General features: G+C 49.3%; 6 protein-coding genes, 4 long non-coding RNA genes and 2 pseudogenes across 14 annotated transcripts; 2 read left to right on the top strand and 10 right to left on the bottom strand.

Moving 5' to 3' along the window:
- Positions 1-47,247: 47,247 nt before the first annotated feature.
- Positions 47,248-48,539, bottom strand: LOC118501906. The gene is made up of 2 exons (XR_004904559.1): positions 47,611-48,539; positions 47,248-47,518 (listed from the first exon to the last, which is right to left on the bottom strand). It is a non-coding gene; the product is annotated as an uncharacterized LOC118501906 (long non-coding RNA).
- Positions 48,540-95,546: 47,007 nt separating this feature from the next.
- On the bottom strand, positions 95,547-138,756 carry LOC114514432 (annotated as a pseudogene).
- A 17,318-nt stretch (positions 138,757-156,074) lies between these two features.
- On the bottom strand, positions 156,075-170,744 carry LOC118501789. The gene is made up of 2 exons (XR_004904443.1): positions 168,812-170,744; positions 156,075-156,232 (listed from the first exon to the last, which is right to left on the bottom strand). It is a non-coding gene; the product is annotated as an uncharacterized LOC118501789 (long non-coding RNA).
- A 6,439-nt stretch (positions 170,745-177,183) lies between these two features.
- LOC114514431 lies at positions 177,184-178,246 on the bottom strand (annotated as a pseudogene).
- A 2,255-nt stretch (positions 178,247-180,501) lies between these two features.
- Positions 180,502-188,216, bottom strand: TRIB1 (tribbles pseudokinase 1). Its single transcript, XM_028533995.2, has 3 exons — positions 187,162-188,216; positions 184,752-185,044; positions 180,502-182,335 (listed from the first exon to the last, which is right to left on the bottom strand). The coding sequence occupies exons 1-3, from the start codon at positions 187,519-187,521 to the stop codon at positions 181,870-181,872; spliced, it is 1,119 nt and encodes a 372-aa protein (XP_028389796.1). The 5' UTR covers positions 187,522-188,216; the 3' UTR covers positions 180,502-181,869.
- A 79-nt stretch (positions 188,217-188,295) lies between these two features.
- LOC118501788 lies at positions 188,296-189,372 on the top strand. Its single transcript, XM_036031417.1, has 2 exons — positions 188,296-188,777; positions 188,921-189,372. The coding sequence occupies exons 1-2, from the start codon at positions 188,325-188,327 to the stop codon at positions 189,224-189,226; spliced, it is 759 nt and encodes a 252-aa protein (XP_035887310.1). The 5' UTR covers positions 188,296-188,324; the 3' UTR covers positions 189,227-189,372.
- A 24,359-nt stretch (positions 189,373-213,731) lies between these two features.
- Positions 213,732-216,783, bottom strand: LOC118501905. The gene is made up of 3 exons (XR_004904558.1): positions 216,605-216,783; positions 215,558-215,653; positions 213,732-214,478 (listed from the first exon to the last, which is right to left on the bottom strand). It is a non-coding gene; the product is annotated as an uncharacterized LOC118501905 (long non-coding RNA).
- An 8,854-nt stretch (positions 216,784-225,637) lies between these two features.
- NSMCE2 (NSE2 (MMS21) homolog, SMC5-SMC6 complex SUMO ligase) lies at positions 225,638-430,824 on the bottom strand. 3 transcript variants are annotated; one of them, XM_036031415.1, is made up of 8 exons: positions 430,702-430,824; positions 422,500-422,670; positions 385,096-385,202; positions 354,414-354,567; positions 322,105-322,188; positions 235,278-235,378; positions 234,768-234,874; positions 227,293-227,593 (listed from the first exon to the last, which is right to left on the bottom strand). In XM_036031415.1, the coding sequence occupies exons 2-8, from the start codon at positions 422,654-422,656 to the stop codon at positions 227,476-227,478; spliced, it is 828 nt and encodes a 275-aa protein (XP_035887308.1). In that variant the 5' UTR covers positions 422,657-422,670; positions 430,702-430,824; the 3' UTR covers positions 227,293-227,475. The 3 variants fall into 3 exon arrangements, with proteins under 3 accessions (XP_028389866.1, XP_035887308.1, XP_035887309.1); XM_028534065.2 differs by lacking the exon at positions 322,105-322,188 and having other exon boundaries at positions 225,638-227,593; XM_036031416.1 differs by lacking the exons at positions 227,293-227,593; positions 234,768-234,874; positions 235,278-235,378; positions 322,105-322,188 and adding an exon at positions 293,629-294,171.
- Positions 380,003-380,734, bottom strand: LOC118501786. Its single transcript, XR_004904442.1, has 2 exons — positions 380,627-380,734; positions 380,003-380,592 (listed from the first exon to the last, which is right to left on the bottom strand). It is a non-coding gene; the product is annotated as an uncharacterized LOC118501786 (long non-coding RNA).
- A 49-nt stretch (positions 430,825-430,873) lies between the features above and the next one.
- On the top strand, positions 430,874-484,877 carry WASHC5 (WASH complex subunit 5). Of its 2 annotated transcripts, none has more exons than XM_028533923.2 (29): positions 430,874-431,045; positions 435,366-435,686; positions 436,123-436,268; positions 436,935-437,019; positions 437,631-437,731; positions 439,762-439,954; positions 442,052-442,204; positions 444,057-444,170; positions 445,601-445,772; positions 449,460-449,587; positions 451,953-452,082; positions 454,318-454,430; positions 455,785-455,951; positions 456,028-456,103; positions 457,139-457,249; positions 458,507-458,647; positions 459,634-459,714; positions 463,406-463,507; positions 464,220-464,399; positions 465,479-465,603; positions 467,672-467,834; positions 468,231-468,333; positions 468,422-468,501; positions 471,767-471,870; positions 473,004-473,133; positions 474,436-474,532; positions 475,567-475,720; positions 478,686-478,773; positions 481,722-484,877. In XM_028533923.2, exons 2-29 carry the CDS (start codon positions 435,501-435,503, stop codon positions 481,776-481,778), a joined length of 3,480 nt encoding a protein of 1,159 aa, XP_028389724.1. In that variant the 5' UTR covers positions 430,874-431,045; positions 435,366-435,500; the 3' UTR covers positions 481,779-484,877. The 2 variants fall into 2 exon arrangements, with proteins under 2 accessions (XP_028389724.1, XP_035887306.1); XM_036031413.1 differs by having other exon boundaries at positions 430,880-431,045; positions 435,372-435,686; positions 481,722-482,120.
- On the bottom strand, positions 483,115-501,584 carry SQLE (squalene epoxidase). 2 transcript variants are annotated; one of them, XM_036031414.1, is made up of 12 exons: positions 501,339-501,584; positions 500,402-501,132; positions 497,013-497,265; positions 495,528-495,708; positions 494,176-494,272; positions 493,096-493,209; positions 492,843-493,014; positions 491,025-491,120; positions 486,912-487,054; positions 486,380-486,476; positions 484,407-484,494; positions 483,115-483,640 (listed from the first exon to the last, which is right to left on the bottom strand). In XM_036031414.1, exons 2-12 carry the CDS (start codon positions 500,693-500,695, stop codon positions 483,448-483,450), a joined length of 1,728 nt encoding a protein of 575 aa, XP_035887307.1. In that variant the 5' UTR covers positions 500,696-501,132; positions 501,339-501,584; the 3' UTR covers positions 483,115-483,447. The 2 variants fall into 2 exon arrangements, with proteins under 2 accessions (XP_035887307.1, XP_028389725.1); XM_028533924.2 differs by lacking the exon at positions 501,339-501,584 and having other exon boundaries at positions 500,402-501,134.
- A 12,149-nt stretch (positions 501,585-513,733) lies between these two features.
- ZNF572 (zinc finger protein 572) lies at positions 513,734-521,205 on the bottom strand. Its single transcript, XM_028533850.2, has 3 exons — positions 521,077-521,205; positions 516,915-517,028; positions 513,734-516,133 (listed from the first exon to the last, which is right to left on the bottom strand). Exons 2-3 carry the CDS (start codon positions 516,991-516,993, stop codon positions 515,202-515,204), a joined length of 1,011 nt encoding a protein of 336 aa, XP_028389651.1. The 5' UTR covers positions 516,994-517,028; positions 521,077-521,205; the 3' UTR covers positions 513,734-515,201.
- Between the last annotated feature and the right edge of the window lie 53,862 nt (positions 521,206-575,067).

The raw sequence follows: 575,067 nt of genomic DNA, 5'->3' as shown, positions 1-575,067 counted from the left end.
TCTGTCCTGAGCACTCCGCTCCCATCACCCCCCAGGGCTCTGCTCTGTGAAACCTGGAAGGAGCAAGCTGCTACCCTAGGCAAGCCTTCCAAATGCAAACCCCACTGGGCAGATTCTCCGATTCAAGAGGCCTGTTTGGTGCTTGTGAATGTAAATGAGGAAGAGGTAGCAACCATTATGATTGGACTCCTTTGTGAATTGTGAATGAGGAGGAAAATTCTAAAAGCTGTTATTTGACAATGGAGTCTCTTTCTGGGCTGTACCATCCAGGGTTTAAAACGAACCTCAGAATCTGTTCTTAAGGGAAACTAACTGATTTAACGATTATGCTATAAATTCAGGGAAATACCACACACACACTCATTTGCTACCCAATTAAAACATTTTGCTTTTTTATCCCCCCAGATATGACATCCATTTAGAGCCCTGTTAATTCTGTACTCTCTCTGGTTTCACACACTCTTCAAGGTTTGCAAAAGGCTCTGCTACAAGTGAAACCAACCAAATGATTCCCGATATTTGGACAAGAAAGTATTTTCACAGATATGATGAGTGATGTCATGTAAACCCTTCAGCTCCAATTGCAAACCACCTCATGCCAGCACCCCCACCCCTTTCCTGGTAGGTGTTTCTGGATCACATTTGCCTGCCTCCGACACACTATATTCTCCTATATGGAAATATGTTTATCACATCCTGGAATATGTTTATATTCTGTTTTGCCTCAGTAGAACGGAAGCTGCATGAGGGGCTGCTTTTTTCTATTTTGTTTACTGCTGTCTCCATGGAGCCCAGAACAGTCTCCATGAAGACTGGTCCCTGCTGGTCATTTGTACAAATCGGGGTCCAATGAGGAAACCACATCAGCTACTGAAACAGAGGGATTAAAATTAAAATTAGTTAATCAGACATAAAATTATTAGTTTTATGACTAAAAGAGCAAAAAGAGAATTCTAAAACAACCATCTAGGTCTAGGTTAACTGAAGGAAGAGATTGAAAGGATTCATTTTTTGATTCAAGTATAGTTGACATGCAATATTATATTAGTTTCAGGTACACAACACGGAAATTTGACGCGTGTGTACCTTATGAAGTGCTCACCATCTGTACCCTTTCCAAGTTATGATATTATGGACTGCATTCCCTAGGCCATACACTACCACCCTGTGACTTACTTATCTTATAACAGGGAGTGTACACCCCTTAATTCCCTTCACCTTTCCTGCTCATCCCCCTGATCCCCCCTCCCTCTGGCAACCATCCATTTGTTCTCTGAGTCTAAGGGTCTGTTTCTTTTTTATTTGTTGGCCCATCTGTTTAGTTTTGTAGGTTCCATGTATAAGTGAAATCATACAGTATTTGTCTTTCACTGTCTGACTTATTTTCCTCAGCATAGTACCTTCTAGGTCCATCCATGCTGTCACAAATGGTGAGATTTCATTCTTTTTTTTTAATTTATTTCTCACAGTTCTTTCTTTTTTGAAGATTTTATTTATTTTTATTTATTTTTAGAGAGGGAAGGGAGGGAAAGAGAGAGAGAGAGAGAGAGGAAGCAAAACATCAATGTGCGGTTGCTGGGGGTCATGGCCTACAACCCAGGCATGTACCCTGACTGGGAATTGAACCTATGACACTTTGGTTTTCAGCCCACACTCAATCCACTGAGCTACGCCAGCCAGGGCCTGAGATTTCATTCTTTTTGAGGCTTCTTTATCCATTCACATATCAATGGGCACTTAGAGGACTTCCATATCTTGGCGATTGTAAATAATGCTTCAATAAACATAAGGGTACACATACCTTTTTGATTCATTGTTTTTGATTTCCTCAAACAAGTGCTCAGAAGGGGGCATCCTTGTCCTGTCCCGACCTTGGAGAACAGGCTTTCAGCTGTTCCCCATTGAGTGTGACGTTCGCCGTGGGTTTGGCACATGTGGTCTCTATCACACTGAGGTACACTCCTCCGGTTCTCACCTTGTTGAGCGTTTTTACTATAAGTGGCTGTTGAATTTTGTCAGGTGTGTTTTATGCATCAATTGGGATGATCAGTTTTTTAATGTGGTGTATCACATTGATTGACGTGCAAATATGGGGTCAGCCTTGCATCCCTCAAATAGACCCTACTGATCACGGTGTATAAGCCTTCTAATTTATGGCTGAATCTGGTTTGCTAACATTTTGTTAAGAATTTTTGCATCCATTGATATGCATCAAGGATAGTGGCCTGTAAATTTTTTTTGTAGGGTCTTTGGTTTTGGTAACAGGGTAATGCTGGCCTTGTAGAATGAGTTTGAAAACATTCCTACTTTTTTGGAATAGTCTGACAAGGATAGGTATTCACTCCTTTTCAAATGTTTATGGACTTGACCTGTGAAGCCATCTGGTGCTGGACCTTTGTTTGCTGGGTGTTTTATTACTGCTTGAATTTTATTACTGATGACCAGCCTGCCCAGATTTTCTGTTCCTTTCTCATTCGGCCTGAGCGTCTTGTGTGTCTCTTGGGCTTGTCCCTTTCTTCTAGATCGTCCAATCTGTTGCTACACAATTCTTTGTATAGCATTCTCTCGTGATCCTTTGTATTCCTATGACATCAATTGTAACTTCTGTTTTATTTTTGTATTTTATTTCTTTGGGCCCTCTCATCTGGCTAAAAGCCTATCAATGAAATAAATAATTATTAAAAGTTGGAAACTTAGGAGAAGGGGCCCACGGGGCTGAAACTCAGATCTCTGAGAAGGGCACACGGCTGGTCCCTGGGGCTGGTGTCCCCGAGCTTAAGGAAGACGCCAGGGACTCAGGACTCAGTCCTGAGGAGGCATGACCCTGCCAAGGTCCTCAAGGTGGAGCAGGATGCAGCTGAAGCCGACTGCAAACTGGGCTCCGCTGCTGCTTCTCCAGCAGTGCTCTCGGGAGCCACGGGTAGATGGAAAGCTGCACGGAGCTCACAGAGAGGAGCAAGGCCCCTTTCCCCATTGTTCACTCAGCCCTAGAATCTCAAGGCCAAGTACAGAAGGAGGGTGTTTGTGCTTAGAGGTGATCACGTCATAATTTTGCTGGTAAAGGCTTCTGGAAGAAATACATGAAAGAAAATAAGAGAAGGAGAAATCAGGACAGCCGGGTATTGCTGAAGATAAATAACCCCATCCATCGTATTTCAAGTAAGGATAATACCAATACCTACCAATTATTTCCTTTTACATGGTGCTCCGTTCTTTACACATATACATTCTTGTGCTTCTGACAACTCAGTGAAACAGGATTTATTTTTCTCATTGTATAGGTGAGGAAGCTGAGAACCAGAGAGGTTTAGAAACTTGCTCAAAGTCACCGAGTGAATCAACTGTGGACTGAGGACTTGAACCCCGGTGTATTTAGTATTAAAGCCCACACTCTTCCTGCTCTCCCACCTCATGCTTATTGGCTAACGTGTATTTGAAGAGTTAGCATTTTAAAAGTGAAGGATGCTTGGAGGAAGAGGACTTGGGCTTTGCATGGGACACAAATGGGTGTGTGTGTGTGTGTGTGTGTGTGAACTCTAGTGTCAACTGTTAATGTAACCCTATTGACATCCCTGAGGTCATGAGGTCTGGGGACCCTAAGTTACTCTTATTTCCATCAAAGGCTTCAGTCAAGGAGAGAAAGAAAGAAAGAAAGAAAGAAAGAGAGAGAGAGAGAGAGAGGGACGTGCGAGCGTGAAGAGAAGAGCAGAGCGAAATCAGGAAAGAAATAAAGAAAGAAAGACAAGGAAGGACAGGAGGAAGGAAGGAATGAAGGAGGAAGGAAGCCGAAAGAACACTCAACGAAAGAAAAAGCAAGAACCAAACGACAGAAGAAATAACGTCACGAAAATACAGAGCAAAAAGCACGACAGACCAACAAGGGTGGTCGGGATCGCCCTAGCTAGTCGCGTGTTAGTCCCTCTGAGAGTGACGTTGGATGTCTTTTTTCGTTTAGTAACCATCCTGCTTGGTGGGCACGGAGCCCATTCCTGCACGAGGAATTTCCTGGGAGTTTCAACTTTTCTTGTTTTCTCTCAACCAGAGCAAAAGAAGCTGTAATGAGGTTATTTATTCCCCCCAAGAAGCACTGTGGTAATAAGTCCCTTCGCTGACTGCTCTTAGGCTAAGCTTCCTCACAAATATATGAAACGCCCAAACCCAGCAATCAGTACAGCTAATTGAAATGCCAACTGGAAGTTCACTAGATGAGAGCCGCCAGGGTCACAGTCATTACCAGCGATTAAATGTTATGCGAAAAGATCCATGAAGAGGCCCAGGTCTGGCAATATGCTTTAACCCTACACCCACTGTGGGGAAAGAAAGGGAAAGACAAACACTGGGTGAGAAAGCAGGGATAAAACCAGGACAGGCGCTGGCTTGGGGGCTTAGCCAGGGAGCACAGACACACTGCAGCAGGAAGGATTTAGGTTAGCTTCTAGGAAGCCAACAGGAAGAACATGGACGGACTCGACTTTCTTTCCTAAAGGGCCTCTTGGTTAGGATGGGATCGTCGGCCCAGGGATCAGATCCGGTGCCTGCCATAGCTTCACTTCTTTTTCTCTCGCCTGCAAAACAAAAACAATAATATCTCTATTGTGGAATTGCCGTGAGGATTAAATAAATATGTAGTTTAAACGTGGAGATGACTGCCTAGCCTACAGAAGCGATTCAATCAGGAGATATTTCTACCATGGGTCGGCGAACAGTGAATCCATACATCCTTATTGTGAGTTGATTATATCTGGGAGCTCTTAGAGGAGGCAGAGACAAATACGACCCACATTTGTTTAGCACATACCAGGTCCTCACAAAGGTCACCAGCAACTTCCCAGCTGTCCCTCCTCATGGCTTGTTTCTGTGAGGCCTCATCTCCGCCCACGTCCCCTTCCTCACCCCGCCCCAGCCAGGGCAGCCTTCTTGCCGACTTGAATGCTCACTTGCTATCTCAAGGATTTCTGTTCTTTCCCCCTCACTCACCCTGTATTAGTCAGGGTTCCTCAGAGAAACAGAACCAGGTGTGTGTGTGTGTGTGTGTGTGTGTGTGGTGTGTCCGTGTGTGTGTGCAGAGATTCCTTTTAAGGAACTGGCTCACACGATTATGGAGGCTTCCAAGTCCAGCGTCTGCAGGGCGGGATGACAGGAGAAAGAACCAGGAAGAGCTGATGCTGCAGTTCACGTCGAAAAACCTTCCTCTGAACACAGCAGTGGGCTGTCTTTTGTTCTAGCCAGGCCTTCAACTGATTGGATAAGGCCCACCCACATTAGGGAGGGCAATCTGCTTTCCTCAAAGACCACCTATTTAAATGTTCATCTCATCCAAAAACAACCTCACGGAAACATCCAGAAGAATGCTTGACCACACACCTGGGCATCGTGACCCCAGCCAAGGGGACAGATAAAATCAACCCAGACTCCATCGCTTGCATAGCTGATTCCTCAACTTTTCAGCTCTCAGGCCACCACTCAAAGCCCTTCCTCATCCTCCTATCTAAGCTGCCCTCCCATTTCATTGTCTTTGTGGCAAGTTTCACTCTCAAAGAGTAGTGTACTTACTTCTCTGTTTGCCTGTTTATCCTCTGTTCTGTCCACCAGCCCCCACCTCACCACTGGCTGCATGACTCTGGGGACGTTGTCTGGGCCGGAACTGCCCCCAGTGCATACTGGGCACTGAGTTGGTGTGTTGGTGTGGGTCCTCCAGGAAGCCCAGGCAGAAATGGAGCTAGAAGCACCGGGGTTGTAATGGTGATGCCACCTGTGAAAGATAAAGGGGATGGGGAGACTCAGGACTGTCACTGCAGCCTGACCCGTGAAAGCAGAAGTGAGGGGAAGACTGGGTAGGAAGAGGCTTAGACTGCAGTGCCAGGCAGTGGGGAGTCCAGTGGGGAGTCCCAAACCCCCCAGGAAAGACTGCCCTCTACAATCATTGGCTGGGACCAGTGGGGGAAATAAACTGAATGCCCACACAGCGGGGATCCAGAGGGGCGGAGGCTGGGCTGCTGGTCACACTCTGTTGCTAGCGATTAAATGGAGCATTTCAGGGCCACCCCAGGCCCGTAGTGGCTGATGGGTGACTGAATGGCTGGATGTCCTCAGTCCATATCCTGCTCATCTCTCCTGACACGGGGCTGCGGTCTGCACCTCCCTCCCTCCTTCGCCATCCTTGCCCTTTTCCTTGGCCCCTGCCTCGTATCCCTTTAACCCTTCCTTCACTTTTCCTCTCTGTTCCCTCTTCCTAATATCACCCCTGAAATAAAGGTGTCCCGCAAACTGCTACTCTCTTCCAGGTCCCCCTCCCCTGCCACCCTGTCCTTACATGTCTGTGCCAGGCTGGGGACGAGAGACACACGCACAGACACGGGTCTGGGTGAGTCACTAACAGCTGCAGTTCGTGGTGCGCTCTGCGTGCCAGGCGTGTCACTTCCCCTTCTGTTTGCACACTGCTGCTTATCTTTACTCTGTCCCGGATGAGGTATTAGCATCCCATTTTGCAGATGAGGAAACTGAGGCTCAGAGGGCCACATACCCCAAGGTCTCAGAGCTTATAAATCGCTAGGATTCTAACTCAGGACTCTATGACTCCAGAGCCTTTGTTCTCACTAGTCTGAGGCTCTTTGTGCTCAGAAATCACGGTTTGTAACTTTATATTCCTGTGGCATCTAGCGTAGCTGCAGTCACAGTAGGTGTTTTGCGGGACTGCCAGCGAGGAAAGGGTTAACAGCTCTGGTGGAGGGAGCCTGGCTCTGGGCAACCTGTTCTAAATAATGAGCCTCTGGTATTCCTGCTAATGACATGCTCCTCTCCCAGCTTCAGGTTTTACTCGCAGGAGTAATGAATTAATTAATTAGTGAAAGTGGGTGAGGAGCTCTTTGAAGTTGTAAAAAGCCCAGAGTGCAAATGCTAAGAAAAGGGACCAGCTAGACTAAATCAGATACCCTGAGAGGGCTGGAGAGCTGGCCCACCAACTCTCCGAGGACAAGTGCAGGCAGAACAAAGGGAAGGAAGAAGGGGCATCCAGCAATACTGTGAATCCCCCCGAACCTCCTCAGCAGCCTTGCCAGGCTCCCGTCTCCTCCTGGAGTCTGGCGGAGTTCCCCGGGGCTGCTGTTGTTCCCATGGAGTCACAGCGGCAGCCTGGACCGGCTGTAGGACAAGAATCTGAGGCCACCTAGAGGCTCAGCAGGAAATAGCACCGTGTTATCAGCGACTCGGGTGATGGATGGGTGTAACCAAGGCTACAAAATCACTATGTAACCGACTACCACAGAGCCCAGGGACTTACAACAATCATTAGTTTTATCATCTGCAGGTCATCTGAGGGTCAGCTGATTGATGGCGGGTCTGGCTGGTGCCGTTCGGCTCCGCTCCTCCCTTTCTCCGGGGACCCTTCCCCTCCCGGGAGGAGCAGCTAGCTCAAGTCTGCCTCCTCGTGGTGACGGTGAAACCCACTCACAAGCGCATCCTGAGACTCCATTTGCACTTCATCTGCCCAGACACCACTGGTCAAAACAAGTAATAAGAATACGATAAGCCCAGAGACAAGAAAGTGCGCCCAACACCTAGGGCCATTTACAGAGAGCAGCAAAGAGTCGGGGCCGTTAGTGTTGTCTGCCATGGAGACAGAGGGGTGGTTTGGTGGTGACAGCCGATTCAGGTACTTGACTGCCGTGCCCAAGGACCCAAACCCCTTACCTGCTCTTTCTGCAAGACAGCAGGCGAAGCGGAAGAGCAGCCCCGTTAGGCAGGGCATAGCTCTCTGGTTCACCGACATGTGCACCAGGCCTGCTGCCCCCACTTCTGTCAGCTGCCTGGCTCCCTCCCCAGGGCACTGGAGGTGGAAACCGCCATCATAACACACAAGGTGTGGGATGCATCCATGACGTCACCTCAACTGAGGAGTCTGCTGCCGAGAAAAAGACGTGCCCGGCTGTCCTGTGGGGCAAACAGTTCACAGTCATTGTGGCCGGTGTTGGAACAGTCTGCACCTGGTGGAGAACAACGTGAAACCTTTATTCCTGCACCCGGTGGAGAACAACATGAAACCTTTACTCACTGCCTTCCATGCTGTGCTGCACCCTCTGTCTTATCCCTTAGTGGCATCCCACAACTTTTCAGTCACTTTTAGATATTAAAAATTCGGTCCAGCCCAGTTGAACACATAGGGTCCTGCCTAATTTTGTATTCACATCCCCCCCCCCCCCCCGCCAGGTGCTCACCCTGCCTTGGCCTGGAGGACTTGGGGTGGTATGTTCAGTCCTTTCTTCCCCGACCCCATCTGTCCCCACTCCTAGTTCCTCCGGGGAGAAGCGGGAACCAAGGGGGCGAGGGGTCCTCTTCAGGTCACCTGTGCACTCTGAGTGCTTGACATCCAAGAGCTAGCGGTCTCACGGCCACATGTAGGGGACCCCGCAGGGTGTCTCCTTTGCAGTTTTGTGACCTGGGGAAGGCACCCTGGGTGGTCTCTCCCAGGGCCTCCTCTCCCACACTCAGATCTCACCCTGCGGCCACCCCACAGCCCTCTTGGGCGGGGCAACTGCAAGTCAGACACGTTCGATGCCCGTCTTCTCATCCTGTTGGCCACATTTGGTCCTGGCTGTTCTGGCTGCAACAAGCTAACGTTCCCTCTGCATTTCCACAGAGAAAAAAGGGGTGGGGGCGGGGGAGATTTGCAGAATTACCCGAGGTGCTAAGACCTGAGAATATTTTCTTGTTATTGCTTCGCCATGATCAGTAAGTAGGTTGGGACCCAAATATTCTCTTGAGTGGCTGACTTAGGTATTCCAGAATAGAAAGGAAATTACTGTCCCAAAACTGGGGAAATAAATTTTGGGTGTCTTTTAAGGAGGTGTATCAAACCAAAGCCATGGGTGCTAAACCCAAGAAAAATGTTGCCTGAACCCAGAAATTCCCTGACCACAAAAGGGGTCTTTCAAGGAAAAAGTTAATAATTATCCCATATTTCTTGAAGTATAATAAATGCACCAGTGGCAGGAATGATGTGATAATACGTTCAGCAAATCGTCATGACCTGAAGCCAAACACTCAAACTCACGTGTGTGTGTGTCTGTGTGTGTGTGTTACATCTGGTTCTGGTTAGTGACCCACAGCAAGCCCCTGAACCCCAAAAGCCCTGATTTGGGCTTGTAGGGAGCGAGGAAGCACCGATTGGTCTGATCCCAGCAAGGCTCTCGGTGGGACTGAGGGGAGACCGTTCCCACAGAGCAGGGGGTCTGGTGGCTGGGGCAGCTCCTGATGAGTCCATGGGACCCGTGCCAACAGGGCAGACCCATCCCAGGAGCTGGTCCCTGAGTGAGGAGCACGCCGTGGTGGGCACGCCGTTTGGATGCCCATGACTTTGCCAGACAGGTCCATCCTCGTCAACAGTTTGTGTCTGGGGGAAGGTGGCACTGCGGGCTGTTGATGGGTGACAAGTGGCCTACGCCATCAAGGGCCCACCGCCTATCGTTGTGACAGGGCACCTACACTGGTTCTTGGGTCTTGACCCCGGGTAGACACAGCTAAGGAGGCCGGTGGTTTCCACAGCGACACCCACCGCAGCAATCCCTCCAACATCCGGGGTGACGTGAGAACTCTTGGCCACACCCTGAAGGCTGACGCTTCCAGTCGGATCCGGAGGGCCAGACCGGAGGGTTCAGAAAAAGCGGACTAGCATCAGAAGGCAGAGAGTGATAGGGACTTGGGGACACTGGTGGGGGGCGAGGTGAGGGGTGAGGAATGGTCTTGCGAGTCCTGGTCAAGCCAAACACTGTTCCTGCCTAGGCCCTGACTGGTCCAATCTTAACTGTCACCTGCACCAGCCACAGTCTTGGGGGCCAGCTCTCAGACCACTGTCATCCCCACACCCTGGAATGGCCCAGAGACACCCCCCCTAACCTTTCTTCCGTGGCCTGAATTGAGGCCAGTGGAACTGGGACAGTACAGAACAACGCTTGAGACTTGAAACACCAAACCAGAACGCATCCTGGGTCGGCAGGACTGGGGAGGGGACAAAGGGCCTACAAAATGTCCTCAATCAACAAAAAGTGCACATTCAAAATATCGAAAAGAGGCCAACTTGAATCCCTCAACCTTGAAGCCTATGGAGAGGTTCTTGTCCTAACATTAAAGAACTCAACAGCTCCACCTTCTGGCAAAAGGGGAAAACTGTAAGCACCTGAATGAGACCAACATTGATAGAAGCAACCAAGCAGTTCAAAGCAGAGGGACCTTCAGAAGTCATATTCTAGGTCAAGTCCCCCACTTTACAAAGGGGAACACTGAGGCCCTGAGAGGAGAGGAGGCTTGCACAAGATCCAACAGATTTCTGGTGCCCGGGCTAAAGGCTGAAGGCGAGACTCCAAGTGCGTCATTGGAGGCGTTCCAGAAAAGGCTGCAGAAAGCAAACTTGTGTCTTCAGTTATAAAGACATAGGAGTCAGGACTTTATGCCCCACAACCACGGTGCCTCGTGGCGCGCCCACCTAGGTTACCGTGGTCCCCCGTTTACACGGGAGGCTCCGTTTCTGGGCTCCGGTCTCAGAACTCGTAGTCGGGGGTGTTGATGCCCCAGTTGGGATTCCAGGTGGTGGAGCGAAAACCAAAGCCTGGGAGATTTCTGTGGCAGCTGCCTCTGCTCCAGTCCTGTCTCCCGTCTGCGTGGGGAAGGGAAAGGGGTCCAGAAAGAGCGAGCGCTGGGCCAGCCTCATCTGCTCACTTACAGAGAAAACCCATGACGCTCCCAAAGGCAACACAGAACGTGTTGCTTATGTCTCGTGATTTCTCCCAAGATTTCTAAAGATCACACAGTGGGACTTCGGGCCAAGCCACGCCTGATTTTTCCAACACTGTGCCCAGTATGGGATTCCACAAGGACCCTTATTTAGAAATGGGACACGTCCTCTCTTCTACACGTGGAATGCTAGGTGGGGGTCCCCAGAAACAGGAGAACCCCATTCCCAAGATGACTGCTTTCTAAAGGTCCACCAGCCCGTGCCCTTAAGTAAGATCTGTGTCTAGCAGAGAGCTGTCGCATAGTAAACAAGTGAGTATCCTGGCTGGCGTAGCTCAGTGGATTGAGTGCGGGCTGTGAACCAGGCATCACAGGTTCAATTCCCAGTCAGGGCACATGCCTAGGTTGCAGGCCATGGCCCCCAGCAACCGCACATTGATGTTTCTCTCCCTCTCCCTCCCTCTCTCTCTCTCTCTCTCTCTCTCCGCCCTTCCTCCCTCCCTTCCCTCTCTAAAAAATAAATAAATAAAATCTTAAAAAAAAAAAAACAAGTGCGGAGTGAATAAGCGGGCTGGATGCCCAGGGCAGAGCATCGTGACATCTATTATGTTACCTGAGACAGTCAGTACACCTGGTCCTCTTGGCTTATCGGTCCCGGTCTTCTGACTCTTGAAAGGTCCACCATTCCTAGGTCCCCCTCACCTGTCCCACAGCGGTCATCTCCACCATGACGCACACTTCCACCCAAAACACCAGAGACTGCCAGCCCCCAGTCTGCAGCCCCCGGTCTGTCCCACGCGTCTCACTTCATGTTGTTTCCAGAGGGGCCTTCCTGCCTCGCCCCCTCCCCCGCCCACTCATCCTCTGCAGAGTAATCCGAGCGTTCTTCCTAAGAACCACGTCTAATCAGGGCACTTCCCTGCTCCTAGTCACCTAGAGGGGAAGGTGTCTTGCAGCTTCTCATGGCGTGCAGATCTGACCCTGTCTGGCCTGATGCACCTGACCTCCAGCCTCCAGCCAACCAGCCAACCAGCCTCACCTCCTGGGTTCCAGCCCCGCCAGGCTCCCCAGCCTTCCCTGGACAGACCTGCTCTTTCCTGCCTCTTCCTCTTTGCACCCGCTGCAAAGTTCGCGCCCAGCCTGAACTAAGCATCGCCTTGTTGCTGCTTTCCTTTGAGACCAAGCAAAGTTCCTCTCCTCTGGGAAGCCTTCTCCCTACACCTGCCCCAGGGCAGGGAACATACATTTGGATCTCCAAAACGTATCAGGAATACAACAGGTGCTCAGTAAAAGCTCTCCACATAGAGGCATTATTGAATGATTTTATTCTTCTAGATGTTTAATCTTCTAGATTTTATTCCTCTTGATTTTAAATTTCTTACAGGCAGGAGCCATGCCTTGTGCTTTTCTGTAACTTACCACAAACAAAAGTATGTTGTTGCTGATGATGATGATGGTGATAACAATGAGGTTGACAACATTCTCGGACAATGGGAGCGACCACCCCTGAGTTGGCAGGCCTCTTGCCCTCTCCGCCACCCCAGATGTACCGTACGCCCCAGAAAGCTCTTCAAGCTCACGGACCTGCTGATAGAAATAAATGAGGACATGTCAGAGAAACATTTCACTCTCATATAAAACACTCTCCAAACTGTTTCATTCCTGGGGGCGCAGGCCCAGCTTTGAATGGAGGTGGCTGTCCAACCACTTCAGCGAACACCTGTGCTCTGGACACGCCCAGGGCACTGAAAGGCCTTGTCGCCTGCGGAAGGTTTCAGGGCAAGGAAACCCTTCAGCCGGGAGAAACATGGGCAACTCTGACCTCGCTGGAGCGAAGTCTGCAGCCACTTTCACATACAAAGGCAGAGTCGGGCGGTGGGAACAGAGACTGTAGGCACTGTAGGACGTTTGTTGTCTGAGATTTGGGGAAGGCACAGCTCAGAAGCCAGCAAGGGTTAAAGGTCAAGGTGGATTAAGCTACTGCCCTACAAGTTCACTACCAGGGTCTATGAGAGCAGCCCTCAGACCAGATAGGGCTGGTGGTGGTTCACCGTGTGTGCCCAGTGGCACACGGCTGGGCCGTGGTACCCAGGTTTGACCAAACAGCAGTCTAGGGGTTGCTGTGAGGGTGTTTTGGTTGAGGTTAACATGAAGCCAGGAGACATTGAGTAAAGCCTCCCTAATGTAGGACGGTAGGGCCCTCCAGGACCGGATACCAGGTGCAGCGGGCAGGTGAGCGGACACGCCAGGCATCACAGCACGGGGGGAGGGGAGTGAGCACAGGAGCAGGCATGGAATTGAAGCAGCCCATTCAATTCTTCAAGCCTCAGTTTCCTCACCTGTAAGATGGGATGCTATTTCCGACTTTGCTGAGTTATATCGAGGACCTAAAAGATAAGGTAGACGCACATACACCACAGGGTGCCTACGGCATAATACATGCTCAACAAGTGGTATTTGACCCTGAATCCAGTTCTCAGCGTGAATATTCCAGAACATTCCAGTCAGCAACTTCTCACCTTCTGCCTCCATCACCATTCACACCTGCGCACACGCACATAAACACCAACACACACACGCTATTTATCAGGCTTCTTGGATTAAAGCTGCTGCAGAAAACATATCTTCAACTTCAAAGGTGTTCTTGCTCATTTTCTCTCATTTCTAAAGTCGCCTGGGTCCCCAAAACCACGCACCTGCCAACGCCTGAACTGGCCCGTGTCACAGGGAGCTTCTCTCTCCTCTGCTGCTCAGTGACCAGCAGCAAGCCAAAGGGCCCCCAGAAGTCCCCACTCAGGTGCAAGGCCTGTGCCCTGAGCAGCGGGCTGCAAAGTGAATGGCTCCAGACCCAAGCACTTTCTTCCTCTCCGCGGGATGCAGGCATCTCCTGAGCCGGGTGCTCTCTGTGACCTGCTCGTGTGTGCAATGAACGGGGAACACGGAAGGACGCTGCCAGGTTTGGAGGCTGTGCTCCCAGCCGGTCTCATCGGACCACAGTCCCTCGAGGTCCTGGGGCGAAAGCAGACACTCAGTCAGCAGATGGCGGCGTTGCTGCGTGATCACGAATCACGAACCTGGTCCCCAAAGCTGGGTCAGCTCAGGCACCTGCCGTTTCTCACCTCGATCAGACTCAAGGGTGAGCGGGTAGGCCACTGCTGGAGAGGAAACTCCTACGGTAGGTCAGAGACCACACAGGTGTGCAAGAAGCCAGGACGGCACCTGTGCCTTCTCCCAAATCCTTCTCAAGCCCTACCCCTCCTTCCCATCTCCTACGCCCCCATCACCTCTCAGCCATACTTCTAAAATCACCCCCTCACCCAGGTCCCTGACTCTCCTCACAGCCTGGCACCTCTACCAACTTTTCCTCATCCCCTCGAGCCCAGAGTGCTCCTTCGGAACTTGGCAGTGTGTCCTGCCTGGAACCTGCCACGTCCTCTCTTCATGTGGCCGAACCTCACCCTGCTTTGTGTCTCTGCTCCCAAGTCACCTTCCCGGAGTTCTCACAGACCCCCATCCCCGTCTGAACCAGGTCCCTCACTCACCATTGTCTCCACAAACACCCAGCCCAGTGTGCAGGTACCTACCGAATGTGGACCTGTGAGCACGTCTGTCCCCTTCATGGAGAGACCGTAGGTTCCAGGAGGTCCGAAATTACATGTCTCGTCCACCACTCTGTCCCAGGGACCTAGCACGCTCACCATCTCCAGCATGGTAGGGGCTCAACAGTGTTTGACCGATTAGATCATTGATTCTCCGGAAGGTGAGCATTGCCAAACAACCTCAAGCGGCCAGTAAGAAGGCTCTTTCCTTCGTTCATGAAAGAGGTTTGGGAAGCAAAGGAAGACATAACTAGCAGTTGTGGACCGCCGTGTGGAATGAGCACAGAACCAGACGGGCCTGTTCCTGCCACCTGCCAGCTGTGTGACCTTAGGAAAATGACTTCACCTCTCTGAGCCTCCGTTTTTTTCTAACAATGGGGGGAACAATCATTCATTGTTGAGTTATTGGTAGGATCCGAATAAGGAAAGGGAAGTACCTCGTAAGCCCTTAAGCACAGGAGAACTCACGGGCCTGAGTGAAATGAGCCCAGCGGCAGGGGAGGCAGAGGGCCATGGAAGTGTGCAAGGCCTGTTCCGGGCGCCTTTCACACTCACACACACACACAGGCACAGTGCTGTGCTGAATAGTGGTCCCCAGAAAGTCACGTCCACCCGGAACCTGGGAATGGGGTCTCATCTGGAAATAGGGTGTTTGTGGATACAATCAGGTTCAGACGAGGCCATGCCGGGCTGGAGTGAGGCCTAAATCCGATGACAGGTGGAGTTATAAACGGAGAGAAAGGCGAGCACAGAGACACGGAGGAGAAGACCATACAAAGACAGAGGGATGCACCTACAAGCCCAGGAAGGCCACCGACGGCAGGGAAACCCCCGGGAGCTGGAGGAGGCGAGGAAGGTCCCTCCTCCTGAGTCTACACAGCCAGCTCGGCCCCGCCCACACCCGCCTTCCCGGCTCCTGGCCTCTGGAACTGGGACACAGTAAACTCCTGCTGTTTGAAGCCACCCGGTTGGTGGTAGGGTGTCACGACAGCCCTCAGACACTACACACACACACACACACACACACACACACTGGCAAGTTGCCATCCTGAATACCTCTAGGTGGCATGTGCACCCCCCCCTTTGCCCTAATAAGTGAGCCTTTGTAACCAAGGAAACAGCCCCTGATGCTCAGCCTTGAAGCACTCCCAGGAAGATCTCAGAGCAAAAGATAAAGAACAAAGACGAACTGTTCCCCTTGAACTGTCTGCTCCTTGGATGAGCCCTGTCCGCCCTCTCGCCCCAGGCCCCTGCTGGCCATGGCTGTAGCGGCAGCCACAGCTGCAGCTGAACCCGTTGCTCGGCATCCACCCCCACTCTGGCTTCCCCGCCTCCTCACTGCAAACCTAACTGGGAGAACAGCTCCCTCACAGGGTCAGACGGACCAGGGGGATAAGTGTGCAGGGGGGGGATTTTTATTCACAGCCTTGGGTAAGCAGATTCCATATAAGTGACCCCTAAGGAGAAACTGGCCAGAATGTCTTGGATCAGGGTGTCCACAGGAAGTCCCCTCCCCAGCAGGACACCAGAAAGCAATGCCCCCCTCTGCTCAACGGGATGTTAGATCGGAGACTAGAAGAGCAGCCAGCACTCAGCAGTGACAGAGGGAAGTCCCCACTTATCCACTGAGCCCACAGCTCGGCCTATAGTGTCCCGTCCTTCCACCTGCCAGCCGTGAGAAACAATTAATTCTTCCCCCAAACACCCCCGGCCCCTCGCCTCTTGCTTCTGAGCACAGAGGGGAGTGAGTTTCCTGGTGCATGTACAACAGCCACTGGTCCTTATTTCTCATTGGGGAGCAGGTGACCCATCAGAGATGCTGAGTGAGGGTCACTGGTCTCAGCCTCCCTCTCCACCCAGACCGGCAGGCAGCAGCGGCCTGAAAAGGTGTGTCTGCACTGCAGATGCCAACTTCTCCTTGGCCAGACAGGATGGTGGGGAGGGAGTGAGCAAGCCCATTGGGCTGGCCTTGCAGCCTCAGCTATAAAGGTGGCAGCTTGGTCTCCATCTCTTAGTTGTATGTGTGATTCCTCAACTGGTTTAGAACATCAGTGATGAGGAGAGCTGCTGGGTAGGGACCCCCATGACGTGGAGACACGGTCAATTCTTGTCATTTCTGATAGTTACAGCCAATGAAGTTGCTGGGACAGGGAATGAGTGAGTACACTGAACCACGGCTCCTAAGGAAAATACACACACAGCTCACAGGGCCCCGAACCATAAATCCTAAAAGCAGCTCGCCCTGGTAGATCTCATTGTTCTTATTTGACAAAAGAGAAGCAGAGGCTCACAAGTGTTAAGTAACTGCCTGAGGCTACCCCACCGACAGGGACCATGGGGGGGATTCGAACCCAGTGTGCTGGCCTGTGGCAGAGCCCCTGCCCCATCCTGCCTGCTCCTTTCCATCCCCTGCTTTTCTCCGCACGAGAGCTGATGCATGGGGCCAGCAGTTGCCTTGCTCTACCTCAGCTGCGGACATACCCATGAGCCAACTCAAAGACTTGGCTGCTCTGCCCATGTCCCTAAATGGTGGCAAAGGGGCCAAGGGTCTCGACTTAGGGGTTACGAGTAAATTTGAACATGCAGATGAATTGCCAATATGAACCCTGTAAATAATGAGGATCAATTGTATATTGCAGTATTGCTCCTAATCATTCCCTGTCTGCATGGGAAGAGCTTACAGGTCTCCAGCCCTGTCATGTGACCTGCAGTGCCTCCCGAGGGGGAAGGGAAGGGTGTGCCCCTGTCCTTGTCCTCGGGCCTGGCCATGTGCCTTGCACTGGCCAGTGAAATCCAAGTGGCGGCAATATACACCAATCTCAGAGGAGCCTCTCAAAGCTCTCTCCTGGTTTCACCCATTTTCTCCCTCTTTTTCCTCTTCCCGGAGAACAACAGGTCCCCACCGAGGCTGCCCCCTCGGCCTGGGTCCCGGAAGGAGCAGGACACCTGGACCACAGCCGACGTGCACCGTGAGTGAGAGCTGCACCTGTGGGCTTGGAAGCCACTGAGGTTTTGCTGTTTGAAACTGCAGTGTAACCAGCAAAGGCTGACAAACGTAGACCCCGATGTGCTGAACAGACAGCCTTGCTCTAGCCTGCATCCTGTGGGTTAAAGGTAATAAATACGCTCTGATCTAAACAGTGGTGGGTGGGGACTTTACTTTTGGCTCCCTGCAGACCCATGGAGAGGAAAAGTCGGCCCCATGCTCTGGAGGCCAGAGAATGGCTCAGAAGCGGGGACCTGGACTTCGCCCTGTGGCAGCCCGGTCTGCCAGCTCAGGCCTTGCAGGAAGCAGGTGGCCGGCTGGGCTCAGAGGCACAAGAGAGTCATCGCCGGGGAGGGATGCAGGGGAAGGAGGGGCGGAGACGGGGAGGGATGACGTTCTCACGCCTGTGAAAGGAGAGGGCCACCTCCCACGACCTTTCTGGAAAAGCGTCAGCTAGGATGACAGTGAGTCCCAAGCCAGAGCTGCTCATCAGGGGACCCTCAGGGTGGGCAGGGGCTCAGGCGCTGCCGGGACCTGGGAGCGGCCTTCGGGAAGCATGGCCTCGGCGTTCACGGTCAAGTGCACTCCCCACGCCGCTCTCCTGACAGAGAGCTGAGCAGGGCGTCTGCACGGCCACCTCACGCAGAAAGGCCATCGGAGAAGGCCTGTGTCCTGGGGCCCCAAGGAGATATGGGACACGGGTCAGAGGAGGGATGTGCTAGATATGAAATCGGGACCCCACAGCCCTCACCCGGCCCCCTCCAACCCGTGCGATGGACTCGGCGCCCAGCACGTATCTCCATTTCTCAAAGCATGGGAGTGCTTTCCAGTGCCCGCACTCCGACACTAAGGACAGCTGCTGCTCCGTCACAGAGGAGGCACCGTGAGGCAGGGAGGCAGCAGATGCGGTGCACCCAGAGCCCTGGCAGAGCCAGAACTCAGGTGACGCGCTCCTCCTGCCTGCACAACCCCCTCTTCCTTCCCAGGAGACCCAGGCAGATCCTCCAGCCAAAACAACGTGAACGGGAAGGCTCCGCGACCACCATCCCCTCCTGACTTGGAGGGTGTGTCCACGCAGACTCTGCGTGGGGCCACAGCAGCTACTGCGCCTCCTCCTTTCACGTGGAAGGTAACCGACGCCAGGCAAGGGGGGGGGGGCCATGCCGAGGGCCACGCCGAGGGCCACACCAGCCAACGGAGACAAGAGCCCAGAATGTTCCCGTCTATCCAGGAATGCCAGGAGGAAACTGAGGCCTGGAATCCCAGGCTCCGCTTGTGCTGTGGTGTTCATGTTCGCTGAGCACCTACTATGTGTGAATCATTGCTGGAATATGGATGAAAACAGGCAGTGGGGGCCCTGCGTTCTCAGAACTTACGGCTCCGAACCCTTCCCAGGTGCGGTTCAGAAGCGCAGCCTGGGGGTGGACGTCCCGATTCCACTCCACATGCACAGGAGTGAGAGCACAGCCCTCGCCTGCTGTGTGTGAGCCCGGGACTCCGCTGCCCGAGTCAGTGAGGTCAATTACTCTCCCGCGGCTTTGCAGGAAAGCTTTTCAAGACTCTCAAGTCACTGCTCTTATTAATTACTGTATCAACTGTTTTACATACCCTAATTATCTCCCTGCGGCACTGACAATGGCCTTTGTAAAGATTTTCTTTTCTTACTCTTTCTAGTTAAAAATAGAAAATATGAATATGTATGTATTTTTAAGCTTTTTCAGAATTTAAACACGACTCGGGCGCCATCTGCTGGCTGACACAAGCTTCATACTATTTCCACTTGGAATAGTCTCCTATTGATAAAATGAATAGTAATAAACATAATGATGTATTTCAAAATCATATTTTTAAATGCCATTTAGTCACTAATGCATTCCTCTGCTAAATACACCAATCCTCATAGCATTGTTAACTATCCTAAAATACTTGTCATGAATATCAGTGCTGACACTTGGTAAGGCCCATGCGCTTAGAGGGATCCATCGCAGAAATCAACCACACTGTGAGTAATTCATCTAAAATACATATTTCCAAAGCACCTGCCATGGACCAGACGCTGGGGCTTCCAGGGAGCTAAGATGTGGCCCACCCGTGGCTCGCGGTCTGGCGGGGACAGAGGATGACGATGCCGTGAAGTCTGTGCTATCACAGAGACACAAGAGGGACCCAGGGAATATGAGACAGGAGGGACATGGGCACAGTGGTAACCAAGTGAAGGAGGTCAGGAAAAGTTTCTGGGAGGAGACATTGAGCTTGGTGTTAATGGCTATGTGGGGGTTTTCCAGAAAGAGAACGGGGGAGCTCGCACCCTGGGCAGAGGACCACGTGCAGAGGCCAGAAGATGTTGGGGAGAACCCACCACAGGGATCCAGCAGGCCCCCCCCAACCCTTGCTACAGACCACAGAGCGACACCCGGAAGGAGCCGCCACCCCAGGGGAGCCCCACCAGCCTCCGGAGCACAGCAGCACCCCTCGGGTGACTCGGAGAGGGATGAGGAATGGCTGTGGGATCCCAGTGGGTTTCCACAAGGGCAGCTGCTCCCCTGGGGTCGTGGCTGGTGAGTCACGAGACAAACGGGTGTGAGCAATGGAAAGTGAGACAACGAAGTGCTCAGAGCAGGAAGAGGGAGCTGCGGGTGAAGCGAGAGAGAAGCGAGTGTTCCTGGTTCTGTTTTTGCAGACCACACGAGTGCCAGGCCAGCGGCCTCCTTGCCTCCCTCCTCAGCGAAGGGAGCATCTCCGTCCCACAGCTCCACCAACCCTGTAGGTCGAGTGGAATGTTCGCAGAGCCTCTCCAGACATCATTGCCCTCTGTCCTACGGCAGAACAAAAGCACCCCCCTCCACAAAGAATCTGGACACAGCTTTGGGGTCTCCAGTGGCCATCCCCTGCCCTGCACCGCTGGGACGGGCCTTCCAGAAACCCAGGACCCAACAACTCCTGTCTTCTTGGACCTGCGCCCACGCTCAGCACTGGCCTCGCTGGAACTTGGCAGAGGCCCCGTGTACAAAAGCTCTAGGTAATAAGAAGAATGATGCTCAGAAGAATGAAACATCTCTGCCTTGGCCTTAACCTTGTTTGAGGATTCTCCCAGCAGCCCTTGTGGGAGGCCTGCTCAGGTGAGGAATTGAGGTCGGAATTAATTGTGCCAAGGCTCTTGCCAACTCAGGTCACTCTGGTCACCATGCCACTGCACCTCTGAGGAGGTGGTGCCTGCTCCTGACCCAGGCATCCCATTTTGGCATGGCACACGTGACTAAAGACCTTGCCAGCCTCTCGGCTGACAGCACCCTGTGCTGGGGACCGTGGAGACGCAAAGAAAATGGAGGCATTGCCCTTTCGCTCAAGGGCAAGGGCATTTAAGGGAACGTCTATACCGGGTGTGGTGCACGGTGCCGAGCGTGACTCATGTCTCTAATCCTCACAACAACTACAATGAGGTCAGGATTACCATGCCTGGTCTGCTGGCGAGGAAACGGAGACTCAGGGAAGATGCAAGTGATTCGTCAAAGATCCGAGAACCCGTAACTAGAAGATTCCGTCCCCAAACTCGTGCTACACCAGAGATCACTGCCATGAACAATGCAGATCCCTAGGCCCCACCCCAGACCAGCTGAGTCAGACTCTCTGAGGGTGGGGCCCAGAGCTGTGCTTCTAACACCACTTCTGTCCCTGTTCTTGTGGATGGTGAAATGTGGGAGCACCGTCCTCATCCACAGGCCCCACATTGTGGAGTCAAGGCCTTCGTGCCTCAAAGGTCCTGTCCGTGGGCCAGGATTTGTCACCAGAAGCACCTGTGGCATGAGAGGCGGATGGCAGAGAGGCTGGCCCCAGCATGGTCTCTGGGGCCAGATCGCTTGGGTGTGAGACCTGGTTTGGCCGAATATTAGCTGTGTCACCTGGGGCAAGTCACATTCCTCACGGTGCCTCCGTTTCCCCATCTGAAAAACTGGGGTCACAACAGTGCACACCTTTAGAGATGTTTGGGGGGGGTTGAAGAAGAGAAATCGGTGGGGAGTTTAAACCACCACCTGTCACAGAGGAAGCAGCCAAAACACCATTGCCGCTGTTACAGGACGATCGCCCCAAGTGACACAGGGAAAAGAAGAAATTTAAGAGAGACGGTCTTCAATTCCTGGAGGACTCGGGCTCTTTCCCACTGCTTCGTTTTCACTCAGCCTATTTCTCCTGCTGAGAATGCCCCCCTCCCTTCCCACCTTTAACCGCTGAACCATTTGTCACCCTCCCATTCATATTCATGTCCGTTCCATTCATTCTTCCTATTCAAACCAACCTCAGGCCAGACACTGTGCTGCGGGCCACAGGAGATACAAAGGAAGGTGAGGCCTTGCCCTTACCCTCCAGGGTAAGATGCAGGCTCCCTGCTGGACCACAGTGAGTCACTGTTCAAGGCTCAGTTCAGCAGGAAGGAGATTCGTGGCACTATTACCGAGTGCCAGGCGCTGTGCTGAGACCCTGATATGGATTAGCTTCTTTAATTTTCCGAACTTCCCAATGAGTAGCTGTAACTGTTATGCCCATTTTATGACAGAAGGGACTGAGGCTTCATGAAATTAATTAACAGCCTTGCCCAAGAATACAGAGCTAATAAGGGGGGTGGAATTCAGAAAGCAAAGCCCCCCTGGACACCGCTCTGGTCCTCCCACAAAGCCTGGACCCCTGGCCAATCTGCGCACTCTCCTTCTGGGTTATGACTGGGTTCCTAGGCAATCCCCAGACAGGGGTTTGTACTAGTTTCTTCTCTCGCACACACAGGCAAACCCCACTCTCCCTCCCAACACCACCCCACCCTTTCCAGGCAAAGAAAGTTTGTTGAAGGCAGTGACCCCTTCTCTCTGTGTACCCTGCATCCACCAGCCTCTCGCCCAACACTTAGCAGCTGATGCAGTTCTTTGACTTGAGTGTTTGCTCTTTTTACCTTAAATTCCAGCCCTAAGTGCTAGGTATGCCTGTAAGTGCAGGTGTCCAAACGCAAGCTCCGTTGCCCGATGTGGGCACCTTCCGTCTGCCCTGCGAGATGCACTGACCCTAACTCTCAGGCCCCCATGGGCTGGTACAATGGAGAGCACACAGCTGAAAAACCCACACGCCCAGGTCGGACCTCTTGGCCTCACCACTTATCACGTCACTCCGCCTCTGTGTGCATCGGTTTTCTGTAAAACGGGCCTATTCGTGTCTGTGAAACGGGTATATGCACACAGCGCAGGAAGCTGTGAGGTTTAGGTATAATCTCACACCGCTCTAACCACAGCAGGTGCTCCCTAAACAGTGGCCTCCTCCTTTCACTTAAGCATTTCCCCAGCGTGAGGCCAGAGGAGTGCCAGCCCCGTGGGACACACAGCCATCGGGTGTTGCTGTTGTTGTGGTGGTGGTGGTGGTTGTTGTTGTGTTTTCTAGACCTGGGGAGGGATGGGGGTGTGGGCGAGAGGCGTGTCACTGCTTCACGGTAATAGAATGCCCCGAGGAATTTGTTATAAATCAAGACTCTTGGGCCCCACCCACAGAGATTCTGATTCAGAGAGTCTGGAGGTGTAACCAGTTTACAGGGCAAGCTGACACAGGTGGTCCCCGGCCCACCCCCAGAGGAAACCTTGGGTCCCTTGGTTCCAACGTCACAACGGCCACCGTGTCCTCACGCCACCTCCACAGACATAACCCACTTTCTTATTCACCATTGTATTCCTATCCACACGCTTCTGTACCTTTCAATAAATCTATTTTTAAAAGCGTATTTTATCTCAGTACCTTAAATGCAAGTATATTGAAAGGAAATATGACGAGTAGTTGACAGGAGCATGGGTGCGGGAATTAAAATTGCCTGCCTGGAATCCCATCCCAGCTGGGTCAGTGTGGGGAGGCCGCATGAGGTCTGTGTCTCAACGAGCCGTGTGGCCAACGAGGGTCATATGAGTGGCTTCCTCATTGGGTTGTTGTAATGACTGAATGTCTTACTGTAGGACACTTACGACAGTGCCCAGCGTGTCGTAAGCACCCAGAAAATGGTGTTGTTTTTAATATGCTTAATTAAAAAAGGAAACAGTACCACATTCTACAAATAGGGAGCAAGCACCAAAGTCCACACATAACTGAGAAAAGTTGTTAGAAGTTCACCCGTAAGCCACCTGAAGCCAGGGGTGCATCGCAGGTAGTGTGCATGCCCAGCTCACGCAAACATTGCTCCAGAAGTGCCAGGTAACCCCATGGCACGGTGCCAGCAGTGGGCAGACAGGCCTGGGTGTTATTTTGTTGTTACTTCAGACCTCCCTTTGAGTTTCCAGTTAACCTGAGAGCTGCACGAGGCCAGGAAAACTTTCCTTTGGAATGCACTGTTTTGGCGCGGCCGGAAGCAGTCGGAAGACAGCCGTCTGTTCGGGGATTAGGAGCTGATCCCTGTTCTGTGGGAAACAAAGCAGCCTCTCAGTGGGTGTTGCTCAACCCAGGCTCATTAGCACTCTGGGCTTCTCCTCGGGCTCGTTTATCTGCAGATCTCAACGTGCCTCCAAACATTCAGGATTGCTCACGGCACCCCGTCAGCCCAGAATCGCAGTCCCCATTCTGCAGATGGGTGAACTGATAGAAAGGGCTATTAAGCGCCTGCGCTCCACAGCGCCTGCGCTCCCAGGTGCCGGTTGAGCAAGCAGGGCTGTGGCCAGAAGGAAAGTGATGACTCTGGAGATCCAGCGTCTCCCCAGGCCGGGGGTTTGCCCTGGGATGGAGACACACTTCTGGCAGGAGGTCCCATTGTTCCCTCTGCCATTCCCACGGCAGGGTGGGACAGGACAGAGTCTCTGATGAGCGTGGTAAGAGTCGGCCGTGCAGTGGGCATTTCAGAAAGCCTGATCGCATTAAAGGGGAGTGGAGGGGATCTTCCCAAAGGAGTTCGATGGCTCCTTGGCACCCAGGTTCCCGCCAGGGGAGTGCGGACCCATGCAGCGGGGTCTGGAGGCTGAGTCGACCTGGCTGTGAAGTTTATGACCCAGAACGACAAAGATGGTGACCAGAAAGGAGCCCTAGGGGAAGGCAGGTGCCATGTCCGGGGCAGTAAGATGAAAAATAAGGTAGCTCAGGACATGAAGTTCACTTACGCTGGGAAGATGTATAGAGAATCTTCAAAATGGTCATTTCAGAAATTTATCCAAAGCCAGTCATGGGACAGTTACTTAAAGATGTCTATACAGTCGTACAAAGATATGTATAAATGATATGGCTTTCAACAGGGTAATTTATATTAACAAAAATCATAAAAAATATAAATATTCAAAATTGGGAATACTTTAAAGAGGTTATGGTACACCTATCTACTACACATCCATTAATAATACATTTAAGTCTGTTTACTCATCATAAATAAATGGAACTTCAGCATACAAAACAAAAAAAGTAGAATTGAAAAGCGATCAAAGGAAACAGAACTCTGTGCTGAAGGAAAAATTAGAAGGAAATACCATGGAAGTGTGGGGATGATCTGAGTGGTGTGGAATTAAGTGTGATTTGATTTTTGTGTATATATTTTGTATTTACTAAAACTTCAACAAGATGTATGTGTCACTGTAATTTTTAAATCTTAATGTTTTTTCACTTTTCCTGTAGAGGTGTCAGGAAACACCTGCCCCACTCAGAAATATCTATGGGATTCTGACACAGACCCACAGACTTAAAAAAAAACAGGTTTTCTCTGTTGCCTGGCGCAAATGGCCAAGGTATTCCCAGCCACTGGAGTTTCTGAAAGGCATCCCGGAGTGTGAGGCTGAGCCCTGGATTAGCCGTCAGGACTTCCTGCCGGTGGCCCCACAGGAGCCACGCCCCCACTCCATGACCTTGAGCAAAGCCCTTTGCCTCCTCTTCTTCATCTAAAATAGAGATAACCGTGCATACTCCGACAGCCTCACAGTGGCATAGTTCATAAAAAAATCACACTCCAGTGGGGCTTGTCATCCCAAAGCAGATGTGATCCATAGCATCCTTGGCCTTGACCCAAAGACTGAAAAGCCCGCCCTTGGCGAGGTCTGCCCTTTGCTGTACACCTTTCCCCGCTATAGACCACCCACTGAGAACCAGTGTTCATAGCCGGGGCCTCGGAGACATGTTCACCAGCTCCCGGAGGACCTCCTGAATCACCCAGGAAAGACTAAATCAGGAGTGGAATTCTCGGAAATTTATGAGCACCCGTGTTCTTCACAGCGACTCTCGATGGGTCAGGACGTTGTGATGAGCTGAAATATCCCACCCCAGACTCAACTGCATTAACGTAGAAAGCCCTGGCAGCAGGTAGAGGAGCATATTGTTTACTTTGAAAACATTACCTGTATTCAACTTCTAGCACACAGTGGTACAGAACCCAGCACTTCGCCTTCCCGTAGACAGCCCTTCCTCCGAAGAGCGCCACCTGCGTTAGCCCTTCCCGTCTCACGGTTTCCCCCGCGGCGTGGCCGGTGCGTGTCTGACTTTGTGAAGAACATGCACCTGCACTAGTGTCGCCTGAGAGTCTGCACCCCTCGGTGTCTCTGGGTTAATAGTTCCTATAAAAAGATGCCAGCGTACGCTAGCTACAAGGTATGATGATTATGATAAATATTATCCTCAAATCACTTTGGGAACTATAACTAACAAGCAGTGGACAATTGTAAATCTCCTAGGTCACTGGGATGACGCTGTTTTCAGGGTCAATGGCACAGGACAGTGGTCCAGGGAGTACTTTTTGTCATTACCGCGTTGAGGCTCTGTGAGATCTAATGGACCCACATGCCTTTGTCATCAGAAAGCTCCTGTTTAACAACCAGCTGCCCGGTAAGAAGTCTTCGAGGAGATGTCTTCACAAAATGCTCCGCATTGCGCTTAGATGTGGTCAGGAAACCCTAAAGAATACTCAGGGTGTTTCCTGTCCACCTTTGTCCCCAGAATGCCACGTTTCTGAAGTGTCTCCAGTAACCCATGCACTGATGACCCATTGTTACCCGCATGCCAGGTGCACACTGCTATGCTTGTCCGAGGACAAGGGCTTTGGGTTGCACGATTATCTTGTTCACAAACACCTGTGCATCAGGGCTCACACAATCTCAACACAAGCATCAAACTGTGCCGTGGTGGGTCTCTGGATAAAACAGGAAGTCCTCACTGCCATGAGACTGGGAACATGGCTTCACTCCTCAGCTCCCGTGCTTGCAGAAAGAGGAGGCTGGGTTTCCTCAGCTGTCCTCAACTTCCTCCGCGCTCACACTCAGTGCGTTCTCACTGCGCAGGAGACAACAGATCCTCAGAGCAGTGAGTACAGGAACGGGGGTGTCGGCCAAGTGTCAGGGGCCATGCCGGGTGCTTCATGTACGTGACAGGTAATGTTATCAATGCCAGTGGTGCTATGATTCCCATTTTACAGGTAGAGAAACGGAGTGAAAGCAATTCTTTGTCCAACGCTACGACGCTGGGAAGTGGCGAACTGAAATACAACCGCTGGGTCTGACAGCTGCATTGCACTGACCTCACCGAAGACCCACAGTGAAGGGCTCGACCACACTCCCTCTCTCTGCCTGCGGTTCGCCATTCCTGTGGCTCTCTTTACCCACCTGTGTGCGGAGTTTTGTAAGATCACCAAACTGGGAGATGGAAATTAGGACACCAAGAGAAAGATACCAGTCACACGGGTCTGGGGCCCTTTGTCCCCTCTCAGATACAGGGCTTAACATTTCCCACACTGCTTCCAGCCCTCTCGCCTATGTACTGCAGGGGTCTTCATGCCTGGATGGGAGTCCCGGGGGTGCTATGGACCGTGGCTCACCCCCGGGGTCAGGGTGGGGGTGAGGTAGGCAGCCCACAGAGGAGGACCTGTGGGAATTACTGGGCAGACTCCAGGATTCAGAACCACTTTCCTGGAGCATGCATTGTGGGCCCATGAAAAATCCAATCACAATTTCCTTTATCTCACTTTTCCCTCCATCCACCAATGGAAACATGCGTATCCAAATGAGCAAGGAAGCGGCATTCCTCAACAGAAGGGCCTAAGCCACGGCCCCGCTCTGGTTGTGTATCCCAGCGCTGTAGCCTTGACATTCCTGGCTTAGGAGCATTGGCCGCATTGCCAAGGACCTCAGGCTCCACCTATTTGAGGATTTTCCCAAGAATCCCCACTAAAAGGGGCCATCTTTTCTCTATCCTTGTCCCTCATTTGGCCAAGAAAAGAAACCAATGCCCCCCACCCCACCAAAGGGCTGCAAACCAATGTGTTTTTTTTACTCTGAGTAAATCAGTGGTCTCAAATTCCACTGAAGAATCAGTTAAGATAATTTCCTGTCACCCTGTCTCTGACATAGAAGTTTATTTAGTGCTCATTTGTAGACTGATAAATTTTTTGGAGGGTTGTCTGGTTGTGTTAGAGTCGGTCTATGTGTGCTCTAGAATGTCTCACTCCATCTCTGAGCTCATTTTTTAACCTCATGCTTGCACATTAGTCAGTCTCTGGCTATGCTTCCAGAGCCCAGGGAGACAGGGATATGCACAAGATACAGCTAGGAGGCTATGCTTTGGCTCCTAATTCTTTGTTTTGTTATCCTCACCCGAGGACATTTTTTTCATGACTCTTAAAGAGGAATGGAGAGAGAGAGAAACATTGATGTGGGAGGAAACATCGATTAGTTGCCTCCTATACACTATAGGACTGGAGATCAAACAGGTCCAAACCAGGAATTGAACCTGCAATGTAGGTACATACCCTGACTGGGAACCGAACCCACAACCTTTGAGTTACAAGATGATGCTCCAACCAACTGAGCCACACCGGCCAGGGCTGGCACCTGGTGCTTAACTGCATTTCTAAGACCAGGTTTTCCTCTGATCAGGGCATATCCATCACCACAGCATCAAACACTGAGAGAGGGTGGAAAAGAGAAATGGGAACTTTCAAATTCTAAGGAAAAAAAAGCCCAAGTCCCTATTTTATTAGTATTATTACTATTATTGTTGTTGTTGTCTTGTGAGACAGAGATTCACAAAGTGTGTCTAAGGAAAGCCACCAAAACTTCAGGCAGTATTGGGAGCTCCAGCAAATTCGGCTCCACGACACGGTCGCAGCACCTCTGAGTTGTGTAGCTTCTGACTTCCAAGTAGCAACTTAGGACTTGCGGTCTCCAGTGACCGCACCAGTGGAAGGAGATCCCCTGCCCTCTTAATAAATCAAACTCCCTGGCTGGCGTAGCTCAGTGGGTTGAGCACGGGCTGTGAACCAAAGCATCGCAGATTCAATTCCCAACAAGCGCACATGCCTGGAGTGCAGGCCATGACCCCCAGCAACCGCACATTGATGTTTCTCTCTTTCTCTCTCTCTCCCCCTCCCTTCCCTCTCTAAAAAATAAATAAATAAAATCTTTTTATAAATAAATAAATCAAACTCGTGTGCTCCGAGGTCAGTCATGGAAGGAAGTCAGGCCCTGAGAGCTGAAGTTAGGGCTTGGAAGAGCCAGCACCTTCACCTTCACCTTTAAGAAGGTTCTGACAGATCTGGGTTCAACTTCATGAAAGGATTTGGAGACTTTTCACCTGGACCCCAGGGTATCTAGCCTTCCTTTATCTCCCCAGCCTCTTAGATGGGTCTTCAGGTGGAAGGGTTCTTGAGAAATTAAAGGTTAGATATTAGAGCCCCAGAGGACCCTTGTTCTCTGGCCCTGGTTACTGAGCTTCTTAGAGCTAGTTTCAAAATGCTCTCGCACCTCGCCCCTCCTCTCCTGCGATTCTGCCGTCCAGATCCACAATTCACACAGTCACACATGATACTTTTCTCTCATGCGGTCCCATCAGGCCCACGGCTCTGGCCTGCCAGAGCTCATTGGTGCTCTGAAGCCAGTTCGTCAAGACACTCACTGTGCCTCCCTTCTCTGCGGCACACACACTCCTAAAAAGCAGGAGACCCTACCTTCACCCAGGCCCTGGATTAAAATGTTGAACAACAGAGCCGGAACCATGCTTGTAACATCCTCTCCTAAGGCTCACGCTGATTTGCTAACAAGTGCTTTCAGGGTAAATGGTTATTCAAGTAACTTAGAATCCATGGAACTGTTTTATTTTCCAGCACCCATGATCCCAACTTTTCTGAAAAAGACCCGAACTTGTCCATAAACGACCTCGTTGAAGGTCATGCTGAAATCCAGACACTGCTCATGAGGATATCATGAGACAACTAGTCTAGTCACCATATTCAAAATGACATCCTTGGCCTTGAGTGGTTGGCATACTGGTGGTATTGGTCAGGGTGGAGCAGACTCAGCTGCAGTAACAGGTAAGTCAGGAAATCTCTGTGGCTCTTCACGATGCTGGATTCTTCATGCACATGCATTCCAATATGGGCCAGACGGGCCTTCATCTTGTTATTTTGCCATTGGGAACAGTGGCCTCTGAGGCTGCCGGGGCCATTGGAGCCACACCAGCCCTTGCTCCTGCTCACCACCCATCAGCAGGAAATAGTCATGTGGCCCCAACCAGACTCCAAGGACACCCGTGCAATGTCAGAAAGAAAACGGCCATTGGGTGACATGAACTGCGTCTGCCACGGCTGTGGGTATGTTTCTGCATGTGATCCCATGATCATGCTTCCCTCTTCCATGTTTGGAAACTTGATCATCACTTGACCGTATTTAATATTGCTAGAATATTCTACATGGATGTCTTTGGACAGACTCCATCAGCATCCACTGCTGTAGTCATAGATGTGAGTTCACTAACCTAGATGTTCCAAAATATTGCTTAAGTCCTTTTCATGCCCTTGAAAAACGTATCTAAACCTCTGGCCACTGCAGGATATGAACCCTCAGTTCTGAACAGCATGCTTGTCTGATTAATACATTTCTGAAGTTATTTTTGTTGATCCTCCCACCCTTGACGCCATCATTTGCCTGTGGCAACATGTGTATAGATTAATGAGGCTTTTAGCAGCTAGTGGAAAAGCGTTCATTAGCTTAATTATCCACACCTTCAGATGGAGGGCAACTCAGGGCTGTCAGGACGCAGCTCGGCGTCTGCGCAGGCGCAGGGCTACCCAGCCCAGATGGTCTTCACTGGAGAGGGAGTGGAGAATGGGAAGACAAAAGCAGCAACACGGAAGGTGAAGTGGCAAAACAGCAAGATGCAGTGTGATTGCCCACTTGCGTGCTGGATGTGCAGGTGTTCATTAAGCACCCAGTGTGGGTAAACCCGGGTAAGCAGACGCCACCTGTGTCTCTAGCCTGCTTGATCCTCACACACTGTTCAAGCCCCCAACTCAGGACCAGTCTCTCCTAGGTTAATGGGCATTGCATGCATGAATCCTGGCCAAGAAGATCCAAATGACACTTTACAAAGTGTTGTCCCCAATATTTCCAGTACCCACCTGGCACCATGCACAGGCACTACAACATCACGGACTACCTTCCCTACGCTGTACTTGACATCCCCGGGACTACTTTGTACCTACCACCTAATTTGTACTTCGTCATCCCTTCGCCTTCTTCACCCAGTCCCCCAGCCTTCCTCCCCTCTGACAACCATCAGTCTGTCCTCTGTGTCCATCAGCCTGTTCCAATTTTGTCTGTTTATTTTGTAAAGCATATTATCTAACCACTATGCTATACACCTGAAACCAATACAAAATAATATTGAGTGTAAAAATAAATAAAGTGGGGAAAAAGAAGATCCAATGATAAAGCACCGGGTCTCTCCCGCTCTTGGACCTGCCTGAGTTTCTGTCTCAGCTGTGGTCAGCTCCCACGGTGGACTAGGACCGAACGACACAGAGCCTGCCCAGGGTGCCCGGGCACCCTGCTTCACCTAAGACAACTCCCACTCCAGCCCTCGATGACCTAGTCTTCTTTCTGAGCCCCAGGCCCACGAGGAAGTTCCTCCAGCTTCTTCTCTCTGCCCTCTCCTGCCAAGATCTCCACCTACTGCCTTTCCCGGCGGCCCCATCGCTATGTTCTGCCCAATGGGACCTGTCTTTTCCTCCTAATCCCGGACAGGAAGCTTTCACTTTCGCCTTTACTGCCCAGTGGTTTACAGAGCTCCCCGCCTGGCCCAGGGCAGGACATAGGCAGCACTACGGGAGTCCAAGGCTCTGCGGGGATGCGACTCCTACTTGGAGAAGGGTCACTAGAGGAAAGAGCTTCAGCACCTTGTAACTCAGTCTTTCTCAGACGTGGTTGGTCGTAACAGTCGCCTCCTAAAGACAGCTCTCCAGGCCTCGCCCAGGCAGATTCTGACTCAGAAAAAGTGGTAGCAAGCACTTGGGAGATCCTTATTATGTGGCAAGTTTGGAAAACACTAGTAAACAACTATATGACAATATTTGGGACTATGATTAACCCTCCACAAGCCAGTCAAGGGACCGAGAAGTTTGTCAATATTGACTCATTCTCTCAGCAAACTTTTCCAGGCAGGTGCTAAATTCCCATTCAACTGATGAGAAAATCAAGGTCCAGGTACATCGACTAATTGCTCAAAATCATGCACTTAGTACGTGGCACAAGCAGGATTCAGAATTCTCTGACTTCTGACTCACATGCACTAAAATGACCTGTTACCTAAAGTTAAGTCCTAGTGTAGACCAGTGAGTGGTCCCTGAGCTTTCTGTCCATCTAGCAATTATGTTGATAACAAGATGTTGAGCATACACCTAAAATGTGTGTGTATGTTTCATTTATATACACAACTGTTATTCTAATCTATTATTGATATAATAAAACATACCTACAATGGCAATCAAAAAGGTTGACATTCATATGAATTAAACAATTTTTAATAATCCATATTTCATTTAGCAATACCTAACCATCATTTTTTGCTTTTCTGAAAAATGATTAAGAGTGAAGTGATTTTGAATATGCTTTGCTATTTTTTTTCAGTCTTGGTTTAATCTTTATGATGCAGTGATTGATGGTTTGGTTCTAAAGTCAGTTTGTCTTGATTCTTGTTTTTAATGGTTATCATAACTGGAAAAGACAACTCAAAAAGATATGTAAATTCAATGAAAGAAATGTAGCATTGTTGCCTTGTTCAGTCATAATACAAGCTTTCTAATTCCATCTTCCAATTATACAAAGATTGTTAGTGAAATTCAGCTAGTAAATTTCTAGCTTCCCTGATGGTAATCCATTATCCCCACAATTTACTGAATTAAGAAAACTAGTTCCACATCCAATAACATGTCATTTGGAAACTTAAAACAGGCTAGAATATTTCATTTTGATCTTTCCAGGAGGAGATGTGGGTTTTATGTATCATTTTATTTTGCTTTTACATTTTATTGCCTCTTTTCCATTTTTACATGATCTTCAAATATATCCTTTTATTTTTATTTATTTTTTATTTATAGTTAACAGATAATGTTAGTTTCAGGTGTACAACATAGTGACTAGACATATATCTTACAATGCAATATACATCATTTTTAACAATGGTAACAGTGGAAATACTTCAAATCATCAGTGCTCAAATACTGCATTCATAGGAAAAGTATCTTCTTTTTATTAAAGAATAATATGCACACAGAAAACTCCCCACACATGTACAGATGAATGTATTTTCGTAGAGTGAGCACATCCAGTTCAAGGCACAGATCAAGACATAGAATGTTATCTGCAGCCCTGCTATCAAAAATTCCTCTGGGCCTTTGCCAGTTACCCCCGCCTCACCAAGAGTAACCCCTGTTGCATCTTTCAGATTAATCTTCCCTGTTCTTTATTGTTGTTGTTGTTGTTTAACTTCATATAAGTGGAGTCACATAGGAGGTACCCTTTTGTATGCCTGGCTCCTTTGGCTCAGAATTTCATTTGTGAGATGTGTCCACATCACTGAGGTTGTCACAAATCATTCATTCTCATTGCACATTGTATTGTTTTCTGTGAATACACAGCAATAAGTTTACTGGTTTCACTTTTGGAGAGCATTTGGATAATTACTGGTGTTCACATGTTGGGAATAGTGATGCTATGTGCACTTCAGTGCCTCTCTTTTGGGGAACACATGTTTACATTTCTGTTAGTATAAACCTAGAGTTGAATTTCTGGGTCATTGGGTTTGCTTAAGTTCTGCTTTTGCAGATACTGCCAAACAGCTACCTGAAATGGTTCCACGAATTTACCCTCCCACCACTGTGAAAGGTCTGAGTGCTCCATTCTTGCCAACTCCTAGTATTATCTGTCTTTTTGTTTTAGCCACTTTGGTACAAAAATGATGGTATCTCATTGTGGATAACAAGTTTCTTTTGGAAAGCAGCTACTGTCTTATTTATCATTAAATTGTAACATTTACCCTGAAGGGACAACTTAAGTGCACGTTTGTATTCCTTCAAGTATATCTGCTACCGTTGACTCCCAGCAGTCACTTGACATTCTTTAAAAGGCCCAAATAACTTGGAACCCTTGATTTTACATTCATTTCCTATTTCAAATACTTTGCCAAAAGAGGCTCAGGGAATCTGCACTTGCACAAAATACTTTCAGGTGCATTCTCTATCTATTTGCAAAGTTTTGTAAAAAATCTGCTATACTTTACACTTCTTGCTTTGACATAATAAGCCACAGCAGGGACATCCTGTTGTGCCATGTGCTCTGGTGGCTTTGACACCTTGGTTTCATGTCTTGCAATGGAAATGCAGTGAAGAAATCTCACACGAGGTGGTAGCTTGGGAAATTTAACTTTTTAAAAAATTTCAGTCCACACAAATACCAAAAGCATTGCTTTTGTCAAGAAACTCACTTACTGTCGGGAATGTATTTTTTCTGGTAACTCTTTCCTTTAAGAGCTCACAAGAAGAAGTCCTCCAACATATTTCAGTACTGAGATGAAGAATCTGGAAATGATATAAGCTGAAATATGATGGGAACAGCTGTACTTACAAGCAACTGTGTCACAAACCTCTGACACTATTTGTCTTCATGTTCCTCCAAGTCCTCAATGACAAGTTCTGGCACCTTCCAACAATATTTGAGGGCCAAGAGTTCATTTTAGTGTGTCGCTACATAGTTTTCAAGTATTTCTTTAGACATTTTTGCCATGGCAAAAGAAACAGGTGTTTGACCAATGAGTGGGCCATGGCCTTTCACTTTCACTGTTCAGCAATAGAAATTCAAACTTATGAAACTTAATCCAGTTTTGAAAAGGCATGGATTGAGCACACCATGGTTTTAAATACAAAACAAAGTTTGTAAATGCCTTGCTAGTTGCCATGGCTTCCTTCCCACTGTCACTAGCCACTTCAAATACGATATTTACTCAAGAGGGAAGTCACCATTAATGATAGTGGGTAAAACACCATATTTCAAGTGGTCTTTTTAATAATTTTTATAAGTCCTTTGACAAATTTCACGATTGGTGTAATTAGACCGCCATTATTTTTAGCCTGTAATTAGCCGAAGAGCAGCAAACCCCAGGAGCTGCAGACGCATCCCGCCAGCCACTCTCCTGCTCTTCCCCGGGGCTCATGTCCTCACTGTCGTCTTCCACTTGCGGGTTCTTCACAGAAACCCTTTACCTCCCCTGTCCCTTTTGTGAGGATTCGTGGAACTGCATTGAGAATCCTGAGCTGTAAATCCACTTGATGAGCCACATGCACAAAGAAGCTAGATGACTATAGGAAGCACACAGATTCCCATGTCGGGAAGATTTTCCTGGGAATAAGGGGTGCTTCCCGCACTTCACCGTGGGAGTCTCAAACGTCAGTGCTCTGACAGCGTCCAGAGCGGAGCCTGTTGGCCTCCTCTTCGGACAGATGGGGCATTGGAGGCGCCCAGAGAAAGAGCGGACCCCGTGTGGACTAAAGGCTTTGTAAGCCGGCTCTGGTGAAAGAGAACACAGGTTCAAATTTGCCAGGTCCTCTGCACTTGAGCAAGTTATTTCATCTCTGTTTCCTCAGTGGTATACCTAATCAGGGTAAGTATCACTCCATGGAAATTGTATCTCCACAGATCCACCTTTAGAAGGAAGAAAGGGGGAGGGCGGTAAGGAGGACAGAAGAGAAGGAGGAAGGAAGGAGGGAAGGGAGGAAGGGAGGGAAGGAGGGAGGGAAGGAGGGAGGGAGGGAGGGAGGGAGGAAGGAAGGAAGGAAGGAAGGAAGGAAGGAAGGAAGGAAGGGCTCAATGCTGAGGCCTGAAATTACAGAGATTCTCACATGATGAACCCGGAGGCTCCTGGGGGCAGCATCTCTCTCTTGATTGTCTCTGTATCCAGGGCAGGCTTAGCACAGTGCCACACACATAGCAGATGCTTAAAAGTTATTAGTGATTGTGATGGCCACAGAAAGAGATGCCCACATCCAAATCCCTGGAGCCCATGAATATAACCCTATTTGGGAAAAGGGTTTTTACAAATGTAAGTTAAGGATCTTGAGTTGAGACCATCCTGGATTAGCCAGGTGGACCCTAAATTCAGTGACAAGTCTCCTTATAAGAGAAAAAGAGAGAGACAGAACACAGAGGGGAAGACCATGTGACAGTGGAGGCAGATATTAGAGTAATTTAGCCACAGCTAAGGAGGATCAAGGATTGCCAGAGCCACCACACGTCTAAGAAGGGGCAAGGAAAGGTTCTCCCCTGGAGTCTTTGAGCAAGTATGACTCTGCCGACACTTTGACTTTGAACTTCTGGCCTCAGGAACTATAAGAGAATACATTTCTGTTCTCTTTCAAACACCAGATGTGTGACAGTTTCTTAGGGTCGTTGCCACAGCCCTAAGAAACTAACACACTAATCCTGTTGGCTTTGACAACCAGACAAGGTTGGTCACTACCTGACTTCGTGATTTCCAGACTTAAGCTCTGCAGAGCCCTCGATGGCCCCCATGATACAATGACAAGTGTGGCACCTATTTTGCATTTGGAGGTACTTCTCGTACTTTTTTCTGTAATTAAAATATTCTGAAGCATATTTTAAAAACTAAATTAAAAAAATCTAATCAACCAACCCTAAATCGTACCCAACTCTAAATGTTAACGCCGAAGAGAAGTTACGCACCTTGTCCAAATGCTCTTGCAAGCAGGAGTCAGGGGCAGTCAGCAGCCCCATCTTCTTCTTCCCTGCACAGAGCTGTTTTCCGATGCCCTTGGGAAAGGAGGAGGGAAACATTAGCATCCACTCCGTCATAGTGAAGACTAGACAAAAGTGCCTTGATTATCAGCGCCGCCATTTAACATTCACCTTGAGCCCTGGCTGGCGTAGCTCAGTGGATTGAGCACGGGCTGCGAACCAAAGCATCGCAGGTTCGATTCCCAGCCAGGGCACATGCCTGGGTTGCAGGCCATGACCCCCAGCAACCGCACATTGATGTTTCTCCCTCTCTAAAAATAAATAAATAACTCTTTAAAAAAAGACAAAAAAAAACATTCAACTTGAGGCTCCAACACATTGATAAGAGAAGATAAAGAAAGAAAATGGGAAAAGAGGAGGAAGGAGAATTCGGTCACAGGGGACGGTCTCCTGGTCATCTGCAGGAGACTATAGGAAGGTGTCCATGGACTCGACGTCTGTAAAGGTAGGACAGTCTTCCTCCATGGACGGACCAGTTCACTCAGCCTGCTGTCACTGTGGAGTCAGGCAAAAGTGCATCCCACCTGCAGCCCTGTTGCTTATACCTGTGTGGCCTTGGGCTAACTGGACTTGTTGGAGTCTCTGTGTCCTCTGAGCAAAGGGGAACAATATTTACCTTGCAGGATGGCGGTGAGAGCTGCAATGAAGGCTGTGAGGCTTCACTGAGGTGACAAAGGGATTCTGACCCAGATTCTAGAGCTGAGCTGGTAGACCCTTCCCTCTACACTGGCTGTGGACCTTGGGCAGTTGACCTTACCTCTCTGTGCCTCGGTTTCCTTATCTATAAAATGGGATCATGCTACCTGCCTCAAAGAGCCATTGCAGAGGTTAGAAGGAGCTAATAGCTATAAAGCACTTGAATAGGGCCTGGCAAGATAGTGCTGTAAGAGACTCCTGCATGATTTAGAAAATGGTAAAAAACAAACAAACAAACAAACAAAAAACCCAGAACTGGATTGCATAAAATGCATCAGAGTCGGTGTTAGCAAGAGCAAAGCTTGTTTTCCTGACACATACTCCACTCAGAAGATTCTGAAAGCCTGAAAGTCTCCTCCCGGCTTGACTCAGTGTGCACAGTGTGAGAATTTGGTGAGAAAAGTAAAACCCCGAGAGTTTCACGATCAACTGACATTACAGCCCCTCCTTTCAGGTGATGGATGATGACCTGCCCGTCTTTGCAACATCATGGGCCTAATTGAGGGGTGTGCAGATGCCAGCCCCTGGAGCAGAACAGTGTTGAGTAACTCTCGCTCCGTTTCCAAGTGTCCCCCCCTCTGAGGTGGTGGAACCCGGCATTCCCCAAAGGTCTTGCTAATGCCTCGAATTCCCGTAACACTAGTCTTCAGGCCGGGAATGCACGTCAGCTGATCTCTGAGTTCTCTCCTCTCTTCTGACAAAAAAATGGTCATAATAAGCACCCGGTACATGTCAGGCTCCCTGCTGCTAGTCACCAGGATCACAGAGATGAGGTCATGGGAAACAAGATTGACAAATAGAACATTGCACATCCTGTGAGGTGGGAACACAAAGGAGACAAGTCAGCTAATGGGGGGGGGGGGGGGGGGCGGTGAGTATAGAACGATTACGAAGCCTTTGCTGCGTGTTCAGCGTGGCTCCGAGCACTTCCGCTGATTAACTCGTTCAACCCGCGCAATCTCTCTGTGGGACACACGGTCTGGCCTCAATTTGCAGTTAAGGAAAATGAATAACAGAGAGGTTAACCCACTTGCCTGAGGTCACACAGCCGGCAGGGGTAGAATCGCTGTGCACTCAGCCAGTGGGACTCCGGAGCCTGTGCTCTCTGCCTCACAGAAGAGGCGGGGGTGTCGCTTGCTAGTGGCTCAGAGCATTTCATCTTCGGGTCCTCGGTTGCCTCAACACTGGAAGACAGTGTGATCTAGCTGGAATGTCAACACCATGTTCCATGTTCCTATCAGGAGAGAGGCACGGATCTTACCCGCGGGGGCCCTGTTGCTCAAGGTGATTGCTCTATTTGGGTGAAATTTCAAGGAACATGTTTTCGTCATGTCCACATGACTCACATTCTAACAGGATCAGCCCATGTCTGACTCCACACCCTGCACTCACCCCGGCTCTGGAGAGGGGAGTTCAAGCCCCCATTTCACTGAGGGGAAGGCAGAGGATTAGGGAAGCCCAGCGCCCTGCTTACATCACATCAGAAAATGAATCTGAGGATGCAAAATCTCGCTGTCAGTTTGAGCGGACATTGGAAAGGGTCTTGTTGAAAAATTCATCTGCTGGTCTATGTCCTTTAGAGTTCCAGGCCTTTCCCACCCTTAAAGTTTCCCCCACCCCCTGGAACTTTGTTTATTTGTTTGTTTGTCTGTTTGTTTGGATTTTTGTTGAATTTATTGGGGCGACATTGGTTAATAAAAGTATATAGGTTTCAGGTGTACACTTCTCTAATACATCATCTGTACATTGTATTATGTGTTTACCACCCGAAGTAAAGTCTCCTTCTATTGCCGTCTGTCCCCACCTTTCCCTCTGGTAGTCACCACACTGTTGTCTGTGTCTCTGATGGCTTTTTTTTTTGTTAAAGGCTTTTTAAATCAATTAAGAGGCAGAGAGAGAGAGAGAGAGAGAGAGAGAGAGAATGGGAAGGGAGGGAGGAGGGGAGGGAGGAAATGTCTCTATTCTTTGGCCAGAAATTTTGCTGAGACCCCTGCAGGGAAAGGGAGGGAAGTTTAAGGCATGCAAAAGGAAAGTTCAAGCAATGATGTCAGAACCCAGGCAGGGACACAGGAAGGAAGAGACATGAGGGCTTGGGATATTAACCCTGCTCAGTGGACAAACGTGCCCCGATGACCACCGGCTCCCCCAGCCTCCCCAGCGCACCCACAGTCCTGCTCTCCCCGTGAGGACGCATGGGGGAAGCGGTGGTTGGAGAGGAGGTCTGACCCTAGCACCTCCACAGAGGACGAACATGTCGATGCCGTTTCACGTATCTGTGTGCCAAGGCAAAAGGCATCTGTGGGATATTCCAGGAATCACACCCGCCCCATAAGCCCAAGGGCAACCCTTTGCTTGTTATTATTCATCATGGGTTCCCTCAGTCTCCATTCATGCAACCAACATCTGCATGTCCCAGACACACAGTGGCTATTCCAAGAACTCAAAGGAGACAGAGAAAGAAATTGGTTTCCACCCATGCTTTCAACAGTTCCTCAGACATCATGGTGACAATCCGTCAGCAGGAACGGAAGCTGGCTGCCAGGAAACAAGGCTGTTCTTTCTTTCAAACAACCCTTTCCAGACTCCCAGCAACCTCAGTCTCAACCCCAGCCACCCCCCTCCCCACCACCACCTTGTACTGTGACTCGAGTGAGTCACCTGATTTCCCTGACCCAGGATTTCTTGCCAGTTAAGATGACCAGGTTGCTGTAAGAACCAAGTCTGTGTGAACTCAGTACGGAGACCCGTGGGGCTGTGCTTGCAGATGGGGCCCATACAGAATGCCCTGGGCAGGGAACATCTGCCCCGCACCCCACCCACATGGCAGCGATGAGGGAGAGGAGGAGGATGCTGCTTCCGATGGTAGTAGTGACAAGGATGACCACAGCCATGACAACGCCCCTTGGAATATCAGAGTACAGATTCTGTATGCAGGCTGAGCAGCAACCAAGTAGAAAAGGAAAAGACCCACAAGCAGGTCACTGTCTCCTCTCCCTATGGGCATAGCTTGGTTTAAGGCATAATCCTAGACCAGGGGACTCACATCATGAATTTGATTTTGCCAATCACGTTCAGCCTTCTCCCTTTGTTTACACTGAGGAGAGTGTTCCATGGAAGGTGTCCAAGTCACGGTCAGATTAGACTGGGTGGGGATGACCGCCAAACCTCCACACAGTCATGTCGACAGGCTGCCTGTCTGCCCAGGGGCTCAGCAAGCCAGCAGATGGGATCTCGTGGGTGCACTGGACCCTTCCCCTGGACCCATGGGAACAGGAGGCACTCCTCCCTCGGGGATGCTCTCCCGAGGTGTTGCTGCAACCTTTCGGAGCCACACACCAGAGTAGGGAGGAGGACAATGAATGTTTATTGAGTGTTAACTAGATACTTTACTTAATCCTCACAATTACCCCATGCCATAAAAACGATTATCCCCATTTCACAGATGAGACAACTCGAGGTCTCAGAGATAAAGTGACTTGTCCAAGATCACACTGCTAATAAGCAGTGGTACTGCAGATTCAGGGAGGGCTGGCTCAAAGCCCTGTGGGCTAGGTGTGATGGGAGAGGCAGAGGTAGGTATTCCAGGGTTGATATGCACTTGTAGGAGCTTTCAGTCTCATGAGGGAGACGAACAGACACAACTAAAACACAATACAATGTGGAACTCGATAAAGGGTAATGTACAAGTAATGGACCCTAGGGGCTGGAAGGAAGGAACAATAAATTCTGACACCAGGGTTCCAGGAAGTCTCCAAAGACAGATGACATGGGAAGGGGACCATGAAAGCTGGCTGGAACCAAAATATGGGAGTGGGAGAGGAGGGGAGAAAGGATGGGCATCCGGGAAGAAAGACAAGCCCCAATGAAGGCCTGGGGGTCTAAGAGCCCCGACAGGTTGACTGGGCGGGAGGGTGGTGACCACGTCACCCCCCTGCTTGTAGCTCCTCTTCTTCTCCCCGGGCCGGGGCCAGGCCTGTTCATAAGCCTCACCAGGACCTTCAGGACCTGGGCTCCTCGCCAAGCCAGGAAAGGCCACAGTCATGTCAGTTTCCCAAACATCGAAGTCATTCTTGCTGGGACACAAGTTCCACCCCACACCCCCGGCTCCTTGTTCAGCTCCATCCTCTGCATCCCGGAGCCTTCGTCGCCATGCCCTCACCTGGGGCAGAGTCGGGCTCCCCTCCAGCAGTCTCCTGAAGACCCTCCATGTTCCATGGTGCTTACCAGACTGTATGGCACTCACCCGTGTGTGTGTCTGTATCTCCCATGAGGCTGTGAGCTCCACAAGAGCAGGGACCTTAATTTGTTCCCCAAAATGTAACTCGGCAGCTGGTATAGAAGGTCAAATGCAGCCTGGCTGGCATAGCTCAGTGGATTGAGCGCAGACTGAGAACCAAAGTGTCACAGGTTCGATTCCCAGTCAGGGCACATGCCTAGGTTGCAGGCCACGGCCCCCAGCAACCCCACACCGATGTTTCTCTCTCTCTCTCTCTTTTTCCCTCCCTTCCCTCTCTAAAAATAAATAATAAAATCTTTTTTTAAAAAAAAAAAAGGTCACATGCAGATAAAGTAGAGTAGTTGACTAAGCAAAAGAACCAACAATAAAAAATGAGAAATGAGGGAGGAGAGGCAATTTGGGGCCAGATTCGGAGTTAGGGCCGTGGGCAGGGTTTTCAATGCCGGGTTAGTGTGTTCTGTTTTTACTGGGTGGGTGGTGGGCCAGCACTGGAGGATTTTGAGGAGGGGAGCCATACAGCCTGTGGGTCAGACTTGGATAGACAGCAGGGCTGGTCACAGGGAGAGTCTTTAGGCAGCCTTCAAGATGGTCCAGACAAGAAATGAGAGGGCAGCCGTCTTCCTCAATGGACAAGTCTGGGGAGGGGCCCTGTGCACATAGGAACGCTTAAGAAATACTACATAAATAAGTCAGAGTATTGGCAAGAGCACCCCTGGGAAACCACCCATTATATGACTAAGGCACTGAGAAATCTCTGCCGATGGCCTGGCACAACCTTGGCCAGCTGAATCTATCGTTGCAAACCTCAGAGTGCTCCTGGGAGCACGTGCGTTACGGGCTGTGGGAATCCGGGATCATCAAACGTTCGCCCAGCTGCTCCAGTGCCCGGCCGGGCAATTAAAGAGGATTCTTTCAAGAAGATCAAAAGGCTCTGGGGAGGTGATCTCAGGAAGCTTCCTGCCCTCCCTGAGAGGAAGGCAGAGTCAGGTCTCATTATCCTCATTTTACAGATGAGAAGTGTAGGCTCCCTGGTGACTAAGTCCCTTCGCCTGAAGTCAAACAGCCGACAAAGGGTGGAACCCCGAATAAGCATCTTGGTCGCCCAGCTCCCTGGACACGGTCTCTCCAGAGCCTCGCATTTCACAGAAGATGGACAGTTGCTGGGAAGTCTGGACCCACCATGGCCATGCCAGGGCACGGAGTCATTCCAACCATGCAGCACACACAGCTGCCCCCACGCACACACAGTCAGTTGGCATTGGCCCTATGCAACATCAGGTGTTTGGATAGTCTTCTCACGTCAGCGTTTTGTAGAACCCGGGACCCCGACCTAACAAGAACAGCCCAGTCACTGTCTACATGCAGACCATTTCACGGAGCACACACCACCTTAGCCGTCATCTTGTGGGGCTTCCCCCCAAGTTCCTAAAGTCTTATCTGGCTTCAAATCCCAGTTTCATCCTTGCTGTTCCCAGAACCAAGGCAAGTGGCTTAACCCTTCAAAGGCTCATTTCCTGCATCTGTGAACTGGAGACATTGAGGGTACTTCTCTGATCGGGTTGTTGTGAGGAGTCAGTGAGGGCGGGCGTGTAAAGAATACAGCAGAGAGCCCAGCATGCAGTGGTGACTCAATAAATGTCAGCAGTGATGAATAGCGCTGATTGTATGAGTGCACCGAGCTTGAAAAAATAATTCTCCATTCTTTTTTTTTAAAGATTTTTATTTATTTATTTTTAGAGAGGGAAGGGAGAGAGAAAGAGAGAGAGAGAAACATCAATGTGTGGTTGTTGGGGGCCGTGGCCTGCAACCCAGGCATGTGCCCTGACTGGGAATCAAACCTGCGATGCTTTGGTTCACAGCCCGAGCTCAATCCACTGAGCTACGCCAGCCAGGGCTAATTCTCCATTCTTTATCTGTTCATGGTCTGGCTGTTAAGGAATCAAGTCCAACTCCTAGTATTTGACTGACTCCCTCCCTTCTGAGACAAGAAAGTTCATTTCTACTCTTAGCAATCTCATCAACCTGCCTCGTACCTCCCTAGTCTTGCCATGCCACCTCGTCATCAGTGGGCCCAACAACCGGACCACAAAGGGAGGCCTCTTCTCCTGGTTTCTGGGGGTCAGGAGTTCGGGCACAGCTTGATGGGGTTCTCTGCCTAGAGGCTCACCAGGCTATAATGCAGCTGCCAGTGGGCTGCATTCTTACCTGAAAATTGCACGGGGGAAAACTGACTTCCGTGTTTATTCGGGTTATGAACACAATGTATGTTCTTGCGCCTCTGCCACTGAGGGTCCTGGCTTCTTGCTGGCTGTCAACTCGAGGCTGTGCCCCAAGCCTAGGGGCCACCCCACACAGTTCCTTGCTGGGGGGCGGTGGGGGCTTATCTAAGGAGGCTGTTACTTCATCAGCCCACAAGGAGACTCTCTGATACGACAGAGTCTTACATGACATAGCCTAGTCTCAAGAGTGACATCCCATCACCTTTACCACGTTCTCTCGGTGGGTCAGTTCTTGCTGGTGATCGTGTTTGAAAACCTCCTGTATTTCATATTTTTCTTTTAACTGACTCCCCCATTTTTTTACTTAGCCTTTTTTTCACCAGTAATATCCAGTTACTTTTCCCCTACCACATCTTAAAGTAAATGGCTAATGACTAAATGTTTTTGATCATAATTTCCTTACCATCGAAATGTATTCCACCCCAACCCTGCCACCCACGGAGGGCAGCCTCTGACAGGGTCCCCCACGATTCCCATCACCTGTTATTCAAAACTAGGGGAATCCCTTCCTCCTTTGGGGGCTGAACCTAGTTACTGCTTACTAATTAATAGAACTTGGCAAAAAGGATGTATCTCATTTGCAAGACAAAGTTACAGAAGACTTGACTTCTGTCTGGTTTGCATTCTCTGTCTCCCTCTCACCTGCCCATTGTAATGCAGCAGGGCACATCCTAGGACCGTCTGCAGCGGGGTCCACGGGGCCCACGCGGCAAGAAACCAAGAGGGCCTCCGCCAGCAGCTCCGCGGGCACAGAATCCCTCAGCACAACAGCCGGCAGGAAACCGGATCCTGCCAACAGCCACACGAGTGAATCAGACAGCAGACCCTTCCCAGTCAAGCCTCGCGATGACTTCAGCCATATGGGAGGCCCAGAGCCAAAGGACCCAGTTAAGCCAGCCTTGTGACCCAGGAAAACCACAAGATACTGAATGATGCTCTTTTAAACCATTAAGGGTGGGGGCGATTGGTTCCATGACAATAAATAACGCATACACCCCTGACCAGTGAGTGGCCTGTGCCCCACCCTTGAGGAAGTGTCATCCAAAAGGGACAATGTGAAGGCACCATTCCAATAGGGTAGGTGGGGTCCTGGTGGAAGGGAATCTTCCTGACCTTCCTCTTCACACCCGCCAGGGAGACCCCATGAGGGTAGAGGCTGAAATAGAAGCAAGCAAGCAAACAAACAAACAGAAGAACTATTCCATTGAAATTTCCATGAGCAAGGTGGCCTTGCTTGGGGCATGTGTATGCCGGCAAGGTGAAAACAGAGAGAGGCAGATTCCTTGCGTAGGTCAGCATGCGGCACAGACAGCAGCCACACCAGCTTTGGCAAGGGTCTCCGAAGCCTGGCTGTGGACATCGGAGCCCAGAAAGAGAAGCGTAAACACCACGTGGAGCCAGAGGGTCAGCGTTTACCCATCCCCACGAGCCATTCCCTGGCACTTCCAGAAATAACTGAGGTGAGATCCTTGGCAGGGAATCCCAGGCGGTAGGGTAAGAGACAGGCCCAAGGTGCGCATAAGATAACTATAAATATTTATGGACAATTGACAAAGTGGAGGGTGTGATGGGTAGGGTGACCCTGATCCTCCCCCAAAGGCTGGGGACTTTGAGGTCTTACGAATACGACATATCTTTCTTTCTAATGGTCTGGCAAGTCCCTCCAGTGCAGGGACCCACCTTGTCTTCTGGCGTGACATTAGACACCAGCAGCTCGGTGAAGAAGATGGATGGAGAGCCAGACACGGAGGTCTTTCCTACTTAGTGATTTAAATACACAGAAGTTTATGCTTCACCCCCTTGGCCCTGTCCCCGGGCCAGAGGGTGCTTTCGGCAGGTTCTGCCGAGGATGGCGCCCGCGAGCTCAGTGTTTCACAGGACAAACCTCAGCCCGCCACACCCAGAGCCCAGCTCCAACTGCTGGGAAGCACCGCCCCAGCAGAGCCCTCCCCGGCTGAACCCCCTCCTCCAGCTCCGGATGAGGAAGCCGCCCAGACAAGGGGGAGGCAGGAGAAGGCCACTTGCACCCACACCGTTTGGAACCACTTGGCGGTGGAGTGGTTGGTGGGACGCCAGTGGGTGGCTAACGTACCCTCCACTGACGGTGCGCCCCCACTGCAGAAAAGACCGTCCTGAAAGGGTCGCGTTAAGGCTCCTTTCCAGAGGGGAGAGGGAGTAGTGACGAAAAGGACGAGGGCGCCCTGGGGAGAGAAACTGGAGGAGACGTCAAAAGCCCGAGGTTCTGGTTCCAGCTCTATCGAGACCCGCCAGCTGCGCGAGCTCGGTGAAATCATTTCCTCTTCTGCGAAGTGGAATTAATGATAAATGGCATTCTTACGTCACACTGTTATTATGAGAGTCAAATTACAGAACCCGAGTGAAAGCTTTGTAGTAGGTGAGGTTATAGACCCGGTGAGGGATTATAGTCATCAGCAGTATCATCATCATCATCTTTATGGCTGGCTGTTACGAGGTAAGACCAGCAAGAGCGTGAATGTATCCGTCCAAGTCCGACCGAGGAAAGAGAAACCACTCTGAGTATTTGACATGGGTGTGGTGGGCGGGGGTTGAACATGGGGAATGGGTTACCCAGGTGATAGAAAGCCTAAAAACACAAACAGAAAACAAGAGGGCAACCCAGAGATTAATAATAGCAGGAGGCCACCGGCACCCCTTAGCTGGAGGGACAAAGGCAGGAGGCAGGACCCTAGGGACCCAAGGCCTGGCTGGGGTCACCCCACAAGAAGTGGGACCCAGAGCCAAGGAAGAACTGCGGCCTGTGCCAAACACACCTCCCAAGGCCGAGGGGAGGAGAAAGAGCGTGGTTCCTCCTTTCCCGACACCCCTCAGGAGTGGTCTCCTGCCTCCCAGGCCTGGGCCCACGCAGGAAATCAGCTGACAGGCGAGTGACAAAGGGATCCAACAAGCCCCGGGTCCCAGAAACACTCTATTTAGCAGAAATGCGGTAATATGCTAGAAACGAAAGCAGCATAACAAAGACACTCGGACTTCCAGAACAGACTCCAACAGCGCCTGGGAATCCATCTGGTCCCACCCCTGGTTCTTCCGGGGAGGAAAGCAATGTGACTTGCCCAATATCAGGCGCCAGCCAACCAGGGGCAGCGGGGAACCCAGGCGCCCGAGCCGCCAGTGCATGGCTCTTCCCAGAGCACCGGCTTCCCAGCGAACCGCAGAGGCCCCAGCCTAGCGCCTGGTGCACGGCAGACCCTCCGTGTAAACTCCTGGGGATGTAAGACACGATGAATTTGAGAAGCGAGCCAGCACTGCTCTTAGAGAGAAAATAAGCAATGACTTGAAATAGCAGTAAAATCCTAATTGCAGTGTGGATACGTCTTCAACTAACCTCAGACGCTTGAAAGAGTATACATAACATAGAGGTCAAGGTCCCTGGCTCTCCAGGTCAGAAGGATGTGGAGTTGAACTCCTGCTCCACATTCACTGAACCAGGCTGGGCTCATTCCAAAACTAAGCCTCAGTTTCCTCATCTATGAGGATCAGCTGAGGTAAGGTGGCTGGAGCATAGTGATGGTCAATACATCCTAGTTGTAATTATGAGGTAGGTTGTTATGGCAATTAAGCAATAATCCTAAAAGACATATTTTCGCTGTCAGTATTTACATGCTACAAGAAGGAATATGCCCAAGACGTATTAAGTGCTCCATTAATGTTTACTGAATGAGAGAGAGAAAGGAGTAGTGGGAGGGAGGGGGTACTGACCTGAGAGTCAGAAGAGAAACGGCTTCAAATCTGCCACCACGGACGTTGTGACTTTGAGTTAAGTTCTTTTCTCAGTCTCAGCTCGCTCCTTTTCAAGGTGAAAGGTCATGTCTCAGGTCCCTCCTTCGGGATCCATCCCCTCCAGCAGAGAGGAGCCCACCTGCTCCAGACCCATGTCCCGTCAGATCCTGCAGGTGGTGCTGCTGAGTCGAGAAGAAAACCTGTTTTTCCGCAGCCCGGCTCCCGGCTGCCAAGTCTGTAGGCACAGCAGACGGGAATTAGGGAAATCACTTACTTGTTGCTGAAAATGCCCGGGGCAGTAAACGACTCATTCCATTTCCTTTCCTGCCTGCTTGGCCTCTCCCCGAGCCCTGAAAGCGCCAAGGGTGTGGAGAGGCGGCTGGCTCTGGATTCCAAGTTCAGCTCCATCACTTCCAGCTGCGACCTTGGGCAAAGGCGTTTGCCCTCTTGGGGCCTTTTCTGTAGCCCGCAAAACGAGGGTGATAACACCGGCAGGGGAGTACGTGGACTCCGTGGAGCACTGGGAAAATTCACGAAATAACGCTCGCTGTGGACTCGCACAGAGCGTGGCATAGCAGGTGTCCAAGGAGTGCCAGCTCCTTCCCCGCCTTTCTCATCCACTGCACACCCTGCTCGTGCTTGAGAGGAAATGCAGAGGGTGGTGAGGAGGTGGGCTTTCCGAGGGGGCCCACCGACCAGAGGATGTGTCAGCTGAGGAGGAGGAGGGAAAGGAGAGGTGTGCCAGGCCAAAGGGCCAGCAAGTTCAAAGACACAACACACCTTATCCAGCCCCTCTGACCCTCAACCTTGTCCCTCACAAAGGATCCACAGTCCAGCAGCCCTGACCTCTGAGCCCCGGATCCACCTTGTCCACGCCTGTTTGACAGGTGTCATGTGCCCATGTGGTACATTACATGTACCCGGTCATGTCTCTCAGAGAACCTGGAGAGCATTTTAATCCACCTGTATCTCCCCAGAGCACGGTGGACCCATGCCTTGAGGAGTAAATGAGCCAATGACAGGGCCACATTGGTGCTCGTTCCGTCCCTATTGGCTATCTGTATATGTAGGCATCCTGACTGTTAGGAGCCACCCTCCTTGCATCTCTACACCTGGGTGCCTGGCAGGTGCTCCATGAATGCTTATTGTGTTGGAATTGAATTGCATTTTCATTGACTGAGCCCCTGCTCTGTGCCTGGCACTAGAGTGAGCCCCGGAGATGCAACGATGTGTAGGGGCCGCTCTGGCTCTGCAGGGCGCTCGCCCTGGGAGAGGGAAAGTACGGGAGCACTTCTGCAGAACTCTCTAAGTGCCTCTCTCACGGCCAAGTGCTCTGTGTACAGTCTTTGCTTAATCCTCGCAAACATCTGCCACACAGGTGATAGCACCGGGTCACTGACGGGGAAACAGAGGCTCAGGTCGGGAAACTTATAGGAGGAGGAGGCAGAGCCAGCCTGAAAGTCAGGAGCCTGGTACTAAAGCCCTGGCCACTCACCACTTTGTCACGAACACACACTTGTGCGTGTCTGTAAATGATTCCGTGTGAGCAAGCTGGGAGGGGGTGGGGACAGCTGGGAGAGATGTCCCAGAGGAGGGTCCGTGTGAACTGGGCTGTGACGGACAGGAGGAGTTTTCCTGATAGGACCGCGCTGGCAGTGGGGAAGGTGCAGGAGAGAAGGAGAAGGAACATTCTAGGCAGAGGAAAGGGAGGAGGTCCAGCAAAACCTGCAGGGACAATGGCAGTGAGGGGACAGCACAGAGCTGCCTGGGAGACGCAGCTGCTGCTCCCCACTGGAAGGTCAAGTGCAGGGTCCCGAGCAGGCCAGCTCAGGAAAAGATAAACTAACGGGGTGGGAGGCTCTACAGAACTGTTTTTAGAGATAAGTTTGACAAATAACACGGCCCAGTGCCTCTGTGATGTGTTCGCTTTTAGTCTAGACGGTCAATACACACACAGGGCCCAAACACTTACTCAGCATTCACCAAATGCCTACTGTGTGCCAGGGACTTACCCCTGGATGCGCATTCTGTGCTGCTCTTGCTCTGCTATGAGAGGCCGTGGGACAGGTCCAAACCTCCCTGGGTTTGAAATTAACTCCGGTACTCACCGGACAGGTAAGCCTCAATAAATGATTTTTCCCCTCCGTGCCTCAGTTTCCTCATCTGTTAGACAAAAACACTGACAAAATCTGTTATGTATGTCCATTGCATTAAGTGAGTTAAGCCCACAATAGGGCTTAACACAGTTTGGCTGATTGTAAACCGTCACTGAATGTCGGATACTATACACATGTGCTACTTGAGTGTATAGTCCTTATTGGCCCTACTAAGTGCAGTTAGTGGGCTAGAAGCAGAAGGTTTAGAGATGAGTAGGACCATGGCCCCTGCATTCTAGTGAGAATGGGGCTTACAAAAGAAGTGATTTCAACAGAGGGAAATAAATGTAATAATAATAATAATAATAATAAAGTAGCACCTGTGGGTGAGTCACAGATGCCAGGCACTCTCTAAGCTGGGACACACTCTGTCCGCCTCACAGAGCTTTAGGGGACACCATCCTTGTCTCTAATGCTACTTGAGAAGACACAGGCGCCCGGCCAGGGGTGCCGTTGCCGTCTGAGTTCAGTCCGGAGGACAGCTTATCAGGTAGAACGCGTAGACCTATGGGGACACCAGGAAGGAGCAAGCTCACCCCCGCAGTGGGTGAGAGGGGAGGCCCCACAGAGGAGGTGGCATTTGAGCTGTGCCTTACGGGGTGCTGAGGAAGAAGGGTCCCAGGCGGGGCACAGAGCCCATGATGCAGACATCCGGAGGGGGGACCAGTGCAAAAGCCGAGGTGCCTGAGGCCGAGAGCCAGGGCAAGAGCTGTGCGTGGAAGAGGCCTCGAGTGCCGAGTGCCGAGTGCCGAGCCGTGGAGTTTGGACCACTCCCGGAGCAGGCAGGGGTTGGCCGCAGGTCTCTCACCAGGGGGACGCTGAGCAAAAGGAAAGAGCCCCCTCCTCTCCTCCCCATTGCCCTCCCTGCCTTCGGGAATCCAGGCCAAGGCAGGATCATCAGGCTTCTAATTAATGAGCCCCGTCAGGGAGCCTGTCCAGCTTCCATATGGCGCATAAATAATTTACAGTGACGGAGCGTGTTTATGTGGGACGGTGGCCAGCCGCCCGGCTTCTCGGCCTCAGTGCTTCCTCTCGCTCGGCCGGCCAGCACGGTCCCCGAGGACCCACCGGAAGGAGTCAGAGGCCCAGGAGTACGCAGACCCCCTCCAGCACCACCGTCCCCAGGGAGGCAGCGATTTCACAGTCCAGAAGGCCGCAGGGTCCCTCCGGCCTGGTTCCCAGGGAAGTCACGTCCACTTCCAAGCCTGGGAAGGCCTGAAGGGGCCTTTCTTCTTCTCAGCACTTTTTCCAGAAGCAAGCCAGGAAGGTGCTACATGGCCTAGGGCGCCGCTGAGGGCTGGCTCCAACGTGTGGGCAGGGTGGTAGAGGCCTGGGAGGCAGCCCCTCTGCCTTGGCCTGCAAGGGCTCAGTTCAGACCTGGCTGCCTCAGTTTTCCTGCCCACAGGCCAGCGCCCCCCAAGGAAATATCCCCAGATCTGTGCGCCATCTCTCCCTCTACAGCAAAAAGTAAATCAGTCTACCAAATGCCAATATCAATTAGTACCACTGTAGTCGTGGTGTCGTGATTTACAGTAAGAAATAGGTTTCTGGTCTTCACCCCCAGTCCTGGCACAGTGCTCCTAGAACCCTTGGAATTTCCTAAATGATGAGAGCAATCGAGGTGTCTTTTGTTCTGCTAATGAGGTAACTTTTGGAAAACCCCTAAGTCCCTGGAAACAAGGGGACTGGTTGCCAGGGGAAGCAACAGTGTGACAAGCAAATACAAACTTCCAGCCCCACCCTCAGACCTCAGGGAGGGGAATGGGGCTGGAAGTTGAATCAATCACAATGGTCAACGAATTAATCAATCACATCTGTGTGGCAAAGTTTCCGTACCTTCTCCACCTGGAAAAAAAGGAATCTCAGAGAACATCTGGGTTGGTGAACCAGGCCCCAAACTCTATAGGGTCATAAGCTCCTTGGTTTAGGACCTCACCCTATGCTTTTAACAACTTGAACTTGTGATTGGCATCCAAAGTGCAGGCAGTCTTGAGGGACGGAGTCCTTAGTCTGTGGGAGCTGCTGCTATCCCCAGGTAGATAATGTCAGAATTTAGTCAAATTGTAGGACACTCAGCTGGTGTCTGGAATATGACTGCATGGTGTTGGGGAAAAAAACACACACATCAGAACTGGAGTGAAGATCCTACCGGTAACGCCAAAATAATGTCTAATTCGCAACCATCCTGTGAATCTGCATCCAGTTCTCTTGGGATGCCCAGGCCTGCTCGACGCAAATTTGCCTCCAAACCAAGTTGGTGAGATATTGTGAGTTCCAAGCAGGGAATGGAAGCTCAAGAAATGTTCAGCATGAGTAGAAAGAAGAGGTTCTTGCTCAAGTCTAGGCAGAAAACGGGGTTGCAAACGTGCTACCAGTTCGGATGAGTAAGGAAGCTTCCAAAGTTGACCTAGATGTTCGGATTCCATCAAACTCGTGCTGCAACTGTGAATTACCCTGTTCAACATACGAGCTTACAATACTGAGCAACAGAAATCCTTAGTAGTGGCTCAGCGAGAAACACACACGTGCACACACACCAGGTCTCATCACTCGTGCTAGTTGTGTTTTACACCGTTGCCACTAACGCTGGATTAGTGGGTGCGGCACCACTGCGCCTAGGGGACCTAGAAGGCTGGGTTCCTGTGAGCCTCCGGCTGCCAACCCCAAAATAAATAGGCCTCTCAAAGCGAGAGGCAAGGAGCGTTTATTTGAGTTCAATAACTATTCAAAAATCACTCATTGAGGAAGAAGCCCAAACGGTGTTCTGATGAGGAGACAAAGGCAAAGGGGAAAAGGAAGGGGAACAGTAACACCAATGGAAGGACAGCGTCTTTTTTGGTGCAGGTAACACAACATTGCGACACTGATTCTAAGGAAGGTTTTACATTTTTGTCCAGTCGTCATAACATCTGCTTTCCTGTCATCCCTGCAATCAATTCTCTGGGGCACCGTGTTGCCTTAGGCCCAGTGCAAGGGTTATTTTTCCTGGTTCTAACACTGCAAGGGTCGAAATATAAAAAGTGCAAGGTGTCTCCAGCTCCCTTTTGCAGTGGCTCCATTGATTATTTTTTTTTTACATTTTCATCAACGAATCAATACATAACCTAGTTTTATGTTTTTCTGTTTACATACACACACACACACATTTGACTGATTACCTTGAACTCACAGCAGCTAACAGCAGTGTAGCTCACGAGGCTGGGCGAACACACCTGTTTTCTCCAGAAAGGTACGTCTCTGCCTCCTGCACTTAGGAACACGGGCCGGGACCACGGCATTATGCTTGAAGGAACTTTCGAACAATAAAATCACCACCACCACCCCCCAAACACACACACAGACAGAACTGCTCAAAACGTGGCACGAATAGACCACAAGAAGAATTCTTGTTTCGAGTACAAGAGCTGAAACAAGAAGACAGGGGTCATTCGGCTGGGACCCTGAGGACTGGGGACATCAAGTGTTTCGCTGCTCTGCCCACGTCCGTGAATGGCCGTCAAGGGGCAGTGAGTATGCGTGGGGGGTTCCAAGGAGCTATTAGCAAGCAGGCAAACTCACGAACAGGGAATCCACAAATAATGAAGGTCAACTCTGGGAGGGGGGGTGCATATATACTTGACTGTGGTCCCCAGGAAAACTGGCCCATCGGGAGCTCCCCCCGTCCCCCCCACCCCGTTCCTCAGGGCCCTGCAGCGGGTGGGTACAGCTGGAGATAACTGGGCGGTGTTCATGCCACACCTGATGCAGGGAGCACATAGTAGGCTTTCTCTGTGGACCATTCAGAACAGCCTACACTGCCCTCTGCCCAGCAGTGTCCCTAGCACTCCCTCCAGTGAGCAACTAGGGAGCCCTCAGCCTCATCCAGCACCCTCCTCCTCGAAGCCCCAGCTGACTCCCGCACAGGCAGCTGACCGCCCCCAACTCAGCATGTCCCGTTTGGACTGTGTGTGCTGAAATGGAGTCCTCCTCCTGTCTGCTCCCTCACCTAGACTGCTGGGCCCAAAAGGCAGAAACCACGTCTTGTTTGCTTTTGCATTCCCAGCCCTTGGCACACCTCTCGATGACCAGGAGCCGCTGAGGCTTTGGAATCACTGAACTGCAGAAATGGCAGGGGCATTCAAGGTCACCCAGCCCCAAGATACTAAAAGCGGGGTCAGTGACCAATGGGCGGCAGCAGCCTCATCTGCGAGCTTGTTACCAAGGCCAGATCCCCGGCCCCTCCCCCGGACCTTCTGAATAAGACTCTCTGGAGTGGGGCCCAGCCATCAGTATTGTAACAGGTTTTCCAGCATATGTGTGTGCCAACTAAATTTTAGAGGCTCTGGGTCTACTGCACTCTCTTCCTCCCATGCCTGAGCAGATGGCAGGTGGAGACTAACTAGGTGAAGGGGCCCCGTCTCCCAAAAGTCACACATCCCGCTATGGGCAGAGGTAAAGCGAAAACCCGTCTCCTAACTCTTGACACTGCGCTCTCCTGAGCATCCCACAGGACAAGCTGCTCCGTGAAACCAGCAGCACTGGCCTCACTCACGGAGCTTCTCCTCTTCCCTCTTCCTTCTCCTCCCTCCTCCCTCTTCTTTTTTTCCCTCTCTCCCTCCCTCCCTACTCCCTTACTCCCTTACTCCCTAACTCCCTCCCACCCCTTCCTGGGGGATATATCTTAAGCTCTCCCATTAAGGTTATTCCTTTGCAGGGCGAATGGGAACTACCTTGCCCCGCTGGTCATCTCAGGCCAACCCAAAGCATCGGTGACCTCCAAGGCGGTACCCGAGGCACTCCCAGATCTAAATTTGACTCCTGCACTTTCTGGCCTCCAAGGGGATGTTTTTCTGACGGTTCGACCAGGAAAACTTAGGGAAAGGGACTTGGAAAATTTAAAAGAGTCCATTCAGAGTGCAGGAGTTTTCATTTCTTCTTCCATCACATTGTTCCCACCGCCAGCCCTCACTGCCCCGACCTCCCCCTCCTTCGGCTGTGACGACAGGATTGTTTTTCTCTGCATCGGGCTCGGGGTTATATCCATACAGGCAACTAGGTGAACGTTCTGTGAGGTCGTTAGGGTTTCTCAGAATGAGTCATTTCTTTCAAAAATAACAAAACCTCTCGACATCACTTGATTTCAGCATCCTCGCCAGACTCTTGAAACCTCTTTTGCAATTGCATTCCTTCTTTCTCAGGCCCGATGGCATGTCCCTCTCCCAGCAGCGCTTTGCTGAGAGACAAAGAAGCCAAGCCCAGGATCTGCAGGGCCTGGTCCAGAAAACACTGAGGTTTCAGGCGAGGGGAGGGAAACATGCAGAGGCTCTGGAGGGCAGTGGGTGAGAGGCATACAAGGTCAGAGAGGCTGCCCTGGCTGCTGGCCCGCGGCTCCTCACTGGACTTTGACAAGCTACCCTGTAGCATTGCCTTCTCTGTCTTGATGGGGACTGGCTAAGATTCCTAAGAGCAATAACTAACATTTGCTCATCACAGTTTTACAAAGCACACTCCACTTCCATCACCAAGAGCTGAGCATTCGAAGCTCCTGGAGACAGAGTGGTTGGATGCCCTGGCCAAGTTCTTAGTTGACAATAATGAGAGTCTCTGCCCATTCAGCCACTTCACTAGTGGCGCCTCTTCACCCATCGATAGCGACGGGTAGGTTATTGTTCTCCTCGTTTTCTAGAAGGAGAAACTGAGTCTCAGAGAGGTCAACTAACTTGCCCAAGGTCACACGGTGAGTGGCAGAGCTGGAAGTGATGACACCCAGGGGTGTCTTGTCCAAAGCACCACACACAAATATTTCTCTTAAAGCACTTTGCACATGACTCCACTGTGGCTTAGCATCATGAATTTTAATTGGCGTTTTACGTGTCTTTGGCCTGTGAGTGCCTTAAAACAAGGAGGGGGGTTGTCTCTGTCCCCTTAGCACACAGCTCCCCAGTTGACGCAGACCCACGAGCAGCCGCTGCTGGATGAAGTCAGTGATGAACTTGACTGCCGGCCCTCAGACCGCAGACCTGGACGCGCCCCCTCTACACACGGCCACCCCACCCTGGAGTCCTCAGAGCCTGCGGCACTGGAGGGCACTCCAGACCCAAACCTGACTCCTTTGCTTCCTGACCTCCGTGTGACAGCTCACCTCTCTGGGTTCCAGAACTTTCATCTGGGCAGACACGGAGTGGGACAGGTGACACCCACAGGACCCTCACGTACGATGGGTCTGAAAGTGTGCTGAGTTTTCTCAAGAGCCCAGGCCTAGCATATGCGTTAGTTAAATAATATTTGTCTGCCCAAAGGTTGAAGAAAAACTCATTAAAGGTTTGTAACATTGGCCCAATTGTATTCTCTGCATTTGCTTTTTAATTGTTTTTTTTTATTGAAGTATAGCTGGCATACAATGTTATATTAGCTGTATGTGTACAGCACAGTGGTTTGATGTTTACATACCACATGCTATGGTCACGCCATAAATCTAGTAATCACCTGTCACCATGCAACGTTATCACACCATTATTGACCGGGCTCCCCTTCCCCTGTTTCTCCCATCGCCCCACTGCCCCTCCTCCGGCAGCCGCCGCTTCGTTCTGTTCTTCTCTGAGTCTGGTTTGGTTTGGTTTGGTTTGCTCACTTGTTGTGAGTTTTTAAAACTCCACGTAAGTGAAAGGATTTGTCTTTTTCTGTCTGACATTTTATTTAGCACAGTACCCTCCAGGTCCATTTATATTGTCACAAACGGCAGCGTTTTATCTTTTTTACAGCTGAATAATATTCCAGGGTGTGTGTGTGTGTGTGTGTGTGTGTGTGTGTGTGTGTGTGTAGCACATCCTCTTTACTTCCTTATCCATTCATCTATCGCTAGACACCTAGGTTGTTCCTATGTCTTGGCTATTGTAAATGATGTTGCAATGAGCTTAAGGGTGCACATGTCCTTTTGAATTAGTGTTTTTGCTTTCTTTGGAGAGAGACCCAGGAGTGACATTTACTTTGCCTTTGTAAGATCCTTGCACAGAAAAGGAAGCGGAACCTCAGAAGTCTTAAGCCTATGTGACTCAAATCCTGTGTGAATGAAATACCTACAGATACACCCAGTATCACTATTATTTTTTTTGCTTCCGCTTTAAGAATCCTGCTACATGTCACTTTCCTGCCACTCCACTCCCTTCCGGCTGCCTCATCGCCAGGCTGGCTCAGGTGACCCTCAGCCGTGCTTACCTCGGGGCACACGTTGCTTTCCATTGAAACTGCCTGTTTACTTACCTACCTCCCAGGAGACTCTGCACCCAGGGTCGCTTATCTATTTCCCACTGCAGTCAGTGCCTGGTGGCCCTTTGTGTCTCCAGCACTCAGCCAGGGCACAGTCCGGAGCTACCACTCGAGAAACGTTGGACCATGGCACAGCTTCGCCAGTCCCTCACTCCTGCAGGACCCTTTGCTCTTCTGGGGCCTGTCCGTGCATCCTCCACACTGTAGACCCGAGAACTCAGTAGTCATTGTCTCCCGCCGCCCGTTTTCAAGATGCTGATGGACTCACCCAACACTGCACAGCCAAGAAGGGATGGTACCCACATTCAAATTGCAAGGTCACAGTCAAGGAGACTTGGGGGAGTCCTGAAGGACCCCTAAATCAGAGTTCCTCACACCCGTTTTTTAGTGAAGAAATCTTTGATTTCTCTCCCTTCTATCTCTAATGAGATCGCACTCAAAATCCTAATATAAAAAGGCTGGAGGAGGGCCTGCGCTTTATGAAGAAGTAGAAAAACTCAACACCCCTCAGCGGAGCCCCTGACCCTCGGCAGGAGGGAGGGGGGTACATGAACCCCGTTGCAAAACCACTGAGTTTTCCCAAATAAACATGCTAGAACTCTTATGGGTATGTTCTTTTCTTTGTGGTAACCTTTTAAACATTTATATTTAAGTATTGCTGGCATACATTATTATATTAGTTTCATACATACATGCAGCATAGAAGTTCACACTTATGCGCCTCAGAGAGTGATCACTTCAGTGAACTTAGGAGCCATCTGTCACCGTGCATCGTGACAACAGTGTCACCAACCCTGGTCCCTGTGCCATATTTTACATCCCTGCGATTTATTTCTGCATCCATGTTCTCCTTCACCTGTAGCACCCCAGTTCCCTGAGGGTGTCTTTCTCATTCTGCAGTCAGCATTGTGCTGAATTCTTCTGGGGACACCAGGTATGTTGGGCTCGGGGTCCGAGGACCCATTTGGGCCCCCAAGCCTGCCGTTTCCTGGCTGGGAAGCTCGGGAAGGTCACTTGATCGCTCCCTGAGCCTCGCCTGTTTGGTTTGCAAAACGGCCCCAAGGCTTGGATTGAATCAGAGTCGATTGCTTCACGCAGGTAAGTAAACATCCAAGTGTTGACAGCATCTGCTGTTTTATGGCTCTCCAAAATGCCACGCGGAAACCACCGGAAGGACCTGAAATCAATTCTGGATGCACACACTTTCCTGCTTTAATAATGAAGCATTTATATCCACGGTGATTTGCCTCATTAGTGAGTTGGGGTTACATTTGTGACAGTGATGTTTCTGTTAAAGATACTGATTTGAGAATGAAAAGGTGGATTGACTGCATCTCACGTACCAAGAGGTGAGTGATGTTTCAGATGGGAAGCAGGGGTGACATCAGAATGACACAGCCCCTGAGTGGCAGGGGCTTGGGAGACCCAGACACAGCCAGAGAGAGTGAAGACGGGGGAGGAACACAGGTAGGGGGAGGAACACAGGTAGAGGGAGGAACACAGGTAGGGGGAGGAAGGGGTGGAGAGCATCCCTCTGCAGGAGGATCTTGTCTCCCCACCTCCAACCTGCTGCCTCTCTGGAGGTGATGACAGGTGCCACGCAGCACAGATTATTCTAGCAGGTAGCCACGTGTAAGTCTGACTGTTCCCTACAGGCCTTGAAGGGAAGAAGGAGACAAACTGGCCACTTTTTCTCTCTGCTTCTCATATCTTCATCTCAGTCTGAAAAGTGGCAGCTTGCTGGCAGTGGCAGGGCTCTGCAGGGGACTCTGGGTGCTACCTGCAAAGCCGTCCATCATTGTTAACAATGATAATCATCCAGTGGGCTCAGTCCTTTCACAACACGGTTCCACCGCCTTTTAAATCCTGTGTATCTTGAGGAAGAGGGCTGGACAGGGCCATTGGCCCTCTATTGCAGATGAGGGAACTGAAGCTCATGACAGCAGGGGACACAGAGCACAGAGGTAGCAGCACCTGGACTGGAACCTGGAGGTTTTCACTCCCAGTCACGTCCTCCTTCTAGAACCCTTTCTCTCCAGAGACGTCCAGGAACCTGAGCCGTATAGGGGCGGTGGTGGAGAGCAGAGACACTGTGCAAACTGCCCTGGTCAGCCAAGGTCTCTGGCAGGCGTGAGACCTCATTGCATGACTGCATTGTCCAGGGCATCAGAACAGCGAGGCCTGGCCAGCGGCACCCTTGCAAATTCTTGGTCAGGCGCTCGGAGCTCTCGCCAGCACACCCAGGTCTCTGGTTTTCCTTCTGTGGTTGGGCCAGGGAAGGCAGAGTCCCCATCACCTCACCCTTTCTCACTGTCCTAGGGCCTGTAGACTGAGGTCAAGTTCAGAGGTCTTGGGCCACAATGGAAGGTACATGGCATGATGTTTTTGAAGTGGTGGGAGGCCGGGGTTTAGACAGTGTCTCTCTCTAGCTACAAACAAAAAAAAATCACATAACCATGGAAGTTCTGGAAGCCATCTTGCAACCAAAAAAAAATTAAAATGAAATTGACATCATAGAAGGCAGAGTGAAGAAGTAGAGAAAAAGCTGGTCTTCTCAGGCATCTTTGAGCTGCTGGATCAAGCATTGTCTGAAGCACACGCTCTAGATTTTTGTTTAAATAAGACAATAAATTCTCATACCTATATAGGTCAGTTTGAACTGGGTTTTGCTGCTTTCAACCAAAGGATTCCTGATGCTGACCCTTTAGCTCTGAAATATGATATAATAGCTTAGGTTTTTGTAATAAACATGGTATAATATTTTAATGGCATCATAGGCAGTGTTTCAGCTGTGGTTGACACCAGGTGAGTGTCGTCTACCTCATTAAGGTCAATGCAGAATAGAAATGAGACTTCACCTCACACCCCCACTACCACTCATCCCCACCCCTCCCTGGCCTGTTGCAACTCAACACAATTCACTACAGGAATGCATGGGTTTTAAAACACGTCCACAGATCCTTCGACCTCCTCACATTAAGAGATGGAGACTAATATTCTTCCTCGTGAACATGGTCCAGCTGTGTCTCATTAATAAAATAAAGTAGAAGTGACACTGTGTGATTTCTAGGGCTACATCATAACAAGCAATACGGTTTCCACTTAGGCTCACCCCGGATGCTCCTCCCAGGGGCCCGGCCACCATGCTGTAAGGAAGCCCAGGCCACAGGAAGAGGCCGTGAAAGGTGGTCTGCTGACAGTCCCGGCTACGGCCCCAGCCAGCAGGCAGAAGCCCCTCCAGGCCTGTGGGCACACAGCTGTAAGGAGGCTCCAGCCCCCTGCCTTGCAGCTGCCGCAGCTGAAACCAAGTGGAACTCAGATGAATGATTCCCTGCCAAATCCTTCGCAAATTGCAGACTCAGAGGCAAAATCAATGTTATTTTATGACACCAAATGTTAAGGTTGTTTTTGTGTGGCAATAGATCACTGGATCAAATAATTAGCTATCAAATCAATAGTTCCAACACATGGGTATGCTTTTTACATCATCTGTTTACTCCCTGTTACACCTGCAGCATAGTTGTTGTTGAAATCCCCATTTTATAGGTGGGAAAACTGAGGCTCAGGGAATGAGAGACGAGCCCCAGGTTCCCACAGATAGCATGTTGCAAAGCAGGAGTTCGGATCCTTCTTGGAAGACCCCCGTCCTTTTGAAAATAAGAACGTCAGCAGATATTTCCTTACCCACCTCTGGTACTTGGGGGAGAGGTGAGACCATGTGACCTGAAGGCCAGTCTGCTGGACAGAGAATAAACGTTTGTTAGACCCCCTCCCGCAGCCACCCCTGTGGTCACAGAGACTGTGCCCATTTAAGCCCCTCAAGCTAACTTGCCCACAAGCCAGCAGAGTGACCTTTCTGAAATGCAAAGGTGTCCTTCTGACACCTTCAGTGACTCTTCCCCCCAAAGTGCAAAGTGACTCCCTCGGGGTGGCACCTGCACCCTGCCTGGCCTGGCCCTGCCCACCTCTCCAGCCCCCCCCCCACCCCATCTCAGCATCCTCTCCAGTAAAGCCCCATGGCAGCCATGCCACATGGCAAACCTGCTGAACCACCAGCAGACTCCCCAGACCTGCCACACGCTCCCCCTGCCAGGGCTCCATGCCCTTCCCTCTGCCTGGTGTTACGGACTGAACGTTTGTGTCTCCATAAAATTCTTTTGCTGAAATCCGAACCCCCAGTGGAATGTGATTAGGAGACAGGGCCTCTGGGGGTGATTAAGTCATGAGGGTGGAGCCCTCGCGAATGGGATTCGTGCCCTGATGTTGTAAGAAAGACCCCAGAAAGCTCCCTTTTCCTCCCTGACATGTGAGGATGCAGTGAGAAAAGGTCGTCTATGAGCCAGAAGGCCTTTCACCCTGCCAGCACTTTGATCTTGGACTTCCCGGCCTCTAGGACTGTGAGAAATAAATTTTTGTTGGTGAAGCCACCCAGTCTATGGTATGTTTAGTATAGCACCCCAAATTAACAAAGACACCTGGAAACCCGATTTCTCGGACTCTGTTGGAAAGGAGAGTTCCTGCTTGTCTAATGCTGTGTGTGCTCCTCAGCCTCTCCTGCCTCATTCGCAGTTTGGTGGGACCTTGTAACTATTTCTGACGAGTGGATTGTGAAGACAAGACTCAAGATGGCTAAGAGCCAGGACGCTTCCTTCATCCCTCACTTCTCTGGCTGGGGGAGACCTTGGAGGCCACGTGTTCCAGATGACACTTTGTGTAACTGTGTGAAGTCACCAGAGTTTGTAACCGCGTCTACCAGTTATTGTAGCGGACCCTGTCCTGCCTTAACTAAAACACACGCAGGAATTTGAACAGAAGATACACACAGAGAATTGGACACAAAAGGGTTTCATGTTAAAGTCAAAGCTGTAGAGTAGGAACCAATGAGTTTTTGTTACTAAGCCAAAGAGGAGACAACTCAGTCATGAGAAGTGGGTTCAATCCTAAACAATTGTATGTTTCCAAAGTCCCCGACTGTCCTGAGGACCTTATCTACTCCATGGTGTTGGTTGTAGTGAATTTCTGGTTCCCCAAGAAGCTTGGCTCTCATTCTGGAAGCTCCTTTATTCCCATAGGTAACCTCATAATGACACCAGTGGTTGTAGTTACCTGAATGCCTCTGCAGCCCAAAGAGGCTGCCAACACACTGTGCCTTTCTGATCTGGCCCCTGCTGACTTTTCAAAGCCTATCTTCTTTATATGCTTCTAAAGTTCCTCAGGTCCCAGCCCCAAGCACCAGACACCTTTACCAAACTCACCCCGCCCTCCCATGCCTCTCAGATTTATAGTTCTTCAGCTAGGAATGCCCTTCCCACAGTCTCCTTCTTTTATTAAAAGTGTGTTCATCATCCAAACCCTACTGCAAAGCCATACCTTTCATGAAGCTGCCAGTTTCTCCAGCTAAAATTAACCACTTCCTTTTCTTCACTTCCATAGTGCTCAAACTCTGATATTCACTTTCGTTTCAAAGATAGGTGTGACAATGCTTACTTTAAAGGGTAACTGAGAGAGAGAGAGAGGGGAACCAATTTGTGAGAAAACTCTTTCAAAACTGTACAGACTATGTCAACATGCGTTTGTACTGTGACAGTTTTCCCCTCTAGGTGAGTATATTTCATTCTGGTTGATGTGGTTTGCTGTGTACTTTCCTCCTTGCCTTGTATCAGTCAGGGTATTTTTGGTTGCAAAAAAGAAACTCTGCCCACCCCAAGCACACTCCCTATTTTTTTTTAAAGTGCAATGAAATATACAGATTGTATATCAGTTTAGAGGTATATTTTGCTGCAAGTAACGAAATGCCTAAACACAGTGGTTTAAAAGAGTCAAAAGAGTTCTAAGTCAGAACCCCAAAGGGAAGTTGCTTCCTGATGTCACCAAGTAGGGCTGTGTAATTTTCTTAACCTTTTCCTCATGCTCAGAAGAAATCTGCCACAGCTCCAGCCATCATGTCCACACCCCAGGAGGAAGCAGGAGGAAGGGGAGAGACATCCGAGTAGCTATATGCTTGCATCTCATTGGGTCAGCCACGTGGCCATCCCTCACTGTAGGGAAGTCTGGGAAAGTGAGCGTTGAGCCTTGCACTTTCCAGAGGGGAGAAAACATAGCTTGAAGGGAGTTGGAATACATGCTGAGTGAATCAACCCACAGTGTCAGCCACAAGAAAGCTCCCAGAAAGAAGAAGAAGAAGAAGAAGAAGAGGAAGAAAAAAAAAAGCTGAGTAGCCAGATGGCAGAAAAGAATAGGCAGTTACCATCCAGGGGCTGCTGACATAACTAATCAGCTCTATCCATTCTCAGTTTGTGGGCCGTAATTTACTTTCCTGTCATTTAGTTTTCCAGGTTGGGACAAATGTCAGCCCCTTGGCCGGAAGGGTGCAGGCAGCTGGACTGGAAAGACTGCAGGGTAGCCTGCAGTGAGGGAAGGGGAGGTCCCCAAAGGAAAGTGAAGGGTATGGGCAGTTGCCAAACAAGAAAGTCCTTGCATCTCCCTTATTGGGAGGTCCCTAGAGACAGATCCCTGACTTTTTCATCAATGCATCTGGTGCCCTACCCAGCAAAATGACACACTCAACAAGTCCATTGTGACCAGAATGACTTCATTCTTCACGTTTCTCCTTTGTTTGCATTTGCGTCCATTGTAACTTTCGCCCTCATAGAGAGATCTTGGGTCTTGAAGCCAGACAGACCAAAGATGGAATTTCAGCTTCATGAGCCCTCTCTCTGAGGCTTTGGTCAAGATGCTTTACATCTCTATGCCTCCGTTTTTCTACCTGCAAAATGGGAATCATTAAACCAGTCTCATGAGGTTGCTATGGGAATTAAACAATACACTGCTTATAAAGCACTTAGTGCAATGCCTGACTCATAGTAGGCACTTCATCATCGATGGTCTATTGTTCATTTATGTGGGAATTTTAAGCAGTGAGAATGCAATGAATCCCTCCCTACATCCAGCTCTCCGGTGCTTCCAGTTTGGGTCCCTACAGATGGCCAGTTGGACACCCAAGGAGAGAACAAAGTCCTAATCTTTCTGGTTCATCCTAAAAATAGTTAGCTCTTCTCTGTACATTCTGTCCGCTCAGCAAATCCCATCTAGGGAACTGGGAGATTGTGAAAGGCGATCTTTCCAAACAGGGGTCAAATGTTCTTCTTACCCCAGAGTAACTCACAGAAGATGCGAACGAAGATAGGCGGGTGGCCCGGGAGGGAGAGCTCTCCCCACCCAGGCTGGGGGCTGGGGGGTAGCTGGTGTCTGGGGCCTCAAAGAGAAGAGGCAAATGGTGGATTCCAGGTGGGGTCTTCCTAAATCATCTAGGTAGATTCTTCCTAGGGAGAAGGGATATCTTTCTCATATTTATTAAATCAATCATTCAAGTCATCTGAAAAACAGTTACTGAAAATTACATAAATGCAAATGTAACTGTAGATCTCCTGGTCAAGCTATTAACTGAAATCTTCAAGCATTCCATTATCATCACCATCATCATCACCATCATCATCACCATGACACTGAGCACTTATTAGTTGTCACCAACGATTCCAAAGCTTCAGCTACATCATGCACTCTTAATGTTTACCATAACTTCATGAGACAATTGCCTTATCCCCATTCTACTGATGGAAACCCCAGGGTACCTAGAAGTTAAATAACTTATCTGGACTGTATAGAAACTCCCTATCTAGAAAGCTTTCCATCATTTCTTTGATGTTGGGGGCTTCTAACACAGGAAGGGTCACTGGCTGTCATAGAAACCACATAGGAGCTTAAATCTAGTGCCACTTTGCTGCTGGCAGGCTAACGACACCCTCCGGGCTTTCTCAAGACCTTTCCCTCGCTCGGGCTGTTCCCTGCACCTGAAAGATCTTTCCTACCAGCTTCTCAGAGTAGCTACACACGGCTCATCTTTCAAAGCCCAACTGCCCCTCCACCACCTAGGTGTAGCCTCTCAGACCTCTGTGTTTGTCCGTCTCTGTTGACCCTTGCATTCTGCCAAAAATTATGACCTGCTGTGCCTTTGTCTTAGCTCTCTGCTCCATGAGGAGTTCTCCTCCAAAACAGAGACGAGCTTTAGTCGACTCTCTAGCTCCAGGGCCTGGCATTTATGTGTGATTCGACGGGCACTAAACCCATAGTGCCTGGCACATAGCAAGCCCATGGCAGGCCTTGGTAACTGTGTACAGAATGGGGTTGCATGTGGAAACTGACGAGATGGGACCACACAAGGAGAAATCCCTGCATCCCAGGGTTAAAGCATCCTGCGATGTCAGCTGGTGCTGTGAGCAAGAAAAGCCTGCAGGTTAGACAACCAAGACTTTCTCAGATTTAGCGACGAGACTCCCCTCCCACTTAACCAGCTCTGTCCTCTGAAGCAAGCTGCCGGGTTCCCCCGTTACCACCCAGAGTAGATGAAAAGCAAAAGCTGCCTTATTAATTTGTGTAACTTTGGGGGAAAACCACAGCACATGCTCTTACGGCCTCCACACCCTCTTCTGCCATTCCTTCCCCATCTAGTTTTTTCCTCCCATCCACAAGAGGAAATCGAAGTGTGCCTCCCTGTAAAAGCTGAGTTCATGAAAATCCAGATTTATTAATCCAAGAAGTATAAATCAGGTAGTAGTAATGATTTTCTTTACCAGAAATCATTTACTTTAACAAAAAAAAAGCTTATTTTTTTTAAAAAAGATTTTATTTATTTATTTTTAGAGAGGGAAGGGAAGGAGAAAGAGAGAGAGAGAGAAACATCAATGTGTGGTTGCTGGGGGTCATGGCCTGCAACTCAGGCATGTACCCTGACTGGGAATTGAACCTGTGATACTTTGGTTCGTAGCCCGTGCTTAATCCACTGAGCTACGCCAGCCAGGGCGGAAAAAAAAAAAAAAAAGCTTCTTTAAATAGCAAATAACCAACCTGGTACACTGCAAGTACACTTTTTTCAGAGACTCAATACATAGGTTTGTTTCTCCCCAAATACAGGGAGTGTGGCAAGGTAAACAGAGTCAGAGGTAGAGCAATGGAGGGATATTTGGGGAGAACTATAATGGGGGGGGGGCTAGTGAGGGGCAGATTTTCCTCCTGCCCCTGAAAACCTTCTTGCCTGCACTGCCTCCAGAGTTGATTTTCACAAAGTGTGTGCCTTGAGCTGATCCATCAGAAGTAAAGAGTCCTCATGATCAAATGAGTTTAACGAGTGAGCTTGCCCTCTGTCTTCCTCTCAGAGATCTCCATCACCTTCTGGTTGTTCACAATGCTGAGAAAGCCAAAAGCAAAGCTACTTGTTTGACTTTACGTAACCCTGCGTTTAGCCGTGTAATTGGCCACAGAACCCTTTTACTATGGAATAGCCGTCGTTCCATTGGATTTCTGTCCGGAGGAGGCCGTCTTGAGGAAGACAGTCGAGTGAAGTGGGTCAGGGCCTGGTGCCTGTGGCCAGACGGCCTGGTTTGGAATCCCAGCAGCGCCGCTCACTCTCGGTGTGACACAGGCACGCCATCCTACCCGTGCCCTGTGCTTTCATTTCCCCCTCTGCAAAGTGTGGAGGGCGAGAGGACCTCCCTCGCCCAACGGGGTGGGTGCGCAAATTAAAAGTATTAACACAGGGAAAGTTCTTAGAGCGGATCTTGAACACAGCAAGTGCTCCGTAAATATCAACCTACATCTAGTTAGAAGGGAGGCCTCGCATGTCATCCAGCAACAGGGAGAGAGAAGGATTAAACTTCTCCATGTGATTGCAGCTCAACCCCAAATTTCGGGGAAACAGTGGAGTGTAATGTGACAATACTAGGAAAATAGAGTCAAATCCAAGAAACAAAGGGTAAAAGAAAGGCGTGGCCAACTCTGGGTGGTGATTCATGATGACTCCCAAACAACAGAGGAGTGATCCAAGGCTCCTGGTTACCAGCATGGTGTGTGCAGGGCAGCTGCTGTGGGTAAAGCCCAGGCACACCACACGCATGCTGTGTGATCTGAGGCAGGACACCCAACCTCCCTGTTTTTAGGAATGGGAATTGCACTGGCCTTTCAGAATTGTTGTGAGGATGAAGTGAACAATGAAATGAACAGTGTCCAGCCTCTGGCAAGTAAAGGTAGCCCTGGTGATTCGAGTCTCAAAGCAGTGATATCCATGTTTTGGCTCTTCGTTCTGCTTTGTTTTGTTCTTGGAAACACACAGACTTCGAGACTCTAGCACCTGAGAGCTCACCCAGTGCAACGTCTTTACTTTGCCGACAAGGAAACCAGGCCCAGGAAGAGAAAGCCATCCCCCCCCTCCGGTCACATGGCAAGTGAGAGGTGAAGAGACGGGACAACCTTCTTCTGGTGACACACAGAACAGGTGGGTCACCTTTTCTGGGAAGGGAGTGGGTCTTCAGAGAGACAGGAGGATGGCAGAAAGTGGGGTACGGTCCATGGGGGCAGAGGACGGCTGTCGGAAAAATGGTCCAGAATCAAATGGCACTCTCTGGGGCTGTGTCACTACAAAGTGCAGGGGTGCCTGGGCACGGGCAGCGGGAAGGGTAACTAGGATGCACTGCAGACACCTCTGTGCAGCCCTGGAAGCATGTTTGCCGTCCACGTCTCACTTACTCTTCTTCTCCTATCACACTCACGGGGTAGGCGTGTCCTCCTTATTTTCTAAGACATTCAGAGAAGTTAGTGACAAGCTGGTAAGCAGCTCAGGGAAGAATCCAAACCCCTGTCGCTGTGAGCCACACCCGACCTGGAGCCATCCACCCGATGTGGGTGGGACAGCGACTCTAACACTAGGATTTAACATCGACTTTAATTTCTTACAGTCAAAAAATAATTCTCCCATGGCAAGAGTTATCCTCCTACCTCAGTCTCCCCTTCTTGGAGGAACTTTCTCCGACCAGCCCAACCCAACAAGCCCTCCCTGCTCTTGTGAACACCTCCAGGGCCTGTTGTCAGCACCGTGATGGACACCTGCCAATCACAGCCCGGTTTCAGAAGAGAAAGGCTCCTATCTCATCATTCAAATCCAGCTGCAGCTCACAGCACCCTGCACCTACAATGTGCCAGGCTCCACGTCAGATCATTTTCGCCCCAGTTTTATTTGACTCTTACGGCCCCCAAGGATGCCTGTCTGATGATCACCGCTATACCCTCATTGCTCGGACCAGACCCGGACACAGAGTAGGTGTTCTGTGCATATCTGTTGCACAAGAGAATGAACTATTGGGTTCCTTTGGCATCCTGGGCAGAGGGAGGGAGACCGCAGAAAGCAGCGGGCTGAGTAAAGGGGGTGGGGGAGGCAGAGCCGTTCCGAAGGAGGAACTTCAGGGCTGTCGCAGCTGCCCGTGGGTGCCCCTGGCAGGGCCCAGCTGCGTGCAGATACTGATCTTCCCCCTCCTGCTCCCCAAAGTGGGGAGCGCCCTGGAACCACCCAGAGCTGAGGCCGGCCCCAGAGCAACCAGAGAACTGAAAGCCAAACCTAGAATCTTCAGAGTGTTACCTGGCCTCTCAAAAGGGTGATGGGAACCACCAGGGCGGAGAAACGCAGCTGCCATCAATGGTGCAAACCTCTCTCTGTGTCTACCCTCTGGGCTCCTGCCAGGGCCCTCCATGGCCAGACGCAAGCAGAAGACAGGTGACAGGGGAGCCGTGGTATGGACTTGGCAGTGTGAGCCTGGAGGGCACAGAAAGCGGCAGGGAAGAGATCAGGATGGACCACAGAAGAGAACTTTGGCGGAGGGGACTGGTTAATAACCACTCAGAGCTTTCCCCACTGCTTGGTGCAGGGCCCGGCACAGACTAGACCCTCGGCACACACTTGCAGAAGGACTGAGGGAACAGAAGCTTGCCTAAGCCCCCACTCCCAGGGTCCCCACAAACTGCTTTCTGCGCAGTACTCAGCATGAATTCTAAAGGTGCGTAAAAGCTCTCACACACACACTCACATGCATCCTCTCTCAAACCCACAGACACTCCTCCCGAGCTCTAGTTAGGTGCTGAGCACAGTGTGAGCTCCTGAGATTCATGGTACCATCTATTTCCTGTGAGGGGAGCTTTGGTGTCCCTATTAAGCCAGCTGTGGAAGCTGAGACTCAAAAAGATTAATAGCTTTCCCAAGGTGACTTCACTGTGAAGGGCCAAGCCAGGGCTCCATCCAGTGAGCCCAACTCAGAGGGTCGTGCCCTCAACCACCTTGTTCCCATCCCAGAACCTGGAACAGACCCAGGACCTGCCACATGATGGAAGGTTAGCAGCAAACCATGGTCTAAGGGAACTGTCCCTACAATCTCCATGTGGGTGGAAGACCATGAGCCCAGGTCTGCACCTCGGCTGCCTCTAGGTGCAAAATGGAATTGCTTTTGGCTGATCTGACCTGGTCCCCGCCAGCCTGCTAGGGGGCAGAGCAGTGGAGCGCAGGCCTTCCAGTGTCTTGGGTCACTCTGACCCGGGATAACTGGAGAAACACTTGCCTCCTTTCTCACCTCCTACAAATCAATCATGGAGAGCCCTTCGATGCCAGATGAGGGCTTACACAAGCCAATGAGCTGGAAGTTCCAGCTTCTGCGGACAGAGGGTGGGGGAGCTGGCGATGAAAGGGTGGAGGGTACAGAATGCTGCCTTTGTCGAAACCAGCCTACTGAAACCCCAGAAAAATGAACCCAGAAAAGACTGTGTCGATGGTGCAACTCTTGTTTGCCTACCATTTGACTTCTCGCAGGAAGTATTTTTAAAGGGTATTTTTCTCCCTTGCTGGGCAGTTCCTCATTGAGAAATTTTCTTTTGTGACACTTGGACATCTCAGCTCCCAAAGTGATGATGGGACTTTTTTTTTTTAAATTTCCACTTCCAGGTTTGGGTTCACTTCTTCATTCATCTGGAAGAGCAGAAAGGATTTCCAAATGCTTACCAAACATCTCCTCTGAGCACGGAAGACCGGCCTTGTCCCACACCCCGTCACCTCTCAAAACCGTGCAGCGCAAGACGGGCTGTCTCCATCCTCTCTCTCTTCCTCTCCCCATCCCCGGCTCATGCGCTCAGCACAGTTTATCAGCCCCCTCCATGTCCCACCAGACGTTATGAAGCAACATGATAAAATCCGTTAGGTTTGGTAAGCAATAGAATGTAACCTGATGGTGAAACCATCGTGGGCTCCATCGTGGGCTCCAGAGCAAATGGGCCCGTGATGATTCTGGAAATTTCCTTACTCTCTGCCCTTTCTTGGGGGTTAAGAAAACAGAAGCCATCACCTTGGCTGTGGTGGTCTGTGGACAGGGTCCCTCAGACCCCTTACCCTACATTATCACCAATCTGCCAGGCCCCTCCGTGCTCCAGTTCTTTTGATAGCTATGGTTATAAGCCCCTGCCTATTCTCCTAGCTTCACCTTATTAATTTCTTACTCCAACGCCATGCTGGCCACACCAGGCTCCTGCCATGTCTTGCACCGGCTGTGCTATTCTGTCACTCTACCTTGCTCAAGCTGTTTCTTCTGCCTGAGATGCCTTTCTTCCTCAGTCTTTCTTGGGCAAGCTCACACTTAAGCTGAAAGACTCAGCTCCGACTCACCTGAGTCCCATTTCCTGAGCCCCAAGCTACCCTGCTTCCCTCTGCCTCAGCATCCACCACCTTGTGTCGACAACACCGGCTTTCTGGTCTACCTCCAACAGCGGGCCCTGAGTTCTGGGAGGACCGTGCCTGGTTCCTCCCTGATTCCCAGGGCCCAGAGCAGGGCCTGATAGACAGTGAGTGCTTGGAGGGACACTTTCTGGAATCTAGTTCAACACCCTTCGTTTGCTCTCGTCCTCTAAATGGGCATGGGTATGGGCTCAGCCTCTGCCCAGAGAAACAGGATGTTAGAGATCAGCACAAAGTGTCCGAACCCCCTCAGCCCACAGGTTCCCCAGCCATTTGTGGTGGGTTGTGAAACAGAGAGTGGGCAGCCCAGAGTGGGGGCCCAGGGAGCTGTTGGTGAGGGGGGTCTCCGTCAGGAGATGAATCCATCAGGGGAGCAGATGGCCCCATGAGGTATAGGTCTCAGGGGTCCAAAAGCATCCATCCCACCAGACATTCCAGCAGCAGAGCAACATTTCTTTAGCTGAAACCTCTCAACCTGGCTAAAATGTGAAGTCCCCTGGCAAGGAATTTTAAGCTGTCTTTATCTCTACAGCTTTTTTTTTTATCATCATCAAGTGACATACCAGAACCTGTGCCCACCATCTTAGTTAATTTCATAACCACTCTATGATATCAGCATTATTTTCCCCATTCTACAGAGAGGAAACCAAGGGACAGAGAAATTCCGTTGCCCACGACCACACATCTCAGAAATGGCAGAGCTGGAATCCAAACTCAGCTCTTTCTGGCCCCAGGGGCTTCTTACCCAAAAGGTTAACTTGCCCACTTGAACAAGGGGAAAGTCTCTGAACAGGAACCAGGACAATTGCCATGTGACTGGCCTGGTCACAATCATTCTGACCCTTGATTTCCTCATCATTTCCCTCTAAGCCCAAAACTACACTTGGCTCAAGACACATTAAGCATCACTTCCCCTACAGATCCTCTCCCAACCAGTCCGTGTCATAGCTAGTGGAGAACTAGTCAAATCTTCCTCTGGTTCCCACCGGCCCCCTTTCCCAACACCTATGTATCGGTTAGTTCTCGCTGTGTAACAAACTTCTCCCAAATTCAATGGCTTCAAACCAGCCGTCAGAAAACATTTTCTTACAAGGCCAAATTGTGACTATTTTAAGCTTTGTACATCATACAGTCTCTGTTGCAACTGTTCACCTCTGTCTTTGTAGCTCAAAAGAAAGTATAAACAACACATAAATAAATGGGTATAACTGCATTCTAGTGAAACTTCACTTACAAAAGCAGGCAGCTTGCTGGCCCACAGGCCATAGCTTGCCAATCCCTCCTTTAAGCAGTAAGCATTTATCATTGTCCATGAGCCTATGAGTTGGCTGAACGGATCTGCTCATCTGGGCCAGGCTCTGCTGATCTTGGCTGACTTGCTCATGCATCTGTGGTCAGCTGGCCAGATGCCTGGGGGTTAGCTGGTCTAAGATGTGTGTTTGCAAACTTTGTCATTAGCCTGTGACAGAGATGACTACTGGGCCATGTGTCTCTTGTCATCAAGGAGGTCAGCCTTTGTTCTACTAGTTCGACAAGTTTCCTAGAGATGGTGGTAACACACAAGGCCCATTGAGACCTAGACTTAGAATTGGCACACCATCACTTCCATCACATCTTATTGACAAAGCACATCACAAGATGAGTGCCGATCCAAGGGGTAGGAAAACAGCCTGGTCTCTTGATAGAGGAGCTGGGAAATCATATGGAAAAGGGTGTGGATATACCACAGGCCAAAGAACTGTGGCCAGTTCCAGTCCCTCCACCATAACCAGTTGCTCTTGTTTGCACATATTTGTTAGATGCATGCCTCCCTCTTTTCAGACCGTAAGCCCCTTAAAAATGAAATTCTATGTCTTATTCATCCTGTACCTCCAGTGCCAAACAATGGCGGAACAGTCTACTTGACCTCCTAAGGGCCCTCAGTGCCTTCCATCTCCATCACTGTCACCTCCATCCTGGTCCAAGGCATTGTCAGCTCTCACCTGGGGCCCTGCCATAGCTTCCTGAGTGCCCAGGCAGGGGGTGGCATGGGGAGTAGTTAATATTGAGTAAGCATTGGAAATAAGTTCACGTCCATTAGAGCAGGAGTACAAGGCAAGCACAGAAGAACACTGCATTCCTGGGGAGGGTGGTCGGAGGCGTCTGCTCATACAGAGACTTGGGCAGAAGGGGAAGTCTGGAGACGCTGACACCCTGGTCATGATTCTGCTCTGTGTTAATCCTGCTGCAGGTCCTACCAAGGCAGCAGGGGTCAACAGGGGCAGGAAAGTGTAAGAACTGTGGCATAAGGGACCAACATGGCACACCAGGAGCAATGCAGGTTTAGCATTGAAAGCCCTGGACCAACCCCCAGGTGTATTTCTTTACAAATAACTTCACCTCTCTGTGCCCCTTTTCATCATCTGTAAAATGGGGATAAAAATAAATAACCCCCTCTCATCCTAAAATCCAGAATGAAAGAGTTTACATTAAAGGATGTAGTGATAACAGGCAACCCTTGCGGTGTGCCGAGAGTGGCAGTGTACAGTTCATATGTCAGAGCCCATATAACCCCACCGCTACCACCTAAGGCAGGTCCCCCTATTGTCTTCCTTTTACAGATGAGGAAGCAGAGGCTCAGAAATGGTTAGTGATGTGCCCAAGGTCACCCTGCTAACACGGTATGGATCTGGGATTGGAGTTCACGCTCTTCTGTTCCACTCAACGAGCTCCAGGTGACATCAGTGTCAAGGCTCTCATCTCAGCCCTCCTGAAGGTCAGGCATGACTTCCTCTTTCCTTCCTGTCTGCACTGAATTGGCTACAAAGCAAAAAGAGCTCTGTGTCCTGCACTTGCTTCTGCCAGTCCCTCATTCCCCAACCTTGAGCAAGCAAGGTCACCTTTCTGAAATCCAGTGTTGCATTTTCCATAAAATGGACCTAATCATCTGTGTCACTCTGGCACCGTCGTCATGAGGAACCATGAAGGCCGGTGTGACAGCACGTTGTATGTCCCCCAGCAATGCCCAGGCTGAAGGGCACTTCGGAACAGGGCACGTCCACATTGGAAAAATGTGGACACTGAAAGGCCCACGTCCCAACGGAGGGGCAGCTCTTACAGAGCAGGACGCCCCCACCCGGGGTCACCTTGTTTATGCAATGACCAGCTGATGCTGAAATCCAAGAGGCCGCCATCTGCCCCCAGAGCAGGCCCAGACACTGTTTTTCTGTTTGCATCATTGGCTTCAGGTTGCATTTTTTTCTTTAAAAAAAATTTGTTTTGGCAAGCGATATTGTCCTGAATTTTTCAAGTGGTTTGGTTTTCTTTCTTTTCTTGAGTCTTTTTTTTTTCTCTGATTGCATGTAGTTCAAACAATGGCGTCATTTATGGGCTCCAGGCCGACTCCTGCCACGGGTCTCACACTGAGCTCTGTTTTCTAAATCGTTGGCTGCTGTCACTCTGACCTGAAACCACAGCTCTCCTTTGAGCTCGGGTCACGTGGCATCTGAGGGCTCCAGAACCTTGGAGTTGTAGTGTGGGCTCAACGGGGTTCTGACTTTTTGTTTTTAATTTTAAACTTATCCGTTGTTATCAAATGCCCAGGGATGTTTTTCCCTCTCCTCCCAAGGGTCCCCAGGGTTCTCAATGTCAAGCTCCATGGGCCTAACGTCCCACTCTCAATCCTTTTCTCTGGAAGGCTTGATAATAAAGCTGGCCAGAGCCTGCTGCACTCAGATGTGTACCGCCTGTATAACATGGGCTTGCTGCCTTCCTGCATTCCTGGAATCAAGACACTTCATGTTAAGACAGCAATTTTGGTGAGGAGGCCCATTATATACCAATAGTCATTTACACTAGAGTATGAACTGGTCTCTTAGCAGACCTGAAAGCAGTTGCTAGTTGGAAAAGATGAGATTTCTGGGAGTTACCAAAAGAATGAGATACCATAGAGAGTGAGAAAGGGGTGGGAACAGAGGACTGTCACACGTTGAAAATGAACTTCTCCTCTGGCGTGAATTTGCCTTGTGCTGGGACCATGCCAACTCTTTCCTCCAAAAGCAGGTTCTCACCTAAGAGCCCTCCATATTGTTTATGGGGCACATCCTTTATTTACTTTAACAAATTTTATATAGCGCATCTAAGTGTTAGGGGTTGTTCCAAGCTCTTTACAAATACAAACTGATTTCATCTTCACAACAACCTTCCTAGATAAGTATTATTAGTATCTTGAGTGAGCAAAAAAAAAAAATTAAGTGATTTGCCAGATATCACAGAGCTTGTGAGCGGCAGGCTCGAATCCAAACCCAGGCAGTCTGGCTCTGAAGTCCATGCTGTCAACTTCTGTGCCGTAAAAGCGAAAGAACACAAAGCCACCGATTTTACCCTTTTTGGAAAGCAAATGAATAAACTCTCATGATGAGTAAGTCCTTTCAACCTTCAACTTCAAAGGCCTCCAGACGGTCAGAACCAGTCACTGGAGACTGACTTATGAATCTGATGATGACACTCGTCAGCTCACATTTTGACTCATTCAGCAAGCAGACGATCAATGACAAGACAGTCGCCGCTCAGACCTTTCAGACCGACAGCAGGGCCTTAGCCGGTCACTGTAATATATATGGCAGGTGGCAGGTGGCATCTGCAGGCCAGCTCACTGTGGGAGTCCCAGGATGGGGAAGGGGGCAGGTTTAGAGAAGTGACTCTCACAAAGAAGTAGAGGTCGCCCAGATGACAAGAGGGGGCACAACGAAGCAGGAAGTGGGAAGAGCACGTGCAAAGGCCCAGCGGTGGCGGAGAGCTGGGCAGCCAGGAAAACAGAAGGTTGAGGGAGGCTGGTGGGGGAGGGGTGTGAGAGGGTAAGCGTGGGAGCTGAAGGTGGACAGACACCAGGGCCACGTGGACGCTGATTCAGAGTTGGGTTTACCCTGAGGTCAAAGGGGAGAGGGACCGAGGGGGGTTTTAAGCAGGGGAGGGCCAGACAGAGATGTGAACGGAATGGATGTGGAGGCAAGGGTGGATTCTGTCGGCTGCAGGGAACAAAAGACACATCCCCCCCCCCTGCCCCACCCAGTGGGCCTCTAGACCTGTGGGTTGATTAAAGGAGACGGAGCCTGATTACCTCAAGTTAAATACAACAGTTCACCTCAGATGTCCAGGCCCACTTCTCCTGGACACAGCACAGCCTTGGCAGAGAGCGCACGGCCGTAAAAGCAAGAACCTCGAGTGACGAGAGCATCCAAGCCAAGAGAGCCTTTAAAGTGACAGACCAAAGATATCTGATGCCGGTTAAGTTTCATTTCCCCAGTGCAGGACAAAAGCGAAGACGAGCGGGACACGTAACAGAAACTACGTCAGGCCTGTGGCTTGTCCCACTCCCCCCAGGGTTATGCGGAAACCTAAGCCTCTGCTTCCAGATTCGAGGAGGCCTGGGGGCGTCGCCCATGCACACGGCAGTTCTTCCTTCAATCGGGGACATCCATGCACTTTGGCTTTGCCACTCACCTTGTGTTGCCTGTCACGTGGCACCATCATTCACGAAGGCCACCTCGTCCTGCCGCTATTTCTCGTGCTCCTGCCTCCTGACCACACCGTAAGGCGTCTGGGGACCCCTCTGATGCAGCTGCTGAGCAGAGTAAACGCACATCTTAGATCCCTGGACACCTTAGGCACAGTTCCTTCATTCCCCAACAGATTTACTTGGAGTGTTTGCCAAGTGCCGGGCACTGGGGACACAAAGATGAATAAAAGCCAGGCCTAGCCCTTGAGGAGAGACTAGCTTCGAGGAGGAGGGGAGGGCTTTTATGCGGGGCTAGCCCCTTGGAACCATCTTAAAGCCTGAGGTCTGAGCGTCAGCACCCGTGGAATGTCGGAGGTAGGGGGTGGGGGGGCAGGGAAGGCACTCCAGGACACGGATACATGCAGGGTGTGGTCTCAGCCTCACCTGCAGGAGGGCGGGTCTCCCTTTCTGATGCTGAAGAGAGCTCTGGCATCAAACTGCCCCTTGGACAGAGAGACAGCCCCAGTGATAGTAAGCATGGCAGTTAGTTACTAGGTTCTAGACCAGATCTGTCCAACAGAACCGTCTGTGAGGATGGGAGTATTCGGTGTCTGTGCTGTCCCATACAGTAGCCACCAGCCACATGGGACTACTGTGCCCTGGGAACGTGGCTAGTGCAACTGGTGAGCTGAATTTTTAATTTTAGCTCATGTGACTAGTGGACACTGTATTAGACAGCACAGTATGAGCTATTGTGCTAAGCACCTTATGGGTAATATATCTACTCTAACAATAAACAATGAGATAAGCATGATTATCATCTTCGCTCGACAGATGTAGAAACTGAGGCCCGGAGAGGTAAAATAACTTCTCCAGGGCACTCAGTGGGTAAGTGTAGAGCCAAGATTCAAATCCTGGCAGACTGCGCCCAGAGGGAAGAAATGTTTCATCCGTTCATTCATTCAGTCCGAAGACACACAGGCACCGTGCCCACCGGGAGCCAAGCAAGGGGCTGCCTCGGATGGGGCACAGACTTAGGTGGAACAGGGTCTCTGGCCTTGAGGAGCAGGCAGTTACCAGACTTCCAGCAGCAATCACTGCCTAAGGCACGTAAATGTCTAATCACTGCTGTGCCCCTGAAATTAATATACAACGTTGTGTGTCCACTATAATTTAAAAACAAATTTTAAAAGTTATTTTTTAAAAAGACGGCCCCTCTTTGCATCGCTTAATCTCCTCAAACACCGTCAAGTGCAACAGAGCAGGTCTCAGCCAAGGCTGGTCCAGCGGCTGATGATTCGGCGCCAGCGGGCCAGACAGCTGCCCGGGACCGCCCGGCCCTCGCCACCGCCACCGTCATTCTGCTCCGGGGAGCCTCCGGCACAGGGCGCCCCTCCACCCCTGCCCGCTTCTGAGAAGACGCGTCTTTCAGGTCCCCTTTTCGGTTCCTCCCCCCATGTGTGTCACAAACCTACCAGGCCTCCGAGGGCTCCCCATACAGGGCCGGGCCCCCTGGAGCCCCACAGAAACGCATCATGGCAAGTTCTCCTTGCATTTCCAGGAGGCTCCGGCCCCTCTCAGTTCCCAGTTCCACTGTGTGACGACGGATTTCCTACGCTGACCTCACACCCGCTGCGCCCAGGAGTAAAGGTTCATGAACTAATCGCTGCAGCCACGGCAGCGTGAGAAAGCAGGCGTGGGCGAGGGTACGCGGACAGCCACTGAGTAGGGAGCCTTCCGCCGACACCGTTAGAGTCACGCTGTCCGTGTTTCGTCTACTTAATTTTCGTGGCCACCCTATCAGGTAAGCACTATTATCATCGTCATTTTCCCCAGGAGAACGGCGAGCTTTTAAGAGGATGAGTAAGCTGCTCAGGGGCACCCAGAGAGTAAGGAGCACTGCTGAGACCCGGGGCGTCCAGCTTCCAAGCCCCGGGGGTCCAGCGTCCGAGCCCCACGCTTATCAGTTGTATTCCCGGTGGTGCTGAAATCCAGACTCAACCTCTGCCTAACCATCCGCAGGCTCCCCAGTCCCGTCAGGATGAAGTCCAAGCAATACAGATGGGCCTGACTGTCCCAGCCCAGCCCTGCTTTCCAGCCCCGCATCTCACTCCCCTCATGGAGCCATGTGCACCTCTGTGCCTTTGCACATGCTGATCCCTTTGCCTGAGATGCTGTTCCCTCCATTCCATGATGGATGGATATCACAGCTGACCCTTCAAGGCATCCTCTCTGTGAAGCTGTCCTGGACTTCCTGTGTTTGTGTGAGGTACATGTGTCATCACCCTAGGACACCCATTGGGTGAGCACTGCCTCACTGCGTGTTTGTCTCCTCATGAGACTAGAAGGCCTTTGGGTGCAGGGCTTTCTCCTCCAGCCCTGAACACACACCAGGCATGACGCGTGTTGTCCAAGATGATGCAGACTGACCCTGTCCTGCTTGCACTCCCTTTATGCTGAGTTGAGCCTGGCCCCTCGGGGATCAAGGTACCACAGCCGGGGACAGTGCCACTGGGTCAGTCAGAGGTGCCACCCCGTATCAGTCTGCTGGGGCCATCACAGCCCAGGGCTACCGACGGCGTGGCTCAAACAGTTCTTACAATTCTGAAGGCTGAAGGCTTCAAGTCTAAGATCAAGTTGTCAGTATATAGGTTCTTTCTGAGGCCTCTCTCCTCGGCTTACTGTGTCTTTTAGTGTCTTCCTACGGTCATCCTTCTCTGTGTATGGCTGGCTGTGTCCTAACCTCCTCTCCTCAAGAGAACACCAGGCAGATTGGAGAGTGCCTACCCCCGGGACCTCATTTAACCTTGACCACATCTTTGAAGATTCTATCTCCACATACAGCCACAAGCTGAGGTACTGAGGGTTAAGACATTGACATATGAGCTTGAGGGACACAATTCGGGCCATAACACACCCCAGCATCCCTCCTTCCGCACATAGCGAGAATGATTCAAGGTCAGGCTGGGCGTGTCCATCATGGGCATCCAGCCCAGCCTTTGCATTCCATGAGTGGGGAAACTGAGGTGCATAGGTGAGAAGTGGCTTGCCACCAAAGTCACCCAGCAAGACTAAGTCCAAATTCCTGACTGTTAGTCCAGGACTCTTCCTGTGACCCCCATATCCATCAGTAAGTGCCATCATCACTATTCTGAGTACCTATCCGCCCCCCAGAGCAGGGCAGAGGGGAGGCTGGTGGGAGCCAAGAGCAGACCTCCTGTGGGCAAGCCCGCCCCCTCTCCCTGCTCCGTGATGGCAGGACCAACCCCTGTGCCTCAGCCACAGCCCCGGCCTCCCCAGCCTCTAGAGGTGTTCCCAGCTACCTGCAGGGTCCCTGCAAGCTGCCTCGGTCACCAGGCCTCAGCCTCAGAGCTCCCAGGAGGGAAAGTTGATTGAAATACCAAGCATGTGACTGTCTTTTTTTTTTTCAGTTCAGAGCATCAGCAAAAAGAAGGACCCTGCCCCGCACCCCCTGCCACTGCTGCCACACATGCTCTGCTGTGATCAGTCAAAGGCTTCCCAGGAGCCGAGAGCCCTGGGGCCTGAGGAGCAGCCCTGCACCCCGAGTCCTATATTCCCTGATAGTCCCGTCCTCCCCAGAGCCGCTCTCCTTCCTTCCATCCACAGTGTCCGAGCTCAGAGCTCTCCTGTGGTCCCCCTGTGTGTGAAAGCAAGTTCATCCTCCTCGGCACAGCAGTCCGAGTCCCCTGCCTATGTCCCAACTAGGAGCATGGATCTAGGGAACAAATTGATTAAACTCCAATTCTTTCTCTAACACGTTCTAGTTGTGTGACTTTTCTAAAGTGCCTTCGTCGTCTAATCTATAAAATGGGTACAATAACAAAGCCTTCCTTATAGAATTGTTATGTATATTAAATTAGTTGGTTTGTGTACGGTGTGTAGAATAGTGCCTAGAATATATTAAGCCTTATGTAAATATTTGTTAAAAACATGCATACACCCTGGCTGGCGTAGCTCAGTGGATTGAGCGCGGGCTGCGAACCAAAGTGTCGCAGGCTCGATTCCCAGTAAGGGTACTTGCCTGGGTTGCAGGCCACGACCCCCAGCAACCGCACATTGATGTTTCTCTCTCCCTCTCTCTCTCTCTCTCTCTCTCTCTCTCTCTGTCTCTCTCTCTGTCTCTCTGTCTCTCTCTATCTCCCTCCCTTCCCTCTCTAAAAATAAATAAGTAAAATCTTAAAAAAAACATACATACATACCTCCCTACCCCACCCAAACACAACAAGCTTTCTTTAAAAACCCACAAGGCAGGAAAGGGCTTAGGGATGCAGGCATACTAGGAAAGGCCTTGAAGAGCAAGGGGAAATACCCCAGAGGGGCAGGACATGGGGGAGAGAGCAATTCAGGGAGAGAAGGAGCAGAGTCAGGGCAGCTCCTAAGCACAGGAATGGTAAACTAAGGGCTGGGCGTGGTTAAAGCTCTGAGTGGCAGAACAGGTGGGAGGCGGTGTGTGAGCTCCAGACGAAAGAGCAGAAGACCAAATCTTGGGGACACGAGATGCTGCAGTGAGGGGTCTCAGCGTGCAGACCACACTTACCAGTCTAAGACTGCACCATGCGCACACCCCTCTCTGTGCCTTCCACCCCGGGTCCTGCCCCCACTCACGCTGCCACTGAAAAACCTGGTGTTTCTACTATGACCCTCTCAGCAGGAGGTCCGCTATAGGGTCTCTGTTCTGGAAAGAAACATACAGTCAAGGGGAGAGAAAGACAGCTAATGAGATGGTTTGAGTTCAGTGTGAAGTAAGAATGAAACCCTGGACAAGGGGCAGCTCTGGCGAAACGTGGCTGCGGGGTGGGGCAGGGGGAGTCGGAGGGTGCTGCCCAGAAGATGGAACACGTGAGCAGAATGGTGAGATGCACCTGAGCCTTTGCTGTGGGGGGAGGTGAGGGATGTTCCAGTCAGTGAGAAGGCACCAGAGCATGAAACTGCTGACGGCGTGTCGTGGCTGGAGAGCAAAGGGCGCGCAGGGGGCCAAGAGGAGGGCGACAGAGCTGCCAGGGAGGAGGTGACCAGAGCTTGCAGGGCCCCGTGGACAAGGCCAAGAAATGATATCGCCATCCAGGAGTTAACAGGCTCTAGAGATGGGCTTTGGGGACAGGAAGGGCATAAGTAGAGCTACGTTTTAGAGAGAACCCTGTGGGTTCTCCCAGCAGCAGAGCCTGAGGCAAGAACATGGGTGGAGGTGGTCTACTTGCAAGGTGACCCCAAGACGCAGCAGGGACAGAGCAAGAAGAGCGAGTTAGGGATTGGGGGAAGAGACAACAAGAGGCATGCTTTTGAGCTTGTGGGCAGCTAGAACTCCGTCTTGCTGGGGACCCTCTGAGTCACTATTAATGAACTTCATATTGACACTACCTCTGAGTCCCCGTAGGCTGAGGGTTCCCTTCAGGAGGCATTCGCTTTCCCCTTCCCCATCGCTCCTCCAGACTGCGCCTGGGCACGGGCTGACTGGCCTGTTGTGGTTTTGAACAAGCCCTGCATGTTTCAAATAGGACACTCTGTCCTCACAGCATGTGTGGAGAGGTCCTCAAAGCTGTGCTGACATCAGGTGGTCCCAGGGAGGCGTGTGGGGCACAACAACATCTGGGACAAACTCCCCGGGGTCCAAGGAGCATTAGTGAGAATTACGTTCCTTTGCAAGTAAAAGAAAAACAAAGATAATAGTGGCTTAGTCAAGTTAGACTTATTTCACCATTGCAAGAAGTCCAGGAATATTGATTTATGGCTTCACTGAAGCCTTAAGAATGTGTCTTCGACCTGAAGAATGGTGAAGGCCATTCTTCAAGCTGGGAAAGCCATTCTTCAAGCTATGGAGGTCATCCTCTAATGGACCAAGGTGACTGTTGGAACTTCAGCCATCATATTCATGTTCCAGGTGGCAGCACAAAGCAGCATAAAGAAGAATGAGCCCTCTCCAGTTTAAGGAAACTTCCCGACACTTCCACATGACCCTTTGTCTGATATCTTCTTGTACAGAACTTAGGCACGTGATCATTAGCTGCAAGAGAGGCTGACAGGTGTTGTCACTCACATCACTGGCTATGTATCTAAAGAAAAATTGGGATTCTTTCACTAAGAAGAGAAAGAGAATAGACCTTAAGACACAGTTAGCATCTCCAGCAACAAAGATGTAAGATGAGAACAAGGAGGTTAATTGGGAAGCGCTTTCTGCCATCCAGGGAGAGATAAGAAGGCCCCAAACAGAGGGAGTGGGAGTGGGGGTGAAGAAAGGGCTGCATCTGTCGAACGTCTAGGTGTGGGTGTGGCAGGACTTGGGGAGGGATATGGAGAGGACAGGAGGGTCAGGATTCAGGGATGCCATTCGCACAGCCAGCGAACGTATAAGATCAACAGTTTTGGAGGGAAGCCATGAGTCCCACTGCGGACATGCTGCGTTTGAAAAAGACAGCCAGAGATGTCCAGTAAGTAGACAGTTGGGTGTTCAGGTGGCCAGGAGAGAAATCTTGACCCAAGATAGCAAGACATTGGGGGTGTCAGGAATCGCGGCAGCGAAGAGTCCTTGGAGCGGGGACGTAGAGGGAGGGAGCAGGGGGCTCCGAGGGTAGGGGAAAGTCAGGGACACTTATGCCTCTGGTTGACTGTATCCCTCGATTGAAGCTGTTAACAGGAAGTCCCCTTTTATGGCTATAGTCTGGGCTTCAAGAACCTTGTGGCTTTCAAGCCTGAGGCTGGTAATGCCTCCCATAGATTATTCATCTGAGAGTGATGCACTGTCTCTTGTTGGGCTCCCTTAATCCTTCCATACTTTCATACACAGTGTTTTCATGAAACTCTCCTTAATTTTAATGATAGGTAGGTAGGTAGGTAGAAAGATAGATATATAGATAGAGAGATAGATAGATAGATAGACAGACAGATGGATAGAGAGATGGAAGGATGGGTGGATGGACAGACAGATGGACAGATGGAAGATGTATAGCTAGCAGAGAGAGATGAGCTCATAGGGGAATTGAGAAGTGATAGTAGGGCACACAGGGGCAGAACCAAGAGTCAAGGGAGAAGTGAGCTCAGTGTCAAATGTGACCCCCCCATTAGTTAAAACGAAGACTGTGACTCATTTATTGGATTTGCCACAAGAAGGTCACCGATGACCTCAACGAGCACAGTTCCATGTTGCGGGAGAAGCAGATTGCAGCGGCCGGAGCTGCAGAAGTGAGTGGGAGACGAAGAAGTGGGAACAACGGCTTTCTCCCTCTTCTCCACCGAAAACGCCTGGCTCACATGTCACCTCCTCCACAAACTTTCGCTGCAGCTCTTGTCTTCCTCTCTGCTCCCCGAGCACCCCGTGAGCCACCTGCCACCAATGAACGGCTGAGCTCCCAGAGTAGGGGCCGTGACCCTGGATCTACTCCATGTTATTGAAAGAGCACTGGACTTGAAGTCTCTAACCTTGGGCTCTAACCCTAAACGTGGGCTCTAACCCTGAAAACTCATTCAGCCCACCCACCCAAGGTCCTGCAAAGGAAGTTCGTCTTCTCTGACTTGGCCAGAACAGGCCCTGGGGCGCTGCTCCCTGCCCATTGCCCCGCACCACGGAAGGGTGCCCCTCCGGCTGCGGAGCTGCGGTCCTCCTCAGTGGTCAGCATCCAGTAAAGAACCACAGCCTGCCCCGCTACTGCCCTCATCTTCTTCCCTGACCGTGAAAAGATGCAGGAGCCCCTGATGATCACGGACATCCCTCTTTCCCACCATCTCCAGGACTGGTCAAGGTCAAAGGCAATCTGTTACCTGTGGTTCCATCAGGAACAGGAGATTGATCACTTTACCCACGAGGTTTTATTGCCCTCTCGGAACTGAACTCTAGACACCAGAGAAGTCAGGGACTTTTGTACCATTTTGTATCCAATCATAGGTTTCCTAGGACCCTCCCTCAGCATTAGAAGAGCCAGGGGGCCTGGCTGGCGTAGTTCAGTGGATTGAGCGCGGGCTGCGAACCAAAGTGTCGCAGGTTCGATTCCTAGTCAGGACACATGCCAGGGTTGCAGAAGAGCCAGGGGAGCTATTTTAAAAGGTAGATGCCTTGGCCCCTCCCCGGACCCATAGGCTCAGAATTTCCCAGGGGTCTTCCAGGCAGGTCTGTTCCTCAGAAAGTGGTTCTGTTGTGGAGCCAGAGCTGGGAATCACCAAATCTAAAATTAACCACAGGAAATGAACACTGAGCTAGACCTACTAGGTGTCGAGCCGTGTCACTGTGGTTAACCTTACCGCAGCCCCAGAGTGTGGGCTTTCTCTGCTCCACCCTGTGAGGAGGAAGGAGACACTCGAAGAGGTCAAGGGGCTTCCCGAGCCGCCCAGCTGATAAGAGGCAGAACCAGGGATGGAACTGGGGTCTTTCTTATCTCAGTGCCCAGCCTCGCCCACACCCCTCCATGCGCGCCTTCTGCTTGAGAGGCCTGTGCCGACAGACCCTCAGGAAGGAGCGGACACCTGCATGAGGGTGGCTGACACAGGGACAGTTAGCTCTGATGCAAAGTTGCCTGAGAAGGATAAACAGAGGCCCCAAGGGCTTTGCGGGTCCAGCGGCAATACAGTGGGGGCACTGGGAGGAGCCAGAAAAAAGCTTCTGGGGCGAGGGAACGGTTGAGCTGGGTCTCGAATGATGCCATGGCTGTTGACGTATGTCATGCCACATGCCATGCACTGAGCTCGGTCCAGGGGATAGAAAGATAAATGAGACACAGTCCCTGCCCTCAGGGGCCTGGGAGTCCAGCCGTCAACCTTCTCTGCACCTCCCGTGTTCTCTGTTGGCCTTCTTCCTCCTCCTCCCCCTTCTTCACCTGCCCCCCTTTTTCTGGCTTCTTTGGTCCTGCAGAGCACCTCCACAGTGAGCCAGGCTTCTTAGTCACCCAGGAAATGGGGTGCTCCAGGTTCAGAGCTCAGGGAGCAGAGAAGCACAAGGGCCCCACCCAGGCCGGGGGGGTAAGGGTGGGGGACCAGGAGGCGAACGCCAGAGCTCCAGAGTGAGTCACACCACGCACACACCTGAGAAACGGGCATAATAAGACCCACTTCCCTGGGAAGTCGGGGAGAAGAGATGAGATAGGAAGAAAAAGAGCTTTGAGCTCCTCAGAAGAAAGAGACCATAAACAGAGCCAGGGTATTATTATCACGGTCATTACCTGCCTCAATTAAAGGGGCATGCATCTGACCGTGTGAGGGATCGTTAACGAGTCCTGCAACCCACACACGGTTGTATTTTTAATATAATTTCATTTTTATTATTAAAAGCTAAGCCCATGAAATACTCCTCAGGTCATTCTGATGTGTTAATACTCCCCTTCAGGCTGGGCGGGGTCTCTGCCCTCCCACGCGGCTAGGAAAGGATCCCTGCTCCATGGCAACCCAGCTCTCCAGCCCTGGGGCCTCCCGACAGGGAGCTGCCATCATCTCTTTGCTCCTGACCCCACTGTCCAGATTCCTCATCCCCTTGGCCCTCCATGCCTTTCTTCGCTTCATGTCTCTGCCTATGCCTGCCTTGTCTACCCATCAGTCAAGGGCAAGGAGAATTGAGCGAAGCCCTTCTGGGTGCCAGGCACTGGGGAAACGAAGATCAGTTAGACACTGTCTTTGCCTTCCAGCAGACAAGTGCACCACATCAAACCATTTCATTCATTCGCCCAACTCGCTCTGAGCGCCGCATGCACGGCGTCCTGGGCTCGGGGCCGAGTTGTCAGAGTGGGGAGGTGAATGACACATATCCCCACCCCCAGGAAACACCCCTGTGAGGGGAGACTGGCCACCCCCCAACACACGAGTGTGTTTTATTATCAAGAAATGCCCCCACGTGCTGGGGAGACAGGAGGAAGAACTCAGTCTGCCTTACAGTCGGGCTGGGCAGGAGCATTCTGTCTACCTCTAGGGGAGGCTCCCTTGGGAAACAAGACCTGAGCTGAGCCTCGGCGTGCTGAGGGAGGGAAGGGTGTTGCAGGCAGAGGGAACAGCATGAGCAAAGTGTTGAGGAGAAAGACACGGCTGTGCTCAGGGCACGGAGAGGGCTCCAGTGTGGCCGGGGTGCTGGCGAGTTGGAGAAGGCAGAGAAGGAGGCTGGTGAGGAGTGAGGGGTGGATGGTGAGGGGTATACGCCATGATAACAATAGCAGGCGCTGCATTTACAGACGCAGCCGTGAGCCTGGCCAGGCTGCACACACGAGCCTGCCCAGCTAATAAGAGGACAAGTAGGCTCGAAGGGCCCTGGCTTTTGAGACAAAAATAAGGGGTTTGACTGAGGACAGGAGTGGGGCATTTAGGCGGGGTCGGGGGGAGAGCCTCAGGTTCCTTGGGGTAACTCAGGGGTGGGGCGGGGTAGGACACGAGCCACTTGAAAGGGGCTATGGGAGGAAGAAGGTCCAACTGAGGCACGGAGGGCCTCAGGGAGCCAGGAGGGGTCCCGTGGAGAGCCCTGGCCTCCTCCACAAGCACAGGTTGCCAGCACAAAGGGGCAGAGCTGGAAAGAACGTTATGGATACCTCTGGTGAGCAGGACATTCTTTTCTAAATAACTCACCAAGTTGCCACGTTTTTCCCCCACACTACCCACACCTCAATTCAGGTCAATAGCATCTCTGGCTTAGACTGCTCAGGTGAAGTCCAGAATCCTTGCCATGGCCCAGAAGGTCCTGTGTGGCCTCTTCCTGGCTTCCCCCACTCACTTGTTCACTCGCCCCTCCCTCCACCCCCGTCCCCCACCCTGGACTTCCCACACTCCACCACACAGGACTTCTTCAAGTGTCCTACAACAGCCAGGCTCTTTATGTCCCCGGATCTGCATGCTTCAAACACTTCTTGTTGTTCCTCCCACCCCGCCCCACTTCCAGGCTGACCCCTTGTCCTTCAGGGTCCAGGCTCACTGACCCTCATCCTGCCCGCTGCCTGATCCACACGCCCGTGACACCCCGTTCTTTTTCTGGACAGTGCTCTTGTAATATTTGGTCATTATCTGGCTTCCGCACAACCGTATAAACCAGACTTTGTCATGGCTCTGCTCCCCAGGGCTGGGATAGTGCCTGGTGCAAAGCCGGGTGCATGAAGACTTTTTGGGGCCAATGAATGAATAAACAAGAGAAAAAACATGAACAAATGAACACATGTGCGAGCCCTGAGCTGTTCTTTAGGTTGTGCTGTTCTTTCCGTGCCAACCAGCCTCCTCTCTTCTTACTCCCAAGCTCCCCACCCCCCCCCCCATTTTCCCACTTGCCCAAGAAGTCCTCCCTGTAACAGAAGGGACAGGATCTATGGCAGAAAGGGACACTCCTTTGTATGGATGCCTCAGGCTGTCATCCGAACAGCGTGATGCTTCAGCAAACACTCTGTGGCTCATGCTGACAGCATACTCCGGCTGTGTAAATCTTGCCTCCCCTGCAAGAAGACGGCTCAGCAAGCCTGACCCTGTTAGACACAAAAATGAGCTCAGGATGAGGGAGGTGAGGGGGGTCACATGCCTGAAAGCGAGCTCAGCCCCCAGAAGGGATTGAGTCACTGTAAAGGATTTTGAACATGACCTAGCCTCACACAAATGCAGCCTGGCCTCCTTTCCTTTCCTGCATTGGTTGAACCTTCTCTACCCCTAAGGGTCTGAGTTAGGGGGTGCAAGGGAAGGAAATTGTTCTTCAGCCCTAATCCTTGTGTGCTACCAGTTTTCGGTCTGGCTACAACGGAAGACCTGATCCTAAGTAATCACCATGTACGACTATCAGCTAAATGCCCAAGAGAAGCCCACCTTCAGAATCCCATTTCTTTATCGTTGAACCATCCCAGAGTCTGGCCCCATGCCCGTGAGGCACCTGGGTGCTCAGGTCCCTTTCTCATTGGGTGGTGTTCTCTTTCATAGCACCATCCCCATTGGATCTCCTGTTTCCATCTTCCCATTTAATCTTCTCCAGTAGTGGGGGGGGGGGGGGTGCTTGTGTGTGTGTGTGTGTGTGTGTGTGTGTGTGTTACCACGAGTTTGCCCCAGAAAAAGCACATGTTACTAAACCCATCCCTGGGTTGTCTGCACAACACGCTGTCCCCCAGGAGAGCTGCGGTTGATGAGTCATTTGCGAGTGCCAGAACTCAACAGCAAGCTCACCCAACTGGGCAACATGGCCGAATGGTCACGGGAAGCATCCGTGATGCCAGAGCCCGGATTCCCAAGGTCCCAGTGGATCCCCAAGCACACTCTCCAGATCCTTCCCATGCTCAGGTGGTTTAGGTAGACATAAAGAGATCGCTGGCACCACAGGAAAATAGGTGAGTTGGGCAAGGTGACTCTCTTGGCACTTTTCAGGGATTGAGACATGAGAGTTGCCAAAGATTCTCAAATTCTGCTGCCCCACCTTGAGCCGCCCGGGTGACGAAATATTCTGAACAGTCAGAATTGCCTACACTGATGAGTTGAGCTAAAAACCCTGTACCCCAGCCTAAGGTCAAGGCAGACTTGCAAGGCCCCTACCAGCATTTCACAGTCTAGAGCGCAGCATCCCTGCTTGAATGCCGCCAGCCATCAGAAGTTACTTCACCTATTAGCTGGCAAACAGATGCCAGGTGGAAGCGAAGTGTTGAAATAAAAGTAGAGGCACCCCCACCCCAGGGCGTGATGAAACACTTGGAAGAGGCCCTCGCTGGCGCCTGGCACACGCATGAGAGAGCAGGAGAGGTTGGGAACTGAGGCCAGGGACACCCAGTTGCAAGGTCTTGACTTGAACTTGAGCTTGCCACCCCTGATGGCACAGAGGCCGAGGTTTGGGTGGGAAGGGAATTGCAGGAGATTAGTGCAGCCACACGGGAGAGAGCTCGTTTAAGGCAGGATTTGGCAAAGAGAGTCAGCCTTTGGTGCCTCAGAGAGAGTCTTTGTTTTCTGGCTGAGTCTTCCCACCTGAGCCCAGGAGTCCTAATCATTCCCTGTGACTTCACGGCTGAAAAATGCAGAAAGAGAGGTCTGGTCACAGAATGGAAACAGAGAGAAGAAAAAGGAAAGGAGAAACGAGGGGGAGAGGGAGAAAAGGAAACAAAAAGAATGAGATCTTTGAGATTGCATCTGTAATATCACTGATCTGAAACATTCAGGGGTTCTAGCAATTTGAAAGAATTCTTCCCAAGGAATGGAATGTTGTGTGCTAATGCATGTGCAAGTATGTATGTAACTGTGTTTGTGTGCTTGAAGTGTGTGTGTGTGTGTGTGTGTGTGTGAGAGAGAGAGAATGGGTGTGTTTCATGCTGGGTGAGTGTGTATGCAGATATGTGCTTGTGGCTTGTGAGTGTGGATGCACTTGTGTGTGTGTATGTGTGTACACACATCTGCCTATTTGTGTGTCTGTGTCTGTGCAGCACCCCAGAAAGAAAATAATCCTGAAACCATCCTCAGAAAAGGTGGGATCTTACCTTGACTGGCCACGTACCAGCTGTGTGGCCTTGAGCAAGTCACAGCACCACACTGGGTCTCAGTTTCCCCCGATGTTCTGGTTCCTAGAGCAGCGATTTTCAAGCAGTGTGCCACAAGAATTTTTAATGCATGCAATACCTGACAAAGAGTCAGGGACATGGACCTCTTTTCCCTTAGGTTCTCAAATTAAAAAATGGCAACAGCCAACACAACAACAGCCATCTTGTGTGAACGAATCAAAATTACACCTATTTTTTGTCAGATTGGGAAAAATATAGTTTTTGGTGTGCCACAGAAGTGTAGTCATTAGCTTATGTGTGCCACGAGATGAAAAAGATTGAGAATCACTGTCCTGCACCAATGCCTAGCATGAAATAACCACTCAATAAATATTTATGAAATGAGTGATTGTTATTTGGAGAAAACCCTACCTACTTCTTAGGTCTGGGGAGATGACAGAACGAGAAACAATATGCAAACTCTCCTAGTCTCTCGGTGATGGACACATAACAGAAGCCCGATAATTGTTAGCTCTTCCTCTTCCCAATTTCAGGATTTGTGTCTGTGGGTTTTTTCCCCTTTTGTAGAAGGAGGTCAGTGAAGGAAATGATGCCTCTTGCAGCCTCCTTCCTAGGGCTGAGTGGGTGCTATGGACCATATTCTTGAGGCCATTTCCAGGGGCTTTCGGGTTCGCATTCTGTTATTTATTAGCCAGGCCTCTTCTTCCTACTCTCAGTCAAAGATTGATAGTCATTCATTTGCAAGAATTAAATGCAAGATTGAATTTTAATGACTCAGACATTTGAGGTCAACTTTTCTTTCAGTAACCTCTGGGGCAGAAAGCCTAGTGAGTGAGCTGGTCGCCCGCCCTTCCATCCGGCAGTCTACTTGTGGCTGCAAAGTTGCAAGATGGGAATGATTACCCTCATTATACGGTTGAAGGAATGAGAGCTTGGAGAGGTCAAGCCAGTGGCCCCGGGTCACTCTACTCGCTCCAGGACACCAGAGTTGCCTCCAAGTCCAGCAAGGTGACCTTCAGGAGCGTCGGGAAGGGAAGAAGCTCCTCACTCAGGCAGATGGAGAGGAGGTCTCCTACACTCCGAATGCACAAACATCTCAGGATCTCTGGCCAGTCAGCCCGGCGGAGCACTGGCAGATGGAGCCAAGGCTGTGTGGCAATCAGAAAACGAGTCAGGTGGGACTGGAACGGTGCCTCCGAGGTATTTCACAAACACGGGGAACAAACACATTCGGTGTCGCAATCCCGGCCACTGGGAGCTGCCGCGTTGGCTGTTTTCTGAGAACGGATGGTGGGTGAGCAGTGCGAGGGCCAAGGTGGACGGCCATCTTGCAGCCCGTCCTCCCCCCAAGCCCCTCACTGCCACAGCCAGGTAGACTCGCTCCTCCAAACGTGCCAGGAGCCACTACTCCAGGGCCTTTCGCCGTCCAGGAGGAGCCTGTTTTCACATCTTCTCCCACCACTGCCTTTGACAGACACTATGGCCCAGGCTAACCTGGATCCCTAGCTTCCGCTTGGACCCCACGCGTACCTTCTTCCTCACCACCTCCACGCCCAGGAGGTGGGCTGTCCCCTGCTCTCGCAAGAACTGTTGCTCCTATAGCCCTAAAAACAAGAGTTAATTAAGACCAACACCCTCCGGGGTAATTAATACAATTGGTATGAGCTGCCCCCTCAACTCAGAGCACAGAGCTCGGAGTCGAGCTTTGGTCGCATTCCACGTATTTTTCCCAATGAATCTCTTGAGCGTGCATCTACAGGAAAAGCAGAAAGCCCAGCATCTCCCTGGAGGTTTCATTGCTTCCCGGCAAATTGTCCCAAAGCCCTGGGGACAGGCCAAGTGAAAACAACGTGAGTCCTCGGACGCCCCAGGCAAGGGGAACCGGGGTCTGCCGAGCGTGCAGCTGGCAAGGCCGCTCTCTGCAGTGATTGCTTACCATCACGGAGGGCCACTGTGCAGCCCAGGCACACAGGGAACAGACTGGCAGCTGTCGGAGGGGCGGGGCGGGGGGTGAAACGGGGAAGGGATTCAGCAAAGAAGGAAAGCCTCACCGACACAGCAGTAGGGTGGTTCCCACAGGGAAAGCGGGTGGGAGGAGGGAGAAGGGGGGAAAGGGGTGATCCAGAGTGACGAACTCAGGCTTCACTCGGGGTGCAGAACGCACAGTACCGTATAGAAGATGCGTTCTAGAGCTACAACACCTGAAACCTAGGTAAGTTTGTTGACCAGTGTCACCCCAATCAAGCCAAGAACGTTTCTTTCCACTGTGCCTATACAATTGCTTGGACACATACAAATGCCGAAGCCAAGTCCCTGACCCGCAGCCAGCCCCCACTGCAGAGTTCTTAAAGGACCATTTTCCCAATTCCCTTCCGCGTACTCAGCTGCTTCCCAGGGCGTAAGAACGCGGCAGGAACGCCACCTGAGAACTGATTCTCCCTTCCTCCCTGCCCCCTGAGCGCTGCGTGGGGCACCTCCTCTCTTTGAAGCAACCACCAAGAGTAACATTTTTATGCCCTTCTCTCAAGCATGTGAGGGCTTCTTGCTCCACACCTGCCCTCCCCAGGGGGGCTGGCCTTGGTGCCTGTCCCCTGATGTCAGCGGTGACTTGCTCGCCAACAACGGGAACGAAAGCCCAAGTTCAATTTCCTGCAGGGCACCTCCTGTTAGGATGCCTGTGGCATCTGCGGTACATTTCAGAGCCACAGAGCTGTTCCCGGGCATAGGCAGAGCACAGTAATTATATCTGGGAGGGGCCTCCCGTCTGCCGGGGACGTTGACACGTATGATCCCGTTTTGTCCCAGAGACTCTCACTGAGAGCAACGTGGCATGAGACGCCTCGAACAGAGGAGGGAAGTGCGGTCAGAGAGCGGAGGGGCCCAGGGCCGCAGGGCCCGAAGACTCTCACGGTCCTCTCCCTGCCCCAGAGAGAGGCACAGCCTGCCCCACCCCGCCCCCAAGAGTTTGCTACCCGTGAAGTCCCACTGAAAGAGGTATCAGAATCGTGAAGGGGCAGCCTAAGGGGCTGGGTGGGGCAAAGGAGGGGCTGTTACCTGGGAAGATAAGGAAGAAATGGGTTCATTGTAGCTCCTAGAATTCAGTGTAGCACATAGTACATGAGAAATATATACTATATATATATATATATATATATATATATATATATAATAGTTGCAAATGATTGTTTGGATACTTCCCCTGAACACTGCGTAAGTACCTACTCTGTGCCCAGACCGGGGCAGGCCAGCAGAGCACAAGGGCTGATTCCAGCACAAAAGCTCATTTCTGAGCTTTCCATAAAGAAGAAGACTCGTTTCTCAAGTATCCTAATTCAAGTAGGAAAAAACATGGTATCAGTAAAACTGGGGAAAGAGTGAGAAGGAAGCCCAGGGAAAGAAAGTGCTAACTTTCATCTGGAGAAGCTCAGGAAGGCTTCCTGGAGGAGGGAGCATTTTAGCTGGGCTTTGGAAGGCACATGACAATAACAACAACTATAATCCACTAACTTCTGTTGACTACTTGCTATGCATCTGGCACTATCTGACATGTATCATTTCATTTAATTCTTCCAATAAAGCTCCAGGGTAGGTGCTGTTACTCCCGGTATGCAGATGAAGACACTGAGATACAGCAATGACAGACCAGTAATGGCCAAAGGAGGGACTGAATCCCAGGTGTACCTGGAATTTATCCCCAGCGAGAGGCGAGGCTGGGACAGAGAAGGGGACAGAGGCATGCCTCCCCCCCCCCCCCCCCCCGTGGCAGGGCTGCTCTGCAGTGGACTTCCCACGCAGAGGCAGGAGCACTTGTGTGCCAGGAGAGGAGGAGGGCGGAGCCTGTTTCTGTCTGAGAGGCGCAGTCTCGCTGCCCACCAGTAACCAGCAGCACAGTGACTGGCAAGCTCTAACAAACGGGTGAGACACTCCTTGCTTGCAGAATAGTTAAAGAGAGAAATTGGGGTGGCTTGCTCCAAACTTCCCCAAGAATGAGCATGGAAAGGCAAGCAAATGAACTAAAGGGCTTACCTTCCCACTAACAATACCTTTCACTTACTAGGGGCAAGGCCTACGCTAGGCGTTTGCAAACATTATCTCATTTTCTTTTTCGAGGACTCACTGTAGTAATTATAGGTAATATCCATTGATGGTAAATCATGTCCCAGACACTGGTCTGGATGCTTCTACGTGTTTAAACTCACTGGACCCTCACACCAACTCTCAACATTAAGTACGATTATTATTATCCCCTATTTACAGAAGAGGAACCGGAGGCATAGGGCAGTTAAGTGTTTACCCCTAGGTAATAATAGGCGGTAAAAGGAAGAACCAGGATTTGAACTCAGGCAGCCTGGCTCCGGAACTCCTGCTATTCACCACTACCAGTTCTATCCTATAAGGTAGGCGTTACTAGTAGCATTAAATAGACGAAGAGGCAGAGGGCAAGCAAGATTATATGACTTATCTAGTTTTTTGGTGGCAAAACCAGCATTTGAACCCAGCAGCCACATTGCTGACCACTGGACAAAGCAGCCCTCGTCCTGACACGGACTTGCATGCCATGCTCAGGTCTCTCCTCTTTACACCTGTTTCATCACCTGGAAGAAGAGATGAGAAACCTTGGTATTTTCCAAGAGCCTGGTCATCTCAGACGTCCCAGGTCAGGGTGGAAAGTTCTCGCGTCCCAGGCTATCACCTGAGAAGGAAACTGGTTGGCTCCTTTCTGGCAGGCCAACCACAGCCTGCCCTGTATCAGCTTCTTACCTGCATGAGGATAGCTCCGAGCTCCTGCCGCCTCTCCTGGTCCACCCCTGCGGCAGAGGCTCCCACACGGCCACCCACAGTTTCTCCCCTCTCTGTGCCCGCAGCCTGCTCCTCACAGCAAGAGGCAGAGTCTATTTTCCTTCCCCTGGAATCTGGTTGGACCTTGTGACTTGCTTTGCACAACCAAATGCAATAGAAACGATGTCCTAGGACCCCTGAACCTGGCCTTAAGAGTTTGGAGAGCTCTGTCTCTTGGAAGCCAACGGCTGGGCTGTCACGATGAGCATCCCATGAATGATGACAAACCACATGAAAACAGAGGGCCCAGGGACGAGAAGCCGCCTCGGGTGGTCCAGCCCCGGCGAGGTGCCCCGTGAGTGTAGCTATGCAGCTAACCTCGGCTACACCACATGGAGCAGAAAATTGCCCACCTACTGGGAGAAATAATAATAACTCATTGTTTTAAGCCAAACACTTTGGAGTGATTTGCTACCCCGTCATTGAAACAGCCCCATCTCTCTCCCACTTTATCTTTTCTTACCACGAAAGATTACGGCATAGCTCTAAGGTGTCAATGTCCACGGGATTGTGGCATTTAGGTGTGTGCGGGCCTTCATGACTAACAGGCGACTTCCGACCTCAGGCAAAGGGCAGTAACGTGGCTCATTCATTGAGAGTGGGCGCCCGGCTGCTCCAGGAAGAGAGACCCAGAGATAAGTGAGACACTGTCTGTGCCTCCAGGAAGCCGTGTTTGGGGACAAGCCGGGTCCCTCTTGTCATAATGCAGAGTGATGAGGCGAATTCATCCATTCATTCCACCTCTCTTAAGTGCCTCCTGCCTGTCGGGAACTCAGCTGCTCCCTGGTGCTCATCATCGACCAGCAGAGAAAAGAGCCACGCCCTCATCAGCTGCATGTTGAGGGGATTTCATTCCAGTAACAGAAGAGGCACACGTGAACCTCTGGGGGACTCAGCCCTGGGGTGGGCAGGGTGACACGCTGTATTGTCATTGCACAGCCAGTGGTACTGAGATCCCGGAGAGCTCAGAGTTACTCTACCGCAAACTAGCTGAGTGACCTTGGGACGTGACCTTGGGACATGACCTAACTCTTCTGTCCTTGACTTCCCTCGTCCACAAAATGAGTTTCAGAATTATACCTACACCACAGAATATTGCAGAGGTTAAATGAATTAATATTTGTCAAGCACATAAAATAGTTCATTACATTTATTTAAATGTTAATCTTCATTTTTTTTCTATTAGGTTATGTTTATTGTTCAGTTCATTGCCAAGTGTTAGAAAAATTCACCATTACTATTCAAAAGCAGAAAGCTCGGCACCTACAATTTAGGAATTGCTGCTACTCTCGTAACTGTTTAGATTTTATTTGCAGGTTAACAGGAAGAGGAGGCTTGCACTTAAGCTAATGATTAGCATGATGCAATATTTTAAGCTAGAATATTGAAGCCCCCCCTCAAAGACATGCCTCATAAGCTAATGTTATCATTGTATCATATTACTTAGGTTCAAGTTCTTCCTTCAAAGAATCATCAGAGCAACATGCATTGAAGAGACTGTGGGGCACTTGCCATCTCTCACTGCTGAGTGCCCATCGTAATTTTTTTTGCAACATGGCCGTCTCCTTTTTTAAGGTCACTTTGAGCAGCAGTAAGCAGAGTATCCTGGTTCTTCACCAAGTCCTCTGTACTCTTCGTGAACTGCCCGTGTAACTATTTCATTGTCTGTGGTTTCTGACTCTTGAAGAGCTCTTGATTGTTGAAAAACCCTTTGTGACTGTCGAAACAAAATAGCTGGTTTTTCTTCTTGTCCCTCTGCTTTCTGCACATCTCCCTCCCACTCCTGACACAAAGTCAGAAACTGCTGAGAATGTTCCTGGTTAAGCTTCTGCCTTTGATCTTGTTGGGGTTTCCAAATAGGTTCAATGTTCTGGTTACTGGTGTTGAAAGAGGCCTTGGTGTACCTGGCTCATCTTTTCCCCTTTGCCAGAAGAGTGTTGTTAATGTCAGCTCCGAATTTTTCTAGCATATTCTGTGCTGCACTCCCCATATCTCCAGCTCTTCCTGCAGACACCCCTTCTTCCCAAGCTTATCTGTTACCTGAGTCTTTGCAGCAATATCGTCCTCCTCTGAACCACTCAGATCCTTTTTATCTTCTTTCTCAGTCACAGGCTCCTACAACCTGCCCCTCCACTGATGGCTTCCCAGAATTCCCCGTATGTTTTCTTCTGTTTAGATGTTTCTTCTGTTTAGATGGAGGTATCTGCGATGATCCTCTCAGTCTTTGTTGAATGAATTCTAAAAGAAAAAAATAGGCCCTGGTTGACAAAGCTCAGTGGATTGAGTGTGGGCTGCGAACCAAAGTGTCACAGGTTCAATTCCCAGTCAGGGTACATGCCTGGGTTGCAGGCCATGACCCCCAGCAACCGCACATTGATGTTTCTCTCTCTTTCTCTATCTCCCTCCCTTCCCTCTCTAAAAAAAATGGATAAAATCTTAAAAAAAAAAAGAAAAGAACAAAATAATAAAATGACATGATTAGCCCAAGGTCATTGAACTAGGTGGGTGTCGGAGGAACTGCCCCCCAACTCTGTGCTTGTTGCACCCCCTTCTATTCTGCTTCTCAGCTAAATGAGTGCTTCCATTTCCGGTGCGCCCTCGCTGTCGATACACACATCACAGGGAGACCCGTACGGGTCCCCGGGTCAAAGGACTGAGCAGAAAGGACTCCCGAGGTTCAAATCCCTGTGGGTCATGTGCAGGTGGGGGTGGCTGGGATGACTCAGGTCGAGACTAATTTACAAACACACTAATTTATAGAAATCTCGCTTACACCCTGGGTGTGTTGCGTAGGACTTCGAGGGTTCAAATGCACCATCCTGAAGATAGGGACTGCCTCGGACTGTGAATTCTTCATAAGCTGCCATGCCTCCTACTGCCTGGCCATCCTACAGTCTGCTTTCATGACCCTCGCCTGATGAAACTCGGCCCACCCGGGGCAGAGAGAGCCCAGGCTCTCCACAGCCGGCATCGGAAAGCGGCACCGCCTTCCGTCGGCGTGGAAAGCAAGGATGACGGGAAGCCTGTAGTCTCGTTTGCAGCCTGGCTGCCTTCCACGCAGCAGTGGTGGTGACACAACCCTCTCCTCCGACAGGCACTCTCCAATCTGCACTGGGATCTGTTGGATTCGGAGCCAGTTTCCATCCCCGCCGTGCACAGGCAGCTGTGGGTGGGGGTGTGGATGCAGCTCTCTTCCGCCCCAAGATCTGGGAAGACACGGCACATCTCCTCAGCAGCCAGCAGCCCCACTGAGCACAGTAGGGCTGCCGCTAGGGGCGTGGGGAGCCAAGGGAGAAATGGCCCAACAATGGGGATCGTGGAAAGCCACCCAGCGGTCAGAGGAGCACACTCATCTGTCCCTCGGATGGAAGTGTACCAAAAGGAAAGCTTTAACTTGTTTTAAGAACTAGTCACGGCCTGGCTTGGGCATGCTGCCCGTGTGTTACGAGAACAATCTCTGGGAAATGTGGAAGAGAGTTATTGCCAAGCAGACCGGAGCCCTGGAGCATGATCGTCAGTGGCCCCTGGTGCTGAGCCAGCCCCTAATTCCTCAGGAGGACCCTCCTGACCATGGCCAGTGCCAGACAAGCTGACTCGCAGTGCTCAGCCACTCAGTGGGTCCTGAGTCCCTGGAGTCAGGAGCTGGGGCGAGAGGTACAATGACAAGGCCTCTGCCCTCAGGGACTTCTCCATCCGGAGCCCACAAATAATTATGGCACAACGTGACAGAGGCTGCAATGTGCACCGGTTCCAGGAACCCAGGGAATGGAGTGATGCGTCCTGTCTGGGCAACCCCAGGAGGATTCGGCAGAGGTGAACTGTGTGTGAGCCAGGCTTTGCAGGTAAGCTCTGTTCAGCCAAGGCTGGGCAGGAGGAGTGAACCGGATGTAGGTGGATTCCAACAGGACTCCATTCCCACCCCCTTCCCCAAACCCCCCCCTCAACCCTGCCGCTGCCCTGTCAAATGCCAGCTCAAAGAATCATCTCCTGGTTTCAACCAACCCCTAACACAACATCTCTTCTCAACTCCTGAACCTGCAGCCTCTTCAGGAACCAACCACAGAGGCCTCCTTTACAGAGGCCCCCAGAGCAGCTTGGAGTAGCTGCGAGCCCCGAGCGACATCCCAGCCTGTGCGAGCCTCCAGGAAAAGAGCCAGCATTTCTGTCCTTAACTGGGCGCCAAACTGGAGGGTCATATTTAGAAGTTTGTGGAAAATTAGGGATAAATTAGGGACAAAGAGATCATTTATTCTCCGTGAGAATGCCAGTGGAAAATATTCTTGGACTCTTCCAAGTGTCAGCAGGTGTTTGAACCCAGGGAAGCCCTAAGCCCCTTGAGAATAGAAGTTGGTGTCAGACAGACACACTCCCACACCAGGGCTCCGTCCAGCAGATTCTTCCCCGTGAAGCCTGCGTGTCTTACGGCCTCGCTTCACTCGGACTTCTGCGTCAGCGATGTCTCCTCCAACAGGCCACCCCCGACCACCCCATCTGACATCGTCTCTCACCGCCTCCCTTGCTCCACGTCATTTGGCCTCTTGGCACGTGCAAGTATCTAACATTATGTTATTCTTTCATCTGTTTATTTTGTACGGTTTCTCTTCTCCGTGTGCAGACCTGAGTAGGGACTCAGTGAATTTTTTTTTTGAAAGAATGAATGGATGGCCCTGACTGACATGGCTCAGTGGATTGAGCGCAGGCTGCAAACCAAAGTGTCGCAGGTTCGATTCCCAGTCAGGGCACATGCCTGGGTTGCAGGCCACGGCCCCCAGCAACCGCACATTGATGTTTCTCTCTCTCTCTATCTCCCTTCCTTCCCTCTCTAAAAATAAATAAATTAATTAAATCTTTTTAAAAAAGATACAGAACATTTTAAAAAAGAATGAACGCATGAGTAAAACATACACATCCACCTCCTGTGGGATCAGTCCTTCGGGGGATAGACAGGCAGGTGAGGCAGAGACTCTGGGTTGCCTGCCGTCACCCACCCTCACCTTCTTTCTCCCTTACAACACAATTCTAGCTTTGAAGGGGGAGCAACGGGCCCAGCTGGAAGCCTCCCTTTCCCAGCAGCCTCGTAGGGAAAGGAGGCAGTGGGCTGTGTTCTGGCGGATATGGCACAGGCCTTATTTGTTGTCTGGCGCTTGCCTGAAGGCTCCTAACCGGGATGCGTAAACCCCACTGGGGGACCTTCTATTCCTTTCTCCCTCCTCTTTCTTGCTACCTGGAATGTGGACCTAAGGGCCGGGAGCCACTTCACAACCGTGAGTCAGCCCGGAGGATGGCAGCCATGGAGCCGAGGACGGTCCAAGCACACAAATCAGAGGAGCCTGGGCTGTCCGTGACGTCACAGGGCTGACCTGTCTCCTTGCCCCAGACGCCTTGCTGGAGAGAGAGACACAAACTCCTCTTTTTTCAATCACTATTGGCTGGAGCTACTTCTCAGCTGATACCCGAAGTAAGATACGGTCCCTGACTTGAGGAACTTACAACCGTGGATGGGATTCAGACAGGCTCAGTGACCCCCCGGGCAATGGGCGGGCCAGGAGCTCAGCTGAGTCAAGTGTTTGGGCCAGCGTGAGGTTTGGTGGGCAGGAGGAGAGTGCGGGTATCTCCCCAAGGAAGGATTGGGTCATCAGCCTGGCCTTTCACACTCCCAAATTGTTGGGTTAGGCAAGGACTGGCAGTGTGAGGGGTCAAACCACAGCGATTTCTGCTCCTTCTAGAGTGATGCAGTGGGGGAAATGTCACATCAGCTTCCGAAGTGTCACCGGTCAATCGGCCAGCATTGAGTCAGCACACTGTGCCTAGCATTGTGCTGGGTGCTGTGGGGAGCGGCCGAGGGAAGGAGGGTGTGGCTTCTGTCCTCAGGGATCTTACAGTCATGGCTACACATGAACACTTATGTCTGGAAAGAACCTTGGCGGGAACTTTGGTTTCCTGGCCTCACGTTTCTGTGTGGAGGGACCTTACCCAAGGTAACACTTCCTGCCTCATTTTCCCACTAGGCTCACTCATCATCAGTGGTGAAGCCGTTTGTCTGATCAATGAGTTTGAGAGAAGCAAGAGATACGCCCTTCTGGGTTCTCCCTCTTTGGGATTTTCTAGTAAGATTATGCCCACGTGCGGGGAGCCTGGCATGTTCAGTTTCCACCGACGGGTGGGCAAGTCTGTCTAACCCCAGGAGGGGGCATCATGAAGCTCATTCGATGGCACACCTGTGCCATGCCGCCTTCACCCCAACTTTATCAGTTAAGAAGTTGATGTTTTTCTCTCCATCTCTCTTTTGGTTCTCACCTCAGGAAGGAATGAGTGTTATTTTTGACCCCTCAGGATAACTAACAGCTGTTACCAAAAAAAAAAAATCTGTTACTTAATATGATGAAATCTTTATTTCTGCCATCACTGACCCTCCTTTTCAACTGGCAAGCGTGAACTCAGCACCGCCCCTGGGCTACCCTGAGGTGCATTTAGTCCCAGGAAGTCCAGGGGTGAGACCTTTCTGGCCAAGAGGCCCCACTGTGAAAGGGTGACTCCAGGACCCAGCTGGCTTTCGCACTGTGTCTCCACCACGAGGTGGCTTCCAAGTCCACCTGGAGTCATGCAGCCATGAGATTTTCCAGGGCCAAGCCTAGAAGACCCATCGGGCTGCAGGATATTTTATAGTGTAAAACAGCCAGGAAATGTCATAGATCACTTCCACCTACTCTCCACTGGGCAAAGAAAGTCACATGGCACCGCTAAGATGCAAAGGATGCTGGGAAATGTGGCTTATTCGTGTGCCCGGAGAGGAGAAAAGACTAATGGGAAACTTCAGCATTTTCTACCAAATCCCAACAAGCTCTACACTCTCTGTCATGAAATGACTATTTTGGGAACCAAAGCATGGAAATAAGTTGCCCCCATCACACAGCTATTTATCAGCAGAGTTGAGAGGGAAGGTCAAGCACCACAGACACTAAACAGTGGCGGGAGTGGGCATGGGGCGTGAAACTGAGGACCTTAAACCCAGCGGAGGAGGCACCTCTGTTGCCTCAAAGAGCAGCACGTTCCCTGTCACAGGAAGAAGGCCGGGAGGGGCTGGCCACTTGGTGGGGATATACAGAATCAAGTTTTCCACCAGACGACGAGACTACACGAGCGATTCCCACGCTTTCCATCCTCAAGGGCCCCTTTCATAATTGTTCCCTTTGGGCCTCGTGTTTTGAAAGATTTTGTCTAACAAACAAATGGCACTTATTGAGTAAGAACAAATACATTTCCTCACTCCTTCCTAATCCAGGTTGTGTGTGTGTGCATGTGTGTGTGTGTGTGTTGTTCACAACCGGGCATGTGCACTTTGGGCACCCTCCCTATCCTGGTTTGGACCTGCTAATGGCATTTCAAAAGTGCCCAGAATGTCAGCAACAGCCAATCGAAGGTTCTAGCCAGCGTTCGACTCTGAACTGATGATTCAATTCCAGCCAAAGCAAAGAAACCAAGGCTTCAGTTACCCCTATCCCGGGATAATTTAACAATTCTTAAAGAGGTTATTGAAAAGCGTTCTCAGACCCATAGTATCATTCATAACTCTAGACAGCTCGCTTGTTGCCTCGCTCCATCCCCTCCATCCTCCCCAACAGACAGAGATGGGGTGCGTTTTATTTCCCCACAGGGCAGTCATCTTCTCAAGGACAGGGACCCTGTTCCTGTAACCCCGGTGTGTATCTGGGTGCCAGGCAATTGCTCAATAGTTGTCTGTGAAAAAAATAACATGTAGGAGTAAACATGATGAACTCCATTTTTTGCTTTAGGGTAAAGCTGGCAGATCAGAAGAAAACAGGCCCCTTTGAACTTGGCATGTGCCGTCATCAGTCAGGCAATGTGAAGGGTCGAATATCGGGGTGAGGTCTTCCACCCCCGCAAGCAGAAAGTCCTGACTGTGCACACCACTAACAGGGACCGCAACTCCCCTTCACTCCTCCGTGTAGACAGAGCCTCTCCCACCGTCTGCTACACAGTAGGCCCTTGATAAGAGGGCCCTTCTGTTGGGTATCAGCTTCCTCACCACCCCCGCCTCGGTTTCTGTCCCCCTCTTCCCCTCCTGCCAGTGCTAACAGCCCCAACCCTGTGCTTATGTCCAGGTCTGGCACCAACTCTCAGAACTGCCCTGCATACGGGACAACTAATTAAGGGCATGCCTGAAGTCCTAGTCACTTCAGAGCTCATAAATTCCTAAACTGGAGCTTAAAAATAGCTTTGTGGCAACATGCCCTTGAATCAGTGTGACGGATTTATCCTGTATGTTTTTTATGCTCCGCTTCGTTCTGCCAAGACTCTGAATGGGGAATGGTGTGGGCCTCTCCCCTGCCCGTCTTCAGGCCGGATGCCCAAGCTCTTGGTAGTAGTGAGTCAGGTCCCCGGCCACAGAGCTCCGAGGGAAGGGACTGTGCGATGTGAGCGACCAGTGAAGGCACACGTGAACGACGGCGTGAACCCTGCTCAGTTCCCTGAAGGATAATGTAGACCCCTTCCCCATTTTGCTCTAGGGAAAGTCATCATGCCCCGGAGTAAATATTCCACCGGACATGAAGAGACCCAGATTTTATGATGCAGCTGGGCCTTTGTTGTGTGACTGTGGGCAGGTCACCAAACCACAACAGGCCACACAGTCCTCATGTGTACAAGTAAAGCAGTGAAGTAGATCAGCAGTTTACAAACTGTACTTCCCAGAAGTCCCAGGGTTCCACGGCGACCTCCCGAAAGCCACTGCCCAGAGAAGGGAAGGCCAAGTGGGTGGGACCCAGGCCCCCACCGTCTCTCTCTGCCCAGCAGCTCCGCTTTGCTCTGGGGCCAGTACTAACGCTGGGATATGAACCCAGGTAGTCCATCTTTGGCACCCTGGCCCTCAGTCACACAGTGCTGTGTAGCGGCATCATAATTAGCACAGGACAAAGGCAAACTTCCAAAGGCATCTCAGATAATACTGGGAATAAGGCAGCTGTTAGAACAACAAATCTGTGTGTGGAATGCATGAAACTAGGAATGAATGATTCTGGGTGGAAACACCGGAAGGCTCTATGGAGGAGGTGATATTTCAGATGAGGCAAGAAAGATGGCAGGAGCTCCCCTAGATGCAAAGGTGGGCACACCATTCCGGGCAGAGGCTGAAACAAAGGCCAGACACGGGGAGGTTCAGGGAAGTCGCAGGGGTTGTGCTTGGCTGCAGAAGAGTCTTCTCAGGGCCCCACCTCCCTGACAGTAACTTCCACTCACCCCCACGTCCTTATTCCACAGCCGTCAGATCCTGCACCCCAGTGTCTGACAGCAGCGTCGCCGAGGGGCAGGGAGGGAATCTCAGCCCGTTGATCTTTGGTAGCAGGGCCTTGCTCCCGCCAAGCACCTCACGACCTTTACCACGTGAAGTGGTTCAGACACGGGGCTGCTGAAAGGCCACAGGTCCCCTGCACAGGTGACACGGATAACTGAGGGATGGAGCTCATGGTCGGCCCTTGGTGCAGTTCCTCTCCTCTACCGCCTAGGTACGGGGTTCCTTTTAAAAATTAAAAATAAATTAAAACTTGTCTTCGCTATTTCACTGCTAGGAATTTATCCTAGATCCATGCAAAAGCAAAAATGAACATACAAGCATGTTCAGTGTATCAAATATGGTAATAGTAAAAAATCAACCAAAAAAAAGTTACAAAACAAATGAAACGCTCATTTACAAAGGTCAGCTAAACTAAATATGGTACCATTTTTCTCCAGCTGAATCCTCTGGGGCTCCGTTTAAAAAGCAGACCAGTTTTGCTGGTCTGGAAATACAGCCATGACAACAAGTTCAGGGTGAAAGTCAGGGCACCGAGCGACTGTACAGGATGCTGCCGTTTGTGGGGTTTTAAGAGACTCCACATGTATGGGTTATACACGTGGAAAGTTACAGTGATGACACATAAAAACTGCTGATGGTGACTACTTCTGGGAAGCAGACTTAGGGGTCTAAAGTGGGAAAAATTATTTTTTCCTTGGCATACCCTTCGCTTTTGAAGTTTTACTATGTTCATATGGTATGTCCATAATAAAAAAATTAATTTACAGGTCTGCTCACCTGTACATTAGCTCTATTAATTGACTTTCATAGAAAACATGCCACAGATACAAAGTTCATTTATGAGTCCATTCCATTCACATTATGTGAGAGTTCATTGTACCCCAAGCCAGCGCTGAGAGCTGGGATTGTGTACATCCACAAAAGAAAGGGAGATGGAGACCCTGGCTTCTGGTAGCTTGTCGTCAAGGGGGGGAAATCAGCCAAATAAATGTCAGGGAGAAATCAGAGTCGTGACTGAGAAAAGCCCTGAAAACTGTGGGCCCATGAAGGATGACACCTGCACAGGTGGTTGGACAAAGAAGTCCTTCCAGTTGAATAGAAGTGAACTACAGGAAGGAAGGGGAAGCACATTTCAAGCACCAAGAACAAAACACGCCCGGCCCAGGGGAGGGTATGGAGAGGCGGGTTGTTTTAGCCACAGCAGACACACACTCGGAATACCTGAGCTTTAGAAGTGCTCTCACAATGGGACACCGCACAACCGCCATAGAGGAAGAGGCCGCTCTATAGGAATCAAGGGTCATCCGGGCAAAGTGGTCAGGGGTGTGGGCTTGGGAGCTAGTTGACCTGGACCTGGGTCAGCATCTGGCTGCCCCGTTTACTAGCTACGTCCTGGTCCATAACTTCTCTCTGCCTTATGTCCTCCCCATAAAATGCAAATACTGAAAGGACATTGTTGCTAGGATACTAGTGACCATCAGAATGAAATAATGTATACTATGCTTCTATCCAAGTGTCTATCACAAAATAATCATTCAACAAATGGTATTTATACTCCCAATGGGCTGATATTTAAGAAGTATTAAGCATAGAGGCAGGGGAGCAAATTGCTTTTTATCTTTATGAGATTATCCCAGAGCAGGGACCATGCTGTTTTGTTCACCAGTATTCATCCCTCAGCACGTAGGTGGCATCCAGTAAAGAACTAATGAGTGAACTGGTTCTTATAAAAGAAAATTGTGTATGGTTTTCGCTGGTACACACATAGAAAAAGAAACCAAAATAGATGTATACTGAACTGTTAATAGGCATTGCTCCTGGAATGGCAGAATTGTGAAAGGTTCATCCTTCTTCTTTTTTTTTAAGATTTTATTTATTTATTTATTTATTTATTTATTTTTGATAATGGGGAGCGAGGGAGAGAAACATCAATGTGTGGTTGCCTCTCATGTGCCCCACACTGGGGACCTGGCCCACAACCTAGGCATGTGCTCTAGACTAGGAATCGAACCAGCAACCCTCTGGTTCACAGGCCAGAACCCAACCACTGAGCCACACCAGCCAGGGCTCATCCTTCTTAAAGCAGACTTTTCTCTAACAGAAAGTTTACAAGGAGCTCGATATCTAGGCTAAGTGAAATAAGCCAGGCGGTGAAAGACAAATACTATATAATCTCACCTATAAGTGGAACCTAATCAACAAAACAAACAAGAAAGCAAAATAGAACCAGAGACATGGAAATTAAGAACAATCTGACAGCAACCAGAGGGGAGGTGGGAGGGGATAAGGGGGTGAAGGGGGAGGGTTTTCAGGAACAAGTATAAAGGACACATGGATAAAACCAAGGGGGGTGGAATCAGGGGAGGGAGGGAGGGAGGGAGGGATGGCTCTGGGGGGGGGGGAGTGGTGTGAGGTAAATGCAGACAACTATACTTGAACAACAATAAAACAACTAAAAAAGTAATTAGGAAAAAGCAATATAGTTCAAAAGCACAACAAATTAAAAAGTAAACATTTTAACTGTTTATTGGCCCCATCAGTCAATTCAGGGATATTTTTTAGAATTTCTCTCCATTCTTCTGAGAGAGAAAATAGAGTCACTGACTATGTAAGTTGATCTTTTCTGAACTAAAAATGATGCAGTAGCTGGACCTCAGTCATTGCCCCAATTTGTTCGCCGCCCCTTGAATCTGCGCCTTTGGTGGTCCTCTCCTAACTATCTCTGGACTGGGCCCAGTGACTTGCTTTGGTCGGTGAAAAAGCAGCGAGCATGACCAAATCAAGGGTTCGGGGAGCACCTCCACACCGGAGAAGTCCAGGCCAGCCTGCTGAATGGTACAAGCCCGGCGGCCGGCTCCCACCAACGGCCAGCAGCCAGCCAGCCCCCAGACAGGTGAGCGAGGCCTCCGAGAGGAACCAGCCCAGCTGACCTGACCGCAGACCCCGGGCGCCAGCGCAGCCAAGACCAGCCAGGCGCAACCGAGACCAGAGAACCACCCGGTCGAGTCACGCGCTAAGCAGACAGCTGTTATTTCAGGCCACCATGTTTCAGGGGGGTTGGCGGTTTGTCACGCCACAGCACATAACTGACGCACATTATTTTTGTTCACATGGCTCCTAAACAAAGTGCTGGACTGTATATGATTTTTCAGAGGAAGGTTATTTCGTTTTTTGAAAAGTTAAAGATTCTGCAGCCAAGTCACCACCAACTATTTGCAAAGGACCTTTTCTTCTGATGAAAGTACATCCAGTTGAGGGTGCCCTTTTAAGAACAACAGACACTCACAAGAACATTATATTTTATATATTATGTCATATTCTATATTAATACATATTCTAGTATATTCGTATGTCATATTTTTATATAGTATGTGCTATTATAATGTGATAAGGGCTTTAGCTTTCTGGCCACAAGAGCAAGCTGCAGCTCAGCAGCCGCAGGCCCTGTCATCCTGGCAACAGCTGTGCTTGGTCCTCTACAGGCCTCACCACACACCCCAGGTGTCACAGACACAGACCCCGCCCTTTGGGACTCCTTTCCACACTTGACTGGATATTGTGTGTATTTATTCGAGTGTGGGACTGGGCTTCACAGCCTCTTCCTGATGCACCAGAGTAGTGCTCCTGCATCTTTGAATCACCTGGGGAGCTCTGAAGGTGGCCCCCCACACCCCTCGGGGCCCAGGAGAACCCAAGCCTCTGGGAGTGAGTCTCTGATGGCAGAATGTGCCAAAACTCCTCACATACCAATGCACAGCCAAGGTTGCACATTTCTCAAAACTTCAGCATGCCCATGAATCATCACTCGATCTTGTGAAAACTCGGGGTCTGATTCTGTGAGCCGGGTGGGGCCTGGGAGTCTGCGTTGCTAACAGGCTGCAAGGTGATGTCCGGGCCACATTTCTAGGGACCACCCATTGGGAGGCAAGGGGCCAAAAGACAGTGCCTCTTTAGCATGCCCTTCCCTACCGAGCTGGCCGACCTCCACAGCTCCTATCTCACGGGCGCGTCCAGCAGCGGGGGCCCAGAGAGGGGCAGTGGGCTGCCCAGAGCCACACAAGGAAGCATGAGTGCCCACATCTCGGCTGCATCCCGCCGCACAGCACCGTCCCCCACCCCCCGACAGGCGGCTTCACCCACCCGTCCAAATCACAGCACCTCCTAGCTCTCTCTGCAAGGAGAGGCTGGGGAGCGATACTTCACGGAGGAGTCAGGTCTTACAGAATCTGCTCCTGGACAGGGGTGGACGGCAGTCATCCGGGGAAGGGGCAAGCCACCGCGCATGTAGCAAAGAGAGCGGAGGCTGACGAAGGCAGGTGGGGACCCACGGAGGGATTGAGGCCAGGGGCACGGGCTGCCCCCTCCTCTGCCCCAGTGAGGACACCCCACACACTGCCTGAGTCAGAGGGCCTGTGAGCTCAGCCCCGGGCCGCGGGGCTGGGAGGGTGACTCAGAGGGTGTGTAGTGAAGCGAACCTCTCTCCCTGGCCAAATATGGGCTCGGCTCGGTCTTGCCATTCACGCTGCCAGAGCCCCAAGGCTGCGTCTGCTCCACATGTCGGTGAGGTCCCTGATGCAGAAAGGGAAACTATTCCACACTCTCCTGACCCCGGTCCGCCTCCCCGGCCGGGGGGAGGCCCTTGGCGTTGCACTCCACGAGCCACTGGTAGGCTCCCGCACCGCCCACCTGCGCTCCCCACATCACTGTGCGCGGCACAGAATGGAGAAGTGATAACATGTTCTGAAACGGTGGTTTTGTCATGACAGGGTCCTGCTCCACGGTCACATACCCGCCCACAGGACCGTGGAGAAGAGGCCACGGCCTGTATCTTCCTCACGTGCCCCCACGCCACGCACCGAGCCTGGGGCAGCGCAGGTACGATTAACTACTCATCAAGAAGATGAAGTACGGTGCACCCTGTGTGTGTGGGATTCTCTGCCGTCAGACTTTTAATTCCTGGGGGAAACAATAACTTACGTAGGTATCATGCCCGATGTGTCGGGCGCTATTCTAAAAATCCTCTCTCCTGTTAGCTTATTTAAGATGAGGATTAACTCATTTAATTCTCACAACAACTCTAGGAGGAAAGTACTGTTATTATCTTCATTTTGTAGACAGGAGCCCGAGGCCCAGAGAAGTTGAGTAACCTGCCTGATGCCATACAGCAGGTGAGGGACAGAGTCGGGATTCTAGCCCCACCACCAGCGTGGGCTCAGACCCTGTGCTGTGAAGAGTGTTTGATTCATCTCCCTGCCTCTGATTCCCCCACAGTGCCTGGCACATGGTAGGTAGTGAGAACTGCGTGTGGACTCAACAAATCGAGTAATTAATGTATTAATTATAGTGTGTGTGTGTGTGTGTGTGTGTGTGTGCTTATATGTGTGTTGCTCCAGACTTTGACTTTCTCAAGGTATTGGTCCTGCCAAGGCCTCCCAGTGCCTTAAATAAGTGGTCACAAGAGAATACGTTAGCAGTGGATGTTCCTCAGTACCCTCGTGCTGGGTGTGTGGTCCAGAGTGCCGGGGCCGCTGATTGGAGTTTTCCGAGTTTCTTCAGATGTCCAGCGTCAGGCATGGCCGAGAGTCAGGGCCAGCTTCACGGCTGTGTGGCCTGTGCAGCTACCCACGGTCCCCTGCTCAGAAAGCCACCTCCCCTGACCTCGGTTCAATGTTCTCCTGTCACCCACTACAAATTCTTGATAATTTTTAAACAGGAGGTCTTCTGTTTGTTTTCATCTTACACTGGGCCCCACAAGTGATGTAGCCCATGTCACCAAGAGCAACAAAAAGCCCATGAAGGTGCCTGCAGGAAGGAGAGGGAGGAAGAGGGAGGGACCCCAGGGGTCCTGGGTCCGTGGCCTCTAGCAGCAAAGCCTTGGTCATGGTGAACATCTGGACAGCGGGTCCCAGGCTCAGCAATTCCAGCCGAAGCGGGACTCCCGAAGGGTCATTTGGGTCTCACCACCCCTAGTCCCCTGAGACTCCCCTAGTCCCCAGACTCCAGCAGCTGCAAACGTCACCCAGGCCAGCTTCTTCAGGCTTCTCCTCTTTCAGACGCTACGGCACTGACGCCTTCCCGTGGTGGAACCTGGCCCGCAGGCTAAGCGCCAGGCTGAGCAGCTTCTCTCACTTGACACTCTCAACCAGCACTCCATGTGATGGGTTGCACCGGCCCCGCTTTAGCCATCTGAGGGAGGTTCCGAGTTGAGAAGAGTCAAATCGAGGGCAAATAAATGATCCTAAGGCAATTGTTCTTCACTAATGGCTCCCACTGCCCCCTCACTGTTTCAGGCAGGCCCTCTTTTCCTCTGCCTAAGAAAGCCCTCTCCCCTCTCCCCAAATCCTGTCTTCTTCCCTGACCTCGGCCCCAGTCAGGCAGCGGGGAGATGGTGGGAACGGAATCGGGGTTCAGCCCAAGCAGTCGGCTGCAGGTTACTGCTCCTCCCATAACCCGTTCCATTTGGTCTCCTTGCCTGGGCCTGGTTTGGGTGCCTGAACTCACAGAAGCGTGGACCTGGAAGGAGCTCCGGCCTCAGCCTCTTCATCTGCGAGGCGGGAGCAATAAACAAGCCCGCATCACAGACTTGCCTGGATTAAACGTAATGACAGATGTCAAAGTGCTTCTTTAACAATCCACAGGTCTAAGCAGTTATTTCTGTTAATTATCGGTAGTGAAACTAAGGCTTGTTAAACCCGGTGCCAATAAAACAAAGGTCATTAGCTCCCACTCCCTTCACTTCGGTCTCTAAGCCAAGGCCGGCCACACCCTGGCCAGTCACCGGTCAGTGAGGAGTTGAGCAAGACGACTCTGTGAAACCACTAGGGTTTCTCCTGCGTCGTCTTCACATCCCGATTCTGCCACTTTGTAGCTGTGCAACTTTGGGCAAATCACTGTACCTCTCTGAGTGCTGGGGCTTCTCAGCTGCAAAGTGGTGTCCACAGCTGTGATGCAGTGTGTGGTCTTAGGGTGCCTAGCACGTAGTCATCAAGTGGAGGTTGGTATCAGTCTTAGAAAAAGACTAATGGACACGCAAGAGTCCCTTGAAAGCAGCAAACCTGAGCCACATCTTGCTCTTCGGGATGGTTACCTTTATGTGTCAGCTTGCCTGGGCTAAGGGATGGCCACAGAGCTGGGGGAACATGATTCCAGGTGTGTGTGTGTCTCTCAGATTAGCATTCGGCTCTGTAGAATGAATGAAGGCCACCCTCACAAATGCAGATGAGCATCATCCAATGTGCTGAGGACCCAGATAGAACAAAAAGGTGAATTTGTTTCCTTTGCTTGAGCTGGGACATCGGTCTTCTCCTGCCCTTGGACACCCGCACTCCTGGGTCTCGAGCCTTCCAACTCAGACCGGGACGGACACCATGGCCTTCTCTGGTTCTCGGAATGTTGAGTGCAGACCAGAAGGACACCAGCTTTCCTGGGTCTCTGGCTTACACACGGGAGATCGTGGGACTCCTCAGTCTGGATTAGCACCTGAGCCAGTCCCTCACAATAAATCTCTTTTTGTGTGTCTATAGGTATTCTATCAGTTCTGTTTTTCTGGAGAATCCCAACTAATATGCTGTTCAAGCATCTTCTCTCTCAGCATTCTCTTCCCACAGAAGACATGACCACATTCCCAGAACACGGGTAGGTACTCGATCACTAAGGCCTAAATAAGCCAACTTTCTATATCCTTCAGCTTGCCCAAATCTTGATGGACCTGAAACACTCCCAACAACTCTTTCAATATCTTTCTCTTTCTTTGCCTCCCCTTCCCATCGGGCTGACCAGTCTGCCCTGGGTATGAATGATGGTCTTTTCACTCCACTCCTGCCCCCACCAATCCTTTGCCCCCACAACCATGCTGGAACTTTCTCTTCTGGGTTTTTATTCTCTACAGGAGAAGGGGCAGATTCAGAGTATAGTGGGGGTCAGAGGATGCGGAGGAGAGTCCACTAGAGTTGAAGGTTTCCTATTCTTCCTCTTCCTCTCTCCCCAACTGCATTTTTCAAAGGAAGAGAAAACTGTACCCATCAGAAACACACATCCCAGTTCCACGCATGCTAACTTGGTGTGACCCTGGACAAGGTACAACCTAACATCTCTAAGCCACAGCTCATTGGAGACAGCAAACGTGCCTACTAGTCAGTCTACCGAGGGAATTAAATGACATAACCCATACAAAGACACTGGCATAGGTACTGGCATATCGTAAGTACTCAATAAATGTAACTATGTTGGTGTCGTTGTTGTTATATGGAATTAGGTCTGAATTGTGAGATGTACGTTACATTTTCATATGATCCGTGACAGTATTAACCTAATTTTTCATCACCATAGCAAATAAAATGCAAGAGCACATTGACACAAGGCAGCTGATGATGACATGTCCGCAGGCCAGCTGCTGTCCTACCCATTGTCTTGCTCCTTCTTAATTCCTGCCAGCACTCTGCATTTCTAAGCAATTTTTTTAATTTAACGGACTTATTCTCTATAGACCACCCCCCTGATATTTTAAGTGTGATGAATCGTCGTGTGTTCCCCAGTGCCTGTAATTATCCGAAAGCCTGCGTAACCATTCTTCACAACGCTTGCCCGTCAAATGGCAGGGCAGATAATGGTCATGGTGAATGAGAGCGCATGTCATCACCAACGATGATGCATCGGGGGCATCTGGGACCAGCATGGAGGCAGGATGCAGAGCTCTCTCACGTTGAGATCGTGCTCATGCTTTAAAATGTATAACAGAAGAAGCAGCTGCACTGTATCAACCAAAATGTGCCTTCAAAGCACAGAAAGTTTGGGATGAATTACAAAGTGCAAAGATTCTGGAAAACAGTTTTTTGAAGACTGAGGTTCAATAGCATTCTGTTCCTCAGATTGATTGTGCTGCCAGGAAAATTGAGCAGTGGGAAAAGGGAGCTTTCTATTTCTATTAAGGGAAAAAAAATGAAATGCTTCAGAAAACGCAAAAGAAATAACATTGCCGCTACAGGCTTGGTATTGATTTGTGGTGAAACCATTGTGGGGGAAGTATCACTTGCTCAACCAAAATAAGTTGAAGTGAAGAGAATAGGTTTTTAAAAATTAGTTGTTGAAAACAAATCATGATCCATGGGTTAAATCTGGCCCTCCAACCTGTTTTTGTAAATAAAGTTTTATTGTCACACAACCACACTCATTCATTTCATATATTGGTCCTGGTTGCCTTTGTGCTGTAATGACAGAGGTGAGTGCTTGTGACTGAGCCTTTCTGTCCCATAAAGCCAGAAAAACTTTTTAATACATTTACTTTCTGGCACTTTACAGAAAACCTTTGCCAACTCCTGGTTTAAAATACCAATCTATGTATCTGGAAAGAAAAACTATATTTAGGAGTATGTCTGGAATCAGAGTAAACTATGAAAGAAAAGGAAAACTTCACCTGATCATTCCACAGATGTTTAGTAAGTACCTACTGTGTACTAGACATTGTCTAGCCAGAGAAAGAGGAGAAGGGGGAGAGAGAGATGGAGAGAGAGATGGAGACAGAGAGGGAGAGAGAGAGGGAGAGGGAGAGGGAGAGAAGTAGCAAAAGGAGGAGGAGGAGGAGGAGAGAAGTCCTTGCCCTTATAGAACTCACCTGGACTGGGTTTACTAGTTGATCTCTACAAAAAGTTTGCCTTTTTTTAATGAAATCCCTAAAAGAACAATGAAGAAGGAAATGTTTCAGGGCCTTCAGAATGAGATCACTGTTTCCTCAGCTTAGTCAATGATACGTGATGAACCAGCTCGCAGGGCAATGAAGGAACACTTGTCAACCGTGCAAGAGAGCTCCAAGAAGACCTCACGGCCCAGCAGGAACAAAGAGAGGCTGTTAGGGCTCATCCAGGTTGAAGGGAACACTGGAACCAATTTGCACGTGGCCGCAAGCACAGATGTGCGGCCTGCAGCTGATCCAAATAAAACTGTTGGCCGGGCCTATCATCGCGTTGCTTACAGGAGCAGAAAATTGAGCGGATTTGCGGCAACGCTGCTGAAAAGAAAGCTCAACATTTCATACACACATGGTTACCCCGAGGTCTGAGATTCAGCAGTAATAAGTTTTGATTTGTGAGCAAAGAGATGAAAGAACTCCCAAAAGCTCTCAATACTATGAATTCGTGCGTCTCAGGAAAGGCTGACGATGTTTCAAAGCACCGCTGTGCGGAGTGGAGGCGCAGCAGGCGGGACGCCGTGTTGTCCCTTGAAAATGTCTCCGGACTGCCCACTGCAGTACGCTGTGTCCATCTGGGTTTAACATCCTTCAGAGAGGTTACAAAATTTAGGAAATGGTCTAAAACAACGTTCAGGAGACCAAGTGTCTGAGGCATGGAGCCAGGTACTGAGGTGAATTCCGAACATTGAATGTTTCTTCAGTTTGAAACGGAGCACACATTGAGTGTGTCAGGAATTCTTTCAAAGCATTGCAAAATGCAATTATCTATGATCACTTCTTTCCCCCCCCCCCTTTCTTCATTATTTATCTTCTGAGTCAAGCAATAAACATTTCCAAACTGTTTAAGATGAAGGAGAGGAATCCTGCCAAAAAATAATCAGAGAAGATTTCATAGTTAATAAATCATCCTTTCAAATGCACACAGAAAAAAATCCTGGAAGAAACCAGTTTTGGGGAGTTCGGATAGGCCTCTCTGGTTTTTTTTTGGTTTTTTTTTTTCAGAAAACCTTGTGTTGTGTGTGATATTTATTATTGAGGGTGGAATTCTTAATGACTACACTTAAATCTATATTATAAGAACATGAAAAAAATTTGAGATTTTGTGTATGTATCTACATGGATATGTACATATTTATAATAAACCACTACCTGAGACAAGAGGCAAAATTTTTCAAGAACATAGATGTACCTACGCCATCCGTGTGGTCCCATAACTTCATTTTCCTAAGCATGACGCAAAGTTTAACTTCCCCTACGTCTGCTCCATAGAACCCATACAGGTCCGGCCCCCTGGTCTTCCCAGGAGGGCCTCTGAGGGCTCGAGTCATTGCATTTTGCTTCAGTTCGTGCAATTGCGCAAGCAAGCAGGAACGCTTATTCTCATCAGTGTGTGAACACGTACTATAATGTGCCCTGGCCTTTGACGGTTATTCAGAGCCACTCGGTGGTAACCCAACAGACGGACCTCAAAGGAAGGAACCCATGGTGTTTGGAGAAGCTGACCGTGCCAGATGAGAGATACGTGGTGTTTCACTGAGTCAGTCTCACCCATCGAAAACTAGAGTTTTGAACTCTGTGTTCTGAGCCACGAGACCCTGATGATAACAGCCGGGTACTGTTCCTGGGAGGAGACGGTGACTAACAGAAAATGTCAGGTTGTCTTTATTCGCATAGACGAAGGCCTTTGGAAACCTCATTTGAAAGTTGTTGCTGTAATATCCCACGCTTGTTTATGAAGGTCCCCCCATCGGGAAACCTGTGGGAAATAAGGAGTCTGGGTCCCCCCACAAACATCCTATCAGGCTCCACCTTAGCCGGGATTGTTACCAAACCCCGTTTTAGAGATGATGAAACCAAAGTTTGGAAAGGCGAAGTCACTGCGTCCCTCATTTCCCAAGTCACCCTAAAGGAATGGCCTCAGCAGGAAGCTCGGTCACTCCGTGTGCAGGATTTATGCAAGGATTTGTTTATTTACATGAAGGCAATCGGCCCTCTGAGTGGGCCCGTGTATGGCTGGTATGTGTACAGGTGCTGGAGTCGTGGGAACCCCGGGGTAAGACCAGGCCAGAGGGAGCTACTTCCAGCACATCTCACACCGTGCCCCCTGACTCTCTCCTAGTCCATCCTGGGCTCTTCCCCCACCTCCCCTCCAGCCATAATGGGTTCTTCATAGCCCTTTCAACAGTCCATGCTTCCTGTTACCAGCAACTCTTTCTGCTTCTGTCCCATCGCCTAGAACTTTCTCCCACCCTCTCCTCAGCCTGGGGCACCACCACTCCCCCGTCAGACCTCCACATGCGTTGACTCCAGGAAGTCCTCCTGACTTCCCCCACTGACTGGACTGGGGAGCCCTTCTCTGTGCTCTGGTAGCATCCCGTCTGGTCATCCTGCACATAAACAAGTGATTTCATGGCGCAAACAAGAAGTGGTATGGCATAGTGGTTAAAGGCCTGGGCTCTGGGGCCAGTTGGCCTGGGTTTAAATCTCGGCTCAGCGTCCTACTAGCTCTGTGACCTTGAGCAAGTCAATCTCTGTTTGCCCCTGCCTCTCCCTCCAGAAAATAAGAATAATAATATAACCCACCTGTTGTGAAGATTCTAAGAGGTAACACATGCAAGACAGTCAAAACAATGCCTGGCACATGGCAAGTGTTCTTTATTTATTATTATGGCCATCACCTATTTTCTGGTCCATCCCTCCACTAGACTAAGTTTTTTACTGTGGAGATGATATCCTAACTATCTCTTAGCAGAGCCTCTGGGACGTAGTGGGTACTCAGTAAATATTTGTAGAGTGAATAAATGAACAACAGAGGCCACAGCCTCTGCTAAAGCCTCTGCCTACAGTTGGCCTCCTCTAGGGTCTGCCTTGGTTTCCACAGGCTGGAGCCCATGTGACTGAGCTGATTTGCTCAAAGGAGACTTGCGCAGCTTGAGCTACCCCTCCAAACACAGCTGCTTATCCTTTTGCAGTTGAGCAACTCCCTGTGATGCAGCTTTGCCATGACTGCTCCTTATCTGCCTGGGATGTTGACCTGTTTTCATGGAACTGAACTTCCCCCATTGGAAGGTCCCAGGGGCTCAGACTTAGCCAACAGCCTCAGTGGCTGCTCTCCAAGCAGCTCAGCCTCCCCTCGCCATTGCCCTGGCTGTGCCCCAAGGCCTGGAGCTGGCTGTTCCTGCTCTCCACATGCTGTGGGCCAGCCTTGCCTCCATCCCCTCCAGAGCCTCTCCCGGCCACTCCCAAATGGAAACCATGTCTATCCCTCTGAACTCCCATAGTCCTCTATCTACGCTTGTTTCTTCACCTCTGGGAGTCTCGATGCCATTATCTGTACAACGGATAACAATACCTACTTCAAAGAAAGGCTGTAAAGACCAAGTGACTCAAGCAAGTGTTTCATTTTGTAGGAATTTGCTTATTTACTACCATGGAAGTTTCTTAAAGCCAGGGACCCTCTGTTGTGTTCCTATGTGCCCCTTAGTCTCAGCACAGCACCTGACTCACCTTAGGCAATCGTTTGCTCACAGGATCAATCAATCAAAAACCCAGTCAAGAAACACTTGAATCATAGCAATGTAGCAAGAGCCTACAGAGGTAACCCAGAAAGGAATTATTTCTACAGGATTGCCTTTCCTCTCTTTTTTCTTTCTTTCCGTCTTCCTTTTCTTTCTTTCTTTTTTAAAATTGTCTTCAAATTAGAAATGGCCAGACCAAATCAACTATTCCTTTCCTGGGAGGTGAACTCCCAGTGTGTGGTGTATTCAAACTGTCACTCATTAGCCAGGGGGCTTGGACTTGGGAGTAAAAACACAAACACATGTACTCACGCACTAGGAATGGTTTTTCAGAAAGGAGTGGGTGCTCACACTCCTCCCCCAGAGGTAACGCAGGCACTGGCTACAGTCAGCCGCCTCGTTCACCCTCTTACCCCATCCTGAGCCCTTCCCTCCCCGACGCCACATGCCACCACCTGTACCCGGTATCACCAACCTAAGTGATCATCGCCTACTCTTCTGGACAAATAAGATGTGTTCTCCCCACAGAGCCCTCTGGAAAACAAACAGGAAAGTCTAGAGAATTTCCTGTTAGGGGGTGGGAGGCAGGGGTCACCGAATGGTTTCTTGTAAGCCCTGGGCACATGGAAACAAGAAGACATGGCTATTCCTGAGACTGACTCTCTCTCTCTCTCGCTCCTCCTCTCAGAGCAGTAAAAAGAGAGAGATGAGGAGAAAATCTTCTCTCCCTCTCTCTCTATCTCTCCCTATCTCATATGCTATATTCTCTATCCTCTCTCTCTCTCTCTCTCTCTCTCTCTCTCCCTCTCCCCCTCTCTCTCTCCCTCTCCTTCTCCCTCTCCCTCTCTCTCTTTCTCTCTCTGCCATTCAGAGAGGCCTGTCACTTTCACTGGATGCAAGTCCCCACCCTTCTTTCCCTTGCGCCTGCCCTGAGCCCCGGAGGGAAAGCGCAGATTCCCTGCACGGTGAAGTAGGCCAGAAATTGCCCCATCCTCCTTATCAGACCTACTTGCCTGCCCGACCCAGGCCTGTCCCTCGTACAGTCACGAGACAGGCTCAGCCTGGGCAGTCACAACTTGCTCAGGTGAAGCGAACTGACTTGCCTGCAAGCTGACAGCAAGCCAAGCCCAGGTGACCCAAGAAAACCCAGAGCAGGTCAGTTTGGCAGCAGGATGTTCAGGGGAGAATGCGGGGGGCTGGGCAGCCCCAGCAATGCCCCGGTCCACAGGAAGGGACCTCGGTGTCTACTCTGCACCCTCCCAGCTCAGGCTCTCATCCCACAGCAGGTGCGGCAGCGGGCTGGCTGCTCAGGCCACACTGGTTGGCAGGGGCCGTAGTGCACCCACCTGAGACGCCGGTGATTGTAAAGTGCAGCACTACTTGATGTGCCCCTGAGGTCGAAAGGAATGCCGCCTGCTGAATTACAACATAATGGATCTTTATTATTTCAAATGTACGTTTTATCGTGATGAAAAGCTTTTTTAGGTTGATTTAGATGAGCTTTTACTATATAGCAATCGCACGCAGGCATGAAGAGGGAACTATCAACGAAGCAAATTGCTCAAGGTGATCCTAAAACCTGGACGTGCTCAGAATCCACGTCCTCTGACTCACTTTCCAACTCAGAGCTGTGTACAGCCACTGTTTCCCCCCACGAGGTCCCCCTCCATGCCATCTGCCGCAGAGGGATAATCACAGAGACGACCCTGCGCTCCTGCAGGGGGTGTCCCGCTATTGTCCCCTGGGAGCGATTCCAAGCTGCTGATGCCACTCAGCAAAAATTAAAGTCCGGGCAATAGAAACTACACCAGCAATGCCTCCATCGCAAAAGTGACTGACAGACGCATCCCCTTTGCAGAGACGAGAGAAAGAAAAGAGTGTGCATTTACGTTGATAAAATGGGCAGTGATAATGACCGCCAACAGGGGCTGAACAGCCAGACCACCCAAGGGACTGTGCTCAGCGGGCACTGACCTGTGTTATCTTACTCCGCCTGCTCTCCAAGGAAGGTGACAGTGTGAGCTAACCCTACACAGCGCTTACTGTGGGCCAGATGCCATTCAAGTCCCCTGAACACATCCACGGGCTTAGTCCTCCCAGCAACCCTGTGAGGTGAACGTCATCATTATCTCTGCTTTGAGGGTGAGATTGATGAGACTAAGTTACTTGTGTGAGATGGCACGGCTTATAAGTGGTAAAACTGGAATTTGAATGCCGAAACCCAGTTCTAGAGTCTACGCTTACCCACTGCACTAAATGTGGTTCCCTCACTGCGCCCGTTGTGCAGACGAGGGAACCGAGGCAGAGGAGAGAGGCGCACCTCACCCCAGGGTGCATGGGGCGAGGGCCAAGGTTGACATCCACAGCGTGAACTCTCAAGTTCATGGTGTTCATCATTTTGTGCAAGGAAGACAGAAAGGCAAAGGTCAAGCTCCCATAGTTAGCTTGCAGTGTGTAATTCAGAATTCCACGTGGCATTGCTGTGAGAAAATTAACCTTATTCTCCTTTCTCTCAAAAATGTGGGTCAAACAGTTTATTTGCAATGCTCTGAAGCAGGTTTCGCTCATCTATTGGTTTACTCACTGAAGAACTATTTTCAAACTGTCCATTATGGGCACGGCACTGAGCAGGCTCTCCAAGGAGCTGACAAGGTAGCCAGCATCATAAACTTCGTGCAAGTGATTGTAAGTGTGGCCAAGACAGAGGAAACGCTGGTGACAACTGGAACCGACTGGGAGGAACCTCGTCTGCCCCCGAAGGAACAGAAATACAGAACTCGGGGGACCGATGGCGGCCCAACCACTTGTCGGGCTAAGAATCTGAAAGACTATTTATGGCTAATTAACTGAAAATTAAATATTTGCCTTCCTCTCATTGTGTAACTCCCTCCGTCTCCCTAAATCTTCAGTCAAGTTTTCTACACGTACAGAGGCTTTGGATGATACTTTTAGTGGGAACTGGGAAAGGACGTTGCGTTCCCCATCTGTGTGAGTGTGGGAGACAGGGAAGAGCCTATAGGAGAAAAACAAAATGTAAACCGGGGGTGGGGAGGACTAGGAAACCTGCTACATCAGCACAAACACTCAAACTCTGCTGCCTGCTCTCACCCTTGCTTGCCAGAGTCCTGAGCTCCGAGAAGGCAAGACACCTTGTCTGTCCAGTTGTAAACCCAGAGCCGCGAAGAACACAGACCACATAATAGTTGCTCAGTAAATATTTTTTGGTTGCATGACAAGACAAAAGTCCTCAGCATCCCTTCCATATCTCTCCCCGACTGTTTCCCCCTACTGCACCCTCAGGGCCCGGCATACAGGAAGGGCTCGATAAAGAACTCCTGACCGACACACACCTTCCTCCATAGCTTGGTTAGTCCGTTTGCACTGCCTCCCAACCAAGTTGCTGGCTCCAAGGCAGTGGAGATGGGAAAGGCCTTGGACACACAGCACCAAACTCCTCTCCGAGACGAGTGCAGAGTTCACCCTGGTCATTCTTGTAGGAAGTGCCTGGAACAATCTCAAATGCTTTTGCCAAAACCTCCTCCACTTGCCCTTCACAAAGAGATAGACAGCGAACACTCAGCTCACCTTGAGCTCACCTATCTGTGATCACAACGCCTTGCTTTAGCCACCTCACCTGGACCTCTGCAAGAGCCTCCGAGCTGAACTCCCCGCATCCACTTCCAAGCCCCTCAAATGCATCCTCTCTTCGCAGCCAGATGCGCTTTGCAAAGAGCATAATCTGATCATATGTTCCTCCTGCTTAAAAATTTTCAATGGCTATTTTTTCCCTCCCAAACCTCCCTGTCACTGGGCCAGGAGGTGGGTTAAGTGTTCTGATTCATTCATTGACTCTTCCCATCCATTCTCCCTTCCTCCCCCTCAGTCAACAGCCCCCCCCTCCATTGTACACCTAGCTCTAAAAAATGCCAGGTCTGTCCCACTCCCCAACTTCTACCTGTTAACCAGCAAGAACAGACGATCTGTGTCCCCATAAAGTAAATCATGGGATGACTTACGGGAATCTATTTTTATTGGACTGCCACAGGGCACCGGAGTTCCAGAATTCAGATGCCACAGATATTTCTCAAGCACGTACTGTGTGCCAGGCATTGACTGGACAAGTCACTTTCACATGCTGTGGCATTCAATCCTCACCGCAACCCTGCAAGCCTGATAAAGACACAGAGGCGCAAAGGACTCGAATAGAGAGAAGAATGGACCCGATGGGAGGAATGACCTTGGCCCGAGGCTCCAGGCCCCTCCTCCTATGCATTCAGTAAGCATCCATTGGACACCTGTGCATGATATTGTACCATGGGTCCGGGATAAAAAGGCAGCCGCACTAATTCCCTTTGACCTTGTGGCATTAGTGCTGGGAAGTTCTTCCAGGTGTCCAATCCAATAAATTCCTGTTGCTGCAACTAATGCCCATTCCCACCCCCTAACTCGCCCCCATCCCCAGACAACTAGGAAAACCACAGTCACTGATGCGATCACCAAGCTTCTCCTCCTCTCCTAGCCTCCGTCTGCAGTTGCCACACAGGCCCGAGATAAGCCTCTCGGAACAGGCTTCCTATCTCACTGGGCGTCGCCTCCACAAGGCTAGTCACTCCTCGGCCTGGCCCCGAGTCAGGGACGACCCAAAGATTCGGAGGAGTCTTCTCTGGGGAGAAGGGAGGAAAGATGGAGAGCTGGAAGCTGGCAGCTTCCCTGAGCCAATCACTTCTGGAGAGGTGGCAACAGGTGGCCCTTCGTGGGAAGCGTGTTGCCTCACCTGAGAGACTCCCCAGGTTAGGAAACAAATCTGGCAGGCTGCAGGACTCGCCTGGCCCTCCGCAGCTCCGCGGGGGCTCCCGCTAGACAGAGCCCACGGGGATTCTTCTTCCCTGGCTTCTCAGAGAAGATGAGGCCAGCGACAGCCTTCCTCTGGAACTCGTAGGTAACTCTATCAGGGTCCCCCGGAACGCAGAACAGACCTAGTAACTGCATGGTGACTACGTGATTGAAAAAAAAAGAATGGCTGTGAGAGTGAATAAATAAAAGATTAGTATATCATGAAATAAATCCATGCAGGGAGTAAGGGAATAGAGGAATGAATCAGAATGAGTCAATGAATGAGGAAATAAAAGAATAAACTAGGTGACTGAACGAGAGGAGAGAGTAACAAAACAATTAAATGAGTACACGATTGAGCATGTGAAAAATGTAATGCCTAAGTGTGTGAGTCAGTTGAATGAAGATATGGACGATGGATGGATGGATGGACAGATGGACTGATGGAGGTATGGACTGATGACTCAGTGAGGAGACAAATTCACAACATCTTAGAGAAATGGTAGGAAGCTAAATTATGGAGACTATGAGGCCCATAACCAGATCTGTTTTAGTTCTTGCACTGTTCCCAACCCCTTCCACTTTCCTACACACAGTAAGAATTATAATAAATATTCACTGAATGAACAGGCAGGTGGGTAATCAGATATCCTCCAGCCTGCAACACATGGTACTAAAGTTGCATGTGCTGGAGATCTTCAAATACCAACTTCCTTTATGTGAAAAGAACTTGGATGCTTAAAGCTAGGTGGGCCTGGACTTAAATCCCAGCTCTGCCGTTTCCTGAGTCGTGTGGCTCATCAGAAGCACGTAAACTCTTGGAATTTCAGTGTCCTCTTCCATAAAGTGGAGACAACCGTACCTACTTGGTAGTGCTGTGGTAGGGACTAGAAGAGTATGTGCAGAAGCACCCATGAAAGCACTAGCACATAGAAGACACGGGATGCAAAGCTCTCTTCTTTCTCTCCCAAGTGCCCACCAGCTCCAGCGCCCTTTGAGGCTCCGCCCTCTGGGAGATCACAGTCTTTGAGGGTGTGGATACAGCGGCCAGAGCTCTGCTAGAAAGTGGAATGATGCAAGTGGAGGGTGAAATTGTAACAATTCGGCTACTTAGGACCTAAAAAGCCAGCAAGTGCATGTTTCAACTACAGAAGCTGGAACTCTGCAGGAAGAGAAGAAAGGAGCAGAGGCTTTGTCTTAGGGGAGATCGGGGAAAGTCAGAGCTGGGAGGACACTCTAAGGTGATCTGGTTCAGCTGCCTCACTTTACACATGGAGGAACTGAGTCCCGAAGAGGAGAAGCGCCCGCTTGTCAATCACAGCAGAGCCAGAGCCACGCAAGTTTCTGGTGAGCAGACAGGAGTCCCCGTCCAGAGCCACCCCTGCAGTGAGTGCTGCGTGACTGCCGAACCGGCCCCGCCTCTCCGATCGCTTGATCGGCAGCTTGCTCATCGGTGAAAGGAGAGCAAGGAGAGCGCTGTCTCACTCTCCGAGATCTTGGGGAGGATCGGCGAGGCTGGGGGTTTTAAGTGGCCCCCTGCAACCTCACCCTGCTCTCACTGCCCACAGAGTGACCCGGAGGAGGCCGGCCGGCCTGGGCATCGGCCGAGGTGGGAAGGGAGTCCCCGACTGAGCCAGCCCTTGGGAGGAAGAATGCCCATCACCTGGCAGATCCCGCCTACGGGCCCAGAGGCAGCTTCCATTCCCTTGGAGCCCATCAGAGGAAACCCCTTTTCTCCCCTGTACATGTTCTCCCCCATCCCCGTCTCCTCCCTGCATGGTGGTCCCGGCACCGGTGGGCTGGGACCACCATGCTCAGGAGAAAGGAAGCCGGGCCTGGGCACGGAGCACCAGGCTGTCCTCCCCGTGCTTCCTGAGCACTGGGCATGCACTCCCCACCCCAGCTGGATCAGTGATGTAGTGATACACCTCCGTACACCTGAGCAAACGAGAGTCTGGGAAAGCCGATGGAACTCACAGCGCCAGGAGGCAGGCGAGCCACAGTGCCCCCCCCCAAAGTCCCTAGGAAGAGGGGGATGAGACAGAACTGGCTCTGGACCCCCATTCTATACCTGGACCCAATGACCCTGGGCACGTTACTTCAACTCTGAGACTCGATCGTCACATGTGTGGAGGGGACACCAGTCTCGTGGGCCCCACCCGGCGGGTGGACGGACCCTCACGGAATCCTCCCCCGAGAGCCCCTGGCGCCCGGCAGACGTGGTCAGGAAATAGCCGTTCCTCTTCCCGTCCCTGAGGGGTCACCCCAGCACTCCCCGCCCCCCCCCTCCACTCCTGCCCACGTTTGTTGACACCGCATCCGGGCCCTTGCAGTGTTGTCACCCTGCATTACGCCACCACACCTCGCCCGTGACGTAACCCCCTCTATCTGCATCTCCATCTCCACCCACCCGGGCCGCCGTGGCCCCGGCAATGCTGACACATCCTCGGTGAAATTCGGAACCAGAGGTTGTGCGTTTGTTTGCTGGTCTATCGGAGGGCAGAGCCAAGTTCAACCCCTTTCTCTCTTTGCTCTGGCTGGCTCCTGGCCTCGAGGCCCGGAGGGGCTGCCCGGAGCCAGGAGCTCGGAGTGGGCACTCCCAGTAGCAGAGCTGGACCCAGCCCGGCCGGCACACCCCGTCGGGTCCCGAGGCTGCACGGCACGAGCCACGGGCGCAGTAGTAGCGTGGTGGCGTGAGGGAGAGGGGCCTGCCTGTTGAAACCCATGTCTCGGTGGAGAAAGCCAAAGGAGGCCGGACAAGCAGAGCGAGGGAGAGAGACAGAGCCACTCTGAGTGCTGGGGAGCACGGCTCCCCTCGCCGGCCCATCCACAGTGTGTGTTGAACATTAACCAGGGCCCCTCGCTGCAGACACCGTCAGGAGTGAGGCCAGATCAGAGGTTCCGGCCTCACAGAGCTGAACTTTCCAATGGACGGGACAGATGATGACCGAGGGCCCACGTAATGAAACAAACCAAGAGAGTTGTGAAGGAAGCAGAGGGGCTGAGGTGACAGCAGCTAAGTCAAGGCAGGGGGCACTAATTAGTGGGGTGATTAGGGAAGGCCTCTCCGAGGACATGTGCAGGAGCTGAGACTCCCAAGACGAGTTAGCCACACAAGGAGCTAGGGCAGAATGTTGCAGGGAAGGGAACTGGACGTGCCAAGGCTGCATCGGGGCGAAGACCGGCTTTCCTGAAGGCCAGGAAGGGGCGGGGTGGCTGGAGCGTGTGTTCTGCAGAGGAGGGCGAGGCCTGGGGGGTCTGTAGACACCGGGTCATAGCGACGGGCCTCCTAGGCCAGGGCAGGAGTTCAGACTGAATTTGAAGGGAGAATTGAGACACCCTGGAAGACTCTTCCCTTCCTGAGGACTTGGGTCCTGAGTGCCTGGGGGCCCCAGGTGGCCAGCATGACACCTGCTCACAGGTGCTCAGACAGTGGAGGGCAAGGAGCCTCGGATCTGTCAAGATCAATGCTTTTCCAGTGTGCAGATGTGGGGGCAGCCCCGAGATGGGGAGGGGTGTGCCCCAGAACACACCGTGTGACTGTGGAGAAGAAACTAAAACCCCGGACACCGAGGGTGAAAGCAGAGCTCGCATTTTTAGCAGTTGCTGTGTGTGATTTCCGTTTCCTCTTCGCATCAACCCATTCCTTTACAGATGAGAGAGGAAAAGCCGTCTCCCAGGGTCACGCACCCCCAGGGGTGGGGGGCCAGGCTCTGAGCCCAGGGCCTCTGAGGCCCTCGCCCATGGCCTTTTCACTGGGCTCACTGGTTTGGAAGTCATGTCAATATTTCTAGAGACCCAAGCAGCTCAGGACCCAAGTACTTCCTGAGAGCTTCCTGAGAGCTTTGGGAAACGCCTCCAGCGCCCAAGCAGGTGAAACCAATGAGCCGGTTGCCCTCACCCCCCAGTTCATTGAGGAACACCCAAACACGTTTTTTTTAAAGTAGATCAAGGAAACCATTTATAAGTAGATATCCCTGGATGCACACTTCTTTCCAATGTGCCTTTCTGAATGTACGTTGAAACTGAGCTCGGGCAGTAGGGTTTTTCTTCCTAGATGCTCTGCTAGATCTCACTGCTTCTGGGGCTGTGGAGCTCGAACTTCCTCTGCCTCAAGCTCAGGGAGAGGGTTTGCTGAAACCCAGGCTGCCGACTCTCATACCCAGAGTGTCTGAGTCAGCAGGCCTGGGGAGGGGCCTGAGACTTTGTATTTCTAACAAGGTCCCAGGTGATGCCGCTGCTGCTGGCTGGGGGTCCCACTCTGACAACCCCTGCTGTGGTCTCTGCCTACATGCTCCTTTCAGACCGAGGTCCCTATTTGCCCAGGGATTGTCCCTCCCCAGGACTTGCTCTCACCTGGAGATACCTCCCCGTCCTGTGAGCAGCCCGCTGCTGGTCAAGGCAGACATCCCAAGGCCTCAGTTCAGGCCGGGTCTGTGGGGCCAGCTCAGCTTCAGAGCTCCCCGTGGGACTGGCTGAGGCGTCCACTGTGGCCACTCGGAGTTCAGCTTCTCCCTCTGCCTGATCCTACGTTCTGTCTTCCCTTGCTGGTATTGTTTCCCAAAGTACTGCCCCTTCAACACCCTGCACCCAAATTCCTGCCCTAGCCTCTACTGCTCAGAGTGTCTGGCTTGAGAGAGGGGGTACCTGAAGAAGGGGAGCCAGAGGACACTGATTAAAATGGGGTTCGGGACTGGATCACTCGTTTGCTGGCTGGTAACAGTGAGCACCCCAGCACCCGGGAGACAGGGGGATGTGGGGTACATGGAGTACACATAGCCCCTAGGGCAATGTAGGTGCAGAACCCTAAAGCCCTCCCCTGGTGGCAAGCCCTCAGCTGGGCTAACTGTGGAAGGGAACAGAGTGGTGGGCGCACTGTCTCAGGCTACCGAGCAGTTTAGAAAAGGTGCCAATTATAATGTCACTAAAATCAGCTGGCTCTCGCTGAAAGCCATTCGTGCACCGGAGGAAAATCATGAAAATCACCAGTTTCAGGGACAGTGTCCAAGTCAGGGGTCTCTTCAGTGGCAGCTCAAGAGTGCGCATCTCCCACAGGCAGAGCACAGAGGGGCAGAGCACGAGGCCCAGGCCTTCCTCACAGGCCAACAGAGCACCAGAAAATCCTCACCCCTGGCAGTCCTGTTCTGCCAAGGTCAGAACTTTAATTAGAAAAACGGGGCCATCGGCCTTGGGACAGGGACATTCGTGGGGATGCACTCAAGAACGCCGAAGCCCCCACATCTTCCAGAACTCTCGGAGCCTACAGAAGTGGCCCAGGACTCCTGCGAAATACAAGCACTCCTGCCTAGCTTTAAAATGATGTAGAAAGTTTTCTCCCCTTCTCTGTGTTGCAAGAAAACATATGCTCCCACCCCACGCTCAGTTTAGACCCCCACCTCATCGCCTGACTGCCAGACCCATGACTAAGGCCAAGTCATGACATTTTTCAGCCGGAAAATGCTGGGCCTGCAAAGACACCCCTGATAGGAATGGGAGTGATGGGATTCCAGGTGGCACTTGAACCACCAGAAGCAAGAGGAGTGCGGACATTGTCCTGAGGCAGCTTGGGGCCTGACCCACAGGCAGCTACAGAAACGATGACTAGAACTCGACATTCCTAAAGGCGAGTTCGATGAGCAGCCAGCAAGGAAATTGCTCAATCGATGCAATCAGAATAAATCAAGGATCGGGACCGCTTGCCAAGTTTCCAGACCTGAGCCCTTTTTCAGACACAGAACCCACTGACTGAAGAAAAGACCCCCTCTCCCCCACCTCACCCGAAGAAAGACCCTGCTCCACCACATCAAAGAGACCAGAAGAGTTTTACTCAGGAAAAAAAAATACCCAGAAATATTAAGGACTGTTGGTTGGACAGGGGGGTCTGAGTTGATCCATGAGACCCCCAAAATCATCCTGTCCCCTGTTAGAATGAGGGTGTGCGGGGGCCAGGTAACACATACAGTCCCGGCTTAGGCTTCTCTCACAGCAAGTGCACGGATTCACCCCGTGGTCCTTCCCTCCGTCCCTGGATACAGAACCGGAACGGAGCTGCTTTGCTGGCAGAATTTCCATGTTGTTCGCACGGCTGGTGAGGTAAGAACAGCCGTCGCAGAGAAAGGCAAGTAGAAACTTTGCGAACTGCCTCCACCCACCCCCCACCAGCTAAGATAGTGAATCAAAATCAATATTGCATCACAGGAGACATTACTGCCACCCTGAAAGATCTAAAGGAAGGATAGAGGAATGGGAGTTCCCACCCTGTCTCCATTTAATTTGCCAGTCTGGCCACTGGGGAAAAAAAATCTGGAAGGATCTAGAAGCTGACACTGATGTCATGATGTCAACACAACCAAGTAGTGGCTCCAATTGGTTGTTTTTTTTTTTAAGATGTTATTTATGACACTTTGGTTCCCAGGCCCGGCGCTCGATCCACCGAGCCACACCAGCCAGGGCAGTAGTGACTCCCGTCGTGACTGCCGTACTGGATGTAGTTTCTCTGCTGGGCAGGTTGACACAGGCAGGGGTGGGACACAGCCGCTGAGCTGCCGAATGTGTTCCTTCACCCCTCTCTCCGGACAGAGAGCCAGAAGCCGCTCCTGTCCGTGTGGCAGGGACAACGTCATGCATTGCCAGTCTTCCCCGGGCTGCAGTGACTCTTCTGTTCCCGGTCACAGTAGAGCCTGAAGGGATGCTGGCCCATCTGGACATTCATTCCACGGAGCACCACCTTGGTCAACTCCGTCCAGGACCCCCTGTGCACTGGTCAGTGTGAGTAAGAAGTGGCAAGAGCCTTGGAAGGCTCCACAGGACACAAGTTCTGCAGAGACGGGAGGAGAACCCCACGAAGATCCAGGCCCCTGCCGCATCCATCCTAAAGGGTTCTGGGAAAGGCCGGGACATCCCGCCCAAAGTGAAGGACAAATTGTTGGGTCTTACCCTACAAAGACAGAAGCACACACCCAGAAAGACTCCTTGGGTTCTGAGTTTAGCAGGGTCTACACCTGAGAACAATGCCCCAAGCCAATTCCCAAGTGCCACAGAAGTCTGCCAGCTTTGAGTGGAGCCCATGCACAGGTGCTGGTCTTGGTACAAACAGCCCCAGCATTGGAGGCTTCAGCCCTGCAGACTCTGGGGTATTCAAGGCACGTCTGAGGGGGAAAAGATTCAGCATGGAGTTTGCGGCAAGCCTTGTAGGAGAATCACCGTGTATACATTCCTGCAGCTGATCTGTCCTGGTGTAAAGAGAATTGGGAGTGTGCTACGGTGCCAAGGAACACAGTTTGGGAACCACTGAGTAAGACGTTCTCAAAGCCACCCCCCACTCAGATGCTCCATGGATCCTTCTACTCCTGGGTTTGCTCAAGCCTAGATCTATGTGGTCCTATTTATCTGGGGGCCAGTTCTGCCTGTGACTTGTCCATGTCCCTTGCCACCAGCTGCCCAGGAAAAACTTCCTTCCTCCTGTTCTCACCCATGAAGCTCTGGCTCTGAAGGGGCCGTGTGAGAGTGCCAGCCAGGGGCATCGGAACGGGAGCTCTTTCCGGCGACTCTGCCCTGTGCTCTGGCTGCAGACACCTCCCTGGCCTTGGTCTGGGAAAGCCAGGGCTGTTTTCTTGCATGGGGATGCAGTGTGTGTGTGCAGCCCGGACTGCAGCTGAGCTGCCTGGCCCTGACCTCACCGGCCTCGGGGGGCGCAGGCCTGGGTGTGAGGCTGAGGGGGAGGTTCCGTCCGGGTCAGTCCCGGGGCTTGGAGGAAAACCCTGGGTGAAGGCACTTGTCGTTGACAACTCAACAGCCAGGGTGCCCTGTCACTTGCCAGCAGAACCCAGCTGAACAGGAATAACTCGTCTCATTCCATCATGGCTGTGTTGTCTAGGAAATCCCTTCCCCGTTCTGGGTCTCGGCCTCCTTACCCAGGAAGTCAGGGGGCTGGGTCAGGTGATCTCTCAGAAGACTCCGCCTGCCTTGATGTTCTGTGCCCCACAGTTTGAAAATACAAGGAAAGGGCTGGCCTCTCCCCCTCTCCCCTGCCCTCCCCCTTCTCCTCTCCCCCCTCGTCCCCTCTCCTCTCCACCCCCAGCATGTGTCTTCTGTTACAACCACCTGCCCTGTGTCCAATTTTGGAAACGTAGCACTGTGTTTGTACTTCAGGAATGGAAATAAAGGAACAAACACATCTTAAAATAATGGCAGGCACCTGGGCCTCCAGGATTAAGCAATCTCCCTGCTCAGCAGGTGCGGGGCAGGCGGCTCTGACCCCAAGCAGCCCGTTGACGCGTGCCCGTCCTACATCATCCTGCTGTGATGCACGGAGGGCTGTCTGGACAGGACACGATCTGCAGTCAGCACTTTGAACTCAGCCCGATACACTCCGCTGCAGCCCCGCTGGGAAGCGGAGGCAGATCCCTGCCCACAGGCTGGGTCAAGGGCAGCCGGGATGTCGACTCCCTGGGGTGGGGAGGACAGTCTGGAAGGGCTGGGGCTTGTCTGTCAAAGTGACTTAGCTTCTCTTCTGGTTGCAGTTTGCAGAGTAGTTCCAATCACAGAGTAGGTGCTCCATAAAATGAATTTTTTTTTATTAGTGTATTTGGGGCAGTACACCTAGAGCAGCAGCCCTTAAATACTTTTAATCAAGAAATGCATTTTATGTTATTACACAGAACACTGATTAGCTGGGTGTGTGTACCTGAAACAAAATTTCTAGAAGCAGATTCTTGTCTTGCTGCAAGCAATGTACTCATGTTTTCTGATTTATTCTGTCCCCTTTTACTAATACTATTCCCTGGTACCATTCCCTCTTCCCAAATACTAACCATGATCCACTACATTGATTTCATATCCTACTAATAGTGAATAATCTTCAATTTGAAAAATATGGGCAAAGACACGAACCTGTGTTTAAACTCATTCTCTGCTACTTCCACGCTGAGCGCCCCAGAGCGAAGCACTAACCCATCTCAGCTTCGGCCTCCCGGTCTGTGACCTGGAAGTTTTAACTCCACCTCCTGAAGAAGGTGGGTGTGAGGATTAACTGTGCATGTGAAGCCCAAAGCACCACATCGGGGCGCAGTAAATAGCCAGTAAATGGCAGGTGCCATTGCAACGTCACAGGAGGAACTGAGACTTTCAGCCTGAGGAATGAGGATCCCCTGCCTAATCCTCTGACACCTGAGTCCTCCCACCCCCAGTCTGACGGTGACGGGGAACTCACTACCTCACAGAGGTGGCCTGGGTCAGATGCTGGGCCACATGTTTGGAGGAGACATTCACATATCCGGGCACTAATCCTACCCTGAAGGAGTTTAGATTCCAGAGATGAGTCACGAATCCTGTTATTACACAGAGGGGTGGTGTCTCACGCAGGGCAAAGACAACAGGCCCAGAGTTCCAGGGGAGAGCTGCTTCTTCCAAACTGGGAGACAGAGTGGGGCGGCCCCCGTGGGCAGGGTCCGTGTTTCCACCCCTCACCAGGCAAGCCCCAGACCCCAGCAGAGCCCTTGGCAGGTAAGAAGTACCTTATGAATATTGAGTGCACTCATATTAAATCATTAAGTCATTGAGTGCATCCAAAAGATGGGCTGGAGAGGACCCAGACACGCAGGGGTGGCTGGGAGGAGGGGCCTGAGGGCCAAGAATGGCATGCGGTTCACTTCTGGGGGAGATCGTGTGAGACCCAGACTCGTCCCCGGGAAACTGGAGCCAAGCCTCCTGCCCCTGTCCCCACGGCCCCTGTCGGCCCCGAAAAACGGAAGCAGGAGGGCGGGAGTCGAGATTCGAGAAACGAGCTCCCACTCCAGGATGCCTCCCACCGGATCCTGGTAACCCCGGCGAGTGAGTTCCCTCCCTTCCGCCTCTCAGGTGAGGGCATCGGGCAGAATAATCTCTAAAATCACCAGCAAGTCTTGAGGCTCTTCTTTCCTCTGGGCCCCTATCTCACTCCCCTCCCCCTTCTCCCTTCCTGCTGCCCTGGACGCAGCCTGTCAAGCGCTGCTATTCGCATCTTTCCCGATGTTCGGGCCGTGGACCTGTGGCAGGTGAGGGTAGGAGAGAAGCGCACCTATTGGGAATCCTGGAGGGTTTCTGGTGCCCACTGCGGCCCCGTATTTGGATTGTACCATCAAACAAAAAGTCCATGAGAGCCAGAGGGCCACGCAAGGGGGAGCATGTCTGAGGTGGCCCCTGTCTAGTTTCTCTCTAAACCTGCACATGGTTTCGGCGCATGGTTGTCAGGCAGATCCTCTCTCCGGGTGTGAGCTGAGCCCAAGGAGACAGCGCTGTCTCCGTCGGCAAGCCTGGGAATCAGCATTTATTGTCATTGATACGTGTCATCGATCACCTGTCACCTGATGTTAGCCTACGTACCCAGCTGGTCAGGCCAAGTGGAAAGAAACTAGTTGGGAGCGAACATCGTGGAGCAGCGGAGCCTCTGAAGGGCTGGAGCGGGGTGGGGGAGGGGGCACAGTCCACAAAACGACGAGGCCGGGTGTGTGCCGTGGAACGAACTGGAGGGGCACGTGCTGGGCCCGCTCACCCTCGGGCTTTCGTACTGTCCTGCTGCTTCCTAAAACACTCTATCCCCACGTCGCCTTTCAACGGCTGCCCCACTTCATTCAGGTCTCGGCTTGTTTCACCTGCTCTGAGCACCCACCACCCCACCCCTTCCCTGACTTATCGTTCTCTCCCCATCCGAGACTCTTCTCTGTTCATCGGCCACCTGCCGTCTCCCACGTCCAACTCCACGAGAGCGGGAATTTTGTGTTCTCATGCTCCCTGTTGTCGCCCGCTTTTTTTAGACCGATATCAGGTATATCGATTGGCCCTCAATAAACACTTTTTTTTAAAGATTTTGTTCTATTTTTATTTTCAGAGAGGGAAGGGAGGGAGAAAGAGAGAGAGAGAGAGAGAGAGAGAGAGAAACATCAATCTGCAGTTGCTGAGGGTCATGGCCTGCAACCCAGGCATGTGCCCTGGCTGGGAATCGAACCTGCGATGCTTTGGTTCGCAGCCCGCACTCAATCCACTGAGCTACGCCAGCCAGGGTTCAATAAACACTTTTGAATGACTGGCTCAGCCGACCAATCGAGCTCCTCGGGACGTATCCAAGTAGAGCGGATCACACTAAAACGAAGTGGCGTAGAGTGGGAAAGGGGTCAGGGAGGGGCAGGTGGCTCAAGATGACAGGAAGCAGAAAGGAACCCACTGCAGAGCCACGGGATGGGCGGGGGCAATGGCTTTGACTCCTCCGCGCACGACAGAACCATCCGGGGCAATTTTGAACCCGACAGAGCCTGGGTCTGCCCGTACACATTCACATTCAATTACTTTGGGGTGCAGCCCAAGTGGCACTATTTTTTAAGGCTTTCCATGTGATTCAGATTTGCAGCCAGGAGTGAGAACCGCCCCATCAGGACATCTGGTTCCTGAAATTAGGTTAACCTCAAGCCCAGCTGTAAGGCTTATTATGCCCAAGAGCTACCAGCCAGAATCTCGAACACCCCTAACAGCGTATCTGCAAGGAAACCGGGTCCCCAGAACCAGCAGCCAGAGAAAATTCTCCCCCACTTTCAGCTCTTGCCCCATAGACCCCGGGGTTCCCACAGACACGAAAGGACAGCCTCACCTCAGCCTCAGCGGCCTGATTCTGCCGTGAAGCCGGGTGGTCCGCCGGGGTTTCTCCAGGGTCATCTCCGTAAGGCGTGGGTTATTGGGCAAGCCGCGGTCACCCATCTCCACAGAGAGATAAATTGGGTGGCCCTGGAACTCCAGTCCTCCCCACGGCAGACTGTCCGCCTCGTCTTCCCGCCGTCTGACTAATCGCAGTCTCTTTCTGCTCTGGACCACACAGCAGGATTATAAAAGGGGCCCAACGTCTGACTTCCACCGTCTTCCTGACGTCAGGTTTTCCGCTCTCCAGTGGCCTTTCGGGTCTCAGCTTTTATCTAAATCCAAGTAACAATAATAAAAATAACAATGGCAACCACTCTTTTTCCAGCTTTGGTTGTTAACAAGTCTGCGGTAACTTGCTATGATCCTCACTGTATATAACAACAGCTAGCACTGATGGAGAACTCACTCCATACCAGACACCCTCCTTTTAATTGGACATACATTAGCTTATTTATCAACCCCAGGAGGAAGGTGCCATTATATCATCTCCACTTAAAGATGAGGAAACCGGGACCCAGACCAGCTCAGTGGCCTGCTTGCGAACACAGAGCTAGTCAGCAGCAGAACAAGGACCTAAGCCCGTGGCTACAGAGTCTGGGCTGTCAGCATCTGTCCCTGGCTGCCTCCTGCACCCCTTGTGTGTTCTCTGTAACCACAGCCTCACCAGGCAGGCAGTACTTCCTGCCTTTACAAGTGACAGCACTGAGGGCCAGCTACGTGCAGGGACTTGCCCCAAGCCGCCATAGTGAATGTGGGTCTCAAACCCAGGATTATCTAATTCCCTAGTTGGGGGGCCCCCAGATGGCTCTTAGAGGGCATATCTCTTGAGGTTGGAAGAGCAGAAAGACTGTGGAAATCTGACTTTGGGCCTCCTTTATAATTCTGCTGTCTGATCCAAAGCACAAGGAGGCTGTGTGATTAGCAGGACAGTGGATAGTCAAGGGGGACCGTCGGCCCCGGAGAGGATTGGAGGTCCGGGGCAAGCCTGTTCATCTCAGCTTGCCTGCCTGATAATCCACACCGTACAAAGAAGACCCTGGAGGTACTCGCTAACAGAGGTGGTTTGAGCCTTCTCCTCGTGGCCAGGAATTTCTACACGTGCCACCACATCAAGGGGGAGCATCTAGGGCATCTCCATGAGAGTCTTGTGCAGCCACCAAGCAGCTCAGCTACGCTGGGCTGCACCGCCTCAGACGTCCTTCCATTCTCAAGTCCCCGGTCAGTGCAAGGGACGTGGTTCCGTGGTCCAGTGTCAAGTGTTGCCAGGTCCCAGGTGGCGGGCTCAGGTGGGTGCAGGAGGCCTTTTGAGTCACTTGAGGAAACCAGAGAGCTGGGTCCCTGCAGCCCCCGCACCCAGACCCCGGAGGCCGCACCCCGCACTTTGGAAATGTGTAATGCGCACCCTCACCCTCCTCCCACGGGCCTGGGGCTCTGCCGCTGCTGATTCATTTTGAGAAACTCCACTTTCCATGGCAGCATGAGGAAGGACAGTCCCCCCACCGGAGCCATATGTGTTTGCTATGATTCATCAGATTGTCTGCAATCGCCTCAAAAATAGCCCTTACGCAATCCAGGAGCCGCTGGGAGCCTCACGGCGCAGGGGCTTCCCCTCTTAGTCACCCGCCGGGCCTCGGTCCACGTCCACGCAGCCACGGGTACACGGAGGGACGGCCATATGCCCGAAAGAGGAACTTGAGAAATTAGCAGGGGGAGTGAAGGCCACCCCCCGCCCCATCGTTGGCAATTGCGCGATGAGGCAAGAACGCAGCTGTTCGGCCCTGCAGCCCCGAATTGTGCACGGTAAACAAAATCTCCCGGCGCCAGCGGGCCGCGGCCCTGCGCCCTCCGGTCCTGGGGCCTGTGGATAGGGAAACGGGCCTGGACAGGGCCTGCTTGTCCTGCTGCAGACTTGGGTGTTTGGTGGCGAGGCAGGCTGCTGGCCGTGGCTGAAGCTGGATGCAGCGGAGGGACGAGGCTGAGATGTTCCCATCGGAAGCTCCTCCGCTGGCCTCCTGGCCCGGCGCGGCGGGACTCCGGCAGCTCCCGGAATCACCTGGCGGGGGAGGGGCTGGTAACGAACACAGATGCTCAGGCCTAGTCTCTAGAGCATCTGATTCTCTTGTTTGCAGTGGGGCCTGGGCACTGGTGCCTTTTAAAAGCAGATGTTTTATAATGGAAAAAATAAATTTTTTAATTGAATTATATTTTAAAAAGCAGACATTTTGGAGTTGATAATCTACTTGCCTTAGTCCAACCCTTCACTTTGCATATGAGGAGACTAGACCCAGAGAGCAGAAGGGACATATTCAATGTCACACAGCAGCTAGTGGCAAAGACTAGACTTAAACTTGACCTTGTCCTACAAAGCCGTGCATGATCTGGCCTCCCCATTACCTCATTAGCTCCTGAATTCTCTGACCTCACCTTGTCTCTTTTCTTTGCTCTCCCTCTCTCCCCCTCCCTCCATCCCTTCTCTCCTCTCTCCTACCTCAGGACCTTTGCACTAATTGTTGCCTTTGCTTTTACCCCAAACCCCCACAATTCACCCTCTTGTGTCATGCTAGCCCCTGCTCTAATGTCAACTCCTCCAGCTACCTTCCTTGGCCACTTTTTTAAGGCAGAAGTGCTCTGCGACTCTCCATGTTCTCACCTGGCTTTTCTTTGTTTCACCACACATCTTGTCCTTACCTTTGTATTGCTTTTCCACCTTCCCCCCCATAGAATGTGGTCTCAGAAGGGCCCAGGCTTCCTGTTGTATTGCCAGCTCTAACACAGTGACTGGCACACAGCAGTTGCTCAACAAATATTTGTCAACTAGACAGAAGACCCCACACAGTCCTCACACTGACACCAGGCTGGTGCATCAGCTATCTACCAGGGGTCACGTGTTTCTCTTGAAGGACTTGCTCATAAATGCCCACAAAACGAATCTGGAACCCAGACCCTTTGTCTGTACAAACAGCATCTCCGGAGCACCCACAGAGGACCAAAGATGCTTCGTATCCAGCAGCCCAAGGTGACCACAGGCAGAAAAGAGGTGTCCCAGCCCAACAGCCTCTCAGTGAGGCCCTCCTAAAGACGTTCCCGTGGACCAAATGTGCTCACACTCCCATGGGGAACAGGCCTACATGATTTTCTGGCTCCCGCCTCTTCACCGGGCAGCCACCGCCTCGTTTTCAGCCAATCATACCTCGCGTCTGTGTGCATAGCTTTAAGTATAAATCACGAGCAGTTTCACAAATATGCTCCATCCTCATGGCAAACCTGGGAGCTGCATGCTACCGTCCTTCATCATGCAAACAAAGCCCCTGGGGACCAGCGAAGCCAACTCACTGGCCCAAGATCACGCAGCGAAAGGCACAACCAAGATCAGACCGAAGCTGAGTCTTGACAAAGGCCAGCCCCCACCCCAGCTGCCATTCCACACCGAGCGTGGTTTCTCACCCACCTCAGACCACGTTTTGCTTTGGATCATTGTTTGGCTGTTGCCAGAAATCTCTCTCTTCTGGAAGACAAAAGGTTTGCTCTGTTTGAAAAGATACAAAAGGTCAGGCCTCAGCTTCTGAAAGTTAGCCCAGAAAAGGCAGTGATGACACTATAAGGGACGCCACCCATTCCCGCCTGTAACCCCCAAAAGCAGAGCCCAGGACAAGGGCTGCGGTTCACCCGGTGTATTAGGAGATGACCCCAAGAAGCAGTGAGGGCAGATGGGAGGAATGAGTCACCGAAGGAGGCCAAGGCAATGTGACTCTGTATTTTTGAAGTCGCCACAGAAACTCGAGTCTTCCGGGACCTCCAACTTTGGGGCTGTCCCTGAACGAGGCTCAGTGGGCTCCCACGGCCCCGCCGGAGGCAGAAAATCAGAGTCAGGTGTCCGGTGCCCGAGTGGGAGGGAGGCTGGGTGTAGGAACCATAACTCACGAGGAACCGCCCACCCCCACAGGGGCAGCTAACACCAGAGGCTGCCCGTGGGCGTGGACTCCGGTCACCAAAGCACCTTCTGCAGCCATGTCATGGGAATGAGTTCACAGTCTCCCCCGGTAATGACTTTGAAAGTTGCTCGAGTGTCTGTTTGAAAGAAAAAGCTGGTCAGGCCTCCCATCGAGTACCAGCCAGCAAAAAGTAACGATTACATATGTCAACAATTTCTCAGCAACTTCCTAGACCAGCGATTTTCAACCAGGACGCCACAAGAATTTTTAAAGCAGGCAATGCCTGACTACTTAGACAGGGGCACTGACCTCTTTTTCCTTAGATTGCCAAAAATGACAGCAGCCAACACAACAATGGCCGTCCATCTGAATGCCCTGTCTTGAGCCTTAAATACATAGGTCATATAATAGAGTTGCATCTTATTGGTCACTTTGCATAATAAGGTTACGTCTAATTGGTTAATTCTTAGTACCAGCAATCCTTATATACAAGTATAGGCACCTGATTTTTTAAAAGGTCACTTTGGAGCAAAAAGGGTAAGTCATGACTATTATTGTTGTTGCTTAAATCAATATACCTATTTTGTTAGGTTGGCAAAAACTATGTATTTGGAGCGCTCCAGATTTTTACTAATTTGTTTATGTGTGCCCTCAGATGGCAAAGGCTGGAAATCGCTGTCCTAGACGAATGGCTAGAGGAACACCCTCCGTCCACCCACAGCAGCCCAGAAGGCTCCTGCGTCCCCTTTCTTGGGTCTCTAGCACCTGTCCGTCATTCTAACTCTCAACCAATTACCAGGTCTCCCTGGACTCAACTCCAGGTTCTGTCTCCATCCTGGTCCTTCTTCCCACAAGAGGTCCTCACCAGGCTTGTGGCCCAGGTGCCGTGAGTACGATGCCAGTGACAGCTGGCCGTTCCACCCAGGCTTGTGTGCAGACAGGGACACCGAGCAGCGGTCACTGGTCCAAGCCCCTCTGCACGTTTGAGGCCCCTGGTCCCATCCATCATCTTTGTGCACAGACCCAGGAACAGCCACGTGATTCTCGGGGCTCACTGCAAAGTGAAAGTGCAGGGCCTCCTGTTCAAAGAGTGTTCAAATTCAAAAACAGTGACCCCAGAGCCAGTTAAACCAGGGGTGGGGTCACACACCCAAGAAGCTCACCTGTGTAGATCCCACTTTTTTTTTTAATTTACTTTATTTATTTTTAGAGAGGGAAGGGAGGGAGAAAGAGAGAGAGAGAGAGAAACATCAATGTGCAGTTGCTGGGGGCCGTGGCCAGCAACCCAGGCATGTGCCCTGGCTGGGAATCGAACCTGCGACACTTTGGTTCACAGCTCTCGCTCAGTCCACTGAGCTACGCCAGCCAGAGCTCATTCCCACCTTTTTAAAAGAAATCCCGAGGAGTCAGGGCGGGAGACTTCCAAAACAACAGCTCTGTAGCCGGATGACCCTGGGCCGGCATCCCAACTGAGCGTCTCAACTGCTGTGTAACTCTGCTGCGAGTCACTTCACCCCTCTGGGCCTCGTTGGCTTCCCTCATGGAGTGAAGAGGAGATGACAGTCTGCATGGAGAGCAGGGGGCACGTGAAAGGCACTGAGCACATGTGAGCTCTTTGCCCTCCCTTCTGGCTCCCTCCTGTACGTGAGTGTCTTCTCTTTTAGGCTAGAAGAATGAGGACACGCACCACCGGCACCAACATCCCCACCAGCACCGGCACCACCAGCACCACGGCCATGGTCTTAGCCTCAAAGAAACAGCTGAAGAAAGTCGGGGGACAGTGTCTCTAAGGAAGGGGCTCTGGACTCCCCCATCCTCCTTTGACTCCACCCTCACCCTATGCCAGGTTCTGCCAGGCCAGAGCCCCCAGGGGTGCTCACCTTCCTTTTCTCGGGGGGGGAGGGGAACAGGGGGAGAGCAAGGCTGCGCTGGGCCTCCGCTGACTCATCACGGCGCCGTGGGCTGGTCACCCATGACGACCGTGGCCTCGGCTTTCCCATCTCTCAAATAGGGCTAATGATGCCTAGCCCCGGCCTCAGCGACAGGATGTTTGGAGACACCCATTACGGCTGTGTGGCTGCTGTCATTGCGTGCCAGCTAATAACACGCTGCCCCGGTGAGGCCCCAGCGGGCCCTGGGAGCTTCGGGAAAACACACTCTCCCCATCTTCAAAGCACCCCTGAGAAGTGGGTGGGAGGCGAGCCTCAGGTTACGGGGAGAGAGAAAGCTGAAGCAGTGCCAAGACCCAGGCACCTCTGTGGCGGAGAGAGGCAAGCTGGGGCCCCCGATGGGGCAGGGCAGTGAAAGATAGTCCCACATAGATGACAGACACTCCTGGGTTCCAGTCTCCCTGCTGTGTAGAATAAGTTGCACAGCCCAGGGCAAGACCACCTCGCCACACTTGATCCTGAAGAGGGACTGAAAATGCTCGCCCCTCGGAGTCAAGGCGAAGATGAAGTGATTTGTGCGTGTGCAAACGCCAGCACGTAGTAGGTGCTCAGGAAACGTGCCCCTGGATGCCCCGCTTCCTCCCTAGGGAACAGGGAGTAGGATGTAGGGCACCGGGCCGGTTTCAGGGCTGCATTTGACGCTTTCGGGGCTGGTGGTCGGCTGAACCTCTCGTCTTCGTAACATTGCATCTTACATCTCGGTCGGGCCACGCGCCACGGCTCCCTGGCCCAGATCGGGTTGCCGGTGGGTGACTGAGTGCCCACTGCCTTCCTGGGGACAGTCGAGAGGAGAATTCGAGGAGGAAGAGCCGCGTCGCTGTCACAAGCAGCGCTGTGTGAGCACCCCACGCGGCCCCTCACGGACCCCTCCCAACGGCCGCGTTAGGATTTCTCCACTGTGCACTTGAGAAAATGGTGGCCCGGAGAGGTGAAGCAACGTGCCTCAGGTTACACCATTGCTTAGAAGCAGAGCCAGAGTCCACACAAGATCTTGGTGTCCCACACGCCCAGTACAACGTGTGGCCCCTGGGGCCAGAAACCAGCTGGACTTGGCGACGTGCCCATCTTGCCCAATCTCCCCGCTTGAGGCGGAAGAGGCAGGTGCTCGGAGGAGTCAGGGAAACAGCCGGGAGCAGCAGGGATCAAGCCGAGGCCCGAGCCTGGCCCGGGTTTGGGTGGCTAGGGGAGAGCGAGGGTGGGGCCTCGGGGAGCCCCGGCCACAGGCGCACGCTGGCCCTGACTCAGGGACCTGGAATCCCGGGAGAGTGGAGCAGGGGCCAGAGCAGCTTTCCCAGCCACAACACATGCTGCTCGAGTCGGTCACCACCCAGCCAATGCACCTACTGTGTGCCAGGCCTTGGGGACGCAGACCAGGGAACACACAGCCGTGCCCTTCCGGCAGGCGGGTGACATGAGCCGCCCAGCTGGGGAAAGAGAGACGCTCAGAGAAGCAACACCTCTGAAGCCATGCTGAGCTTGGTGGCAGAGCTGGGACAAGAACCCGGGGCAAAGCCAGTGTCCTTTCCTCTACGCAGGCTGTCGCTGGCCAGGGAAAGAGAGTCCACATGTCACTGATTGTCCAACCGGGACACTTCTGAGAGTGAATGGGGTATTAATAACTGCATCTGGGACAGCAGGCTCTCCCAGGCAGAGCGGGGCATGCGGGCACATGAACCGTGAGCCACAGTGACAGCCGCTTTCCACATCACCGAGTTGTCACAGCCACACTGCAAAGTGGGTGCTAGCATCATGCCTCCATCGGACAGGTTCGGACACTGAGGCCAAGCTTCTTCACCTGGATTCAAGACCCCAGCACTAACAGACAACCACGGAAGGGGAGCCAGCGGGCAGAATCTGGGGCCGAAGCAAGCAAGAAAGAAAAGAGCAGGGTATTTTTAACTGACCCAGTCACCTTGGGGAGGGGTTGCGGCTGGTGTCTGTCCACTGTGAATGGGCTGGATCATGGCAAGCTGGCTCTTAAATGTGTTCACTCTGCCCCTCACCCCCGCCCCGGGGAAAGGAGCCGTGGGTGGCCCGGGCTGGGGGTGGGGGTGGGGCAGAGGAGGGGTGTAGCTTAACCAGGAGTGTTCCTCATTCCTGGAGTGACAGGGGACCTAGAAGGAGCCACCACATGCGGCTTGGCCTCCCTGGGCGGCGGCCTCTCTGCGAGGGAAACCCTCAGCTTCCTTCCTTTTTTTTTTTTTTTTTTCTAAAGCAGATTCAAAAGCAACCAGTCTGGGGCCTAGGGGCCAGGGAGGCATGGAGAGAATCCATGCCGTCAACCAAGGGGGATGGAGGGCAGCGCCTCAAACTGGATGGGACCAAACTGGAGGGACAGGAGAGAGGCAGGCAGGCCAGCCAGAGCCAACCCAGCTGTGGGAGGTCCTGCCGGCCCCTCTGCCTGGGAGACCGGGAGGGCTAGGCTCCCGCAGTGCCTTGGGTTCCGGGGCGCAGGGGGCACGGCTCCCCTCAGCCCCACCTGCCAGCCCTCTCTCTCTCTGCTTTCTAACAGGAAGTGCCTTCCTCTTTCTATGTTTCCCCCCTGGCCTGGACTCCGCCATCCCCAGCCCAGAGTCAGGGTGACTTTCAGGAAACCGTCGTTGTGAAAAAGGCAAACCACTCCCAACCGGCTGCCTCTCCCCACCTGGGGTGAGGTGCCTGCGGCCCAAGCAGCCGGCGCCACGCAGCCATTTGTGTGGGCCCTGACATGGGAGGAAGGAGAGCCCAGGGTGGTGGCTGCCCCATCCCCATTGCACGTGAGTGTGCGTGCACGCACACACGCACACACGACTGAGGAAGATCGGGGAGCGGAGAGAAGATCCACGCACAAGAAGGCAGCTGACTACCAATAACAGCTTCCACTTATTCACACGTGGAGACTTGAACCCAGAATTGAGAGGAACAAGGCAAAAAGGGGCTGAGGGACGGCAGAGGTCCCAACACCAGGGCCGGGGCCCAGGAGCCGCAGGAGAAGGAAGAGGAAAGACACAAGAGGCTGGAAACTCACTCGGGCCCATGACCTTCAAAACTTCTCCGCCTTCCACCCCATGGCCCCAAGGCCCTGCTTTCCAGTGTCAAACAAATAAGGCCACCCTGAGGCCTCAGCAGCTGGTGACAGGTTGTTCTGGTAGTTCTACCTTGGTGAGAGTTTTCTGGTAAACAAAGGCCCTATTCCAGAGAAGAGATCTCCTGGGGTGGGGGTTCAGTACCCGGACAGGCGGAGGAATGGGCATCCTGCCCCCAGGGGGCTCACGTGGTAGTGAGGCCCCATCTCCGCTGCCTGGGTCAGGATGCAGGCCTGGCCACCCGCTGGCAGTGAGGAGAGCCTCAGGTGGGCCTCTGGACGTCTCCAGAGCCACCCCCAGGCCTGTGCGGCCAGCAGGCACGACCTCCATCTCCCCCGAGCGACCTCAGCAAGGCACAGCTCACCTGCGCCCGGAGAAGGCCTCCTCGTCCATTAAAAAGAGAGGGAGGGAAAGTGAACAGGGTTTTACAAAACGTAAAAGGTTACCATCAAAATAGTCAAAGGCAGAACAGGTCGCCTCTGATTCCCCTTTGAAGCGATTTCACAAACTAGATTCCTTTCCTTTGACCGACTTTCCCAATGTTCACATATTTACCTTGCGGAGGAGTCTGGTGACCCCCCTTCTTTTGGCAGTGTTCCACCCAGCACCTTCCCCCCCTGCCCCGAAGGCACCCCAGCTGCCCTGCAGAGCCAGCAACACCTCCAGCAGGACCCGCGTTCCAGCGCGTGAGCTGAACTTCTCCCCGTCCCCCTCTGAAGGGGCAGTTAGATTCCCATTTCACAGACGAGAACACTGAGGCTCAGCAAAGTTAAGGAGCTCTCACCAGCAGCTACTCCATCCAGGCTAGCTGGCCCCCAGCCCAGGGCCCTGCCCACCGCGTGAGCAGTTCTCACACTTCAGCCTCAAGGGATCTTTATGCTCTTAAAAATGATCCAGGCCCCCAGTGAGCTTTCACTCTTGGGGGTTATATCTATCAACCTTCACTGTATTAAACAATAAAGATCAGAAAATTTCATCTTTATGAATGCACTTAAAGTAACCATACCAACTCATTTCTTGTCAGCATAAATAATATCTTTTCATGAAAAATGACCTTAATTTTCCAAAACGAGAAAAAATTCATGAGAAAGGAGGCATCGTCTTACACATGGCAGACCCTCCCTGATGTGGGGTGTAAGGGACGAGAGCTGGATGTCCCCATCTGCTGCTGACTCCATCATGGAGCACTGTGCTGTCAGGGTCAGAGTACAGGAAGAACATTCCAGAATCTCACAGAGCCTCTGAAAATGGTCCCGAACCAGACTTCGAGAATCTCTGCACTATGTCATCCCGCCTCATTTTTTGATGCTCCAAACCCAAGTTCTTAAAATGGAGCTTGTGCAAGGTAAATCCTTACTATGTTTGTTGAGTGAATAATAAGCGAGTCCAGAGTGAGGCTAGGTGAGGAAAAAGTCGAACTTGATGTGGGGAAAGCATGTCTAGGCTTCCCCTGTGGGCGTCCCCTACCCAGGCCCTGCCTTTCTGCGGGGCGCACGAGGAAAAGGAGGGTCGGCAGCACTCTGTGAGTCGGGGCTGCTGTGAGGGGCTGTGCAGGTCGTGGGCTCTGCAAGAGCATCAGAGCCGGTGGGTGCAGGCAGCAATCCGGGGCTCGTTCTGCCCACCAAGCCTTGTGCCCCAGAGCACGGCTGAGCAAGGGGTGCATTTTTAAACCTTGCACAATGCCACTGAGTGTACCAACATCAGCCAAGGCCACACTTCATAGGTGTGAGCCCCCCAAACACACCTGGTGGTAGTGAGGACAGGTAAGTGTGAGATTCTTGGGGAAGGTGCCGGCTACCCCTGGCCTGACCGACGCAGGCAGGACAGCAAAGACTAGACAAGAATCCTCACGTCAGCGCCTCTGCCACAGCCTGGGCTGACTCTGAACTAGCCACAAACCCACACGGCGAGGGGCCCCAGAAGGCAACCTCAAGGACTGGCACCGCCTGCCTTTGTAGCCCCGGGCACCGGAAAAGGACACCCAGGGCCGGGCAGCACGGGGTGCTCCTCTCGGTGGTGTTTTGGAATGGTTCTCCACTCAGGGCACTTACCTGCCATTGTCTGGAGACTGGCCCTGTGGTCACAGCTCGGGGGGAGGGGGTGCTGCTCCACAACCTGCAGTGCACAGCCACGCCACGCCACGCCCAGTAAATGCTACCCAGTCCGACACATGGACAGAGCTGAGGGTGAGAAGCCCTGCTGCAGTGCAAAGAACACGGGCTCCAAGCTCCGGGGCAGCAGGTTCAAATCCCAGCTCGGCCACTTTCTAGTTCTGTGACTTTGGCCGATCACTTAACCGGCTGCCCAGGGCACGGTACCTACCCTGCAAGGCTGCTGAGAGGTTGGAAGAGGGGGAGCACCCACGCTTGCCAAATGATGGCAGCGGTCCCTCCCCTCAACCGAGCTAGTGGCCATGGTGACCTTAACGATGACCCTTGTGCCCCGTGCCTGTCACTGGCTGGCATCCGTGGGCTGCTCGGTGAAGGACATTTCTGCTTCTTTTCAGGAAGCTCACAGCCCGGCAGCCAAGTAAAACTTCCACAACTGAAGCTATTTGGGTCGACACGCATGTGAACAGAGACTGGAATGTTCAAAAATAAGAGGGTTTATGGGTAGGAAGGTTTTTTTTCTCTTTTTTTTTTCCCAAAAAAGAAATCTTTAATGTTATTTTTATGTTGTTTTTCTCATCAAAAGGAGAAAGGGGAGGAGGAGAGTGAATTCAACTTGTTTAAAAAAAAAAAAAAACATGTCAGTGATTGACTGTGAACATAGGGCCCTTCGTCTTAGGTCTTAATGATGGTCTGGGCATAAACCTAATTTCCACGCGTCAAACCATTTCGTGGCTGACATTGAACAGAGGCAGATACGGGATCTTTTGTCGAGTGAAGCACAGTCCCCTTTATTCATCTGCCCCAATCACCTACACTTTCACACTGAGTAAAAATGGACCCACCTGCTTAAGCCCTGTAAGTGTTGGGTAGCAGGTGTGTGTGGTGAGTGGAGTCAATCAGGGAAGGCTGCCTGGAGGAGGCAAGGTCTGTGCTGCATTTGTGAAAGCAGGCCTCAGGGAGGAGGAGAGAAGGCCACCTAAGAGATAGAAAGACAGTGCAAAGGCTCAGGGACAACAGCCCTGAAGAGACCAGCCTTGGGGAGGCTTTGCTAAGACACTTTGAATGTGCTCCCCCGCCCCGGGGCTGCCTGAGCTTCAGGTGGAAAAGCCAGGGGGCCAGGTAGAAAAAGAAGCGAGTCAGGAAGATTTCATCACCCCAGTGCCCTTCGGGCTGTCACGGCCCCATTACTAAGAAGCTGGAGCCCTCCTCACACTCACATCTCCCAACGCTCACCCGCTGCAGGAAGGCCCCAGCGCTGGCTGGTTCTCCATCCCCAACCCCAGCCTGCCCTGGGCTCTCCTCTGCCCTCCAGGCCCCTCACACAGCCCCCCCAAACCGGGGCATCCTGGGCAACTAACTTCCTCTCTCTAAGATCCCGTTTCCTAGTGCTCAGCATAGGGCAGACGACAGTCACCTCCTAGGGCTGTTGGAAGGGACCTCGAGGAAAGTGCCAGACACCCTGTCTGCCACCCACTCCTTCTGAAGGAAGGGTGCATTCAGCTCCCCACTCCCATACCGCACCCCCAGCTGCCCCACCCATGCTCAGGTGGGCCTCTGGCTGCCCGGAAACGGGCCAGACACTCTGCCTACCCCACCATTCAGCCTGCAGGGGTCACCTCTCCCCCTCCCCTCCTCTCCCCTAGCTCCAGAGACAGCCTCCCCCACGATGCAGTGACTTCGGTGAGAAAACTGACTTCTCCCAAAGGCCAGTGAGAGCTCTCTCGCTCCGTCAGAGTGAGAACAGATTTCTCCAGCCACCTGAGATCACGCGCCCCTCCCGTGCGGCGGAGGGATCCTGATCCGTGAAAAACAAAGCAAAACAAAACCTGTTGCCTTCTGTTTACGAACTTCATTTCAAAACACTGGACCATGTTGATCTTTTGACAAACACGGTGTTGGGCAATGCCCCCAGGGGCCAAGAGAGACACCCAGGGAACGTCCCCCTGCGCGGGGGGCAGTTACCAAGGGCTTTGAAGAGGCTGAGCGGGCGCGCACACTCAGACGGGGAGCGGAGGGAGTGGATGGAGGAGGAGGAGGAGGGCCCGGCCGCTGGGACGCAGCACCCTTCTTTCGGAGGCCGCCGGCCTGCAGAGAGCAGAAGTTGCTGCCGCCCTTGGGGCGCGAGGGCAGGAGGCTGGTGCCATCCCCAGCTGACCACAGTGTGTCACCATGGAACACCCCTTCCCTTCGGGCCCAGATCCTGAACCCGCACCCAACTACGGAGCAGTTGTTACCCACCCCAGCCCACCCCCAAACCCCCAACCCCCCACACAGCTCTGCCTGCTGATGGAGAACCGGCCCTTGGGCACAGACCCAGACCAGGGCGACAGACACCCAGACAGAACCGGGACACAGTCCCAGCCCCATCACGCTCCGAGCTGCATGACCTTGAGCAGCTTACTACCCTTCCTGTGTGTGATGTCTTTTGTAAAATCCAGAGAACGACAGGGCCTACCTCGTAAGACTTCTGAAAATTCAGTGGGATTCTATAAAACACTAGGAAGACAGCTGGTGCATGCGTACGGACATATACAGGTAGGGACAGGGGACAGGCGTTCAGCAGCAGAAGGGTGTCACCTTCCCAGGAGACCTCTGCCTTCGCCCTCCCAAAGCTGAGATAAGCCAGTCACTGGGAACTCAGTGCTGCGGGTTAAAAGCTCTTGCCCTTTTATCAGCTGAATCCAGGGGTTACAGAGAGAAGAGATGTATTAAGAGCAGCCACCAGGATTCCTCTGAAGGACAGGGTGCTTTTGTTCCGGGTGTGGGGAGGGAGGCATCATAAATAACTTGACAGGTACCTGGGAGGCAGGCGCTCTGCTTGGAGGAAGCAGGAGACCGGGGAGGGGCAGCCACAGGGGAGAAGACGAGGCTTCCCCTTGCGTCCCCCAAGAAGATCTTCAGGAGAGTCTCCGAGCCCCAGGTGCCTGGGGACTTGGGGTGAGGTCTGAAACTCACACCGGGGGTGATGTCGTGCGGGACCAAGGCTCCACCTGGAAGGAACCAAAGTCGAGGAAGAGCTTTGTGCTCCCAGGGGCCGAGGAAACCGGGGATTTGTGAACCGAAAAACCATGAAAGTGGAGAACACACAGCTGGCTCTGAGGAAAGAGAGAGCATTTGGAAGTTGGGGAAACAGAGGCAGAATCCAAAGTGAGTGGGGGGGCAGTACCAAAGGGTGAGGGGTTGGGACCATGAGAACCTCTTCACAGTGGCAGCAGCTGTCAAACTTTGTTTAACACAGCCTGTGACCCACTATCCACATGCAGAAAGTGTCCTGTGTACACACACATACACACACACATACACATACAAAGGAAAACATGAAGACAGTTTGGGGTTTGGGTTCAGGAGTGGCTGTGGCAATTTCATCCAGATCTTAAAGCACAGGATGGCCTGGGACATCTGGGTTTCACGTGCAAGAACACAGTCAGAATTGCCTGCCCCCTGGGCTCCCTCAACCGCCCTCACAGGGGCCGTGTCCCTGTGTTTGTCTTTGTACCTGTGCGTCACACATCCGTGACTGGGAGTCTGGGGTCCTCATGTCTGTGTGTCTCTGTATCTGTTTGTCCCTACGTCTGCGGGTTTGTCACTGTGCGCCCCTGCAGGCCACAGAGGCTGAAGCACAGCTAGCTGCCTGTGGGGTTTTCGGACTTCTTTCTCCAGGGGCCCTCAGTGTCACGGGTCCCAGAGAGGGCTGGGCAAGATCCCAAATTCCTTCTGGAATCAGAAAACCTTAGAGCTGGAAAAGGCCTTGGGAATGCCTTGGCTCAGACACCCCCTTTCAGAGATGAGGGAAACGGGGCCTGTACTATGGGGGGCGGGGGGGGCGGAGAAGCTGTGGAGAGGAGAAAGAGCACAGAGAGTGGGAAGTTCCAGAATGACACCGTCTGTCCAGTAGCCGCTGGTTGTATGTGCCCAGTAAGCACTCGAAGTGCGACACGTCCGAGGTGAGAGATGCTGTGAGTGTAAAACACACCCAGATTTCAAAGACTTACTATGGGAAAAAAGAGGTAAAATTGCACAGTAATTTTTATATTGATTGCCTGTGGAAGTGATTATATTTTGGGATATATTGGGTTTATAAAGTTAATGGTATCTGTTTACTTTTACTTTTTTAAAAAAAATAAGAGTAAGGAATCAACTTGTGGTGCAGTTCCCATCTCTGACCCACTGTGTACTTCTGTGGGACACACTGACTTAGAACCTCACACCAGACACTTAACTCTCTGAGCCTCAGTTTCCCCAGCTGTAACATGGGCGTGATACTACCTCTCTCAGGGTTATTGTGAGGATTTCACATTCTAAGGAGCTGTTCAGAGGAGGGTGGGCCATGGCGGTGGTGGTTGTAACTCAGATTCTGGCCAAGAGGCCAGGGGTAGGAAGAAGGAAGGATTTCATAGTTTGACCTTCTGGCAACCACCCACAGGGGCCACCCTGAGGGTAGGCAGGGCATGCGGCCGCCCACTCGCCATGGATTTGGTGCTAGAGTCAGAGCGACGCCCACCCGACCCCCCGGACCTGTGGCTCAGACCTACTCTTTCAAAAGCCCAAGTCACCCCGTTCTCGCTCAGCAACTGGCCTTCGAACAGACCGCACGGCCCTCGCCGCCCCGGGGCCCCAGCAGTGCCTGCGGCCTCTGCTGAGAAGGCGCTGTGTCCTCAAAGGGTAGCACTTCTTCCCCGGGACACCCGTCCTTAAAAACACCACTGGATCCACAATGAGGCTTTTTCTCTGCTCGTGGCTAGGGTGCCAGGGTCCCCAGGGTCTCAAAGAGAGGGAGATGGCCCCCAATTTGGCCTGGGGGCACCAGCCTCTTCCTGGGACCATCACACCAGGCAATCCCTGTTGCAACGGTGGTCTCGTAACCATCGCTTACAAACCCGGTTAGGCAAGCTGCTTTTGCGTGATGGGGCTATCTTGAGTAAACAGCATCCTATGTCCCCTGCCGGTCACTTGCTCAAGATATTGCTGGACATTGCATTAGAGTCACTGACACATGGAGTTTTAAAAATGAAAACAGGCCCTCTGGCTTATGCGCAGATAGCATTTAACCCATTCCTGATCACACCAGGTTTTCCCAGGGCTCCGGGGCCCCAGAATGGATGTTGCCACAGTGCAAACAGAGGGTGTCGGGACAAGTTGGAACCTCAGGCCACCTGCAGGAGGAGGCTTCCAAAGGTGAACGGGCCAGCTGGGGTCTGCCTTGGCCCCAGGACGTGGGCCTCTGGGGCTGTCCAGCTTATCGGACTAAACCTGGGGCCCAGGTTCAACCCCTGGGGTGCTGGGCAAATAAGTATTGTCCCATTCTATTGATTTCCACCTTGTTACCCTGGAAACCTTTCTTACTGATTAAGACCCTGAGTCCAAAGAAGTGAATAAGATGTGTTGATATATGTCAGACATCTACTGCTACTTAACAAGCCAGCCCAAAACACAGCAGCTTACAATAATGACGGATGATTTCCCACAGTTCTACGGGTTGGCTACACAAATTCTCCACTAACTCACATGGCTGCAATGGAACAGGTCATTAGGGCAGAAGGTCCACCTCGGCCTCGTGACTCTGGCTGGTGGCGGGGCTGTGGGTCTCAGGAGATTTCCGAGAGGTGAGGATGAACGCCACACAGTACCTGGAGGCCTCCAGGCCCCGCACAACCCCTCTCCCACCACAGTCTGCCGGACTCACAGGACCAGCTCGGGTTCAAGGGGCAGAAGCAACATAGACTCTGTTTCTTGATAGGACTTGCTGCAAAATAACATTTTTCCATCTACCACATGGAGAGAAAGTGTAACTGATTCCACAGGAAACTTTCCCAACCCTTAGAAGGTGATTTGGCAAAGCTGTATTTTCTGAATGGAAACTCAGACGCCTAGCCTGACAGAGAACTGTTCCGCGTTGTACGAATGGAAGCAGGAAGGGGAGCCAGTGGGTTCTCACCAAGTTGAACGTTGAGTGTGGTGGTTCTCGGCCCTGGCTGAACATTAAAGTCCCCTGAGAGACATTCCAAATCCCAAGTTCATGGGCCCCACCCGACACTGCTGAAGAAGACCTGTGATAGGAGTGGCTGTGTGTTTTGGGGGGGAGTTAGGGCATTGAGCATTTTCAAAAGCTCCTCCAGACCAGGGTTAGGAACTGCTGGATTAGCAAACCAGCTTTATGAGAAATCAGGCCCAGGCAGGATGTCTAGAAATACGTGCACGCGCCGCTCTTTATAGGTAGGCGACTGCTCAGCCCCACCTCACAGCTCTTGTTGGGGTGCTCGGTCTCACACTGGGGTCTGGGGGGAACGAGACACCATCCTCAGATGAGAGCTGACACTCACCGCAGGCCACGCCCCGCTCTCTGGCTCCCCCTGCAACTCATTCAGTCTCCGTGGCTCCATGAGCTGGTTGCCATCATGAACCCCATTTTACAGATACCTCCTTACCCCAATACCCCCACCCCAAACTCAATGCTTAGACATCAGCAGGGGGGTCCAAGAATTCAACCCAATTCTGACACCATCTGCCCAAGGCAGCACAGATTCCACAGGTGGAGAGTTCGGTCCCACGAGATTACACACGCCCTCTCACAACTCACACACACACAGGCAGACTTCAGGCGTCAGCCACAACCCCGGCTTTTGCCTGAAAGTCTAACCAACAGGCTATCACCTGGAGGCCCTAACAACCCCCTCCCACTCAGAGGGTCAATCACGAGTCCAGGTTATTTTATCGCCTGTGCTTCTAACCGGCTGCCTAGAAACCACAGGTTCCCGTGACCCCTTTCTTGGGTTCAATTCACTTGCTAGACTGGCTCGAGGAACTCAGGAAGGCCCTTTACTCACTAGATTATCACTTATTACCAAGGGTATTAAAGGTTATGAGTCAACAGCCAGATAAAGACACCCGTGGGACAAGGTCCCAAGGGAAGCAGCTTCTGTCCTCACGGAGCTCGGGGCCTGGCACGGGGGGCAGAAGGAAGCATCCGGCCCCCCCCACGTGGAAGGTCTCCAGCCAAAGGGCCGAGGAGCTGCCCCACGCGTGTGGAGGCTGCATCACACGGTCGTGGTGGACTGAGTCCTTGGTCATGGGCAACTAAACTCAGCCTCCAGCCTCACCCCCCTGGGGGGTCAGCTAAAAGTTCCAAATCTTTTTTTTTTCATTGTATGTTTTTTCCATTACCTCTTAACCTCCCTGTGTTCCCCTAAACCCCCACCGCCCGTAACCCCCACACTGTCGTCCATGGCCATGAGTCCGTTTCTTTTTTGCTCCATCCCCCCCCACACTCTCCCCCCCAAAGTCCCGCATCTTTAATGGTGGATTTAAACCATTAAACCAACCATTAATGTGGTCGATTCCCCTGGCCAGCAGCCCACTCCCTGGAGTGGGGGCTCCCAAAGTCACCTTTATTAACGTAGCATCTTTGCCACTCTCTGCACCTCGGGAATGGCAAGCGTTTGGGGAGCCGTGAGGCAGGAACGGTGGGCGAAGACCACATATCCTATAAACCGCAGTATCGCAGTGGGGTTTGTCACACCCCGCAGCCAATCAGATGGTAGGGTTGGAGTGTACACCCATGCCACCCGGCTGCAGAGCCCTCGGCCTTAACCTCCCGGCCGCCTGCCTCACTCAGAGCTCGCAACAGCCAGAGAAGAACTCGGGCTTCCTGACTGCGGATCAGGAACCTGGCCCCACCCCCACCTGCCTGAGGCTACCCGCCTGCCTGCCGAGTTCCACCAGTACGGGAGGTCCTTCTGCACCCGGAGACCACAGGCTGAAGGTCTGGACGCCCTCTGAGGACAGGCTGTGCAGGAATCTCCCCGTGGACAGTTCCCCGATGCTCTGGAGACATGGGCATCATTGCCTACAATCAGAGGGCAGGTTGGGGGGACAAGGGAGGTAGGCCAGGTGCCCCCGTTGGACCAGTTCTGGTGTCTGGTTACCTGTTACCGAAAGACAGGTATACCCCAGATATCCGTGAGTACTTAGGTAAAGCCCAAAGCAGGCAGTCCGTTTCTCCCATCTTCCCTTCTCACCTGATCACTTGAGGATGAGAGACATTCAAGTCCTGCCCATGCCCCCTGACAGCAGCCAAAAACAGGGAGCGGGGCCTCCGGGAAGGGCCCAGGATGGTGGTGATTTGTTTTACCTGTAGGCACTGACATAATGCTACTGAGTACCCTGACGCATTCACTCATCTCAGCCCCACAATAGCTCTGGGAGGAGGGCACCACTCTTACCCCGTGCAGAGACTAGGAAACAAGGAACAGAGAGGGTGACTGGCTCACTCAACGGCACACAGCTAGGAAGAGGCCAGAGCCAGGACTTGAACCCAGGCAGCCTGGCTCCAGAATCCATCTGTGGGCAGGCAGTCTGGTTTTCCCTGCAGCCTCTGCCTGGGTTCCTGGTGCCGGCCATCTCCTAGGAAGGTTGTAAACACAGCGCAAGGTGAGACCTCGCGCCCCACTGGCTCTTACATCTGGTTGGAAACAGTACAGAAACTAACCACTTTCTGGGGTGGTTGTAGCATGGCTGCGTCCACACAGACGCCCACTTCGGGACCTCACCCCCCCCCCCCCCATGCCTCTTTCTCCCCCAGGACGCCATCCTGGTCAGAGTGAGCACACGGTCCACTCCCACCCCAGCAGCTGGCCCGTAAACTCCCATTGGTCAGAGGGAACAGTAGGCTCGGAGAGGCCATAAGTGATGTGCCCAAAGCCATACGGCTCATCAATGGCTGAGCTTGAAATTACCCCCTCAGCTTCTGCCCCTCACTTCATCTGATTCTTTCTAGGGCCCCTCGGGGGAAGTCAGTAGGAACTGTGGCCACCTTTGGGGGAACCGAGGCACAAAGTCAGGTGATCAGTATGTGTAGCCACGCCTCTGAACTCCTAAGCAGGGTCCTCTCCCGCTTCCTGCTGCTGCCGTGGGTCGGGATCGGCGGTCCACCGGTTCAGCATCTGTGTTTCTGGAGTCTGCTGAAACCTCAGCTTAGAGTCCAGACCCTCCAAATGGCCCAGTGGATGTTCCATCCCAAAGCGAAGCCGTCAAGTCCTGGCCGGCAGTTATTTTAGGGCCCGCAAGCCCTTCCTGCCCCTCTCGGGGCGTCCAGAGATCCAGTGCCACCTCCTGGGTGGACGGGGGGGGAGCAGTGACTGAGGAAGGAGACCGGAGCGGCTGGAGCCGTGTTCTCACGCAGCCACCCCTGCACCACCCGCGCCGGGAAACTCAGTAGGAAAAGTAGGTCCGGTGGGCTGAGCACTCACTGCGCGCCAGTGGTGGCTCCAAGTGCTCCAAGCCTGGCGTCTGCTGGGCTGAGGGCTCTACAGGGCGCTTGGACGTTTGCAGCCCCCGGAAGGGGTGGGGCCTGAGGATCAGTTGGCACCAACACTGGGTGGCAAGTGGCTGTGGCCTGAGGGTCTGTTGGGGTCCCATCCCAGCCCTCAAAGCCTAGGCCCAGCCCTGCACGTACCCTTTCCCAACCTTCGTTTTGCAATCAGGTAGCCTGGCCCAGTAAACATCGGTGGACCAGAAGCAGCACCTTTCCTGACCCTTCTCCATCGGTTTGCAAAAAGAGCCCAGGGGTGTGTGGGGGGAGGGCTTCAGGCTTCAGGTGCAAGGTCCGGAGAAGGCCTGGCCGCCTGGGCGTCGCCAGCATTGCCAAGGCTTCCCGGCTGGTCCCACGCTCAGTGAAGAAGAGGAAATCTCTGGACAGGAAAGTGGGAAGCAGTCTCATTGTCCATGATTTAGTTGGGGGCAGGGGTGGGGAGGAGTGCAGGGGTGGGGTGTAGGTCCAAGTTTAGAAACGTATTTCAAAACAGCTTGCTGTGCAGCCTTAGGCAAGTCACTAAACGTCTCTGAATCCCTTTCCCTGCAGTGAGATAGTAGACAGCCCTGGCCCCTCTCTGCTTCACAGGATGAACGACACCGCACAAGTAGTCCCGTGAGCCTCTCCCCTCACCAAGAGGCCCCGCCTCTCCCATTTTATCCCCACGGGAGACCTGTGAGGTATATGGGGCGCATTTCATGTTCCCCGCAGTGCAGTTGAGGAGTCTGAGGCACAGAAAGGTGTGGTCCCCCCATCACAAGGCTTGATAAGTACCTGGCAGGTGTGTGCACAGGGAGGCTTGCGCTGATCCCAGAAAAGATGAAGGATTTGCCTGAGCTTCCAGGTGAGCGCCACTGCGCAGAGACCCAGCTTGGGAAGCTGCTGCTGCTGCTGCCTTCCGACGACGATGGACTTCCAGGTGGAGGAGAAGGAGGCCTGAGCTGGGCCAGAACCAGCCCGTCCCTCCCACGGGCCCCACGTCTACCCAAGCCCTTGGACCATTTTAGGACTCTTGTACCTGGGCCTTTCACAGATGCTGAACAAATGCTTGTTGTAGGATGTGAGAGGAGTCAGGTCCCGGATGGCCCTCAGGTCTGGGGCTTGTGCCACCTGGTGCACAGCAGTGCCACTCATCGAGTTGGGGATACTTGGAGAGGAGGAGCCTGGGAGAGAGAGGTCCAAAATTCCAAAATTCACTTTTGGAGGCGTCCAGTCTGAGCCGCCTCGGGGGTCCAAGTGCATAACAATGAGGAAAAAGGAACAAAGAGTTTGATGAGGAAACTGCCGGAGGACCCAAACAGACTTCTTCTAAAAGAAGACAGACAGATAGCCAACAGGTACAGGGAAAGGCGCTGGTGAATCATCAGGGAGATGCAAATCAAGGCCCCGAGGCGCCTGCTGGAAGAGCCGTCATCAGAAAGATCAGCGATGACAAGTGTGGATGAGGACTGGGGAAAGGGAGCCGTCGGTGCGGGTGTGAGTTAGATTTCCGCCAGGGAAAACAGCGTGCAGTGCCTCAAACACTGACAAATGGAGCTGCCGTGTGACCCAGAACTTCCACGTGTGGGCACATCTTCAAAGGACAGGGAATCGCTGCCTTGAAGGGACCTCTCCACCCCCATGTCCATCGCAGTGTTTTTTGTCATAGGAAAGACAGAGATAACCTGAGTGCCCACCGACGGATGAATGGATAAAGAAGATATGAGAGAGAGAGAGAGATTTTTTATAAGTATATATATCATGGCTGAATATTATTCAGCCACAAAAAAGGAAATCCTGCCATTTGCCACATGGCTAAAGCTCAAGGGCATTATGGTAAGTGATATAAGTCAGAAACAGAAGACAGGTATTGTATGGTCTCATGTTATGTGGAATCTAAAAACTACAAACCCGCAGAGACAGACAGGAGCAGAGCGGCTGGTGGCCAGGGCCCAAGGGCTGCCGGGAAAGGAGGAGATGGTCCCAGGGTGTCAACGTCCAGTTGTGGGTTCTGAGGACCCAGTACACAGCGTGGTGGCTGTATTGTATTGTGTTGTGTCGTGTTGCCACAGTAACGATGAAAAACACTTTATTATACACTTGAAAGTTGCTGAGAGGAGATCTTAAAAGTTCTTACCTAAAAAAAAAAGGTAATTATAACTATGTGAGGTGAAGGATGCGTGAACTAACCTTATTGGGGTGATCCTTTCACAATGGGTTCGAGTATCAAATCGTCACATTGTACCTCTCAAACTTACACAATGTTAGGTGCTGGTTAGACTCCATAAAGCTGGGGGAAAGACTGTTTTAAGGAGAGAGGGGGAGAGAGCTGTGTCCTTGAAGTCAAGGGACCAAAACGTCTCCAAATAACGGACGTGGTCAGCTTTCTCAAGCACGGCCAAGTGCCTCGACCCCTGCCTCTTCTGAGCAGTGTGGCTCCTGAGTCCATTCCCACAAGCTTACCGAATCCCCTCAATCCTAAAATGTGCTTTTTGTTTTCAAATTCTAGCATTGCAGACATCAGGGTACCCCTTGCTCAAATGTGCCCCCATCACACATACCAAGCCTGCCAGAAAATAAACGAACAAACAATAGGGGAGGGGGGCATGTTGTCATGACGAGGAGAGAAAGGCACCAACAGAGAGGCAGGAAGGATCTAGCATTTGTTAGGCATCTTCTGTGGACCAGCAATCGGGCTCCAAGTGTTACATTTTGTCTCTTCGAGCAGCAGGAGAGGGAGAGAATTTACAAGGGAAGGTGAAGGTTTTCCGGTGTAGCCTGATAGAGGATCAGATCCTCATTCCTGAAACACAATACAGGAAAAGCCAAGTTCAAGTTGGCTTGCAACTCACCCTCACTCCCGTCGCCTCAACACACCACCACAGAAGTGACCAAATTCGGTGTTCTGTCAGAATTCGTGTGGACAGCCTTTAACATATAGGACCACCGTAAATGTTTCCCCATGTCATAGATGTTCCCAAACACCAGGAGATGAGTCTAAAACACAGGTAGAAGGTGGGCAAGGATAATGTGGAGGGGGAGGGTTTTCAGGAACCTCCATAAAGGACCCATGGACAAAACCAAAGAGGGTAAGATCAAGGGTGGGAGGTGGGGATGGCTGGGGTGGGGGGAGCGGTGGGGGGGAATGGAGACAACTGTACTTGAACAACAATAAAAAATAAATAAATAAAAATCTTTCAGCTTTGATCTAAAAAAAAATAGGAGAACTCTCTCCTGGCTTCTGAGAGCTGCCCTTGCAGACTCCTCGGCCCATTGCCGCTACACTGACCCAGCCACAGCGACTTGCCCTTGAGCTGGGCCTGCTCCGATCTCTCCTCCACTGTCTCTGGATGGAAGCCCCTCGGGGCGCGGAGCACCTGCCCCGGGGCAGAGGGCAGAGGGACAGGGAAAGGGACCGAGCTGCTTCTGCTAAGTATCCCTTGCTTAGTCACTGTGAAGTCAGCAGCTCGGTGAATGACACTGATCTTTGGTTTTATCTTTTTTTCTTTTTTTAAAAGCTCTAACTTAAGATAAGCATGGCCAACTTTAGCCGTGGGGAACAGGAAATAGAGCTTAACCCTTTATCCCAGCAGAGATGGGCCATAAAGCCCCGGAGGGACCGATAGTGAAAACCGGACTCACCCTGCTCTGGGATCAGATACCCGGCAAGGCTGTCCTTGGCGGCTCTCCTTTCTTTTCTTTGCTCTATTCCAGGGAGCGGCAGTCCCCTCCTTACCTGGGAGGAGGTAGGCCATTTGTCAGCCCCTCCCCTCGGGGCCCCAGGAGCCCCATCTCTCCTTCCCCAAGAGCCCACCTCGCCCTCTGCAGCCATACCCAGTCCACCCGGGACAGGCACGCTGTGGCAGCTGCAAGGGACCAGCCGCCTCGGGAACTGGCTGGGCCACCCCGGTTTTCCCAGACAGCACCGAGGGCCAGGTCCTGCCAGGACTCCCAGCCCGATCCTATCTCCTGTCTCCCAGTGAGGCAATCACGTAATTAGCCACGTTAATACCCAGGACACCTGGGGCCTCCTGTCTCAATCTGGGGCCCAGGCGCCTGTCGCAATGAGCACTTAAATGACTGTTCAGCTCCCTTGCAGCCAGGCAAGGGGAGAAAAATGGAGTCTCTCTCTGGACCAGCTGACGAGCGAGCACCCTACTCTACTCCCCTGGGCTAGGCTCTGTCTCCAGGTTTATCGGAGAAGCTGACCCCTCGGAGCCACAGGACGCTGCTGCGACACGAAACTGAAATGCCCAGACAGCCCCAGAGATTCTGGACCTGACTTTGGAGGGCTGTTTTGTTAACCAACATCTTTTGAGTCCCCCCATCCCCGGCCATGGGCAAAGTCCTCTGGTGGTTAATGCAATACCGTAAGGAAGATCCTCTGACCTCCGGTTTCCTGCTGTTTCATCGAGGAAGACACGCACAGTGTCCGAAAAGGCAAATGGGCCGGGTGGGGAGCAGGGCTGATGTCCATGCTGACCGAGCAAAGAGGGAAGCCCTGCCCTGGAAGGTGTCACTGTCCCCACTGGAGAGGCTCAGATTCGCTCCGCAGAACCAGGGAAAGAATGCTCTCCTCATACTCCATGTGGCCCAGGGGATACCTCTCCACGCCTTCATCCTGGGGAAGTCCAGGACTAGCTAGGTCAGCACTTCCATGAGTCTGTCTACCAGCTCCAGTGCGGGGCGGCCTGCCGCCACAGCCCAGAATCCGTGCGGGCTCCGCCGGCCCTTCAGGAACCGGTGCCGCCAGCGGTGCCACAGTGGCTCGGCACTGGGGAGGGGGGCAGGACAGGAGACTCTCGGGCCATGAAGGACTTGGACGCGCAGACAGGGACTGGAGGAGCAGGTGGAGAAACAGGCAGGATACATTTAGGGTAGAGTGAGGACATGGGAGGGACTCCCGGACCTGCGGCTCCGCCTCTCCAAACCCCCAGAACCTCCCCTTTCAGAATCTTCTGGTCCCTAGGAGGTGAAGCTGCACTGATCCGCTGCTGTGCTCAGTTTCTCCCGGGTGATCAGGGCTTGGCTCAGGAGGGGTTTGCCGGGTACCCTCTCCCTAGGTGTCTCTCCCAGCTGCACCCCTCTCCCCTGGGTCTTCTTCCTCTCAAAGCCCATTCTAAAAGCCACCTCTGGCATCCCTCTACCCTGCAAAGCAACATGGAGTCCTGGCTCCATTCAAATCAGGCTCTCCCCTTTAGAAGCCGTGTGCCCTTCGGCAAGCTATCGATCTCAGTTTCCCAATCTGCAACATGGGGAGTAATCCTAGTACCTATCACAAAGGATCACTGTGAGAATTAAGTAAGTCTGATACCTGTCCAGTCTCCAGACTAGCAGCCAACACCTCGTAAGTACTGCCTCTGCGTTAGCGATGGCTAATGACCGCGTGTAGGTCTCCTTTATTCCCTGCTCTGGGAATCACTGAGTCTCTGCCTTGGCAGAACGCCTTTGTCCAGGAAGTTCCCAGCAAAGGTGTGCTAAGCAGTTGCTGTGATTTGAATTCCAGCTGCTCCTTACAAAAGGGCGATTATGGCGAGTTAGGAAACTCACGCGGAGTTTCCTCACCTATAAAATGGCATTTACAGGACTTCCCACGCAGAAGGGTTTCTGTGCAGATAAGTAAGATAATGGCCTGCAGAGTTTATCAGGATGCAGGGGCTGGGCAGAGTACAGGCAAGTATTGCTCTCATTAGCACCTGAACTTGCCCTCTGAGGGTTCACAGACAGGAGCCGCAGAGAACAAAATAAGGAAAGGGGTGGGTCTCCGTGCCTTCTTTGTCCTCTCTCCCTCCCACTCCAAAACAGAACCTCTCTTTCCCTCGGCCCGTCAGGTGGATGTGGCAACCCTCGTGCGCAGAAGACAGAAGTCCCCGTTCTGACAAGTGCCGTCTGTGTGGCCTTGGGCAGGTCACTACCTATCTGCAAGCCACACTCGCCAATCAAACACTACATCAGTGAGTCATTCACATAATTAGTCTCCCTGGGCCTTCCCTGAAGAACAAAACCAGAGAAACTCCTAAGCGCTGGTCCCTACACAAGTATTTATGGATCATAGCTGGGCCCGGCCCTGGGCTGGGTGCTGGGGCCCCGGTGCTCCCTGGGGCTGTCTAGTGGTTCCCCAACTCCAGCAGCAGGTGGGGACGTGGACAGAGAGCTACACCCGGGCTGCTGAGCAAGCGCAGTGAGTACCTACTCCCAGCAAGGCCCGACTCGAAGAGCTCTACAGAGGTGACACATTTCCACCTGGCTACTTCTGCATATCATTAAGTGTGATTCTTATCGTAGACATTTTACAGCTGCACAAACCAAGGTTCAGATGGGTTACGTAATGTTCCCAGGGTCGCATAGCTCACCAACTGCTCTGAGAGAAGGGAGCGCAGAGGACTATGTAACCCGACGAGAGCAGAGGGTTTGTCAGGAGGGAAGGCTTCCTGGAGGAGGTGGTGTCTGCCTCTTGCCAGATAAAGGAGGAGTCAGCAAAAGGGAGGGGTGTAAGAAGAGGGGACCGCAAGGGCAAGAACCAAGGGAACCATCCAAAAGGGGTGTGATGACAGGTGACACTAAAAGATAGAGGCCAGGTGACTCAAGATTTGACTGCTAAGCTATTACGAGCTGGGGGTTTTACCTGGAAGGCAGCGAGGGCCCGCAGAAGGGTTGGAAACAAGGGAAAGGCATGATTAGATTTACAAGTTTGGGAGCTCGGTTCACGTGCCGTCATAAAGTTCAGGCCTCCTCAGGTTTCCATGTCCCGAAAGGGAGTCTGCAGAAGGTCCTGGACACCTCTCAGCCCCACAAGGCCCACTGCCTTTACACCACCATGGTCGGAGCTCAAGGCTCCACACTCCGCGCTGGCCCAGTGACTTTATCTCTCCGAACCACCGTTTCTTCATCTGCAATGTAATGTAACAGCAGTTCTGTGGTCGGGCTGTTGTGAGAATGAGCCTGAAATCGCATCTGTCCCTGCCTAGCCCGGGATCCAGCACACCAGGGTGGCTCAGCAAAGAGTGCCCGGCCTGCCCCCCTGTCCCGAGATGGTTCTCCTTCTTTCAAAGACGAAAATAAACAATTTGTAAACCTGTTCCCCGACTGACCAAACAATTGATGGGACCTTTGTTATTTTCCACAATCAGGAGTTTTGACTATTCACAAGCAACCCCAAAGATCTCTGATTCACAATGATTTTGAATTTAGCGGAGGCCCGGATTAGAATTGCAGGAGCAATAAAGCTGGTGAGAGGCAAGTTGTTTGGCGAGTGAGAGTCTGACCATAGGAGTCAGGTGCAGACTGGGCTGCTATGACAGAGGAGAACAAATATTTAGGTTTTTCTTTAAAGAAACAGTCTCAAGATGAGCTATGCAGCTCAGCAATGAGGCTCTGTTCCCCATGGCCATTCAGGGACCAGGTTCCCACTTCTTCTTTCTCCATCGCCCCTTAGACTAGGATATTACTGCTGCCTACATGGCCAAAGCTGAGTCACCATCCCACCTGGGCTCCAGCTGTCAGAGCTGGGAAGATGGGGAGAGGAGGGAGGCAGGGAGAGAAGGGAGGCAGGGAGAGAAGGGAGGCAGGGAGAGGAAGGAGGCAGGGAGAGGTGGGAGGCAGGGAGAGAAGGGAGAAGAGGGGCAGGGAGAGAGGGGAGGCAGGGAGAGAGGGGAAGCAGGGAGAGAAGGGAGAGGAGGGGAGGCAGGGAGAGGATGGAGGCAGGGAGAGAAGAGAAGGGAGAGAAGGGAGAGGAGGGGAGGCAGGGAGAGGATGGAGGCAGGGAGAGAAGAGAAGGGAGAGAAGGGAGAGGAGGGGAGGCAGGGAGCAAGGTTTGCCCATGTCTCCAGTGTCCAACCCACCAGTGGCACATCTCACTTCCCTGGCAAGAACTCAAGCACGTGGCCACTCCTACCCACTGAGATTGCTGGGGTGGGTGGTCTAACTGCCCATTCGTGTGTCCAGCTACCATTCTAATAGGAAAATGGAAGAATGGATTTTGATGGCCAGCTCACAAATAGACTCAACCTCACCGGCGGGCCATCAAGTGCCTGCAGAATACGAGACATTGTTTGAAGACAGCATAGGTGATTGACAGGTGTGTTTTGTTCATGCAACACTGGGATCTACAACTGGGGGAGTTGACAGGCCACTGGGCAGGACATGTCCTCTCCAGCGAGACTTCACTGCTCCCTATTTCTATAACCCAGACCAAGTTCACACAGCTACGTCACAGTCTTGGCCCCTGCAAGCCTTTGAGTTTGGGGCCCCTATTCTATAATATTAGTAATAATTATAATACTAATTATTATTGAGGCTGGGATAATATTATTGGGATATTATGACTGTAATTCATGCCAATCATCTGGCACTTATTGCACTTCTATGTGCCATATCTTTTTATTCCCATTTACTTACTGACCACTGAAACCCACATTCTTCTCTTCGTCCTGGGCACACAGCTAGACTACATTTCCCAGCCTCCTCTGCAGCTGGTATGGCCGTGTGACTGAGTCGCCTCCAGTGTAATGTAAATGGAAGTAATACTCAGGCCTAACCCATAGAGACCTCCATGAAATCTTTATCTGCTTGTTGACTGGGTGGCTGCAATGACCCCCAAGGTGACCTTGAAAGCTATATAATTAAGATGACAAAGCCACTGGGAGCCGGCGTCCCCAGATGACTGCATGATGTACAGCTGCCACCAACCTGGAACCACCTTAGACTGTTATGTAAACAAAAAGCATCCTTCTTGAACCGTGACACATCGGGATCTATTTGTTAGAGCAGTTAGCCTGCTCGAACCAATACACTCCATTTCACAAATGTAAGAATGGACACAGAGAGAGAGAGAGGTCAAGAGATCTGCTTATTGTCACAAAGATAATACCTGGGAACTCGGGGATTTAAACCCAGACCCGCTGATTCCAAAGCCTGAGCTCAAAACGGCTCTTATGACTTATGTTCTAGTCAGGCTTATTGAGGTCTTATTTACAAGCAATAGAATTGATCCTTTGTCAGAGTACAGTTACATAAGAGTTTTGACATATCCAGTCATGTACCCATCCGCAGAAGGTACAGAACGCTTTCGTCATCCCCAGGAGGTTTCCTGTGTTTTGGGCAGTCTTTTTTCCTTCCTTCCCTTTTCCTTTCCCCGGCCTCTGGCAACCACTGACCTGATTTCTGTCTCTACACTTTTGGAACCGCGTAGCAGGCAGCTTTCAAGTCTGGTTTCTTTCACTGAGCGCAGTGGTGTGAAGATTCACCCACGCTGTCACACACATCAATAGCTGATTCTCTCCTGAGCAGCCTGCCCGTGCATGGAGGCACCACTGTCTGTTTATCCAGTTACCAGCAGCTGATGTTCCCAGGTTGGGGTCATTACAAGTAGAGCATCTCTAGACGGTCATGTACATGTGTATGTGTGGATATAAATTTTCATTTCCCTAGGCATTGATGATTAACTTCACAAGATACTGCCAAACTGTTTTCCAAAGTGTTTTCCAGGTTTATAAGAAGATAGCACCAGCCCGGGATGGCATAGCCCAGTGGATTGAGCTCGGGCTGTGAACCAAAGTATCTCAGGTTCAATTCCCAGTCAGGGCACATGCCTGGGTTGCAGGCCACAGCCCCCAGCAACCGCACATTGATGTTTCTCTCTCTCTCTTTCTCCCTTCCTTCCCTCTCTAAAAATAAATAAATACAATCTTTAAAAAAATGAATGGAATCTTTCAATTTCCTCACCAAAGCTTTTAAAAAAAAGAAGAAGAAGAAGAAGAAGAAGACACCCAAAGTGAAAAAGGAAGCCCTACCACTAATAAGAAATCTGATTGAAAGCAAAGGCTTCCAAGACCAGGAAGACAGTGCTGAAAGGTGTCCAAAGCCACCAACACAGTGAAGATCCACCTGCCACCTCCTTCCAGCAGCCCAGGGTGCTGTGGCTCCAAAGACGACGGCACAAGGAACCTCAGAAGAGCGGCGTCCCCAGGAGAAACAAATTTGACCGTGAGCTGTTCTCAAGTTCCCCTGACCATGAAGTTGGCCACGAAGATCAAGACCACTCTGGTGTTCGTCATGGACAACAAGGCCAAGAGGCACCAGCTCAAACAGGATGGGAAGAAGCTCTGTGACTTGACTGGCCAGAGCCCGCACTCTGGCCGGGTCTCCTGAGCAGGGGAAGGCATGCGTTTGACCCCTGACTGTAGCACTTGGGAGTGTAGGCCAAAAGTTAAGGTCATCTAAACTGAGTCCAGTTGGCTAATCTAAATATAATAAACTTGATAAAATCATATTTATCCTATGTTGTCTCCCCATCAGCAAAGTGTGAGAGTTCCAGTGGCTCCAAATCCTCACCAATACTTGGCGTTGTCGGTCTTTTTAATTTAGTCCCTCCGGTGGACGTGCGCTGGTATTCCGCTGTGCTTTCGTTTACACATCCCTGAGGACTAGCAATCTTCGGCATCTTTTCATGGACTTGTTGGCCATTTGCATGTATTCTCTGGTAAAGTGTTTACCAAAAAAAAAATCTTTTGACCATTTCTTAATTGGACTGTTTGTTTTGTAAATATTTTCTCCTCGTCTGTGGCTTGTCATCTCATTTCCTTACTAGTGGCTTTCAAAGAGCATAAGTTTTCATTTTGATGAAACAGAATTTATCATTCTTTTGTGTGGTTTGTGTTTCTTAGGCTGTCATTGGTTTTCCATGATTTAAAATTGTGCTTTTGCCTCATCCAGACAGCTTTCTTTGCAAGAAGAAACTGGGAGATCTTAGATTAGGTTTACAAATCCAAGTTACTTTTCTGGAGTGGGAGGGGACTTGGGTTTTCACTTGGTGCATTGTGACTTTTTGGAATAGCTTTGTTTATGGCACTGGCCACCAAGGGAGAAAGGGAAAAACAGGGCCATGTGAAAAAGCAGTTCAGAGGTTTTGTGAGCACAAGACTCCAGGCAGAAACCTGACTCGGGAGATCATGGGGAAGGGAGCCTTGCTCACAGCCCTGGCACCGGCCGTCTTGAACCTGTGGGCAAGCCTCCAACCCCCAACCTGTGCTTGACCAAGGGGAAAATATTTCTGCTGCTTAACAAGGTGCCCAGAGGGCCCGTTTATTCCCTCCCACGTTGGGCAGACATTTAATAACCAAAGCACGCGGCTTCTTGCAAAAGGTCCAGCGGGGAGGATTAACTCCTTCCTTCCCCTGCAGTTACAACCAGCCAGCCAGGTGACTGCCGAGGGATCCGCGTTGCAGCCTACCAGGAAGGGACGACGGGGAGCCGCAGATTCTTCACGGCTCTCTCGGCGTCCAGCTGGCCCCAGGTCCCACTGGAGCCGGCCCAAGGTATTTCAGGGTTGATGCCGCATGACACCCAAGCCTGCTACTGCTGACCCAGTCTAATTCGAGACCGCGTCCGTGCCTGCTGCTCCGTTGTGGGCCCAGGCTGCACCTCTTCCCATCAGGGCCCTGGCCCAAAAAAGTGGCATAAAAGCTCACATGGTCTAGACTAATTGGTTTTCAAAGGCCATCTGTCTAAATATGGCTTTTTAGGGAAAGAGATACACAGCAGAATGAGTGTCCTGACTCTGGTGTCAGGAGGCCCGAGCTTAAAGCCCCACTGAACCACTTAGCAGCTGTGGGGCCAAGGGCGGTTTATTCCGCCTTCCTGGTGCTCAGTCTCCTCATCCGTAAAGCAGGGGTGACTGAAAACACGAAGGAGCCAGGAGATGACACCGGAGGGCCCAGCACCGTCGGTCCTGAGGATGGGGTGAGCTCCCCACCAAACGGCAGTCCCCCGCTGTGCCCTTCCTCTCTGCTCCCTGCAGACCGTGGGAGAGCAAGTCGGTGAAACAGGCACATCACTGTGCTTAACCTCTGGGCTCCCCTATTGGTAAAAGGGTGTTCTGGAGAGGGAGACCTGAGCCAGAAATACTGCTCTCAGCACCAACCCACGGCAACAGAAGCAACTGTCTTGGAGGACTGTGTTTCTAGAAAAGAACGAGGGTGAGGTCAGAACAGGGGCCACACCAGCCTTCAAGGATCAGCTGGAGGGGAGCAGTAGAAAGAGCCAAGAAGGCACGGCTAACGGAAGTGTCGGAGAGAGGGCAGATGCCACAGAGAACACCAGAAAGAGATGACCTATCAAGTGGCCGGGGTGTTTGGCACTTGGGTGGTCATTTGTTTCAGGGAAGCGATGGGGAATGGGGGTGCTGCAACCACTGCGGTGAGTGAGTGCACAAATGCATGGAGAAGGAGGGGAGAGAAAGGGAGCTGCAGTTGGAAAGCTAATGTCAGTGGGGTCAAGTGACAATGTCAAGACAGGGGAGATGAGGGCAGACAGTGACAGCGAGAAGCTGGGAGCCAGGAGCTGCATTGGGACAGCGCATGGAGGCCCATGTCCGGGCCACAGTGGTGTTCAGTGAAACCCTTCCCAGGGGACCGTTGGATGAACTTGCACAACTTTGACTCCCGAGCGACAGAGAGCAAGGTCAGGGGAGTAAACAGCCCTGGTGACCCCGTGACACAGTGCTGGCCCAGGAAGGAGCAGTGTAGACTTGGGATTGATTCCACCTGAAGCTCCAAGGCTCTACAACTGCGCTCAGAGCAGTGGGGAGCGCGTTGGGGAATCACAGCATTCAGCCACCTGATGCTCGGGCGGAAGTGAGGACGAAGCCTGTGCAGGAAGGTGGACACTATCTCCATTCTCCCCAGAATCTGTGGAGCCCCACGGCCCTTACAGGCAGCAGAGCTGCAGGAGGAGCCCAGAATTGAGGATTTGAGGGAGAAGGGCCATCTTTTCAGGGTCCTTGGTGGTAACAGTTGTCACTAATATCTGTCTCATGCTTTGCAAAGTGCTTGCACTGACATCATCCTAATTTAGAAAGAATTGGTCCCATTTTACAGAACTGGGAAACAACTGAGTTTCTGAGAAGTTCAGTGGCTTGTGCAAGATCATACAGCCAGGAATGGCAGGGCTGGGACCGACACCCCCAATTTCTCTGATTCACACTCCAACTCTGTCTCCCCGCCCAGGGAGTTCCTGAAATCAGCCCCACCAAACACACATTTCTTAAGTGCCCTTGTGTGCTGGGCACCAGGCTAAGGCCTTCCTGATGAGTTTCATGAGTGACAAATGGAGTTAGTGACTCCCATCCACACTCCTTCGTTGCTACAGAACTCAGAAGTCCCTTGCGGTGACAACGTGCCTTTTTGACGGGACTACACCAGATGCGACAATCCTGCTCCCTGGTTTCCTTGACACTTAGGGGTGGTAACGGGACCCAGTTCCAACCAATGAGCTAGAAGGAGAAATCTACCAGCTATGGTTTCCAGGAAGATTCTGCTCTCCTGGTAAAAAGGGACAGACTTTGCTGTGTCCCTCAGGCTGTCTGCTTCCCCAGGCCTCTTTCCCCCCGCCCCCCGCCCTCGTTTATGGCCTGGGACCTGGGGACAGCAACCCTGCATCCTGCAACCATGAGGCCACTGCACCAGGACGTGGACGATGAAAAAGAGAAGGAGCTCAGGTGTCTGGTGGCATCCCTGGGACACGGAACCAATGCCACGTCCATCCGCCGCCGGACTTCCTATGGTTTGAGTAGCAAAAACATGTATTTGCTTCAGTTATTGGTACTGGACTTCCTAGTCCCTGCAAATGAGAGTGCCTTCCTCATCGACAAATAGGCGTTCCCCGTGCAGAAAGCAAGCCCTGAAAGCCCAAATCCATCATCGAATCAGATTATACAAACGTATTTATGTATGACTGACGCCCGGTGTGTGTGGTTTATTTCACAGGTCAGCTTGACTGGGCCACATTTATTCTGACTTTATTCTGGTTGTTTCTGGGAGGGTGTTTTTGGATGAGATTAGCATTTAAATCAGTCGACTGAGTAAAGCAGGTCCTCCTCTTTAACGACCTGGTGGGTGGGTGGGTCTCATCCAGTGAGTTGAAAGGCTGAACAGAACCAAAGGTCTGAATTTCCCCCGCAGTAAGAGGGACTTCCTCCCACCTGACAGCCTGGGGCGTTCTCAGACTCACACGGAAACATCAGCTCCTCCCGGGTCTGGAGCCTGCCGCCTTCGGGAAGAGCTACACCCTCCGTTCTCCTGGGTCTCGGGCTCAGCAGCTACAGACCTCGGCACCTGTCGGCCCCCATCATCACGTGAGCCAATTCCAATGAGTGAATGAATCCTATGAGGTTCTGTTTCCCCGAAGCGCCCCAACGAATGCACCAGCTGTCTTTTCTTTTCCCACGCTCAAATTTATATATACATACTGAGAGCAGCTTTGTTCACAGTAGCTCAGAAACGAAAATAGCTCACATGTCCATCAGCAGGGGCATAAAGAGCACACTGTGACAGAGCCACAGGAGGGAACGCGACCAGGCCATAAAAAGGAACCATCGCTGGTATTCACAAAAACACGACGCACCTCAAAAGCATCATCACACTAAGTGAACAGAGCCAGGCACAACCACCACCATACAAAGATCACTGCACATACTACGTGGTTCCATGTACATGCAACTCCAGGAAAAGGCAAATCTAATAGGTCATGGCTGGAAGCTGATCAGTGGCACCCGGGACAGGGTGGGGTGGCAGATGGCATGGAAAAGGGGACATCTGGGGAATCTGGGGGCCAGAGGGATGTGGCCCATGTCATCACTAAGGTGGCTGTTACCCAGGTGTTTATATTTGTCAGACGCATCAACAGTATATTACTTATAGTGGATGCATTTTATTTACGGAAATTAGACCTCATGAAAGTTGATAGTGCAAAAACACTTTTTTGATTTGCAGTGGGGCCCATAGATGAGTATAACGCAGATATATATATTAATAAAGGGAGGGGAGAAAGGTTATGGAAAGATAAAGCCAGGGAGAAAGTCAGCCCACAAAGTGCACGTCATCGCTTGCCCAGGGGGAGCTAGGACCGGGCTCCGGGCTTCAGAAGCCAACGCAAAAAGAGGAAAAGGAACAATCGCAAGATTTCATGTGTCCGTAAGATAAAATCGCTGTGTTCATAAAACAAAACTGGATCACAGGGAAAGGATGGCTCCTGAACTTATGGGAACCCAGAGGAGGAAGTGACTCAGTCTGTTTGGGAAGGCCAGGACGCGCTGCAGCGAGAGGGGCGGGGGGACCAGCCGATGCCGACTGCTGGGAGCGTGGCCGTGAGAAGGGTGGGACCGGGCTTCTGGATGGGAAATGATCGGGTTAACTCACTTCCTAGATGTCCTTCACATCTACAGAGATGGGATCAGAGGTCGAATTGCTGGGAAACAGGAAGAGGGTGGGGGCCTGGGCCCAGGCCTCAGCGGGGCTAAGGGAGGAACGGTGTCTCGGGAGCCAGGAGGGGCAGGTCATGTATGTCCCCACCGCCTGGCCACAGACCCGTCCACGGAGGGTCTCACCTGGTCAGCTGGACCCTGTCTGGGAGACTTTGCCAGGTCAGCCCAAACCCTCTGGCTGCTGAACTGACAGAAGGTGGAGGTCCCCAAGGAGGGGCGGAGCCGTGGAGCTGCTGGGGAGGTGCAGGGAGTTACTGGCCCATACAGAGCATTCCAGCATTTTCAGCAACCACTCTAGCAAGATGGTGCTCGATCATCGACTGCGGGCCGTCCCTGCCCACACGGATGACCTCTCCTCCCCGCTGCCTTCCGCAGGCCGAGTCATGCCTGATGACCACCAGCTAATGAGAATTCCTGGTCTTGGTCGACTGCCCACACTCAGGAATTTGCTATTCATGAGCAATGTCAGCTTTATGAAAAAGAGCCCTGTGTGTCAGCCCTTTTTCCCACACCAGGGCTCACAGCTGACGGGAGCCTGCTTCACACAATCTGCTGATGGGGGGAGAGGCTGTAATCCAGGAAATGGCTCTGGCAGATCCTCCCTGGGTCAGCAGAGCATTCTGGAACGTTCTTTTTTGTGTTTCCCCTTAGAAACCATTTGGAAGGGAAGCGCTGGGATTTAAACAAGACCCGAGTGAAAGGCTTCATGCCTGAGAGGACAATGGAGCAGGACTGTGAGGGGCCACCCACCCCCCCGACGTTCATTTTCCCAGTGGACACACAGAACAGGCTCAGGACCGAGATGTTCAAGGAACCTCGGCGCCTGACAGAGATGATGGTTGTCATTCGGGAGGACGACATGTCACGATGTGACATTATTTTACCTCCATTCATCGGGAGCCCTGAAGCTGACCTTACAGAAGGTGGTAATGTGCTAGCTTCCTAGCACTGGGTAAATAGTGGGGACCCATGTCAACACAGCACCATCCCCTCAGAGAGCACACCTGTCCCATGTCTTGTTACGTGACTTTCGCTGTTTCTCCTGATGTGACTTCTGGACCAACAGGTAACTAATTTCGTAAGTGACAACAGAGCCATCCTATGAGACGGCACCAGGGCCCGCACAGAAGATGCACAACCGAGGCCCCCAGGCTGGGGGGGGCTGCTTCAGAAGGTGAACTCCCTCGAATGCAGAGACCCTGGGTGGCAGGCGTCTGACACGGGGGCCTGTGGCTGGGGCTCTACGGACCCTCAGAGAGAAGTGGAGGGGCTGGGCTCCCCACTCCCACGCAGTGACAACCCTCCTCCTCCTCCGTGGCCCCTGCCACGGTCCCAAAGAACCATTGAGTCAACTGAAGCCTACTGACTGTGTTAGTATGACACCCCAAGGTTTATCCACATGGGCCCTCCACCAAGCACCCCTGCAGCCCACTGGGGAAGGTTGGGAAGGCTTTACTGAAACTGGGAAACTGAAGCTCAAAATAAAGGCCCCAAGTCACACATCTAGTCTAGAGAAAGACGGCCCAGTGGTCAGCAGCGTGGGCTCTGCAGTTTGGAGGGGTCTCGTGGAAATCCCGGCTGGCTAGCTTCAGCTCGCTCCCTCGCTCGCTGCCACTCATTCCCTCCCGGGCAGACTGATGACGCCCGCCCCGGGCACAGTGTTCCGGGGCCCACTGCCAGGCTCACAGCTGGACCACTGGCCAGGTGCATGGCCCTGAGCGGACTCATCGCTCCCTCTGTGCCTCGGTGTCCTCATCTGTCCAGTGGTTTTGTTCATCGTGTGTCTCTCCTGCCAAACCCCAGCCCCTCGGGGCAGCAGCCCTGTCTCGGCCGTCTTTCCATCCCAAACATAGCTTCTGGGATCTGACAAATGCTCGAGAGGGTGGGGGTGGAGCTCTCTGGCTGGGCAGACCCCTGAGAACAGAACCACAATCCTACCTTCTTGGAAGGTCCTTGGAAGATGTGCTCAGAAAGCAAACTGAAGCAGAACGAGGGGTGAGGAAGAGGCAGGGGAACGCGCCTCCCCTCCTGGCCCCTTCGAGTCGGTTTCCTTCCATTACAAAGAGTCCCCAGGACCCAGCGGTGGCAGGCTTGTTGGTTTGGGGGAGGGGAAGGGGAGAAGGGAGTTAGATGCTGAAGAAAGGGTCGTGTGATTTATTTTTGTTTTCGCTCCTGAGTTCGGGTCCTCTTACCCTTTATGACCACGGCAGTTTCGCAAGCATATGATGTCAACATTTTCATCTCAGCTAACTGAACTGAGATCTTAAAAACAAGTGCAACTCTGACCTCCATGGTCTTCCTCCCCAAAATTCAAAACCCAGACTAATCATGAGGAAAACAGCAGACGAAAACCCCAGTTACGGACTAGGCTGCAAAATACCAGACCAGCGTGCACTGCTCAAAACTGTTATGGTCCTCAGGGACAAGAAACACCTATGTTATCTCGGCTTCACAGGCATTTCTGTTTGCCCCTCACTGGACACTGAGGCCCCGCTGTTGGACGCCGTGGCTCATGTCCCTGTGTCCCCCAGCCACCAGCTGAGCTTGTGGTATATACTGCCCGACAACATCATTCGGTGACAGCTCACAAGCTCTGCATTCGGATGGCCTGGAGTTCATGCCCTGCCTCTGACACTTGTTAGCTGTGCAAACTTGGGTGAGTTACTTAACCTCTCTGAGCCCCGATTTCCACGTTAGGAGTGAAGGTGACCACCTCTCTCTCACAGAGTTGCTGTGGGAACACATCCGGAGACTCCTGACACGGCGTCTGGTACAGGGGGGCCCTCGGTGAAGGTGAGTTTCCTTTTCACCTTTAATGCACATGAATTCACGTCTTCCACAGCTGGGGTGGGAACACAAAGAGGGCAGGGAGCAGGTCTGGGGCCTACGAATGGGCGAATTTGTGAGCTCACAGCAACCGCTCACCGAATATCTGAGCCACGACAGACAGTATTAGTCCTGAAAGAAGCAGCTCCCTGTGAGGTCCGTCCGCCAGGACAGTGGGGGAGGGCTGGCGAGGGGGGGACTGCAGGAGGCAGGAGGACCGGAATCCATTTTTACTTGTTGCTCACCTTCCTCTGGGCAAAGCCTCAGCAACAAGCCTCCTCCTTAAAACCCATCAAAGCGTGCGGCTCCCGGGGGCCCCCAGCTTTCTGTCCCACCTCCACAGGCCAGGAGACACGGAGGAGGCCCCGGAGAGCAGCCGGGCCGGCAGGATCTCCCTTCTGGCTGCAGGAGGGACGGAGGAAGCCATGCCTGTCCTGGTTCCAGAGATATTTGACTTGCTCCGCAAGGCCATCCCCGCAGGCCGCATTCCGTGGCCCCGCGCCAGGCTGCTGTGTAATAGGCTCCGGCCACCCTCTCGTTACCTAATGCTTTCCTAATCTGCACTTTACGCAAGAGCAGTGTGAGTCTCTGAGAACACCAAGAGAAACACGCCACCAGGCACCTCCCGGGCCGGCCCGCACCCTGCTCTCTGGCTGCTGGCATCGTGGTGGAGGTCCTTGCATTCTTTACCGCGAGGGCCATGGGGTGGGTCCCTCGGAGCCCGATTTCCCCCACGAGGCTTCTCCACGAGGGCACCTTCGCCCTGTCTCTGCCATCACTCACCCTGCCCAAGAATTCTGTTCTGCACGCCCAGTGGGCAAGCCCGGATCTCTCCGCCTTGCTGTCTGGAAAGCAGATCTTTGAACAAATGGGGTTGGAACCATTCATTAATACTTCAGAAAAAAACAAAAAACACCTAACTTGACATCACATATAGAAGTTAGCTCAACATCTCAACACGGATCATGGATCTCCGTGAAAACCGAAAACTAGACAACTTCTAGAAGAAGGTACATGCAGGGTGGCCACCCCTTACCTGGTGTGATTTTCTTCACGGAGCTCAGCACTGCCTGCCATTACACTGCTGCTGTCTGCTCACACCTCTCCGCGAGAAAGCCACGCCTTCGTCCACTCCTTCCGTGCAGCCAGCACCCGCTGAGCGCCTCTCCTGGGGCAGCGGTGGGCAAAGCCAATGCTCTAAGAAGCAGAAATTTGCCAGAAGGTCCAGGTAGGGTTCATCGGACCTGTGTCCCTCCCAGTGTTCCCTCTTAAAACCTGGTCGGGGACTGTCTCGGGGCTCGCCCGTGTTAAGAGTCACAGAAGCCACAACGTAGAAGAATCACCAGTTTAGACGCTAAGACAGCTTTCCACCAGCCCTTCCAACAGCCCCCCGAGACGCTGAGCCAGGCACCTCGCCTAACAAGGCCTCCATCCCCCACTGATACGACGATTAGCCACGTGTGTTCAAGGGCTAGCATGAATAGAAATCCCCTAGGAAACGGGTTAAAAATGGGTACCTCTGCCCCAGAAAAACCTGATGCAGTAGATCCTTGATGCGATCAGGGAAGCAGCTAGGCCAGCCCTCACCCAGGGCAACCTAGGGCCCAGGGACCAAGCTTGGGATGTTGATGATTTTCCAGCTATTTTTCAAGCTGCAAAAAAAAAAATCTCCCTCTGAATAAAACTTCACCCAGCACACGACCTCTGCAGCACGCAAATCAGAGAGGCTCTGGGCAGGGGAAGGCGGCAGAGTGCTGCTGACGCCCGCTCGAGTGTCTCTCCCCACATTCCCAGCACGTGGTGACACAGGCACCCTGGGGTTCCCTGGAACACAGTTTGAAAACCACCACTCCAGCGGCTCCCCCCCGAATGAATCATTGCACGAGTATCTGTGCCGATCTACCATGTGCTGGACGCTGTTTTGGGTACTGAGTACCTAACAACAAACAAAACAGAGAAGTCCATGCCCCGAGAGATTTCACATCTGTGGGCGTGGCTTACGTGTTCATTCAGTGCTTGCCGTGTGCCAGGCGCCGTCCTGAGAGCTTTCTGTGCATTATCCCGTTCAGTTCTCACCACCTCCCCAGCCAGACACCTACTGCTATCAGCCCCATTCCACAGGAGGAACAACTGAGGTCCAGGGAGACTGCATAACTTCCCCCGAGGTCATGCTCTAGGAAGTGGCAGAGCAGGAATTTGAACCCGGGAATGTCAGCTCTGGCCAACGTGCTCTTCGGACATCCTGCCCGGTCGTCAGAGCCTCTGGTCTACAAGCCCAGGAGGCCCAGGAGGGCCCGCCTGACACATGTAGGCCCCCTGCCTCCTCACACGTGCACTCGAGCCAGCCTCTCAGCCCTCAGGCGCCGCGGGGTTAAGACTCCAAGACCGGGCTTCAGGCGACACTGGATCCCTCATGACTTCCAGTTGACGCAAGTGGCCTTCTCTACCTGCAGGGACACTGAGCAGCTCCTCTCTGGGGAGTGGAAGAATGTTCTCTCTAGCCCGGGTGCCAGTTTATTCTGGTCGCCACCGCACCGCTGGGTCCGCTTTGGGGCAGAGGAGTGTGCCCAGTGGCTCTGCCGGTGTTCCCAACTTGACAACGTGACACTGATGGGGCTGCAAGCAGACTGGCGGCACCAAATTAGGCAGCAGAGCAGGGAAGCAGCCAAGGGAAGGCTGGGTAAGAGCAGAGAGCACACGGACTGACGGGGAGGGAGGGGCCCCACAGGCCCGTGACACTCGGGCCACTCACCGTGCCCACGGGGACACTGAGGTCCAGAGGGAGGACGTGGCTGGTGGAGACGGTCTGAGCTGTGTTCTCAGGCCCCAGCTACTGCCTGGGAGGCACCGAGGAAGGTGCAGGGGTTGGAGGCAAGAAAACCCAAGTTCCTATCCCAGCCCCTCCCTTTACTGAGCTTTGTAACCTGAGCCCTTGACGCCTGAGGCTTTGGTTCCCCTTCTGTACAATGGGGTTGATAACACCCCTAGGGACGCTGGGAGGATCCCAAGAGGTAATTCACTCAACACACCCCATGCCAAACAGCTACTCACTAAGATCAGTTCCTCCCTGCTCCCCTCTCCTCGATTTAAACAGCATATGCCTGCTTTCAGGAATTAACTGAGACTTCACAGGTGTCTGGAAACGGGTTCCAACCCCACGCCACTCTAATTGTGTCTGAAGGGCCAGCCGCGTCCAATCACCCACAGGATTACTGGAGGTGCGGATTTCCAGGCCCCATCCCCCTGCCCGGCCGGATAGAGTCTGCATCTCACGAAGACCCCTGCGCGTGCACACACACACGTGAGACACGCTGGTCAGCATTTATTTCATGGCCTGACATTGCTTTGGACCATCGCTGGCTCTGAGTCCTGGTAGCCCACAAGACCTGTCCAGTGTCTTGCATGTGGCAGGCACGTGGGGTTATTTTACAGGTGTGATCTTATTTACACTGCACGGTCTCAGGAAGCGAGCATCTTAACTAAGCCCATTCCACAGAGGTCAGCCCTGGAGTCCCTCTTCAAGCCCTGGCCTCTGCACTCCGGGCTCCTCACTCCACCGCCCTGCTGGTGGAAACTAAGCACGTGGCCACCTCAGCAGAAGAGATCCAGTTGTTCATCCTTTACATCCCTACTCCCCTCGGAGGCAGCAGCCCCACCACCAACCAAGGTGGGGAGCCCTGCTACAAACCCCAAAGGAGCAGAGTTGGCGGCTCTTCACTTCCCAGAGGCCGGACAACCTCTTCTTGGAACTGGGAAGATCCGTGTGGAGTGGACTTGAGCCCTGCCCTGCCCCTCCCCGCCCCGGCCCCCAACCCATTCCTCTCTCTTCAACCTGAGGCCAAGACTCCTCGCATGGACGTTTTCCTGAGCTTGCTCTCAAGCCTCCTTCTAGTTAATGATGCACAGAATTCAAATTCATGACTGGATGCACAGCCCTCAGGCTGGCTCACGGGGCAGTGGCTGACCACCAGCCCTGACCGGAGGAGGGAACTGACGAGACGCTCACAGAGTCACCGAGCTAAAGGTCAGACTGGGAACTCATTTTTCCAAATGCCATGTCCTGTGACAAGAAACGATCCTGACACATTCACCTCATTCGCCTCCAGACACATTCCAGAAGGTCTCCCACCGCACACCAGCCAACACCCAGGACGCGGGAGCAGCCAGGGCCGGCCCAGGGGTGCCGGGGTTGGGAGTGGCCTGGCCACTGTTTGGCTGTGACTTCCTCAGTCTCAGCCTTGGCTTCCCTGGGCTGAAAATGGGGCAAGTGGAGACTAAATCTTTTATTTCAACAGGCTTTTTGTTTTGGAATCATTTTAGATTTACAGAAAAGTTGCGAAGATAGCACAGAGAGTTCCCACGCATCCTTCATTCCGTTTCCTCCGATGTTACCCTTTGACATCCCGCGGGACACTGATCACAACTGAGAAGCCCACAACAGCATGCCAGTGTTAATTAAACTCCAGACTTCATTTGGATCTCCCTCTTATTTCCCACTAATGGCATTTTTCCTGGTCCAGGATCCCATGTTGCATCACTAAATCCCTGATGAGGTCTCTGCCCAGTTCTGAAAACAAAGGGGCAGTAAGCCTGCCCGGTTAAAGGCCCTGGGTGTGTTAATTAGCAAGTGAGTTCTGTGCTGTGTGATTTGAGGCAGAACCCTTACCCTCTCTGAACCTTAGACTCTTCATCTGTAAAAAGAGGATACCAACACTGCTGTATAGGGCGCTGTGGGGGTGCATTTGCTAACTCATGTGAAGCAATTACTGTGGCCCTTAATGTACCATGAGCATATTCTGATCCATCTCAGCGGGGAGGAATCATGGACCGAATCGGCCGTCCCAGCATGCTGTGAACTTCTTGGCTCAAAATCTCCCGGCAAAACGGCTGCTCCAAACACGAGACAGCACGTTGCTGGACCCACACATCGGACCCATGTGGAAAGCACAGGACCAGAAGGGGCAAAGGTCTGGAGTCACACCGGCCTGAGCTGGAGTCCAACCCAGCTGCTCACCAGCAGCTGCTCACCCGTGATCCCATGAGCCTTGGCCACGCTATTCAGGCTCTGGGTCTCAGCACCCACATCTGTTAAATGGGAACAAAGTGCCCACCACACAGGGCACTTCGCTGGGAGATAAAGAAGAGACCCGCACTGGGTCCGCGTCCACTATCGGTCGTCTAACACAAATGTGTGCCAAGTACACACCCATTTCTTTATGTCTGGACTCCGACCTTCGATTAGTTTGTTTGCATGTAAATTTCAGTAGTCATAAAAACAACTCTGCGAATACATAGAGCTGATTTGCGAGATAAAATGATATATCCTCAAACAAAAAAAAAAGTTTAAAAACAACTGAAGACAAGGAGAGATAAGGGAAAATATTACTCTTTAAAAAATTGTTTTTATTGCCCTGGCTGGTGTGGTTCAGTTGGTTGGAGCGTTGTCTCGAAGCCAAAAGGTCACAGGTTCATTTCTCAGTCAGGGTGCATGCCTCGCTGTGGGCTCCATCCCCAGTCCAGGCACTTAGGATCCCCAGTCTGGGTGCATGTGGGAGGCAACCAACCAATGTTTCTCTCACACACTGATGTTTCTCTCTCTCCCTTCCTCTCTCTGCAAAAACAATGGGAAAAAAGTCTTCAGGTGAGAAATTAATTAATTAATTAATTAATTAATTAAAATTTTGAAAAAGGTGATTGTACAGCAGCCAGCAGCCCAACCATGCCAGACAATGCACCTGGGCTAAGGTGCGCTCTTTCTGGTTGGTGTGAGCTGCCCGAAGGAAGGCAGCAGAAACCGCGTCGCAGGCCAGGCGGAAGGACCATCGAAATTCACGGGACACATTCTCTGGCAGCGCTCGTTTCTGGCGGAGGAGTTCAATTCCAGCGCCATAGCAACTCCCTGAGCCCAGTGTGCACGAGCCGCAGGGAGACCTAGAGCGGCCGTAGCAAAGCTGGGGTACGAGCTTCTCATTCTCAAGCCTGAAGTTCAATCAAAGCTCCAAAGCACATCGATCCTAGACTAACAAAAGGTGAAAGGAACTAGCAATGCCACGGACAGGTCCAAAGCAGAGCGACCCCACTACTGGGCTTTCCAGGATCAACAAATTTCTCCATGAGCTGCTCACTTACTTAGTGTGAAACTCATACGTCTTGTGACCACATCGAAAGACCCTGTCCTTTCTTGGGTGTTCCAGTGCGTGTTTGGGGCTGTAGTGATACACCGCCTCCACAGCCCCACTGGGCCATTGTATCGGAAAAGTGCACCATTATAAGCCTTTTCGTCTGCCTCAGCACAGCGAAGTCATTCCAGATGCTTTTGTTCAAATCGCTGGAATTGCCTGGAACTGGACTTTGATACACCCACCCTGTGCCAGCTGAGGCTGCCATGTGATGGCGGAAGTAAGCACACAGCAATGACAAACGCTGTAGCAAAACGGTTATCCATTCTGGCATTCCGACGGCCCGCCCGTGCTCCTGCTCCACCCTCCACTCACCAGTCTCCCCAGATCTGTTGTGGTGGTGTGCGGAGGCAGGAACCTCGGGCAAAGAGTCCAAAGACCCAAGTTCATGTCGCCGTTCAGAGCTGTTGATGCCTGAGAAACAACTGAAAAACACTTGAGCCTCCATTCTCTCAATCTATAAAAGGGAGCCAATAATATTTGATCTGGTTAATTCACTTGACTATCGTGAGGGTGAGAGGAAGGGGGGAGGGAAACTTCTAGAAAGTTCAGTAGGAATAGAAGGTTGGTATATTACTTGCATGACGCTAATGACAAGCACAGGGAGGACACGGGGGAAAATTCAAGAGATCAGCGATCTAGGCAGCACATTCAGCTCACCATTCGCATTCCAGCCTTCTAAATGGAAGTGGTTGTGCTCGCCCCAGATTTGTTCCAGTCTTCGAGGAGATTAATTAAATGTATGGATTTGTGGCATCACGTGTCATTCCAGCCAATCCTGACCCATATTTCTCCCCATTAGTGCCTGCAACAACAGTCCAAAGAGGTGTTGTAACCTTAATTGCTTGCAAAGCGTTTTGAAACCCTTAGATTAAGAAGCTCCATGAAGTCCAGAGCGCTGGCAGGCTGTGCGCCCCAGGAGTTATGCCGAGTCTCGTCCGGGCTCCTTGGAGCAGGGAGACACTCCGGTGCATGTTCTGAGACTGAGGCTGCCCCAGGTATTGAGGGGCTTTGGGGTCTTATTCATGGGATGGACCTAGACCGACCCCCAGTTTACCCACTTCTAAACCACCGTGGTGTTCGGCCATTTCCCACCTTCTCCCGATGCCCCTTTCCTTTCCCTGAGGCCCCGAGGCGCCAGGCCTGCGTGGCACCTGCTCTGGGGCCACAGGTCTGCGCTCCTGGGTGATCTCAGCCTGAGCCCTGGAAAAGGGTGGTCGTGTCATCTGTCACTTCTGTCTGCCTCCTCGTTTACACCTAACATTGATGATGACTTAGCCCTCACTGTAATCTTTACAATGGGAATGAAGAGCAAAAATTCTGTCCCATGGCGATAACCCTTGGGAGGGATGCCTGGCGGGGGGGCAGGGGGGGTAGAAAAGGGCAGGAGGGGCTCCTGGGGTCCCGGCACAGTTTTGTTCCCGTGACCCAGCTGCTGCTTAAGCCAGTGTGTCCGATCTGTGAAAATTCAGAGCTGTACCCTCACATGTGCATTTTTTTCTGTACATGTGTCACATTTTACAATATGAAGGTTGAAAAACAAATCGCTCTAGATGCTAATTGACTTCATTTAGAATAGAGTTTGATGTAATAGGGAAACTATAAACTTCATGAAATTGAAATCCTTTCTTTCTCTACCTTTGTGATTCAAAAATGTCTTTAGGTTTTTTTATTTCCATTTTTACTTACAGAAAGAAAAAAAGGAAATGCCTCAATTAGCTGCTTTGACTAAGTGTAATGGTTGGGAAGAAGGTCGTTCTCAACAAGAAGCCGGAGATGCCTTCAGGGTATATGTGGACACCTGGACTTACAGCGAAATTCTGTTGGAGATACACATACACATTTTCCTGAGAAGTGGCCGTAGCTTTCATCAGGCTCTCAAGGATCCCTGCCCTCAAACAGGCCAGATGGATTCTCACGGCTCAAGGTGTATCCATGTATGCTCCTCTTCAAATGCTTCTTGACTCTAAACTCGACCCATAGCCCTCACCAACCTGATTTCGCCAAAGCAGCTTCACCCCTGGAAATCAATTTGCCCACTCCCATGGGAAGAGGGAATAGGTGCTATCAAAAGTCAAATATAATAATCATACATACTCATCATCAACTGCGGACATGTTTCCCCCGTGAGATTCCACGCCCCGAGGCCAAACCTTTGCCCCGCCCCCCTCCCCCAGCATCTCACATGAGGCAAAGGCGGGTTGGACTCGGAAGAAATTCTCGGCGCCGATTTACGAAACCAGATTTATTAAAATTTCTCTACAAGTCAAAAACAGCCATCTCACTCTCCACATATATACACATGTACAGGAAGGATCTAGTGTTTCTAGCTGTCCCGGCGGGAGCCCCAGCCGGCCCGGCCGGACTCCGCGGCCGGGTAACGTATCACAGATACAACAGTCGGGCAACCACGAGAGCGTGAGTGCGACAGAGGCCTCCGTCCTCCCTCCCCTCCGAGTCCCATGATTCCGTCACGGTACTATTGCCCGCAGTCATTCACATTTCACGTGGTTTCAGACACGCAGGTTATTCAGACAGACACAGACAACAACACAAGCCTCAGCGCCAAAACAACAAAACGTATCGGACGTATGTATAAAAGGTAAAATATATGTACAAAGTACACAGTACATGAGGTATACACGGCATTCTTGACAATCCATGTTAGTAGTTTGCCTCGGCGTAGCCCTTAGGGATGCCTGCCCGTTTCTGCGCCATTTCCCAAAAATACAGTATGTTTGATTTACCCGTTTAACCACCTGATTTCAGTCCTGTCCGGGACACTGACTAGTGCGTCACCCGTACTCGTTTCTTAATGCAGGTTGCAGCTCCTCTGCTAAGCTCTCTCTTCTGCAGGGAGTGAGTTCCCGTCTCTGGAAGCATTCGAGCAGAGACAGGATTCCCAGTTGTGAAAGAAGGTGAAGAAAGAGGGGATTTCTGCATTGGGAGGTGGCAGGAAGAGAAGTTGGACCAGAGGACTTTTAAAGTCCCTACTGACTGCAAAGGTGTGGGGGTTTGCTATTTCCTCCAGATGCGGATTACACAGATGTACTCACGCCACGTTTGAAATATTAACAACCCATCATGCAGAACTGCAGACACACACAGAATACCGAGGGCAGACCATGTCCACGGCAGGGTGAAAGTACAATTCTGGAACCTGGTCTGAGAACCATCCAAAATTCACTTTCTCTGGAGTTTAACATTTGCTCTTGGGAGAGGGGAGTGGGGAGACTCCGTGTCTTTCTCCTCTTAGACAAAAACACTCCACCCTGAGATGGTCTTGGGGAAAAAAAAAAAAGCAAAGGATAAATGTCAACGTAGTTGAGAAGAACCAAAAAAAAGCTAACAGTCTCCAAGTGCTCCAATTATTGTTATAAGTCTGCAGTCTCTGAGCTCAGAGTTCTGAAATAGCCAGGAGTTCCAATCATTCGTGACACTGTTCTACTGTTAGCTGGTAAGTGCTTTTAGGGTGAAGGCGGGAGACGTCTCAAGGTCAGGAGGAAGGCATTAAGTGCAAATGAGGTCTTGGCGGGAGACGGAGGAGAGCGTCTGGGTTCGCGGTGCAGGCAGGCTTCTCCGTTGCTACCACAGTCTGCCCCCCAGGAAGGCGCAGCGTGGTCGCTCAAAGTGTGTGAAGGAAGGGTGAGCGCTAAACCAAACCAAAAAAATAAAAATAAAAACGAAGAACTCTCCAATGAGAGAAGCTAGGGGGGCAAAAGTCTAGCTACCAAGGACAAGTCAAAGATGGCAGGTTTATTGGCCCGAATTATTATTCACCCTGTTAAAATAGGTTATTGCTCCAAATGCCATTGTGCGATTCACTTCCTCTCCCTTTAGAATGTCCGTGCCACCTGACCACACGCCGCAGGGTATCCATACTCTTTGCCACCTATAAAAGATGCAGACCCCCCACCCTCGAATCTGACCAAGGGTCGTTGGCGAGGGCTCCCGAAGAAGGGGAACGGCTTTGCAGGGCAGCCAATCAGAGTGCACGCCGCTCACACCAACGCAGTCGCTCATCACCGCCAGTCAGAGGGGCGCCCTGCCGCCGAGTTCAGCAGCTGCAGTCTTTACGCCATCACCTATCTGGTTGGCACCACATTGAAAGGCCTGTCCATCTTTGGAAAGGAAATGCCATGTGTGAGAATTATGAGGTTTCTGAGGTTTCTGGGATTAGCAGAAGAAGGAACTAACGTCACTGTCCTCCCGGTACTCTGGGACGATCTGGTCTGAAGTTCCCATTTCTGAGTCGATGTACCCAGGTTCCGAGACGGACTCGAACCAGGGATGGAGTAAGATCTCGGGAGCAGTGAGTCTCTCGGAAGGCTCCCGCCTCAGGAGGCTGCGAATGAGGCACCTGGCTTTGGGGGAAATGTGGTCAGGAATGCAGAACTGTCCCCGGCGGATTTTGGAGAACAGGGCACTGGGGTCTGAGTCATGGAAGGGGTAGCGTCCCACCAAAAGAGTGTAGAGCATCACCCCGAGGCTCCAAACATCCGCCGCCTTTCCGGAGTAGGTCCCGGTGGTGTTCAGAATCTCAGGGCTCACGTAGGCTGGGCAGCCGTGTTTGTCTGACAGGGCGTCGTCTTCCCCCTTGATTATGTGGGTATCTTCCAGACTTTCCAGTCTGAGCTGGGTTCTGCAGGAGAGGGAACAAGCCATTACTTCCAGATCAGCCGCTATGAAAAACAAAGCCTTCTTGATAACAGTGCCCACAGGCGCTCACTGCCGAGGCCCAAGAAATGCCATTTACCCCCCCACCCAGCAAACAGCGCCCTGCAACCACCAGATTCAGGATTCCACAAACCCATACAAACTGCAGTAAACATTTGCGGAGTGTGGAGGGAGCGCTGGGATGGAGTGCATGATGCAAAGTCCCCAATACTAGTCATCACGCTAGAGCTAAGAAGACCTCTCCTGACAGGGCTTACACGACTCACAAAGTACACCTTGCCGAGGTGGGAGCTGGTCTCCGGGGAATGCTGACATCTTCTACAGAAGCTATCAGAGAAGAGCACGATACTCTATTCTTTAGGGAGGGCCCGAACATCCTACAAGCTGCAGAACTTATCCCACCACGGCAGCCAGGGCTATTGGACCCACACTTGGCATGACAGAGGAGGGAACTTGAAGTCACTATTATTACCGCACAGGTTGTCAACCCTCCTACTTACACCGATACACACACACAGAGGGAAGTCTATCTACCTGGGCCCAGGCCGTGGTCACTGTGATGGGGAAATTGCAAGGGAGGCCCATTGCATTTATTGAGGTGTTTCATTGCAAAGAACACTTAGCCTGGACAGAGAGGTTATATGAGCAACCAGAGGCGGCTGCTGAATTTGAAAGATGCAGGGGTCCAAAAACATCTGCATGCAGGGAACACCAACACCTGAGCATATGCACTCTCCATGGGGGCTTATCTGTTCGGGTGACAACTGAATTCTGGAAACCTTTCATCAAAGGCTCCGTTATGAAGCTGCAGGGGCCTCCCTATCCAGACCCAGCCACCCAGGTCTCTTGGACCCCACGTGGGAAACCTCTGCTCTCTGGGGGCAGCCCGAGCCTCTCCCTGCTTCTCAGAAATAGCCCTGTTTCAGTAAGTCACTCGTGAAGTTAAACGCAAACATTTGCTGCTGGCTAATGGGTCAATTCCTTTTCCTCTCAAAGGTCTGGTTGGCTTTTTTTTTTTTTTTTTGGTGTGTGTGTTTTTTTTTAATCTTCCTGCCTTCCTGTTCCCTGGAGTGTAGTATGCATGTGCTAACTTCGGTATGTCCTCAGCCTGACCTCCCCGTCGTTATGTAAAATACCCATTGGTTCTGTAAACGGAAAATATGACTCAACCCTCACTGTCCGCCCCTGATTGGCTGCTGTAGCACTAAAACCCTGCACCTGTGCTGGTTACACGCTAGCGTCAGCTTGCCATTGCTTAACCCTCGGGTTGCCAAACTTCACGCACATGACATTCGCCTGTGCAATGCGGATTTCAAAAGCTCGTAAGGAGGTGTGAAAGGCATGTTTCAGAAAATACATCACCATATTGAAAGGAGCATGTGCCAGGAATTAGAAACTTCTCCATTGCAAACACTCTGCTTGTCTTTGCTAATCGGTATGTTCCAATAATTATTGCAAGGTCAGATACAAAACCTTGCTTTCTGGTAACTCAAGCCGGGACTTTTTCAAGGACTTGGAGTTAAGGGTAAGAGTACAGAGGAGATGGGAGGGTCAGCCTTGCATAAACAGCTACAACCAAAAAACTCATGGCCACCTCTACAATTCTAAAATAATACTGCTTTTAATTCACGAGGGATGTGGCCCACCTCCTGAAATCAGGTAAGGTTTATCTCCTGTGGCTTCCTGAATTCTCTTGTCTGAAACCTCAGTTCTGAATCTTAAGGTCTCATTATTCTCTTATCAAGCGCATCTTGTCCTTTATGAGGTAAGCTGTGATCTATATTTAGCAACCGATTCCTGCCAACTTCCATTTATTATGCAGCGTGGCTATTTTCTGAATACGTAGCCAAATAAGATGTCCAAAAAAGTCACCGGAGAATGTGAAAAAAATATGAGGGGCCAAGCCTGAGACAGAACAGAAATGTGGTGCAGAGGAGGGCAGAATTCTGCAAAGGGAGCTCAGTTATACCTTCTAGGCACAAAAAAAAAAAAAAAAGCCACACCCACTCGGTGAAAACAAGGATTTGAAAACTTCCTCTAGGAGTCAAGGGTGTGAAGGGCAGGTTGACATTTGCACCCCAGAAGAAATGACCTTTCTGAAAACAATGGAGAATAAACCTGATCCTGGAGTGGACATGGGGAGGGCTTCCTGTCATCACCTGACACCCCACAAAAGCACCCAAGTGTCCCCAAACCACATCCACACGGGTGCAGAGTAAGCCGACCTTGGCCAGGGCTCCTCAGGGGGGGACCTCTAAAAACGAACTGGGACAGCTGAGCCCTCGGTGTGGTTTTGAACCGCAACGCTGTACCCAGCTGCTCGACCTGCACCTCCGTTTTGGTTCCAAAAGGCCCCAGGAGGGGCTGTGAAGGCTGCTCACCTCTCCTCCGTGGAGAAGACGAATTTCCTAAGCTTCAGGTCCCCCAGCACAATGGCCGACTGGTGACAGTGGGCCACGGCAGAGACAATCTGCTTGAAGAGCCGGGAAGCCTCCTCTTCCCGCAGCCTCTTCCGGCTTCGCACGTAGGAGTGCATGTCCCCAAAGTCCTTCTCAAAGAAGACATAGGCCTTGGTTTCCCCAAGGATCACTTCCACGATGCCAGTGATGTTTCTGTGTGACGGCAGCTGGATGTAAGGCCTGATTTTGTCCTGGTAGTGTTTAATGGGAAACACCTGCAGAGAGAAGGCGACCCGCTTAGGAGGCAAGGAGAGCAGAGGCCACCGCCAAAGTCCCAGGCTGGGCTGCAGTTCTCAGTCTTTGGGCCTGTGATTGATGGTAGGGTCCATTCATTTACCCCCTTCCCCTTATCTCTGCCCCCCCCCCCCGCCTTTTGCAACCCCAAACCAGCAACACCCAGGACCTTGGGCTAGCCAATACCCAACAAGTCACCATATGGAAGGTTCAAAAGAGCTGCCTTCTCTATACGCTGTCACCTTCCATGAGGTCATCAGCTCCAGAGAGCTAAGCCCCCAAGTCCCCACCTTCTTGATCCTTCCCTGTTGGCAGGCGGGGCCACACCAGGTGCTGCTGATAGCAGCCCCTCCCTGCCCCCTGGGGGGTCTTCAGGAGCTGAAGGGCAGGCCCTGGAAATGCAGGGCCTCCTGCAAAGCCAGAGTGCTCAGCCCAGAGAAGGTGCTGACTGCGGAGTCTGCAGCCTCCAAGTGGAAGCAAGGACTGGAGGACCGGCGGATCTGTCATTAGTCAGAAGGAACTGATGACTCGGAGGGAGAAGACTGTGACTAGGCAGCCTTAAGCAACCTGCCCACCGTCTGGCTCCGGCATAAGCAGCCTTGAGTGAAAATTCTCCCAGGCGAATATGGAATCCTCTCCATAGTTTTTGGGGTGGGTTTTCCCCCTATTTGTTTTTATCTCTCCACACCCCCTCGACTCCCACCTCCACCTTCACCCAGGAAATGCATAGTGTCTCCTCCCCAAAGCTGGCTGGTCTCTTTAAGGGCCTTTTGTTTGGCTGGGTTACTCATATCCTAGGACTCAACTGGAAACGGTGACACACGGGCTGTCACCATCTGGATTCGGCTATTATCCTCTGCTCAGAGGAACTGGAAGGGGTTGCACAATGGCCATACCCACCCCACCTCGGAGGCCTGGCTGCTCTGCCACCAGCTAGGGAGACCGCTCTGCGGCCCCCCCCCTCCCACGCCACGCACCCCACTGCACACACACACTCTTCCCCATACAGCTCGTGGCCCCCGCGGCGGGCGAGAGGAAAAGAGGTTTCCCCCCTTTTCAACTGGGCTTGAGCATGAAGTTTCATTCAGCTCGGACACTAGGTGGCAGCAACAAGCCCAAGAGAGTTGGCGGATGGCGGGGTGAGGGGGGCGCTGGATGAGGGTCAGGTGAGCTGCGGAAACCCAAGAGCGACTTGAACAGGGGTGACCCCATCCTTCGGGTGAAAAGGAGACGCCCAAAGGGTTCTCAGGGATGCCTGAGCCGGGGGTGTGAGGTTCCCAAAGGGTGGGCTGTGGGAACGGTCTGCGTCTACGCGCGCTGCGGGAGCACGCGGAGGATCCGGTTTCCAAGAGTTGTATCTCCTGGATGGAATCCCTTATGTTAAGAAGAAGAAGAAGAAAAAAAAAAAAAATCGCTGGCCGGAAAACAAAGACAGGGCTGGAAGCGAGGAATCCTAGCCGGTGTGAGCTTTGCAACATTTCTACTCCGGGCAAATCCCCCTCCACCCCCGCGCTGGGAGGGCCCCTCAGAATTCTCTCTCTCCTCTCTCTAGGGAGAATGGGGTTCTTGTCCCAGCGCGGGTTCAAGCCGGAATCCCCAAGACCCGAGCCCGACACCGGCAGCTGAGCCCGGGTGCCTTGACACCCGGGCAAGGCAGCTGCCGGCTGCTCGAAGCTCCAAGGAGGCACCCGCTGCAGGGCGTCCTTCCAGGACACAGGCGGGGGGAGCGAGGAGAATGAGAGAAGGGGAATGGCATGGCCCAGGAATCCGTTTCAATTCCATAACTTATATGGAACGCCACGCGCTGCACTGGGCGCTAAGAAAATACTGCAGAGAGAAGGCAGCTGAACACCGCACTTCCTCCGGACTGCCGACCCCTCTCCATTGTATCAGTCCACCGGGAACCCCTCAGTCGCCCCAAAGGGCGAACCTGGTCAAACACTGCCTCACCCGGCTCAAGTCACTTACCCACCATGCCCCAAACTCAAGCCTTGGCGGCACCTTCGACCCCCCGAGCGCCAGAGAGTGAGACCCCAAGCACCACTGCCTGCCACCGCGTCCCCCCCTAACCCCCACACTCCAACCCCCGGGCGCCTACCTTGCAGCGCAGCTCGCGGCCCGTGTGGATGCACAACGCCCGGGACACATGCTCGCGCTCAGCCAGGGGCAGCAGTAGGTAGTCGGCGATACGGCTGGGCCCGGGCGAGCTCCCGGTGCCGTCGCCAGACCCCGACGCGGCGGGAGGAGGCTGAGGACTGCAGGGAGAACCAGGGGGGCTGAGGTAGTCCGGTTGGTTGGAGCACTCCGAGAGGCGCGGGCACTTGGCCGCCACGGCGGCGGGGTCGTCCGCGTCCAGTAGGCGTTTGGCCGGGGCGCCCCGGGAGGCCGGGAGCAGCAAGGTCGGGCCGCGGGGCTGCGAGGCGCCGCTCATGGCAGAGCGCACGGGACCGACCCGCATCCCGCCCCGGGACGGGATGGTCCCGGCTTTGTACGTCCTGGGATCCGCGCGGGAGACGCTGCGGGCTTGGCGCGGGCGCCGCGACTTACTCCAGCCCTCAAGGAGTTTGCAGACAGAGCTGGGCTCGGCCCCCAGAGGGGGCAAAGCAAGAGTACCCTCCTGAGCGCTCTGGTGGCACACGGGGACCACGCTGGCCGCGCGTCCGGGGGCGGAGGCCGGCTCGGGTCTTCGGATCCTGGCAAGCACCGGCTGGGTGCACCTCGCTGGGAGCGGCCGCCGCTATTGTTGTCAAGGCTGCCGACAGTTTCAGAGGCAGAAGCGGCTGCGGCCGGCGTTCCCGAGGTCCCGAGACGCGAGAACAGGATCCCGCAGGCTCCGCAGAACGCAAATCAAATGCGCTTCCCAAAGCAAGAAGTCCAGAGCGAAAGCCGGAGCAACTTTTCGGTGGCGCTCGGGATCCTACGCGCTCCGGAGCTCCCGGCGTGTGTATGAGCGAACGAGACGCACTCGGAGAGAGTGACTGAGTGTGAGTGAGTGTGTGCGCCGCACAGATCCCAGCCAGTGCACTCCTCCTTCTCCTTTTCCTCCACCTCCTCCGCCTCCCGGTGACTCACGCTGTATACACACACACTCACAGGCCGGGCTGTGTAAACAGTTGGGAAGCCGGGTTGTGCAATGAGGTGGCTACGACGACTCGGGCCTTGCCGCCAGCGAGCAATCACCGGAGCGGAGGGGGAGGCTGCGGGGGGAGCAGAGGTGGAGCTGGGTCCGCGGGGGCGCTAGGGGTGGCCCGAGCGCTGGGGATGCTCTGGGTAGCGCGCGCTCTGGCGCAGGTGATGCGTCCGAGCCGGCTAGGGCGCGCGCACGCGCCTCCGGGGCTGGGCTGGGCTGGGCATGAGGCGGCGCGCGCACTCCGGCTGGCAGAGAGCTCAGCTACACAGGCTGAAGGAGGGGGCGGCGGAAAAGTTCCCGTGACGTCAGGGTCCCCGGGAAGTGGGCGGGCAGGGAGGGGCGGGGCCTGGGGGAGGAAGCGACCGCGGATTGGTGCGCGCTCCCCATTCACACCTAGCACAAAGGTCTGCGGGCGCGCGCGCCGCGGTTCTGCGCACCCGCAGCTAGCTGCTGCTGCTCCGTTAAAGCCTTTCGCCCCGGGGATCCCCCCCACCCCGCCACCGCCCCGCGCCTTGGAGCCAACGGTTGGAGCCGTAGGCGCCGGCGAGGCCCGGGTGCAGCGAGAGGAAGGGAGGATAGAAAAGGTGATGAATTCCAGAACCAGTCATTCACCCCCACGCGGCAGTTCCGGGGAAGACCTGTGCGTGGTAGTGGATGTGGCTTTTTTTTTCCTTTTCCTGCCCCCTCCCAGTTCTAATCCCCAGCGTCTGTTCGCTTCCACAAATAGAACCTTCTGTTGGATGAAATAAAAGCAAACACGGGGCCTTCTGCGCTGCCTCCACCTCCATGCCCCTCCCGCGCCTGCCGCCGCCTGCCAGGATTGCACGGAAATAGCTTCTCCAGGCTCCCTGGCCGCCCCTTCGCGGTGACTCGCAGAAAGAGCTTCCTGAGCCGCGGCCGGTGGGAAACAAAGGATGTGGGGAGCGGGCGGAAGGGGCCCACGTGGCCGCCGCCGGATTCCTACCCCCTCCCCAGCCAGCACAACAGGGTTTGGGGCCCTGGTGCCAGTCCCGGTTCCCTGGTGGACACGTAGGGGTGTGGAAGTCATTCTGGCCACAGACAATGATACTGGGTACCCAGGGGCAACCCTGCAATCTCGTGCGCGTGCATTCCTGCAATATGATTTGGGTGAGCACAAAATGCGTGGCAGACCCTGCCCAAAGCTCCATGAAAAAAAAAAGAAAGGAAAAAAAAACCCCTAAGAATCTCATTTCCTTCATGAGAGAAACAGGTCATTTTGGAGTCCTTGGACACCCAACATAGAGAACTCATCAGAGGGTGTCTGCACGTGGGCTAAAACCAAGTCAAAACCCAAGGATAAATCCTTTTGTCTCCATTCAACAACACTAATCATGCACCTACAAAGGGGCAGACACTGGGCATTAAGAGATGAAAATTAAAATAATGCTAACAGCAGATTAGTTGAGGTCCATAATGTGTTAGGCACTTTACACATATTACTTAACTTCAGCGTTGCAACCACGCTGTGGGGTTATCTTTTGCCCCATTTCCCAGAAGAAGCCTGCAAAGATTTATTTAAGTTACCCGCTGTGGTCAGATCGCTGGTAAGTGTTGGTGCTCACTGGTGGGGACTCAAAGGAGAGATTATGACCTGTAAGGAGAACAGGAGTTGGGGAGGACTCCGTCTAGAAAACATTTGAAGCCCTGGCTGGCGTAGCTCAGTGGATTGAGCACGGGCTGTGAACCAAAGCATCCCAGGTTCGATTCCCAGTCAGGGCACATGCCTGGGTTGCAGGCCACAGCCCCCAGCAACCGCACATTGATGTTTCTCTCGCTCTCTCTTTCTCCCCCCCTTCCCTCTCTAAAAATAAATAAATAAAATCTTTAAAAGAAAAAAAACAAAACAAAACACTTGACCTGGGGGATGTGTGGGTGGTGAGATAGTTGCCCAGGGCGGGTAGGAATGGTGAGTGGCTAGGGATGTGGGCAAGGGCAGGGCTGATGCACAGAGGCCAGGGTGGCTGCAAGGGAAGCAGGGAGCTGAGCCTGAAAGGATCCTTTGGGAAAATGTGAAAGGCTCCGAAGCCATGGTGAGGAAGTTGCCCTTAGTCCTGTGGCTGGGAAAGAGGTTTCCGGTCTTTCGTTTTGTGCCAGCCTTTAGGATCCCCAAGCGCAGCTTCACAGCAGTGCTCGGACGCCAGGCTCAGCATGGCTCATCAGCATCTTCCTCCAAGGTGTGCTGCTCCGCCTTCACTGCCTCTCCTGAGACAGGCGTCGCCACCAAGACAGACCCCTGGCACCAGAGCCCCTGACAGCCATTTCCCCTGGAACCCGCCTTTGTCCTGTCCCCCACCGCCACTGGGTCACTGGGTTCACCTTAGACCTGTTGGCTGTCAGAACAATCCCTGCCTTCGTCTGCTCAGCTCCCTGCAGCTGCCTCTCATAAGAACTTCCTCTCGTGTTTTCTTACCCATCGGCTTCCAGCCCGGCTGGCCCAGTGGGAGACCCTGGATGGAGATGGGAGAGTGGGAGCAAGAGACGGTAGAGGCTGCTTCTTCCTTTCTCTCTGCTTCGGGCACCGGCTGCGCCTCCTCTGTGGCCCCAGCCCCCCTAGACAGCCCCTTTGTATGGCTGTTGCCATGTGCTGTGAGATTCTCCCCCCACCCTCAGCACTGAAGGATGTAGTGCCCCCAGCTGCTGGAGAGCCTTGGGGGAGCTGTTTTGGAAAATCGCCTCGACGGAGAAGAGCCCCCCTGCCCACGGTCACGGTGCCTTCCCGGGAGGTGTGCATCCCGTGGCTGACGGTCATGGGATGGTAAAGGTCTGGCCCCAACCTGGGCCGACTCTGAAGGGTATCCCAGCTTCAGACCCCTCGTACGGGGTGGCCCGAGATCGCCTCCAGCCCAGCTTTTCCCTCTGCCCGGTCCTGCTCCTTCCCTTCCCAGAATGTTTCCTGATAAACTCGCTGTTTGCTCATCTCCATCTCTGAGTCAGCTTCCTGGGGGATCCAACCGTGGCACCCCTTCCCTCCTCGTGGTCCTGGCTCACTCTGGCTCCCGGAATCAAGCGACACCCCTTTTGTCTCCTCCGGCTCTAGGGTGACAGTGGCTTCCTGATGTTGTTAATTTCTGGGTTGCCTCCTGGGACCGTGTTGTCTTGTTCTCCTTTGTTTCTGCTCTTGCAACACCTTTGTACCGAGTTGCCCATGTTCAATGCCTCCCATTGAACTTCCCAGCCTGGGCTCCGTTTTCCTGGCCGATACGAACCTGCACCTTCCCCATGCCCATCCACACCTCCCCACTCCCGTGATCTCAGTTTAGGGCCCTCCGGATGTCTGCAGGAAGCTCCTGGCTGGGTCACTCTTGCATCCCTTCAGCGTACCTAGGCGCATCGTCCGCCAGTGCCTCTACTGGATGCTGGAGGTATAATGGTGCACAAAACAAGATACATCTTTCGCCTCCTCCATCCGCTCCCCACACAGCCATCAGAGCACTTTGTCTAAAATTTTACCTTGACCCTGTCAGGCCCTGGTCCCAAACCTTGCAAGAGACCTTGAGATAAAAATCCAGCCACTACAGTGTGGAAAAGCAGGCCCTGTTTCCCGGCCCCACTTCCCTTCCCAGCCTCGCCTTTCTCCTCTCTCCCACCCTCCCCAGGCCAGCTCCTGGGAGGGCCCTACACCCTTCATGCCAGTTCTCGCCTCTGCACGGCCGCCTGTGCTGTGCGCTCCCACTGGAATTCCCTCGCCTCCCCCTGCCAACCCAGTGGACTGCTGTTCATCCTTCCAAACGCCACCCAGATTTCACCAGCACAGAAGTCAGGTTTACGTGTCCTTCCGGGTGCTGCCGAGTCCTCTTTCTCTCAGGGCCCTGTCCCCTTGACTGTGTTCGTTCACAAGGGGCGGGGGCTGTGTCTCAGTCCGTTGTGTCTCTCCACTCCCCCGCCCGGCATTTATTGTAAAGGGAGGGTTTGCTAAGTGTCAACCAAATACATGAGCTCAGGGCCAGGGTCCCCACAGGGAGGGCCTCAGTGGAGATGAGAGGAAGAACAGGCATCAGGCGGAAGAGAAGCGGATGCTGGCCAGCAGGGCACCGATTTCAGGGTTGAGTGTCCAGCTCTGGAAGGCAATAGGATGTGAGTTCTTAGGGAACGATGGGGCTTAAGCTTTCGGGCATCTCCAGGGGGGAGGATGGACCGGTGCTGTTGGGCAGGGCCTGGGATCAGGTCAGCCAAGGGGGCAAGCCCGCTAAAATTGTCTTGATTTCATCGCTGGGACTTTCCCCGAGGGCAGAGTCTGGACCCAACCTCCATCCCACATTTTGGATGCTGACTTGAAGCAACCAACGGCTCTATGCGGGCCTCAGTCGTCTTACCTGAGAAATGGACGTGATAACATCCTGCTTTCCTCCCCTCTGAGGTTCTCGTGGAAGCCAGTAGGTACAGAGGCACGGAAGGTGTTTTTGAGTTATCTCCCCTTACCCAAACTCGATTGTCAGATATGGGCACGGAAGGTGTTTTTGAGTTATCTCCCCTTACCCAAACTCGATTGTCAGATATGGGCAAGCCTTGGTTTTGGGGTCTGTTCATTTAGTCAGCAGATATTCGGGGTGGGCTCACCGTATGCCAAACTGAAAAAGACCTTTCCTCTGGAAATCTGAGCTGACAAATACAAATATGTGAGTAAATAGGACCTTAATCAGAAAGTAATTCTTCTCGTGTTAAAAGGACTAAACAGGTTCTTGTCTTTATCAAAGGGTTTACCACATGATGCCATTGGCAAGCTCCTTTCGTGGTGCATTGATGATGTGGCTTGCTAAGAAGCAACAATCATGGCTGATTGTGTGTGTGTGTGTGTGTGCGTGTGTGTGTGTAACCTTTGTAGCCTCAGCATAATGCCGAGCTCATACCTGATGCTCGATCCACGTTGAACCGGGGAAAACATTGATTTATCTCCAACTTTTCAGGAAATCACACATTGCATAACATGGGGAAACCTGTATTGATTTCTCTGGATAAGGTTGGGCTGCGGATGAGCTCGGGCTTGATTCGTTTTCATGCACGGCCAGGTAGGTGTCTGGCGGCAGCATTGGGAAAGTTCTGAGGGCTTTCCCTTCTAAAACCCTGGGGAATTCGCAACCAGGGAGCAACCTGAGCTTCTGGTGTTCGTCTCCCTCCTTCACGGTCTATGAGTCTTCACAGCCACACACAGTGTGTCTTATGCTCCCTGGCCCTAAATGCTAAAGAAATGAGCCACCGCCATGAAAGAGCTGGGATGTATCTAAGAAGGATGACATCTGTGTTTAAGACAAGGACCCATAAACTGGGGAAGAAATGAACATTTCCCAAGTTCCTTCCATCTGCTAGACCCTTGCCTCTTCTCTTGTTTCATGTTCAAAGTGACTCACAAAATAGTGATTACCACCCTTTGACAGACTCACCAAAAGGCCAAGAGGTGGGTTAGCTTGTCTAAGACCACACAGCTGGCAGGTGGCAACGTCAGGACTGGAACCCTGGTCAGGCTGACCCCAAACTTGGCTCTGTCCACATCCAATCTGCCAATGAGGAGAAATTCTATTCGGATGTGTCTATTACTTTATTTTAAGCTCACGCACAGGAAACCTTGCATGATCCTTGCAAGCCCCCCGTCCTCCACCCCCACTCCAAGCTCTGGACAAGAGTGCGAGCTGGAGTCTGGGACCCGACTCCTATTCTCTCTCCCACCCCAGTCTTAGCCTTCACCTTGTAGGGCCTCCAGGGCACAGCCCAGACATCCCAGCCAGTACCTCCCAACACCACCCACGTTCACAGTGCTGCCCTTGGCACCCCCTCCATCACCCCCAGGCCTACAGGTGCACACGGCAGGGCCAGCAGGTCACCTTGGGGAGATGGACCTCTGGGTGGTAGAAGCAGGTTCTCGGCATTGGGGCAGGGAATTCTAGGTCTCATGTACCTGGAATCTGGACCAGATGGACAGGTGCAGGGTCTGCAGAGGCACGCCTCTGGCCACGCTGGGAAGGCTGTGGCTGGAAGAGGGCCCGGGCAGGGCTGGACTGCCCAGGGTCGAGGGGTGTACTGATCCCCGTGAAGGATTCCCAGAAGCTTCAATGCAACTCTCTCCCACCTCTTCACATGCCCACTGCTCCCTCTTACCTTAAAACAAAAAAAAAAAGCTGTATGTGTGCAAACACTTTGTCGTGTGTGTACAGCGTTGTGTACATCTGAGGTACTCCATCTATCACCGATGGAAGGGGCACAGGTTTTCATTTCAGAAAAGGCCTGGGTTCGATGCCTGCTCCCGCCACTTGTTCCCAGGGTGCATTTGGGTAGGTCACGTTCGCTCTTTGGGTTTCCATTTTTTCCCTTTTTTTTTTTGCATGAAGATGTTCAACTGCGGTTTTCAAACTGGGTTCCTTGGATCCCTGGGGCTTCCCGGCGGCACCTTGAGGGGAGAACAGGAAGTCGATGTGGGATCCCAGGTCACCCACTGCAGTTTCCATCCGATGCCCCGCATGAAGCGTCTCTGTTAGAACTTGTTTCAGAACAGGCTTCCATGGCTTTAGTGGAAGAAAAGCGTGAAAACTGCTGGCTTTGGTGAGCCATCTCTGACACGATTCTTTTTTTGTAATTCTCGCCCGAGGACATGCTTACTGATTTTAAAAGAGGGGAAGAGAGAGAGGGAGAGAGAAAGACATCAATGGGTTACTCCTTGCACGCTCCCTGAGCAGGGACCAAACCTGCAACCCAGGCCTGTGCGGGTTTACTCAGTTTACAAGGTGATGCTCCAGCCAGTGGAGCTGTACCAGCGCCAGCCCCGGCTGACATGATTCAGTTATTTAACATCAGGAGTCACAACACAGGCCACATCCAGTCTACAGCCAGGTTTCATTAGGTCACTGCAGCCACGCTGGCTCCTTGGGGAGGGAGGGAGGGAGGCCCTTTCTGGCTCACCACAGTCCCCACCGCTCCCAGATGTCACACGCCTGCCACCTCACATCTGCATCAGCAGCCTGGCTCCTGGAGGCCTTTGAGTTGGCCTTCAGAAGTGCCCCTGAGACCCTCTCTTCCCATGAGACCCTCTGGGTAGCACGAAAGAGAGGGGTCCTCAGCCTGGAACAGGTGCTCCCAACCCAAAGGCAGCGGGTGGTTGAGGTATAAGGGCTGAGCCTCTTTCTTCCTGTCAGCCAGGTCCAGAAGGTTAATCACTGAGGCTGGTTTAAAATGACAAGGTCTGTCCAGAAGGTGTCCAGTCATGTAATATGAAAAGTAGAGACATTTATTGAAGAAGATACAAGATACAAGAAACATTGTATATAGGACAATGACATCTCAGTCCCCTTCAAAGTAGGCACCTTGGGCCCTCACACAGTTCTCCCAATTGCCATCAGCTGCCCCATAGTATTTTCCTGAATCTCAGCGACAGTCTGAAATCTCTTCTCTTTCAAAGGTGATTTTAGTTTTGGGAAAAGCCAGAAGTCACAGGGCACCAAATCTGGGCTGTAGAGGGGCTGAGTCACCTGCATGATTTGATGTTTCACCAAAAAGCTCTGCATAAGACATGATGCATGAGTGGGAGCATTGTCATGATGAAGCTGCCAATCACCAGTTGCCCATAACTGCGGCCTTCTGAATCATCCAAATAGTTTCTGCGGAGGAATGTTCAAGCTTGACACAAAATCTGATGCAGATTCGTTGTTCTGCTCACTCAGTCATTTTGAATGCGATGACCACACAGTACACATGCTCACTCAATGGCCTGTACCACCCCCACTGACAAGTGCAATGAAGTCATCATTGTTCACACATGCTCATTCCAGTCCGCTCTCCTTGCCTGCCAAGTTGCATTGATGTCGCACAAACCACTCTCATCATACTAACAATGGCTGTACTCATTCCAGACAGACCCTGTGTAGCTGCAACTTCTTTGCCACGTTTTCTGTGGAGGGGCAGAGTCTCCTGGATCTGCACGGGTTCGAGACTGCTCTACAATGAAAACACTGCTCTGAGACGTCAAGGTTGGGTCACAAAAGGCCATGCAGCTCCTGAGCAGCCAGGCACGAACTTCATTTACCCTGAGGACACGGTGCCGGAGAGACCACAGGTGGGCCCTCTGGGGGACAGAGCCAGCAGAGCCTGTCTGCACCTGTCCCGGCCCGGGCCCCAGCAGGGAGGGCGAGGAAGCCATCCGAGTGCCCCAGACACCACCGTGCAGACGAGAGCCATCCCCACGGGGTGCCTTCTGAGCTCCAGACCCACGGGATTGTTTGCCCCCATGTTCTGCGGTGATTTGTTACCCAGCGACAGATGACTGGGACACTCTGGGACTGTTCTGGATAAGTGAGGAGCTCTGGCAGTCAGGGCCTCGCCGGCCCATAAGACAGCTTTGGATACTAATTGAAAAAGCACGTCCCAGTCTGGCTGGCGTAGCTCAGTGGATTGAGCGTGGGCTGCAAACCAAAGTGTCGCAGGTTCGATTCCCAGCCAGGATACATGCCTGGGTTGCAGGCCATAACCCCCAGCAACCGCACATTGATGTTTCTCTCTCTCTCTCTCTCTCTCTCTCTCTCTCCCTCCCTCCCTTCCCTCTCTAAAAATAAATAAATAAAATCTTTTAAAAAAAAGAATTAACTTCGCAAAGATTTGTGTTGTTGTCATCTTTTTTAAAAAAAAAAAAAAAGCACGTCCCGTGCTCTGGACGGTCCTACCCCACACCCGGGCTGAGGGCTCAGCCAGCAGAGAGCAAGCTGGAGTGCGTCGGGGCACGTGCCAAGGGGCCCTGCCGATGACCGGAGACCCTTCTTCTGTTCTGCCGGGGCCAGTGTGACAGAATAGAAGGCTTTTCCTTTCTTTTCTTTTTAATTAATTTCTTTCTTTTTAATTATTGACTTTACTGGAATGACATTGGTACAGCCACTGTAGAAAGCACTATGGAGATACCTCAAAAGTTGAACGTTGAACTGCCTTATAACCGGCGACTCCACTTCTGGGAATGTGGCCCTACAGAACGACCAAAACACTAATTCAAAAGAACACGAGCACCCCTATGTTCATCGCCCTGCTATTTACAATCCCCAAGATCTGGAAGCAGCCCAGGTGTCCATCCGTAGGTGAGCGGCGAAAAAGCTGTGGTGCAGTTACACAATGGAACACTACTCAGCTGTCAAAAAAAAAAAAAAAAAAAAAAAAAGAACACAATCTCACCTTTTGCAACAGCATGGATGGACTTGTGGAAGGCATTTTCTAACCACCCATATCATCGCCCCGTGATCTCCCTTAGCTTCTTTTAGGGTTTGAGTAGGCCCCTCTGCTCAGCCCTCACCAGCTCTGCCTCGTCGGGAGTCCTGTTGACACAGAAGCAGTCATTTAAATATAGATAGAGAGACGGGTAGATAGATGATAGATAGATAGATAGATAGATAGACAGACAGATAGATATACTTACACACACACACACACACACACACACACACACATCCCATGGGCTGCCTTTTCCCTTTTCTCATTAAAAAGGAGGCCCCGCCCGACCAGGAGCTGATCTGACGCCCGCAGGCTGTTTGGAACGAATCCGTCCTGCCTCTTGCAACGTGCCATTCCCCTTGCTCACGGCGCACCAGGCCGCGCTGGCAGCCGGCCAGCGCATCGCCCCTCATTCTCCAAGGAAGCCTGCCCCCCCATGCAAGGGACTCTTTGGTTTCTGGGATTTCCATTAAAAACAAAACAAAACAAAAAACAAAAAGCTCTGGACTTGTGGTTCTTCCGTCGTATTTCTGGGAAGACCTTGGACTGAGGTTAGACTGGTTGGGGGCAAGTCACGTCGGGCCACCCATTCCTCGTGGCCTCCACGCCTCCATGCGTCCCTCCCCGGGAACTGCGGAGGGAGTGGGGGGTCATCTCGGCTACATGGCAGAGAGGTCAGGGAGGCCGCAGCTCCCCACGTGGCTCTGGTCTCCCTGCTCGTGGTGTGGAGGGCTTTGCTTCTCTGATCCCTCTGGTCCCCGTAACTGGCGGCTGAAAGTTCAGGTTCAGCAGGGGCTGCTGTCCGGGGGGTTGAGGACTTTATGGCTCACTTTACACCAGCCTGGCTGACAACACCCTGAGGTCGTTGCCCACATAGCCTGTGGGTACAGGCAGCCTCCTCCCCAGGGAGGTGTCCAGCCACAGACAATCTGCCTCTGCCAACCACCCGCTTTCTGTCGCTCCCTGGGCTTTGTGTACTTGACCTCATTCACCCTCATGGCAGCCCCACGAATCGATGTTATCCCCTCTGTTCACAGACTGAGGAGAGGGAGGCCCAGAGAAGCTAGGGAATTTGCCCACAGTCACGCAGCGAGAAAGACCGGGAGCCAGGATTTGAACCCACGCTTGGCCCATCTCGAGTCACCTCCATCCCTCCTTCTCTGCCTCCTCCCCTGGCTTGCTCCCGCTCTCTCCCTCCCTCTCTCTCTTCACTCCTCCTCCTTAGGAAACTGAAGACTAAGTGTCTTTCCTTAACCTGTGGGGTGAGACCACCTCCAGCCCCACCGGAGGGTTTGAGGGAGGGCTTACCTAGCTCACGTAAAACACGGTTCGGCTTACTGACAGTCGCGTTAAGACCTTTGGGGAATGCTCCTGTTTTGCACAGCGGCATGAGCCTGAACTAGGACCCTGGAAGGAATCTTTGTCCTTGGCCTGTCATTCACCGGTCAGGGCCTATTTATCGAGCTCCTGCTGTGTGCCAAGCACCGTGTGGGACACAGGAAGCAGAGGGCGGCCCTGTCCTCAGGGAGCTCCGCGGAGAGGGAAGCAGGCCTCGGCACCCGGCCCTGTAGCAGGAGCAGAATGACACAGACCCGCGGGAGGGGTCAGTTCGTCAGAAGACCCCTCGTGGACCAGGCTCTGGAACCTGACACTGTCCCTGTAGAGCGTGGAGACAAGTCAGAGGCAGGTTTCACTTGAACTCGTCCCTGCGACGTAATGCACAGTGGGAATCACGGCAGCCAGCAGGTAGATGAGGAGGACTGTGTCAGCAGATGGATGAAAACAGTCAGGCTGCCTCGGCCGTGTCTGGAGGAGGCGGCGCCTTTAAAGAGGTGATGAAGTTGAAAATGAGGTCGTGCAGGTGGGCCCTAATCCCATCTGACTGGTGTCTTTTTCAGAGGAGGTTAGGACACAGGTAACAGGCATTCCAAGGGAGGACCGGGGGAGGGTGTGGTGGCCACCCCCAGGCCAAGGAGAGAGGTCTCCGAAGAAACCAGACCTGCCCGCACCTTGATCTTGGACTAGATCCAAAGTGCCCGCAGGAGTTGCCGGGTTGGAGAATCACGCACACACCGTCCTCCAGACTGTGGCAGAACCGGGTCCCCTTGTTGGTGCGGCATTTGTCACGGGGGCCGAGCTGACCCATGCAGCTGGCAGCTGGACTGGATCCATGGGCCCCGCTGCTGGGGTGCACCCAGTGCGGCGGCGCACAGCTTCACGGGAGTGAGGGGCGGGGTGCAGGGAAGGAGGTCAACAGGATGGCAGCTGGGCAGCCAGGTGGTGGTGACAATGACAGGGGCGTGGGCACCGTTTACCCCGTGCTGCTGCTCGACGCTCCTCCTTCAGCCGGCTCCCCTTCCATTTACCCGAGCCCCCTTGCTCTCTCTCTCCAAACAGCCTGAGCACAGTTGTTGAGTATCGGCTCCCCAAATGACCAGCACTCTCCAGAAGTTACTCCAGTTGCCCCTGCTGGGGGTTTGGGGGGCTTCTCCAGCGTTTCTCTCACAGCCTGGTTTCCTCCCCTGAAGGCCAATCCATCCTACTTCAACTCTGACCATCTCATTTCCAAGTTCATGGGGAACAGTGGGGTGCCAGGAAACATTTTAAACTCAGTTCAGTGTTATAACATATGCCGATTCCCGTGATGTAACCTCTCCCGCCGTGGCCCGTTCTGAAACACCCGCCCGAGCTCACTGAGCACGGCTCTGGGAGGAATGGCGCACACTGGAAGCCCAGGCTGCGGCCGCTTAGCAGGCCCTCCGGTCGCCTGTGGGGACAATGGCGATGGGCAGTCCTCGTATCATCTGGGAGTCTGCATCCCAGATGTTTTCGGGGAACATAAATGGTTTATGGGGCAGGAGAGGGTTAAAAATGCGCCAGGGGCTCCTGGGTGGGAACCTGCGAGCAAGCGGAGAGCATGGGAAAGTCCCAAGCGTGCCCCATCCTGGAAGGAACCCCTCCCTCACCGTCCCCAGGCTGCAAGGATGAATGCCACCCCGAGAACAGAGTGGATGCAGGACTCAGCCAGGCCCAGGGGGGCGAGGACTCTCACTGCCCGTCCCCAGGGAGGCTCCCTCCCCCTTTCGTCTCTGCACAATCGCTTCCTGTGTTCCCCAGCTCCGCTTCCCTCGGGGTCCCGTCCAAGCAAGAGTCCCCATAAAGGCCCCCATTGATGAGCACTTCCTCTGAGCCGGGCCCTGGGCTGGGTCCTCCAGGCCCGTGTTCTCACCAAATTCACACCACTGCCCACGGACGGACGCGGTGGGTGCCGTCCCCTCGCAAAGATGGGGTTCGCAGAGGTCAGAGGGACGATCTCGAGGTCACGGTGCCAGCGCCCTCCCTGGTGGCTGAAACAGTGGATTTTTCGAGGTGCTTCTGCAGTCAAGCAGGCCAGACAGAGAGTCACGGGGTGACGATAACCACGATCTAGCGGAGTGCTTACTGCGGGCTTGGTTCTGAAAGTGCGGGCACGTGCACACAGCGACCCCAGCGAGACAGGGACAGGCTGTGGCTGCGGCTCTGCAGGCGGGGAACACGAGGCACAGAGAGAGGTCTGCCACCTGCCCGAGGGGACTGCTGAGCCGTCGCCGCAGGGCCGTGAGCTCCTCGGGGTGGGCTTGGAGGTTGCTGGCCAAGCCATCCATGCACGCCCCCCACCCCACTGCCTGTTCTGGCTTTGGCTTTCAGGTTCTTCCTCCTGTCTCCCCGGGGCACCAGCACTTCCCTGGGGGTGTTTGGGATGGATCCACGGCAGCTGCTCCGGCCGCAGGCGCTGTCTGGGCCGTGGGAGAGGAAGTCCCTGCATCCTTCCCCCCAGCGCCCATCCTCCCGCTGGCTGAGCCAGCACCTGGGCGGGGAAGAGGGCAGAATGGGGCTATTCAGAGAGCTTTCCTGATGCAATAACTGATTGCAAAACCCTCGCATCCCTGAGCATTTTGTGGAGGGTGGTAATTTTGAACAGCAGCAGGAAACCCCAAACTTACCCAGCTGCCAGAACAGGGCCCTGCAGGTCAAAGGCACGGTGACCCCGAGGCTGGGGCGCTGGAAACACACCAGACACACCACCACCACCGGCCCCGCCGTGCACCTAACTCTCCCACACCCCTAATCACGCTCGATCAATACAGTGCTCTCAGGTGGGAGGGGCCAGCCCGAGTCTCAGTTTACAGATGAGAACGGTTGATTCGCCCAAGGTCACGGAATGAGTAAACCGCAGAAATGAGGCTGACGTCGGACTTTCATGCTCCGGGCCTGGTGCTCCTGTCTCCACAGTGGGGAGGTCTCCACAGCAAGGCAGGGGCAAGCAGGGGTATCAGGGAGAGATCAGGAAAAAAAAAAAGAAGAAGAAGGAACTGTAGCCAGATTGATCCAGTCTGTAGCCAGATTGATGGCCCTGCCCTTCAGGCGAGTCACTCAACCACCCGTGTGCCTCGCCTTCCTCCTGGGCACTGAGCTAGGGGGTGCGGCATCCAGGCCGAGCTCTGCAGTCGGAGCGCCAGGCTGTGAATCCCGGCTGCACTACTTACAGCCTGTGTGACTCTGGACAGGTCACTTAACCTCTCTGTGGCTGGCTGCGAGGCTTTGCTTAGCTCAGGACAGTAAGGCTCTTAGCACAGAGCCTGGGTGGGTATGGCAAGCAGACAATAGATATTAGCTGCTCTTATCTGCAAAAGGAAGGCACGAAAGAGTTTTTGGAGATTAAAGAAGATAGCACATTCTTGGTGTGTGTGTGTGTGCTCATTTGGGAGGAAGTGCAGGGGCATTCTCCACAGATTGAGCCGGAACCTTCTAGAAAGGAGAAAAAGGAGGGGGCACGGGCTGGCCTGAGACAACTACTACCTGGCCTTCACCTGTGGTCCATGACCTCTTCCCTATGAGTCAAGTGCGGCTTCCTTCCAGCCGCTCCTCGTTCCCAGCACCAGTTCCCTCGGGAGGGCCGCTTCAAGCCGCAAGTCTTCCTGGCCAGGGTAATGAAAGGGCAAACATGTGAGTGCACACGGGCCTCAGAGTTTCATAACTGCCAAGAGTCACTCCTCTGTGTGGAAAGCACGGCACAGGGACAGGAGCTCCTCCGGTCTTCCCAGGGGGGCTGGACCGAGTGCCAGTGCAGGCCGCCCTTGTCTGGTCCTTGCCACGCTCCCTCCCCCGGAAGCATGTTCTCTATGTGTTGCCACCGAGGCAGGTCAAGGCTCAGAAGAGGCAACAGAGCAGGACGGGGACCCAGGTCTCAGGTCTCTCCCATCACACATCTTTCCCGTCTTCTTAATTCTCGGCTACCTGTGGTCCTGTCCCAGCTGCCCCAGAGGCCTGACACCTGGCCCTATGTTAGTGAGTTCCTCGTAAGCAACTGAAATTATAGCATCATCATCAGCAGGGGCTTACTTTCTCACACAAAAAGAAATCCAAAATGAAAGAAGCACCGCTGCTATTTTGGCCGCGCCTGTGGACGATGTGGGCCGGGAGGACGACGAGGGGACAGTCTCGGCCTTTCGGTGGCACTCCGTCAGGGGGCCAGGGCACCGCTGTGGAGCCCAAGGACTGAGACCTCCCAGCACCTTCCCAGCTTTCCTCTGGGAAAGCGAGAGTTTCCCAGTGCGGATGATTCAGCCTGCCGCTCCTTCCGGAGGCTGCTTGCAGGAGGCAGGGACCGTGCAGGGCAAGCCTGAAGGCTAAGGAGGATTCTCCTCGAGGCTTGGGAGGGAATTCCAGGGGCAGGGCAGCACAGCTAAAGCCCAGAGTCAGGACAGCTTGACATTTACCAGGACTCCAGCAGGACATTTGCAGTGAATATCAGCGATTTTTTGTTTGGGTTTTTTCCCCCCTGTTATTTCCCTGAGATTTAAGCTAGAGCTCAGTTTTGCCACCAGCATTAGAGTAGGAAGCACCAGAGGTCAGCCCCAGCTCCGCTGCTGATGCGGATCTTTAATTCTAAGCCTCAGTTTTCTCTTCTGTGCAGTGGGCTTGGGGCGGAGTTACCCAAGTGATGAAACGAGAAAGGGGCATCGGTTTTCAATAAACATTTTTTAAGTAAGCATGTTTAATCGAAGTGCTCACAAAGGCACCCGGCCCACCTTTTTGCCAACCTCTCGCCCCTTCCCAGCGCCCTGAGCCCGCCCTCAGGAGCAGAGAACCCAGAAGCAGACTAAGGCGTCTCCCGTCCTCACCCGCAACACCCACTCTGCAGGGAAGTTCAACTGTCATCGCGCCAGGGATGGTGTCCCCCGAACAATAAGCGACACCAGCAGGACCTGTGTGGGCGCGTCAGCGGGATCTGGGGAAGACCGTGGTCAGTCTGGGCAGATGGGAGAGGGGACTGTCCCACACCTGGGCCCTAGGGGGCTGGAGCGGCTCTTCCTCCCAGGAAGGGCCCCTTTCCCAGTGCCTCTGGCCAGCGCGTGGAGTCCTTTTGCCTGGCTGGTTCACATCCCCCGAGAGGGCTCATCCCGGACCAGGGCAGCACCAGGGAGACCTGTCACCCCCCTGGAGCAGCCACTGTCCCCTCTGTGTGCCCTGAACTTGGGCAGTAGCCAGGTTTGGGGGGAGGCATTCCCAGCGTCCCTGGACCATCTGGCAACACCCCACATCTGCAGATCGCCTCTCCTGGTCATTGTCATCGTCGTTGTCACCATATTCAGCAGCAGAAGCAGCAGCACAACCCCCCTGTCCTGAACCCCCCGTGAGTGGTTCAGGCACTCCGACCTCCCCAGGCCCAGCCAGGGAGGCTCACTGCTCTCTCACCCCTGAGCAGTCTCAGAGCGGTCAAGCTAAACAGCCAAACAGCCAAGGCGGCAAGAGTTAGAACTTGCCCCGTGGCATCAGGGTCCCTCTGGCTGGCTTTCCACCCTGACAGCGACCCCTCCCTGGTGCTCAGAGCCAGGAAGTGGGGTCTGGGCACACTTCTCCACGGCCCCTGGAGGGGCGGGCGGGCGGGAGGCCAGGCCTCCTCCTGGAACTGCCCTGAGCGTGACTCAGAGAGGCCCTTCGCCGGCTCCCACTGGAAACACTGGGTTGATTGTGGGCCTTTGTTGTGCTCCCTGCCCATGAATAAGCGTGAGTAACTGCGGGACAGAAAGGCCGGGAGAGGGGGCAGTTCCTGGGCAGGGGCAGTGCTCGGGAACAGGAGGTGTCCCTTTCCGGAGCAGGACGGCCCCAGCTCAGCACTCGGGAATGCTCGGCCCTGTGCCAGACCCCAGGGAGACAGTGCAGGAGCAGGACGGGCAGGGTTGGTCCCCAAGCCCGGGGGCCCCGAGAGAAGTCTGAAATCGCCTCTGTGGGCAGCAGAGGGGACTTGGGGGAGGGAGGCGGTTGCCGGGCAGGGCTGAGAAACAGGTGTGACAGAGCCAGTGAAGTCTGCGGGGCAGAGAAGTGCCCGAGGCAAGGACCCTGGGACGACATTAAGGAATGGTTCCCGATTCACAGACGCTGTCCCCACTCTGGCCGCCCGCGCCCACCGGGTGGGACACGTGTGGGAGAGGCTGCGGGGATCGAAGGAGGGAGGCGACCGGGTTCCCACGCAGGTGCCGCCACTCACTGGGAGTCGGGGAACTGGAGGGAGTCCGGGGGGGCCCCCTCCGCGGGCAGAGAAAACAGACATCCAGGCCCGCACGGCTCAGGGTAGAGAGCCCGAGAGAGGGAGGGGATGGCTCAGCGGGGTGGCCGGATGCCACCTCCCCGAGCTCTTCCCGAAACGCTTTCAAGCTCGGGAAACGTGGCCAGTGCAAATGGACTTGGACTAAGTCGTAGAACACACACCGGACTTTGAAGGCTTAGTATTCACGAAAGCAGGTAAAATATCCCACCTGTCATTTTTATACTGGTTAGGCATGGAAGTGTGGCTATTCTGAATATGTTGGGTTGGATGAACTATATTATTAAAACTCACTTCCCTTCTGCTGTATAACCTGCCTCTTCCACTATCTGGGGGACGGTTTTTCATTTGAATACATATAGACCAACATCATTTAAAAATAAAAGAAAGGAAATGATAAGATGCGCCTCCCCGGCTGCTTTGAACTTTCTAGCACCATGCGTGGCTCGTAGACAACCTGAAGTCGCACGCGTGCTGGTGTCTGCGGCCCTCATGTCACCCTTCCGTCGCCCGACCACTCAGGCCGGGACCAGAAGGTGGGGTGGCAGCCCGGCCTCCTCACTCACACGGCCCTCCTCAGGGCACAGGCCCCCTCAGCCAGGCTTTTGCTACATGACAACCCACCCTGGCATGGGGTGACTCAAAACGACAAGTATGGACGTGGCTGAGGATTCTGTGAGTCAGCAGTTCGAGCCAGGCTCCGCCGGACTGCCCTTCTGCCCAGCTCAGCGGGTCATGCTCCATGCGCGTGGTCAGCGGGCAGCTCTGATTCGTGGGATTGGCCGGCTGCTGCCAGGGCGACCCTCGTCCCCCGTCAGGATGGCTCAGGACCCTTCACGTGGCAGCCACCAAGGTCCTGAGAGCAGGAGAGCAGAAGCTGCCAGACCTCTGGAGGCCTGGGCTCAGAAGTCCCCTGATGTCACTTCCGCCACATCGACTGTGCAGAGTGAAGTGAGATCCAAGGGCCGGATAAACAAGACTCTGCCTCTCTGGTGACAAGGGCTGCGAAGACTGGTGGCATTTCTGCAATCTACTTGTGCTCGCTGAGTGGCCCGGGACCAAAAGGGAAAACATGTGCCTTGCTCTCCCCGGGGCCTGCCCGCTGCCAGGGCCTCACTGTGGCGCTCAGGCACCCTTCCTCCGTAAAGCAAATAGAGAAATGAAATGGAAAGTATGTCTCACGGCTACGTTGGTATAATGACGAATGAGATCGAGGCTGGATTCATTATGATGTATTCATTATTATTGAATGCATTTTTTTCTTCTGACTTTAAAAGAAATGCAAGCTGGCCCTGACCAGGTGGCTCAGTTGATTGGAGAGTTGTCTCACACACGGAAAGGTTGAGGGTTCAATTCCCGGTCAGGGCATTACCTAGGTTGTAGGTTTGAGACCTGGTCTGGGCACGCATGGGAAACAATCGAATGATGTTTCTCTTTCCCTCTCTTCCTTCCTCTCTCTCTCAAATCAGTAAGCATATCCTCGGGTGAGGATTTAAAAAAAAAGAAACAAATGAAAGCTGAACCATTTTCACGGGCCCCTGTGAGAACCTTGGGCACCAGGCTTTGTGTGGAGTGTGCTGATCTGGGAAGTCGGTCCTGCGGACACAGGGCACCCCGGGCCCCAGTGGCTCCAAGTCCCAGGCACCGCTCAGCCGCCTGCGACCGGTTCGGGATGACAAAAGGTGGGCCAGGCATCCTCTGAACTAGTTACATACTTCCCCAGTGAGCTGTGTTTTGAATACTCTTTTAGGACAGCCACACTTTGTCCTTCCGCAAGTTCAACGACCAGCCATTGCCGGACTCCCAGGGAAACTCCTGGCACCCGTGAAACCAGGGAGCAAATCCCAGCATGAGAATAACACCTGGGCCGCCCCCTTTCTCAGGTCACTCTACAGGCTGCAGGGGGCTTTCCTCACGCCCCTGCCTCCCCCTCCAATCCCAGAGGTCAGTGAGGCAGATGGTCCTGCCCACGTCTTTGTGCATGCAAACACTGGGGCTGGGGGCCAGGGGGTAAAATGATTCCCCTTTAGTGGAAGGTGCACCAAGGGCCCAGGTTCTCCAATACAGCACATTGGGCCGGGCCCCTGACAGCGCGACGATCCCCAGGGGCAGGGCCCTGGTGGTAACTGGTGTGACCAGCAGCCCTGACGCCCGGAGCTGCCTGTGGCACCTGGAAGAGGACAGGCCTGCGCGGAGTGATCTGAGACCAGAGAAGGTTCCCGGAGGGGCCGCGAGCCTGCGCCACGTGGTGCGTTCGTGCTGGGGGCGGGCTGGCGGGTTCTTCCAGGTTCCAGAGGGAAACACGCAGCTCCTCTCTCTCCATCGGAGCTCCGCGCCGCCCCTCCCCAGGTGCGTGCTCGCGGGGGCCTTTCACAGCGCGTGGTCATCACCACTTATTTGGAGAGCGCCCGAGGAGGAACTCAGCTTCCCAGCCCATTGGCCCCGTTTCTTCTGCAGCCTGCTGACCAGGCGGCCGATGCAACTTCTCTGGGACGCAGTTTCCTGAATCTACATGGAGCCTGGGATCACCGCCGCCCCAGGCCTCCTCTGTGGGGATCAGTTAACAAGGGGAATGTGGTGCGTGCCCAGCCCGTTACTCAAAGGCGTGCCCGGGGCCTGGAGCTGCTCCTGGTAGGGACCCCTCTCGCTCATGTTTGATTCACCCAAAGCCCCTCATCGAGCAGGTGTCGGGGGGGCCAAGCTGACCCCACAGTGGGGGGAGGGTGGTCTTGAAGCCCCTTTCCTCCACCTTGTTCCCGGCCCTCCCCTTGTGGCCTCTGTGGGTGCAACATGGGGTTCGTTACCTGAGAACAAAGTAGAAACAATGTTCTAAGCAACGTGGACATTTTTCTGTGACAACATGAACGATCGGGATTCTTGCCCCTCAGAGGTCTGGTGAGGAATGTGGGGTCCAGCCCTGCCCCCCAGAGCTGGGCCTGTGTAAGCCCAGACAGAGGTGGGGGTTGGGGAGCGGCCTCAAGCCTGCATACCAGTCATATTTCCCACATGCGCCCAAAGCCATTTCCACTCAATGCTAAGGATGTGAGAAGAGCCCCCCCTCCCCCCCGCCCACCCCTGCCCTGGAAACTGTTCTCTTCCTGGCCAGCCCCACTGTTCCTCTGCTGGGGTGAAGACCTGTTTCCTGCCACAGCAGCCTTGGGAACTTACTTAAAGTCAGATCCCCAGGAAAGAAGGAGTTCAGAGTGTGTAGAGAAGCAGGAGACCATGGAGCAACAGAGCAGGGCCATGTAACAAATCCAGATGAGATAGTCATAGGCGGGGTGAAATCAGGGAAGGCTGCCTGGAGGAGGTGAGAGTGGAGCTGTGTTCTAGGTTCAAGACAGAAAATGGGAAAGGAGTTTCAGGCAAAGGGCTCAGAGGCCCTGCGAGACCCTGAGGGACTCCGAGGAATTAAGAGGGGAAGGGACAGCCTGGATAGAAACGGGTCTCCAAGGGGGCAAGTGTGTCCAGCGGCTCCGCTGTGGCCCCCTGATTCTGTTATGGCCCCCTAGTCAGGCTGATTAAAATCTTGGTGGGGGGAAGCACGCAAGGAAGCTTCAGGGGGGCAGACCCTAGTGTAGGGCCTTTTACCCTCCCCCGCCTCACCCTGGCTGGTGTGGCTCAGTGGACAGAGTGCCAGCCTGTGAACTTGAAGGTCACTGGTTCAATTCCCAGTCAGGGCACGTGCCTAGGTTTCGGGCTAGGTCCCCCCACCCCGGTAGGAGGTGTGCAAGAGGCAACCACGCATTGATGTTTCTCTCCCTCTCTTTCTCCCTCCCTTCCCCTAGCTCTAATAATAAATAAAGTATTTTTAAAAATAAAATAAAATAAATACCCCCTTCTTCTCCTGGAGCTCTGGGCCCTGCTTGGCAACACCGCGGATGGGTCGGCCAGGGAGAGGGGAACCGGCTCGGCCACTTGGCAACGGTGGCCTAGACTGAGCCTGTGGACGGCCACGGTTAGAGTGAGAGGTGGTCTCTCCATGGCCTCAGCGTCCTCACACTCCCGGGCAGCCACCCCTGGGTGACACCCACCCGAATCAAAGAGACGGGAGAGGAAGAAGACAGCGGCCATAGCTTCTTCCCTCTCCCTCCGCAGTTCATGTCACCGTGGGACCGTGGGATGGGGCAGGGGCCAGGAACCTGGGTTAGAGCCCACACCCCTGCTCCCCGAGAAGGCGCAGACCCACACCTGGGACCATGAGGGGGCTCCCCCCCCGTGGTGAGCACCCTGCATCCCACACAGAGCACGGCTCCCTCTGTCCCCACACCATCAAACCCCAGACCCCCCACGGGGGGTAGTGACAACAGCCTGTGCTGGGCGTCCCCTTCCTGGGCTTTACCAGTTCCTTCTGGTTTGTCTGAAAACAGCCCTGGGAGGTGAGTCCTTGGATTGTCTCCGTCTCACAGGTGCAGCGCGGAAGCTCTGGGAAGTTCACGGCTTTCCCCCGAGCTCAGATGGCTGTCTGGCGGGGGAGCGGGATCGCAACTCAGATCTAGCAGAGGCCGGAACCTAGGGGCCCGTGCATTCTGCTGTGTTGCCACCGTTTCCACACAGCTCAGCCTCCCACGTGAATAACCCGAGGGTTCGCCAAGTGGCCCAACCGTCCCTGCAGGCACTTTTAGAGCATTTGTGTCCCTCCCACGGAGAAACCACTCCATACCTTTATTTAGCTGTTAGCCCTTAGCCACGCCCCCCTCCATCACCTCCCAGCCCCGGCAATGCCTACTCCAGGTTCAGTCTCTGCACACGTGCCTGTTCTGGACACTTCATACGAATGGAATCATTAAGTGTGTGGTCTTTCTTTTAAAAATATTTATTTATTTATTTATTTATTTTTAGAGAGGGAAGGGAGGGAGAAAGAGGGAGAGAGGGAAACATCAATGTGCGGTTGCTGGTGGACCTGGCCTGCAACCCAGGTATGTGCCCTGACTGGGAATTGAACCTGCAATGCTTGGTTCGCAGCCCATGCTCAATCCACTGAGCTACGCCAGCCAGGGCTTAAGTATGTGGTCTTTAGTGGCCGGTTTCTTTTACTTTGCATAATATTTCAAGGTTCATGCATGTTGTAACGTGTATCGGTGTTGTCTTCTTCTTCATTGCCAAGTATTATTCTATTGCATGGGTCTACCACACGTTGTCCATGCACTGATGAACATTTGGGTTGTTTCCGCCTCTGGCCTGGTATGAAGAATGCTGCCGTGGACACTCACATACCAGTTTCTGTGTGGACATATTTTCCCTGAGCGCATACTCAGGAGGAGAAGTGCAGGGTCAAGTGGCAGCTCTGTGATTTCATCGCCACTGTTCTGAGGGAGGTGAGATCTGTCTGTCCCAGCTTTCAGATGAGGAACTAGAGCCTCCCCAGAAGCCCCAGTGACCTGCCCGGGCTGTACAGGGAATAAGTGGCTGAGGAGGACCTGCCCATGGTTACAATGCATTTCGAAAGCCAAGCTCTTTCCGCCTACTCCACCGTGCATTGTGGGAGCAGAATTCTCACAATGTGAAGATAATGCAAAAAAAAAAAAAAGATGCTGTCGGAATTAAACCAACGATCAAGCAGGGTCTGCCCCTGAGTGGCTTACCATTACCAGACCGTTCACGCAACACACTTTATTCAGCACCTACGACGAGCTAAGCTTTGTGCTGAGCGTGGTGGTGGCCAAGAAGGTGAGGGCGTGCTAACCGTATTGAAGAAAGGCCTGGGCGTGCCCGTGGGTAATGCTGCCAGGAGAGAAGTGCAGCGGCTGAGGAAGGCGCCTGGGACGCAGGGTGCAGCCGGGGAAGCCTCTGGCTGGTGAGCTGGGCGCTGAGCGATGAGGGTGAGGAAGAGCAGAAGGGGCTTCCAGGTCAGAGCACAGCCTGTGCAGAGGCCTGGCCGGGCTGCTGGGTCCGAGCAGAAGGCGGGGGGCAGAGACCAGGACCAGAAGCTGAGCAGCAGGCCTGGGCTGCAAACACCATCCAAGGAGATTCGATCTGTCCTTTGGAAGTGTCGTCAGCGGGAATGACAGAGGGTCATCTGAGAGGGAGGAAAATCCCTCCGGAGCAGCAGAGAGGACGGGAGGAGGAGATGAGGTGGGGGCAGGCGGCTGCGGCAGCTGGGAAGGCCACTGCCGGCACCAGTCCCAGCAAGGGGAGAGAGAGCCTGCACACGTGGGGCCGCGGCTGTTGGGATAGGGGAGGCCAGGACCAGGGAGAGGCATCTGGCAAGGAGGGAAGTGTCTGTCAGAGGCAGCTTCTAGGATATGGTGGGTCTCGAAGACTGCCCTCCCCGCTCCTTTTTTCCACCGGGAACCTGTGAATGTGACCTTATTGGAAAAGGGTCTTTGCAGAGGTCACGAAGTTACAGATCTCGAGATGGGAACATCCGGCATTATCCCAAAAGGCCCTGCGTCTGACGATCAGTGGGCCCTCAGGAGAGACGCAGACCGGAGGCCGTGTGAGGAGGGCAGAAGGGGTGGGAGTTATGCAGCCATGAACCCAGGGACGCCAGAAGCTGGGGAGCCAAGACGAGGTCCTCCCCTAAAGCCCTGCAGGCACCCCGATGTGGGACTCTGGTCCCGCCCCCCGCCGTGTGGGTTTAAGCCACGGAGACTGCAGGCATCTCCACAGTCGGCAGCCCTAGGCCAGAGGCACACGGTGTCGCGCAGGTTCTCTGGGCTTTGGAAGCCTAGCCCCGCGCCTTCCTGTGCCCACCTCCAGGGCTCTGGGCTCCCAGGGTGGCGGCGCCTGGCTTCCAGCCGGCAGATGGAGCCGGGGCAGGCTGCAGGGAGAGGAGCTCACCAGGGCTCTGCCTCCTGCTAAGCAAACAACCCCCAGTGTGTTGCCTCATGAGGATTAGTCAAACGATTACGAGCTCTGACTTCCCCTGAGTAATTCCTCAGGCTGCAGGCCCAGGCCTCCGGAGGGATGAGTGGACTCGTCCCTGGTCAGCGAGGACAGGCAGCTGCAGCCACCTCCCAGAGAAGGGCGGTCTCCGTGGGAACCTGCAAGAAACCCAACCCGGCGTGCAGGTGGCACACCCCACAGGGGAACCAGCCGGGTGAACCTGAGGCCACCGGCCAGCCACCAGCCCTACACACCCCGCTCACTGCACAGCAGCGTTTCTGTTGTGCCGGAAGGACTCCGGGGTTAGGCTGATCGAGGTCAGGGGGCGAGTGGCGGCCAGGGCATTGCTCAGATCCAGGCTTCCGAGACAGACACACTTGCTGCCGCCCCTGCTCCAGGGCCTGGGTGGTCTCTGAGGGTCCCGGTGTTCGGGGTTGGGCCAGGTCGAGGTCAGAGTGTCAGCTGCTGGACCGTCACTGGCCAGAGGCCGCCAGGCCTCCCTTCTTGGAGCGCTCTGGTCTCTTCTTCTCCTTATAAAAGCACCAGCCCCAGGACGGGGGCTCCACCTTGGTGGCCTTACCTACCCTTAATCACCTCCCGAAGGCCCCACCGCCGAACCCCATCCCACCGGGGTCTGGGGCTCCACCACGGGAGTCTGCAGAGCACACAGATGTTCGGTGCACGACAGCCCTTCTCACACATGTGCCGTGGTGCCTCACCGGGGTGTTCACTCGCAGCTCTCCTGTAACCAGGGGCAGTGCGGGTCGCTCCGTGGGCTCCTTCGACCGCCATCCGTTCATTCTCCTCGGGAAAGTGTCTGTGCGCGTCTTCTGCCCATTTTTTTTTCATACTTGTGGTTTTTGTTTTCTTGTTATTGGGTTTTGAGAGTTCTTCATATATCCTGGGTAGAAAAACCTTCATTAGATATATGACTTGCAAAAATACTTTCTCCACGTCTGTGGCTTAATTTATCATTCTCTTTTTTAAAATGTATTTTAAAGGTTTTAACATTTTATTTATTTTTAGGGAGAGGGGAAAGGAGGGAGAAAGAGGAAGAGAAGCAGCGATCTGTGGTTGCCTCTCTTGCACGCCCCCTACTGGGGACCTGGCCCACAACCCAGGCACGTGCCCTGACTGGGAATTGAACCAGCAACCCTTTGGTTCATAGGCTGGCACTCAATCCACCGAGCCACACCAGGCAGGGCTGTTTGTTTTTATGTTTAAGCTTTATTGTGTTTTTGTCCATTGTGAACAGGTTTTGAATGAATGACGGCAGACGCCCAACCCAGCACTCTCTGCTCTGGGGGTCGGGGTCTCCAGTGTATTTTCACTCCTCCAAAGTTCAGTAAACTGGACAAAAAGGAGCGCTAACCATGTGGGTGACGTTTTTAAAAAGTCTGTTTCAAACGTTGGCTGACGTGCCGGCGTAGGTCCGCCGCCCTCATCCGAACGCCGTCCTCTGACTCCCCTGCGGCATGGATTTCCATCTTAATAAGAAAACCATCTGTCCCGGCTCCCTTTCAACTTTCTTGGCAAGAACACAGCTCCATGGAGGAAGGAAAAGAGAGGAAACGGGATGCACCCCAGAAGGAGGGATTCCGGTCTGAAGTGAGGAGGAGCTTCCAGATGGTGCAGGCTGCCAGACATGGGGCAGAATTGCCAAAAAGAATGAGAACCCTCTCACCCTGCAGGTCCTGGGGCCACATGCCCCCAGCAGGGCTGGTGTCCACGCTCTCTGTCCTCAAAAGCCGTTGGAAGTCACCTGGGCGGCCCTCGGAATGTGCTCTCCCAGCTGCCCAGCGCCTGTCCCGGGGGTCCCCAGGCTAGCCCACATGGCCCGGGGGGCCCATCACGGAGCTGACGTACAGTACACAGAGCGGTTCTGAGACTCGGGCTTTGTTTTACATCCGGTTTCCTGGAATCCGTGTCTGAGCTGGAGATTTGCATGTAGGTGTGTGTCAGGGTGCCCTTGGGAGCAACAGCTGTGGCAGGACAAAGGAAGCAGATCAGGCACCAGAGGCCTCAGCCCGTTCCAGCCCTGGAGCTGCGGTGGGCCCCAAACCCGGCCCCTGTCTACTCCCCTAGCGACCGGTCCTTGTGAGCACTGCTGGGGAAGGCAGAGGGACCCCGCTGTAAGGTCCCAGCCACTGGGGAACCAAGCAAGTGCCTGGGGGCATGTGGGCCGTGCACTGTGCAGCCACCACCAGGTCTAAGATTGTTGTCTCTTGGTTCTTCGCTGGTCTCTGGAGTAAGACCTCTGCCCTTCCGGCTGAGAACACCAGGAACGCACTTCCAGAGGCCCCTGATGAGACCACGAGTCCATTACCGGCTCCCCAGGCAGGGCAGGAGGAAAAGCCCATCACCTCGAAATGTCCCCATCTAGAAGCTCTCCTTCCCAGCCTTTGGGAGACTCATCTGCACCCGCCACCCATCCGCATGAGAACCCATGCCTCCACCTCCCTGCTGGGACAGGGACCCTTCCTCCTCCCCACGCCCAGCACCCCGGCCGGGCAGGCAGGAGGCAGGTCCCCAGCACATGCCTGATGCACGTCAGCTCTCCGCTCCCAGCGCTCCCCCCGATGGCTTAGTTTCTTTTCTCTCTTTCTCTCACCAGATTTTTTTTTCTGAGCTTTTGCTTCTATTTTCACTCATGCCAGAGCTCCTCTGGATATTACTGAAAAACAAGATCATTCCAGAACTTGGTGATGACTTTCATGTCGCCCGCATGACATATGATTTTGAAATCGAGAGAAGCCCTTGGGTGACTCAGGGAACCCCCAGGAAGGACCTCCCTCCCAAGACTCCCCCACGAGGAAGGTCGTCTCTTGTCCACCCACTGGAGGGCCTTCTGGAAGAAAGGGGAAACGATCCTCCCACGTGCAGCCCCGAGGGGCTCAGCTTCCCCTGCGACCTGGAGGGGGATGGTGGTCACGATACGGATCTCGACGATACAGATCTCGACAATACAGGTCTCGAGAGAGATGGAGGGATGAATGCCAGGGCAGGGGACATTCTCCTGTTCTCTCGTGCTCCTCTGACAGACACCCAAGGCACCTCTGCTATAGGCCAGTGCGGCCCTAGTCCCTGAGCCGAAGGAACCCTATGTCTGGTGCTGTGACGGGGGAGGCAGAGGGAACCCGGAGACAGAGGCCCTCACGCAGGTGGAGGCAGCGTGGAGGACAGCTGGGTGGAGACACGAAGTAGGAGGAGGAGCTGGCCAGGGGAGGACAGGAGTTGAGGGCATGAGGAAGAGTCCAGGCCCAGAGATCGGCACCTGCCAAGGCCACAGGCAGGTGAGGGCCTCAGAGGTTTTGGGGAGGGGACTGTTCTTGTCCAGCCCAAAGGCAGTGATGGAGGGAGTGCCTGGGACAGGGCAGACACAGCAAGCAGGGCCCCAGAGAGGGAACAGCAGGCGCTGGCCCAAGGCCAGGGGCATCGCCAGGAAGAATCGAGGGTCTTGGGAGTGAGAGGAGTGAAGTACGGGCTCCCACGGAGCCCCTCTGGGGTGAGTCCAGCCAGAACAGCGCCGGACACTGCCCTGTCCCTAGAGCCTAGATACTGGGCAGCTCGTAGAAACTCCACAACGGTTCACGGCACGAAGAAGCCGCTAACCACAGCTCCCTCTACCGAGCCCTTCCACTGGGCCGGGCTGTGGCTTCCCACTTCACCTGTGTTGGCCCACTCACAACCCCCATTCTACAGAGGAGCAGACGGGGGCCACAGGACGCAAAGACACTTGCCCCCAGCACGCACTGAGTCAATGGCAGAGCTGGGGTCGGGATTCAAGCCCATGCATCCGGTTTCTGCAGTTGCTGCTGCCGAGTCCCCTCCCGAAAACTGCTCTAGCATCTGCAAGAAGGAACGGTCGCTCCGAAGGGCGGGTATTTATTTCTAAGTCCCCACCCCCACGTGCACACACTTCAAGTAACAAATGCCCACAACAGCCTGCACAGAGTCAGAGGACAGCTTTGCAAAGGCGTCACACTGGCATTGGCTGAGTTATTGGCATAGACCTCCGACGTGCTGACCTGGGTCCCGAGCTTGTTGGTAAACAAGCTCGTGGAGTGGAGTGGAACTCCTGGCCATGGGCATGCCCTTTTCCGCAGGCTGTGTGGAGTGCTCCAGGCGGGCCCGGGAAGCCGGCTAACTCCTGCATCCCCCCACCCCTGGGTTCCAGGTCACCCCGGTGTGGAGAGTCCAGGAGGCTGCTGGTGGGGAAGCGACACAGAAGTGTTCTTTCTCCCTAGGAAGCCAGGCTCACGGCCGTGGCCACATGCCCGTCTCCCCTTCATGCTGTGAGGAAACGACACGGACCAGGAGCAAGACCCTGGCGGGGGCCTGGTGTCCCTTCACCCTCCCAGCCACTGCTGGGGGTGGGGGAGGGGGTCCTGTCCTCTCCTCTCAGGGATGGAGGGCCCAGGGCTGAGAGAGGTCAGGGACTCCTCCAAATGTATCTATCAGGGCTGTAGGCGTGGCTCCCTACCGCTTCCTCCGTCAGCCAAAGCCCGAGTTCGAGTTCGGGGTGGCTGTTGGTTGGTTTCTTTGGGGGAGAAAAGGATGATACAAATGAGTCTTTCACTTCCCAGACCCCACCCAGTGCACTTTGAAGATGTGGAAATTTTATTAAATCCCTCAGCACGACTTCTTTCTAGATTTTCTGTGGTTTACCTCTCCCTGGGTCTTTTTGCTTACGGCCTTGGCTTTCCCCCCTCTTTCTTTGCTGTGTCCCAAATGGACCAAGCGCCAGCATGTCTAGTACTTGCTGGACGGTTTATGCCCGGACGGTAAGTGCACACTGACCTGGCACACGAGGGGTCCCTCTGTGTGCTGGAGTCCCCGCGATGAGCCTGGGTGCTCATCTGTCTGGCTCCCCCTCTCCTCCACTCCTGCCCACTGCGGTCCAGCTCCGGGCATTTGCTCATGCTGGTCCCCCGGGAAGAATGCCTTTGCTCCTTCCCACTGACGAGAATGGGTCCCTTCTTCAGGGCCTGAGTCTCTTCTGGCCACAGGGCGTTCTCACCCCCTCAGCGGCTGGAGGAGGGCTGTGTCTGCCTCATTGCTCTCATCGGCCAGCCCCACTCGATGATTACCTCCGAAAAGGATGGGATGTATCGTAAAGGCATGAATTATGTATTTTAGAAAAACTCACTACCGCCCCCCTGCAATCTGGTTCTTCCCGCCCCTGCTCAGGCCCAGGCCAACCCGTCCGTCATGAGTTCCGCTGGTACTTCGCAGTAGTGTGTGCTCCTGGACCACGTGCATCCTATGAGGTGCCGCAGCTGTCTTGGAAACAGGGGTGGGCCTCCGGGCCTCCGGGGCTCACCAAGCCTCCAGCCAGGCTTCTGCCCACCAGTGCTCGCGCCTCCTACAGGCCGAGTCCCCCCTGGGTCTGGACGGCCCCAGGAGGTGTGCGGAGCGTCGGTAATAGTTCCCGGTCACAGGTGAAGTCGCAGAGACACAGATGAGTGAACAGAGTCACCTCAGGCCACAGAGCCAGTAAGAAAGAGAGTGAAATTGGAACTTGGGTCTTCGGACCCACCCAGCTGTTCTGGGAAAAGCGCTCAAGGACGCCTGAGTTCCCTCACCCTGACTCCCCGAGCGCCCGGCTCCGCAGAGCTGAGGTTAGCTAAATGCCTGTTGCAATCCCTCCGGGCAGCCAAACCCTGGTTCTCAGCTGCGACTTGATACGTGTCCTCGGTGGCAGCCCTTTCCGTCCCCGGGGGTCAACGTCCACTCCACTCGGGTGAGTCATCAACAGCCGGCCAGCTGTCGCCTCACCTTTCGCTCCGTGTGGTGTGAGGCTGGTGTTTTCTGGCTGGCACTAACCAGTCACCTCTGACAAGTGGTTAGATGCAGGGTATTGCCCGAAAGGCAAACACGGGCCCACAGGGATCTACAAACATCGATTTGTAGAAAACCAGTGCCCCAGGGGTGTCGGGAGCCGGCTTCTCCCCGTGTGGCTCCCGTGGGCGGCTGGCCGGACGTCACCTGCCTCAAGGAAACGGATGGGACCGAGCTTGCCGTCACGGGCCTGGGGACAGATGGGAATGCTCGGCCGAGCTGTGTGGGTGTGAGCCAGCATGCTCCCCGGTTTGCACTTCTCCTGTGAAACTCAGATTCTTGGGTCAGCACAACCCCCTCCAGGCCCCGTCCGTTCTGCCCGTCCTGCTGAAACCCCAACCACAGTGGGTGGGCGGGCGGGCGGGCATGCCTGGATGATTAATAGCCAAAGCCTCATGCTGGTGTCAGGCTACTCGCGAGGGACTTCTTTATTTCAGCGCCGCCGCCGGAGTGTGTGGAAGGCGGGCGGCTCCTAGGAGAACCCTGGTGAGCGTGGGCAGGCTTTGGGCGCTGGCCTGGCCCCCGCCCCGCTCCCTGCCAGGGTTTCCCACGGAGCTCCCCAGGGCAACTGTAGGTGCTTCCAGACACCCATTTCTCTTACTTGAAGAAACCCACAAGCACTGTAATGTGTTTTAAAATCTACTTAGCACATCAAACCGGTAATTTTGTGTATATTTTGATTTAGAAGAAGGCCGAAGGGTTTTCGAAGTGACTTGGTTAAAGTAGAAAACTAAGCAAAAAACAACGCTGGCCACGGCGGGTACGGGAAGGCTCTGGTGGCGGAGCTCGGACAGCCGCAGTCCGGGAAGCGCTGCGCTCCTGGGGGATCTGGGGTTCTTGCCCAAAGTGCCGACTGAGCCCAGAGCCAGCTGGGGGGCGGGTGGCTAGCGATCCCCCTCTCTCTCTGGAAGCATGTCAGCCCATTCCCAAGCCTTCAGTGTGTATGAAATTTAGGTTGATCGGGGCAAGCAGAGTGAGGACATTTTGGTTTGTTTTCGAGACGTCACCGTGTTGGGGGGCCCGAGGGCTGGAGATGAACGGATGCCACCTTGAGGGGTGACTGGTGACCATCGGCGGGGGGTAAGCCTGAAGGGGCCGGAAGGGAGGGGGTGATGAGTGGACCTGGATGCCGTGGGTCATCTGGCTTTCGACGCATCGGAAGGTTTGTCTTTTAAGGAAAAAGATGCACAACCCTTGGAACTTACCTACGGCCTTTTTTAAGCTGTTGACGCAAGGACGCGGTGTTTCAGGACTGCACCTCTAGTGTTTGTCGCTCCTTTCGGCTTTCCTAAGCCAACGAACGTTCCTTGTTCTGGGCTTGTCCTGTATGCCAGATACACCGCCATCCCATGGAGTGTGAATGACCGTCCGCCGGGAAACTTGTAAAAGAGACTCCCAGGCCTGCCTCCCAGGACTCGGATGCAGTCAGTCCGGGGTGGGACCTGGGCACCTGCATTCTAACAAGCTCTCCAGAGCTCGGTGTTCCTGGACCTCACTCCGGGAAACCTGGAAGCGGAGGGAGTGTGTGACTCAGAGGTGATTTCACTCCCCAGACACAGCCAGTGGAGGGAGAGGACACGCACCCTGAGTCTCAAGGACAGGAGGAAATAGGTGGGAGGGAGCTGTCACCACTGCCACCCAGCCCAGGGGTCTGAGACATGACCCCCTGACCCTGCGTGTCCCACGCTCTTGCTGTATTGTATTCCGGCCAACCTGGAATTACTAGTCTAGTAGAAGAATCATGTCAGGAACGTCGGGGCAGAAACGAGTAGCAACAAGGTGTGGCCTCCCAAGACCCCGCCCACTACTGCTTCTCCTCTGAATAGAGGGAGGCCCTGAGGGAGCCTCTGGAGGAAGTTGGTGGTGACAGGTGGTGTGTGGCTAAGGCAGGGCCAAGGCCAAGGGCTGCACCTTGGATTCCACACCCCACCGCCTCTCCCCAGGGCCCGGGTGTGAGCTCACCTTGATGAAAGGGCATCGGGCCCAGGGGTTAGGTGGGCCCGGAGCATCCCGCTGGGGGGACCAGCACTGCTGATGCTGGGGTTTCCTCGGGGAACCCGCACACCCGTGCCGTGGTCTGGCTCGGGACACGGTCAACCTTCACCACGAAGTCCTTTCCCATCAAGCCACAGCTTGGTCACCGGGGGCATGCTTTGGGGATGGGGAGCCCCATTCCTCACAAGCTCCAAGACCCTGCACAGGAGGACTGCAGGGTGGGGCGGGGCCCAGCTTCCTCATCTGCACCCAGGGCCGATGGGAAGGTTCACGCATAGTGTGTGTGAGGAGTGCAGGGCGAACTCTGCAGAAGGCAACTACCGCTGGTCGGCGGGGGACTTCACCGGTGCTAATCCACGCCCGTTTCTTCTTGTTCAGTCTCCTGAGGACACAGAGAACGTTCCAGTTCTCATTCATTCTTCACCAAAGGGTCACTGAGGCTCCGCGCCAGGTGCTAGGGATTCCTGGGTCACAGCAGAGCCTGCAGAGAACGGCCCAGAGTGAGGGGAGGGGCCCCCAGCTGCCAGGGCACAAGTGCCAACAGGGTTCTCGACCTCCGTTGCACCTTGCACCCTTGGGTGGTCCGGCAAAGTGTTGCACCCCTTTTCAGAGCAAAGCTTTTAAAAGCTAAGATTACAAAGGAGGCCAATCATATTGAAAGTACCGCCACTGAAACATTTTGAAACAGGAATTTGTGATCTAGTAGATTTGCCTCTTTATTAAGGTTTAATAAGTACTGTCTTTCAGCTCTTCGAAGACTTCATTTTGTCCTCCTTCTCTGTTGCTGTCTTCGGGGATTCCGGATGCACCTGTGTTGGCCTGCTGGTGCCCCGCAGCTCACTGACGCCCCGTCTGCCACGTTCTCTGTGAGTGTTCCATTTTCGTTGTTTTTTTGTGCCCGTCTTCTGGTGATTCCGTTTTCCCAGTTTCTACCGCTGTATCTTCAACCTCGCAATCTCTTCCGCAGCCGTGTCTCATCTGCTGTTAACCCCACACAATGCGTTTTTCATTGCAGATACACATTTTTATTTTCTGGGAATAAAGTAGTTTTAATAAAGAAACAAAGGTAATTTGATTCGAGTCATTTTTAGACCCTCTCTGTCCCTCCACAGCACACTGTGCTTTCCTCTGCCTTTCTGAACATGTGGAGTTTATCTTCATGGCTCTTTTATGTCCTTTCCTATTAATCCCACAGCCACGGTCATTTCTGAGTCTATTTCTATTGACTAATTTCTCTCTTTATCATAGATTACATTTTGGCACTTCTTCTCATGCTTGAACTTTCCAAACTTGATGTTGAACCTTCAGATATTGTTGGTAGCTGAATTTCTCTTTTTGGGTATTCTTTTAAATGTTGTTGAGCCTTGTTCTGGGACTCAGCTAATTAGAAAGAGTTGCATCTTTTTCATCAGAGGTCAGCGAATTACAGCCCGGGGGTCACACGTGGCCCCCTATCTCTGTGTGGCTCACAAGCGAAGAAGGGTTTTCGTGTTTTCAAACGGCTGAAAAAGAAAATCAGCAGCATCTTATTTTGTGGCACATGATAGTTATATGAAATTAAAATTTCAGCACCTGTGAATAAAGTTTTATTGGCACACAGCCACTGTCGATCCATCATTTCCGCATCGCCCGTGGGGGCTCTCCTGCTCCTGTGGCAGACAGAGGGGAGCCGTGGCGACAGAGACCAAACGTCCCGTAAAGCCGAGGCCATGACTGCCTGGCCCTTCACACAAACCTCCCCCTACCCTTGCCTTCGAGGCTGTCTCTCTAGCATTGTTGGGCAGGACGAGCGCATCCTCTGGTCCCTCGGCTCCGCCCTGGCTGATGGGAGAAGGAGCATGCAGGGGCCTGTGGGGGTCTGCGGGGCCTGGGTTTTCGTTCCCTCTGATCCTCCGAGAGGTTCTTTCCCAGCCTCAGGTAGTTCCCTCAGACGGGAGCTGAGGATGACTCAGAGGGAGACCCTCCGACAGTCCCCAGAGCTCGCCGTCTGGGCAGCGCTCCCCTGTCCCGTCCTCTGCTTCCCACGTCCCTGCTGCTTGGCCTCCCTGCCTCTTCAGTCCCGCGACTCACACAGACTGACCCCCCACACCCCGTCCCCCCACGGCAGCCTGGGAACTCTCCCGGCAGCCCGCCAGGGCTGGCGTCCCATGCACTGTTCCATGTATGTTGTCTGGATTTTCATTTGTTGAAGGTGAGAGGGTACGTCCAATCTCTGTTAGTGCCTCATCGCCGGGAGTGAGCGAAGGGCTGTATTTTAAAAGAAGAGGCCGGTGTGAATTTATCTACAGCAACAGGGATGCATATGAAAATAGTTATCATTTTTTCTGGGCGATGGAGTCAATAGGTTCATCCTACTGGAATTTGTCACCTGCATTCGCGATGGTAGGAGACGCTCAGGTCCAATTAGAGGTTGGTGAAAGGAGAGATGTAATGTCCCCCCCCATGCTAATTCATAAACCTTCTGAATTTTTACCCGCAGTTCCCTGGGGAATCCATGCTGTCCTGGACAAGGAGTCTTGGGCTAAGAAGCTAACAGTAATTTTTTTCTTGCGTATCAAAGAACCTTTGGTTGGCCGTCTCGCGGCACTTGTTAATTTTCTTCACACGGTCCCATGTTTTGTATAAAACAGAAGCCTCAGATTTTCCTCTGTGGGCAAAAACATCCCCCTTCCTTTCAACACTGCATCTAGGTTTCATCATCCCCAGCCTTGTTTTTACTGTTCTCCAGCCAAATCTGAACTACGGTGACCCTAACCAGCCTGGAAGCTCGGCCTGGGGCCCCCACAGGGCCCGCCCGCCCGCCGGCCGGCCTGCCCTGACCCTGAACGGCCACCATCCCGCACAGGACCCAGCCGCATTCCGACTTCTTCCTCAACACGCTGCACTTCTGGGTGGCATTCTGTTCACGACAGAGGACCATCCTGGGGTGGCTCCCTTTCATAATTATAGCTTGCTTTTTCTTTTTGTTTTTGTTTGCAAACTGATGTTGCATTTGTGCATACAAAAATTCCCACTAAATGTTTCTCTCTGTGGCCATACATGTTTATGATCTTGTTTTAAGTTTGGGTCCTTCTGCTGTCCACTGAATGATGACCAGGGCATCTGCAAGGGCTGGATTGCACCCTGCCCAGTGGCAGGGTGGACCGAGAGAACTGGAAAGGTTTCCACTCTATTATACTTAAAAATAAATGACAATAGCCAATTAGCACTATTGATCACCGTTAGTAATCACTGCATAGAAAAGGAATATACAATTGGGTGATGAATAGAAATAGATACAATTAGGTTCCTTATTGTTATCAGCCACGACTCATACTTCTCACTAACCTTTACTTTTTTTTTTTCTTTATAGTAATTGCTTCTTTTAATCCTGGATTTCTTGAGGCTTGAGTAGAATTCTTATTTCAGTAAAACCTTTACGATTGAGATTTGAAAGCTCTTCTTAGAAGATTGGCAGAGGCTTGGCTGCCAGTTGCATTGGGGGCACCGAGGGCCCCCGAGCTGCGTGTTTTACGTGGACTGCACGGAGGGCTCTCCCCTCCTTGCCCTCTGCAGCAGCAGCAGCCTCTCGGCTCCCTGGTTCACGTCACTCACAGACCGCCCAGTGCCCGCCTCAGGTGCTGGACACAGTGACTCCCAGCAAGCCCAGGGCCGTGCGGTCTTCACCTAGACCCAGTTCTAGCCCATTTCCTTCGCCCCAGGGCGACCCCTCGAGCGAGTCACTCCCCATCCTCGCCTCCAGCCCCGGGCACCACGGACCTGCTCTCCGTCCCCGCAGAGCTGTCTGTTCTGGACATGTCACGCATGTACATCACGCATGTACATACATCATGTCATGCATGTACATCACATTCAGCCATGCTATGTATGGCACGTCCACTGTGTGACCCACCACGTTCGCGTAGCCATTCGCCATCTGGACATACGGGTTGTCTCCACTTTTTCGTGATTATAAATCATGCTCCTTAAGAACTTTCCTAAGTCCTTGTGTGAATGTAGGTGTTCGCGTCTCTTGGAAATTCTGTGTGGGAGTGGACTTGCCGGGGTGTGTGATACATTTGTTAAAGTTTTGTTTTTTTTTTAAGCCAAACTTTTCCAAGTGGCTGCACCGGTTTGTACGCACTGACTAGCACATAGGCAACGAGAGGTCTGCTCCCCTTCCATTTTTTTTTTTTTTGATTAGTTCCCCCTTCCACAGTTCGATACAAGCTAGAAGGCAGGGTTCCAAAATGTACCGAATTTCCAGTACAGCTGAATAATCCGCCCTCATGATTTGCCCCATCTCCCAATCAGAAGGGTTTGAATTGTTACCAGATTTACTAAAGCAGTTTGTTCGTGCAACGGGTTTTCTGTTTCCTCTGTGTCACTGTCCTCTCTATGTGGCAGTCACATGGCCGTCTGTGGGATTCAGTTTTGTGCATGTCTGTCTGCCCCGACTAGACAAGACTCCCTTCATAAGGGGATCTTTGTATCCAGGGATGAGCACGAAACCCGGCCACGTAGGGGGCCTTAAGAAGTGTTTGTTGAATAAACAGGTGAAGCTGCAGTGCGCACATTTGGCTGAAATGTGTGCTGATTCCCACGTCGGCCGGCTTTCCGTCCAAAGGGCCGTGTACCTCCCCACGTTCATGGACAATGAGACACGGAATCTCGGGCTTAAAGAAACCCTGAAGGGAAGCCTGAGCCCTTGCGTTGACAGGGAAAACCTGGGGCCTGCAGCTGTGAAGGGAGCTGCCCAAGGGCATCCACCTGTGCCCGTCAGGACTGCGGAGGGCTCACTCCCGTCCCGGAGGGGGCCTGTCACATGCGGGGTGCACCGGAGTGTTGGGGACACGGGGAGTGTTGGGGGGACGGGGGTGGGGCTGCAGTGTGGCACGATCCTGGGTGTATGATTCTGCAGAGCAGGGTGTGGAACTGCCCACCAGCATTCTAGGAGGTAAGGGTGGGAGGGGACGGGTCAGAGGTCGGGGGCCAGCTGGGAGCCTGGGCCACAGTCTAAGCGCCAAGCCGGGAAGCAGGGCCCGGACTTGGCGGGGCCTTCGCAGAAGGAGCGAGGGAAGAGGGAAGCACTGGGCTGTGCTCACTGTGTGGCTGACTGGGGCCGCGGGCCTGGGACACGGTGGTCTCAGTAATGGAGTAAGGGAGACGGGACAGAGAGCAGGTGGGCTGGTCGTGGGTGTCCCCTGGGGTCCTGGGGCAAAGAGCCTGGTGGGTCAGATCGCTGTCTCCGCACTCACTAGCAAGGGACCTCAGGCAAATGATTCAATGACTCAAAGCCTGGGTTTCCTCATCTGTAAAACGGGCCACCAACCCCACCTTCAAGGGGTGTAGGGAGGATTCACTTCGGTGACACGTTTAAGGCACTTGGACCTGAGCCTGGTGTGAGTGGAGCCAGCAACCAGCTGATGGTGGGCTCGGTTCCCCTTAGTCTTGTGATTTCTCTCTGCCCCACGCACCCTCAGTTGGGGGGGGGGCATGTTCAGCTGGATGTGGCACTCAAGGTCGCGGCTGCTCCAAGCTGGACCTCCGTGTTCAAAGTTCTAGATCAGGCGAGAAGGGAATGATCTCATCTTTGGGAGTTCGCGGTAATGTTTTCAACTTACCCAATTGAAAGTTTCTGAAAGGAACTAGCACATAAAAAAATGCCATGTTCACAGGCTTGTCCAAGCCTTAAATCAGTCACATCTGAAAACACGATGGAGCTCCAGCGTCTGCTGTGGTTTTCAAATGTCACCCACGGGGCCGCGGGTGATCTGGGGTGGGACTCGGGGGCTGCCCCGGGAGGGGGGGAGCCGGCACTCCTGCCTTGCCTCCATGAGCAAGCCTGCCCTTCCGGTTGCTTGTGTTGTTGGGGTTCTCAGCGAGAGAAACATGGTGTCCGCTGCAGGACAGGGGGCCCGTCGGGGGAAGGCTCCTGCCATGGAAGTCGGACGCGTGTGCCAGAGTGACGACGAAGACCAGATGTCTACATCCTCAAAGATGCAGACACGTTTTACATAAAACTTCACATTCTTTAATTGGAGAGACAAATATACAAAACATAGTTTCCGGAGACTCAAAAAAGGCAAAAGTTTCACAAGATATACATGCTATACTTTTTCCATAGCTGAATACGGTCATTTGGCATTTTCCAATCGGACACCGGTATCTCCACTAATATCTTGCATTCTCTTTAGAAAGACTTGGGGAAAAGTGCAACTCGAATCTTGCACGGACATTTCATGCTGGGCTCTCTCTGTTTAGGAAACAAACCATTTCACAAAAGAACCGCATTCCATGAAAAGTATGTTTGTTCTGGCTTCAACTTAATCATTTCCTCAGGACGCCTGATTCAGATAAAGCATCTTAAGAAATTCAAAATCACTTAGCTTGTAGCAACGGAATGTCACACTACTCTCTGAATTCCATGAAAATGTTTTCAAAATTCACGCTGCCCTTTCCAGACCAGGTTTTTCAACGGAAATGTTGTTGGTCTGCAGCGGTCACTGCCTCTCAGATGTCAAACTCAGTGGTTTTCTGCATTTAAATGGACATGCTTTGCGCACATGTCTACGCTTGTTCACAAAGGGTTCGGTTTTTAAAGGTGGACTTTGAATGTATTTTGAGATTCTCCAGAAATCAGCAGGGAGGAGGGGAACATGGAATTAAGGATGCAGACTTGGAGACCAGACAAGCTAACTTCCTGTCCCAGCTCAGCCACCCACTGGCTCTATGAATGTCCACGGGTTACTCCCTTCACTGGGCCTCAGTTTACTCATCTGGAAAGTGGGAACAGTAACTGTAGCACACTCATCAAGCAATTACAGGAGTTAATACATGTGTAAGCTGGAATAGCACCTGGTATACAGTCAGTGCTCAATAAATTATTCTCTACTCTTGGTTTCCGAATGTATTCAGGATATGAGGTTGGTTTCGTTGAATATTCTAGTTGGTGAAAGGGTGCTATGAAGACTATTAACAGGTTAGCACCCTTCACACAATTAGAATATAACCAACGAGATTCAGTTTACAGACTGCTGGCTGTCAGGCCGCCGCCTTTGGGGGCCTTTGGGGGCCGAGGGGGCATCAGAGAATGGCTGGCTCAGCACCTTTGCTTTGTGGTGGAGACCCCAAGGTCCTGGGTGGGGAGGAAGCCACTCGCGGAGAGCCACCGGGCAAGGCAGAGAACAGTCGAGACGTGGTGGCTTCCCACGGACAACAGTGCAGAGCCGGGGGCGGGGGGCGGGGGGCGGGGGGCGGGCAGCAGCGGCCACGGCCCAGACCGGCCCGCTGCACGGCATCCTGTGCAGCCGGAGCGACAGCGAACAGCTCCTCCCTGTTTGCAACTGTCACTAGTCACTAGACAACGTGACCCTTTATGGGTGATAAACTGGCTTCACTTTCTCGCCTCACGCTGTCACTCACTGTGCTGGCAGAAAACGCTTGCAACTGGGGTGTTTCTACGTGTTTCCATTTCAAATATCCCTCGAAAGACACGGCTCGGTTGGAACGACAACACAGATACAAACAGTCTGGAGCGGGAGACACGGGCAGGCCGGGCGCCCCAGCCTGCACCAGGGAGCAGGGCGCAGCGCGGGCGGCGCGCCGGCAGGACAGCTGCGGAGAGTCCGAGTTTTATTTTAAGTTACAGAATGCTTGAAAATCAACAATAGGCTTTCCTTGAGTTTTTATTGTAACATAGAAAAATGCTTTCGGTGACACTTAAAACCTTCGAGCGTTACCCCAAACGAGGCATGCAGTGCAGCCGGTCCGAGCGCCCGGACGGCGCGCTCTCTCCAGGCGGCCGGGGCAGGAGGTAGGCTGCTGAGGGCTCCCTGCGGGGAGGCGGGTCCTTCCTACTCGGACTCGCGGTGTCTCTTCTTGTGGTGGCTCTCGATCGCCCTCCTGAGCACCTCCTCCTGGACCAGGTCGCTCATTCTCACGTCCGTGTGGCTGCAGCCGATTTTAGGGCAACTGGGAGGGATTAAAAAAGTAAGTCAGGTCACTCGACTTGAATGCCTTCAGCACGAACTTCTTCCCCACATGCGCACCGACGGGAGGGCATTCTACCAGAAAGCAGCGTGGTTTAGGCCTTGGGAGTGACGTGCGCGCATCCACGAGCTCACTGAGGCCCACCCGGCCGGGCCCTGTCCCCAGTGGGGTGGGGGGGCACAGGCAACGCCCACCCCATGCCCACTCCCCGGCACGGCACTCACTGCCCAGTGGGGGACACAGGCGCTCACTGAGTCCCCAGACAGGTGCAGACTGGAAGTTCTATTTGTGTTAAGTGTGCTATGAAGGCAAGGAGGACGGCTGAGCGGGGGAGGGATGCCAGGACGCCAGGCTTTGCCAGCGGGGGTCAGGGCAAGCCTCGTGGAGGTCTCCTCTGGAACAAGTGCCCCGTGTGGCCGGGCCGGGCAGCAGCGCGTGTAGCAGCCCAGGGGGCAGCAGCCCGCAGCCCGCAGAACAGACGCGGTCAGGGCGTGCTCAGGGCGACTGCGACACCTGGGGCAGGAGGGAGGGGGCGCCCTGGAGGTGAGGCCAGGGGCGGAGCAGGGCTTTGGGTCTGCTGGTCAATCGGAGGACAACACAGCGGAGGGCTTGCACCAGGGAGGGTGTGGTTCGGTTGTCATTCAGAAAACAAGGCTCCGGCTGCTTTGTGGGGAACACAGGCAGGGTGGCCGCCGGGACAATGAGGGGGGGCCTGCACCAGTCCGGGGCGGGGGCAGTGTGGATGCGGGTGGCGGCAGCAGCGGTGACCTTCGGGACGGAACGGAGAGCAGACCCTCGTGGACCTGCTGCCGGATCGCAGTGAGAAGGGGGAGAAGAGCTCCATTCGGGGCTCGGCCTGAGCCGGCGCGCGACGGGTGGCAGGTGCCTTCACCTCTAAGGGGAACAAGGAGAACACCAGGCCGGGGAGGAACCGAGAGTGCTCACAGGTGCGTGTTCCCCCTGAAACACCCGCAGGGCCTCGGGGGGCGGGGGGGGGGGGCTGAGTGAGCCGGTGGGGACCTCGGCTGTGGCTGTGGCTGTGGCCGGAGGGCTCGGCGGTGACTCACCCACATGCGGGCGGGGAGGAACTTACACGCAGGGCTCTGTTTGGATGTGGTCTCCCCTCTGCAGGCAGAGGGTGGGACGCAGTCACCTGATTTCTCCCCAGCATGAGCAAGCCTTTGGTGGAGGAAGGCGCCCGGCGCTTGGAGTCAAGCTGACCCAGGTCTGAATTCCGCCTCCACCGCCCACTCGCCAGTTGTGAGACCGCGGGCGACTCACTTTACCTTTCTGTGCCTCCGCCGCCCCCGATTTAAGATGGGGAAGAGGCGCTGTCCCGCGCCACTGCAGGCAGCCCCTGCCCGGTGTCGTCCGCTCCCTGCCCGATCCCCGCTTGCTCCCCCATCGCCGTTCTAATGCGTTTTACAGCTGAGGATCTCCCTGCCCGCACACGTGCAGCACACGCACACCCACTTCCACGCACTCGCTTGGCCCTGCTCTGCGACGTGTCCCGTGCTGCTGGGTCCCAGGCCCCCAGCTGTGAAATGCAAATGCAGGTTCCCGCCCACATGCAGCTCCGGCCTAGTGATCTGAGACAGCTCCCCAAATAGCACGGGTACAGTGAGATCAAGAACAACATACGAAACAAGGTCAAAAATAATAAACACAAGAAGAAAGATATAATGGGGGTGGGGGTGGGGGGGAGACAGCGGGTCACGGGACCCAGGACCCTCGCTTGCCCAGCAGCAGGCAGTCCGGCGGGCCGGCACGCAGGAGAAGGGCGACTTCACACGGGAGGGACGGCAGTCGCTGTGAGGGACGGCATGCGTGTTCGCAGTGTTCACAGTATTAAAGCACTAACCGTGCCCCGATGGTCAGGCACAGGTGCTGAGGTGCGGCTCTGACAGGGCCGCCGCGGGGAAGGGGAGCGGGCGAGGCGGCCCAGGTGTGTCTCATCCTGATGCCTGGGCTTTGCCCGGCACAGAATCGCCAATTTGCTTACAACACGATGAGACTTTTTTATTTTTGTTAGCGTTTGCATATTTAACGTGTGGCCCAAGACAACGCCTCTCCTTCCAGTGTGGCCCAGAGACGCCGAAAGGCGGGACAGACCCGGGCGAGGACCGAAGGTGCTTGGGAGATGTCTTCCACTCTCCCCAAACACCTGGTGCGTCCAGGTGGACAGGTTCTTTAAGAACGAGAGGAAACAGCAGCGAACGTGAAAAGGACACGGGCACTTTTGTGACCCCAGAAAGGGCCTTTTTCATCATCTCAACCTCTGGGACGTGAAGTAGGTGGCGGGGACGGACCTCACTGAACGTTCCCCAGGCCCCTGGACACCCACGCCGAGTGCTGGCCCGGCCCTGCTCTCTCCCCCGCCGCAGGGCAAAGGCCCCGCCAGCGGCAGGCAGGCAGACAGTGAATAAGCGGTGGACAGGGAAGTGGGGAGTGAGGTGGGGAGCACTTCCTGATGACATCAGTGGCTTTGGCTGGTAGATGAGAGCATTCTGAGAACGTCTGGCGGGACGAACCACACCGCTCAGCTGCAGAGCGCGCAGGCGTGCTCATCAGGGAGGGACAGGGTCCGGGGCGAGCCGTGTCGAACACAGAGGTCTGAGCTCGCTTAGGGGGTAACCTCTGGGGCCAGAGGCATTCACCAAAAGCCTGCCCACAGGGAGCCAGGCAGCCCGATGACACAGGTGCAGGGTCAGGAGTGAAGAAGACCTGGCCCTCCCCTCCAGGCAATGCCAGTGCCTCCGCTTCTCCTTCTATGAAGATGAAGGCAGAGCATGGGGTGTTGTGAGAAATCACAGGATGATGCGTGACAAGGGTCAAGGAACTCACTGCCACCTCGAGCCACTCCTGCTCTAGGAACTGCTCGGCACCCGAGAAGCTTGTGGGGAAGAGCCAGCCCCAGCACAAACAGGAGTTCAGGGCTCCCCGGAGGCGGGGGGGGGGGGGTGGGGGGGGGTGGGCGTGGCGGCTGGGGGAGAACCCTGTCCCCCGCCCCATCTCCAGGGAACAAACACAGGTGTTCAAGCCGCAGAGCCTGAGGCCAGGCCCTCACGAGGTGACACCGAACCAGGGCACCGCTCCTCCAGGGAAACGGCCTCTCCACGGCGACAGCGCGTCCACCCCCAGGACATCCTGGTGAGCAGGTCGGGCGTGGCCATGCCCGATTTTAAGCTCTCAAGCTCTTGCGTCATGGCCGTGCAGGAGTCAGACCTGCAGGCCTGAGGGAGAGGCCGGGTCACGGACGGGGCGGAGCGCCCCGCCGCAGCACTCAGCAAGCACGAAGGTGTCTGCGGAGCAAGGGGAGCCCGAGTCTCGGCGGCCCCAGAAGGCCGTGGGGAGCCTTGGCCTCGGCACCAGCCCCAAAGCATAAGACTGTGAGTCTTATAAGGACCCACGATTCCAAGGTCCAATCCAGCTCCAGAAAGTTCTAGAAAGAAGGTCTACAGACCCTTCTGGAACACTGAGTGGGATGGATTCCTATCATGCCAAAATGCAGGGAGTAACTGGAACCCACTGGCACACCCTGTGAGTCTAACAGCGCCTGCCACTAAGTAGTGGGGTCGGCGCTAGCAACATGGCTGGCCTCCAGCCTTCGTGGCCGGGGAGCTGCTTGTTTAGCGCTCCGCTGCCCCCGCAGCCCCGTCCCCTGAGTGGTCTGCTACTCCACGGCCAGGCCGTTTGCGGGTCCAGAGCTAGGCCAGAACTCCCCACCACTTCCTGAACCCCGAGTTCTGTGACGTGTTGTTATTTCCGCCCTACAGACGGGGAGAAGCTGAGGCTCCGAGAGGTTCGACGACTTGTTGGTAAATCACAGCACGTGCGGCGCCGGAGTTCTGCTGTTCACGTTCTCGCCACAGGTCGTGAGCGTGACTCCGTCACACAGATGGGGTTCTCAAACAGAAAATGAAAGACGTGGCGGTGGAAACCTGGAAATATCTTATTAATGTAGACATCATAGGACAGCTTTGTTAGTAAGATAGTAAATAGCCTGATTATTAAGAGAGGTATTTCAGGAAATCATTTTTTTTTTTTAAAAAGCATTTACTTAGGGCTGAAGTCTCACCGACTTTGTTCTGACTCGAACCAGTGGGGGAGGGCTTCCCAGAGGCCAGAGCAGGGGCAGCGGACCCCGGTCAGTGCCCAGGGACACAATGGACGCGGCACTGCCGGCCAGTGAACACAGCGAGAACAATCCAGCAGGAAGGGCTGAGGTTTCTCAAACTATGTGTCACAGACAGACATTTTTAAACAAAAGGCCGGCTCATCACACGCATGTGCATCATGGGAAGTGACACGTCCTCATGCTTCGTCAGGAGCCTCTGAGGCACGCTGCGAAGAGGCGCCGGATTCCCATCTGCTGCCAAGTGCCCCCTCCCATCCCCCACCACTGTCCAGCCCCCCTCGCCCCCCCATTTCACTCCGCCCTCCTCTCTTCCCTCTCTTTCCGGACCACGCCGTAGACAGCTTCGCTGGGGCCTTGTTCCCCCACTGCCCTTCCACTGAGAGGGGCCAGCTCAGGCCCGGGGTCAGGTGCTGAAAGCAGCAGTGAGCAGAGCAGAGCCAGGCCCAGGTCCTGACTGCTCTCGGGAGGTGTGGGGGGGCAGCCACCACCACCTTTGACTCCGTGGTGCCGACGGCCTCACGGTCAACATCATGAGTTCACAGCTCTCTCTCAAGTTCGAAAATCCACATGGACGCGCCTCCAGGACACCTCCAGAGGGCTGGACTGCGGGGATGCAGACTCAGCGGGAGCCACGCTGTTCCTCTCTGCCGGCTGACGGCAGCCTCAACCCCTCATCCTCTCTGCTGGCTAAGGGCAGCTGCGCCCCCTTCACCACCCCCCTCCAGATGCCCCTTCCCATTCGGACACCTGGGCCCTCCTCCACCTCCCTTCAGCGCTCAGCCACCGAATCCGATCGTTTCCCCTCCACGCCGCTCCGATTTCACCCCTGCCTCGGTCCCCGTGACCTGACCCCGGCCCAGTGCTCAGGACCTGATCTGCCAGGAAGTGCCCCCGTGGGCACTGCCCCGCACGCCGTTCTGACCCACCCCCTGGAGAGCCGCTGGAGGAAGTTCCGGAACTCCAGGTGGGCCCCTGCTCCCTCGGACTGTTTTCTCTTGCCTATGGATAGAGTGGCAGTGGCAGAGATGATGGCGATGACAGTGATGATGGTGACAGGATCATGTGCACGGAGTCTCACCACGCGCCGGTCACTGTACACACCTCACATATGTCTCACTCAGATTTCAAACACGCCAATGCGGCAATCACAACTATCGGCACCCACATATAGGTGAGAAGACCAGCAAAATCATGACATTCAACACCCTCGGTAGCGAACCTTCACGCCACTCTCCTGTCGTCACCATCATTGGTCCTCCTCCCTCTGTGTCTCCGACACACAGTGACTGAAACAGCCCCCACGGCCCCCAGCTGGCCAGGCTCTGGGTGGGGCAAGCCTCATGGCCAGAAAGATTCTTCTTTACCCTTTCCTGAGATCCTTCTCATTTTTCAAGGCCAGGAAAAATACTACCTTCTTTATAAATTCCCCAGACTTCTTCCTCTTGGACTTCATGGTTGTTATTATTATTAAGCCACAAGAACTGGAAGGGTTGGCAGAATCTGCACCCAAGCTTTGAGGAAAAAGATATTTTTTCTTAAGTGATAAGTGTTACTCAAGTGCTACCAAAAAGGGCCAAGGGCATTAGAAAGTCAAAGTACACAATGAGGAAGATCCGTTTAAAAGGCGGAGCCGGTTCAGGGAGCCACCCCCGCCCGTCCTGGGTCTTGGGAGGTCGGCGCTGTGTGTCCGCAGCCGCCCTGGCCAAAGCCGATTCTAGGAGAACACCATACGCTTGAATGATCAGGAGCTGCAAACGAGAACTATCAGGGAATACCTATTCCTAGCAATTACATGAAAAAAAAATGAACATTTTGCTTCTCAGAGAACGAACAGAAAAAACGTCAGTAGAAAAGAAAGGGCGAGTAACTCAGAAACAAAGAAAATCATGTTTACGGGGTGAGATGGGGAGCTCACTAGGGCATCTCAGCTGTCGGCTGGAAACTCAGACAGGCCAAACGCCCTCGAGCGCTCCCCACTTTGCAATGAGCAGGCTGCTCTTCTAGAAGGAATGGGCACATTTCTTGACGGAATGACCGTCAAGGTACCTGCGGCCCTCCAACACCCCGTGTGCAAGCCCACACCCAGAAGAGGAGTGGTGGGGAATTCCAGCTCTGGGTCTGGACTGGCAAAGCACACATCAAAGCGACTGTTATCAGAAGTCCACCGAGCACCAGTCGCACCTGCAATTCCATTCCTTGCGATAACTCCGAATCTCTGATAAGAGCACATACGTAAAACACTCGGCCAGCTCCGGGTTCTGTGTTAGCTCAGGAGCAGAGAGCCCTGTCCTCCGTGGTCAGGGGTGGTGAGGAGGTGGGGAGAAATATCCATATTAAAGATTCTCCGAACATTCCAACTTTAAAAAATAATAATAATTTCCCGTTGATCAATTGCCCATGAATTTACTGAAATCTCTGGGGGAAGTTATTGAAGTAATTAAAGATATGAAAGATTTCCTGTCTTTCTCTTAGTACCACAGCTCTTGGATTTTTTTCAGGCTATAGCACAAATTCACAAAAATTCCTGTTGTCTGATGATGAAAATGCAATGCTGTTCCCTTTCCTCCTGTTTTAAAAAGGTGTGGTGGGAGTTCCTTCAGCTTCTCCCGAGGAGACCACTCATTTTCTCCCCATGCATGTTTTTCTACACAGCCAGCGTCCCTCTCTGCACTGTTCGGGAGGGGGATGTGCTTCTGGGGAGACCACGAAGCAGCTGACCCTCCAGCACGGACACAGCTCCCGTGACTGCCCCGCACCTGGATGGCTCCGTTCCCCTCCCTGGACCCACTCACCCTCCAGCACGGACACAGCTCCCGGGACCGCCCCGCACCAGGACAGACAGCTCCGTTCCCCTCCCTGGACCCACTCACCCTCCAGCACGGACACAGCTCCTGGGACTGCCCCATACCGGGATGGCTCCGTTCCCCTCCCTGGACCCACTCACCCTCCAGCACGGACACAGCTCCCATGACCCCCCCGCACTGGGACGGCTCCGTTCCCCTCCCTGGACCCACTCACCAGGCCTTTTTCTTCCGTTTGTGCTTAGACTCGATCATGCGAACGATGGCTTCCTCTTCGTAGATGTGGCCACACACTCTATTTTTCACTGGCTTCTTCATTTCCAGCTGCAATCAAGGAGTCATTAGTCTTTTCAGTGATGCTAAGGGTCCACGCTTCCAGGAGCTTAAGTCACCCATTGCTGGGTGCTAGCCCCAGAGCTCTGTATCTTTAAGCTCCCAGTGTGTGGCTTTAAGTGATTAGCACAGGTGACCACCCAAGAAACGGCAGGGAGGCCCGTGGTGGCAATGCCGCTTGGCCTGTGGGCCAGGACTTCATGCCTACGGGGCGGGCATGAAGTTGATTAAAGCTCTTTCCAGCCCAAGGACCTCCCATGTGCAGACTCTTTGGCCCTCCTCACACAGCCCTCTCCTCCCTCCTCAACTGTGGCAGAAGAATCCGGTCAGAAAGCACACAGGACCCCCCAGAGTGATGCGCTTTGTCTCTCAGGGAGGAAGGAGGGAACGGTACCTGCGTAATGGGGCAGATGAAGTTGGTCTGACTCTGGGTCACGATCATGTCCTCATCCACTCCTTCTGTGCCCTCGGCCTCTCGTTCTGCCTGCAGACCATCTGGGGGGGAAGAAAGAAGTGGCTGAGCCTCCCCGGACTCACACGACGATGGGGTCCGGGAGGAACGGAAGGGAGGAGGTTGACAGCTGCTGAGTGCGCTGGTGTCAGCCCCTGGGCTGGGCACCTGGCTGTGCACCCACCCTCCTGCTCCAGAAAGAAGGGCGCAGGGCAGGGAGGATGCTGCCTGCCGTGGGTGCATATGCCAAGACTCCCAGCAAGCGGTAGGGTCGCCCTTTCAGAGTCACGGAGAATTACACTTGTGAGGAGTGCCGCCCGGTGACCAAGAGCGTGGCTGTGGTGTCCAGGGGGCCTGCCTGTCCCTTTCACCTCCAGCTGGAGGGCCTTGGGCTAGCGAGGTCGTATTCTAGAGCTCTGCAGCGCGCTGCCCGAATTCAACGGGGCGGAGTGCACAGTGCACTAGGCACGGCTCCGGGCCCCAGGGAACGCTCAGTCAACACTAACGACTGGGTGGGGTGGTGCCGGTGTTCTCTAACTTCTTGGTCTTCGAACCCTTTCCCTCTTCTAGACATCACTGAGGGCCCCAAAGCACTTTTAAATGTGGGTTCTATTACCAACATCTCCAGGGCAGACATTAAGACGGAGGAATTTTTAAAAATGTATTTATTACGTTATTTAAAAACAACTCCACTATGGCTGAGGTCTTGAAAACCATGTATTGGCTTCAAATAAGAGAACTGCAGAATTGAATTACTGAATGTCAAAGGCGAACAAACATAATGTTAGAGGTTAAAACTTTGTCGATTGTTGATTTGGTGATCACAAGTATTTCATCTGGAAGCACATGTAGGCTGGACTTGGGTTTAACGTAGTGAGTCTCAAGTGTGCTAAGATAATTGCTGATAAATTAATAGTCAATTATAAGTTAAAGCAGCTACTTGTAGCCAACCTACTCCCAAAGAAAAACTGTAAAAATATTTCAGAAGTACTCTGGCAGCAACAAGCGTATAGTGAACGTGGAGGCTGCCACAGTTTAGTAAATAAGCCTGTTACGGTGCGAGGCGGGGGCCCTGAAGTGTGGATGGAGGGTCCTTATGCTTCCGGGACCTGCCTCTGGTCTTCGCAGGGGGAGTCCAGGCCCCTCAGAGTCGCTGTCCACCCCGTGATTGCCCACGGGGGCTCGGGAAAGCTGGACCGGTCAGGGGGAGAGCCCGGAGCAGAGCCTGCAGGGCGCTCGCTGGCGGGCTTCCCCAGGCTCCTCCCGCGGGCTGCGGCCGCCCAGCTCTGACTGGGGGTGGGGCAGTCCGGACGGCAGCGTCCCTTCGTCCACCGCTCACGGGGCCGCTTCTGCACCAGCGGCAAACGTCCGGCTGCGTGAGCTGCACCGTGGGATTCGCCGGAAAATCTGTCAGCCGAGTGACAGAGTTCAGCCAACGTGAAAGGCCATGGGTTTATTTTTTTTTAATTTTCTATTTTTAAATTTCAAAAGGTAGAGGAAGCAAGAGAGCACAGGGCAAGTGCCACGCCAACCATGAGGGAAGGCAGAGTGGGGGACTCACACTGGGGGTGGCTGTCGACACCGGCGATCACAGGAGACCGGGGGGTCAGCGAAAGACAGGCGGAGGGAGAATGCCCATGGCGAGTAAGAGCCCACGGGGAGTAAGAGCCTGCGGACCAGGGGTCTAAAGGAGAACGAGTCTCCGTGGCTGAACTTCTCCTGAGACGGAACAGCTCCCCATCCCGAGGCTGCGTTTGTAGAAAGGGACAGTAATGCTGGGGTTCTGCAAGGTCCCAGCTGGCAAGAAAGACCCCTTACGTGAATTGAGCTGAGTTTCTGATAAGAAAGACAAAGACAAGTGTCTGATGAGCCCGGCAACAGGAAACTGCAGGGGAAAATACATCAAACCACGCGGGGATTTAGTCCATCGATGTACACGGCTCTGTGCTCGTGGCCCGTTCATCTGAACGCTACAGCTAGTGTCTGGTTCTCAGAGCCGCTCCTCCCCACCCCGAGTTACATTTTATTAATAATCACAGCTCAGGTTCACTGAACGCTGCAGGACAGCCACTGTGCTGATTATCTACATTGTTTCACTTAATCCTCATAAAACACTCACGGTGCGTTTCCCATTGTGTAGACAAGAAAACTGAAGCCCCCACAGTACCTTTAAGGCAATGGCAGATAACACCGGTATTATAATAGAGAAATAACTGAGCCCTGGCTGGCGTAGCTCAGTGGATTGAGCACGGGCTGCGAACCAAAGCATCACAGGTTTGATTCCCAGTCAGGACACATGCCTGGGTTGCAGGCCACGGCCCCCAGCAACTGCACATTGATGTTTCTCTCTCTCTCTTCCTCCCTCCCTTCCCTCTCTAAAAATAAATACATAAAATCTTTTAAAAAGAGAAATAACTGGACTACATGAGTTTCATGTTACTAAGGGGGTCTCAAAAACGTTCCTGGTCACGAAGAGAAGACCGAGACCCCTGCTCACGCCGCCGGCCACAGACTTCTGAGCCACGCTGCCAGACGCCCACGCCGCGGTGAGCTCCCAGCAGCCGGGCAGGCCGCGGAGCCACCCCGCACACCCGTCCTCGCGTGGGCCCGGGGCAGTGCCGCCAACGAGCTGCGGAGGAGGGGAGCCCGTCCAGGAGACTAGAATTACAGAGTACCCTCGGGGGGTGTTAGTGCCTCCACATGGGTTATGTGAGGTCATAAACGGACACCAAAAAGATGGAGAGGCCAGGGAAGTGCTTGAAGGAGCCTTCAGGGAACAGTTAAGGGTTCCCAAAGTCTGCAAATACTGTCCCCCAGGGACGTAAAGCTGGGGGGGGGGAGTGGGGGCAGTGAGGGCACCCACGGGACTCCAGGATGTGGGTTCACGGTTAGGCCGTTACGACCGCTGGTGCGGAGCTCGACAGCTCAGCCCTCAGTCCTTTCTCGCCTCAGCCGCCTCCTCGTTGCTCAGGCCCCAGCCTCTGGAATCATCCCGGTTATTCTCTTCCTTCCTCCCTCTCATCCCAACCACTGGCCAGTCCGGGGACTGGTTCTCAGCTACATGCCCTAATCTAAGTCTAGACCCTTGCCTCGATGCCACCCCATCCCAGTCCGAGCGAGGGACTGCGGCCTCCAGCCACCTCCCCCTCCCCATGCGCTGCACGGCACTTTCGTGCTTCCGGAGCACACGGAGCTCTGTCCTGGATGTGGGCTTTACACTAACCTGTCTGGAATGCTCTTCCTCCTGATCTTTTGCGTGTCCTACTCCTTGTCATTTTAAAATGTCAGTTTTAAATGTCATCTCTTTGGAGGGGCCTTCTCGGAAGCCCCAAGCTAAAGCAGACCCCTAGGCACACTCTGTCACATTACTGCGTTGCGCCGCCCTGCACAGCACTCACCCCGAGCGTGGGGGCATTTTCTTGTCTGTCTCCTGCCCTCCCCAGCCCCCCTCCCTTGCTCTCTTCCGGGGTCTGTGTTGTCTGGTTCACTGAAGTTTCTTAGAGTCCAAAGTGTCCCTGGCATACAGTGACAGGTACTCAGCAAACTCTGATTCAGTAAAGGGCCTTATCCAACGAGGCAGGAGTGGGCATATTTTTTCATAAGGATACACTTGAACATGTTTAACAGAGGTGGAGACACAAACTCACACACAACAACACGGACTTCACAGGTTTCAGGCAAACAGCAGAGGACTTCACTCTAGCTGGGGTGCAGCCTTGGACCCTGCATCCCATGTCAAAGGCAGGAAGTAAATATAAGTTTTACAATTACAGTAGGCCGTGTGGTAATTACAAAGGAGACTCTAGACATGGGCTTGTGGTCAGAAAATACATTTGGTCGCGGCCACACACAGCTCTGGATTAGTCATTTGTCTGTCTCAGTCAGGCTCCCAAAACTTGGCCACCAGCTAGACCGTTCAGGCTGGCTGGGGACACAAGCTGACTGCCATGTGCTTTTCCAGTTAAGCCTGGACGGTTCTCTAAAGCACCCTTTCTCTCGTGAGTTAGTGCCACATAAAGAAAACCCTTTACAAGTACGTTGCTGCTTGCCTGAGACGCTTACGGAGCCGTCCAGGTTATTTGCCTGCGGGATCCTAAGACAGCGCATCTGAAGAGGCTGGGCTGGGCCCGGACGGTTTTGGGGGCCTCCCTGACGTGCAGACGAACACGATTCCAAGTCTGAAACTCTGTAGTTACAGTGTCTGCGTAGTGTTTGGGCCGACTCCTCCCTCGTTCCTCCTCCCCCCAGGAACCCGCAGCGAGGGTTCAGAGTGGTTCCCACCTGTCAACTCGGACATATGGCAGACTCTAAGTGGGAAAAGGCTTCAGAGCAGGGCGTGTGTGTGTGTGTGTGTGTGTGTGTGTGTGTGTGGCTGAGGTCACTCTACAGTACTGATGGGTGTCTGGCTTGCATCACAGCGTCTTCTGGGACGGGGGGCCTCTCCTGAACGCTGGCTGTGTGGACTGTTGCCAAGTTGCCATCGAGGGAACCGGGCCCTAGTTTGCAATGCTCCCGGGCACTAAGACCGCTGGTGTGGTGACTGGTTTTTGCAGAATTCACGATGCAGATTGTGCCCAGATAAGGCCTTCTTTCCTGGGTGATACGGCCTTCACAGGCTGGCAAAATTCGAGACATCGATTTTCAACGAAGACGTCCAACCAAACATGGACTGAATTAAAACAATTCAACCCAGAAACAATGGCGAGGGGACGAGGACCCAGTAACGTTATTTATCATACACGTTTTATTAGAATCAGTGTCACATTCCTAAAGCACTGTCACTGCCACTGTCATCATTCTCACCACCACTGTGTGCCCCAGGCACTGTGACTGGTGGTGTGGGAAGCATCCTTGCCCCCGGGGAGCTCAGTCACACGAGAGAGTCAGTCAGGCTGCTGCCAGAGCCCGTGTGGCGGGCGGACGGAGTGCTGTAATCCTCCGGGCCTGACTGTCTGCCTGGCTTAGTCACGAAATGCAAAGCAGCCCTGTGAAGGCTTTGCATATTCAGACACTATGGAAGAAGCTCCCAGACAAGGGCAGGGCTGGCCTCCTCGGAGAGCTGGTGTATGACCCGCGTCAGACAGAAGGGCCTGCCTTGCCACCTCCCTTTTCTGATGCAAACCCTGCTGCCCCCTTTACTGTGAGCATTTCAGTCGTAGCCCCGAGGCCAACAACGTTCTCATCCACGGTCCTCCTCCTTCACTTAGCTGTCACCTATACACATCTCAGATCCTGGGTACGTGGAGAAGGTACCTCCAGCCAATCAGCCTCAAGTCCATTGCAGCCCAGCCCCGCCCAGCCAATCCCTATAGCCAGCCTCCCTTCGCTGAAACCCCACACCACCTGCTGCCTGTACCGTACTCTCAGCTTTAACTTTGTCATCGTTCAGTGGTTTCATGGAGATGGAGCTTCGCTTCCAGGTAGCAGGAAAGCTCTTGGAGGACCAAGCACCGTGCGGGCTGAAGTCAAGCCAACTCAACCCAAGGTGTCTTCGTCGAACACCTGCTCTGTGCTCATCACCGCGCACGCGCCAGGCGTGGGTACGGAGAGGACTCGGGCTGGGCCTGGTGGGGGTTCGGACTCACACCACTCACGTTCTGCTCGGTGAGGGGAATGGTGTGTGTGCGTACAAGTACAGCAGTAACACGGAGGAGCCCCAGGCGGGGCGGGGAGGCCAGGCAGGCGGCGGGGAAAGTGGTGAGTAAGCGGGCTCCCCGGGCGGTGCGATAAGAGGGCAGGCAGAGGACGGCGCGCTGCGCGGTGGGCTCCGGAGGCGGGCGGCCTGCCTGGGCCGCAGCGCCGGTTCCCTCGCTTTTGCAGTTGGGTCCCCTGGGCAAGTTCCGCTTCACTCTCTCTGCCTCCGCGAACAGGGGGCTGCGCAATGGAGCTACTAATCGTGCCCACTCCACAGAGCTGTCAAAGGGTTAAATGTGTTAAGGCAGGAAAAGTTCTTAGAGTAGTGCCTGACAAAGAGCAAGCCATCGATACATATTGCCACGATTATTGACATTATTAGGCGGAACACATCCCTGTAGACCTCGCATGCAGAGGATACCCATAACAGGTATGCTCAAGTACATAAAAATGGTACGGAGTCACCCAAAAAGAAACGACAAGACAGTCGGCCCTGGGACTCCATCTGGGACGAGCTCTCTCGGGCCCGGGGCGGCAGCGAGAGGCCTGAGCCAGCCCAGCCGCGTTCAGCCGACGCAGGGCCGCGAGCGTCTTCGATGCCTGCGCATTTTCACTCCCACGGCTCTTTCGACACACTCCACTCAGGGTCCTGAGAGCAAACTGGACGGGGAGTTTCAAAATATTTCCTCCCAGTGAGCTGACGCTCGTAATGAGATGCGCCCTTTCGCACTGCCACGGACTCGCCGGTCTGCCCGCTGTGGTTTTGGAAGCGGGCTCAGCCCTCGGCTGCCATCATGTGACGCTTCGCTTCCGCCTGTTTAAATGCTGCCAATGCACGCCGCCTCGGAATATGGGGGCTTTGCGATCATCAAAGCCCAGTGCATTCTCCTGCTGAGCTTTGGATAGTCATACAGTATTCATTTCAAGTCAGCAAATACTGAAAATGTCCCCAAACTCAGCACATGTATTGAATACCTCTGATGAGAGAAGGTTCAATGAGCATCTCTAGGCCACCAAGCAAAAGCAGGGAATCTAACGCACACGTTCTATTCCTCTGTTCTGGGCAACGAACCAGAAAACCACACACGCAAGAGGAGAACTCGGACGGGCCAGCACCGGGAAGGTCTACAACTCACCGTTATTCAGATCCGAAGCAGAGCACGAAGTGAGCAAAGACCAGAAGGTGAGAAATGCCACTGGAGCTGACACAGGGTTTTATCTCAGAGGGTTGTAAATGCCACCCATCCAGGGAGCTGAGACAGGACGTGAAATCTCTCTGTTTAAACTGCCTCGACTGTCTCCTCTTCCTTCTCTCTGCTGCCGTCCTAACTCGAGGCCTTGGGATTTCCTGTTTAGAACACGGCCAAGGTCTTCATTCACCTCTGCCCGGGTGTCTCCCCCCAGTCTACCCTTTCTACTCACACTAGGCACCTTGCTCAAATCATGGCCTGCGACGTGCAACAGCGACACTGTTCCCTAGCTGGCCCCGAGCACCTGCGTCTCCCACTCACCTCGATCATGTCTCCCATCCCCACCCTCAGCCGATCAGCTTCCCCGCACTGGGCACTGGCCGTGCCACTCTGCACCTCTGCCAGCCCTGCCCCCGGCGGTCTCTGACCACCCTGCAGGGCTTGGGCGTTTCCTCCAGGGCGTCCCCAGGCACAGGGGAGCCCTCCCTCGCCTCCAGCGTCTCTTCTGCACGGGCTGCAACCAAGTGTTTGCTTCTCTGGATTCTGCTCCAGACTGTGAGTTCCTCCAGGGAAGAACCTCCGTTTCCCTCAACTCCCGCTCCTCGGCGAGCCGGGAAAGGTGCAGGAGCTTAGTGAGTGTTCCCTGAGCGGACGGTTGCTGAAATGAGAGAATGCTGGGAATGTCGCTATAAGGACACGCACCGCGATGGTGAGATGAAGACAGTGAAGACGACTGTTTTGAAGGCGAGTATTTTAGAATAAGACAGCTTGGTCCTCCATCTACTTACTCAGTTTCTAGAAGGGAAGCCCCGTGACACTGCCTAGGCCATTCCGCTCTGTTCTCTGTTCCGCTTCAGTGCAAGAGCAAACGACCAGAGAGCCAGGTGACGGAGGCCGCGCTCCGGGAAACAAGCGGTACCTCATCCTGTCCTTGGATCATTCCTCGTTCTGTTTATTTGCCCCCAGCCACCTGTGTTCCTAGGCAAGTACAGTATGTTATCAGAAACGTTATCCGTCATCAAACATGTGGAGATGATTTTGAGTTTGCTGAGCGCACCCGGGGAGGGCAGAGGGTAGGTGCAGCAACACTCAGGAACAGCAGCTTTTAAAGCAGAGGAACCGGGGACAGCTAGACAGCCGACGGGCTGAGGACTTCAGGGGGCCGTGGCGGCTCGGCTCCCCACGCCCCACGGTTGTCACAGATAACCTGCAGCACCGGAGACGCGGGTGCTACCCCCTGGGGTGAAACATGAAATTAAAACTGTACACGTGGGAGGATCAGTCCATCTTAGAAGGGGCACACAGAAAAAAGGCCGAAAGGAAGTCTGATGCAATACTGCAGCCCATGGGGTCCGGATGACATCACCAGCGTGCCTGCACACCGGCGGTAGGGGCACCAGGGAAAATGTCTGAGCTTGGGGAAAAACAGCGATTTCGCTGGCCCGCTTTCCAGCTGGCACTCGTCACAAGACCGAGGGCTACTTGGGAGGCACGCAGGGCTGGCGGCGCTGAGGATGGAGGATTTGTTTATCCAGTGTGTCAAACTGAAACAAATTATGAAATCAGGTCCAGAGACTATTATATTAAAAAAGGAACTTTAAAAATGATCATTGCTCAACTTGAAAACTGCAAACGTTTCAAAGTTGGGAGAAGGCAGGGGCTATGACACCAGGCCCATCCCTGACATTTTCTGGCCGTGTATTCCCCATGACAGTGCAAATATTTCAGATGTACCTGCGCCCCTACAAGGAAACACACCCCATTTTATGTAACACCATCTCTTCCATCTCCTGTGACTTCTGAGCTCCATCCAGAGCAATGATGAAATTCTGGTAGAGCAGGCGAGACTTCAGTAACAGGGTAAAGCTGGCCCTAACATCATAATTTGGTTTTGTAAAAGCTTCTCAAAATAGACGATATATTTAACCCTAAAACGATCAAGTTCGATCCTCCAGGGACCAGGGGTGCCTGAAGACATCCATGCCGGGATCCGGTGCGGTGGAAGGGGAGGTCTTGTGTTAGGTGAGGGTGGGCGGGCGGGGGCAGAGCCGGTCACTGGGGCGGCTCCCCCTGCGGTCCCGAGACTGTGTGATGGCCAGCACACATTCCCTCCCAGGGGCCCCGAGTTTAACCAGATACGTTACTCACGGATTTACTCAGCACGGTCATTACAAAACGTCACAGATTCTGCAATAGGTATTCATTAAATGGGCCCATTTTTCCAAGCATGTGACAGAGGGTCAAGACTTCTTTTCGGTCTTACACTGAAAAACTGTTCTTTATGGTGGCACAATGTCATCATGTTAAAAAAAGAAAGAAAGAAGGAAAGGGGAACCACCCCCAAAGTTCCTTCAATATGGAAGAAATTAAGAAAGGTCACAGCCTGAGGGTCCGAATGTAGTGAGGCTTAGCAAGCCTGTCAGCACCCGTGTCAGCAAAACCACCCAGGGGGCAGCGCTCGCCCCAGCCCATGCAGGGCCCGGGCCGGCCAGCGGGGCTGCCGAGGTCAGCAGCCCACGGGTCCTCCGGTCAGCCCTGACATCTGTTTTCAGTTTTCCAGGGTCTTGTCTGAAGTCCGCATAACAGAAAACATAACCCCAAACCCCTCCTGCCAACGGGATGGAAGAAGTAAAATGAGAGAGGAAGAGAGAGTGGGGTGGGAGGGCGAAGAGGAGAGGGATGGAGGCGGAGGGAGGAAGAGCAGGAGGGCAAGGAGAAAGGAAGGAGCCGGAGGATGTGGGGAGTCTCCCTTCAACACCACAGGAGAGGCGCCGAGGCTGCTGCTGGAGGCCCTCGAACCCAGCCCCGGTCTCCGAGCCCTCCTTCCTCCCCTCACCCCTCCACCTCCACTTCCCACCCTCCCGGCCTCCCCACTGTAGAGGAAGACACATGACTTCACAATCGGGATCAGCTCAGGACACGGCTCTTGTGAATGTGTACAATGGATCTGAGTCACTTGTTCGTTTTGTAAACATGAAGAAATCGCACTTTTAAAACTTCCTCCTTCATGACATTACAGCACCTGACAATGTGCTTAGCATGAAACATTTACTCTTTTCCGCATCCACGCCCAAAGGTGCCAGGAGGGGCAGGCCGGCGTTCTCAGCAGAGGGTCATGTACGCCGGGGCAGGGGGTAAGGGAGTGCCCGGCTGTGGCGTCTCCCGCCCCGGGTGGGCCACGCAGGAGGAGCGGCAGCCCGGGGAGCTGGGTGCCAGGGCCGCGGCCCTCCTCTGGGAAGCCTGCCCACTCCGGGCTCCCCGCCGGCCTGGGGCACTCCACACCTCACCAGGTTTGGCCTGTCTGTGGCACTGTCCCCCTCGCTAATCTGTGAGCAACTGAAGGCCCTGGACCACTTTTGCTCATCTCTGTATCCCTAGGGCAGGGGTGTGGAACTCATTTTCACTGGGGGCCACAACAGCCTCGCGGTTGCCTTCCAAGGGCCGAATGTAACTTCAGGACTGCATACATGTAACTCCTCCTTAGTGGTTAAGTGAGAGCTCGGCACTGCCGCCGGGTAGAAACACGGTGCGGGGCAGGCAAAGCAAGGTGGAGGGCCGGATTCGGCCCGAGGGCCTTGTGTCTGCCGCCTGTGCCCTAGGGCCAGGCTGATGCCAGAGGCTCAGTCAGAACACGGTCCAATCCGAAGCAGTCCCCGGTGACTCAAGAAATCCTTCTGTTCCCTCCCGGCTCTTCCGCGAGAAAGGGGTCTGTGCGAGGCCTGTAGGGCACGGACCGCAGGAGGCGCCCCGGGCTCCCCCGTAGCCAGGGCGCTGCCCTTCCTGCAGGCGCCAGTCTTGGCTCCCGCCTGCTCACCAGGGGTCTGTGACCACGAGATCCACGTTTCGTCCTCCTCAGAGGAAGAAACCTAATGTAAACACACCAAGGCAGTAACCAAAACAGCAGGGGCAAGGAGAACGTGGGGGACAGCTTCTGGGAGGGCCAAGCGGGAGACTGGCTGATCCTGTTTCCACTGTCCCAGCCTGCGGGGGGCCAGGCCCCAGCGCCCTGGCGGGCAGTTGACAGACACGCACAAGTCTCAGAGACCGTGGCAATGCACGTGAAGGAGCAGACCATTCCGCAGGAACAAAACAGAGGAGGGAGGGAGACGAGGAGAGAAGAAGAAGGTCTCTCGGAACTTGCTTTACAAACTCCCCGGGAGAAGCAGCAGGTCTCAGACGACCTCCTTTCTGAGCCGAGTGGGGGCCAACCTCCTTTCTGAGCCGAGTGGGGGCCGTGCTGCTGGGTGGGAGCCACAGTCTCCAGTCTCCGGTGCGGACCCGACCTACTGGGTGCAGCACAGGCAGGAGGGCACCACATAACAGGCATGCACTCCCAGCACCCCCAGTTCCACAGGGCAAGGCTCTAGTGCGGCTCTGCAGTTTCCCGACGCTGGTCCTCGTCCTCTGCTAAACACTCTCCAAAGACGAAGAGAGGACAGTATGGCGAGGCGACAGGTGAGGTGACAGGGCAGCCAGCGGGTCTCTCGCGCTGAGCCCCTCCACCGTGAGCCCTGCGCGGGGAGCCCGCAGGGGAGGCGGGTTAAAAACACAGGAAGGGTGAACATCAAGGAGGTAGGGAGATTATGCAGGGGAGGTAATTAGCACACTAATTACAGGGGTCGTAATGAGGAGCCGTGGAATGAAATTAAGGAAAGGAAAACTTTAATTGTTGGGAAAGGCTGGGCCCCTCGTGAGGGCAGCGCTGGGTTTCTCTGTTCCCCATGAGGACACGGATGGAGGGCCGTTCCTCCTGATGGAGCTGGTCCACACGTTCACACTGAGCTCGGGGCCACTTAAGGGGGATGTTACCTGGTGACCCAGCGTGGATGGGGTTACCTGATGAGGCCTTGCGCAGCCCAGCAGTACCATTCTGCTCTCTATTCCAAACTACACTGTAAAGCAGCTAACGATAAAACAGCCTCCGGCTGGTCCATTCCAGAAATGTGGTTCAACATCTAAGGAGCTCATGAGTGGCAGAGGGAGAACAAGCAAAAAAAAAAAAACCCAAAAAACAGCACAGAGACGCATGCCCCATTTACGACGGTTTTAGAGACAAGAGCGGATGGAAAAGGAACATAAAATAGGGCCTGTGTCTTGTTTTCAGGACTCGGTTCCATTATTTTTCAGAGTTCACATGAAGAGGGCGACGGAACGGAGTCAGCCACCGTCGGCACACGGCACAGAGCGCCCGCTTCCCGATGCCGACCCAGTTTCCCAGTGACGGCGGCCGGGGGGCGCTCTCACGGCCTACATGCGGTCAAACTTCACGTCCTGTTAGAAGGCTGCCGTGCTGGAGGCCAATGGTTCCCTCGGATCAGGAGGAACACTTAAAGGGAATTTAAATTTTCTTTCTCATTCAGGAACCCAAGGTGTGGCTCATGCAACTTCCACTTGCTAAATGGCTGCTGGGCACCGCCGTCCCCCAGGTGCAGAGGGTGGGAGCCCCGGGGGGGAACACACAAGCACCCCCATGACCAGAGCCGGGGCAGCACGGGAGCCGTGAGCCTGGGAGCTCACAGGGAGGCTTCCGACCCTCCCGCCTGCCCGAGGGGCAGTCACACTGGGAGGGGGGATCTTGAAGGAAGAGGAGGCAGGATGAGCAAAGGCAAAAACGTGGGAGGAAGCATGCTGGACACGCTTCCCTTCTCAGGAGAGGGGTTTAAAAGCAGACGCGCCAATGACATGCACAAACAGCCTGTATGATGTCTATCCCTATGCATTAATATAAGAATTTTAAAGTCAGGGTTTTTTTATTTGACGTGACCTGATATTTTTCCCAGTATTATTATTATTTACACGCCTCCTACAATGCAAGCGACATAGGGGCTTGTCTGCTTGCTTCCTCTTCAGCCCACCTGGCCAGCAGCATTAACAGAGGGCCTGCCATGCACGGGGAGCCCGTGTACACCAGGATCGGTGAGGCAAAGGCCCTGACCTGAGGGGCTCACTGTCTCGTGCTGGGACAGAGGTGCCATTAAACCACAGTGGGATTCATCCTATGGGCTCCAGCAGTGGGCTCCAGCGGAGGCGGGCCATTCCGGGCCGGGGAGCAGGGAGCTCCAGCTAGGCCAGCAGGCGAGAGGGGTCCAGGTGCATCTGGAGAGCTCAAGCATCTGCGGCAGGGACCCCGGGACATAGGAAGCTGGGAGGGGAAGGGACTCGAGGCAGACCAGGATGACACCACATGCTGCTGACCAGGGGTCCTTTCATAGCAACAGCGTGTCGTTTTGGGGCACTCTAACACACGGATTCCACATGCGGATTACAAGCATAGTGGCCAGGTGCCTCAGGGTAAGTCCTATCTGGTGAAGGGGCGCTCTGTGCTCTCCCCCGCTGGTTTGCTCATCCTTGCCCTTCACGTCAACGGCAAATTCAGGGCTAGAGCTATAAATAAATGCTCAGAGAATCCTTTAAAAACCTTTGGTCTGATTTCAGATGCTGAGATATCTTAAGCACTGCTATGGCCTGAGTCAGTCCTTATCAAAAAACCTTTTCCATAAACACTCGATTTCATCATGCATGCTATATTTATTACTCCGGTAATAAGTTTCACTTAGAGTCCTGCTGCAGACGACAGGCAGTGCATTTTGAAAGGACAGCCAGCCTGCAGGCAGATTCAAAGGCAGAGCTTACAACACTCAGGACTTTATAATGCAGGCTTTCATCTTGTACAGCATTAACTGCATAATTGCTAACTTGGTTTTTTCTTTTCTTCTCTGTATTGCTTGGGAGGTTCTGATGAAATGCTTGCTGCCACTGCTAATGAAATTCAGGGAAGGACCATTGGTTTTTAGCTCCGCTTGGGGCTTTCGATGCAATAGATGTTTGCACAGCGCTGTCAGAACAAGTAAGATTGGTTAGTCCTAAGTGCAGAGGGGATGTGGCTTTTCAAAGGAAAAGTGACAAGGAAACTCGAGCAAAGGGGACTTGGGGAAATCTGGCTGCAAGACACTTGTGTGTTCTGTTGATCTGATTGCAGGAAAAACAGCTTCAAGAGCTTTCATACGAAAGGCATGGTTTCTCCCAGCCTATAAGGAGGGCACGGAACACAGTGCCTTCAGGCCAACCGTTTGCCCATCACAGGAACACAGTATGTGGGTGGCAGCTGCACCGGAGTGACTGAGAGCTCCCAGCTCTGTCACCAATGTAGGCCACACCGCTGCCAGTGTCCTTGACCTTGTTCTTTCTCCGCCTTGACAAGCACAGGGATGAGGATAGGAAGGGAGTAGATTCTAGAGTCTCAGAAACCCACTCCAGTTTTAAATCCCCTCTCCTGCCAGTCATTTTCCAAATCATACCCCCAGAGGAACCAGCCCACGTTAAACACAAACACATGAGGTTTTTATGACTATTTAAGGAGTCCACTCGGATGACGGCTCACACTGATCTCAACGCCAACGGTTGCCTTTAAGAGGCAACCTATTTGCAAACCAAGCTTGCATCACATCCTAGCTTATGTTACAGAAATAAATGGCCATTAGTAACTTAGCAAATAAAATTTGAGTTTCAAGTGATGAAAACATGTTTCGCTATGACCAATATTGAGTATAAATTGAGCAACAGGGATGGTTACCCAAGGAGAACAGGTAGGTGCAATGTGGCTGTTACCCACATTCTGAAAACCGTGTCGGGAAGCCCAGAATCACAGCGTTGCTCTGCAGAAGTCAGTGGGCCCCAGAGAACAGTATGCTGAGACCCCCCGCACGCTCAGGAGGGGAGTAAGGCTGCAAGGCAGCGGCAGTAACAGAGGTTCAGCCAGTCACTCTATACGTGTTCCCAGAAGCAGCAGACCTCCTGCCGTGGCGAGGACACCCGACCTATGTTTAAAGCGAAACCTCGGCCCGTGCTTCTTTTCATACTTCAAGAAGACAAACATCTCAAACATCCCATTTTTCCAAGTTATAATTATTTTTTTTCAAAGACTTCTACCAATTAGTTCACACAAACCCGTACTTTCACCAACTTCGGGTGGCCCATTGGTCATGGAGAAGGGCAAGGAGATCGGACCTGGAGACACATGAACAGAGATGGACGAGTCGCCATGTGGGCTGGGGGAAGGGATTCCCGCAGCCTCCAGGGGCCTTGCTGGGGCGAAGGTCTATGTTGCCAGTAAGACCATCCATTTAAAAGTATGAAAAAGCACACGCTGGGGTCCGTATATTTCTCAGAGCTCTTCATCTGAAGACGCACCAACCGGGAAGCCCGACCCATTCCCGAGCAGCCTCCAATGTGGCTTGCAGAGAGTCTTCAGGCAAGGAACTCACATTTCTCCCACAGAGAGCGAGACGGCTGCAGCTCACCTTCTGCCGTCCGTGCTCCAGACAGCAAATGTCACACAGGGACAACAGACCCGCAAGCCCGGCCGTGGGACTCTCTCTCCCTGTGGTCAGCGTCCCCCACCTCCGCATCGGCTTCACGCGGCAAGACCCCCGGATCCTCCGCAGCTCTCCCAGCCCGCCTGGCCCTCACCGTCCCTCCAAAGCTCCCCCCTCCAAACAGGACCAGCCTCCCCCCCGCCCCTGCCCGACTTCTGGCAGAGACAGGGAGACAGCGAGGCAGTGTGGGAGGGGCAGGGGGCTCCGAGTGGGATCTAGGGGTGTCCTGCCTCCCCTCGCTGTCTGACCTCAGGCAAGTCACCACCTGTCACAGCCTCGGTTTCCCCATCTGTGAAGTGGGCAGCACTTAACTGCAGGACTGTTGTGAGGACTGAGCATTTCGCTGAGTACCTCCTGTAACTTAGGTGACTGATTATTTAAAGTACTCAGCACACAATAAAGTGCGACGCAGGCCTCTCTCTCTCCTTTCCCCTTGGGCTCCGGGATACCGGGATACCGGGATACCGCATGTGCTTGCTTGTGCTTCCTGCTTCAACTCTGCCCCTCACATCTTCTTCAAAACCGTCTCCACACCCGCTCCCACTGGCAGCGGGTCCTGTCAGGCTCCACTCTCCCGCCCCGCCCCCCACCACCAGGTGCGCTGTGACAACAGATGGCCTCTCCCAGTCTGTCTCTTTCCCAGTCCTGTCTATTCGCTTCCTTGCCACAGTGCCTAAGCTAACACCATATGCACATAGGGCCATTCAGGTCGTTTTCTGGGACTCTTATCTCAATCAAAGCCACTATAGCACCTGTTCAGATGGCATATCAAACCACCTATCCACTCTGAACTTTCCCCTCTGGTTGAGCAATGCCTAGTTCTCAACATTAAACATCCTCACTCATCGGCGACTCTATCATATATGACATCTGCTTATCTCTCTGATGTGATCCTTCCTCTTCACCCCATGGGTCACGTCACCATGTCGATGATTTGCCAAGTAAGTGACTCCTAGTCATTTTCCATTTGACCTTGAGCATAATTCAGAATACTGCAAGAGCTTGTATTGTCGTCCCCCCATCCTGTGAAGCAGCCCCCATTTTGCTCCTTTCTTTGTTTATGGACAAAAATGGAATGTTTTAGTTACCTCCTGCTATCTCCACGTTCCCTCCCGATGTGCTCAAAGAGGCCTCGGGAAGGGAGACGGCACAGGCTTAAACCTGGCCTCACTTGGTGCCCCTGAGCAAGCCACCCCACCCCTCTGGCGTCCCGTCTGTCAACGGAGCCACACCTGCGGCAGGACTGCTCTGAGCACGAAGCCACGGGGGGCAAGATGCTGAGCTCCGGGTTCAGCACATGGCAGCTGTCAGGAAACGGGGAGAAGGACGTCTCTCGGCCGTCCAGAGCGGCTTCCCACCACCCAGCCACATGTCCCACCCCACCCCCTCCACTGGCAGTGATGTTGAGGGTTTGGCTCAAAACTCAGGGTCCTACCTAGACTTCCCTCTGTGGAACAAGTCATCCCCAAGGACCTCATCCCCTGCTTCGGGGCTTCTTTCTTAGGCTGCTTTAAGATACTTTGGAACCTTTTTTGAACAAATCAAAACCCTTCTCCAACACACTCTGCCCAGCGTCTCTGTGCCGCATCCTGAGCTCCGCAGGCCTCACCCTGAGATGTCCCAGCAACGCCAACCCCCAGCTAAAGCCCCTCCTGATCGCACAGAACAGACACAGTCCCATCCGGACCCTTGAGGAAAACGATTCTGCTCAGGCATGGGGAGGTGGGGGAGGGTTCTGCTGGACTAAGGCCCTTCACTCCTCCGGGCCAGGGATGAAGAATGGATGTCTCTGAGCCCCTCTGGGCTGGAAGACCAGAGTCTCTGAATTTAACATACCGGATCCATACACTCCACTGTGTTCTCTGCCAATCAGTGTTGTTCTGCTGCTGTGGGAACAGCCCCGAAGTCCCTCAGCTCCAGTGGCTGTTCTCCGGGGCAGAGCCTGTCACCTGGGCGCTGGACTTAACGAAGCATGCGTGTCGGTGACAGTGATCAAAGCACCCCCGGTGACGCCCCAACAGCTGCCGCCAGGTGACTCAGACCTCTCTGCAAAATGGCTTTATTTAGCACCTTTCAGTTGTCTGCAGAACAGAATGAGGTGGACCGAATGCCCTTTAACTGATTTAACCTCAATGGCTCTTCAGGGTCACGAGTGTTTCTCTCTAGAGCACAGGTGAGAAAGTACAGACACAGCTTCGTCGGCCTCTCCGGAGTCCACAGCAGGCCCAGGGGCCTGGAGGAGCCCTGGGAAGGACCCTACCCTGCCTGGGAGGGAGACCTGAGTTTCAGACCGGCCTCGGCCATGGCCGAGCACGTGCTCTCACGGGAGGCACTTCTCAGGCCTCAGTCTCCGCATCTGGAGAACGGGCTGGAGCGGCAGTTCCCGAGCTTGGCCAGGGCTCAGAACCACAAGGAACAATACAATGTGAGAAACAAACCTCCAACCCAGGTCCACTCTCGCAGGCTCTCATTGCTCAAGTCTGGAGCGAGGCCTAGGACACTCGATTTCCGTCCGCGCCCCGCAAACGGGAACAAAGGGCAGTGGCCGCAACGAATGCTGATGAAACTCAAGTCCCATCTTGGCGTTCCATTCAGACAACTCTTTCAAGTCCCGACGCCCATTAGGTCATCTCCCTCCACCTCCGAGAACCCAAACCGGTGGCCCGTTTCCAAGCACATTGCATGGTTGCTTACCACTTTTATGAGAACCCAAAAAAATGTTGAAATCGAAAATTGGTTCATAAGACTTACAAGGCGAGTGAAGAGGTGACCTTGTTTTGACAGAAATCCAAGCTAAAGTGCAGGACTCCTGCCCAAGCAACGCTCCCTGGAACCAGCCGAATGGCGAATGGTGAGACGAAAGGCAGGAAGCAGAAAGGCGGGAAGCAGCAGGCTCGCCATAGCAACGCATGAAGCTTCGTTAAAGGAGAACCTGCAATGTGTCTGGATTTGCTTGACAAAAGCGTAAGGATCCCGTGAAAGTCTTAGGAACAAGGGGACCACTGACCTCTGAGCCGTGTGCTCTGTCACACGCGTGCTCTTCTCTAGCGCAGGCTGACTCGGCGGGCCAGGCCCGGCGCAAGCGTGTGCACACACTGCCCCCTCCCACTGACTGACGCAGCTCTGATGCAAGCGCCATTATCACACTGGGTTGAAAACTGAAGTTCACAGAGCAGGCAGAACACAGATACACCCCACTCCATAAATTATGCAACGCTGCGAACAGGACCTTAAGAGCTAATGCACCCAAGGTCAAATTTTCTGGACTATCTAACTCTGGAGGGGAAGGATCGGCGAATCTGTCAATGTCTGAAGATTCTGTGTGAGTCAGGGGTGAAAGTAGGCCCTTTACAGGATTCTCAGGTTTGCTTCACTGAGTGGAGTTTGGACAAACGGGAAGAGGGTAATAAATACAGTGAAGAAAACTGAAGTCCAACCCTCTCCGCATACTGGTTTGCCCAAGCCTGTGCTCTGGAAGAGCCCGTTCTCCCATCTGGCGGTAGCTTCCATCATCAGCAGAATGGGGATGGAGAGCTACTTACCCGGCAAGGATGTTGTGGGAATTAAGTAGATTAAGTGCACAAAGCAGCTTTGAGCTCCTTCGGGGAAAGGTGCCAAGCAAATGAAATATGGAAATATTGTTTGCGCTCGCAAAGGCTGTTGCTGACTGAGGCTTGTAAGAAGCACCCCGCAAACCGGACACCCGCCCTGCCCCCGACCACGTTCTCCAAACTTTCCCAGTTTTACTCCTGCAAATACATGTGTGGTTGTGAGACGCAGGCCACGCTTTATGCTGCACACTTACTGTTGATTAGAAACTGAAATGCTGTAAGTGCATCTTAAATTCCTTATGAGGGGATTGGGGTTCTAAAACAGTTAAGTGCCTTCTTACAACATGGTTGGATTTAGAAGCGAGCCCCTCAACTTGCTGTTACAGAGCATTAATGGAGAAGTGTACAAGAACTTGGCTGCTTCCTGTGAAGAAAGTAAAGAAGAAAATGCTGTGTTTTCCTACGGTCTTTGAGGCCGCTTGTTCCCGTCAGATGGGGCTTGACATTTGCACAGTGTCTGACAATCTTTTTATTATCTAATGCTCACAGGCGCCCCGTGAGGTGGGGGGTGGAGGTGGGGCGGCCCTGGGTCCCGATAACCTTTTTCAGTGGTGAGGAAACAGTCACAGAAAGCTAATGACTCGTTCAAAGTGAGGAGGCACAATTCTGCCTTAATCTGTGACATCTGACCACTCCTCTCAGGGCGCCTGGGCGCAGACAGAAACACCGAATGTGCAAGGGGAGCGTGGTTTGGGTTTCTCTTTCAGGGGACTCAGGGTGACATTAAAACTGAAAGAGGTCTGCGGTCACCTAGCCCCAGCCCTGCACCCTGCGGAGGGGTCCCACGCAGAGGGGAGCGCCGGGGCCTCCTGTTGCTAAGCACCAACGTCAGGAGGGCCACGGCTCAGACGTGAAGAGTGAGGGGGTCATGACCACCCTTACTGTTTGCATCGCTGCCGCCGGCACCTCCACCAGCGCCACTGTTCTGTCGAGCACTCACTCTGTCCCAGGCCCCGTGCCAAGTGAGCGCTCTGTGTGAACTGACCCAGCTCACAACACATCTCGCCACCACTCTGCAGGTCACAAACAGTCCCATCTTACAGACCTGGACACGGAGCCACAGAGAGGTGAATCGGCCCAACGTCCCACCGCTAATGAGCCTGGTCCCGGAGGTCACACTCGTCACCACCCTGCATATCGTGCTGGGGCCACAGGGTAAAGAAGGGCCATCAGCAACTCAGCGTTTGCCCAGGGCTATGGGAGCAAGCTTGCCAGGTGTGTCACTGGAGGGTAAGAAGGCCATCTGGCCGCGAGGCTGTGCGTGAGCAGAGGCAGATGTGGGTCCCAAGCGGGCATCGACCTCAACACCAAACTCTGAATGTAAACAGAGCCCACTGCTTGCTCAAAAGGAAGTGTTCTTGTTAACGGGGGAGAGAGGAAACAGGATATGGAAACACAATGGCGATTCAGAAGCTCTGTGGCAGCTCTGCAGGAAGGGCCAGGCTGATGGGGCCAGCCCAGCCGGCTGCCCGCAGCGGGGCGCGGCTGCCGTCCCGCAGGCTGGACGGGCTGGGGCGCCGCGGCCAGGCGGAGGTCGGGTTTTCGCCACTCGCAAGCACATCTCCACTACTGCCCTCCCGAGATCACTACCCAGGAAGGCTGCCCTGCCGTGCACCGAGGTCAGGCCGGCCTTGCCAAAGCTTCCGACCTGGCTTCCCAGGCGGGGGTGGCACTGAGACACGAAGCCTTCCTCGACGCAGCGGTGACGTGATTCAAGGGGGGTTCCTGGGCATCTAAACTCACGGCTCAGCCCTGGGTGTGTCTGGACAATGCCCCGCCCACCCCAGTTCTGTGGGCTGCGGGGACAGGTCCCACGCAGGGAGCACGCAGAGGAGGCGTGGAGCCGGGGTCGGGAGATCCGCCTTTGGGCCCCGCCGAAGTGGTAACCAGGCATTTCCTCCTCTACCAGAGGGCTGGGCCCAGATGACCTGGGGTGTTATTTTTAACTACAGCCTTTTAAAACTGTGACACTCCCCTGCCACTAAAAAGAAGAACACCTGAAGGCAGAAACCCGGCCCCGCTGGCGTTCAGGGAAAGGCTGACACCGTTTCTGATGAAACACAGAGGAAGGCTGGGCTCTCACTGCATCAGGCCCAGAAACCAAACGGTAAGCTGGTTCAGGTTTTGTGCACCGGCCTCTGAATCACACAATCTGAGGATCCTCGAGACCACAGTGTGAAAATCCCAGAGCCGGGCTCTCACGAGAGAACCACGCACCCCCCACCTCTGGCTGGGCGGCCAACCAAGCTCTCAAACCAGCGGGGCTCAGCGTCCAGACTGTCTCTCTGGTATCTAAACACTCCTGCGCCTGTCACAAAACCCGGTCCTGGCCCCCCAAGATGCTCAGTCATTTACCTGCTCATGGCTGTCCATGTGCTTTCATTCATATTTATTTTCTCTGGAAGCTTACGACAGGCATGGAAATTGACCCTTTGAGGGGTAATACAGTTCTTATATTTAGCTCCACCTCACCTTGCATGGATGCATGACTTACAAATAACCTAGGAACCTCTTCTACAGACGGATGCATCATAGAGGTTCCTATGAGTGGGTTTAGAAAATGTTACGTGTGGACATGATTCTGACACTCAAGGTCAATGTGATACCTAAAAAATAAAATGATCAAAAGAATCTGTAGGAAAACAGCCAGGCTCCCAAAAGTGACTGTCCAACTTGGAAATTGAACTGTGCTATTTCCTCAAAAGGTAAGTCTCACTAGAGCAAACTGTTTTAAAATGTATTTCCTTGTGCAGGAGAAACCTCACCCATAATCACGATAGCTCTGGAATAGGGCAATCTTATATTGAGGAAGACCGCCTTAATCCATATTAATCTCAAAAGATTCAAAGGGAGTTCCCAGATTACCTATTCAGTAATCAGCCAGGCCCACTCAGAGATATGAGACTCTTTGTAAACCCATTTACCACTGTCCTCATGGTAACTGATGATGTAACATGATTTTGCCTCTAAATCCTTCAACCATCACACCAGCTGGAGAAATGGGGTCCCCTCAGGTCAAATGTTTGCTGCACCTATAATATTCCTAAACCAACTTTACTCTCAATACCTTTTATTTCCTTAACATTCTGTGCCCAGTACTTGCATGGAAAATACTTCTAACCTCCTTAGATCTGTGCTTGTTCTCCCTTTTTGTTTTGAATTTTTGCCAAGGTTTATTTTTTAATGATATGGGTGAAAAAAAATGCATTCAGAGACTATATTTTTTCACTGTCACATAAAACTATTTATAATTTTCACAACAAATCTAGTAATATAAAAAGAAACCATTGATTAGAGACTTTTGCTAAAATAATTTCTGAGTTAGTTTATTATGGTTCCAAAATTTTCAGTCTACAAGGGAATACGGCCTGAACAGTGTCCCGTTCACATATTTTCATGTCACTCAGATACCTTTTGTGTGAAGACACTTCGTATCTGCTGTAACTTTACTGAGTCATCCCCTACAGGGTGACCTATCTCTGACATGGTTTCAGAGACGTATTTTTCTCTTGTAATAAGGCTGTAGCTCTCATGTATTACTAAAAGTTTATTTTTTTTAGTTCAATTTAAAAGACCTTCTGAGAAATAACACTCTCTTAATTCAATCTGATCAAGAAGCGAGGCATACAATATTTTATTTATTTGGGACAAACTCATAAAATCTATTTGTTAAGCCAGTATAACCTTTGAAGTCTCCTATAAAGGTGACATTCTACAACAAAAGAATTTAAAAAAACAAACTGTATTATATATTAATTCTATTATATCTTTCAATTGGTAACTACATTCAACTGGCAATTATAGTTCAATTGACAATTCCCAATTTTTGTTTTTGTCCTTCTATCTTTCTAAACGAAGTTTTCTTTTCAAACTTTAAACTGTGCACGCATATGGTTAAGGAATTTCAACACAAGTGAATAAAATGAGAAGTACAAGTCCCCCTCCCTTGCCCACAAACCCACAATCCCAGTCCTCAGAAATAAGTGCTAAGTTTTTGCGTGTACTTCAAGAAATCACTGACACACACACACACACACACTCTTACACACACCCCACAAGACATATTTGTATATACATACTGTATATGGAGACACACACTTACACATACACACACATATAATGTCTATTTTCACTCAAAAAGGGATCGTATGTTAATATGTGTTGTTTTTCACCTGTATGATATTTTGGGGTATCATTTCATATTGATATATAGAGGTTGACTTCATTAAAAAATAGCTACTTAATATTCTGTTTTATAGGCACCCAGAATTCATTTAGTTAATCCTCTAATAATGAACATTTTCTTTTTTTTAAATATTGTGCTATTTTTAATTTTAATTAATTTTTTTAGATTTTATTTATTTATTTTTAGAGAGGGAAAGGGGGGAGAGAGAGAGGGAGAGGGAGAGAGAGAGAGAGAGAGAGAGAGAGAGAGAGAGAGAGAGAGACATCAATGTGCAGTTGCTGGGGGCCATGGGCTGCAACCCAGGCATGTGCCCTGACTGGGAATTGAACCTGCGACACTTTGGTTCGCAGCCCGCGCTCAATCCACTGAGCTATGCCAGCCAGGGCTAATAATAAACATTTCCATAGCTTCCTGTACCCCTTTCACTGAAGGAGAACTGACACACGACGAACTAAAATGTAAAGTGTGTACTCTGATAGAGTGTGTATTTGACGGGTGCACCCGTGAGACGGTTGCCGTTGAGACAGCAAATACACCCACGTTCTCATCAAGCTTCTCCGCGCCCTGAGCAATCCTCCCCTCCTGCACCTTCCCGCTTATTCTTCCCGCCCACAGACCGGCCCGTTTTCGGCCACTTCAGGTCAATTTGCACGGTTAAGTTTTATGCAGAGAATCATACAGTAAGTGTTCTTTTGCTGGCTGAGCTGCTCCTTGCTGCAGGCACAAATAGTTTGCTCCTGCTTCTTGGCTGAGCAGCAGTACGGTCGGTGCACAGACCACAGCATGTGCATTCAGAGACCTATGGCCATCTGGGTTGTTTCCAGTTTTGAACAATTATAAAGTTGTTATGAACATCTGAGCAGAAGTTTTTGTATGGACATATGCTTCCAAGGTTTTTTGTTTTTTTTATAATAATACCTAGGAATGGGGTAGCTGTCTTGTGTGGTAGGTATACACAATACTTAACTGTTTTCTTTAATTGTTGTTCAGTTACAGTTGTCCCCCTCTCCCTGGCCCACTACTCTCCCTCATCCTACCCACCCCTCCCTCCCATATTCAGTCTCCCCCCCTGTCTTTGTCCAGGGGTCCTTATACATTTCCTTGACTTGACCCTTCACCTCCTTTCCCCCATTACACAACATTTAACCTTTAAAGAAGCTGCTGAATTGCATTCTCATGTGGTTGTATCACTTTACATCCCCCCCAGCTATCTAAGAGAATGAGATACTCCACATCCTTGCTACTACTCAGTACGGTCAGTCTTATACTTTTATTTTCTAAAATTGGAGCCAGTCTTGTAGATGGGCGGTGGCATCTACCTCATTATGATTTTAACCTCCATTTCCCCAGTGACCACAGAGGTCGAGTATCTTTCCATGTGCTTATTCACTGCCTGCCTATTTTCTTTCCATGTCTGTTCGCCTGAGCATTTTTGTCTATTTCAATAACTTCCCAAAATCTTTTTTTCTATTTTTATTGAATTTTTAAAAATTTAATTGAGTTTGAGAGTTCCTTTTTGTATTCTGGATACCAGTCCTTCCTGGAGCTGTGGTTGACAAGGAACATGGCCTGTCACTCATCTATTCGTTCTGCCGAGGGTCTCCTTTGAAGAGCAGCTCTTAACTGTGATGAAGCTGACTCGTAATTTTAAAAACCAGATTGTTCCTTTGTGCTGTACCTAAGAAACCTTTGCCTCAACCAAGCACACAGTTTCTCCTGTGTTTTCTTCTAGGACTTCTACGGCTTTCGGCTTTACATTTAGATCTATTACCATTCTCAGTTAATCTTTATATACGAAGTGCATTACGGATCAAAGTTTATTTTTAAACTATTTAAAAATAGACAAGTAGCTAATTTGTTTTTGCATGTTTGTGGAAGTCCACAGAACTCTCTATTCACATTTGTGAAAAATTAATCAACTGCCTGCACGAGGGTCTATTTCTGGACCCTACTCGGCCCCATCCATCCGTTTAACTGTGTCTGTTGACTACCCTGCCTGGGTCACCGCAGCTGTGTCAGTCTCGAAGTCAGGTGGAGTAAGTTCTCTAATTTTGTCCTTTTGAAAAGTTATTCTGGCTGCCCTGGGTCCTTTGCATTTTCCCACGTGAATTTCAGAATAAGCTTGTCAATTTCAACAACAGAAAAACACCCTTTGGGGTTTTGATTGGGGTTGCTTGACTCAGCAGATCAATTTGGTGAGAAATGGCATCTTAAGTACACCGTGTCTTCCAGCTCATGAACACGATGTACCTCTCCGTTTATTCAGATCTTCTTTGAATTCTCTCGGCAACATTCTACAGTTCTTGCATATCTTTTGTCAGAGGTATCCAAAGGTACTTCATGTTTTGATATTATATATGGCATTTAATCACTTTCAATTTATGATGGTTTGTTGTTAGTATATGGAAATAGAGTTGCCGTTTAAATTGATCTTGTATCCCACAAATTTGCTGAACTCACCTTTTAATTACAGTGGGGTTTGTTTGCAGATTCCGTTGGGTTTCCTGCACAGGTGGTCCTGGCATGTTCAAATAAATAGGTTTACTACTTTCTTTCCAATATGGATGATTTTAAAAAACTGAATCGATCGGGGGGTGACATTAGTTAATAAAACCATGCAGGTGTCAAGTGTACAACTCAATGACACATCACTGGCACACTGCGTCGAGTGCTCGCCGTCCAAGTCAGGTCTTCCTCCACCATGTGTTCCCCTGTGCCCTCTTCAAGCTCCACCCACCCCGCCCCCTCTGGCTGTCACCCTCTGGTTGTCGGTTCTATGAGGGTTTTTTTTGTGTGCTTAATCCCTTCACCTTTTTTACCCAGCCCCTCCAACCTTCCTCCCCTCTGACAACTGTCAGTTTGTTCTCTGTGTCTATGAGTCTGTTTGTTAGTTGCTTTTGTTCATTAGATTCCACATATGAGTGAAATCATATGGTATTTGTCTTTCTCTGACTGGCTCGGCATACTTATTAGCATAATACTCTCCAGGTCCACCTGTGCTGTCTCAAAAGGTACGATTTCCTTCTTTTTTTACAGCCAAAAAGTATTCCTTTGTGTAAATGTACCACAGTTTTTTATCCATTCATCTACTGAAGGGCACTTGGGCTGTTTCCAAATCTTGGCTATTGTAAATAATGCTACAATGAACACAAGTGTACATATATTTCAAATTAGTGTTTTGTGTTTCTTCTAATAAATTTCCGTAAGTGGAACTGCTGGGTCAGAAGGCAGTTCCATTTTTAATTTTTTGAGGCAACTCTACACTGCTTTCTACAGCAGCTACACCAGTCTGCATTCCCACCAACAGTGCAGGAGGGTCCCCCTTTTCCCACACCCTTGCCAGTGCTTGTTGTCTGTTGATTTATTGGTGGCAGCCATTCTGACAGGCGTGGTGATATCTCACTGTGGTTTTAACTTGCGTTTCTCTAATGAGTGGTGACGTCGAGCATCTTTACATGTGTCTATTGGCCATCTCCGTACGTCTTCTTTGGCAAAGCGTCTAGTCTGGCCTTTGTCCATTTTTTAATTGGATTGTGTGTTTTCTCAGTGTTGAGCTGTGTAGATTCTTTACAAAGTTTGGAAATTAACCTCTTATCAGATGTATCATTGGTGAATATGTTCTCCCGTTCAGCAGGCTGTCTTTTCATTTTGTTGGTGGTTTCCTTTGCTGTGCAAAAGCTTTTTAGTTTGATGTGTTCCCATTTGTTTCTTTTTTTTCTTTGTTTCTCTTGCCTGAGGAGATTTATCAGAAAAAAATACTACTATTAAAATACCAATGGCATATGTCACAGAACTAGGACACATATTCCAAAAACTTATATAAGGAACCACAAAAGACCCTGAATAACCTCAGCAATCTTAAGAAGAACAAAGCTGAAAGTATCATACAACCTGATATCAAACTATACAACAAGGCCATAGTAATCAAAACAGCATGGTACTGGCATAAAAATACTGGCTGCATAGAGTTTGTTCGGCAGTATTTTCTCCTCTTCGATTTTCCGTTAGACTTTGGATAGAATTGCTATTATTTCTTCCTTAAATATTTGGTAGAATTTATCATGAAGCCACTTGGGCCTGGAGTTTTCTTTGTGGAAATGTTTTTTTTTTTTTTTAAAAAAACAAACAAACTACAATTCAATTCCTTTAATGGATACAGCATTATTTAGGTTATGTATTTCTTCCTAAGTGAGCTGTGACAGTTTGGGGTTTTCAGGAAGTTTGTCATTTCATCTATGTTGTTAAATAATGTTGTTCATAACTTTAACTCATTATACTTCTAATGTGTGTAGTAACTGTGCTGCTGTGACCTCTCTCAGTACAGATAATACTAACTAGTGTAACCTTTTGTTGTTTTTTTCCTCCTTGCTTTGGCTCGAGTACTATCGACTGTACCGATCTTCTCAATTTGCTTTTACTTCCATTTTCTCTGATTTTCTGATCACTTTTTCGTTAATTTCCACTATGATCTTTATTTTTCAACTCCTATGCTTACTCTCAATTTCGTGTGCTCTCCTTTCCCCAGTCTCTGGCCTGGAGCCTGAGATGACTGACCGGAGACCTCCCTTCTCTTCCAGGACGGCCAGGTGTCTGGATACAGCTCTGTCTATGGCTTCAGCTGCCCTCCGCACATTCTGACGTGTTGTGTTTTCATTCTCACGTAGTTCAAAACACTTTTTATTTCCCATTTTGATTTCTCTTTGACCACGCATTATTTAGAAGGATGCAGTTTCCAAATATTTGGAAAATTTCCAGGTATCTCTTTCTTTTTATTGATTTCTCATTTAATTCCATTGTGTTCAGAACATTCTTCATATGACTTAAATCATTTTTAATTTATTGGAATATTTTGTGGCACAGAATACGATCTCTTTAGTAAATGCAGCATATGCGCTTGAAAAGAAAAACTGTATTCTGCCTTGTTAGGGTGCAAGTTAATTATAAATGTCAATTTATAGTAAATGTCAATTAGGTGAAGGTGGACGATGATGGTGTTCGAGGTTCCTATATCCTCACCGATGTTCAGCGTGCTTCTTGAAATCTCTGCTATACCTGTGAATTTGTCTATTTTTCCTTGCAGTCCTATCAATTTTTGTTTCATAAATTTTGAAGCTTTATTACTAGGTTTTATCAATGTATGTCCAATGGATGAATCTACCTCTTCATCATTAGATAATGACCCTCTGTGTCCCTAGTAATATTTTCTGCTCTGAAATCTACTTTGTCTGATTAATAGTCACTTTAGTTTTCTTTTGATTAGTGTCAGCGTGAGTTTCCATTCTTTACTTTTAGTCTTTGTGCCTTATATCTGAAGTGAGCTTTTTACAGGTAGCATCTAATTGGGCCTTGCTTTCAAATCCAGTCCAAGAATCTCTGTCTTTTAACTGCTGTGCTTAGACCACTTACATTTAATGGGAACTGACATGGCTGGGTTCAAACCTACCACCTTGTTACTTGTTTTCTCTGTGTTCTGTCTGTTCTTTATATCTTTTTTCTTCTTTTAGTTTTCTTTTTTTTTTTTTGGCCTGGTAATTTTTAGATTGAGTATTTTCTTATGATTGTCCTTTATCTTCTTTTTAGGTTTATTAGGTATAATCCTTTGTTGTGGCATTTTAGTGATTACTTTCTGTTACAGTATGTATTTTTAATTCGGCACAGTTTACCTTCAAGTGGCATATACTACTACTTCACACACAAGAGACAAAATACACTTCCATTTCTCCTCTCCCAGCCTCTGTGCTATTGCCATTTATTTTACTTCTACAGATAATATAAACATGTTATTATTTCTGCTTTAAAAGAGTCCATGACCATCTAGAAAGGTTAAAATAACAAATAAAAATCTTCATATATACATACAGTTACTTATAGTGCGCTTCTTTGTGTAGATCCAGCTTTACATCTGGTATCATTTTATTCCCCTTGAAGAATTTTAACATTTCTTGTAATGCAGGTTTGCTGCTGATGACTTTTCACATTTTGTGTGTCTCAAAAGTCTTTATTGCCTCTATTTGTAAAAAGATATTTCTTCTAAGTGTAGAATTCTAGATTGGTATTTTTTCCCCACTGTTTATTTATGAGAAATGTGCCGTCGTCTTTGTGTTTATTATACAGTACATCACCTGTCTTTCCCCACTGGGTGCTTTAAAAATTTCTTCTTTATCTGTTGTTTTAAACAATTTGGGTATGATATTCCTTGTTATAGTTTTCTTCATGTTTCTTGTGCTTAGGTTTGTTGAAGTTGAATCTGTGCGTTCACAGTTTTCATCAAATCTGGAAAAATTTCAGCCATCCTTTCTCAGTATTTTTTCAGGCTCTCCCTTTCTTCCTTCTCTATTGAGAACTTCGATGACATATGTATTTAACCTCTTGAAATTGCCCCACAGTTCACTGGCACCCTGTTCATTTTAGAAGTTTGTTTATTTGTTTGTTTGTTTTGGGTGTGGTGACTACCAGAAGGAAAGGAGGGTGGAGGGAGGTAGGAGGAGGTTTGGTGGACATAAACGGTGATGGAGGTGGACTTGACTCAGGGTGGTGAACACATAATCCAATATACAGATGACGTGTTATAGAATTGTACACCTGAGACCTACGTAATTTTATTAGCCAACATCACCCCAAAATAAACTCGATAAAAAAGAAAAAACTATCTTTTCTCTTTGTGCTCCATTTTGGATAGCTCTTAATGCTGTGTCATCCAGTTCATTACTCTTTTCTTATGCAATGTTTAGGCTGTTACTGATACCATCCAGTTGTTTTTTTTTTTTTTAATCATCTCAGCCATTGTTGATTTCATCCCTAGAGCTTTAACGCAGATACATCTTCCTTGTCTCTACTTTACACGGACAATCTTACCCTAGCTTTTGAACATACGGTATGCAATCATAACAGTTATTTTAATGCCCTCGCTTACTTATTTTTTATATCTGTCATTTCATCACTTCAGGGTCAGTTCCATAAATCGATTCTCCCCCCTTATCATGGGTTGTACTTTCCTGCTACTGTGCTTGACTGGTAATTTTTTACTGGGTGCCAAGCATTATGGGGTAATGTTCCTTTCTGTTTTCTTTAAACATTCTTGAGCTTTGGTTTGGGATGCTGTTAAAATAAACTAGAAAGAGTTTGATCCTTTTGGGTCTTGCTTTTAAGATTTGTTCAGAGTCAACAGTGCTGTGCTTAATCTATGGTTACTTTTCTCCCATTATTGAGGCAAGACTTCAATGCCTCTGCATTATGAAATTTTTGTCTTTCTGGCAATTGAGAAGAGACACAATTCCCAACCCTCTGTGAGTTGTAGGCACTGCTTTTCTAATCTTGTCGCCTGTTCCCTCTCTTGCCTCGGGCTGTTTCCCCACATGCCTGTGCTCAGCTGTATTCAACTCCACACAAAGGAGGCCTCCTTAGCTCTCCAGGTGTCTCCCTGCAGCTCCCTATTCTCGTGCAGACACTGTGGCTCCCCAGACTCCCACCTAACACCCCCTCCAATCAGGGCGTCCACAGGGACCTGCCGCCGGGGACTCTCTCTAGGCACGAAGCTGAAGCGATCGTGGGGCTTATTTTGTTTTCTGTCTTCAAAGGGTATTGCCTTCCAATAGGTGGTGCCCAATGTCCTAAGTGCTACTGTCCCATATAATTTTGTCATTTTCTTAAAAGTTGCAGGTGGAGGTTAAATGTGGTCCATGCCACTTCTTCTTGATCAGAAGCTAAAGCCTTGCTCCTAGTTTCCGGCTGATATAATAGATGCTGTGATAAACATCACTGCACACACACCTTCGGTTAAACGTGTGGGTCTATCTGCTTAGATTACTTACAGTGTCGTTGTTAAATGACTGTGTCAAACTGCCCTCTAAACAGGCTTTCCCATGCAATCCTCCTACTAACATTCTTGAGAATGCCTATTTCCCCCTATATTCTACAACACTGAGCATTACCAAATGTGCACATCTCTACCACTTTGATAGGTAAAAAGGTTATTTTCATTTCTTCTGTAAGGTTAAACATCGTATATGTTTACTGGTAACTGGTATTTTTCTGGAACCATTTCTGCTCTTTGCACTCTCAGAAAATCCACCTGTCATTTCCCTATGGATGTGCATGAATCTGCACAGAAAACTGGGCCTCTATCATGGGAATTACGATTTCTCCCCTCAGTTAGTGGTTTTTCTTTGGACTCTCCTCAGGGTGCTTTGCAAAAAAACTGTCATGTAGTCCAAGTTACCTATCCTCTTCCAGCAGCCTCCACACTTTGCATATTTTCTGGATGCACATATGGGCGTGACAGTAACAGGAGTTTATGTCCTAAATTCGTGAATAAGTAAGGCAGTTCATTTTTCTTCTATAAACTGAAATTAGAGAACAGTGCTATTACACTAAGTTCATATACCTTATGCTCATCAAGATCTCTGATGGGCAACTATCTTTGATTCATACAACATGGAAGCTATACATGGTTTGTACACACAGCTCGGTAGCGAAGAATTTCAAAGCACGGAGGAGAGCAGAGGTTCCAGGTGGAGGGATGGCAGAAACCCAAGGCTGTTATTTTAAGATGTGCTGGTTGGCTACAAGACAGTTCCTGCAGCCGGGACCCTCCCCGACAATTTCTGCAACTTCTCCCTCGCCTGGGTGACCAATGTACCTGCAGCCGGTGTCATAAACATCCTCAGAACAGACTCTGTACCTTGCCCTGTGCTTTATAACCTTGCCTAATTGCTCTCTGTGAGTACCACTTTCCCCACAAGACAGTAAAGCCATTGGACAGCAGGGCCTCGGGCCACATGCACGCCGCAATATTGAGCTCAGAGATACAGGGCCCGGCACAAATAACGCCCCTCTAATGCTACAAAATGTTTTATTGCATAATCATCAGCATGTAATTCTGTAACATAACACCATCACACTCAAGCACAGCACATGACATTTCAGGTGAGATGTTCAAGTTAAAGCTATAGATTATCGCACCCATGTCACCACCCCGCCGACCACGTGGACGCAGGCATGACCTCTGCCGGAGCCTGCGTGCAGCTGAATCCAGCCGTACTGAGCGTGCGCATGTGCTGTGGACAGCAGGAAGACTGCAGAAGCCACCTCGAAGGAGGCGGACCGATCTCGAGAGGAGGGTGTGCTATTCGTCCATCTGCCTGTCCTGGAAGGACACCTGTCATCACCAGGTGTCTGACGGGAACGAGGCTGCAGCCCGACAAAAGGAAAGGCGCGCAGTGAGGCCTCAGTGCGGGACGTCTCCGCGGGAAACACTCCCGCGGCACAGCTTCCGTGAGCACACCAGCAAGCGGCTTAAGATTGCAAACCTTCACAGTTGTTTTTTTTTAAAAAGAACGCTCAACTTTAGTTTTCAGTAACAGTCGACACTCGATGCGGTTTTGCCTGAGTTTCACATACTTGACAAAGTGATCGCGTCGGTATTGCCAGGGCCCTCCCGGTGCCACACAATGATACTGTAGCATCACTGACTGTGTTTCCTGCACTCTGCATCCCTGGGGCTACTCTGTAACCAACTTGTACTGCTCAGTCCCTCCGCCCTTTTCACGCAGCTCTCCGGCCTCCCTCCTCACTGGCGACCACCAGTCTGTTCTCTGTATCTGGGAGTCCATTTCAATGGCAAACAATCATATTTCCCTAGGAGAAAGGAAGTGACCTTTGCCAAGGGTCTACAATAAGTGATGGAGGCATGCTGACCTTTGCTGCGTATCACAGACCCAGCGCTGTCCTCACGAGTACCTCTCACAAATCAGCTAACTCAACCTTCACCGGCGTGTGAGGGAAACAGCGTGATTCCCATTTTACAGGTGAGACTGCAGATCCAGGAGCACACACAGTTCCTGAGGCAGCACGGGAAGCTGGCGTGATTGGAACACAGGCCTGAGCCCCAGCCCAGCCCTTGACTGTGCTATACAGCACACCTACCCCCCCCCCTCCCCCCCCGCCCATCCTCCGAGCCACCCAGGCCCGCGAGCTCCCAGGCTGCTGATGTGGCACTGGGAGTCCGAGTTCAAGGAGCTGCCCAAGGCCGGTCCGGGTCTTTCTGACTCGGAAGCTCGTGCAAGACCGTTTCGCTACCTGGAGCCTCAGTCCCTAGCCCCGCACTGCACTTGTCCCCATCTCTCTACCCCGTGACTGTCCTTCCGTCTGTTCCCAACACACACACACACGGAAGGGAAAAAGGTGTAGTCACGTGAGGGAAGTCAGCGGTGAAGAAACATGCTACATGCAATGTCATTCTTCGGTGTGCCCTGGCTCATGGGATTCTGTGCCTGACTCCCCTGCCCCCCCCTCCTTGAGCCCTTCAGGGTGAGCCCCCTGGCTCCTGGGAGCCCTCCCTGACCCCCACCCTCTCTCCTGAGTCAGCTGCTCTCGCTCTGCCCCCGACACGCCACTGGGTTCTCACCTCTGCTACTCCAGCACCCCTCCCACTCTGCCCATCTCCCCACCCAGGCCCCGCAGAGAGTCTGTGGCATCACCAGCATCTGGCGCGCTGCCCAGGCCGGCACGCCATGAATGAGCTCGACAGCTTGAATGAAAGCAAGCCTGTAGGTGGCTGTGTAGGTAGGTGGTCCCTGAATGGCATCGTCTCGTTCGAACGCTGATGGGTGCCATAGGAACTTAGCTCTTGTTTCTATCGATCAGCCTGTGCTAAAGTTGGTGTTGTTATGTCATTTCACTGCGATTCCAAGAAGCTGCTGACTTGCCGCGCAGCACGCACCATGGAGAAAAAGAGATTCCGGGGTCAAGTGCCACTGCCGGGGGCATAAAAGAGATGCCTGGCAGACGACCGCCCCCCGAGCTGGGTGATTTTCAGGGAGAGAGTGAGTGTGTAAAATGAAAAGCTCCTTGAATGGAAACTACAAACCTAGAAAAGTACAATACTGTTTTACAGGATCTGTATCAGCTTTTTTAAAAAAATAATTTCATTTATTCATTTCACAGAGAAAGAAGAAGGGGTAGTGGGAGGGGGAGGAAGGAGGGAGGGAGGGAGGGGAGGAGGAGAGAGAGATATAGATGAGAGAGAGACAGGGAGGGAGAGAGAGAGAGAGAGAGACATCAATTTGTCATTCCACTTAGCTGTGCATTCATCAGTTTCTTCTTGTATGTGCCCTGACTGGGGATTCAACCTGCAACCTTGGCACACGGGGATGATGCTCTAACTCAGTGGTCCCCAACCTTCTGGGCACTAGGGGCCAGTTTTGTGGGAGACAATTTTTCCTTAGACCCCAGGTGCGGGGGATGGTTGTGGGATGATGATTCAAGCGCATTACATTCAAGCTCAACTTGTGCTGTGGGCCCGGGTCCTAACAGGCCCAGACTGCTACTGGCCCACGGCCCAGAGGTTGGGGGTCCCTGCTTTAAAGTGTTTTTTCTACTTAGCATTTTTAGAATGGGGATGATTCTGAAAGACAGTAGAAAGAAGCTTGCATAAAACGAACTTAATTGCTCCCCCTTTTCTCCCAGTGATGGACTTTCTACCTTTCAGGTCTTGTGCTACCACCCCTGCCTTGCACGCCAGCTACCGGCCTCCTCATCACTCCCAGTCCCCGGTTCACCCCGGCCCCAGGGCCTTTGCACACACTGCCGCCTTTCCCTTGTGCTCTTCCCTCTGCTCCATCCCTGGAGGTCCCTTCTGGTTCAGCTCAAATGTCACCTCCTCTCACAGGCTTTCTCAGACCACCGTTCTCGAACAGGCCCCCCATGATCCTGTGTCACCCCAGTCAGCTGCCTCCTGCCCCCTGGCCCCCCTCTTGCCCCGGGCAGAAAGCTCATTTCACAACCCTTGCACCTAAAATAGGGGTCTGGCCTTTGGCCTCGTCCAGTATGCTTCCTACCGTCCCAGTGTGCTCTGGTGGCGCTATGGATGCAACAATGTTTTAAAACAAAAAAAGTTTCTATTAACTACAATGACATCAGGAAATGAAATTAAGAAACCACTTTCCAAGCAACTGAAGTTTTATTTTAATGTTTCTATTTCATTTTAGCTCCTAAATATAACAAGTACATCTTTGGAAAAACACAGCACAGAGACATTCAAGCTTAGCAAATGTTTTCAAGGCTTTGTACTTTCTAAAGCTTTTATTATTCCTCCTCTGGCTCCATCGTTGCCTTCATTTCACAGAAAACTACCATCTCTTGATTCTATTTCACCGTTCGGTCACAGGAATTATTCCAAGTTTCTTAACTTCCAAGCAACAGATTAAATTCTTCAGAGTTCTTTCAAAACAGCTAAGGGGAAATCCCTGATGACTTCAGCTGACAATTCCTTAATCAGGAAAAGGTTTTAAATGCTCATCACCAGAAAAGTTACAGTTTACAGGAAAGAAAGGGGAAGCGCTGACACACTGCACAACAGCCCACGAATAGAGCAGGGCTTATTAGTCGAGGGGCACACTCATGCTGACGGTTTTATCAAGAATGTCTAGTGATATCATCGACTACGCTGGAGTGGACGAGCTGTTTCTACAGTCCGTCCATGTTCCTCAGAGCCCAAGGTAAAAGTCAAATTTACTCCTTTGAAGGTTGTATGGGAAAAAAATGAAACACCAGACAATCTGTGCAAGCCCCCCCCCCCCGCCCCACCCCCACCCTCTGTGAAGATTCTGGGGTTTTAAAGGAAACAAAGAACTGAGCGGAAGGCAGTTCCTATTTGGCGTCTAATTCCACCCAGAAGTGAAGAGAGTGCTTTTCTCCGCGGTTTCTGTCCTTCGGCAGAGGGGAGGAGGGGTCTGCTTCTGCCTCTGGCTGCGGCTGGGCAGCGAGGGCAAATGCCACAGCTGGGTCCCCGGGACAAGACCCTCCGCGCAAGTCACAAAAGAAAGACCGTTTGAAGGTAGTAACTACCATGGTGTGACTGTGACCCTCCCCCCCCCCGCCCCCCATTAATCTGGTAAAATCAGTCAGGTTCCCGTGGCAGTAATTATGTAACACATTACAGATGACGTCACCAGGAGCACTGGGTTTTCCCCTTGCAGTCTGCACCAATGCATCGATCCACTACGTGCTTCATTAATGCTTTATTAGAGGTGGTTACAAACACACAAGGCACTTCACAGACACATCTGGTTAATCATGACACTGTGGCTCGGCGGCAGGGATGCAGTAGAATGTACCACCTTCCGTAAATGAACAGGAAACAAAGCAACCAGAAGAGCTCCAGCAGCCTGACACAGACCTCAGTGACTCAGTCCCAGGGCCGGCCTAGCCCCGGTTCAGACGGGGCCTTGAGCTTTTACTCATTCGATTGGCTAGTCCAGATTATTCACTCGATTGGTTGAGAGAGTAAAAGATCACTGGAGAATGAATGAGGCCCTGGTAGGTACACAGAAGACTAAGGAAGGGGACTTAAAGCGACCGGATTCGAATGTGATTACAGGGAAGTTAGTACTAAAAAACTATGAAGCTGGTCTTCATTTTAAAAGCTATTATTAAGTAGCCAAAACGGAAAGCGATCATGAACTTCCATTTAACCTGAGAGCAACTGCTATCAGGTGGTGGGCACTCATCACAGGTGGGGTGCTGCCCCACCCTCCACTCATGCTCCCTTTCAGTGCCGTTGGCAATTCCACGGTGTTCCGGCTCCCACCTTGGGGAGAAGGAAGCTGGGAGTGAAAAGGTGGAACAGCTTGGCCCTCATCTCACAGCTGGGAATGGGGCTCACACCTGTCCAACTCTGGTCTGAGTTACTGACCCAGGAAGGATGTGTCTGTCTTCTCTGGGCATTCTGGAGCTCGTCCCCTGAGCACCCTTCCAGGTCCTGGCAAAACATTTCCAGCATTTTCTGATGTCTCATCCTACTAATCACACAAACGATTAGCATTTCCCAATAGACAGATAGCATCGATTGTGCCTGTTTAATCACACCCCATTCCACATTCGTGTCCCTGCTTCAGGGCCCCGCCTGTCACAGCAGAAATGAAAAAGAAACCAGCTTCCAACTTCACGTGTTTTATTATTTTTTCTGAGGTTCTCACAGCAGAGCTTTAACATTTCCTTCTTGAAAACCCTGTAACCACAGACCGGTGCTTCTTGTTGTGACAGCCCAGGCTCCCCAGATCGTGGCCCAGCTCAGTGTAGGCCCTGCTCCATTCCCTGCGACTTCAGACCGGCCGAAGCCGTGAAAAACATTAGGGTGAAGGAGTCCCGGACCTGATGTGAAACTGGAGGTGTGGGAATTTGAGCAAACTAATAAACACCCCGATGGGAAGCTGAAGCAATGGTCACAGTGGAATGAACCGCTGCTATTCACTTAAGGTGTTTTATGCAAAGCCCCCGAATGTTCAATGCACGTTTGATAACTGAGTCGACTCCTACGCAGTGGTGAGGCGGCTCTGTACTCTCAGGACACAGCTCTTCCGCGGACTGCTGGCCGGGCCTCCTGTGGCCGTACCCAAAACACCCCCAGGGGCCGCAGGCAGTTCCAGCAGTGCACTGCCTCTGTCTACAGAGTAAAGAATGTGTACAGAGGAAGAAGAATTTGAGCTGGGGCAGATTTTAGCAACTGCCGCATGTCTGCCTGCACTGGGGGTGGGGGAGGGGGCTGTAGGAAGTTGGGGGAGGGGCTGGCCATGCAGCTCAGAAGGCAGAGAGAAGCAAATAAATGGCTGCCCGATGCAAGTAACTCGGAAACACTCCTGCACACATCACCTTTGTGTTATGTGGCCCCATGACTCAGTGCTCGGCTCTGGGCGAGTGAAACACTGTTTCCCCTCTAGGTCTCCACGCTCCCTTCCCCAGATATAGCCTATAACCTCAACGGTCTCCGCAGCCAAAAGCAGATGACTAAGGACAAGGCCAGAGGGTGCAACTTTGGGTGGTTGTTTAGCCTGTATTACTGGTAGCAACCAGAACAGCATAAAATGCCACCATGAAAGAGGTCAAAAAAAAAAAAAAAAAAAAAAAAAAGACTGTTCTCTGACTCAGGGAACACATCAGGAGAGGAGAATTTTCAACTGCGTGATTTTAAAGTCAATAACAAAACGAATGTTTTGCTTGGGATTTTTCATTCTAAAGCAGAGAGCAAAAACCTGAGACTCAGTCGTTAGCATCCTGTTACATTTGGGTCGTGGACAGTAATGAGAATTTTCACTTTTCATTTGGGATTATACTGTTACAAAAAAAAAAAGGGTACCAGGCTCTAATTGGATTATAAACCCCAGCGCCTCTGGGGTGAGGGAAGGAGCCCCGTGCAGGGGGCCGGGGGGGGGGCACGACAGTGTGGGGGGCAGTGGGGTGCTGCTGCTCCTCAGCCAGCCATTCCACATGGGCGGGAGGGTAGACCCCAGGTCGTCGGATTTGGAGTTTTTAAAATAAGAAGTTGGAAATGCAGGCTGTCATGTGAAATCTCTCCGTTTCGGTGTTGCAACTAACTGATATATGCATGCACAGCTATGTGGGCCAAACCAAACACATCTGTGGGCTGGATCCAGCTCACAGACTCGGGTGTCTGACCTCGGCGACCACAGCAGTGGGTTTTAACCCTTAAGCAGTTAAAAGGAAACAAGATCTGACACATCCTCTGGGGAATAAATTACACTGTTGCTCAGGCAAAAGCCTCTTTAAAATTGACTGTGTGGGGTTTTACAAGTAAGTCCAAGAAGCTGATGAGTTTATTCCACTAACATTGTCCAGTTTCCAGCTTTGCAGCTGGAAGGAGGTCGGTCTCAGGAGATCTGAGGGGCAAGTCAGGGAAGGCGGTCAGTGAGGAGGTGTTCGGTGGCATCACAGTCCGAGGTCTCAACAACTGACTCCAAGCTGGGGCCCATACCACCTATTTAAAAACCCAGGCTTTGCTGTTTGCTGCTGCTGGAGACAGAGGGGCCCACGACACGCGTCAGCCAGGGTCTCCCAGCTGGCGGCTCCACAGGGCCGATGGGAAAGCTCAGCCGGAGAGAAAAGAGCCTTAGCCCCCTTCTGATCTGACAACACGTTGCAAAACGGAGACCACAGGATGGCTGGCCGGCTGCCTATCTTCCTTATCGTGCACAAGGCGCCACGCCATTCTCCAGGCTTCTAGCTCTCTTCCTATTCTGCTCGTGGAAGGCTTCTAAACATAGCCAGCGCACATGTGTTCAGAAGGAAGGGGGTTTCTATTTTAAAGAAGAGAAAGTTCCTTGTCTCTGGCTGTGTGGCTTGAAATGGACAACCCACTAAGGTCTACCAGGGACCGATGGGCCTCAGTGTTAAAAGAGAGGAAGAGGGGGCAAATCTGGGACTCTTGCCTCCACACTCAGTGAGAGGAGAGCTGACCTGTGGCTGGGTTACAGGGGGCCGGGGGATATCTGTCCTCACTGGCCTGGCTACCATCTTAACGTGCTGTTTAATCCGCTGGTCTAACACAGGAATAGCACCAAGTCCTGACCTCTGCAGACTGTTTACTACACATTTGCCAGGCACAGGTCTGAGTGCTTTACGTGTATCAACTTATTCAGTCCTCACGCAACCCCGAGGATGTAGGTACTACCATTAGCCCCATTTTACAGATGTGGAAACCTAAGCACAGAGGCTAAGCATTTTGCCGAAGGTCACGCAGCCAGTGACGGGTGGAGGAGGAATTCACACCTAGACAGTCTGGCTCCAGCGCTGTGCTCTGTACTATGTAGCGAGATAACCTTTCGAAATGAAGACGGGATAACAGGGTAGCCGCCACGACTTGAGACGGGGCCAGCTGCTGAGTAATACAAAGACTTGGGAATCTTCTTCTGTTCTAATGGAAAAGGAAACTTGCTCCTTTCACCTTTTATATGCAGGTCTCAGAAGAGCAATTACGCATACAGGAAAAACCACCCGAGAAATTTCAGTTCGCACACTGGACTCTGATACTTGCACAGCGCAGCTGCACTGTATCGTTTTATACACAGACACACGCACACACACATTCAAGCATCATCATCGTGGGGAAGAGGGGGAGGAGGGGGAGGAGGGGATGGAGCGGGCGGCCGGAAACAGCTGTCTCTCAGTGGTCCCAGCTCCCTGCACATCTCCCTCACTGTGCAGCTCTTGTGCGAAGTGCGAGTTTGTGATTTAACGGTGAGTGGGGTTTTTTTGGGGTGACACGGCTCCTCTAAGTGAGCCAATCAGCAGCTCCTCTGGTGCTCGGCTGACAAGGGAAAACGACAGCACCTGAGATACGGGTGCCTGCGTGGGACCGACCGACAGACCGAGCCCCCGCCTCCCTCAAGGACTCGCAGGCGTGGTCTTCAGCGTCACTCTTGCCTTCCGCACTTCAGACACTCGGCTTCCTGCATAAACTGTAACGAGACTAACTTCGGTATGTATTGTCTCAAAGTTTCTCGTAATCACGCTCAAGCATTTCTCTAAAGACATCACCTATGGTTATTTTTAGGCCCAGCAGTTGGTTTTTAAAATAGAACCTTATTCCCTCTTACATGACCTGCGATCTGAATTCCTGGGACCAGCTTGGGAGCCGACCTTACACAGGGCCCTGAAAGAGCTCCCAGGGAACACTGAAGCCTGTAGTGTAATGAATGATGCTTTGTTATTGTTGTTCAAGTGCTTTTTCCACTTCTGGTTCTCCTGGACTATATGCTCTGTGAAGGCAGGAGCCAACTCCAACAATGACGGACAATACCCGTCCAGTGGAAAATGAATGCCATGCAAATTCACGCACCAAACGGCAATGCTGTACCTCAGCCAGGAGAGGCACATGTATGTGCAGGTGTACAGGCAGGTGCGCATTTCTGAACAACTCAGCTCGGCGAGCACTCCCCTGTGCCTTCCATTTACCCAGAGTCTGTTTCAGTTCAGCTCCACGCCCCTTGCTGGGCGATCTCCTTCCCTGCCCCACACCAACCAGAGGCCAGCAATGCCCGAATCTTTATCTCTCCCCCCAACCCTTCCCCTGAGCTACAGACCTGATTCTCCAGCTGCCCCCCGGATATCTCTGCCTCACACAGCAGCTCAAGGTCAACGTTTCCAGAACTAAGTTTCACCCTCACCCCCCCAACCCAACGGCATCTCCCCTTCTGCAGAGTGAGGGCTCATTCACCGCTGCAATTAAGGTGAGACTCCGGTGCCAGGCAAATCCATGTCCACGTTTTCAGGAGACACCGACCAGCCGTACAACGCTGGGCTTCTCTGAGTTTAGACTTCTACCACTCTAAGACGGCCACGACGCCCCTTACGCCGTGGAGCTGTCGTGAAGACTCAATCAAACCATACTGAGACTCCTTAGCTCAGTGCCAGGCATACTGTTTCGTCTGCAGGACAACAGTACCTTTATTATTCTCCACGCCAGCAAACTCGGTCTCCATGTGTCCGACCCCCTACCCTGGAGAACTGAAAGCCGTCTTCAATGCTGATGGTCCCTCCGTACCCTCTGAACTTGAACAGTCCCCAGGCTGTCAACTCTGCTCTTCTAGCCCCTAACCTGGCTCCATCCTCGCCATCCCCACTGCCCCTGCCTTCACTTGGGCCCTCGCTTCGGCTAAACCGCCGTCACCATGTGCGAGTCTGTTTCCTGGCGTCCTGCCTCTCTGCACTGAGGCCCACACGTCACAGCGACACCGCAGCCACCCCCGTCAGAACCTACGCCCATCATGTCGCTCCTGTGCCTGGACACTGTCGCTGGCGCCCACAGGTAAAGTCCCCGTGCACGTTTTTAAGAAATGGGGTGGGAACTATCACTTAAACCGTGTTAATAACTTGTCAGAACCTTCCTGTATGTTTTTCACTTAGTCATCACACCAATGCCAATGAAATAAACATAATTATCCTTGTCTTAGAGATTAAAAACATAAGGCTATTCATCATCCACTCATGGAAGCCAAGTAACTTGTCCGTTCACAGTCAGGTTTGACGCCAGCCTGTGCCTCCGTCAGAGCGACGAATTCCCATCTTATCCATGGAAATAACCTCTAAAGGTCAAGGTACAAGACGAAAATCTCCTGCGAACCTCTCAGAAAGGCTGAACACGGCCCACAGCCAGTGCTTCCTTTGGTGCTGGGAAGAATGCTGTTCCCGGGCTGACACAAGCAAGGGGAAGGCGCCATCACACATCCCCTGCACGATTCGCCTGTGCTGCTTCCTCTCCACTCGTGCTGAGCGTGCGGAGTTGAGTCCGGGTCCAGCAGCTGGGAGACAGGGGTGAGACAGCCCTTGCTGCGTGCCAAGAATACGGTAAACTGTGTGTCCCTCCCAAACAGCTAGAGGGGCAGAGACCCTCTATCTTTGCCTCCTTAGCACCCGGCATCATACTCACACATCATAGGCAGCTAATTTATACGCTTGTGTGAGAAAGTTAACACCTTCTCTTCTTTATCTTGTAATTCAGCTCCTTCAACAGTCATCACAAATTTCTAGTGAGCTGAGTGCGAATTAAGAGGACTGCGGGCAGGCCCTCAGCCGGTCCTGCCCCACCCGTGGTCTTCTGGCCAGCAAGCCCCGTCTGCCCTCGTGGTCTGCGCCGCGGGCCGGGTCGGGGCTGCGCCCTCAGCCTGACACTGCAGGTGCCCACTCGGCTGAGAGCAACGTCTTGCAGAGTACGGAGTCTGCCGGTTCCCACAGGCTCCTCTGAGTCAAAGCTGAAGCGCACGTTCACGGGTGGAGACAGCTGCTCTGAAACCTGCCTCAGGCTCTGGCCTCGTGTGGTCAGGAACAGGAAATTGAACCTCTGGTATTTTGGGTTTTGATTCCGCCCTGCCCTTCAGCAACGGCACTCAGTGACGGTGGGGTCTACCCACGGAAAGAGTGAGCTCACTGAGAGTGTCCGCTGGAAAAACAGAAGGTGCTTGGGAGCGTAAGGCCAGAGCTCCGACACTGCGTCTGCCTGCTCCGTATCCCGGCGTGTGGTGAGCGCCGGGCTCACAGGCTCTTGGTCCCCCCAGAGGCCTACCCAGCTCCTGAGCTTGTGCGGTAGTCGAGTGGAACCTGCGAGAGCCTGGCTACAACCAATCTGGTGGCAAACATGCTCCTGTACTCACTCAATTCTGGTCTAATGGTGTGAAGTCCCCCAGACCTGGACCGGACCACTGCCCCAGGCGAGCTGCCTGACTCCTACCGCGGCTTCCTCTCTGGGGACAAGGTCATCTGCCTTGCGTCCTTGCTCTAACGCGGCATTCAGCACAGCGCCTGCTACGTTCTGTAAGCTCAATGAGCAGCAGGACTTGTCAGAACTCCTCTCAATGCTTACCCTGCACTGGTCTCCAAGTAAAAGCCAGCGTCTCTGTGATGGAGTTGGGGTTCTCCCAGATCTGACCCTCATTACCTCTCTGGTCTCACTGCCTGCTTTTCTTTTCTTCCCTGACTCCACGTGGACTCTCCGTCACCCCTGCAACGAGCCGGGCCTCCTCGCACGCCGGGTCCCTCGCCTGGTCTGATGCCTCTCGTTCCTTTCCCCGTGCCCAGCAGAACGGTGCCCGGCCCAGAGGAGGCACCCAAGAGATCTGTGTTGAGTGAATACACCTTGTACGGCTTGTACGGTGAACTGATGATGCCTTGTGGAGAACTGGCGCTCCGGACTAAGTATCTTGCTAACGGCAAAGGTCTTGATAGGTTTGGGTCTCCTTCTGAGGGAACTGGGACTCAGCCCCCTACCAGCTCACAAGACCCTATTCCAAGTGCTTCCACAAATTAGTCATTTAATCCTCACCCCACCCTTCGGCTGTGCAGTGAGGTGTGCTTGTTAGTGCTTAGTGTATGGAAAACGGAGCTCTGAGAGGTCAAGCAGTTTGCTCAAGGCTGCAAAGCCGGTAAGTGCCGTGGGCTGGCTGTCATGTGCCACCGCCCCTGTTACCCGCAGGGCTCATGACTATTTTGAATGCTCTTTACTGTCCAACTCCCGTTGATTTTACAGTCCCCTCTGATGCCAGACACACAGCAGGCGGTTCTCCTCAGCGCCCCCCCCGCCCTTTCTCCCGGCCCCTGCTCCTGGGGCTCTGGCATCCTCCTCGGCTGTTCCCGCGCAGGCTGCCGAGGGCAGGTCAGACCGAATGAGTGAGGCAGGCTGTCCGCTTCAGGGACAGAACGGCCCATATGTTTTGTTTGGTTTTTCTTACAACTTACACTTCACCAAACCGGCCAATCAACAAGACACAGAAATGAATGTTTTCTTCAACAGTCACATAACAATAGGATTTGAGTCGGTGGGCCAGACAGGGCGCCCTTTGGAGCTCATGCTGCTGGTGGGCAGGATGGTTGAGAACTCTGCTCCAGAGGACGCAGAGGTCTGCTGGAATGTCCTCCCATCGCTCCTTCGCCTTCCAGGGCCAGCCCGTCCTCTAGGACTCACACCAGCACGCCGCCCCTGCCGAAGCCTTCTCAGCCAGCCCCGTCCTCGTCTTCCTGCCTCCCACCCCCCCACCACCCCCAGGCTGAGCACCCTGCCCTCCACCACAGTGTTGGCTACACTGTACCGAAACTCCCCGTCCCCTCCCCACAGACCGAGCACGGGAGGGCGGGGACGGCACGAGTCACGTGTGTGCGCCTCACTGCCGCGTGAATAAGAACTGTTCCATCCATAAATGACTGGTGAATGGAACAGTGCTCCCCCTCTGAGACACCGCAGCCTCTTCCATCTCCGAGTCTGCCCGGGCATCTCTGACCTGGCTCCGATGAGATCCAAAGGGCACGGCCCTTGTTCCCGTTCAGGAAAGCCCAAGTTGCGTGGCCGGGGGAACCGGCTGCGAACACACGGCAGGCTCTCGCCAGCCGCGCAGAAGTCCTGCAGCTGGCCTCCCTGAAGCTGACTGCCCCCGGTTCTCATCACAGAGATGTACTAAAGGAGTCGTTTACATTCTCCTTCAGGGTCTTCCCCTCTCTTGCAGAAGGCGGCAAAATAATAAATTATTTCCTCTCGATTCAGCCAACACATCTGCTGATGAGAAAAGCCTGTATCAACCAGAATATTGATAAGCTCTTGAGTTCTACTGTGCTCAGATTTTAAAATAGAAAATGTTTGTAGGGGATGCTAATAATATTCTCGAGGGCTTCCTTTCAGGCTAGTGTATTGGGTCACTGCAAAGGAGCTGGCAAACGCAGGGAAAGATAACAAACACATTCCTTTTTTACCAGAATCAGGCTGTCTACAAGATGCAGAGCCTTCAGTGGGCACCCAGATAAATACTTCTGCCGTCCACGGGGCAAGGAAGTGCGTTTTAACTATCCGAGGAGCAGTCCCCGTGGGGTTATGAAGTGGGACGCAGTGATGCCACCCAGAACCACCCTATCGGTGCTGACTCAAGACGTGAACCCTGAAGTTATTAAGATGAACTTTAAGAAAACATCCTGCTTATTCCGAAGCAATGTTGAGCTCAGTCTCAAATCGGTGACAACAAACCACATGCCACAAAGTACTTAAATGAATCAGAAGTTCCAGGTGGGGCCTAAATTAAAAAAAAAGAAAGAAAAGAAAAAGAAAAAAAAAAGACCCAAAGTAAGCCCATAGATATTAAGAACCACGGACCGTGTGCCATGGTGTTCCACTGAATTCCTACAACAAGCTGGCCCGTTTCTACAGCTGAGGACTCTGAAGTGAAGGCGGTACGGGAAATCCCCTGTACCCCTAAACTAAGAGGGCACAGCTGTGGGGGTTGGGGTGCTGGTGGACAGTCAGTCAGCACAGCCAGGGGTGGACAGGAGGATCTCTGAGGCCAGACTGCCTGATTTCGAATGCTGGCCCTGACACTTACTAACCAGGAGATTCTCAGTACATTTCTTAGCTGTGCCTCTCAGCCTCCTCATCTGTAAAACGGAGCGGGCACTACCGAGGGCAGCGGCCAGGACGAAGGAGTCAGCGTTCCCACTGTGCAGCTCTCTTTGCTGACTTCGAAGCCCCCACGTGTCAGCTTCCACATCGAGGGTTCATGTCATGGAGCGTGCAGATTAAGCCTCTGAAACATTTCATACTTGCTCTGCATTGTGCAAGTGGCAAAAGTTAACTAAGATGTCCTACTCCAGTTTTCAGAGTTTCATTCCCGAAGGAAGAGTTCGTGTTGAGGAGGAGGCATCAAAGAACACGGAATCCGCCTTGGCAAAGGGAGCCATTTCTACCTTTCAGGACTACCTGAAAGCGGAATGCGCCGTGGGTCCCAGGAGGAGCCCCCACCTGAGGTGACCGCTCAGTGGAGCCGGAGCCGGTATCCGGCAGATCAGCGCTGCTCCCGGGGTGGGAGACGGGAGGAGGGGCGAGATAAGCTCCCGCTTTATCTGTGATTCCACTCCGACACTGGAGAAGATTATTGGCTTAAAGGGCTGCTTTCTGCCAGGCATTCGGAAAGGAATGTAACTTGAGTGACATCATACGCAAACACTTACCTCCACTGCAGAGCATGAAAGGTATGAAACAAAGGCTATGAAAAACGGGTGTGTTCATGGATGAGTGTGAGATGTTAATTGATTCATTGGTTTTAGGGTCTCCTGCTGTTAACATGGCCCAGCCAAGTGATTACAGTAATTTAATTGAATTAAATAGTAAGTTAATCGACTATGAATAACTTTATGCTTACAACAAGAAAGCATAGTAACAAGTACAGCATTTACAACAAATAAAGCATTTACTCATTTTGCAAATCTTTCCTGAATTTCTAAATATACCCTATTTTCTATGCAAAAAAGATAGTCAGAGGTCCTTGGTTTTCTTAGGGAAAACTGGCATTAGCAATGTTTCTTTTTATTCTGATTTCTTACAAGAAAAGAGGTAAAATCGCTGGGCCATTTTTGTTTCAGGAAAGAAAATGTCTTGGCCATTGTCCTACGGAAATAACCAGCCTTGAGTCGGCTTCTCTTTGGCAGTTACCACCTCCCGTGTGTGTGCAAGGACATGGCGGGGGGGGGGGGGGGGGAATCTGAAAAGCTTGGGCAGACACGACCACGCCAACGCCCCCCGTCCCCCCTACCCCGGGCCTCAAAACAACAAGAAAACGACTCCAGCAAAACTTGTCTGTTTGCTTCCATGCTACAGGCACGCTCTCTCTCATTCTTGGATTCATTCATTTTCTCTTTCACTCCCCCCACGTCGAGCATGTCCTCTGGTACAGGAAAGGGGGGGCTACAGTGTTCACTCCATACACGGGGCACAAAGGGGGTGTTGCTGGTTGGAAAGCTGAGGGTGCGAGCTCCCAATACGGCACGTGTTAAATGCCACTGCGCCTCGCTCTGTGAAAGGGGGACGCCACCTGACGGTGCACACCTCAGAGGGCCTGCAAAGACTGAGCTGAGTTCGCCAGTGCAAAGCTCTCACCACACAGTCGAGTCTTGATGAGCTCTCATTATAGTTATGTTTATTATGACTCAAGGGACACTCATTTGCAAAAATAAGAATCTAAACTATAATTCTCACGGATACTTTAATAAATAGCGTTTAGTTTCTTTCACAGTTCTAAAGGCACATGGGTCAGGGTTATACAACAGTTCGAGATCTTCATTAGAGGCAACAATTACCACTGAGCTTCGACATGCTTAAGTGCTCAGCAAAATACTATTTCAGTTAACAGAAGGTTCAAGACAGATTTACTAAGGCTAAAATATAAGCAAACAAATAAACACCAAACAAATCCAGCTCCTTACATATAGAGTTATTGCCTCCCTTTACTTTGGGGAGACAAAATTCACGCTCTGCCTGTTCACCTAAGCTGCCACTTCCCACCGCTGCCAAAACTAAGCTACATCAACGCACACTAAAAGTTAAGGAGCGAATAAGGCAGAGCACATGTGATACATCGTGAAGGCATTGATCATCCACTGTCAGGCCTCTCCCTCCCTCCGGGCCCTCCCAGGCCTTGTCAGAGCTGTGTGACCTGCAGACAGGTGTGCAGAGCGAATGAGGACCGTTGAGACCCACAAGGTCTTGTGTCTCAGGATCAGGGAGAATAATCAGTCCACCCTTAGGGCCCCTGTTTTGGGGGAGCTCTCTGAAAGATACGGAGTCCTCCTCTGAAGCACGCATCCTCTCGGACCAACTTCTACCTTGTTTTTCCACACCCAATGGCTTTGGTGGGGGCTCTTCTCACATGTCTGCTAGCCGGTAAAATCGAGAGGGTGGCACCGACACCTCCGAGGGCCCGCGCCTTTTTCCTAACAGACACACAGAGATAAGCACACCAGGAGCGCCTGCCAGGTGCAGAGGCGGAGGCTACGGGGCCACGGGCACCCGCCTAGGTGCACGAGCTCGGGGCTAAAACGCAGCGCTTCTCCTGGAGACAAGGGCTCCGGGGGCGCACGGGAGTCATGAAAAGGTGCTTTCCCTTCTCCTGCAGCCGCACTCGATGCCGTCACAGCCGCACGGCATCTAAGAAAATCCAACCTATTTTAAGTAGTTTCAGGTGACAGATTATTGGCCCATGATGAGACACAGACTGATGGATAACGGAGGAGAAAAAGCTCACTGTGCTGTGAACCACAGCTAATCTAGACTGATAACACCAGAAGAGACACGCATCTCCACTTTCAAGTGTTTGCCGGATGACATCACGCTGCAGATTTAATCAGAGTGCTGTCTGGAGCACCCGGTGCGTGTCACACAATAGTACTTGCGTGCCTTCGAGAAAGGCCTCGGACCGTGGTCAACGAATCAATTCATACTGCAAGACAAATCTCCCAGGTGAGTGCGCAATCTTAACTCCACGCCCTCTTCCTCTGCATTCTTTCCGGTTTAACTCCAACCCCGCAAGTGAAATTTGTCTTGAAGAGACCTCTGGTTTTGTTTTAGAAAATGATCCCACGATGTAAGACAGTTTCGATTATGCACTTAAGGAAGTATCAGATTAAAGCTTTTGACTTAGGCTGGTAAGATAAATACCACGGTATCACTGCACCAGGGAAATGCATATCACAACAAGGAGACACCACTTCACACCCACTAGGATGCTACAGTCACAGAAACAGGTAACGACAAGCGTCGGCGAGGGTGCGGAGGAAGCGGGGCCCTCACACACTGCTGCTGGGAATGCAAAATGGCGCAGTCGCTTTGGAAAACGGCCTGGCAGTTCCTAAAAAGGATAAACACAGAGTTACCACATGACCCAGCAATTGCACTCCCAGACAAACACCACGAGAGATGGAAACACACGTCCACTCGTACACGAATGTTCACAGCAGCAGTGCGCTTACCAGCCAAAGGGAAGACACAACTCCAGTGGCCACCAGCCGATGGGCGGATAAAGAAACTGTGGTGCAGCCGCACTGTGGAATGTCATTGAGCACCAAAGAGAATGGCGTTCTGGCACATGCTACCACATGGACGAAGCTCTAATGCATGATGCTAACTAGATGGAAGAAGCCAGTCACAGAAGGCCACGCATGCATAGTTATAAGAAATGTCCAGGACAGGCAAATATGCAGAGAGAGAAAGTAGGTTGGTGGTTGCCTAGAGCTGGGGGACTTGGAGGAAAATGGAAAGTGAATAGTACTTGAGTAGGATTTTTTTTGTGTGTGAATGTTCTAAAATTGTGATGATGGGCTCACGCAACTCTGGAAATACACTAAAAGTCACTGCATTGTGCAGTTTAAATTGGGTCATTTGTGAATTTTATCTCAATAAAGCTGTTATAAAAAGGGATATCAGATGAAGGGAAATATGATCGACCAACTGAGCCAGAATTGCTTCCTTAAGGATTCTATGCCCTCCTCTTTCACCACCTCCGTGAGCCCCCGCCCGCTAAGAGGGCAGGACCTAAAGAATGGTTTTCAGAAGTTTTAGCAGCCTCACTGACGTTTAAAGTACTCCTGCCCCACGTACTACTTAGTACCCTTGAGAACGTGGCTTTTCTTCTGTCCCCCTCCCACATTAATAAGCAAGGAAATTTCCACACAGTACATGCTCAGCCATCATTTCTTGAACTCAAATATGTTAAAAAAAAAACCCAACTGGAGTCCATAAATAAAAGTCAAACCCAGACTATTGCGCTTTGTTCGAGGAAAGCTGGCCAGCACCGCTACAGCTATTCACCAGGCCAAATCGGGAGCACCTGAAACGCAAGTCAGTCCTCAAATATTGATCCGTCCCGGTTATAACAGTAAGATTCATGCTCTCCAACTGCCTGGTTTGTGTTGCCCTTGAGAAAATCTGAAACTTCCTGGACGGAAGTCACTTACAAAGTGCATTCACAGACAAGACCCCTGAGAGTACGAGGTGGGGCAGCACTCCGCTTCTCTGATACTGAATGTCAGAGATTCCCCAGGGGGTCTACCGTGGTGGCGGCTGTTTGTTTTGCTTTTCCCTACGTTGTAGTTTCCTGTTCACGAGGATGAGCCTGGGGTTAGTCAGCCTGGGCTTCTATTCGAGCTCTCCATCTCCTCACCAGCTACACAACCTTGGTGCGAGTTATCAGACATCCCCATACCTCAGGCCCACCATTTGTGAAATGAGAACAACACAACACACGCCATGGGGTGCCTGTGACCACAGAGGACCTAGAAGGGTGTCTCAGGATGGCAAGTGCTCAATGGTGGAAGCTCTCGCTGTAGCGGAATTTAAATCTGCAGGCAGGACTGAAACGTGCAGAATCCCAGAGACAGAACCCAGGCACAGCTACTGCTACCACCGAGAGGGGCATACGACATCGTGTATAATAAACCAGGCCTGCTAGGGCAGGTCAAGGTAAAACTATGGACTCACACTCGCCCCTAGTTCCTGCTTGGGAAACGCCACTCCGGACTGAAGGAGGTATTTTTGCCTGTTTGTTTTTTTGTAAAAGATAACTTGTTTGAAACATTTCGGGTTTTCTTAACAACATTCTTTTGATGATACAAAGGGCTTTTTTGCCCTATTTACCTTTTCCCAGCTTCTCCAATCTACACTTGCTAGTGTGGACACACTGAGAATATTCACCAATACCGATGTTCTCCTCTTCCTCCTGGGTCTCTAACTGTCCACTGCTCTAGCCTTCCCTGCAGGTAGGTGTGGCACACGTGACTCGGTCCTGGCCAAGAAAGTATGAGTGGAAGTGATGTGTGCTTCCTGGTCTGGACCTGGCCCAACCCCTCACTTTCCCTGTGGGCCAGCCTGAATGGAGGCGACTCAGGAAGAGGGAGCCACAAGGCAGAAGGAGCCTGGGACCTTGGGCAATTTTCTGGAGCAGACTGCCCCCGGGCCCCCAATCTGCACTGAACGTCTCAGAAGGAGAAGTGCACAGTAACAAGCCACTGGGGTTTTGGAGTTGTTTATACAGAAGCACCTGCTAGTTACGCTAATTAATACAGCTAGGTAAAGCCTTGTTAATTATTGTTTAGCGGATGCGGTTTGCTTCCAGAATAGTTCTTTCTCTGTTAGATACTGGCAACAAGTACGCTAATAAAAAGCATTTCACAGATTCCTACCTTAGTCTCTTTTACCATCAATGATCACCGGACACAATCTTTCAATCATACCCACAAAACACATCCAGGTGCCTCATCTGATCCTGCCGGATTCCTCTTGAGAGGGCATGCCTTTTGCACTGTGGTACTTCTAATCTTAATACAGATCTCTTTGCAGAGCTGGCCGAAGTATGTCTCTTATCGTGCACTTAATAATTAATCATTCACCATCTCAAAGAACCGTTTTATAATTACATCAAGCTCTGAGGAGTGGACCAATTTAAAACTGTAAGGTAAAAATGAAAAGCTATCAGCAAACACTGATTACATTTCTTTATAGTTTTTCATATAGCTCTTTAAGGCAATCTTTTAGTAGCCCATGTATTTAAAGGTAACCACATTTTTTTTGGCATTACAGTTACAAATGCAATGAAATGTAAATGCAATCTTTTATGATTACAGTCTCCAGCCTCTTGGGATGAACAAGCAAAGTTAGTACAACTACCTTGGGTGTTAACACCATGGAGGATCTTCTGAAAGTTTCTATTCTTGCTTGGTAACTCCTCCTTTCTCTATCCCCTTTCTTTAATGGTCTTAGTGCTCACTATAATTATAGCTTTTTATTTGCTTGTTTATTGCCTGATTTCATTGCCAGACTGTAATTCCTATGAAGGCAGAGCTCATATCTGTTTTAGTTTATCCAATAAGTATTCACTGAATGCCTCTTGTCAGGCACTGTTCTGGGAACAAGAGAATGAAACGTAATTAAGATATGGAACCAGGCCTCAAGCTGCGCACGGTTTGGTGGAGGAAACAGGTAAAAAGCCTAGAGGTGATATACACTGGGATGGGTGCTGCTATGCTGTACTTACACTCCATCCTTCCCTGGTTCTTGGTGGCAGTAGGGGCTGGCTGTCTGTCTCTCTGTCTCATGATAGCCCATCCTGCCCGAGAACTGCCCCTTTTGCATTCGTATGGGTGCCACAGTAACCGCCGTTGTATCACATGGCTCTGTCACCTTGACCACGGCTGCTTGGATTGCAGTAGACTTCTGACCTATGCTATACCAGCCACCTTCTCTCTTCGGAGAGGCGGGAATCGGAACCGACAGATTCTAATTCAGGCTGAGCTCCCTGGTTGAGTTGAAAGAGGATCTATACCCTAGAGTGCTAGGTGGTGGCCATCTTCTGCCAGGTGGCCAGAGGTCCTGAGAGAGCTAGTCTAGAGAGAGAAAAAAGAAGCAAGTCGTGGAAAGGAGAGATGAGAGACTTTGTGGACCGAGAAAGACATAAAGAGCCCACTTCACATTCTGGTTCTAGTCCCTTTTCCCATGAGACACCCCAACTTCTTTATAGCTGTTTGCTGTTGTTGCTATCTTATGCTGGTTTCTTCTGCTTTCACTATGTCTTAGCTCTATGTAAGAGATAGAGAGATTTCTGTGTAATACAAAATCTGAAATATTAATAGATTCTACTTAATTTCATCATTCTCATAGCATAAGACACATGGGTTACTACCAAAACATGTAGCTTTTTTTTCTTCTGTTATAAACAATGCCTCTGATGGGTTTTAATACTTAGGAATTCTAACCATGCTTCTCAGGTGCGCGCCTAGAAGTTTCCCATTTTCCTCACTGGTGATTTTGTAATGCAGACCCGTTTCCATTCAAGGGCAGGACATCAAAGCCCAGCATTCTCTAAGCTCCTGTGAAAAACCCTATCACATGTGTACACCAGCTTTTGTGGCTAGTTACCATTCAGGGGAGAAAATAATTCTTCTTATGAACATCAATGGTGTGTTTGTACTCATAAACAAAAAGGCTTTGATAATGAATGCTTTGATTTCAGTGCGGCCGTCGATCCGCTGGCCTGATTAACAACTGCTCCCTGGAGACACCAGAATCTGAACACACCTAAAATACATGGTTTTAAGGTCCTATCAAGAGAAGAAACTTAAGCTTTACACTTGGAGGAGGAGAGTATACTCTAGAGATTTTAATATCAGCACACCCACAAACATTTGCTTCTTTCAAAGCGTATTCTTTTATTCGTTATTCATCTGAGATCTGCCGGGCACTGCGAATGTAAGAGGAGTGAGCTCTGTCCTAAATGGGTCCCCAGTTTACTGGGAAAGACCGACAAGGTAACAGGAAACCGTAAGGCCCCCGACAGGTGCCACGCTGCAGACAGCAGCACAGGCGAGAGGCGTCTGGTCCACCCCGAGCTCAGCCTTGGAGCTGGGCCGAGAGAACGGCAGGGGTCAGGCAGACTCCGAGCGGAGGCAGGGGCGGGTTTGCTCTGGGGAGGGGGAGCATGTGATGTTCGCACACGAGACAAAGACGGGGGAGGGAAGAGGGCCTGCCTGTCCGCCCCAGGAGTCCCGTAATGCTGCGCGGACCAGACGCTTGGGATAACTGCCTGTATTTCCCTCCAAAGCTACTATGGTTTCCAGTGGTTTCCACGTGTTCTGATTACTCTAGAGAGAGAGAGAGAGTTTGATTCAGTTCAACACATATGTGTCGAGGCGTTAGGAAGCTGCAGGCCCTGGGAGCACAGAGGTGAGTAGGCCCGGGGACAGCCCTTGTCCCGAAGCAGCTCAGGCGAGTGGGGGAGAGAGACACCCGGAACCTGGAGTGTTAGAAAAATATGTGCATAGAAGGAAAGGGGCAAAAGAGCCAAAAATAAGAACACACAAGCCAGCTTAACAATTACAACAAGTGAGAGAAGCATTTCAGACACAGGGAAGAACATAAAGACAATCGCCAGGTATACAGAACACTGTGGTGGCTGTGTGCAGTGCCGGGTGGTACTGGACTCACTGGGGGGAACCCTTGTAAAGTATACACATGTCTAGCCACTGTGCTATACACCTGAAACTAGTATAATATTGAATGTGAACTGTAACCGAAAAATAAAAACACATGTTTTAAAAGGGCAGTTGCCAGGAAAAAAGACCAGGGCACGGGGAGAGGACCAACCAGAGAAACATCTAGGAGGCAAAGTGACAGAAGTGGTTCCTGGGAGGGAAGGGGGGAGAGGCTGGTTGTGCATGACTGCCGGGGTGTGCTTCGGTGGATGGTCCACCGGCCGAGTGGGGACTGCAGGAGGGACAGCGCGTGCCGAGGGAATGAGCTGAAGCCGCAGTGCCGCCGCATCCAGGTGGACGGGGAATAATGAGAGCAAGATCACGGCTCGAGACCCCGCTCGGCAGCCCAAGTGGGGGTGCGAACTGAAGCCGGGATCATTGAAACGACACAAAGAGAGTCACTATGAAGGAGGGCCGTTGGCCAGATGCGGGACCCTGAAGAACAGCATTTTATGTGTGGGCAGAGGAGCAGGAAGAAGCTCACAACCCTGGCTGGTGTGGCTCAGTGAACTGAGTGCCGGCCTGCGAACCGAAGTGTCCTTGGTTCAATTTCCGGTCAGGGCGCATGCCTGGGTTGCAGGCCAGGTCCCCAGGAGAGGGCACATGAGAGGCAACCACATGCTGATGTTTCTCTCCCTCTCTTTCTCCCTCCCTTCCACTCTCTCTAGAAATAAATACAATCATTAAAAAAGAAGAAAAAAGAAGCTCACAGAGGAGACGGAGGGAGCAATGGGTTTCTAGGAGAGTGAAGTAGTCAAACACTGTATGTGGAGCAAGGAGACCCAGTTAGACAGGGGCTGAAACACTCTGCAGTCTGCAGGCTGCTGACGCCGCCTCCCACAGAGGTGTCCTGGGGTGATGGCGCAGACCAGGCGGCCCCGGGGAAGAGACAGCGGAGAGAGGAAACGGGCCCTGCGTGTTCCGATCACCCTTCAAAGAAGGCTGCCTGAGATGGGGAAGTGAGCCAAGGGGCACCTGCTCGATGCAGGGCAGCCTCCTTCGCCCTCGGCTACCACTCCTTTGGCGGGGAGAGAGAAGGGTGCGAGTGGGTTTCCGGGCTGAGGCGAAAGGCACGGAGATGGAGATCAACGACGCTGGGAAGAAGACGTAACTGAAGAGACCAGTCTTGGAAGAGAAGGCGGTCCTTATTACATGCTCTATTTTGACAAATTTTAGCTTTTACCCGGGACGAGCAACACGTGTCCCGAGGTCAGGCTTCTGTGTAAAGCCATAGGAGCAGGCCCAGAACAGTGACACGGAGCTTAAGGCAACCCCAGAGGGCACGAGACAAAGCCTGATCTCACCATCCGGGGGCTTCTCACGCGGTTGGTAAAACCCCACAGAGACGGCACGTAGGCAGTGCGGTTAGAAAAAGCTCCCCTCCTCGGTAGCATCCCCCGCAGTTCTGGGACCAGCGGTGACAATGCCCCCAACCCAGGGGGTTTACAGTCACTACTCAAACACGATTTTCCCAGGCTGCACAGGGACTAGGTCTGAGCCTGAGTCTGAGCTTTGCTTTGACATTAACTACTGGCTTCGGGCAATTATTAACCTTTGCTCTCGGCTTCAGTTTCTTCCTCTACAAAAAGGAGGGAGGTAAGGCTACCGGCCAGAGGGTGGGGCTTAAGGTCACAGGCACGCGTGGGCTTCGTAAACTATAATGCTCTCCGCAGACATGTGCTGTGGGCTGCCCGCGTGCAGGTATGTTCGAAGCCTCTGAGAAGGGGGCAACCCTGGGAGAGGCTGCTCCTTGAATAGTTGTGGTTACCGTCGTAAAGATATATTGATACTAAGGAAAGTAAGACACCAAGGATAGCAAAGACCTTCAGGTTTCACTGACGATGATTGTCTTTCAACTTTCTGGTGGGCCTGTGAGCCTGTGGAGGAGCAGGAGGGTTGGGAGTTAAGAGATGAGTGCTGATCGGTCACCTAAGGCGCTGGGTGTGGGGCACCAATGTGCTGCCAGCAGCTCCGCCCTGGGGGCAGCGGGCAGCACGGGTAGTGGAGGCTTTACAAGTTAAGACTCCCACGCACGTCCTCATGACGGTTAAGAACTCGAGTCTTTGTCGAGACAAACCTGAGTTCGAATCCCGACCCAGTCACTTACTGGCCATGACCACTTGGACAACCCAGCGGCACTGAGCCTCCGTTTCCTCACCTGTACATTGGGAGTACGACATCTCCCCTTGGAAGGTGGTCATGCCTGAACACCACGATGCGTATGTGTTTCTGTGAGGACGTATGTGTGTGCCGTAAGGGACAATACAGGGAGCTGCTGTGCTAGGTCTTATGTTTGAGGCTCCACAGAACCTCCTATCATTCTCCCGTGTAGCGGCTAGTTACCGACACGCACGAAGAGCTTCCCGGGTGCAGTGTTATCCAGACGTACGTGTACAACACGTCAAATCTATGATGTCACTTAAACTGGACAATTCTGTAAGAGTAAAAACTATGTCTATTTTTCTCTGGATCCTCAGGCTATAAAGTACCTGGCACAGAATGGGCATTTTATAACTATTTTTGGGAGGAAGAAAGGGAGGGAGAGAAAAAAGAGGGAGGGGGGATGGATGTTGAGAGCTGCTACCCCAGCTGATGTGAAATTCAAGGACAGAAGAATGGAAACAAGGCATCCCGGGGCTACTGCATGTGGCGAAGACTTCTCGTATGAAGCCGCTTTCTTGTGCTGATGTGACTTATTTTTACTCCTCCACACTGATAGAATCTTTCTCTCCATCTGGCAAGAGAGGGAACGGACCAGTTCTATTTCAAGTTCGCTAACAAAGACTGCCCAAGGTAAATATCTGTTGCTTTCCAGAGCAAACCATAGCATTTTAGTTTTAGGCTATTTTAATGATAAGCGCCTCCAGATCCGGTTCCACTGGCACTTTGCAGCACAGCATGGAAGTGCGTTTGACTCAAGTTCAACTATATTTAGAATCCTTTTTCACACTGCATCATTCAAGCAGATGTGGGGACAGCTGTTGCTATTCTTTCCTAGAATCTCACTGAGAGGAAGATTTCAGTAAGGTTTTTAAAAATACATTACACAGGTGCTGTCTCTGAGTCAATTAGCACATTAGCTATAAAAAGAACACAGACAAATTAGGCTCCTTTTCCACAGGCTCCGAGATGGGAAGAGTTTCTCTGTTTTGATCAATGTATTTTCATTTGGTTGTATTCCCCCCTTGCCCCCCCCCCCGCCAAAACAAAACATAAAGTTCTCCCTGGACTTTTGTTGTTGTTGTTAGTAGATGCTCTAATATTGTTGCAGAATAAAGTGAGGCCATAAAGTCCTTCCTTTAGATTCAGATTCAAGTAACAGTGACTGACGTCGCACAGAAACTCTGCAAAATGTTTCCATATCCACTGTGTCATTTTCCCCAAGAGATTTAAAGGTAACCAAAGCAACCTTGAATGCTAAGTCTTCGAAAAGGTGAGAGGTCAGAGAGCTCGCTGAGAATCCCAACAACAAGGGAATCTAAGTAGCTCGGGGTGGTGCAAAGAGCACCCCCGGTTCAGCAGTCCTGTGTGGGGGCGAAGCCCCTCCAGTCGGGCTGCCTCCGTTCTGAAGCGAGGACTATGGGCGGGGCTGGTCTCGGGGCCCCAGACCACCCTGCTGGCCTCTCTCCTGCTCTAAAGGGGGTCGCAGCTCTGAGGCTGCCTGTCACCCTGAAGCCTGGGCCGGCTCGGAATTCTCTGAGTGGGCACAAGTCCACCGGAGGAGTTGTGAGAGCTGAGGGAATATCCCATGCGTAAGGGCTATTTTTTAAATAGAGTGGGAGTACCAAAAAGTAAAATTTTTACCCTCTGAAATTTTACTTCAGTTATTCTGAAGCCAATACTATTCCAGTGCTGTGCTGTGCTTTGGATCAGGGTGCCTGGGTGGAAACTGAGAGACAGGCGGAACCGTCCTAATCGTAAAGTCACAGAAGAGCCACCTGGGCCTTCCTACGGTCTCCGCCTGGGCTGTGCTGTGTCTGGAGGGGCCCGCCCTCCCCCCCACCAAGCAGCACTTTTCCCATTACCCGGTTTCACTGGCACTCCCGGAGGCTGGTGAAGCAATTTCCAGGAGGTCAGGGCCAGTAAGAGAGGCAGGCAGAACGGGCGCCTAACCACAGCTCCCTGGCTGCGAGGCTCCGAGCCTTCTTGCACACGGCAGCAGCGGCGGTGGTTGGTAACTACTGCGTGTTTGCTGAGTCGGGCGCTGCGCCAGCAGCTCCACACGGGAGGCTATCTTCTGCCGTCATCGCAATAACTCAATGATGCTGGTATCATGACCGTTCCCATTCACAGATGTGGAAAGTGAGACCAGAGAGGTTACCTCGCATGCCCGAGGTCAGACAGCCACTGAGAAGCACAATCGAGACTCCAGTTCGGGCAGTTTGCTTTACGACTTGGTAAACAACAAATATGCTGCGTGGCCTTCTTATAACAGCAGAGCTGCCCTCATCACAGTTTTCACCCACAATTTAGGTGAAAAGAGCCCACGGCCGCCTAAGAGGGCTCGACACCAGAGCGCCAACTCAAGTGCAGCGCAGGGCGCCCAGCTCTCGCACAGCCGACGCGTGCACTCAGGGCTGCGCCACGTCATCGCCTGCGCCCGCGCCCACGCACAGGAGTCAGACACAGACAGCGCGTGGGGGCTGCGTGCTGAACGGCACTCAACCGAGGTGGCCGCGTCTGCACCATGCAGATGGAAGTACTGACTTCTCAGGGTCATGTCTGTGTTTTAAAATTAAGAGACAATGAAAATGGAGACAACTGTACTTGAACGACAGCAATTAAAAAAAATTAAGAGACAAAAGCTTGACATCAGAAGAATAAGCTACGACTCTTAAGTCAAGGGCATCAGTGGGACAGAGGTGAATATAAATGCCCCACCAACCACATGCAGCCTGCAGACAGGTTTCGCTCAGCTCCACACTGTCTTTAAACAGATGGTCAACAGCCACTATTTAAAAACTAAGACATTTAATTTAAAAACCCAAACTTCCAATTTCTCTAAGAAAAACTGGAAGATGTGATACCAGACGGGACACCTGCTCACCAATGGCAACAGAACCAGTTCTACCCATTCCCTTTCCTCCTCGCCCCGACGGGATTGTGAGTTCGAGAACTGTAGGCTGGAGAGAGCGTGGAGGGAGACCTGGGTGGGCATCGGCGGAGCCTCCCGAGATTCCTGAGGACTGTTTCAACACACCAGCCGGTGTACTCCGCCAGCCCTGCTGTACAGCACGCTGACATTTTGGTCCGTCAGTCACCGAGCCTTCATTTCCGCCTCGGATGACAAAATGAACCAACAGCTCGCTCTCAGTTTTGTTGTCTCTGAGAGGAGAATGTCCCCAGCACTAAAGCGCCACCACGAAAGCAACCAGTTGGGCCAGCGACCTTTCTGTGGCTCCAGGCCCAATGACCCACCCTGTTTTGCAGCGCTCTGCACACTTAGGGCAGACGGCGAACTCTGTCTCACCCACATGTTTTAAGGAAGAAAGGCTGTCATCGGCAAAACTTTGAATCTTTTGTAAAGCCATCTTAATCTGCTTATAATTGTCGGGAGAGCCGTAGGCCAAGAGTTTACTTTGAGAGCACTGACCCCTTCTGGGTGGGTGGGTGGGGCTCTCTTCCCCAGAGTTCTGTGGTCCCTGCAGCTGCGCTCCCTCCCGTTCAGGAAGACCGGCGGGGTCTGCAGGGCAGCAGCCTGGGAGGCGAGCGTGCATTTGAGAAAGTCTTAAGTTGCTAAATTAAATAGGTTTATTCAATCCAAACATAGTTCCAGATCAGCCACACCAGTATACAACGAGATTTCCCTCACTAAGTTCTGGATTTTATAATGTAATAAAAATGTTTCTTCAATTAGTCAGTGAATTGCTATTGAATTTTCTCTTCCTTAAATAATCTTTACACATTTAACTGCCTTCTTCTGTCTGGGTCCTGGACAAAAAAAACTAGAAAACACATAAGGGATCAAATGCATTGCCAGAATTACACATTTGGTATCATTTTATATTATTTCAGCTAGGCTTCAAATAGAGACTTTCTTTTTAAATGAGGTTAATAGGATCATTTCTAAAGAGGATTTATTTTAATACTCTGTCTGATGAAGGGAATATGCAGTTTCTCTCCCTGTTAAAAAATTCCTGCTGGTTAGAAAGTCTGCAGTGAACGCTGCTTTATTGCTTCAAATAAGCAGTTTGCACAAAGAACAATAAACCTGTTTAATGAAAGAACTTAACAGGCTTAGCAGATGTTGCAATCACAGGACATTTTAGGCAAATGGTTTTAAAGGGACATTTCCTCAGTTTAGAGACCGTCTGGGAAAGCCGAATTCAGTGGCTGTTCCTGCAGGCTCTCTCGGAGGGAAGAGTGGGCCCATTTTTCTCTAGCAGAAGTACAAGCCTAAGCTTGCAATGAACCCACTTCCAGAAAAGGTGGCCGCAGGGAGTGGCACAATTCAGGCCACATTACCCACGTTCCTGCTGGGATTGCTAATCAAGACACCCCGATGGGTTCTTCAAAAAAAAAAACAAACCATCTTTACCGTTTGCTTGGCGACAGCTTTTGGGGGGTCAAGGAAAAGCGCTGCTTTCTCAGCTATCCGATGGCCACCAGAGGATGACGCAGCAACGGCTCCTGCTCTCAAGGAGCTTCCGCTCCAGCAGGGAAACACCACGCCGCGAAAGACACGCTCATCGGCGTACGAAGTCCAAGCTGTTTCTTACTAATTCATAGACAGAATAAAACACCGCACTGGGTTTACTAGGCCATTTCTCTGCTACCGGACGCCACCTTCAGAAGGACAAACTCCTTAAGGCTGAAGAGGGGTATTACCACCCACCTACCAAGAAGATGGGCAAGCGTGCAAAGAAGCTGACATGCTAAATGCGCCTGCTCATTTCTTAACAATAAAGGTGAATGATGTACGTGATTATTTTAATAAATAACACGTTATAATTAGGTCTGCTTAGTATCTCCACTGTTAGTTAAAAAAAAAAAGATTAAAAATTAAAGTAGCGCCTTATCAGCTGAAAGCGTCAGAAAGGTGCCTCACGACCAGTCGATGCCCTAACCCCGCGCACACTGTACCCAAGGTGGAGCAGACCCGACTTATTCCCGTCTACTGACCTGGTGCTGATGAGTGCTCTGAACGGAATGACCGTATCACGGCGTATCCCATGACAAACGTGTTTTGTGAGAGAAGTCTTAGCATGGCCTTTCCCGTCCTTAAACAACAAGACCATTTTCCCAAGGAAGCCACTCTCCTGGCAGAGGCAGAGAAACTGTTCGAGCCCCCTGCTGCCGCCGTCAGCCACCTGCAATACATGGTGTGTGTGTGTGGGGGGGGGGGGACAACCCTTGATGAATCTCACACTGCATCTGTGCATCTGTGCTCACTGCCTCGGGCTCCATGTCTCTCCCAGCTCCCAGGTGCACCGAACCACATCTATCACAATATTTATCCTGCAAATAGCTTTGTAAGGAGAGTTAGAAGGTCCTTTTTGATGATCTCTTTTGAAAAATACCTATGTATTTCACTGGCAACTCTACACGTTTGGAGACAGTAGATCACACGAATCCACTTACTAAAAAAAAATTAAAACACGCCGAAATCCCTTCATAGTGGTTCCAGTTGATGTATTCTAATGACTCTACAAACACACAATGTATTGAATATGTTTTCCATTTCCACCTTTGACTATGGCTCTGACCTCCAGCCGAGTGTGCCTCTGTTCCCAGCCCATCCCGGCTCTCACTGTGAGCTGAACTCGCTAGATGGTTAGTCGGGGGGCAAGATGAGGTGTGAATCCTCAGGAGTGTTGCATGCCCACGTTACGCACAGCTAGTGAAAGCCTGAAGGCCAATTGCAGTTTTCGGACAGGTTGCAGTGAGTATCAGTTTCTAGGACTGTAATTTGTATCAGAGAATGAAAAACAAAAGAATATTCAAAAAAGAAAGAAAAAAACCCCTTCTGACCGAAGCAAAAGCACACCAAGGATCTCCCCTGTACTTGTGCAATAGTCACGGCCGAGGAAACACCTCTGCCACTCCGCTCCCGCGGTCACAGCACCATCAGTACCTAAAACGATGGCTCGGCGCTTGGAGCCGCCCCAGGCATGAAGGGCGAGTGGAAAGGTCGCTCCAGCATGCCCGGCAGAAGCCAGCGGTATGAGAGCTCCCGGGTCCTGGCCAGGGCATCCCTTTGCTTTGTCCGCTCCAGTACTGATCTCGGGGTTTCCCTGTCACCCCCTGACTTTCTGCCCTGGGCAGGAACCAGATGGGGTGGCAGGTAAACCCAGGAGGAGGGCCAGGACAGAGACCTGAGGTGGCCCTTACTGGTACCACCTGAGGGCCCCAGAGATTGCTTAGTGTCGGAAGGAATGCGACACTCATTCTGCGTATGTGGAGAAAATTCCCTGAACTTTTTTCTTTTTATCAAGTAAATTTAATTAAATGTTTAAAAAGATACCTATATATCCATACTTCCTTCCCTCCATAACAACTAGACCACCATCACTGAATTATAATCACTTAAAATCCAGCAAACGTCTCCGGGGCAACGAGCACAGCTTTGTGAACCCAGGCAATTTATGTTCAACAGCTCAAGCGCGTTTCTTTTTGGAGCGGCCCTCCCCGTCGTCATATCAGACATATTAAAAGCTGTGTTCATAACCCACATTAAAAACAAGTTTATGGCTACAACATTTCTGAAAGAATTTTTGTATCTGAACTTACTTGGCTACCAGTTACCCATTTAATTTGTAGTTTGCTATGTGGTCTCAGTCATCACTGCTAAATTTCACACTTAATGAAGATGTCAAAATATTTGGCTTTATATTTGCTTGCTGAACACTTATTGTTGATCCTGTACTTCTTTGTGTTGCAGAGCCAAATATTTCTCTTTCGAGATCAAGATTCTTGAGGTTCACCAGAAGTACAATATGATTTAGTCCCTGGGCCCCGAGTGCCCACTGCATATATCATGACGGCCTTGACCGTGGTGGCTGGAGAGAGGCACCTGGAGAAGACGGCGCCTTCCTGAGGCCTGGCAGGAGAGATGCAGGGTGCGCACGGAGGGAGGGAGGGAAGCCCAGGGGAGGGAGCGGATGGGGGACAGAACCACGTCACAGAGACGGAAGCTCAGCGGAACAGCAGACGGGACATCTGACCATTCGAGAGTCACTCTGTGTATGTCCAACAGGGGACACAGATGAAGAAGGCACTTTCCGTTCCCCTCAAGGAATTCACAGCCTGGAAGGGGAGCTAGGACTTAACAGAGCACGTGAGAGGCAGGGTGTGAAAACTGTTGTAAGAAAGACCTTGAACACCACAAAACAGAGCGCTGTGGCCAGAACCACCGAACTGCATTCTGGGGTCGGGGGCGTCTTCCACACTGTTACGTGGATGGGGCTCCCAGGTCCTGGACGAAGGGATAATAAAAGGCTTCTGTGAAAGGCAGGTCTGTTCTGCCGTTCACGAGCAGAGAAACCTCTATGAGCTTCCCTTTGCTCACCTGTGATGTGAATAATGAGACTGACTTCACTGGGCTATTAGGAGAAAGCAGAAAGCTATATGCTCAGTACACCACCTGTGCCAACTCCATCTTTCCTTCCATTTTTTCCCTCTTTCTTTAAAAAAAAAAAATGTATGGATGAGAGAGAGAAAGAGAGAGAGATGAGAGACAACAATTCACCGTTCTACCTACCCATGCATTCACATTAGCTGATTCCCATAGATGCCCTGACGGGGACAGAACCCGCAACCTGGGCATACTGGCACAATGGTCTAACCAACTGCCTACCCAGTCAGGGCCCTTCCTTCTTTCTTTACTGAAACGTCCCCTGAGCTTCCACCTCATGTCGGACACCCTCCCAGGCACTGTACTTACAAGAAGGAACGATATGCACAGGTTTGCCTTCATGAACCTTTCAATGAGATGAAACGATTAGACAGATGACTAATTATTCCACAGATGGTGACAGGAGGAAAGGGGGCCGAGTAGAAGAATTAGCGTGAGCAAAAGCAAAGACGAGGTGTGTCCGTCCAGAAAGCAGTCGTCCAGTGCTTTGGGAAGAGGGTTTTACTGTATTTACTGTGGGAAGAGCATCACCATATTTACTCCGCTCGCGTGGTGCTCCTCACAGAGAAGGGTGGGCAGACGGGCAGCGACAGCCCACCGGGGGCTAGGACAGAGTGCCCGTCGGTGTGTTCTCCCACTTCCACTCTCATCAGAGGTCACGGCTCTCGGGAAGGCTGTGCGGAGAACGGACTCACGGCCATTTGTCAGTGCTGGCTGTGGGCATCGAAGGGGCTCGGGGTGAGACGTGAGTAATGGATCGGGCGGTTCGGTCTAAACGAAACTGAGCACTCCGCCTCTGTAAAAGGCGTGTCTGGAAGAATCTGTGCTATTTCTTCAGCAGAGACCTCGAGCACTGGAGCAGAACGGAAGACCCAGGGGGGAGGCAGACCTCTGGCTGACCGGCGCGCACGGAAGACCAGGGGATGGGAGGCACACAGGGCGGCGGAGACGGCCCCAACTACGTGGCTCAGCCCAGATGTCGTGCTGTGCTGAGTCACCAACACGAAGCCAGTGAATTGGAAAAAGTGAAAGAGGTTGGATACCGGGGGCAGAGAATCCTGCATTCAAGTTCTAGCTCTTTCAGTTACTAGCTTCTCATGCCACTTCATCTTTCTGAACCTTAGTTTCTCTTGCTAAAACCAACTGTGGGTGTTAGCATGCACCTCACAGAGTCGTGGGAATGGTTAAAGACACTGCACTGCACCTGAAACACAACGGGTGGTCAATACACAGTACTTCCCCTCCTGCGTTCCTGAAATAACTGGGGATTCACACACAGAAAATGTTCTAGGTCTAGAGAAAAGAAACACAAAATCTGAGGAGCTCAAGGGTAAATGGCCAGTGTGGCAGGGGCTGGCACCAAAGGAGCAAATACAAAGGATGAGAGTGTAGGAAGACAGGGAGACGTGGCCTGAGGATGACTCACTGGGCAGCTGGCGGTCCACAGACAGGGTCTTACAGGCTGGGTACCACGACACAGAGACACAAGCCGTCTGCTGGTGGGCATCGTAGCTCATGGGGGGAGATAATTTTCAACCAAAGGTTATGATGTATGACAAAAAGTGTGTCCCCAAATTAGGTACAGATGACATGGGAGAGTTAGGGAACAGGGAACAGGGTAGAAGAGAAATTGGGGGAAGTTTCGCAGAAGCTGCAATGAGAATTGCATCAAAGGACATCCAACTTTTCCCAAGGGGAGTGAGAGAAAGACATTATTTCACGAAGGATGAAGACCGTGTGGAAGAGAAGGCAGGTAGGAAGAATTTTAGGGGCCTTTTTCAGCTCAGATGCCCGAGTCGTACAGGATAAAAGCAGAAGTGGGGAAGATGGGAAACAAGAATGAGTCAGGTGCTGAAGTCACACAGGATAACTTCTTATTCTATTTGTTTTATTATCTTCAGATTGGTCAAAAAAATTTTAAGACCAGTCAAGAACAAATAGATTATCATCAGAATTCCAACCCTAGTCAATGAAACTAAAGATGCGTTTATCCTACATAAAAATTAATCTAATTATGCACATTCTACATAAATATACAGAGATGAAAATACAAAATTAATATAAGGAAATTTCCTGAATTTTTATGAATCCTGTTTTGTTAGTCTACTTTGCAACCCCTACATGTTCAGTCAATAAGTCAAATATTTTTCATTTCATTTTCATTACTTTTCTGTTTTGAAATATTGAACATGTGAAGCATTCCTCTGCACTTCGGACCTCCAATACTGCCAAACAGTATGGCTGAGCCTCACCTGTGTTCCAGGTGAGCAGGGAGCGGGGCACAGCAGCCATGCCTTTCTGAGACACAGTCTGAGAGGCCCTTGTCTCAGGAGCTCTGGGAGTCCTCTGAGAGTGACATCATCACTGAGGTGAATCATCAGCCACACACTCTACCTGGCGAAAGGAGACGGACCTGAACACGGCATGAGTTACGCTGAACAGGGAGCAGGAGGAGGCACCTGGCGGGGGCTGCTTTAGAAAACCTGGGGACCTAACCATCTCCGGCCCCATCGGGAGACATGCAGGTTGTCAAGAAATGGTAACACCCATGAGCCCTCAGGGTTCTAACACACAACACAGCAACCCAGCTCCACAGGGACAGAACCTAAGTCCTGGGAAGGATACCAGCCGACCAACCCCTGTCTATGCGCTGAGCCAGGAACCCCAGAATTGAGAAACTGACCTCCAACGTGACCTTCATGTCTTAGCCCACTCTCCTAAACAGAAAGACACACTTCAGAGGATAATCTGATGAATCACAATCATATTGTGGTGTAAAAAAAAGAATTAAATAAAAACCAGTTGCAACCTCCAAGATGCCCACAAAGTGTACGTCGGAAAGGTAGTTTTAAAATATACTTTCCAATTCTTTTGAGCTAAAATCACATTCAGGACGGTGTGGGAAGGCAGTTCAAACAAAAACTAATTTTGTTTAATGAACTAACCAGGAAGGCATTGTGAAAGTATTGTGCAACTAAATGCTTAGCTAATTACTGTGAGATCAAATAACTGTTACCATAGTTACTGCACACTGTTTTCCATAATAACTTTTATCACTTCAATAAATCTCTGTGACGCAACAAATATAAAAAGTTTACTGTAACATGACTATGATGTTTGGAAGGCCCGCACCGATGACTGCCCCGCTGAAGTTACCTTCCCATATTTGTCAGTGAAGAAGGGGTGATACCATTTCTAGCTGACTCAATACCAAAATGTTTCCCTGGCTGCTTTAAATGGCTGCAATGCCTCACAAGTTGAATTTCCTGGTCCCGTCATTCAACTGAGAAAAAAAAAACACACCGCCAAACCCCGAAGGGCCCCTGTAGCAGGACATGCAGTCTTTGAATGGGAATAGAAAGAACAGCAACCACCTGTAGAGCAGTGACCGCCCAGAGCCACGCCGTGCACTCGACAGACGTCACCCTGCATTCCTTCCCGTGCCGCTGGAGGGTACAGATGCGGCCCACTGTCCCCTGGCTGCCTCCTGGGAGAAGTTCCCGCTCAGGTCTGACTGGCTCCCAGGTCAATTCCCTTCCTCGTCACACAGCCTTACAAAATGACTACTTCTCTAATAACAGTTTCTCGCTGCTGTGTGCGGGGTTCAAGTTACACTAACGTGCCACGTGAGAGGCCCTGATACAGGACTAGCGAGCGGGGCTGCGCGCACAAGAGTTGCCGGAGCGCCACTGGAAGACGGTCCCTCTCTCCCCGGATGCGCTGGTGGTGAGCTGCGGTTATGTTACTGTCCCCAGGCCCTGCCGCCCCCGCGCCCCCCACCATCTGTATGGTGGCTGCCACTCCCCCCTGTACTCTGCTCGCCCTTTTCTACAACTACACGCTGAGATCTCTGAGCAAGTGAAACGGCAAACGTGGTCTGGTAAGTGAAGGCCGACCTTCAACTTGGATGGAGGTGATAAGATAAAGGCAGCTGCAGACTCAGAAGTCAGGCCTGACGTGGTGGCTCTGTGTGGCCTTGGGCAAGTCAGAGTACCTCTGGGGCTTCTCCTCTAGAAAATGGGGTGACAACCCCCACCTACTAACTCACAGGGGTGTTATGCAGATTAATTACTTCATGCTGTTGGGTTCTTTGAAGATACAGAGTGCTAAGTATAATAATCATTATCAAGGTGAAACACACACATGATTACAGTCATTAAGAAGCAAGACCGAGAGCCACTATCAAAAGGACAGCCTAGTGCAGTAAAAGCGAGTGCACGCCCTCCAGAACCCTGCGGTAGGAACCCCAGGGCTCCTGCCTACGAAACCTGATTCATACCCATTCAGCACTGTTCCAAAGGTTTTAAGAGGCCAAAAGCCATTTCATCCTCGGTTTCAAAGATGAACAGGTAGGATTCATGTCAGGGGCTGAATCAGCCTCGGATGACTCAGCTGCTGTAATCTCTCTCGTGGCAGGGATGCCAAAAGCTGACGCCTCTTGTTTTTGTCCCCCATGGCCTGGGCATTGAAACCTCACACTTGTCCTCGACTCTACCTGTCGCTTACTCCCTCCCCTCTCTTCTACTCCATCCACTGCTGCTACGCCCCAAATATCTCTCACATTCAGTCCCTCCCCTTCACACACACCTCGACAGTACCTTAAAACAAGACCCCCCTCACCACAATTACTGTAATAATCTTGTAACTGTCTTCCTGCCTCCAGTTTTCCCACCCGCTTAAATCCGTTTGTCATCCTGCCCAGGATGATCATGTAAAACAATTCCATGCACGCCACTGCTTTCAGGGTAAAATTCAGATTCTTTAGTGAGTGACATAGGATTTGCCTAAACTGTCTCCTATATACTGTCCCAGCTTTATTTTTAACCTCTCTTCCTTCTTTTTTAAAAAAAGATTTTATTAATTTATTTTTAGGGAGAGGGAAAGGGAGGGAGGGAGAAAGAGAGGGAGAAAAACATCAATATGATTGCCTCTTGCATACCCCCTAGTGGGGAACTGGCCTGCAACCCAGGCATGTGCCCTGACTGGGAATCGAACTGGTGACTCTTTGTTTTGCAGGCTGGCGCTCAATCCACTGAGCTATACCAGCCAGGGCCACCTCTCTCCTTTCTTACAGCTCCCTCAGCTCACTGCTACAACGCCTACTACACTGTGTTGAAACTCTCATTATTTGTAAAGATACTCGTCTTGCAGAACCCCAGAGGCAGAGACTGATGTTTACTTCAGCCTGGAAGAAGGCAGGTATGTACTCAATGAATGTTAAATGAATGAATAAATAAATAAGTGAACAAAGGCTTCCAGAGGATATGTTAACCAGTTATGTTAACTTATTTTGTTACAGTCTCAGCTTGGTGAAAGGCTCCTGGGAAATTAATTTGACTGATGTTTTTAACTACAGATGATGAGGACTAATTCAGGATGTCTTGTTATTAAGACTCAAGTGAACCAAGTTATTCTTTGCAACGATTCAAGTTTGCCTTCTAAGCTTTTAGACTTAGTTTGATTCCACAAACTACTGCCAGAAGCAAACACTAGAAGCATAAAACAAGGTTCTTAACAATTTTGTAGCAAGCGGTGATCATGGACACGTCTACCACAGCCCCTGCTGTAAGAAATTTCTCTTTCTCAAAGTCATGACAGGGACAGAAGATAAATTAATCAAAAAGTGACTGGAATACAGAGGCCTGTCACTGGAAAGTGGTATGGTTTTGTTTGCTATAGACAGAAAAGTGAAAGAAAAACAGCATTTTACTTCTTTGCTGTCAATGCCACTGGACATGTAAAACCCAAACAGCCATATATGAACCAACTTCTCTTACTCAAAGGAAAAGAGACAAATCTATGTTAATCCCCCAGTATCATCCAATTTAAAAAATCTTTGAACAGACAAAACACAAGAAACTTAAATCTCTACAAGTCATCCAGGAAAAACAGCATCTGCCAAGTTAACTTCACTTGAAGTTCACGTAATGGTCATGCAATAGAACAGAATCACCTCTTCTTTTAGCTTCCTACTTTTTGACACTCTTCCTCCTCCTGGATCTCAATTTTTATTTTCTAAGCTCGAGATGACTCCTGTGATTGCTCATTGGTTTTGCTCTGCAGCTCTGGCCCTGCCAGCCGCACCGTTCTTCCTGAAACGACTTCCTCCCGCGGCCCCCACACTTCTACGGGACCCTGCACCTCCCCCCTCCTCCCAGACCGTTCCTCCCATGACGCGTCTTCCTCTTTCCAGCTGACGGCCACGTGCCCGCCTCGGCCCTGTGTTGCTCCCGCTGAGACCTCAACATTCTGTCTGGATGTACAACTTCTAAGTCCAGGTGTGCATCCCCGACAGCCCAAGGGATGTTTTCAGTTGCTCAGCACACCCTGGCTTCAAAGAAAATGTGTGAACTTGAATAGACCATCTTCTTCTTCATTCCCCAAACAGTTTCTCTGGCCTTTATTTATTTATTTTTTTGGTAAGGGATTGATCATTCTCCAGGGTAAAACTCAGGATGAAACTTTGGGATCCTAATTTTTAAACCTCAGGATAAAACTTTGGGGTCCTAATTTTTAAACTTCTTTCTCCTTCTAACAACAAATGCAAGTGCCAGGGACAAATGTCCATTTCCTCTCCCACGTATGTCACAGCACCCCTTCCTTACATTTCTAATTGAACCAACCAAATACACTGCTCAAAATGCTCACTGTTTTCACACACAAATTAGTCCTCTCCTGCATCCAGTTTCTTCTCTTTCCGTCATGTCACCAGACTAAACTTTCTGCAGACAGAAACTTTGAATATAAAATATTTTTTAGTATAAACTTTTGTTCTTTTTCTTTGTATAAAAAATTTTTAAAAATCCTAGTTTGATTAGACTCCCCCTCATTCAAAAGCCTTCTATCACCTGTAAGATAAAGTATTCACTTCTTGATCCAGCATTCAACTCCCTCAGCAGTTTAGTCCTGACCTTCTAATCTTACTCCCCATAAACTCCCATAAAAGTAAATGGGACAACTACTAATAGCATAATCAATAAAATGTATTTTAAAAAACACCATGTGAGTGAAAACCCCTATACATAACAGTCCTCACTAAAGTAAAGCAGTAAAAGAATGCATACTTAGGGAAGGGACCCTTCACTGCTTTTCTGTCTGGCCCTTGAACCAAATGTTCAATGTCCTCATTTATTGTAAATCAGAGTTTTTGCCTTGTGGTATTCCTAGAAACACAGTGACTCTTAATCTCTCTCCTCGTCCTTCTTGATAAACACTCTTCAACTTCCTCTACCTCGACTAAGACTTAATTGCCAAGAAAAACAAAAGTGTACTACTTTATTTTACCTTCTATTTCTAATCTCAAGCTCCCAGTTCGTTTCTTTCATTGCTTTTCTTTTCTTCCTTCCTTTCTCTCCCTCCCTCCCTCCTTCTCTCTTTCTTTTTTTGTTTCTCCCAACAGGTACAGTGGAGCTAAAATTCTTGAGGATGCTTATAAATTATTCAGAAGTCAGGCCAACTGTAAGGAAAGTGATCAGTTGGATAGTGTTCTGCTCTTCCTCTTACGTAGCAGAACCGATTGACACGCACTTTAGAAAAACCAAATCCTCACAGAAAAAGACTGTTTATACCTCTGCACAGGCCCGTGCACCCTCCTCCTGCAGAAGGTGAACACGACGATGGCATCTGTCCTGCTTGCCACGAACCATTTTCATTGCTCAAGAAATTTCATTAAAGAGCAAAATCTGTAGGAATTTTGACTTTAACTTAAAAGAAAGCTACACATTGTTAGATTTTAAAAAGAGGATATGATGCTGAAATCCTTGTTGCTGTTCTAACCACTATTTCATTCTACAACTTGATGGTGCTTAAAAAGTTGGCTGTCCTGCCCTAGCTCTTGCGGAGTTAGCTGTTTTCATGTTTTTCATTTGAGTCACAGACTTTAGTTTGAAGCAAGTCAATACTTTTGTGGTGTGCCCTAGAGGTAAGATTTACCCAGAAATGCTTAGAAATAAAATAACTTATGACAATAGAGGGCGGATGCCCTGGCCAGTGTGGCTCATAATCCTGCAAACCAAAAGGTCACCGGTTTGATTCCGCGTCAGGGCACATGCCTGGGTTGCAGGTTCAGTCCATACTTGGGGCTCACGTGAGAGGCAACCGATGTTTCTCATACTGAAGTTTCTCTCCCGCTCTTTCGCCCTCCCTTTCCCTCTCTCTAGGATCAATACAAGAAAAAAATTAAAACAAAAATCAAAAGAGGGCGCATATAATGCATTTACACAAAAAATGCATGGGGAGGTTATTAGGGAGTATTAGTCTCAAATAATAGGGCTTAAGAAAATTTAAAGAACAACAACAAAGACCAACAGATGCTTGGAGACAAAGGAACCCAGGCATTTTAAGTGCCGTGTGGTGTGTCAGAATGAGAATATGATGGGGGCTCCGAAAGCCTGGGTTCAAGTTCAGGCTCTAGCACTTACAAGCCCTATGAAAAGACAGGGCTGGAATCAGGATGAGGTGAGTAGGGCACTGGCCTCAGGGGCAACCTTTAAAGGGGGTACAAAGAAACTCACTGATCAACATAGTGACTATTTTAATTCAATATTCTAAAAATCAAAATTAATGCCAAAACATCCATGATGAACAAAATAAAATTTTATTTTAGTTTTTTCATCCTTTAAAGTCTTTAAAAATTTTTTAAAAGATGTTATTTATTTATTTTTAGAGAGGGGAAAGGAGAGAGAGAAATAGAGGGAGAGAACCATCGATTTGTGGTTGCCTCTTGCACGCCACCCACTGGGGAACCTGGCCTGCAACTCAGGCATATGCCCTGACTGGGAATTGAACCAGTGACCCTTTGGTTCGCAGGCCAGCACTCAATCCACTGAGCCACACCAGCCAGGGCGGAACAAAATAAAATTTTAAATGAAGACAGAATTTAACTGACCCTGCACTTAACCTGAACACTCACCTCGCCTGCCTCCCCTTACTTAATCTTGGCTCTGTCGGACTTCGCATACATTTTCATTTTTTAAAGTGCTGCATAAATTAGTATTTATCTTGATCACCAAGTTTTTCTGGCACTCTCTTAAATTCTGCGCCCGAGGCGAGTACCTGGCTTGTTTCACCCTGGCCCCAGCCCTGCTCCTTGTCTGGGCTTCCTCGTTTGTGTAAATAGTAACATCGAAAACAAAGAAACATTGCTTTCCCAGAATTGTGAGGATTAAATGAGATATGTGCATGCGTGAATGTACTGAAAAGAGGTAAGGAATGTTTTAGTGGTATCGTTATTTTAGGAAGGGTAGGAAGCATCAATGAGGCTGGAAGACGGTCCAACAAAACCCCCAGAAAGGAAGTCAGGCCAGCTGCCCACCTTCTCTCTCCTGTCCGGTGCCAGTTCTCTCTGGGCCTTTTGGTCTCTTACAAGATTCTGAGGCGGCTTTGAGACTGGCTGCCCTGCCCTGGGCCGTGCTGCAAGGACAAGGGCCACGGGGTGCGACAGCCTTGGGTGGGACTCAGCAGAGGATATATACAAGGTTTCTTCTTGGAATATCAATTTTATCCATTGTGCTGAGTGTTATTTTTTGAAAGAAACAGGCATGGAGTAGAAAATCTAAAATACACAGAAAAGCTAAGATTAAAAAAGAAACTTCAGTGGACCTGCACGTTTGCAGCAGGCCACTCTGGGCCTCGGCTCAGCTTTCACGGGAGGAAGTCCTTCTCTTGCTCTTAGAACTTACCCTGGGGAGCGGTGGGGAGGTCCTGACCTCGGGGCATCCATCCCAGGCCTGGCTGGGCTTGTCCACGGGTGCATCTGACCAACACCCAGAACACCAATCACGTGCCAGATACTGGCAATCTGGACACCAATAAAGCATAGTCACTGTTTTCAAGAAGCCATCTATCTGGAGGTATGAAAGTATCAGAAGACTCTCTATGGTAGACTGAGACTTTCATTCATTCAAAACACTTTCGGTGCGTGCTGGTTCTTAGGCACTGTTCTAGGCCCTGGGGAGATAGATAGATAGCAGTGAATAAAACACAAAAATCCCTGTACCCTAGAGCTGCTACTCCAGAGGGACTGTTTAGTGGGCCCAGGACTGGGTTTGCTCTAGGAGAGATCAGACCTCTTGCCTCATTCTAGAGCACCAACATGGTAGGCTGAAACTGAGCAGCGGCGAGAAGCAATTTTTTAATTAGTTTCTTCACAGGGCAATCTGGTCTATCCAGGAGGGATAAATGGACGTTCCAATGTCTAGAAACGTTCTAGAGTCAAACGGACACCTCCGGACAGACCCTTTAGAAACTGCAATTAAGATAACAATTTCTATTTGGCCACTTGGAATATTCAAGCTGAAGTCTGAGCTTCTTGCAGACGGACACCATCTCAGCCCTTACCCCTCTCTCTGCCCGCTTCCTCTGGGCACTAACGCTTGTGGGTTTAATGCCGATACGGACTGAATAATACTTTGTAAACAAGTACTACCAGCTGCAGGTATCACTCTCCCTGCTACCTCACTAGGAAGTTCCTGCCCCAGGGGCAGGAAGAAGGGCAGTTGTGTATGTGGAAGAAGTGGTCAGGCGACCGTTCCAAACACACGGATCTGGTTCAAAAGAGCAACAGGCACGTGCTCATCCTCAACCCTCCGCACAGAGGCGATGGAACAGCCGGAGCCACTTGCCAGTCACAAGATGACTACTTGTCTCTGTAGAATGCCAGTCACAAGATTACTACTTGTTTTTGTATAATAGTGATTTCAAAATCACGATTTCATTTGATTTTTCCACCGACACCGTGAAGTAAAAGGGGTGAGCAATACCATTTCAGAGAGGAGGAAATGGACACAGAATGGGTCTCACCTCCAGTCACGCGGCTTACTAGTGCGTGCAAGGAAGCAACCCCCGCCCCCGCCCCGTGGCAAAGCTCAGCCGTGACACCAGGCTGCGGCTAGGAGCCGCGGGCTCCCCAGGTTTTCCCGGCAGACGATGGGCGCAGTAAGCTCTCGCTGTCTTATTTATCTCTGTTACCCCAGTGTCTGGAGCAACATTTGGTGAATGGAGGGATGAACAATGAATGGATGAATAATAATGAATAGATGAATGAAAGAGGGCACAACGAAAGGAAACTTTGACTCATACTTCAGCTTCAGAGAGCAGCTTTCAGAAAATTACATAAAACTGATTTCACAAATGCATTTCAAAAGCTTCTCAACTGCTTTTTCTTTTCTTTTCTTTCACTTCCTTGCCTGATTAGCTGTAAAACAAAGTAGATGTTTTTCCCTGACCTATTTTCAAAGTTAATCTTTAAATCCCTTGGTTACAAAATCATAAGGATCAGGGGTATTCAACCTTCTGGCGTCTCTGCCCCACACGCTAAATACACTGTAACACGTAATCACACACACACAAAATCTCATAATGTTTTAAGTAACTTTATGATTTTGTGTTGGGCCGCAGTCATAGCCACCTGGGCTGCAGAGGGCCGCAGGCTGGACACCCCTGGATTAAATACTTGTTCTGTGAAAATGTAAAATGGTTCGGGCACCAACAAATTTAAAAGTGTAAGTACACCGATTAAATTCCCAGACTTCAAGATATTAATAAAAGTTATATTAAAATGTCTTAAGCGTGATGAATCTCCAATGAGATTAGTTGCCAACATTTTAAAAGCTACTCAAGTCACAAACCCAATTACATGCGTATGGTAACAGCAGTGAAGCCAAACTGAAAAACTGAAAAAAAAAAAAAGGAAAGAAAAAAGATGCTTCTATAAACAATGAAGGCTTCCCAACACTGGATTAAGGCCACATCTGACAGCCTCGGTGTTGTCTGGTAGAAGGCAAGAAGCTTCGCACCCAGCCCTGTGACCCTGACTGCCTCCCCACTCTCTGCCTTGATGAACACAGTGGGGTGCAGCTCGCACACTCTTGCCCTGCACCGTCTCCAACGCACTAGTGATTGCCAATCAACGTTAAACAACCGATTTGGATGGTTCCACAAAAAAACTGCAGGGAAGGACATGATTCTGCGATGCCTATGGAGCACTCTGGTCGACCCACAAAACAGTGACTTTTCTCTCCATCTTCACTGGAGTTAGCACGGTTTTGTAGCAAGAGCTACTTGAACACCTTCCTCTGCGGGCCTGGGTCCACACACCGTGCTCCTCTGTGCACGCGGAATGAGACCACTTATCTGTAGGATACAACAGGCCTGCTTTGTCTTAAGTCTGTGCTGTAGGGCACACGGGGAGTTAAAGAATTAAGCCACGAGAGAACTCGAAGGCACTCACCTAGATCAATCCCTCACGTTAGAGAGGAAACTCAAGCCCAGGGAGAGTGAGTTATCCCTGGGTCAGCACCCCCTAAAGGAGGGGGCCAGCAGGACTAGAACATCGATCTTCTGGGGGAAATGATCAGAGGTGGAGAAGATGCACTACAGTACAATCATATATGTATGTACGTACGAAGGTCTGTCCGGAAGAAGTCCAGCCATTGTTAATACTTGTATATGTTTATGTACATGTATAAATAGGGTGGGCAAAATAGGTTTACAGTTGTTTGGAATCTAATAATCAATAATTAATCAATAATAATACAAGAATAAACTGTTTTGGGTACTCCCCACTGTAAACCTACTTTTGCCCACCCTTGTACGCGTGTGTGTGTGTGTACATGTATGTATATGTACATCCCCAGTGAATCAAAGTAACCTGTCCCAAACTGTAACCATCCTTTCGCAACGGGGCTGTTCTGGTGCAGTGCTGCTACTCGGATGACTTCACCCTCAGTTTTATCTTCTCGGTTCTATGCTGAAAAACACGTTTTCACATTGGCTAACACCAGCGACTCAGCCTAAGGAAGCGGACTCCCCGGGGCGAAGCCACAGCCAGGGACCCGCTCCCGCACATCATGCTCTGACTCACCGGAGACACATCTCCTCCCGTAGCCCTCGATCTGAAAGTCAAACCCGGGAGCGGTGTAAGCAGATGCATTCTGGCTCTGGCTTCCACACTGACTCTGGCCTCTAGAAAGTCACCGAACATTTCTGAAACACTTTTTAATGAAGTATTTATTGAGGAATTCTCGTGGCAAATATTATGTATCTGGCACTGAACGAGGCTCTTGACATATAGTATAATAATAACAACAGTCTTTTACAAGTAGGTACTTTGGGAACTTTATGATCTCACCAGAGCCTCTTAATGACCTCCCCAAAAGGGCAGTACAATTATTCTTCCTATTTCACAAGTAAGGACACCAGGACTTAGTTTTCCATTTTTTCTCCTTTCCTAGTGGAGGACCCTGAAGGTTAAAGCAGCCGTACGCAGGGTCTCCCTGACATAACCAGCTCGCTGAATGGCTGGGCAGTGGCAGGGCTAGAATTTGAGGTCACGTGTGCAGGTGCCTCTCAGGCTGTCCTCAGGAATGAGGTGGCTGGGAGTGCCCACGGCAGAGCGTTCTCTGCTCTCAGCCCTCCCTGGGCACTGTGTTAGGTAGAGTCTCCTGGCCCACGGATAACAGCCCCCAGGGTAACAGCACCCAGTGGCTGGTCGATGCGGTGCGGAGGCCTGGCTCCTGCGTCCCCCATCTCCTCCCACAGGTGTTGCTCAGAGTGGGTTCCAAGACCCCCAACCCGGGACACCTGCGTTCTTCTGCTTCGCCTCGCTGCTGAATCAGCTGCCTCCTTTATAAACGGGGAGGCTGGGTTAGATGAGCCCGATGCAGTTTCGGCTCCGGAACCATAGTGTGGCAAAACTGAAAAGGCTCGGGGGCTCACGCTTCCTCTCTGTACACCGGAACGCCATTTTCCACGCTGCCTCAGTTCTGACCACACCACTGTCCCTTCTGCCCAGGGCACCCCGCCGCCCCTGCCCGCACCTGGCTAACCCTTACTCACTCGGGACTCAGCCCACCTGTCATCTCCTTGAGGAAGTCTTCCTTGACACTGAGGATTAGGTGTCTCTCCCCAGTGTTGCTGTGATACCCACTACAGATCACTGTCATCACAACTCTACACTGCTTCGGAATTGCTTGTTTATGTGTCTGCCTTCTTGTTTTGGCAACAAAACCGGGCGGCTTAGCGCAACAGTCATTCATGTGCTCATGAATCTGCAATCTGGGCAGGGCTCGGTGGGAATGGCGTGTCGGCTGGGGCAGCTCTCCCGGAGCTGGGGAGTCGTCTCCCGCGTGGCCCGGTCACCAAGCTACCGAGTGGACGCTCGCCCCTCGGCTCTTTCCAAGGGGCGGTGCAGGCTCCTGCACAGCACGGGGGCCGGGTTCTAGGAGCCAGTGTCCCCAAGACACAGGAAGTGGAAACTGCTCGTTTCTTAAGGTCTGGACGCAGACACAGAATAGACGTCGGCCACGGTCTCCTGTCAGGTAGGCACAGAGCCCAGATCCAAGGGGAGGGGGTGGAGCCCCACCGTGGGATGGGAGGAGTGGCGAAGAACTTGGGGGGCCGTGCTGTGAAGCCACCACACTTCTCCACTGACTGCGGAGCTCCTGCTGGACCCGTGAACATGGCATCTGTCTGCTGAACCAATGGATCGGCTGCTGCACCAGCTGCCCACGCAGACGCCGTGGCGGCAGGCAGTCACTGACGCCTGGAAGGTTCCAGGCACCTCAGCCACAGCAACTGGCGAGGGGATGCAGGCTCTGAGAAAATGAGGCTTCATGTCTTACAGCATTTTAGACGGGGGAGGGATTTATGAGATAATCAACTTCTAATCCTTTATTTCACAAAAAGTTAACCCGTAAAGCAAGCAGACCAAAATGCTGAGGTGTATAAATAACAGAATACAGCAAGGAACCTATGTGGGGTGGTTACCCAGAAACAGCGATGAGTCAGAACCTGCTGTATGTGGCAAGTTACACTATTTACTTGCTCAGCTTCTTTTAGCAAGTCGGAGCTAATTAAACCCCGGGGCCTGAATGATGGGCACTGTTCATTTTCCCGCGTGTAAAGGGGGACACTATTCACTTCTGCAGACGGGGCCCCACGCGCGGCCATCGCGGCGATGGGGTGATCTGACACCGCACCGCACGCCCCGGGAAAACATCCTGTGGCAGGCCGATGACTCACACGCCATGCCATTCAGAAGAACGGGAAAGAGTGCGCAAGGCCTTCGTTAGCAGGCCTCTTTAAACACGACCGAGACCCCGCGGGGAACAGCAGAGGCAGCCGAGTCTGACTCGTTGGAGGTGGTGATTAAAGCCGAAGAAAATGAAATAACTGGACATCAGTTAGGGTCGAGTAAAAGCCTAATTCTAAAAGGTGAATTTTGACTAAATAATAAAAAAAAAGAATTAGTTTGCTAATTTGCAGAGAGATACCTAATTATAGCTTCAGAAACACATACTTTAAACCTGAAAATATTTCATCTCTCCTTAGGTTTTCTGAGGAGCTTCCCAAACACTAGATCTTATAGGAGAAATTATGACTCTGACCACAAAAAATAAAAATTAAAAAAATCCGTGAAAACTGACAATTAACTGAACACACGGTAGCCTTTTACCAAGAAAATAAAATCAGTTTTCCTAAAGGAATGAACCTTTTTCTCAGAATTCTTTCTGTGTGGCATAACATTTAGAAAATGCAGTTTCCTAAATGTAATTCCCTTGTAAATCAGATGGCCTACAAGACTTCCTCAGAAGCTCTCTGGAGGGAAGGCTCAACACTAATTTGGCAGTTCCATAATAACTTGTCATGAGGTGCTGGCTTCACGAGAAAAGCTAAGAGGTATGTGTGTAACATCATCGGCACTCCCCGCCCAGTACTCATGCAGTTACTACTTCTCACCCAGCACAACACCTGAGAGGTGAAAAAACCCCCTGGAACTGATATCAGAGATAAAGTGAAAAGTTAAAAACCAAAAACCCTCATGTGATCCATCTGAGACATTGCAGGAATTCCCCAGACACCCATCTGCTGTGTCTTTTTCATGTGGTGCCCCAAAAAGCCTGCCCCTTGGGGTTCATCGTTATCAATCAGTACTTCTTTATGTATCTACTACAAGCAAGCCTTTGGGCCGGGCACACACACACACACAAAAACCCCAGCAGGATCTGTGTACACCTGCTAGTTCCAATTCCCTGTCAGATAACATGACTCGCCATTCTTCGAGCCAACGCAACAAGGAACCCGGGGGGCGCAGATAAGCTCCCTCCAGATCTCCCCATTTCTGGTGTCTCACCTAGCTCTTCTTAGGCACAGCGTGGGAGAAGGGCAATTCTTCCTCTCTAGTCTGAGAAACCAATATAGAAACCCAGAATAGCTAAGCGCTTACCGTTGGCCAGGCACAGTGTTAAGTACTTTCTGTGTACTGTGATTTCAATTCATCCTCATTTTACAGGGAAGAAAAGCTAGGCTTCAGGGGTAGAGAGATTCACCCAAGGCTCCTAGCTGGCAGGCGACATGCTGTGAATGGCCCAGCTCTGCTCCAGAACCTGAGGACCCCTGCTCCCCAACAATCGCATCTATTTCTGAGGCTACGAGCATCTCCTGATGGCAGTCCCAAGGATGTTTTCAGCTCTTTCCCCAGACTTGAGACCATACTTCCAATGGTTTACACCTCTAAACTGATACTGTATAAATCTCTTACACTCATTATGTGAAAAAGCCAGACGCACTGTCCTAAGTCCAAGCCTGCTTCCCCTTCTGGGATCTGTGTCTTGTGGTGGTAATGTAGTATAGAGTACTATAGGGAAATAAGTCTTTAGACCACAGGTCCAAGTTCAAATCTCAGCTCTGACACTTAGCCCCTGTCAGAAATCAGGCACCTCATTTAACGTTGCTTAAAAAGCCTCCGCTTTGCCCTGGCTGGGTGGTTCAGGTAGATGGAGCACCGTCCTGTACACCAAGAGCTCATGGGTTTGGTACCGGGTTAGAGCGTGCACAGCAGGCAACTGATCCATATTTCCCTCTCTCCCCTGCTCCCTCCTATTCCCTTCCCTTCTCTCTAAAAATCGACAAACATATCCTCGGGTGAAGATCAAAAAGGTGCTCACAATGTGAGCATCTTTACCTTTCCATACCAATAAGCAAACATTGAATATAGTGTTTCAGAATGTTTTTTTTTAAACTAAATGTGTTTTTTTAAAGAGTTTATCTATTTATTTTTAGAGAGGGAAGGGAGAGAAATAGAGAGAAACATCAATGTCCGGTTGCTGGGGGTCATGGCCTCCAACCCAGGCATGTGCCCTGACTGGGAATCGAACCTGCGACATTCAGAATGTTTTTTAAAGTCCCTATCACTTTAAATAAACTTAAGAAAAGTCAAGCCTGCCTTCAATGTTCGAAATTAAAAAAAATATTGTGAAGTTAAAATATTAGAACAATGGCAGATTTGGGAACTTTTTTTTTTTTGCTTAAAAACCCTGGCCCTGGCTGGTGTCGCTCAGCGGATTGAATGCAGGCCTGCGAATCAAAGGGTCGCGGGTTTGATTCCCAGTCAGGGCACATGCCTGGGTTGTGGGCCAGGCCCCCTGTCTGGGCATGTGAGAGGCAACCGCACACTGACGTTTCTCTCCCTCTTTCTCCTTCCCTTCCCCTCTCTCTAAAAATGAATTTTAAAAAACCTTAAAAAAAAAAACCAAACAAAACCCCGATCAACATCACACAGTGTTCTTGCTCAGAGGACGCCCTGCGCTCTCGCCTGCCTGCGTGGTGGGGGACGGAGGACTCGGCGGGGGACCACGCTGGCCACCCGGCTCCGCCTCCACAGTCACAACGGGGAAGAACCGGCCTCATCAGCCTCACACATTTGGGCTCATGACAGGAGTGGCATTCAAGGCCTCTCATTTGTTTTGGAGTAAACAGAAAAATATTTTTGCTCAAAAATATTTCAAAGTGACTTTCTAGAGGTTATTTTGGCAACTGAAGGAAGCCTGAGCTCCAAACACTCCCCAGGAAGATCCCCTGGCAAAGGCTGGCCGTAGGTGAGAAAAGGATCCCTCCCAAACTCCAAATGGATTTTTGCAGCTGTGAGCTGAGACGCTATCATCCAAATTCATTATTCAAGCAAATGAAGTTAAAAAGTTCCCCTCCCTGAATTCGTCTTCAGGGGCTTGTGTTTGAGAACTTCAGGGCCAGTCGGAAAATCAGGAGCCGCGTTAGGTGCGGCAGGATGGTTAGGAGAGCGGACCTGGGCACCAGACTGGGTGTGAGCCTTGGCTCTGTCGATAGGCGCCCTCGGGCAAGCTACTGAGGCCTTTCTGTTCTTCCCGTCTTTACCAGGGAAACATGTAACATACTATCTGTACCCACCGCAGATGGCCGCTTTAAGCACTGTTTACATGAGGCAGGGCGTGTAAAAAGCACTGGAACAATTATCTACGTTTCAGGAACCACTTGGAAAAGGTTCACGAGTCTTATTAGTACAGCTGGACTTCGGCTGCAAACTGTATCAGGTAACGATGCTGGGTTTTACCCTTTGAAGTCTCAGTTCTTTGTAACCTTCTAACACATCTTCCAAACGTGTTATGCCTTGCTGACTGTCTGCAAGTTGCTTTTGTCCTTATCTCGGAAACAGAGCGACATTACCCTTCAGCTCATAAATCTTTCCAAGAACTTCTCCTTCTGACATGCATGAAAACGTCTAACAGAACATGAGTTAGTATAAATATTCCCTGATCATAGCTTCCCACAGTTTTAATTTTTGAAAATAAAATCTTTAATACATCTGGAATGCATTTTAAAGTATAAATTTTGGGTTTAAGTATCATTAAACCATTAGCCAATGGCTCCAAAAATTTCTCAAATAGCCAACTTCCCCCCACTGATCTGAAAATCTATCACACAACAAAATCTTACCTGTGCGTTTACACTAGCTCTCTATTTCTTACTGTTTTCACGGTGGAACTTAAGTTTCACCAAGAAAGGGACTCTGGTTGCTTTGGTCCACTGCTGGATCACCAGAGTGATGGCTGGGTCACAGGAATAAATTGCTGGAAAAACTTTCCTCTTCCAAGCTCTCAGCGTGATTATTACATTATTGGTTTTCTAACAGCAAACAAATGCTACTTTATTGACACAAATCAGAACTGACCATATTTACGGTTCCCTGTTAGTATTTGGCTTAGGATTTCATGTATGTAGTTTTAAGTAAAAGTGTTAACTTTTAAGAAAAAGAAAAAACACAGAATTTGGTCATAGTCATACTAACTTGATAAAATAAATTGGAAGATTTTCCATATTTTTTTCATGATTTGAAATAGATTAGAAAACACAGGAAGTATCTGTTTCTTTAAGATTTCACAACATTGAACAATGAGTATGTCTAGAATTTGCACTTTTAGGGAGGAAGAAATCTTCCTTTTAATTCTCTTTTTGTCAATTGTCATTCATTGTGTTAGTCACTTTGAGTCAATTCTGGTTATTTCTAAAAATTTGTTTCTGGTTATTCATTTTACAGATTGCCCTTATTGTCACAGAGTTAAAATACTACTTTCTTGAAATATATAGTTTTAAGAATTCCCTCTATAACTATAGCTTTATATCTCCTTTTTTTTTTTAGGTATGCCTCTGGGTCATATTATGGCTGATTTTAAAAAAATCAATTTGAATCCTTGTCTTTCAACAGAATAGGGTAGTCACTGTATGGCAATGAACATCCTCAGTTTTAGTTTTACTGTACAGTACTCTGCTCTGTAGGCACTCAAGTGCCCCCGCCAGCTCTTGGCCAACTGACTGGAAAGTCAGTCACCCAACTTCTACACGAGCAAAGCTTTACTTTGAAGTTTATCTTGGTGCCAACCATAATGCAGCACCTGGGAGCCTCCCTGCACTCCCCCATCTTCCTCCTGCAGGACTGTGGGAACACTGAATGATCCCAGACCCCCATTATTATTGGGCTGTTACATGACTCTTTTTGAGGAACCACTTATCATTAGCAAATGGCTTACTACTATATTAACAGCTGTTATCTACAATTAAGTCCATACCACTTAAAAATACTCCGTACAATGTCTTCCCCTTACTGGGTTCTTTGGGTTCTTTATTCTTACTAATTACTTGTTCGGTTCTAGGATGTCTTCGTGTATATTCCTTAGGGCAAGCACAAGAGTGGCATATTTTGAAAGTCGTTCAGTGTCAAAGATAATCTTTTTGTTGCCAAGAGAAGATGTCTCCCCCGGCTGTAAAATTTGAGCAACAACCCTTTCCTCTCTAATGTTTATGATAATGAATCATTGCTTTTCCCAGATAGTGCTACCAAGTGACTAGATACAAGTTTATTCTCCTTTTGTGCATAACGTCTTCCCCCTCACCCCACCCCGCCTCATCCCCACCTGTGGATGCTTGTAGTTCATTCATTTTTGAAATGACAACTTGGTTGTAAACATACAATATGTTTTAGAGTGATTTTCATCATTATTCTTCTCTTTATTTAACAGCTTTATTGAGATATAATTCACATAGCATAGAACCTTTTCATTGTTTTTTGCTGCCCACCTGACTCCTGTTAGCTGAGGTGCTGGGGAACGTGGGGAGCTGAATATGTGAACTCAGGTCATCGCCTTGAACCAGTACAAGCCTCTCCAATACACACTGAGGCCCACCGCTGCCGCGGTGCTGCCACCCTCCCCGCTGGTGCGGCCACCCTCCCCGCTGCTCCGCTGGCTCCACCTTGGAATGTGCTTTCCAGTCTTTACCCACCCCCGCCTCTCTCCTCGGGTTCCTCCCGTGCTGGGCCCTCCTCTCCTCTCCTTCTATGTGCTCCTCCTGGGCAGCCTCATCCACTTCGCAGCTCCACCTCTCATCTGTATCAGAGGTTCAAACCACACCCCCCCCAACTGCTGTTCATAGAGCAACTCTCTCCCATCAGCAACGTCTCTCAATAGACACCGCAATTCACAACTACAAGGACACCCCGAGACCTCAGAAGGGGTATTTGTAGCCTGAAGAAGCACTTCTCCTGCCTGGGAACCTTGGGTCTGAGACACACATCTACTTCCCCTCCGGGGGGAGGCACCGTCACCCCTGAGCTGTCCGCTCCAGACGCCTGCGAGTTGTCGTCCCTAGACTTGAGGACAAAGACAGCCTGTCTAGCCTGTCACCGTACCTAACAGCCCATCTAACAGACGGCAGCACAACGAATACTCGCTGAAGAAGTAATTCGGTCAATCCAATACACACCCCCTCAACTCGCCCTCTTCCCTTCATCCAGACTGCCAGTACTTTGGTTACACTCACCACTGTATTGTTTGTCACTAGGCTTGCCACCAAAGCACCGCCAGCCTCCCGGGCCACCTCCCTGACCCCAGCCATACTCCATGCTCCAGTGGGAGCTAACTTCTCCAGCCACAGTTTTCATCATCCCTCAACCTAAGACCCGTTCAAGTAAAACTCAAATTTCTCAGCATGACACACAAGTCTATCACTCTCTAACTCCACACCCAGCGTTCCTCCCACTCGGGAGAAGGACACAGGGTTCGTGCTGAGAACTTCTCGAGGATGTGGAGCTGAACTTCACACTCACCCAGCGTGCGCCCCGCGGCACCCCGCACAGGCAGCACCGCATCCGTGCGGCCTGTCCTGTCCGGCTCCTCGGCTGGGGCACGGTCCCTGGCACGCAGTGGGCGTTCAGCGTGTGTCGGTACACGAGTGCATTTCTGACGATCACCAGTGACCGTCAGAGCAGGTCCCCTTGGAATTCCATCCGGGGACGGAAATGGGGAGCCCCGCGGGGACCCACACAGAGGACCGAGAGTGCGAGAATGTCATGACACTGCAGCCAGCATTTTACGTGTGTACACATCTTTAGGGTCATTTTCAGACCGTCTAAAGAGTCTGTCATCCTAGAAGTTTAAGGAATATGGTCGTTGGGAGTTGGTGTGGCTAGAAAGGACTCTTCTAAAGTGCACTACGGACAAAAGCAACGTGCAGACATGATGCACACGTAACACACAGACACGGACGGGCCCACAGACACACACAGGGGTGGCCTTCGTGCCGTCAACCCTCAGGGTGAACCTCTCCCCGTGAACCAAACGTCTAATGAGGGAAGTGAATGCGTTTTCCCCCTTTCTGGTAATTCCTCCCATCAGCATAAAACATACTGCATCCTACCTGGTTTGCTTTGGGAAATGCTAACTTCTGTATCATAGGAAGCTGTCACCAACCCACAGAGCTAGGACGATGACTCCGGACGTGGTAAAACACCTGACTCAGAGCATGTCGATGCTGCCCGGCCCGACCGCCGTCACTGCAGAGGCCACGGTGCGGCGTGGGTGACCTCACCCCCACGGCGACTCTGGCCGTGAGACACGGGGGTGAGAACCGGGCCCTGTCCTCCTTTTAGCACCATCCCTCCTCCAAAGGAAACGAAAGCCCAAGGATGGTGAATTTGGGCAAAAGGCCCACAGAGTTCACTGACTGGTGAGCCAGCAGCTAAATGATCAAGAGCGGTCCCTAATCGCCTACACAGCAACTCAGCCCACGTCACTGGACACCAACACTCCGCAGTAACGTGGAGGAACGGAAGCCTCGCAGACTTACTACGCACTAATGATCCAACAGTGTCTTATTTCGCTGCAAAACTCCAGTTGTGTAAATGAACAAAACTGTGATTTCTCTAAAAACAATAGTTTTTTAGGAACCAAGTTTGGGGGAGGGGAAGTCTTCTCAAGATTTTCTATTTATCTATCCTACCTGAAGTTTTGGTGAGGTTCTAATCTGCCAATAAGATATATCATTTTAAATCACAGTGACAAGTGGGGGCTGCTCAGTGTCAACTCCTGATAAGTTTATGGTGCAACTCAGCGGTCGGTTGTCCTGGCTGGAATCTGGAGTGAAAGGGGAGGAGCAGAAGACAAAGGGGGAACTGCTGACTGACAGAGTCCCAAAGAAGAGTCTGCGTATTCGATGCAACAGTTCATTTCCTAAAAATTCCAGGGTCCACTTGAGAGTTGTAGTGGGCCTTGCCCTGTTTTCTACTCTGATACCCTCTTTGGCAAGAAACTGCTGTGAGCGACTTCCTGAACTCTGGTGTTAGTGCCCTTATATTCACAGAGAAGCCAGACACGTCCTGAGAGCTTGTCCTTCATTTTCATGGCAGCGTGTGAGGCCTGAGACCCTTTCAAGAGCATCTGGGGCTGTTCTGAGGGGAGAGAGAAAGATGAGAATGGAAGAAAAAATTCTGAAACCTCGTTCATTGCCTGCTCTACTTGCTTCCTTATCCTTAATCTTGTCGCACTCACTGCGTCCTCCATCTTCCGTGGGCTTCCCTGCTGCGAGAGAGACCAGGTTAGGAAGAGGGTGGGCAGGACGCCGGGGGCGGTGCTCACAATGAGATGAGAGGCAGATGCGAAGAGAAGGCGGAGCTGGAGATGAGGCTGTGGAGGTCCTTGCAATGGGGTGTCTACAGTGTGTTTTCCATCCGCCCACACTGGTGTGATATTTGCAGATCCAAACACACAATCCTCACCAGAGGAAAGGGATCTACTGTCACTGAGATAATATTTGGCGCTCTCACACTGAGATGTGCACGTGAGTAAGATGTTGTTAACATATTACTTCTGAGAAGAAGTTATTCTCGTGAAGTGCGCAATGGAATGGAGACATGGAGCCTGACAACACAGATGGGCATCACCTGGCAAGTCCAGCAGTCCGCTCCAACAGATGCCCGCAAGGTAATGTTTACCTTGATGAGCCCTGCAGGCTCTGATACCCGACCTCATTGACTGGACCTAGGAATGCAGACTCATGCTAACAAAACTCACAAGACAATGACGTATTAAGGAAGAAAAGAAGAGAGGACTTCATTATTCACCGTGAATAACAGAGGGATCAGGCACACTGAACACCTGCACCAGCCCGAATGCGTCACCTCCTTGGGAAGGCACGTTACCAGAGGGAGGCTTGGTGCGCGCACAGAGGCAGAGCAAGTGGAGTCAATGATGCAGGATTCCAGGGCGAGAGGCAGGGGGCTCGGCTGCTCTCTGCAACCGGGCCACCCACCTGCCAGGCAGCTTGGGATGCTGAGCTCAACCTGGCAGGTGCATTGGTCAGACAGAGCCTGGTATGGCATCATGACAATTACATTAATAGCTTTTTTTTCTCTGTTTTGGAGACAGAGAAAATGCTCTTCTGATGGATTGTCTGTGTGTATGTGTTTTTAAGATGTCAATTATAACCCTCAACTGGGTTATAGTCAAATCCCACTGTCCAAAGAGTCTGTGTCTCTTAAGATCACACTGCTCTCTTGGATTTTATCCGTTAGGTGTTGATTTCTTAGTTAAATTTTCAGAGGCTATTTTCGTTTTCCTGTTTTCTGGGATCCAGAGGGGGCACTGCATGGTGGACTCCACGCTTGCCTACAGCTTCCACAAAGTGTCAGATTCAAACCAGCCTGTATTCACTGTGCCAACTTTATGCCCACTGCTGTGCCAGGACAAAATAATTCTCAAAAAATGTAACAAGAGCCTCTAAGAAAATGTTACGTCTACTGGATGTCTAGGTTCTTCTTAAGGTACATTTATTTACCCATTCCTCTCCAGTATTTACAGACCCTCTACTGTGTACCAGGATTTACAAGGTACAAGAAACAGAAAGATACACATGACACAGCCTTGTTCTCTTTTAGAGCTTACAATCTAGCAAAGGAACAAGATGTGTTGCTGCTGTTTTTTTAAAGATACTGTGCCATGTGGTACGGAGCATCGTAGCCGGGGTGCTTTTGCATCTTGGCGCAGAGACAGAAGCTGTATCTCTCTTAAGATCTGATTTTTAAAAGCATACTAAATAAAAACATTATTTAACAAAAAATTTAACAATGGTGGTATGAAGCACAAAAAAAATAAGCTCCCTCCTTGCTACTTCGCCATCCCTTTTCTACCTCTCAAGGTTGCCCTCAGTGATTTGTGAATACTCTTCCAGACCTCTTTCCCTATACATATGACACACACACACACACACACACACACACAGAGTTCTGCATTCCCCAACATACACACACTTATACATAAATTTATATATCACATCAACATGTAAAACTTACATATTACACATCCCGTTGTATATTACACACATACAGAGGCCCACGTACAGCAGACACATGTGTGGGGTGACAGTGTGTGTACACACACATATGCACATACAGTCTCGTAACTTGTCCTTTCAGTGTCAACTCCTTGTTGTAAATTACAACATGTGTACAGACGAGTGTGCAAACTAAATACACTCAGTTTAGAAAATAAGTTAGCCTGGAGAGCTACCCCTGGGTCAACAAACAGGGGATTCTGAGTACCCCAGAAACTCTTTGCATGCACTCATCCTCTCCAAGACCTTTATTCTCTATGTTATGTTAATCATCCCTTGACTTTCCGTCGGGTCTTACCACCTATGAGACAGGCAAAGTTCAAACTGGCCTGAAACACCCTCTCTGAGCCTCCCTGTACTCTCCCTTTTCCTCAGACTTTGGCCTGTAATTCCTTACCCTTCCAGCCCTTTGTTGTTATGAGGCCGTCTTCTTAAACATATTCGACAGTGTCATTTATTTTCAGCAAAAGGATTGTTCAAAGGACCTAATCGGCCACATGGACAGCCACAGAAATCTGTGCCACTTCTCAATTCCTCCCTTGTGCTGCACTTATGTGTGTAAATGCAGATTCCTATCCACTAGATCCTAACTCCTTCGGGGTTATGAGAGTCAGGCATCTCGCTTTCCTGCAGCACAAATATGAAGTATGTGAAATATGCAGCAAATGCGGAAAGTGTAAAGAATAAGTGGGTGAAAAAGAGCCTGACTATGTAAGTACTGCCCTTGGAGAGTTTCCATCTTCTTTTTGTGAAGGAAGATAAGATGCATATGCATACAATAATTTGACATGAAACCATTTGAGGAATAGAGATGTTTAAATGAAATTCCTTATAGTCACTGAAAAAATTTCCAAGATACACTGTCGAGTTAACAAAGTTGCAGGATGGTGTCTGTGTATAAAATGTACACCTACATTTACCTCCCGTGTCTGTAAACAGGTGTGTCCACATATATGTGCCCATGAACATTCTCGTTTATGCACAGAAACAGAACTCTAAAGACACACAACAGTGGGTCCTTCCATGGACCAGGACTGGCACGCTGGATGTTATCTTTTCACTTTCAAATATCCTCTATAATATTTTTACATGAAGCAATGTTACTTGTACAGTTAGGGGGAAACCTCAAATTTTATTCAAGGTAAAGGTATCTGATGAAGGAAATCAAGAAGGCAAAATAGACAGGAAGACGAATTACAGGGGCAGGCTTCTTCGAAAAGGGAGGACTTGAAACCCGCACCGTAGGACTGGGAGAGTTTAAATGAGAGGGCCGGGTGGGGATGGGCGGGTGAGAGTTTTGTTCTGAGTAGACACTAGAGAGGAAATGAGGATGGTGGCCGAGGAGGACCATAAGGAAGTTCTCCTGACTAAGGCTAATGCCAGCTGACACTGGGAGATATGATTAAATGGACAAAGCAGAGACACAGTGTAAAATACGAACATTACCAATATTAAGAGCTTATGATCAGTCTGACGGGAAATAGAGGTCATCCTAGGTTACTGTATGAGGTCATGATATAAAATCGTATTCACCTCAAGGAATAATTTGTGCAGAAGGAGAGGTCAAACATGAAAAATCCCTGGTAATTTGTAAAGTGCTAGATCAATAATTACAGGTTTTATTAAGTTATTATATTAAAGTTACATTTTAGGGAGATTATTTTGGTATTCTTGTACAAAATGCATCACAGGAGAAGACGGCCTCAGAGCAAGATTTCCTTAGCAACGTCACACACTTGAAAGGGCGACACCGGTTTCCACAACCTGGAAAGTGCAGGCGACCGCCTGCCTCGCAGGGTTCTCGTGGGGGTTAACTGCACGGAGGCTGCCGTGGTCGGGGTGCCGTGGTCCCAATGCCACGGCCGGAATCAGCAGGTGCGTTCCTTTTCCGCTGCGATCGCGGTCTGGGGCACACTGACAAGGACCAGCACTGGTGTCCTGACCATGCGAATGGAAAAGCTGACACCCAGAAATTTTTCTAAATAAATACACAGTAAAGATCTATGTGTTAAATGCAGGGATTGAATGAAAAAAGAAGGGCGATTTCTAGGCTGGCAGCAGGGCAGACCTGTGGAATGGCCCAAGGCCCAAGGTGTGCGATCCACGCTCCGGAGTCATGACCCCCGACCACGCGAGTTCCGCCCCCTCCATCCCTCTGTAGCTCCCGGCCCACTGCCTCCCCACCTGGGGTTGGGGCAATCTCCTTGTGCTAGTACAAATATGGCTTGAAATATTTAAAAATAAAAGTGCATTTATACTCATTTTATTTGGGAAAAAGTGTTGTCAGGAATGCATAAAAACCTTAAAACAATTAAAACATGCAAAGTTCCCGACCATGTAACGGGTGCAGTGGGCAAAACTCAGCAATACCTTGTTAAAAAATAAAAAATTCCCCATCTGACTTTACTGAAGAAAACTTCTACATAAGTAAAATATCTGACAGAATTAAACATCCTTAGGGTTTCAAATTATTGTATTTGTATTATATAAAGGCCCAAATCATGAACATATGAAAACCAAGAGAAACAAGAAAAGTTAATCGCGTTTACTGTGTTTCAGAAATTCTTTCCTCCTCAGTGGATTCTGGCTCCTGAGTTACATGCTACAACCCTGGACTACCGCCGTAAAGCTGCTTATTACAACTTCACAGCATTCCAAACGTCTCAGCTGCACACTCTGTGTTGCCTAGCTAGAGGCGAAAAGCTTCAGGGTTATTACATGATAGAAAATAAAAACTTACAAAGCTTAAAAGCGATCTGTCATGCTTCAGATTTCTTTTCTGTAAGGTCGCATTTCTGCAGAAGATGACAGAGAATGGCAATTGTGTAACTAAGCTTCCAGAACTAGTTACAGCTCTGGAATGCGACGACTGTTTCGCAATGCAGTGGGGTCACCGTCATATGAAAATCTTGGGAAATACCGCATCTCGGTTACCTGCTAGTTCCTGTGGGAGTGTAACTCATTCACACAACACTACAATGGTACTTTAAACTACTAGTCTACATTTCTTTGTACTTATGATTGTATTTGAAAAGAATGTTAAGGATACTTATACATACTTCAAAAGGTAAAAACAGGGAGGGGGGACACTGGGGAGGGAAGGAGGAGGAGGAGGAGAAGGAAAAAGGAGATACGCCTTCAAGTAATATGGGAAGGGGCAGGTAGCGAGGACACGGTGAAGGGGACTGGCTGTGACTTGCTGTTTGTTGAAGGTGGGCGTGAGTACACACAAGGCCATCTTCCACTGGCCCTAGTTTGTATGCTGAAATGTCCATAATAAACTGTTTTTAAAAAGGCACATACCTAGTTTTTCAGGCTTGTCTCCTAACTCAGTACCTAAAAAGGGACATCTCAGTACTATTAATAGTGGTGCGATAAATATGCCATCTTCAGAACACTGAATTACGGTTTCCAGAGTTCCTGGGGTGCATGTGCCCAACGGCAATAACAAAACCCTGACCGACAAGAATCCATGCACAGAGCGCTTCCACATCCATTACCTCAACTGATCTTCCCAGAAACACCGTGGGATACTGGCTGGCATTCTAATTTATGAAAAGGAAGTATGAAACCCAGAGAAATGAAGCGACTTTCATTTCATTTTCATTCCACAAACGAACTGAATATATAGTAGGTGTCATTCAGTTCTGACCTTGGTATTAGGAATTAAGAGACAAAATCAATTCCTTCTTTCAAGAGGTGTGTAGTCTAGTAGAAGTTTATGAATTAATTACACGGTGTGATCTCATGTTACAATGAAGTGTTTTTCAAAACAGTTTTAACCATGACCTGCAGTAAGAAATATATTTTACATTACTACCCAATATATACAAAAATATGTTTAAGTGAAACAAACGTTTCATGAAACAATTCTCTTCCTATGCATCATGCACACCGTGGTATTTTCTTTCTTTTTAAATAAATACTGATTTTTAGAGACAGGAAGGGAGAGAGGGGAGACATACACACACACACACACACACCCTGATTTGTTGTTTTACTTATTCATGCATTCATTGGTTGATTCTTGTAGGTGCCCTGACCAGGGAATCAAACCCTCAACCTTGGCCTATCAAGATGACACTCTAACCAACTGAGCTACCTGGCCACAGTACACTGTGGTATTTTTCTAATGTACCCTATTCAGTAATCTTTTCATTTTTAATAAAATGCTGGTGACAACCTCTAACAATGATTTCATTATTCACTAGTGGGTTGCAACCTACATTGTGCAAAAGTACTATGATGAGTACGGTCAGAGTTTTATCATGCAGAGTTCACAGAAGAAAACACAAACCCTGCTCCAGGGAACAAGACAGGCTTTAAAGAGGCTGGCCTCCGAGTACATTTCAATGTTAAAGTGGCAGAACTAGGGCAGAGGTCTTACAACGATTCTCTAATCACTTTCCTCTTGCAATAGCTGATCTGTTGCACGCTGGCCAAATACAAACCAGCAATAGACTGTGAACTCACTGATAAGCTATGAAAACAAGTTGTTTTCTTGAAGGGATGTCAGCAATCATTCATTCACATGTACTAATCCGCATTATGTGGCAGGGCACTTCCTATCGGCTCATCCTGCTACTACCTGTAAAACAACTATAAACATCCTGAGACTATAAAGTTTATTGTTCTATGACTCACAGTCCTAAATATTTGTCCTCTGGAATAAAGGCTTAGAAAGCAAGAAAACAGGATAATGTGTTAGATGTGAAATTAGATTTGTAATTTTTATTAACCATCAACCCACACTGTGATTTTTGTTCAACCCTCTATCTCGACAGTTTGCTGTCCGTCCAGGGCAGTTGCACCGGCTCTGTGCAGACTCAGTGAGGGGAAGAAGGAGCACAGGCAGGGGACTCCAGGAGCACTACGGGCTCATGCTGCTGCCCCCTGCTGTCTAGAAAGACAGGGGACCGACGGGTAAGAGAGCCGTGGGCTAGATTTTGCTTTGCCATTTCCTTCATCAGGAAGGCTTCCATTTTCAGGTACTTGTTTTGAGAATCCACTTTGCCCAGTTTCACCAAAGACTCATTTTGTGAAGTTGTCCTAGTCTGGTAAGGTATGTGTGCCTTTTATCCATTAAGCAGTAAGAAATAATATGTGTTTTTCCACATCGGCATGTGATCAGCTTACCATAGCACTGCTATTCATTGGGTATTCAATAAATATGCATTGAGGGTACTGATACTGACACTGAATGGAAAATATACAAAAGGAAGAAAGTTAGTTGGACTTTACCAGATTTGGAGGAACTACAGCTGTTTCCCATCCCTACTTTCCCAAAGGGAAATATGCTCTGAATATCAATGATAAAAGATTTTGTTGGCTGCAGGTTGAAAAAAATAGTAATCTTATTTAAAATCAAACCAAGCTGAACCAACCCCAAACACCAACTAGTGTCTGTACCTTTAATCATATAATTGTAGGGTCTTATTACACTGAAAATTTACTGGGCTAAGTTTGATAAGTATTAATCTAGTAACAAAGGATTGGCCAGAACGAAATGAGAAGTACATTTTTGAGAAAGTTACTAAAAAGCATAAGCCATTTATGAAGACATTCTGGCTCTTTGGATGAATCTCTGTTTGGAAGACAAGTTTAGGTGTGATACCTTTGAATATTCTAAACGAATCTGAGTAAGTCAATAAACTACAATCCACCAGGTCTTCAAAAAGATCTTCCTGTTTTAGACTACACAAAAGATCTGTTTTAAGAACACTCACTCTTTAATTTAGACCACCATGAATAACATTTCCAAAAATTTGTAAATATTTAGTTGAAAAGCAAATGATAAAACAGTAAAACAATCAAGAATAGATATGAGTTGCCCTGGCTGTCATAGCTCAGTGGATTGAGCGTGGGCTGCAAACCAAAGTGTCATAGGTTCGATTCCCAGTCAGGGTACATGCCTGGGTTGCAGGCCATAACCCCCAGCAACCGCACATTGATGTGGGTGTGTGTGTGTGTCTCTCTCTCTTCCCCCCTCCCCTCTCTAAAAATAAATAAATAAAATATAAAAAAAAAGAATAGATATGAGCTAAAAATAATATAAAACAGACTCCTTTTTAATTCACAATTATACAGAAAGAGGAGATGGGAAAAAAGACACTGAACTCTATTTGGAGGACAAAGCTGAATTCCACCAGAACGTAAGCCTGGTATCGTTTTCCTTCCATAACCCTGAACGCTCACTTGAGGTTTTGCATGAGGCATCTTCAAACAACTGCAGTCCTGTAAGCATCTCGGAATCAGTTACGTCTAAAGCCAACCTCTAATTCGCATCTACCCTTTCCTCCTGCCAGCCTCCCAAACACTCGTTCTTCTGAATTCCAGTGACCTCCAAAACGGATATGCACAAGAAAATCCACTCGGAAGGGGGTTAAAATATTAACATTTTTGTGCTGGGTACATGCTCAATTTTAGCTAATAGGGGTTTTTGTTGTGATTTTTTTTTCAAGTTAGGACTACAAACCCACTTTGGGCTTCCTCACTGTCTTCGGACCATTAGTCTAGTGCTAAGAGCTTAAATTCTCCCAGTCTCTTCCACCGCCTTCCCTCTGCGAGTCCGCCAGCAGCGCGGTGGCTCCGCCGCCCCGTGCCTTGCCCGGACTGTGGCAGGAGTCTTCTACCTGTCTCACTCCTTGCAGTATCTTTTTCCAACGCATCCTTCACTCTGCCAGCAGAAGTGTCTTCACTAGTCAGACATCACTTACCCAAAAAGCAGCACTACCTACAAAATTACCCAGACACCTTCAAGTAGTTTTCAGGGCTTTCTATGCTTTTAGCTCAACCTAGGAAAGCATGGGGGCGGCGAGGCATGAACTTTAGGCCTAGGCTGGAGTTTGACAAGCTTTGTGACTCTGGCGGGAATTGCTTAGGCTTTCTGAGCTTTTCTTTCTACCTTTGAGTGATGAAATTAATCGCTCACAAAACTGTTATAGGAATCAAATGAGACTGTCTATGAGAAGGAACCTGGCTCAGAGCCAGGCACACGAGAATTGACCAGCAAGTGTTTGACCCCTTCCTGCTCTGCTCCAGATGCCCTCCTTGGCCTCACTCGCCTTACACCGCCGGCCCTACCGTGATCCTGGCCCAGGGCACACCACCCACTCTGGAACGCTCGCTCTCTCAAATGTGACATGCATTCTCACCTCTTCGTGGCTCTGATCATACTACACCCTCGGCCTCACATGCACTTCGCTGCCTCCTCCAGGCGAAACTGCAACCATGCCCCAGGGCCGGGCCCAAGTGTCAGCTCTTCCCGGAAGTCCTCCCTCTACCCACTGACCAGAATGAACCACTTTTGCTTTGTGTGCTCCCTGCACACAGCCTGCAGCTCCATTTTAGGGTTTATTTCTTGTGTTATAATATTACTGTATTTATATTAAATACATAATTAGGTTTACATATATGTTACCTGCATGAATTATAAGTGTCTTGAAGGCAGAAAGCATGCTTTTCTTCTTGCTATTCCCAGCAATTAACAACTTGTACTGGAAGGGATTTAACGTCTGCTGATTGAATAAATAAATGTATCAAAACATTTTCAAACGAAGTAAATTTTTACCAGAAAAAAACACCACTTATATTTCCACATTTGAAGTAACTTTTAGGAAAAAAAAAACTCCTACCTGAAAAATATACCATTATTTAATATTTATAATACAAAAATTAAAAATAACAAAGAAATGAATGAACACTGGTACATTTTGATACTTCAGACTGAGTACATACAACAAAATATTATCTTTAACCTATTAAACTGATTTTAAAAACTTATAATATCAATTCTATCCACTAATAGAATACCAATGAGTAAATACTTGTAGAGAATAGACATCATTCAAAACTGAGAATTAATGCTTTAGTTTAGAAAAAAATATTAAGAAGTGCTTTTCCTTAATCACGAAGAAGGCAGAGTGGGCAAACATCTGACTCGCGATCTGGCAGGGAGCAAAGCGCCTGCCCTGGAGGCTCGGGAAGGACGCGGCGGCGGGCATTCCGCTCAACCGCAGGTCAGTTTCGTGACTTGTTCCCTCCGAGCCACTCTCCCCGCCAATCAGGGAAAACCCCGCCCCTTTCTCATGGTCCGTCCACCTGCAGAACTGATGGAGCCGCCATTTATGAGATGGCTATGACCACGTACATCTAGGACCCCGCCCGCAGGCCTTCTCCTGCCTCCTGCCTCCTGTCTCGTGGATCTGGGGACTGTCCACCCGAGGGGGACACAGACGGGGATGAGTGCGGAGGTCCTTCTGACCTGAAGGGAACCTGGAGAGTCCGGGTAAGCTTGTTGTGCAGTAAAGGCGGATGCTACGACTGCCACGGGGTGGCCGCAGGTGTTCCAGACTGTGCCAGCCACGGCCGCGAGTGCGGCACTCACCGGGGGGCCCTCTGCAAAGGAGGACAGGGCCGCCAAAGGAAAACGATGCAGAGTGAAGATGACAGGGGGAGAGAACAAGCTCTGAAGGGCAGTGCCATGGAAGGGGCAGCAAAAAAAGGAAGCTAAGGGAGAAAGCAGAAATGACCAGATTGCCACACAGGGAGGAGTAAGGGGGACAGGGAAAGTTGTTTCTTCCTCCCTTTTGTCTTCCTCCCCAAATTTTCTGCCCCGTTTGTGCTTATTCCCCGATTTTCTCTCTTGTCCACCCCTCCCAAAACCATTTTTATTCACCAATGTCACTCCCACTGGCTCTCCGACAATCCTTCCTTGGGAGGCGGGAAGTGGAAACCTGGGGAAGCCTTCATCTGGAGTAGCCTGCAAGGCTCGGACTGGCTCGCCAACCGCCCCTCCCCGGGCCCCCAGGCATCAGGTATGAGATGGAGAACTGATCCCGGCTGCAGACACGAGGGGGCACGGAGCGGAGGGAGCAGCTGTTCACCTCTCTGCTTTCTGTTCCTGGCCATCCCGTGTCCTCACTTGCACTGTCTTCGGTTACAAAGGATGCACTGTCTTCGGTTACAAACGACCCACGCGGAGGTCCCATGATGGGAATTTACCAGCTGATAACTGTATGGTCACCTTCCCTTTCTGGCGAGTTTATGAAACGTTATTTTAAAATGTCAAGATTGGACATGTTTAAAAGAAAGTCCACACAAAGACGGAGCCACGAGAATACTGAGTCAACAACAGCTGTGAGGTCCCCAGGGTGGGGAGGCGTCTGTCTCCACAGAGCATCCCAGCGCGCCGGTTTAATGCACCACGGAAAGCCCGAGACTCAACGCTTGCTCTCAGTTTCCTTGAAGGAAACTGTGCATTCTCCTTTACAAACAAATGCAATGGCCGTACCGAATCAAAAGTGTAAATAATTACTCAGTGTTACATCTGTGGGTGCTAAGCGAGGGCAACTTCAGAGACCCAACAACCCACCCTGAGTCAACAGAAACAAGTCTATTGATTAATTCGTCTTTTGCACACCACCACTTGAAGAGTAATAACAGGGGACCAGAAAGTGCACCCGTCCCCGGAGCGTGCTACGTGACACCCCGCCAGGCAGGATGAGAATCCGGCCACAACTGCCCCAAGCTGTGCTGCCTAAAGCGAAAACTAAAACGTCCTCGAAGACCACTCTGTTTGGCGAACAAGTAGCATTTGTTCTCGTGTTCAGAGAAAACACTTTCCTGTAAAAATAGATCAAGAAATAAACAGGAAGCACCTTGCTCAATAAATGCGCCCCAAGGCACGATATGAACCGAATGAAGTTGTGAGGACCCCCCCCCCCCCCCCCCCCCCCGGGAGAGCGTCCCTGCTCCCTGGACCTTTGGTCCTTGCTTCTAAGGGCAACGGCCAAGCTGACCACTGCACGTCTCCCGCCTGGAGCTCCCTCACACCTGGACGGAGCCCCGAGAGAAGCGAGACCTGCAGGGCGGGCAGACTCTGGGCAGCGGGGCTGGCTGTCGGAAAGGAACGGCTGGGCCTGAGGTGGGTGGAGTGCGAAGGGCGGAAAGAGGTGGTGGAGCGCGGAGCAGCCCCGGGGTGAAAGAGGGCAGCCGCCTTCAGTGGAAGGGGTGCGCTGGGCCGGTTCCAGGCCCCATCCTCTCACCGGGTCCTCCGCAGGGCGGAGCGAGCCCACGGTGGCCTGTGGGGTAACTGTGACAACAGGAAGCCCTCGGACCCGGCGCAGTGTGGGGGTGAGCAGGGGCAGCCTGAGAAGGATGTGCTGAAGACGGTGTAAATCACTCTCAGCAGCAGCCCACGGCAGAAGACACTTTGTTTTAGCAACACGGAGTTTAGCAAAGGTACATCCAAAAAATCACTCATAAAAAAAAAAAGAAATCAAGTGCCCCACAAAAGAGATCCCAGTTACTGGGGTGCTGACGTTCCATCTTCTCCTCCTTCTAAGAGTTCTTTCTTTAGCCTCAACGAAGCCAGTCAACAGGAGGCAGTTTACGTAATGGTTAAGGGCACGGGTTCCGCAGCCAGGTTTCCTGGGTTTGAATCATGATTATAAAGTTAGGCCGGTTGCTCAACCTCGGTGAGCCTCAATGTGCTCCTTTGTGAGGTGGGGAAGACTCCGCCAGCCGCCTCACGGCACCTCCACGGACTGGGGCACAGGGAGCACTCAGAGAAGGTCGGCAGCTGCTACGGGTTTAAAAAAGTGCTACCACTGCAAGATCATGACATCCTTGTGCCTAGACTTTTTTTTAAAAAGCGTATGATTAATGTCTTTAATAATCTGCACATCTGCCTGAGTTAAGAACGTTATTTCTTGAAGGCTTATTAGCATTTCTGCCTCAAGTATTTCAGTTCCAGGCATATAATAAGAGCTCAATAAATGTCTGAAAGGAAAAGAACAAAGCTTGCAAACCCAATAAGGTGAGCAGTTGTAATATTTATCCTATAAACAAAGTCAGATTTCACGAGCTTTTACTGAATGCCCACTTTAGGCTAGGCCCTGCATGAAGACTCCGGTATCTTAACACATTTCTGTGGACTGAACACAGCCACGTACCTACAGCAACCCAGCAGCTGCTGGGCCAGGCCGAAGCTCTTTTAGGCCAGCCCCGGGTTTACAGCCTGAACAGGGTTGGTTAACAATCTCACTGAGTAAATTTTTAGGCCAGACAAATAGCTCATTCATATGCCGCTGCCACTAGCAGTGAGGGTCCTCCTGACCACAGCAGAGGGGATGCTACGGCCGGACTGGCCTTCTCTCCCCTTGGTCCAGGGCAGGGCGGCAGTGCCCTCTGGGATATAAAAAGCACCTTGGGGATGTTTTTAGCACCTACACAGCCCAAGTCAGAAAGCCCAACTTTAAAGGATCTTTTTTAACCACAGAATAAGGAACTATGTATTACATTCAAGATTTGGCTGCAAGTCAATTTCCAAATGTTAGTTCTTCATGAAATCATCATACATCTCAGGGAAAATTCAAACCTATCTCAGCTCTTTTACTTTTTACTTTATTGGCAGGAAAATTCCAAGCCAGAGTAAATGAATAAGTAGATTTCAGTCTTCTGAAAGAACTTTGGGTGTGGCTGAGATAGCTAACTTTGAAAACTTAGCAACACAGGATATATTATGAGTAAGTTCTTTCTTTTTTTTTTAAATAATGATGCTAACTCACCAGATCCTTCTGAAAGAGTCCTTTTATTAATTTCAATGAAGTCAAGTAGAGAACAAGTTGTAATATGAAACACAATTTATGCAACTATGTTGAAATTCTCTGCCAGAGTTACATCTTCTAATGTAAGAATTTAATGGTAAAACAATTTCAAAATAATAACAAGCATTGGGTTTAGGTTCACTTTGGTTTTTAGGCTGTCACAGAAAACTCCTTTTTTACAAATCACTGAAGTCCTAAGGAAAAATGATAGTGCCTTTAAATAAGTTTTTTAAAAACTCATGTTCCCGACAGCTTATAATAAAAGAGCTGAAACCAAGCCTCCACTGAAATTATATTGTTAGGCAACTCCAAGAACTAAACACAAAAACATGTTAAAATAAAGATTGCAACATCAAGGGAAAACCATGCTCATATATGCAGCTTGAGACTCGCAGCCATGTCTGCCCCCAGCCCAGAGGAGACCAGCGGGTTCTGCAGAGGTTTTTCCTCCAGTCGGCCGCACGCTGCTCACTCCCTCCGCAGCCCCACAGGCTGCTGGGGGTAAAGCATGCAGTTAGCTGAGGGGGCCGATAAGAAATCCCGTGGGTGGGTCTGGTCGCCTTTCAAAACCAAGGAACTTCTCACTCTATAACCTTTACTAACAAGAGAGAAGTTTGTAAGTCATGCAGCCAGCTTAACTACAAGGCAGGCTGTGTTGCATGCCCCACGTTAAAAAAAGAGAAGAAAGAAAAAGAAAGAGCTTTCTGAATGGCACGGTTCCTCTTGTCAGGTTGTGTCAGAAAATTAATGAATTCCACTTGGTAGTGTTACTAGGCTCATTCCGACAATGGTTTTCAGGCCACATGATGTTTCCGATCAGAAAAGCCCAAGCCTCTAAAAGAAAATCTCCATGACATTTTATTAATTCTTTATAAAATAAAGTAAGTCTTGGAACCACAGGAGAATTCTGAGAATCTGGCTTTTTCAGAAAGCCCAAGAAAAATACTTCAGTTTCACCATTCTCAAATTCATTTGACTTTGAAACAAAATAAACATATTACTCTATTTAATATCATTGCACAAGCGAATTCACAAGAATGAAATGTGTTCAGAGTTCCTAGAAAAAATGTAGCAATACAGGCTGCCAACTTGTTCAATGTCAAGCTCTAGGCAGGGTAGCAACACCAGCAGTAAATGACTCAGAGTGAGTCACACTTAAGCTATTTTTGCTTTTAAAGTACTGCCAGGCACTGTGTTAATATTCAACCCAGAGTAAATTTAGCCCAACGCGAAAACAAGTGTTTCCATGGTTGCCTCTTCCTGGTGTTTATGGTATATACGTAGCCATTAGGCACAGGAAGCCAGCCAGATAAATTAAGTAGAAATGCTCATCCTTCATTTATATCCAGGCCTTGGAACACTGGAAACACGATATGCAGTTTTTGGCTGTTCTTCCGCCTCCTTCCGTCTATCTGCCCCTCTAGATCCAAAAAACGAATGTTACAGCATATACTATTAATGATTCATTTAAAAGTGTGTACCATTAAAGTGCCTCCAGTGGACTGCTATTCACGGATTTTATGTGGCTCTGTATTAAAAGTCACAGCCACTCACATTTCTCTGATTGGGCAGCCACAGGGGACTAAAATGCTCAAGAATTTGCAAAAACAGCAGCAAATGTGCACTGCTGATACCAAATGGAATCCTTCTACAGTCTCACGTGCAACGAATGACCGGTCTGGGAATGTGGTAATGTGAACACTCAGAATGTGTTCAAAAATACTGGTTATGGAAGACGAATGGAGAGAATCATACAGATTTGAAAAAAATCTCAATTTTTCAGAATGTGCTATTCAGATTGCAAAAGCACATGGAGTTCTTACCTTTGAGTAGCACGTTAAATTCAAAATAGATGCTAGGACTGCTCCCCCAAAAAAGTCCGCCTGCCAGTTTACAGCCACTACCACCCTCAGCATTATCTATCCAATCTGCACTGCTGTTGTTACACACAGTGGTCAGGTACGCTGTGCAGTAAAAAAAAAAACCCACTAAAGCCAGCTATCCCAGTACTGGTTTTCCATGTAGGATACATGCGCCTCAGAGAATACGCCAAATCTTAGCAGTTCTACTGATAATTGACTCTTACGGAAAACAGCTAGGTTTTGCCACTAACGTACTACTGTACGTACTGACACTAGGGAGAGCGTGTAAAGACGCACCAACACAATGCTGGGAGGCGTGTGCCCCTGGGGGTTGGACTGGTCGAGGGGAGCTCCAAGGAGCGGCCTCCCGGAGGGCCGCAGCCTTCTCCGCACGTTCCATCCCAGCACCGCGTGTTTTCGCGTCTCAGTGGCCACTGGCGCAAAGGCAGTCAAGTGGAAAAGGCTAGGTCAGCAAGCAACTGGAGAAGACAGAGAAACGGTAACCTGAGTGCGGCAGCGAGACGGGGAGAGAGCTCGGAGTCCCTCGGCGTAGCTGTGAGGGCAAAGCTGGGCCCACGGGCGGCCGCGCAGACCAGCCCGACAGAACGAGCCATGCTCTGACACACACTGGCCGGGTGTCGAGATCCCCGGACCACCCGGACTCCCTGAACATGTTAATGGAGGTCCAAAAGCGACAGTATTTTCGGTGAGCTGGGCAGGCCCACCACAGGTGCAGTGACAGAACGGGGCCATCTTCCACAGCACATGGCCCCCACGGAACAAGTGTGAAAGGGGTGCCCCGGGGTGCAAAAGGTGAGGACTCCTAAAATAGTCTTTCACTTGCTTCAATGGAATCTCTAACTCCGTGGAAAGAATCTAGCACATGCGGTAGGTGTTTAATAAATCTCTGTGGAATGAATGGAAGGAATACATTACTTGTATACCCACCAAACATCTTATCTGAAACCCACGCAGTCTAAAGCTCTGCATTTGTTATCTGTACGTTAACTATATAGGTAATTTTCAGGATCTGAAAGCCTGAGGGACTATAAATAATTTATAAGAATTTTCTTGCTTTATGACTCCTTTGACTACTGATTTCACTAATGCTACTAATACCATAGTTCAGGGATCTTGGTTATCTTGACCTGAAAGTTGCAGATTAGAGGAGCATAAACAGTGAACCTTCACAGAAGGAACATATTAAAATCTAAGCAGAAGTGAAGATGGGGAGGGATGAATTGTTAAAGCGTGAGATTTCTCTAAGGCCCCGAAACTGCCCTGTACATGATCACGGTGGACACATGCCATTACGTCGGGGCCCGAGCTCCCACCACTCAGCTTCCTTTCCTGCCTGCCGGCTCTGACCTCATCTCTCCATCGTTCACAGGAGCCCTAATCCTGGAGGCCGGATTCCGGATTCCCTCGTTCCCACGGCACTGGGTGCTCTAACTACTTCCCAGCCCGTCCACCTCGCTCTGACCTATGACTTGTCTTGACCTCACTGTTTGTGTATGCTCGGGCTGGAAGGGACTGGCCTGGCTGCTGACCCTTGGTACTCTAAACCTTGATACAGTTCCCTAATTCTGTCTACCAACCTTGTATTTGTCTTGCCGTACGGCCCAGCCCAGACTAATAGTAATGACACACAAAGAGAACGTGGGGAAATGGCATAGGCACAAAATCGTAATATCCAAAAACATTTCTTAAAACTAGAAATAAAAGTTTATTATTCAATGTGTGATGATTCTCTATAAGGCTCCCAGGAGCAGAATTTTATTCTACCTTCTAACTTCCTACCTCACTTCCACATTCACGGGGTGTCCGAAATATAAAACACAAGAGTTGATTTGGAAGCGGGAGGAGAAGAGGGGAAGCACTAGTGCCTTATACAGACTTTACTATTTATGACACGAAATCACCCCCTGAACATGCTTATTTACTAAAATACCAGGGAGCGGCCGAGGCCCGTGAATGACATGGGCGTTCCAGTCACAGTTCAGAATGGCTAACCCTTCGGCCAAGTGAGAGTGCAATTAAGAGCACGACTAGTTTCCTGTTCTCTGTTAAGAGGGAGATAACCCTGCGAAGACTAACAAGGCGTTTTCCTACGGCCTGACTCATCCTGCCTTAGCGGCCTCCAAGGGAAAGCCACAGGGCAGGGGACGGAAGCTTAGAAAGAAACAAGAACACAAATGTTCAAGATTTCTTCTTTATAAAGGGCATCTATTTTTTTTCAAAGGAAGTTTTTTTTCTTCCCTTGTCTCCTTTTAGAAAAGGCAATTGAACTATGATCCTTTGGTATCATTTACTGCTAAATGCAATTTTTAGATCAGAAAATATTACTGCACAGTGACTTATCTGATTTTCTCAACAGATCGGAGAATGTTCTTCACATTAAGTCTATGACATGAAGTGAACGGGACACGGCCTCTGCCCATCTGCCTGCCTGCCCCGAGCGCCTGAATTAGCAGGTGGACTAGAAGAAGGCACCTTTCCCCCAGGGACACCAGGCACAACACACCCTGGGTGATTAGAACACAGGCCAGCACTTAGTCCCCCCGTGCCTCCGCAGCCTGGTGCTGGGTGTGGTGTGTGAGACACTGTGTGACGGTGTAGTGTGTAAGAAACACTGGTGTAGTGTGTGAGACACTGTGTGACGGTGTAGTGTGTAAGAAACACTGGGTGTAGTGTGTGAGACACTGTGTGACGGTGCACAGCAGACCTCTCGTAGCCCGCAGCTGGAAATAAGTCATTGTAATAAAGGCACCGTTCAGATTCCGGGAGGCAGTACTGTCCACCCCACGATGTCACTTCACCTAACCAACCACCCATCCCAAATTTGCAAACTAAGATGTCAAAATAATTCTTCTGTTGGCAATGCCTTTCAGTGGTTTGATACCGAACCACTTACCTGAATCCTGCTCCCTCCCTCCAACTTCAGCGTGATTAACCACCTCACCGCCCGCTGGACTCCTCTCACCCTGCTGTCTGGGGAGGTACACATAATCACCTGGCTGTGAGCGAGGCCTCCCTGCACAGCTCAGCCGGGTCCCTGAGCTGCTTCATTACCCAAGACTGACCTCTTTTATGAGATTATGCCTGCCTGGCTCGGCCAGCTCTGCAGAGCGCACCCAGAAAGGCTCCATCTAGGGCTGTTAGGGAACAAGTCACAGAATCTCACTGGTATCTTCAAGTGAGTTTGTGTTAGCATCTCTAATAAGGTAAGTGTCTGTCAGTGGGCTAGAGCATCACAAACTAGAACTTTTCTTTAAAGTGAAGGAATATAAAGTCAATGAAAATAGCAGATCATTCAAAGAGCTGATCAGGTAAGGGAGACAGACAGAAATATTCCAAAGGTAACAAGCTACGTAAAACAGAGTAAGAGTGGCTTGCCTGGGATGTGCAAATGGCAAAGGCCAAAAGGTTTAACAGCACCTGCATTGACCAGTGTGTAGAAACAGGCTCTCCTGTACCTTCTTGATAGGAGTTTAAATGAATATAATCTTTATGGAGAGCGATTTGTCCTCCACGATACAATTTAAAAATTCACATATGCTTTGACACAGCAATTTCACCATCACTTATCTTACAGATATAGGTCCACCTGTGTGGAATTTTGCATGTGTAAGAATATTTATTGCAGCAGTGTCGATAACAAAGAACAAAGAACGATAAAAAGAATGAGGAAGCACTACATGTACTAATAAAAAAGAGCATCCAAAATCTATTAAATGAAAAAGGAAAGTAGAACAGTGGGCTTAATATGCCACTGTCCAAACACACACACCCCTGTGCATGCATGCGCACGTGCGCGCACACACACACACACACACACACACACACACATTTCGACCAACATACATAGGCCACCAGCTGCAGTTAACTGCCTCCACGGAGGCAAAGACCTTACTTTCATCCCATAGTCTTTCATACTTTGTGAATTTTACACTACACAGATATACCATGTACTCAGAAAGATCTGTTTGCTCTTTCTACCTCTACGCTCCAGAAAGGAAGAGACCATCTCGTGCAGGCGTGGCTCACAGAGGCTTCCCACCGGGGGCCCTCTGAGCGAAATCAGCCGGGGGACGGGCTGGTGAGGAGGACAGGCACAAGAGGAACCCAGCTTTGTCCGCAAAGACAAGGGGGGTCAGAAGGAGAGACTAACATTATGCAGACACCGAATGCTGCTCCCTTTCCACATTTCTCTCTCGGTAAGTCATGTGCATGAACACACGATGCAACCCATTCATTTATCAAATGTCTGTTATGAGCCAGGAACTATGATAAATGCCGAGAGCACAAAAACCAGTGAAACCCAGGCCTCATTCTCGAGGAGCTCTCTGTGGAAAATGCCACAGGGAGACAGAAGAGGCTTTCCACACAGAGGAGCCTGACTTGTGTGCATCTGAGAGTGATGATCGAGCCACTCTACAGGACGTGGTGCCAACGCTGGTGCTGCAGGCAGCGACAGCGACCTCTCCCACGGCATGTAGTGAGCGCCAAGACACTGTTCTAAGTCACCCTCCCATATTAATTCACTTAATTTTCACAACAACCCTGTAAAGAAGGTATATTATTATATACCATTTTAGCAGATGGAGAAACTGAGGCACAGAGATTTTTTTTTTAAAACCTAAAATCCATACTGGCACAGCTAGTGAGGGACTGGACCCAGACGTGAGTCCAAAAAGTGTGGCTCTAGAACTAACCTATGACCTACTAGTGACCCTGAAAGAATAAGGGCCAATCTCAGGATAATTAATACCCCCTCATATTTAGTTGCATAGGACTTTGCAAAATATTTTCATGGTAGGTCACTTTCAATTTACAATAGCCTTGTGATCCATTGTCTTTGTAATGAATATACATTCTAACTATTAAAATAAATGAAGTAAAAACAGTTATAAATCCTCAAAAGTCCCGTCACTGAAAATAACTGAAGTAGTATGAAAGCTTCTCTTAAAGAGTTCGATAAAAATCCATCACATTCAAATTAGACAATACACTTTAAGCATCACTTTCCATAGGAAAGACAACAAGATAAATTAGAGAATGGGATTCACTGTGTATTATTGTAAATGGCACTTAAACAGTGGAGTACTACCTCTGATTTACTTAAATAAAAATTATGATTCTTATATTCTACTTTTAACTATATAGTTAGATTGAATATTTGACAGTTAGTTTACATGAAAATAGTGTGCTATTCAATTAACAATAAATAAAATTCATTTTAATCAATCCTTCTTCTGAAAATAGTTTAAATTGTTAAAACAGGACAAACTAGAAGTGAAAGTGTGAAAAGCAAATCCACTGTCTGATTTAGGAAAGGAAATTCCCCAATTTCTTCCTATTCGCTTAGCTCTTAAACAGATCCAGATACGCTTGTAGAAAGCACCAGCTGACATTACTCAACGGGGGTTTCCTTACTTTTGTCAAATTTGGATTCCCTTATCAGCAGGGACACACAGTATTTGTTTGTTTTTCAGTTTTTAATCAATACATGACTAAAGGGGGCAGTCCTCGATGTAAGTAAAACGTGCACTTCCCTTACACAAATCACACATCCTGGCAGCTGGTCACCTGACTCCTCCTATCCGTCTCACCCAACAGCTCGCAGTTTACATTCTCCAGTGGCACTGACCATTTTGCTTTGAATTACAGTTACTTTAAACACTGGTTTCTCTGCTCCACTCAAAGGGCTAAGTCACGGCCGTCTGTGTACTACCTCTGACTAAAGCCCAGTCCCTGACACAGTAATCATACTTGTCCGACTGAAAGGATACAAATTTTGCCTATTTTTTTTAAAACACAAACTTCCTGAGAGAAAAGAATATGGCACACGTTGCTTTCTTCTCTATGCCCGAATACCTGGCCCAGTGCCACACACAGAAGAGCCACTCAGAGACAGATATCCGGTTGTATGTCAGTTTTACTTATGTTAAATGATCTCTTGAGTTGCTTCGGTATCTGAATAAACATGTCTCTGATCAAACAAGTGGATGACTCAAAAAAGTGAGATTACTCCAAATACCCCTTGCTTTTATGGGTTGCATAACAAGAGAGAGTTAACACCACCCACGCACAGCCCATGCTGTCTCAGCAGTTAAAGACTGATAATGGGGCAGATGAAAAACCTGGCCACCCCCAGACCTTGCCTTGTAGTGGCTTGGACCACTGAAGTCTGGCAAAAGTGAGACTGTGTAATTTCCAAGCTGAGATCTCAAGAGGTCTTCTCTGCTCCTGCTGCTGAGGCTCTTTCTCCCTCCTGCCATCCTATGAACAACCTGGCCTAGACCACATAGACTGGGGGGAAAACTGTCCCACCTGAGGGTGCCCTAGACTAAGAAAGCCCACGCCAATCAGGCAGCGGACTGCAAATGTGTGAGTGAGCCCGGCTGCATCAGCTGAAGAATCGCCCAGCCAAACCCAGTCCAGATGGCCAGTCCCCAGAAGCGTGAGCCCAATGAAAGGTGGTTGCTCTAAGTCACTGAAGTTTTGGGGTCGTTCGTTCTACCACAAAAGCTAACTGGGAGAGCTGGAGACTCATCACCACTTAAATGTAAAACAGAACATTTACAAGGTGGCATGATACCAGTCTCTATTCCACAGCAGTTTTGACCTTTATAGCCAATGAAAGTCATTGCTGAATGTTTAGTATTTATTTTAAGTAATCATAAAATCCTAATTGTGATAAAAGCACAACTTCTAAATAAAAATAGCTTTGTGACTGATTTTTAAAAACCTATTATCTAATAAATGAGTACGCTTCATCTTATCCCCTTATGCACCACGGGAATTTTTTTTAACTACACAATGTGTTCCTTGCTTGAAGTCGGCTATGACTTCTAGTCTTCAGGGCTTTACACACCTGTGCCTGGAAGAGTCAAAACAAGCAGTGAAGCAAAGTCTTCAATCAATTCTACTAACAAGGAGGAGAAATGCCCCCCCCCAAAAAACAATGGCTAATTCCACCACCTCCAAATCTCATCAGATTACAGAATTTTGTTCATGACTTTTGAAATATGAAGCATATGAGCAATTTTCGGTTTAGAAGCGAAAACTGTGTGCATCATTAGTAATAGGAAATTCAACTCTAGGAAAAGAAAATGATACTAAAACAAACTCCCCCTTTACTGCTGTTGGCCTGAAAGCCCCTCGGTCCTCCTTCCAGCCACCTGAGCCTTCCTCTCGGCTCCTCCTTTTCCTCCTCTCCTTACCAGTCTCTTGGACTCGTCCTCTCGCGGGGCCACCTCTCTCCCACAGCTCCAACAACCACGTGGGAGGACACGAGGAGCCTCTCTCCCGCTCATCAGCCATGGTCTCTCGCCAAAGCTTCCCTCGTTTCCCACCATTCCCTGAAGATCTGAGCCCAAACCCGGCACCTTCAGTTCCGTGTACTGGACGTTCAAGTCCCCCTCCCCACCTAAAGACCACCTCTTCCATGAGACTTCTTACTACTTTTAATGGTATCACCTTTTCCCCAGTTATGCAAACTAGAGACCTCAGAGCCATCTTCAACTGCCTATTTTCCTATTGTTTTAAATGAATTGACAAATCCTGAAGATGTAACCCCCCCCCCCCCCCCAACACCTCTGGCATTCATTCTCCCTTTTCTAATTCCCCGTATGCAATGTTTGCACTGCTGGTCCAGTATGTGACTGAACCATTTAACAAGTCCTCTTGCCATCCCAATGTATTCCATGTACCACAACCAGGCTTATCTTCTTAAAGTTAGAATCTGATCAGATGGCTCACCCGGTGAAAAACTTCATGCTCCCATAACTTCCTAATTAAACATCCTATTCAAGGCAACAAATAGCTCCATAAATCAGTCCCAACTTACCCTTGTCATCTTACCTGCCACGTCCTTCTGATCTAACTGGACTACTTGCTGGTCCTCATGTCCTGTGTCTTGCTGTACTTCTGTCTATGGCTTACAGTATCTCCCTACTCAATAATGGTGCCCAGAGTGCATATGCAATATTTGCACTGCCTTAATCTTTAATGTTATGTGAGAAGGCAATTCCTAAACATTTCATTTTTTAAAATGAATTTTCATAAATTTCTTGATTATTTCCAAATTTTCCTGTTGGATCTTACTGAGAAACATCTTTGTATTTGCATTTCTGATTATTTTATTAGAATTGATTCCCAAAAGTACAATTACCAAGAGAACATTTTAAAGAGTCCTGGCACACATTTTGTACCTGTAATATTCAAATGATTACAGATATCTTAAATGATCACTGTGATATCAAAGCTCAAGCTTGATCCTCGGGTACGGCTGGTGGAATACATTATGTACAATGTTGGTGTTTATAACCTATAACTCTGCCATGCTTCTCCCAACTCCCTACTCCTTCAGGGCCTCTTCCTCTCCTCCCCCAGGCATGACCTCCAGTCTCCAGCCCGTGCAATTACCAGAACTCAACTGTAGGCCCATGGCCATCACAGCAAAAACAAAGAATAGCTCACTGCTTCTCAAAGCTTGGAATTGTAAAACCATAATAACATACTTTCTATTTTTAAAAGTGAGGTTATGAGGGAACTTGTATTCAAGGCAAATGAGTCAGTTAAGATGAGAAAGTTAATATAATTCAGACAGCATGTCTGTGCTGGCATGTACCCTCGCCACCCGCAGTGGACACAGGATATTTTATTTTAAAGGGCAGTATCAGTACATGTTCACATATCAGATTATAAACTGGATGCCAGCGATGGTTTCCATTTTGCACACTCTTCAAACAAAATAACTAGCGTGTTTCAGTGCTCCCATGAACACTGCCTCGCATCCCTCTTTTCCTGCTGCGCCATCTCACACGCTCTTCGCTACGCCTCTCCAAGAGTAAACTTCTCAGAGGCCCCGCATTGTGGGTGTGTGCTTCCTCTACCTTCGGGAAGATTCCCTGAGGTCAGCGGCATCTGTGCTGAGGCAGAAGGACAAACCTGCCTAACCCCTAAGGGAGGAGAGGGAGGGCAGGGTACGAGAACATTCCAGGAGGAGACCAGCAAGCGGGAAAGCCTGGAAGGGGAAGACAGCAACCCTTCCCAGGGCCTGCAAGAGTCCAGATCCAGGGGCTGGAGGAGGGGGGGGGGGAGGAAGTGGACAAGAAGCCTGGCGCCAGAGTGGTCTGCACTCCGGCGGGGCTGGGGGGAGCCTCCGACAGGCCACCCGAGGGGTGACCGTGACCAGACCTGTGCTTTCGAATGATCTGAATGATCGGTCACTGGCAGAAATCGCGGAGGCAAGTATGGAGCAGGAGGCAGGGAGGGGCTGAGGGTAAAACCAAAAGAGCGCAGCAGTCGCAGGAAGAAACGGGGAAGGGAACCATAGGGGTGTGAGGAATGGGACTGGACGGCACATCTCGGTAACCGGCTGAAAATTCTTACTCATTTCTTTGGAGGAGTAATATTTTTTTCACTTTTGATAAATAAAGATCAGATACAGAAGGAAAATATACCTAAATAAGCCACTACTGTATTTTCTTGACTCTAAAACCCTATCAAATGTACGAAGCATTGTCCGTGTAATTACTTTGGTGACGTGACAGGAGAGACAGAGGTTAAGGTTGTTAAGGCAGGAAGTAAAAGTTCTGGAGTCTGACTTGTAAGTTTCTTGCTTTATACCATTGAAATGAAGTCCAAGAATACAGCCCTCCCAGGGAAACAAAGTAAGTACTTTCCACCAGTAAGCTCCCAATGGTCACACTGGGCAAGGAAGGCTGCCACCAAGTCTGGGGACACCTCCCGCCAGCTGGCAAGCCCACTTGAGCTGAGAGCACCGAGTCTGCCCAGGCGGCCTTGCTGGGAAGGGACAGACACCTGCCCCGTCCTCTCACCCCCAGGGAGAGTGTGGCCAAAGTGCCTGCCGTGGGATATCTGTCGCTGGGGAAAAAGGTGCCACGCACTAGGTTTTAGTCCCCCACTGCTCACCCTTCATTCATTCCCCAAACACATGGAAAGCTCTGGCTCCATTCCAGGTGCTGATCTAGGCACTGCGGAGGGCACCTAAATGTTTCTCGAATGAATTAAATAATAAATGTAGGAGGCACACAAACAGGAAGACATGAACATTATATGAAAATTTTAAATCTTAAGAAAGAACTTCATGCTCAATATCACTGGTCATCAGGAAAGTGTAAATGAAATTCGCAATGAGAAACCACTGCACACTTACCAGAATGGCTGAAATGAAAAACAAAACCAAAATAACCACACGCTAGTGAGGGTGAACGGCATCTGCCCCTCTCTGCACTGCAGATGGGAATGCAGAACAGTGCACGATACTAGAAAACAGTCTGTCGACTTCTTGTAAGTTAAACATGTTATACTTACCATGTGAGCCTGGATATTTATCCAAGAGAAATGAAAACTTAGTGTCACATAAAAACCTGCCCATGGCTGTTTGCAACAGTTTTATTCACAATGGCCCCAAGCCGGAGACAACTGAGCTCTCCTTCGGCTGCTGACCGATGCACAGGCTCCGGCACACACTCATCCGCAGGGCGAGACATCGCTCAGCAACACAACGCAACAAGACGAGGACATCAGCAACACCACGGACGAACCTCAAAAGCGTTCTGTTCGGTGAAAGAAGCCACCTGAGAGTCTACATGCTCTGTGATTCCACGCATGCAACATTACGGAAAAGTTACAACTATGGAGAAAAGGACGCAACACTGGTTGCCAGGGGCTGGAAACGGGGGGGAGGTATCAACTACGAGGAGGCACCCACAATATACATACAACAATGATGAAACTTAAACCCTCCCAAGGCTGGAAATTAGTGACTTGGCAAGGCAATTATTTTCTTAAGTGTGATGCAGACCGTCTGCAGGACACCAGGATCGGGCCTCCTATTCTGGGTTCAGGCTGCTTTCCGAGCACGGATGGCATCACACCCTCTCCAAATTAGTCCCCATGGCACGTCCACAGCTCCCAGTGTGCGTCCGAACCTGCGGCTGACTCATTTCTCCCTTGATAACTGAACCTTTCTTTCCTAATAACTTTAATTATAGCCACCTCTCATCCTGAAGCTTCGCCTTTCCCCAGGAATGTATCTGTTATCCCTGTGACCTCCTGACTATGAGACAGAGGGCAAATATGTCCCCTCCGCGATGCAGTTTGCTGAGAACAGAGCCTGCACTCCTCACGCACTCCTCTCCTGCACGTGGAGGTCCGGAAGAGGAGAGAGGTGATGTATGTGTGTGGGATTACTGCTGCAATGTCTGAGGCAGATTTCATGGGATCTGTTCTAAGCGTGCAGTGCAATCAATATCCCATCCCTGTCTGACATAACATAGCAACCAATCACACAGGAAGTGACTTTCCTAGGTACTATTTATTGAATTTTTCAGTATTGCCAAAACCACAGGATCTGGGAAAGGAGGACCCGTTGTGAGTCTCCCTCTATCTACTGCGTGACCTTGAGCAAATCACTTACCTTTAATGAGTCTCACTTCTTTATCTATCAGAGGAGACTACGTGTTTCTCTAGGGCTACTTCGAAGGTGAGGCGAAGCACAAAGGAACTACTACAGGATGTCTGGTGGGATCCCCACTACCCCCTCTCCGAACAGAAGCGACCAAGCGAGAGAGTCTCTCCGTGTCCTCCGAGCACGTCAGTGCGGATCTGCGGGAGACCCGAACACACCGTTCACTACCCAAGAGTCCCAGGGTGCTGAGACATCAACAGCAACGCACGTGCCGGATGTAAGGACCGCACCCTGCGCCCCGGTGGGCACTCAGACAAGCGCTGCCTGCAGTGACTCACTAAGCCAACGAGCATTCACGAGGCACCGCAGGCACGGGGCACCGTACAAAGCCTGGTGATTGTTTGGTCACGAGTGCTTTCCAAAAGGACTGGGGCAAACCTGAGGTGAAGGCCGAGGGGACAGGCGTCTTTACAGCTCATTCTGAAGGGCACGTGGAAAAGTTCACTTCTCACCACGGAAAGGCCTTGACTGAAATTCCAACACGAGAGAGTCCATCTAATTTGCATTAGTCTTTTTTCATCACTAATTCAATTATTTTTTGAAATAAATAATTCAATTATTTATTCATTTACTTTAAAATGTAGACATTTCTGGAAACTAACAGCTCAGCAGAACAGAGGAGGGAGGACAGTGACAACTTCCCTGATGCCCCTCTCCACCCCTGGAACTCCCGTCTCCTGGTTGCCGGCCTCGTAACCTTGGCAGTATCGCTTCACTTCTCCGAACGGCGCCGTTTGGCTTCCCTGATATAAATAAAGACACGCGGGAAAGAAAAACTATACGAGGTAGTAGGTAACCTGAAGAAAGCAGGAGGGAGACAAGGGACACAGAAAAAGGGTCAGACAGATGCTGACTCCAAGAGGAGGAAGAGGGAGACAAACAATTATACAAAGAGTACAAAATCCGCCTAAGACAGAGATTTCACTCAGTGAGCATCGGTCCTCAGGCCAGGGATGCGATCCAGCCTGAAAAAGTCCATTTCTGTTGTGAAATTTATGATTTTCAGCATTTCCCAATAATTAATGATCTTCCAGCAAGGAAATGGCGAGGGCTTCATCAATGTCAGGAGTAAAATGAGGACCAACTGAGAGCCACAGAGATGATACAACTGTCTACAGAAGAAGCAGCAAACCTAATTGTTCATAAACTTGGTTACATGTTCTAAGCAGTCACATTTAAGGGAGCCATACTCAATTCCTGAGCAAGATGCTACTACGTTATTACACTGCGTATTACCACAGGCACTGTACCTTTGCGCCAACATATCACCGTAAAAAGGGTTACAACACAAAATCATGTATGTTCACTTTTTTGAGCAATTTAAAGGATTTTCAAAGACAACATAAGTTGTTGGCCTTTGCTGATGATTTTAGATCCCAACCCTGTAAGTGCTAATTTTCTTCCTCTTCTTCCTCTTTTCTTCACGGATGACATGCCATTGAAAGGAAAAGGAGTTTTAGCATCAGACTGCCTTCAGTAGGTTCTGACCCTCTTTATCTAGCTAATAATTCTGTTCTGTAAATACAAGCTGAGCTCTGGTTATGTGAGGAACAAAGGAATGGAGGGATGAGTTAACAACTTACGCCTGCCTTGGTAACACTCCTAAGAAGTAAACTGGGAAGACATCATGGCTGAAATATGCAGGACACGTGGTGCCCAGGAATCAAATGATCTGTTCAAAGAGGCTGGGTCCAAGGCCTGGTAATATCCAAGAGACATAAGTAACTACTAAAAAATACTGTGTGCTACCGAAGGATGTCACCTTTAGGGTAATCACACCTGCAAAGGAGTACAGTGTATCTGTATTGTTTGCAATCTAGGCCTGGTAACCACTCGCTACCTGCACCGCCTCCTTCCCACGCGTGCCCGCTCCTGCTGGGCCTGAACCCAGCCCCAGCACCTTCCCAGACGTACAGCTCCAGGAAGCCCCTACCAAGTGACCGGCAGGGATCGCCCAGATGAAATCTGCTTTCCTGCCCTGACTCTCTCCCCCACACGGTACTGCATTTGTTTCTGGCATATTTTCTTTGCTTTTGACTCGATATTTCTGATTGACGGTTCTCACATTAGTTCATGTTTGCATATACTGTCTTCTGCAAGTACCAAGACGCTGCCTGTCATCTCTCTCACAACATCAACTGCAACGATTCCTATCTAGTAGGCACTCCAAGTGTTCTGAACGTACCTGAGACAAATGTATGGCATTTATGGGAAAATCTCAGGTTTAAAAAAAAACGACAACTGCTCTGGTTTCTGGTTACAGTTTAGACCAGGGGGTGAGTAAACTTTTTCTGGAGGGGGCCAGGTAACAAGCGCCGTAAGCCCTGTGGGTTGGTCGGGTGGTCTCTGACGCAGCACTCGACTCGGCCATTACAGGGCAAAGCCCCCACAGACGGTAGGTAGGGAAACACGCGTCCACACCCAGTGTGACTCCACTGATGGACACTAAAACCTTAACTTTATACGGTTTGCACACATCACAAAAAATGATGCTTCTCTTGATTCTCCCCCAAAATTGAAAATTATGAAAGCCATTCTGAGTCCACAGGCTGGATCTGGCCCACAGGCCACAGTTTACTGACCCCTGGCCCAGCTCTGAGGTTTTCAAAGCGAGAGTTTCTGGTGGTCTGCAAGGTCCTTTCAGCAGGTCTCATTAACTGCAGGTGTGGCCAGACTCTCTGCATCATATGTGACAAGAGACCGAATAAAGAAGCGAATACAAGGATCCAGCTGCCTTCTGTTAAGCCAGAAATTGAGATTTGCAAAAATGTAAAACAATGTCATTCTTCTCACAAATTCCTTATGTTTAGAAAATATATCATTATATTTCAGATATTCATAATGTTGTTTATGTTAACATGTAATGGGTTTATCATTGATTTTTTTAAATGGACTCCTATTTTTTAATTCCTCAGTTTTGATTTCTGATAAGATAAATGCCAATAGCTACATAACCCATGTCAACCGCAGCTCCCTGGGGGTCCTCAGAAATGCTAAGACTGTAGAGGGATCTTGAGCCGAGCCGGTGTGAGAACTAACTGCTGACTGCAGCTGGCTGACTCACCCCTGCCGGTGCGGGGACCCGCGGCGGCCTGCAGGGCACTTCCCCAGGCCCACACCCCAGACCACCTGATTTCGGTCTGCAACTTCACCCTGCCCACCTAAGAGCTCCCCGGCATTTCTCCAATTAGATCCTGACTCGGTCAAATTTAATCCCATGCAGTTTACGTTCTTGCGTAATCGAGCTGGTGAAGACGCGGCGGTGGTCTTCGTAAAAGGACCCTCAGAAATGGGCAGACCACAAGAACGCCTCAGCCCTTACTTTGCCAGAATGGGCAGCCTGATGCATCCATCTCTCCTTGGCTTGTGTTTTCAAATCTTAGAAATTATTGTAGTTCCTTGCCTCCATGGGAACACACCTCAAAACAAACAGATCTCACTGGCTCCTTTGTGAAATGGAGTCCCCCTGACTTGGCTCCGCAGAAACCGTGGGGACCAGACGCCAGTCGGCACCCCCACAGCGGCATCGACTCTGAAGAACTAATGCCCACGAGCCCTGCTGCGGGTTTCATCGACGGCAGCGCCAGCGGGAAGGCACCGTCACTTATACTTTGCAACTGAGGGATACACACCTTTAAGAGATGATTAATGTTTTGCTTGTTCTGCTATTGGGATTGAAAAACTTTTTAAAAGAATGTTTTAGAAGAAATAAAAGGAAAAGTTGTCTGATTTCCAGTGTCACTATATAGGGGAATCTTACATAAGGAAGTATTTCTTTCAATATAAATTTACTTTGTCATAAGGTTTAACTGTCTATCCAAAGGATGTGTACTGCTTGCCTGGGGACTTCTACCCCAAATCTCCGATTTTAGAAAGAATTATGCAACAGCTATGCTTTTCAACATTTATGATTCTGTTGAATTATATATTATTAACTGGAATGTGTTTCCCCAAGGGTGCATGACTCTAAAAACTTTTATAGTTTCCTCTTATGGAATAGCAACTTAGTAAAAACAAAAAAGTAAATTTACATTTTTGGATATTTATCCTACAATCTGCATTATAAAATATCTAAAAAATACCATGAATTATGATCAGATACTAAATCTGCCATAATTTGTGATTCTGGCTCCAACCAGTAATGTGAGACACGTTTGTAGGTATTTTGAACACCACCAAAACGGAGATTCACTAGCATCCTTAAGACCAGAAAGCCCCTGGCAAGTTATTGACTGTGTGAGTGATTACTGCCCATTTGGGGCAACAGTGCAAATTACATCAGAAAGATTTTGGTAGCTGTGATGTTCAGTGAAGAACAGAGAACAGACCTAAAATGTGGGGGAAATGCTTACTGTTTAAATCTACAGTAAAAGCAAAAGTCTCACCATGATTGCAAAACATTCCAAATTGTGAAACTTAATTTGTAAAATAGACAAAAGGCAGCTTCCTCAGTTATTTTTTGAGATCTCAGCACCAATTTAAAGAAAATGCTCATATTTCAAAGAAAGCCTATTCCATTCAAAATATGAATCCCTATACTTGGAACAAAGTTATAAATAAATCTGTATGTCGGATTTACAACATTCCTCTTGTTCTCTGTGTATGCAAATGAAGCTGATGTGATACTTAAGTTTTAAAAAATAGTTACTTGTTTCACTATTCAATTCTTTTAAGCAATAAAAGATCCTTATACAGAAAAGTAAATATCACAACTGATGCTAAGGTAAAAACAATCAAATTACACAAAACTGTTGTGGGAATTACATAGAAAAAAGAAAATAAGGATATGTATACTTCAGTATGTAGAAAAGATGTACTGTTTCTGACAAATAATGTTTAGAGTATTTTTTTATATAATAAATCATTTTTCCCATTTTCATTTTTAAATCAAAATTATGTTAATTAAAAAAACTTGAGTATAATAAAGTTGACTAGGAAGGCAACAAATTTCACAATCACATGGAATTTATACTACCACAAAGCTAGAAGGGATCAGGAGAATTTCAGTCCATATTTGAGAAGAAAAAAACAGTCTAAGTAAGTAAACACTGTTTCTACTATTCCAAAGCAACCACACTAGAATCAAAGAATAGTTATTTTAAAGCTTGGCACAGCAGTTTAAAATTCGAAAAACACCCTTGCTATTTTAATAAAATAGTTTTCAGGGTTTTTCTTCCCCCAACTCCCCTCCTCAGCAGGGGAAAACACAGTGTAAATTTTCTTAGCACTTTGTGGAAGCTGTTGGCTTTCAGAAATGGACAGGTGGATCTGAACCAAAAGTTAGACAAAACACAGAACTGCAGCAACAATAAAAAGCCATTTAGAAAGAGGATCAAGCCAAGCAGATGAGCAAACTTTATAAAATCAGCTTTCTGGGACTACTCATCAAGTCAGGTCCCTCATTTCAAAAAGCCAGAGCAAAGCAAAGCATGCTGACTTACATTGCTTCTTCAGTTCTTTCAGCTGTTGTTTGAACTGTACAAATTTTTCATTATTTTGAAAGTCTGCATCAGAATTCTTATTCTGTAAAGCCAAGAACTTCATCTCCACTAATAATTTCAGATCTGGTATATTTTCTGGACGTTCTTCTTTTACCTGACAAAGGCAATAAGGTTATCTTAGTTAAATGTTAACAATAACTCAGCTTTGTAATATTATTTTTAACTCATTTCATTCAAATAAAAATATAATGAGGTAGAAAACAGAATCCCCTCAATATAGAACCAAAGGGGAATCCGTTCTTGTTTCCAGAACGGATTGTTGGGAAACAGTGGAAGGAACCAATCACCCCATCTACTCGTTGCTTTCTTCTTTTCTTTCTTTCTTTTTTGTTAAATTTATTGGGGTGACACTGGTTAATAAGATTATGTTTCGAGTACGCAACTTTATAACACGTCATCTGTATATTGCATTTTGCCCCCATCACCCAAGTTCAGTTTCCTTCCATTACCATATACTTGACCCCCTCCCCCCTGTTCAGTCTCCTCCCACCCCGCTTCCCCTTGGGTAACCACCTTACTGTTGTCTGTGTCAATGAGTGTGTGTTTGTTTGGTTTGCTCATTTGTTGCCTTCTGTTTTATAACCCAATGAGTGAAATCATATGGTTCTTGTCTTTTTCTGTCTGACTTAATTTGCGTATTAGCATGGCACTCTCGAGGTCCATCCACGTTGTCACAAACGGCAGTCTTTCATCTTTTCTGGTGGCTGTGTTGTGTTCCCTTGTGCCCTGCTCACCTGCCATCTCTGACAACTGTGGAGAGAAAAGGCGCACGGGCCGTTTCCTGTGGCCTCTCCCCACCCAGAACCCGAGCATCACCACGTCCCCCTTTAACCCGGGTCTGCTCAGCCCCTCCCCCACGCCCCCTGTGGTTACTCCTCCCTCCATTCTCGCTGCTCCCGTCTCTGGCCCGCTGTGTCAGTAGGCCAGTGGCTCTGACTTCACAAAGGATGTTGAGACTTTAACCTTGAACTTCACCATCTGCTGCCACAAGGAATAAGTGTCCCCTATCCTGTTGAAAGCTAATCTCAATCTACGTTGTTTTCCTCCCAACATTGTATTATACATTTTTTGAACACGCAGAAAAGCTGAAAGAGCCGCAGTTCACCATTCACCTACGTGCTAGATGCCATGATTGCTGACTGGCTATGGCGGCTCTACCACATGTCTGTTCAGCTACATCTCCCCCTGCCTACCCTCAACCCTGCTTTTAAGCTCATTCTGAATTCCCCCTTCTCCATCTCCTTCAGAACAAACTTTCCCTCTCTATAAGCCTTCCCCCCTCAAAGCCTTTAAACTGGCTCTTCACACACATATTTAAAAACAAAGAACCTTTTAAATCCCTGCCCGCCCCCCTCAGCCACTCCCTCTTTATGTCTAGCTCCCTACACAGAAAAAACCACCTGCCACCCACTGTTCCTACTCCCCACGCTCACACTGTATCCACTACGATCAGCTGCTGGCCCCGCCACCGCTGGGCAGTGGCTCTCCTCCGGGCCTTCATGATGGGTCCCGTGAATCACAGGCCTTTTGCTGACGCTCCCGCCATCAAGCAAAATTCGCCAACTCTCCAGGGGCCCTGACAGGCCCCGGATTTCCTCCACAGTCTCAGTAGTATCCCACTGCACTTACTCTTACGTTTCTTTTCCCTAATAAAATGTAAACTCTTTGAAAATTGTCTGATTTATCACTGTGTTGCCAGTACCCAGCACATAGTAGGTGGTGCTCAATATATATGTACTCAATATATTTCAAAGTAATTAATCTGATTTGCTCCAAATATACTTATCCATTGAAACCCACAATTTATCAACTGTTAATAATTATTAGGTGGGTATAAAATACAATTTCTGAACTGGAAGACAACTCAGGGATCATCTGATCTTGATATCTACCTTCTCCAATTTCATAAATAAATAAAATGACATAAAAAGAAGTTAAATTACTTACCTACTATTATCCAATCAGTTAAAGGCAATGCTAAGACTCTAAGATAGATATAAAAAATTCTCGGTATTTCCCTGGCTAGTGTAGCTCAGTGGATCGAGCAGGGCTGTGAACCAAAAGGTTGCGGGTTCCATTCCAGTCAGGGCACATGCCTGGGTTGCGGGCCAGGTCACCAGTAGGGGGTGTGCAACAGGCAACCACACATTAATATCTCTCCCTCTCTTTCTCCTTCCCTTCCCCTCTCTCTAAAAATAAATAAAGAAAATCTTAAAAAGAAAAAATCTTGGTATTGATTCTAGTCAGTGGGATAGATATATTTCTGATCTCTCTGATTCTGAGTATCAATGCATGTAAAGTCAAAAGATTATCTGCAATAAATCTGCTCAATTACCCTTTGTCATAAAGAAAAAAATATATAATCTTTTGCTTAATTGCTATGCATTTTAATTGGCTAAATCAAAAATGAAAATTAGGCATAAAACCAGATGCCTAACTTTACACTTACAGCACAGAGAGAAGGAACTGCTTGTGCTCTCACTACACTGATGAAACCCAACCAACACAGGGTCCACCACCAGAGAGAGTTATGAAAAACACAGAGAGGCTTTAACAAGTCTTACACACTATTAAAACTTTTAAATCACTCCTGTGAGGCTAAAAAACCAACAGAGCTCAGTTTAGAAGAGAGGGCAGAATGGCAATATAATAATGCCTTACATCTCAAGAATAAGAGCTATGATACATGGTGACTAGCTACCCTCTAACCCACCAGACAGAACAAGGTGCAACAAGTTCAAGATCATAGCACAAAGGGTTCAGGGTAGATACAGGAAATAAATCTTAGTTCTTAGAGAGAAAGTACAGTGTTTTTCTGGACTGATAAGATAAAATCGACTCACACTCACCTGAGATATTAATGGTAATATTATAGGAACGCGTATGAATGAACCCTCTCAAGGTCTTTAATTACTTAATCCAGGGTGATCAGAGAACAGCTGATCTGAGTAGGTGGTCAGTGATGGAAATGTTCTTTTCCAACATAGTCTCCAACCCACTGGACACAATTTTCCAAGTTCCCCTACAACCACTGCTGAGGGTCTGGATAGAGGAGGGAGAGGGGAGGTGCAGGGTAAGGCATTTGAGGTTGACAACGTGGAACCTGAAATATGACTGAGAAAACCTGAATAAACCAACTTTTAGCACTCAAGGTACTTTTCCCGCAGGGCCAGAACCCCAAGGGAGGTGTGCTGTAAAACGTATAAATGCACGGCACCACACACCTCCTCTGGAAACCTGATGCTACGGCTGGCGCAGCTACCATTGCAGAGGGAACTCACTGTACTCCGGCTAATGAAACGAGCGCCTGGAAAACTTCTAATTCATTATGTGTTTAAATCAATGCGGTAAATGGGGATTAACTGTAATTTTAATGGTTTCTTGTTTTGTTTGTGTCTTCAAGAGAAATAGATACATAACCCCAAAAGGGAAATGAAAAAGCCATTCGTTGGGAGCTGATGGCGAGTGTTACCTCGTCTGAAAAAAGGGAAGGACGGCCCTCTTTTCCTAGGACAAATTTAAAATACCTCCGAGGCTTCTGAGATGGGAGGAGAGGATCTAGTAGATCCTAGTCCAGCCCTTTCCTAAGGATAAAGCCCCCAGGTACGGGCCTAAACCCTCGTTGAGTGAAAAGGCACTAGGAGTGTTAGTTTGCTAAGGCTGTTAGGGAGCCACAGAGAGCGTGGCTTTAACAACAGAAATCATGTGCTCGCTGGAGGCTACAGGCAGGAGACCAAGCTGAGGCCGGCAGGGCTGGTTTGTTCCGAGGCCTCTGCCTTGGGCTTCAGGATGGCCATCTTCTTCCCGTGTCTTCACGTGGCCTTCCTGCTGTGTGTCTGTTCAAATCCCCTCTTCTCGTAAGGGCACTAGTGAGTCACAGCGGGTTAGGGCTTGTCCCGATAACTTCATCTCAACTCAATGACCTTTTAAAAAACCCTGTCTGAGGTGCTGGGGATTAGGTCTTCAACACAAGAATTTTTTTTGGGGGGGGGGGAGGGGTGTGGGACACAATTCAGCACATGTGAGGGGGGAACCCCCTACAAAATTAGATTCTCTTCTGGAGGGCAGACCCCTTCCAGGACAGGCTTCCCGTGCTAGACTCGTGTTCCAGGAACCCATCTGTGTCAGTGCAACAACTGGTGTTGTTGTGAGAGGTTGTGTTCTAGTTCAATGAATTTGTTTGAAGACTCTTCCAACCCACGTGCCCATTTCATGATGGGCGATTTACGACTGCACCTGCCCGCACTGCACACTGAGTGTTCAGCAGTTTTTGACCAAAACAGCATGATACCTGTGCCCCTCCCTCCCTAGTCACCTGATCAGGCCCCGAGCCACTTTTTTTTTGTTGTATCCCTGGACGAAAAAAGTCCTCAAAGGGAAACATTTTGCTGATGTGGAAAAGGTATAACAAAAAATCACAGAAGCACTAAAAGGCATCAAAATCGACAAGTTCAAAAATTGTTTTGAGCAGTGCTTTTTTGAGCATGAAAAAAAGTCTGGGTAGGTGTATGGCATGAAACGGAGAGTGCTTTGAAGGTAATGAAGTTTAAACATGTAAGAATAAATACTCAATTTTTTATAAATAAATTCTGGGGGGTTTTGCCCCCCCCCCCCCATACACTGGGTTAATGCATTTTTAAAACAAAGTCCTTAAACCAGCTGATAGATTAGCTGGTTTAGATAATATAAAGATTAGGTTAATCTTTATATTATTGTCATTTAAAAATGATAGAAACTGCTGAGAAGTAAACTTTCAGATACCATGCCTACATAAGGAGAATTTCATGCTGCCCTTCGGAGAGAAAAGGTTGAGGCTTTAGGACCACCCGCTTCCCCGTCCAGTGCTCAGTGAGTGGCCTCGGTGCGCTAAGCACGCAGATGGATAGGACAGAAGACCAGAAACGCCAGCTGGGCACGGGTATGAATAGCTCTGGGGCCAGGCTAGGGAGTGGGCCCTGATCTGAGAGGCGGCAGAAAAGACACTCAAAGGTTTCAAGGAGTAAAGTAATAATACTATAAGAATATTTTAAAAAATGATTACTGTGGTTAGATTATAATGACTCTAAGATATTCGATATTTAATACAGACTACTAGGTAAACAGCATTCTTCTGGGAGAGAAGGGGGCAATCCTGAACTTCTGCTGAACATCTAAGGGGAGAGATGGAGTAAGTGGCTGGCAAGACATTTAACGTGAGAACGTGGGAAGAAAGAGAAGAGACACGTGAAGGGAGTTCTCTAAAGGAAGCCACGCAGAAAGCCAAGAGCGAGGGATGCCACGGAGGAGAGGAAAAGAGAACGTTTCCGTACGGGCGATGCTTGTCCTTCGGGAGGAATGACCCAAGACAGCCCAAGTCACAGAAGGTCTCGAAAGAGAGCGCTGGATGTAAAGGCTGGGCACTCGGTGCCGTGCACTGAAACTGTCCGTCCGTCTCGGCCCAGCAGCCTGCGAGGCTGCTCGCAGGCGGGCACCTGCCGCACAGGAGGTGCTCACAGGATGCTGGCGCACGAGGGAGTGACGGGGAGGTGAACGTCGGCTGCCGGAGAGGAGCAAAGAGAGGAAGGGAGCTCTGTGTGAACAGACGAGTACATTCTGGTGGCAAAGGAAGAGGAGAGATACAGGAAGTAGATCGTGGGCAAGACAGAGCTAAAGATACTAGTTTACTTGCAGAGAGGGGCTTGAGTGAAGTTCACAGGATGGAGGGGAGGGAACATGGACCTCAGGGTCAGACAGACTTTGGTCCACCCTACGCATGGCTCTTAGGTCAGGACAGTGCTCCTAGGCCTTGGATTTCTCTCTCCTCTGAATTACACAGCAGGAATGCCAACTTCAACACTGTCACATTAAGTCACGTTTGTGTTTAACACTGGCACACAGTAATGTCGAGAAAATTTTACTCTTTTCCTTCCAACTTGAGCACAGACCCTGTAACATGTCTGTGGACTGAGAAGAAGAGGCCACGGGGGAAACAAATCCAAGCACTAAAGGGAAAGCAACCACCAGACGTCGGCTGAGAAAGTCACTCAAGCACTGGGGCAGAGCCTGGCGAAGGAAGAGGGCGACCCTCCCGCGGGGAAAGCACGCTCGCCCGTACCAGGTGTCCTGAGCGCCTCCAAGGCTGGGCAAGCGAGGGCCTGAGAAAGCCCCCAGAGGGCAACAGGAAGCGGGGAGGCCTGTGCTGAGCGGATGTGCGGGCCCCAGGTGAGAGGAAGCTGCCCACAGCTCTGGCGAGGCAGCCTAGTGAGACGGCAAGCCTCGTTTTTACAGAAACGTTAGAAATCCAGGCTGCTGGGAGACATTTTCTGGTTTTTAAAGTGATGTATAGTCTGGACACTACATCAGCCTACAGGCCATGAATCTGAAACTCTGTTTAATGCAAAGAACATGTTTTGGACATAAAAATAAAAGTACTCTCATGATCCACAATATTTGGCAGGGGCGGGGAGGGGGGGGAGCAGGTAGGAGGGTCTAGGGCAATGTCCAGACTTCTTTCTACTTGAGGCATGAAATGTGGCTCTTTAAAGCAAGGCAGAGAGTGATGGGACAAGGGGTGGAGGGTTGGGGGAGAGGGGAAAGGAAAGGGTTCCATTTTGCCATGCTCCTCCAAAGTGTTCATGATTAAAAACTCGGACTTTAGACTCGAGATGAAAAACAAGACTCTGCTGCTAACTGGATGACCTAAGAAAAGTCACTAAACGCGTCTAACCTTCGCTTTCTCACTTGCAAACAGAAAGGAGTGTCCGTCTTCCCCTCCCAGAGCCGCTGAGAGGGAGAGGTAGAGCGAAGCCGCGAGGCCCCGAGCTGCCGGGCACAGACGGGCTGGTGAGGAGCGGCGGGCACCGCTGTCAGCATCTGGTGTGTCCCAGGGGCCTGGGTATCCATCCGGTCTGCAGCTCAGCAGACCCACACGGAAACACCCACGTGGAAGAAGTCAGTCTGGATTTCGATGGAAACCTCGGAAATAAATGGGACTACCAAGGGGACCAAATACACAGAAACTAAAAAAGAATCAAGAATAGAACTCTGGAGACTACCACATTGATGAAACAGCTAGAAGGACCTAAAAAGAAAAAGTACATAAGTGAAAAAGACAACCAGAATAAAGTGTCCAAAAGTCTAGGAGAAAAACTTCAAGATCTGCCAAATGCTGCAGAGGGGTCGAGCTAAGTGAGGACTGAGAAGGGGCCCTGGACGTGGTTGGTGCCTGGGTCCCTGGGGGCTTGAGCGGGAGCGGAGGTGTGTACCAAGTGCTGACTCCGAAATGCCCAGGTCTTTGCTTAGCGAATCGTTTCAGGAAGACGGGGCAGTGACTGGAAAATCACACAAAGCCTCCAAAGTTCCAAGATTCTCCAACCGCTCAGCTCCAGCTCAAAAGCACTTGTAAATGGTTAGCTACATTCAACTGGACCGAACACTCCTGAGACCGACATTTCTCTCGTGTCAGCAAGGGGAGCCCAGTTGACGAGCTGACTGCCAACCACCAAGGCCGGCCTCCCGGGCCCCATCCCTATGAGCAGAGCTTGGTTGCTTTTAGGGGTGAAAGATAATGGCAGAAACAAAAGGCAGAACTCGGTCTTTACCCACAGTGAAACTACATATTATTTCCAACGCACTTGAACCTAAGGTTTTAAATATTTATATGATGATGGTGATAATACGCCTTGTTTCTTTCAAACAAGGCTGTATACATATGCAATTACACAAAGTGTGTCATTTTATTGCCACAGGGCAAAGTCAAGGTCTCCTCCTTCAATTATCATTATTGCCTTATAGCCACCATCTCACCGGGTGGGGAGCTCGCAGGTGCTAAGGATATTAGTGGGCTGAGTCATTCACACACTTCTGAATCATGTGAGAATCTAGTAGAAAATCAGTCATTCCTGTAACTGAACCAAGACTCAGATGAATTGACTCTCTCCAAAAGAGCCGCTGTTAGATGTCTGGTTCCCAAAATAACACATACCTGATGATTTACACTTCAGAAATCACACAGCCTTCAGAAGTTTATTACGGGCACATAACAGTGATGAGCCTTTGGCTTTGTGTGCTGCTCAGTGCACTGAGTATTCCAAGTTCTAAGTCATAGGCACCTTGACTATGACTCCAGGAACAGCTTTCATGCTGGGAATCCAGAAGAAATTGCCTCAGCGGGTCCTAGAGCATTTATTCAGCAAATATGTACCGAGTCCCAGCTGAGTACCAGGCACTGAGACACTTGGGAAGCTGGCCCAGACCTATGACACACCACCAACCCAACTGGTCATGCACAGGGTAAATTTATATAGGCCAACGCTGGCTCCACCTTCACATGGCAAAAAGCTTGGTAAAGTTTTTATTGAAAGGCAAGTCCAGGCTAAGAATCATTATGCTTCCAGTGGCTCTAACCTAATTGCATGCATTTACATATGGAGACACATTGCATTTTCTACAGAGTTTACTATCCTTGCCTTCGCCCTGTTTTATTTCATTTTACTTTTTTAAGTCACACGTGCTAACGATAGCCGGCACGGATCACGGCCTTCATCGCGTGCCAGTTTCTGTTGCCCGTTGCACAATCGGCCCTGAACCCTGGTGGACCCAATTCTCTACAGTTGACTGAGTTTCCCAGTGCCATTATTTGGTCTGACCTCTGACAAAACACTTCAGAGAGGAGAGCACTTCCTTGTTGAGCATTATGACGCATCCAGTGGGCTTCCCGGCTTGCCAAGCTGTTGTGACACACCACTGGGGAGCCGTGGCCACCGGACACGGGCAGATCTTTCCCCGCCAAGCCTTTCAGAAGGAACACGCTGAGGACGAGTGAACTTAAACAGGTGTGAGGGTGCTCTAGGTCGAGCTCGAATGGGCCACTCCTGCAGAACAGGCCACGGACAGATGGCAGTTCAAAGAAGCCACCTGCCGTCTACACGCATCTGTTACGGAACACGTATGTGTTGGAAACCACTCCAGTAAACTCCTTGCGGCACGTCCCCGCTGCAAGGTCATGGCAAACAGGAGTCACCTCCTCACACAGAGCACAGCGTTAAGATTCCCTTATTGGGGGCTCGGGAGGCTGGCAGAAATGACACACTGCTGATTCTGCCTCTAGTTTCTCTCTGTTTTGGCAGAATTCGTAGTCACATGCACTGCTTATTTACTCATCCTTTCGATACATGGTCACCAAATGCCTGCCACACCCAGGCACTGTGGTGGGCACGGGAGACGCGATGCACAGACGAACCTGGCCCCAGCCGTTCTCATGGGCTTTGGGGTCCGGAGGAGGAAACTAAAATGATCCAAACGGTCAAAGAAACACACCCGCGCCAACTGTGACAAGTGCAGGGAAGGAAATGTATTGGATGCTAGGAGAACATGTCACAGCGTGAATACGGAGGACATCACGTCACAGGCAATCTTGTCAAGCGCTGTTCAATTCAAACACAGGCCAGGCTGCGGGGAGGGGCGGTGGGACGGGGCTGGCTGCTGTTGTTCACAAACACTTTGCGCTTGCACAGCGCCTTTCATCTGCGTGGGTCACAGCCGTGCACACACACACGAGTCACTATCCCAATTTTACAGGTGTGAGGAGTGGGCCGCTCACAGCAGTTCAGCATCTTGCCCAAGGTCATACTGAGTCACTGACAGATGGTTTCAACTCATTCAAACGCCCTTTCAACTTAATTTTGCTTTGTATGTGCTTCCAAATAACAACTCAGAATGAACTTTTAGACCCCATCTTAATCTCAGGAAAGCATACTTGATTCCAAGCGCAAATTCTCCAACTTCAGGGGTCACCTGCTAAGTTTCTTCGATGAAAAAACACTTATTTTGAACTTGAATTGACTTTCCTGTCCACCATGCCCCTGTCACCCCTGTCATCCACAGAATTACTAAATGTCTTATGTATCATTATGGGATCTCACTCAAGACTTTGCAATGAAAACTGTATAGCAATAGGTGGATGTTGGTGAGACTGACTGGTCTTACCAAGTACCCCCGCCCAATTATCCAGAAAGATGACCTTTCAGACTGCTGAGTCATCGACTGAAGAGTCACTTCCAGTGCTACCTGGGAGACGCCACCTCCTGAGATTAGAGTGATGTCCCACGGGGTGTTAGTAACCAGTGAATAATACATGACATTGCTGCTCCCATAGCCAGAACACGTGGGCCTTTTTTTTGGAAGCAAGGGACAAAAGTAGAATTAGCTCCACATCTCCTCCTGCCCCTCATACACCTGACGACCAACCTGCATTTTCCCACAAGGCTGCAACTCCAGTTCTGCTGGTTTACCAGTCTCAGTGCCCAAGAGAAGAATGATTTCACCCAGGGACTCAACAATGCCTCCACTGACTTCAAAGCTTAAGCTGCCACCTAGCAATTTTGAGCTCCTCACGACACTCAACAGGCAGACAAAAAGGGAGGTCACAGAACTGGCTGGGGCAATGAATCTTCCTTATCAAGGGTAAACAGGGTGAGAAAAGGGAGGTGTGTGTCCGAAACTGGGGATACCTCCATGTCTACTGGTAAAAGACAAAGGAAGTCAGAAACAACGCCATACAGACAGGGCCATCGAGCACACAGATACCTCAAAAATGAAAGCCTATGCAGCACAGTCAGATGAAAACCTGCATCGGCTCAGAGCTGGCTGAGAGCTCAGAGAACATGAATAGTGGAGAGAGGGAATTAAAAGGACCAACTCTGTGTTCCGGACCAACAGAAAAAGCGGAGACTGAAGCATCCATTCTTATTTTGTCCTCGGTTTGACATGCACATACTTGTGTTTTTAACTATTTCCCCCTTTCCCTTTCTCCTACCATTTTTTAAAAAAGATTTTATTTATTTATTTTTAGAAAGTGAAGAAAGGGAAGGAGAAAAAGAGGGAGAGAAACATCAATGTCTGGTTGCTTCTTGCACACCTCATGCTGGGGGCCTGGCCCACAACTCAGGCATGTGCCCTGACCAGGAATCAAACCAGTGACCCTTTGGTTCACGGGCTCATGCTAGATCCACTGAGCTACACCAGCCCGGGCACCATTTTATAACAAGGGAATTGGTGGTTCATTCAGTTACAGAGTGCCATCATGGAACAGTAATGAAAGCAACAAGCATGGCCCACATATCCTAGACTTGGAAATAGTAACTGAGATGATGTTGCATTTCCTCCCTTTTGTGGAAAGAGAGAGCATGTTCTTCACTTTTATGAGATAGCTGCAAGGTTAGTAGGAACATTTGCAAATTTAAGTCTGGACGAAAAGCGGATGCTGCAGAGGTTGAGCAGCCAAGCTCACCAGTCGAGATCTTTGCACACCTTTCCAACATTTGGGGAACACCCACCCTGTGAATGATACCTCACTGACGGGAACCACAAATTCGCTTTCTCGGCCTCCCTTGCAGCAAGAACACAGACATGTCACCTTGGCTCTTTGCCTGTGGGACTACAGCACAGAAGGTGCCAGTACAGCTCCTGAAACCAGATTACCAAGGAGTTTAAATCCCAATTCTGCCTCACACTAGCTGTGTAATGTTGGGCAAGTTACTTAACCTCTCGGAATCTTGATTTCCTCTGCCCAAATCATGGGGTCGTCATCGATGTTGAAGAAATTAGTGCATTTAAACAACGTAAAACTTTGAAATCCAAACACAGTAGCTACTAGCCACATGTAGTTATTTAAATCTAAATTAGCTAAAAATTAAGTCAAGTTAATACTTCAGTTCCTCAGCCACACTGCCACGTTTCAAGTGCTCAGTAGCCCCACGTACCTACTGGCTGCCTTTCCACTGTGCAGCCACAGGACTTCCCTTGCCAGAGCGAGTGCTGCTGGAAAGTACTGACTGCAGACTACTTCCTGGCCTTCAGTAAGCACTCGGATGAAAGTTGCTGCTGTTATTGCCACCAGTATTGTTATCACTATCATTATTTTACATCACATCCTCAGAACTGATTCATTCTATACCTGGAATCTTGTACCTTTGACCACCTTCCCCTAATTCCTCCCCATCCCCCAGCTCCAGCAACCACACTGTCATCATTATTATTGCAACAGCGAGTTTAAGATATAGCTGAATTTAAAAAATCTGGCCAAGGGGCTAGACAAGTAAAAGGCAACTGAATGCAGTCTGATAAGAATAAGCGGCAGTATCAATAGCAACGGCAGCTTTCAATGTACAGTTTAGTTTATTGTGGACAAGTTACCCAGCTAAGCACTTCACACGGATTGTTTTATTTAATCTTCCCCAACCCCCCCAGGAAGTTCAAGAGCGAACACACCCCTGTATTACAGGAAATCAAGGTTTAGGAAGAGGTCTAACTGCAAGCAGTCCACGTGCTCATCAGTGCTGGGCCGGGGCTTGCACTGGCAGGTCTGTAACGAAGTCCTCGTCTCCACTGCGACTTCGAAGTCACCCGGTATGTGCTGAGCACCCCCTAGCAGCCGGGCGCTGCCCTAGCTGCTGGGGATACAGCAGTCATCAAGAGACCAAGTCCCTGCCCTCGTGGAGCTCGCATTGCGGGTGGGAAGAACAAGAAGAAAGTGTGTCATTAGCCAGATAGTCATGAGTGCTGCGGACAACAACAGAGCAGGGTGGGGGCAGGTGAGCTCTTCTGTGACGGATGGCCGGGGAAGGCTCCATTCACTGAGAAGGCGACATCTGAACAAAGACCTGAAGGAAATTAAAAAGGGCAGGGGAGTGGAGGGAGGTGCGGTCAGAAAGAAGGAGGGGGTGAGGGTGGGACAGGCCACGGAGGCCCTGTGTGGCCTTCCGCCTCTCCTCTAAGAGAGGCGGGGAGGGTTTGAGCAGAGGAGGGAGAAGATCCTTCTTTTTGAAAGGAGCACTGGCTGGCACGCTAAGAAGAGATTTGGGGAGAACGAGCAAGAGCAAGAAACCAGTGAGAAGCAGGAAGCCGGTTAACAGGCCACAGCAGTCCCCTGGGCAAAGGCGATGACGGCATGAGTTACGGTGACAGCAGAAGGAGGAAGAGGTGGCCGGACTTGAAACACACAGTACTTGCTTGAAAGGCAGACACAGCAGGGCTCTTCGATGGGCCAGATCTGGGCTGTGAAACAATTAAGGAACGTAAGACAACTCTGGTTTGTCCTGACTACATGAAAATAGTACAGCTGCCATTTTCTGAGGTGGGAAAATCTGGAGAAAAAAAAAAGAGTTGAGTTCTGGAAGGTTGAATGCTAAAGGCCTATGGGAATGAGATAGAGTGGAAATGAAAAAAAGAGAGTTGTATTATATCTGAGACCTGGAGAAAAGATATGGTCGTAGCTGCAAACACTATGAGAAATGAGCCAGTGCACGGTATTCTATGGACACATGGGTGACACACTTGGCAGACAGACTGGGTGATGTCGGGGAGGGCTATTAAAGCAGAGGCTGTTCTAAACCTGCGAGGGGTAAGAAAGAGTTGGCTATGTGAAGGTCAAAGAAGGACACACAGTAGAAGGGATACTGTGTGCCAGGCCAGGGGCAAGGGAACACTCCGAGAACTAGCATAGAACAGTGGTAAAGACGAGAAGACAGAATTGAGCAGGGGAAGTTTTACATTATTCCTGAGAGCAGTTACTCCCTACTGGACGGTCAAGTTATAAAAAAGGCGGGCAACATAATCAAGTTCAGAAAGATCTCTTGGGCTACTAGAGAGAAAACACATTAGAAGAGTGCAAAACTTAAATACACTTTACTGCGACACTCAGTAAAAAAAAAGAGCGGGCTGGGGGAGGGAGGAGGAGAAAGAGAGAGAGCTCACGTACATGCAAAACTTCACGCAGCAAACTCGCTATAAAAGACCAGACACTGTGAAAACAGGGGCGAGGGGCAAGCTGACGGGAGAATCAGTAACATTTGGTGATGGAATGCGAGACATGAGGCGCTTTAGGCAGTGAGGATGATAAACCAAGTTTCTGACGCGGGAAACTGGGTGAATGGTACTGCCGCTTATGAAGTCACAGGATCCCAGAAGAAAACAAGAGGAAAACTGCTCCCTGGGGCACGCTGAATGTAAAGAGCACACCTATGCAGAGATGCCAAACAGACGACCGAATTCACGTGTGTGACTCTCGGGTGAGCGACCTGGAACGGGAGGAAGGACTCGGGACTCAGCAACGTAGACACAGTCAGTCAAGTTATAAGCACAGACGCCAACTTGCAGAAAAAGAGTGCAGCGCGAGACAAGAATCAAAGAACAGGCAGGAATACCAAGATTTAGTGGATGGCAAGACGAAGTGGAGTCCACCAAGGAGGCTATGGGGAAGTGGCCGGAGCTAGGTGCGTGGTGGTGTCACGAAAGTCAGGGCACGCAACTCAGAAAGAAGGGCGTTTCACACAGCAGTGAAGTCACACGAGAGAAGGACTGAACATCACCCTCTGGGGTTTCTACTTGGTGTGTAGCCTCAGGCCATCAGCCTCAGCTTCCTTATCCACCCACGCATGCTCTGTTGTCCACGGCCTGAGCTGTCCTGAGGCCGCCTGGGGATGCAGATGAAGTGCTGAGCACATGCTGGGCACACTAATTAGGCACAAGAACAATGCTCTGCCTTTGTGACTGCGCATCTTGTGTGTGCCAGGCACAAGGCCCGAGAGGCCAGAACTGGGGATGTCGGCACGAACTGCATGGTACCGAGGAGGGAAACTGCAGTTTGCAAAGGCAACTGGGAGAAAAAGAACTCAAATCTTTCCTTTCTTCCACCTCCCAAAGTTTCCTCCCCGCTCCGAAATGCAGTTATCAATGCACAGATTCCCCAGAGTCTGTCAAAGGGACCCGCTGACCAGACCTTAGTATTTGAGCCAGGTGTCACCATGAGTCTGGGACAGAGATGCCACGCTCTTAACGAAGGCAGCTTCGCCTCATGAGCAGCCCACAAATAAATGAAGCAATGTTCTGTCGAAATGAATCTATCAATGACTGATTTCAAAAGTTCTTCCAACAGTTTTTGAAATGATAGGCCCAGTAATGCTTATCGAATGAAACATTCTAACTACCTGATTGAGGAGACCTTTGGACAACCACAATGACTTTCAGGTTAGTTTCAACACTGGCAAAATGACAGTCCCAAAGAAGTTTCCCAGGCGGCATGTACTTTCCCATGAAGAATTAATGGTCGAGCCTGTCTTTGTGCGAGTGTGTGCAGAAGAGGAGGGTGCACGCACCCGGTGCCATCTAGCCTGGAGAACGCAAACACCTGGGACGAGGAGGGGGCACTGGTATATTTCAGGGAAGCCCCTTCTTCCAGAGCATTCGGGTCCAGAAGGACAAGACATCTGCACCTGGGACCACTGGGAAGACCCCTTAGCCACTCCCTGTGCCCCATGTCCTCCCCGGGTCCTCCAGGATCCTAATAACCAAAAGAGCAAATTCACCATTTCTGTTGTCAACTGACAGAAAACCTATTTAATATGACCACAGGAACTGAAAAAAGTATAAGCAAGATCTCTACCCTGCAGATTCTGCGTTCTTCTCTCAATCCATAAGTTAACTGCTAACACTCACAGATGTCCTGAGGATTCTGGTAAATGTAAGTCCAGCCCCTCAGGCTCATACTGTGCCGCCCACCTACAACAGGGAACGAGGGCACGCCAAGGACGAGAGGCTAGCTCTTTCCCTCAGTGATCACGTCTCACCCACACAATAAAGACTATGGGATTACTAACACTCCAGCGGTTTATTAATGCCCCTTATCCTTTACCTGCTCTATCCGCTCCTGCCGGGCAGCCTATCCAATTCTCTGATGTTACCTTCTCTGTAATTAACACGGCTTCCTCATTTTTGAAATTACTTCCCACAACCAGAGCTATCGAATTGCCTTTCGCCTTCCAATTCACTTCCTATGAGAAAGAGTTCCCGACTAAAGGACAATGAACTCTGCCCACCACTGACCTAGTCAAAATTCCAGTGGGCCACAGGAAAACAAGAATGATGAGCAGAACAAAAACTGTTTAGCTGCTTCATAATGTATAGCGCACTCTTTAAAATATAATTGCTAGAACTTGATTCTTGGACATGTTTTAATATAATTTCTATACCCGTATTTTTCAAACCATAAGACACACCTAGGTTTTGGAGGAGGAAAGTAGAAAAAAATTTTAAAACAAAAAAAAGTGGTAAAATACTTATTAACATAAATAACATAATATTTCACCAATGTAAATGTAAAGCTGCATTCGGACTATAAGACGCACCCCCTCTCCTCCCAAGTGGGAGGGGTATGTCTTATAGTCCGAAAACACGGTAATTTGATTCGTGTTGCCCAGGGAGATTAAATAACTTCCTTGAACCAAACACCAAATAGGTGCCCGAGCCCCAAGGTGGCCACCAGGTCTGAAAGCAGAGCTAACACTATTTCATAAGGCACTGTAACATTAGAGCATTAAGCCAGCTCTTGTGCATGCACCTACATTTGCACACTTGGGGGCCGCCCGGTAAATACCAGCACTGGCCATAACCCATTTCCCTGGACTCCCCCATACCTTTTACTCTGAAATGCTCAAGAAGGCAACACTCAATGGAAAGTATCACCTTAAATTGGAATGATATATTTAAAAATTTTTATAAACCAGCTTTCACATTCTGGTCTCCAATTCCGTGTCAAGACCACCTTGTGCATGGAGATCAAAGGAGGCAGCTCACGTTTCTCAAGCCTACGTACGGAGCGGAGCCTCACTTGCTGTGAGGTCACGAAGTACTCGCCTGCATCACCTTTTACCCCTCGCAACGGCCCTGTGCGGCACTGTCCTCTTTTCATGGGTTCGGAGACCGAAGGTGTCCAGAGGCTGAGTCACCGGCCCAGCGCCACACAGCTAGGCTGGGCCAGGCCTCCTGCTCCCAGCTGCAGGGCTCTACTTACTACTCCCGTGAAACACTCCTCTCGCGTTCCCCACATGCCACACACCGACCCTACCACTCCCTCCCTCCACGGAGAGACGGGTCCCTGGCTGCTTCTAAAAGCTGATCGTGAGCAAACCTGCAGGCTAACCTGGCGAGATGAGAAGAGTCACGCACCCTGAGTTAGCTGAAGACGACGTAGAACACTGACCGGCGCAGAGCAGGGACTAGAGAAACCTTAGCTCGGCTAACCGTCATCATGAAAGGGCTTAAAGCATTTTAACAAACTTAAACACGAAACATCACACTAAAACTAGAAAATTCCTTCGTACTCATACCACTGCCCCTTTTAAAATACACCACAAACCAAAGGTTCCCAAAGGGTCAAGGGCACTGGCTGTCCTAAAGTTCTGCCTCTTTCTAATGTAACAGTTCTACAGAACCACATTCTTCTCCTCAAGCAGTTCTCTGTTACTGCTAACACGGCGCACCCCTCATCATGTCCAGTCGGTGTGAGGAGTCACTTTTCATTTCGACTGAATGTCCCAAACCTCTACCTTTTGGAAAATTACAGTAAGCTACATACAAGATGAGAAGCATACCTTATAACTGAAAGTGGACGGAAGTATTCCTAATCCCAACTGAAAACAGAGCCGACAAACCACGTCTGTCGTGAGGCGTGGAGACGTCATGAGAAGGGCCCTGAATCACAGGTCGCAAAGCCTCTGGAGGCTCAGCCTCCAGCAAACCTGCCTCACCTGGCTTGGAAGGTTACTGGGACCCTTAAGGAGATCAGGGATCCCAGAGGGCTCCTTCCCCCTCACCCGGCACAAAGAACGTTGGGTTCAGGCTCTCAGTTAAGGCACCAGGGGACTGGAGTAGAAACCGATGACATTTCCAAATCTGGTTCAATCAAACGATCAATGACCCCAGGCAAATATCAAATCACCAGGGAGGCCAGCAGAGAACCGAATTCACTGCCATGCAAGTCTAAGCTAACTCCTCTAGAATGTTTTAAACACCATACTGATACCTATACTAGAAATGGGCTTTGTTACAGTTTTATAGAAATTGGATTATGATGAACTATTTATGATTAAATCACTGTTAAAATTTATTTTTCAACTTAGCCTGGGAACCTAGGCCACTGAGTGTTATTTCTCCAGGAAACTAGTCGGTAACTCCATCCAGCAACCCAGGCACTGGGAGTGGGCTTCTCTCTCCAGGGCCGTGGGCTCACGGAGGCACAGGGACTCCCCTCGGATCCTCTGCGGCAGACTCAAGAGCTCGTTTTCACTCTGCGGGCCTGTGGCCATTCAGACATGAGATGTTTGATGCGGACCGGCAGGATACAGCTACATAAACATCTTTTACTTTTTTGGTCATATTCCTATTCATAATCTCATTTTATCTATAATTACCCAGTAAAGTGCCCAGGACCAATGCTACTATTACCCCCATTTCAGAAACGAGGAAGCTGAAGTACGAAAGTTAAGCAACTTGTCCAAGGTCAAAGCCTGGCAAGACAAGGAGCAAAAGCCAGATCTTTATTTCCCAGCCCAACACTCTTATCAATCAAACAACAAAGGCCTAGAAGAGGGGAAGGAGGAAGTAAAGGTAATTGCAATTTATTTAGACTTTAAACTAATTTTGTCTGGCTTTGTAGATTTTCATTTATTTTCTTCTTCATTGTCCCTTGATGAGTTAGTCACTAAAACCATCACATCATAAGGTAGAAATTAAATTATTTCCTCATTATTATATATAGATGTTCAACTTGCAAGTGTTTCATAATAAAATGACTCAGGGATAAGCAAGCCCAGTCTACATTAGTCACTTGTTGAACGGTTACATGACACTCATGCAAAACTCTCGGGAGGTGGGCGGGAGGCAGAAATAAACATTTACCAAAAAGATGACTAAATTAAAGACAAAAAGTGAATGTAAAACATACACAATTTTCCTGCTAGTTTAAGCCGTGGGGTGGGAGAACCAGCGAGAAGAAACAAGACTCGAGGCACCTGTCACCCGTTTTTCTGAGCGTAGGTGGTGCGGAAGAGTTCGCCGACTTAGACCAGCACACGGTGGACGTTTTTGTGGGAAGGGAAAGAAGTTAAAAGTTAACAGGACAGAACACTAAGACTTTGCCTTTACATAGCACTTTTACCTCCTTTACCTCCCAAGTACTTTCACATACGTTATCTCACTTTGTAATCAAGAAATCACTCTAACAGAGATAGGGGCAGATATAACTAAGTTCATTTTGCAAGTTTGCTTAAGGTCACACAGCCCTTCAGTAGGCAGGTGTAGAAGAAAACTCAGTAATTACACTGAACACTGACACCAATTCACTACTATAATGGGATCATACACACTTCACATTCCGAAGGCAAAGCACTTGAAACACAGAATCTGGCAGAGCAATTCTACTAACTACTATTATAGAAGAGGTGGTAGGACATATTCCACTTAAATCTGCATTATTTATAGGTGCTTTAAGCCATGGCTTAAGAATTTCTAAAAAAAAAACAAAAACAAAAACCCCCCAAAACTAAGCACACAATGGTTATGCTGAGACTTTTAAAAACACAGGGAGTGTAACCTTAGGCATCAAATTTAATGTCTGAATTTGCAAATGGTATTTGCTCTAAGCACACCCAGGAATGAGTCCATTTAGAGTTCCCATTTAGCATTTCATGTGGCTTACTGGGCTTCTGTTTCATGCTGGGGGCAAAAATAAACCTCTGGGTGATAGAGAGTAACCTGATGGGCAGAGAGGGTTTTCTTCTTGCTACCAGCAACATGCCAAGAGCCACAAATAGCCGAGGCAACTGGAAGGCAGGCCCTGAAGTCTGTGAGACCTCTGCATGTCTGGAAATCAGCCATGTGATGCAATCCTCTTCAACTATTCCTGGATATGGTTTCCAATTTCCATAGCACTGACTTCGTCTTTCTAAACATCCCTTTCTATCAGAAGGTAATTAAATGATTACTTGAAGATGAAATAAAGGATAGAAGAAATCATTAAAAGCTGTTCATGACAACAAATTGCTTTACTCTAGCCGATGGTACTGGCTCCCCTAAAGTTTTCCCTCTAACATGACAGTTCCATATAACAACACAAGGATTCCCACTATTTTAAAGAATGCTACATTATGTGACATAAACTTTCCTGGGCGGGGGAGGAGGGGTTGAGAAAAAAGCCAGAGAGAAACAGAATTCAAAAAACTCCACTGGCTAAAATATCGGGTTGGCCAGGGCACGAAACAACGAAAGACGAAGGGTCACTATGACCAGAAGCCCGATGCTTTGAGGGGAAGAGAACAAAAAGGAGCCCGCCCCTCTCTCAACAACAGCTCCCGGGGCCTGGGCTCCACTTCGGGACAGAAGTGCTTCCCTACGAGTGCACCTGCACCTGCACCCGCACTCAGGGCTGGGAAACCTACGTCCGCCGGTGTTCTTCCCGCCGCCGCTCCTCCCATCCTTCCCCTTGCCAGCAACGGACACTTACGTGTTCAAAATGCAGCTGACAGCTCACCTCTGACACATCGGAGGAATAAATCCAAAGCATTTTTCTCTCCCAACATTTTTCAAAAGGGTGCTACTAATAACGTACACAAACACCACTTAAAGATGGAAATGTAGCTCAAGAAATATTTGTCTGTGCACGTGAGTGTGTAATTATGCTCTTTATTGAACTATTTGCTCACATCTTTTAAGTAACTTTGCTTACATTATCTAAGAAAACATCAAAAGTTATTCTTGAATTACCAAAGTTTTTACTTAGTTGTCTGATTCTTATCTAGTATGACCCCAATTCCCTAATCACCACTAACTAGCCTTTGTTAAAGGGCGTAATCTCCTTCTCAACCTACAGACTTAAGTAGACTTACTGATCAGGGGACTTCTAATCCAATTGGCCGAATGCTATGCTGCTCGGTGGCCTCTGCCCTGGCCTGGTCCCCATATTTTTGCCCAGTCCGTTCTGGTTAACAACACTATGAACCGTACTAACTTCCCGCCGACACCAGAAACTCCTTGTAAGGAAAGAGACCCTTCGTTCCAGCTCTCAAAGAACAGTTTCTGGCCTTTCCCCAGTATTTCCTGCTGCCTACTCTACTCTCCAAACTTGAACTCAAAATTCCCTTTCAGAAACTATTTAAATTTGATCACAGCAAATGACTTTTCCTGTACAGGGTTCTCTGGGCAATTTTACAACTCCGTGTGACAGAACGGTTTTAGGTGCTTTCATGCTACCACTTTCCTCGTTGCCAGGACTCAATGACCTACACTCGGACCCCCACTTTAAGAAGAAACAGAGGCTCAGAGTTAAAGTGTAGAAAAGCTAGAATTTAATCAGAGGCTCTTTTCCCTGACTCTGAATTTCTCAAACACATTTTTATTCTCTCTGACAATCTGCTTTCACTGTTAATGCTATTTTGTGTACACACACCAAGAGGCTTTTGTTTCTTCACTGGACTAAGCGTACTATTGGCACTAACTCAACAACTTAATTAGGAGATTAATAAACCAGCAACTGCTTTCCCTCCACACTTTGAAAATGTGCTCAATTTACAGTGAACAGTAACCTGTGGTGATCCATTTCCCCACTCAATCTATTTCCCCATCTCCCTTCTACTGCTACTTTATAGGCTACGTTCAATGCCAGAAATAAGCAGGAGTTTGCTGCATTTAAAGAGAGCATGCACATCATTTAAATAAGTCAAGTCATTAGCTGCCGGGATGGCCTGGTGCCAAAGACACCAGGGTGTTGAATGATATCGGCACCCCAGTGCCTAAATGGAGTGGTTCTGGTGGACCAGGCCTCTCAAAGGTCTGCAGGCTTTTCCTGCCCACACGGCCGCTGTGTCCCCCTTCTGCCTCTTCTGTAACCCCCTCTTCCTCTCTTAGAAAACATCTCCTTCTCTCTGCTCTTCTGAATGAATGCTCCACACGGGTCTCGTACGCTCTGAACAGAGACTCTGACAGCCAAGCAACGACTGCACGTTTTTGACAAACTTTTCCTTCCTCTTTTCACTGCTAGAATAATGAGTATACTGTATTCTGCAGTGTATAATGCACACTCTCTTTGAGTTTTTGAGGGAAAATTAAGGATGCTCATTACATGTGGGTAGCGCTAAACCGTGGGTGTGCACTGTGCATGGGAGCACATTATACGCAGCAAAAATATGTTAGTCTTTCCAGAGGCCTAGCCCTTTCCAGATGTTGTTCTTCTTCTTCCACTTCGTGTACTTCTTCCTCTTCCTCTACTTCTTGTTCTTCTTCCTCTTCTTCTTCTTTTTCAATAATAATGGTTCTCATTTATTGAGTGCCTACTATGCACCAGTTGCCATACTGAATGAAGGCTTTACATATATTCTTTTTTAATTGCCATTCTATCACAGTTGTCCCAATTTATCCCCCTTTGCCCTCCTCTGCCAGACCACTGTCTGCCCCACACCATTGTCCATGTCCATGGGTCATTCATACAAGTTCTTTGGCTAGACCCGTCCCCTGCTTTCCCCCATTATACCTTTCCCCCCTTGCTCTGGCCGCTGTCAGTCTGTTTCATGTTTCCATGTCTGTGGTTCCACTTTGCTTGTTAATTGACTTTGTTCATTAGATTCCTCATGTAAGTAAGATCATATGGTATTTGCCTTTCACCAACTGGCTAATTTCACTTAGCATGATAGTCCCCAGTTCCATCCACACTGTTACAAAAGGTAGGAGCTCCTTCTTTCTTTCTGCTGCATAGTATTACACTGTGTAAATGTACCAGTTTTTTCCACTCATCCCCTGATGGGCACTTAGGCTGTTCCCAGCACTTGCCTATTATACATAGCCCTGCTATGAACATAGGAGTGCATAGGTTCTTTTGAATTGGTGTTTCAGGATTCTTAGGGTATATTTCCAGCAGTGGAATCACTGGGTCAAAAGGCAGTTTCATTTTTAGTTTACTGAAATTCCACACTGTTTTCCACAGTGGCTGCACCAGTCTGCATTCCCACCAACAGTGCACTAGGGTTCCCTTTATTCCACATCCTCACCAACACTTGTTGTTTGTTGATTTACTCATGATAGCCATTCTGACAGGTGTGAGGTGGTACCTCATTGTGGTTACAGTTTGCATCTCTCTAATGGCTATCGATGTTGAACATCTTTTCATATGTCTATGGGCCCTCTGTACGTCCTCCTTGGAGAAGTGTCTGCTCAGGTCCTTCACACAGACACACCTCTTAGGTCATGTCAGGTAGGGAGAGTGTCACACTCCCCACTTCCCCGGATGCCACGAAAACTCTGCACAAACTGCCGGACCCATCTCCCAGCCTCCTCTGGAAGAGAGGGGGTTGAGACAATTCCCAAAGTGGGTTCTGTATACCATCAGTCCTGCTCCCAAACAAAGAGGTTTTTTAGTTAAAGAAATTTAGGAAATCACTAAATCATCTACCTTCCTTTGGAGAATCACAATGCATAGAAGCATGTTAAAGGCTTTAGAGTCTTTTAGGACATTCATTTAATTGAGCATTCCCCAAACTTATTTGACCACAAAATTCCTTTTTCCTAATATACTTATTGATCTCTTGACTAATTAGTATTATGCAGCAAAGTTTTGAAAATGCTGCCTTAGAGCCACATTAAGGACCAGTAGAGTGTAAAGATTTTATAATTTTGAATAAAACCCAACCCAATAGCCATAAAACACAAAGACAGATTTCTACAAACTATCCATGAAAATCAGCCTCAACAGATGAGAATGTTCACCTATGAGCAGCGACATTACTTGGTAACCTAAGGACACATATCCTGATTCTTTCCTACAGAGGCAACTCAATTAGTGAAATACTACACCCAGACCTGACACTCTCTGCATGTTAGACAAAATGCTACCAAACACAACCCTAATTTGGAAATAACTACAGACGAGTTCCAAAGCACTGGGAGAGAAATTAATGACCAGTAATCCACAAACAGACATATCTTGGGGCTGGGGCCAAGTGGCTAAAGAACGAACAACTAAAGTTACCCTTTTTCCCTCCTGGTTAATTTCTACATGTCAGCAACATTCCTGCAGATGAAAAGGCTCATATACAGACCACTTGGAAACTTCTGACAAGAAAGGTGTTAAGAGACAGCACGCCACTGTGGGGTGTCGAGTGTGGGCGACGGGGAGTGGAGAAGAAGGTATTCTCCAGTACTTTCCAGTCTGGCTCCAAGAGCGTGTCAGTGATTCCACTGTCATCTCTCACCTTCTCGCTGTTCTGCTGACAACAGTCATTTCTGTGATGCTCGGGGACCTTCTGTCCTCAAATTTTACAACCCCCTACTTGCCTCTCCTTCCTCTTTGGTCAAATGATTCACAACGTGGGCGCATTTCACATTTAGTCAGTAGATGGTCATATCCAATAAATTACATTGTCAGCCTGAAACTTTCTTCAGATGCTATAAATTATTACGGGTTGGCCTTAAAAAGCCTGTATGGATTTTTCTTTAAGATAAAAGATGCATTTTTTTTATTTTCACCAGTAACTTTATTGATTTAGATATCTTAAGTATGTCAACTATTTCCCATGTGGTGTAACACTGACTATTCTCAATTAATGTCTCTATTTGATCACTGTCAAATTCAACTGGTCTACCTGACTGTGAAGCAGCATCCAGCACAGGATTTCCAGCAAGAAACTTCGCAAACCACTTCTGACATGTTTGATCAGTCACAGCACCTTCCTCATATACTGCACGATTTTTGTTTTGGTGTTTCAGTTGCATTTTGACCTTTCTTGAAATAATAAAGCATAATATGCTGATTTTCTGTTGAAAATGTTGCATATTTTCTTCCATCTTCAATATTAAAAAGGCTACATAAAAATGCATCGATTTTCAAGGCTTTTTTAAAGATTTTAATTCTTTATTATTAGACAGAGGGGAAAGGAGGGAGAAAGAGAAAAACGTAAAAGTGTGGTTGCCTTTCACGCACCCCCTGCTGGGGACCTGGCCTGCAACTCAGGCATATACCCTGACTGGGAATCGAACCAGGAACCAAACCATCAACCCTTTGGTTTACAGGCTAGCACTATATCCACTGAGCCACACCAGCCAGGGCAGAAAGCTTTTTTTTTTAAATGTGCACTTATATGACAACTGTCACAATACAATTTAACAAAATTGTTTCGCTAATAGAACCATCTTATGGTGGGGGTGGGGGGGCAGACAAATTTCTGGCTAGCCCAGTACCCATTTCCTAAGGGAGTAAATGCTCCCCCAATCTGGTTTAACTAAAATGGTAACTCCCAACTTGCAAGATACTCCATAAGAGTTGATGTTAAAGTAGTGGATGTTAAGGTAGCTTTCAAGTTAAATTTACAAAAACCAAAGCTGGTGGAGGGTGAAGGGTGAGGAGGCACAGGGAAGTAACATATCAAAAACATTCTCGACTAGTTGCATAATGACAAGGCTGAGGTAAGCTATACCTTTGACCCACCTTGTTCTTTTATTGTATCTAAGATTGTGCCGGTTTCAACAGCTTACATGCGGTATATTTCCACTCCTCTACCTTTCAGTCAGATTAAATGTTCAGGTTAGCTTATCAAGTAAAAACCACAGCACACGGGGCATACCCATGAACAGATTTGTAAGCAACAACACAAGTAGACCAATTTAGTGCTTAATCGCTCCTGTTAGGTTAAGAAGAAAAACACTCTCCCTCCCCAGGCTTTTGATGGGAATTGTTATAAAACGCTGGCTTCAAAACAAAACAAAAACAAATACGTGACAACCATCCAATTTCACTGCTTTCAAATCTTATGTAATCTATAAGCTGCGTGTAGCACCAAAGATGGTAAGAGAGGAAGGCGAAGAAAATACAAATGCTCTGGATTTTCCAATACCTTACTTAATGGGCTGAAACAGCACACGCTAAAAGAACAATGTAAGGGTAAAATCTGACAATTCTCTTGAGGTTTAAAGTTTCAGTAAAATTATACAATTCAGAACAATATCATGATGAAAAAATAATCAACGTCAAAGCATAATGTGAATCTCAGGCTTCAGGTGCTTTGGCTACACCCTGGGACCAAACTGCTCATCAGAAGCAGAGAGGACGCCTGCTTCCTCCCTGACCGCTAACGTGTGACACCGTCTGAGCCTGCCAGGACGTTCGCCCTGGAGCTTGCGGCACCTGTCCACATTCACTACGAGAAGGAAGGTCACAAAAAGTTGCGAGGACCACCCCGATGACAGCAGCTGGACTCCTTTCCATCTCTTATTTGAAAGAGCGCACACCTGAAAATGGATTTGGGGGTTCCTTGAATTACACCTGAAAATGGATTTGGGGGTTCCCTGAATTACACCGGTTCCCACCCCCTGGAATCTGAAACCCGCAGGAGGGGGTTACAGGTTTAGTCTTACAGAATGGGAGAGTCAGAACTACGCAGCGTTACCACAGCTTATTCATTATGGAACAGAAAGTCTCATTTCGAGAGGGATTCGTGAAGTGGCGTGACTGGGGCAGTGGTTTCAGAAGCAGAAGATGAGCACTGAGGTGACTCTTCAGCCAGCCGCCGCCACGCCTTGCACGGCTGGGCACGGTGGCTGGTGCACAGCGGCACTCCTCTCTGCGAGCGGGCGAATCGCTGACCTGGCTCCGGTAGGTTATGCCACTGCTCTCCGAGCCGGAAACTTTATTCTGTATATAAAAGTAGGCTTTCTTTGGCATACATTTCTCAGATTAAATCTATGGATTGACTGAGGCACTCTCAAACTTGGACACCGAGACAAGTGGAAAAGAGACCTTCCATTTCATGCAAAAGTCACATAAACATCTAGGTTCTCTGTCACAATTCCCATACTGAAGCTCATCTGACTTTCCCCTATTAAATGTCACTTCCTCAGGAAGAAGTCCCCAGCCCCTGGAGAATATTATGCCCCCTGAGGGGTTACACCCCTTGAACACTGTGCTTTTCCTTTGGTTGGGTGCACACCACAAGTTAGGTAACATGTGCACGTCTCTGTGTTAAACACTTGTCCCCCCTCCAGACTTTGGACGTCCTAAAGGTGGGGGTCATGTGGGCTTGGCTGAATGACCACCTGGGTCTTGTACGTAGAAGTATCTGGCACCCAGAGGCGAATCCTTATTTGATGAACGTTTGAGAACAAAGAGCCAACCAATGGTGTCCATTCAACATACCCAAGTAACAAAGGCTTAGACACCAAGTCCAGGAGCGCTAAGTCATCCAGTGGGATGTTCAGGACCTCACTCTGCCCTCGGCATGAAACTGAGCGCAGCCGCTCCGCGCAGGGGCAGTGAGAAAGGAAGGCACTGCGCCCCGGCTCCTCCGTGTGCCACTCCGCAGCCTGCGAACACCCCGTCACGCGTGTGGTCTCCTGACTCAGAGTCTCCAGCGAACTCACACAGGGCTCTCTGCGGTTCAGAACGAATGTCTTAAAGAGCTGTGGCAGGTATAAACCCTATTTATCCTGAAAGTTTGTATAAATGACTTACAGACTACCTGGGGTTTTTTTGGTGGTGTTGTGTTTAAGTATGCTGCATAGTACCGCCTTACAAACTACCTGGGATGCAGTCCTTTTATTTATTATTTTTTTTAATTTTCAGAGAAGTGAGCTAAACACTGATTCCAAATAAAATCTTCAGGCTTTGGAGAATACACAGCAGCTTTATTTTCTCAAAGGACACAGAAAGGCAATCTGAGAGCATCTGCTGAAAGGGATTTCCCAGGGATGTTGGTCAACTGACCTACTCTTCTAAGGTTCCAAAGTAAACCTCTCAAACCTTTTCATAGGTACATAACCTCCAGAATTCTGTGAAGGTAAGAATAGGAGAGAGAGATTTAAATGATAAACTCTAAAGCTCTCTGATGATTAACTTTTAAGGTACCGTGACTGTATGAAAATTCATAAACAGAAAGACTAGAGGATGAATCAGAACCCGGGTAAATAATACAGTAATGGGAGTGTGCACGTCGGTGACAGCAGAAGCTACAAGCTGTGTTGCTATAATCTGTGTTCTTTCTTAGTAATCTGCCTTAAACAATTTCAGAGATCATGTTTCAGAGATCATAAACTCCTCACGCTGTAGCTTAAGGAGCTTATATCTAATCCTATGATTCCTCAATTTTAGACTAGCCAGGTCAAAGCCAATTAAAGTTTTATTGGAAAACCTTGAAATAAAGTGAGCAAAGTACTTGTTTTTGAGAAAGATTTTTGTTCCATCGTCCTAAGAAATGTGCTTGGAAATCTGGGTTTGCAGTAACATAGTATCTTAATATCTCTATCCAATTTTATGAATGTCCAAGTGTTTGAGACACACACAGTATTTTAATCTGACTCACATAATAATCTTGTGAAATAGGCAGGCCAAGGGTTTTATAGATGAAGAACATGAAGTTCTGAAAGGTTTCATTTCCTGACTCTGGATCATAACTTAGCAAATGGAAGAACCAAGGTCGAAAGGGTTTCTGATGCCAAGATCACTGCTGTTTCTGGAGAGCTAGACCACTCGGGCCCGTCTCAAGCTGCTGCTCACTTCTTATCCCTCACCCGGACGAGCAACGAGACAGCAACAGCCATAACTTCAAGTATGGGAAGACTACACAGCGTATCAGGAGGTGTAAAATATTTCCCCAAACACTGGTCATGTCCCCAGATGGACTCAGGCCTTAGAAACCTTCTGAAATGATGGTTTACTATTCTTGGCGTTGTGTCAAGCTTACATAAAGAGCACAACTTTGCATCAGAAAAGAACAATGAATATGTTTTCTTTTTATGAAGACCTGGGGACCTTCCTCACAAGCACAAGAATCACTAAGTCCAGCTGCTCTGGAGTGTGGTGTGAGGTTCGCATCAAAACGTGGGATAAGACTCAAAGCATAAGCTTCCCAGTGCAGTAGGGCAGGGGCAATGGGATGAGGCCCCAAGATGAAAGAAATGCTGTTAACTACTGAATGTGGGAGGGGAAGGGCTTCTTTGTCTATGACTTTCATTCTTTTTTTTTTTTATGAGCAGCTCAGTTTTCTGAAAGGGGAAAGGGTTCATTTCTTTATTTAAAAATACCTTAAGTATCTGTGAATCCTAGAGTTTAACAGGCAAAAAAATAAATCCACATTAAGTCCTTTAACTTCCCAAATCTGGTTTTCTTATCTATAGTGTACACACTATGCTGTTACATTTGCACAACTTCCAAGTTAAAAACAGACAGGACTAACAAATAACCTCCACAGAATATAAGGGCCAAAGCAGGAACGATCTATATAACAAGGCTAACTCCGATCTTTGGTAGCAAACACACTTTCTTTTATAATCAGCCTTGTTCTTTTAAGCCAATGGTTTCAACCCTGGATACATATTAGAATGAGTTTTTAAAAACACAGGTTCCTCCAATCCTGCTCCCAACCAATGAAAACAGAATCTCTTTAGAGACTGGCTGGTTCTAGGAGTCAGCTGGAATTGAAAACCTCTGGTCTAAGTGCTCAGTCATCCAGTTTCAAATGCCCCAGCATGATGTCAGGTTCATATTTTCCAATGGAAGAAATATTCACAGTACAAGGGCTGTCAGCCACCACGCTTCAGAAACATCAGTTTTATAAAGATTTTATTTATTTATTTTTAGAGAAGGGAAGGGAGGGAGAAAGAATAGAGGCAATATCAATGTGTGGTTGCTTTTCACAGGCCCCCTACTGGGGACCTGGCCCACAACCCAGGCATGTGCCCTAGACTGGGAATCAAACAGGCAACCCTTTGATCTGCAGGCTGGCACTCAATCCACTGAGCCATACCAGCCAGGGCACAAGCTGAAAGAGTTTCTTACTTGGATATAAGCAGATATCCTTAAGTAAATCACAAACAATACACTTAATAAATACTAATCAAATACCAACAACAATAAAAACAGAAAAAAAAATTAACCCATAAAATAATTCTTAAAAAAGTTTTTATAACTCCATGGAACTAGGTAATGCTCACTTAAGCATGACTTAAGGATTAAACCATACTAAAAAAAATTTTATCTTCCACTGAGTGGTAGCCAGTCTCGTAAAACATTTGATTTTTAGAATTTTCCCATAGATCCATGTTAGAGAAGACAAATAAAAAAACCAGAACTACAAGACAGCCTATTGCACAGGTACATGAAATAAGTTCAAAGGGGAGTTTCCACTGCTCAGAGGACAAAGGGCTTCTCAGAAACATTACTGCAATCGTATTGCTCACTTCTTACTCAACCTGGTACCGCTGAAAAGGAGGTTGCTGTGTTCCCACCTTAACTGCCTGCCTGCTGCTCCCGTGACAGCTGGAGTCAACAGAGATAAGTCTGGCTTCTGGAAGAACCGAAATGCCGAGCTGCTTTATTTCTAAACTCGCTCTGAAACTCTTCCCCATTATCTGATTCTGTGAATTTTGCAACAGCTGCTTATTAGTTAAAGCTGGAGCATGAGTGACTAAACCCTGTCTACGTTGTACGCTTGAGCAAACAGAAAAACAAAAACAAGTTCCTTTGAATTTTTAGCATTTTTATAAAAATCTCCTCACATTCTAAGGAGGCTTAGATTAAAAAGTTTGAGACCAAAAGATGGAGGAAAATCTAAGATAGATGTAACTCCCTTAACTACCTAGGTGGACTAACTGGGAAAATATTTAAGATTCCTATTCTATGAACTTCCTGATTAAGAAGGAGTTAACAGCTCCCACAGTAAAAGAAGGAAATGCTAAAGGTTAGAAAAGAATTTTTCTTTTCTATTTCTTCTCTTTTTATTTCTAGGTCAGAGAGCCACAGTCAAATGTAGCCAGGGGAGTGGAAAAAACTTACGTGATTTATCATGGACTGAACAGCCTTTACATAATGGTTTAGTTCCCGGTCCATCATAACAAATTCAACCATCGCCTTATCCATGCTGTATTCACTACTCACTTCAGCTGAAAGAAAGAAAAAAGCAATTATTATTTTCCATTTAAAATGCCCTATCTGGAAAAAGCTATACCAATATAACATCTATCAGTCATGCTCTAAATGATTTTTAAAGGTATCACATGTTTTTTAAAACTTCCTCAACATGTGTATACTTCATTCAAAACGCTAAGAACAAACCCTGTTGAAAAAGGCTCAAAGGGGACTTCCGGCCAAGACGGAGGCATAGGTAGACACACTGTGCCTCCTCGCACAATCAAAATTAAGGACAACAAAAATTTAGAAACAAAAACACAACCAGATCTGACAGAAAGTTGAACTGTACGGAAGTCCGACAACCATTCATCCAGACTGGTAAGGGGGGGAGTCGGCGGCCGGCGGAGAGGGGTCTCGGCAGGAAAAAGTGGTGGTTGGTGGTCCCGGGCAGGCAGGCAGCGGCTGGCAGACCCCGGGTGCAGGGTGGCAACAGGCAGACCCAGTGAGGCGCACTAGGCCGCTGGCTGACCACGGACACACAGTCCCACGCAGATAAACCAGGCGAAATCGGGGAGCAAGACAGACCATGCAACCCAGGGCCCCAGCGCCGGGAAATAAAGCCTAAAAGCACTGATTGAAAACATTTGTGGGGGTTGAGGTGCCGGCAGAGACTCCCAGCCTCACGGGAGAATTCGTTGGAGAGACCCACAGGGTCCTGGAATGTACACAAGCCCATCCACCCGGGAACCAGCACCAGAAGGGCCCAATTTGCTGGTGGGAAATCGGCAGAAGGGACTGAAATCGGTGAGCAGAGCAAGCGCCATAGTTCCCTCTCAGACCCCACCCCCACATACAGCGTCACAACCCAGCGACTGGGTTGCCCCGCCCTGGTGAACACTTAAGGCTCCGCCCCTCACTACATAACAGGTGCAACCAGACCAAAAAAAAAAAAAAAAAAGACTCAAACAGAAGAACAGATCAAAGCCCTAGAGCCAGTACATCTAAGCGACCAAGAGTCAGCCAACCTATCAGATGCACAGTTCAAAGCACTGGTGATCAGGATGTTCCCAGAACTGGTTGATTCTGGTCACAAATTAGATGAAAAAATGAAGGCTATAGTAAGTGAAATGAAGAAAAATGCACAGGGAACCAATAGTGATGGCAAGAAAACTGGGACTCAAATCAATGGAGTGGACCAGAAGGAAGACAGGAACAACCAAACAGAAAAGAATGAAGAAACAAGAATTCAAAAAAATGAGGAGAGGCTTAGGAACCTCCAGGACATCTTTAAATGTTCCAACATTCGAACTACAGGGGTACTAGAAGGGGAAGAGGAAGAGAAACAGGTGGAAAAGTTATTTAAACAAATAATAAAGGACAATTTCCCCAATCTGGCAAAGGAAATAGACTTCTGGGAAGTCCAGGAAGCTCAGAGAGTCCCAAAGAAGTTGGACCAAAGGAGGAACACACCAAGGCACATCATAATTACATTACCCAAGATTAAAATGAAGGAGAGAATTCTAGAAGCAGCAAGAGATAAGGGGACAGTCACCTACAAAGGAGTTCCCATCAGACTGTCAGCTGATTTCTCAAAAGAGACCTTACAGGCAAAAGGGGGCTGGAAAGAAGTATTCCAAAGCATGAAAGGCAAGGACCTACATCCAAGATTGCTCTATCTAGCAAAGCTTTCATTTAGAATGGAAGGGCAGATAAAGTGCTTCTCAGAAAAGGTCAACTTAAAGGAGTCATCATCACCAAGCCCTTATTACATGAAATGTTAAAGGGACTTACCTAAGAAAAAGAAGATAAGAAATATGAACAGTGAAATGACAGCAAACTCATAGTTATTAACAACCACACCTAAAACAAAAGCAAACTAGGCAAACAACTAGAACAGGAACAGAACCACAGAAATGGAGATCACATGGAGGGTTAGCAACAGGGGAGTGGGAGGAGGAGAGAGGGGGAAAAGGTACAGAGAATTAGTAGCATACATGGTAAGTAGAAAATAGACAGGGGGAGGGCAAGAATAGTATGAGAAATGTAGAAGCTAAAGAACACATGGACATGAACTAAAGGGGGAAATGTGGGTGGGAAGGGGTGTGCAGGGTGGAGGGGAATGAAGGGGGGAATGGGACAACTGTAATAGCATAATCAATAAAATATATTTTAAAAACTTTTTTAAAAAAGGCTCAAAGGCAGAAAGATGGACTCAAACTCAGGAAAGTTCCAGTCTCTGCCACTTGCTTATATGGTTTTTAATCAGTCACCACTCTCCTCCCAGCCTGTTCCCTCATCCACTAAAGTACCCGGGTCATCTACCTGCACATGGACCTCACTGGACTGTTAAGGGCCAAATAAGGAAGATTTCCACTTCTACTAACAGTAGGTGGGGTTGTAAGAACCAATCCTCCTATTGAAGACAACTAAAAAAAAAATGGGGGGGGGGATCTTAAAAACAAGAGTCACAAGATGGTAAAACACAACGAGAGCAAAATATAGGGGGGAAGACGTGAAAGAAAAGCAGAGCCCCGAACAAAGTCACACAGTCAGCTAGGTGCCCTTCCTCGGAATGAGATGGACCAGGAGTAATCCCACCCGGCCTCCCAGCTGTGGGAGGTTGGCCTTGGCCACTGAGCGGAACAGAGGGAAGAGGGAGAGAAACCAAATAACCTGCATCTAAAAAACTGTGGCCATGAGCCAGCCCCCCTGGATCTGCAGCCTGGTTCCCCCCACCTGAGTGGTCCTGGGGACCTAAGAACTCCCCACCGGTGTGGTGTAGGGCAGTCTCAAAGTGAGAGTGCCCAGGGATACTCCTCTCTGGAGAAGACACTTCCATCCTGGCCTCAAAGAATCCCAACAAATAATTATTGGGGATAATGGGCAGATTATGGGGTGGGGCCGGAGAGCACAGGTTTGGTGGGGGAGGCTGCCCTAAAAAAAAACATACGAGAACAAGCCACCAAGAGTAAGGACCAGCAAAAACAGATCCACAAATGTTTCAGATGTTGGCATTATCAGTCAGAATATGAAACTACTATGCTTGCCATGTTTAAAAAGTTAAAATACCGCCAGGGAACAGGAGATTGGAAAAGTGAGATGAGTTTCTTGAAAGTGTTTTAAAATTGTTTTCTTAAACTCTGAACACAATGGAAAAGAGAGAGAACACAGGATCATAAAAAATTTTTAACATTAAAAAAGCTGAATGAAAGAAAAACAGAGCTGGCTTGTAACACACTTGGAAATGCAGGTAGTCCAAGCCTCTATTCCAATGGTGGTATTTTTTCTCTACTCTGAAGAACACCATGACAGGTCATCCCAAAGTCATGAAATAATGTAAAATCCACTTACATCTGGCTTCTTAAAATGATTTTCCTGGGCTTTAAAATTAGTCTTTAGCCCTGGCTGGCGTAGCTCAGTGGATTGAGCGCAGGCTGGGAACTAAAGTGTCCCAGGTTCGATTCCCAGTTAGGGTACATGCCTGGGTTGCAGGCCATGGCCCCCAGCAACCGCACCGCACATTGATGTTTCTCTCCCTCTCTCTCTCTCTCTCTCTCTCTCTCTCTCTCTCTCCCCCCTTCTCTCCTTAAAAAATGGATGAATAAAATCTTTTTAAAAAATAAAATCAGTCTTTTATTTTACAACAGTTACTTACAAACACATTCCACAAAGTACCGGAGTTAACCTGCTTCTGGGAGAATACCTCTTGGCTTTCAACACCTAGACTTTGATATAATATTGACAACCTCCTACTGGGATCACATGGGTTGACTTTTGAAAGCACTTAGAACTGTGCCTTTAACAAGAAAAATGCTACGAAAAGTTTCGCAAAGGAAAATAAATAGGATGACGGTTCTCACTATCGGAACCAGACAGCAAAATTTCAAGACCACGGCCACGGAGCGCTCCCCTGTAAAGGAAGGAGAAAGTGAGCAACAGCTGGGTCGAGTCCGCCAGCACGGAGCCCAAGGGAGAACCTGCGGAGGCTGAGTGCGGCTTCCAGGCAGGCGGCCCCGCCGAGGCTCCGGGGCCCGGGATGCCTGGGCAAGCCGAAGAGCCTACCTGGCGAGTGAGCGGTGCAGCCTGAGGCAGCACAGGGAAACCACCAGAAGAGATCAGGATGTCAGTCCTAAAAATAACCGAGGATGACACCACACCTGGAAGTGATGCCCAGTCAGGTGACTGCAGGCTGAAGTCGGAGTCGGGTCCGCTGCAGAGACCAGAGGCCGCAGGCGAGAGCGAGCAGCGACTCCCTCGCGGTGCCAGGAAGACAGGCGGTGAGAATGCCCATACCGAGTTGCATCCCACCTCCACCATCTTAAGATTATTTTTGTGACTCCTTTTGTTCTTCTTATCAACCCTTACTTCCCTTATGACTGCAAAAACAACCTCTTTTATAAAATGTTACTTGGGTTCATGTTTCAGAAACACTAGGCTAGACATAAGAGAATGTGTCTTCTACTAAAGAATTAAGGCAGGAAAAGAACAGCATAGTGTTGCACAAAAATGGCCAACAGGCCAAATAAATCTCCACAGAATTCGAGAATTCAGGAGGGAAAAGGGATTGACCAAATAAACAGGGAGCCAGCTGATGACCAGAAAGAGGCTGGGGAACAAGGCGGGTGTGGAGGGCCTGACCAGCTGGAGGGCCCCTGCTCCTTTGTGCCACGGTCTATAACCCCACCATCAAAATCCCCCCCCACAGGGAAAGCCCTTCCGAAGAACCCACGCCAACCAATCGTTGCCCCACACACCCACCCTTCAGGCACCGAGCTCACCCCCCACCTGCTTTTCAACTATGTCAGCCTGGAAGGATCTCCCTTAGCTTGTCACAGCTATACTTGACACTTGGCACTTTGAACCATAAACAATCTTGTCTTTTTATATGCATTCATCTCCTTTCTCCAAACAGATTTCAATCCATTACGGGCAAGAATGATGCCTTAGTGTTCTTGGGATCCAGCAAAGAATTACAAGCAACACGTTCTTCAGTATTCTTTATATGGCCATTGTGTAATAAAATTTGAAATTAAAGTTTCACCAACTCTAAACTGTCCTGCCTCGGATATGCGATTGAATTAAAATATAAAGACATGCTATAAATTCATTTGCCTATTATATTGTCATTGTGGTTTTTTCACATAGGAAGGAGGCCAGCATCAGTAAGGTGGTGGGAGATGGAAGCAGGGAAGGGGGGAGAGAAGGAAGGAAGAGAATCATACGAAAGATGTTGAAACTCACAGAATGGCAGTCCCAGAGAGAGAGTATTTCTCTACCCCACCTGTGCAAGCCTGGCATTAGAGAAAACTGGTGCAGGTGATGAAGCATGGCAAGTAACGACAACAACATATACGATGATAATAGTAGCGACAGCTAACAATTATTATGCGTCTTATGTGCCAAGACAGTACGGAGCACACCATAGTTACCATAAACCTCACAGCAACATTGAGAGACAGGAGGTGTTCTCTCCCCTTTACGGATGAGGCACCGAGGCCCTGAGCAGCTGGAGCGACTTGCCCAGGGCACAGCAGGCCTCCGCCTCAGGCTTCCTCACCACCCAGTCTCTGCACCTGCCTGCCCGCCCAGGCCAGGCCGAGAGGGCCCCAGCACCCGAGGACTGAGGACCGGCACCGCTAACTCCTCCTGAATAGGGGCAAGCCCTCGGGGGGGGGTGGGGGGGGTGGGGAGTTGTGGCCCTGAGCTTTACTTCAGCTCCTTCATGATCCCTTCCAGGTAGGACACCAGGCAACGCCACTGAAATGCTATCAGACCTGGTCCTGGAAACGCTTTTCCAAAGCCCTCAATATAAGTAGAGGAATCTGATGAAAAATAATACGTTTCCCTTTCAGAAGATTACAGTTGACCCCGAACAACACAGGTTTGATCTGCACACGTCCACTTACACGCAGATTTTTTAAAATGATTACAGCAAATCTATTTCCTCTTCCTTATGATTTTCTTAGTAACATTTTTTTTTCTTCAGCTTACTTTAAGAATACGGCATAAAACAGATTTAACATACAAAATACGTGTTAATTGACTGTTTATGTTATTGGTCAGGCTTCTGACCAATGGGAGGCTACCAGTAGTTAAGCTCTGGGCAGTCAAAGGTAATACATGGATTTTTAGCTGCGCAGAGGTTGGCAGCCCTGACACCCACGTTGCCCACGAGTCAACTGCACTAAGTTTTTTTTTAAGCTGATTTATTAGGGTGACATTGGTTAATAAAATTATATACGTTTCAGGTGTACAATTCTATCACACATGATCTGTATACTGTACTGTGTGTTCAGGACCCCAAGTCATTTATCCCCCTTTACCCTGTTCCCCCTCCCCCTCCCCCTTTGGGAATCACCTAACTGTTATCTGTGTCTGTGCGTCTTGTTTTGTTTTCCCTCAGTGCCGTCACCGTTTCCACCCAGCCCCGTAACGCCTCTCCCCTCTGACAGCTGTCAGTCTGTTCTCTGTGTCTGTTCTCTAGTTTGTTAATTTTGTTCATTAGTTTCCACGTATACGTGAGATCACATGGCATTTGTCTTTTTCTGACCGGCTTATTCCACTTGACATAATACTCTCCAGGTCCATCCATGCTGTCACAGAACAGAAGATTTCCTTCGTTTTTACAAGCTGTGTTCCATTGTGTAAATGTCCCATGGTTATTTTACCCACGCATCTACTGACAGACGCTTGGGCTGCTTCCAAATCTTGGCTACTGTAAGTAACACTGAGTGAACATAGAGATGCGTATGTATTCAACTGCACTACACTGTGACACTGGTGAGGGGAGTGACCTTCCACGTCAGCAAGGCTAACCAGAGGCGCCATCAAAGCAGCCAGGTCACCCACTGAACACTAGGAGAGTAACTGAGCCAACTCTAGCTGCTGAGAAGCCAAGCCTGTACTAGGCCAAGAGCATGGCAGCAACAGGGATGGAGGAGCGGCCGTGGAGGGCAATGTTCAAGAGCATGAGGCGAGTCCTGATACACCAAGGGGGGCCCAATGTCAAAGCCATCTCTACCTTTCAAGCCTCGGACTGTCTCCCTCAGCCAAGCAGGCTCAGGAGAGCCTAGAGATTTTTCTATTTCTTGGTTGTGCCTGTCTATGAGCATACATTATGACAGTCAACCCTTGTTGGGTTAATCATATGAACCTAAATGATATACTTGAACATTCATTTACAAGCCAGTAAATACACAGGCAAGACTCCTGGGGAGATCTCGGCGGATGGGAAATCTCCGTAACACATCTGGTACACTAATGACAAAATGGTTAAGACGTTACTACAGTAACTAGCTGAAATCTATCCCCCTGCCCCTGACAGCAAATCAAGTCCAGAGGGCACAGATAAACCTTGATTTACATTATAACATTATAACTCTTTCAGTTAAAACGCTAGTAATTGGGCTGCCCTCCTACAAATCTGTGTGTCTGTACCCAGTGATCCCAAGCACTATGAACTGCTACAAGAATGCAAGGAAGCTTAAAAGTGTTATTTAGACCAGGAAGGGCCACAGCATTAAACCCATTCTTAAAAGATGGTTTCTGTTTCATTTCTTTTCCTGTTTGGTGGCAAATCCTAGAAAAAAATAATAATAATAATCACTAAAGGAAGGCTTCCTTTTAGACTGAAGTACTTTGGTAGTTACATACTATAAAAAGTATCTAAATGGATGAAGTTGGCCTGCATATAATTTTCCTAAAGTCAAACAAACCTATAATTATGCAATCTAAGCAGCCACGCTATTCATTAGACGCGTCATCTGTTACTCAATGTTAAAATGCACTAGAGATTTTTAACAGCAATATTGTAACAATTACTGACTCTCCCTTTTTGAAGTGTTGAAAAGGCATTCAAATTACATGATCAGTAGAACATTAAGCAGAAATGGATGATTCAGTGTTGTAATCAAATTCAACTGAAAACGAAATTCATGAGAATTCAGTGAGAGTAAGATGATGGCTGAGGCAGGAAGAAGTATGAAAGTTAAATGGTAACAATGTTGGATTCTTCAATGTGGAAGACTGGGGCAAAAAGAAGAGGTAGATCTGCCAAAGGAAAGGGAACGAGGAGGCAAGCTAGCTATTTTTACAGCTGTATACTCAGGTAAGACAAATCCCAGGTTGTCTGACTCAAGGATGTAGGTGGTAAGGCTGTAGCAATACGGTAACTCTTAATGTAGCAGAGCAAGGGACACATGGAGAGTTTATCCAGGGTGAGTTTCAAGGTTGTCTAGGGTCTGGTCACATTTATTTGTTCAATACAATGGCCTTTTCTAGGCCACAGGTTAAAAATGGGGAGAACAATATTTATTTTGTCTTCCCCAAGTTCAGGTGGGCATGGTCACCAGAACAATCAAGTTTGAGTTCCAGATCAGCAACTAGGTCAAGCAAGAACGTAAGATAAGCAATGCAGCCAAGAGATGTAGCTTTACCATCAACAATTGCAAATAAGGCCCCTCCAGGCATGCATCACAGGGAAAGAAACTCTTCCTTGAAACCCAGCCCTGGGGTTTGGGAAAGTACAGGGGAAACAAGCCCCAGAGCCAAGGAACCTCCCTATCGTGCCCCAGGTCTTCAGCAAAAGTGCCTTCAGTGAAGCCGACAGGAAAATGACTTTCCCTCCTGGCCCCCTAGCCTGTCCATGTACATTTCCATGCTACCTCTCCCTACTACCAGATATCTTTTCACTTTGCTGTGCTGCTCAGCCTTTTCCAGAATCCTTCCTAATCTCCAGAATAGAACCAGATCCTTTGTGCTTTATAAATCCATAAAACTCCCTTACCTTTACAACAGGGACACGTGAGAGTGTGTGTCAGAGAGGCACACCCCTAAGACAAATTTCACCTACGTATCTTTCCCAACCTTTTGTCCCTCATTCAACTGCAGTTTTACCCATGTCCACGGTGCTTCCTGAAAATCTGTCCCAATCAAATAAAAGTTGCAGAAGCAGGTGTTGTTTTGTCCTACAAAGCCACGTACAAGCATATGTGAACAGGAATATAATACTGATTACATATAGTGATTAATTCGACTCTGTGCATTTTATTAGTAAAATACCAGACTAAGACAAAGCAGCCATTTAGCGTTCTCATGGGGTTGCTGACTCCAATTCTACATGAATCATACACTCTGAAGGATCTGACAAATATTCGGTGTCATAAAGTACGTGTCATTCTGGCAAGCAAAAAAGGAAGGAGGCAGGGAATCACCTGATTGTATTATAGATTTCCTAGAGTGTCTGTGTGTGTGTATCAGGGAGATTTTATTTTCTGAAACACAGAGTATGTATTTCCCAATCTCTTGAAGTTAAAACTTGATTCTTCTATATTTTGTAAGCAACAGATTTCTTCTTTTTGAATAAACTCAAATCGGTGGCAGCATAAATGATACCACCTTTCCCTCCCTCTGCAAAAGACCCCTTCCCCTGAAGAGACAGCCCCCATTACCTGTAGCAACACGGATCTGCACACACACCTGCCTCTATGAGTGGTCATGTGTGTTTTCCCTGGCAGCCTAGCATTAAGCAATCATTATAATATTCATCGGGAGTCAAGTTTAATGACTTAGTGCTTGAGCAATATTTAATAGAAACTTGGTTACTTCTCCCTACACTGTACTTTAGTCATAATTATTCCTCCACTCAGATATTAGTGTGGTAAAATTAAAACTGAATCCACTTTTTATAACTGCTTCCCACCAGAAATAACAGTGGAGAGCATAACAGTGTATGGCACGAACTAGTAAACAAGTGATCCTTTTATACAGGCAGCAAATATGGGGAAAATCTTCAAGAAATACTGACCTTTATAATCATCTTTAGACATGCATCACATACAACTTGCTTATAATTATACAGAAGAGGAGAGTTGTATAATATAGTAACTCAAAAAGCCAGCTCCGGAGTCAGATTACATTCAAATCTAGACTATATTACTTGCTAACTATGTAGTTTTTGGCGAGTCACTTTACTGGAGTCTCAGTTTCCTCTCCTGTATAATGGGGAAAATAACAGTACTGAACTCAGAAACTGCTATGAGGACTGAATGAGAAAATGCCTGGCCCACAGTAAGCACAAGGCCTGGCCCACAGTAAGTACTAACAAAATACTGTCTGTCATTAAAATTATTACAGAACAGATAACTAGTCTGCAAATGTAATTAATCTTAATGCTAAAAAAGCATTTTGCCCTTAGAAGCAAAAAGTATCAAGTGAACATCGCTTCCTTAACTCTGTTCTTTTCACTAATTTGAGCCCAAAGTAAGGGGCAGAACTCACAAGACTGCAAGGCTCAATGAGTTTTGTAAACATCCCCCCGCTCCCCCCCCAAACACACTAAATCCAGAAACTCATTTACCTAGCAAATGCATAATGAGCCCTTAATACGTGACAGGCAGGGGGCAAAAATGCTCTGAAGCAAGGAGTGGCCAACACTGCCCACAGAAGGCAGGAGAGATTTAACAGAAGGTAAATTTGGACCGTGTCTTGAAGGACCAGTAAGTGCCAGGTGTTCACCAGACTGGGGCAGAGATGCCCTAAACAGATGCCCTCATGTCTCTCCGCAGAGGCGGACTTGGAGTTTAGGTGGCCGAACGAAAGCACCGGGCATGAACGGGGGAGACCCAGATTAAATCTTCACGGAGCCCTGACTCCCTGCCAGGCACTTTGAACACACTCCCCATCCCAGCCTTTGTTACAACGATGTGAATTAGGTATAATTAAACGTAACTTCGAGATAAGAAAACTGATGCTCAAAGAGGCTAAATCACTTGCCCCAGGCCACGCAGTTAGTTAATAAGCGGTGGAGTCTGGAACGGCCTCACGTGTACCCTCGAGTCAGCAAGGAAGGCATGTGCTGCAGTGCCCGAACAACCAGCCCGACATACATAAAGTGCACTTCACACGCAAGCCGTGGAACAAGGAACCCCCTGCCTCTCTAGCTAGAGGAGTCCTCCTGAACAGTAACTTCTTCTAGGAGAGAGAAAGAACGTAAAAAAGACTGACTGACGGGTTGGCTCATACAGTTCTCTCTCAAAGTATTGCAGACCAGCTTTCATTAGACAGACAGACACTTCCTTAGGGCGAGAGGTTAGTGGTCCATAAACTACCATGGTAAAGCTGTAACTCCAAGTATTGCTTGAGGTAAATTCTATGAAGAGCTGAATTCGGAAGATCACAGAAATCAGTTTCTGGATACAATTTAATGTCTACCAGTCATCAAAAGCAACACCAGCCCTGGCTGGTGCGGCTCAGTGGTTTTGCATGCCAGCCCACAAACCAAAATGTCACCAGTTCAAGTCCCTCCCAAGGCACAGGCCTGGGTTGCGGGCCAGGTCCCCAGCTGGGGGCGTGCGGGAGGCAGCGGATGAATGTATCTCTCACACATGGATGCTTCTCTCCCTCTGTTCCTCCCTCCTTGCCCCTCTCTCTAAAAATAAATAAATATTTTAGAAAATTAAAGTTGGTAAAGGAAAACTTTAATTAAACAGAAATTAAGTACTCAAGAACTATGAACATAAATTCGAAGAGATCTAATAAAGTCATCAGCCCTGGCCGGGCACTCGTTTGGTTAGAGCGTCATCCCATTACACGAAGGCTGTGAATTCAATCCACAGTCTGGGCACATTCAAGAATTAAGCCAAAGAATGAATAAAACAGTGGAAGAGCAAATCAGTATTCCTTTCTCTTTCTCTCCCTCCCTTCCTTTTCTCAAAAATCAAGAAATAAAACAATGAAGAAGCTTATTACCTTATAAGACCTATCATGACAGGGACTGTGATCCCTGTTACTTACCTAACTCTCAAATGTTGGTCTAAATGAGAAGTATTTTGTTCTGAGAAACATTTCTTTAAGGAAAGAGTGAAAGCCACAATCAAAAAAAAAAAAAAAAAGAGAGAGAGAGAGACAACTATATCTCATATTCCCTTCTGTTGGAGGATAAATTCTATGCTTATTACTTTTATTTTACTTTTAAAAAATTATTTATTTTTAGAGAGGGGGGAAGGCAAGGAGAAAGAGAGGGAGAGAAATACCAATGTGTGGTTGCCTCTCACGCGTCTCCCACTAGGGACCTGGCCCGCAACCCAGGCATGTTGGTTGGTCGATCCACTGAGCTACACCAGCCAGGGCTACTTTTAAAGTAAAATAAATTTGAATTCATGAAAAAGATAGCTAATCAATCTGTTAAAACTCAGATCACTGACAGCTCCAGAAAATAAATTTATCACAATTTACTAGAAAATTATAACTGATACAGCATATTTCCTTATAGTTGTACCTCCACACAGTTCAAGTTCCTGAAAAGATCTCAGAATCTTTATAAAATAATTCCTATTTTTCCTTATTATTTCTCATATCATTTTAAAGGTGTTTTATTTTCATTCTGCGTGATTAAAATGAGTAGTGACTCCCAATACTGTTTCTGTTTTGCCTTCTTTAAAAGCCTCTTTATCCATAAATAATAATCCATAAACACTTAAATCTACTAGAAATGGCACAGACAACTCGTTGTTGGATGAAGTTAAGGACTTCTGGAATGGGAATTAGCACCCACTAGTGTTGCATCTGTTTCTAGTGGACAATTACAATGAGTTGCAAAGTAAGAATAAAGAACTATTAACATTCCGTGAGTAAATGGCTCTATTACGATGCAGTAGTGTTTATAAAATGGGAGGTCCCAATCGATCACATCCCACACACAGGGTGCAAGTTTCTGCAGCCAAATGGAAACAAGTCGTTTGCAAGACTGAACCCTGACATTGTCTTGGACTCCTCCCTCTCGGTTAGTGCACATCCGACTAGTCACCAGGTTCTGCCTCCGTCCAATTTCAGAAGTGCCTCATCGTCAGTCTGCACTGTTTTATCCTCAAATTATTGATTTGCTTCCTTACTGACTTCCTCTTCCAATCCCTTTTTTCTCCAACCCCTGCTCCCAAGTCATCACCGATTCTCTTCCTCAAGGTCAAGTCTGACATGACTCTTTCGCGTATCAAAAGCCTATCACAGTACTTTTACTTCCAGTCAAGACAGAATGACAGGAAGCAAATGTATCCTCCCACCTTAAGCAATTACACATTTTCAAAATAAAAATATAAATATTTTGCAAGACACGAGACATCATATAAAGAAGGGGAAGGAGAAAGGCTGGCAACGTATGAGGTGATACCTGTAACTGCCCCGTCCTACTTTCATGAGGAAGTCTCCAGGCTGCAAGGCACAAATATCGATCAAAATCTCAGCATTTTTTTTTTCTGGCAGAAATCGACAAACTGATTCTAAAATTCATATGGAAATGCAAAGGACCTACGACAGCCAAAACAACCTTGAAACAGAAGAAGATGGACGACTAACAAACACTACCTGATCCCAGTAATCCCGGAGTTGGGTATGAAGGCGAAGATAGACAAACACATCAATGGAACGGAAAACAAAGTCTGGAAATACAAACATACACATATGGACAACTGATATGACCAAAAAGCAAAGCCAAGTCAGTGTAGAAAAGATAGTCTTTTCAACAAACAGTGCAGTTTCAATTGGCTGTTATATGCAAAAACGAAACAATCTTTGATCTACCATGCCTTGAGTCATCCACAAAAATCTAGTGAGAATGGACCACAGACATAAACGTAAAACCTAAAATTATTATATGGAACTTAGGTTAAGCAAAGACGTTTTACATATAAACACCAAAGGCACACCCAGAAGAGAACAAACTGATAAACTGGGTGCCATCAAAATTTAAAACTTTGGCCTCTTCAAAAGAATTTGTTAAGAGTACAGATTGGGTGAAAATACTCACAAATCATACACTCGATAAAGAGTATATATATATAAAGAACTCTCAAAATGCAGTATAAGCTTTTAAAAAACAGTCCAATAACAAAGGGGAACAAGATTTGGATAGACACTTCACCCAATTGGTGAGTGGCAAATAAACACATGAAAAGGTATTCAAGATTATTGGTCATTAGGAAATGCAATTAAAACACTGTAAGATACCACTGCATATTTACTAGAATAGCTAAAATTAAGATTTCCCATACGAAGTGTTGACAAGGATGTGGTGGAGTAACTAGAGTTACTTTAATGTATTCTACACAGATTTCTAATGTTCAGACAACTAAGAAAACATACTTTACCATATAATTTAGCCACAGTTAATATAATTTAATCTTATCATGATTCAGAACTGACTTCAAATATTGGGTTGACTAAAAAGTTTGTTTTTTTCTGTAAGATGACTCTAGTAGAGCTCAGTTGTCTTTAACTTTATTGAAAACAATGTTGTTAGATTGTATTGTGACAGCTGTCATGTCAGAGTGCATTAAAAAACATCAAATTGGTAAATTTTTGTGAGGCGATTTTAATATTGAAGATGGAAGAAAATACACAATATTTTTGGCATATGCTTTATCTTTCAAGAAAGGTAAAAATGCAACCAAAATGCAAAAAAGATCTGTGCAGTATATGGAGAAGGTGCTGTGACTGATCAGATGTGTCAAAAGTGGTTTGTGAAGTTTCATGCTGGAGATGTCTCGCTGGACGATGCTCAGTGGTAGGTTAGATCAGTTGAAATTGACAGCGATCAAAGTGAGACGTTAACTGAGAACAATCGACATCATACCACACAGGTGATAGCCAACATACTCAAAATACCCAAATCAATACAGTTATTGGTGAAAATGAAAAATATGTCTCTTATTTTATGGAAAAAACTAAATGGACTTTTTGGCCAACCCCAAATTATCTCTCTCTGTGTCGTCATTATGGTTTAACTAGTGAGTTAACAGAAATTATTTCTGTAACAGATATCAAAGAAAACAGTGTTGAGTCTATAATAACCTCACAAGAGCATGATTGCTTTTTTATTATAATTTGTTTTCTCCAATTCTGTGGTTCTCGAAGTGTGGTCACCAGTCTGCCAGTATCGGCGTTACCTAGGAACCTGTCAGAAATGCAAACTCGCAGCCAGACACCAGATAAGTGATTCGGACACGTGGGCAGGGACCAGGAATACGTATTTTAACAAGTCCTCCAGGCAATGCTGAATCCTGGAGATTTGAGATCCATGGTCCTAATGCACATCCTTAAGTTAAAAGCCCCAACTGCCTTTTCTCTGAGATTTTCTTCTACATTTACAGAATTTTAGGACAAAAAAGAACTGTTACTTCAAATCCACATTTTCAACACATCTCAAACTCCACCAGCTGTCTATTTTTATACTATTGAATTCTTTTAGGCCTTTTATTAAGTTAGAAAACCAAAACTGAAAGTAAGGTCTCATAAATAATGCATTCTACAAAAGCTTTTGTTTGAAAACCAACTTTTCTACTTAAACACCCTAAGCCGTTTACACACATTTATTTTTGCAACTGCACCCAACATTCCTTCCAAATTTACTAGATTTGCTTCTAATTTCAGCTACAAATTTCCACCCTCCAGAGAACATCTGTGCAACTCTTAATTAGGCTCATCTAAATGGAATGGATTTTAAAAATAACTCTAGTTATAAATTTTTAATTGTTTCCTAAAGATACTTAAGATAGAAGCAGAATGAAAGTGGAAATGATACTGTACTGAACCAGGACATCTGGGGCTGTCGGTAATTTGCTCAGAGACCTTGAGTCATCAGCTTAACCTTTCTGGGTCTCAGCTGCCTCACTTGGGAGGGGGAGGCCTGTGAGGTCCATTCCAGGCCTAAGAACCTACAGATCTGTGGCAGTGCTGTTGTGCCCTGTGATGCTGCACTTTTACATTCATACGATGTGGCCACATTATTTCAAGACATACGCCTCTTCTTGGGGGTCAAGAACATCACTATCACCCTGCTGGCTGAAGCACCAAAAATGACAGCGTGGTTTTAACAATCTCTTATTTATTCTCTCTTGGTTGCTGAATTTCTCTCTGCAAGGGCAGGGTGGGGGGAGGGGTGCAGGGCATAAATCCCCAAAGCTTTCACAATGCTGTAAACAACATGGACCCTGGAGGGAACTGCCCAGGTTTGAATTCTGGGTCTACCCCTTACGAACTTTTTGTGATCTTGGGCAAGTTATTTAAACTGTTTAAACCTTCCATAAGCCTCAGATTCTTTTTTACTATTATTACTCCAGAGTTGGCTGTCTAGTCAGAAGGTTTCAGAACGGACCTTGCAATTCAATTTAGTAATCACACAAGGTAACGAAACCTGCATGTGCAAGGCACCTCCCCATCCACTCTAGGGGCAGGGGTTCTCCAACTTCAGACAGTACCGGGATTATTTGGAATTTTTTTATTTCAAATGCAGATTCCTGGGCTCTGCTTTCAGAAGCTCCAACTCTGCAATTTTTATAAAACCATCGTGTGTGTATCGAAGGCAGGCTGTTGCGGGTGGCAGTCTGAGAAACGTTTCTGCAAGGTTTGATTGAAAGAGACAGAATCCCTCCCTTTAAATACTTACAGTCTCCGAGGCTCTCTTCCACTCCAGGACTCACTGCAGCTACCGTGGTGCTGCTGCTGCTGCTGGCTGTGGACCACGTGTACCTAACGCGGTCCTTTCACGGAGACTCCACCTGCCATCGCTTTAAATTCCAATATCTATGTCCTGATGCAACACAACTCCTTGCCTTATGTTTGATATCTGCCTAATCCTCTAAACTCCATCACCTCCAAACCCATGACTACTGAAAGCATTTCTGATATTCCTGACCTCTGAACACAGAAGGTTCATTAACCCTGACTGCTGACCTACAAACCTGACCATGACCTTATTCAGAGTCCTGGTCTCAGAGCTACACTTCCCACTCCGCTGCCAGCACACATCCCAGCATGTCTTCAGTATAGTACATACTTTCAAAACCCATGTAAGTTAAACTCACAAAATTTTTACTGTACACAGAACAAGAATAACCACAAAGCAACGATCTGGGACAGCATGTAACAGTGGCAAAGGAATTTAACTGTATCACAGATGTTTCACACAACCTCACCGAAAGCAGTGGGGGGAGAAGGGACTGACCTAAGTAACCTTGAACTCTGTTTTGACTCAAAACTGCAGGACTAAAGACAAAAAGAACTGTACATACAAGCATTGTATGCTCACTGATGATGTTGTTTGTCATGGAAGTATGAGTTAATAATTCTGAGACTGCTTTACATGTACCTCGAGGTCAAATAAATAAATAAATGGATGACCAGGGTTCTTAATGCTGGAGAGGAAGCTACAGATAGTCTAAGGAATTAGAATTTGACCGTGTGGTACCACTAGATTGGAGTTGAAGACATCAGTATAAATACATGTTTACTTTAATGTAGATGCAGACAGATGAAAAAAACAATGACAGGTAAGTGTATACACATGTTAGTATACACACACACGCCTCCCAACTCTGTCTGCTGAAAGGGCCTAGGAACAAGGAGATTCTGGTAGCAAAGCTCGCCCAGAGCTCCCATCCCAGTTTCTAAACCTCATTTTCTGGTAAAAGGAACAAAAGCTCCTTAGGGAAATAGCTAATTCTGGGGCTGGGGCAAGGAAGACACAATCCTGTACAGAAGAATTTTTTTAAAAAATGTATGTGGATGTGTATCCCCCTAGAATATGGAGCTTAATCCGTGCCCCTTGCATGGGGGTGGAGCTAGTCACTTGCTTCCAAAACCCAGGACGCAGAGGGAGGGGAGGAGAAGCACCTTTTCAGTAAAGAAACTCGGCAAACACAGCTGGGGCCAGATGACGAAGGTCAACACCACCAGTAAGTCGCGCTGATGTCATGCACGCCCTGGCACGACGTGAAGAGAATCACACCGGGGAGTCTGGTAGGACTCCCGTGGTACTCGCTCGAAAAACAGCACACAGTCCGACCATGACAAACCCGAACAGAGGGACATCCCACAGGGTGCCTAGCCAGGATTCCTCAAAACTGTCAAGGCCATAAAAATGTTTTTTCATTAAAAAACAGAAACGGACCATGAAGCAACCAAGGACATGATGACTAAATGCAATGTGGTGTCCTGGACTGGGTCCTGGACAATTAAAAATGGACACTAGTGAAACCCAACCAAGTCTGGGATTTACTATTGAGTTTAGTCAACAGCGATGCTGTTTCCCAGCTCTGACAAATGTGCCACAGGAATGTAAGACCTTAAACAACTTGGGGGACTGGGTGAGGGCACGTGGGGACTCTCTGTACTATCTGCAACGCTTTATCGAGCTCAAATTATTCCACAATAAAATGTTTATTTAAAAAGAAAAGAGCATACACACACAATGAAGTGGAAAAAAAAAAAGACGGCAAAAGGAAGTGAGGCTGTACTTAGAAATTAAAATTAAAAAAATAAATCTTCATTGTGTTCTTTGGCATAAAGAACTTGACGTTCATGTAACTAAGGCGCTAGTCAGACAACACGGTCCCAGCAGCTCTCTCCCCCCGAGTTCAGAAAGCCAGAGAAACACACACACACACACACACACACACACACACACACACATCTTTCCTCAACACCTTTCCTCAATACATCTTCAAAATGAAAAAGCTAAATGGGCTCAGGCTGGCAAATAAGCTGGAGCAGGAGTCAAGAGGCACATCTATTAGCTAGTTATCAAGTCACTTCATCTCTCTCAGCCTCAGTTTCCCGATCTGTAACAGAAGCAGGTTTAAAAAAGAAGTTTAAGGATCCTTTCAGGGCAAAGATACAACAGTCTACAAAGGTGATCCCCAACCTCCCTGAAGCCAAATTCTTCTAACTTCCCTCCTGCCATCCAACTGCTCCTTCTCAACCTCTGGGGTCTGCAACTTTTTCCAACCCCTAGGACGCTGGCCCAGGCCCTCTCTGCAACTCGCACACTCTGCCTAAGAAACAATATCCATTCCGCGGCTTCCATTCCCCAGTGCAGGCTACTTCTAAACCCCTACCTTCACCCTGAGCTGAAGACCAACCGCGTACTGGTCATCCCACTTGGAGCCATGAATACAACTGAATTCACTTCCCCCCACCCCAAAGACAACGTATTTCAGTCCTCAGGCTCCCCTTTGTGGTGGGCAAAATAACGGCCCCCCCAAAGATGGCCACGTCCTGATCCCCAGAACCTACCTATACATTGCCTTACCGGGAAAGAGGGAATTAAGGTTACAGGGGAAATAAGGTTGCTAATCAGCCGTCCTTGAGATGGAGAGAGAAATTACCCTGGATGAGCTGGGTGCAGCTAACACAAACACGAGGGTCCGAGTTCATGAAAGAAAAGGCAGGAGAGCCGACGGCGAAGTGAGGCACGATAATAAAGAACCGGCCAGCTGTTGCTAGCTTTGGAAAAGGCAAGAAAATGATCCTGCCCTAGGGTGTCCAGCAAGGAACACAGCCCTACCAACATCCTGACTTCGGCCCAGTGCGGCCTATTTCAGATTTCTAGTCTCTAGCCCCATAAGAGAACAAACCCGCGCTGTGTCAAACTGCTAGCTCCGTGGTGACTTCTGCGGCCCCAGCACAGTGGCACTAGCACAGTGGCACACCAGTCACTACACAGGACCCTACACAGGTCACTACACAGGTCAGTCCACAGGACCTCACGTGGGTGGTGAAGTCAGAAATCTGAGTTACCAAGGCTGACGTCTGCTCTTCCCTAATTTGCATACTTAATAAATCATCACGTTTCACCCGTTATTCCTCCTTTGTCTCTTAGGAATCTGTCTGTCACCAGCCCCAGACCACCTTCTGAGCCCGAGTCACTACTCTCTGATACTTGGGCACTACTGCAGCAGCCTCCCAACGGGTGGGCGCCCCCCAGGCTCATTCCTACAAAAACCACTTCCCACAATGCACCCAGAGAGCCAATGAAAATACAAATGATCTGATTCCTCTTTCAAGAACTTCTAACAGACTCTCACTGCCCTAAAGAGAAAGTCCACTCCTTCCTTTGACTTGCAAGAGCCTAGCACCCCTACCCTCGCCCCTTCCTGCTCTCCCCAGCCTCTGCTCAGGGCACAGCGCCTCATCCACAGCAGCCACCGCCGGAGTCCCCGACCCTAGCACAGTTATGAGACGGCGTTCCTTTCGGTTGGCCCTCGTATGAATGTTATCCTCTCGTTGAGAAGTCGAGTTTATTTTCTTTATCCATGCACGGAGGCTGGCCTTGTGCCTGCTCTGAATAATTGGATTCTTCTGAGTCCGTGTCCCAACAGGTCTGGCAGCTTCTGCTTCCTTCCTCTTGGAAGAGCTGCCACGCTGGGAGAAACCCAAGGCACGTGGCGGGGCCACGGGACGGGGAATCCTGAGGCCCTGGTCAGGAACTCCCGTGGACGCCCAGTCGACAGCCGGCACCACTGCCAGCCAGCTCGGGGAGCCATGGGGCGAGCTCTAATCCAGTTGAGCACCCAAACGGCGGCCATCTCCACCGACATCATGCGGCGTAAAGGAACCTCCCAGTCCAGGCCGGTCAGTGCACTGAATCGTGAGACGTTAGGAATTAAAAAGTTTATGGTTTTAAAATGTAAAGTTTTAAAAGTTGTAACATTTGTTTCACAGCAATACAGACATATGCCAACAGGGGTTCGAACCCCACTCCTGGTACCAATTCCTCTATTACCATTACTGCTGAGCTGGGGTAACAGACTCCCCAGGGAGCTCCAGCCCCTGACTTGAGGAACAGAATGCAAGTACGGAGAAGGGAGGACCTGCCGTGGCCCTTGGCTCAAGCGCAGTCACTCCACCACATGGTAGACACTCAATACTTCTAATAAATGTAGGGGTACTTGTCCTATTTTTAAATCTCCCTGCTTTTCCAGATAAACATTTAAAATATGTTCTTAATCAAAATGAGAAATTAAGTCAGTCACCTGTTAAACTCTAACAAATAAGATCAAATTTTGGCAAACATCCTTTCCTCTTTTGAGAAATCTATTCCCATGATCCTCAACCGAGGCCAACTGAAACCATTAAATAAATAAAGAACGAGAGCACATTAAAATCCCTGGTCACACAGCAGTCATTATTAGCCCTGCCTGGGCTGTAACTACATGAAAATGAGACGGGCAGATCATGTGAAAGATTTTGCTTATAGTTTCAGAGGCTCCCCCATAGGAGATGTGGCCAAGATTGATAAGAATGAGAAGCAGAAACACTATTATTGGGGTGAAGATGCAAATATTGGCTAAATGCAATAATGACAGCAAATTCCTGGAACACACAATCAGTTAATGAAAAAATCAAAGAGGAAAGGGAGGAAGAAGCCGCTTCCCAGCTGAGCATCCGAAACACCTCTCAGACCATGTGTGGTCGGTCCTCTCTACCATCCATCGGGCCCAAGGGAAGGTTCCTGGGTATTGCAGGGCTTTGGTACAGGAATCTGTTAGGGTTCGTTATGGCAACTACTATTTGCATTTTGCTGCCCAATTATTAAGTACCTAAACACAGGTGCATGTTGCACTCAGAAAATTATGCAATTAGAAACAAGTTGCAGATAACAATACTACCAGCTTTGATATTGTTAAGTTTCTGCCAAGATCCGCGCGAACTCATAAACTCAGCAGTGAGAGAACCAAGATAAGACAGATACAGAGCAAGTCCTTCAAGCTCAGCAAACTCCGCAGCTGCCTAGGAACTCTGGAAGGTTCCATCCACTTCAAGAGAACAGCAAGCACTAACAAAAACCGCGGCTGCTGGGTGACACATTACATAATCTCTCTCTCTTAACTGGTTTAAACGCCTATTTTAGTCTGTCCCACAGGCGCTCTGATCCTTTTTGCTGGAAATTAAATCGCATACTAATTTTTCTGAAACTGGAACACATTCCTGCTTCTCAGACCTTATCATAAATGTCTGTTTTTTCCCCACTGGGAAGAGAAGACACCTCAGCGCCACTCTCCCTCCCAACAGGAAGGTGTGCACTTTCCGCTGTTTCCCACCAACGCTCACAACCAAAGCAGGTGCTCACAGTCTGGCGGGCCGAGGGGAAGCAAATCCTGCGCGCCAGAGCACATGAACTGTGTCAAACTAGGAACCACCCCGGAGAAAAGTCAATGTCCGTGTTTTACATGCAAGGAAAAGGAAGCGCAAAGAGTGAAGTTAAGTGGTTTGAATTTGCACAGCTAGCAGGGAGCAGAGCTCGCTTGTTAACTCATGGCTTTCTGTACAACAGTAAACTTGCACAACACTAATTCTGCACAGTACTCATTTGGAGCCAAGAGCTCCAAGGGATCCATCTCGCTCACCTGCAAAGGGCCCAAACAATTATTGACCAGACAAAATGATGGCGGTGCTACGTGCCAGTCACAGAGGGGAGTGTCTCTCACACATTCCTTAATTCTCATATCGACCCTAAATAAAGTGGGGATAAAGAAGTTGTTTGTGGGCGCACAGTTAAATATTCATTAGGTATTAGTCGTTATTTTACAATACTACCCCTATGTTACAGACGAGAAAACCAAACTTGCTTACAGTCACAATGCTACTAATGGGCAGAGCTGAGTTCGAACCCAGGTTCCTCGGTTCCAGAAGTCTTAAAGCCCCAGGTTACTCTGCGTAGGGGACTGGAGTATTGTGCTGCCCTCTCTGGCACAAAGGGAAAGGAGGAAGGCACCTCGCAGCAACCATGACCTTCCAACTTTAAGAAACACATTACATCTCCTTGAGGTAAGACACACATGTGGTGGCAGAAACCTCAGAAAGGCCCAAACCGAAGTTAATCTTCAGTCTGAACCTCTCACGGCCCCCCGTGTCCGCCGGGCGCTGGGAAACACTTCTCCGGAGGTCTCGCACATGTCTGCACATTTTGCAAGCAGAGGCGTCCGGGGCCCTTTTGTTCCAGGCTATCTTCCCAAGGACGCTGGATACCGAACAAAGCTTTGGAAGGCCGAGAGAGTGCTTCCCTCCACAGCAGAGGGCAGGGCAGTGAGGATAATGTCACCCTCCAGGAAATCCAGGATCCTTAAGCTCAAGGTTCCTCGGCTGTGACGCAAACCCACCGCAGAATCACTCCTGACCCTTCCATGTCGCCCCGGTAAGGATGGGGGGTGAGGGGGCAGGCAAACCTATGGGAACACGATATGCACACTGCTCCATGTGCAACAGTAACAAAGACCCCCGTCTCTGGTCCGGAGGTCTCCTGTCTTCCGGCAGCACCCACAGAAGCGCGGTGGCTAACTTGGCAGCTTCCAAGGAGGGTAAAACCTTGGACCCTTCACGGAGCCTGACACCAAGGCCTTCGTACCTCTTCTCCCCTTTGCTCCCCTCGGAGGTAACCTCTCCCAGGGAACACCTCCGCACCTTCCGTCACCACCTCCTGTGTGAAATTTCTCCTGAAGGCCCATCGCTAGAGCCGCCCATGCACCCCCGCTGGTCCCTGAACACAGGTTTTCTATCGCACACCTTTAAGGCGTTATTCCATTTGCTTATTTGTGTGCTGTGCCACATAATCAATCAACTGCCTCTTAGCTCAAAGTTTATCTTTTAATACACACTCTGGGATAATGAATGGAGTTGCTTTAAGCGCCTCCTCTTACAGCGAGCACACTACTACACTCTCTCAGCAGGCGGCGCTGGAAGGACACCGCGGGAGGGCGCTCTGCAGCTAACTGTACACAGGGCCTCCTGACGAAAGGCTGGGTGCTTCCGCCCGGAGAGCAGGAACAAGACAGGACTAGCGGTTCCCACCACTTCTACTCCACGCTGGACTCCAGGTTCCGGCCATGGCAAGTGGGAAGGAGACATAAATAAAAAGCAAGCAGATCGGAAAGGAAGAAAATAAAACTATCTCTAGTCACAGATGACATGCTCTTATATAGAGAAAATTCTAAGATAGCCACTAAATATATATGTATAAATATAAACATAACTAATAAACAAGGTCACCAAAGATCGACATATAAAAATCAATTATATTTTTATATAGTCGCAATGAATAATCTGAAAACAAAATTAGAAAACAATTCCATTTAGAATAACATCAAAAAGAGTAAAATGTTTTGGAATTAACAACAAAAAGTGTAAAACTAATACTCTCAAAGCACTGATGAAAGAAAACTTAAAAGATCTAAATAAATATAGAAATAACCCTACATGGAAACAGAAGACTTAATATGTGTATTGTTAAAATGGTAATACTCCCCAAATTAATCTACAGATTCACAGAATGCCTTCAGAACGCAAGCTGGCTCCTTAGTAGAAATGGACAGCCGACCCTCAAATTCATATAGAGTTACAAGGGCCCCTAAACCACCAAGACAATCTTGAAAAAGAAGAACAAAACTGGAGAACTCTACTTCCCAATTTCAAGATTTGCTACAGAGCCACAGCCACAAGCTGGAGCTGCAGAGGCACAAGGATGGGCATGCACACCACATTCCATCAGGGGGAGGGAACTGAGAGCCCGAAAACGCACTCACGGGGTCGACTTACTCTCCACCAGGTACCAGGCCCGTTCGGTGGGGAAAGAACAGTGCTGGGGCAACTGGAGAGTCACAGGCAAAAGAAACTTACCCTTAATTCAAACACATACAAAAATTAACTCAACATGGATCTAAATCTAATAGCTCTAACTATAATGCTCTTAAAAAAATGAGATCAAGTTTTCATAATTTTAGGTTTGGCAATGGATTCTTATATAGGATACCAAAACCCACAAGCAACAAGAGAAAAATAGATAATTGGACTTCATCAAAATTAAAAATGTCTTTTCAAAAAATTATTTATTTATTTATTTTTAGAGAGAGAGGAAAGGAGGGAGAAAGAGAGGGAGAGAAACATCAATGTGTGGTTGCCTCTCACACGCCCCCTACTGGCCCGCAACCCAGGCATATGCCCTGACTAGGAATTGAACCTGTGACCCTTTGGTTCACAGGCCAGCGATCAATGCACTAAGCCACACCAGCCAGGGCAAAATTAAAAACTTCTATGCTGGCCCTGGCTGGCGTAGCTCAGTGGATGGAGCACAGGCTGTGAACCAAAGCATCGCAGGTTCGATTCCCAGCCAGGGCACATGCCTGGGTTGCGGGTCACGGCCCCCAGCAACCGCACATTGATGTTTCTCTCTCTCTCTCTATTTCCCTCCCTTCCCTCTCTAAAAATAAAAAATAAAAATAAAATCTTTAATAAAAACTTCTATGCTTCAAAGAACAGTATCAAGAAAGTAAAAAGATAATGCACAGAAAAGGAAAAAATATTTGCAAATCATATATTTGATAATGGTCTTGTACTTATAATACATATTTGTGGAACAAAGTTCAGAAAATGTACAGTGCTTTAGAAAGGAGGAAATCACGTGAACTTCAACAGGGACATGCCTCACTCTAGAAGAGATTTCAAGTAGGAGTTACTACGAACCCATGATATACAGACTGTCCGGCTTATATTAGCCTCTTTTATGTGAGGTTAAAAATTATTTGCTACTAGTTAATTTAAGGAATTGGCCAGAAAAGAAAAACAGAAGATTACTGTATTTACAAGAACACTTCTGTTATTTTTCTCCATAGTCCCTTCTCAGGTGTGACTTTATATTTTGATTTTATAAAATTTCACCGATCCTCAGCCACACACGTATGAAGAGAGACTATCACAGAATGACTTACCTAGCCCAGGAGTCGACTGGTCAAATCAGACCCACTGGTTTGTTTATACATTGTTTATGGCAGAGTTGGGTAGTTGCAACACAGAAAGAACTGGGTTGGGAAACAGGGTATTAACTGGCCTTTTCGAGCTCTTATCTAGTGGTAGGAATGCAGACTTATAAACAATTAGATGCAAAGAAGTGCTCTGTCGTTTTGATGAACGAATGCACAGCCGACACGGAGGAACCCAGGAGAGCCACTTGGTCTGGGTGGGAGAAGAATGTCTAGAGAAGGATGACACTTGAGCTTCGCCTGGAAAGATGAGTAAGTGCAGTCCGAACAGTCAGCAGGGCGAGAGCGTCCTAGGGAGAGGAAGTCATGTGAGCACAGGCACGGACGCCTGACAGAGCCCATGGTGGAAGGCAACCAGTCCCTGTGACTGGAGTGCACAGGGCGCACGGAGGGGTGTGGCCGGTGACATCATGGGCATTCCTGGAAACTATGCTCAGCAGTTTAAAATGGGTACCAACATTAATGGCTGCCATTTTTCAGAGATGCCTTGGTCACGGCCAGAGACGTGACCAGACAAGGATGACGTCCACAGGAGAAACAATTCATGGCAATCAAGATTTTTAAATACAGTCCTCCCGAGTCAGAGCCTTTTGTCTGAAGCCCAGCGAGGGAGCCTTGCAGGCAGAGATGAGCACTGGCGGACTGTCTGCAGGAGGAGCCCCCGGGGGCGACGGCTCCGCAGAGGCGGAGACCCCACGGGGTGGGTACGCGGACTGCTGTCAGAGCTCACCGCAGCTGAGTGGGGGGAAGCCACACCTAAAAGGACAGCGGGTTGACAAAGGCTCGGTGTACTCAGCAAAACAGCTCTTCATTTCGTCACCGACCTACCCTTGCAGCGTTGCTGTAGGATTAGGTGAATGAATAGCCACAAGGTATTTCGAACATGGCAGGTACACACACAGAAAGCTCTGCATGTCTGCTATTGTCAGGTTGCCTGGTAAGTGGCGTCTACAGAAGATGTGGGCCAACCGGATATGAAACCAGGCTGTCAGGTCATAACGTCAGAAGTCATGAATGGGACAGAGAGACCCATAATCTCCTCATTTGAAACATCATTTACTACTTTGTAGCTCTCCTTATATTTGCATATATTTGTCTTATCTGCTGACTAAATCCTTAGCTTTTTGAGGACACGGGCCAATAAACATTAGTAATTGATCAACATAAAGTATTGGCAATTATCTAAGAATAGTTAAAACCACCCAAACTCAATCAGATGTTTTAGATCAGTGTGCTACAGTCAAAGGAGAAAATCGCCTTGCCCAAGCACTGCCCCAAAGGAAAGGAAACCTAACTCTTTGTCTCAGTAAAAGCCCCCACTGCTGCCACCACCAGTTTAGAGAGAGCAACTACACTTCACACGCATCCCCTCTCCACTGTACTGAGTATTCCCTGTAACTTCTCACAGTGTGTAACTTTTCCAATTAACCTTTCCTTCTCTTCGCCTATTCGGCTAGCTTCTTCTGGATCTGACACCACAACAGCAGTGATAAATACAAAACCATAAAAGGTGTCTTCTGTGTGTTCTTTCAGTACATTTAAGAAACACTGGATAATCAAAGTGATGAAATCATTTTCAAGCGAAGATCCTCATGGCAGATGGTGCTGGAAGGAAGGGGAAGAGTAGATCTAGAGGTAAATGAAGCTTCCTCTCAACTTTAGGCAGAGAAGTGTCTGATTCTACAAGACATTCAGAGAAATTCATGCAGGGAACATGCCTCTTGCAACTTGATCACATGCAAGAGTGAAGCAAGAAGCACATCTGTTTGGAGCTTGCCCCAAGTACCTCTCATGCTTCTCCAAAATGGATTCGTAACTCCCACCCACGGAGTAAGCCAATGCCTGAAGAGGCACCCAGGGACAAGCAAATTAGAACATTTCCAAGGTCAACTGTCGACAGGCCTAATTGTTTACAGCAACTAGAGTATATTCTGGCTGCTGAAGACACTGAACCTCTCTGTCTTGCCCAATGCCATAAGAAACTAATTTACCACATCAGCTACAAAATATGAAAGTTCTGTAGGTGTGGATTCAAATAGCTCATGACATTTCAAACAGAAGCAAATATCAGTAAGATCCCCAGAAGTAAGAGATTTGAAGCTGGTTCAACAATTTTGGGAAAAAAACTAAAATAGCAAGCATACCAGTGGCAGAGGAATGGCAAGTGAAAAAAAAATCAGTAAGTGGTATTACCCTGTTTTTCCAACTGCTTCAATATCAATACTCACCAAAACTGCTAAAAAGTGGCAAAACTAACCAATTCTAGCTGCCCTCATCCTTTCTTGCCCTCCCCTGGCGGGCCCTGGGAGGGGAAGCATGCCCTGTACCTGCTGCAGTCACAACAGTCACCTGCCACATGTGGCTATCTACCGCAGAACACATGGCTGGTCCGACTGAGATGCAGGGCAAGATTTTGAACTTAGTGCTCCCTCCCCCCCAAAACAGGAATGTAAAATTAGCTCATCAACAATTTTCGTATTGGTTACATGTTGAGAAATACTTTAGGTATACTGGATTAATAAAACACTACTACAATTAATCCCGCCTCTTTCTTCTCACCTTTCACGTGAGCACAGTGGGAAACTTTAAATTCCACACCTGGCTCGCGCCGTACAGTTACCGGGCGCGGCCGCTCTACACGACAACGCTCCGCACTTCTGCAGAGCACAAACACCTGCTTTCAGTCCCAAGGACGGCAGAGGAGGAAACAGGTCCGGGTAACAAAATCATCTCTCTGTAACCAACACGTTCGTTGCAGTGGTGGATCACCAGCCTGATAAAAGCTCCTTTCGGCTTATCCCAAGACAAAATTTTATGTTCTTTAAAAAAGGGACCTGATGTTTGAAAGATGATCTTAAGTTCTGCATCTGCCGTGAGCTGACATCTCTGCCCAGCACTATCCTAGTCTTAATCCTTCCCAAGGACCAAAGATACGGGATAAAGCGCCTGTCTAACTTTAAAGCCTCACTGAGCGACTCCCGTTCAGCTTTCCTGCAGCAGTCACTTCGCACCCCATCGGGTCACTGAAAGCTAACCCAGGCCTCCGCTCCAAAGATAAAAAAAAAAAGTAGGGTTCATGCAGCGTCTAGAAAAACCCAGGTGGTATTCAGACACTATCCCTCCTCTCTCTTAGAACCTAAAATACGACTCAGTTCCATCCCAAAGGGTAACATCCTGGTGTGAATGCCCGGGCAGCTTCGCTCAGGAGAGCAGAGCGAGCAATTCTTTGCTCACATTCCTCCATGTGCAGGAATCCAACTGCAGGTGCTGGAAGGGCTGGCAATTGACGGACTGAGGCTGCAGGGGGAGGGGAGGTGAGGCGAGGCAACCAGCAGCCAAATCTCTCCTCTCTGGAGCTCTTAAGAAGAAAACTACTCAGCTTTTTAACCAAGGAAGCCAGCAGGAAAGCACAGTCCCAGACACAACTGGCCCCTGGTAGAAGGAAAAAATGACATGATAGTTATATAAGTACAGTAGGTGGAAATCTTTTTAAAGTGGTTTTGAAATGTAATCAACAACAAAATTAGGATCCATTGACTTAGAATAATAAAAAGATGTATGGTTCTATTTTTTTTTTTGACAAGGCCTGTACCTACCTCTGGTAAATGCAGCTGAGTAACCTGGATAACTGAAAATAAAGCAGCAGAAACGAGGGGCATACTCCTCGTTCCTGGGAGAATTTGTTCATCCTAAAATGCAGTTTTAATAGTCCTACAGTCTCTCTGGTCTGTATGGGGCGTTAGCTATACTGGATAATTGAGGCTCCAGGCTACCAAGTTCTAACAGTTTAGTGACTGTGGCTTTGACACACTCCTGAACCTGCAATCAGCCAACCGGTCTGTAAGGCGGGCGGCTGCCTCATAAGAAGTGCTCTGGTGCCCCCTGGTGGCGCGTGCTTGCTTTCAAAGGGGAAATAATGAAAGCAGACCAGGGTTCTCCACCTGTGGTCCACAGAATCAGTGTCACCTGGCAACTCGCTAGACTTGAAAATCCTTCAGGTCACCCCAGACCTACTGAAACTCTAGCGGTGGGGCCCAGTGACCTGTGTTTCAACAAGCCCTCTCAGTGATTCTAATGCACCCTCAAGTTTCAGAACCGCTGGATTCATCAGTCCTTACACAAATGTTAAGTGCAAGGTCTTAAAATTAGGTTCATATGTTAACAAAAGTGCCCAACTTCTAATTTTGGAAAGCAATTTTTTTCCTACATTCTAACCCACGTACCTGCATTCAGAGAACAGTCTTAAAAGCCACTCACTAACACGTGTATATACCTTTAACACCTTGATGAGGAAAAAAATGAGTCCCAACCTCTGAAATACCAGATGAGTTCCCTGGGGTCTTTGCCCTGAGAAAATCCAGTTCAAAGGGAAGGCCAGACACATTTACAAAACAAAATATGATAATAAATGCAAAAGGCCCCCGTTAAAGAATGTCAGGAATGGCATGTTACTGTATCTCAAGAGGGAGGAGCCCTCACCTGAAAACCCATGAAAAGCCAAGGAGGTGGAATAGTGGTGGTTTTTTAAACTAACAGTCACCTACCCTAATGGAAACAGGCACTGCCAAAAGGTCCACCATATAGATCTGCTCTGTGCAACTATGTCATGAAGGAACCAAGGGAAAAGCAGGTCTGATGAAGCCTTGCAAAACTGTTTGTTTTCTGCTTGGGTCTGAAAGGAGAACATACCTAGCAGTGTCAGAATGTGGAGGAGAAATGGTGGAGGTTTTCTTCTTTCTGCAAAATAACTGAGTTTTCCTAGAGAGCTGGAATTTTGACATGCTGTAGGCAATGCCTTTATACTTTTAGCGCTACAGATACCATAATTAAGTATGTATTTTCAATTGCCTTATTTGAGTTACAGTAATATTTTGCTTTTACAGTTGGCTCTAGTTATAAAAGCTATACAAGAAATGCAAACATCGGCCCCTGTGGTCATCGTTATCTTGCTGTCGCTGTGGCCACCACTACAATTGCCCCCTTCTAATTACTGCTTCCAGTAAGTAACGTGATTATGGAATAAAGAACAGAAGCAAAGTCAAAGAAGAAACCTTCCCAGTTAACTAGAGCCCTGGCCGGCTATAAGAAACAGTACTCTACACAGAGAAATATATCACAACATTATGAAAACCCAGAATGTGAATCTTCCTAAGAAAATAAGCCTTAAGCATGTCAGGCTAGTAATATGCTGGCCTAACAAATCATTAAGTAATTTTCAAAACAATGTTAACATAAGAGATTTAAGTGGCCTGATTACTCCTTTTTCATATAGTAAGGTGGTGGGTGGTGCGGTGATATGGGTAATCAGAATTTTATTTTTGTCTATCATCATCAATTTTTTAGAATGTCTTATATCAGAGGTAAAAGTAGACTCTTATCCCCAGATCAGCCAGAATCAGAATGATTCTCTCAATTAAATGCTTAACACCTGCAAATTTGAAAGTTCATTTATTCATGAGGACCACAAATGTCCATGCAATTTTTAACTTGATGGCTATTGTTTATTCATCATTAACTCCAAAGCAAGTATCACAAAGTGAAAACTGTTCCCTACCTGCATGGAGACTAAGATGAGATTAAAAAGGAATCAGTTTTAAAAAGTGATGATTCTTACCAACTATACAGGACTCGTGGACAAAGCTAAGGAAGGGTGGAATCAAAGGAGGCAGGTGGGGATGGCTGGGGAGGTTGCTGGGGGGGAGCAGGGGGGAGTAAATGCAGACAACTGTACTTGAACAACAATAAAGCAATTTTTTTAAAAAAATAAAAACTGCCCTGGCTGGTGTAGCTCAGTGGATTGAGCGCGGGCTGTGAACCCAAGTGTCGCAGGTGTCGCAGGTTCGATTCCCAATCAGGGCACATGCCTGGGTTGCAGGCCATGGCCCCCAGCAACCGCACATTGATCTCTCTCTCTCTCCCCCCCTTCCCTCTCTAAAAAAATAAATAAATAAAATCTTGAAAAAAAAAGAAACCCCTTCAAAAATATACTAAAAAAAAACTGATGATTCTTGCCCTGACTGATGAGGCTCAGTGGGTTGGGCATTGTTCCATGAACCAAAAGGTCACCAGTTCGATTCCCAGAGTACATGCCTGGGTTGTGGGTCAGGTCCCTAGCTGGGGTGTGTGCAAGAGGCAACTGATCCATTGATGTATCTCTCACACATCGGTATTTCTCTCCCTTCCTTTCTCCCTCCCTTCACCCCTCTCTAAAAGTAAATAAATATAACCTTAAAAAAAGTGGCAATTCTTGGCCAGAATACAAATTCTGGATACACGGAAGAACACACCGCCAAGTAATCAATTCACTGTATCGTTTCCATCCAGCAGGACTGCAGCCGGCTGAAGGAGAGAGAAAACCTGACAGCCATTATTTTTTCCCTGCTCTATGAGTTCAGAAACAGAGCAGGGTGAGTACAGTGGCCCCCAAAAGTTCCACTTCTTCCGTCCACGACAACCACGTTCAACCCTGCCTTCACGAACAGAAGGGGCTGCTGCAGCCAGGAGACGGCAGTCTGTAGCCTTGGAGGGCGAGAATGTCCAAGGGAAGCTGCTGAGAACTTTACTAGCAGGACAGACAGCAGGTGACAGGCTGCTTCAGAAAAAACGTGCAACCTCATTCTGGTGCTAAGGAAAGAAAAGGGGAGGAGAGATGAGGAGGACAGAACGGAAAAATCGGATAATGTCACCTTCCACAAATAACTCAACTTCTCTGAGCTAAATGTTACTTCAGTGTTATCCGACTGCTGCAAATGCCATTCGACGGACGCACTCAGTTTTCAGGCGAGTGCAACCGCGAAGGGCAGAAACTGTGGAGTCAGACCACCCACGTTCAGACCTCAAGGTTTCCACTTACTAACCCCGAGACCTTAGGAAAGTGCCCTGTTCCGCTGCCCTCCTCATGCTCGGTGCTCAGTGGGGATGACAAAGGTCCCTGCTTCACAGGGCTGCTGTCAGGACCCAACGAGGCAGCACATGGAGAAAAGCACAGCACCCACACACACTGGCAGCGCATGACAAATTCCCCTGGGGCCACCTCTCTCATTCCGACCATCATCGTCGCCACCACACCCCGGCCTCGTCCAGCAAGCATCCCTTTACCTGCCCGACCATAGCATCCAGAGCCTTTCCGCCCTGGGGCCCCACGAAGCCATAGGGAGAAAAGCAATACGCAGAGAAACGCTGGCGGCCCTCCAGTGAGGCTTCGTATCTGTAGGACCCTTGAGCAACTTAAAAAGTCTCCTCCTCTTCCAAGTGTCCCTCACATAAATACACAGCAGGAATTGGAAAAAGCGGTCAATCTGCACGGCCGTCTGTCCCCACAGAAGAGCACGAGACAAAGCCCTGGAGGCCACCCTCGCACGGGCTGGCAGAGAGGCTCAGAGGGGAAAGGACATGACTCGGAGGGGCACTGACAGTTTGGGGAAGGGCCATTCCTCAAACTCACGGAACGAAACTCAAAGGGCCAACACAGACACAAATCCAACTGCTTAAGGATGATGTTAGAGACAACAATTCCTGTGAATTAGGTTTATGAAAGCAGAAAAGTACATAATAAATAACCCTGAAAACTCCAGTAGTCGAAAATCCCCGAATGGAACAAATTTAAGTTTCCAATTAGGTCAAATCAAGAAGCTATGACAAGAAAATCAACAGTTGGAAGAAAAACTGATGGACCTGGTGGCAGGGAGTCCAGCCGCCCGGGGCCCACAGCCCCGCAGGCTGGAACACGACACGGGCCGAAGCGGCTGCTCTGAAGAAGCTGGAACAATGGACAGGGACGACCGCCTGGTACAGGAACATGCAACTAACAGGACACCGAACAGAACACGCCCACACCCCTCAGGTTCTGGGGAGCAAGGCTCTCCTTCACCGAAAGTTTAGTATCTAGTGGCAAGAGAGCCGCAGCACGAAGTGAGACCTGACACCTAAGTGGCCGCTACCACCTGCTTTAACAGGGCTTGTCCGTTCCACTCTGAGATGAAGCTGGGCAACCCAGAAGCCCACAAATGCGCCTAACCTGACAAGGCCAAGAGCAAAAGGGAACGGTTCTGCTTCAAAGACCGTTCCTGAACTCTCCGTCCTGCTCTTCTGCACCTTAGTTTCTCCCAACCCACTCGCTGTTGTCCAGAGAACAGTCAACTCAAATGCAAACCGCATGACTGAAAGGATAAAAGCTAACATTTACTGTGTACTTAAGTGTCAAGCGCTGCCCTACATAACTTGCGTGATTTCATTTCATCGCCACAGCAATGCTCTTTACAGAGGAGAAGCCGAAGACAAACAGGTCACAGAACTGGCCCAGGGCCAGGGACACGGCCTGTGCTGCAGCCGGGACACCCGGCCTTCCCGCTCCGAACGCCTGCCCTGCCTCCGCGACAACGCGGGCACGAAGCGCACAGAGGAAGCAAACCTGCAGCACAACTGTAACCTCTTAAAAACTCACTTTCTTTTCCCCGAGCTGCTACTGAAAGAATCTCACCGGCCACCTGAGGTCTCTCCGCCCCCCACAGCATCCTCAGGTCTGCCACGAGGGTTACCCTTCCACAGCTGCATTTACCGCATTTCTTGTCTACTCTCAATGGCAAAGCATCACCTTTCAGGCACTCAGTGTTCACTTGATGACTGAATGACACGTATGTATCTTTCTTCCCAGGTAGACTGTAAAAAACTTTTATTAATCTTTACAGTTTTGGCTAATATGCTTGATAAATTACTGATTTAGCAAAATTCAATCCTAAAGCTTTAAACAGACTTCCGGACTCATCCACCTCTTCACATCCCAGGCCCTTGTTCCAGGTTCTGACCCTTAAATATACTAACTGCCGCCCTGGCTGGTGTGGTTCAGTGGTTGTGCGCTGGCCTGAGAATCAGAGGGTCGCTGGTTTGATTGCCAGTCTAGGGCACATGCCTGGGTTGCAGGCCAGGTCCCCAGTAGGGGGTGCGCGAGAGGCAACCACACATTGATGTCTCTCTCCTTCTTTCTCTCTTCCCCTCTAAAAAATAAAATAAATAAAATCTTTTAAATATACTAACTGCTAGTTACCATTGATGGTAACGAACTATTGAACAAACACTCTGCTAAGAGCATATATTACCATATTGAATCCCAACAACCGTAGAAAGTGGGCATTTTCCCTCTCCCTCACAGAGAAGAAATGAGAAGTTCAGAGAAGTCACCTAACCTTGAGCAAGCTACAGAACTAAGGCTGGATGATTCTAAGTCCTCGCAACTGGGTGGTTACACTGGCTCTGTCTCCTGCGAGTCTTCCATCCCCCTTAGAGGCTGAACCACCTTCACGATTCCTCAGACACCAGGGGTCTTCCTGCTCTCCAGGTCCTCAGACAACACAGCAGTCTGGTGTCACCTTCGACCTGCTCCTCTAGCAAGCTCTGGCCAAATGACCCCCGGAGGGGTCAGCGCGGGCACCCTCTCTGGAGAGAGTGTCCCCTGGCACCTACTGCGGGACCACAGCAGTGCAATTCACTCCCACAGCCCGTGGCTCTCAGGCTGCGGTCCCCGGGGAGCTCTGTGAGGTCCCCAGGGTCGAAGTCAGTTTCATAACCATTGCAAGAGCTGCGGCAGAGACCACATGGCCCACAAAGCTGAAAACGTTTGCTATCTAATCCCTCACGGAGAAACTTGGCCGACTTCTACTTCAGAGCGTGAACTTTTCAAAAAACAATGCTGACAATTCTTTTTAAAATTACATTGTATTTTGCACCAGAATACACTTAAAAAAAAAAAAAAGGAACTTTGTAATGAAAACACTCAGAAGCCTTCAAAGCAAATCCTGAAAATAAACAGATACAATCCCACAGGAGGTCTATGCTCCAGCTCTTCCCTCTCATGACTTGATGTGATTATGACTTATCCAGGGCTACTACTACCAAAGCCAAATGTCCAAAAACAGACCACCGCTGCCGGCCACGAACGGATGGCTGGTGCGGTGGTAGGGAACGACCCGCCGGGCCACGCACAACTAGAAAGCTGGACGAAACATGTGGAACGAATGCCTTCAGACGGTGGGACAATGAGCAGAGCAGAACCATGATTCCTGCGCAGGGAAACAGGTAAGTCAAGTCCCGAGACCACCCTGCTCCCTGTGCCAGGGACGAGGAAGCCAAGGAGAGCGCGGAAGTCTTGAAGGTGCGAGGAGCCACCAGCTGGAGTGCAGGCGGGCTGAAGCACCAGGGTTTTGCAGGCCGGAGCCCCGGGAGGCGGCCGTGCAGCGAACAGTGCGCTGCAAGAATCTGCACAGGGTCCCCCTGGGCCTGACGCTGAGGACGGGCGGAGCTGCTGGCTGCGGGGAGCTGCGAGGCGAACAAGTCCCAGACTTCACGCAGCACTGGAAGACGTTCCAATTCCACCCAGCAGAGCACAGCTCTCACAGAACCCTCTGGAAAACCAACAGAGACTCCGGAAAGGCCAAGTTCTGGAACAAGGTTACGGTCAATTAGCCCTAAAGTAAACCTGCACCGGACCCGCCTAGCGGTTTTACAACCAGCCTGGAGAGCATCAGCCCGATCCACAAATCACCGCCTGCCAAAACACATGTCAAAACTACTTCAAGGAAGACGACAAAACCCATCCACTCAACAACACACTGCACAGCAGTAACAGACAGAGATGGCAGAATCAGCAGAGGAGGATATTCAAATGGCTATGTAAACAGACTCCATATTCAAGAATGCAGAAGAAAACATGAACATAATGAAGAGAGAAATGCAAGGCAGAAATAAGATTCCATTTAACTCTTACGTCTTCTACAGCTGAAATATCCACCCCCTGAAATGAAAAATTCACTGGACAGATGTAACGGCAGATTAAACATTGCAGAAAACAAGCCTAGTGAATTGGAAGACACAGCAATGGACAGTATTCAAATTAAAGTCAGAGAGAAAAAAGACGGGGGAAAGAATCAACCAAGCCTCCCTGATTTATGGGACATAATCAAGCAGTGTAACAAGCATGTAATTAGCGTCCCAGAAGGAGAGGAGGGAGGAAAAAACAGAAAAAGTATTTGAAGAAACAGTAGCAGAAATTTCCCCACATTTGATCAGAACTGTAAGCCCACACATCCATAAAGCTCAAAGGACACCAGACACAATAAACAAGGAAAATCACACCAAGGTGCATACATCACAATCAATTGACAAACACCAATGACATTAAAAAGAAAACGAAAAGGTAATGCTGCTCCCCGCCTCTATACATAATATCAGATGAAAACAACTCTAATCCAAAGAAAGCAAGTAACATCTTTCTAGATGCTCTGATCCAAAACTCTGGTGGAGTTCATCAAAGGCCTTCCTTTGCCAGTAGCACCAGTAGCGCCAGTAGCACAGGCTGAGTCTGTCTGTAAGGTAATCGGCACGGACAAAATGCAGCTAAGTTACCGGATTTATCAAACGCATTTGTATGCTATAAAGTTCCACAGATGCCACACATGTTTGCTTGTGTGTTCCTTGAGGTCGGGAACTGTCACGTTTTAACCCACAGATTTCTAGTGCAGTTTCTAGTGGCACGTAACTGTTTGAACACACGGGAACGGGCCGGTCCCATTTCATCCTCATACATCGCCCAGGGATGGGTGGAACGAGATGAGAAACCAGATGCCCAGAGGGGTCAAATGACTGTCCCCAGGATGCACACGTGGTGAGCAGTGTCTCGCGTCCCCGGAGTCACGCCACCGCACCGGTTACGGCAAAGTAGACACAAAAGAAATCCATGTTCATTCTTACTTACTCTGAGTTTCCACAAGGTCCAGAGCAACACTGGAAGCTGTGTCCATCCCAGTGTTGATGCAGTTCTGGAAGTTTTTTAAGGAGGAGAGAGCAGATTCTATGCCGCTGAAGGATATAAAACCAGTTGAGCCTGAATTTGAACTGGAACGTCCAGGCATCTTGAAATTATTACCTAAGTTTTCAAACACAATGAAACAAAACGTATGAGTCAGAGTAAGTGCACAGGAAAATAAAACCGCTGTGAAACATCCATATGAATGTATCCAACACCCCACAGGGGCCACCCTGTTATGCACGTTCTATGTCCCTTGACAGGATGCCAAAGCCCTGTGCCGTCGACTGGGCCGCCAACACAGATGCGCTTAACAAACGAAAGGGTGATGAACTATATTCACTTTAAAAAAAAAAAAAAGATTTTATTTTTTTCTTTTTAGAGAGAGGGGAAGGACAGGGGAAAGAAAGGGAGAGAAACATCAATCTGCAATACATAAATGTATGGACTGCCCCTCAAACACCCCCAACTGGGGACCCGGCCTGCAACCCAGGCGTGGGCCCTGACTGGGAATCGAACTGGCGACCTCCAGGTTCGCAGGCCAGCACCCAATCCACTGAGCCACAGCAGCCAGGGCTGTCTTCACTTTTTAAAGGAGAAAGAAGTCTCTCTTCCAAAAGGGTCCTTGATTCTCTGAACAACTGAACAAAAGCACAGTTCTTAAAAACTTAAAACGTAAATGGGTCAGAAATAGTAGACTGCTCATTTGACTCACTTTTCTAAAAAATAAAAACAATATAGTTCGCAAATCTGTAATTTTCACTTATCTGACTCACATACATACTAAATTCTGAAACCTCAAAAATATGTATTCCTGAAAGCTTGTCTGAGTTCTGAGAGAGTCACAGATTTGCTGAGATCCCAGATTCTGTTTCAGTAAATGGGGAATTTTCTACAAACTCCGATCTTCTGATAGCTCGCCCACTATAACAGCATCAGTTATTACCTTCCTATTAAATGTTCCCTAATCTGTATCTCCCGCTACCAATTCTTTCAGCGTTGGACCACTTATGTAAAGCTGACAACAAAAAAGACATCTTTGCTTAATTCCGAAACCACCTGTAATTCAATCCACTGAAACAAACTGGAAAAGTGGAGAGAACATTCGCACAGGCTTAGAGGGATGGGAAGGCTGTGTGGCAGCGGAATAAAAGGTATTTGCTTAGAGTCATACAGATGTAGCAAGAATTCTGGCTCTGCTACTTTACTGCCGAGTAACCAGGGCAGACTGCCCAAACCCCTCCGAACCTAAGGTTCACTGCTTCACAATGGGAAGGAATATTATCAGTGTGGTCCAGCACACAGCGCACTGTTAATTAGCACCAGGACATGCCCTTCTGCCCTTCCTTCTCTCCCTCAGGATCTGCCTAATGGATCTCTGGCATTTCCATGCTTTCCACTGCCACCGCCTTTCTCTCACATCTGGGTACAGTAGTTTTTAAAGTACTGGTCCTTTTCATTAGATTAATTTATTCATTCAACAAAAGGTATTGAGTGCCATACTGTCAATCATTTTTTTTTTAAGCCACATTGAAAGACTCATTTAAAAAAGACACAGGACAGGGCCCTGGCCGGTGTGCAGTGCTGTTCAGTTGGTTGGGGCTTCCTCCCACAGACCGAAAGGTCATGGGTTCAATTCCTGGTCCGGGTGCGCACAGGAGACAACCAATAGAGGTTTCTCTCACACACTGATGTTTCTCTGTTCTCTTCTCCCCCCCCGCCCCAGCTCCCCTTTTCTCTCTCTAAAAGCAATTTAAAAAAAAAATGTCTTCAGGTGATGATTAAAAAAAAAAGACACAGGAGGTACAAAGGGAAGGGCACAGAGAAGATGCCTGGACACTGATTTCCATTTTTGAGGTGTCAGTCTACTACAGACAAACATCCATACCAGAACTTATCAATTCAAGTCACTCAGTGAACAAATATTTACTATTTTTTCAAGCACAGTGTACGGGGTTGTCAATCCTGAGGAAAAAAGACGCTACCAAGAAGAGGCACCAGTGGCTAGCTGGACTTAAACGTAAAAATGGCCCAGCAGCCATTTCTCGACAGGGTCCTCTCATGCAAACTGAGCCTCAAGGAGGAGCCCGCGCTGAGCTGCCTGCCCCGCACTGAGCTGCCTGCCAGCACTGTGCTCCTACCTCACGAGCCAGCCTTTATAACTAAGTTCCTAGCATGTGTTCCAACCAACAGGACTGAGACTTCCCCATCCAGTTGGAGCCATGCAGCTGTATCTTCACTGGCATCTTCACCAGCCAATCGGAGCAGCTCCGTTCCGTTCCGACCAGTCAGGGCCAGGGCCTTCTCTCCCCGTAGTCAGCTGCCCTCTGGCTCGAGAGAGCACGCTTTCCCTACCAAAGACTGACGACTGCTTCCCCAGCTGGGACGGAAACACCAAAGACGTCTCTTCCTGGAGCGGACCTGCGCAGAGCAGGCGGAGCGGAGCAGGGCAGGGGAAGCAGGCTGACCCAGAGCAGAGCAGAGCGGGGCCATGCAGCCAGAGGGGCCCCCGCCCCACGGCAGCCGCGGCACAGCCGTGCTCTTTCATGATTGACCCGTGACACTACTGAGCTGCTCCACGTGCTCCTCTCACGGCCGTGCTGTACCACAGGTGAGCGGTTCGCACTAACACAGTTTCCGTCTTCACTGCACCACAAACGGGGGGTTCCTGTTGGCCCTGAACGGGCTCGAACAGCCATCGGGGGGCAGGGGCTGAGGTGCAGGATAAAGAGCCCATGCGGTTGGTCCTGGGGGTGGTCAACAGGCCTTGTAGCTTTGTCTCTTTTTTAACTTATCTTAAAGGTCAAGGCCTCAAGTAAACAGGGCAAAATGTTACAGATGTTAAATCCAAATGATGGAACCAGACCCTGGTTATGTCCCTTTCTGGAACTTTCTGAGGTGTTAATATTTTATACCGAAGAAAGAGAAAACATGATTATGAATAGCCAGCGATGACTTTTGAATAGTGGCACTTTGGTGACAGCGTTACATGCAATCTCACTTCATTACAACAAACACATCGAGACGGCTTATACAACATACATACAAACACACACACAATAAGATGGGAAAAGATGAGTTCACAGAAAGCCGAATAAAAGCACAGACGAAAGAGAAGAGCAAGTGTGTGAGAAAGTGGGGATGCAGCCACGGGCTCTGGGCTCTTGGGGACTCGACGGAGCAGGAGGCTGCGACCCGGGTCTGGCTGCGAGCGTCCGACAGTCACATGGGCCTGGCACAGACAACGCCCCTTTTTACTGCAGAATCACAAACACGTGATTCTGTAACGTAACAAACATCACACTCAAGCACACCACGTGACATGTTAGGTGACGTGTTCAAACTAAAACTATAAATTATTACACCCGTATTATTGCCCTACCAACCACACTCACGCAGGAGTTACTTCCCCCGGACCCTGTACCAACAGCCAACAGAGACATGAAAAGATCTAGCTATTAGAGAAACTGACATCGAAACCATGATGAGATACCACCTCACACCTGTTAGAATGACTATTACCGACAAGGCAAGAAATAACAGGTGTCAGAGAAGTTTTGGAGAAAAAGAAAGAACCCCCTTTGCTGCTGGTGGGAATGTACATCGATACAGCCACTATGAAAAACAGTTATGGAGGGTCCTCAAAAAATAAAGAATGGAGTTACCATATGACCCAGAAAGCTATCTTCTGGGTATGTGCACCAAAATTTTTAAAACTTTTACTCATAAAGATCTATGCACCCCTGTGCTCACTGCAGCATTATTCACGGTGGCCAAGACATGGAGACGACCCAAGTGCCCTTTGATGGACAGCTGGGTGAAGGTGCAGCACTACTCAGCCACAAGAAAAGATAAAACACCGCCGTTTGTGACAACATGGATGGAGCTTGAGAACATCATGCTAAGTGAAGTCAGACAGAAAGTCAAAAGCCATATGATTTTACTCATGTGTCCATGTAAAACTGAAAGAAGCAAATGAGCAGAGAAGGCAAACGAAAGCTCAGACGCTGACAACAGTGCAGTGGACACCAGAGGGAACTGGGGGTGGGGCGGGGGGTTGAACAAGGGCAAAGTGGGCCACGTGCAGGGTCTGGCACAAATTAACGGCCCTTTTTTTCAATCACAAAATCTTTTATCACAAAACCACAAGCATGTAATTCTGTAACATAACAATAGCACACCCAAGCACACCATGGGACGTTTTAGGTGAGATGTCCAAATTAAAACTATAAATTATCACACCCATATTATTGCCCTACCAACCACATGCACGCAGGCATAAGTTAGTTCTGCCGGACCCTGCGTATGGTGACAGAGGACAACTGTGCCTAGTGAACACATAATGCAGTATACAGATGACGTATTATAGAAGCACACACTTGAAAACTACATGATTTTATTAACCATGCCACCAAAAAAAAATTATTAAATTTTTTTAAAAAGTGAAAGTTACAGGATTCTCCTTCTCCATAAAGGAAGAGCACGCCAGGAATTCAGGGGAATGTGGCTGTCCGCAGCCACCAAAGCAGCAGGGATCACCAAGTGTGAGCAATAAGAGTCACACTGCAAAGCATCCTCAACAACACCCTTACAATAAACGTTAACAGTAAGCCTCCTGGGACTGCTCCTTCGATTCCTCCTCAGGGTAACTGAGGACGGGCACCTGCGGCCGATACTGGCTCGGCGCCCACCAAACCCACGTCCTCTTCCACCTGGGCACACAGCTTGAGCACAGTTAGCAGCCCCCTCCTGGCAGGTGGGTGTGGCCATGGACTCAATGCAAAGAAATGATACATAAGCCACTTCCAGGTCCACTCCACAGAAACCACACGCCTTCTCCAGGCTCCTTCCCATGGTGACAGCTTGAAGGAGGCAAGAAGTGACCTCAGAAGCCATATACTGAAGATGGAGAACCACTACTTGGGTGAAGCCAAGGACCACTGTTTGGAGGAAAACTGCCCTCTCATCAGGCTCAGTGCATAAAGGAAACGAAAACATCAACTGTGCAAAGCCACTGAGATTTGGGGGTTTACCCAAAAAACACAGACCTGCACAGATCAAACGATATGGTTCGACGATTCAGTTTTCTAGTCAGTGTTGATTCCAAATCGTTTAGACCACTGCTGTCCCACAGAACTTTCAGTCGTGATAAAAATGTTCTATGATCGCCCTGTCCAATATGATGGCCACTAGGCACATGGGCTATTCATGACCTGAAATGTGATTAGCATGACTGAGGAACTGAGTTTTTAATTTTGTTTCATTTTAATCACTTTAACTTCAGACAGCCACACGTGTCTAGTGGCTGCTGCACTGCAGAGCACAGCTCTAGAGGCACAATCATCGAAGTGAGCTACATACGTGACCCAGGGGTAAAGCCACAGTATAAACAGAGCGTATCTTCTTGCAATCTCAATTTTACTTAAAGGTAACATGAAACACATTTACATTTAAATAAACATTAGCTGCATCATGGAGCAGAATATGCAGGCAATACAGAGTTAAGCACATAGCCTCGGGAGCCAGGCTACCCGAGTTCAAAGCCTGATTTCGCTACTTACGTAGCTGAGTGACTGGAGGCAAATGACCGTAGGCAAATTAGTTAGGTTCTCAATGTTTCACTTTTCCTTCCTGTAAAAGAGGAATGATCTAGTGCCTACCTCTAGCATTACTGCAAGGACTGGATGAGTATAATACACATATAATAAAACACTCAGAACCCTGGCACATAAACCTTTTAAAATGGGAACAGACATTACCATCCACTTCATCATTGCAATGCTGTGAGTGACAATGACCACATGAAGCAGTGCCTAAGGGAAGAGACAGCAGACACAGGCGCCTGGGAATTCCATCCTGGCATCCAGATAAAGCTGCACAGCCCTGCTTAAGGTGCTTACCTTCTCTACCTGCACTTTGCTCTTGTATATAAAGCAGGAAGTCACATCTATCTCATATTATTATTAAGGATAAATTCAATATTGTAGTTTTCTCAAATTTCTCTGATCTCAATCAGTAGAAATCCTAAAGCTACAGATTTATAGATACTACCCCAGACCTAGAGGTTCAGAGTCTCCAGTGGACACACTGAGAAAACTATATTTTCAGGAAACCCCCCCCCCAACCCGAGGGGGATCAAAAAGTATGGAGAACACTGGGATAACTGTGTCGTCCCCCACCCAGTTCCTATGTTGAGGTCCTAACTGAGGTCCTACTCAATGTGATGGTGTTTGGAGATGAAACTTTTGGGAGATAATCGGGTTTAGATGAGGTCACTAGGGTGCATTCCCATTCATATTCTCTCTCTTCCCCCCTCCCTTCCCCTCCCATCTAAGGACACAGCAAGAAGGGGGAAGGATGCAAACAGAAAGACAGCCCTCACCAGGATCCAACCATGTCGACACCTTGTCTCCAAAAACTGTGAGAAATAATTTTTTGTTGTTTAAGCTACCCGTCTCTAGTGTTTTTTTCTTAATTAGTAGACCAAGCTAAGGCACAATGTATGTAAGGATTAATATAATTCAGGATAAATGGAAAGTATGTGCCACATGGTAGCCTTTTTATGTGAATGCAAAATTCACATTGCTCCCATCAAACTTTATGCCTGCAGAGAGCTAGGGAAGACTTTCTCCTGTAATTCTGGAGTATCTCAAAGGAAAAGATCCCCAGTGGGAAGCAAAGAGAAGGGGTGCAGCAGAGAAATGGGGCAGACGCTCTTCCCCATTCCTCCCATGAAGGGCAGCTAACTACGTAAGTCACGGGACAGCCCCCAAACCAAGGATTATCTGGCCTCGGTGTTGACGGTGCAGTGGTTGAGAAACCCGCATTTAAACAACCTCTTGCAGCCTTCCCCAGGTAACAACAGTCTTTTTGGTCCCTGTATCTACGCTCTTCAAGAAAGTTTAAAATAAGGTTACGCCTTTCCTGACTTTTTCCCCAGCATGTACTTTGCTTCCCCTAACAGTCCTTGTCTTAGGCTATTCCAAAGGCTGTAACAAAACACCAGACTAGGTAGCTTATAAGCAACAGAAATTTATTTCTCACAGTTCTGGAGTCTGGGAAGTCCAAGATCAAGGTGCCAGCATGGTCCAGTTCAGGTGAAGGCCCTTCCTGGCTCATGGCCCACACCTTCTAGCTGTCACTGTAGAAGGGACAAGCGGGCTCTCCGGAGTCTCTTTTATAAAGGCATGAAGCCCATCCAAGCTCCAGCTTCCTGACCTAAGCACCACCCAAAGGCCCCACCTAATAACACCACCCTGACATTAGGGTTTCAACTTCCGAATGGGCGATGGGGCACAAACATTCAGACCCCGGCAGGTCTAAAAGAGTCTCTGCAGACAGGACCAACCATCAGCTAACGTAAAAAGACTTCTCTCCTGTTCCCTCCTCTCATCTTTCTGTACAGCTCAGCGGTGGGCAGGGAAAAAAAAATTTATAGACAGAGTGTGCTGGCTTCCTTTAAATCCCTGGGGACCTGGGTGAGTTTAACCAGAGCTACGTCTCAAGATGCAAAGATACATCTTCCTCTTTGAAGCCTTCCCTCATCCGTACCAGCAATTGCTTGTTCCCTGCTTCATGTTACTACTGTCCCTGTATTTCACACTCTCACACACACTCACTAAAACTCATCGTAATGATTTGCTCACACGTCCGCCACTCCGGGGAGCAACTTGCACTCTGAAATATTCTACAGCATTTAAGGCAGTTCACACGAAACGAGCGATCGATAAAGATTTGGAGACAGTAAACACAGCAAGCACCCCCTCTAGGTCCCCTCCAGGGTGCTATAAGCTGGTGCCCGGGCGCTTCCTTCCCATCATCTCTCATCCTCACAAACAGGTACGTGAAAGAAGAGGACCCCGAGGCCCAGAGAGTTTATCGAAACGATCTGCCCGAGGCCCCGGTTGAAAACCAGATATATATGGGTCAAGAGTGCGTGATCTTCTCCCCACACGCGCACGGCTGAAGGAGGGAGCGATGGGGTCTCCGAGGAGGAGGTAAATCGCCGCAGCAGCCTCCGTGCAGCGGCGTGAAAAGAATCAGGACCGTCGCCCAGGTCCACAGACCCAGCTCGGGAGGCCCGCGGAGTGCCGGAGAGGGAGGCGCCCCTCCCGCCGCGCTCCCCAGCGCCGACGCCCGCAGCCGCCTTACCTGCCGCCCGACGCAGCTCCGCCCGACCGCACCGTGACTTCCCACCGTCGGACCACCGCGCCTTCCTCAACTCTGTTCCCCGGTTGCAGAAACTGCGAGCGCGGGCTCGAACGTCATCAGCCGTCGCCCGCCACTGGTCACGTGATGCCCCGCCCTGGTCCCCGCCCCCTGGGGTCACGTTACCGCCAGGAGAACCCGGGACGGAAGCTGGGGTCCTGCTCGCTGCAGGTTGAGGTCTGAGCGTGGGAAGGAACCCTGCGGAGAGGCAGGGGTGCGGACCCCGGTGCCGACTCCGCGCGCGATCGGCGGCCCCACTCCGCGCCCCGGCGCGCGCCGGGTGACAGGTCAGTTGGGTAGGGTGCACGCGCCCTCCTTTCACGTCCCCCTTCCCGTCTTGGGCCGCGCGGCCGAGGGGACATCAGTGGCGTGGAATGGGGTGTGGATGGGAGAGCCTGGCGTGGAGGACTGAGGGGCTCCTGGGGCGGGGGCTACAGCGCAGGCGCTTCACCTCCACTTAGATGGACCTAATTTTCCACGCGGCTCTGGCGCTTTAGGAAGTGATGTTCAGGGGCTTGGCCCGCATCTGAACCTTCCGAGTTTTCGGGAGCAATGCTGTGTGGACGTCGCCATTCCTCCATGTACTCTCCAGAAAACTGAGTGGTTAGTGAGTGTTTTTACAGTCTGACGGCCCCGGGTGTGAATTCTAGTTCTGCTATGGTCTGTGAATTTGGGCAAGTCGTTGTTGCTGTCTGCACCTGAATTCCCTCACCCGGCATGCTGGTGCCGGAGTCTTTTGCAATTGGAAAAAAATGTTTCGAGGATTCTGAGTTGTGGATGGTCTTACAGTAAAAAACAAGTAAAACCCCTTCCAGAGCCCACAGTGGAGCTTAGCCTCCTGTTTCCGAATGCACAGAGCTCCCTGCATGACAGGTGATGGGGTGAGAGGGTGGGGGCAGGGAGCCAGAGGTTTTACTTCCTCTGCCCGCAATAAGAAACAAACACCTTCCCGTCTTCCTTCTGTCTTTTTCAGGATTTGTGAATCAGGCTAGAGTGATCAGGCTGATTTCAGAATTTTTCTGGGAAGAGATTCGGGTCACTTTTATCTTGATCAACGACCATTCCTCTTTTTTGCCTGATGGTGGATTGGTGGAGACCAGTACTGCCTTCTCTGTAGAACTGAGGTTTTATGACAAGATAAAATTAGACGTGTCTTTTGTTGTCCTCTGAGTAGGGTCAACAGTGATGTGTCCCAAGACAATTTAATGTCCCTCAGAGTTGAGTTCTGTATTCATTGGGTAATTGATAAGATGATGTCATGCTTCGTTCTTGAAAGCAGGTTGTCTTTTGCCTAGGATCATGTTCCCAAACTGAAAACACAGTTTCATACCGAATTCCTAAAGATAAAATAACAATTACTTTTCTGGGTACCTTGTAAAGGACACTTAGGAAATATTGGAATGTTCTTCATTCCTAGCACCAGTAGAACCAAATGGAAGACTTAATGTAACTTCTGCTACAGTGTTTATTTGCATACCACGCTACAGTGATTTGTTTCTTAAAGATGAACTAAATCTTAACACCTTCTCCAAAGCCACCTCTCTCTGAGTTCACTGCAACACGGTTGGGCATCTTTAACAATGGTCTTAAATTCTGTTCTTTAGGGCCAGTTTTTCAGCCAATAATTGGGTATTTACCAAATACTCCAGCCAAATAATATTTTGAACATTGCCTACAGTGTAACCCTTGGGTAAGGATTTAAGGTTTAAAATAAAAGATGCACACACAAAAGTCTTGACCTAAGTCATTACCCCAGGGCTAAGCCAAACTGGCCATGCCATGTGCATGCAGGTGCTGAGTGTAACTGTCCATCTTTTAGGGGTTAAAAAGAAGGCAGGTAATGCTGTTTTCTCCATGGCACCATTCACCATCCTATGCCACTACCCAAAATCTGGTAGCAGGGAAACTTGCTCATCACAGTTTGCCCTCCAGGTCGAGTCTGGAGTTTCATGCTGCTGAAACCTGGGTTAGTTTGGTGGTCTTCAGAGGGCCTCAGTAGGTGACATTTTGCCCATTGTTTGCTATTTTTCCCCCTTTTTATTTCTTATTCCCCAAGCCAGGCCATACTAGTGGCTTAATAAGCAGGCATCTGGAGAAAACTGGAAGGACTTGTTAATCATGTGTGCCTTCACACGTGTTACAGGACACTCTCGTGAGAGCGTTCCAGACAACTGCAGCGGCTTCTCAGCCACTCTCCGACCCAAACCCATGTGCCTGCCCTGATCTCAGCTTCTAACCCTTGCCCACTCTGCAGTAACCACTTCAGCCAGTTCCTGAAATTCTTCTGGCACATTCCTGCCCTGGGGCCTTTGCACTTACTTTATCAACTTCTACCTGAAGTGCCTTTTCCCCAGATTATTGTCTATTGTAAAAAAAGAAACTATCCCAATATCTAGTGGCTTAAGACAGTAAGTATCTGTTACCTTGTAGTAGTGTCTGTGGTCAGGAATTGGGGTATGGCTCAGCTGGGTATGGCTAACGGCTCAGCCTTTAGCTCAGGCTCTTTTGGCAGGTGACAGTCTGTGAACAGGAGGTGTTGTCCCATTTGAAGACTTGAATGGAGTTGGGATCCATTTCTAAGCTTACTGGACAGGTGGTTGGCAGGCCTCTCAGACCCTTGTCACATGGGCTGCTGCACAGGGTCCTCCCTCAGCACGACAACCTTCCCCCAGACAAACAAGCTGGAGAGGGTGCCCGAGCTAGGAGTCACAGTCTAGTTGTAATCTGACCTCAGAAGGGATGTCTTTCCGTCTGCCATCCTCTGTTCTTTAGAAGGGAGTCGGGAAGCCATACGCCAGGGAAGGGGCCTGCACAGGTCATGAGTAAAGAGGTGGAGGTCATTGGGGACCACCTTAGAGGCTGCTGACCACACTCAGACTGCCTGCTCCCTTACTTCTGATTCCTGCTCAAATATCATTTTATCAGGGAGACTTTCACAAATCACTCGATGTGAAATAGCACACGCTCCACCCCTTTATTGTGCTTTTTTTTCGCAGCGGTTATCACAGCCTGATTTTATGGATATAGATATAGATACATAGATATAGATATGGTCTCCTGTTAGCTCTTTCCTACTTCCGATAGTATGTAGGCTTCGTGAGAGCAAAACCTTAGTTGTGTTCACTACACTGTCCTTGGGCCCTAAAACAGTGCTTGCCCCTAATAGGCCCTGGGCAAATATCTGTTGTAATAACGAATCTGTATCATTAGGAATGCTTCCACTTGCAAATAATCCAAGACTCAATTAACAGTAGATACACCATAAACACAGGTCATTTAACAAGGATTACAGAGGTATGCAGTGCCACAGTTGAATCAATGAATGAGTAACGTCAACAAGAATTCAGTCACTTTCTCTTCTTCCACACCACAACCTGTAGGTTGTTGGCTTTTTCTCTCCTAGGCTTCTCACCTCATGGTCTCAAGGTGGCTGCCGTGGCTTTAGGCATCAAATATTCAGTGAGCCAGATTCAAAGGCAGGAAGGAGGGGGATAGCCAGGGCATAGAGGGAAATTTCTCTCCACATGTCTCTCTCCCTGTAAGAGGAGGAATAAATATTTCCTAGGAGTCCTACCATAGACTTGGTTGTGTATCTTGTGGGTCAGAAACGAGTCACGTCTCACCCAGCTCCAGGGAGGTGGAACGTAAGAGTGCAAATGTTGGGAACGACACAGGCGTTCATGATGTGGAAAAGCGAGCCAGGCTTCCCTGAAGCTGACACATGCTGACCTAGCCAAACTCACGGAGAGGAGAGAAATGCAACAAGGATGATGACACAAAGTAACACTTCAGAAGATACTGATTTGAGAAAGAATTGGCAGAGGACTTTGGGAAAATGAGTGATGCCTTGAAACTGTTTTGCAAAAATTACCTCCTTAAAGATCAACCATGAAAGTCAACTATGAAGTATAAGATACTGTGTTACCAAAACCACAGTTTGGTAAAATCAAGTTTTGACCCATTAACAGTTTGTCCATTGAATTAGAACATCGTTGTTGCAATTTCACTCCAAATTTTCCTATATATAAAACTCACTTTCATCCATTTCGGTTATAATGTTTTAAGATACATTCCTAATCACACTTGTCTACTGCTTAGTGTGAAATGTTTGTCTGTCCTTTAGAGTCACGGTGTGACCTTTCTCAGGCGTGGACTACACTTGGTAACAAGGACTTCTGTACCTAAGACGTGAGAAAACCATTTTACAGGTGTTCCCTCAGCCAGTTCTCCTGGATCTACCTTTCCCCACAGGTAGAACAAGTGGCACCATTCCTGTGAGGGAGATGCAACGGTCAGTGCCCAGGCACATTGTAGGCACATTGGACCGGCACACGCTCAGTGGTCCCTTCCCCCAAGCTCAGAGGTAGTAGCTACATGGGGTCTTCCCTTGTGGGGCGAAGTGAGTGACGAGTTGGGAAAGAGGCCAAGAGTGTTCATTTATCAAAGCCCTTCCCCACAGAAAACAGAAAGAGTGGAGAATAAATGCCCCCCCATCAGAATTCATCTTTCTTGTTTGTGTGTTTTTGAGGGAGTTAGGGAGAAAAACCTTATGTGTGTGTGTTTCACATGCTTCTTTGAAAAATGGAGATGTTTTGTTTTTTTTGCAGGTACAGTTTCTTAAATGGAGCTAACATCTGTCAGCAGACCTGGTTTCGTCTGACCATCCACAGACCGCGGCCCCGAAGCCGAAGCCGGTTCCGCATCCTCCGCAGCGGCCAGGTGCGGAGCGGCCCGGCCTCAGGATGCTGGACTTCCTGGCGGAGAACAACCTCTGCGGCCAGGCCATCCTGCGGATCGTCTCCTGCGGCAACGCCATCATCGCCGAGCTGCTGCGGCTCTCCGAGTTCATCCCCGCGGTGTTCCGGTTGAAGGACCGCGCTGATCAGCAGAAATACGGGGATATCATATTCGATTTCAGCTACTTTAAGGTAGCCCGCCCCCATAGCACTGGGACCCTTGTCTTCCCTACGAAAGCATGCTCTCTCTGGGCGGTTAAGTCATTGTGGGCGAAAAGTTAACTAGAAGAGATATTTAAACCAAATTTAATATCAGTTAACTAACTGGAAAGTAATATAAAGGTGTTATGTGAAGCCCTAGCACAATAGAATTGAATTTTCAGAAGGTCACTTTGGCGTAATACATTTCACATTAAAGCGTGCTCCTTGTGGTTGCATTTCAGACTCATTGGTTTGAAGGAGATTTTACATCTGGGCTTCTGTTCACTTCTCTACTTTCTGTTGCTCTCCTTACAGCTTTTCACATCCCTTTGAAGGCATAAGGACAAATTGCTTAAAGAATACAGAGAAATTGTTACCACCAAGTCTGTTCTGGTTGATGTCTCCATAAATGTGTTTTTCTTCGTAGGGTCCAGAATTATGGGAAAGCAAACTGGAAGCTAAGCCAGAGCTACAGGATTTAGATGAAGAATTTCGTGAAAACAACATAGAAATTGTGACCAGATTTTATTTGGCATTTCAAAGCGTGCACAAGTATATTGTAGACTTAAACAGGTACTGATTAATTTAGGGCCACTTATTCTGATAGTGAGTATTGGAGAGGGAAAGGGGGCGTCCTAGAACGTGTAAATCTGAGTTACTGCAGAATTTACTGGATTATCTCGTGCATAAGTGTCTTGTCCTTCCTGCGACACTAGTCATCCTAAGTAGTTTGAAGTTTTATTGTAGTTTCCTGATGTTGTGAAGTATTATAATGATCTCAGTTCTACTAACTCATAGCTTCCAGTCCTGTGGTTTATGATCACGTTCTAGTGTGTCATATCTACCAAGCAGAGAAAAAGGGAGCATATGTTTGTAGCATTGGTAACCATAGCCTGCCTTCTCATCTCCAACCACACAATATTCTCTTCCTTCCCACCCTTCAGAATTCATTACTCATTAGCTTTTAGACTAACTGTTCCATGTTCTCGTGCTGTTAGTGGTACTCCCTAAGATACCTGTAATTCATAAATCAGGACGAGGGAATACCCCTTTCACTTGGAGCAGCCTAACTGTCAACCTCTGACCCTGATCACGATGCGTTGCAGCTCACAAACTAGGTGAAGGCCAGGATGCCAAGTTTCCTGCCTGATCTCTCGGAAAGCTTTACTTCCCTTCATCAGAGATGTTGTTACAGTTTTCGTTATCAGTGAATCACTTGCTCTGGGGCTTCACTTTCAGGTACCTGGATGATCTCAACGAAGGCATCTATATCCAGCAAACCTTAGAAAGTGTGCTTCTCAATGAAGATGGAAAACAACTTTTAGTAAGTACTAGTGACCACTCAAAATAGAGATTCAAGAATGTCAAGCTTAGCATCACTTTTTTTCCTGTGAGTCACAAATACATTGAGTTCCCTTCTTTAAAGAGAAGCAAAATAAACTAATAATTATCTTCTAACTGACAGATCTGTATGTGGATTTAGAACACAGTGGACCTTGAACGGAAGTACGAGGGAATAAAGACTATGCAGAGTTTCTGAGCTTCAGTGTAACAATCCCCTCTTTATCTTTTGCGTCCCAGACATCTAGCCTAGTACCTCGTACACAGTGATCACTTAAGAAGTGTTTGTTAAACAAGTGAATGACCTTGAGGCATTCCTAATATTGGGATTCCATTTTGGCATCCCACGCAAAAGGTCAAAACCAGGCCGACTGAAAGGTGGTCACCGGGAGTTGAAATTTATCTCGCGTATATTTTGCAAAGCTCGTTCTGTACAGAAGGTGAGGACCGTTTGGGAGAAACCTGCATTCTTTTTGTCATATGAAGCTCTTAGGAACAATGGGAGCAAAGTGAGCTCTTTAACCGTCATCACCCACCGTTCAGGAGAATGGATACTCTTGTGAGTTTGGCCATTGTCTTTTTCTCGCTGCGTAGTGTGAAGCACTGTACCTCTATGGCGTTATGCTGCTGGTTGTTGACCAGAAGATTGAAGGGGAAGTCAGAGAGAGGATGCTGGTTTCTTACTATCGATACAGGTACGCCTGGGCTGGGGCTCCCCGCGCCGAGAGCACTGCTCTGGGTAACGGGCAGTTCAGGTGTCCACACCGCTTCTGGGGGGAACAGCAGCGATAGGACCTAGAATGCAAAAGCAGAAGATTCTTTATCTCTTCTGATGGTAATACAGCAGTTAACTCTGTGTTTTATGTCATCGTCATAGGTTAGATGTCACATGGTCTGTGGATTACAGATAAATTATTCTACATGCTGTAGATAATTAGAGACCTAAAGATTATCACATCCATGCTGCCATGTCATTTTTGTTTGTTTGTTTTTAAAGGAATCTGAATCTTCTTTCCCTTAAAGATACATTTGGGAATGTGGAAGTCTAACGAATGTTTTTTTCTTGGTTTTTTGTTTGGTTTGTTTTTAAAGTTCCAAATGTTACTCTGTGGCAGATGTAAGGAAATGAATGCATGAACTTTCTGTTGTCGGTGTTAGGTGGATGGCTCTGGAAAGTCACCCCTCGGGGGCCAGGCCGAGAGTGATTTCTCTCACGTGTGCAGGAAACAAACACGAAACGAGCAGCAGCACCCGTCAGGACCCGTGTTAGGCGTGTCCGTACAGAGCTGCGACTTCAGGAAATAGGGTCTTAAAACCAGGAACCACTGTAACCAACGCTGTAACTGCAGTACCTGGCACACAGGTGTCAGTTTGTTGGATTAATGAGTCAAAATCGGGACACAAGGTCAATGTCAGAAGTAGTCTAAATTCAGGGAAGAAACAGCTGATAAGCAGGAGTCAGTGTTAGGAACTTGGGCCAGCAGTGTGTAGACTAGCATTAACGTTTTCAAACTTACAATACAGGACACCCTAAATAGGGCAAGGAGGTCAGCAGAGGGGGTTGTTGGGGGACGTTGTGTTTTCAGCAGCACCTGGGACTGCGCCTCCCCAGCAGTGAACTGGTCCTCAGCCACTGCGCTGGCCTGCCTCCTGTCAGCTGTGTCACTGGGGGCTGTCCGCCCGCTGCGGAGTCCGGTCTCCTCAGTGTGACCAGCAGCCGCCTCATATCCATGTTTTTTTAAATGAACTTTGAATGGCCTTGCCTCTATTTCTGAAAGGACCTGGGAAGACAAAAATGATAAAGAACATAAGGAAGAAGTTTGTCCCTCAAGCCCAGCTCTGACAATCTGGCTTTGTCCCTGGGGCACAACAGCTGATTCATGGGAATGTGAGGGTCCATTGTTGAAGGGACGCTGGGAAATTGCAAGTCAGGGTTGTGACGAAGGAGACACGTCCAGGAGGAGGTCACCTTCCCATCTAAGACTCTCTGGGTCTCTTTGAAGGATCACTACTACATGCAGCCACCCGAAAATCAAGATGTTTCGATGAAATCTGCATGGAAAGTGCACCTCACCAAGAAAAACCAATTAGTGTATATTTCACTTTACATTGTTGTAATTTTCAAAATTATTTTTAATATATGAAACGTTGGAGTGGGTTCACATTCTTTATGCACAATTCTGAAATCCAAAGAGCTATAGAAAATAGACACACGTGCATGCACACACACACACACACACAGGCATGCAGAATAACTCCTGCAGCAGCAAAACCCGATCAAACCTGAACTCAGATGAAGTCAAATCCTGAGCAAGCAAGTATGATCTCACTTGTGTGAACATTCCCAAACTTTACTACGGAACTATTCATATGTGTTGATCATGGAGTGCCCACTGAGACCCTGCAGGAGTATCATATTGTCTATAGTCTACATACCATATGCTTTTCTTATATTTGAAAAATACTATATTCTGAAACAAATGCAGACCCAAAGAGTTTGGAAAAGGGGTTATGGGTCTTAACATAGAACTTATATATAAGATCCCATCTTATAAGCTTGCTGTGTTGTAATAGCCTTTCTGAAAATATAATGATGAACCTTAAGGAAATAAGTTGATCCACAGTCATATGAAAAACTAGATGAAGTCAAGAAATCCTTCGGCTGGGTTGGACTTCTGAGTTTCTAATGTTTGGTCCTCTCTCTCCCATTGCGAACGTGACTCAGCGCTGCTCGGTCTTCTGCCGATTCAAACATGGATGACATCTGCAAGCTGCTCCGAAGTACAGGCTATTCCAGCCAACCAGGGGCCAAGAGACCACCCAACTATCCCGAGAGCTATTTCCGGAGAGTGCCTATCAACGAATCCTTCGTCAGTATGGTCATTGGCCGGCTAAGATCTGACGATGTTTACAACCAGGTGGGGACTGAGTCCATTACAATCTTAGTAATTTAAAAGACTGATTTCACTTGCTTCCTTAGTTACTCCTACCCTTCCCTTCCTCCTTCTTCCAAAGGGTAAAAGCAGCTTAAAATTACTTACGACCTTTGAGCTACGCTATGGGATGGTAGAGGACAGAGGGATACTAATTTGGGCAGAATTAGAGATTTGGGGGAAGAGGTGGGATTGGAGCCATATTTGGAAAGAAGCAGTTATTGAGTGTGTGTTAGGTGTCTGTCCATGTGCTACGGATACATTGCCGCCAAGGGAGGCCGTGGTCAGTGTGTGTAATGAGCTTGCAGGTGAGGAAAGCAGACAGATGGCTAAAGGAATTACAGTAGAACAAGAGGAATGTTACCTCGGGGGAAGGAGCGGTAACAGGCGGCAACATTGTAACGGGGCATGAGAGCAGTGCAGACGAAAGAGACAGCGTGAGCAGGGCTGTGAAAGCCCTGCAGCATTTGGAAGTGGTCTTGCTTTCCTCCCCAAAAAGGACGCCAACGGAAGCTGCCATTTGACTTCATTTTCCTGAAGAAAACGTAGTTTTACTAGAAGGAAGTTGAACCTTTGGTAACGAGATATCGTTTATCACAGAGCACACCTGCCCTGCACAGCTCTTTAGGTGACCTGACAGTGTGTCGTATGAGTGTGTTAAGTGTAAATGAAAGAGATCTTCTAAGACAACTCAAAGTCAGGAGCCACCTGCAGACAGCAGCTCTTTATAATATTTGTTGCCATTTATTGAGAATTCAGTATGAACCAGAATCGAAAGAGGTTTTTTCGTAAACCATTTTCTCTGTTCCTTAAGGTAGTCGTGCAGAGTGGGCAGCATAATCCCATGTTGCTGTTGAGAACACTGAGGCTCAGGGGCCTTGAGCAACTTTCACACGGTCAGGTGGCTAGGTGGCCGCACCGCAGTTTGAATTCAGGCCTGAGTGACTTCAGAACTCCTGCTGGTTTTTCACTCCCTGTCCTTACCCCTTCAAGCCTCCTGTGCAGTCCATTTTGGCCATTTCTCAAGGCAATGTGTTTCAGTTTTCTCCTTGCTCGTGACCTTCATTCCATTAGCACAGGGGTTAGGCTCTGGTTGTGCTATGTGTCCTCCCCACTCTGCCCTGCGCCTCCTGTCCCTGGCTGATTGGAGCAGGGCCAGTCACATGACCTAAGATGGGTCAGATTCCCTGTCGCCAGGTAATTTGGAGTTGGGCCTGAGAAACAGCTCACATCACACAAAATCTGGAGTTTGGGGTGGCGTCCTTCCGCCATGTTAGAGAAAATGGCCTGGAGAGGGAGAGAAAGGTTGGGCAAACACAAGGAGAGACACCGAAGGCTTTTTGGTTCACGGCTCTAGGCCCTTCCAGAGACCTGGCCGGGTTCCATGTGACCTTGCCCTGCCTGTCCTTGTGATGATTTCCTCCCTTTCTGCTTATAGTCCTCGAGGCGATCTGTACCGTGTGCCGCCCGGGATTCCTAGGGCAGGAGGCGTGGGCCGGGCGCAGCCGCTTCGGAAAGGCAGGCAGGAGGAGGCCGCCCAGCAGAGTGCACCCAGAGGAGCGGTGTCTGGGGAACGGGGGAGGAGAGACCTCCACTCCCGGGAGGATTTAGTGAGAGGGCTGAATCGAGGCCGTGGAGTTGGGTGGCTGCGAGGTTATGCGCCACCACAGGAGACTCCGTCGAGGTGGTGGTGGGGGTCGGACTTGGGTGAGCCAAGGGACAGACAGGATGAGAGAGGACAGCAGTGGCGAGCGTGGAGTCTGTCGGGTCTGAGACACCCACAGGAAAGACCTGGAGGTGGACGACTGGTGGGAGGCCTGGGGCTGCCACTTGCTTTCTGAAAGGAAAAGACTTAGAAGTGCAGCAGCGGAGTCCAGGGCTGGGAGGACGAGGAGAATGCGGTGGTTGGGGGGAGAGGGCAGGCCCTGGGTAGCAGTGCCGGAGGATTCCTCCCGGTGTCCACGGTCCTGCAAGGGGCTGGGCTCCTCTCCCGGGTGTCCTAGACCTGGGCCGCACGCGTGACGCACGGAAGCTCAGTCGTCACCGGCGGCCACCCCTCCCGGTGTCCTCTCCGCCCCGCAGGTCTCGGCGTACCCGCTGCCGGAGCACCGCAGCACGGCCCTGGCCACCCAGGCCGCCATGCTCTACGTCATCCTCTACTTCGAACCCTCCATCCTCCACACCCAGCAGGCGAAGATGAGAGAGATCGTGGATAAATACTTCCCGGATAACTGGGCAAGTACCGCTGTTAGTTTTGCCTTGTTTTCTCTCTAGCCAGCGCATCGGAGACCTGGCTTCTCCATCCTTTTGGCCCGTTACCCAGAGGCCATACGTCGTGAAGAGTGAGAGATAAAGTCACTTAGGTAAAATTACTTTCAGGGTGTTGAAAACTTTATAAATCATCACACGGACGAATAGATCATCCGGTAAAATTTCCTGAATCTGTTTTTTTCTTAAGTGGATACTTTGAAGATAAAACCATGTGTTATAGTGTATCTTGCCCTGGCTACAGAGATTGCAGCTAAATTCCACAAGCCTTTCTTTATTCTCTTCTATTTTATGAATCTAAATTGGCAGAATTCATCTAATCTGTCATTCCAGCAACAGGAATTTCACTGACATAGTAAGTTTTATCTTCCAGATAACACGGATGGGGCTGTGCAGGTTTAGATTACTGCAGGGATTGATTTGCTTGTAACTTTTCGGTGTTTCACTTAAGAATATTAACTCTCAAAGGAATGAAACTGAGTTAATATACTTAGTGTGCATGCATATTCAGTGTTGCCTCTGCTCAGAGGTCTCCACAGAGAGCAGCAAGGCTGGCCGCGCTCTCTGGCGGCAGCTTTTATTTCCTTCTGTTGAATGCAGACTCCATGGCGAGGGGCCTGAGCGGGCACCTTTCCTGCGAGGAGAGCGGACCGCAGTCAAGAGGTGCTGCCTCCTGTCTGCACATGGCCGTTCTCACGAGCAAGAACTAAGGAGCGGAGAAGAGAGCTCTGGTCGTCCAGCTTCATTCACCTACACTTAGTGAAAAAGTGTGGGCCATGAGACACTTCTAGAAGTGAGGAGGACCGAAGTCCGGTTACAGGACACTTAACGCTCCTAGCAGAGCAGCCCGGCACACTGAAAGTGAAGGAATAGAAACAGATAATGCTGGGCACATGCCAACCAATAAAAAGCTAGTGAGAAAATACTAAGATTACACCAAGAGAATTTTAAAGAAAAACACTAGTAGGGCGAAGGAGGGATTGTATATACCATATTTTTAGGACTATAAGACACACCTAGGTTTTAGAGGAGGAAAAGAAGAAAAAAACTTTTGAAGCAAAAAAAAATGTGGTAAAATATTTAATAACCTGTGACCCTGCTCTACCACCACCACCCTCCCCCCACCCCACCCCACAGTGAGCCAGGCAAGCTACATTTGGACTATAAGATGCACCCCCATTTCCTTCCAAATTTGGGGGGTACATCTTATAGTACGAAAAATATGGTGATTTTTTTTTTAAAGACAAATGTAAAACAATGCCATTCTCACAGGTTCGGGGAGGGGAGAGTTTTATTGGAGTTTTTTAATACAAAAAATTATGTTAGCATGTAATGGGTTTATTGTATTTTAAATGAATTAAATTTGTTTTAATTGGTCAGTTTTAATGTGTAATGTGATAAATGCCAATAGATATAATCCACCTTTTTCAAAACAGTTCTTTGGGGGCCTCAGTAGCTTTTAAGAGTGTAAAGACTGGGGTGAAAACGTTTGAGTACCTCCTCTAGTCAAGTCCAAGTCTAGTCAAAGTGACCAGAGTTCACTCGTTTTCATCTGGGAATCGGACACGTAGCCATGTGAAAGGAGAACCTTGTTTTACTTACTGCTCCATGAATAACAGCATTGTCACTCTTGATCCAAGGTGCTCATAAGGAGAAACACTTCCCTGTATATCTGGGAAATCTTGATTTCTCACCGATTTTCTCTGGAATGGCATTTAAACGTTGGAGTGGGCAGCGTCTCTAGTTTTGTGCCTTTCCAGCCCCTGCCTTGAAGCAGGTGGGTATTTAGCAAATACTGAGTGAATGTCTCCTCTTTCAGGTAATTAGCATTTACATGGGGATCACAGTTAACCTCGCAGAGGCTTGGGAACCTTACAAAGCTGCAAAAACGGCTTTAAACAATACTCTGGACCTCGCAAACGTCAGAGAACAGGTAAGTTCTGGCCAATCCGACTCTCCAATAACTGCCAGCCTTCCTTAAGGGGGAGGAAAGGAGCCACGTAGATTTCCCAAGGCACTTGGAAGATGTCCGCGAAAACATGAATGCAGTGATTAGGGGAAGATGGATTTTGCAGAATAAGATAGATAATTGTAGATTTTTAACATGTGCGGTATATATGTAAATGGGAGACTTGGGTCCTGGGGAAGAGTCAACATCCTAAAAGGAATCAGAGTGGCATGGGGCTTCTGTTGACTTTATTTACTCTTGCTTAAAGACTCTGTCCTTATCGGTTGAGGTGCTTCTACCGGTAACCAGAACTGTAATGCTTCCATCAACAGGGTGAATGTAGGAGACAGTAACTGAATGTTCACCTTTGCCTGTCACCGTAATTTACATTCGTCATCCCTGATGGGCAAGATGCGCACCAAGACTAAAGCCTAGGGTTTAAATGGCTACATTATGTCTTTTCGATAAAGAGCACAAGGTAGAAAGAAACAACCGAGTAAAAAGAATAAAATTTTTTATTGGGAAGTATACCTGGTGTTTCTAAACCATTCTCTTCCTCAGCCCGACTGTCTGAATTTTTGAGTTTCCAGTGTGGATAGAATAATACTGATTCAAAACCTTCAGCATGGTTTTACCAAATACATTGCATTCCATAAATAATGCACAGAATAATTCCAGTCTTGGAATGCCTCCTAGAAGTGGATTAGAGAAAGTGGTGCTTCCTCCGTACTTACCGGCCTCGGAGCATTAATTTTTCATGACTGAAAGCTCTTTCCCAAATTGCATTTTCTCATTTGTGACATTGTAAGGCGTTTTTCAGAGTCCCCTGATGAAGCAGCTAGTGACGGTCGTAAACGAACCTGACTAGGTGAATGGTGTTTAACACTTAACTCTTGCTTTCGATAGAGCAGAGTGACCAAATTTCCAAAAGGTCTGCAAATCCGGTTGGCCTTGATTCACTGAGGTGTTTTTGTTAAGCTTTCGTGTGTTTGTGAGAAGTCTCATCTCTTGCATGTTTCTGCTCTGCTCCGCCTGCTCTGTTGATAGTAACAGGAATAACAGATCGTTTATCTCCTGCCTTTATGTTTCTTTTCCACCCAAAATAGAAGGGAACCACCTGGTCCACTTCTCTGCATACATATGAAGAAACCAGTACACAGAGATTAAACCCAAAGTCACACCGACGTTTAATCCCAGCCAGGACTAGATTTTAGTCTCTTGATTCTGAGTTCAATACTCTTCTTTAAAATGCCCAATAAACCACTTGCCTTTGAGCCTTTGCCGCTATGGGGCATATGTTCGTCATCTCATAGAAGTGTTAGCATCCATCCCGGGGTCTACTCCAATGTGACTCGCCTTCAAGACACGATTCTCTCTCTTTTTAAAAATGTAATTCAAGCTTTTTACTCGCAAAGGCAAGCAGATGCGCCGCGGTCAGCGAGCGAGTGCACGCCCAAGTGCAGCAGTTTCTGAAGGAAGGCTGCCTGAGGGAGGAGATGGTGCTGGACAACATCCCGCGGCTGCTGAACTGCCTGAGAGACTGCAACGTCGCCATCCGGTGGCTGATGCTGCACACGGCCGACTCCGGTGAGGCGCGAAGGGTGGGGGCATCTCTTCTGTCGCTCCGCAGAAAGGCTTTCGGGGCTGAGCTCTGCTTCGTGGTGCAGGGTGGTCTAGGCCTTGGATGAGAATCCAGTTGCTTTGTTACTGAGTCATTCCGTGCCTCCTCGGGCAAGGCAGTACCCACCTGAACAGCTCCTTTGTCTGAAACTGTTAGGTGCGTGGAATGGAGAAATTTATCTCCCATGTTCAAGGGGCTTATCGCCAGTCAAACTGGGGGATGGATGAATGCAAATGAAAAGTGTAACTTCAGCTCTGTGGTTGGCAGAATAACGTCTCCCTGCTCGTGCGTCCGGTAGATGTTCCTCATGGCCTGTCCCTCAGAAACTGGGGGTGTGTTACCTTATGTGGCAAGGGAGAGTTCAGGTTGCAGATGGAATCAATGCTTCTGATCAGCTGATCTTCAGGGAAGGAAATTGTCCCGGTGGGTCCAGTGCAATCACTAGGGCCCTGAGGTTGGGAGCAGGGAAGCAGAAGAGGCAGAACTAGCGAGATGGCCTCATGAAAAAGACCCCATGGGCCATCGCCAGCTTCAGCAACGAGAGGACCCCTGGCCAAGGAATACGGACAAAGGGCAGCTTCTAGATGTTAGAAAAGACGAGGACCTGGGTTCTCCCCAGGGCCCCCAGAAGGGGCACCGGCCTGCTGACCCTGTGACTTCAGCCCAGTGAGGCCCCTTGCAGACTTCCCACCCTCCTAGACCCTTTTCCCAGGAGCGGCTGTCCAGCCGTTTTCGTCTTTTCCACCACGTTGCTTCTCTCCGTAGGCCCCTGTCCGGTGTGTAGTTCACTCACAGCACGAACACCATGGCTAAAGATTTTAATCGCGGAATGCATCTGTTTTTAATTGGTTGAGTTGGCCTTACATAAACTTCAGCTCTAATTTGAAGATTTTACTACACTGACTCAGCTATGGTCTTCTTTGCCAAAAGTCGTACCTTCCCAAGCCTGCGAACAGCCCGGGCCCTGGTTTCGTCCTGCTGTGAATCCAGCAGCGGTTTCTCAGTGACTCAGCCCTGTCTCCTCCGGCTTCGGGCGACTGTTCCTGACAGCGGGGAGCCGGCGGGCTCCTGGGCCTGCGCTGTGCCGGGGGCCTCCTCGGCCGCCCAGAGTCCTCCGCTTTGATCTGCGGCCACATCTGTTTTCCATCTCTGTGGCTGGCAGCTGTCTGGCCCGATTGCACAAGGTCGTAATTTACCAGGAACAAATGGTTTGCCTCTCTGGCTGTGAGTCACATGTGGGGAAAGTAACTGCTTATTTAGCTTTTATGGTGTTTCAGTCGCAGAAAGGAAAACATCCTCTCTGTACCCCATGCTGTTAACCAGCTGCAGGCACGTCACCCGGGCTCGGGGGCTTCTGTGGTGCCTCGAGGCCATTGAAGAAACACACGCTGAGCCAGCATGGATGAGGCTAGCCTAGCTGGCCAGTGAAGCCTGTCCCCACATTACCATGGCTCAGATCTTAGAGGGTCAGGCCCAGGAGCACCGGCACCAAACCTGGTTTATACCAGGGAGTTAATCGTTAATGCACAGTGATGTCCCCTATCCAAAAAATGAAAGCAAATTAATATCAGAACTTTTCTTGTTGAATTAGAATTAATATAGCCCTGGCTGGGTGGCTCAGTTGGTTGTAGCATTGTCCTGTACACCAAAAGGTTGCAGGTTCGATCCCCAGTCAGGGCACATACGTAGGTTGCAGGTTCAATCCCCAGTAGGGACACATAGGAGAGTCAACCAGTCGATGTTTCTCTCTCACATTGGTATTTGTCTCTTCTTCTCCTCCTTCTCCTTCTCCTTCTCTTCTTCTTCCTCTCCCCCTTCTCTTCCTCCTCCCCCCCTCCTCTCTAAAAATCAATGAACACATCCTTGAGTAAGGATTCAAAACCCTTATATATTTGGTGTGGGTGTTTTTTAAGTTAAGCAAATATGAAGCTGAAAAACTGTCTCTGCGTGATCAGTGTCGCCCGTTCCAAGGTAGTCGTGGAGAACGTGTGACACGTCAGGACCCTGCAGTTTGCCGTGAGAACTGAGCCCTTCTCCTGGTTGTCCCGAGTCTCCTGCTGACGCGGTAACTTAGAAACGAACATAGAAAACGGCCTTCCTCTGTAGGCCTCGCCATACGAAGCATCAAAATCACCCCTGCATTTGCTCTCATACATGGTCACTCTGTACATGTCAGACATTCTGAGATGATGATGGGGGGGCAGGGAGGCGGGGATGTGCACATGTGATGCCAGAGTCACTCCCAGGGACCTTGAACCTCACCAGCTGTGAACTTGACTGTGTTTGTTGCTTAAAGTTTTTGTTTTGGCTATATTTGCAGTCCAGGTCGCTTTTGCTTATAAATATTTTTGCCTTACCCTATTTTCTTATTCTTTCTTAGGCTGTAATTGGTCCCATAAACCAATTTCAGCAAATATTAGTGTTTTTTATTCTATACACTTTTAAAAAACATATTGTTTGTCTTATTAAAACAGTTTGGCTTGGCAACCAAGAGGCTGAGCAGGGAATCAGGACCTCTGGTGTGTGTCCCTGGGTCGGTCACTGCCCAATGTGGGACCGTGGCCTGGCTGCCCTAATCTCTGGGCCTGGACAGTGGCTAGTCCAGAAAGCCCTGAGGGTCGGTTTCGCCCCTGGGTCTTCACAAGGAGCAGAACAGTCCCAGGCCTGGTGTTTCCCATTTGCAGGTGCCACGTCTCTGTGTGGGTGACCCTGCCTCCCTGTTGTGTCAGGGGTCCCCTAGACTTCCCCGGGTTCAGGGATTACACCAGGAAGGCTCAGCCTGGAGCAGTGCTCACAGCTACGGTTTTCTACTGCAACGGGGTAGGAAGCAGATCAGCACAGGGGAAAGGCGCGTGGGGCAAAGTCTGGAGGAAAGTGGGCACAAGCTCCCGAAGCCCTGTCCCAGCGGGGCCCTGGGGATGCCTGTGACTCACCCAACAGCAGGGAGGTGGGCCGGCCTGTGGGGGGGTGTGGCCAGCCAGGCAGGTCAGGAGGAACTCGGGGCCTCTGTCAGGGGCCGATGGCAGGCAGCCTCTGCTTGGCACGTGCCACAGTTCCAGGCTCCCTGAAGGGGAGCCGGTATTCATCACGAGCATCCTTCAGACAAACAGTCAGGGCACAGAGGGCCATTGTTGCCAGCGTTCAGAATGGTGGGATCTCATCCGAAATCCAGGTTCCCAGATGCCTGCCTCGCAAGCAGGCCTTTCTGAAGAGAGCAGTCGCAGGCCTGCTGTGTCAGCTCTTCCGAAGACCCGCCCACAACCGATCGGCAGGGCTCAGTGCCCTGAACCAAAGGCCACCCCCAGCAGACGGGGCGTCGGGAGGCTCTGCCTACCCCTGTCGGACAGCCAGCCACGAACCAGCCCAAAAAATGCCTACAAAACCCGGAAATACTGTTCCACAGCGTGCTGTCCTCATTCAACACCATATCACAGGTGGCATTCCATGCCGAATCCGGTCGTCGTATTTAATAATTCAGTTACGCTTTCTCCCAGAGCCTACGCTTACTATGATTAGTTTTACCACCGGTTATGTGTAGACATTTGCCGTTTACCTTTGAAAGACTTAAAGTGAAGGAGAGTATTTAAGAATTCACATTCCGTAGATCTCTCCTACACATCTGATAAGCAGACACTCTCTTGTTCCCGCTCTAGCCTGTGACCCAAACAACAAGCGCCTGCGTCAGATCAAGGACCAGACCCTGACAGACTCCAGGTACAACCCCAGGATCCTCTTCCAGTTGCTGCTGGATACCGCACAGTTTGAGTTCATACTCAAAGAGGTAAAAATGTTGAACGGATGATTGCCAAAATCTCATTTTTTAATTTATTTTTTTATTGTTCAAGTATAGTTTTCTGCCTTTTCCAAATTCTTATTTTTTTTACATTTAAAAAAATTTTTTTGAGAGACTGGGGTTTAGTAGCAGCATCTCTGATTCCAGCTGTGGATTCTGAGTGTCTGCGATCAGTGTTACAGAGAGAGGGCGGAACTCCACATTGAGTGGGCACTCAGTGCCAGCTGTCATTGCAGAGGCCGAGGTGGGGACCGCGCAGGGCTGTGGAGGTTGCGTCTATGAGGCACATGGACACGACCCCGGGACCCCATGTGAACTGGGGTGCATGCTCTAAAGGAAAGGAACGGAGTCCTCTGGGCACCTGAAATAAAACACCTTGTCCTCGCTCCGACGACTTCCCTGGGAAGAGAGGCTCCAGAGGGGCCCCGAGGAAGGGACCTGTCAGAGTCATTGCACACTGAGATAGGCAGTGTGCTGGAGGGCGCTCCAAAGAGAAGACGGAGTTTGTCCCAGTCCTCCTGGCTGAGGAGCGGCCTGGCCAGCTCCAGGCCCCGAGAGGCTGGCTGGCTGGCTGGAGGGGGGCGAACACAAGGAGAAGGGGGTATGAAACGAGCTGGAAAAGTGGGCAGGACCCGCCTGTGCCAGGCCTCTCGGGATGTAGGTCTTTATTTAAAAGCCACGATGACTTACTGGAAAGGGCCTAAGCGGGGTGGGGGATTTGCCTTTGAACAACATCCTCTCCTAAGAGCTTTAAGGAGTTCTGCATTGACTAACAGGAACTCTGGGGTTAGTCTTTTCCCTAAGGAAGCTTCTGTGGGCACAACAGACATGGCAGACCCCTGGGAATGTTCTGTGAACAGCAGCCTTGGGGGTTGGATCGGGTGAGCCCAGGAGCTCGCCCAGTGCCCCCATCCCCATTCAGAACCAGTACTCCACCTTGCCCCAGCCTGGTTGGGAGTATCGTGGAGGTCCCTTCGGCTTCTAGGTGGGCAAGGATGCTGTGTTCTCCTACTTAGTGGCTCAGAAGAAGTGGTGTTGATTATCAGCCTCATGCTAGTGTGTGTGCTGAGTGTTTTCTGCGTCTTGTGTCCGCATAACTTTATAAAGTCAGGGGGATGCCACAGCGGTGCAGGGGTGTATTTCCCTGGGCCCCTAAGAGGTAAAAGCGCATGAATACTGATTGTCCTCTTAAGAAATTCTTTCCTTTTTCATAGTGAATATTGGAAAAACGAGCCGTGGGGCAGGGAGACCCTGTCTGCAGACGAAGGGGCCGAGGCTGGGTGGAATTTTGTGGGGCCGGGGCAGAGGGATCTTTAGTGATCAGGCGGGATGAGTCACCAGTGACACATGCGGTAGGGTGAGGACAGTGAGATTTATTGACAGAGCCCGCCCTGTCTCTGTGGGCGCCTGGGCCCATCAGTGCCATCTGACCGGCAGCGGCAGCAAAACTGTCACTCAAGGCCTTCACTGCACACCAAACGGCCTTGAGTCCTTCAAACGCTGGTTCGCAGATTGAACCCACAGGTTTTACAAGTTGCAAAATGGGATTTGGGACAGGAGATGGTCCTTAAAGTAGGAGCACACCTTCGTGTACAAATCAGAAGAAACGCCCTGGCTGGTGTGGCTCGGTGGATGGAGCATTGACCTGCACACCAAAGGGTCATTGGTTCGATTCCCAGTCGGGGCACATGCCTGGGTTGTGGGCCAGGTCTCCAGTGGGGGATGCATGAGAGGCAACCACACACTGATGTTTCTCTTTCTCTCCCTCTCTTTCTCCTTCCATTCCCCTTCCTAAAAGTAAATAAATAAAGCCTTTTTAAAAAATGAGAAGAAACACAATTTCAATTAGTATATTTATAGGAGAATCTAGAAACAGGGTTGGGGTGGCAGGTAGGAGAGATGAAATATAGGTTAAAGAACCACGCTGACGTGTCAGAAATTCCGCATTGTTTTGCTGTGTTCACATTAGACATCACGGAAACTGGCACCTCAGAAGGACCTCAGCGCGGTGGTCACCAGATGTAATTCCATGTTAAAATGTTGAATCCTGGCCCTGCCTAGGACCTTCTGAACCAGAATCTTCACGGGGTGGGGGGCTTAGGAATCTGACAGCGTGAGGGCCCTGCAGGGGGCGCCCATGCCCCGTGGATCTGAGAACCGCTGGCTTAGGGAGGGTCTGGCTTTGGCCCTCCATTTGCATAGAGAAAAAAGGCTTAACAGACAGCATCAGGGCAGTGTTAACCTTAGGCCTTACATGTTTCTGATACGCTGGGTGTCACCAAGGCTTTCTTAGTAAACTGCCTAATCTGGATTTTTCTCTTACGGGAATAAATGCCGTCTGTCCCTTCAACAGATGTTCAAGCAGATGCTCTCAGAAAAGCAGGCCAAGTGGGAGCATTACAAGAAGGAGGGCTCGGAGCGGATGACGGAGCTGGCCGACGTCTTCTCGGGGGTGAAGCCCCTGACCAGGGTGGAGAAGAACGGTAACTGCTGCTCGAATAGGCGCCCAGATTGTTAGAGATGGACAGAGTCCTCGGTTGTCATTCACTCTGTGCTAGGACGTCGCCGTGGAGATCTCTTGAGCAATTTCCATATCTTCCCTGGACTTCGGGTTTCTTACCTTTGAAGTGGGAGATTGAGCTAAATCAGGGTTCTTACTCTCTGGTGCGTAGATAGTCTTTGTAGGGTCTTGACCCACAGCCCCACGCCCCCGTAGTGTGCAAAACCAGTGTGTCAGCTTATGTGCACTTGGGGGCGGCAGGAAGGACCTGTGACTGTCATGATCTTCTCAGAAGACTACTTTGTCCAAGAACATTAATAGCCCCTAATGTAGACATCTAATGTCTACATTAGATGACAAGGAATATTCTTACCTTCTAACCTGGCTTGGTTATTTTTCACTGTTGCATCTGCCATCTAGTGGTCTAAAAGGAGAACTGCATACTTGTAACTAAATGTAGCTTAAGTTTAACTTTTCATTTTAATCCTGCTTTTTAAAAGAAAACTTATCAATAGGAAAATTATGGTATTCCTGCAGATTTTTATATAAATGGGAACCTTTCAAATTACCCCCAAAAGACCACTCTGAATTTTAAAGTGACAAATTACACTTTTTTAAATGTTTAATGTTTAACTATCAAATCCATTTCGATAGTTATACAATAAAATTGCTTAATAGTATAGGTTTTTCTTTTTAAAAAGCTTTACTATTTTTAACCAATAGGAGCTTGTAATTACTGTATTTGGTTTTTGTTGATTTATTTGATGCAGAATGGTTGTCTAAAATATATTTCCAAATTACATTATTATTCCCAAAGAAGAAGGCTAGCCAGTCTTTAATGATGGGAGGGAAATCGGCAACGTGTTTTGCAGGTCTCCATGCTGTGACCAAAACCAAAGGGCCGCCTGTGACGATGAGCAGCCCAGCGTGTAGAATCCCGCACATTGGCCTCTGTCCTAGTCCCTTTTCGGTCCTCATAAACACCGGCGTTGTTTCGGAGGACATTCAGAACAACACCTTATGCTTTTTCCAGCTGCATAGCATATTTTGGTTTAGGAAGTACTTTCTCAAATATTTCTCGTGTGATCCTTACAACCCTGTGAGATAAACATCTTCATCCTTATTTTATATGTAAGGAAACCAAAGCTTAAAATGTCACTACTCACCTACCGTGACAAAGGTCTGAAGCCTGGGTCTAACTCATTGCCTCAGACTCCAAATCTTGACCTCTTTCTGCTGCTCTGTAGCTGCCTCAGTCCCACAAAAAAAAAACTAAAATTACAACTAGTGTTCCTCGTGACAATCACAGTAACTCACATCATGAGCCTTTAAGTGCTTTTATTAAAGTGAAGTCATCCCACTGGTAAAGAGAACGGTGGGGAATCACCTTGGTGAGGCGAGAAGAGCAAAGCCTTTGAACAGGGACAGACGAGTGTGACAGTCCTGGCTCCACCACTTAGTGGCAGTGCAGCCCTGCTTCGAGTTCCTAACGTCCCTGGGCCTCAGCTTCCTTATCCGAGAAATGGGCCCTAACTCCCACCTCCATAGGTAGTCGTGCAGATTAAACAAGACCAAGTTTAGGGCTTTGCCCGACATAGCTGAGGTACTGGCAGCATGCTGAACCCATTCCTTCATCTGCCCTTTGAAATGCCGGCTGGTTTGGGAATGCACATGGGGGCCCCCGATCCATTCCAACGTGCCTGCAGCTCACCACTCCAACCCCACACTGCTGATGTGTGGGTTTCCTCTCTGTCCCCAAGACATGCCGTTGCCGGTTCTGCCAAGAAGCCTCTGTGCACATTTGTCCCTCCATCTAGGGACAGACCATCCCTCCTCCTCCTCTGTCTGCCTGTCCAGACCTGTACCCCACCCTCACTTCTCCAGAAAGCTCCCCGTTGACCCTGCATCCTCCGAGATTCCTCCCCACCACCACTGCCACCTTTGTGCGCACCCGTTTACAGCTGTGTTTGGGCCTTTACACCTTTTCTGCCAGATATTGCAGACTGAGCTACACAGGAAGTTTAACCTTTTCCACTGGGTCACATGCCCCAGGCATTCCTGTGGTGGAGGTTGGGTGAGTCCTGAGAGCGGTGGGAGACACGTAGTGACAGCTCTATGCGTGAGAACTAGATGTGTAAACGGTAATTCCGTTACACTCAAGCCACGGCCACAAGAATTCTGGGATATCAGCAGTCTTTCCTTGTTTCTCTGTTAACAGAAAATCTTCAAGCTTGGTTCAGAGAGATCTCCAAACAAATACTGTCTTTAAATTACGATGATTCTACTGCTGCAGGCAGAAAAACCGTGCAGCTCATCCAAGCTTTGGAGGAGGTAAGCAAAGTCTTTTTAAACGACAGTTCTTGGGTCACAAATCATCCCTTTTGACCAGCCATCTGCTCCTCGAAACCTATCTAAGAATATGTTTTATCAATAAAAGCAATATGAGTCAATATGCCCACTGTAATATTCTGTACTGCGTCCTAAAAGTGGGAAAATAATTCAATAACCAGAATGAAGAGAATGGTAACAAAAATTGTATTTCAACTTGAAACATAAACTCTTGGAAAAATTATTATGAAAACAATATAGAAACATTTAGCATATTGTGGTAATGAGGTAAAAGCAAAAAGAAAATTGCATCGTACACACCAGTTTTAGGTTTATAAAAAGTATATGTCTTGGAAAAGCTAGAAGTCATACAGCAAAGTGAAAATAGTTGTGGGATAATCGTATGCTTATAAATTGTATATTTCTTTTTTTGAAGAAAAAAGTTTATTTTTTTTTGTCTACTCAAAATGTATTGTGCCAAAACGCATTATACCTTCACACTTAAAATGTTAAGTGTATGTTTAACTAGGTTTAAAATGGAAAATAAGAAAATCAGAGCAATAACCATTAACAGTTATTTTTAAAACATCAGCCCATACTCATCTGTAATTCTGTCTAATTGGTACAATTGTACATTTAAAGATATGATACTTTTTTCATTTGGCAGACTTTCTTATAGGCCTGTTCTTAATTTTGCGAGGCTTTTTAGGACGGTCGCTCTTAATGGCAACAAAGTACCACGGTGTGTTGTTAGGGTCCCAGACCCCTGCACCATCACAGAGCAGTGGCTTGCTTGCACCGTGTCTAGTTCGGCTGCTGTTTGGATTTTCTAGTCCATGGTATAACTACAAGCATCTTTGTAAATGTCAGATGGCTTTTTATCCTTTGCATTATTTTGGCATGTAGCCCCGCCCCTTCCTTGAATTATATATGTTAAAATTTCAGGACATAGCGGCACCACGGTTCTGTTTTCAAGAGGACATCAGAAGAACTTAGTCAGGGACTCGGGCCAGCACCTAGGTTGTGGTGGAGCTTGTTCTGGTTTTATCAGTCCCGCAAGTCCTCAGACTTAAGAGGATTCGCCGGTACATGTTTATTGATGCTGAAACGGAATGTCCCCTTATTACATCATGTGTCTGCAGGACGAGACTTACTGCTCAGTTTCTACTCCTGCAGATCTGTGCGTGGTCTTGTGACCTGGCTCACACATGTCTGACATTATAATTTGAAATAAAATTTTTGCCAAGAAATCCTTAGTAAGGAATGGGCTTTGTTTGGAGTATTTTTCAAGGAAAAACGAACACCATACAGGCCACGCAGGATTTGAAAATTAAATGTACTTACCTGTGTCACGCAGGTTCAAGAATTCCACCAGCTGGAGTCAAATCTGCAAGTGTGTCAGTTTCTAGCCGACACGCGCAAGTTTCTGCATCAGATGATCCGGACCATCAACATTAAAGAGGAGGTGCTGATCACCATGCAGATCGTGGGGGACCTCTCCTTCGCTTGGCAGCTGATCGACAGGTAATGCGGACAGCCCAACATTCTCCCCTGGCGAAACCACCGCGAACGTCTTCTGACCACTCGCCTCTCCCTGCAGCTTCACGTCCATCATGCAGGAGAGCATCAGGGTGAGCCCGTCCATGGTGACTAAACTCAGAGCCACCTTCCTCAAGGTAAGCAGCGAGCGGCGAGTCGCGGCGAGTCATGCTCCCGGCCGCCGGGGAGGAGCTGGCCCTCATTCCTGCCTCGTTCACTAGCTCGGCCCAGCAGTTCATCCTCTTAGAAAGTTGGGTCATTGGATTTTTATGAACTGGACATTGGTAGCAGTTTTTCTTTGAGAGCATGGTTTTGAAAGGTGCCAGAAATACTCCAGGTGTGAATTAATAAGTTAGGTCATCTTCCACAAAATTATTTTTAAATGAAGAAATAGATTTTTTTAACATTTTACCAGTATCTACAAATGTCAGTCCTGTGGGTCCTGTATTCCCTGGATGTGAATTAAACACCTTTACTCACTCATTTTTAAAAATTCTGCCTGGCCCTTGCTCTCAAGTAATCTCAGGTCATGATAGATGGACAGATCATGTACTCAGATGAATGCATGTGAATTCTGAGATGCACTTCTCTCATACCTTCACATCCCTGTCTTTGGGGACGGGTCTGGCCACCGAGGGCACATCGCAGTCTGCTGGCAGCGTGTTTTTTCTTCCTGAGAGGGACGTAAGTAACGGCGTGTCTCGCACGTTGTGACATCTTTGAGTGGACTTAGCACAATAAATAGTCTGTCGATCAGAACGTCTGGTTTCTGAACGAGCTGTCTTCTGTAGCACAGTGGCTTTCAAACCTGAGGGACAGGAGACTCCCCGGGAGCCTGTCACAGCGCCCACTGCTGGGCCCCGCCCCCGGAGTGTCTGGCTCAGTAAGTCCAGGGTGGGGCTGGAGGACTGGCTGCTCCAGCAAGTTCCAGGTGGTATCGCTGCTGCTGGTCCGGAGACTGCACTTTGAGAACCACTGGCTGCTACAGCAAAAGTGTTCCATTTTTTAAAAATTATGTCCATGTCAGGAACTATTCATGATGTTGACGCAGCTCAGAGGTTGTTGCTCGCTCTTGGGTGAAGCCCAAGAGTTGTGTTACATGTTACTATTTCTGGAAAGAGACATTTCTGGGACTTTCGGGAACAGAAGCAGGCATATCTTCTTCCTTCCAGCTTGCCTCTGCCCTTGACCTGCCCCTTCTGCGTATCAATCAAGCAAACAGCCCCGACCTCCTCAGCGTGTCTCAGTACTATTCCGGCGAACTGGTGTCCTACGTGAGAAAGGTAAGAAGCACAGCAGAGTGGTATTTATACTCTTGGCAACATAACTGCTATTTTACATACAACAGGTAGCGTGGGCCCTATGAAAAGTACAGCCGTGTTTCTGTCCCTTGTTGTTGTTTTTAGTCCAGAAATCGGCAGTACCTGAAGATGAATGCACTCTTGCTGGTACTGTGGGTGTGCGATGTGTCTTCACGTTCAAAGGACTTTTACCGCTGGTTTTTAACTGCAGGCGGCTTTAACCCCCATTTTATAGGGGTAGAAACCGAGGAACAGATTACAGTGGCTTCTCCAGAGTCACAGAGGCGGTTGGTACAAGGAGCCAGGTCTAGATGCAGCGTATCCTCGTCTGCACTTCAAGTTTTCAGGGGGATTTTGGTCCCTGTTTCGAGAATTTAATGGTGCTACCTGGAGCAGCTGCACAGGCCTGGATTTGAAACTTAGCTGAGTCACCGGCCAGTTGAGTGTGCCCCCAGCCGTGTGACTTAACGCCCCGGACTGTGCGGCACAGGGAACAGAGGCGACAGCGCTGTGATAACTCTGCAGGGCCAGGCAGGCCCTGGACTGATCAGGGGGTCGCTGTGTGAGGCGTGTAAATGTCTCATTTACTGTGCCGGACACCTGAAACGAATCTCCTGTGAATGTCAACCATAACTGAAAAATAAAAATTAATTAGTTAATTAAAGGTAGCCATCCGCCTGTAAGTAAATAAATACATTCAAGTTTGTAGTCTGGGAAGGATGCATCTTTCTGCAGCACTTCTGTGACAGCTGGCTTTGTACCCCGTGAGCAAGTCAGGTTTGCAGGAGCGCAGTCCCGTGCCTGGGAGCCGTCCTGGGAAGGGCTGTCTCGGCCCCGCGGCACCCCTTCCTGTGGCCCTCCGGCTTCATGCATGCTGGGGCCCTTCCTCCTGCCAGCCTAGCATTTGTGAGCGAAGAAAAAGAAAAGAGGCGTTTGCCCTGGCCAGTGCGGCTCAGCTGGTTGGAGCACCGTCCTGTAAACTGGAGGCCTGAGGGTTCACTCCCCAGTCCGGGCACCTGCCTAGGCTGTGGGTTCGGCCCCCATTGGGGCGTGTGTGGAGGCAGCCAATCGATGTTGCTCTCAGATCGATGTCTGTCTGTCTGTCTCTCCTCCCCTCCCCCCACTCCCCACCTTCCTCTCTCTCTCTCTGGAATCAAATAATACATTCTCGGGTGAGGATTAAACAAATAAAATTAAAAAACTGTTTAATTGGTTTTTGTCTTTCCCCTTTCACGGAAGGTTCTGCAGATCATTCCCGAAAGCATGTTTACTTCCCTTCTGAAGATCATAAAGCTGCAGACCCATGACATCATCGAGGTGCCGACCCGCCTAGACAAAGACAAGCTGAGGGACTATGCCCAGCTCGGCCCGCGATACGAGGTGGCTCGTCCCTTTGACTCGCGCCTTTTGATGGTTCAACCCCAAACCATCACGGGTCTGTGTCACCTGCCAGACCCCAGGGCACCAGACCCACCCTGATTCGTTTTCTCCTGCTCCCGGCAATAACTCCGTTTGCTGAGTTGGTGCAGCCACACCTTCTCTGTCCCAGTGTCATGGCGTCACCTAAGGCCGGGCCGGCCTGAGTGTTCTCAGGGGACGCGGTGGTCCTGGCGAATCAGGCCTCGTTCTCCCTGAGCTAGGTTGCCTGGACTCTTCACGTTCAGATTCCTGCTTTGGATGCCAAACGAGTGCCTCAGGATAACGCACGGCCCAGTAACCACTTCCTGCAGCCGGACTTCTGAGTCCACTCCGTAGCTCAGTGGCCTCAGAGGCTGGTATTCCCAGACACCTCTGCTTCTCTGTCTCCCCGTGCTGCATGGTGTGAAACGTGAAATCAGCAGCAGATTGCAGGGATGTCCAGCATCCTCACATTTCCTCCCACGTCCGTTTCACACCCTCTGGCACAGCTCCAAAGTGACATCATAAATTTAGGTCTTTACCCTTGGGGTCTCCACACTTGTTCTCACTGAGGAATACAGTGCCCATCTACCTTACCCGTGTCTCCTGGTGTCACTTGGGGAAAAAAGTAGATAGTAGTAAGGGGAGATTATCTTCTTAGAGTCCTGGTGAGCCTTCCCTGCTTGGAGGGACCATGCCCTTGAGTCCTGCCCCCCTTCTGTGCATGAGCAAATGGGGCCCCCAGGAGGGGAAATGATTGGTCAAAGCTTAAAGGACTATTTAGCGTCTTCTGACTCAGTTTCCCAAAATGTCTCCTAGTGGCACGTGCACGCTGGGTTCCCACAGCCTCCTGCTCCTTCCTCTTGTCTTTGCCACCCGGGGCTGTTAGCCAGTTACTTGAGCTTCCCCTGTAGACGGTGGGTCTTTTTATCTGAGGTGCTTCACCAACCACTCTCTCTCTGTTGAAGGTCGCCAAGCTGACCCATGCTATTTCCATCTTCACGGAAGGCATCCTCATGATGAAGACGACTCTGGTTGGCATCATCAAGGTAACGGCTTTGAGGCTGGCCCGAGCGGCCTCGTCGTGAGACTCCATTTGAGCGACTGTGCTGTTACCACTGTGGGAAGGGGGGCGGCATCCCCATCTTGTCTCCCTGCTTTCGTATTCATTTTTTTTTAACTTTTTTTAAAGATTTTATTTATTTATTTTTAGAGAGGTAAGGGAGGGGGAAAGAGAGACAGAGAGACATCAATGTGCGGTTGCTGGGGACCGTGGCCTGCAACCCAGGCGTGTGCCCTGACCGGGAATCGAACCTGTGATGCTTTGGTTCGCAGCCCATGCTCAATCCACTAAGCTATGCCAGCCAGGGCTCATATTCAGCTTGTGAGCATAATATTACTCATATGTTGATGGAGGAAGAAAGAGCATTAATATCCTTATTTTTCATCAACCCTAAGAGTTCTGTAAATCGAAGGGAAATCCATTTTATTGACTATTTTTAATAAAGAAAAAACGGTTTCACGCCCTTAGACACGATAGCTGGCTGGTTATCGCACCCTTTCGGCCACCCTTGTTTCTTTTCCGTGTTTTCGTGTTGCGCCCCAGGTGCAGGGAGTGAGGTGACCGTCCCTTACTGTCACCGTCAGGTCGTCGCCAGCACTGATGCCCGTGAGCTCCTCTCCTCTCCTCTCTCGCTTTTTTCTTCCTCGTGTCCTGGACGCTCACGCCCATCCGCCACAGCACCCACTCTTTCTGTTCGTCCCTAAACGTGCAGTCACCCTATTGTTAGCATGTGGTGGTGTTTTACATGTGCGTGTGTGCTGTCAGTCATTCTGCCCTTAACTTTTCTCACCAGGTGTTGCTTTTGAAATAAATTCGTGTTGCCTCTTACTGCTGCGTAGAGTCACACCTTTTACTTGACCATTGTCCTAGGGACAAACACCCGTGTTGCCTGGCATCTCACCTCTGCTCCCCTTTATCATAAACAGCATCAAGATGAGCATCTCCGGACATGTTTTCACAGCAGGCCTAGACGAGAGTTTTTGAAATCTGCATACCCAGAGTGGGTCCCTGGGTCACAGGGCATACTGGTGCTTAATGTGGCTCAGTACTGCCAGAGTGCCTTCTGAAACGACTATTCCCTGTGTATCTGCCCACATCTTCCCCAGTACCTGTTAATTCCCGCTTGCTAGGCTTGGCTCTTCCGGGATGTATGATGCGGTAGCTCACTGCTGTTTTAATTTAGCATCCTGTAATTAGTGATGTGCCCATTCGCATGGTTCATGGTGCTTTTGTTTACTTTTCCGTTTATCTGACATCGGTAGAATCTGAACATTTCTGATTTTTTGAAAACTATATAGCTATCGAATTACTAGGTTAACATTTATGTTAATAAAGTCCAAGAAAATGTAGGAGATGAATCTAGATAGATATAGAACTTTAGTGTGTATTTTCTGGAAGTGCATTAAAAGAAATACCGTTTACCCCTGGAATATTAATAGAATCCACTCAACATGCTTCTGTCCTGATGCCAGTCTAATTCAGTTGATGTGCAGAAAGTATACATGCAGGTTACCCCTTCCGATTCATCCATAAAGTAGTGATAGCATCTTACATGCAAAGTAGCATCTTACATGCAAAGTGACCCTCATGAGAAGGATGGAATAAAACCTAACAATTAGCAATAATCATCTGAAAAAAAGACTAAGAAAAATGTAACTCTTTGCCACACAGTTTCAGGTGATACGAGCGGAGGGGATACACTGAGCCCGTTCTGCCCCGGAGGCTGCTTCTGCCGGTCCAGCAGCTCGGGCCCTTACTGATCTTGAACCTCCTGATGTTGAGTATCTATTTCCAATTCTCTTAGGAAGTGTAAGTTCACTTCAGTTAGTGTGACTTCACACGAGTGAGATGTACACGAGGATACGTGTTCATCGTTCGAAGAGGCCAAAACAGTAGTGACGACCTAAGCGTGTATCGGTAGGGGGTCGGCTGCCTGCGTCCTGGCACACTCCCGCTGCCGATGGCTCAGCCGCCGTTCAGAGCGAACCTGCCCCTGGAAGATTCCCAGGAACTGAAGTGAAAAAAGTCAACTGCAGAACAGTGTGTGTCTGTCTGTGTGTGTAAATTATCCCATTTGGATTTTTGAAATTGGATATGTATAAAGGACAAATATGCATGCATGTAAATGAACAGAGAGAGTTCTGGAGGGTCCATGTGAAAAGGGTAAACTGCTGCTCCGTTCAGCAGAGGGGAAAGGAGGTGTATGGAGGGGACTCCCCCTGCTGTGAGCACCCCAGGGGCCAGCAGAAGTCTGGGGGGAACGTGAAGGTTCCCCGCAGACCTTTAGGCCCGTCTTTTCCATTAAGTCTGTCTTTACAAGGAATGTTTTTTTTTAAACTTCATGTTGCTTATTTGATTATATTCTCATTGACTATGTTTACTTACAGTTTACCTTTTTATTATAAAATAGAGCATAGATGCTAAAAACTACAGAAACAATTATGTAGCCTAATGGGTTATTTTAAGGCAAATAGCATTCATTTTCACCAACACTCGAGTCAGGAGACACAACTGAGCAGCTCCCAGCCCAGCACCGCCCCCCCCCCCCCCCCCCCCCCCCGCCATGTGTCCTGACCAGACTTCAGGCTCTCGGTTCATAGTTTTATTATCCAGAAGTAGATCTCTCTCCACTGTAGTTTATACTTGCCCATTTTTTAAAATTGTTGTTCAAGTACAGTTTTCTGCCTTTTATTCCCGTACTTGCCCACTTAAAAAAAATATGTCATTTCTTTTAGTCCTAGTTTAGTCTCCAGGTTTCTTTTTAATTCTTTTTTTTTTCCCCTACAGTTTATCTGTTCAGAACTCAAGGCCTCTGACCTGTAGTTTGTCCGCAGTCTGGACCGTGCTGAGCGCATAGCCATGATGTGTTCATTATGTTTTCTGGCTTTTGTCATTTCTGCCACTTTCATTGCAGTTCCCTTCCTGGAAGTTTAGATGGGATCAAACCCAGATGGAAGCCATCAGTTACCTTTATGACTTTTTGAAATAACTGTTCTTTACAAACGTCAAAAAAGAGATAAGTCCCAGAGAATTCAAAGGAGTGCCTTAAAGCTATTTGATGTTTTATAGATATTATAGGAGACTCTCTTTGGGGGAATAACAAAAGCTTCCTCATTACAGAAAAAAGAATCAGCAAAATAAACTTAGATAACAGATTTGTTTTCATATTTTATCTCCCTAATTACAAACACCATTCCGAGAGCGCTGAAGGAGAATTGTTAAATCTCGCACAGAGGGTCGGAACCCGAAACTCGAGTTTGCCCACATGGCTGTAGGCGCCCTCAGACGGGATCCGAGGGAAGGCACACCAAGTTCAAATGCAGGCCCTTCGTCCCACCCCCTCCTGGTGATAAGAAAAGGAACTCTTTACGTTTATTGAAGTGATTAGAATGGGAGGCAACTTAAAACTTTCCATACCCACCACCTTTGGAACATCATGTGAAATCGTCGTCATGAGTTTTACTGAGATAAACAAAGTCCCAACGAGGTGATGGGTTTAATAATCTGTCCTGTCTACCGGAGATCACGGAGATGGAAAGGAAAACAGTCCCAGTCCTACAGGGAAGGGGCAGAGACCGCTCCACTCGGGACTCCGTAAACCATCTCTCCTCTGGCCTCCTTCCGGACCGCGCCTCCCCCCACCGCCGGTGGTTGACTGCCCTCCGCTCTGCCCGCAGGTGGACCCCAAACAGCTGCTGGAGGACGGGATAAGGAAGGAGCTCGTGAAACGCGTCGCTTTCGCTCTTCACAGGGGGCTGATCTTCAACCCACGAGCCAAGGTACCAAGTGACCGCAAGGAGGCCATCCCTTCTCCTTCTGTCCGTTCTGTCTGAAGAAGGGCCAGGGCACCCGTTTCAACTATTATGAACAAGACCTTCCCTCCTAGCATGTATTTAATAGGTGATTTCTCAGTACAGTCAACAGACGTGCTTTTTGTCCTACATTATAATCTGTTTTAAAGTCAGTTCTTTCTTCCTTCACCTGTTGAGCCCCAGATTTAAGAATTGAACCGATGTTTATGATTCAGTTACTTCTTGTAGTTAAAAGAACTTGTTAACCCCAACGCTGATAGGAACTGGAAAGGCTGTAAGTTTTCATTTTGTTTAGTGTGTTAAGAAATATGGTAATTTGCCTCAGAAGACAAAAAGAAATAGGCCTGAAATTTATATATAGGGTTCTTTTCACCTCAGTACATTCAATCTAAAGTAGTTTGTGTTTTAAGATAGAGTTATTCATCCAGTGACGTGAGAGAAATCCACATTCATTTTTTATATCCTTTTGTATGGGGTTCCCTTTCCAAATGAAATTTATTCTTTGCTGGATGCCGGACATCAGCTCCCACTCATCCTAGATGGGTAAGAAATTCATTATTTCCAGAGCTGACTAGCACTATGGTCTCTTAGTCAGCGTATCATTTAAAGTCCAATACAGATATTAGTGGTCCACCGTCTACTGCAACATAACAGAATTCGTGTTTCCCCTCTTGAACAGACGAGCGAACTGATGCCCAAGCTGAAAGAGCTGGGAGCGACCATGGATGGGTTCCACCGTTCTTTCGAATACATACAGGACTACGTCAACATTTACGCCTTGAAGATTTGGCAGGAGGAAGTATCTCGCATTATAAATTACAACGTCGAGCAGGAGTGTAATAACTTTTTAAGAACAAAGGTAGCTGAAACCATTTCAAAATTCTTGCCTCTATTTGTTATTTCTGACTTTTAAAATACATACCCTAGACCTCAGAAATGCCAACAAGCAAGTTTATTTAAATAGTTACTAAAAATCGGTAAGCACTAGAAAGTTGTGAATACCTTTGGGGTACCTTCAGGAGCTGTGAGGATTCCAGAAAAGTTTATAAGACACCTGGCCTCTGGGAGTTCACTGTCCTAAGGAGAAAGCAGCCACGATTAAATGGCTACAGAATGAAACCATTCATTGTCGTTGTAATTCAAGTGACCGAGAGGCCAGAAGTCACCTGCGTTTGATCGGAGCATACACCTAAGAGCGGAATTGCTGAGCCAGGTGGTAATTCTCCGTGTAACTTACTGATGAACCACCACGCCGCTTCCCATGGTGCCTGCGCCGTTTTTATTTCCACCAGCGACGTCCAAGGGTTCGCCTTCCTAATATCGCACGTCCTTGTCAACACTCGTTGTTTTCCTTTTTTAAAACAAATGTGTGCCCACTGTAACAGGCGTGAAGTGGCACTTCTCTGGTTTTGATCTGTGCTTTCCTGATGACCAGTGATGTCGGGCATCTCTTCCTGGACTTGCTGGCCAGTTCTTAGCTTCCTCAGCGATGTGTCTACTCAGATCCTTTGCCTGTTTTTTAATTGGATTGTTTGAGCACCAAATTCTTAAGCTGAAAAGCGAGATTTTAGTAGTTAACAAGGGGCTACTCTGTAAGCTTTTCCTTAGGGAATTGATGATTCAGGTCTTGAAAGATTAGGTGTCTTCCAATGTTATTACACTGATACCTGCAGCTCAGGAGCCCCAAACCAAAAGTTCCTGTGTCTCTTCTCACCTACCCTCATTCACCTTACTTTCTCACAAATGTTTCTTTTTTAATCAATGTGATATGTGGCATTTTGGAATGACTATTAATATAGTTTTATAATTCTCCTCTTTGAAACCGAGGAGCATTCATTGTCACTCTTTATGCAACATTGTTCTTGTAAAACCATGTGGGAAAAGCATAACTAGGTTACCTTGTCAAAGATGTACTAAAAATGTGTTCTTTTCTTCTAGATTCAAGACTGGCAGAGTATGTACCAGTCCACCCACATTCCCATACCCAAGTTTGCCCCTGTGGACGAGTCCGTAACGTTTATTGGTCGACTCTGCAGAGAAATCTTGCGGATCACAGACCCAAAGTAGGTGCCTCTGACTTCCAGTGGGCCTTGCACACTGTGGACTATCAGAGTCTAAGCCGGTGCTGCATATACTCAGGTCACACCTTTGTTCCTGCCACAGCAGGTTCCCTTCTAAGGGGTTTACTCAAACCCACTTTTTTGAGACTGCGTATTTTCCTCAGTGTGACTGAGGTGACCCCAGGCCAAAGAACTATAGATTGAAACAGCCCTAAGGTCTGTTTGGCCACCTGCAGTCTATGCCTCTCTTGCTCTCCAGTTAATGCTCTATGCACTTGGGCCTGGGGGCATCCCAACATACAAAATGTTCTTAAAATTACAGATTGCTCATCTGTCCCTAGTAACCTTGGCACACACCCCATTGCAGTCACTGGGTCTTGCACTTGTCAGTTCATATCTTGACCTTTTGAGATTATCTCCTTGTTTCTCAGCCCAACCCCCCAGCGTATTGGATAGTGAGAACTAGCATTTTATCGAGCACTTACCTTGTGCTGTCTTCCCAGAACCTGATCCGCATTCTTTCGTTTACTCATTACAAGACTCTTTTGAGGCAGACATTGTTATCTCCATTTTAAAGATGCAATAACTGGGGGAAAAACTAAATCGCTTGCACAAGCTCGCAGAATTAATACAGTGGTGGGCCCAGAATATACACCAGACCCCTGACTCTGGAGCCCAGCTCCGGAGCCCTGTGGTGTTCAAGGGCAGACTGCAGAACTTGGCACGCAGTGGGACAGAGTACATGTGAAATATCTCATGTAATCAAAACTGCCCTCAACAATGTATGAACTTCTTTCAAAAATCCCAGTAGACATGAGTTTTGTGTAAAAGGATAATTGATCCAAAATGTTTTGTAGCTCCTCCTTTCTTGGCACCCACGAGCTGATCACTGAGTCCCTTCTAGAACATTCCCCACCCAGCGCCCTGCTAACACTTGCAGAAAGGACTAAGCATGGTTGGGGCTTTCGTGTCCTATGTTGAGCTCATCACCTGTGTTGGGAGCTTCGTAAGTGACACATTCAAAGTGCCGGCCCTTGGCAACGGAAGGAGAACCCTTGGAAGCCGGAAAGTAGACATCACATGTAGTTCTGGAAATCATCTTGTTCTTCTGATTTCTAGCTCTTGAGGCTCTTTTAACTCCCTCCTAAATCCCATTTCAGTAAAATGCTGGGTCGTGGAATTGGGGTCATGTCATCTGTGGAGATTGGGAATTGCAGAGCCTGGCACACCTACCAAATCAGACTCTCCAAGAGAGGGATCTGGCCACCTGTCTTCCAGCTTAACCTCCCAGTGATGTGAGGCCCCTGCCTCCACATTTGAGAACCAGTGAAGTGGTGGTTAAGGGTGTGGTGTTGGAATCAGGCCTCTAAGCCTCAGTTATCTCACCTGTAATTTGAGGGTCAGGTGGCTCGTCTATCACAGAGCCACGAAGAAGAACAAGACAGCTCAGCCCAGCCCCCAGCACAACAGAAGTGCTCAGTAAATATGGTTGTTCCTGTCATCCTCATGCTCCTGAGTCTAAAGAGAGACCTTGGTTTCTGGCCAGACCTGGGAGGAGAGAGGAAGTGGCTTTGTCCTCGTGCCCTGAAATGTACAACAGGGTGCCGGGGTTCAAAGTTTCTTTCTTACCAAAATGGAAACGGCACGTGACTGTTTGCCCACTGTGTCTGGAACTTTAAAGAAGGACCCCCATGGAGAGACCTCTGGACTTTAAAGTTCTCCAGCCTGGTACCCAAATCTAACTTTGTCCCCTTAACGTGATTCCAAAGAACAGCCCCGTTCAGTGGAAATGAATCCGTCAAATCAGGGACGTAGCACAGGGCAGACAAAGGAGGTATAACTCAGAGCTACCTTCCTGGTCCGTCATGTGTCAGTGTGAAGAGAGATAGATTGGATAGCGATGAAATAGACATAGGTATAGATTAGCCGCCTCAGTACAGAGGTTATCAAACAGATCGAGTCACTGTTGCTTTTCATGCCCGAAGCCCCCACTCCTGTTAAGCCCTGCGTCTCCTAACCATGAGTCCTCAGCTGCCTTGGGATTTTGGGGTGTGCTCTGTTTTTGTCTCAGGGTGACATGTCACATTGACCAGCTGAACACTTGGTACGACCTGAAAACGCATCAGGAAGTGACCAGCAGCCGCCTCTTCTCCGAAATCCAGACCACACTGGGGACTTTCGGGCTGAATGGGTTGGACAGGCTCCTGTGCTTCATGATCGTGAAAGAGTTGCAGGTGAGCCTTCCGGCGTCCGCGCGTGTGTTCTGTGGCCCTGGCCCCCCAACTTCGCTCTCGTCCCTTCCCGTGCTGACACACTCAGGGGCTTCCCATGAGGCCATTGAACGAGAATCAACTAGCATCCTTGGCCGGCATAGTATTTGTATGGGTAGATGGTTTTGGTGAGTTTCACCTTGGAAGGATGAGATTTTTTCTCTTTGGAACCGGCAACAATCTCCCCCTAGAAACGGGATGTTTCTAACAGGAACCAGAAGTTGCCGTCTCCCCAGCACCCCACTTGCAGCATGGTGGGATTTAGGCCACTGTGCGTCCCGCCTCGCGTTTCGTTAACTGGGGTGCTTGCTCATTTTGTTCACCGTGTTTTGGTTCTTTTATTTTGCCTTCTCGTTGTAGAATTTCCTCAGTATGTTTCAGAAAATTGTCCTGAGAGACAGAACTGTTCAGGACACTTTAAAGACCCTCACGAATGCTGTCAGCCCCATCAAAAGCATTGTCGGTAAGTGTTCCGGAACCAGCCTGCGGTGGAGCGAGCGCTGCGACCCTTCCAGATTCACTAAATGGAAAACTCTATTTTAACCTTTCAGCAAATTCGAATAAAATTTACTTTTCCGCCATTGCCAAAACACAGAAGATTTGGCCAGCTTATCTGGAGGCCATAATGAAGGTATGTTGTGGAGGGAAGGGTGATGGTCAATGCTCTGTTTTTTTTATTTGTCATTACTTGTTGTTTTAGTTGCCCACAGAAAGCTCCTTCTCTCTCCTTTGTCATTAAAGCAAAAGTACAGTATTTCAGTTTGTCATCATTTCCACAGTTCGTTTGACTCTTTGTCTTCCCCTTCAGGGCTGTTCTTGACTGTGCTTTTCGTTGGCTCATTGTTTTCCTTTTGCTCAAGGGATCTGCTTCTTTCTAAAATGCATTATAGCAGGAGGTGCTCCTGCACAGGAAATGGGAACTCCCCTCCCTCCGTGACTGTCCGTCCTCACACACAAGGTCACAGGCGTCTGTGTCTGCACAGATGGGAAAGCCAGGCTCTCTGGGGCACAGGCCGTCCCTGCACCACGCCCAGAGCGCTGCGTCTTTGGGGTGCGCTGCAAAGTGAGCTGAGGACGTTACTTTGCTGGACGGAGATTAACTTCGTTGTAGAACCCACTCCCCCACTCTCCTGCCGTGACATGGCCACAGTGGCTCCCGGGACCCTCCGAACCCTCTGCGTGCCCTCTTCTCATCACGTGATGACCCGAGACATCCGGCAGCCCTTCACTGAACATGTGTTACGTCCGAAGCATCGTCACATGTTGGGTGACACAGCTGAAGGAAACACCAGCTGTCTCCTCAGCAAACCTGCTGACATCCTACTAGACCTCCTGGTTCAGAGGACCACGTAGCGAAGGGAAAGTCTAGAATGCCACGGGAATTCACAAAAGCCACCTTCTCTTGTTCCTAGTGACAGGAGTTAATCACTGAAGACAGGACTCGTTGCCTCGGCCAAATTCACAGTTTATTTCCCATAATTTCAGTGAGTTGTTTATGGGTTGTGTGTTCACGAGTGTGTTTAGTTTGGGAACTGAGAACAGGTAACACGAGGAGCCTTGGGCTCTGCCAGGCGTCCCGTTACGTAGGTCTGATGGCCCCTCGCCGAGTGATTGTCAGGCGCTGAGAGTTGTGAGGCCAAGCTTCTCGTTGCTGGGAAGCCTTCAGGGCGGAGTGGAGAGTGCCCTGAGGTTGGGGGGCCTGAGTCTCCCCTCGGCAGGTGGCCGAGGGGGATGACGGGGGTTCTCGGACGAGGCCTGGAAGTCTTCCGCTTGGTTGCCAGGTGGTTTGAAGCCGGTGGGTGTTCCAGACCACCGTTCTTTTTCATTGTAGCCAAGGACTGTATCTAAGTCAGTGATCCTTAATAAGGCCCCCGAGGACAAATTTGTCATTTGGGGAATAGTCTGTGCCGTTCAATAGTGAACGTGGCCCCTAGCCACATGCTGATACTGGGCACTTGCAATGTGGCTTGGGGGGAGGGGGAGCCAGGAACCGAACCTTTAATGTTATTTCATTTTAATCAGTTTAAATAAACAACACATGTAGCTAGTGGCTGCTATATTTACAGTGCAGCTGTAAATCATGAGAGAAATCATGGAAAAGTGATCACCTGAGTTTCTCTAAGGAGGCCGACAACAGGGTAGACAGTTCCCGTGGCTGCCCGGAGGGAGAGAGCACCAGAAAGAGGAAGTGTTGGTCGCCAACATTCAGTGTGCTTTAAATAAGCACAAGTTGTGTTACACTGACTTGATTTCTGTTTCCAGATGTAGATTGATGCTTTTAAGGGAATCCTGACACACAGTGTCTGGAATTCAGCAAAGAATTCCATGGACCAGATGCAAGGTTGGAGGCACATTTTTGAGTAGCCTAAGAGAACTTACAATGTTCTTGGCCTTGCTCTATTCTGATTTTTAAATAATGATATTTTTGTATTAACAAAAAGTTTCTTACTTAGAAATAGCATTTTTTTACGTTGACTTTTATTTTCACATAAGTAGAATGACAGTCTAGTAAGAATAGTGGTCAAAAGTAATACATTTGAGGTCATTTAACACTTTGTTACAAGTACCATTTATATAAATAATAACTTTCCTTTGTTCATAGAGGTCTCTCTCCCCCTCTCTTTAATCCTCACCTGAGGACATGCTTATTGGTTTTAAGGGGAAGGGAGGGAGGGAAACATCAGTCAGTTGCTTCTCATACGTGTACCAGGCATGGACCAAATCCGCAACCCAGGTATGTGCCCCGACCAGGGATCACACCTGCACCCTTTTGGTTTACTGGATAATGCTCCAACCAACTGAGCCACACTGGACGGGGCAACCAAACCGGTCTGTGTTCCTTAATCTCCCTTTGTTCCCAGCAACTCAGAGGAAACGTGTTCACTCCCACCTTACTGTGGCCGGCATCGCAAAATGGCCTGCTTTCCTGTCCCTCCTCTTCCCACTGCTGATCTTCTAGGGATACCTGTTCTAGAATAAAAAATAAAAAATTTACCGGCACAGAAAGTTAGAGCGTACTGTTGTTTCTGTGATGTGGACACGTTTATGGGAGCAAGCTGACACCTGTCTCAAACCACAGTCCCGAACAGTTTGCTGCCACCTGTTGTAGACGTCTTAGGTACTGTTTATGCTCATCGCTGCGTGGGAACCAGTGACCGGTCAGCCACATTAGCATAACTCTCTGTCATAGATCCGTTCTTCTAAATGTCTGATTGTTATGTTGTGTTACAACTGGCTCCCACGATCCTTTGTGTGTTATTTTGTGCACACAAAAAGTTGTTCTGAGGCCGTGTGATGTGCTTCACCGGATTCCAGAAGGGGTTCGAGGTGCACAGACAAGGACAAGGACCCTGGGTTAGGGGGTTCGCACTGTTAGGGGGCCCTCCTTGGTACATTTTATGTGGGTTATTTTTTAACCCAGATTATTCCATGATCTTTATCCCTGAGTGATGTGGAAGACTTCTGTCCACCACATCTTAGAGTATCAGAGGGAAGTGTCACCCTTAAGTCTTGAAAAAGTCCGGTTTAGGACCAGTAAAGGAGGTAGGGCTGGCTGCTCCTGGTAGCTACTAATCTTGGAGTATCTATTCCAAAAGATCAAAACTAGAGCTCCGAAACAGACACCTTTAATACATAAAGCACTGACCATTAATGAGCCTCTTTGTGAAATATTAGACATCAGGAGTTTTTGAGGTCGATGTTCCCTGAACGACCCTTCCCTGGTGCCCCGTGCAGGTGAGGTGGCGCTCAGCCACGGAGCCCGGGCAGGCAGTCCTTCAGTGTCCCCATAGGGCAGTGCATGCCCCACCGAGAAAGGGGCATCTCGGCGTGCACCTCCTTCCCTCACTGCGCAGCGCTGACCCGTTCTACCTGTTCTTTCTCTTGCCTGTTCCCAGGTCGGGCAGATGCAGATTCTGAGAAAACAGATTGCCAATGAATTAAATTATTCTTGTCGATTTGACTCCAAACATCTGGCGGCTGCCCTGGAGAATCTCAATAAGTAAGTGCCAGCGTTTGGAAGAGCCAGCTGTGGGCCGGCGTTGTGCATTCTCAGCTGGCACCCCAGATCCTTCCGCACCTGCTCTTTTGGGGGCTCGTTGGGTCGAGGCTCTCTGGATTCATGGGCTTCCTTCCCATGGATAACCAAACCTGTGTTTCCTCAGTGTTGTCCCTTGGGGGGTGTGTGTGTGTGTGTGTGTGTGTGTGTGTGTTTGTCTCTCTCTTTTTTCTTTTCTTGATGGATTCATGTATTCAGCCAACATACATTGATCACTTAATGCACACCAGACACTGGGCTAGGTACTTGCACAGACTGAGAAGGCAGTCACAGTTGACCTTGAACAACGTGGGTTTGCACTGTGTGGGTCCACTGAGACACCCATTTTTTTTTCAATAAATACTGTACGTGTTCTTTTCTTTCTCTTAGGATTTTCTTAACACTTTCTTTTCTCTCGCTTTAAGAATAACGTATATAATACATATGAGACATGTGTTAATCAACTGTGTATGTTATTGGTAAGGCTTTTGGTTAACGGTAGGCCATTAGTATTTAAGTTTTGGGGGACCAAGAGTTATACATGGATTTTCAATTGCTCAGGGGGGCGGTGACCCCAAGTCCCATGTTGTTTGAGGGTCCACTGTGTGACCAGAGTCCACACTTGACTTGCCACTGGACTGAGTCACTGATCGTCCTGTGGGCGACTGGGAGCGTGTTCATTACTGCTGGGAGCGGCTCTGGGCACACGTCCCGGGGTGCAGTCACATCCTCCGCCTCCCCAGCAACGCGCTCTCGTTCCCAACCTTCTACTTAAAGATAAGCAGTGCCTGTGTCTTGGTCATTGAATCGGAGCTTTTGACAAAGTAGGTATTGAAAACAGTTCACTCGATTCATAACACTTGAGTGGTCAGAGCATTTGATCTGGGTTAACTCCAGAAGGAAAAGTCATCTGAGGTTAGATTTTTCACACATATACCCGATCACAGGCGTGGCAATTGAGAACCAGAAGGCCAAGCCCTCATTTTCTAGATGAGGAAACCGAGGCCCCGGAAGATGACATCATGGTCCACATTAACTGTCGGATACATTCAGTTCATCTCTAACACTTACCGCCGTTCTGTTTTCCTTCCACCTAGGGCCCTCCTCGCAGACATCGAAGCCCACTACCAGGACCCGTCCCTTCCCTACCCCAAAGAAGACAACACGCTCTTGTATGAAATCACAGCCTACCTGGAGGCAGCCGGCATTCACAACCCACTGAATAAGGTCGATGATTAAAATTAAAATACCTGACGGTTTGGTGGGAGAGCGTGTGGTCCACAAAGGTGATGTGGCCCCGGTAGCCGATCCCTGCGCTGAAAGACTGGGGGAACCTGGGTTCCAATCCCAGAGCCTCCGTTCACGCAAGCCCCCGCCCTTCCGAGCTCCGCTTCCCCTCATGTAATAGGAGGAGGGGATCACACCTTCCCCACCTGACTCGGGCTGTGGACATCCAATGATACAGTATTTGTCCAGCTCCTTACAAAGCAAGACACGCTTTGTCTGTAAGAGATGAGCTTTACGTTTATCTGGGGTTTGACACTTGAATTGTACCTGAGTGGTGGCTTTGATTCTCCTGCCTGAAGGTGTTTGCCTTCGGGGATGACAGTCAGCACAATTGTAACCCAGAGCTACAGGCTCTTCCCTGCAGTTCCGGTCTCCAGAATCCTCTGAGAATGGAAGTTTTTTCACAAGTTGGTGTCAGACCTCATTTGGTGGCAAAGCCTGTTCCTGTGAATGTTTGTGTTTTGATGACTTTGATCATAGGATGTTAATCTAGACCCTCCATTGCCCTTTGTAAAGTCTGTGAAATGTGTCACCAACCATGGGTGTTCTCACTGAGTCTCACAGGGACTCTGTGAAGTGTGCCCTTGCTGGGGAGGAGCCTGGGCTCTGGGGTGCCTCCCTTCCGGGGGCTCCTCACTGGCTAGGGCAGAGCCCTGCTCCCGGCCAGGATGCCACCCTGTGCCCAGGCTGGAGGGGAGGGGGGAGGTGGCCAGGTATGCCCCGATTACTTTCTGCCAGGCGATCTGGAGGGGGCTGCTCTGTGACCTTGCCCAGGGGAAAGCATGTGACAAAGGAGACATCTCACTTTCTCCTTATGCACTGCCCCTTGCTGCCTCATGGAGCTTCCCTCCTTTCTGCCACCTTCCCTCCCTCCCTCCCTCCCTCCGCCCTTCCCTCCTTGGCGACTGCGTTTGCCTTCTGCCCCACTCCTGCGCCTCCCTGTTCCCCTCCCTTTGTTAGTGACATTCAGAGGATTGTGGGGAGCAGCGAAAGTCACTGCTAATCTCTCAGCAAAAATGTTCCTTTCCCGGAAGGGCTAATTGTTACATAGTAGTTACGTTTGTGGGGACGGGGTCCAGTGGTGTCAATAAAACTGAAGGCAGCAAGTTAATGGAACCATCCTAGTTTTAGGTAGTCTGAAAAGCAAATTGAAATTGGATGGAAGCTTTTCATTTGTTAATGCGTTCTGCGGTATTGTGCCATGTGGAAAAAACACCCACTCTCTCGCCTTTCTCTTTCCAGATCTACATAACAACCAAGCGCTTACCCTATTTCCCAATCATCAACTTCCTGTTTTTGATCGCACAACTGCCAAAACTTCAGTACAACAAAAACCTAGGTATGGTATGACGTTTATTCTTTGCAATAAGTAACAGTATCAATAGTTTACTAACTAATGAAACAGCTCTTTGTACAGAATGCTATGTCCCATGAGATCTCTTCTTAAGTAAATACATGTTTATAAAATCCATGTCTTGGAGCCCCTGAAATTTAAAGCCCCTTGCCTGAAATGGGGACGGTGGGTTTAGTGTCAGCCAATGGTAGTCCGCTGTAATTTCCAGTGGCTAATTATTGACCTTGTAAAATGGGTGGGGCCTTGGCCTCTCTCCTTTGCTGTTCAGGCAGCTGATTATGGTGTGGAAGGAAATTCTTTTGGTTCATGTCCTGTTCTTCCAGCAGGGGTCACGTGCCCACTGTGTGTCTAGAGCTGCGGTGTGAGGAGTCACAGTGCAGTTCGGAGAGTCGTAGAGGGATACTTCGTGCTTTAAGACATGTAAAAACTGACGACAAGGCCTCTGGCCCTGGGCAGAAATCCTCAGGGAGAAACCCAGCCTCGGTGCCCAGCCCACTGCACAGATTTCCGCCTTCTGCCGTCTCCACTTCTGCAGATTCTTGCCTTGTGTAACACTGAACATTGAGTTTAAAAATGCTTGTGAAACATTTTATCCAGCACTTTAGTTGTTTTCGTTTAAGACAGTAGAGTAGTTCGGGTATCTTATCTTATATATCACGCCGCCATTAATAGAAGTCACTTACAGGTATTTTTACTCTCTCATTTACATTTTTTATATCTTCTCATTTTTTTCTACAGTCGCATGCCTTAGTTATATATTCCAAAGGACAAAGTGGTGGTAGTTATAAAGAGAGTAATCATTTTATTGTGTTGAATCCCTGACATCACTGGAAGCCTGCCCGCATCCCGGGCCTACTTCCCAGGGCAGTCCAGAGGTGTTTTTCCTTCCGGGTCACCATGTGCCAGCCACGGTGGGGCCGCAGACACGCTGACCCGCAGGAGCATTCGCCCTGGACGGGCACCGCCAAAGCGAAGTGCTGGGCCTGGCGGCGTGACCGGTGACCCGTGTTGCCTTGCAGGGATGGTCTGCCGAAAACCTGCTGACCCCGTGGACTGGCCGCCACTCGTCCTGGGGCTGCTCACCCTGCTGAAGCAGTTTCACTCCCGGTACACGGAGCAGTTCCTGGCGCTGATCGGCCAGTTTATCCGCTCCACAGTGGAGCAGTGTACCAGGTAGGCGGGGCCAGCTGGAGCCCGTGGAATCGGGGTTACAGGCGGGGCTGCCAGCGCTGAGCGCAGAATTCCCCGTGTCGGCCCGGTGGAGATGGGGATTGGCTGCCTGCCCTGCTCTGAAAGCAGGTCAGGGCACATCTCCTTGTTGGAGGAGTTCAAGGTGGGCCCCGCCCGGGGTGCCCCTGCCTGGAGAGCCTCCAGGTGCACTCAGTCATTCTGCATGAACGAATGAGTCATGACGGTGATTAGTTTGGGGAAGAAAGTGCAGGCCCCTCCTCTGCCTGCGGGGGTGCTGTGCTCAGACCTGGGGGAGCCTCAAGCCACAGCCAGGCAGCAGCTCGCACCCTATCGGCGGGAGGCAGGGGCGCGTCTCCACCAGACCCTGGACACAGCCCGGCTCCTGCTGTGCCATGAAACAGAAACCACACTGATGTTCCTACCTAATACCAGGCTTCTAAGCCTTTCGTTCTTGCTCTGGACCCCACTAATGTGGCTTTTCTGAGATAGGAAAAAAACTTAATTGCATGAGATGTCGGGTCCTGAGCCTCGTCTGTTACCCTAACAGGTCAGCCTGACGGACTAAAGTCTCTGTCATGTTACACATTCCAAATCCGGGAGAAAACACCTGGTCACTTTTGTCAATGTAACAAAGACCACAAGGCTGGTCTTCTAGGCCTCAGCTGGTCGGGTGCGACTTCAGGGGCCAATTTGTTTACCCGCCACCAAGGGCCTGGATCGGCTCTCAGGGGTCCCTGGCAGGTAGTCATCCAGCCTCTGCTGGGTCATGCCCATCGGTGAGGCCCCGGTGACCACCCAGGGCGACCCAGTAGACGGTTGGAGACGTCCTCCCCATCAGAAAGTTCCTGATCGTGGTAAATGGGAAGGTCATCCACCTCTCTGAAAATGGCCTTCGCTGGGCTTCCTTCTGCCTTTGCGATTAGACAGAGTGAGTGCAGCCCCCTCCTCCACAGCATCACCTCCAGGCGGTCACGTCACCTGCTGCCTTAGGCCTTTTCTTTCTCTGGGCGAGCCCCTCCACCCACCCTGATGTGCAGTGGACCACTCGCCACACTGGTGGCCGCCTCTGGGCTTCTGGTGTGCTGCTGGCCACCTTAATGTGTTCTCCCACACTTGTCCCCAGATTCCAGATATGCCCCCCTTAGAGAGGAGGGTCGTTACCCTGTCGAGCGCAGTGCACCTAAAATGACAGCACTGGGTGCTTTACATCCGTGGTGTGCCATGGCTCATTGTGACTTTATGTCCTTTTTAAATCCTGGCATCTTTTTCCCATGAGCCTCAGTCAGACCAGATCTTCCCCATCTCAGTCACTGGTTAGAACACAAGCACTGGGTGTGTTTCTAGGACATAGGGTCAGTCTTGCTTCAAAGGGCCAATTTCTTAAGAATTGAAAAAGAGAAGAGAGCTTGGAAGGAAGAGGAAGTCTCTAATGAAATCGTAACAATCACCTTGGGGAGCGGAGGCCAGGGACCAGCTGCAGGCGGTAGGAGGGTGGTTGTTTCCGGCCACCTCCATGCTGGCCACGCCCAGGCACGTTGCGCCGTCTGTGAAGAGTTGGCAAACTCTTGTTCGCTAGTGACTGTGAACCCAGCCCAGCGTGTTCCTGGCAGCCTTGAGCGAGGTCATCAGGATACCGGAGTCGGGCTGCAGCTCAGGGTCTCTGACTTGGCTGCGTGGAGTGACATAGGAACCTGAGATGTGTGGAGACGCCGTCCTTCCTAGTCCCGAGCAGAGCACGTATAAACAGAGCCCTGGCCACACACTTGAAAGATCGAGAGCAGTGGGAACTTGCCAGGGGCAATCATCTTAAACGTTCTTTTTAAAAATATTTTTTAAAAATTTTATGCATTGATTTTTTAAGACGAGGAAGGAACAGGGAGAGGGAGAGAGAGAGATGTCGATTTGTTGTTCCCCTTATTTATGCTTTCATTATTTGATTCTGGTGTGTGCCCTGACTGGGGATCGAACACCGGCCCATCAGGACGGCGCTCTGACTAACGGAGCTGCTCAGCCAGGCCTTAAGCATTCTTTTCAAAAGCAAAAAAAAAAAAAAAAAAAAAAATCATCAGAGAAGTACATTAGTAATCCAGGACCATAAAATCCTTTGTGATTTAGAAAACGCCAATCTGTACATAAATTAGAACTTAGTTTCCCCCTAAAAACTCATTTCGATTAAGAATGCAAGCACCAGGAGAAGAGTGCCATGCACTCACTTCGCTGCAGTCTCGGCTCCAGAACGTGCTGGCGATACAGTGGTACGAACGAGTACATGAGTAGGATCCATACAGAAAACTGGAAGATGGTGTATCTGTTTGACACCCTCAAATACACAGTAATGGTCCAGGCACAATCCCAGATACTGGAGACAAAACGACGAAGACATGATCCACACCCTAAAAAAAAAAAAACCCAGCACGCAAGCAACTAAAAAGTTCAGAGGGCTGGTGGACGATAGCACCTGGTATACTGAGAGCAAGGAAAAAGCCACCTGCCCACAGGAGCCAGGGAGGACGCCACAGAGGAGGGAGTTCCCAAGTGGGGGCTGGAAAGATATGTCTAGAAGTTTACTTTCAAAGAAGCCTGCAGAGCAAGTGTAGCTGCAGAGTCTGGAGGGCGTGGGAAACTACGGCCCGTCCAGGGACCTGCCGGCCTTCGAACCGTGAAGTGCTGAGGGGGGACAGACAGATGCGTCCAGACAGACGGCCGGGGCCGCATTGCGAAGGTCCACGTGACCACAGAGAAGGTCAGATGTTCCCGTCTGCGCTCTGCTCTGAAGGCAGGTGAGCAGGATAACGGCTTGACAGGAGCCGAGAGGCTGTTCTGTGGATTTGTTTCTCCTTTGACCTCACTCAGTAGTCTGTCGTCGACTCGGTGTTTCGGTGTGTTGTTGGCTCGGGGTCTCCCACGTGCAGAGCAGGGGATTGACCCCGACTGTCCTCCGTTACAGCCAGAAGGTACCTGAAATGCCTGCAGATGTTGTGGGTGCTCTCCTGTTCCTGGAGGACTACGTTCGGTACACGAAGCTCCCCAGGAGGGTGAGTGACAAGTAAAGATTAACGCTCTTCGTGCCCTTTCGTGAGAAGATGGTGTTAGGAGGGGCCCCGGACTCACTGGGAGCGGGGTCCCGCAGCTCACTCCCAGCAGATGCTGTGCCCTCGCCACTGCTCTGCCCACAGCTCTAAAATCTTACCCCCTCTCCGCCACGTCAAGTGCTTTTCAAGAAGACAGAGTTTAAGACAGCTTCCCTCCCCTTCTCGCCGTCTACCCTGCCCTCCTTCAGTCAGCAACTCAGCCAGTTCAGGGGTGAGGCGCGAGGTCCGGGAGAGAATTCCGTCAGTGGCCGGTATAGAGAAATAACCAAGTGCGGTGTGTTCTTCCCTCTCCAGAGTAACCTAAGTTCATGCCGTGGCTAAAATGATATACAACCGCTCTTTCTAGAAATGACACACTGCCTTTAACCTGTTGAGACATTTTTTCCTCTTCTTTACTAGTACTTCTATTTGGGTGGATTTTAGCTCAAGGTGGGGAGCTTGGTATATAAATGTGAAAGACTTTTAAAAGATGCTGAAAAGCCATTCTGATTTTTAAAAATTAGTAGGTTAGGAATCAAAGATCCTTTTTTATAACAAACACCAAAAATGTTTTTTAAAGTTAGCTGGCCGTGCCATGCTGCGTCGTGAGACAAGTGGCATCCTCACTGAAGGCAGGGCTGGAACTGCGGCCCAGGTGCGAGACAGTATAATAAATGCAACAGACACGTGCAGGGTGGGAAGACGACCCATTCCTCTACTGAGGATCTAACTGTCTGCCTTGAATATCCACCGTCATGTGAAAAGCAATTAAGAGTTCAGAAAAGCTGATTTTATCAGTAACGAAGTAAATCCAATCCTATAGCCAATTCAAAAATATAATGCAAAAAAGCTACTATTCACAGAATTTACAAAGAAATAATATAGCCAAGAACAACTTCTTGAAGGAGTATGAAAGAACAACTTAAAAAGAAAGCTATAAATTTTTGAAATATAAAATTTTGAAGTCCATGTAGAATTCTGAATGAGGAGGCTCCAATATTACAGAGGAATCAGTTCTTTCTAGTTTATAGATTTACTTGCAATTATAACTAAAATCCCAGATACTGTTTTTAACTTAGAGAAAAAAAAATTTTAGACATTTCAAAGGACTTGGGCTAAAATAAGATTTGGAAAAAGATGAAAACACATTGTACCAAATATGAAAATATTTTGTAAGACTATAAAAATCAAAATAGCACAGTACTGGTGTAAAATAGATGGATCGGTAGACTAGAATGTGTAGCCTAGAAACAAATCTTAGCACATTCAATTACATATAAGGACAAGTAGCACCTCAAAGGAGGGAGAAGGGGTATTTTAGCCAGTAGTACTGAGAAAGTGAGTTTATTATGTGGTTGAAACATAGCAAGTCTCTTCACATCTCCTCCCATGTTTCAAAATAAATAACAGCTAGAGTTAATTTGAAAAATAAAACAAATAAATTAGCAGATATTTGGCTAAAATTAATGTATCAGCTCTTTTAACTTCCCATGTAAAACACCAAGGGAGAAAACCATAAAGTGAAAGATTTGGAGATTTGACTTCTTATAAATGCTAAATGTAATTTGACAATTCTGTCAAATGTCTCTTCATTTAAAAATTGGAAAAAGTATTAACAGAAGACCAGTTTCTTTGACTTACAGTGTGCTCTTCACACCAATAAGGAAGAGAAAACCAACCCAATCCCAGTAGGAAAAGAGCAAAGGATATTAACAGGCAGTTTTTAGGAAAAGAACTATAAATGGCCAATAGACATTTGTAAAGATGCTCAATCTGACCTGTGTTCAAGGTCAAAATCAAAATATCAGTAAGATCACTGTTTCCACCAAATTGGTAGAAGGTCAAATGTTGGGTGGCTAGTGCTTGGAGGTTGGAGAAATAGTGCTTCTCAGTCCAGTCAGTGGGGGTGTAAACTGGCATATCCCTGGGGAAGGGAAATTTGGCTTTATCTACATAAAAAAAAAAGGTTTTGGATTTACCTCCCTGATCCCAGCAATACCACCGCTAGGAATATGCACCTCAGCTCGCCACGGTTTGTGTGCAAGGATGTTCATAACGTAGGATTTAGCAGAGGTGAAGGACACGAGATTGGTCCCTAATTGTGTGTGTGTGTGTGTGTAGCCTAGAAGAATTCAATACGAAATAATTAGTTTTTTTCTAAGGGATTGAGATTAGAGTCTTTTAAAAAATGTATTTTATTATTTTAAGAGGAGGGGGAGAGAGAGAAATATTGATCACTGGCCTCTCGCACAGCCCCTACTGGGGACCTGGCCACAACCCAACAACCCAGGCTTGTGCCCTGGCTGCAGGCCACCACTCCATCCACTGAGCCACACCAGCCAGGAATATTCGTTTTTATACTCCTTCTGCATTTGCTAAATTTCCTCTAGTTAGCAGGTGATACCTTTATAATCAGAAAGTTAAACATTGCTTTTAAAAAGAACCCATTTCCAGCACCTGGAGGGTGCCTAGCTCTCTCTGTATTCCACCCATTCTACCCCTCGGGGCTTCCTCCACGAACAGCCAGGGGGATGGGTGCCGTGCCTTTGTGGGCCTTCCTCCTCTTCCCCCTCCAGCTTGGTCACTTGCCAGACGTCCAGTTCTTCCTGGATATGTCACCTCTCAGTACTTCCTAATCAGAGTGCCTTTAGGAGCGCAGATTTGGGGGCAGGGGGGAGCCGGGCAGCCATCCTGAGGTGTCAGCCGTGCGGAGAAGTTAGACACCAGGACAGAGGACGCCAGGTGCAGAGGCAGTGGTCCCACAGAGCAGCCCCCCGAGTCCGGTGCTGAATCCAGGCAGGCTGTGGTTCGCCCTGCTCTGAAGGGCACCTTCATCCGGGCTCCACACGAGGAGTTTGGATTGGTTCTGAATGATAACCCCGTGAATAATTTAACTCCTTTTATTCTTTTAGGTTGCTGAAGCACATGTGCCTAATTTCATTTTTGATGAATTCAGAACAGTCCTGTAACTTTTTCTTCTTCTACTTCTGTGATGTAAGGAATGTCCCTAAATCTCTCCACTAACTAAAATGAATTCAGAGGCTGAAACTCAACTGCTCATGTAACGGCGTGTTTTCCCTTTGTTGTGGGAAACATCAGACTCTCTGAGTAAGATGGCTCTCGTGGAACTGGATCATAGAATATTGTTTGAACCATGGTATTATACACAATTTCTATCATGTGGAAGCAGAACACACTTTCGTACTGCCTCTTGCAAATGCTGAATGTAATGAAGTATAAATCCATTTAGTTTTATGTTCTAAAGAACTATTTGTGCAACTCCAGATTTTCGGTAAAATAGTATTGTCAGTTGCTTTTCTGCTTATTCAAAAGTTATATATTCACTGTGCAAAACACCTTGTCTGGAAGGGAACAGATGAATCTGGTGGGAGGGCTGACAGGCACATGGTGCTAGTCAGACTAGCCGCAAATACAGTGAAATGCAGTGGCCGTGAAGTCTATGGGCCAAGGACCATGGGAGTTTCTTGGTGTCTGAGGCTCACCATCCTCCTCTAGTGCCAGACCCCTCAGGGGTTCACAGCATCCCTTCGGTGGGGCTGCCCAAAGCTGCTCCTCCCACCCTCTCCTTCCTCAGCAACCCCTGAGCCTCCCCTCCCCCAGCTCCCACACCACACTAGCCAGCCATAAGCCCTTTTCATCTTGGTGACAGGTTAACCATTAGCTTTTAACTTCCTGCCCTCCACCCCCACGTATCCTAAATCACTTCTACATGAAATTGCCCTGAAAAGGGCACTGCCATCCTATTGTGGCAACTGGAAAAGAGCAAAAGAGATGTTTAGCCCTGTGCTCCTCCAGAGAGGAGAGGAACAAGATGGAAAAACAAAACAAAACAAAACATGCTTAAAAGTCATTTAGCAAGTTGCAGGGGAATTAGCATTCATTTGTTATCGGGAGGCCAAGTGTGAGTCCTGGTTCTGCCGCTAGCTGAACCTGGCCCCAGCTGGCCTGTCACCGTCATCTGTCAAATCAGGGCTGGCTGGTTTCTTAGGTTCCTTCCCATTGTTTAATGTTATGACAAGTTATTTTTCAGAAAGCCTCAAATCCTGAGAGACTGAAAAGCCCTTGACTGCCTTCTTGTACGAACGTGTGATATTTTCCAAGAACTCAGAAAAGAACCGTATCAGTGTGCGTCACTGGACAGACGTGGAAAATCAGGTGCAGAGGTTCAAGGCAAACTTCCCGACGTCAGAGTGAGGACAGCTTTCCCTCTGCGTTCTGCATCCCACTGTGGTTCTCTTTTCCGTTATCCTGAAACTACCTGAAGCCCGCAGCTGAAAACAAAAAGACAGGAGGCCTCATTCTTCCTTTTATTGGTGTGTCCCACGTCCACTCATTCCAGACACTGAGTGCAGAGCTGCTCTCCGGTGTAGCACTAACTTACGGTAACAGTCATTTCTTTTAAACTATCTTACTTGACCGCTCATTTTAAATTGAAAATTAAAGTATATATTTACATGTTTATGTACAAATAACTCCAAAAACAAATTAATCCCAATCTTGGTCCAAGAGTTTCCACTTCACAAGTGGTGTAGTACTAGGCTGCATAAATCCTCTTCAAAAAGTCTCTTAGACTTGGTGAGTTCCAAATACTCGTTCACGAATGGTTCCCCTTTAAACTTAATGAACCAAGTACTTCATTTCCGAGTAAATCAGAGGAAATATCACAGAACACGCTTTGTACAATACAGCACCGCTACTGAAGATGGCCCGGGGTTTTGTAATCCAAGGCTCCGACTTAAAACAAAAGTATGAGGCATAGATTGCAACGGCAAAGAAGTGTCCAATCAAAACTAGAGGGTTAGGAGACAGTCTGTAGAAGAAAAAAACAAAACAAGTATTGGTAAAACTCAGAAATCCAATTCACTGTAAAAAAGTTTCAATTAGGTATAGTATCTATAAAGCTAAACACATTCTGCATTTTCGAGGACTTTATAAGCTTGTGTCTCTGCCTCCTAAGTTTGATGGCAGGAACAAAATTTTTAAAAATATTTTTAAAAGAATTTTTTAAATCCTCACAGAGGGTATGTTTTTCTATTGATTTGAGAGATAGAGAAGCACTGATATGAGAACCATCAATCGGTTGCCTCCCATACTCACCCAGACCAGGGGTCAAACCTGCAACCTAGGAATGTGCCCTGACCGGGGATCGAACCCACAAGCTTTTGGTGCATGGGACAGTGCTCCAACCAACTGCGTCACCCAGCCAGGGCTCAATCAAGTTAATTTTTAAATACAAATTTCTCAACTTCTCCATGGCTCCCCTAGCTCAGATCATTCAGATTAACCCATATGCAAAAACAAAAAAACAGCTTCTATGTTAATCAAGTGTTTTAACCGAGTGTTTTACCCTCATCTACCACCGACTTCCAATCGACACTGTTTCCCAGAAGTAATACAGACCAAATGTTGCCTTTTTTCATTTATCTGGGCTAACTTCTGGGTTGCACACTAATGAAAAAAATGACATTCGTTTTACTATAAAATACGTAAGGAAGGAAAATTTGCAGGAGTTCATTAACTGAAGAGCTGAGGAAATCTGGAGGATCTGTTTCCGGTGCGTCACCGAATCAACTTACATTGAGAGCAGCCCGACGGGACCAGCCACACACTCTCCGCCCAGTTTGAAGTATAAAAAACAGGCTTTTCTCAGCTGATGCAGAGAATCTAAAATAAAAGTTTGAAATTACTCTCAACCAAATTATTTACACATTCATGTTAGGGTTCTAATGATATGTCAGAAAAAAATGAAGGTGTACCAAACATCAAATCTATAATTTTTTTTAAAATCTAGCCCTGGAATTTCAACAACCCAAGATTTCTTTTACATCCCACAGTCAACAATATGGACAGTACATATGTACAAATTAACTCTTCTGTTAATAAATAATGACTACACCAAAAATGTGGGTCTCAGAAGTCAGAGTTGTTTAAATTCTTTCCTCGATCATGTTGTAAATTCTTTAAACAATGCAAAATAATCTGTAAACACTTTTTGTTATAAAATCACAATTCTGGAAACCAGATGCCTTGTGTGAGATGCCCAATAAGTTATAATAAAAAAATAATGCCTCATAGATATGAATATTTTACACTTTTCAAAGTCATTAAATCTTTACAATATAGTATAATTAATCTATAACCTGTTTTACTAGGTTTTTTTAGTGGCTTTTTTTTTTAGATTTTATTTATTAGAGGGAAAAGGAAGGAGGAAGGGGAGGGAGAGAAACATCAATGTGTGGTTGTCTCTTGCTCGCTCCGACTCTGGGAACCTAGCCCACAACCCAGGCACATGCCCTGACTGGGAATCGAACCAGTGACCCTTTGGTTCGCAGGCCGGCACTCAATCCTTGAGCCACACCAGCCTGGGCTATTTTATTAGTTTAAAATCAATGTTCTTTTCAGGTCTGCCTGCATTTTTCTTTACAACCAGTAAAATGGGATGCAATAGGTAAACTTGTGCTCCCATAAAGCACTCCTTCCTCCTCCAATCTTTCATAACTTTTGTTATTTTATTAACAGATTCAAATCCATAATGTTAAGAAACTCAAAAGCTTAAAAAAGTTTTAAAGAGTAGAAAAACTCGTAACTGAGTTCTTTTGTTTTTACTTGACCAGTTAGCCATTTAACGTCCTCACCAGTTAGCAAGACATTTGTTTGGCAAATCACCATCAATGAGTTTTTTGAGGTTTTTTGTTGTTGTTTATTTTAACAAGAAGGATGGTTATAGAAGCTACAGAAGGCATTTGTAGCATATCATACTTTGTAATCAGATCACCAAACCACAGATCACTAAAGCCTCAGGTAGGTCATAGAAATAGCTGTTTTGTGAGAATGTGAAGTAATGGGATTTGAGTTATATTTATTCTTGAAAACCTAAAAGTCTAGTTTCACTAACTGGTTTGTCCACTGCTGTCATCGCGAAGTGGCACAGCGCCTTTTCCTCCATTTCCAACACCGATTCTGCTAAGTCATGTTTTCCTTAATAAATAGATTGACCACCACCTCTCTACCACGAATATGGAAACAAAACAAAAGCACGGGAAGATTTCAGATGCGCAAAGGGGGGTGCATTCTGCTACTTGTGCCTTGCAGCAGGGGACAAAATCTAAACATGACCCGAAGCTCACATTCATTTCCTAAAATACCACTCTGAGAGGAAACCTGAAACTAGTGGTCAGGAGAAAAACAGGAGCAACTACTTTGCTTTCAATTCATGGCTGCAAAGATCCTCCATCACAGTTTTATGCAGCTAAGGTTATGCATTTGGACCAAGGGAATTAAAAATAACACGTCACTGCGGTACTGCTTGTAAGGGCGTCTGAGAGAGGGCCGCAGCCGTGTCTAACAGGTGCGTGGCGAGGCCCACACATGGAGTTAAAAATGACAGCCAGGTTAACCCAATGACAGGGTCAGGGCTAGGGCTAGGCTCACGCATAGAGTTAAAAATGACAGCCATCCAGAGTCCGCAAACACAGGAAACTTCTGTTTCTGTTCCTGCGCTAGAGATCTGCGATTCGATAAGGTTTATTTTTTAAAAGTCTGCACTTACCATCTGTTGCAGAAAATAATTCATACAGAGCCTGAGCAAGGACATTCACAACAAAGGAATGAGACATTTTTCTTGACCAATAGAATGATTTTTTGGCCTAAAAGAGAAAAAGATCATTTACTATACAGCAAGGAAGGAACAAAAGAAAGCACCAACTGATGTTTATAATCCCCTCAAACTGATATTTATCCTGAGATCCATTATAAGTCATTATGCCTGTGGTTTACCAAAAAAAAAAAAAAAATCTTCAGAGCAATGAGTTACGTGACTCTGAAGCCGAATTTACAATCACTGTGAGCAAGTGGCCGATGCCATCCAGGGTTACCTAATACTCAAGTGCAGGCACTGAACAATTCTCTTAAGAGGCGCAGCTTGCAAGGCAGGTTCTTCGAGCGTGTGTGGGATTGCCTAAGAGCCAGGAAGCACCAGGCTCCCAAGTACAGCTCTCCCCATCAAGGCCCCATTCTTCTTAGGCGCCATTCAGAAATCTATTTTGAGACATTTTTTATCAAAGAATAATTTACTACCTTACCTGGAAAATAGCTGCATCATCATAAAGGTCAGGGATTCCCTTTAGCAATTTTCTCCACAGTTTTATATCTTTAAGAGCAACGCTCATCCCCCCTCCTGTAAGGGGATGCCTGATATTGTACGCGTCTCCCAAAAGAAGAACACCTAGAATGAGATCATTTACATTATGACATCATTCTGGAGCACCACTTGAGCCAAAAAAAAAAAAAAAAAGACTAAGTTAATTTATAAATTCTATTACTGTGAGTTAAATAATATTGTGAAACTACAAGGGAACAGATCATGACTAAAATTTGTTGAGGCAAAAATTCAAGAGTTGATTCAATCAATAGCTTTTGGGCACCTAACGTGTGCCAGATGCTGGGAATACAGTGAGAGAAAGAATGTGGTCCCTGCCCTCGTGAAACTCACGTGCAAATCCAAGGTTGAATCAAACTGTCAAAACATCTGTGAGACCTCTCTCATGAGAAAAAAAATAAAAACCCACAGGTACCTAGGCATTAAAAGCAAGTCTTCTAACAAGGGGAAAAAATAAAGAGGCCTTTGACATTTCCCAGCAGTCTTCGCTGCCAGCATTCTACAGAGAAATGCCTGTTCAGCTCTACGGAACCACAGTACGGTCTGGGAAGATTCTACCCAGACACGCTGTAGTTCCGGCCGAAAGGCATGGGGTAGGCATTCTCAGAACCACTGGAAGTTAATTTAGGAGAATAAACCTTGGTTGAATCTTATCTGAAAATTGGCCCCTTGTTTCACAACTGCAGAGCAGGAAGCACCACAGTTTAACCCCAGGTGCACCTCCTGACCGTGCTGCCTGACTCAAAGATTCCAGCTCCACTGTCAGCCTGGTGCGCCCGTGACTTTTAGACAAAACGTTTGTTTAATTTTGTCTGGGAGAGTAAGTGTTAAGGTGGCAGAATTATGGATGACTGTTTTCCTGTAATGTCTTGATATACATTTATAACTATAGAATATATATACCTATAACATAGCATAGTTAGCTCCTAAACATTGAAATCTTGTACATGTTACTCAGATACCATCACTAAAAATCCACAGACGACAACCAGCTTTCCTTCTTCTGGCTCCGTGGAAGATTTCCAATCCCACCCAACATTTCCAGTCCCCGTGGTGTTATGCTCCCGCAGCACCCCATTCATATCAGTTGGGCGCCGACTTCATTCTGCTCTACATTATAGCTTATTTAGATGACTGGCAGTGTTTTACGCCGGCTTTTCCATAGTGAGCCACAGCCGTCTCCTGTTCTGGAACCAGAGTGCATCAGCAGCTTCCGTTCAGCCCTCTCTGGTCAGAGCTCCACCCTCCCGTTCCCAGGGCTGCTCCACACCGCCCCCCCCCCCCCACTCAAGTGTCTGTTCACACTTCAGACCCACGTGTCCACAAGTAAACTCACCACCTCTCCCCACACCTCCCTAAATGCAGGGAGTCTCGTCCCTATATTTCCAATGTCGGCAAATAGTTGGCAAAATTCTCTAAGCCTGAAACCCAGAATTCATCAAGCTGCCTCACCCTTCCTTGCTACGATATCCAATAATTCCCTCAGTTTCATGCATTCTCCATCCTTAGTATTACCCAATTCCATTTTTTACTGCCACGACCCTAGTTCAGGCCTTTCAACATCACTCACACGGAGTAATTAATTAAATGGCTTTACTACCAGCTTCAGTGTGCACTTTCCTCCAAATCACCTTCCCTCCACAACGTATCAGAGGACTACTCTAAAGTAAAAATCTAATCACCACACTATCTTGATTAAAACTTTACAATTAAACTAGTAAATGAATTCAGTAGGGTTTCAGGATATAAGATAAATATGCAAAACTCAAATATATATCTAAAACTAACAATGAGGAATCTTGAAGTGAAGAAAACAATCCCATTTACAATAGCCTCGAGAGGAATAAAATACTTAGGAATAAATTGAACAATCAGAACACAAAACAAACTCTGAAAACTACAAAACACTGTTGAACATCTAAATTCTTACACTTACAGTCAATTGGATTTCGACAAGAGCAGTACCAAGACACTTCAACGGGGAAATAACAGTCTTTTCAACAAAGGCTGCTGGGACACCCAGATGCCCCCCTTCAAATGAAGCGGGACCCCTTCCTCACACCACAATTTAACTCAAAACAGATCAAACACTGAAGTGTAGTAGCTAAAACTATAAAACTTTTAGGAAATATAGGAGTAAATCTTTGTGACACTGGGCTGGGCAAAGCATTTGAGATTCGATATCAAAAGCACAAGCAACAAAACAAAAAGTAGATAAACTGACGACATGAAAATTAAAAACTTTAATGGATACCCTCAAGGAAGAGAAAAGAAAACCCAAAGAATAAGAGAAAAGTTTTGCAAATCATGTATCTGATAAGGGATTTATATACAGACTAAAAAGGAACTCAGAAAATTGTTTAATTTGCCCAATTAAAAAACGTACAAAGTCTGACAGACATTTGTCCATAGAAACACAAATCACAACCGCAATGAGGCATCACTTCGCACCTGCCAGGACGGCTGCGAGCAGCAGACCGACAGCACCAAGTGCAGCCAAGGATACGGGGAAACTAGAACGCTCACACGCTCCTCCCGGGAATGTAAAGCGGGGTCTGGCGGCTCAGAGCTGCACACAGTCACCACACGACCGAGCAGTGCTACCTGCCGACCCAAGAAAAATGGAAACGTCCCACAAAAATTCATACACCGATGTTCGCAGCAGCGTCGTTCGTAATCACCAAAAGTGGAAATCATTCCGATGTCTATCAACTGATGGGTAATCAAAACGTGATACGTTCACACATGAACTACTATCCAGCCATGATACCAAATGAAGCAAATGAAGGATTGACACCTGATTCCACAGGGAAGACCCTCAAGGCAGCCAGTGACCAAGGATTGCATGTCAATATTATGTGATTCCATTTATAGACCATGTTCAGAATAGGCAAATCCATAGATGTGAAAAGCACTGCCTTGGGCTGCGGGTTAGGAAGAGATGAGGGTTGACTGCTCCGGCTACGGGGTTCCTTTGGGGAGTGATAAAAACGTTCTAGCCCTGGCTGGCGTAGCTCAGTGGATGGAGCGCAGGCTGGGAACCAAACTGTCCCAGGTTCGATTCCCAGCCAGGGTACATGCCTGGGTTGCAGGCCATAATCCCCAGCAACCGCACATTGATGTTTCTCTCTCTCTCTCTATCTCTCTCCCTTCCCTCTCTAAAAATAAATAAATAAAATCTTTAAAAAAACTAGTAAATTGAAAAATAAAATAAAAAAAAGACTTAAAAAAAAAAAACGTTCTAAAATTGATGGTGGTGATGGTTGCATATATCTATGGATCTACTAAAACCTAATGAACTACGTACTTTAAATGGGTGAACTCTATGATTTGTGAATTATGCCAACAAAGCCATTATTAAAACACTTTTCAATGACCTCCATTGTCTCTACAGGATTAAAACTAAACTTTAAATAAATGTCTTACCTTTTCACCCCTCTGACACCTACCTACCCAGCGCTCCAGCCATAGGAAACCACCTGAGCTCACTCAGAGTGCAACCCTGTCTCAGGCACCCAGGCCCCTGTAGATGTCATTTCATCCCCTGAGAAGTCCCTCATCTCACTGTCCGCCTCCTGAACTCTGCTCACTCTCCAAGCCCCAGCTCCAGCTTTACTTCTCGAGCAGTGTCTTCCCCAACCGCCCTTCCCAGTTCACAAGCTCCCCTCCCTGCCTGCACACCCCTCCCCGGTGGGTCCACAGGACCATAGGTGGGGTTTTACAGCAGCTGTCCACAGTGGCCTGGAATTACCCGTCTGTATTCCATAACTAGGAAACTGCCTCCTCTAGATCGAGAACTGTATTTAACTCTTGTATCGCCAGAGAGTATTAGCACAATGACTTATATGTACTCTCAATATTAAATAACTCAAGATAACATAAAACTAATGTTTGTATTAGTTATGTGTCCATGTGTAGCAACCAATACTCTGTCCCACATGTTACTCCCAGCAGCATAAATTTAACCATGTATATGTCACAATATTAAATTTGAACTTGAAGTACCCTTTATAAAGTAAGTCCAACAAATCGATACCTCGTTTGTTTACCGGTGAGGGAGGAAGGAAGCTTGCCGGCATAGACTTCAAACGAGAATTCTGAGTCGCTTCTAGAAATGGTTCTTTCAAGTGATCTGCAATAAATCCCACCCCACCAAATAAATGGTTTATAACATTCCAATTTCTAATTATCACACTTTCTCACCAAGTATAAACAAATATCTACTATACATGTGTTATGACTGTTACATCCCCTTGTGATTAAATCAAGAGCTACTTATTTTATCAATAAAATTGTTTATTAAGCACCTAGTCTTTCGTGCTAAGGAATGACTAAGGATTCTAAGAGAAAATTAAAGTAAAAGGGCAGCTAAACAAATTTAAACACTACATAAAGAGTGAAGCAAATTCAGATGACATCATGCAGGGAGAAACCACCCACCTCTCTTCCAAATGTGAACTGGCAGCTGTCATATTTAACAATGTATTATCACCACCACATTCTGGCAGTATCAGATGAAACGTACTACCACTTCACAAACAGCAGAAGGAGAGACACACTAGAGGATAAGATGTAGAGAGCTCTACCTTTCTGAGTTTTAGTTCTGCCATCACAAAATGAAATGGTTGGATTAGTTTATCTCTAGGTACTTTGTGCTTCTACTGGTATAGGAAATGAAATCTCTTTTCACACAGTTCCCAGTGCACTCTGGGAGTACAGGAGCAGACTGCCTGTGGTGAAACCACTGTATTTCTGCCAGGAATGTAATAATTTCAGTAATCTACCATTAATATAAACCTATAAATTGTTTCCCTCCATGATTTCAGGGTAGAATGCTCCAATTAACCTCTAAACTGGAGAAAAATCCATAGTAAGAGGAAAAAAATGATAAGAATGCCAGGTAATTGACACTCCTTTTCCTAAATATGCATAACTCATTTTTTCATTAGAAAGCTTTAAAAATGGCTTAAGCGAATGAAAATGTAAAATGTTGAACGCATCATTAAAAATCTAAGTTGGTCCATGTAAACTTTACTTCATTTCTGTTGCTATTCTGTTCTTAAACAGTGCTTTCACATAATTTTAAAAGTAACTTGGAAAAAAACGCATTTAAACCAAACAAATTCATACAAAGATAGTTTCCTATTACTATAATCATTAATTGGCAAAAAGTCATTTTTATGATTTTACAAAGATACCTAACATCTCAGGAAGCCTTTCTGTCCTCAACTTAAAAGCATCTCTGAGGTTGCTTATAGCCCCCACGTTCTGAGGGCAGGAACGGATGATGACCCCACAGGCCTGGTTTCCACCGGCACTCTGCCACCTACTAACAGTGATGCCTGGAGAACCTAAGCAACCTCTGAATTGTCATTCCCTCATCTGTGAAATGGGGATGATAAATGATAATACCAGTGCCAAAGACAGTTGTGTAGAGTCAATAAAAGTATGTGTGTAAAACACTTCTTACATAGCACACATTCAATAAGTAGTCACGATCGTTACCACAGAACCAAGTTTAAGTAAGTGTAAAAGATATTTCAAGTATTCAGCCCTTAGATTATTATCCAGACTACTATAAAAATATTCAGATTTTGTCAGTATTTGATAATTATTCTGAAAACTATGTTTTACAGAACATACTGAAACTAATTGTTTTAATTTGGAGATTTTTCTTATGTTAAATAAATAGTCCAGCTTCAGTGTATCTGATTGGCTGGATTCATTTCTCACCTGCCAATCCTATCTATGGCCTATTTCAGACAAGGCTTTAGTGACAAATGGAGATGAAAAGCCTTTTGTGAGATTTGCTTTCAAACTTAGATTACAATGGAAGTGAAATCTTATTTCTTACCAGGTAATTGTGGGTAAATTTTTTCAACCATGTATTCTCTTAAATTCCTTGGCAAATCTCCTCGAACATCAACAAGTACTCGGGTTTTATCAGATGAAATCTGATAGATGAGCACTGGACTTGGATTAACTAAAAGAAGTTCAGCATGATTTGCTTTAAATTGTGGTGCATTCTAGAAAAAAAATAAAATATTTTAATAATTTTCAAGTTTCAAGTTGCTCTTATTTTTTCTACAATTACACTCCTACAGTACCTCCATCAGAAAGCCGACAAAATGAGACGAAACAGAAACTTTATTGGAGATCAGGTTTTTCCTGAACTTGGAAAAAATTCCATCTGCAACAACAGTCAAAGGAGCGTGGAGTTCCTACAACAAAAGATAAAGAATACTCAGCCAAATGCACAGAAAATACAGAGTAAAAGAACCATTCTTTTAAGATGTGCGTGAACAAATTTAAATATATTATCGGGTAACATTACAGACGGTATTTGAAGATAATGGTATTGAAGAAGCCGCTAGGTCGGCTTCAGTTAATGCGTGCCCAATCTCTAGAGACACTTCCTCTGCGTCCCTGAGGATCACCTTCCTATGATCCAGCCCATCTGGGATTAAGTTACTCACTGATAAACAATGGAGAAGCCTGCAAAGCTAGCATAGTCCACAGAAGGTGAAATCTCATGCCAAATTCCAAGGATTAGCCAAATTCTTTTATTCTAGAATTTCCTAACTTTACATAGTACTTCAGCCAGTGGCTAAGACTTTGAAAAAATTTTGTTCACGTGGGTGCACGTACGTATTTATATTATATTACCTGCAATCACCCTCATTAGAGTACAAGTTCTAGGAGGCAGAGTCTGTAGAGCAGCCTCAGAAGCAGCTACAGATTAGCTTTTGCCTCTTTCTCTTCTGTGACTGGGCCGCCCTGAGCAGATCCTGGAAGCTGTTTTCTCCTACTATTTCCTGAGATTCTCTTACTTTTGCCTTTCTTATTTAAACAACTGTTTATCTTAACCATTTCTTTTATGTTGAAAAAATACTTCCTTTTTTTTTTTGCCTTCCAGTTCCCCTCTGCTTCTCCTCTAGTATGTATCTCAGTTTTTGATACTGTTAATACAGTGGTGTTTGGTGTTTGTTATCAGAGTAATGTCTATAGCATTCTAAGGCAAGCAAAAGACAATGTTTTACAATCTGAAACCCACCCTGTTGCACAGGGCTTACGAAGAACTCAGCCCACTTGCTGAAGAATGACTTGGTGAGCCTCCTTTTTTAAAGGAGTGGGAGAAAAAGAGAACAAGCTCTTTGGAGAAACGGACCCTGGAGATACCATCTCACCTTGAGGTCTCCGGTCTCTTTGTCCCTGTACTGAACTCCAACCACAGCGTCATCTTCTTCCAACAACTGCAGCACAATGCCCTCAATAAACTTTGTACTAAAAGGTAAACAGAAATAAATTCTACAGTACACACTTGAGCAATATAAATAAGGAATCGTAAATTCCTTACCCCTTATCTCCAGTTTTTACACATAAACAAGCATGCATGTGGGTTGCATACACATGTACACAGAGAACTGTCTGGAATGACGCAGTAAAAACATTAATGGTTTTTAGAATTATGTGTGGGTTTTATCACCTAATTTTAATTAATTATACATTAATTTAAAAGGTAATGATTTTAAAAGTATTTTTAAAAATAACATTAGATTTTTACCTCAATTCACTAAAAAATAAAATACATACAGAAAAAGTTAACATACCCCCAACCAATTCATACACAGATGGGGAAACAGAATTGAAGTTTACCCAGCAAAGTATTCAGAGCAGTTAATTCTTAATTCTAATCAGAAGGATCATGAATAGTTTTTTAAGTCACCTTTATATTTTGGGGTATTTTCTACAATAAACATATTCTACTTCCATAGATAGCAAATCCTTTTAGTCCTAAGGATGAGTTCACTTTGTCAACATGTAAGCCTATGCCAATGACACAAGGTTGCTCATATTTATTCATTTTTTTAAATTAATATATTTATTTTTAGAGAGAGGGGAAAGGAGGGAGAAAGAGGGAGAGAAACATCATTGTGTGGTTGCCTCCTGTGTGCCCCCTACTGGGGACCTGGCCCATAATCCAGGCATGTGCCCTAACTGGGAGTCAAACCAGTGACCCCCAGGTTCACAGGCCAGCACTCAATCCACTGAGCCACACCAGCCAGGGCAGGTTCTCATATTTAAAAGTTCCTCAAGTACAATGTTGAAAGGCTAGAGGCAAATACAAGTTAATAAGTAAGAGAAGCAGCCAGTCTTGTCAGATAAGGTCCTTCCCAAGAATGGAACAGGGATTTTCCCTTGAAGGCCTCTGTCCTGACTTTCAGGAGGAAGTACCAAAGCCCCAAACCCAAACTCTCAAACAGGCACACGTCTTAGTTACAACAATTATATCCTCCTCTAAATTCCAAACTCATAAAAATCACAGTATTTAGTCAAAGGAAAATTCTCAATAGTTCCATGTCATTCCAAAAAAATTCTCTATGCAATATTTTTAATAAAGGCGCTGGAAAGATTTAACACTCTTCTAAGTTATAGTTTCTTTTAGCATAAGGCATATGGTCTAGCCCATAGCTAAACACAGAAAATTTTACAAAAATAGCAGTTTCTCAACATTGTATATTTGAAGCCATATTCTTACTTGGGCTCTGCCATGGCTGCTTTCCGGAGACTCATGATGAATCTCCCGTGATGGAATGCTCTTCCGCTCTGCACTTGGTTGTTTTCTAACAAAGGGTAGGGAATCTGAACATTTGCCTCGCTTTCCTGATCATGAATTATGTAGCCGTTTATAACCTGGGCATCAATACCTTCCACTGTATCTGCAAAACAATTCGGTTCAAAAAAATCAACTTTGTTAATATGCCCAGAGTTATACTAGGCACGAAGAAAACATGGAGGCATGGAATGAGTTGGTCTTCAAAAAGGTATGATGACACCATCTGGAGAACCGGACATTGCTTTAACTATTTCAGAAATGTTAATGCTTCTGGAAGATGATAATCTTAGCACACTTAACAACAAAAGATTAATATTTAGATTTAAAACTTAAACATTAAAAATATTAAGATCCCAATAATAATGGGGTCTTAAACAATATAGGAACACTAAATAAATCCTGAAAAATGTTCAAACCCTGATTTAAAAAAAAAGAAATAAAATTAAAACAATTAAGATACCAGATCTATCAAAATTGCTGGTGAAATTAGATTAAATTGATAAACATATATTATTGGTCATGCTATAAACTATAACACTTTAGAAAGTAGCTAAAGCAATAATTATCAAGAACTATGAAGAAGTTAGCATCCATTGATGTAATAATCTTAGCTTTGAAAATTCATCTAGGAAATTCACTCTAAAGATATAATTTTTATTTTTTAATAATTTTTAAACTTATACACAAGAATAGGTTCACTACAGTGTTATCTCTAATAAAAAAAAACAAAATAATCTAAATATTAGTGTAAATTAGAAAGGTAAGGTACATTATGAAGTATCAATTGAGAAAATGTTACACATAGGTTTACAATTATAATTAAAAAATGGTTAACCGCAGTAAAAATACACATAGGTTAAGTGAAAAAGTTGAATTTAGCAGGTATATTAATATTATCACATACTATATGTTCAAATACATTAAAATGCAATATACTAAGATAAAGAACATTAAAATAATTGAATCTTTTTAATTTTTATTTATGTTTAGAGAGAGGGTAAGGGAGGGAGAAAGAGAGGGAGAAAAGCATCGGTGTGTGAGAGAAATATCTATCAAGTTGCCTCTCGCATGCCCCCAACTGGGGACCTGCCCCAAAACCCAGGCTTGTGCCCTGCCCAGGAATCCAACCGGCAACCTTTCGGTTCACAGGCTGGCATTCAAACCACTGAGCCACACCAGCCAGGGCGAAAAATACTTTCATTCATTTCCAATGAAAGAAAAACATATCACACATCTATGCTGAGATCAAAATAAGTTAGTTTTATGATACGCTTTTTAATTCGAGTAGAGTAACTTTTACAAATGAAAATAAAATGGAATATCTTTTTACCAGTGATAGATAAGACAATCTAGAGTGAGCAGTGCTTGCTTACAGCACGTAACTCCTAAAAACCAAGATGAACCTACCTCCAAGACCAAGGTCTTTGAGCACATGATAACCACCCGGCTGCAGAAACTCTCCAACTATCCTGTCAGGCTCCTGTAAGTCCCTCTCGATCACTGTCACCTTTCTCCCGTCTCTGGAGAGCACTGCGGCCAAAGCAGAGCCAAGTATCCCGGACCCCACGATGATCACTTCTGGGTCATTTTGAGAAGAGATCGATGTAGAGGCAGCTGCTCCTAGTAAGGTGCCTTCTGAAATGCTGCTTCGTTTTCTGCACTGTTCAAAAAAGACAAGGATGCATCCACATTTGTTAACCTTAAATCGTGCTACTATATAGACACACTGGACTTCTGCATCTTGGGCAAGACCTACGCCCTAAACATTACCAATGAAATGAACTCTGATGTTTTTAAATCATGATCATATGTAAAAACCAATAATATCAAAAGGTTGGAGAAATAAAAATTTATAATAACCCAACAAAATTAAGTGTATATTTCTTTCCAAATATGGTACTTAGAAAATGATGTGATACAGACATATTTAGAAATTCACACCAAGCCAGATATTTTAAAAATGTTTGTAAGTGGCTTCAGATATCTTATATGGAAAATTGTATTATTATTATTCAATTCTTCAGACATACACTGAGCATTTACCAAATGCAAATCACATACAACTTCCAGTTTGACTCCATGCTGCACATATTCAGCACCTTTCATATGTTTCCACTATTTATCTTTATTTTCTCCTTCTGGATTGTCATCTGAAAAGTCTACCTTCATCTAAAATCACTTTTATGTCACAAACTGTCAAATCCTGGCTACTCATGTACTAACAGAGAATTACTTAACTCTACAAAATTCCAAAAAGAGTAACTCCTTGTCCCTTGGAACTTGACCTGCTCACAATTTTAATCTGTAACATGTAAGAGCACATTTACTTTAACCTTCTTTATTCCCCATTCAGATGCTTATCTAAGGGAACCTGGTCAATGAGGCCAAGTCAGTCCTCCAGTTTACAAACAAGGACAAACATTAAACCTGTCACTAATTGGGTTGACAGTAGAAACTTTAACTTTGCACATAAGATGGAAAAAGTCCTGTTTGGAGAGATTTATACCCACTGAGAATAACAGTAAATGGTTTGGATTTGTTTGTTTGGTTTTTTAATGAACAATTCAATTCAAAGTCGTAATCAATAATTTTTCTTCTCCTTTTTGGGAGGAGGCATGTGGATTCACAAAGGAATACAGTTCAGATAGAGGGTTGCAAGGAACCATCTTCCTTGAGCTCTCTGACCTTAAGCATTAAGATAGAACTAAATGTCATTTTGACGTGGTTTTAATAAAAGAGACCTCAGGCGGAGAGGAGACCATCCCTACAATCCTTTAGAACTTTAATTCTCTGTGATCCTAACATTCACCTATCTAGCCTTCTTATATTTCCATAATGGAGTGGGGCCATGTTCATTCCATTTTTCATCATTTGTCTTAGAGAAATTACCTTTGTGTCCTTTACCAAGGGAAGACAATAGTCTACTCTTCCCATCAGTATAGCATTTCTTAATGGCCAGAATAACAGACTATTTAAATTATTGTTAAGAGAGAAAGATAAGCTCCTTTTGTCTCTTAACCATTATTTATTAGTTTTTCTTGAGAGTTTCCCTGTTAAACATACTCAGGCAATCCTGGAGTGGGAACTCTGGAGGAGGTCAGAACCTGATCAGGAGAAGTGGTGCTAATGGGAACTTAGTACAAAGCAGAAAGCCTGGTGCGTTCACAAAGTGGAACCAACATTGACTGCTGCTCACCAACACTCCCACCCCAAGACTGGTCTGCACAGCTTGATGTCATGTCCGTCCTGCCACCTGGACAAGAGCTTGCTCACTGACCCCAAGGGAAGCTATCTCAAGTCAACAGTGTCAAACATTTCAAACTGCGAATCAAACTTTCACCCTCCCTCCCCTCCCATTCCTCCAGCCCTCACTTGCCATAACACTGACTTAGCACCACTCCAAAGGCTCCTAACAGATGTGTCCTACCTTTAGAATAACATTAATAGCTGCTATTTTATATTGGGCAATTATGGAGCAAGCATTAAATCGGTAAGGCTGCTGTTGTCCCCATCTAGCAGAGGAGATAACTGATTAATTTGCCAAAGGTCTCACAGCCAGAATCGGCAGAACATAACTTCCAGACCAAGTCCCTCTCTTGGGTAAGCCTTGCTCACCTGTGCTGTGACTATAGTAAAATACTGCCAATCCAGAACCCTGGCTGTGCAGGCCACTGGCCCAGACTCCAGGTCACCATCAACCCTCACTGGGCGACAGCGGCAGCCTCTCACCTGATAGACAGGATAGCCTTGCTCCCTTTCTTGTCTCCCTACGATCTACCCTTCACACAGCAATTGGAATGTTCTTTTTTTAAAGTAAAAATCAAATACGATTACTCCCATGCTTAAAATCCTCCAGTGCTCTTGGGAAAAAGTCCAAACACCCATGGCCCACAGGCCTCAACCACCTCTCGCGGCTCCTCTCCCACACTGGCCTCCTCTGCTGCCCCGAGAGGGTCTCGATGACCTCACGGGTATTGGAAGCCCTGGCCTTGGATTTGGGAAAGGGGCTGCAGGGTGGACATTGCTTACTTATTTACTGCCAACTTGTTGGGTTGACAGTAAAAAAAAACTTTAACATTGAACGTAAGAAGATGGAAAAGTCCTGTTTGGAGAGATTTATGAGAATAACAGTGATTGCTTTGGGGTTTTTTTAAGTGAACAATTCAATGTTGTAATCAGAAATTTTTCTTTTCTTTCTTTCTGGTATGTGGATTCACAAGTATGGATACACTTCAGATAGAGGATATCCGGGCACTGATTTACTCAAGGCCCCACTGGTGTGGGAAGAGGAGGTGTTCTGTCTGTGGCTGTAGATGCTGAGCATTTTCACGCTGTCACTTTTTCAGATTGTTCTGTCACTTTCCCCAGACTGCTGTCACGTTGGTACAGTAGAGGGCTTACTGCCACAGGTTTCCTTCTTCCCAGCTACAAACACCAGCCTTACCCAAGGATTTAAATCAAACATTTTTTCCCATCACCGAGAGTGGTTCTGCCCGCCTTCAAAGTGAAACTCGAACATTTTATTTCACTTTTCAGAATCAAACTGATTTCACTGAGCCTTGGCTCAACCTCTGCTAAAATGACACAAATGTTTTCAAATCACTAGCAAGAGTGCCAAGGAACAGTCAAACGCTTTTTTTTAGTGGGGGAAACAAAAATTTAAATGAGAATCCACACCTGAGAATCTCAGCGGCTGCCCTTTTCCCCTTAAAGGGGGCAATTCGCATGTGGGTGGCCCCGGTCCTCATTTTAAAAACAAGACACTCATTCCCTGGACCAGCATGAATCCCACCTACCTTCCTGGGCCCGAGCGGCTCTTTATTGTCGGCCCCGGGCGCGGGGTTCGCCCAGAAGAAGCCGATGAAAGGCAGGGCCGACAGCACCCCGGAGAGCACGGCGAGCTGGGGCCCGCTGGGCGCGCGCCGCGGCGGCGCCACCGCGCTCCGGGAGCGGCAGCGGTAGGACAGCACCAGGCCCAGCGACAGGAACACCAGCACGCACAGCAGCAGCTCCTTGTTGGCCAGCGTGACGAAGTCCCCGCACTTCTTGTAGAAGTACGTGAAAGTGGCAAGGCCGAGGAAGGTCCACATGGTGCCAAGGCCCCTTTGGTGGCACCGGTCGACGCTGAGTTCCTTCTCTTTTTTCTTTTCCTCCACCCGTGGAGGGTTGTGATGGTCGGAGATCGTCCCCAAAATGTGTCTTCAAAAGGAGCACCGGGAACCCGCCCGCCTCCAGGTAACACCGTCGCCGGGTCACAGTTCGAAGCCGGCTAGTTTATAAAATCATACAGTTAGTATAAAAGTGTCTGAAGGCGGATAGTCAGGACTTAGCAGTATTTCAAAAGCTCCAACAGCTCCCGATACAGACGCTCTCCTCTTTCGAGCAATCCATTTATTTTTCTTTCTCTCTTTCTTTCTTTTTAAGATGGCTTTTTTTTTTCCCTCCTGGTGGTGGTTGCCGGGGTTTTCAATTCTGACGTTGGTTCATCGTGCTGTGAATTTGTTCTCTCTCAACAGCAGCAGGTGCCCTTTCAGAAACAGGTGGGGTGGGAGGAGATGCAAGGAATATCTTAACGCCGCGAAAAAAAAAAACAAAAAAAACGCGGCCGCCTCTTGGGACGGCGACGGCCTGCACGCGCGGAGTCGGGTTCCACTCCCCACCCGGCGGCCACCCGCGCGGCCCAGGGTCAAGGGGAACCTGCGGCTTCCGGGCGGAGAAGGGCGGCCCCTATACCTCGGTACTTTCTCCCCCGCAGCAGCTCCCGATGCAACCGCCGCCTAACCTGCCGGAGCGCGACTTCGTTTCCCCGCTGATGAATGCAGGTCTCGGCCCAGTTTCCCTCAGAGGACGGCGGCGGAGGCTCCCCGCGGCGTCCTCCCCGGCATCCCTCCCGCGGCGCTCGGGCTGTAACCAGAGCAACCGTCCCACGCCTTTCGCCTCTGACTCAGCCCGCGAGCCTCAGCTGCCAGGGACCCGGCCACAGGCCTAGGGCCAGGGGGCGGGACTCCGGAGAGCGACCCCGCCCCGCCCAGAGTGCCGTCAGAGCAGGCCCCGCCCACCTTCGCCGGCGGCCAATGAGGGTGCAGACATGCGGTAGGCCGAGGTGGCGCTATGGCGCGTTTGGCCAATCGCGGCTGGGGCGGCCCTCGCAGTGACGTGCGGAGAGGCGCTAGGGCGATGTTGCGTGGTGTGGGGTGGGGGCGTGGGGACGGGCGGGCTGCACGGTGGGCGGCTGGGGAGGCACCGACGCCTCCGGAGAGAGGGGCCTTGCCCTGGGTGCCAGGTCAGTTTACTCAGGTTAGCCCTGTCGTGAGGGTAGGTTCGTGATACAGCCTCGTGTGAATCAGTGGGGCAGCTCTCTGCTAACCCCAGCAGAGCAGCCCAGCACCAAGGGATAGATTAGGATCGGCAGCACCCAGGAACTGTGCTATTCACTCGTCTTTTATGGACTGCGGGTTACTCGAAGTAGAACATCAGCATGCATTCATATCCTGCTCTCTAACAATGTACGAGAAATACAACATACACACAGCAGTTAATGGGGGAAAACGAGCCGGAGTCCCAGAGTCTCAGCCTGCGGCGGGCCTGGGAGACAGGCACCGTGGTCAAGGGAGTCGTCGGCAGCGGCTTGCAAGGAGGCATCTCCGGAGCCAGGTGGGCCGCACGCAGGGCAGGCGAAGACAGTCCAGCAGGGCAGAGCCTCCGGGAGCCGATGCCAAGGGAGATCAGCGTGGCGTGGAGCAGTACTCTGGTGTGTGAAGCTCAGCTGTCTCAGCAGTGGTCTGGAGCCTGCCTCAGTTATACCTTGAAAATGGTGTACTCCACCCTTCTGGGTCTCTTTGGATAAATGTCTTGGCACCCCTGACGGCAAGTGCGGAATTTGCCCAGGAAACTATGGGTGGTCCTGCAAGCATGGCTGTTCCTGCCACATGTGCAGATATCTCAAGTGTGTCTCCTTGCCAGATGTGTGTGCTCTGACTTAGGCCGTTTCCCTCTTGAAGTGTCATGGCTGATTGATGGGCACTTTGGCTGACATGAGTGACTCCATTTTGTTTTATATACTTTATACTATCTTGACTGGACCAATGCCATTTCATTGGTCCTGGTCTCCACAAGCCCCAGCCTCTGGGGTCTTATTTGGAAAAAGAGGAGTCCGTTCTGAGGAAGTTCCTGCCTGGGGATCTCCCGCTCCAAGTCTGAATGTTTCCATTGATCCCACAAGCATTTGTTGAGTGCTCACTACCTGCCAGCGGAGGGATTATAGAGACGATTCAGATAACAACCTTTCTGTCCTGTGCCTAGTGTGTGTAGGTGGTAGGAGGGGCTGGAGGATGTGACTCGACCAGAATGTGGAAGAACAAGTACGTGAGGATATGCCAGGTGTTCCTCTCACCCAAAACTATCAGCTAAGACTTGTCACTGGGTTCAGGCTGAGGATACACTGATGTACCCAGTCCCTGTTCTCTCAAAAATGTGGGGAGGAGGGCATGGGGTAATTTCATCTTGGGCAAATTGTGTTCCGAGACTCCGATTATCTTTTCCAGACATTTATTTAACACAGGTTCGCTGTGGGGATTATAAAATTTCCCACAAGCCAATATTTCACAAGCCAATAGCATGCAGGATGCCTCTTAGTTGTAAATAACATTACAAACCAGTGATAGATTAATTACACTGTTATTCCAGGAAAAGGGGAGATAAAAGTACAAATTTAGTGAAGTATAGCTTTCGACATGTTTGTTCTCCACAGAATCAGTTCTTCCCACTAAAAGCTGGGTATGAGCTGCCAGCTTAGGTCCCTCTCGGTGCTTGGGAAAATAGCTAGCAGGGTATGGCCCCGGTGTTGGAAGTCAACCTAGGCTGCTCCTAATGTTATTATTCTAGGGACCTGTACACGGTTTTCCCCCATCGCCTTCAAAGAATAGGCTCACTAAAACAAGAACAGATGTCCCTTCTCTTCCTGACACTGCTGCACGGTGTAACCCCACTGCCACTGCCAACCAAGGGTAGCCCAACCACAGCCTGGAGCAAGTGTCTCAAGATCTTTGGAGAGCTACTTAGTTAGATCAGTAAAGAGTAGCTTTGCCCAAACCAAACACTCTCAGTAAGTCTTCATAAATTCTTGGTATTTGAGGTTTAGCTACCTATCACATTTGGAGCATCTGAGTGGCCCAGTGTAATCTTAAGGGTCCTTACAAGTGAAAGAAGGAGTCAGAAGGGCGAGAGCCAGGGAGATGAATTCAGCCTGACAACGCTGCCTTTGATGTTGCAGGACGAGGGCCAGGAGGAGAGGAATGTAAGAGGCCTCTACAAGTTGGAAAAGCTCCCACAGAGTCTCCAGAGTCTCCAGACACCTTGATTTTATCCCGATGAGGCCCACTTTGGAGTTCTAAGCCTCTAGAATTGTAAGTTAATAAATTTATATTGTTTTTAAAATAGCCACACACCCATACGCAGTATCACATGATTGTTTCTCCTCCACATGCTCTTTTTTTTTTTTTAAGATTCTATCTTTTTTTACTTTTAGAGAAGGGAAGAGAGGGAGAAGAGGGAGAAAAACCCCAATATGTGGTCGGTTGCCTCTCACATGCCCCCCCCCACCCCACCACTGGGGACTCGGTCCACAACCCAAGCATGTGTCCTAAACTGGGAATCGAACTGGTGACTCCCTGGCTCACAGGCCAGCACTCAATCCACAGGGCCACACCAGCCAGGGCACCCACCACATGTTCTTATAGATAAGGCCCCGGCAGTACCAGTCAACCGGTGTCATGACATTCTGGCACAAATTCCTTAATTTAAACAAAATTCACCTTTGGGTCAAAGCAACTTAAGTCATAAACAAGTTCATCTGAGATTATAACAAACCAATACACGACAGGGACAAAGAAGTAAAACAAAGAGAGGTGTGTCATAAGTGCCCTGAGAGAGTGAAGGAGGAACCATGGAAGCAGGAGGCAGCCCCTCACTGGCCTCCACAGGAAGTTAAACATGAACTCTGTTCAAGGCAAGTGTTCCAATGAGAACAACAACAGTCAGGCAAGGCCTCCGCAGGAAGTTAAACATGAACTCTGTTCAAAATGAGTGTTCCAACGAGAACAACAACAGTGTGCAAGAGTCAGTGTGAGAGATGGCCCTTGTTATGAAATGATGAAATGTTTCTAGAATTCAGTGAGGCCCAGGTAAGCGCCTTCACTCACCCATCATTCAACCCCGGACTGCCTGCCGTAAACCGTATGAGTATGTACAAATCCTTTCTGCTATTTGGAATACGGCTGAATTTTCACCTTTTCCACCAAGTCTCCACGGACCCTTACCAAGTCACCTAAGTTTATTCATATCTTATTGTTCCCACTCTGACTGTACACTTGTAGTTAGGTCTTATCACCCCACAAGCGAGGGACCTGCATATGATAAATCAGAATCACCCGAAGCACCTACCAAAATGCTTTGCACTTAATTTATCCTCCATGACAATGTACTAAATGAATGAATGAATGAATGAATGATGAATGACGGTGTAGTAGGAAGACTAGGTGACTAAAATCAGGACATCTAAATTCTGGCTGCCACTAACCAGCTCCGTGACTTTGGAGTCAGCAAGTCCAAAATCAGTCACCCTCTGCGGGTAGAGACATATATCTTCACAAAATCTGAAGTTTTGTGGCAATCGTGTGCCATCGTGTGCCAGGCACTTTGCTGAGTATAAAGAAGTATGGCACCAGTCAGCATACTGAAACTGGGAAAATGACCTGTACCCGGGTCCAGAGTGCCTGTGGCTACAAATGCCAAACCCGAGAGACAGGTGCTAAGGTGGAGGAAAGAAATTTAGTCCAATTGCTGGCAATTTGGGAGATTGGGGACTTTTCTTGTCTTGCTAAAGCCCATCTCAGAATTCCAGTGCATGTGGAGATTTTTATAAAGATGTGGAGGGAAAGCAGAACAAAGAGATCCTGGGTGGTGCGTGCAAAGTGTTGCTTCTCCTGAGAAGGGGGATCACAAGTGGGGGGGGGGGCACGACTTCCTCCCTTTGTCTCCGTGTTCTCTCTTCAAACAGGAATTTGTAGCTTCACTTGCAGACACCTGGGGATGTTCACAGCTGGTGCCCAGCAGTCCTTTCTCCCCCAGAATAGACTTCTCTAAGCTGTAAAAGGCTAGCTAAGAGGTGAAAACACGGGGTTTTACTTACACACTCCAAGAAAGTAGAGGGCTGGCTGCAGCCTTGAGAAAATGTAGCTTCATTGAAAGGTTCAATTACGGTTACCATTTTTCAACCCAAATATTATGTTTTATCTGCTAGTAAAATAATTACGTGTTAAAACACTCCCCTGGGCATCATGGGACACCCAAACAAACCTGATCTGAAAAGTACAAAAGCAAGTCGGGTAGCTCAGGCGGTTAGAGCGCTAAGGGCCGTAGGCTGGAACTGAGGTGGGAGCAGTGCTATAGCACTCACCGTTCATGGTGGATTCGGTCATGGGGCAGCCCACTACCGGTAGTAATGACATTGGGGAACTTTACTAGTGTGTTCGCCTCCCGCTCTCCTTGTAGGGGTCCTGAACACAGGAGGGTCATGGAAATAAGGAAAATAAACATTATTGGTTAATGGAGCGGGGACCTGGGATCTTTGAAGTTCAATAGAACAGGAATGTGATGGAGATGATGATACTAAGGTTTTAGTTCATATTTTACTTATCTGGAGATAAGGAAACATGTTTTTGTTTCTGGAAGAGTGATCTGAGATCCTCCACTGGCTCACAGGAGTAAGTGGTATTGTCCTGCTGTTGTGGCAGTCCTGGAGGAGTTGGCTCCTCCTGTAGTCTGGCTTGAGAGGGATGTATCCTGCTGGCGATGTCAGGGACCTTGATGGCTACTGGGGAAGATGTAAGGACAGGGAGGGGCCCTTCCCACAAGGGTTGTAGTTGAACACTGGGAACTGTCCTTTTAAACTTTTAAATAGACTATGTCCCCTGGTTTCATTTGTGTCGGAGCCTTGTAAGCCACCCGCCCCCCTGCCCCACCGTCTAGCTGGGGAATGGAAGACTTGGAGCAGGGCCTTCCAGAGTTGTTTTGCATATCAAGAACAGCAGGCTAGCTAGGGAGACCGGTGTGACTTTGGCCTGTGATGTAGCTAGGAGGCGGCGCCCCCTGGTTTCAGCACCTGTGCGAGAGTTTGGAGATGGTTCATTCCACACCACAGGGCCACACCTGCTGGACTAACTATGGAGCCCAGAAAGGCAGAAAATACAAGAGCGCTAGCAGGTGTAGCTGATTGTGGGAGGAGTCGGAAATGGGATTACAGAGAATATTCCAGGCTGAGATTTAAACTAAAGGTGGGTTGCCGTGTGGGACAGGAGACAGTGACGGAGGACAATGTGAAGACCATGCACGAAGCAAAACGGTGAAAGGAGTCTTGCTGGTGAGCCATGAGGAGGTGCCATGTGATTTTGGATTAAGAACTGGAGATTGCAGCAACACAGCTGATGGTGCTGGGGACGGCGGGAGACCTGCCCAGCCAAGCACGGATTATTGGGGGGAACCAGGAGTCTAGTCAAGCTAGACTTCTAATTCTTTTCCTGAGATGCGGTACCCCTGACTGGCCTGGCTGGGTAAGTGGAGGCAGGACTGTGTGTGTGTGTTCTAAAGGGACTTTGGGATTTTAACAGCGATATTCCATCATTACTCTAAACCTGTATAACTTTTGAATAAATAGTTCCTTTCATTTTACCAAGCTCGGGCATTGAGAGCCACGGTTCCTAACACAGTGGTGGGCAAAGAACCCCCAGTGACAGAAAGACCCATGGGGAGTGGCTTGATTCGGTAACAGTATCTTGGGCCCTCTTCCCAATGGGTCCCTTTTGGTAACAGCCTTAAGTTTGTTTCTATGCTTCTATAATGCTTTTTGCACCTGTCCTAGAAAGATGGTGGAAGGCAATTCAGGGTTGTAGTATATGTTTACCGCCCATTTCCTCTGTGGGGAAATAGATGCATAGGGTATTTACATATTGGATTACTGGGCTACCCCACGCTGGTCACAGATCCCTTAAGTCTTCTGCTAATGCTTGCCTAAATAAATGAGGGCTGTCCCTAAATTCCTGTGGGAGGGCAGCTCAGCTTCCTGGTTACTTATGTCCCTGTGAATGTGTCTACTTAAAAGTAAGGAGAAAGTCCTGGTTGTAGGCTTTCCTGCTACTCCTAGGATGGGGCAGGACTGGGAGGAGAGGGGTCCAGAGAAGGAAGTAAGGACAGAGTAGGTGGCCCCAGGACCTAATAGAAAGTTACCGCCCTACCTGCCGCACCCATGCGTACCCTAGACTTCAGGTCAGAAAGGTGACCTGCTGAGGTTGGGCTGCCTGGGGTGGGCAGCTTCAGCCCTGAGTTAACACTCGTAAGGCAGCTACGGCCTCAGGCCCTGGGAGCCCTGCTATCCCAGAGACCAGAGTGCCGCCTTCTTGCACTTACGGCTTGGAGTCGGAGGTAGCTTGTCACAGTTTGGACATTCCTTGGCCCAGTGCCCTGTCTTTTGACACAGTCAACACTTTGCGTCCATGGTAGTAGACCCGGAAGGGCTATTGGGACGTGGCCGTCCCACAGAGGCAGCTATAATTTGGGCCTGTGTAACCCTCTTCCTTTTCCCTTCTCCTGAGCCCCGGCTGCTCTCTCCTGATGCTGGCTATAGAAGACTATTGGCTGTGGTTAACATTTCCTTTAAGGACACTCCAGGTGCCTGAATAAGCTTCTGGGGTTTTCTCTTACTATCAAAGGCAGATTGTGCTAGAAAATCCTCTTTCAGTATGACCCGATCTTCATGATTCCAGATTTAGGTTGGTGTGTTTGATAAGTGCCTGTCTTAGCCTTTCTAAAAGCGTGATGGGATTCCCATCCGGGCCCTAGGAGTAGTTAATGGCCTTTTGTCAGCCTACCTTGAGGCCCACTTTCATGCAAATTAGAAAGTACTTTCTTTCCCATTTTTGGGAGAAGTTATGGCAGCCCCATTTAGGGTCTACAGGAGGAACTGCTGACCCTCCAGTGGGATATTTGCCATCAGATAGGTGTGAGTTGTTAGCCAAGTTTTTGGCCAAGTTAGCCAAGGTCTGCCCTAAGACAACCATAGTGTCCTTCCAGCTTAACTCAGAAGCTAAGGTAAGGTGTTGGAGTGCACCTATGTACTTTACTTACCTGTGTTGTCAGAGTACTTCCCAAGCCTGCCCTAATTTGTTTAAGCTCTGCAAGAGAGAAGGGTTTACGTACTAGCTGAAGGCCATATTCTCCCGCAGCCTTGATTAATGGTAGGAGGGCCCAGGACCAGAAGGCACGAGGGTTGCTAGTTGAGTTGAATGTGCAGGGTATGGAAGTAGTGGTGAAGATGCCGAGGGCACTTCCCTTAGAGGGTTTTCCCTAGGGCGAGGGTGGAGAAGGGGAGGTGCCTATGGAATGGCCACCAGATGGTACTGTGGTAAGAGTTTGTTTGTATTTGGAGCACGGGTCCCCCTGCCCCTTAAATAGAAGAATGCCTGTACGATGGGATTTCTGACCACCTGCCTAAGCGCTCCCAAAAGTCATCAGCTGATATTAAGGCCAAGCAGTGCAGTAAAAAAATATTAGTCTTTCCTTCTTTAGAGTTTGGAGGTCAAGCTGTGACCAGTTGGAAAGGATGTAGCTTAGTGGGGTTCCACCTGGGACGGACTCCTGATTTCCCGTCTGGAAGGGAGAAACACTAGGAGACTAGACAGCCTACATCTGGGGTCATAACCTGAGAGTCCGGGTATTCCAGAACCCGAGACTCTGCTTTCTCCAAAACGGATGTCTCCATTATGGACAGATGTAGAAACGCCTGGAAGGAAGACACACAAAAGGCTAGAGAGCTCCATGTGTTCTGGTCGTAGCCTGAGGGGCTCAGCGTTCCCAGGATCCGAGACCCTGAATACCCAGAACGGACATCTCTGTTGTGAATGGATCCTTCCAGAGTGTTTGTCCCTATCTTCCTTCGGCCAATGGGAGGAGTTCCTCGACATAGCTGTTATCTGGCTTTGCCTCTCCAGGGGTACCAGTGGGAATCGGAGAAGGGAAAAACACAAGGGATGAGCAGTGGTAAGGCTGCCCCGTGAGACGGGAGCAAGACCGTCCAGCAGGGATGGGCGGTGGTGAGGCTCCTCTCCCCTTCTCTGGATTTCTGGAGGCTGGGTACCCTGAAAGGGTACGGGGCTTAAAGGTGAGACCGACAAGTAAGACCCTGTTTCTGTTGGGTGGTGGCTCTTGCTCTTCCTCTGCCCTGTCTTGATTGTCCAACACTGATGGCTATTTCTATGAGTTGCTCAGTGGGTGGATTTCCGGATGTATTCCCGGAAGTGTTCAGCCCTTGGCAGACTTGTGGTTGGTGTTTGTGCACTTTTGTAAAGCCTTAGTTAATTGTCCCTGAAAGGGACAACACGGATGAGTACATAGGTGCACTCCAACACCTTACTTTAGCTTATGAGTTAAGCTGGAAGGACACTATGGTTGGTTGTCTTAGGGCAGACCTTACCAGATCTTGGAGAGCAAAAGGAATGAAGGCAGCCAGAAAACTTTGTTAACAACTCACACCTGTCTGATGGCAACTATCCCATTGGAGAGTCAGCAGTTCCTCCTGTGGACCCTAAATGGGGCTGCCATGACTTCTCCCCAAAATGGGAAAGAAATTACTTTCTAATTTGCATTAAAGTAGGCCTCAAGGCAGACTGGCAAAATGCCATTAACTATTCCTAGGTCCCTACTGTTAGCCAAGGCCTGGATGGGAATCCCACCACGTTTTTTGTATTCTTCCCCTCTTGTCCTTCATTGGTCCTAGTTCAATAGATCTCGTTAGGGTCCTGATCTGAGACTGTGTTAACACCTGGTTGGTGTGTGCTGCTGAGTACAATGACCAGCTAATTTTCTTAGCATCAGCCCTAGCAGATTCCCTTTGTGTTGCTCTTTATCTACAGCAATGGGAGACAACAATCTGTAAGTTACTCTAAATTAGGTCATAATTCAGTGATTTCAATTGACGAAGGATTTTGCTTTTTGTAACAAGGTTTTGAAATACCACTAAAAATTATAAATGAAAGTGTTATCAGGCCGAGAAATTAATTTCTTCATCCCCACCTGTCCATTTTACCTGGGGTTTCTATTGGGAAATAATGATTGGCTTTGGGAAAGGGAAGGGAGTTCTTGGCTCTTTCATTTGTCATTTGCCATTTATCTATGTACCTTTCCTTTTCTTTCTTTTTTGTAGTTAACCTCATTCCAATTTCTGTCCTTGAGTTTCCTACTCCGATGCCCTTTCTTCCTATATGTCTTTCCTTTTTCCTTTCTGTCCCCGTTTTGCTACCTCCATTACTTTTTTGCTCCTCCCCCCTACACAATCTTTTTTCAACTTGCAGACTCTCCATGACTTAGATGAACCCTCTGCAGGGTGCACTGACCCTCTGTGACATAGGCAGTCCTTCTGCAGCTCACACAGTCCCTTCTGCGGGACACAGCATTCTACAGTAACTGTCAGAATTATAAATGAACGTATATTAGAAATTTGCAGACTTTTGGAGATTTTTATATAATTTCTTTGACAAAGCTTTCCATGTATTTTATGTATATTAAACAAGCCTGATTAGCCCAAAATTTCTTTTGTAGGAAGAAAGAATAAATCCTTGAGATATTTCAGGGGTGCTTTGAAATACCCCAAAGCCATCTCTAGGTTAAGAAAAGACTTAAAATTTAAACCCCAGAAAGCTTGCCAAACTTACTTGACCTAAGGAATAGATTATGAAATGGTGTTTGACTATTTATTTAAGGTGATAATAAAAGGCATGAAATACCAATATAAGCTGACAAAACTTCAGTTCTCAGGATTAAGAGATATGAATTTTCTTTGAAAGTTCATCAAGCATTTGATTAACACACCATGACATATAATTAAATACTTTGCTTTATAGACAGATATAGGAAAAACTTCTCCCCACTTACGTAGGGACAAGAACCAACCAAATTTTGTATTAGCTTATATAATTAGCTTCATATAATTTCCTCTCAAGATTTCTTTCTACAAACCTTCTTCAATTTGTACAGACTTGCTATAATATGCAGTCCCTTTTAGTTTTCTTTTTAATTCGTTCAGAAATAAAAATTCTTTTCCCCATTGGCAGATATGCAGTGCTCAAAAGTGAGCTGTTTTGTTAGCTCGTAACCTTGACAACTGCAAGGAGGCTGGAGGAGTGGGGTGGGGGTACTGAGAGATCTTCAGCCACGTCAGTTTTAAAAGTACCAGTTTTTTCTCCCTTGCGCATTGAGGGAGGGGGAGTTACTGCTTCTGGAGACAGTGAAACAAAGACTTGGGGTTAGCAACAGGAGAGAGCCCAGGCAGGCTGCTTTGGCTCCTGAGAAAATGCATGGATAGGAAAGGAGCGAGCCAAGCCCCAGCTGCCTTCATTCACCTGGAAGTCAGTGAAAAGGCTGGGCCAGGTGTTGGGGGTGGGGGGTACTAGAGACACAAACAGGGGGTAAGCCGCTCCACTCCCCTGGCAGCAAGTCTCTGTGGGACCCTTAGAATTTGGAGGAAACAAAAGGTTTATGCCCAAGAAGGTTTATGACTATTTCTCGAGAGGAAGAGAGAGCAAGACATTCACCTGGCAAATGCACTACCCATAGGAGGAGAGATGCAGCAGGGTTACGACAGGGTAATGATTCAAACTTACTGTTCCCTGGCCATGGTTTAGAGGCAGAAAAGACTAGGGGATTTTGAGTAGTGGGTCAAAGTTTATGAGAGGGGCTCCCAAAGGCCATTACACCTTTGGTCATCCCCAGTACTCTCATGTGTGTTGGTATCTCCCCTGGCGGTCTAAAACAGCTGGGGAGGGGGGAGCTCAGAGTGCTGGGTGACTAACCCTTATTTTGCATGTCCCCTTACAGTGATAGGAGTTCCCTATGAGGTCCCTGCACATCTTAGTATTATTAACCCCAGGCACCTCCACGAGGCCCCTACTCACACAGGGATGCCTGAGAACTCGGACCAGAGGGAGGATGTACTTCTTCAGTCTTGGGAGAACAGGCAAACCTGAGCACTCACCTCAGGTCTCAACCTTGCTCCTGCCTCTGAACACAGAACTCTATCTGAATACCCCTCCTCTATAGCGTCACTGCATCTCCTTTAACCAGGAAGGTGAAACTGGCAATAACACATCGCTGGTGAGAGGGTTACTCCCCGTGGGCTGCAGCTGGGGACAAAGGGTGGAACTGGAGTCATGATCTGAGACCACAGCACTGAAGTATGTTCCAGAGAGAGACCCAAGTCAGGGGGTCCCCCGCCCGCCCTCCACTGCTTACCTGGGTTCTTGCTTGTAAAAGGATAATTCAATTGAGAGACAAACACATATAATGGAAATGAAACAGCAAGTTTATTTATGAAATATATGCGAGCACAAAGCTGCAAGCAGGCACCGAACTAAGTCTAAATGCCCCACATACAGAGGAAAGCAAAGTTGTAAGTTTGTTAGTGAGTTAGTGAGTTTGTTCTATACACTTGAGCCGAGGCTCCAAGTGGGCACTTAGCTAATCTAAGTAGGCCGACTATTCAGGTTCAGGGGTTATTGACCTTAGTCAGCTTTTAGGTTCTCCCTCCTTTTCCCCCTTCTAAATCTTGGGAATAACGTACAGCTACAAAGGCTCTCCTTCTCAGTTAGTAAAGCCTCTTTGTCTTAGTGAAATTGTTACAGAGGCCCCCTTTCCCAGCACAGCCTCAAGGACTCCCCTCCTCCTGTGCTGTTTTTGCTTGTGATGTTCGGTAACCCTGTCAAGCTTATTGGACCAGGCTCAGGATTGCTGAGTGAACTGGTGAGACATGTCTTCCTTTTGCTTCCAGCCTTCTGTATTAAGTTCTTTGTGAGACTGCAATGGCGAGGGCCCTGCCTTTATTTCCCCTCTGGCCACTCAAAAGACACCCAGGTCTCTGAGGCTAACTTCAAAGATGGTCCAAATGGCTAGTACAACTAGGAACTGGATTTTAAACTTCCTTTAATGTTAATTATATAAATTTTCATAGTCACATGTGGCTAGCGACTATATTAGTGCAGTTCTAAAGCTACAAAAGTTCACGTTCAGTGATCAAACATGCATTAAAAAAAAGGAATCTTTTCTTCCTTAAGACCCAGCAAAAGAGCCGGGAAATCAGGTTATTTGTTCAAAAAAGAATTTTCTCTGGGTAAATCCCTGAGACCAGTAATGATTTATTGCCACCCAATCAGGGAAGAGAAAATAAGGCAATTCAACGGCAATCTCAGCTCCCAGCTCTCAGGTGTCACTGCTCTAGGGGTATGCTTCAGGTTTTCCTTGGAAGCTCTTCCTATCTCTCCTTAGATCAAAACAAATTTCTTCTTCTCGTCCATCTCGACAGGATCTCTCACAGCAGATTCCCTGATCTGGTGATCCGGGTCTTCCCAGCCTTAAACTGAGAAGTTGGCTTTTTCTAGATGCTTTGGCAAACAAGCCAAAAATACTCTGTAGCATAGTGATCAGAGAATACCTTAATTGTAATGGTCCCAAAAGAAAAACAAAAGAAAAGAAAAATGAAAAAACGGGTTCTGGGACTTAAGAGGAAGATGAATTTGGGACTGCAAATGAACAGATGAGGGCAAGTTACCCCAAACAGTTTTTCAAAGTCCACTCATGAGGAAAATCTTCAACTTCTGTGGATTTTCTGAGACTGACAGGCAGGCACTTGTGCTGGGCGTTTCTCAGTCGGTCCGTTGGTAAGGTTTTGCTGCTATGTGGGTCCTTCCGCGCCTGATGAGGTTCAAGCCCTGACTGAAGCACTCACCACAATCAGGACATTCACAAGGTTTCTCCACTGTGTGAGTCCCCTGGTGAATCGCCAGGGTGGAGCTCTGACCACAGGCTCTCCAGCACTCAGAACCAGTGCACGATTTCTCTCCTGTACGTGTCCTCTGATGTCTAATGCAATGGCCAAAACTCTTTCCACATTAAACGAGGTCTGTCCAGAAGATGTCCAGCCAGTGTTAATATGACAATAGTTTGTGCAACATCGATGTAACCTGACAGCCAAGGAGAGTGGACTGGAATGTGCATGTGTGAACAATGATGACTTCACTGTACTAGTCAGCAGGCTCGGTAGACACTGTTGAGTGAGCATATGTACTATGTGGCTGTCACATTCAATAGACTGAGCAAGTAAAGCAATGAATCTGCATTGAATTTTGCATTCAGCTTGAACATTCCTGTGCGGAAACTAATCAGATGATTCAGAAGGCCATAGCTATGGGCAACGGGTGATTGGCAGCTTCATCACAACACACCTGCTCATGTACCACACCTTGTGCAGTTTTTGGCAACACATCAAATCACCCAGGTGACTCAGCCCCCCTACAACCCAGATTTAGTGCCCTGCAACTTCTGGCTTTTCCCAAAACTAAAACCACCTCAGAAAGGAAAGAAATTTCAGAATGTCGATATTCAGGAAAATATGATGGGGCAGCTGATGGTGGTTGGGAGAACTGTGTGAGGTCCCAAGATACCTACTTTGCAGGGAACTGAGGCATCACTGTCCTATGTACAAAGTTTCTTATGTCTTCAATAAATGTCTCTATTTGTTGTATTACATGGCTGGATACTTTCTGAACAGACTTCCGTGTGTACTCTCTGATGCTTTATTAGGGTAGAATTACAACCAAAGCTTTTGCCGCATTCACTACATCTGTAGGGTTTCTCGCCTGTGTGTGTCCGCTGGTGGCGAATCACGCTGGAACTCTGACTGAAACCCTTCCCACAATCTGAGCACTTGTAAGGTTTTTCCCCAGTGTGAGTCCTCTGATGTTCTATTAGGACGTAGCTGTGGCTGAAGCATTTCCCACAGACGGGACACTCATACGGTTTTTCCCCAGTGTGTATCCTGTAGTGCTGAATAAGGTGAGAGCTGCTGCTGAAACTCTTCTCGCATTCGGGGCACTTATAGGGCTTCTCTCCCGTGTGAGTCCTCTCGTGGATAACAAGATGGGAGGTGTTACTGAAGTTTTTCCCACATTCCCCGCACTGGTAGGGCTTCTCTCCTGTGTGTGTTCTCAGATGCTGGATCAGGTGAGAGCTGTTACTGAAGCATTTCCCACACTCAAAGCATTTATAAGGTTTTTCTCCTGAGTGGGTCCTCTGGTGAGCACGCAAATGAGAACTATTATTGAAGCTTTTCCAACATTCAAAGCATTTATGACGTTTGTCTTTGAAGGAGGAATTCTGCTGGTCAGACGCATTGGCATGTTCTCCTGGGTCACTGGGTTTTTCTTCCTCTTTTCCTGTAGAATTTTCCCGATTCTCTGACTTGCAGTCACTCTCATAGAAACTATCACACCAAGTCTTATCTCCTTGGGACAGTGTCAATGGTATTTCTTTCGTATCCTCCTGCTTAAAGTTTTGTGGGCCATCTGTTTTAGAGCATTCTGAGGCTCTCTCTTTATCTGCCTTAAGGTTGTTGTGTTGAACAGTTTCTAAATTATTCTTACTTTCATCTCCTGCAAAAATAAACAAATATTCTAAACATAGTCCCTAATCTCTGCCAGGGGAATTCTGAATTGCAGTGGAAGGGAGGAAATAACCAAGTAAAACCTTGTAAATTATTTTATATTAAAACGTTTTTAAAGCTAGTTTTACTTCTTTAACATCAGAAGCAAGTGAATTTTTTGTAGTTAGTAACAACACTATAAAGTATTTGAACAGTTGTCAGCAACCGCCAAGGGAGATATTTATTTAAAATAAATTCACTAGCTTCTTTCTAGAAGACTTAAAAAAGTGGGGGAGGAGACTGGAGCAGGGGAGAACTGAATAGCATACCACCTGAGGTGAAAACTAGACAATGCCTGAGCAGATACAGAAACAACAACAATAGCCACTATAGGCATACCTCACTTTATTGAACTTAGCTTCACAGATGGTGCATTTTTTACAAATTGACAGCAAGCACCTGTACCAGTGAAATGATTATGACCCACTTTATTGAAATACTTGTTTTATTGTGATCCAGTACTGAACCTACAATATCTCTGAAGTATGCCTATATTTACTAAGAACACATAGTGTCTCATTAGTCCTAAAAATATATGCGAGACAGATGTTATCACTTATTTCGTTTTCTTAAAGAGAAAACTAAGACTGTAAGACTTAACACAATTTATGAGCTACAGAACAAGAAATTAAAAGCTGGTCTCATTCTAATGCCTTGTTCTTTCTACACACTTTATAGCACATCTTATAATGGATTTCCAAAGTAATCAGATCATCTTCTTGATCTCTCACCTGTGAAAGAGTTTTTCAAACTCCCCCTCTCTGTGAAGCCATTCAAGTCTGAGACCAGCGGTTTCTGCTCTTGCTCCATCACAACGATCACAGCCAGGTTAGGGAGCGGAAATCCTGTAGACGGAAACAGGTCATGTTTGGAGGTATTTGCTACAATTTAGTCTTCCTCTTCCCTTCCCAACCATTGCACCATAACAATTTAAGTACAGAATGTTTTGTTAATAATACTGGAAATAAAATGGTCCTTAGAAGCCCTTTTAGAAAAAATCTTTTCTCAGATGCACATGTTTAAAATTAAGGGTTAACTCGATTTACTTTTTCCAAGAAAATAATTTTAAAAATTAAATTTTCACATTAAGGTCTGAGGATCCAGCTTCAGAAAACAGAATGAATACAATACTAACTGTCCACTCAGATCTTAAAACACTTTAATTGAAAAGAAAAGGGGTTTTGAGGGGTTGTGGGGGAAGACTGATAATATGACTTCAAGAAATCAATATGCAGGTATACAAAGCAGCAAAAGAAAAAAAAAACTGCATAGTTTAGAAAGAATAACTTAGGATTTCTATAACCAGTAACAAGAAATTAGTACAAAGCAGGGCTAGAATCATTATAAACAATAACCCCTAAATATAAAAGAAATCTGACAAGGGACTTGTTCCTTTTCTCTAAGTCTATTATAATCTCAATATCCATTTCAGTGTAAATGTCATCTTTTTCAGCAAAATGCAACCCCTGGCCTATCTGAAGGGACTAGAAAATGTGATCTATCACTGGAAGGCAGTTATATGTGAACTTGGCATCCAAGCCAAGTTATAAAGAATATATAATTTGGGAAAAAATGAAAGTCTAAAAGGATATACAGAGGCATGCATATGAAAAACAAATTAAAAAATGATATACTATAATTTTGACCCTATCAATATTTATTTTGTGCCAGGAAGTGAACTGAATAATTTACACGTAATATTTCTCATTTAATTCTCACAACAGCCCTCTTAGGTGTCTAAACAATTACCAGCATTTTATAGATGAGTTAAAAAAGACATTTTGAACTTCCGACCAAGATGGAGGCATAGGTAGACATGCTATGCCTCCTCGCACAACCGTAAGAAGGATCACAACAAATCTCAAACCAAAATACAACCAGAACTGCAAGAAAATCAAACCGTATGGAAGTCTGACAAGCAAGGATTTAAAGAAGAAACATCCAGACTGGTAGGAGGGGTGGACACGGGGAGCTCAGGCAGACAGGATGTGGTGTGGAGGCAACAAGGTGGTGATGGCAGGGAGGCAGTGGCAGCGGTGGCCAGAGGAATGGATGGTCCCACATCCACGTGTGGTAGATAAAAACTGGGAGGGACACCTGGGGAGTGAACCATCCCAGCCCCAGGTCAGACTGCTAGAGCCCAGAGTTCCAGCACCAGGAAATGAAGCATCATAAATTCTGGCTGTAAAAGCCAGTGAGGGTTGGAGTGGTGGAAGAAACTGCCAGTCTCTCAGGAGAGTCTGTTTAAAGGACCCGCACAGCCCTAGAACATATACAGATCCATCCACTCTGGGATTCAGCACCAGTGCAGCAGCTAGAAGGGTGCCAGTCAGTCAGGAAGTGGGGGAAGTGACTGGAAACAGGGCCAGAGCAAGCAGCACTGTTCCCTCTCTGAACCTTCCCCCACATAGAGCACCACAAAGCAGATGAAGTAGGTTGCCACACCCTTGTGAATACCTAATGCTCTGCCCCTTACAATGTAACAGGAGTGCCAAGACTGAGTCAAAGTAGCTCTACCTAATACACAGAAACAAACACAGGGAGGCTGTGAAATTGAAGAGACAAAAAAATATGGCCCAAATGGAAAAACAGATCAAAACTCCAGAAAAAGAATTAAGTGAAACAGAGCTAGCCAACAGAGTTCAAAACACTGGGGATAAGGATGCTCAGAGAACTCACTAAGTACGGCAAACACATAAGGGAAGAAATGAAGGCTACACTAAGTGAAATAAAGAAAAATCCACAGGGAACCAACAGTGAAGGAAAGGAAGTCGGGGTTCAAATCAATGATTCAGAACATAAGGAAGAAATAAACAGTCATCCAGTATAGAATGAAGAAACAAAAATTCAAAAAAAATGAGAGAGTAAGAAGACTGGGACATCTCCAAATGTGCCAACATCCAAATCATAGGGGTGCCAGAGGGAGAAGAGCAAAAGCAAGAAATTGAAAACTTATTAGAAAAAATAATAAAAGAAAACTTCCCTGATTAGGTGAAGGAAATAGACATACAAGTGCAGGAAGCACAGAAAGTCCCAAAAAAGATGGATATGAAGAAGTCCATTCTAAGACACATCATAATTAAAATGATGCCAAAGGTTAAAGATAAAGAGAGAATCTTAAAGGCAGCAAGAGAAAAGAGTTACCTACAAAGGAGTTTCCATAAGATTATCAGCTGACTTCTCAAAAGAAACTTTACAGGCAAGAAGGGACTGGCAAGAAGTATTCAAAGTGATAAAAAGCAAGGACATACAATCAAGATTACTCTATTCAGCAAATCTATCACTTAGAATGGAAGGGCAGATAAAATGCTCCCCAGATAAGTTAAAGAGGTTCATTATCACCAAGCCCTTATTATATGAAATGTTAAAGGGGCTTACATAAGAAAAAGATCTAAACTATGAACAGTAAAATGACAACAAACTCACAACTATCAACAACTAAATCTAAAAAAAAAAAAAAAAAAAACTAAGCAAACAACTAGAATAGGAATAGAATCATAGAAATGGAGATCACAAGGGGGGAATGGGGGAGAAAGTACAGGGATTAAGAAGCATAATTGGTAGGTACAAGATAGGGGGAGGTTTAGAATAGCATAGGAAATGGAGAAGCCCAAGTACTGATATGAATGGCCCATGGACATGAACTAAGTGGGGAGATTGCTGGAGGGAAAGGGGGTACTGGGTGCATGGGGGCAAAGCGGAAAAAAACTGGGACAACTGTAATAGCATAATCAATAAAATATACTTAAAAATAAAATTAGTAATTTCCTTCCTAAAAAATAAAATAAAATAATAAAATAAAATAAAATAGACATTCTGAAACTGCTAAGGCCACACACCCCAAGAGTGGTAGCCCAGAATTCAGCCCAAGTCTCTTTGGGCTGTGACTCACACCCTCAGCTATTTCAGGACGCTGAGAGCTGAGCCTAACTCCGGGCTGCAAATGATCGTCAAAGAGGGCCTTTACTTAAGATTATACTGACTGGATTTTTAGAGAACAGATTTACATCTCTAGATCTTACACCAAATGGAGCTGGCACTCCTTAAACACCCTCAGCAATTAGGGATTTGTTCTAAGAAAAGGTGAAACGAGTCTCAATTATAAATATCCCGTGTTTGAGTGGGGGGAGGGAGGGGAAGACACCTAAGGGAGGGGAAGAAAGTTGTTCAAATGGAGTTACATATTTCTATCCAAGTCCTCACAAAGGAAGCGGGAGACGGGGTAACAGATCCCCGCGCCAGCAGCATCCCTGATACGAAACCATTAATTTTGGCAGTAGAGGCATCATCCTCAGGTGCACTGCTTCCGTCAAAGGGCTGCAGACTCAAGGTGATGAGTCCGCACCTACTGAAAGGCTGTCTGGGGCCCTGGCTGCGTCGCTCAGTGGGTTAAAGCATCCTCCCATCCTCCCCATGGGCCAGGTTGCAGGCTCCACTTCTGCCAGGACACATGGGGGAAGCAACCAATGAATACATGAATAAGTGGAACAAATCTCTCAAACAGGAAAATTAAAAAAAAAAAGGCTGTCCTTAAGGTGTCACTCTATAGAGCAGGCCAGTTTTCACTGTCAGCGCCCACCCAGGGGATCAGGATGGGGCCTGAATGCACTGAGTGCAGCTCAGCTAATTAAGAACCCTTGGCGGGGACCACAGGCTGGGGTGCCCCGCGAGGTGAAGTTCCCCGAGACCAGACTGTCACCAGCTGACGCGACCCATTAAGGGACTCCGCAGGCAAGGGAGGCGCAGTGGCTGGGGCGGTGGGCGAGGCAGGGCCCCCGCCCCTCCCAGCAGCGGGATCCCCCTCCGGGGCGTCTGCTACAGCCTGGGCGGTGCAGGTTCCTTTCCTGCCCGCGGCCCTCGGCTCCCTTCCCCGCCCCCCGAGAAGGAACTTACTGTTCTGGGGGCTACACACAAGGCGCCCTGCACCCCTAGGAAGGCAAGATGTCCCGGTGGGAAGAGTCCCCACTCCTTCAGACCCAAACAACCCAGGGTCCTAGACTCTCAAACCGCCAGACAGGAACCGGAAGTTGCCCTAGCTTCCGCAGCCAGCTTCCTAGAGCTTGTCTAGGAAAGCGGGACAGCCAGCGCTCGTTGATCTTAACCCTTAGGGCCCCGGGCCAAAGGGAGGGAGCTAGCGGATTTCCTTTCCTTGGGCTGTCATTCCAGTCCTGTGATTCTCGTTCCTCACGCTCCTCAGGCGCCTTGTCATAGGCGCCTGATTAGAGCTTACCCTTTTCTCGACACCAGGGTACCATCAGATTTATCATCATCATTAGACTCAAAAGCAGTAGAGCCTTTATTAAGCACCTATTGTTTCTGTTCTCCCCAATGTGGACATGGGCATACGATAGGTACATTTAGCTATCTGTGAAACAGTTGGAGAGCGAAGGCATCCATGCACATATAAAACAAGGAGTTTGCAAGGCACCGTTATTACTAACATTCAGAGATAGTTAAACTCTGCTTTTGTTCAGAGAAAATAGAAGACAGTCTCTCCATAGCAAACATGCAAATCTACTCCAGTCCGCACCCCTGGCACTCTCGTTCCTCCCTCCTGTTAAAAACAGAGGACTGGGCCTTCGCATGGAAAACAAGCCCTTCGTTGGTACTCAGCTGTTTCCCACCTTCTTGGCATCCTTATGCCGTCCACTAACCTCTCAGTTCTCCCGGCTCCATCCCAAATTAGCCCCTCAGCTTTAATTTGTTTCTTACAATGTTTCGTCTTTAACACTTCCCACTCACTTTTTAACTCATTTCCCTTGCAGCAAAAACAATAAATCACTAAGATCAACAGTGGCCTCCATGTTTGTTGGCGTGATTGGTAATTTTCAGTTCTCTGTTCTTTTCCGTTTTGACGCTGCTGAGAACAACCTCTAAAAACACTGGTTTGAGGTGATGGTGCGCTGTCCTCCTTTTTCTCCACATCTAGGCAGGCTACTGCAAGCCTGGTCTTCACTAATTGTTGAGGCTCCTCAAGGCCACCTAGGCCTTCTCCCCTCTTACCTGCAAATGTTTCCTATTTGGCAATCTCCTTCACTCCCACATTAAAAAAAAAAAAATTCTTTAAATTATTTATTTATTTTCAGGTAGAGGGGAAGGGAGGGAGAAAGACAGGGAGAGAAAGATCGGTGTGTGCCCCCTACTGGGGACTTGGCCCACAACCCAGGCATGTGCCCTGACTGGGGATCAAACTGGCAACCTTTCTGTTTGCAGGCTGGCGGCACTCTATCCACTGAGCCACCACAGCCAGGGCCCCTCCTACATTTTTAATACCACCTACACAGACAACTTACAGATGCAGATCTCCAGCCTAGGCTGCATTTTTGAGCTTTCCACTTATACCACTGTTCCGCGTGACGTCTCGTATCAGAGGTCTCAGTAATGCCTCAGAACCAAAATGTCAAAAGTCAAAATCTTTTTGCTTTCTCGTCTCACGTACACTTACAAACACAAAAGAAAACAAACCTGTTTGTCTTCCAATATTCTCTCTCTCAACTATCCATCTGGTTATACAGAAGCCCAGAAGTCATTTTTGTCACCTCCCTTTCCCTGACCTTTACCAGAAATTTCGGGTGTGTGTCAAGACTCAGAGTTCCAGTTTAACTCTAAGGGAGGGCAAAAATACGAGTAGATTTGAACCTTCCTCCAACTCTTATCGGTGGGGTACATCAAAGCAAACCAAGACACGCTTGTTTTGACTTGGAAAAGTAGAGAAATGTGACCTTTCTCATAGCTGAGTGGCAGGTTAGGTGGCACAGTGTCTCCCAAGATGGTCGCCACAGTGTCCCTCATGCTACATGTTATGCTTCCAATGTGCTGTTGATGCTCCTTCCATCCTGCAATGGCTTTTACGTCTCCTCTGAACCTGAGCGACCCTTTGTAACGGCCTCAAACAAGAGAGTATGGAACAGGGGATGACATGTGATTTCTGAGGGTCGGTCATGAAGATAATATGCGCTTCTTTCCTATTCTCTTGCTGAGATGTCTCCTGCAGGAACCCAAACACCATGCTGCAAGGCAGCCAAGACCACTGGGAGAAGCCATGTGACATTATTCTGGCTTCAGGTGAAATAGCTCCAACTGACGTCGTACTGCGAACACACGAGGTCCCAAGAGGGAACCACTTAGCAGAGCCCAGCCTACTCTCAGAACGCTGAGAGGAAATAATAAAATGATTCTTTTTGGTTCTAAGCTACCAGCTTTTGGAATGAGTTTGCTGTGCAGTCACAGACAGCCAGGATATATTTAGTACACTGAAGTGGGGTGCTACCCTAACAAAAACTGAAAATGTGCAGCTTTGCCCGTGGGAACAGGTGGCAGGCAGAAAAAGGAAGGTCCCTACGGAGAGTGTTAGTGAAAGCCTAAAAATGGTGACAGGGAGGGATTAAAGGAAAAGGGAAAAAAATGGAAGTTGGAGGTAAGGGGTCCTTTTTATGTGGTGGCAGCAATTTGGCAACACTGTTATCTGAGCTAACATGGCCTAAGTGATCTTGGTCAGGAGTTGTCAAACGTGTTCTGCAAAGGGCCAAATAGTAACTGTTGTATGCTTCTGAGCTGTAACTCCTCACCTCTGCCATGATGGCCTAAAATTAGCATATAGGTAAGGGTATGTTCCAATAAAAATGTTTATTAAAAAAAAGAGAAACCTGTCCATCGGCAGTATTTTTCTGACCCCCGTTCTAGCTAAGGAGATCAAGGTAGAATATTAGGAGGGCCACGTGGTTTCTTCTCACTGCCTTTGACAAAATGCAAGAAACGGGAGATGAACTGAAGAACTACCCCCCTGAATACATAGGAGTTAGAACACGCTGCATTTGAAAAAGAAATTGTTTTTTCTCATCTAAGCCTCTCCAGATGGGAAACAATGTTAAAATGAAGAAATGGCTTCTGGGAAAAGATTCAATATCAGGCATTGCTCAACACACATGGCCTTTTACAGGTCCTACCGGTATGTCTTGAAAAACTTCTCTGCGGAACAATTGGATACCCAAGAGTCTTAAGGGTCTTGTCCCACAGGAAACACAAAGAGGCCACGGTAGCAAAGGGCTTATCTCATGAAGGTTTGTGATTGTGGCTTTTGTCCGACAGAGTGAATGATGTATTGACATGCCAAAAGCCTGGAGATTTTTGAAAGTGTTATGTCAGCCGACACTGAAGGGCACAGAGACAGCACAATATGGTAAGGGGTCTTTGGACCCCTCAGAGCTTACTGGAAGGAAGAGGGCCATGGAAACCACTCAGCCACACACAGGGACTTACTGTTGAAGGAAACCAGATTATCTCCCCCAGAGATATTTCTTGGACCTAAAAATGATTTTGAGCTGAGGGCAATTAAGAAGCAACAAATGCAGGAAAAGCTCTCTCTCCCCTCTTCTTTTTCTGACGAAAGGCAGGACATAAAGTCTCCTTCGCTGAAGACGACTCAACTCTTATCAGCACCAGAGGAATCTGCAAACAATGTTAATCCACTAGCTTTCCCCTCTGTGCTTACCTTCCCACAGTTGGCCTCCCTCGGAAGCCTAAAACTGCTTTACTCTGTCTTGCCATTTCTCTATAGATGTATTATTCGTTGTTAAAGGTGTTATATAAGCCAAAGGTCTAAATCATCTCTTTGAGTTACTCTTGCCCTGCGTTTCTCCCATGTATATAGGCTGGGGAAAAGGTAGGTTTGCAGTTGTGTGCATGGAAAAATAATACGATCATTAATCAGTAATAACACAAGAATAAATTCTGTGTTTCACGTACTGCAAACCTTTCCCCCACCCTGAATATGAGATATACCTGTTAATAAACTTCTGTTTGTTTTTCTTTTGTTAATCTGTTTTTTGTTACAGACACCCAAGTTGAGAATTTAGAAGGTAGAAGGAAAAGGATTTCTTTTTTTCTTCTTCTCCACTAGATAAGATCTAAATTTCAGGAGCTTTCTGTGGAGCCTCCTTCTAGCAACCCTGTTCCTCCCAATGGATGCCCAACTGCTTGTGGTTTCCGAGCACAGCCTGTTTTGCATGCCTTTGTGACTCGCTCTCCCCCACAATGTCGCTCACTGCTCCCGGCACACCTGCCCTCACCCCTCTGTTACCTCCGGCTGTGCAGAACGTGTGTGCTCCTCATTTCAGCTCACGTGTCATCTCCCTCATTTAGCCTCCTTTCACTCTCCCAGGAGGACTTATATTCTCCCCAAATTATATTCTGTTTATCAGATTGTGTTCTATGTCCCCATAGGTTCTGAACCAATTGAGAGATAGACAGGGGTATCCATTCAATAAGGATCAAAATCAAGAACTTTGTGACAGGTAAAGCCGGATTGGAGAGTTGGCCTTAGGTCCAAGGTCTTCTACACCTCGCCATGCGTTAGACTGGCTTAATCTTTCAGTGTAGGACAGAGAAGTCCTGCCGCAGAGATGTTACAGACCACATGCACAAGGAGCAGAGAACAGCTAATAAATGTTCCACGTACAGGAAGATTTTAGAGAGCCCAGAGAAGGATGAACCACACACACACATTCAGTCTTTTTTGTCCCATCTCACCTATTAGAATAAGTTGCTGTTTCTGACCCCATAAATGAATGATGGGTAAAGTTTCAGGCAGTGGAATGAAGGACAGACGGTGGCTTCTACTATTTCTACAAAATGGCAGTTCTTGCTTTATAAGGCTGAAGAAATGTGGGGATCAGAAGAGGCATTGAGCCCTGGCTGGCGTAGCCCAGTAGATTGAGTGTGGGCTGCGAACCAAAGTGTCGCAGGTTCGATTCCCAGTCAGGGCACATGCCTGGGTTGCAGGCCATGACCCCCAGCAACTACACATTGATGTTTCTCTCTCTCTCTCTCTCTTTCTCCCTCCCTTCCCTCTCTAAAAATAAATAAATAAAATCTTTAAAAAAGAAAGAAGAGGCATGGATGTCATATCCTATTGTGAAGCATGGAAAATTCAAGTCCCTTTATGTTTTCTTCCATTTTCCTTGTTTTACTTGTTCTTTCGCTCATTTCTTCAACAAATACTTAGTGTCACCTGCTGTTGACTCCTACATGGTCAACCTGAACAGGAGTTTGTGTAGACTCTGCTCGCCCCTAGCTTACAAGGGGCTAGGGCCTAGCCCCTAGGGCCTGATACAAGGCCCTAGCAGAGTGGATGCCATCCTTTCCCCAGCCATGGCTGCTTTCAGGCATCAGTGTCGATGACAGGACAGTTGGCGCTGCCTTCGTGTGGATCCTCTCAGAGTGTTTGCAGCTTCAAGTTACAGACTACCTGACTTACAGTGGTTTAGGCCACAAGGATGTTATTACTCACTTAAGAAATGTCTCCAGCAGGCAGTCCTGGGATGGATTAAGCAGTCCAAGGGCTTTTTGTTTTTTTTTTCAATGACCCAAGCTATTCCCTTCTGTCCTCTCCAACATCCTCAGTATTTTGATGACATCTCCCCTTCAGGCTTCTTACTTCATGGCTACAAGGCGGCTGCACCAACTCCTCCCATCACCTTGTAACACCATAGTGTCCCAAGCAAGACAAAAGGTAAGGAGACAAAAAAGGCTTATTTTTATGTGCCTCTCTTTTACTAAGGAAATACATATTTTTAACACCCCCCCCCCCCCAATTTTCCCTTCTGTCCCATTGGCCAGAAATTGACCACATGCATTCTGACTTTTGAAATTATTACCAAGGAGGAAAGGGATTGTTGTGATTGGCTCAGGCCAACATGATTCATCCTCTGGAACTGAACATATTGCTGCCCAAACCAGGTCAGCGAAAGGGGGAAGACAGCTGGTAACAAAGTGTCTGCCACAACGAACATGAACAGAAACAAGGAAGAGCTTCTGGATAGCATTGTCCACAAACTTTTTGAAGGGCATGGATCTAAGATAACTCCTTCAAATATAACTTGAATACTTTTACCCACAACCCCATCCATAACGGATACCCAGGTTGTTTCCAGCCCTTGGCTATCGTGCATAACACTGCAAAGAACTTGCAAGTACAGCTCTCTCTTTAAGACAGTGATTTCATCTCTTACAGGCATTCACCCAGAAGTGGACTTGCTAGACCATGTGGTAGTTCTATTTCTAATTAATTAAGAAACCTCCACACTACTTTTCACAGTGGCTGTGCCAGGTTACACGCCCACCAGCACCGTGTGTTGTCTTACCAGCATTTGCTGTCTCTTGCCTTTTGATTGCAGACATCATAACAAGTCATGAGGGAATGCCTCATTGTGGTTTTGATTTGCCCTTCCCTGATGATCAATGATGTCCATCTCCTTTTTCTGTACTTGGCCATTTGCTTGTCTTCTTCGGGAAAATCTCTGCTCGGATCTCTTCACCCTTTATTAGACATGTGGTTTGCAACTATTTTCTCCCTTTCCATCGCTCGCCTGTCCACTTTGCTGTTCAGAGACTCTTCGGTTTGATCCGATTTCACTCGTTCATTTTGCTTTTGGTGTCAAATCCCCCAAATCTGGCTCGCTCTCCAACCTGTGATGACACGGTCAGAAGGCAGCCAGCTGCCTGCAAGCCAGAAAGCCAAACATGCCGGCCTCCTGAGCTCATGCTTCCAGCTTCCAGAACTGTGCAAAAATACATTTCTGTTGTTTAAGCCACCCAGTAGATGATATTTTACTACAGCAGCTCAGGCTACTGTAGTACTGATCTCATTACAGGATCAGAACAGCTCACACGGAATCATCAATAGTCAGGTTAGGTTTTTTGTTTTGTTTTGTTTTTTGTCTTTTGCAGGAACATTTACATTTTAAAAGAGAAGGTGGTTAAAATGACGGACTCACTAAGTGGCAGGTGGTGCAAAGCCCTCCGGGAGGGGCAGTGAGATATCATAACCAGCAAATTCTTTGGCATACATGCAAGATTTGTGCCCCTTTACCAAGAAATTGAACTTTCCTAAGCGTCAGTAATTGGGCACAGTGATACCCATGCTCCAGAGCTGTGAGGATTGTTCCCATCCCTTTTTGGTGGTGCGCTTTCTGGTGCTTTCAGAGAGCTCTGGCTCCTTTTCTTCTCTCCATCCCCCTCCCTCCCACTGCCTCCTGCATTGTTTGGCCTAGGAGCCTACACAGAGAATTGCTGCAGAAACAATCTCTGCTGCACGTACATTTCGCTTGCTCAACAGCTCCAGGGTGGTGAAACCGAGTGGAGGCTCGGCTTAGGGAGAGAGTATAGGCTGACCCAGCACCAAAGGTATTAGAAGCCCAAGAACCACAGGTACCCAAGGCAGAGGAATGCCTGAATTGAAACAGATACCAAAGGCAATTGCAACATCTTTCTCTGAAGGTAGGTGGGAGGGTAAGGAAACATCCAGCATGATTTGCTTCTGGTGCTAATGGCAAGCCAAGGAGGTCAACAGAGCACAGTCTAGATTGTGCTGCTCTGGTGTTAGCTCGGGATGGCACTTTCCTGATTCATATTAAATGCTCAATATTCTAAACTGTGTCAGCAGGTGGCTCCAAAGGCAGCTATTTGGTGAGATTGCAGCAAAATGTAAATTACGCTGCAGAGAAACCCAACCTTGTACACAGATTCAAACGAATCATGAAGCAAACATAAAGTGATATTGTACCCATTTGATTTGACAAGAATAAACCTGGGCATGATAGAGGATTATGAACATGAATACTCTGTAACTTGAACCCTTTGGAGGGGAGAGAGAGAGAGAGAGAGAGAGAGAGAGAGAGAGAGAGAGAGAGAGAGAGAGAAACAGAGGCTATTGTCTCAGGTGCCACACCAGCCTCCAGAATGTTAGGAGTCCGTTTTCCGCCTTGCCCCAGATTTTCTCTAAGGTTAGTTGTCTCCCGATGTTCTCATTTTGGTGCCCACCCAGCTGCAAGCCAATCTTCCTCCAGAAGACAAGAGGTGAAGGTTAGGCAGGCTTCATTCCCAGCTATGCTGTAGGAGGGTTCCTGTTCTTGGAGACACAAGCTGCAGAAACCTACCAGACCGGTGTGAAGTTATGTGGAAACCTAGAAGAGGAGGACATCGTTGGGAGACGTGAGGTCTGCGTACGTGTCAGGAAGCATGACAGCATGCCGTGCTGCGAAGCGAGCGGAGGGCCCTCGCCTGACTTGTAAATCCGCCAGATGCTGGGAAGACGGGTGCTTGGCAGCCAAAGCTGAAAATGGCACAATTTCTCTAGGACATCTTTCCACTTCCTCTTTCGGATTCCCGCCCTCTGCCGCCTGCCCCACCCTCCATCTTCAGACTGATCTGTCATCAGTGAGCCCCTACCGCTGGTTACCTCTTCCCACCCCTGCATTTCATCCTTTGTCTCTTCTCATGTTATTGAATTTTGGAGGGTGACAATGGTTAATAAAATGATATAGGTTTCGGGTATATAATTCCACCACACATCATCTGTTTATTGCATTGTGTGTTCATCACCCCAAGTCAAGTCGCCTTCCATCACTGTTTATCCCCCCCTTTATTCTCTCCCACCTCCCCCCACCCCCAGCGCTTTGTCTCTTAACCCCTCCTTGGAGGTACTGGTATTCTGAAGGGTCGGGGTGGGCAGTATCTGTGGAGTCACAGACCAAGAGTGGACAGGGGGAAGGAAGGTGAAGAAGAATAGCATTGGTCAGTGCCTTCAATGGCCCAGACACTGTCACATCTGTCCTCCCACCCCATCCTCCCAACCATCCTCAGGCTTCTGAAGTAATTCACTGGATTTCCTAGTAGATACTCACAGAGGAAACCCGAAGAACTGGCCTCCTAAAACTGCGTCCTGGAAGATCTAAGGATAGGCGCATCTCTGACTTAGTGTCCGTTGTTCCGCACTTCGTGTTGGCTTCCTTTGTATTCCTTTGCAAAATTTATGGTGTGACAAATGGCTTCTGCAATGGCACGGAGCCACTGATTGTTCAGGAAGTACACAGGGAAAATAGAGAGGATGACCTGGGCGCTTGCCTGCTTCTGGCAAGTAAACCTCGTAATGTTCTCCGTGAATGGTGACCCCCCCTCCCAGCAGTGGGACCTTGTGGGTATTAGGTCTCAGTGGAGCTGTCCAGAGAAGCAAGTCATGTCACTGAAGGAAGCCCCACCTACTGGCCCATCATCTCTGTGTGAAAAGGTGGAGATAAGATTCAGCATTAGAGAACGATTCTATCAGGGAATTCCATGCATTCAGATCACCGAGTTTTGGCGATCGGCACTGGGACTTTTCCTTGCCGCAAAAGAATGAACGTCCTAGGACACACCGGGTCCGGGGATCAAGAATGTGCATGTTCGTTCACAAAGGATGGGGAGCACCAGGTTCTCTGTTGATTAGTATCCAGAAAGATCAGCCATGTTCCTTTGGGGCGAATTACACGGTGACTCATTACCAGGGTGGGAAAGGGAAGGAAGCAGGGGAAATCCACAACAGGTGTGGCACCTTACAGTGTGACATCTGCTTACTGCCAAGCTCACTTGCAGAACAAGTCATTTGCTCCCTTTGACAGTCCCTGTTATCAAATGGACTCTCTTCAACTACATACAGGGGAAACCGTCTTGTAAGCTATTGGTCATAGGACAAAACAATGGGCTCTTGACCTGCGCTGTCATCGCAAAAAAAACAAAACAAAACACTTTCATCTGTTTAGTGGTGCAAAGGTGGTTGAGTACTTTCACACAGTCTGCCATGTGCTCCTCAGAACAAGTCTGTGACGACAACATGTCCATTTTGCAGATAGGGAAACTGAGGATCCGAGGGAAGCAGTGGGCCTAAGCCCATGGAGCCGGGGGAGGAACGAGTCTAGAGCCCTGGCCTCCCAGCCTCATAGTAGTGTGCCGTCTACTACCCCTGGGTGCGGCGCTCCCCCATGGCTCGTAAGTGCTGTGACACATCACCCACTTTGGAGAGTGAGAGAGGCTCCGTGGATAATTATTCTGAGACAACAACTGGAAACCGGGACTAGCTCAGGGGTATTTGGATGAATGGTCTCCCCCATCCCTAGGCAGAAGCAGAGGAGACAGGCCCCCTAAACACTGCCCTGCTCCTCTCTTTTCCTGGGCAGGAGACACATTTTTATCTGTTTGGGAGTGAGTGACTGTTGAGTTCTGAGAATAGGGGTCGACGAACAGACTCATTTGGGTCAAGCAGGGAAGAACGAGTTCTCTCTGTTTTGCGTCACCGTATCCGACCAGTTTGGACCACAAAGCTCCAGACGTACGACCAGGGCTGGGAAGACGCCCTCAAGAATAAACGAAAGAAAGATGATGTGGTTTCTGCAGGACATTGAGTAAGAGGCTGACGAGAACAGTCAAAAAGACCACCTGGGCAGCTTTCGGGTCTGCCAGCTGGGCAGCGATCGGCGTGGGTGTTGTTATCAGTGTCCGTGAGCTTCTGCTGGAGAAGGCAAACTCTACCAGATGGATAAGGTCACGGGGGATTCATGGAGTGGGTGTAGACCGCCCCATCTGGCTAGCTAGCTCGTTCACTTGCTGGTCACTGTTCATATCTCACTGGTGATTGCAACACCTACTTTGGCAAACACCTGCTTCCGGATATGGTCTCTCAGGCAAACGTGCATGACAATAATCATAAGAATTATACTTCTAATAATACCACACAATCTTTGCAGAATGCTTTTATAATTTTTAATGTTTGCAGCACTGTTATAAGTTCATACATGTAAAGTACTTAAAACGGTGCCTGGCACAAAGTGAGTGCAATGTATTTTCCTGCTATTATTCTTGTTATTATTTCCTGTGGCTCACACAAAACTCCACAAAATAAGTTACACAGAAATGGCAAAGAAGAAAACCAATCCCAGGTTGGCTAGGTTTGTTCCCATCGTTACCCAGCCTGTTTCAACAGCATGGCCCTGGTCGGAATTCTCTGGGATCTGCAGGGAACAATATCCTCAATACTATGATCCCATAATTTCAGCAGGTCTGTCCAGACTCGCTCCAGGCCCACGTCACAAGGTAACAGATACTCTGGGTGCCCTTGAATATTTGTAATCTTGAAGCAAGTCTGCGTGCCCCTGACAGCTCATTTACATCCTCAGGCTGTAGTGCGGCTGGGGGATTGGCTGTGTCAGTGTGCGCCGGGTCCTGTCTGACTCACTCTCCATCACCAGTGCAGGAGAGCCGGTGCCGGCACAGGCACAGCCTCCTGGAGCCCACTCTGCGTGGCTGTGCTTGCAAAGGCACCGAGGGACCCGAAGGCAATCTGTCACAAAACGTTTCTGCTGCATTTCAAAAAAAAAAACACTCATAAGTCTGTGGGCTAGGCAAGAATTGTCCTCTCTCAGTCACGTAATAGGGCACTGCCAATCTCTGTCAGCCCCCAGCCTGGAAGTGGAGAAGTGAAATCAACACAAAAGCAAGTTCAGGTCATTTCTAGGTCATATATATGTACATCTATATGAATATATATACACATATATGAATATATGTATTCAAATTGTGCCCTTACATTAAAAGAAGAAGCTAAGGGAAAGGTCACTGTGGGTTTACCTGTTGAGAAAGGTCATATCTGAGTGAGGATAAGCAACATGGTGGGTCAGCCCAAGGTCAGAGCCATTTGAGAATTAGGCGTGGAAACCAGAGTGGTCGATCCTTGTGTTTGATTCTGCCGAATTTATAAGGCTAGTGACATCTTACTCTGGACTTCTCTGGAAAAGTCCAGTCCTTGGGCCTGGAGGTGAACCTTTGCTGGTGTATTTTCCAGAGAAACAGAACCAACAGGAGGGGTGTGTGTGTGTGTGTGTGTGTGTGTGTGTGTGTGTGTTACAAATACACGGTGAGGCTAAAGCAGGTTCACAGTTGTGAGTACATGAAGTAGAGCTTGTTGTATTATTATTTATTGATTATTGTATTATTTTCCATACATGCTACTGTAAACCTACTTTTGTCCCACTCTGTATATATATATACACCTGTGTGTATGTGTGTATATACATATATATCCTCCTGGTTCTGTTTCTATATATAAATAGATTTATTATAAGGAATTGGTTCCTGTACTTATGGTGGCTGGCGAGTTCAAAGATCTGTAGAATGAGTCAGCAAGGATAGACACACCCAGGCGAACCAATGGTTGAGTCCAAAGTCCAAAGGCCTGAGACTCAGTAAGAGCCCATGTTTCCATTCTAGTCCAAAGGCAAGGCAAATGCCAATGTCCAAGGACAGAGCTGTGGGGCAGGAAAATTCTATTCTACGCAGGTGACGGTCAACTCTTCTGTTCTATTCAAGCCTTCAGTGGATTGGATGAGGCCCACACACATTATGGAGGGCAATCTCCTTTTCTCAGTGTAGTGAGTTCCAAATATTCATCTCATCCCCAAAACACCCTCACAGAAACACCCAGACTAACGCTGACCAAATATCAGGGCACTGCATGGCCCAGTCAAGTCGACACATAAAGTTGACCATCATGGCTGGTATCCAAGTTGTATCAAAATTGCAAAGAGAGTCATCTGGGAACTGCTACAGGAAGAAAGAAGTCCGTGACTTTGACACACACCTGCAGGGAGATGGGCAGCTAGCCGAGGCCTGTTTGTGGGGTGCTGGGCATCAGGGGAGACATGAAGGAAATTGCCCCCTGGCATCAGCCCACCGGGGGCAATGGCGTTACCGGAGAGTACTGCTGGTATTCTTGGGCTGAGAGCTGTTCCTAAATCTGACTCTTTAGAAAGCACATCTCTAAAAAAGGGCTGTACTGACTGCGAAAACCACTAGAAAACCTGAGAAAAGAAATTGCAACCAAAATGTCATCAGTAATCAAAGCAAGTGCTATTTCCTCATTGTGCTTTTCTAATTTTTATCTACTTGTATACAGCTTTTTATATAGTTGTAGTCAAACTATGTATGGAATATTGTGTGTGTTACGTGTTAAACAAGTGTTATCCTTGACCAAAGGGCAAATTTACCCCCCAGGGGATGTTTGGCAATGTGTGGGGACATTTTTGGTTGTTAAATCTGCAGGGGATGTGCTATTGGCCAACTGGTGGAGGCCAAGGTTGCTGCCAAACATCCCGCAATGCCCAGAACCAACTCCTACTCCCAGACACAGAAGGATCTGATCCAACATGTCAGCAGTGGAGAAACGTTTCGTACTTTTTAGGATGAATTTTACTTCATCTACAGGGTTCAGTATTATTGCATTGTCTTCGAATTGTAATTTAGTCTATGTGTTAGGTTGTTGGAACATTTGTAGATCCTGATGAAATGTGTTAGTGAATGCATAATGTCCCATTGAGTTAAGATAAAGAAATTTTCATCACTATTCTCCAATTGTTGGACATTAAGGTTAAGAGATTTTGCTATTGAAAATAGCACTGCAGTGAACATGGTGCACATTTTTTAATCTGTAATACTTCTTTTGGATTAATTCCCAATTGTGAAGTTAAAGGTCCACTGCAGAAAAGGTGAATGATAATGCTTTGTGAGTAATAGTGTATGTTTCAGGTCCTTCAGAGCAGGGACTTACCTTATTTGATGTTCCAATCCCTCAAACTTAATACAGTACCTTGCATATGCTATATCTCAATAAGAGTTCATTTAACATAAATCTTAATGTTAATAAAGTATCTCTCCAGATCCAGTTTACTAAAATGTTTTTAAAAACTAGGATGGTCCTGGCTGTTGTGCCTCAGTGGACTGAGTACCCACCTGCAAACCAAAGGGTCGCCAATTTGATTCCCAGTCAGGGCACATGCCTGGGTTGTGGGCCAGGTCCCCAGTAGGGGGTATGAGAGACAACCACACATTGATGTTTCTCTCCCTCTCTTCCTCCCTCTTCTTCTCTCTAAAAATAAATAGTCTTTTTAAAAATAAAAAACTAGAATGATAATATTTTTTCTTTTGATCTGTGAAACATAGTTTATTAATATTAATCAATTTCCTAATATTATCTTATCCTTGTATTCTTAAAATTAATCTTACTTGATCATGAGTGTTATTCTTTTGTTTTATGAGTGTTATTCTTATTATACACATTGATTAATTTGAGCTGTTGCTATTTCATCTAAGTTTCATTTGCGAAAGATCTTGGTTTATAAATTTATTTTTTGTGTTACCTTTGTCTAGGCAGGCACAAAAAGGATAAAGGTGGGAAAATGTCTACATAGCTAAAGTGGAGAAGTCACAGAAGGAAGCAGAGGAGGAAATCACACAGAGGGATAAATGTATGGGGGGGAGGCAATAAGTCATTGGAAATAGAGTATGATGCCAGACCAACATAAATCTCTCTAATAAATGAATGAATAAATAAATAGCCTTTCATCCTTGAAAAATTTATTCAATGTTCTTCCATACATTAATAATTCAGCAAATATTAAGCACCTACAATATCCAGCCATTGTGTTGGATGCAATGGATAGCACAATAAATAATCTATTCTGTCCAGAGAATACAGCTATATCTTGGGAGCTACACTCTAGGCAATGGTACTCTTCACCCAAAATGCTGGGGAAAAATAAATGATTTCTTTAATCACAAACTTAATATATGCTTAATGAAAAAAAAAAAAACCAAGAAGCTTATGTATATCCATATATAACCATATATATGCATATATATCCATATATAACTGGTGTTCTCGCTATATATAAATGTGTAACAAAGAACCCCAAAACCTAGTCATTAAACCAACCATTTGTTATTCTGTTTCAGAATTCTGGGTCTAATGGGCTCAGTGGAGCAATTCTTACTTGGGGAGCCGCAGACGGTGACAGCCCAAAGGCATCAGCCTCTCCCAGTGGCAGCTTGAGCTCCCTCACAGCATGGTGGCTTCAGGGTGCTGCTGTGCCTTCTTGCACCTCAGTTGCCTTTCCTCTTTGGTAAGTGTTCTAACAGACCTAGTCAGCTGCACGTCTTCTTAGGACCTAGCCTCAGAAGTCACCCGGCATGACACTGGTAGTAAACTGCTGGTCAAAGCCATCCTAAGCCAGGTCACACTCAAGGGAGCAGTGGGACAGACTGCAACTTTGGCTTGTGTGTGTGTAGGGGAGAAAGAACCCATGGTGCCCCGCCATCCTGGAGACAGGCTACCACGATTGCTTGTCTGTGTCAATATGACTTTTTTCTACACTAATTTTTCTACATGACCAAAATTTAGCCCTTAAAATAAAAAAAAAATTAACATGGACAATTACTGCTATCTAATCCTCAGAACTCATTCAAGTTTCATCAGTGATTCCAACAGTGATTCCAGTTCAGAATCACACATTGCATTTAGTTGTCAATTTAGTCTTTCTTAGCTTGGCACAATTCTTCAGTCTTTTTTTTTTTTTACTTGTGTGACCTTGACATCCTTGAAGAGTACAGGCCAGTTCATACATAGCATGCCCCTCTGTGGATTTTATATATTTCTCCATGATTAGATACCTCGGGTAAAAATATCCTGTGTCCATTTCAATCAGTGGTTGATACTAAATCCCTCCAATAAATTTTACAGTTCAGTTATATTTTTCGACTCCAAATTTTCCTCTTGGTTCTTTATAATAATGTCTATCTATTAATAGTTTCTATTTGATGTGACGTTGACATCATACCTTTCTTTACTTCTTTAATCATGGTTTCGGTTAGTTCTTTGAACGTATTTTTACTGGCAACTTTGAAGTCTTTGTCTGTTGAATCGAACATCTGGTCCCTCTCACAGACAATTTCTGCTGCTTGCCCTTTTCCCTGTGTATGGGTCACACTTTATTTCTGTACATGTCTCATAATTCTTTGTTGATAAATGAACATTGCAGAATATGTACTGTAGCGATTCTGAATTTGCCCCTCTCCTGAGCTGTCTATTGTTTGCTTATTTGTGTAATGACTGGTTGCTCTGTCATAGTGAATTCCATTTCCCCCATAGTGCAGAGGTTTTCCAAGGGACTCGGCCTTGGGTGTGTGCGCTGTCATTGTGGGTGACTAAGTTTTTTTCAGGGCGCTCTTTGACTGTCTCTTTCTCTGATCACACCCAGCTTTTAGGCTCCACTAGCGGCCAGTTGGAGGCTCTATTTTTTTTGGCACTGCCCTCGGGTGTAAATTGCTCCATAATTATCCAGTTACCCAGTTCAACTTGGGCTCCCTTTGTGGGGGCGGTATTTTGAGGTCATTGTTGAATTTGTTCTGATCCCAGGTAGGCTCTTCTTAGCTTTCTCTCCCGCAGGTCCTCTCTGATAAACCACCTGGCCTGCACTGTGTTTAGCTTGCATCTCTCAGGAAGCCACCAGCCTCCTCTTAATTACTTTCCACCAAAACATCATTGTTTTTGAGAATGCCCTTGGGCTTCAACTTCCTCACACTCTTGTTTTACGTGAAGTTCCTTATAGATGAGCTTTGGATCTCTCTGATGGCCTGCCTTCCCGTCTGAGAAAAATCTCTGTGCCATGGCCACAGAACTGGAGGTGGAACAATGGCGCTATTCTTCCTGAATGGCACCCGTGTTTTTAAGCAGGTACTGGGTGGAGGTGGCTGCCTCTGTTCTTCTTGGCTCGCCTGGTGGAGCCGAGTCTCTGTTCTGCGAGCAAGCCAGGGGGAGGATGACTGTGCCCCCAGTATCCTCAGCACGCTGTACCTGAGGTAAAGCCTATGTTATGACTGCAGCCAGGTGGAAGCAGGGAGCGCCAGAGCTCTCCATTGCACTCACCTGGAATTCAGCCTTTGCAACAGGCAGCTTGGAGGAATAAAAAGTGCCGGTGGGCTAGCTCTTTGGAGAAGATACCAAAGCCCTTGACTGGGAGCATCATCAACATCCCCTTGACTGTCCTCAGTGTATGTATGTCCACCTTCGCCTCCACCCCAGTCCTGACCCCACCTTCTACTTGGACCCTTACGGCAGTCTCCCACCTTTGTTCCTGCTGATTCTTCGCCAGCAATTCAGGGAGTCTACTTCCTTTAAAAGAATTCCATCAGGGGTCTTCCAGAAAATATGCACACTGTCTTCCTTTATCACTCCTCCACCGCATTAATGTCTCACATCCGTTGTTACACAGTCCAATCCTTCTGTGTCTGGCAGCATGGAGGAGGGGGATGCAATTATCATGGAGGGCATACTATGCAACAGGCTGTGTGCTAATTGCTTCTGATGTCATAGCTCATTTACTGCTCACAAAATTCCTATACATTTGGCACTTTCCTCATTTTACAGATGATAAAATAGAAACTTAGTAAAGTAACTAGACCACTGCCTTACAGCTAGAAAGTGGGAGACTAGATTAAATAGAAATAGAATACAGGGTCTTCAACCTTGAGCTTGGCATGTATTGTGGCAAGACCAACACATATGAAACAATTAGCAAATAAAATAAGATCCTGCATTTAACTGCTTTGTTCTCCTCATTTTATTGCAGCATATACTCTCCCTTTCCAAATTATAATTGCATCCAGAGCGAAGATCACGTTTTCCACTAATTGTGTCTTTTATGACACTTAGTGCAATGCCGGGCATAAAGTGAGCACCCGGTAAATTGGTGTTAGGGGACAGTGAGCGTAAAGACTGAATAGTTACATAATAAGTAGAAAGCCTGAAACATCAAGAGAAGTTCAGATTTCACCAAACGGCAGCCAGAGAAAACCTGAAACTCAGAGTGGAGGTGACCCGATCAAGATCACGCAGAGAGAGATGAGGCAGGAACCAGTTCCCCAGCTCCCTGCCCTGCTCTCCTTCCCCAGAGCCCACTGCCTGCTTAGAGCCGCACAGCACACATGGTGTCCACACCGTAGTTTGCTAGTTCAAGGCACTGAATGGCCCCGCCTTCTTCATCCCCCGTCACACTGCCTTTCTGCCTGATTCTTACCTACAGAAACTTAGCTCAAGAGTCATTTCTTGGAAGCCTAGCCAGATTGAGATGCCCCCCTAATCTGTTCCTGGCACTTGGGGTGTTCCTCTATCATAGCATCTCGGCAGGGTGGCCCTCACGCACTTACCTGCCTGTTCTCCCATGAAATCAGTAACTTTCTGAAGTCAGGAACCATGCCTCCCTTGACTTGTGAAACCACTGCCCAACACGGCATCTGACACATGGCCTCCTAATGAAGACAGTGGGTGAGTGAAGGTCATGGTCAACAATGGCTTCTTGGAGCAGGATACAATTGACCTGAAATGAAGGATGAGTCCAGTTAACCACATAGTGGCAGGTGAAATAACATGTTCCTTTGCTTTAGAAATATTTGAGGGCATCCATGTGAAAGCTTGCTTCTGGGGGGAAAAATAGCTATAAAGACAGATACAATCTTTGGCCTCATGTGGACCCTGCAGTTTAGTAACAAATGTAGACAAGAGACAAAACATGGGAATAAGATAATTTCTGATAGTGGTCAAGTGCTTTAAAGGAAATAAATAAGGGAAATATGACATAGAATGGCTGGAGTGAGGGTCTCTTCAGATAAAGTGATAAAAAAAGGCCTCTGTGAGGAGGTGACATCTTAGCCGAGACCCACAAGATGAGAGGGAGCTAGCCTTCTAGGCGGGGCAGACACTTGGAGAAAAACAAAGCAAGGGGACCAGATGGGGCTGCAGTGCAGGATGAAGAAGAGAGTGGGGGAGATAAGGCTGCAGAAGCAAAGATCTGATCATGGAGGACCTAGAGGCCCAGGCAAGAAGCCTGGAGGCTCCTCTAAGTACTACAGGAAGCCAGGAGAGGGTTTCTGGCGGGGGAAGTGATGTGCTCTGATTTGTATGTTGAAAAGCGATCCAGGATGGGAGGCGGGGGATGAGAGTGGAGAATGGGTTAGCTCCCCCTTCAGAGCTGCGTCCTGATACCCAGTGGGGCCTCCGGGCAACATTGCAGAGGGAGCAGGAGTCAAAGACAAGGAGCCATGTCTGTAAGAAATTCGTAGGCTTTTTAACTTCCTTATGTTTGCTGTTTTTGTCACCTTATGTTCTGTAAAATCCTTAAGCCTTGTGGATCAGGTGGGGCTGAGGATAAGCAACCCCCAGGTGTAGAGTAGGAGGAGGCAGCTGGCTGAGGGGAAGAATTCCAGCCAAGTCCCCAGGGCCTGCTGCAAAAAATGGAAACGCCGGAACCAACAGGTTTGGACTTGAGAATAGAAAGAGGGTGAGAAAGGGAGCTCTCACACCTAATTATATTATTTAGTTACATAGGCAGCCCCTTTATCACATAGAATGTTATAGCCAGTTCTTTTGACAGTATCTAATTACTTTGCCTAATTAACACCTACATCACTTACCGGCATGGAACTCACTCTGTCCTTGACTTCGGCAGCAAGACCCTGCGTGGGCAGTGGGTTTTGTTGGTAACAGGGAAGCATCTTGAAGTACCTAAGATGTGATGATGAAAAGCAGGAGGCAGAGTTTTACCCTATTAGGTCGTAGAAATTTCTGGATGTAGAGAGACCAGCTGGAAAGTCGATCCAGCCATCTGGGCCCCAGTTGCCGGTGATTTAGAGCAGCTGTTGTACAAAGGAAACCGGAAGGCGAGGGAAAGGGCAGGTCTGAGACTCTGCTTAATTTTCTTTCTGGTCTTTCTGCCTAGATCACAAATACTGCTCTGCACAATTTGAAGGGGCATTTTTTTTCATCTCCAAGTTCATGAATGCTGTGCTCAGCATGCGATAGTTATTCGGCGCAGCTATGAAATAATTCTTCGGGAAAGAAATAGGCCATTGAGCTAACTGGGTGAGCAAAAATAGGTCATGGCATGAACATAGAAAGGCTGTGGGCCAAGGCTGGATCCAGAAGGGGGCCACCTGCAGGGACACCGCCGTGCCCAGCCTCACTGGACAGGTTTATTTCCACTTCCTGCCACGAGCCCGTGCTGGCTCCATTGTACTGAAAACAACCACTGCTTCTTATCTTCTTCCTCTTGTTTAGCCACTTTCAAAGGTGGAATTCCATCTCAGCATTCAAATCCTGGCCTACCAGCTCTGCAACATTGGTAAGTCACTTAAATTTTTTTTTTTTGGAGTCCCAGTTTTCTGGCCTGTAAAATAGGAGGTGATAATACTCATTGAGGATTTTTGAGAGTTCCATTAGAGAACTGAGTATCTAGGTACTCAATGAATAGTACTTTCCATATAGCAAATGATACTCAGCTGTGCTACTTTGCAACCATCTGGCAAACTTGCCACTTGAGAAAACAATTTGACACCTATGCATTTCAGTTTCCTCATCAGCAAAATAAAGATGATGATTATAAAACTTATCTCATGGACTTGTTGGAGAATGAAAAGAGTTAATATGTGGACAGTGCTGGGTACAGGACCTAGCACACAGTAAATGTATTAGGTTTGCTTCTTTTCCTGTGTACAGAGTGCGGGACACACTCAGCATGCATGCTGGGACTTCTCCATGTTTCTAAGAACTAAACCACTTGAAAACGTTCAAGTAGAAACAAGTCATGAAGTCCCCTTTCTTAGAACTGCCTTTTGCATTTGTGTTTTCGTTTTCTCAGAAAAAGACTGCCATGAATCAACATTTCCAATGAAGTCACTGGAAATTTTAAGTTGAGCAAGCTTTGTAAGAACAGACTTGCGTTAGGCCACCAGCCATTCCCCTTGTGCTCTCTTAGGCTTCTCCGTCCCATCCCCGCCTTGCCACTTCCCAGTCTGTGGCATGACTCCTCACAGCTTCTTAATCGGGGGAGGTATTCACTAAAAAGGCAGAGAGCCCCTTACCCAGCTGGAAGTCAGAGGGAATGTCCACATGGATAGGCCATTGAGAGATGTCAAGATGGAGCTAGAGAATGAGGTTCCAGTACTGGGCAACCTATGAGGGACCTTGCAGGAACAGCTTCCTCATACGCTGGAAACTAGGTGGAACCACCTCAGGAAAGGGGTCAAGTCTGAGGATCTTAATGCCAACTTTAGGTCATAGTGTCAGACTGTGGAGAACACCTTGACATTGTGCTGTTTGGGTATGTCATTTTGTCTATGTCATGTCAATAACAGTCCTCAGAGGAAGGAAATGGTTGAGTCCAAAGACGGCTACGACTTAGAACAAAGATCAAGAGGAGAAAAAGGTGCTGGAACTTGACATTCTGAGGCAAGGAGGGAAAAAATGAAGTGAGTGATGACTTCTGCTTCCCTGGGAACAGCAGACACAGTTGTACAGGTTGTGGCGGGCGCCAGGGATGAAAAGTTCCCGATGACCTCTGAAGGGCTTTTATGATCTAGCAGGTGACCGATGACAGGTCCTGACAGCTTCAGGTCAGGTTTTTCATGGCAGATTCTGGAAAAATGCATTAGTCTATTGTCAGAGCCAAAAGAGGAGCAAGAAGAGAAGGCTCATGCTAGGTTCTTTGAATCTGCAAACTCTCACTCTGGGGCCATGGCCTGGCCAGTTTCCTGAGCTCCGGGTCACAGCCAACACGCTGCCCTTCAGAAAAGCTGGGCATGTGACCGGGGGCTTAGAGAGGAGAAAAGGGTTCGAGAAGTGGATCTCTCTGCACTCGCCTGCATCCAACGCCTGACTGTTGTGCGGGATAGGAAGGCCTGGTCATCTCAGCTTGGGATGACAGGGAAGGGCCGTTCTAGTTCTAGAGTTCCTCGTGGCATCAATGCCATGTGAGTAGCGTCATCAAGGTTTGATCAAGGTTCTTCTGACTCTAGAGAGTGTGCTCTTAACTACTATGTCAATTGTGCTAGAATAAAACCATACAGAAAATAGCAGGAGGTCAAAGGAGGAAGAGCCATCACAGTGTCTCCTTGGTAAATGCTTGGACCACGAGCTGTTGTCTGAATGTGCCTTTCTCTGCCCATAAGAGCATAGTGGGTGGGAGAGTTGGCCATGTTTATGTGACTGGGGACAGGGCGGAGAGCTATTGTGTTTTTCCTATCGAGTTTTCCCTGTTAGTCAACAGAAGTTGCTGACTGGTGATACAAATAGTAAGGCCCAGACACGATGTTTTAGGCAGTGTGGATTTCAATGGTAGGCAATAGAATATTAGCATGTGAGGTAATCAGCCATATCCTACATGATTATTTGGATAGCAGTGAAATTGATAACATTTGTACAAGAGTGGTATCCATGTGAGCTTTATTAGTGCATGGTTCTAAATTGAAAAATGTGTGCTCCATTTTGAACCCCGGGTGTCATTCTAAGATCCTATTGGTCTTCTCTCCCTTCTTCCATCCATCCAGATGGCCACTGAAGATTCATTTGTTACCTATTGTATGGCAGGGACTCTGTGAAGTTCTGGGATTAAAAGATAGTCAAAGAAGGGTTTCTGCTCGTGTGAGCTTCATGTCCTATGGAGTTGCCAAGTATTTTCAATACAATAGCATGATTGCTTGAATCTGTTGGCTTAGGATAAGTTATGCTGCAGTAACAAATGATCTCCAAAATCTAAGCAGCTTATAACAATGAAGATTTACCCCCCCACCACATTACTTGATTTTTATAGGTTGGCTGAAGCTCTGCTATACATCTTTGCATTATGGGACAAACTAGTGGGAGGAGCCTCTGTGCAGAATATGATGATCTCAGGATGGAGGGAAAAGAGAGACGGTGGAAATAGTAGCTGAGCAGCTTTGAAAGCTGCTTCTGCAGGCACATTGGACAGGGTACTTCCATTTACACTTCATTGGCCAAAGCAAGTCACATGACCATGCATGACCTCACAAGGCAACCTTGGGCAGTTAACAGTTATTAGTTGGCAGTTAACAGTTGAGAGGAAATGGCAGTTACCACCGTGCTATATAAGAGTTAAATGCCAGGCACAGGCAGTGGGCAGAAAGGCATCAATATTTTGGAGCTCTTTTTAGTTTTCTCTTGATTGATTGATTGATTGATTTTAAATTGAACCCACAGATTTTTTTCTGTCCAAACTTTAGAGACAACCTCTGCCAGAGCTAAATAGTGCAGAGAAGGTATTGGAATTAATGTTACTCTGTAAGACTTGGGATCTACATAAACATTTTAGCAAGCTGAGAAGCAGCTTTCACGGCAAAACCTTGGTGGTCCATAGGTGTTGATGCACACTGGGGGTATTTTTGTGGAAGGAGCCGTTGGGTCTGAAGTGAGACATGCCTGGGTTAGGGTCCTGCCCTGCCTCTTGCCAGCTGTGATTCCGAAGCATTTGGCCTCTTTGATTTTTAATTCCTTCATCTGTAAAGCGAGGGTGGTTGGGAGAAAGGGAAATTGTAAACGGTGAAGAACTATTGAAATATCCCGCTTTTGTAAAAATTCGATGGAAAATGTCACAAGCAGCGGGCAGTTCTGTTTTTCCCCCCAATTGCTGTAGGAAGCTGGTGCACAGAATAGGAAAGTTTACTGACAGCAGCTGAGATGTGCTGAAGCTGCAAATTATCTCCGAGACGGGCTGAGCTTTGATTGTGTGCCAGGCAAACCTATCAACAAGACATGTGCCTTGATGAGATGCTGACAATCTATTGACACAGAAGGAGCTGTGATATTACAAAAGAATGAAAGGCATGCTGGAGGTCTAAGTTGTTATGGGGGAAATGATTTCCATTTATCTCTGTGTTTGATTGTTTGAAGATGGTAAAAATCTGGTAGATTCATGAGCAAAAGAGTTCCTGAATTTTAATAATAATCTGATGTCTTAGAGATGGATGAAACCTTAGAATGATTGAGTCTAATACCTCCTCTGTATACTTAAGGAAACTGAGGTCCATAGAAGTCATAAACTAGCTTTTATATTGCTCATTCTTGGCTAGGCATAGCATTAATGTCTGAGTTGCTATTAATCCAGAGAGAAAAACTCACCTGTCTTTGATTTAATGAATGTGCTAACTCATTCTCTGAAACATCTTTTCCAATATTTAGCTTCATATTTCTAAATATTTATTCAGTATTTACACATAATCAAGCAAAGCATAAAAGCTTATCATTAAGTTTCCCTGGACAATTCAACATTGATTACGAAATTGTAATCAAGCTCTTACATAAACAAATAATTAAAACTGCAAGTCTAATAAATCAGATTCTTCTGCATGCTCTAAACACTTTAAGAAGTACACTGAATAAACAGAACCTCACTTTGATTACAAAATAATTGTACTACGGGGAAATGGTTTCCGAGACACTGGAAAGCCAGAGGGAAGATATCATTGCTCATGGAGGCTGGAGAAGCCAGTCTGTTTTCTGCTTTTATTTTTTTAAAAGAGTTTATTTATTTTGAGAGAGAGGGGAAGGGAGGGCGGAAGAGAGGAAGAGAAACATTGATGTGTGAGAGAAACATGGATCGGTTGCCTCTCACACGTCCCCAACCAGGGACCTGGCCTGCCACCCAGGCATGTGCCCTGACGGGGAGTCAACTGGCAACCTTTTACTTTGCTCAACAGCACTCAGTTCACTGAGCCACACCAGCCAGAGCTGTTTTCTCCTCCTCTTGTGCTGACGTCCGTGGGACTCAAAAACCAGGAGGTGGTCTGGGAGCCTATTTTCTGTTAAGTGCATGAAATGCTGGTACACATTCTTCCTAGGATCATGATCTAGTCCTGCAGCACGCACTGCAGCAGGGGCTGCGATGCACTGGGAATGAGCTCCTTACCTCTCTGTCAGCCCCCACCCCGAGGACAACGCTTGCAGACGGGCATATTTCTTTGGGGAGGTCAGGGCCCCAGGGGCTCTGCACTACGGATGTGTTTAGTGACTCCTGCTCTTTAGGTCCCACACTTCTGATAACATTCTGTGTCGCCAGCTAATTCTATCAGGAACTTGACAGGGAGGGCAAGAGGAAGAAGGAGAGCCTCTTCACTAACAATGTAGCCCACCTGAACAGCTGCATCCACTCACACAACTAAAAACCAGCCATGAACTTCTTTGTTGTCTTCGTTCTGATCTTGACTCTTTTAAATTTTATAGCTTCCCAGGGTTACTACTTCTAAAGCTTTCCAGTATTAGTCATTTTATAGGGTGTGATTTCTATGCTTTCTCAGAGGTGCTGAATTGATCCTGAAAAAAAGGAAAAGATAACAACTTGCAGCCAGCTGAGTTTACAGATTCAGCAGTTTTGACATAGAATCCACCACTGCCAGGATTCCCCATGGCTGCAGGGTCCCAGATGGTTCCCCAGCACATTTGAATTCCACCAGCAGGGCAAAGGGAAGGAAGGTATGCCCCTTCCTTTTAAGGGCTTTGACTCAGAGGTTGTTTATATCACTTCTACTGTTTTCATTTGGGCACTTGGCCAGCAAAACAGAGGCTGGAACTGTCTTGGCGGGGTGCCCAGACAAAAATCCAGTCCAATTAGTCTAAAAGAAGAGAAGAACCAGCACTGGGTGATACCCACCAGTGTCTGTCACTTCCATGCTTTTGGCCACCCAGTGTCTGTAGGCACTCCTCACACACAGGCACTCCTACCCCCTCTCCAAGGGAAACGAGCTCCAGATGCCAGGTGCTCTGATTCAGTTCAAAGACCCGAGTGATAAGCAATCAGGCCTCAGCATAAGTTGTAAGTCTTGCGGGTGGTGGCAACTTGAAGAAGTGATTCCCTCACCCACCCCACCTACAGCTCTTCCCAAGAAAACTGCAATAAAAAATTCCATTCATAAGAATCAAAAGCAAGCATACCTAAGTTACTGGCCCATAGCAACGATCAAATCCCACTAGGCAGGAACTGACCCCACCCCCCACCCCCACCCATTCCCTTACCCAGGGCAACGTCCCTCAGCTGACATGCTCTATGGCCTTTGACTTTTGCCTTTGGGTGGTTCTGCCTTGTTCAGTTGACGGAGTATGTCAAGGGTATGCCCCCAGTGGGGGCTGCAGCGCTTACACAGTCCCTCCCTGCAGATGGGACGCCGCAGCCTAGGACCTGCTAATGGGTCGAGGGCTTTGTCAGGTCATCTTTGCGGTTTCCCAGGCAGTAAAATTCCCCAGGAAAACCTGAGTCAGCTGAATCTATTTGCTTCCGATCCATTTCCTGTGCAAATAATGAGAGCTGAGATCTGGTTTGACATAGGCTTAGCCTAAAAACTTTTATTTCCTGACCCCCGTGCTCCGCCTAGCCCCCAGGTCTCAGTGTGAGCTCAGGTATCCTGAGCTTGAGCCTGCCTGAAAAGGGCAGGCTCGAGTGGGAAGGCGACCTCCTGAGTTCTGTCTTCGCTGCGCCGTCTGGCAGAGGACTCTGGGTAGCAGTACTTGAGAAAGGCTTGGGGACACAGTCTGCGTTTTTGCTAAAGGTCCTTGAAGCCCCTTCTAAGGACTCAAGTGGTGCCATCAGATCTCGCACTTTCTCAGCATCTCCTGTCGTGCTGTCCTTTCCTCGGGCTTATTCTTACTCAGGCAGGTTCCACCGAAGTGCACAGAGCCCTGGTTTCCGACTGCTCCCAGCATCCATAGAGAACGTCTCAGGGAAGCTCCTGATTGGCTGATCCCACCCTGACTGAACCAGTCAGAAGCCCCGTTTGCAGCCACTGGTGGGAAGACAGGACCCTGCTACGTGTGGTTGTGTTTTCCCAAGCGGGCCAGACAGTATCCCTCATCCTGCATACTTGTATTTTTAAATTTTAAGATATTTAGAGAGAAGGGAAGGGAAGGAAAAAAGAGAGGGAGAGCAAATAGCTGTGAGAAGCCTCTCCCATGCGCCCCAACCTACGTGCCCTGATCAGAAGGAACTGGTGACCTTTCATTTCCAGAGGCCTTCAGGGCCTGCGTGCTCTTTTGCACGTGACCTTGCCACTCTTCATCAAGAGGCGGAGTTCCCCCCCCCCCCCCCCCCCCCCCCCCCCCGCCTGCTCCCCTTGGAGCCAGGAGGCCCTGGCACTGCTTTGACCAGGAGACAAAAGGAGGTGCTGCTCTGCACCCTGGCACAGACAGCCCTTGACTGGCCTGGGGCTTTGCTCTCCACCTCGGAGAAGCCAGCTGGTACCTGCAAATGTCACCTGCACTGAGACCACTCTGCTGTGAGCAGCTCGAGAGCCTACTTGGCGAGCTCCCGGAGCGTGAAATGCCCCATAGAAGGGACAAAGGACAAGGAGCACAGAGCCCCCGATGCAGACACATCTAAGATTATAGGAGTTTAACTTAATTTCTCTGATTTTACACTTGAATCTCTTTTATACTCAAAATATTAACTCCTAAGGACATGCACACGATCAGTTATTCGCTTTATCTTACAATATACCCATAAACCTTCCAAATTACAGTGAGGGCAATGCCAGCCTCATTAGAAGATTGAGATTGGGATCTTGAAAAGATAACTTTCAGTTCTTTTTGCCTTTATAATACCTTCCTTGAGGGCAGGGCTTCACATTTGGGGCTGGCGGATTCTTCATTGTGGGAGCACCTCTGGACACTGTGACCTCTGCCCTCCACCCATTTAGATGCCGGTAGCAACACTCCAGCTGTGGCAACCAAAAATGACCCCATGACACTGCCACATGTGGACTGGGGAGCAAGACTGCCCCCCATTAAAGACTGATGTTTTAGGGATATGCAGTCAAGATAGTGGACTTAGATTTGTTTGAAGCTGTTGTTCTCTCTGTATGATGATGCCACCAGCTGCATGTACACTTAGGCTCACTTGTTTCTGAGGCTTACAGGGTGCAGAGATTGCTTTATACATGCCTAGCTCTTGAAAATGTATGTAAGACATTTAAATCATTCTGAAATCAAAATTTGCCTCCAGGTATTTTTTTTAGTTTAATTTTGTCTTTTAATCATGTAAAACACAATATAGAAGAGCAGTACTGTCAAAGAAATTTTCACATCTCCACCCTGTTCCTGCTATGACAGTCATTTTTTATTAGTTTTGGGATTATCCTACCATTTAAAAAATATGTATTTACATGTACTTATATGCATATTTACATTATTTGTTACTTCCTTTCTTGCACAAAAGTCCCCATACTGTAAACCCTGTTGCATGTCCCCAGAAGCAAGGGTTTCCGTCTGTTGTAACTGAAGCGACCAAGCGGCAACTGCATGCCAAGCTCTGTGCCGGGCCCCAGGACTCTTGTCTTCAGTGGGGACGACGGACTAACACAGAAGCCATTTCCAGTGCTCCGTGCCAGGTTTTCAAGTCTTCCAACCCCTTGGCTGATTTCTGCCATGTGATTGGGGGCCCCTCCTACCTCTGCCCCATGACCACACACACCTCTGGGGACAAGCTTACTGACAGAGGAGCCTTCATGTGACCTTGAATGAGGACATTCTTGGTTAAAGAGATGATTGGAGTGAGGTGGTTTGCTTGGGACAAAGTGCCCCCAGAGAAGGTTCCCTGACTTGCCTGACATGTGTTCATAAAAATGCTAAGCGAGTGTTAAAAACAAGGGGTGTGACTTTGCTCCGGGACCCCTGTCTTCACACACTTGTGTTAGTTAGCTACTGGGTTCTGTGAAGTGAGCAGCCCTCAAGAAATCGGCGTCAAATTTAGCCACATTACCTCTGTATTCCTCAATTGTCAAAATATCAATGGGTGAAAGTTGCATGTGAATACATTTGTTAATTTTTATTATAAAAATCTCCAAATATAAACAAAAATAGAGAATGCCAGGGACTAGTTAGTCATCACCCAGTTCCGACAACCACCAGCCTGTAACCACACTTGTTTCATCTCCCCTAACCTATGTTTTTCTGAAGTATTTCAAACCAGACTCCACTTAAGTCATTTCACTCTTAAAGTCATTTTTGAAAAAAAAATTAGGTGGTGAGGCAGGGGCAGAGCATTTCCTTACATAACTACAACGTGGGAATCACACCTATTAAAAATACTGATTTGTTAATATCAGCCACTATTGAGCCCAAATTTACAATGCTCTGATTATCTGAAACAAAAAACCCAATTATCTTTACTGTGAGAGTAAACCAGAGTTTAAAGAAAGTTCACTCACTGTATTTGGGGAGCCTGCAATGGGTCATAAACTGACAACAACTGAGCCCAGAACATTCTGGGGTGGGTGGAAAAGTTTCACGCATCCAACGATACTAGCTCCTGGTTGGTCTGACCCAGATCTATAGGGTTGTGTTCCCCTCAGACCTCAAGCCGAACATTCTCAGTTCCCACCGTGGTTTCTCCGTAGCATGGCTTCTTCCTTCCTTCCTTCCCACTCTTCCCCTCGTAGCATGTCCCAGTTGGTTAATGGGTGGAGTAGACATAAGGAGCTGCTGTCCTCAATTATAAATCATCAGGTCAGCATCGACGTCCCTACTTTAACGATAAAGAAACTCATCACTTAGAGGGTCAGTGACCGGGTCTTGAGCTCAGTATTAGTTGTAAATTCCAGATCTAAGCCAACCATTCATAGCTTTGCCTGATGCTTCTTTCACAGAAAAGCCATTTACATTCAAATCCCCCCTTGGTTCCTTCGAAAAGCCCATTTTACCAATCAGCCATTTGGAAGTTCCCGGGGGCCCATCCAGCAGAGCATGGTTAGCGAGTGGGTCCTGGAGTGACAGAAGCACGGCTCAGTCATTAGATGCAGAGACTTTTTTAAAGACTTTATTTTATTTTTAGAGAGAGGAAGGGAGAGAGAAAGAGAGGGAGAGAAACATTAATGTGTGGTTACCTCTTGCGCGCCCCCTACTGGGGACCTGGCCTGCAACCCAGGCGTGTGTCCTAGACTGGGAACTGGACCAGTGACCCTTTGATTCACAGGCCAGCGCTCAGCCACTGAGCTACACCAGCCAGGGCAGATGCATAGATTTTGCAGCCAGGCTTTCCAAGTTCAAATTCCAGGTCTGCCAACTATGATCTGAGAAAATTGGGTAAATCATTTAATCTGCTTCTTTGTTTCTCTATAAAATGGGAATGATATACCTACTTCATCAGGTTGTTGTGAGGATTAAATGCATTAACACATGGAAGGCCCATGAAATGTGGCCTGACACAGTGTTCTATGTATTTGTTGTTATTATTATTCTGTATCTGCCACTTAGATGATGCAAGACTTTCTGCAAGTTCCCAGCTAAAATGTCTCCAATTCCTTATCTCTAACTTGGAGGACTTACTAACAGAGCTTAAAGATTAAAAGACAATTCACCAAAAGCTGGAAGGACAGTGTTTGCTACACAATAAGCACTCAATAAATATTAACTATTACTAACTTGGCACTTTGTATCCACCATGTACAGATCCTAGGCAGAAAGGCAGATGTCAGAAACACTGGCATCTCTTTATTTTCAAAATACCACCTTGGTTTTGTCTCCAGCTTCTCCCTCCCTCAGTCTTTCTTAGAGTTTCTTTCCCCTAGCTCTTCTGGAGTTTGTGCCAGAGATCTGAGACACAACATAATGACCAGGTTTCTGGACAGTCTTGTCAGCCATTGGTCCCCTATCCACTCAGATGTCCCTAATCTTAGTCCCACAGGTCTCTGCCAGACCTGTGCCACACTTGGGACTCAAGGTCTTGGCCAAGGCTATAGACCTTCGCATAATCTCCTGGTGCGTCCTTTCCATCCACAGCCTCAGAAGGCCCCTGGGATCTGTGGACCTTTCTCTTACATCTTGCCCAAGTCTATGGAAATTTCTTATTAATCCAGAGGAAAACCCTTTTGTTCTCTCATCTGTTCACCTCAGTGGATTTTTGGAAACAAGAGTCTGGCACAAGACTCTCCACAAGAGACAGAGAAGCAGAGGGCCTTGAGTGGGAGGAGGAAAGAGAGGAGCATCATGTTTCACCCTCTGACAAAGCTCTCTGCCTGCCATATGTACTGACATGACCATCACACAGAAGGGACTGCATCTCACAGTCACCAGGTGGCCACCTACAAGCGCTAGGCACTGAAAGAAAAACACCCAAACTAGGAATCACTCTCACCCTCAAAGAGTTTTTCTAGAGCACTGGTTCTCAAACAGCAGTGATTGGGGCCCCCAATGGACATTTGGCAATGTCTGGAGACATTTTTTAGTTGCCACAGCTGGATGGGGTCATGCTGCTGGCATGTAGTGGGTAGAGGCCAGAAGTGTTGCTAAATGCCCTACAGTTCATAGAACAGCCCCTTATAGCAAAGAATGGGTTTGCCCACAATGATATCAATCATGACATGGATGAGGCAGGAGCTGTCATGCGGGGCAGCAGAAAATGACGAGCTGATGACGAGCCAGAGGCTCGTCCAACAAAGATTACTCGAGGGGAAAGTTTCTAGACAGATAAAAATTTTCCTGGGGGTTTTCTTTTTTTAAATCACAGAGGAATAATAACCTGGGATAAGGAGGAACTGAGATTTTAACTCACAGTGCTTTCCACACAGTTTTAGACATCACTTGTCTAGAAAAAAATGCAAAGAGCTCAACAGCCAGCTCCCTCTGGTCTGGTAAAGTGAACTTGCACAGGCTGTGGTCAGTGCAGTCTGAGGCCAGGTAACTGCCTTATCCATGGGAGCTGGGGGTGTGCAGCTGGCAGCTGCCCTCTTTTCCACCCATGTCTGTGCTGTTGTCATCCCTCCAGTGACCACTGACCACACTACTGGTGTGTGTTGTTTCTCAGCCCTGGCCTTGGGACAAATCCCCCAGGGATTCTGATAGTTCACCAGAAAGAGCCCAGGACCTAGGTAGTGTGGCCCAGCATGGTCTGGAATGTGGGGGTGGGTTCTTGACTTCTTGTGGGAAAAAACTTCACGATGCAAGTCCAGGTGATTTTGAGAGTACACTTTGTTAGGTAGCTGAGGTGGCTAAGAAAGGACCAGGAGCCAAAAATATCCAACGAAGGGCTTTTATTCGAGGCGGGACACTGCGATCAGGCGGGCTGAGTCTAGGCAGACTGCAGCAACCAGGGGAAGGCTGGAAGGGTGTTTAAGGGCATGTAGCAGACCCCCATGGAGGGTGGGTCACCCTGCTGATCTGTCCCAGGTGTCCTGGGTGTAGGTGTTTGCAAGACAATGTCCTCTGGTCAGGGGTGGCTGCTTTGGGGACAGAATGTCCAGGAGATTTATGGGCCTTGTTTCTGGGAAATCTCGAGGGAGACGGGAGGGGAAATAAGGATTCAACCAGTTTCCAGCAGGTTGCAGACAGCTGTGCCTCAGTTGCTTCCAGCAAGAGGGAACCTTGTGGTCAGGTATTCAGCTGGTGATGCATACCTTCTTTGTTCCAGCATAGGTGGCGGCTTAGACCCTCCGTGTCCCAGGACATTCTAACACATTTAAAGCTGGGGACAATGAAAAAAAGGAAGGGCTTAGGATAGAAGAGGCAAGATCACAGCAACAGGAGTGAGCCTAAGCGGAGTGACTTTTCAATTCACTGAAGAATTAGGCAAAAGCAGGGCCCTTGGAGACAGGTTTAGGGGTTACCCTGAGATGAGCTGCCACTGCCCGCTGCTTCCCTGGCTGCAAGTCTCATTGGGGCCCTTGGAGCTTAGGAGAAAGAGAGCAAAGATACAATTCTGAGGAAGGAAGGGGTAGGTAGGGGAAGGCACAGGAATTTTAGGGGAAGTCTTGAGAGGATCTCAATAGAATATTCATCAGCCGTCCAGGTGTGTCCTTTGCCATGCGAATGCATGAAAATGAGTGTATGGAGGGATCAGGGTTATTCTCTGGTCAGTTTCACAGGAATGGGACCAAGGTGGATCTGCCCTAGCCCAGTCTGGAATGTGTAAACTAACTCCTTGGTGTCCTTGGTTCGGGAAGATAAGATCTTGTGATTTATTAGCTGGCTATAAATTGCTCAGACTTGTTGAGCAGTCTCACTTTCCCCATTCCACTTGCCAAAGAATTTTCCCAGCTTCTTATTAATCTAGCTCCTTACTGATCCAGCGGGAGTATTTTTTATGATTAAAAAACATTTCAAATTTAATCAATGAAAGGGAGGTTAAAAGCCATTGCATTATGAAAAAACACGTTTTTAGTGTAAAAGACAGTTTGCCACGCAAGCATTCCAGGTTTATGTTCATTCAAAACAGGGTTAGGCATTTAAAAGCATGATATTTTGAGGGCCAGCAGAGCCCAATGGTCTAAAATGTGTGTGATGTCCTGGTACAAACTCTCGAGGGGAGAAAGGCGCATCCCACTTTCCAGATGGAACGCCTGGTACATATTCTTAAGCCTACGGGTGGCCGAGAACTGGGACCAAATGGTGGAGGAAATGGCCAAGGCCCCAGAGGGCCTCAGACTTGAGGTCCACATTGAGTGGGTGGTGGAATTAAGGGGTCCTGGAAAAGCAGGGGGCCCTTCTGCAGCCATCTGCACCTTGCCCTCCTCCATCACCTCACCTCAGAAGGGAAAGACCTTCTTGGGCTGCTGCTCATCGTTGGAGCCGCACCGGACCCTGGGGCAGATTCACTTCTGGGTGCATGTCTTCGATGGAGCCACTTGGCAGAAAGAGGTCTTCATGGAAGGGTTTGCACATTGGGTCTCCCTGGCGTTGGCTTTACGATCGCAGGTTTTCACAGCGTTGCTATCTTTCGGTTCCCTTCCAGCAGTTCTCTCAGGGTGGCCGTTCCCCTTGTCTCCTCAGCCATAGCTCTTTCTGCAGCATGAGCTTTCAGCCAGTTATCATGAGCTTTCTTCTCTTGAGTTAAAAAAGCTGGGTTTTAAAGGCGCACTCTGTTTTCTGTAAGGCAGTTTAAAAAAAATCCGCAGTTAATTCTAATATTCAGGCAGAGCTGAGAAATGTGTTTAACCAAAAATCACGTCTTGTTGCTATTGCTGTAGAAGGTAATTCGGGACTATTTCCCCACTGGCGGCCTTGGGTGGGAGGGGAAGAGCAGGCAGAGGAAGTGGTATTTGTTTCAGGTCTAGCTTCTCAGGGGGGCTTCTCAGAAAGTCGGGTGGGCTCGGGCTCAGCAGAGTTGGGAAGCACTGCTGTGATGACCTTGACTACAGAAGGCATGGGGTTAAAACCACGAAAGAGAGTCATGCCCTCCTTCAGAGTTCAGGTGGTAAAGTGGTCCTACAACCCACGCTGTGAAGATCTGTATTCAAACAATAGGCCAGATCAAAAGTTAATTATTCACTTTGATTTTCAACTACGACTAGGACATGGAAAATAAAGTTTAATTTACAGAAGACCCAGAATTCACATTGGCCAATTTAACCAAGAACTTCAAGGCTCTCTGTATTCCCTGCACTGGTTGTAGGTGAGGGGAGGCCTCAGCCCACCCCCTTGCGTATTTTGGCAAGGCGCTGCCCGAGGCTACACCTGGCCCCGAGCTATCCCCTCTTCTGTGACGGCTCCAGCTGCCAGCTCTGTGCTGCTCACTCTCGGCTCTAGCCTCTGGATGACCGTAGTTGGAATTCTCAAACTCATCATGGCAACCACCACTGCATAAATCCCTCTTTTGGTCTCCCAAGCTGTATCTTCAATCTCAGTGACCCGCAGGCAAATCCATACTCCTTCTTTCCCTTGCCACTCCTACTTCCCAAGAGCAACCCGTTCCAGAAGGTTCTCTGTTCTTGACATCTTCCGTTTCACTCCTGTGCAGGCCTTCCCCAAAGCCTCTGTGTTAGCTCAAGCCCCCATCACTGCATCCCCTGGTCCATTCTTGGTCATCTCTAATTTTTTCGCTACCTGGAAACTAGAATGATCTTTCTAGAATGTACCAATGATAATGTGAACTTGCGGGGCATTTACTATGTATGTTAGTCACAGTGCTGAGCTCTTTACATTTGAATCTCCTTTCAAATTTCACTAAAAACCCCCTATGGGCTAAAGATATACTCTCATTATTCCCATTTCACAGATGTAGAAACTGAGGCATAGAGAGGTTAAGTATCCTGTCTGGGGTCACATAGCCATTAAAAGGGAAAGCCTCTTCCAAATGGTTAGCCCCTTTGATAACTCCCCAAATCTTGATCTTCAGGGCAAAATGCACACTTTCCGCTGGGCTCCCAGCGTGAGCCAGGCCTGCCCGTCTGTCCGGATTTATCCCTCACCATGCCCCACGCTGACCCCTGAGGATCAACCCTCAGGAGCTGTCTCCAGCTGCCCAGAGGTGCTCGTACATCATGCTATTCTCTGTTCAAATTGTTTCTTTTCCCAAGTTGCCTTCCCCCTCCAGTCTGTCTAGTAGACACATCGCCCAAGATTCAAGTGACAGGATGCCTCCTCCACGAAGCCTTTCCCGACTTTGTCCCCGCAACCCCTTGGACAACTGACCTCTTCCTCCCTCGGGCTTTGCTGTAGCTGGCCCTACACGTTGTGATCTTGTGTGCCACCAGGGGTGAGGGCAGGAGTCAGCTTCCTCTCCGTGTGGTTGTGCTGTATGGATATTATAACTACAGGTGCTGTGGTTATAACTACTTCACGCCTACGGGAACACTGCTTCTCACTGTCTCAGCGGTGTGGGCAGTAATGACCTGCTGCGAAGTGCACGTCCTTAGTGACAGAAGAATGCATCGGTGGCCGACTGCTGGCCTTGGGCTGTGTCACGGCCCGGGGAGCAGGGAGGCCCTTGGAGCCTGGGGAGTGGCTTCCCCGGGACAGCAGACAGCTCGGGAAGGGTGGGAAGAGCTGCTGCTGTCCTTTGGGTCCTAAATTTCCCAAATTCCTTGAGGGGTCTTGTGAGACTAGAGCCAGCCCCAGGAAGCAGTGAAGGCTACCCGACTGGGAATCAGCTCTGGTGTGACTCCTCTAATGCTCGGCAGCCTTGGCTAGCCCCGTCCTTGTGGGCATGAGCCATTCAAGTCCTTTCTGAGGCTCTTCCTTTGGGACTCGGTTCCAGGCCATCGCTGAAAACCTTGCCTCCCCCCCCAACTTTGGTGATCTGAAGCCCTACTAGGGCAAGTCTGTTACCGCCTCCCGGCTTCAACGCCCTTTATTTGTTAAATGGAGCAATTACTTGCTTCTCCTCTCATTGCACTTGGCAATGGGTGCCCAGGGAGACCATGTAAGAAGTACTTTCATTTCCTTAGGACTAAGAATGTGGAGGAAACCCCGTGGAGAAGAACTAATATTAAGTAATAATTTAAGCCTGAGCTGTCAGGAGCTGGAGCTTGGAGAGTGCGGCTGCCCACACTTCCACAGCTGAAGGACAGCAGCGGGTTGGAGGAGTGTCCGGACCCCCTCATCCCTCCCCTTGCCACTGACCCGTGATCTCTCTCCGGAGCCCCCAGGTGAACTTGGCGGTTCATGAAGGCAGGCAGGAAGGGTACTGAAGAAGAGCTATAGGTCTACACACACAAAAAAAACTGTATCTTTGTTGACAATGGGTCAGGTTGGTCTCCCAGATTTTTTTAGGCCTCTTTGTACACCTAGTTCTTCCTCCAAGTGGCTGCAAGGGCGCCCTCTCTTGGCCCTCCCGGCCCTTGCTAGGCGCCTCTCCAAGGAACTCTCATCTCTCTGATACCCTCATAATAATTGGTGCGGTGCCTTTGCCCCACTCCCTCATGTCCTCCACTGCTCATGAACAAAGGCCATCTCTGTTATTAGTCTCCATATTCCAGCACTTCGCACGCAGCCTCGCCCCCGGTAGGGGCTCCACCTGTGCTGAATAGAAACAGCCCTGAGATAATGAAACTCGATGCATCATTGGGCATTTGTTTCCAATTCTCCCCTTATTTTATATCATTATACTATTACATTAGTGCTATATATGGTATTTTATTACCAGTATGTAAGATTAGTAATAATACTACCATAGGCAAAGGCACCAATGGAAGTCTTATGCATATAAAAGGCAAATGGACAAACTTGGATCATACGTATCTCTCCCTCCACCTTCCCTTTGCTGATGGACCTCTTTCTTTCTCTGGACCTTTGCTTTGCATAATCAGTTTCCCCTTCTTTGTGTTAAAGAGCAAAACTCTACTGAGTAGATCTGAAGATCTATTTGGATTTATTAAGTGATTCATGAATTCAGGCAGCGCTCCAAAGGGCTGACGGAACGGAGGGCTTTTATAGTGAGAAGGATGTGACGGGAATTATTAGGAAAAGAAAAGGATTATTTTTATCTTCTGTGGGGAGAGGGAACGCCCGAGTTTTTATCATGCAGATTGCCTCTCCTTTCCACGGGTGGGCAGGGCCTCTCACTGGTTTTGTCCGGACGGGTGGATTCAGATTGCATTTACAGGGAAGGTGGACAATGCCATGGATCAGACATCAAGTCCAGGTTTGCTATCATGGGCTTTAGCGCCTGCGACGCCACTTCGGGACTGCAGTGTTCTTTTCGAACAGTCCCTTCATCCGATGGGACTCTCGGCTCAAGAGGGTAATAAGAAATGAAGGCATTAACAGCCCTCTGGGGCTGCCAGCCACACTGCATCTCTGTCGCTCCTTGGCATGGCATGACGTTTTTATTTAATCTCCCTGACATGCACAGGTCACAGTGTCAGGTTCCTAGCCCCTAAGTTGGTCATTCTCTGCATCCCCTTTTCCTCATCCCAGTCTCGGGGAGATGATCTGCTTGGCATTTAGCAGTGGCGAGCACGCATTTAACCCTCGTGAGAGACGAGCACACCGGGGAGGCTATTACGATAACCAGAAGCAGGATAATTCCCAGTGTTTGGAGTGCACTTCAGAGCCATATTCCCCAAGACCCAAAGCAATTGAAGAAGAACTCCTATGGTCTTCCTTTGCTCAACGATCTTACATACTTGAGCTTCTTGCTCAGTGGTTGTATATAATTGGCCTTCAACTCCCACAGAAGCATTGAGTCAGGTACAACGGGTGGTGCTGGCCACAGCATAGACGCCTCCTCACTCAGCCAGTGCTAACCAAGGACAGTTTTGGCTGGAGAGTCTCAGGATTTTTTTTTCTGGGCAGCTAATGTCTTATAGCAACAAAGTGTGCAATGTCTTTAAGAGTTAAGGAGAAGTTCCTGATCGTATTTATTCCCACCGGCACCTGTTCCCTCCCACTTAAACATGTCATTGCCCACGGGAGCAATCCCTGAACGACGAATGCCTCCAGGTACGTCACTTCTAGATGAGCGAGGGACACAGATAATCCAAGTGGCATTGACCTGCTGGGCACCAGCAATCTAAGCCGTCGTAGGAGCATAAGAAGTGCCGCAAAGACAAATAGCTGTGCAAGCCAGGGGTCAGTTCGGTTTTTCTCCCAGCCTGAACTACCAAGTTGTTCTATATTCCAGAGTTGAATACTCTGGTTTCTCTTCAGATTGTATAAATCTTTCGCCCTTTTTACCATATGCCAGAGTTTACTCCCACTCAACCATGGCCTTGGGAAGATGGGAAAGGAAAGAAGGGTTTTTAGGTTTAGGTGAAGTTAGGAAGCCTCGATGGGCTGGCGTGGGCGGGAGCGGTCCGCACGAGAGTCGGCGGCTTCTCTTCTTAGTCAATTTGATTTGAGGGTCTCCAGCATGTCTGTGGGATCGGACAGGGGGAGCCGTCTCAGCCGTGAGATGTGCACCCAAAGCTCTGCGCCCTCCAGGTTTGCAGCCGTGCCAGTGGTCAGGAGTATCTGACAAAGTCCCTTTCAGCAGGGTCCAAGGGCTGTCATCCTCGACGACACTTCCAGAACACCCAGCTAGCAGTCTCTATGCTAGAACCACCAGGATTCCTAGATTGGGATCTTGGGAGGCCTCCTTAACCTGTTGATGGTAGGCTTGGGCATAAGACACTCAAGACTTAACCATAGCTGGTCATACTAGCGTGGGACGACAAGGGAGCAGCAGAAGCTTATATACCCACAGGCCTTTGCCTTCCTGCGATGAGATCGTGGGGAGTGAAAACGTAGTATTTCTAGCAGTTCCTTTGCCACTGTGGAGTCACCGGCCTTGTGGCAGGGGAAGGTCGCCGCCCATCTGGAAGACACACGCACAGGACAAGAAGAACATTTTGGTAACCCGTACTAAGCGGAAACTGAATGACGGCCAGTGGCATGTGGTCCAAGGGTTCTGAGGTCTCCGGGGACACAAAATGCTCTTGTGCATTGTGCTGGGCGAAGGAGCGCAAACGCTGGAGAACAGAGACTGCCAGGGAGCCCGTTAGAACCAAGTGGTCGTCTTGGGTTTCCCAAGGCCCCCACGGCTCCTTCAATGTACAGCCATTGTTCACCCATCTTAAGTGTTCTAGCTCAGAAGCAGGCTGTTGCCGTGCTACAAGACCTCAGGAGGGTAAAAATGTGGCAAGCGGGGGCCATTTTTTGCGGGAGCAAACTTCATCCACATGTGCCACAATCCTTGTAGAGTCCGCTGCTGCTACCTTTGCCCCCAAGTCAGCTCGGGCGTTTTCCTGATCCTCAGGTTCTGTCGTTTAGGGTGAGCCCCAATGTTGCCAACAGACAGCATTTTCATGCCGGGACATGTCGGCCTTCCAGGAATTTTATATAATTTCTAGAACACCGCAATCAGATCAGAAACTAAGCCTAGATTTCATGTCATGGGCTTTAGCGCAAGCGATGCCATTTTGGGATCACTCTCAACCACTTGGAACTTCATTTTTTTTCCCCTTCCTGTTGCTACTTTTTCACCCTTCAGAACTCAGCCCACACATCGGCCCCTTAAGGAAATCTTTCCCGATCAGTCCTCTTCTGGCAGGCTGAGCGCGAACGTACCTCCCAAGAGTTCTCAGGCCATTTTCTGCGATAAGACACGGACTTGGAAAGGCCTATGTCTCTTCCACTGGAATGATAGCTCCTCGGGGGCCAGGCCTGGGTGCCTTACTTGCGTGTTCACCCGTGGGTTCACCAAACCCTCTCTGAATGCTGATCACATGCCAGGCCCTGGCGTTCGCATGAACGATACCATTCATGGTGGTGGCCGTTCTCCACGATGGCTCCCAACGAGCCTCGGCTCCCGGTGTTGGTGCCTTGCGTGGTTTCCTCCCACCTGAGTCAGGGTCAGGGCTGAGAGTACACAGGAGAAGTGATGATACATGCTTCGAATGCTCTGTAGCATAAGCCCCAAGGGCATTTCTGGCTTTCTTCGGTGTCTTTCAGGTGGGTTGCTCTAGGAGAAGCAAGCTGCCGTGGCTGGGACAGTCCCTGGGGCCCCAAAAGTATCCCTGGGGAGAGGAACCAGCTCGGCAGCACCTGTCCGCCCCGTGAGTGAGCCCCCTCGGAAATGGACCGGCCAGGCTCTGTCAAGCTTTCTGAGGACTACAGCCCCCCTAGCATCAGCGGTGCCACATTTAAAGCCCCTGGACGAGAACTGCCCTGCTGAGCCTCTCCCAGATCCCTGACCCACACACAGATGCCATGATTCTTGCTGTTTTAAACATTTTCCTTATTTTTGGAGAGAGGGGAAGGGAGGGAGAAAGAGAGGGAGAGGAACATTGATTGGTTGCCTCTCCCACATCCCCAGCCTGGAACCTGGCCCACAATCCAGACCCTGACTGGGAATCAAACTGGCAGCCTTTAGGTCTGAGGGACAACACGCAAGCCAGAGCCACACCACTTAGGGGGCCTGAGGCTGCTCGGATTCCAAAGCCCCACAGCCTCAGGGGCACCTGTGGCCGACCGACCGGCCGTGTGGGTCTTCCTATTCAGCCCTCCCTCCGAGGCTCACCCTTCAGCCCCACCAGTACCCGGCATCAACCTGGTGCTTGTCACGTGTCAGTGGGAGGCAGGCCGGGAAATGACCTTAATGACCTTTCGGTCGGATTGCCACAGGCAGGGGGGTGGGGGGTGGGTGGGGGGTGGGGAGCGCTAGATCTCGAGTTTCCCTGACTCTAGAGAAGCCCTTGGTGCAGCCAGCTCTACCAGGAGGCTGGGATTATCCACCCAGGCCCCAAACCCTTGGAGGCCCTAGTCTGTTTAAAACCAGTGACGTCCTCCCCTTTCCCCCCAACTACTTCCTGTCCCCTTCCCTTTCTGTCTTTCTGTGTTGCTTCATTTGCTTTGCACTGCAGGGACTATCGCTCTGTCCCTGGACTAAGCTCACACACCCGCTCCGCCTCGTCCCTGCCCGCTGCTGAGTCCCTGGTGCCTCCCGCCCCTCAGCACTTCCTCTTTGCCTTCTCGGGTCCGCACCACTAGATGGAGATATATTAATATTTACTGGCTGCTGCGTGCCAAGCACCCACCGTTCTACGCGCCTTTTCTGCGTGATTTCATTGATTCCTCATGACAACCCCTTTCCCAGTTTGTTCCATTTCCTTTTGGAGGCGAAGGCTCTAGGTCATTCTGCGACCAGGTGGCAGAGCTGGGATTCAAACCCAAGTCTCTTCGAATCTAGACTTTGTTCTTTAGCCAAAATCACACACTGAGCTTTTTTCCAAAGATGGGTGATTTCAGCGGTCATCTTGGCCACCCCTCTGCCCCGGGCAGGTCCAAAGCCAGATTCCCTCGAGAAGATTACAAGCAATACGATCTTTTTTTTTTTTAGATTTTTTTAAATTTTAATCATTGTTCAAGTACAGTTTTCGCCCTTTTACTCCCATTCCAGCCCACCCACCGAACCCTCCCCACTTCCCTCCCATTACCACCCTCCCCCTAGTTTTTGTCCATGTGTCCTTCAAATTTGTTCCTGTAAACCCTACCCATTCTCCCCTGAAATCCTCTCTTCTCTCCCCTCTGGTCACTGGCAGTCTGTCCCCTATTTCAGTGTCTTTGGTTACAAACAATACAATCTTAAATTAGTGCTAGAGAAAAGGAAAAAAAAAAACCTTCAGCAGCTCATTACAGCTTGTATAAGGATTTGCAAGTTGAACATCCCTATTAATGCCCAGCACCAATGAGTCATTCAGTAAACATTAAGTTCCTACTCTGTGCAAAGCCCTGTGCTGCGATAGTTAGGCGTGGGTTACCACGGAAGCAGAGAGGTGCCCGGAGCACACTGGGAAGTAGGGGCGTCAGAAGGCGATGCTGAGCTCTGAACCCTGGCGATGGCACAGGCGTCAGGCCGCACCGAGGCCCCCCAGACGGGTGGAAGAGCACACGCAGCCAAGGAGAGGCAACAGAGACCCTCCTGTCTTCAGCCTGTGGCTGAGCTTCCCCGATGTGCCGGGGTGGGACACACAATGGGATTCTGGCAATTGGTGCTGAGTAGTCTTTATCTAGAAAGCAATGGGAAGCAATTTAAGGTTTTTGGTAAGGTGTGGACATAACCAGCTTTGCATAGTAGAAAAAATCTTCTGTTCATAGTGTGGAAGATGAATGGGAAATGCCAATTAAGGAAGCTACTGCAATGGCTTAGGCCAGAGAAGACGAGCAGAGAAGAGAGAGGTGGAAGAGATGTGTGGGAGAGACTTAGGAGTAGACTGGTTAGGACTTGGCACCCGCCTGGGTGTGGGGGCAGCGAAGAAGAAAGGCACGGGCTGACGGACTGACCCAGGTTCCCGGTGGGGTGAGTGGGGTGCGGTGACCATGTGCACTGAGCTGGGAATCAGGAGCAAGCAGGTCTGGGGGAGAGATACTGATATCTCATCGTCCCCAGGCTCCTTAGGGCAGTCCTTATTTCAGATGATGAAATGGAGGCAAGAAGGCGGTGTGATCTGCTCACACTCGCTGGGCCAGTGGAGTGTCAGAGGAGGGACTCGCACCTCAGTCTTTCCATATGGAATTCTCCTGCTATGCCCACACTTAGTACGGAGCCATGTGCGGCAAAGGAAACATTTATCTCTGTCAACTTGTCATCTTTCATTCACTCATTCACTCATTCATTCATTCAACGAGATTTGCTGAGCCCCTGTGCACTGTGCCATGCATGTGGGGATGCAACTGTGAACAAGACAGGCGAGAATCTTATCCACATGGAGCCTGCAGTCTATTTAGGGAGACAGATGATACACAAGTAAGCAGATACACATATAATATCCTGTTAGAGTAAAGGGAGAGGGGGCAAGAGTGAGAGTGGGGGTGCTGTTTGGGACAGAGGGATCAATCAAGACCAAGTGATGAGGGAAAATCATACAGAGGTCCGGGAAACGGCAAAGGCTAAGGCCCTGAGGGAAGAACAAGCTTGCACAGTCAAGGAAGCACAAGGTAGCCAGCCAGCGCTGCAAGAAGAGAGTCATCGAGGAAGAGAGTGGTAGGAGACGGAACTGAAGGGAGCAGTGAGACCCTGAGTCCTTGTCAAGCGTGATCAGTAGTTTGGATTCATTCTAAGCGTGATGGGAAAACCTTGGAGGTTTGGAGAAGGGCTGTGACACCGTCTATTTTTAAACTATGTCTCCCCCCCAAGATACTTGCGGGTTCACGTAAGCTGTAATAACAGAGATCCTGTGTGTCCTTTCCCCATTTTCCCTCCGTTGTAACATCTTGCTAAACTGCGGTACAATATCACAAGCGAGGTATCTCACGGTGGTTTTAGCTTGCACTTCCTTGCTGTAGTAATGTTGAAAGGCTGTCATATTCTTTGTTACCCTCTATATAGCCTTTTCAGGGAAATGTTTACAGGTGTCTTTTGCTCATTTAATAGTTTTTGTTTCTGATAGTTTTTTTTGTTGTTCACTTTGGAGGGGTCTTCACCTATTCTAGACACAAGTCCTTTGTCAGGTGTGAGACTCGGTGTGCAGCTTGTCTTTCTATTCCAGCCAGGTCTTTCGTAGCGTGAAGGCTTTTAATTTTGATAATATACAGCTTATCAGTTTTTTTTTCTTTTGTGGACTGTGGTTTTGGTCAGGTACCCTGGAGCCCGGAGCTCTTCCTCTGTGGTTGTCTCAGAAAGTGGAAGAGTAAACTGACTACAGAAATGCAGGGCTGCTGGGCAGAACTGAGGGGACGGGTGAGGGAGGAGGCTTGCAGACACTTCCTACACTGCTCTGGTGGGGACACCGCAGGGCAGGAGCTCCGTCCCCTCCTGGCTTGAGTAACATGGGCCCAGCAAGTGGTCATCCCAGAAATATAACCAGAAACTCAAGCTCCCCTTCATCATAAAGACTCGTAGACCTGGAAAGGATTGTTTCTCCCCCTTTACAGAGAAGGACTGGGTCTAAACACAGACCTCCTGCTTTCCAGAGCAATGATTGTTCTCCTCTCTACCCATGAACTTGAATTTCTGCCACTGGTCATTGCGTGAGATCAGTGGTTCTTAAAGAATGGTCCGTTGACCTCCAGGGATCCCCAGGGCCTTTTCAGAAGGTCTTCAGGGTCAAAGCTATTTGCCTAATAATACTAAGACAGTAGTTGCCTTTTTCCTGTGTTAACGGTCTAACTAATTGTGTCAAAGCAAAGGTGGGTAAAACCGCTGATGGCATGAATGAAGGCAGCGGCACCAGCCTGTACTGGACCCTGTACCCCCGACTACTCACAGGGGGGAAAAGAGCTAATTTGACACTAGTGCGTGATTAAATGCTAACACAAAAGGCTTTTCTGTTGTATCCCAGAATAAGACGGCTGTCTTGAGGGAAAGTGCTTCTGCAATGATGTGTGTTGCAAGCTAAACTATCCCCCCCTTCCCCCCCCCACCCCGATGGAGTACAAGAGAACGACCGACCAACTGTAGCTATTTAGACCAGGGTGCCTGGCAGATATTTTCTTAACAAATGAACAAAGTGAGCCTGTCCGGTAAAGGAAGCAACTGACATTTGTTGCAAATGATAAAATTTGAGCTTTCAAGTGAAAATTAGAATTTGGAAGGGGGAATTCACTTGCCACTATGAACTTGACTGCTACCCAGCTTTCTAACACTTAAAAAAAGACTCTTCCAATGATACCAGTGGCGATGTGAAGAAATGTGATTGGTCTGAGACTGCTCGAAGGAAAGTGCTCACACTGAGAAGAGCCGCATAACTCAGACTCAGCAAACCGGGAATTCGCAAGTGACCAGTGCATGATGGTGCAAGTCAGCACAGGTCAAAGGTCCATTCCAAGTGTAAGGTTCATCAGATGGTTTTCATTATGACAGAGCATAAACATCTCATTGCTATGCTTTCAGATTTCAGACTGCAAGTAATCTTGAAACTTCCCGCTCATCGGGTTTTGTGGAGTATCCAAAAGAATACCCACACTTGTCTAAAGGGACTGTTAAGGTACTTCTCCCTTTCCCCACCACCTAGCCTCGAGAGGCCGGGCATGCTACGTGGAGTGCAGAGAGCTGGTGGAGACCGAGGACAGAGACGGATCGGAGAATCCGGCTTTCCTCCATGAAGCCAGACCACTCAGTGGACGCGCGAGCCCCAACCAGCTCTGGCCGCTCTGGCTCACAGCTCTCGTCAGGGGCATTTAAAGTTTCCTCACTCTCTTAGCCACTCCCTCCACAAAGGAGGGTGCCAGCCCTTCTGACCTGGACATCTCTAACATCTCCTGGGGGCAAGAATCGTCCTCCCCTAGTTTTTACATTCTTCTTATTGGGTTCTTCTTACTGGGTCGGCCTCCCCACCCCCCGCCCTGCACTCTCCACTGCTTCCAGAGGCTTGTGCCCGAATGGGTGAAATCGAACCTACCCAGGGGGTGTGCGCTCTGCAAACATAGCTCACACGAAGTGAGGGTGGGTCTAAACCTGAGCACCACCCCCCAATACCCTCCCTTTAACTCCCCAAGTGGGTGCTGGGCCCTTTCATGTAGAGCCCTGCTTCCCGCGGAGGATGGGCTGACGCCATTGCTTACTGGAGACAAAGTAAAAACAAAATGAAACTAGCAACACCAACAAGCGTCTGTTACAGTAAAGATGTGAACATGTAAAATGATCTTTACACTAAATATTTTTATATTAATAGACATTTAAAATGTCCAGTTCTAAGTCTGGATATTGCAAAAATCAATAGGGGTAACCCACATAAACAAAAGCTTTTTGAGGTCCTCGATGATTTGTGAGGATGCAAAGGGGACCCAGTCGTTGGAGGACTACTGCTTTGTGCCCAAGTGGTGAAGGGTCCTGTTGACCACTGTGACACAGTGACGCACGGCCCAGCATTAGCATCCCTTTCTTTCTAGATTATTCTCCAATTCCAGGCTGCATTAGGAAAGTCCCGGAAATAAGGGACTTGACTTCAAAGGTCAGCCGAGCGCGCTCCCAGGCGACCCCACCGTCCAGTGACGGCACACCCCCTGTCCCTGTCCCTGTCCTGCTCTCCTCCTGATGTCGGAGCCAGCAGACCCTGGCCTCATGCTCAGCGTTGCTTTCAGCAGCGAAGGGACCCTAGACCAGTATCCTGATTCTCTGATCTCCATGAAGTAAAAAAAATAACGCCTGTCCTTTTGTAATGAGACTGTTCTGAGGAGTAAACAAAGTCATGCAGACAAACCCGTGAAGTGCTCCCAAGTGTAAGGATCATTTTCCAGTGAATTCCCATGCACACGCACGGCCATTCACCTAATAACTGTGTCCCCAAAATGTGGCCCAGCGCAGGTCCTGAGTGCAAAAACGATGATGCACAGTTATAGCCAGCAAAAGCCTCCAGTCTGATGAGGGAGATGGGGATCAACATTTCCCTTGCTAGTCTATGATGTGGTGGGAGATCTTTGAAATCTTAACAGCTACTTCCCTCCAGTCACCCATGCGTGCTTCTAGCTGCGCTGTGACCCATTTTCCCCCTGCCCTGCCCTGCCCCGAGATAACTAGAGGGCGTTGCATGCGCGCCTCAGCCGAGGGATGATGCAGAGGAATTAGAGAAAAAGGTTTTGAGTGTTTTGTCAAAAGCCTGACTTGGAGAAGACTAAAGGTGTAGAAATGACACAGCGAGGCAGAGGGAAGCTTCCCTCCTCCCTCCTCCAAGGCTGGAAACAAGGCTCTGTGGGCACCCTGAAGGGGAGATGTAAACGGGCCCAAGGGACCCAAGATGGAAGGCCCCAACCTAGAGAAACTGGGCGGAGAGGAGCCTGCGGGATCAGTGTTCATGGAACCACCGGGTCTCACTGCAGGCGTCATCACTCAGCATCAGAACCTGGGGGTTTCCTACAAGCTTGGCGTTTCCTTGCAGCCCGTTTCCTTGCTATACCTCTGCGCGGCACAGACGGCCTGTGCAGGGCAACCCGACAGCTCGTCTTTGGCATCTGACCTTGTCATCAGCAACCAGCAGGTTTTACGAAGGTAGTCAGCACACGGGGTGCCGAGTGTGCACTCTGGGTTTTGCTCAATCCCATTGTGACTCATCTTGCACAGACAACCTTTTTAATGCCCTCAGGCTCTGCGTCATTAAGGGGCAGGAGGACAAGTTTCATAGGCTTGTGCTTGGGTGATAGATGCCAGATGGAACCAGCCTGAGATCTCCCCCCATTACCAGGGCGGACAAATGGGCCGGGAGCAGCAAGGCTTCAGAGGAAGTGACTCATCCCACCAGGCCTTCCTGGGCTGGAAGTGAATGGGAGGAAGAGGAATGGGAGGGCTTCACAGAAGAGGTGACATTTGAACTGGGTGTGAGCGCCGAGCCTCTGAACCAGCCGCCAGTCATTGCCACAGAACTGAACCTGCCCTCCCCAGGGAGAAGAGGCCATTGCCTGGGAAACAGGAGCATCCGGAGAAGGCCCCACTTGGAACCGGAAGGCGGGCAGCCGTCCAGCAGACACCAGCTCTCCCCCAGAAGATGTGTGGTTGTCTTTGAAGCATAGAGATTTCCCTATTTATATACCTATCCTCCAACAAATATTGGTTGATAGATGCTCCCTGCTCCGGGTTCAAGGATGGGTAAGGGGCTACACAGCAGCATAAGAGCCACAGTAGATTTATTGGGCTATTATCTATCTATCTCTCTACCTACCTACCTATCTATCTATATTTGTCACCAGGCACAGTGCTAAGCATTTACCTTTACTACGTGGTATTTTAATCCTCAGTTTTCCTGAGGCTAAAGTTCCTGCAGCTAGTTAAATGGCAGAAAGAAGATTTGAATCCATAATTATATTCTCCCTGAACTTCTATGTTGAACAGCTTAGAGTTTAGTTGGATAGTTAAGGGGGAAAAAAATCTTAAAAAGGTAAATAATACAAGAGGAAAACTGACAGTTTGGTGGAAGTGTCCTTCCCATAGACACCTGTGCGTATCCCTGTGGGCAAGTCCTGTGTCCCCAACCTGCCCACTGGGGTCAGTTCCCACTCTGCCATCTAACCCAGCTCTCACCTAGACCAAGCAGTAGACTTGACCCTGAGTACAAGATTGTGACAGTAAGAAGGCTGGTTCCTGTGGTCATGTTGGTCATGTTTCCTATCGTCAGAGAAGATGGTAGGCGGAGTCTGCTAACTGTCCCCCCTGACCCCACCCCCTTGCTCTTCTGCAAGCAGCAGGAGAATCTCTGGTGTTTAGCTGGGTGAATAGATGCTCAGAATAGAGAGTGCGTTTCCTGGCCTGCTTTGTAGCTGCAGGCAGTCCTGTCACCAGGTTCTGGCCAAGGAGATTTGAGTGAAAGTGACACAGGCGACTTTTGGCTCCAGCCCTTAAAGGGAAAGGGTGTGGCCACCCCCCTCCCTGCCAACTTCTACGGCAGGCGTGAGGATAGGGTGAGTTGCTGTTTTGGACCCTGTAAGTGAAGCGACATCCTAGGAAGGGCAAAACAAGTGCCTCTGGCACGGAGCCAGCCTGCCGACTCCACATTTTATGCGGGAGGAGAAAACATGGAACAAATCCTCTCTCAAGTCCATAATTTGTGTAAGTGCAAATTATCATCAATAAAATGAAAGAAACGTAGAATTTACCCTGAGAGAACAGAACTGGGAGGGCACAGATTGTTAGTGAAGGAAATCACTGTCTTAGTTCGTTTCAGGCTCCTATCTTAACCAAATGCCATAGCCTGGGTAGCTTAAAGCATTTCCCAGGGTTCTGGAGGCTGGAAGTCCAGGATGAAGGTGCTGGCTTGCGGAGGGCTGCTGTACCGCTGTGCTGTCCACGTGGTGGGGGGAGAGAGGGCTCCGGCCTTTCCCTCTCCCCCCTTCCTGTGAGGGCATCAGTCTCATCCTGTGAGTCCCATCCTCAGGACCTCATCAGAACTGATTTACCTCCCAAAGGCCCCGCCTCCAAATATGACCCCTTCGTGAGTTTGGGCGTTGAGGTGAGGGTGTTGGGGAGCGGGGGTGGAGGACACAAACATACACTCCTAACGGCTTCTCTGAAAAGGGGGATATGTACGCTGAGACTGATGCATGGGTGGGATTTGGCCAGGGGGCAAGAAGAGGAGCAAAGAAGGAGTGTGTGCGAAGATGCTGAGACCACAGAGAGAGAATCTGGCTGCTCCTGGGAGCCCGAGAAGGGCTGGGAACAGAGCCCTCTGCATCAAACCTTCAGTCAGTTCTCAGTCTTCCACCTCACAGCCTCACAGTCTTCCGCCCAGCTGATAACCTGGCACCTCGGAACGCAGACTCCAGGGGGCACAACTGCTTTTAGTCCAGATACCTCTCGAAGAGACGGCCCAGGTTCCTCGAGAGGTCTGGGAGACAGATGCGACCCTTCTTCTAGGAAGGAGCCCCAGAGTCAAGCCAGAGAAGCGGAATCTCTAGTCAGGGCCCAGGAGTGAGTGTGGGTCTAGGAGGGAAAGGCAGCTGTGGGTCAGAGTGCGGGAGACCCGGCACAGATCAGGAGGTGGGAAGCCGGAGAGCCGCACAAGCTGAGACTCAGGTTCAGACACAGGCTGGGTGGATGCCCAGAGCTGCCTCGTGCTGGGGGCTTGATGTGTGAGTGTGGCATGGGTGGGGGTGGCTGCCACTTCAAAATGGTGCCGGGGCAGTGGCAAGGGCTCTCCAAGGAAAAATCCCACCAAATCCTCACTCACTGAGTTGATAAGGTGGGCATTATCTCCATTTTACAGATGAGAAGACTGAGACTCAGAGGGGAAGATCATTGTCCAAAGCCACCAAGTGGGTAGTGGTGGCCTGGGGTAGGGGCTGGACTCGGGGCTCATCCGACCTCCTCCCGGGGCCACGGGGGTGGGGGACCCGGCGCATCCAGCCAGTCCGGAGGGCCACTGGGCCGGGCGTTGCAAACTCTCCCTTGGCTTAGAAACCGAAGACGGCCCACAGCTGTGTTTGCTTTGGCTGGTCAGCGGTTTAGAAACAAACAGCTGAATCTGAATGCCTGCAGACACAGGATGGATTTTGTCATTTGCCATAATCTCCCCCACTTCTTCTCTCATGTGTTCCCTGCCTGGCCCCGAAGGCCCTGAAGCGTTCACGTGGTCTCCCTCGTCGAAAAGCCCTTCCTTGGCCCCGGGGGTCAGTCGAGGACGCTTTCCCCGAGCCCCTCGTCCAGTTACTCTGGGCATCCGTCAGAGACCTGGGGCCTGAGTGCTTCTCTGGTATCTTTGATAACTGGACTCCGGCGTCTCTATGACACAAATCTCTCTCCCACGGGGAGGTGACACGTGTAGGCAAGGACCCTGCTTTGCCAAGGAGCCCTTGTGCGCACACCCCGAGAAAGTGCAGAAAGACTGGGCGGGCCGAGTCCTGTCCCGGAGTTATCCTGGCGCGGGAGGCAGGTGCACACGTCAGAGCTGGGACCTGGCAGGTGGGCTACCGGGACACGCTAAGGTGGAAAGCCCCGGGGAGCTGGTGGTCTTAGGAACTCCTCTGTGTCTTCTCCTGGCGCTTTGCCGAGCGTGCTAGCTCCGTGGCAGCCAAGCACCTGATTTTCACCCTTGGGTTCCCCGTTGTGCACCCTTATCTGTTGGGTCTGCAGTTGCACCAGACACGCCCTCGGACCCAGAGATTCCATTGCAAAGCGCTGGCTCCCGAGTCCCCGCAGAACGTGGGAGCACAACCCGTGGACCCGTCTTTGTCATTTAGAGCAGCAACACTGGACGGTTTAAAGGGCTTTGAGTTCCTCTGGCTGCAAGTTGCCACAGGCAAGGGAAGCCATGTTCCTGAACTCAAAATAGCCAACTGGTAACCACTATTTTTAGATGAAAGCAACTATATTTTCTTTTCAAAAAAAAACCAGGATGAATTTAAGTTGTCCATGGTATGTCTAGTGAAGAGCTATAATCGAGGGTTTTATGTTCCATGAGTGCCTTGAAAATTAAAGTTTAGCAAAAAGGATGGGATTGTCGGGGCGGGGGGCTGGTGAGACCCGGGAGCAGCAAGAGGCGCTCCCCTCCGTTAGCCTGAGCTTGCAGGGGAGGCAAAGCACTCACCCTTCACCCAAACGTCTCCCCTTAAAAAGTGATTTACGCTCCAGTGAAATAGACAGGAAGGGGTGGGGCTCTCAGGCTTGTGAAATTTCACTTCATTTGAACAATAACAGCAAAGTGAGACGCGATTTGCCGGGGGTCATAGTTCAATCGCCTCTGAGTAAGTAGGTTCCCAACATGCTATTCTTCACAATCCCCAACCTGCTTCCTTGTGCCTTTTTTGAATTTCCTCTTCTCTAACTTATATTTATATCCTGCCTGTTACAAGCTGGCAAGAACAATCACTAGCATTATCTGTTTCCTTTCAGATCCTGGCGTAATTTGTTTACCTTCTTCCCACGGCTTTTTTTCCTTGCTACCAAACCAGGCTGTCTTATAGAGATGGAGGCAGGAGAGAGGTAGCACCTTTGGAATTATGTAAAAACAGACAAAAAAAACCCCAAGGCTATTTGGTCCTGAGGACAGGGAAGGCATGTAGTAAATGCACTCATTCATTTGTTCATCCCAGCCGGAATACCTGAGAGGCTACTGTGTATCGGCCAAGTGCAGGCGGCAGCAGGGAAATGAAGAACAAGATGTGGTCTCTTTCCCTCAAGAAACTCAGCCTAGCAGGCAACACCCCCGACCCCCAGGTCGTTAGAAGCTGGGGGAGTGTGAATAAGCTTAATGATTATTGTTGAAAGGTACAATTTTAGGCTTTAGGCTAAAGAAAGAGGAAAGAATGATTTCAGTTGATTTGGTCTGATTGAAACTATCAAGGCATTCTCATTACTAACAATAATGGGTTTTTATTTTCACTAATCTTCACTGGGTATATGCATACATACAACCTATTTTAAGATGGGCCTTACAACACATAGTTTTATCACCTGGTTTACGACTTCAACACACTGGAAACATTTTTCTCTTTCACAATAGTTAACTGCTTGGTATGGAAAAAAACGCTTGGTATGGAAAAAAAACGCACTCTTGTTGGGGTTATTTATTTGTTTATTTAAAAATATTTTATATATTTTTAGAGAGAGGGAAGGGAGGGAGATAGAGAGGGAGAGAAGCACCGAGGTGCAAAGAGAAACATCAGTCAGTTGCCTCTCGAGCGCCCCCTACTGGGGACCTGGCTGGCAATGGAGGCATGTGCCCTGACCAGGAATTGAACCGGTGACCTTTCTGTTTGCAGAATGACACCCAACCCACTGAGCCGCAGCAGTCAGGGCTTTGGGGGAAATTTAGATACAGTTTCTTTCCAAGGAGACTTTATTCTCTATACAATGCCTTGAGGAAAAAAAAAGGAGTGTCCTTGTCTTCTATAGTTTCCTATAGAAACTTGCCCTTTGACTTAGCTTTTTACCTTGCTTCTCTGGCCATCAGATCACCAATCAAGTAATCCACTTTATTATTTCTGCTCTCTCCCATTTGCTTCCTCTCTCTACCCGGTTTCCCTGGCCCCAGGAACCCTTTGCTCCGGCAGCATCGCCTCCTGTCCTTCACCTCTAGTATTTGCCCTCTGCCCTCTCATTCCCCCCACCGCTCCCCCACCCCGCCATTCAGAGTCTTCCATTTCATTTCCAGGGGCTGTCTTAATTGCAATCAACTCTCCCTACTCAGAGCTGTATCCTCAGTTCCACATTAGACCAGCTTTTAATAACCTGAAGATAAAATTCAACTGTTTATGAAGGAAAATATGAAGAAGAAGCTCTTGGCAGCGTTGCATGTATCAGGAAACAGGACTTAGGCACAGCGTAGACATGGCTGAGTTGTTTTGTTTTTTTAAGTAGCTTTTGGAGAGGGCAGGGCAGCGGTGAGTAGTTGGTTCAGACACACTTCATTTATTGCACTTTGCTTTGTTGCGCTTCGCAGATGTTGCGCTATTTTACAAATTGAGGGTGGGACCCTTCCCCCGCAGAAAGATTATGACTCACCAAAGGCTTATATGATGGTTAACATTTTTTAGAAGCAAAACATTTTTAATTAAGGGATACACATTGTTTTAGACATAATGCTATTGCACATGTGTAACAGATGACAGTCTGGTGTAAATGTAACTTGCGTATGCACAGGGAAACCAAAACAACATGTGTGACTCACTTTACTGTGATATTTGCTGTAATGCAGTGGGCTGGAAACACACCCGCAACATCTCTGAGGTGGGCCCGCAGGGTAAGGAACGTCAGGGACCATCATGGAAATGTGTTCCCTACTTCCAGGCAACTAACAAATGATCCTCCCTCCGGATGTTGGAGTGACCGGCCTCACAGGTCATGAAATTTGCATGACACTCGTTGCATGCAGATGTTGAGTGATGCTACCTTTATGTAGCTAGGCGGAGGCCAGACAGTATAAGAGTGGTACACGCAGGTGGCCTGAATTCTGGAGTGCCGGGTGAGGTACTCATCCATCATGTGGCCATCGTAACCCGGTAGACATGTCCGAGGGGAGCAGCGCCGCTGGCCGTGCAGTTGTTTACACAGGGAACTCTCCCGGGGCAGCCTGGTGTCACGCAGCACAGACCCACGGGTCTCTGTGTCTGTCACGCTTACAGTTCCGTCCACAGAAGGGGTGGGGCGGGCCCAGAAGGACGCCAGCATGCAGCCTCCCCTGTCCAGACAGCACTGTCCTGGATTCTCATGGGTGGCATGGACTCGGAAGGCTGATGACGAAGTGTAGGTGCCTCCTGGGACCAAAGGGGGGCATCTCCGAGGGCCAGGTCTCCCCTGGAAGAGAAGCACTCCATCCCTGCCGCCCGTAGCTGCCCCGTCATTGCTCCAGAACATCCGGGCAGGCCCTGCGGGGGAATCCCTCCAGCTGAGGAGGGCAGGGCTTCTCATCCCACCAGTAATGTATTGTTAAAGAACAAAAAGTCAAGCGAACAAACTTCAAGATCTAATTGACTGTCTTGAACAGTTCATGAATTGAGCAGCGTCCCATCTGGTAAGTGGAGAGTTGCTCTGAGAAGCTGTACAAAAGAAAAGGTTTTTATAGGCAGAAACTGGGTGGGACAAGAAAAGTTATTAGCAAAAGAAAAAAACCAATTTTTTCAGGAAGGGTTTTTTTTTTTTTTTTTTTGACGAAGGGCAGCAGGGCACTTACGTAATGATGCTGATCAGGAAATGCCAGGCTGATTGGCTTAAAATCCCACTCCTGAGAGGGGCTGATAACTGCAATCAGGTTGATGAGTAAGTCTTGGGGGGACTTAGCACAAGTTACTCCATTTTGGGCCCATTGTTGTTCCTTATCAACAGTATTAAGGACTCCCCACAGGCAAAGCAAGGCTTCTGA

This window comes from Phyllostomus discolor, chromosome 7 (genome assembly GCF_004126475.2).
Source record: "Phyllostomus discolor isolate MPI-MPIP mPhyDis1 chromosome 7, mPhyDis1.pri.v3, whole genome shotgun sequence".
NCBI classification, from domain to species: Eukaryota; Metazoa; Chordata; class Mammalia; order Chiroptera; family Phyllostomidae; genus Phyllostomus; species Phyllostomus discolor.
The sequence above is the reverse complement of the archived record's forward strand: the minus strand, read 5'-3'. Positions and strand labels throughout refer to the sequence as shown.

What these genes read in the sequence shown, in the direction of transcription:
- TRIB1 (XM_028533995.2), bottom strand. Translation starts at nt 187,521, where the DNA reads ATGCGGGTCGGTCCCGTGCGCTCTGCCATGAGCGGCGCCTCGCAGCCC. An exon ending in GCCGCGAGCTGCGCTGCAAG is followed by an intron (nt 185,045 to 187,161) that starts GTAGGCGCCCGG and finishes TTCTCTCTGCAG; the next exon opens with GTGTTTCCCATTAAACACTA. An exon ending in GTCTTCTCCACGGAGGAGAG is followed by an intron (nt 182,336 to 184,751) that starts GTGAGCAGCCTT and finishes CCTCTCCTGCAG; the next exon opens with AACCCAGCTCAGACTGGAAA.
- LOC118501788 (XM_036031417.1), top strand. Translation starts at nt 188,325, where the DNA reads ATGCTCTGGGTAGCGCGCGCTCTGGCGCAGGTGATGCGTCCGAGCCGG. An exon ending in AGGAAGGGAGGATAGAAAAG is followed by an intron (nt 188,778 to 188,920) that starts GTGATGAATTCC and finishes TTCCACAAATAG; the next exon opens with AACCTTCTGTTGGATGAAAT.
- NSMCE2 (XM_036031415.1), bottom strand. Translation starts at nt 422,656, where the DNA reads ATGCCTGGACGTTCCAGTTCAAATTCAGGCTCAACTGGTTTTATATCC. An exon ending in TCATCTGCCCCATTACGCAG is followed by an intron (nt 234,875 to 235,277) that starts GTACCGTTCCCT and finishes CCTTGATTGCAG; the next exon opens with CTGGAAATGAAGAAGCCAGT. An exon ending in AAACGGAAGAAAAAGGCCTG is followed by an intron (nt 227,594 to 234,767) that starts GTGAGTGGGTCC and finishes AATCCCTCCCAG; the next exon opens with TTGCCCTAAAATCGGCTGCA.
- WASHC5 (XM_028533923.2), top strand. Translation starts at nt 435,501, where the DNA reads ATGCTGGACTTCCTGGCGGAGAACAACCTCTGCGGCCAGGCCATCCTG. An exon ending in ATCTGGAGGCCATAATGAAG is followed by an intron (nt 468,502 to 471,766) that starts GTATGTTGTGGA and finishes GCCTGTTCCCAG; the next exon opens with GTCGGGCAGATGCAGATTCT. An exon ending in TTCACAACCCACTGAATAAG is followed by an intron (nt 473,134 to 474,435) that starts GTCGATGATTAA and finishes TTCTCTTTCCAG; the next exon opens with ATCTACATAACAACCAAGCG.
- SQLE (XM_036031414.1), bottom strand. Translation starts at nt 500,695, where the DNA reads ATGTGGACCTTCCTCGGCCTTGCCACTTTCACGTACTTCTACAAGAAG. An exon ending in AATTTACCCACAATTACCTG is followed by an intron (nt 491,121 to 492,842) that starts GTAAGAAATAAG and finishes GATTTATTGCAG; the next exon opens with ATCACTTGAAAGAACCATTT. An exon ending in ATTATTTTCTGCAACAGATG is followed by an intron (nt 484,495 to 486,379) that starts GTAAGTGCAGAC and finishes CTTTTATTTTAG; the next exon opens with ATTCTCTGCATCAGCTGAGA.
- ZNF572 (XM_028533850.2), bottom strand. Translation starts at nt 516,993, where the DNA reads ATGGAGCAAGAGCAGAAACCGCTGGTCTCAGACTTGAATGGCTTCACA. An exon ending in TTTGAAAAACTCTTTCACAG is followed by an intron (nt 516,134 to 516,914) that starts GTGAGAGATCAA and finishes TTATTTTTGCAG; the next exon opens with GAGATGAAAGTAAGAATAAT.